This window comes from Gopherus evgoodei, chromosome 13 (assembly GCF_007399415.2).
Source record: "Gopherus evgoodei ecotype Sinaloan lineage chromosome 13, rGopEvg1_v1.p, whole genome shotgun sequence".
In the NCBI taxonomy this organism is placed as follows: domain Eukaryota; kingdom Metazoa; phylum Chordata; order Testudines; family Testudinidae; genus Gopherus; species Gopherus evgoodei.
Genome location: NC_044334.1, coordinates 24,986,847 through 25,563,562, shown reverse-complemented (window position 1 = coordinate 25,563,562; position 576,716 = coordinate 24,986,847). Strand labels below are relative to the sequence as shown.

General features: G+C 41.9%; 1 protein-coding gene, 1 long non-coding RNA gene and 1 pseudogene across 5 annotated transcripts; 1 reads left to right on the top strand and 2 right to left on the bottom strand.

The window, feature by feature from the left end:
• Positions 1-139,572: 139,572 nt before the first annotated feature.
• Positions 139,573-545,543, bottom strand: MED13L (mediator complex subunit 13L). Of its 4 annotated transcripts, XM_030582917.1 has the most exons (31): positions 545,188-545,543; positions 506,892-507,129; positions 354,310-354,394; positions 334,841-334,924; positions 231,874-232,019; positions 230,626-230,820; positions 230,030-230,218; positions 223,689-223,851; positions 222,690-222,794; positions 218,856-219,584; positions 217,209-217,431; positions 215,466-215,571; positions 214,865-214,989; positions 213,249-213,348; positions 210,298-210,518; positions 202,911-203,116; positions 198,723-199,669; positions 197,789-197,968; positions 195,909-196,132; positions 188,167-188,359; positions 185,270-185,714; positions 183,412-183,631; positions 173,714-173,902; positions 169,682-169,905; positions 169,096-169,238; positions 164,520-164,678; positions 162,917-163,093; positions 150,302-150,456; positions 146,664-146,825; positions 143,886-143,998; positions 139,573-142,441 (listed from the first exon to the last, which is right to left on the bottom strand). In XM_030582917.1, exons 1-31 carry the CDS (start codon positions 545,257-545,259, stop codon positions 142,309-142,311), a joined length of 6,651 nt encoding a protein of 2,216 aa, XP_030438777.1. In that variant the 5' UTR covers positions 545,260-545,543; the 3' UTR covers positions 139,573-142,308. The 4 variants fall into 4 exon arrangements, with proteins under 4 accessions (XP_030438777.1, XP_030438778.1, XP_030438780.1 ...); XM_030582918.1 differs by lacking the exon at positions 197,789-197,968; XM_030582920.1 differs by lacking the exon at positions 506,892-507,129 and having other exon boundaries at positions 545,188-545,247.
• On the top strand, positions 468,237-470,146 carry LOC115661041 (annotated as a pseudogene).
• A 29,109-nt stretch (positions 545,544-574,652) lies between the features above and the next one.
• Positions 574,653-575,860, bottom strand: LOC115661040. Its single transcript, XR_004003007.1, has 2 exons — positions 575,684-575,860; positions 574,653-574,711 (listed from the first exon to the last, which is right to left on the bottom strand). It is a non-coding gene; the product is annotated as an uncharacterized LOC115661040 (long non-coding RNA).
• Positions 575,861-576,716: the final 856 nt, after the last annotated feature.

The following is a 576,716-nucleotide window of genomic DNA, read 5'->3' as shown; positions in this document are numbered from 1 at the left end:
ATGGTTGTTGCCTGGAGAATACTTTGCAAAAAAGTCTTTGAAAACTTGGTTTCTATTTCAGCCAGTCAGGATTCTGGAGTGGGTGAAGGCAAATTGATCAGGTGATGGGGGAAGATGGTCACCTTTGAGCTGAACAGTTACATTTCAGCTGAGCTACGGTGCCATGAGTTTGGTAGTCTGTGCCAGTTCTTTGAGGGCAGCAAAGCGTACAAATGAAAGAGAAAGAGATGACTATAAGTGACTTTGTCTGAGGCCTCTACTGTAATGATAACTCTGACTGCCACTTTGGAAGGGGCTGGCTTATTCCGCAAGACAATTGGGCATCATGTATCCTGCCAACAAGAAATGTGGGCTGTGACACTGCTTCGCCATATGGGAGCACTGCACCACGAACACGGAATGTCGTCATGCCCTCGAATAGCATCTCATGGCAATGTCCTATGCAAAGTGAATACAGGGCCCTTTAACTGTCCTCCAGAAGATGCTATGGCCCTGTGAATGACACAGTAGATGACAACACCACATGGAACAGTCAAAGGAGGGGAGACACAAAGAACTTCTGAGTGGGGATTAGAAAGGCCCAAATCTACCAAAAGAAGGAAGATAAGAGGTAGCAGGATTGGAGAGTCCTTGTTTTTCTCATGCCCCTTGTTCCTTGTCCCCTTTATTATGTCCAATGTGCAGTACCATACCTCGTGTTCCCTCAATACCCAGCAAACTCTTCTCTTTCTCTTTCTTATCCCAGATGTCCCTTAGAACATGCTGCCAGGCAGAACTGGAACAGGGACAGATGTAGGGCACTACCCTAAAGGCCTTCACATAAAAGACTTTTAGAGATTGTACCACAAGATCACTGCACATCAGCAACAGTCAGCGATCAGTCCTCCCCTCGCTCAGCTCATCCGACATGATGCTAGAACTCACCATTCTAGAACACTGATCTCTTCCCTTCGGCCCTCTAAGCACACAGCATGGAAATCAGGGCAGATTGACATTGGGTGATCTTTGGGAATCAGGAATTCAGCAGTCCTCTAACTTTCCCTGGGATGGGTTGAGACAAAGTGCACCTTTTCCCTTTAGCCAATATTTGGGTAGCTCAAGGTGCATGTGAACTGCCCCTAGCTTCCCCTTCCCTCAGTCACTTTTTGTCTCTTCCACTTTCCTTTCATCTTCCTCCTCTCCTTCCCACTTCCACCCTACACATTTCCTCATCATGTTCATCTTCTCCCTCTCCCACGTTCTTCTCCTGGCACTCTCTTACCCTCCCTTTTCTCTGCCCCTCCCTCTTGATTCCCTCTCACCTCCCCCATTTTAATGCTCCTTTCTTTTATACCTCCCCTCTCTCTATTTTCTCTCCCCTGTGCGCCTGGAGCCTGAGCAGGAAAAAAAATTGGCTGGAGCCTAATTGCTGCTCCCCTGCCTGATGTCAATTGGAGATGACATCTCCTGAACACAGAGCTGCAGCCGTCCTGCTGCATATTCCCTCTGTCTGAGTGTATCAGGGAAGATGTCACAACCAGAAAGCTAGAAGCCATTGCAGGAGCAGGGAGCCACAGAGATCATTGTGAAGCTAGCATGAAACATTGAAGAGGTTGGTAAACCTCGCTTCTGGAACGGGTTCTTCCATTGCTTTCTGCACTGTTGGGCTCAGGCTCAGAGCAGTTACAGGAACTGACATTTCAGGGGTTGCACAGCAATGTTACAGCAGGGGTTTTAAACAAAATAAATGTTTGTATGCAACTCCATCCTGGCTCCCCATGGGAGGGTGACTTTCCAGAAATTGAGCAAGGATAGGGTTTGATAGCATAGAGGGGACTAGGTACTTACAAGATTTTCAAACTTGTCTTTGCTCATGAAAGTGAGATGCTCACATTCCGTTACACCAGCGCACCTCAGTTCTGGTCTAGAGCACTCCAGTTTATTCGGTCCCTCGTCCCCTCACACAGTTCAGCCAATGCAGTTTAATCCTGACCTGCAATATCTCCCACTCTTTCAGTTCTAGGCCCTCACATAGTTCTGCCAAAGCAGTTAAATCCCAGAAGCCATTACTCCTGTCCTTGATCCCTGTTCACCTCTGCCAATGCCATTTATCCCAGACCTACCACTAGGGATGAGGGAACCACAAAAATTAGGTTGGAGGTCAGATGCCTGACCTGGAACCCATCAGAACTTTGGGGACCTTTCCAGCTTACCTCCCAACCCAGGTCCTCTTTTGACCCCCTGAGCAGCCCCATCTCCTTCCCCACAACCACCCAACAAGTGTTGTGTTCTCCCCTTCTCAGCAATCCCTCTCTTCCCCACCATATGGCACCCAGGCCTCTGAAGATGCAATGCCAGGGCCCAACAGGCCTGACACATTCACCTCAAGGCACCTGTTCACTTCAAACTTCCTGACAGAGTCTTTCCCTTGAGTTCTTCCCCATGGTGCATGTGGGGACACACTGTCAGGGAACCCACATCCCCGAGAGAAAATGTAAGCTTTGGTCTTCCATTGAAATCTCATTTGCTCTGGGGCATTGGCATTCACTGCAGGAGGATGATGTCGCTGTCTGCCCTTAAATAATAATGGTGTTTACGTTCGCCATTAAGTCTTGGCTGCTGTCATGTACAGCAAGAGCTGCCCTTGGAGATAAGGGTGTGTCAGCGCCATTCTGGTAAAGCAGGCAATGGACAATGAACAAGCTCAGGAGCTCTGGAGATGCAGATAGGCCAGAAGGCTGTTTTGCCCTGTGAGAGGGAACTCAGAGGTGATGCTCAGAAAAGGGATGATTGGATTGGGCAGGGTGAAAAGCCAGTGCTAAGAAGGGAGGAATGGGTAATGGAATGGCAGTCTGCACTAATCAGTCAGGGTTTCCACTCTCACAAAGTGGGTACCATTGAGCTGCCTGCTTTTGAAGCTCACGTGTGACAGTTTTTAACTGTGTTACAAGGGGCTGTTCCTGGGGTGGGGCTTTGGGTAGGCAAGAGTAAATTCAGAATCATTTTCAGAAGAATATGTACATATCTATAGAACATAGATTTGGTTGAATATCACTATATTCAGATACCCAAGTATGGATTAATATGTTGGGCTCATATTAGTGCTTCCATATACTCAACCTTCCCCTACCTCTACTGCCATCTTCCGCTGCTGTCAGCAGTGCCAAATTCTGCTCCTATTTCCACCATATCTGGCCCAGCCACACAGGGAGTCACACACCCAGACACACAGGGAAAGGAGAAGTCTCAAGGAAAGAACCACCAGTAGTTCCCTTCCCAAGGTTCTGCATGAGAACAAGATTTCTTTAGGCCCAGTGCATTCATGGTGCTTAAAGGGGGAGACCAGCAGCAAGGGGACAAGTATTCCTTCCTATTGTTGCTGCCGGACAAACTACAGGACTCTGCCTAGTCCCCATAAAATCTTTACCTCAGATTGGGTTGAGATCAGTGGACCCACCAACTGGGTCCCCAAAGAGCTCAGGGTCTACCGGTTGCCCCTCAGGTTGGAACAGGAGGGGATAAAAACCAATGGGAAAGCCCCATATAGGGAAGACCGAGTCTGAGAGCTTTCATAGGCCAGTGAGATGAGACAAGGATTAGAAGACAGGGCAAGCTGATGTTGATATTCAGAATGATGATGACGACACGAATATCCATCAACAGAAAGAGGAGAGCATAAGTATTCCCCAAATATAAGGAACTCCAAATACAAGTATCTCACAAACCCCAATACTAGCCTCTTCAGTAGAGCTGATTGAAAAATGCCCAGCATTTGCCCAGCAACTGCTTTTTGACAAATAGACATTTAAAATTTTTTTTTAAAAAACTGGTTTTCATTTCCAAAAAAAAAAATGAGAATTCAGCAATTGGCAACCAAAGAAATGAGTTTTTTCAGTTTGCAATCTTTCAGTGAAACCCCCCTAAAACTGAAGACAAATGTGGATAAAAAACAAAAATGAAAATTTTTCATGAAAATATTTTTATGGAGAGAAAAAATTCTTTCTTTCCTACTTCTGGTATTCATCCATAGTGCTGGGTATGTGGATAAAGAGGCATTTTGTGGTTTATAAGAACGAAGGTTGGATGAGGCCCATGACATTCTCCTCCTGATGCGCTTTCTTCCTCTGCAGATTTATTTCCAAAATGCACCATTTCTCTAAGCATTTCCCCAAAGGAAGGAATTTCCTCAAAAGTCCTCTGATCTGTTTATTTGGGAGGCAAGGCAGAAGCAGGCCCCTCAACAGCAAAAGTACAGCCACTTACTACTTGGGCTAAAAAGATCAGTTCTGTGTATGGTAAGCAGTTCTGTGTATTGTAAGCTCCTATCATCCCTATCCCCTCTGGAGGCAGCAGCTAGTGGGCAACATGATCGCAGATATGCTCAGCCAGTGTATTATACTCCTTTTGTGGTATGGGCCAAGATAGATTTCCACTTAGGTCAAAAAATGCATTTTATTCATTGCCTAAGAGATTTGATCCCAAGATCTTCACTAGAACTGGTGGAAATTTTGTGATAAAATTTGAAATTTTGACCAAAAACATCTGCAAAATTTTCATGGGTGGTTTTCGGTTGTTTTGTTTTGTTTTTGGGATATCACTGAATTCAGATTAAAAAAAATCACATCAAAATTTTGAATTTCAATTTAAAAAATGCAGGATGGGGAAACTGACATTTTCTTTCACATTCTTTGGCCAGCTCTACTGCTAACACTTTAAAAGAAAAAAAGGACTAGAGATGACTCTTCTCTTCTGAGAACCACAGTCTGTAGATTTTGTAATAGTAAGTTTTCATATAGTGCTTTGCATCTGCAGATCACAAAGGGCTTTATAAAAGAGAGTAAGTGTCACTAACCCCATTTTATATATGAGGAAACTGAGGCACAGAGGGGGCAATAACTTACCAAAGGCCACATAGCACAGAGAAGAGCCCAGGTCTCTTGACACAGTTTAGCATTTAGTCCACACCACTGAATATCTCTCGCACTCCATTTAGCAGAGGTCCAGGGTTGGTGCTGGACTGAGTTTCTCTCAGTAGAGCTGAGTGAGGGAAGCTTGCATGGTGCCTGTTGTTAGAGCCTCTCTCACACTTTACTTTAAAACAATTAAAATTTGCCATCAAATGAAATTAAGCTATTTTCAAAGCATCAGAACTAAACCCAGCTATTAACTCGCTGCTCAGAGGCGAGTGATTTCTTCATTCTCCCTAGCTCCATTCCACACTGATCAGCATCAGCTGGATTTTATTAATAATAATAAAATCAGCAGCAGATTTATGGGGCCCCATTGTTGCTAACAGGCTTAGGCTCTGTACATTATCAATATAAAAATCAAACCTGCTACCTGAAACCCAGGCAGCATGGCAAAGCAGGAAAAAGGGTGAGGGGGGGGAGGGAATTACAATGGGCTACAGCAAATCTCAGCAGCACTATAGGGAGGAGGTTAAAGAAAGACTGGGCACATTAGGAATGTGTAGGTTGCACTCAGCCCCATAAAGCCATCCAGATTAAAGTACAGTAAACTGGTAACAGTTTTAAAATAGCTCTTTCTGTAGAGGGATGAGGCCTAATCCTCCATCCATTGGTGGAACCATGGAGAAAGGAAATCAGGGAGAGATTTGTCATTGATTTAAGAATAACACATTCTTAGGCTTAGAATTCTGGGAGTGGTTACCAGCACTGAAGTTATCTGAAGCATTCTCCATGTTTGTTTTAAACTGACCTTTGGGAAACTGATTCTGCTTTCAGAGGGGACAGTGCTGGTCAAAACCATTTTCTTGTCTGCCTCTCCCATCAGGACTGTGATATTGTTCTGGAGCACAAAGCCTGAAACGCCGCTGCCTTGTGCTGTCATTTACCCCATGACGAAACAGGGATTAAAAGCTACTGTTCTGATCTGGTAGCATTTTACCCCAGCTAAGCACTCATTAGAAAAATCAAGTCCATTTTGTTTAGGGACCCAAATCTTGCAAGATGCTGAGCAATTCTGTAAGGTTATAAACATCCTCAGTTCCCACTGACCATGCCAGCCCCATGGGTTAGAAACCATAGCACAGCTTAAAAGCTGTGCCATGCAGATAACAAATCCTGCTACCTACTTTTACAGCGTGTCGTATAGGACATGACTGCCTGATTCTGGGGAAAGTGTCTGTTACCATGATTGCAGACATTAGCTATGTTCTACCATAGTAACCTGCAAGAATGTTGTCAACCACCCCTGTGAAAACGTACCCTACATGGAACGATAAAAGCCACAAGTATGCGATGGAAACCAAGGACCAACTAATATAATCCAGAGCGTAACCCCACATGGAAGTGGAGCTGAATGCCCGTGTTGAATAGAGCCCAATGCCAAATAGCGGCCACATGGAACACAGAGCTAATGACAGATGCGGTGATGTATTATGTCAAGCAAGAGCATGTAGATATTATTATATGACTCTTGTGCTGAACTAAGACACAATGTAGTGTCTGATCACACAGGGCCTGGTGCTTTGCCCTGCCCTGTCAACAGCCTTTCCCCGAAAGATGTTTTCATCTTCGTAGCTTGCTTTCACTTGTTTCAGGGAGTCACTCCATTGCAGGAGCCAAGTAAACTTATTCAACTCCACTGCTACCCCTGCCCTACAGCTTACTGGCTACTGCTACCTTGTTCCCCAAGTGCCCCATATCTACTCCCAGCCACCAAACTCACCAACACCAACACCATGCATGGCCGGGAATCCATGCCCTCCACAATGCTTCAAGCCCCCTCAGCTTCTTTCAGGTTGGTTTGAAGACCCCATTGTGGCAGTCTGATTTATTAAGTCTTTCTCCAAAGTGTAGCTCCCTTCATTAGTAGCCCCAGTTCAACCTGCCCTGGGTACACATAAGAGTCCTGGTCAACTCTCCCGCCCCTGGGGTTCAGGAGATCCACCAGCCCCTTCCTGGAGCTGGGCTTGTACTTTAAACTGTCTCTCTTTGTCCCTCCTCAAGCCAGGAGTCCCAACTCTCTTCTTTGGAGCTGGGGTGTAATTTAGATAATCACTTTCTCTCCCCTCCTGGAGCAGAGTATACTCCAGAAGTCATTCTGTCTCTCCTTAGGACAAGAGCCCCAGTCCTCCTCCTGGAGCTGGGAATGAGCGACAGGGGATGGATCACTTGATCATTACCTGTTCTGTTCATTCCCTCTGGGACACCTGGCATCGATCGCTGTTGGTAGACAGGACACTGGGCTAGATGAACCTTTGGTATGACCCAGTAAGGCCATTCTTATATCATCATTTGGGTCTGCTGTAAGGCCTCAGCCAGCTTCTCCTTCAACTGACCCCTTTGCCCCGTCTATTCCTCAGGCTCAGAGGGTACAGGCAGAAGCTAATTCTCCCACTGGTGTCTGCCCTGTTATGTGACAGGAGGCAACATATGTAGTTCCCTTGTCCCAAGCTCATCCCCAACTGGCAGGATGAGTGGGGAGCCTTGCCCCCACAATCTCTGCATGGCTCCTGGCCCCAGGCACTTTAAGGCACAGTGACAAACATCTCATATTCCCAGGACACCTTTCTTTCCATCAATATCTCCTACCTCCATGTGTATATACACATCAGACCTTTCAAAATCTTTAAGGATGGGTGAGCTGACTGCTGGGCACCCCTCCCCATAAGGGGGCAGACTACCCTCTAACACTCCCCATATCTTATTTCACACACCACCCAATTCTGAGTCAGTCTGTAATAAAATATTAGGGCTCTCATTCAGAATTTTAAATTAAAAACATTATGAAAGTCACTATGCAGCAATTGCCTCCTTCAAATATTAATTACTCGGCCATTCTTTATTTTAAGAAGAAAAATACCAAGAGGCATAAATATTAAAGATTAAATGCCTAACAAATGGAATTTTGTACAGTCTGCTGTGGTTTCTTTTTTTAACTAAACTCTTTTATAGAGGAAAGCAGCTAAAAGCCACAAAATAACCATTTTCTCTCTCCTTATTCTAACCCCTAAACTGGCCAATCAATTTTAACTAAACACAGAGACATTCCAGGGTGTTCATCTCTGGACGCATGACTCAGGAGCATGTGATGCATGAGGGCCAAAGGCCAAATGTTTCCAGCAACTCAAGTGGACTAATGGCCCAATAATGCACACCCAGGAGGGAACTGTAATGACTGCTATGGGGCCCAATCCTGGTCCCACTGAAATAATTCAGAGTTTTATGATTAACTTTAGTGAGACCAGGATTGACCCTTAATAAGGGACGGAGGTTAATGGTAACATTAATGTGCTATATAGCAGAGCATAACCCAAATGCCTTCCTCCCCACCCCCCATTAAAGCAATTGATTGTGCTAGGCATACAAGCTAGTCAGCATGGTCCAGCTGCAAACGTCTTGTTCAATTTCTCTCTCCTGATGAAGCAGGGATAGATATTAAATGTGGGATGCTGGGAACTGACTCTCAACAGAACAATGATGAACTAACCGTTCGTGTATCAGTCCATGTTTACCCGTAATCACACAACTCCTGGCACCACATTCCACTCATTCTACACCTGCTTTATCAGCTAATTGAGACATGGCTTCATGTCTAATCCCAGGGGACTGCACGGCAGAGTCTGTGGCCCTGGGTGCTACTGCTGGAAACACCCCAGTAAAGGATATATAGCTGCCTTTAAGTTCTATGGGGCAGTGAAAGTTCCTTTGGGGGAACTTCTAGGCTTAGCTCCTGATGCCTCCTGCAGATCCATGCTTGGAAGAGACCTGGAAGAAATGTCTATCTATAGTTTTCCTTAAAGCTTTTCTGCACTACTCTCCCCCTTTCACAGTTCCCTCCTAGCTGTGTACATACATGAGGGTACATGTCACATGAATAGGAACGTGTGTATTCATGTCCCTGAGTTACTGTGCATTGAATTCAGCTAGCTCTGGTGACTTTCCTTGCCATTGCCATCCTGATCCACATCCAAACTCTCTTGAGCACATGGCTTGGAGTTTGAACTTCTCTCCTTACTAATGTGCTCCACCAATCTCTGACTGACTGGAAGGAAGAAAGAAAGAGAGGAAGGGAGGGAGGGAGAGCAGCGTAAAGGTCAGCTAGCATTGCAGCCTAGTGCAAAGATTTATAACCCTCTAAACTCTCCCTCTCTCTGGCAGCATGTCTTACCGACTCACATTATCTCTATTAATACCAGCCACAAGGTCATTACTCAGGCACCAAGCCTTCCTCCAGCATAAATATTTATACAAGGCTGACCTGCGGCTGGCGCGTTTGCCTTTTATTTGATTTCTGCCGCCTTTTGTGTCTGTCAGCTAACGTCTTTCACTCCTCTTTCGGGGACAATGGGAGCTGGAAGAGGAGGCATGCACGCAGAGAGCAAAGGAGAGAAAGATGACGTTCTGCACGATACCAGTGAATGGGCACAATAAGCCCTTTAATAAAACACATGAAATTTCCAAAGACATGTTTGATTCCTGGACCCTTCCACAACTTTCCACTCCCTACTTTATCCTACACACTGGCTTGGAGCCAGAAAAGGGCTGCTCTGTAGGTAATGTAGTCCAGTCCTGCCAATACAAGATCATTCTACTACTTTACTCAACATAATTTTAACTATCCTAAGAGATGTCATTTCTGGAACTTCTCTGAGGAGTTTGCTGTGGCTGGTGGCAAAGCTTAAAGTGCAGAAGCAGAATAGAGAGAAACAAAAGACACTAACACAGACACACACACTCTCTCTAACCCTGGAGCGCTATGGGGCAGCTGAGGCCTTTTGTGGGTCATATAATAAAGGTTAGTTGCACATACAGATGTGCTCTCTGACATATGTGCACACATTTGCTCTCCTATACGTACCCACAGCAGGAGAGCTGATAGGAAACTGAAACACGGTTTCCTGGCCTCACTCATAGCATGTGTCAGGGTTCCAAAGGCAAATACCCTTGTTCAGTGAACTGCGTCATGTGCAAGGATGGCTTTGGGATGTGGCCTGGGAGCTTTTGCCTTAGCAGAAGGGGGCTGGTTTTGGTGAGCTGGCATCAGCGGCAGGGGAAGTGGCTATTAGGGAGGCAAAAGCAGTGGGATTCAGAGAATAGGAGAGCACAGCTGTGGGAGAAGTCAGCTGACAGTGAACAATTGGGCTCAGATTTTCAAGTGGAATGGGCCTTTGCTGTACATGGATTCAATATTGAAGGACACTTCGACCACACAAAGAAAAAGAAAAAAAAATCCCAATCGCTCCTGCTGTGAAGATCTCTAGTTAATGGAAACATGGGCTGCAGTAGTTACAGTTTTGCCCTCACAGACCTGAGTTGCTGTCTCGGAGGAGCTGGGACATCACAGGTTAAGAGGAATAGACATTCAGTGCTCCTCTACAGGAGGTGCTCCCCCAGACTGAAATTTGATGGCAAGGGGGACAGAACACACAACTAAGAAACTTCATCATGACCATAAGTTACAAGTGCCAGACGTAGGCGTAGACTTCACTGTGATGGGAGTTAGAGAGTCTCATTGTGGTGCATGTCATGCATTATAATTTGTTTATTTTTGCTTTCCTCTGAGCAACAGTCATTAGTCACTGCCAGAGGGAGGATGCTGGATTAGATTGACTGTTGTACCAAATTCTACATTATGTCACTTTCCTCATGTGGTCGAGTATTTTCAATTGTGGTTGGGCAACTGGGTTCTCCGCTGGCATCTATTCAGATCTCAGGATAAATCACTGAAACAAGTTAATCTAAAACGGCCCTTCATAGTAACTCAGATCAGGTTTTTTTCCCTCCTCCTTGTAATCCTGCAGGACTCCAAAGACTTTCTCCATTTTAGTCCCCTTACATGGTTTGCACTAGTTGATTTTTGCCTCCAGCCAGGAAGGCTGGGCACGGCTCCCTTCATATTCCATCAGTGCCACTACTTCAGTTAACTAGAGAGGGTCTGTGGAGACTGACAGGGATGGGTGGGGCTCTCTCCCAACACACCCCAACTTCACATGTCTCCAGAGCACTCCCATCACACCTGTGGAGCAAGGCATTGAACTATGTGCGGTCTTTCGATCTAGCCAGACGGGGTGGACTGAACCATTCACCCAGCCCTGATCCTAATATACTTGCAGATTTTATTGTGAGCAGCAGCCAGCATCCCTTTCCTGAATGAAGTGTACACAGGTCCGTGTTCTTCATATTTGAACTGTCTCATCCTTGAGGCTGGAATGGCATATCCTGGAAAGCCTTTACTTTCCTTAACCCACCTAAGGCGGCTACTCCTTCATAGTATAGGTGCTAAAATACTCCATCCACTAAGGACCAAAACCCATCCTCTCCCTCAGAGGAAGTTATACTTTAAAAGAAAACAAAACCTGTTTCTGCTTTTCCCTGCCTTGCTTTTCGCATTACAAGAGAAGGAGGAGGTGGCCTCTCATAAAGAATTCCAGCAATCAGCCACACAGTATTTAATGGATTTGCCACTGAGAATCCGACACAGAAAGCATACCTGGTGTGCACTGATCTGGAGCCTATCAGAAGTTCAAGCAAGGCCATTGGCCAGACAAAGTTAGAGCTGCCAGTGGCAGCTTTAATCTTTGCGACGGAACAGACAGGAGTTAAGAACGATCAGCCAGAATTAACAATGCCGCTCCCTTTTTAACATGGCATCTCTCAGCTCAGCAACTGTAGCATCACACACACACACACACACCCTTCACCCAGCCTGGCCCATGTTGCACTGTGCCTCGGAAATGCTCTGTATTGCAGGGAGGCTGCCGTTTTATGGAAAGGGTAGCATTGCTTTTAGGTATGTCACCACTACACCTGTAACTGAAGTCAGCCTGTTTACAGGCCTGACCTAGGACACCAGACCTGAATCACCACAGGTAATCAAGAAAAGTTCCCAGCTTATCTCATTAATAAATTAAGCAGATTAGTTTGGGCACACGAGCAGATGTGTCTGATCCAAAGCTCCATTGTGTCAACATTAAGATTCCCATTGACTTCAGTGAGTTTGGATCAGGCCCAATATCTCTTGCATAAATTAAACTCAGATGCATTGGCTCAGCTGATTCAATAGCACTCCTGTATGGCAGACGGGAAATTCTTTGACAGCTTCATATCAATTAGAAATTGAAAGTTTTATGGAATTGAATACTAAGCTGAACAACAGTACAGCAGCCCCTTTCCTGTTTTTGACATTAAACTCCATTTACGTAGCACTGTCTCCACACTTTCATCTTTCAATACGCTGCAGATTTTTGTACTGACAGCATTTAAGTGTGAAGTCAAGGTTATCAGGGAGACACTTCAGTTGGGTCCCTGAGCACTTAGGAAGGGGTGAGACAGCTTGGGATTGTGAGACAAGCATATTACCTGAATGTTTCTGCTAAAGTGAACAGCAGCAAAATAGTTTGATTTTGATGTTTAATTTCTCATCTTTAGGTCCAGGAGCTAACACCCCATTGCAATGAAAGGGGTCAGTTCACACCTCTCAGAGCTATTGTTGCAAGCTGCATGCAGACTCACAAGGACAGCTATACCTGGTTTGTTTGAAAAATATTTTTGCATAAGGTATTAAAAATGAAAGTTTAGATTCCAGAGCATAAAGCTGGGGCAAGAGATAGGAAAGGGATTCTTCTACAAATACCATAGCCATGGATACGGGGAATACACAAGGTCCTATTTATAAGCTAGACAAGCATCCGTTTCAGTCTGGTTACTAGTTGGAGAGGAGACCTCAACCCCAAAGGAAAAAAAAGAGGGAGTTCTGGCATTCCTCCTGAGTCAGTATGGAATTAATTCCCCAACATGGGGCAGGTGCTGTCTTTTAAATAAGATGAAATACTAAAGATCCTGCCCCCAATCTTGATTTGCCACACACCCAGACTTTTCATACACCTGTGTATTCCATTCCCCCCCACCAACATTTGCAGGGTATAATCTAATCACATATAACATTCTATACACTGACAGCTTCCCCCCACACATACCTCCTCCCAATTTTTCTGAAATGATGCCTCAGTCCTGACCACTTACCAAGGCAAGGAGGTGTCATTTAGAGCAAATTGGGAATTTTCTGACAATAGGGGTTGTTTTATTGGCAAATGCCTATTTATCAAAACTGAACTTCTTTATGAGATTGAGAGATTTGTCAGAACTGACCTCCCCCCCGCCAAAAAAAAAGCCTGGAAAAAAACAAAAACTTTCAGAGTTGTCAGAACATCCTGTTGTCATTTTTCAGTTTAAAATTATTTTGTTTAGAATTTCAATCCATTTATACTTTAAAAAAAGATTGGTTTTTAAGGGAAGTTGAAACTGAAATGAAAATTCAAAGTGATAAAACTAATGTTTTTAATTTATCCAACCTAAAATGTATTTGGGGGAATATCAGTTCATGAACATTTGGAATTTCAGCTTTGTCCAAGGTTTGGTTGGGGAGAAAAACATTCAAAAAAAAATCAAACTTTTGTATGAGACAGGAAGACAGTTTCCTGCTCATCTCTAGTGTTCACGTAGGCATCATAGCCAAATTCCAGGCTCCTCAAATTGCTCCTGCAGTTTCAAGTAGCTATAGCATTCTTTCTGCTCCAAAACTTTGTGTTCATGTTTTTCTACCCTAGACATAATTGCATCTCAGCAGTGGGTTAACTGCTTCCTTTATAAGACAGCATGTGATCTTTCTGGATGATAACATAGAATTTTGTACATTTTCTTCTTTTTAGCTCAAAGGACCAAGGTCTGTCCTTTTTTGCACCCAGTCAACCCTCCTGGACTCTGAACTGGACCCAGAGGATGCTGGATTGTTTTCATATTATGTTTTTTTGCTTGATTGCTTTATTTCAGATACCTGAACTTGACCCACTCCTCTCTGGGGCAAATCTGGGATCCAGTGCAGACTGCTACAGTAGATTGGTTTAAAAGATCTTGCCCTGGCTTGTTTTGTTTTGTTTTGTTTGGGGGGGGGGGTGTCTGCTTTCATTCCAGTGAATTAAGCAGGCTGTGCTGGATACACTCCAAAACATAACATAACTGTGCTCTTCTTTTTCCTTTACTAGATTGTGTGAGAAAACCATATAAAACCAACAAACAATAACTGAAGTCAGGCATCATTCTGCTTTGGGTTCCATTGTATATGTACTTCATTCAACGTTCAGATCAAAAATCTGGGCTGAGGCAATCAGGCACATTTCTAATTTACATTATGTTCCACAGTGGCACTACCTGGCATGATGATGCATTAGGTGACACCAGCTATCTCCTTTGGCAGTGTTCTGCTGATTGTAGGCTTCCACTGATTCCATTCCACCTAGGCATTGCTTTTATTATTGGGCTACGTTGTCCCCCTAGATCTGAATTTGCAAGGTTTCCCTGTGGTTTTCCTAGACATTCCTGGCCCATGGACATTTCAGGAAGCTGCTCCCCACAGTGATGGCTGTGAAGCATCCAATTTTGAGGTTGATGTATAATGCATGGGGAATGCCAAATTATCCCATTCATGGATTGTTCATTAACAGAAGGCAAGAACAAACAAGAGCTGTATATTAAAGTTCTTAAATCATGGAACCGAATGTGTCATATGACAAGGAGAATGCATGAATTATTCAGGAGGACAAACGTGGGACCAGGCCACCACAAAGCACCTTCTCCTCAAGAGGCTGAGCATGTCCAGTGCCCATGATAATCAGACCTTCGTCCCTCATATGTTGTCCAAGACAGCGGGCTGCTTTTAGAATATATTGCACAGTTGTGGGTCAGTTCTGGTTCTTCCCACCAGAACTGCATAGAAGGAATAGAACATAGAAGGAATGGACAAAGAGTCCCTGAGCCATTCTGACTGTGCAGGGCAGACAAGCCAGAATGTCCCAGAGGGAGCCAGCATAGTCAGAAAGCTACTTATGGCTGGTCTGAAAAAAAGGCATGTCATCCACACCAAATGCCTGTTACTGGGTACCAGCAGGTGCGCAGGGAGACAAAGACATGGTCACACCCTCAAGCTGCCTAGATATGACCTCTTAGGAGCAAAGATTCTCTCTGGGTGTGCTAGCCAGCCCCCTCCTCCTATTTAGCCTGGATGAACAACAGGAGTGAGGTGTTGTGACACTGAGCATCACAACAACTAACTTTCAGGTGCCTAGAAAGTCCTTGCGACTCAAAGCCTGAATTAGGCTCCTAGTCACCTGTACAATGAATGGAGAGAGATAAGTGCCCTAGCATACTGGCTTTTGTGAATTTCAGGCTAAGCAAGGAGCTGCCAACCAGAGGGACATGTGCTAAGCCTCCCTTCTCTCACACACATGACCACTCCCTGCAGCCTGGACCAGACACCCATGTCTGCTAATGATTCTCAGCTGTGAACCTTCTCCTGGGCTAAGGCTCCTGCACCATTTTATCAAGGTGACAGGAGGCCAGCCTCCCTCCCAATGTTTAGCCCCGTGGTTACTCACCTGGGATGTGAGAGACCCCCAGCTGAAGTCCCACCTCCACCAGAGGGGGAGAAGGGATTGGAAATGAAAGCTGCCACCTCGGTTGAGTTCTCTAGCCAGTGAGCTATGGGATAATCTGGAGGGGGGGGGGGCTAACTCAGTCTGTCCTGTTGAAGTTGTTGTACTCTGAGGGGTTGGGAGGAAGAGGAGGGGATGTAAGGAGGAAGAGAAAGCAACATATAAAAACAGAAAGATGGAGACAGAAAAGATCTAAAACTGGGAAGGAGAGAAAAGAAGACAAGGAGGGAACAGCGATAAAGAGCATTGAAAAGACAGAAACGTGTAAATAAAACCAACACTGAAGATGATGATCCTCAAAGACACCAGTCTGCACTGAGGTCTCATTGAGCAAGGTGCTGTATGAGCACATATGAAGACACAGTTCCTGCCCCAAAGTCCCCTACCGTCTAAAGCCTGGACCTTGCAAGCCCCATTGATTTCAAGAGCCCAAGATGTGATACGATGTCTTCATAGACACAGCTCAGCCAAACAACAGGTAGCAAAGAAAGGAACCACCATTTCGAAGGTTGGAGAAGAAAGCTCTGGCTGGCTAGTCACGCCAGCTCATGCACTGGTTTCAGTTCAGCTCTGCTGACTCTCACAGTTGGACTCAGAGAGTTTCACACAAAAAGAATGAACCAAGGGTCTCCCACATCCCAGCTGAGTACCCTAATAACTGGGCTAATGAGTTAGGAGGGTCCTCCTCCTGGGCGTTTTGTGTGATCTCACCCCAGGGGCCTGATCCAGGAGAGAGGCTCAGAGGGTGACTAAGAGATTGGGCCCATACATGACTTAAGCAGCCGAACGCATCTTCTTGGCCTGGTGTGAATCACTTTATGATTTAGGTGTCTGGATGCCTAGAGGGAGGCAGCAGTCTGCATGCTCATAGGCACCTAGGGAACATTTTATTGAGAAACAAGACCCCTCAAAACCCCCAACAGGTAGTGAGCAAGTTTAGGCACCCACAGCAGTTTTGTGAAATGCAGTGGTCCTCACTCTGTGACTTAGGCACCTAAATCTCTTTGTGCACCCAGGCTTAACTCACTATTCTTCCTGGGTCCTCTGTGGGAGCACTGACTAGGAGAAGGCTGCTTCTATATATCCTCTTCCTCCCCTAACATGCACTAAACTTGAAGGTAAATGTACATCTACATATTTCATAATGGAACAGCCTATACATGGGGTATCCTGAAAGAGTAGGTCCTCTGTGAGCCGTGACTGGGTGTAAACTGCAGCAAGAAGCCCTGGGATGTATCAATTTCACTAGAATCCATTCTGAATATTTGTAAAATGAGGAATAAACATGGTGAGGTGGTCTAGGGCGCTGGCTCTTCAGAATGTGGTCAGGTTCCACCAGCCTCCTCAGACTGTTCCATTCTCTGCCTAGCGGCCACCTCCTCCTTCTTACAGCTATAGTACAAAGTAGGTTGGGTTGGATGGTGCAGCAATAACTTTGGCCCAAGACTGTGTGTAGAGATGATGTGATTATAATCAGAGCTGCGCTGGACACTCATGAACATTTTCACCAACTCTAAATCACTTTTACACATGTTTTCTTATTCATTTTTCCATGACCAGTTGTGCAAATGTTGTTGGGGTTCCCCTCTCTTAGCAGGTGTTTGCACAAGGAGCTCTTCCCCAAACTCCAATATTCACAAGCCAAGAAGAGGTTTCCACTAGCAAATCCGGGAGGTTTATTACATGCTCCAGTGCAACTCACTTCTTTCTAAAAAGTTTCAAACAAAACAAGGGAGCAGAAACACCACATGATTGGTCACTGAAATCTCGCAGCACGAACAACAGACTACATATAGCCAAAGACATTCATAGCAGGGACAACCCCATAGGCTGAAATCTCTCCATACAAAGGGTTGGCTGAACAATTTCAAATAATTAATAAGCTCATAAAAATTGAAGTCTATTTGTGGCTAACTCATGCACAGAAACAAGCACTAATTCCTTTCTATAAGTCCTTGATTGGATCATTCACCTTCCTCAAATTATAAATTCCATCTCAGCTTCCTAATGGTACCATAAACCATTTGAGTGCCACCCTTGTGGTTTATCGCCTCATTAGCTCTCCTTTGAAGTAATTAATACTTAATCATTTGACAAGCCTGGAGCTCCTCATGGTGGCTCTGGGTCAGATCCTGCAGCCCTCATGCACCCAAAACCCTTACTGAAAAGAACAAGCTTTTTGCCCGAGTACAGACTTCAAGACTGTAATCTTGTTGGGGGCAGAGACTCCTCTCCCATGTCTGTGCAGCACCGACCAGACCAGGGCCCTGATCCCTGACTGGTGCTTCTGAGCGGGAAGATAAAATACACAGATGAATGAACTAAACAACAGTGACAATGATTTCAGAATTATTGAATTATCACAGCCCTTCCAGCAGTTGTGCCTTTCCACCTGCACAGCCCTTCACATTAACAGCAAGCACAACCTTGGCAGATTAGGCCAACATTCATATTGTGAGTTTACATTCACGAGAGACGAGTCCTCCCTCTCCCCCCCGGCAACGCCAGCAGAAGAACTTCACAGAGAGGGGAATCCCAGGTTTCAGCACATAAGCTTTGCTTTTGAAAGCTTAGCAATCCTCCCGATTGGACTCAAAACGGACCACACGTGAGAAATTAAACAAACATCATTTGTCAAAAGGCTTTGTCGGCTCACAGCTGTGTTTATTTATAGGCTCACATGTTATTTATGGGCTCTCACACTCTACATAAAGCTTTGCCCAGGAAAAGTGGTGATGATGGTGGAGGGGGGGCGCTAAGTGTTTTACTGCTTACACCAACATTAGAGTCTCTTTTCCATGGAGATCAAACAGTGGAACGTCTACCTCATTTCCCATCCTCTTCCTGTGGCCGAAAGAAGCCAGGACCTGTCAAAAACTAACCAAGGCACCCCTAGTCTAGTTACCAACTAACACGAGTTTAGGAGTTCTCATACTCTCATATTATGGATCACTTCTTATGGTAAAGGCCATGTTATGGGCCCTTCCCATCCCAGCCTGCCTCTCTAATCAGCATTTATACCACATTCACCGCTGTAGTATCCTCATCCCTAAACATTCTCCATAGCAAACATGGGTTTTTTCCCAACATCAACCAGTGATATTAGGACAATTTTAAAGAGACCAGATGAAACTACACTCATCATAATGGGATGGGTGCAGCTGCTTAATTTTGTCTTCATTTCATATTGTCTCCTTCAGTGCAAGGCTTTAAATTTGTTGTCAATGGATCTCCTTCCAGTGTCTGCATCCCCCACTACTCTCAATTCACAGTGGCGCTTAACAGTTTGGTTCTCAGTCCTTATATATTTGCTACCAGAAATTAGTCTGAACCCAAACCCCAGATTTGAATCTCAGGACATAATTCAGACCTACTGCATCTCCAAAGTGGGATGGGTCTCATTTGAATCTGGAATATGCTGAGCTTTAAGGAGGTTCAGATTCGGAACTGAATTCTGCACCCTCAAATTCAGAAGATGATCTGAGGCTCTAGTTCTCCCTATAAAGATGACAACATTTGAATTTGGAGTCTGGATTTCAAAGTCAGACCCAGGATTTCCTTCAGGTCCATTTCTATTTTTTACAACATATTTTTTGAGTGATGCAACAATGTGAGACTGGGTTTTTAAATTATGTGCAAATACATACATAAATAGGAATTCATCCCAACACGTTTTACATTCAGCTAACTCAGAAACAGCTGTCTCCAACAGCATCATGCAGGTGATTAGTTTACAAGAGGAATGAATGGCAGTTGCTGTTTTGAGAATAAGGAATGAGAATGTTTCACCAGAAGTTTTCACAAGGCCTTTTTTAGCACATGGGCTCCTCTTGAGCACATTTAGTCTCCAGATGGAGTTGAGCTGATCTGCTGAGTCCAAGGGAACAGTTCAACGATACAAAAATTAAAACGCATTTTGCAAGTAACCCTTGATGCAACAGAATATAAATACTCCACTTGAGATTGACTAAGTCGTGTCTGAATGGAACACAAACACACATAAATAAAACCTATTCTAACTAGTTCCTAATTAGGTATGTACATGACAATCCAGTCAGGTTTCAGAAAAAGCACTTATTGACAACTGGCTAATTTCCAACCACAAAAAAACAATGTTTATGAGATGTTAAGGGATTGATTCAGAACCACAAAAGCATTCAGTTAAGTCTGGGCTGATATGTTGTCATTAAGGCCTGGTCTACACTACGAGTTTATGTCGAATTTAGCAGCATTAAATCAAATTAACCCAACACCCACCCAGACAACAAAGTCATTTTTGTTGACATAAAGGGCCCTTAAAATTGATTTCTGTACTCCTCCCTAATAAGGGGAGTAGCGCTGAAATGGACATTGCCATTTCGAATTAGGGTTAGTGTGGCCACAATTCAACACTATTGGCCTCCAGGAGCTATCCCACAGTGCACCATTGTGACCAATCTGGACAGCAATCTGAACTTGGATGCACTGGCCAGGTAAACAGGAAAAGCCCCCCAAACTTTGAATTTTATTTCCTGTTTGCCCAGCGTGGAGCACTGATCAGCACAGGTGACCATGCAGTCCCAGAATCAAAAAAGAGCTCCAGCATGGACTGTATGGGAGATACTGAATCTGATCTCTGTATGGGGAGGTGAATTTGTTCTATCAGAACTTCATTCCAAAAGACGAAATGCCAAAACATTTGAAAAAAATCTCCAAAGCCATGATGGGCAGAGGCCACAACAGGGACTCAACACAGTGCTGCGTGAAACTTAAGGAGCTGAGACAAGCGTACCAGAAAGCCAAAAAATCAAATGGATGCTCACAGAGGGAGGGGCAACTAACGACTATAGCTATCCCAGAGTTCCTGCACTTTCCAAAAAACATTTGAATTCTGGGTTGAGCTCCCAATGCCTGAAGGGTCAAAAACATTGTTACAGGTGGTTCAGGGTATATGTTGTCACCCCCCCTGTGAAAGCAAAGGAATAAAATTGTTTCTCACCTTTTTTCAATGTCACCGTATATCTACTGGATGCTGATGGCAGACGCGATGCTGCAGCGCTACACAACAGCATCCACTTGGCTTGCCTTGCGGATGGCAGACAGTACCGTATGACTGGTATCCATCATCTTCGTCCCGTGGGTGCTCCTGGCTGGCCTCAGTGAGGTCAGTCATGGGCGCCTGGGCAAAAATGGAAATGACTCCAGGTCATTCTCTTCTTTAAGTTTTGTCTAATGGAGATTCAGTCCTTCCTGGAATGTCATGGCAGCTGGAGGCTTCTGCCTCAGGCTGCTCTCCCAGTCAGCAGCACCGCACGGTCGCGCCTACCCCTTGCTACCAGGGCTCACAATCAGATACTTAGACCTCTACATTTTGCTGCAAATAAAAAAATTAAGCTGCCGTTTAGAACTGTCCCCCAACATACATATCCTGGGACATTTTGTATTTTACTGGTGTCAACCAAAGGCCCCCACACAAATGGAGATTCAGTCCTGCCTGTGCTTCTATCCTAGGCTGAGCAAGTGCAGAATGGTGGTTCACTCTACTTCGTTGTAAGCCAACCACCTTCCCCTCTTCGCTTTGGTCTATGCTTGCAGAGGCAATAAAGTCAGTGTTATTTCAAATTCATGCGTTCTTTATTACTTCATCACACAAATGGGGGGATAACTGCCATGGTAGCCCAGGAGGGGTGGGGGAGGAGGGAAGCAACAGGTGGGGTTGTTGCACGGCACCCCCTAGAATGGCATGCAGCTCATCATTTCTGCGGGATGTCTGAGGCTCTGACCCGGAGCAGCCATTTGCCTCTCTGGTTCTTTAGTAGGCTTGCCTGATATTCTAGGCAGGACTGACTCTCTCCTTAGAAAAAACTTAAAGAAGAGAATGACCTGGGGAGTCATTCCCATTTTTGTCCAGGCACCCCCAACCGACCTCACCAAGGCCAGCCAGGAGCACCCATGACAGCAGCAGATGGTACAATATGGCGGGTAACCATCTTTGCTAACTTGCAAAGGCAAGGGGATGAGGCTGTGTAGCGCTGCAGTACCGCGTCTGTCAGCAGCATCCAGTAGACATATGGTGACAGTGAAAAAAGGCTGAACGGGTTCCATGGCTGCTGTGCTATGGCGTCTGTCTAGGCAATCCAGGGAAAAGGGTGTGAAATGATTGTCCGCTGTTGCATCCATGGAGGGAGGATTGACTGATGACATTTATCCATAATCACCTGTGACAAATTTTTGGCCCTATCAGGAATTGGGATTTCAACCCAGAATTCCAATGGGTAGGGGAGACTGCGGAAACTATGGGATAGCTACCCACAGTGCAACGCCCCGGAAGTAGACGCTAGCCTCGATACATGGACGCACACTGCCGAATTAATGTGCTTAATGTGGCTGTGTGCACTCGACTTTATACAATCTGTTTCCAAAAATCGATTTCTGTAAAATTGGAATAATCCCATAGTGTAGACATATCCTTACTCAAGGCAATGAGGTGTTGGACCTTTTTAATTCTACACAGCAGCACAGCCATCCACCAAGATTCTCACCCTTCACCAATAACTTCCTGACCTGTGAATTTCACAAAAAACAAAAAATACTCTTAATAGCACATAGAATGAGCAATTTGAGGTTGGACTATAGAGCAGACATTGTCCTCGTTTCCCATCCCTTTCACTATTTTTGATTCGAACATCCTCTTCTTCCACGATGTTTCTCTATCATGCTAGCTACCTATGGCATTTCTAAAGCAGCCAACAGCATAGATCTGCTAGCCTATGCGAGCAGACCACACAAAGTGGTTTGATAGAGTTGGGTTGGCTTGGCTTGAATTTATTGCAGTGTTTGCAACAGCAAAACTAGCCAGCGAGCAGCTTTCATAACAATTATGTAAGAAAGGGGTCACTGGGCAACTCTTTAAAATAAAGGTCTCAAAACAAAGGAAATTCTCAGCCCAAAAGCTTTGCTAGGGTGATGTTAAGCTTGCAGATAATATAACAGTAAGTTTCTCAACCTAACAGTACATTGTAGCTTTACAAAGTCTAACAACTACAACATTCAAATCTAAAGTAATACTAAACACACACACTCTAGAAACGCCCCCAGAAAAAGGTACTTATGAACAACCGTAATTGTATCCCTGCTGTCCCTATACCATTGTAAGAAAATGATATACTGGCATACTTTTGATATCGACAACATAGCTGCTTAAAATATGTTATTGAAATATAATCTTTTAAGAAGACTTACATTTTCAGTGGATTTTTCCTCCCCATAAATTATTTGTTTTTCTATTTCCTTCTGTAGAAACCTTTGAATGACAAACAGTTAGGAAAAAGTGAGATTTTTCTTCCAGTCCTCATATTTCCCAGATGATTTGTTTGATTTGTCTCTGACTTTCCGTGAAAAAAAAGATTTACCCAAAATGTAAGACCATGTGTATGAAATTTCAGACGATTGGTTATTGGCAAGACTTAAGTGGAAATATGCAGTGGAATATTAAGAGGAACATTTACTATGGATTGATTTCTGAAATGGACACAACCACTTAAAAGAAATGTTGGTGAGAGAGGCTCCAGGGTGTGAATATATTCGTTCTGTTACTGTGTCAATTCGTACATAAACAAGAATACTCAGGGAAACATGTCCTCTTTATGCACTCCTCACACTGTGCATACACCTATAGTTGGTTATGAAATTCTGCATTTCACAAGGGATAAATTTCTAACCATATATTTGACTTTATGCTACACTTGATGTCACTAGAGTCCACCCATATCAAAATTATAATTGTATCCATAGTAACCGACACTTCAGAGGGTCAAAAGAATAGGGAGATTTAAAAGGAAACAAGAAGAATTATATAAAAATGACTGAATTAAACAGAGGAGACATGGGTGGAGTTCTTTGCCTATTGTTTTGGAAGATCTGCATAGCTTATGTATGCTCCACCACTCATGACTAATGCAGTCACCCAAACTCATGGTAATAAATATTGGACTCCACCCCATAATGTACGATACATTAGACAATATTCTAAATCACTACAAAGGGATTGCTGGTGATGTGATATCTCTTATTAGCATAAGAGCACAGCTCGACTCCCATACCCCCAAAATGGGTGGAAAACGAGAATTCCATTTCATGAAAAGTTTCGAGATTTCTGGGTTTGTTTTCATTCAGCATCAGAATGGAAACAAAGCCTTAAAAAAATGTGTTGAAAAGAAACGAGAATGTGTGACTTGAACGTGGGTATCCAAACTGAGTGCCTAAACCACTACACCATTGACTGGGGTTGGGTCAGTCTCTGGTTTTCACCAGAAAGTCCATCCTAGACAGGAGAAAGTTTTACCAAAACAGACATATTTTGATAAATTGACATTTTCTGATGAAAAAAATCAAAATTTCCTGACCAGCTCTACTGAAGACTCCATTTAGCTTTCAAAAGAGTACCTGAAAGTGTTGGAAGGAATTGAACTATTAACAACTGTCTGTTGCCGTAAGAGGAAAAATTCAAGGGATTTCAGGGTATATTTTCAGCTGAGAAAAGGCCCAGCTTCTGTCTTTGCACCTACTTCTATGTGCCCACAAAATGAGTTGCAGTTGCAAGAGTGATTAGTTGCACTTTTGATTATTTGGTTTGCACACAGGTCAGGTAGTTGGTGCAAATATCCAGATTTGCTCCCACAGTTAAATTGAGAGGAATGCTGCTCTTCTGTAAAGATGTTCATTCATTTTAGGTCACTTTCCCAAAAATAAATAATAAATAAAAACCAGTATTTTAGCCATGCGTATTTGAACCAAGCTTCCCAGAACAATCCCAGAGCTGACATGTTAAATCAAGGGTCAGACTTTCAAAGGCACCTAAAGATACAGATAGGCACCCGGGGGGATTTTCAGGAGCACTTACATGCCTAACTTGCATTGATTTCAATGGCGCTAGACACCTGCATATCTATCTGCATCAATAAGTGCCTAAATGCCTTTGAAAATCTAACCCTAAGAACCCCAATGCAGGCCTAATCCTGAATTGCAATTCCCGTTGCCTTAAATAATCATTGCAACTCTTTCAGAACTAAGTTGAAAATTCATAGATTCCAAGGCCAGAAAGGACCGATGTGATCGTCTAGTCTTACCTGCTGTGTAACATAGACCATAAAGCCCTCCTGAATTAATACCTAGAGCAGACCTTTCAGAAAAAAAGACCCAGTCTTGACGTAAAACCTGCCTGTGATGGAGAATCCACCAGAACCCTTGGCAAGTTATTTCTATGGTTAATTACTCTCCCTGTTAAAAATTTACACCTTGTTTCCAGTCTGAATTTGTCAAGCTTCAGCTGCCAGGCACTGGGTGGTGTTAGACCTTTCTCAGATATATTGAAAACATATCATCAAATATTTATTCTCCACAAAACAGTCACATTTCTTGGGGTGGGGGGGGAAGATATGGTCTAATTCAGTATCCATTTCTCCATTGTCATGAGGAAGGGTGTCTTTGTTGACAAGGCAGTGGCTTGGAACTCAGAAGGTGTGGGTACAATTCCCCGCTCTGCCATACAGTCTCTTGGATTGGGTCATCTTTGTTCTGTGCCTCACCCCTCTGTCTCTGTAAGTGGGGATCCTGTGCCCATCTTGTCTATTTAAACTGTAAGCTCTTCGGGGCAGAGACTGTCTTACTATGTGCATTTCCAGCATCTAGCACAATAGGGACCACACCTGGAGGAACAACTGTGATACAAATAGTGTTTGGAAAGATCAGCTGTCGGAGATTTGTCAATCATCTCCCACAAAGTCTATTGCCTGAAGTTTACAATGCACATTTTATGTACTCTTTAAATGCATTTGGTTTAAAATCAGGTTCTGCAAGGACACACACTTCTAAAATATCTGGGGATCACAGTGTGGGAGAAGCAATAAAACATTGCTAAAAAATAACCATTTACAGCTGTCTAAACTAGATTGCCCTGTGTGATAGTGCATTTAGGTACTGAAATCCACTAACTTCCTAGAGAAGAATTGCTACCCAAAGGCTTGATGCAGATGGAAGCAAACAGTAATTACACCAGAGCAACACAGTGGCTTCAGTTCCCAGAGAGACTCATTCAAACCTATTCTTCATTTGCTCTTTGCATGGGGTTCATACACTCTGGTCTCACTTTGAGCTTCAGATTCCCACAAGCCTGAAAGGTCAGCCCAGAAAGTTAAAGCAAGCAGTCAGCTCATCCCTGGTTATATCATATACCCACAAAAGAGGCCCAGGCTGACTTCAAACTAGAGATGGATCTAGGTTATAAAGTTCAAATCTAGATCCACTATAAACTTCCTCAAAGTTCAGGAGTGTTGGGATGGAGAGTGGGGAGGTTAGATTTGGGCCCATCTATTCTCAATACTGAGCTCAGGCTGGTAAGGCAAAATCTTGATCCTCATGAGAAATCCTGGAGTGACAGAAGCATTTTATAAAAACTAAAACTGGTGACTTTTTCAGCCCAACTCTGGCCATGGCATATTGACAAGTAATTCAAACCACAAAGAGAGGAAGGAAAATATAGTGGAGGAGTGTTTCCCTGGCTTTCTCTTTACAGAGATCACAAATAGGATTCAGGCTCTATGAATCTATAGCATTTTTTTCTGGGCACCTAACACAAAACATGTAGCGCTTACATGATGCTTTACATTTCTGAAAGGCTAGATTTGCCAGCTGGTTCAAGACACCACAACTCTGCTGCAGCCAATGGAGTTAACAAAAAAAAAAAAAAAAAAAAAAAGTACACCCACTACGGAATGGGTCCTTTAACCAAACCATAGCCAGTTGGAATTTCCATTAAAAGATTACCCAGCTGCTTCAGAAATTATGAGGACAAAGTAATACAACCCCATCACTGCCATTCCCCCAGAACATAACTGGACCCTGGAAAGGTGATCATGGCCTAATCTTTATGTTTGTTTACAGAGTGTAATAAATATAGCAGTGAGAATGGTACATCCTGTACAATTGTATAAAAAGCAGATTGTGAAGTTTACCTGGGAGCGTAGCAATCTGTTTTTTTAAAGAGTATCCCTGCTCTAGCTGTGCGCGGGACAGCATCATTACACAAATGAAGGAATTTCAACATCACAGAACAAGAAACTTTTTGACATTCATTAAACAGATTATTATATCTAATGGGCTGGTGCTTGCTTGCCATGTAACATATGTTTTGGCCTGCCCATGTGATCCTTCCCTTCTGAAAGGGCAACCAAGGTCCTTGAAACAGCTGCCCACTAGAAAAGAAAATATGGAAGACAGATTGTGTTTGGAATTACACTGATTTAAATCCAAAGTTTCACTCCGAGCCAGATTCTGATGTCAGTTATACCAGAGTAAATCTAGAGTGAGACCACTGAAGGCAGACGAGTTATTCCAGTTTTACTCTGGTGTCAATCAGATCATAGCCCTGCACTCTGCCAAGAAATAGTCTGGATTACTCTGTATCTATCCCACTGAATCTTACATCTCCCTGCACTCTATTTCCATGAGAAAGGGATCTTTGTTTCTTATAATAATGTTCTCCTTTTTTGCCAAGATAGATGAAGCCCCGTTCTTCTGGAAACTCAGTGGCAGCTCCTGCATTCCCCCAGTGCTGTGTATCCGTTGGCAGAAATCGGCAGCAACGTTCAAACATTCTTTGGTGGGGATGTGAGGAGGCTGTCTGAAGCAATACTGGCTGGTAAACCCTCATGTTATTTTTGGCAGGTGAGCATCAGACTGGAACAAAAGGCTTAAGCAGGAACAGTGCAGCCTGTGATGTTATGCAGTAAGTGAAATGTCAGAACATCTGGCATGTTTGTTCATTTTATCATGAGTAATATGGGACTTGCAGATGAGATGACATGGAGTGTTGGGTAGAGACTCATGAAGCATCCCTTAGCATGTCCTTCATAAACACAGGATTCCATATGGGGGTATTTGTACTGATGTAGCCATACTGAGTGACAAATCCACTGCCCTGGTGCAAGCCCAACTTTACACTTACAGGTACATATACTATACCAGTAAAAATATCTCTAGTACAGACCAGTCCTTAGACAGCAAAACAAGCAGCTCCCATTACCAGTTTCCAGCAGCTTCTCAGCACAGGTCTTTTTTTCCAGTTTAAAAAGTCACAGCATTAGGGTACATCCTTTTGCAGAACTATAATTTAAATAGTAAACAGATAGCAGTACTCCCAATCATTCAAAAAAATTATCTGAGTCAGGCCCCAAGTGTATATGGGTTAAATATAAATGTTCATTTTATGGGTGATGGGTTAGCATGGATACAAAAACGGAGGTGGGAATGGGCATTGCAGTTACCTCTTCTGGTGTGTAGCTCTTTACTGGTAATGAATTCCCCTCAGTGCCTACAGCCCCACTGGTCTCAGCCCCACTGGTCTCCTCCCCCCTGGTCAATTGGTGATTTGGTTCTACCCACTCCTAGTTGGCTACCACTCTGATATTGGGGTCTTCTGCAAGTTTGAACACAGCTGAGTTCAAAGCAAAGAAATACACAAGAGGGGTCTGGGGTTGCTCATGTTGGTCAATAAAGCCCTGGAAACCCTCACATAGTTAAAGCAGGATTCCTCAGCGCTATAGATGTTTCACCAGCTTGGCACATCCCATGTATGAGCTCTAAAGACCAGCAGCAATCTGCAGTTTGGGGCTGAGATCCAAGAGTTATTGATGAGATAAAAGATTAGAGTCTCTAGAAAATCATTCACTTAATTTTCTGTAGTCCTCAGTAAGCAGAAAAACCAGAAGCACCATGATTATAAATCTTAGATATCAAAGCCTTGATCCCTACTCCTATTGAAGTCAATGGCAAAGTTCCCATTGATATCAGTGGTACAGGATCAAGCCAGTAAATGCACAAGCGGAGGAGAGGCGCCGAGCATTTAAAACTCTTACTGAAGACATCAGGAGCTGCAGGTGTTCGGCGGTCTCAGGATTTCTGCACATACTTCCTAAAGCTTTATAATTCACTCCAAGAATCCCCCTGTAACCAGATGACAGACAGGGCGTGATCTTTATGATAATCTCTACTATAAGGCAAAAGGGGAACTCCACAGCCTTCCCTTTATATGGGTAGCAGGCCAAAACCCATTCTGCATACCTCAGGCAGAGAAGACCCCTTACGATTTCATCTCCATAGGTCTGAGGTGTAAGAGCAGCCAGACGGTCAATATAAGCACAGGCAATAACATGTCCAATGAATCTGTCTCGTGGCATTTCCCATCCTGTAGAACAATACAATCGGGATACATTCGGATGCTTATACATATTTTGCATCTCTATTCAGAGGTGCACCCAGGCAGGAGATATGTTTTATCAGACAATTTTGGCAGCAACTTTCTAGAAAATGTTTCTAAACCCATCTTACTTGTTTTCTCTCCCCTCCGTCTCTTCTTTTCTCTCAGTTTTCCATCCCTCACCCTTTGTCAGTGTCTGCCTCTCCTCCAATTAACATTTAGCAGCCTCCTCCCTTCCATTCTTCTTGTGTTCGTTTCTCCATTCTTCCTCTTTCCCTCTCCGTGTCCTTAGCTCCATCCTTCCTTTGGTCTCCTATGTCTTCCCCCCCTCCTATCATTCATTAACCCCACTCCCTTTATCTTTTCTCTTTGTGTCCTCTGTTGTCCCCCTCAGCCCTTCCTCTGCCCCTGCTAATGACCATGCATGGTAGATGCTTCCCTCAGACCCCGCTCCCATGGCGGAGGGGAGGGAAATACCATTCATATGCTCTAACCATTCCTACTCTACCAGATAACACACCTTCCCACACTGATGCCTGGTTAGAAGTGTCTCCCATCATAGCTGGGGGGGGTCCCTGCTGTGAGGTTCCAGCCTCCTTCCATCAGGAAACCTGAAACTTTGCATTTCATATTGGTATTTTCCTCTGTTTTCTATGCAAGGACCTTGGCAGAAACACTGCCTCATCTGTTCTGTTTTAGTTTACTCATACAGCTTTCTGCCATTAACAGAGCCCAATTCATCTGGAAGAATCAACTCTCAAAGTGCTTTACCCACATATAGCGATGCCTTTGCCTACCCATGAAATGCAACTGCCTCCAAAGTAGAGTGCAGGTCACATTCCCAAGCAACACAACAGTTTCAGACTGGACATGAAGAATATTTCCTCCTTTAGAAGTTACAAGGGGACAGTAGGCAGGTCACAATATCATTGCCTGAGTTGTTGTGAATGTAACCAGGTGCCAACGGGTTTTAATGACTGCCAGAGAGTAGAAGCTAAGCATAGTCTCATCCAGATGATGAGAACTCCATTGCTACCCAGCAGTCTGCTTTATCAACGCTGACTTTCTCACTCAGTCACCAATGCCACTTCCCACAGCACCTGATCTTTCTATGGAGGCCTCATGTATCACTGCTGCTCAGGCCTGATCCTATTTAGCCATAAGATCAGATACTATCACAAGCCAAGATGGCCTGACTGCTGGCTTGCTGGGCCTTCCCTGACCTAATGGGGAACAGAGTTACCTTTGAATGGCCCAATTTCCATCTTTACTTATGGGAAAAAAACCAAACACACCTGAGCAGCTAGAATAACTGCTAGAAAGGGACAGTCAGCATGACTGTGTCCTCTGGGACGGCATGTAAAACAAGAAAGCTAAATTAGCATAGCCAGAAGAGGGGACAGAAAACTCCCCCAGCTTGAGGTTCAACCCAGCTTCCCTAAAGACATCCTGGCCTTGCTGCTTCCCAAACAGCCAATCACAGCCTCTCTCTTCAGCCCCTGGAGAAAATGACGCTTCCGTTAACCTCTTTTACACCAGTGTTTCTGCTCCATCACTGCAATAACTCATTGCAGCATATGTTCAGTAAGATTCTAGTCAAGAGGAATATGCTGCATTAGTGGGTGAAAACAGCACTGCTCCTACTAGCACTACTGTATGCTTTGCCCCAGGAAGCACGCTCTCTCTCTCGGTCACAGGCACTCAGCCCAAAAGGAAAGAGTTACTCAGAGGGTGAAACCGTGACTGCCACACCATCAGCATTACACAATAGTCTTCTGAAGATAGAAATCTTATAGATGTTCATTTGGGGACAGGGGAAGGAGGAGGGAGATGAAATCCAACTCTAATATCATGAAATACACAAAACCATGGCTAGACACTGCACAGAGCAGTGTCCCATGCCACGGAGCTAGGAAATGCAGCGAGCAGTTGTTGAACTAGGATTTCTTTCTTCACAGTGCATCTAACTGAAGTGAGCACTTGTTACAGTAAGATAGAGAATGAAAGAATGTGTTTAACTCCTGTCAAGTCAGACTCAAATACAAAGCCCTTATTTGAACTTGTAACAGTTCATAGACTCACTGTTCCAGAGCGCTTCCTCATGGCAAGCTCCAGCATCACAGCCCCTCTGCCGCCTTCTCCTCTAGACCTCAGTGGTCTGCGTGGTGACTTGTCCCTCTAGCAAGGTCAAACAGTCCCGCCCCTTCCAGGGTAACACTATTTCAATTCAAAAGAAAAAGATCTCTTCCACTCTCAGTCTTCTGCAGGCTCTTCACCCTTCTCCCCAGCTCTACAGAGTTCTTCCCCACTCCAGTACAGAACACATCACCCTCCCAGGGCTCTCCCCCTAGAGATCCAGCTCCTGCCAAGCTGCTGATCCTCAGGGCTTCTTTCCTGGAGCCTCTCTTCCCTCTGGCTTGATTTAGGAGTCACGTGCTGCCCTCTCCCTTCAGGGGCTGTCCCAGGGTACAAACTCCTTCCTGCAGGCCCCTCCATGTTTCCTTTCCCACAGAGAGGAAACTCACAACTACCTCTTTCCTGGGTCTCCCCTACCAGTGCACTGCAGTCCTAGGAACCATTCAATCCGGTTCTCCCCAGCTGCGTCGGATCCTTAATTACCTCTCTCCCCTTCAGGTGCCACAGAATGGGCTAACTGATCTCTCCAGCTCCCCTTAACCTTTTCAATACCAGAGTGGCATTTAAATACCCAGACAACATCTGCAAATAAGTAAATCCAGCAACAGAATAAACATGCTCCCAAGGTGGCCCGTTAATGTCACAAAGTCCTGAGTGACAAAAAGGGATTAGTCAAGACCTTGTTGTATGAGCTAAAAGATTGTCCAACCTTTTCATTGCTGCGGGCCAGATGGAGTTGGGTGGGGCCCCTCCAGGGGTCACATACAGAAATATATGCTCTACAAAATAGTGTCCTCCATGTAGTGTGACCTTGCACGTACAGTGCATGTGAGCTCATGTTGGGCAGAGAATGCCATTTAGTAGAGCAGGTCTGCTGGGGAAGTGGATGCGTCCAGGGGTCGGGCAAAGGACAAAAGGAAAGAATTGAGGGTGACATTTTCAAAACACCTAAGGAACCTTAGATACTTAGGAGCATAAATGAGAGTTTTCAATGAGACCTAAACTATGTTATTTTTGATAATGGAACTGAGGATCCTAAGTAACTCCTTACCTCTTTTGAAAATGTTACCCCAAGTCCATTAGCTGCAAGGAAATAGAGCTCTGTGTGAATAATCAATTCTTCAGTTCAGTGACCAAATCAAAACACTCAAAAAAAAATTCATTTAGAGTCCAACAAAATATTTTGTTTTGTTTTCAAGGTTTTGGGTTTTTTTTTTACCTTTTTCTAAAAATAAAATTCAAGTTAAATTGAAAATGTAAAGCTGTTACAAACAAAAAGAATGTAAAGCTGTTACAAAAAATAAAAAATGTTGAAACAAAAATTTAGATTTTTTTCTGATTTTTTTTTGGGAGGGGGGCAGGAGTTTCTGACCGAAACAATTCAATGCATTTTAATCTTCCACTACAACTCTTAATACAACCCATCTCCTGCACCCCTACACAAACTGCCAAACACACACACACACAAACACAAATATGCATACTCACAAACACACTGTCAGATCTTTCTTTCAAGGAAAAAAATAATCTGCAAATGAAGCTCAGATATGTCCTAAATATTCTCCATTTCTCGAAGAGGAAAAACATGACAACAGGCTCTAATAATGCCCCATATTCAGTTAAATGATACAGGATGGTGCCAGGCCTATGTAAATATAATTACCTTGACAGGAGGAGCCATAAAGCCAACAAGAGCCAGATTATGATGGACAGAGTCAATCACACATCTGAAAGCTTCCTAAACCACTAGCAAGGCAAATGCTCAGGGAAAGAATATATGCAATTTACAATGACAAACTCTGATGTCTCAAATTGGGCCTGCTAAGTGCATGCTCAGAAGATGACTTGTACCACAAATGCAGTTGTTGTTTGATAGTAATGAAGACACCGAGCTTGGATTTGCTCTGCTGATGAAGTATCTGGTTTTCTTAGAATGTCTATTCCCCACAGCATCTTCTCCGATAAATAGTTCTGCTAACTTCATAGAGCATGCATCTGATGAAGTGGGTTTTAGCCCATGAAAGCTTATGCCCAAATAAATTTGTTAGTCTCTAAGGTGCCACAAGTACTCCTCGTTCAGTGCTTCTATATCGTGATGCCAACTTTTCCCCAACCTAGTGCTAAAAATTTCCCAAATCTGGTGAAAAATTCCCAAAGTTTTTTACAGTGCTTCTATATCCTGGGAAATTTCTCAAAACCTGGGAATTTGTGAGTAAAATGTTTCAACTTGGGAAACTGGGAATTTTCATTCAAACATTTTACTGAAAAATTCCCAGATTTTGGGAAATTTCCCAGGATACAGAAGCACTGTCCTCATTCTTTTTTCCACAGAGTCTGTGGCTGACATTTATGGATTGTCCCTTAGTGAGTCCCCAGGCAAAACACTGCAGCCACTTGATGTGTTCAAACAGTTTTAAGGCACACTGCTCTTGTGTCTCAGCATTGCACAGGTGCACAAGGGAGCGAGAGCGAACAAAAAATCTACTCCACCTTGAGACTAAAACTGTGCAAAGCTAGCACTACTATCAGCCAGAGCATCTCTAGAGTGGGCAGAGAAAGAGGAGGGTTTATGGACCCATACCACACCAAGCAACAGAGTTGCCTGGCAAGAAAGGGTGTATACACTAAATCCCAGCAACAAAGCATTCGTGAGCAACTGCAGAGTTAGTTCAATGGTAATCACAACCCTTTTGACTCGCTTTCCACAAACATTTTTGCCTGCCTCATGTTGTTTGTGGGAAAGGAAAATGCTCTGAGAAGAGAGGCAAATATGTCATTCCACAAGAATTTGCACTGTGAGTGTTCATGTGGCCTTGCTGAAAGCACTTCATAGGCTTGGGAGCCATACAGTCATGGAGCAGAAATAATAGTGACTTAGAAGGTCAGACACCCATCAAATTATGAATACTCAATGAAGAAGTCCCAGCAAAGTGTCAGTAGACAACCTGCAGGCTAGCATGGGTTTACATAAAACATTGCTTGAATAATTTCCAGTCATGAACAAATCCCTACAAATCAGAATCTGTTCCTGGATTATTTGCAAACAAAAGGGGCTAAGTTTATCAAGTAGTTCTCCCAGCTCAATTCAAAGCTACATTACGGTAATAATACATTATCTCCATGTTTTTATTTGATTACTTCAGGACAGGGAGATGAAAAATATTCTGAGTCAGAAAGTTTCAAGGTAACTCGTCTCCTGCCATGCTGCTGATATGAAGAGGATACTTTCTTCCAATCCTACCTGCTGCTTACATCTATTATCCAGGGAGTGTCTTGTTTAATGGCCCATGGGTCCTTCCTCTGTTGTACAGATGATGCTGGGGTCAGTAAGAGAAATTAAATGTCCCATTTGAACAGTTTCATTAGACACTAAACGGGGCCAGCATATGTTAGAAAAGTGCTGAGTAGCAACCTATGGAGAAAGAGGGACAAGCACATGAAAAAAGGAGTGAAACAAGAAAAAGAAAGAAAGAAAAAGATTTAAACATGATTTCCTTCAGTCATTGTCCAGGTTCTTGGGGAAGGAATATACAATTCAATCAAATAACTTTTGAACAACGAGCGTACTTTTGTTACAATAAATGCTTCAGTTCCCTCAGATCTGGAGGGCAATACTTCCTCTTTCAGAAGTGCCTCCCATTGATTCATAACAGATAATTCCCTCCTTTTGGAGGCGAGTCCTCGCTCTGAAGAAGAATGAGGTGAAGGTTTTTGGTTCTTGTTTGGCTTCCCTGACAACGCTCGGGGGAGCTTGTGCAAAGTACATTCCTATGCGCAACAAGGTTTTGTCACAACTGCAGTTTAAATGTGCTAATGGAAATGCTGGAAAAAAACCACAACTTGTACAGCTGCAGCTGCTTCTAAATTAAAACAATGTAACTTCTTCTGTGGGAGTTTGCAGGGTGGGAGGTTGTTTGCTTTTTTCCTCCCTTTGCTTTCAGGTGCTTAAGAAATCAAGTGGCTGTTTCGTGCTTCAATGCACCAGCGGGGAACTTGAAGGGATCAGATAGTACAGACTCTGCCCTTTGGGCCTTTACAATCCAAAAGAAGTTTTCCTTTTAAACAGTATAAAACAAACATTTTGTCAAAGCACAAATAGCCCTTTTGTGGCTCTCCCGAAAACAACACTTCTATACCTGCTTCCACTCACATGCTTTACTTAGGGTGGGGAATCGGTCCGAAGTTCAAGTGTTCAGATTCAGGGGGTTGGTTCAGGCCCACCCCTACAGTTCTCAGAGGCTCTGGCTATGCATGGCTGCGGTGTCTAAACCTAACCCAGTGAAGGCCCATGATGGCTCATGGCTAGCGTTCCCAGTGCTGCTCAGCTCTCATGGAGACACCAAAGTTACCAGCTAGGTTTTCAAAAGAGCTCAGTATATTGCCCTGAACTCTTTGGAAAATCTGAGCAGAAGTGCCACAATGGGAGCTGCAGGGTGCAGATCCTTGTCTGAAAATCTGGCCCAGTGTGTCAATTAAAAATGGTTGAGAGGCCCCTTGGTTTTCATACTCTTTTAGCACCTTAACAAAGAACCACTTTTCAACATTGTCCTGAGGAACACGGAGCAAACTCTCTGTAGACCAGTGGTTCTCAGACTAGGGCCGCTGCTTGTTCAGGGAAAGCCCCTGGCGGACCGGGCCAGTTTGTTTACCAGTCGCATCCACAGGTTGGGCCAATCGTGGTTCTCACTGGCCACGGTTCACCGCCCCAGGCCAATAGGGGCTGTGGGAAGTTGTGCGGGATGAGGGACACGCTGGCCGTCCTTCCTGCAGCCCCCATTGGCCTGGAGCGGCGAACCACGGCCAGTGGGAGCCGTGATCGACCAAACCTGTGGACGCAACAGGTAAACAAACCATCCCGGCCCACCAGGGGCTTTCCCTGAACAAGCGGCAGCCCTAGTTTGAGAACCACTGCTGTAGACCAGGCTTATTTATGCTGTCCAACTGTTGACAATAGTATCTATTGTATCCTCTAATTATAGGCTATACGTTATAAATGACTATCAACTTGGATCAAGAAGGCACTTTGCATGATGGGACTTGTAGTCCTTGAGGGCTCCGCATTCATCTTAAAGGTAAGGCTACTGAAGGGTCAGACTGTCAGAAATACTCAGCTCCCATTTAGGCACCAGTCTTAGTGGCCAGATTTTGAAATAATCTCAGCACGGAGGATGCATATTGGATGATGAGCAATTTTGAAAATCTGGCCCTTATTTAGCTGCCTACTTGGAGCTGAGGCCTTTAGAAAAACTAGTCCCATGACACCAGAAGGTAATCTGATGGATGAATCAGGTGCTGTTTTCACTGAAGATGAAGCGATCTCCTCTGTGCTTAGTTTAGCTGGACCAGAATTCTCAAGTGAACTCTGCAGAGCGGGCTGATGGCTGTTAAAAATGTGTTAGCAGGAGCATTAATTGCAGTGCCATTGCAAAGTTCTAGTTTTGTAATTATGTTCTACCACCCTAAATTATCTTTATAATTTCTAATGGATACAGGATTGTCCTTCACTTCCTCTCCTGAACTGTTTTGTAGTTTTCCTGTGAGCTGTTGATCTACCACGTTTTACCCCAGAGCTGGTTGCATTTTACTGGTGGAAGAAGTGGTCCTTCAATGGTTGCATTCTATGTATAGTGGCACATGCTGTGGTACCTTCCCCTGGAAGGATGAATCATGCCGGCAAAACTCAGCAAGTGTCATCTCTGCCTCTCATGAGGGGAGAGTATGGACCAGAACAGAGCAGGGAAGGGAGCATGACTGGTGAAATCTGATGATCCAAAAGGAAGTCTGCACCAACTGCTACCCATCCTGAAGGACAGTGGACTCACTAGGACCCTTTTCCTTCCCATAGCCTGGGTCTGTTAGTAACTGTGAATCCCTTGGCTGCAGTTTCCATGCCTTCGCACACTCTGAGACCCAGATGAGAGTCACTGCTGGCACGTTCAACCATGCAAATTTCTGCCATGCAGATTTCCAGCTGATATCCGGGTTGCTCATAGAAAGTAGCTATTTCTCTAGCATTGCTGCCTCTTCTACCTGTCCCCACTCCCCACAACACACAATGGGCATGCTCTCTCCACTCCCACACAGCTTTACACAGGCAGACTTCTGCCATCCTGTGGGTCGGGCACTGCTTCCTACCAGCCACATGTTGGGGTGCTTTTTCTGCCCTGTTTGATTCCCCTCCACAACACATAGCAGAGAGGAGCATGAAGCTTTTAGGGCCCAATCCTGCAAAGGTTTTCTATTAATGTTAGTGCTTATTAGTATGAGGAGTCCGACTGAATTTAGTGGGGTTACTCACAATAGGAAACACTATGATCAGGAGCTTTATTTATTTATTTATTTATTTATTTATTTATTGCATGATTGGTCCAATCGTTTGTAAATCACTTCTGAAGGAAAAGTGCTATATTCAATTATCGTTATTATTGTTTTGTTTTATTTGATACTACAGACACTATTTTCATACATTGTGTGTCAGAGTTGCAAACTTGAGAGTTGTTCTAGATTTTTTAAAAAATATGTATAAATAAAATAACATTAACAATAAACCAGATGAAACTTAATGTATACACAGTATTAATTCAAGCACAGTTGTGGGCACAAAAGGGACTTTCTGAGATTTATTATGTTTATGCACATCCTGCACTGCTGGACAAGGATAAAGAAAGAAAGCTATTTCTAGTATCAGCAGCATGTAAAAATTAGCATGCGTGTATGTACACAAGATTTTCAAAAGTGACTAATGATTTCTGGTGCCCAGCTAGAGATAGTTTAAAGGGGCCTGATTTTCAGAGACTAGGTGCTTAGCACTTGCTGAAAATCAAAGCTTTAAAAGATGTCTCAGGTTAGCCACCCAAAATCACTAGCCTATTTTTGAAAATCAAAGCATATATGTCTGTGTGCATGTATGTGTTAATGTAATTTTGAGTATGTGGTATGCTTTCTATCTAGTCTCTATATATCATTTTAGTTATCACACTGGGCATGTTTCTCTTACAATGTGCATTTTCATTAATTACTTAGTACTAAAACACAGTCTCTATTTAGAAATACTTCAAGAGCATCTGCCAAAAGAAAATATAATGGGAAGAGAAAAACAAGATTTTTATTTCAGGAGAAAAATTAAATGACAAATATTCATAAAATTTGTGTTCAGCGATCTCAAGGTGGTGTTGTTGCTGTTTTATCCTTGTATCCCTTCTTTTTTTAGATTAAGTGATTCTCCTACAAAGCATCCTGGTTTCTGTGTTGTCTTTCATCATGTATTTCTCCTAAGCAAGATTTGCAAAGTGTCAGGCACGATTTGAAAGGAAAAAGAGAATTTGCAACGCGAATGTTGTTTTAATCAGTTGAACTGGATATGTGAGTAAAGACAGAGCATTTTGTTCAGCAAATAAATATTAGAATTGCTCTAAATAGTTCTGTGTTTATTATTTTCAAATGATATTTATATGGGATGTATACATTTATAAACACACAACATGATCTTGCTCCCACTGACTTCCATAGGAGCAACATCAATAGACAATCAGGATGGATTTTAGTCCATATTTATTTGTGTCTATTTTGCATATTGTAAACACGGATGCTATTTCTGAATTTGATTTTCTTTCTGTTGTTTGCTTTTATCCGAGAGAGAGGAATATGATTCCATGTCTTTTGTGTACTTTCATGATTCTCAACCGTTAGAGATTGGAGATGCATGGAGGCAGAGGGTATGCTTAAAAGGAAATTATTTCCTAATATTTTCTACCCAGCTTGGATTTCCTTTCTTTCTAGTATTTTTAGTTCCTGAGATTAAAAAAAAAAAAAAATCTTGGTTTATTGTGTAGTAAGACTATTCACCAAATAAAGCACAGATCATTGGGAGACTTTCTTCAATGAAAGCTCCAGTTTAACTGGTTCACTCTTAATTTAATGAATGACTCTTTCCCTCCGACAGCTATAGATATTGTAAAAGATGGAAAAGCCAATACCGGGCTGCTTTATGTTAGCTTCTTTTCTTAAAACATTTATTTTTAACTTGAAATGTTCAAGGCAAAACTTGCAGACAGCAGAGCCTTCCTTTAGAGCTACAAAAGTGTTTATATACCCATGGCAAAGACACCCTAATTAAATGTATCCATTATGCTATTTCTGTATTCAGAGTTTAAAATGCTGTTATTCGATTAAGCCTCAAAATTAAATCTTTATCATATATTGATTTCTTTCTTTCTTTCCTTCAACAGAAAGCTGTGAAATCCACACTGGCTTCTCTGCGGCTGTGATATACAGGCTTCTTACTAAACCTCAGTACAATTTTCTGCCCCGTTTGAAAGCATTTCAACATAAAACACGACCATTTCATGCTCTCAGTTGCTGCCTATAGTTTCAGTCCAGCTGGTATTTCCTCCCATTCTCATCCTCCAAAATTAAAATGCAAACAGAGCAGACAGCATAACAAAAAGGGAAGGGGAAGAAAATAAAAGAAACAGGCCATTTAATAAATCCCAGAATTATTTTTTAAAAACACATTTGCAGTGACAAGAAGAAGGAAAACTTAATATTTGTTTTCTGCCTTTCTACTGGATTATCCTGGTTTGAAATAAAAATATTACAAATGGAAAACAAGCTTGTTTGGTTTCCCTCACTCATTTCCTTTGCTGGAATACTAGTTTGGAACATCTGAAAGAAAAAGGGTTGTAAAGCTTGATTTTTGTTGTTTAAATGATGAATTTAAGCTAACCCGGGTGATTTGTAGGAGTTTGTGGTGTAACAGCGCCCCCTGGAGATCACAACAGTTCTGCTTCTTTGACTACAGTGCAGTAGCCTTGTTGGTCCCAGGATATTAGAAGGACAAGGGGGTGAGATAATATCGTTTATTGGACCAACTTCTGTTGGTGGAGACAAGCTTTCGAATTTACACAGAGCTCTGATTCAATAAAAGATATTACCTCAACACTTTGTCTTTCTGTGACTTCTCATTATTCTCTAACTTTAGTTTTCTTATAGCTTTCCGAGAGAGAAAGGAATTTTTCAAACATTCTCAGGACCTCTGGCTGCTCAGTGCTGGCCTGGGAAGAGGAGGTTTGCAAGAATAACTTCCTAGCTATTTCAGATAGTTTAAAAAAAAAGTCCACTTTTTTCACTTAATCCCACTTAGTTGACGTCTGACCTTGGATACTTCAAAAGACTTTAATCTTCAGTATGCCTAAATTGCTAAAGGGGAATTTATGTTGTGTGTGGTGTTTGTGAGTCAGTAAGAGAGAAGAGAAAGCTGTTTAGAGTTGTTTAAATAGTTATGAACAATTTGGACTTTCCTGATTGTAACCATCTTATTACAGGCTTGCAGTAATTTTTAAAACATTTCATTTTCTGCAGACAAGTAAATCCATTCATTAAAACTCAGGCAAGGGAACTGGTGGTGCCACGTAATGAACAGTGCCTGCCACAAGCCAGAATGTGTTGCTTTGAAACAGAATGTAATATTTTATATAATCCTCACTTTTAAAAAATAGTGATAAACAAACTAATGACCATATTCTGCTCTAGTTACATTGCTATAACTCTGTGAACTTCAATGGAATTTCACTCTTGAAGATAGAGTTAGTTTTTTTTTTTAAATCCCAATTGAATTTCGCAAGTTTGTGAAACTGTAAGATTCCAGTTTATTGCTTCATTAAAACCAGTCCTGCTTTTTAAATATCAGAGAGGAATGTAGACAATCTGAGTATGATGCATTTAGAGAATTGTAGATTCATTGAGACTACTTATTTTGTTATCTGATGAAAAGTGACACAGAGATACAAATAATTAATTTACTATTAATATTATTATAATTTATTATTACTGGGCCAAATTTATGATCCATTAATACTGTAGAATGTGTCCCATTATTATTACTATTTGAGTTACTGTTTGCTTAAGGTTGTGTCGGTTCTTCTTTTATAAACCCCATTTTTTGGTGTGAGTCTAACTAGATGGTAAAAGTTCACTCCAGCCTGAAATGTGACATTTAAAGTCTTGTAGCTAGTGCATGTGTATTTATAACTAATGGTAAAAGAGAACACTGGCTTGGCAGTTCTTAAGTTATTCTTGTAAAATGTTTATTCTGCTTTTTTTTATTTTATTGGTTCTGGGCACTTTTTTCTCCATGTGTATAACTCAAGAATGACTTTTACAAAAAATGAAATGTGTCAAGTGATTCTAATTCTTTGCAGTTTGATTTTTTTTTAATTTTATCACCTTGCCCAAAACATACCTAACAAACTCAATATAAACGGCTCAGAAGGGGAACTAGTATAAACAACCTAGATGTTCAATGCTGAAATGTCTGGCTATTACTGAGCAATAACAGCATGGTGCAAAACAAAGAGAAAGACACCGTCCTTGCCCGCAAGGGGTGAAAAGTAGCTTCTTGCACTAATGATTCTTCTAATCAGTTTTCAGGAGGCTTTTTAATGAGAATTTATTATGTGATCACAGGGAATAGCTCCCTTGTAAGTACATAAGAAGTGTTTCAAAACCCTGGAAAGGCATATATAGAAACCAATGTCAAATGTAAACCAATTTCAAATGTAAATCAATTTCAAATTCTCATTCAGGAAATTATGTTAGATGAAGCAGAGTGACTTATAACCATCAGACAACAGCAGCTGCAATGTATGGATCAGACACACAGGCATAAAGATTAGGTGGCTCAAAGATATTAACTAAAATATTATTTCACACCATATACAGAATTAGAGCCCAGTTCTTCATTCTTTACATCACTGGGTCCTTAGCCAATGTCTATGAGATTCTTTTTATTGATTTTAATAAGAGTCCCTAATCATTACTCCTATGAGTATTTACACCAGTTGCCTCCACTGACTTCAAGTGAGTTATGCCTGGTTCACTCTGATGTGAGACCGTAATCTAACCGACTGACTGCAATGGGAGTAGAATCAGGCTCTAAAATGCTAAACTGTCAGTGCATTTGAAAAACTATTCTGACCGTGTGTTTCGCCCAGAGATCACTCTATTTTGGGTGGAAATATTCCTTAGTTCAAAACAACTACTTAGATAATATTGGTCGAAAATTATAAACCAAAATAGGTTTATTTGAAGCTGCCTGGAAACTACAGGAGGTTTTCCTAAGAAAAACTCTTCCCAAACTCAAACTGTATTTCCCCGTGTTCTGGCAGGCAGAGATAACTAATATTTGTGCATTTTTACACATTCTGGGAAAGATATTTTCCTTTTTTTTAAAGGAAATTAAACACAATTTTTTCATATTGTGACACAAACCAACAAAAGACAGGAAATGGAGACTTAGGCTGGACACTCCATCCTTGCCTCTCTCATCATTGTGCTTTTTCCCGCAAACACATTCACAATAGTGAGAGGCAGAGAGGGAATATCAGCCCCTAACTTACATTTCCTGACTTCTCTCAGCCGATGTCCGAAATCTTATTGTTATTTAAGCATAGGCTGGGTTGTTTTGTGTTTCTGGTCTCTCTCTGTGCGTATCTGAACATAAAATACATATAATTATGAACAGGATTGTAAAATACTGGCAAAGCGATCAGTCTTGCATAGTTAAAACAGAAAAATAATGTTTTTATTTCTAGGTTAAGAATGTGGGAATAACAGGACTGGAACAGAAAGAGAGAAAAGGAGAGAGAATGTCACTGTTTTCTGTCATTAATACTATATTATATCTTGTATTATTTAAAATGCTCGCAAAAAGCATTTTGGGTTACAGAGTGTGCGAAGGACACCAATGCTATATAAATATAAAGGTACCAATCCTGCAAAGACTTCAGCAGTAACTTTACTCAAATGAGTTGTTCCATTGACAGCTTCTGGACTGAAAATAGAAAGAAAGAAATTCTGGACAGTTTGCAACCTCTTGGTCATTAATTTAGTGCCAAACTCTTCATAATGACTAAGTAATGAGAAATTGAACATACAGGTTTGGTCCATGTTGACTGCAAGTTCTTTGTACACTTTCCAAAGCTAAGTGTTTAAACTTTAACTGTATTTCAGCATCTGAGGCATAGTGCTTGTACGTGCTCCCAGTTTGTAACCAGTTAGTCATTAAAACAGGCTTTATTGGCACTCACAATTTATTTCTGCATTTTTTTTTAAATGCAAGCAAAGAGCTGCTTTCTAAATGCATTTCCCTTGTGGTTCATTGAATCTCCCGTACACCTTAACATTTGGGGGCTTTAGCCAGAAGTTTCTGCATTGGAGAAAAGAAGCTCTTTCTTGAAAGCGAGGTTTAAAGAAAAAAATCCTTTTAAAAAGAGCTTAGGAAGGGTGTGGGGGGGAGGGAGACTTTATTTTCTAAAGCTCAAATTCCAAAGGAGGAAGACGGGAGAAATAGGAACTGAAACTAATTTACCTGCATTCCTTTGTCACTGCTTGGCTCTTGACTAGTAAATGATTCCTTTCACTAGCCAATAAAACCAAATCAAAAGCAGGCTTAGGGAGCAAGGGGGGTAGAGAGGAGGGGGAATCAACTTAAACCCTGACAAAAAAGCAAACCCACTGCTCTCTGCCTGGCAGGAGCTCATGGCAGCCGCATGCCTACTCCATTCTGTTAACTGCCTGGCATTAGCAAAGTGCAGACTCTACCTGCTGCCTTGCAGCTCGGCTGAGAGGCCATGCCACTGCCATACATTACCAGGGATAGGTCCGGCTCCCCTCAGGGATCTCCACTTTAATGGCTGTCCCAGAAGTCCCTGCTGATTTAGCTATAAGTGTCAGCCACATGTGGCTGTGTAAGAGCAAGAGTCTACTAGAGAACGTTTGTTACTCTAGCAGTTAGGCTGCCTGGCCAGTATATCCCAGAGATCTAGTTGACAGTACCCTGGAATCACAGAAGTGAGATACAGAAAAAGACGATTACTATGATTATTATTATTATCATAAAAGTCCCAAACCACACTCCAGTCTCCTAAGTGGCTTCAGAGTGTAAATCCTTTTGAAAGTAAGAGGGTCTGAAGTCCCTTATGCACTTTTGAAAACATTACCCCACTAATCCCCATTTCACAAATGGTGATCCGAGTGAAATGGGGTGACTTCCTCTGGTTACACAGGGTGCCTGTTTGAGAAATGGGAACGGAATCTAGATCTCTTGAGCCTAAATCACAAGACAAGATCTCATGAAGTGCTGAGCACCCTCCCCCCCACCTCTCAACCCGCCACTGACTTCAGCAGGAGTTGAGGATACTCAGCGTTTTCAGGATTAAGCCCTGGAATTGTTCCTTACGAAGTATTTGATAATACGCTATTGCCACAGGGATCTGTGCCCTGAAAGCCGTATTCCGAATGCGACCAGTAAAGAGTTAGATGGACAATAAAATCAGCTTCTTATTTTCCAGATGAAGAGTCTGAATCTGGGTCTAGACAGGTGCTTCCAAGGAAGCCACGCTATGGATAGTCCATGGGACTTAGAGCAGGAAACAAGCGTGCTCTCCTTCCAGCTCATGTGACCTTGGAGAATTCACTTAACTCTCATATCAGAAGTGACGACAGATGGAGACGAGAGCTCCTCCCTGTGCAAAGTTGTGGTGGAACATGGTATATCGGTCTTCTGTGGGTGATTTACGTTGTCATATTCAGCCAGAGCGATGTACAGTTATTTCCATTAAAAAGCAAACCAGCATGTTGCCTGACACTATGGTATAGCCTGTATCTAGGTCCATATTGCAACTAGCAGGCACGGGCCCATGTCGGGGTCAGTGCTGAGCCTCATTTCCTCAGGGCAAACTCCAATGTGCACCTTAGGAGGGCACAGCAGGCTATCCCATGTGTGGTCAACCAGCTCTGCTTCCTCCCACCCCTTCCCTTTCCCTTTTGGGTAACTAGTGCCCAATGGAGCCTTGGGACAGATGCCTTGTGCTCTCCCTGCAGAACAATGCAAAGACCAGTCACACATCTGCAGCCCTAGAGGATAACTCCAGAATGGTACAAGACATTCTGTCGCCACTCAAGGGGCTATGAGATAATTCTGTAGCATCACCAGCTTCCAACAGCCCAAGGTATGGCCCAGTGCCCTAACAGCAGCACAACTCACTGCTTTAAGATTCATAGGCACTGCACAGAGAGAACAGATATGGCACCTTTCCTGAGGAGCTTGCACTCTGAATGCATTGCAGTAGTTCATGTTCTCGCCAGACCACTGGGCCATACCATTTCTTTTGCATCAGATGCATGAATCCCATGCTCAGACTAAGTCAACTCCAATGAGAAAACATCCCGGTGCCCTCAACCAGCTATGTCATCAGCTACGAACTGTAAAAAGCCAAGGCTCCTGTTAAGTTGCTTCTAGGAATTTCAAAGAGGTGAGGTTGCTGGCAGGTGTACAGTATTGTCAATTAATTAGCAATTAATACAGTGTAGAGACAAAAGAATTCTGTGTCCCTGAAGTGCCTCTTACAACAGCACACCTTGTACGAGCATGTGCACACACACACACATGCCCTCTGCACACACGCAAATACGCCTTGGTATCACCTGTTTTCCAAACACTCAAGAATCACTGTCGTGAATGCAAGCAGCTCCATGTCTCCAATGCAGCTACAGTAGAACCTCAGAAGTACGAACATCTCAGGAATGGAGGTTGTCGGTAAGTGAAATATTCATAACTCTGAACATAACATTATGGTTGTTCTTTCAAAAGTTTACAGCTGAACATTGACTTAATACAGCTTTGAAACTTTACTATGAAGAAGAAAAATGCTGCTTTCCTTTTATTTATTTTTTTATTTATTTTCCTATAAATTTATTTTTTTAGTAGTTTACATTTAACACAGTACTGTGCTGTTGTTGGGGGTTTTTTTTGTCTCTGCTGCTGCCTGATTGTGTACTTCCAGTTCCAAAGGAGATGTGTGGTTGACTGGGTTAGTTCATAACTCTGGTGTTTGTAACTCTGAGTTCTGCTGTGTGTGGTGTGTAAAACCCTATCCTATGCCCACCCAATCTAGTGACGGCTTCACTGCTCATGACAACAAGTCCATACCCCCACCCACCCTTCTATCCCATAGACCTGTGCTCTCCAGGACACACAGCAGGATATGGAGAGTGAGGGATGGTGATGGGGCATAGACACTGGACCCATGCCTACACAGATGCAATGACCAGCCCCTTAGAGTGGAGGATGCAGTAGCTGTGGAGGCAAATGCAATGAAGATGAAGTAGTAGCTACAGCACAGCTCTGTGGCCACTACACATCTTATGGGTAGAGGCAGCATTGTGACCGACACTGCACACCCCAAACATTCCCTGTGTATGGCCCTTCACATTAGCCTTGCACAAGCACCAGGATGTAGCCCATCAGAATGCTGACATTTTCTGTACAACCCCATCTCGTTTATTTGCTTCTCTGAGTCAACTTGTTTAGAGAACCCTTTCAATACACGCTTTAGTACAAATCTTTTCTCCTGTTACATCAGCTAAAACTCTGGAGATCCTTGATATATACATGGGGCCTTGACATTCCCTTCAGAATGGAGCCTTGGCACTTTCCATATATCAGATCATTATTTCCTTCCATTGGTTTGTCCTTAGTGAAATGAATGGCAGCTTTTTTTCAGCAAGGGTTATTTCCCCCAGTGATGAAGGAAATACCCCAGGAAGGAAGTTAACTGCATAGGCCTATATGCTTGTGGAAGTCTTCCATTGCCATGACCTGGAGTTCTCCAGGCAGATCTAGTTCAGTACACGGTCATTAATAGCTCAGTAACAGCCTCTGGCTGATTTTCCTTCTTCCATATCTCAAGCTGTATTGGTAGGACATAATATTCTGTATGAGGGTCCTATTTCTTAGGGCTTGGCTACACTGGAGAGTTGCAGCGCTGGTGGCGGAAGGAAGCTATTTCAGCTGTAGGAATTACGATACCTATGGGCAGATATCAAGGGCCATGCTGGAAAGGGGCCATGACCGGGACGCCCTGCAGTGCAGGGTTAAAGTGAAGGAGCTGCGGAGTGCCTATTACAAAGCCCATGAGGGAAACCACCGCTCCGGCGCTGCCCCCACAACCTGCCATTTTCACAAAGAGCTGGATGCGATACTTGGGGGTGACCCCACCATCAATCCGAGGACCACGATGGACACTTCAGAGCAGGGTAGGGGAGAGGAGGAGGAGGGAGGGGAGGAGGAAACCAAGAATGAGGGTACTGGGGTGGGGGGAGACACCCCAGAGTCACTGGAGGCATGCAGCCAGGAGCTCTTCTCAAGCCAGGACGAAGGTAGCCAGTCACAGCAGCCGGTATTTGGTGGAGGACAAACAGAGGAGCGGGTTCCCAGTAAGCGGCTTTTATTTTCAGGATGGAAATTTTTCGGGAGAGGAGGGAGGGTTATGGCTGCATGCATGCATGCCTAGATGTGGAATAGCGCATTGATGTGGTCTATCATGTCGTGGTAATCAGCCTCGGTAATCTCTTCAAAAGTTTCAGCCAGAGCGTGGGCAATGCACTTGCGCAAGTTTATTGGGAGAGCCACTGTGGTCCTTGTCCCAGTCAAGCTAACGCATCCGAGCCACTGTGCCACGAGGGGTGGGGAGACCATTGCAAGACACAGGCAAGTTGCATAGGGGCCAGGGTGGAATCCGCATTGCTGTAGAAGACTCTCCCTCTCTTCCCAGGTGACCCACAGCAGCGAGATATCTTCCAGGATCAACTCCTGTGGAAAATGTGGGGAGAGTGTTCAGTGTAGGTGCCCCCTGCAGCTGTTTGCTTTCCCCAATGCACAGCCCTGGACAGTACAGCCTGAAGCAATCAGTCCCCCTTACTCACCATTTCGGGGCTCCTGTGGGTTATGTGCGCTCTCTTTGGTATAGGAAAATTATGCTATTGTGAGGACTGTAAACTCCTTCACTGTGTGGGAATAACTGTCTGATATAAACAATGCTGTCTCTGTTAAGTGTTGCCTTTTTTGCCTTTCCACAAGCAACCTTGAGATCTCGTCTGCCCATGTTATCAACAGTTCAAAGACTTCAAAACCTCTGGAAGAAGCTGCGAAAAAGCAAAGAAGCCCTGCTGCAAGCAGTTATGGATCACTCTGGCCTGGTCCACACTACGCAGTTAAATCGATTTAAACAGCGTTAAATCGATTTAACGCTGTACCCATCCACACTACAACACACTTTAAATCGATTTTAAGGGCTCTTAAAATTGATTTCTGTACTCCTCCCCAACGAGAGGAGTAACGCTAAAATCGATATTACTATATCAATTTAGGGTTAGTGTGGACGGAAATCGAAGTTATTGGCCTCATCATTTTACAGTAGCTACCCACAGTGCACCGCTCCAGAAATTGACGCTAGCCTCGTACCATGGACGCACACCACCGAATTAATGTGCCCTAGTGTGGACGCATAAAATCGATTTTATAATATCGATTTTATAAAACCGATTTTAGTTATTTCGATTTTATGCTGTAGTGTAGACGTAGCCTCTGTCACAGAGAATCAAAAAGTGCAGGACTGGAGGGAAAGGGAAAGCAGGATCTGTCAGAAAAACGCAGCAGCCAGGAAGAAAAGCACAAAGCAGCTGATAAGCATTCTGGTGTGCCAAGCAGACTCTATCCAGGCGCTTGTAGCCATGCAGGCAGAGCACTACTGCGCCACCTCCCCCCCCCCGTCCCAAAGGTCTTTCCCTTGTGCTCCAATGTCAGCTCAAAACCCCCTTCTCCAGCATCCAGGTTCTTACCACCACCAGCTGCCTCCAACACCTGTACGTTCACCAATCAGCTCTGAGAACTACGACCCTTACCCTCTGCACTCAACCCCCATCACCATGCAGTATAGGCATCCTGAAGTGCAGCAGTCATTGCACAGCACTCCAGACAGGACATATTCAAACCTGTGATTGAACAGTTCCCCACCCCACCCCCCTGCCCTTTTAGGTTCCCAAAATATTGTGTGACTGTCAATAAAGTTATTTTCTTTTCAATAAATGAATTCTTGGCTTTGAAAACAGTCTTTATTATTGCAGAAAGTCAAAGATATCTTAGCCCAGGAAAGAAACAGGCACTGCAAATCAACTTAGGAAACATAGATTCCTATTAACATTGTAACCACTGCACTTCACTCCCCTGCAAGGCACCAAATGTTACTGTTGGTTTTCAGTCTCAAATTCCTCCCTCAAGGCATCTCTAATCCTTGCAGCCCTGTGCTGGGCCTCTCTAGTAGCCCTGCCCTCTGGCTGTGGAAATTCAGCCTCCAGGCGTTGAACCTCAGAGGTCCATGCCTGACTGAATCTTTCACTCTTCCCTTCACAAATATTATGGAGGGTACAGCACGCGGATATAACCATGGGGATGCTGCTTTCCCCCAAGTCCAGCTTCCCATACAGAGATCGCCAGTGCCCCTTTAAATGGCCAAAAGCACACTCCACAGTCATTCGGCACAGGCTCAGCCTGTAGTTGAACCGGTCCTTGCTCCTGTCAAGCTTCCCTGTATACAGTTTCATGAGCCAAAGCATTAACAGGTAAGTGGGGTCTCCAAGAATCACAATGGGCATTTCAACATCCCATACTGTGATCTTCCGGTCTGGGGAAAAAGTCCCAACCTGCAGCTTCCTGAACAGGCCAGTGTTCCGAAAAATGTGTGCATCATGCACCTTTCCAGACCAGCCTGTGTTAATGTCAATGAAATGCCCACAGTGATCCACAAGCGCCTGGAGAACCATAGAGAAATACCCATTCTGATTAATGTACTCGGATGCTAGGTGGGGTGGTGCCAGAATGGAAATGTGTGTCCCATCTATTGCCCCTCCACAGTTAGGGAAACCCATTTGTGCAAAGCCATCCACAATGTCCTGCACGTTCCCCAGAGTCACGGTTCTTCTTAGCAGGATGCGATTAATGGCCCTGCAAACTTGCATCAGCACGATTCCAACAGTCAACTTTCCCACTCCAAACAGGTTCCCGACCGATTGGTAGCTGTCCGGTGTTGCCAGTTTCCAGATTGCAATAGCCACCCGCTTCTCCACCGGCAGGGCAGCTCTCAATCTCATGTCCTTGTGGCGCAGGGTGGGGGCGAGCTCAGCACACAGTCCCATGAAAGTGACTTTTCTCATCCGAAAGTTCTGCAGCCACTGCTCGTCATCCCAGACTTCCATGACGATGTGATCCTACCACTCAGTGCTTGTTTCCTGAGCCCAAAAGCGGTGTTCCACGGTGCTGAGCATTTCCGTGAATGCCAGAAGCAATTTAGTGTCATACACGTTAGGCAACTCGCTATCATCATCGGACTCCTCATCACTTTGGATCCTAAGGAATAGCTCAACTCTTAAACGTGATGTGCTGGCAAGACTCGTCAGCATACTCCTCAGCAGTTCGGGCTCCATTTCCCACAGAAATCGCACTGCACAGAAATTGTTGAGAGAGTCAAGATGGCGCCAAACGTGGACGGAAAAACAGGGATTGCAGGGATGTGAAGCGATGCATCACGGGGCGTTGGGACAGGAAGCAGAATGACCCGCACCCTCCGCCCCCTTCTCACAGCCCGCGGCGCCAAAATGGGATGAGGTGCTCTGTGGGATAGCTGCCCATAATGCATCACTCCCAACACCGCTGCAAATGCTGCATATGTGGCCACACTGCAGCACTGGTAGCTGTCAGTGTGGCCACACTTCAGCGCTTTCCCTACACAGCTGTATGAAGACAGCTGTAACTCCCAGCGCTGCACACCTCCAAGTGTAGTCAAACCCTTAGATAGATAGATGATAGATTAGATTACACACTGATTGATCTATTACCCTGCAACCAGAGTGTACCTGTAATCCATCAAGGCAGACATGCCATTATACACACTATTTCACTAATGCTGAATGCTAGAGAACTCTAATAGAACTCTGATAATATTATTTCACTCTTAAACAGCCCTCTATATGCTCAAAGAGCTCATCAGGCACACTACGGCCCTAGAGCTTTAAAATTCCATCTGTCTTGCAAGAAGGGATGTCCCACTTCAGCACGGACTCAGTGTTATTCCACAGAACTAACCCTGCTGAACATGAAACCTCCTGCAAAACGGGTGGAATTTTGAAGCTGCAGGACTGTACTTAATACTTAGCACTTTTCATCTGTAGATGTCAACGTGTCTTACATTGGTGGGAAAGCCCCTTTATTCCCATGTTTGAACAGTGGGAACTGAGGGAGAGGAAAGTGGATTGACTTGGCCAATGCCAGTCAGTGGCAGATCCAGGATCAGAACTCCAGGTTTCCTGATACCCAACCCTGTGCTCGTTCCTCCAGACAACACGGCATCATACAGTATTAATAAAGGGCTTGTCAATGAACAAACTGTGTCCCTGAGAAGTTAAATGTATACATCAGGGCACCAAGGAGTTACAATGAAAACTGAAAGACTATTCCACCTATGTATACCCAAGTGTTCCACCCTTTATTGGTCCTGCTCGAGGAGAAGGGGATGGCCAAGCATTGAGTGGGGAGATGCTCTTTCATGCTCTTATATATCTCATCCTCTTAACTAGGATTCTAAATCTGTAACAAAAGCAAATACCTTCCCCGCTGTCACGTTACTGTTCATAGAGAGGATTCAAGACAGTGAGGCTTGGGCCTTGGAACAAAATCCTGGGTGGTTATTGATGATCTGTGTAGACTTTTCAAATGCAGCCTTGGAGGACTTGCATCTAGGAAGGCAACTGACAGAAAAAAAAATCACAAATATTGTAATTATTTGCATTGCCATAGCGCATGGGAGCCCCTGTCATGGATCAGAACTCCATTGTGCTAGATGCTGTACGAACACAGAACAGAAAGACTATCTGCCCCAAGAAGCTTATATTCCAAATCTATAATTTATTGCAGCAGGTATGTCTCAAGATACTGCCAAGATCATTAGCTCTGGTTTTATTGAAACATTTTCTCCAAGGCACACCCATATTAACATTACTACACACACACACACACACACAAAATACTTTCCCTAAGGAAGGCAGACAAAGCACATTAGCCCCCAGGGACAATATTTCAATGTACTGTGCAGCACAAAGAACAGGTAGGGCATCTCTCTCTCTCTCTCTCTCTCTCTCACACACACACGCTATGAAGTCCAGTCACCAGTGTAACTTCCTGAGTGACAGGTTGTAAGGAATCTCCTCAGACAAGCTAGTGCTGGCCAGGCAAGATGATGTAATTTCTGGGAAAGAACCGCACCTTCTGGATGAGAAAACCATGCCTGTTACACTGAGATGGGGCAATCGCTAGCCAGATGCTGGGCTTCAGGAAGGGAACAGAAAGAGAATTTAACACTCAGGCCATGTCTACATCTAAAATTTTGCAGCGCTGGTTGTTACAGCTGTATTAGTACAGCTGTATAGGGCCAGCGCTGCAGAGTGGCCACACTTACAGCAACCAGCGCTGCAAGTGGTGTTAGATGTGGCCACACTGCAGCGCTGTTGGGCGGCTTCAAGGGGGGTTCCGGGACGAGAGAGCAAACCGGGAAAGGAAACCAGCTTCGCCGCGGTTTGCTCTCTCGGTCCCGGAGCCACCCAGCAAACCGCAGGGAAGGAGACCTGCTTGCTCGGGGTTCCGGGACCGAGAGAGCAAACCGCGGCGAAGCTGGTTTCCTTTCCCGGTTTGCTCTCTCGGTCCCGGAACCCCGAGCAAGCAGGTCTCCTTCCCTGCGGTTTGCTGGGTGGCTCCGGGACCGAGAGAGCAAACCGCGGCGTTCCCGGTTTGCTCTCTCGGTCCCGGAACCCCGAAGCAGGTCTCCTTCCCTGCGGTTTGCTGGCTGGCTCCGGGACCGAGAGAGCAAACCGCGGCGTTCCCGGTTTGCTCTCTCGGTCCCGGAACCCCGAGCAAGCAGGTCTCCTTCCCTGCGGTTTGCTGGGTGGCTCCGGGACCGAGAGAGCAAACCGGGAAAGGAAACCAGCTTGATTACCAGAGGCTTCCTCCTTCCACGGAGGTCAAGAAAAGCGCTGGTAACTGTCTACATTAGATTACCAGCGCTGGATCACCAGCGCTGGATCCTCTACACCCGAGACAAAACGGGAGTACGGCCAGCGCTGCAAACAGGGAGTTGCAGCGCTGGTGGTGCCCTGCAGATGTGTACACCTTCAAAGTTGCAGCGCTGTAACTCCCTCACCAGCGCTGCAACTTTCTGATGTAGACAAGCCCTCAGTTCTTGGAATAGGATACTGGAAGAGCACCCACCATTTCCACATCTATTGCCTCCTTCCCCCCATAGACATTTTGACCTAAGGTGTACATTTCATGGTGCATGTATGTGATGGATCATGGGTCTCTTCAATGAGTAGAGACCTGCTTTGCCCCATTTGTGGTTTGCATAATGAACACAAAAAGCTGCTGTATGCTAAGCCTGATATTAATCATTCCTGCTGAGAAGGTCTGGGATTAGCATTCAGCAGCCACATTTATCTTCTTATCTATCTTGCCCACCGCTGTGGTTTCTGGGGGTGAGAAAATTGGAGGTGAAGCATCACCAGGTGTAACCAAATCTATGTGGGGAAAACCCCAAAGGATTTCCGGCCCTCTCCATAACCCTTCAGTCATAACCCTGGTTATGCATTTACATTCAATTAAAACACCACATAGTCCCAGTATTCTGTTAACCTACGCATCTCAGACTGGCCCCCGCTCCTACTCGCACACATACTAACATTCTCCTAGCCATGGCCCTAGCTGAAGAGCTGGCTGGCTCCCAAACACTCAAGGCACCCAGCAGCTCCATTGTAATCAGGTGTGTTTCCTTGCTAGCTCCTAGATGTACTTGCTAACTCATATATCAACAGGTTATGCAGAATATTGGTTCTTTTATTGATCCCTTCTGCAGTGGATGATATGGCAGGCCAAGCAAACTGCACTTCTCTACCCTCTTCCCACCCCTAGCATGGTCAGGCATATCCGGTACATCCTGACATTCCAGCACAATGCAACAGCTCCAACACCAGCTGTGTGCATGGGCCACTTTTCAAGCATATGGTACTGAACTCCATGCCCATTCTGTCCTTGGCCTCTTTGATGAGATTGCAAAGGAGGGTGCCTTTACTGCTTCTTAGGATATGAACCACTGTCTGTTGTGAGCTGCACAGAGGATAACTAAACCATTTCACAAAGGGCCAGGTGAGGGAGAAGGAGAGATGTCCAGTTACTACCTACAGCACTGAGGCAGATGCAAGACTCCCTATCCTATTACCATCCCCCTGGGCCCCAGGGATACAGTCTCCCATTTTAAACTGGGTTGGTAGGAAGAACAGATCTGCAAGCAAATCTCATCTAATGTAATCTGAACTCTGTCTTCACAATTCTAATAAGACCTTTGCTCTAGAATACAAGGAGCTGGAGCAAAGTAACTGAGTGTACCCGCAGTGTTTACCTGCAGCGGGTGGGGGGGGGGGACCCCAATACTATGCAGTCTTCATGCCTTTCTTTGGAAAGTCTCTTCTTTAATGGCAAGGGGTAGCAGTCAGGGCAAAGTAAGGGCTACTTGATCCATGGTTTGGCCTCCAGCCAGGTTCTGTTGGCCCCTTTCCTTCCCTCTCTACCCCCCGTTTTTGAATCGTTCCTGTAATTCGGGGAGATTAAGATGTATAGCCTGTAAATTGGCTAAACTTTTCCAGGCTACTCTAATGAGGCTTCCTATAATGCAGTTGGTTATTTTATTTTTTTTAATATTTTCCTTAACATGATTCATATGGGAATAAGAAGATGTATTTTTAATGTATGCTAGATTATGGCCGACGTTTCCCTCAAATTAAAATCCATGCTTCAGCAGCAGCGTACATTTTCAATGATGTCAAAAATATTTTTTCAGCCAACTGGCTGGGGTCACCCTTATAATTCAAGTTTAAGTATGCTGGATAATCAGTAGAATATGTGGGTCTCTGTAGGGCAGCACTGCCTGCTAGAAAGCACACGGTACCTATTCCACTCTCCTAGCAGGAATGCTAACAACCACAGTCATTCTCAGCAAGAATCATTTTAAGGAATGTTGTAAGCACCCTAGGACGTGGCACCAAACTATGCCAGTTCCAGTCTCCTCCAGCAGGAGTCACTATAATGCACTCACCACAAAAAATGCCAGCTTTTGCAAGTTGCTACCACACTTATAACTGAGATATGGTAGGTGCCATTAAAATCTTACAGTGCACCTCTGCTGCCATGTATAGAAAACCCAGTGACTTCAATGGCAGCAGCTACACAGGGGTCGGCAACTTTTCAGAAGTGATGTGCCGAGTCTTCATTTATTTACTCTAATTTGAGGTTTTGCATGCCAGTAATACATTTTAACATTTTTAGAAGGTCTCTTTCTATAAGTCTATAATATATAACTAAACTATTGTTATATGTAAAGTAAATACGTTTTTTAAAATGTTTAAAAAGCTTCATTTAAAATTAAATTAAAATGCAGAGCCTCCCAGGACCGGTGGCCAGGACCTGGATAGTGTGAGTGCCACTGAAAATCAGCTTATGTGCTGCCTTTGGCACGGGTGCCATAGGTTGCCTACCCCTGAGCTACAATCTAAATAAGGGCACAACTGGGTGCTTAATGTTACTGCACCAGGATATTTACTTGTGCTGGTGCCAAAGTATTCACAGTACTTCCTGTTATTAAAAGGGGAATATTCCAAATAACACAGGAAATTTAACTACAGTGAGCAGCAAATGTCATAATTTTCATGTGCCATGTTTTTAACCTTTTCTTTAAAATAGGAAATAGCAGCGGTAACTATTTGGGATCAGAATTTAAATGAATCTCAGATAACACATTTGGTTTCAGTCTAGATTTGGCAATTCAAAGAGGCATTCACAAAACAGGAGAGCTGGCCCAAAACAATAGAGCTGGTTTGAAAATGATAAATATTTTCCACTGAAAAATTTTTTTTAAGTGTTCATATTTTTCAATTTGTGAGTGTGTGTGTGTGTGCGTGTGCATGCAGGTGTTTAGAAAATGTCCCATATTTAGACAGACAAATGAAAACCAAAAATATTTTGGTTTAAAAAAAAAACCCAAAAACCTCAGTGGTTTTGGTTTTCAGTGCAATTTTTTTGGTTTGAGGTTTCAATTTTTCATGGAAAATTTGGGAAATTTTAAATGAAATGAAAATTTCCTGCAAAAGTTGTCACTTAGAAAAATGGCCAGTTTTCATTTAAAAAGTTTCAAAGGAACATTTTTGACCAGGTTTACAAACCAATGTCTCTCATCTAACATTACAACTATACAGAAACACTGCCATTATAGGACAGGAAGGTAGGCTTGGTTCACATTAAAATTGCCAGCTAGCTATATTGGTAAGGAGTGTGAAAAAAATCACACCTGTAATTAACATAGCTGGGCCAGCAAAACCCCTAGTTTAGACACAAGGTTTTTAAATGACACAGCTTATATCTGTTCCCTGAACAAAATAAGCGTTACCAGCAAAAAAAACTTTGTTGCCCATGTATCTGCATCTCCACTGGGAAGATTTGCTAGTACCCTTTCTAATGTCCTTAAGCCTCAGAACACCACCTTAAAATGACGGATAATTTAGGTAAATGGATAGTGATTATCCACACTAGATTTTGGACAGGACATCAGATCCAAATGGCTTTCTTAGCCTTGAAAGTTTTCCTTTAAACCCATCTGTGCAGTACTACCTCCTTTCTTCTCGTCACCAATAATCCCCTCATCTGATCCGGCTTCCCTGTCTGATCTGTTGCCTAGTTTTTTGTTTTGAGTTTGTCTCATGAGCTCTTCATGAATGTGCCTTAGGCAATGGATACACACGTCAGTCAGTCGCGGGGTGTGGTGAGGGGAGGGGGGCAGGCGAAGAGGAGTCTTTAAAGATTGACACCTGCATTGATCCACTTCTGAAGGATTTCGAAAGCAGCTTTCCTGGCTAAGGCCCAACCTTCCAACGGACTGCACAGAAAGTCCCCTATCTGCAGGATTAGGGCCTCTGACACTTATAATTCACTGGGTGCCCATACACACTACAGCACCGTCTGCTCACAATAAAATGGGAGCTGTGTCGTTAATTCCTGGTGCAATGAGCTTGAAGGTCTGCCCCCAAAATAATCTCTGTTGTGCAGAAGTTGCAGTGATACACCCTCATATATAGCTGTTATCTGTCGAGGTACCAGCAACAAAGCAAGTGAAGTCGAATCACTAGAGCAGGGAAACTAGGAAAGAGGACTCTAAGGGTCGGGGTACTGGGACCTTGTGAACTCGGGTGATCTGTGTTTTAGTCCTGGTTGGGCCACTGGCCTGCTGCTTGAACTTGAGCACCTCACTGCATTCTCCGTGCCTCAGTTTTCCCATGAAGAAAATGATACTCACCTCCTTTGTAAAGTGCTTTGAAAGCACTATATAACGCTAGCTATTACTATTTGCTAGTTCTACCACTGGCTCAGTACGTGACTTCTCTCTGTTAACCCCTTTATACAAAGGGGATAATAATATTTATTTACCTCACAGGATTCAGTTGAGAGAATTAACCTTTTCATGTTTATAAAGTGCTTGGTAATACTTGTATGAAAGGCGCTATCAGATCCCCTTACTAGCAGCCCCCTGTAGCCCACAGTCCATTTTAGTGCACGAGGTGCCACATGGACAATAGCAGCTGAGATGTTTGTACTTTTCATCAGCAATGAAGGGGTTACTCTTCAGTAAATCATGTGGTCAAGTCTTGTCTGAAATCCTTTGGCTGGCTCAGTTCTATCCAAGATGCTGGGCAGGGATGGGACAGGTGGTGGACTGAGAAAAATCAGAAACAGACATTTGGGGTGGTCCAGAGGGGGAGTTACTGCTGACTCCCAACCTTGGGATCCTTGAAGAGGACACTGTCAGTCCATCCTTAGCTAGAAGACTAGAATGACTCTTGAAGAGCCGCCTTATCAGTGGGTTCATTTAGCTGATTACGTGGAATTTGAGAAGAAAAGGCCGACAAAGACTGAGCTTCAGCCAACAATGCATTAACTCCTCTGGCGTCTCCATCACCCTCCATTGGGGACCAATAGGGATGGTTAATTCTTGAAAAGCAAATCCATCTTGATGACTTTCTGTTAAGCTCTCTCTTTGCTTATCAGGAGCACTGGGTAATTTCTTCCCCTTGCAGGAGACAGTATCGGGCCTGATTCACCTCTCATTAGTGTCAGTATATTTACATTGGCTTCAGAGGATCTATTCCTGATTTACACCAGTCTGCCAGACAGTGAACAGGGGTATTGGCTGAACTCCCTGAGTACTGGGGCAGCAGGGGTGGGGGGAGGATGTGTCTCCACACATTCAGGAGGATTGTCTTATGTTAGGACAAAAATCACAATCTGCTGCTTATTACCATATTTGTTTAAACACTGGACAAGCACAATGGATAATTAAGATAGACCCCAGAGAAAGAGGCTTGTTGAAAGACCCCAAACTCTTTTCAAGGCAAATTGACTGTAGCCTTCAGATATTAACCAAGGAAAGAAACCTGAGAGTATCTGGCACAATATTTTCTGTTGCAAGCTTACAAGGCTGAATCTCATTGTCCCAATACATCTCCTACCAGATTCTGGGCTTAATGGGTCCAGTGTCTTTGGGTCTGTGATAGTACAGCTTTGGGTACTGGGGAAGGTAGCTATGTATGATTCCTGAAAGGTTTGGAGACATGCTGGCTTACCTTTCGAGGCCATGGAGTCTTGATGAGGAGGTTTACAATTCAGAGACGGGGCAGAAAGAGGAGATTTCTCTGTGATGCAGAGATTTGTGAGAGTTCCCGGAGGGAGACAGAGGTGCAAGGCAGCTACTTCTGATAACACGGCAGAGGTGCCTGGGCTTCGGGTTCCACAAAAGAGGACTCCCTGTTTGCTAAGGACCCTGTTTGAGGAATAGGACTTGTGTGCATTTATAAGTAAACAAATTACAGCAGGAAAATACCTGACTGTGCATCACTGAGAAAGTGATCTGCAAGGCCCCAAAAATCTGCTACTACTCAACAAAGGGTCAACACTATCTATGTATCTATTTAGGATAGTTCCAGAACACCCACCAATTAGATAAACAAGGTAATTTTAATCCATCTAGTATTGTCCACAGAAGACTTGATAGTGAATTTTGCTCTTTGCCTCTCCAGAGTGCTTGGAAACTTTGCTTTCTTTTCTCCTTTCTGTGTTCCTATTTCCCTGTCTTCTGTCTTATGGAGCTGACTGTGGATGCTTTTCTGAATATCTCTGGTCTAGCAGTTAGGCTTGAAATCTCACAAGAATGGGGTCTTTCATGGGATTTCCAGTATATCTGGGTTATGCCCAGCTTGGTAGCGCCACTAATTTTTCAATGTTGTTTGATCCTTCCATTCCCTGGTGAAACCAGGAGGTGCTGAGATGCCAAAAATGACATGAAAAAATTGGTTAAAAGCTGTTCCAAATCTCAAAGGAAGTTTTTTTATTTTATCTCAGCAACTTTATTCCATAGATTCTGTAGATCCTGCTCTTAGGGCTAATGTGTGTGTCATTACCCTGCACTACTGGAAATCCCATTTTGAAGCATCAAAGAACCAAGGATATCAATGCCACACTCAAGCTTTCCATGACGGCTGCCCCACTCTTGCCCCAGCCTTTCATCATGGGCCTGATTCTGTGAGGTACAGAGTCCCTGCTACGCTGCTGCGGATGTTTCATCCCAGTGACTTCACTGGGAATTGAGGGTGCTCGTGACCTTTCAAGGAGGTTCTCAGCACCTCACAGAAGTGGACTCTGTGTCACCTATTGGTGAGTAGTGTGTACAGCTTGGCTGGAGAACCATGGGGTTCCTCGCAGCTGCCAGCACCAACAGTCCATGCACCAAATCATAGAAATGAGAGATGAAGGGAGAGTATTAGCTCACCATGTCCTTCTCCTGCCCTGTCTGCTCCCTGCAAAATAATTGAGTGTTTTGTTCACTGTAATCGTAATTGACTCTAATGGACAAGGCTTCCATCATTTCCCTGTTTCACTGTCTAACAGATCTCACTCTTCACAAATGTTTCTGAATACTCAGCCCAAATTTTCCTTTGCTTAATTTTCTCCTATTAATCCTACCTATATTCCCACCCCACTTCCTTATACTACTCTGAGGAATATTGGTGGATACAAATCTCCAGCACATCGTGCATTTAGGCTAGCAGAGCTGAATATGTCATAGGAAGTAACGTGCAGGCAATAGGAACTCTGCTATGACTCATGCATACGTATACTAGAGTCCCCCTAAGAATACTGGGAACTGTACATGAGCTTGGTAAGTTACAGAAATAGGTGCTGTGGATATGTCCTTTGCAAGCAGAATGTGTTGATCTAAACAGTTAACTTTCTTCCTCTGTGGTGCGAACTGTACCCTCTCTTCCTTATACACCCAGCAACTCCTCCTTTCTCATTCTCCCATTGCACCCAGCCTCTCAGATCTGTTGGTGGGCTCCCTCCTCCCCCTCTGCCACCCCCACTCCTCCACAAGGAGAATTTCATTCCTAGTGCTGAAGAGCTGAGATATAATTTCAGGTATCAGTCCACCTGCCTTGTGGAATTTTTGCTACAAACTTGGTTTAGTGAAATACAACAAACTGCTACTCTTGCTACATAGAGAATGGTTGGGTGCGGGCCCATTCTGAGCAGCAGAGCCTGGTGGGGATGGAGAGTCCCAGAGCAAAGGATATAGCAAGCAGAGCAAGATTGCAAGATGATAGTAGTTTGCATTTCTATAACACCTTCCATGCAAGGATTGCAAAGCACATTACAGACACTAATAATGAAACCTCACAAACCTTACTTGGAAATAGGGATGCATTATCACCCTGCTTTTACAGACTGAGAAGCTGAAGTGCAGAGTCAGGCCAACATTTCAAAAATGTCCACTAATAATGAATGCCTCATCTTGAGACACATCAGGCCTAACTTTCAGAGGTGCCCAGCACCTGCGACTCCAAAAGAAGTTAGTGGGACCGCACATACTCAGCACCTCTGAAAATCAGGCCACTAAATGCCAGAAGGCAGGTGTCTGAAATCAAAATTAGTCGTTGCTTTTGACGACATCGACCTAAGTGACCGTAGCAGAGCCCAGAATATTATCTAGATTTTCTAGCCTTTGGTACTGTGCATTTGCCATGAGAGCAGCCTTTCTCTCTGGCTAGAGCTGAACTAAAATTAACTTCTAGTAGTTCTACAGGAAAAGAGTAATAATCTCTAGTCACAGGGCCATAGAGGGACTGATAGAATCCCTTCTTTATGATACATAGGGGTCACAGTGCACTGCATTTGCCTGTTGGTTGAAGGTGACTTTGTCCCTATGTGGATCTTATCACCAGCACTTTTGAATCACTGTTATCATTTTGGGGGAGGGAAGTGAGAGAGAAGGGCTAGGTTTTTAATTAGACACAGCTGGACAGAGGGATGTCATTTGTTCCTAAAGCTGGGGCTGTCTTTCATATGAAACCATTAGCAGCGGGGCTGGAGGGTGGGCAGAGGGGATCACTTGAAGTAATTTCAGCAGCTGGGGAGCAAATTATAGGGAGAAGTGGAGAGAAGTGAAATTTATAATCTATAATTTGAAACCAAAATAAGAGTGAGACAAACTTATGTGAGAGACTGGGAGGGAAAAGACGTGATATATTGCCTGATAGAGCCAAGCAAAATGAAAGCTGCCATTTCACCATTACCTGGCAGACAACCCAAAAATCTAGAGTGCCAATTAAGGGCTGTCTCTGGGGAAATCTAATTAGACCATGCGGACAGTCCCTGATGCCACAGGGCCCTTTGACATTGCATGGGCTTCTCGGCAGACCTGTGGTATGTAGTGCAGTATGTCTGTAATACAATGTCTGACCCATGAAGGAATCAAGCCAAGGAGAAAGGGAGAGAGAAACTAACAGACTAGAAATTGGCTTTGGGATAAGGGAAGTCTATCAGAGAGAATTCAGAGTGAAAGGGAGGAATATAAGAACCAAAGTTAATCTTTACTATGACACCACTGACTTCAGTGCAGTTACATCAGGAATGAATTCAGTTCAATGTGTTGTTTCTTTGGACTTCTTTTGTTAATAATAAAGTAAGGGGATGAGGAGAAAAGAGCATGTTAAAGCCACATGACTTGGGTATAGTGACCTTATCAGGGAGCATGCATCATACTCAGTAAGATATTGAGGACACAGACCCAATTTCACCCTATGGGCTGGAGTCTAAATGACAGAGCAACACAGGCTGTATGTAGAATAGTACAGAGATGAGTGGGAATCTCTTAAAGAGCTTCAACAGATTATTCAAGGACAGAAAGTGATGCTGACTGTTTTATCAGCAGAGTAAAGCATTTAGGAGCCAGGGGCCAGATCTTGACATGGGGTAAGTCAGCTGACTTCAATAGAGCTATGCCAGTTTATACCAGTTTCAAGAAGCATTGAAATGAAATTCAGATGTAGCCAAGGATTGATGAAAACGTCAAAGGCAGCCTTGTCAGAGAATTGCAAAGCAAAAGGAGAGTGCCAACCATCATACTGGGATTTTTTCACACAATGCATAGTCAACCTGTGGGACACCTTGCCAGAGGATGCTGTGAAGGCCAAGACTATAACAGGGTTCAAAAAAGAACTAGAGAAATTCATGGAGGATAGGTCCATCAATGGCTATTAGCCAGGATGGGCAGGGATGGTGTCACTAGCCTCTGTTTGCCGGAAGCTGGGAATGGGCAATGGGATAGATCACTTGATGATTACCTGTTCTGTTCATTCCCTCTGAGGTACCTGGCATTGGCTACTGTCAGAGGACAGGATACTGGGCTAGATGGATCTTTGGTCTGACCCTGTACGGCCGTTCTTATGATTGAGATGGTCCTCTGCACACTTGACACACTCTTCCCATCCTCGATTCCCAGGCAATATGTGATTATTTAATATCAGTCACTCCAATTTATGTCCAGATAAAATTCTGAGCACCTTTTTCCTTGTTTATAAATGGAAGAAAATGCCTTTGCTACGTTTATTGTGAATAAAATTGCAGCACCAATAGTGGGAAAACATTACTCGTGAATTTTTACTGGAATTTGGAAGGTGATTTGGACTCAATTGAGTTTACCACTATTTTCTGATTCATTTTGGTAGGTATTCAAGTACTCACACAGTTTTAATAGTGTGAGCTTCGGCGGAAGGAGAACTTTATGCTTGAATTTTTACAGAAAGCAAAGTTTGAATTGTATATTGGATTGTAAAATTCTCAGTTTCTGCTGTTTTGGTTGGGTCCATAGGTCAGCCAAGCAGGGACCAATAACTATACCACATGACATATGTAACTAACCAACACAACCCTGATTTTGACATTCAAATGAGCTATTCATATAGGAGAAAATGTTTCACAACATTTGCAAATAATATTGAATAAAATATGTATCTCAGAATATCATGATCTTCTTGCAAACAGTTCAGAAGCGTAAACAAACCCATTCAGTGGCTGTTGAAATCAGTGGAAATCCTTCCATCAATTTCAGAGGGCACTGGATCACACATCAGAGGGGGGAAAATTTGAGGAATAAACTGTCCATCCAACTCTATTAAATATTTGTATTCATGCTACTTCAAGGATCCATAGATTTTACAACATTTAACTGAACCTAATTAATTAATCCTCGCAACACCCTTGTGATCTAGGAAAGATCTAGGGAAGATACCCAGTTTACAATGAGTTGACTGGCATGCTAAAGGTGATAGTAAATCTGAACACCGACGAAAGGCTCGTGCTCCAATACGTCTGTTAGTCTATAAGTTGCCACGGCACTCTTCGCTTCTTTTACAGATCCAGACTAATACGGCTACCCCTCTGATACTAGTAAAGCAAAACAGCCTTTTCAATATTCCACTTGAAAACGTACCCTCTTCATTCAGTTAAGGTTCCTAACCATTCCTACAGAGATGCACCAGACAATCCAGTAAAATAAGGGTGCACCAGAACCCTGGACTAATCTTGGATTCTGACTCTCTGATGAAGAGATCATGAATTTTAGCCACCTGAAATGTCTCCATAATATTAGTGACACAAGGCAAAATTTCTTCAAATCAAGCAATGCCTGAACAGGAGTTTATAGGTCTATATTCCTCATTATAGCATATTTTCTTTATTCACAAATCTCTCTTTCAGCATTTTACCTGCAGCTTTTTCCCATAAAGGAACCGGCTAATGAGCAGAGTTGAAGTTAAGCTTGCCATGACTGAGCTGTGTTTCAGTTTGGTTTGAGTTAAAAGTTATTGACAGTAGGTCTGTGCCCATTGCAGGTGAAAGCTAAAGAGCACATAAGCAGGAGCTTAATGGAAAAAAAACCAAGAAAGAAAAGCTATTTTAAGCCAATAAGCATTTATAAAAATTAAGCAGTATATATGCCAATTATATTCAGACACCCTATCCATCAGCAGGTGCCATCTCATATAGGAAACTGCAGGCAGTGATTTGGTAGGAAACCTAACCAAGTTGGTATGGTTTTCCACTGGCTCCTATGACATCATCACTGCCGGACATTTCTTTAGAATAAATAACCTCTTCCACATGTCCCTGAGCACACGGCTCCTGAAATAAATTTCAGTTGATATAAGTCCCAAGGACATCCTAAATCACCTTGGGTTAATAGGGAGCAGAAATTGAAGAGGAGGGGATCCGGTTTTCATTTTCATTATTCCATCAGAAGCGTTTCAGATGAGGTCATCATGAAACACATCAGATACAGCCTGGGGCAATCAGGAAATAAACATCTGCAGGCAGCAATGGATGTTTACATCCACATACTGAGAACCTGGCAGGGTGTTGTGCCATAATTCACATACTGTGAGAGGGGTTATACTTGAAATGAAGGCGGGGCCAGGGAGAGTCTGGGTTTACACACATTCTCTCTCTTGCAAGCCCTTACAGAGCAGTATTACCTGCCATGCATCACTGCAAGCAGCTGGGTTGGGGGTAGGTTTGCAGAGCAGAGATGGAGGCTGGGTGTGACATGGTGACTTTGAGAATAGGTCCTGTGCTAGGGATGGCCCCGCACTTTGGAAAAAATATGGGAGCACTTGTATCCCGATTGACTAGCAGTGAAATTCTCTCCAGGGTAGACACCCAGTGCAAGGCACATGGATAACGTGACTCTTACTTAGCCCCTATGAGCGTGACTGGGATTTAAATGGTACCTACTGCTTGTACTGACCCTCTGCACAGAGGAAAATCTAACCCCTAGGAGTCTTGAATTAATATAATAAGGTAAAGAAATGGCAGCTGTATGGAACATGTCCAGCCTAGTTGGGTCTCTGAGCGAACTAATACTCCCAAATTGCCCTGTCCCATCATGTGTAAAACCTGGAACGGGCTCTTCCAGAACTGTTTTTTGTCGCTGTTCTGAAGCACAGAGGGGATGTTCCCTGGATATTAATATTCTCTCCAAATCTTGAAGGAGGGTCATTAGCTTGACCACATCAGAAGCAGAGGTGGACTATGTCTCAAATCTTGGATTTGGACCACACAACTTTGAGGAAGTTTGGATCCAAAACTAAACTTTGCAGTTGGCCTCTATCTGCGTAATCTCATTGATAGAGATTATTCAGTAACTCAGATCACATCCTATTAAACTGGAGTTGGAAGTTGTAACATGGGAGCCGTTGAACCAGAGAAATTTTAGATGCAAGAGGCCTGCTAGACTATTTTACCCCTACTCCTGCCATGATTGCAGGGTTGTCCCTATGGTACTGTATTTTCCCCAGTCCTTTGTTCAGTGCACTTTTAAAAGGGCTAAACAGAGTGGTTTCTGACCCTTCCCTTTGGGAGACCATTCTACCATCTAAACATGTTTGGTCATTAGGAAATGTTTCCTGATGCTCTCTTGAAAGACGCCTTTCCTCCTTTGTTTCATTGCATCACTGCCAGTTATGCCAGCTCAGAGAACCCTCAGCAATTCCTCTTTCTCCCTGGTGGTTTACATCCTAGAACATTAAATTCCGCCCACGATAGTCATGTTAGTAGTTGAAGCTAAGGGTGATTGGAAAGAATAGACAGACACAGATTGCGGGAGTCCAGGCTGGAATAGCCGTAGCTATAGCTTGGTGAAACCCCAGTGGCAAGAAATAGTGTAGAGATGCTATCACCTAGGGACACCTCAGAGACATCTGGCAGTAACTTATCCCTAGACTGATGGAATTCACAACTCCGATGGTTTCATGGTAGCAGCATGTTTATATTTTATTGCTGTTTATTCATCCCTCCTTTCATCTGCTGCACCTTCCTAGAGTCACTGATTTGATTAATGAAGCTGTTTTGTATGACATCCCCATTCCTCTTTCTATCCTGTATTAAACTGGAGGAGCTGTAGGGGAGGAGTCGAAGGTATCCCCATCATTTAGGGAGCACGGGCAGATGTTTTAAAACCCGTTAATGGCATAAGACCGTGAACCTCATCCCGATGAGTGTGCTCAGATAATACCCAACTTTGAAGGATGCCACTATCATGTCTTAGATCATGAGCTTGTCCAGCCATTGTGTTAGGAGCTCTTGATCCAAAATGAATCAAGATATTCCCTGCTCCTTGATATGAGTCCCAGGTCATATCTCACCTCTTTTAAAAAACACCTTAAAAGTCCCTCCATCATCACCACCTCCAAGATGCTTATTAGCACAACCCTTCACAATGCATGAGTTCCATCATAAGGTAGGTCTGTCTGACAGGACCCTTCCAGACTCCTAGCTACCCCTTGAAAAAACCGCTGTGTCAGAGAAAGCTATCTTGCCACCATTGCCAGCAGCAATCAAATCCATTCACCCTCAAATGCTTTCAGGACCAAGGCATGGGTGATCTGTTGTTGATACAAGCTTAGGGAGCAGTTTAGTAAATTCTCATCGTTGCAGCCAGTCGTTATGCCAACCTTCCAGTTCTAAAATAGCTCCTGGTAGCTGCCATGAGGCTCAAGATGTAGGACTGCTGCCATGTATCCCAGAAATCTTGAGTCCAGTCTCAGCTGTCACTACATGCTTGAAAACATACGCAAGTGAGCCTGACTCTGCAGATGGAGTCTGCTCACAGATTAAGTCTGCTAGGCAGCACCTAACCCTCATTTTACAGACACATCAGTAACACAACTGCCTCCACTGAGCCACTGCTTTTTACAAGTTCTCAATTTCTTCCCACAAGAGGGTCACATTCTGCGCGGAAGTCAATGGGAGGCTTGGTTGGGTAAGTTCTAAGAAAGTGCTGCAGGATTTGCGCAAGGATTATCAATACATGCACCCATTTACAATCATTTTCTTAGCAGCAACGTACACTGCTCGATACCCCCAAGCAAACTGGGGGGTAAGTGACCTGTGTGTGCTCTATGAACCCCCACAAGAAAAGAACCCAAGTGAGTCTCTGATAAATCTTGTCCTTCACACCCACAAAGACCTTACCATAAGCACCAGTCTCTCCAGACCAGCTTTGGTAGCAAGAGGAAGGCTGGGACAGAGGACAGCAAGCCCAGGAAAGTTTAGTTTAGCAAGCTATAAATCCCCCTTCCCTCTTTATTGCCTGTCTTTGGAAAACACAATCCGATATAAACCAGAGAGAGTGGAAGCAGGGCAATAAAACTGTACGGCAGGAGTGCCGAGTGTCGCAGGGGTGTTATATTACTGGCATTCCAAGCAGCTGATGTCAGGCAGCCTGCAGCAGGGCCTTCAACCCACCAGGGCAGAGAGAATGATGCTACAGGAAATATCCCAACTGTCCCTTATGTGGTCTTGTGACATCTCTTCTGCTTGGATCCATTCTCAGCCATTACTCCAAGTGTCTCCTTTGCCCTTTGATACTTTCAAGTGCTTGAATTATGATACGAAGGGCTCTGGTTTCAAAGCCTTTGAGAATTGAGCACTCAGCCTTTTGGCCCTTAGGTTTTGAGTTAAGATGTTCTTGAAACCCACAGTGCACTGACTGTGCCATTCATCATAGCAGCAGCATTGTCCCCCTGCACTGGTGAAGATATTTCCTATATTTATTTGATTGACTTGACAAAATATAAAATAAAAAATCCAATGGAACTTTGTTTGTAGTAAGGACAGGGCTGGCACTTCCATTTAGGCAATCTAGGCTGTAGCCTAGGGCGCCAGGATTTGGGAGGGCAGCAATTCGGCGGCAGGGGGTCCTTCTGCCCTCCGGGTCTTCAGGGGCAATTCTGCAGCGGGTCCTTCACTCGCTCTGGGACCCGCCGCCAAAGTGCCCCGAAGACCAGGAGCGTGGAAGGACCCCACCACCGCAGAACTGCCGCCAACGACCGGGAGCGCGGAAGGACCCCTGCCTAGGGCTCCAAAAACCCGGCGCTGCTCCTGAGTAGGGATGAGTGCAAACCACAAAGTTTAGACCAGGATCCAAACTTTTCAGAAGTTTGGGTGTATTCAGATCCAGGTTTTAAGTCTGTAATCAGAAAGGAAAGTCATAGATCGTTTCGATGTAATTGCTTTTATAGTGAAGCCTCCATTACACATGACCAAGATTTTTAAAAGTGATTTTGATGCTTCAGTTTGGGTGCCCAACTTGCCCCTCCCCTAATTGTCAGAGGGCGAGTGTTCAGCACTTTCTGAAAATCAGGCCCTTCTAAGGTGCCTCAAGTTGGCTATCTAAAAATTGAGACAGCCAAAATCTCCAGTCACTTTTGAAAATCTCAGCTATAGCCAAGTGGTGCTGTGAAAACATAAAGAAAGTGACATCATTATAAGTGGGTTCCACTGTATGCACAGATGCTGCACAGAGTCTCAGACCTGTTCATACTCCCATGGGCTTGCACAAGTGCAAACGCTTTTTCACCATTCACCACTGTGTTTTCCAATCTTGAGGCACACATGGTACCTCAATCAATGCTAGCGGAAGCAGCAGGGGACATGTTCCCCTTCCCCTATCCTGGATCGAGAGCCACCTAGCTCAGGAGATGGCATATGCCCCATGCCACACTGCGTCTAAGTTACAGTTAGGCCTAAGCCGCACAATAGGCTTTGGCAGAAATATAATAGGGCTCAACAGAAATTATTCTCAACAGCGAATTTATCCTTTGTAGAGCCAGCCTCTAGAATTCAGTAGCAGAGTCTGACTCTCTTAAATTCTATCAAATGGTTAAAAATTGTATTGAAGAACCACTGTTGTCTATTAAATTCCATAGGACTTTTCCATGAGTGACATTTGGGCTTTCTCAGTGACCAAGAAGGGAGCGAGGGGATATTCGTCTCTTGCCAATGGAGGTCTCTGTTTTCCTGTTGTTATCATTCATACCTACACCTCAAACACACATACACACGTGGACAGCACTTATCTGTAGGTCTGGTCCAAGCACATACATCCCCCTCAACATAAGGCTTTGTGATGTAAGCCAGCCATGGAACAGAATAGTAAAAGATGGATTCTCCTTCCATTCTCTCTCCTTCCTGTTTGTGCATTTAACTAATTAGTTGGTTATGATAATAGTTCATTTTGCTATATAACACTTTCAATCCAAGGATCCCAAAATGCTTAACAAACATTAATGAAAGAAGCTACTAACCCCTTCCTCCTCCTCCCCTCCCAAAAAAAGTAGGTAAGTGCCATTAGCCCAGTTCTGCAGCTAGGGAAATTGAGATCCAGAGAAGTGAAGTGACTTGCCCGAGGTCATACAAGGCTGGGAACAGAAGTCAGCTCTTCTAACTCCCTGCTCTGTACACTTTAATGGCAAGATTATCCTTCCTCCATTGTTTTACAACAAGACTGCATTCCATTAAACACCCCCTCCTCCTGATTTCACACAGACATGCACACACTCCTGTCAATACAGGCCCTGCTATGGAATCCACATCTCCCAGCACTGTATGAAAAGAAGGACAGAGAAGTTATTCCACTGCGGTTTAGGCTGCTCTAGCATTTCAATATGGCGGGTTCTTTCTGCTCCTAATCCATCGCATTAGCTTCTGGCAATTCAAGCGCCATCTACTGAATTGCTAGAGGTGAAAGGTCAATGCATTAAGCATAGCAGATTAATACACTGCAGTAAATCCCAGAACCAGCACTTTAAGGAGCCAGTAATATTTCACACATGATTGTTCTACCAATTGATTGCTCCGTCTTGTGAGTGCGTGTGTATGTGTGTGTGTTTCTTTTACTCCATTTACAAGCTTTCCCAAGGTCCCCTGTTTAGTGGAGATTGCTGTGTCCCACACTGGTTGCACTTTGATCAGGGAAATTCAATACCTGAGGTCTGGGTTTTATAGGAAAGCAAGGTCCAGATTAAGGGAATTAGCCACAGTATATCACAACTAATAAAACGGTGATTGTGCCCCACCGCAGTGCTGCCCCAGGGGACAGGAGGGAAGGGGGAGGAAGACTTGCAAATAGACCCATGCTCACAATTAGAACTTAACAGATCTGCTTTTCCACAGTGCCTCTGCTTTGGTAAGGTTTTTAACATTAGCTTTCCGCTCCCTCATTTGTTTTCTTTATCAATATGTAGATTCTCTCTCTGTCTCTCTCACTCTGCTCCTTCTTCTCCTGCCTCCACTAACTATCAGAGCAACCAAATTACAAATCCTTTTCATACAATCTAAGGAGAAACAAACCAGGTGAGCCGTCCCACAGGAGTCAACAGAAGAATTGTACTGAATAAAATCTACAGGATCCAACACCCACTGTAAAAGCAGAACATGACCTGAACTACACTTCCAGGGCCAAATTGTGGGGTGCTCACAATCTGAGTCTCAGTCTTAATTTTACAAAGAGCCCCATATCTTTATAATGGGTCAAATTGAAGCCCAGTATTCACCCTTCGTTAGGATACTTGGAAATCAAATCAGGATCTGAGCGTTGCAGTTTGATCTCATCTCTATAGAGAAAAAATAACTCTGTTGGTTCCAGTAACCCAGTCACTACTGGAGCAACTTTCTCTGCAACTCTTTGGAGTCATGTGTAAGGAAGGAGGATTTAGCATCTACCACAGGGGTTCTCAAACTGGGGGTCGGGACCCCTCAGGGGGCTGTGAGGTTATTACATGGGGGGTCATGAACTGTCAACCTCTACACCAAATCCTGCTTTGCCTCCAGCATATATAATGGTGTTAGATATATAAAAAAGTGTTTTTAATTTATAAGGGGAGGTCGCACTCAGGCTTGCTATGTGAAAGAGGTCACCAATACAAAAGTTTGAGAACCACTGATCTACTACTTCTATTTTTTAGATATGTAATGTGTATTATTATATCAAACATAGAAAGAGATTAATTTGCACCCTGCCAAAGAAAAACTGTACTAGCTAATCTAATTGCTGGATGAATAACCACTATTCAATGGCTAAAGTTTTTATACACACCTTCTTCACTCAATGACAAGCTCATCTTACTCATACTGGACCAACTTCTGAATTCCTTCATCACATTTTCTCAGGCTTTAATCCAGGCCACACATCTCACCTTAATGTGATTTCAATCAGAAGTCTGCTTAAGCAAAGAGTGTGTAAAATGTGAGTAAGGCTTTCAGGTTCTGTCCCACTCTTTGTTGTAAATATGCCTAGAGTCTGGGGATAGGTATAGCATTATAAGCAGGAATGATAGCACCACCTATTATTAAGGTTGCCCAACACATCCCATTCTAAGACCCTTTTCCAGTTTCTGATAACTTTACCAAACTTTAATCACTTAGGCTAAAATTTTCCATGCTAGTTGTCTGTATGAAGTTGATTTTTTTTTAAGTTTCAGCCAAAATAGTTCAACTGTTTCCAAGAACAAGTCAAGGGAAAGCTATGTTGTTTTGTAACGTTAAAAAAATTCTGGTGCACTTTTCTTTGAGAAGCTCTAATTCCCCCATGCTCTGGAACAGGGACTAGTAATTGGTGGGAAGGGAGGTTGGGAATGGGGTCTTTATTTCAAGGATGTGACTTTCGCTCCAACTGTGAAAATCCAGCCAAGTTTGGCCAAGATATACGCCTTTGAAAAATTTCAGCTCACACAGGTTCAGTAGGGATATCTTCAATTTTAGCAGCTAAAATATCAGAAAAGTCCATCCTCACTGGGCATACTCCAGCATGTCATAGCTCATACGTGTGACTGGATTGTGCACGTGCCATCCCCACAGAGCGACTGAGTGTCCCTGGGCTAGAGAAGCAAAGCTGGACTTCCCCTGTCATGGCTGCTCAGGGCTGGGCATCAGAACGGAGGGCTGAGAGCCTCTTCCTCCCGGGCATCTAGGCAGCATGGTAGAGGAAGCTGCCTCACTCAAATGGAGATGGCTCAAGATAGGGTAGGGGGCAAGAATAGAGAAACTGTGATTGGGTATTGTGAAGGGACTGGGAACTGAGAGCCGCTGGGGGTGAGATGGAAGGTAGGCTGGTACTGGTAAAGCAAGAAGACTGGGACAGAGAGTCTGGTGGGAGAGGAGGCTGCAGTTGGCTTGACAAAGACTGGGACTGGGAAAGAGAGGGGAGAGGAGTGGCTGAGACTGGTTGGGAAAGGAAAATGGAACTAGGAAGATGGGAAAAATAGACTGGAAGAGACTGAGACTTGGACGGGGAGCCCCAAAGAGGAAGACTAAGACTGGCTGGGCAAGGAGACTGGGACGAGAAGTCTGAATTTTGGAGACTGGGACGGGATAAACACTGAAAACAGGACTGAGCCAAGGAGCTAGGGGTGGGGAATAGAAAGGACTAGGGCAGGGATAGGTTGGAACGGACACAGAAGAAGGGGTCAAGCTTCAGGAAACAGACAGAAGAGTCTGTGACCACTTAGACTACATACCTCTCCAGAAACTGGAATGGAACCTAAGATTGCTGAGTTTCATCATTCCTCTGCGGTTAGTGAAATCCACTGGCAAAGTGTGTCTCATTCCATTCTAGTTGTGGTTCACATAGAAGATGATAACTTGCTACTACTATCAGTTACTCCATTAGCTCAAACAACAGAGCTCTGTGCAGTGCGTCTAAAGGTTCCAATTCTGTTGATGAACCACGTGGGTGGCAATATGATGCCATATGATGGAATTTTTCTATATTCAGTTTCCTTCTTTATAAACTCAGTAAGTTACACAAAAACGATGTCTATGCTAAAGGAATGTTAAGATTGCAAAGTCAAGCACTGCAGAAGTTAGGAAATGCCAGATTTATGGTTGCAACCTTAAGTCAGTTCCCTTGTGCATATGTATTATGATAAAGACTTTAATCACATACCATTTTCCTCAAAGGCCCCAGCTGTGTTCTGTGCAAAGGATGGAGCTGCTTTTGGCATGAATCCGTTGTCTGTAGGACCCATGACTTCTTTGTAGCAAAAGTTGGAAGGTGAGTAGTGAATAAAGCAGAGGATAGCAGGAAGAGAAAGGCATGCTGCTTGCATGCTGCTCATGGTTAAGGCAGCTGAATGCTACCCTGGAGAACTGGATTCCATATTTACCACTGCCACACAGCGCCTATGTAATGCTTGGCAAGTCACTTAAACCAAACATTTCACGGGTGGTCATTAATTGTGACTTCCTCATTTTCTTGGTGCCTGATATGTTCCCCTCTGGTCTGATTTTCAAACACATTCAAAAACAAAAATCAATCATAACACCACTATGCATTTTTCTAGAGTTTTTCATCTGTCAATCTCAAAGTGTTTTACAGAGGTAGGTGAGTATCTTTCTCCCCTCATACATTACTGCTTATTAAACCTGCCTTAGTTTTTCAGAAGCACATACAGTAATAATTTCTCACAAGGTTAGTTTCTCCTGCTTCCCCATCACTTTGGCATTTCTGTAGCAGCGGGAACCCATTATGCAGCAGCAAACATCCTATGCCAGTCACATTCTCTCTTAAGTAAACTGTATTCCCAGCCTGGTCAGCCGTTATATAATTCCCAGTTGGGGAAAAAATGGTGTTAAACTGGAATCAATAATCCAAGGGGAAATGGCTGTGTGATGAGATCAGAAAATTTTGGTAATGATCATTTAGTTGCTAGGAAAATTCTTGCCTAAGACAATTGAGACATCTCCTTGAAGCTGCATTTCAAGAGGCACCACTGTATTAAACTTGAGAAGAAAATTATAAATTCGTTTACAGTGCTGGTGACAGCATGAAATGGATTATGCTTGACTGGACATTAGCAAACCCACTTTAGTTCGATCTACAAGTTGAAGCACTGATAAGAATATTATCTCATCAAAAATGACATTGTAAACAATTGGACAAAGAAGATAACTTCACAGAGCTGTGATCACATGCTTCTGAGATCTTTATCCAAAAATTTCATGTCAACAGAGGACAATTTATGGAGTGATTTGCTCTATAGACTGTACCTCCCAGCAACCAGAGACGAAACTGAATGATGTACTGTCAGTGGTGACATAATTACTATCTTGGTTTATTGACAAAATGGTCATTTTAGCAATAATACCTAGCACTTCTTCTTACTTTGGTGTCATCTGTGATATTGTTGTTAATTGTACTATGTGATGTTTTGGATCTTTCATTTGGTTTGTTATTTTATTCTCCTGCTAGAGGAAAGAAATTAAATAAATGTTTATAAGAAAAATCATCCAGCTGTCATATCACAAAATATCATTAAACCTAATGTGTCACGTATCAAGACGTCATGTTGTCTCTCAATGCAGTGTATCACTGAGTCATAGCTAGAGAGGCAGACCATTTTAATACACACATAACGGAAACTTGTTTAAGAAGCCAAATATGAGTCATGAAAGCTAATGGGATCTGGGCTCCTTTTAACACCCCACCCCAAACTGCTAAAATCTCTCCAGCTAAGAAGCCCCAAGAATGAATTCAAACCATTGTTCCTGAAAAATGTTACCACCCGCAGTCAGCTAAGATTTTGCTGTGGGGCACTAAACACCTTTGAAATCTCTAGCTAAGGGCCTGAGACTAAAAATCCACATGTACCCACTTATTTACTTCGAGTCCCACCATTGAATCAAAGATTCTTCTCTTCCAGCATAAATTGAGATTGGGGCCTCATTAGTTACAGCAAACAGTATGAAATGGAACTACTAGCAGTAACTGCAAATGTACCAGGGATGCTACGCTTTCACAGTATGAAAACGTGGTCTCTTGGTTGTTTTTTTATTAAGCAAGTGACCATTTACACAGTGTGGGCCAAATGCTGATCTAATTAAGGACTGACTCCTGTTCCTAGTCAAATCAACAGTAACACTTCCTTGATTTGAATGGTGTAGGATCATGGCCTAAGAGTCTGATCAAAAGGGCATTGATGATTCCCATTGACTTCAATAAGTTTTGGATCAGGCCCTAACATCAGTGCAAATCTGGAGAGGTCCAATGGAGTTACTCCAGTATTATGCAGTGGCAACTGAAAGCATAATTTAGCCTCATTTCAATAATCCAGTAAAACAGGAATATGCTACTGATGGGCAAACCTCAGCTGAGTGACTAAAACCCTCAAAGTCTACGGGCTTGAGATGCATCCCCAGCGGATAAACGCTGCAACAGATAATAAACTACCAATGAGCCTAACCAGCCCAGATCAACTCTTTACTGTTTGCCAGAGGAGTAAATTGGTGGTTTGGACATCAGGTTAGAAAAACTGAGATTCCCTCTAAGCACATACTGAAACACTGACAGGGTCAGTTCCTCCCTGCGTCTTTGAAGATATATTGAGTACCATGGAATTTACTGCACAAGAACCTTCCCTAAAGCACGTTATGATGCTGTTATCTCTCCCCAGACATTAGGTGCCCTTTGATACTTTTTGTAAGGCTAGGGATTCTGTCCCAATGTCCTTTGCCAGAGATCTCACCAACTACACATGCAGTGAAGTTGACTGCCATACTCCAACACCTGTAGAGCGCATTTGCATAGTCTTATAGTGTAGAGCTTGCAAAGCACATTAGGATCCTTGATGATGAAAGGTACTCTGCAAGTATTAAATATAATACTAGTTTCCCTGATTTTTTGCTGCCTGCCTCCCTAACTGTATTATATTGTACTTCCTATTTCCCCCTTATGTAGTATTAATAGGGTGACCAGATGTCCCGATTTGATAGGGACAGTCCCGATATTTGGGGCTTTGTCTTATACAGGAACCTATTAACCCTCACCCCATCCTGATTTTTCACACTTGCTATCTGGTCACCTTAAGTATTAATCTCATAGAACATTCCTAAAATAAAAAAGTAAGTATTCATACAGAACAGACCAAGCGTAACAAAGAGTAAAACAATCCCTAACATTTTATGTTGCTAAAGTTGGGGAAGCCTTTTAACCTGCTCAAACCAGAGTTCAGGGTTCTCTTTCAGCAACTGATGATCAAGTTCCCTAGCAGCATCTAAAGTAGAGCAAATCAAAGAGATGGACAGAGTACACTGCTATAGTTGTTAGTAGTTTCCTCAACCATAGTAGCAAAGGAAACAAAATCTTGGAAACAGATCTTTGTAGGTCAGGAAAGGAGGAGGTGGTTTTGCTTTGGACTGACTCGACTTGTATTTCCAAAATCTGCATCTAGGCCTGTATGCTTCTATTCCATAGTTGACTATAAAGTTATTCTTCCCTGATATTATCACTGCTCATAGTGGTACTTTTCTTATACAGTAGTCCTTCTCACAGCAAAATGTCAATTTGGATTATATGATCCGCTCTGACCTACACTCCAGAGAGCCGTCTGTTAGGTATTCATGGAGCACCAATCACTGTACTTATCTTGATGCAGATTACTTTTGCATATTCTGCATTTGAGCTGACATCCATGACCCCGCTACGGTCAATGCCATAGCCAACTCTTAAAGCAGCATAATGAACCATGCCCATTGGTTTGCTCTGGTTTAGGGGCTAGTAAATGGATCCTTAGGTGATCTGGGGTCCAGTGGGAAAGGGAAAACAAAATTCAGGCTCATGACCGGTGAAAAGCAAACAACTTCTCCGTTAATCTTCAAGTCAAATGAAATCTGGGAGATATTTTACATTAATATGTTCTCTGTGATGTGTGATAGTCAAATATTTTCTTATTGTTATTTAATTGCTAGATAGTGCCATAGTCTGATGAGCATGGGGCTTCATGGGCAACTAAAAAAAGGAAATTACACAACCTACAGCCACGTACCATGATGATGATCATTGGTTGTTGACTGCTTATTGCTCCTGCCTTGACTCATTTGGCGCAGCTTCTGTTCACCATCATGCAGTTTTTGACCAACACATTGGGTTTAACATGTGCAGTCAGGGCGATGGTGTGATGAAGCTGTGAAAGGACCTCCTGCATTCTCTGACTTTGCCCAGTGAAAAACTAGATAGATAGACAGATCGATAGATCACAACACAGCAGAAATACAAGAGAGCAAGGAGAGGGTGTGAGATGGAAAGTAAAATCATAAGCCAGTGAAGGAATGCAGGCAGGAGCAAGGATCACACAGTGGGATGTGTGGTTTAACAAATGTATGTGTATTAATAAAGCTAACCCAGATATGACACAGAGGTTTCTGGATGCAGTGAAGCCTCCAATATTAACTCTTTTCTGTAGCTAACGGGGTACAATGCAAAATGTCCTGTTTAGCAATTGTATTAATTACCTATTTCTATGTAATCCCTGTCGTTTATACCAAACTATTTTTTGTGATAACGGAGTATGCATACGAATGATAGACAGCTAGCCCTCAATTTTCTTCTCTCCCCTTTTTCTGAGGCCTAGAAGCATAGCGAAGTTTAAGAGAGCTATGCAATAGCTCTCACAAAGAGGTGAGTCTTGCATTTAGCACCTTTAGTCTTGTGGAACAGAAACCGATGAAGGCTGGAAAGTGAGGTCTCAAACAACCTAACGGAACATTGAGGGGAACTCTGTGCAGAGTTTCTGCAGTTGAATATGCAACAGAGATCTCTATGCGGATCAGTAAGTCCTACACATGTAGGTTCCTTGTAGCCAGAATCACCATTTGCATTTTGCAATAAGCTGAAATAACGTGGGGCTATCATTCTACTCCACTGTATAAAGAGAGAGGTCTGCTATGGTGCAGATCCAGCCACTGTAGAAGGCCACTTGGCAAAGGAACTAGGCTGGAGGCAGTCTGAACAGAGGGTATGGAGCCTACGGAGACCATATTTTCCTAAAGGGAAAATGGGACACTGAGCGGAGCTGGCCTGAGGCCCTCCACACAGGGCCTGTCTGAAGCCCCCTGCCACCCACCTGCGTGTGGCTAGGCCAGGCCAATCTGCTCTCCCAAGCCCTCCCTCCCTTCCGCTCAGGGCTGGCATTGCCACTCTCCCACCTCCACCCGCATTTTCCTCCGTGTCCCACTACGGTCGCACCCCACTTTTTTGGCAAAACTGGGCATTTGTCTCAGTTGGCAAGAGCAAACAGGACAACTGCCCAGTTTTGCCAAAAAAGTCAGGACGGCTGGGACAGGGCTTAAAAAAGAGATGGTCCCAGCCAAAATGGGATGTATGATCACTCTAGGAGCCCTACTCCATATGAGTTCCCTACGTAACAGCGCATGGGACATGGGCAGGCCAGAGGAGAGAGTGAGGGTTTGCTGCTATATAGATCCTCCCATCCTCTCCCTGTGGGTGAGTTATGTAAGTATCCTCACAGACTGCTCAGCCACCGGGTTACAGTAGCTTTATAATGTCTCCATACCCCCTCTGTGTCAGGGAAGGGAAGATTCTTCTCCCTTGGTCTCCTTGAGATCTGCTCAGTGCCCAGGCTAGCTGCTAGCCAGAGGATTTACCCTGACCTGACTTTTCACTGCGTGCTCCAGCAAATATTTTTATCCACCCTTAAGGCAGCTCCTTAATTTGCTTCCTGCCCTGCACGGTTTCTTGCTCCATCTCGTATTTCTCTCATTCTTCGCTGGGGTTTTATGGCAGCCGAGTTTATCGTATCTCTGGCGGTCAGTGGAAGTTTAATAAAGGGGGTTGGGTGGCTGGTGTAATTATTTTCCCCATCTGTCTCTGGAGAAGAGCGTTTTAAATAACTGACTGACTGTTCGGAACAGAGGGGTCGAGGGAGTAGGGTTTCCCTCTCCCCTTCCTCCCCCTATCCCCAGTTTGATTTCCTGTTGGAGAGACAAGTGCCTTAAACTATTATTTATTTTTTTAAGATGTCTCTTTCCAGCATTTGCTCTCCTGCTGGGGAGATGAGTGCCTATAAAATATTTCCAAAGGTGCCTCTTTTAAAGGGCTAGTGGGTTTCCCCATCACACACACACTCTGTATGCTGCTGCTGTAAAGTTGGGGGATGTTTATTTTTCAGTGTAAGAGACTGAGCGGTGGAGTTGCAAGGAAGTTTCCTTTTCTTCCCACCTCCCGATTTCTTTAAAGGAGTTTACCTTACACCTTGGTCCTCCAAGCTGATCTGTGCAGGCAAAATCTTGAGACAAAACTGCACCCAGCACTTTTAATGGGGCTCTGCTTCAGCTCAGGTTTCTGCCGTCCAGATCACTAGCAGGAGCAAAGCCTTAATTTTTAAAAATAGCAATAGTGCATGTTGTTGGAGCAGGGCCTCAATCATTTAAGTGGTGGGATTAAAAAACTTGAACTTACTGGATCCACAAGTTTGATTCCTACTTAGTCAACTCAGATTTTTATCCTTTTAAGTTAGGTCATGTGAACAGTATACATTTTATTATGTGAGGATCTTCTGGTGGAGACATCAGACAAAATAGGTCCTCTTTGGTCTGCATGGACATTAAGGATTCCCATAACACTTAATTTGTTTTAAGAGCAGGCATTATTTACTCCAGTTCTCTTTGTCAAAATGTCCCTCACTGCTAGTTATACACCTGTCTTTCCCACAGAGACTTGAGTGATTTCATGATGCTCTCTATATACACTCCATATCCTTAAGTGAGTTGTTTTTCTGGCTTTGTGAAGTGCTTCTGGATTAATCAAGCTGCATACATAATGAACCCTCCAGAAAGGGAGCGCGGCACATTGTAAGACTGTAGCCCAGAAAACCCCAGACGCTGCACCTCCAGAGCACTGGAGGTGTCACAGCATCCTGGTGCTTTATGCCATCCCAGTGCAATCATCATGACAAGACCACGTCTATCACCACAAGTGGTGTACCTCATCCAGTGCACTAGCTGCCCCAACAACAACTATGTGGGTGAAACCAGACAATCTTTACACACTCCAAGGAACTCTCACAGAAAAGTTACACCATTCACAAATACCCAATCACCTGCCAGAGAACACTTTTCAGGATCACTCCACATCTGAGCTGTATTAGTAGGAGCATTGCCAGCAGATCAAGGGAAGTGATTATTCCCCTCTATTCAGCACTGGTGAGGCCACACCTGGAGTATTGCATCCAGTTTTGGTCCCCTCACTACAGAAGGGATGTGGACAAATTGGAAAGAGTCCAGCGGAGAGCAATGAAAATGATTAGGGGGCTGGGGCACATGACTTCTGAGGAGAGGCTGAGAGAACTGGGGTTATTTAGTCTGCAGAAGAGAAGAGTGAGGGGGGATTTGATAGTAGCCTTCAACTACCTGCCCATGAGGGCAGGGGACTGGACTCGATGACCTCTCGAGGTCCCTTCCAGTCCTAGAGTCTATGAGTCTATCTGAAGGGGGGTTCCAAAGAGGATGGAACTCAGCCGTTCTCAGTGGTGGCAGATGACAGGAAAAGAAGCAATGGTCTCAAGTTGCAGTGAGGGAGGTCTAGGTTGGATATTAGGAAACACTATTTCACTAGGAGGGTGGTAAAGCACTGGAATGGGTTACCTAGGGAGGTAGTGGAATTTCCAGCCTTAGAGGTTAAGGCCCGGCTTGACAAAGCCTTGGCTGGGATGATTTAGCAGGTGTTGGTCCTGCTTTGAGCAAGGGATTGGACTAGATGACCTCCTGAGGTCCTTTCAAACCCTAATATTCTCTGACATCTGATCTCTCAGTCCTTATCCTCAAAGGAAACCTGCCTGGGAGCTTAAACGCACAACTGTGCAGAGGTGTTAATGGGCCTCTTCACCTTGAATGGTCTCTGGGAATGTGTGTTAACTACTTACGCTAAACAATCTGTGCCACCTGCTATTTCGCTGCCACACTCGGAATACCTTCCCCAAACCCCCAAAAGAGCTCCACATAGCTCAGAAGCTTCTCTTGCTCTCCACCAGAAGTTGGTCCAATAAAAGATATTCCTTCACCTACCTGGTCACGCTGATATGCTGGGACCAAGGTGGCTGGAGCAACTAGGCAAACATCCTTCCTGTGTCACCCCCAAAACTGTTGAGGGGTGGGAGGGCACAGAGGAATCCACGTTGGGATTCTTTCACTGTGGAGTCTTATGGGTCTGAGGTGCGGAGCTTGGTTTGGGCAATCTGCTGAGATAACAGGATCTGGAGTTTACAGAAGAGGACATATTATTATTAAAGGAAAATGAGCAACACACACACAAAGCGTTACCCCATTTTCCAATGAACACACACACACACACAGAGCATTACCCCATTTCCCAGTAAACACACACACACAGAGTGTTACCCCATTTCCCAGTGAACACACACACAGAGCGTCATCCCATTTCCCAGTGAACACACACATACCCACTCACACAGAGCATTACCCCATTTCCCAGTGAACACCCCCCTCCACACAGCGTTACCCCATTTCCCAGTGAACACACACCCACCCACACACACCCACACAGCGTTACCCCATTTCCCAGTGAACACACACCCACCCACACACCCCCACAGAGCGTTACCCCATTTCCCAGTGAACACACACACACAGCATTACCCCATTTCCCAGTAAACACACACACACACACACACAGTGTTACCCCATTTCCCAGTGAACACACACACACACACACAGAGTGTTACCCCATTTCCCAGTGAACACACACACAGAGCGTCATCCCATTTCCCAGTGAACACACACATACCCACTCACACAGAGCATTGCCCCATTTCCCAATGAACACCCCCCTCCACACAGCGTTACCCCATTTCCCAGTGAACACACACCCACCCACCCACACCCACAGAGCGTTACCCCATTTCCCAGTGAACACACACACACACAGAGCGTTACCCCATTTCCCAGCAAACACACACACACACACACACAGCGTTAACCCATTTCCCAGCAAACACACACATACACACAGAGTGTTACCCCATTTCCCAGCAAACACACACACACAGAGCGTTACCCCATTTCCCAGTGAACACACACACACACACACACACACACACACACAGACAGAGCGTTACCCCATTTCCCAGCAAACACACACACACAGAGCGTTACCCCATTTCCCAGTGAACACACACACACACACACACAGAGAGACAGAGCGTTACCCCATTTCCCAGCAAACACACACACACACAGAGCGTTACCCCATTTCCCAGCAAACACACACATACACACAGAGCGTCACCCCATTTCCCAGAGAACACACACACACACACACACACACACAGACAGAGCGTTACCCCATTTCCCAGCAAACACACACAAACACAAAGAGCGTCACCCCATTTCCCAGAGAACACACACACACACACACACAGAGCGTTACCCCATTTCCCAGTGAACACACACACACACACACACAGAGCGTTACCCCATTTCCCAGTGAACACACACACACACACACACAGAGACAGAGCGTTACCCCATTTCCCAGCAAACACACACATACACACAGAGCGTTACCCCATTTCCCAGTGAACACACACACACACACACACACACACACACAGAGACAGAGCGTTACCCCATTTCCCAGCAAACACACACATACACAGAGCGTCACCCCATTTCCCAGAGAACACACCCACACCCACAGAGCGTTACCCCATTTCCCGGGCATGGGAACAACCCCACACGCTGCAGTCACCACAAGGCAGCGCCACCCCCGGGGTTGTTTCGCGGCTGCCTGCAGTTCCTCTCAGCGGCAGCAGAGGGCGCCCGAGCGATCCTCCCAGGACCTGCGAGGCCTCGCTCCGCGCTCATCTCCAACTCCCCCGGGTGGCGGGGCGCGAGGCAGCGGCGCGAGCCAGCCCTGCTGAGCGGGGAGCTCGGCGCGCCCAGCCTGGCTCTGCAGAGGAGCGCTTGACTGGGGAAGAGTGTGTCACAGGTAGGAGGGGCGAGGCTGCTGAGGGGGTAATGGGGCATAAGGGGTAGGCTGCAGAGGGGGCATTGGGGGGGCGAGGCTGCGGAGGAGGTAATGGGGGAGGAGGGGGCAGGCTGCAGAGGGGGCAATGGGGGGGCGAGGCTGCTGGGGAGGTAATGGGGGAGGAAGGGGCAGGCTGAAGAGGGGGCAATGGGGGGCGAGGGGCAAGGCCCCTGAGCGGGTAATGGGGGGAGGAGGGGGCAGGCTGAAGAGGGGGCGAGGGGGGTGAGGGGGCAAGGCCCCTGAGGGGGTAATGGGGGGTGAGGCTGCTGAGGTGGTAATGGGTGTGAGGGAGTGTTGGTTGCAGAGGCAGTAATGGGGTTAGGCTGCTGAGGGGTTAAGGGGGCAAGGGAGTAGGTTTCATAGGTGGTAATGAGGGGAGGGGAGCTAAGCTAAAGAGGGGGCAACAGGGATGTGGTAAGGGGGGGTTGGTTGCAGAGGCGGTAACGGAGGGTGATGGGGGCTAGGCTGCTGAGGGTTGGGATGACTGGATAAGGGGAGTTGGGGTGACCGGCTGAGCAGTGCCCACACCCCAGGATGAACCATACCTGGGACCATGGTGTGGTCTTCATCTCCATGCAGTATTCCCTCTGCCTCGGTCGCTTCCCCAATACCAGTATAGAAAGAGAACGAGTGTTTGCTTACACATACACAATTGTTTTACAAATATTTTTATACCCTTCTGCCCACACAGTTCAACTAGGTGGCAACACACAAAGGAACAAACAGAGGGGGCAGGGATGAGGGAAAGGAGATGGAGGAGAAAGCATTGAGTTGGGGAGCTGGTAAGGAATATATAAGAGACGTGGGGGACAGGCTGCGTATAAGTGGAAAGGGCAGGGAAAGCAGGCAGCAGTTGACCTTAGGTAGGGGCTGCAGTCCAGCTTTACAGGGCCTGTGAGGGTAGGATCCCTCAGCATGCCATGCTGCTTCTTAACCATCCTAGAGTGTATGAGTGGCTGGCCCGAAAGCCCTGAGCTCTGGGAATGCATCCCCAGATTGGGCAGGTCACTCAGCCCGTGGCTGCTGGGCAGGTGAATTCTTTGTATCATGAGAGAAGAGAGATGCTGCTTCTCATACATGAGGAAGGGGAAGAAAAGAGCTCCCTCCTAATATAAGAGAGAACGAGGAATCAAGAAAGAACATTGAAGGGGCAGAGAGAAGGGAGGGGCAACATGCATTAAGAATGGCGTGTGCTCAGGATGCTCGGAGTGCAAAGGAGCAGGAGTAAAATGTATGTTTCCAAAGACAGATGCAGAAGTGTTTGGCTGAATGGGAGGGTTGCAGACAGATGAAGGGAAGGGTTCATTTGGACAAGCCTAATGGAGCAAGAAGAGGTCACAGAGATCATCAAGGGAAACCACTGAAGGGAGAATGCATTAGTGTATGACTCGGGATTGGAGGGGAGGGTTGTGAAGCCCAATATTAGCCAATTAAGGAGGATCATTGGGAAGTAATTGGGTTATAGATGAACTTCACTATTGCTATTATTTGGAAGATAGCCAGACACTACAGTGTTGGGCATCAGCACAAAACCTGAAAATAAATAATTGGAGTGTGGTAGGAGACCCAAAAGCCTGTGTGAGTGGGAGATAATTTACTCTAGTAGGAGAAACTGGGCTTTTCTGGCTTGAAATTAAGTGTTTGTTTGCAATATGGATTCTGGGCTATTGCCTGTAATAATATATGGCTGCTTTGTCTGCCAAGGGTCAGTAAGGTGCCTGGGTGAAGCTCATTGCAGAATGGGGACCTGCTTTGCACACCTTCAGAAAACTGGAAAACCTGTCAGTGCCTGCTCTTGGAACAAAACAGCATGAGTTCAGTTCTCTCAGTATTTCTTGATGAACAGCTGCAGCTGTATCTTCTGGTGACCATTGACAGAAGGGAATGAATAGAACATTGAATTCAGGTGGTGGGGATTAGGGATCTCCTTATGGGGGGTGTCTGTTAGTTGCAAGCAGGTCAGGATTTAGACAGTCACTGAGAATTGGTTATTCTAAACCAAATTAGGGGACAAAGAGAGTAGTTGTTGACTTCAGTTTGAGAATTTGAACAGTCACAAGTGAGCAAAGGACTCACTTGGTATTTTCATTTCATTGGTAATTCTAGGAGCAGGATAATTTCATTCATTCAAACAAACAAACATCATTTGGATTTGAGTATCCAAAGGAGCAGGGAAAGTGTGTGAGTGTAGGTTCTAGAGTCTATTGGCTATGATCAACCTAAACCAGGCATGGGTTTTCTTTTATTTAACATACAGCCATCTTTATTGTGGCAAGACCAATGAATGCCCAACTTTTGCTATTCTCATCCTTTAAAAATAAATAAATGTAAAGATTTTATGAACTGAACTGCTTTATATAGCCCAGCACAGAATTCATGGGACTAATTAATTTATACTCCTGAGGACATTCTGTGCCTAAAAATTCTGCACAAAATATTTGCAAGTTTGATTTGTCAATAAATAAATGCAGAGGCTCCAGCATGGCAGGGGGGTGCACAGGCAACTTGTTGCATGACGGTGGGAGATCACCCTTCAGCACCCCCTCCCCCCCGCAGGACACAGACTCAATGGTGAGGCTGCACCCAACCCTGACACAGCAGAAGGCCTGGGCCTGCCCCTGCCCCAGAAAAACCCTGAGGCCCTGCCCCTATGGCCAAGGTGCACCAGGTGTAGGGCAGGCAGGATCCATGTGTGGAGAGGTTCAGTGAGAGGGGGATCCAGGTGTGGGGTGAGAGGATCGTGTGGGACAATCTGGGTGCAGACAGCTCTGTGAAGGGTCTAGGTGGGTGGATGGGGATCTGGATGCACAGAGGCTTGTTGGGGGGTTGGGTCCAGGGGCAGGGGCAGTGGGACTCTGCAGGGGCTTCCATGTGAAAGTAGTTGGGGCTCAGTGAAGGAGTATAGGTGTGGGGGGTCTCAGCAGGGGGGTCTGAAGGCTGGGGGAGTGAGGCTTGGTGGGATGGGAGTCTGGGTGCAGCTAGTTGGGGATCAGTGGTATGGTGAGCTGCATGTGGGGGCTCAAGGTGGTGCAGGAGGATGGGGCATTTCAGGGTCGGGGTTTGAGTGCAGGGAGTTCAGTGGGGGGTGGTCTGGGTGCAGGGGTGGGGGTCCAGAGGCAGGGGGTCTGGGTGTAGGAGGCTCCAGATGTAGGGATTGAGGTTCAGTGGGGTGGGGTTTGGGTATGAAGGGCTAGGTGGGTTCTGATGTACAGGGTGAGGTGTGCCGGGAGTGTCTGGGTATGGGAGGTCCAGATGCATGAGGGTTGGGCGGATGGGGGAACAGCTCTCCATAGAGTGACCCCTTACCCCCGCAGCTGAGGAGTGATGGGGGCAGGTAGCAGGGGAGGATGCTGAGCTTCCTGCAGTTGGGGGAGGTTTCTGGGGGTGGGTCTGACACAACCCCAGCCACTCCTTGCTGTTGGAAAGGAAGTCCTGTCCTCTCCAACCCAGCCGGGACTAGCAGCTGATCTCGGCTCAGGGTAGGAGCCACTAGCTGGGGTGTCCCCAGCCCTGCTGTGATTTACCTCTCCACTGGCTGCTCTGGATTCCTGAAACGATGTACCTGTGCCGCTAGGGAGTGGTGTGTGACTACTCTTGCAGCTTCCTTGTCAAAAAGTCATTTTTCTGCAGGGAAGCAAAGAAATCTGAGGGGGACATGAATTTCTGCACATGCGCAGTGGCGCAGAATCCTAGCAGAAGTAAATTTAGTTCACTTGAAACATTCCCTCCTACATATTGCATTTCTCACAAAATATGGCTGATGAACTTTGTTTAGTTTTCCAGCAATGCTATAACTATGCCAGAGCTGAGCTTGAGAAAGTTGCCCTGGTACCTCTGAACACTGGTGGTCAAACTAAATGAAAATGAGCCCCTTCCTAGCAGTTAAATTCCAGTGTTGGATACCCTGTTGCTAAGGTGTGATGCTATTGGTAAATGGCACCAGCTCAGTGAATGATACTAAAAAGACCTGCGTGCTATTGTTTGGAAATATGGGTGTGCACATACCTAATGTCGACCTTGTTCTTGTGGATCACCAGTTCTCAAGAAGCTTTCTCTCTCGAGCATATTAGGTAAGGAGTGTGTGTGTGTGTCCAGCTTGTAAGAAGGGAGTAGAGAGAAACAGGGAGAATTACTGCAAAGCCAGTGTCCACTGTGTGTGTGCGCGAATGCACTTTGTTCCAGAATAGTTGTGTTGTTGCTTTCACCTTGCAGGAGGAGAGATGAGGTTTGGGTTTTTTTCCTCTGAAAGATCAGGACAGTGTCATAGAAGATGCTCTGTATCATTTTTAAGGCATATAAAAACTCTGGATCCGTCATCTTTGGTGTTGTCTCCATTTTGAATTGGTTAGCTGCTTACCAAGAATTGTGAGACCACATTCCAATCACAGCTATTCTGGGGTAAATCCAGAATATTTCCATTAATGTCAGTACAGTTATCTATGTATCTTGAAATCAGAACCTTGCCCAAAGTTTTAATAACTCAGTTCTTGTTCAGTAAAGCTCCCATTGATTTCAATGGTAGTCTTAACTGAGTGAAGATAGAGTAAAAACATCAAGATTTGGCCCAGAGAAATAAAGATAAATTAGAGAAAAAGACAGAGGCATAAATTACCTATTTGTTTATCAACGATCTGATCCTGCATCCACTGAAGTTAATGGGAAAGCTTCTATTTGTCTTCAATCGGACAGGAGCAAACTCCAAAACAATCATTCCTATTGGTGTCAAAGCACTATTTGTGTCTAAAAAGTGAATAAATAAAAAGGCAATATTCAGATATTTTCCTTATTCAGTCATTGGCCCTGAGAGTCTGCATCTCAGTGCAGAGCATCACACATCAGATCTTAATTGTTAGAAGTACATTAAAAAGATGCTAAATAGAATCTGTACCAGTCAAACTGGTTGCTGGATAGGTGACCTTTGTTTACTGATAAAAGTTTTATCCCTTCAGGAACAAATGGACTAAAAAGTGAATTATGTTTTAAAAGCTGTATTTTTTTTTATAGCTGGAACTGCCTTCTCATTAGATGAAGCCATTAGTGACATGGATTCAGATCTTTGTTGCACCAGTTTAAATTTGGAGTAACTTCACACAAATCAATGAAGCCTAATGAGCCTGCTCCCTAAGTTACACTGAGGGCACCTATATGAGCAATTTGTATCAACAACCATGTTGTATGGCTAATGGATGAATCACTTTAGTTTGCCAGTCCTGCAGAAACTTTCTTCCTGGGGAGGATGTAAGGAAGTGGAAAACAACATCTGGAAGTTCAGATCCCAGGTTGGGTTTCCAGTGTTTCAACATAAAAAAAAAAAAGAATAATCTTTTAACTTTATAAACTTGATCTGGAAACTATTGGTTCCCTTTAATTATTCTCTCCTCACAGCGTCATTTTTATACAATCTCTCTTCCGGCCACTGTACTTTAACTCCACACTCTGTTTGGTGTCTATTTGTCTGTCTGAGTTGGAGGCTTAGAGGTACAGGACATTTCTGACTCCACAAATTCCATTTCCCCCTCGCCTCAGGAAGAAGCCATTCTTTTGAGTCACATCAATGGATGGCATAGATATCTTCTTCAATGCTTTGCATATTTACTTGCTATAGTGGTTTTGCAGATAGTTCAGAGTGTGGGTGGTGGGAGAGTGGGTTTGCCTCTGTTTTGCTTTTCTCCAAGGTTTCTTTTCAAGGAAGGTTAAGGCAACTCTCTCGAGGTTTTTATAAGCTGATGGAACAGGCTTGTCAAATAGTCTTTATGAGAGAAGAAACAGGAAGATGGCTTGTTTTGCAGACAGAGGGTTATTGGGCAATTATGTTTTTTATAGAGCTGTTGTAGGACAAATCACGGGCCTGTTCTTGCCTTTGATGCTACAAGGCAGACGGCCCAATAAAGATCAGAAGAAGGGAGGGCAAAGGGGGTCAGGGATAGAGCCTTTCCTTGGGGTCCCGCTTCTGCCTCTTGGCTCAGAAACCAGATGCCCCATCCAGATGCACCATTGCCACCCATTGTGGAGTTTCAGTGTGAGCTTGCTATGCTTGGCTATCAGTCTGTGCACTGTGAAAACTGAGGAGCGCTTCTGAAAGTTAGGGCTATGTACTGCTGTTTGGAAGCTTGCACTGGTAGGCAGTGAGAGCACTGCCCTCTCCTGAATCCCAGAATCAGCATTCTGTTTATAGCACATGCAAAAAGCCTTCCTGCAAACTCTAAGGAAACTTCAGCCAATAGTTTTGGGTACAGGGGATGAAACCTGCCCAGACAAGCATTCGGGCAGGTATTATAAAGAAGAGCACGCCAATGAAATCCCCCCCCACACACACACCTTACATGATGTTTGATGACCCTAGTGGCTCAGGGAACAAGCCAATCTCTAATTATAAGGGATTAGGGAGAACTTTTCCTGGGGGCAGGTTATCCCTAGTGTCTAATGCTAGATTGCTTGCCGTTCCTCTGAAGCAGCTAGGGCTGGCCACTGTCACAGACAGCCCACTGGGGTTATGTGGACCACCGGTTTGGTTCAGTCTGGCAATTCCTTTGTGTATAAATAGGGCCCTACTAAATTCATGGCTGTGAAAAATGCATCAGGCACTGAGAAAGCTGGTCTCCACCATGAAATCTGGTTTTGTGTATTCTTACCCTATACTATACAGATGTCACAGGGCAGACCATCCCTGACCCAAAAGGAAGTTGTGGATGAGTGTGTGTTGCAATGTTATTGTAGGGGGAATCACGGTATTACCACCCTTACTTCTGTGCTGCCTTCAGAGCTGGGTGGACAAAGAGCAGCATCTGTTGGCCGGGCGTCCAGCTCTGAAGGCAGTGCCTCCCCCCTCCCCAGCAACAGTGCAGAAGTACGGATGGTAATACCATACCATGCTACCCTTACTTCTGTGCTGCTGCTGGCAACCCCCCTACAATAACCATATGACACCCCCCTCCACACACACACACACACACCACCTCCTTTTGGGTCAATATCCCAAAGTTACAACACTGAAATTTCAGATTTAAATATCTGAAATTATGAAATTTACAATTTTTAAAATCCTGTGACCGTGAACTCAACCACAATGGACCATGAATTTGTTAGGGCCCTATGTATAAATGATGCTTTGGACGATTGGATGTTTATTCTCGTGAGTCTGAAGTTTGAGAATACATCATTGCTCCCGAGCTGCACTATCTTTGGGAAATGGTATTGCTGAGAATGATGCCACAGCTAACATTCCTGTGTGCGTGAGCATTTCCAGCACACATTCCTAGATATTCCAGCTGGGTGAGTTATTTCCCAATAAGAAAATAAAAAACATGGCTGCACTCTCTGCTGTGTATAAACACAGCACCATCACTTCCCCCCTGTTCACAGCTGCCTGCAGGAAGAAACTGAACTTCTCCAGTCCCGCTAGCTTATTATTCTTTGGCAGACCTTGCTGGCATTAGTAGGGTGGAACTTTCACATCAGAATTTTAGTTTGCAGCTTGATGCTGTAACTGCTGCTAAAGACTGTCATCGGAGAATATTATGTTCTCCTCGAAAACAGGCAATGGGGATAATAAGCATCGAAGCTCAGGATTACAAGGGATGGAAGCCTCATTGCTTGAGTTAGTTGACTGGACAAAGCAATAGAAAATACATGTGCATCATAGGGACACCCACAAAGTGCTCAGATTGGTTAGAATACTTATTTAATAGGGTTAGAACACAGCTCCCTTATTATGGGACAGTTCCTGTACTGAGAATTTGGCAGTGGGTTTTAAATTACTCTATTGTGATCAACACCAACATATCATTCCATGCATATGAAATATGACCTACCACCAAGGCTGGAAAATGAGGAGTTGTCAAATAGGAGGCTTGTGAGAAAATAATTTTGGCTTCCTCAGAAACCACATAGCTACTCTTGGACAGTGGAGGGATCCTGATAGTGCCTAGTTGGTGTATTTTGTGGTTTACCTTTTCAGCTGGGAAAAAAAAATCTCTCCTCCCACCCCCTAGTCTTACTCCTGTGCCCATGCCTGTACAACCGCACCACAATGAGTTTAGTGTGAACTGTATTTAACTGGTATGTTGTCCATCTTCCTATTCAATAAGTTTTTTTTCCCTCCAAAATGTAATATACTACTATATAAATATCCTGTCCGAATACCAGGAAAGGAGGTTTGAATATATTATTTGATGAATCTCGCTCATTGATTGCATACTATATTTGCCAGATAGTATCTGACCAGCTATAGAGTCAGTTTAAAAAAAATGTATTTATCAAATAAATTATTCAAAGAATGCCAGGGAAATTAAATATATTAATCAAATACCATTTGACCAGCTCTGCTTACAACTCTCTTGCTTTTATTATAGCGGCTTTGCCCTCCTGGTATCTGCACCTCTTCTCTTTTATGATCAGTTATGATGTATCTTTATTGGATTTATCTTCACTATCTGTTTCCTCTCTGTGAGCCACTCTCCTCCGTGAATAGCTCCAGTGCCTTCCTCTGCTGCTGCTCATAGCTTTCCCAAGCAGCCGCAAACTGAAAATGACCAGATTTTTGTCAGTTCCAGTGCTGCCTGTCGAGTTCTGAACAGCAGCAGTGAAAACTGACCAGTCTTTTCAGTTTTCACTGGGACATCTTGGGAAGAATCTGTTCAGCTGTTCTGGAGTGTCTGTCGAAGGTTCCGGCAGACAGCACAGCATCTGTTACACTTGGCTCATGTTTAGAAGCTGTACTTCATGCCCACAGGGCCTAGGCCCTTAATTATTTTTATATGAAAGCTTGGATCATGTAGAAGTTAAGGGCACTTGCTCAGGAAAACTTCCTACTTGAGATGGGTGGATGAAGTTTTCAGGCCCTGAGGATGCCTTAATGTAAACACTTCAATCTGTAGCTTCCAGGGCTGAGAAACTGCTGCATAACCCACCAAATAAACTGGGATCCCCAGTAATCTACAGGAGAACTCTAAAAACCACTGTCCTATAGGCCTCTCCCAGGAGTGCAGCCCCAGGCATCAGGTCTGAGGCATCTTGAAAAGTCAAGAAATTCTAAACGCACATGCCCTGCCCCCTTCTTCCAGGCCCAGTCTCTGCCCTGGAGTAACGTTTGACTCTGTAATTCACCTGCCTACGGAAACCTGCAAAATCTCACCTGTGACAGCTCTGCTGACAAACAGGGGAGATCAGAGTCTTTCATCTGGGTGATGAACTGCCAGCCTGTCAGAACGGTGGAGCACTGTACTCTGCTGAGACACGTAAGAGATGCCGCGGGGGAGAGAAGGGAAGCTGGTCTGCATTCTGACCTTGGGGAAGCTTTGTGGAGAACTCTGCACCCGATGCTGACTCTGAGGGTCTATGCGAGAGTATGTGTATGATAGAGAGAGACTGATGGTATGTGAGAGATGATGTGTGCACATATGAGTCATGGAGGCTAGCAGAGAGAAATTGGAGCTTGATTGTATCCATGAGCGTGTAAGCCCAGTTTTCAAATTTCGACACCTTCAAAGCAGGATGGTTAGATAAGTAGATGCCTAAAACTGATATTTAAGCAACTACATGCACATTAAGGTCTCTCCCTTCAGGTGCCTGAGTCTGAAAACTAGATTCTGTCGCTCTGAGTGTGTGTGTGTGTGTGTGTGTGTGTGTGTGTGTGTGTGTGTGTGTGTGTGTGTGTGTGTGAGAGAGAGAGAAAGAGAGAGAAAGAGAGAGAATCTGTTTGATTAAGGTCACATTTAAAAAAGCCAGCATTTCCCCACAGTTATTATACACGACTGCCTGACACGCTGTATTTCCCTAAGGTTAGAAGAAGACATGATTACAGTGCCCCAGATTCTGCAGTGTGGGGAATGGTAGGTAAATGACTCTCTGTTGGTGACTACCACATGAGAGAGGCTGTGAGTGAGACTCAGAGTGTACACGAGAGTGTCTCTGTGTGTGTTGCTAACCCAGGAATGGTGGGGAAAGAGTCTTTAGCTTTTTAATTTTAAATTATTTGAACTTATTATATACACACACACACATACACACACACAACATGTTTTCTGCAGGAACTCATCCCACTGCACTAATCACTTCCTAAGCTATAACCTGATGCCCAAGTGCTTCAACTTGCATTCCTCAGAGGATGCTGCAACACAGTAGACAGTGCTGTTGTCTCTACACATATCTAGTGCAGCAGATATAGGAGAGGGAAGAGATCTACTGCTAATGGATAGGACTTTATAGCATATAAAAATCACTGCACTGTTTTATTTTTATTTTAATATTCAACATTCCAGTTACCCTGGGCTGGTCTACACTAGGGGAGGGGATCGATCTAAGGCCATGTCTACATCTAAAATTTTGCAGCGCTGGTTGTTACAGCTGTATTAGTACAGCTGTATAGGACCAGCGCTGCAGAGTGGCCACACTTACAGCAACCAGCGCTGCAAGTGGTGTTAGATGTGGCCACACTGCAGCGCTGTTGGGCGGCTTCAAGGGGGGTTCCGGGAACGCGAGAGCAAACTGGGAAAGGAGACCAGCTTCGCCGCGGTTTGCTCTCGCGTTCCCCGAACCACCCTGCAAACCGCAGGGAAGGAGACCTGCTTGCTCGGGGTTCCGGGAACGAGAGAGCAAACCGGGAAAGGAGACCAGCTTCGCCGCGGTTTGCTCTCGCGTTCCCCGAACCACCCTGCAAACCGCAGGGAAGGAGACCTGCTTGCTCGGGGTTCCGGGAACGAGAGAGCAAACCGGGAAAGGAGACCAGCTTCGCCGCGGTTTGCTCTCGCGTTCCCCGAACCACCCTGCAAACCGCAGGGAAGGAGACCTGCTTGCTCGGGGTTCCGGGAACGCGAGAGCAAGCCGGGGAAGGAGACCAGCTTGATTACCAGAGGCTTCCTCCTTCCACGGAGGTCAAGAAAAGCACTGGTAAGTGTCTACATTGGATTACCAGCGCTGGATCACCAGCGCTGGATCCTCTACACCCGAGACAAAACGGGAGTACGGCTAGCGCTGCAAACAGGGAGTTGCAGCGCTGGTGATGCCCTGCAGATGTGTACACCTTCAAAGTTGCAGCGCTGTAACTCCCTCACCAGCGCTGCAACTTTCTGATGTAGACAAGCCCTAAGAGACGCAACTTCAGCTACGTGAATAATGTAGCTGAAGTTGAAGTATCTTAGATCTAGTTACCTACTGTCCTCACGGCGCGGGATCAACATCCGCGGCTCCCCCTGTTGATTTTGCTACTGCCGTTCGCGTTGGTGGAGTTCCGAAGTCGACAGAAGCGCATTCGGGGATCGATATATCGCGTCTAGATGAGATGCGATATATCGATCCCCAGGAAATCAATTGCTCCTCGCCGATACGGCCGGTAGTGAAGACGTACCCTCTGGCTCATTCCCATAGCTCTGTCTCTCTGGTTTGAGGAGGTTGTCTATATACACATCTTGCCAGTTAAACAAGGACATAATCAAGTTAAAAATAAACTGTTAGTTTACAGTCATTGTAAGTAGGATGGAAAGCACTTAAAATACCTTTACAAATTTGGCTCTAGGTGTGTAAGGATGCAGATAGGCACCCACTGGGATTTTCCGAAGCACCTAACTCCCAATCCTGGTGCCTATCTCCATTGTTGGGCACCTACATACCTTTACAAATCAGACCCTTAGAGCTCAAGTCAAGAGCTTTATCACTGAGTAGCTCCAACTGGATGGACACTCCCTTGCATTGTTTTTCCTCTGCATTTCTTTGCACTACTGTTCTGCAGTTTGGATACAGTAACCCCAAAAAACCTGTATGTGGCATGCTAATCGATGAGCAAAAAGTCTGTTTTAAGTGTTGTGACCTTAAGCATCAGAAGTCAGAAACTGATATTCGAAAAGATAAGTCTCATTATTATTTTACAGAGCTCTAACAGTTTGTTGTGCACTGATAAGTATGAAGACAGTCTAAATAGAATAACTTAGAAAGAAGAATTAGCTTTATTGAACTCATCCATTCATGATGAGTTTCAGTATAGAACTAACTAGAGGGAAGGCTCATTGGAGCAGGTATTCAGTTATTGTTCTGTAGAGCACAGCTCCATGAATAATAGTTCTCAAAATGTCCTGTCCCAACAAGAATTGGGTCTTAAGAGTATTATGTGTAATATCCTGGCTCAGATACAGAGAGGATCTTACCGGGATATTACACTAACCACTGACAGATGCCCAGTCCATAACCAAGAATGATAGCTGCCTCCAGCAGTCAGCAGACTCCTAAAAATGTTAAGTGCAGTACGCCTTTATGTGTACATGCTATTGTGATAGGTGCTACAGAAACACCTAGGAGAGTACATTTGGTTCCTGTGAACTGTACCTGCCTAACAGTTAAATTGATGTTTATTTCCAGTAAAGGTTCTGCTGGGTTTTGGTTTCAAGTCTGAATTAGGGCTTGAGTTCAAGTTCAGAATTGCCATATTGAAACAGACCAGTGGTCTGCCTAGGTGTTCTTGGGAGATTCCTCCCCAGAATGGTGGGGATGTTGCAACATGGGTGGCAGAGATGGTGGAAGTCTACCAACTTGGGCCAAAATAGGCTCTTTCAGACTTTGGATCCAACCCAGAATAAAAACCTGTTTGAGCGTAGGGATTTGCATCCAAACTCTACACCATTACCCTTGAAATTCCAAGGATTTAACTTTTCAGTTTCTAGTTTTGGCTCTTCTCTGGCTCTGAGTTCTCCAAATCTGCTCATGGTGTCAGGACAAGATGAGATGCCCAGCACTGGTGGCTGACCCAAGAGGAGTGGAATGGAGAAAGATTGACATGCAGCAGTCAATCAGTAGCATGCTCCAACCTCTCCAAAAAGTTAGGAAGTAGAATTTCTCCAGTGATGATAGTAGAGATTTTTGCACATGCCTTGATATGGGGTTGGGGGGGAAGAATCAGAATTAATGAGGAGAGCGGGAAATCTCATTCAATCAAAAAGCTAATTATTGGAGCTACAGCTGTCTGTAAGCATGATGCAAGGCCCAGGACACCAACAGAAGGTTCCTACTCTGTGCATTGGCTCTTCAGTAGAAGATCTGAAAAGGTAAAACAGCCTTGATATGAGTAGCCATTGAATCAGGTTGGGTACCAAAACCCAAGAGTAGTAGGTGCTAGCATAAAGTGGAATTGGGAGTCCTTTCTGTTAATGAGCAGAAAGTGATGCAAATTATTCTTTTCTCCCTCACCCCCTCCAAATAAGGAGTTTTGAGACACTGCACTGTTAAGGTTAGAAGCCTTGGGTTAGAACGGTTCCTGGAAACACAATAAGGGTGACCACTTCCTGGAGAAAGTCCTAGTGTCTAGTTAGTGCTGCTTCTGGTGATTTATTTATAGTATGAGAAGTCAGGAAATCTCCTTCCAAGCTTTCTGTACTAGCCAGGTAGTCCCATCCCAAGATTTTCCTTTTCTTTCTTTTTTTTCCTATATATTTGCTAAATATATTAGGACATGAGCTTTAGCTCAATCTGCTGCTTCAAGACCTGTGTGTGTCTTCCCAGGACATGTGGGAATTTCACAAATAAATCTCTGCCTAATATGGGTATGCAGGGTTAGGCTCGTCAGTAGCTAACACAAGAGAATAGAGATATACAAGTTTGAGGCAAGGTGGGAGGGTTATTAGGACCAATAAAGGGGAGACCGCAGGGATGATAAAGAGGGGAATGATAAGCGTGTTGCTTCTTTCTTGCATAGTTGACTCTTCTGGTTGGGTATATTGGGCAAATTTGGAAGGAAGTCTAAACTGGTTTAATTTACACCTACTTCTAGGCTTCTATGTAAGGTATACCAACTTAGACTTGGAAGGCAAGACTCTTCAGTCTGTTTTGCCCCCCTGTGCCACTCCAGTGGCTAAAAAAGCCCCATAAAACTGATGGAGATGGTTCTGTGGGTCTATCCCCAGTAGAAGGAGGTTCTCATTATTGTGCAAAGCTGCCAAAACAGCTCTATGCTGTCTTCACTTCTGGCCTTGGCATACAGGGTACGGTGGGGATGTGGGAGAGGATGCTGCTGGAGTGCTTCTAAACATTGGCTGTGGAACAACCCCTAGCAGGCTGTTGCAGCTGAGTGTAAATTGTAACAGCTCAAGGGCTGGACAAACAACATGGGAGGCATAAACATGGCCTCACACCCCCACTGCCCTTCCCCTCTATTACTGCATGAGGGTTAGCTTAGAGAACAGAAAATATGGCCCAGCTTCCCTCAGACTGTTACCCATGTGCTGATGTGTAACAAATTCCATAGCAGAACTCTTCTGAATTTGGCCCATTAAAGAAGTCTAAGTTTGTGCAACTTACATGTGGTCCAGAAAAGAGGGGATAGCAAGGAACATACAGCCACTTGCACACTTCAGCCAGCTGCTTTTCCTGCTTATCCACTCTGCTTTTTGGCCCCCCTGCATGTACATTACAAGAAATTAGATTCCTTTAAGCTCTGGGGGGCCAAACAGAGGTTGCATATAAGGTCAGTTATGTTCACACTCAGTTATGTAAAGGAGTCTAAGTTGGTGCAAAGATGGGGCAGGAAGAGGATGTAAATTACACAAACTTAGTCATTGGGACTCCATTCTGAATTCAGTCTGTCAGCTCCCTGGCTTGTTGTGACCTATGTAAATAAGCCATTAGCTGGGTTCTTTATTTTTGCCATCTCGCCAAACTCTCAACAGCTCCACCAATTTGTTTCTTGTCTACCTTCAGCTCCAATGTCTTCTCGAAGTTCCATGGAATGTCCTTCAGTCTGCGTTGCATTTATGCCCACCAGTCTTACTCAGTTAGCATTAGAGAAGGGCTCTTCTATCTAGTCTGCCCCACAAAACGGCTGTGTGGTCTGCCTGCTCCTCTTCCCTCACCCCATTACTTTTTAGAGCTTATGATCAGCCACGGAGCTTTACATAAGAACGGCTGTACCGGGTCAGACCAAAGGTCCATCTAGCCCAGTATCCTGTCTTCCGACAGTGGCCAGTGCCAGGTGCCCTAGAGGAAATGAACAGAACAGGTAATCATCAAGTGATCCATCCCGTGTCGCCCTTTCCCAGCTTCTGGCAAACAGAGGCTACAGACACCATCCCTGCCCATCCTGGCTAATAGCTATTGTTGGATCTATCCTCCATGAATTTATCTAGTTCTTTTTTGAACCCTGTTATGGTCTTGGCCGTTTAAAGGGCAGGTTAAAGCTATTTTGGGAGGATGTGAAAAAGCTAAGAGGAATAGAGTGGGAGTTCCTAAATTGAGGGGACCCTTATCCCCCAAAATAAGGACTGCAAAGGTCTTTCCTCTTCTCTATTTGGGTAAGGACTTTGTCATACCATTTGAATGAGTAGGGGACTGAACCTCCTGATTTCACTCTCTTGAGCTTGAGCTCAGCACTGCCTGTCTCTACCTGCTCCTGCTGCCTTTGCTGGTACGTGTGTGTGGAAAGAAAGGTTTTCCCTGCGAGCTGCCCTGAACCTCTTCCCTGTCCTGTCTGTCATAGGCCCTTTTTATCAGCACAGGTATCTCAATGGGCCACAATGATTTACTGCCCAAATGGCACTGTTCCCTGTCAGAGATTGTGATCGAAAGGGCTTATTTTGCAGCTAATAAGAGTCTCTTTTTTCCTTCCCTCTGTGTTCTTTTTTGCCGCTCTGCAAATATTGTTTTACGAGCCTGATGCTTACTATCCCCTCAACACAGAAGTTTTGCCTGGGGGGATCGTTTTCTCACCTCCAAGCCAGGTTACTGCTTTGATGCTTAGTTTGAAAAACTTGGAACAGTTCCACATAGGGTGTCTTCTTCCTCACCCCAAGGCAACGTACTATTGCAGGGTGGGGCAAGGGGTCTGGTGTTGTAGTTCACATTTAAGGCTGGCTTATCCAGTTCAGACAAAAGGAAGGGAAATTCTTGTTTATAGGTTTTAGCTAAGCCCTGAGCATTTTGATCTGGGAACTGTGATCCATAAGAACAATTAGAACTTGGCAAAATTAAATAGGTGACAGTTTCTGAAAAGAGCAAACAGGATACCATTTTGTTTGTAACCAAAATGAGCCCAATGTAGAGTCTACAGGATCTTTAAGGGTTGGGTGCATCTAAACCTCAGGCTCTTTTAAGTGGTTGCCAGATGATCTGTTTCTAAACTAAATGTAGCCAAGTCATGAAGTCCTTATCCAGGCAAAACCCCCATTGGCTTCAGTAAAGACCTTCAGCATTTCTACAGATTATCTCCAGATGCAAAATTTGGATCCAGATCTGTAATGCAAACACCCCTCCAGCTGCAGGTGTTTGGGTCTGGGGCTTGGAGTCAGTCCAGCATACAGACAGTAGCCATTTGCAAAATATGGATCTCGTTCTGGATGAGAAATTTGAGCACCTATGTTTAGGGCTGGGGTGTGGAGATTTGGTTAGGTAGCTTTAACCCCTGCAGCCCAAAAACCAACCAACCAACCAAACAAAAAGCAATGCTAGTGCCTCACAATAACAGGAGGCACTCCAACAGCTACCTCAGTGGCAATTTTAATGCCCTTTTGAGACAGGGCTCTGAGAAGTGAAGAATCAGTGCAGACAGGTTTACGTAACCTGTTCAGTATTGCCACAACTCTGCTGGGCTTCATTTTTCTAGCATTTCAGAGTCAGCATTCTGTATTTGGTCTCCCATGCCATTTTGGGAAATGCTTTAGGTATCTGTGCTGGGTTTGTGTGTATGAGGCTCACATCAAGTATAATGGGGTGAAATAGGGATTGAAGTGAGCAGCAAGACATTTTGCGATGACTGACCCTATTTCACATCTGCCAAATGGTGAGGAATGCCAATGAGGAAATGCCTATAGTTCATAGCCAAGTTTAAATCCCAAAGGCAGGGCTGATACTATGCAGTAAGTGCTGTGTCGTGTCCAGCAAGTAGAAAGAGTGATTCTGCATCTGGGTGCAGCTCTAAAAGACAAGACCCCTTATTTTGCAACAAACCGCTAGCCAATAATCACATTATTACTGATTAAATGCTTTAGCTTACATGCACACTGTAGAAATAAGGTGCCGTTTTTGTCACATCTGTCACAGGAGATAAAAGATTGTATTGCTTGATTTATTACTATTTTACTATGTTCTTTTTACTTCTGCTGTTTTGCCACTATGACCAAACCCCTGTGTCTTTGCTTAAAAACTTCACTGAAGAAGTTACATCCCTATTCATAAGATAAAATCACTGCCTCATGAAGCCTACAGTCTAGTGGCGTAATCCTGAAGAGTGCTGAGAAGTAAATGGTCATTTCACATACTCAATGCTCTTAATTAAACAACAGGCAAAGGGTTAAACACTCAATCGATGATGGTTTAAGCACAAGGCAATGGAGATGTCTAGACTTTTAATTCCAGTTAAGATAGGAAAAAGAAAGAAAAATCTACTATTCCTAAAACAGAACATGTAAGTGCATATTTCGTTATCTTCAGCTTGAAACTAAAATACATATTGTTAATCTTCAGCTTTCTTAAATGCATATTATCCCCTGAATGGTGATTTTTGACAGGCTATGATTTTGTCATGTTAGAACGTATTTTAAAATTTATTAAGAGCCTTTTCTTAACACCCCTGCTTGGGAGGATCATTTATTAATCAGAGTTCACATAAAGTTGTTTCCTTTGATCGTCCGTCTGGAGAATGTTTGTGCCGCAAAGGGCAGAAAGGTAAAGGTGGTAAGCAGAGTCTTTGAAATGCAGTTAGGTGAAGTACAAGTGTAACTTCTCAAGCGATGGCCTTATTAGATTGACAAATTAAGTAGACTTGGATATGGAGAGTGTACGAAGGGGAGAACTCCAAAGAAAACAAGGTGCTCTAGGAAGTAATACTGATACGGTATCAGTGGGTGGCAGGGCTATTAAATATCCCATGGCAGTGTTTGAGAGAATAGAGGTGTTTAATTGTGGTATCCTGGCCAAACTCCAACTGTAATTACATTCTGCCTTTCTCAGAACCCCCTTGAGTTTCAAATGGATACACGCTGCTTCTTTGCTTCCTGTCCTAAACAATTGTGTAATGTTATTCTGTAATGTTGTGTAGCTGCCGGTTTCCACCCTAGCAGTAGTTGCAGCTGTATTTGAGAGGCAGGTCAGTGCTGCTCCTTACTTAACCAGAGAGTTTGCTGCTGGATGAGGAAGAAACATTCTCTGTCTACTCTATTGTGTCCCATAGCCCTTGGAGTTTCCAGAGACTGATTGTCAGCTGTGGATTTCCCACGTGGCAATGCAAAGGACTGATGTTAGGCAGGTCCAGATTCATTATACCCCTTTCACCAGGACCCCAAAGCACCACCCACTGTTGCATAACCTGAACATATCCTGAAGTGAGCAAGAATATAAATGATAGAGGGTTGTGGTTTAGACATAAAGAGCAGAGAGACAGGTTGTTTTAAACTTTCTACCAAAGCAGTGGCACACCTTACATGAGTGACAGAGCAGATTACATGGGGAAGAAAACACACACTGACTAAATAAAGACTGATTTATCCAAAGCTAGGGCTGCCTCTAAATATTATTGAGGTCCGTAAGTCTTTTGACTTCAGTGAGCTTTAGGTCAGACCCTTATGCTCCAGCAAAAATATAGTTCAGTTTCATCATTAAGCTACTAAAGTTGTTATATCTAGCACAAGCTGCATATTACAGTATATATAAAGGAGACAGCATGGTCCCATAGATAGCATATGGGACTGCATTCAGGATTTCTAGGTTCTATTTTCAGTTCTGCCACTGATGCTGTGACCTTGGACAAGGTCACCTTACCTCTGTGCCTCCATATCCCTTTCTGTGAAATGGGGATAATGGTACCTTTACGAAGTGCCTTGAGAACTACAGATGAAAAATGCTAGATAAGCGCTAAGTGTTATTGCCAACATGTGCACCTACAGGCCAGTGTAATAAACCTACATGAAAGGAACTCTATAGCATTTGCATATAGCTATTTTAAGCCCTTGCTTCAAGAGGTTATAGTACACAAAAGTTATAGCAGCACTAAAGTAATTAAAGCAGTTGGAGCTGATTAGGATTTACTGTATGACCTTTGATAAACTTAAGTAAGTTACTCAATCAGAGTTAGAATAATTTATGGTACATACCGAAGAACAAACTATATTTGTATGTCTTGGTGTGGTGCACAAAGGGAATTTTGATTGGAAAAAAAAATCCCAACTGTACATACAAAATGTTGGAGTCTAAATTAGCTGTTACCACTCAAGAAAGACCTTGGAGTCATTGTGGATAGTTCTCTAAAAACATTTGCGCAGTCAAAAAAGCTAAGAGATTGTCAGGAGCCATTAGGAAAGGGATAGATAAGACAGAAAATATTATAATGCCACTCTATACCTCTGTGGTACAGCCACACCTTAAATACTGTGTGCCAATCTAATCTCACCCCATCTCATAGAACATATACAGTATTGGAATTGGAAAAAGGCACAGAGGAGGACAAAAAAAATGATCTGAGTGTGGAACAGCTTCCATATGAGGAGAGATTAAAAGGGCTGTGACTGTTCATCTAAGAAAAGATACAAGTAAGGGAGCATATGATAGCGGTCTATACAATCATGAGTGGTATGGAGAAGGCAAATAGGAGAGTGGCATTTATCCCTTCACATAACATAGGAACTAGGTGTCACCCAATGAAATTAATAGGCAGCAGGTTTAAAACAAACAAAAGGAAGTGATTCTTCACACAGTGGACAACCTGTGGGACTTGTTGCTATGTGATGTTACAAAGGACAAAAGAACAATTGGGTTAAAAAAAAGGAATTAGATAAGTTCATGGAGGATAGGTCCATCAATGGATATTGGCCAAGATGATCAGGGAGCTGGGGTTGGATGACAGGGGATGGATCATTCAAAATTTCCTTGTTCTGTTCATTCCCTCTAAAGCACCTGGCACCAGCCACTGTCAGAAGACAGGATACTGGGCTAGATGGACCATTGGTCTGACCCAGTATGGCCATTCTTATGATTAGACTGAAAGCATTATCAAGCAGGGCTAGACTTATTCATAGATTCTAGAACTGGAAGGGACCTTGAGAGATCATCGAGTCCAGTCCCCTGCCCGCATGGCAGGACCAAATACTTGCCTGATGCAGTATCATGACTCTCAGGTTTGGGAAAGAATCGAGAAACATATTATTAAAACCCAGACAGTGAGAACTGTTGCTTTGTGTTCATAGTATGTAATGATGGCATATCCTTACCAGAATGCCTCCCTTGTGGCATTGTCCAGTGCAGCTGCCATTCAGCCTCTGTTTCCCATCTGCTCTTCCACTCTCCAGCCAGTCTCCGGCACCTTCCGGGTTACACACACCCAGCTCTCTGGCTAGGTCACTTACAGTTCTACCCCTGCTGAGGTACTAAAAGTCCAAAACAAGTATGAAGCAACATAAACTCTTCCAATTCCTCCAGGAGATTGGCTAGGTAGCAACCTTCCCATCTCTGCCCCAGCCAGCCTTCCTCCCCCAGTGAGGGCCCCACATCTGCTCTCCCTACCTACTCCTCTCCAACTGATCAGGGCTCTTTTTAAGTCCTTCCCTGGAAGTCTGCTCCAGGTGTCTCCACTAGTGGTTGATTGGTTCTTCAGTACCCCATTAACCCCTTCCTACCTTGCAAGGAGGCTTGTGTGCCCCATTACAGTGGCGACTGACACAGCCAGAGACCAGCTTCTACTCTTTGAGAAAATGTACATTGCCAGGAAGGTGGCTTATGTGAGAGGGAAGAGGTACAGGAAATGCAAAACTGTCAAGGGGAAATTCCAGTCTGCAATTTTGGATAGGATTTAGAGCTGTGCAGAGAAAGGTAATTCCCTTTTGCAGAGGACTTCAATATTTCACAATTTGGTTTTGTTTAATTTAGGAATGAAAAACAAAAATGTTGAAATTCTCAGCAAAAGGGAATGAAACCCGTTCCAGGGCAGTCTGAATGGCTGGCTGCCTTGAAGCTGTGGATCCTGGAAGCCCTGGAGTCCCTAGCCCTGTTGGAACTTTTGGGTTTGTCAGACTAGAACTGATTTGATGGTGGGAAACTGTTCACCCTGTATTTAAAACAATGCCTCTCACCACCCTCCTCCATCTAGAACATTTTTCTAGCTATTAAGGATAGAAAAAACTTCCCAAAGCTTGGCTGGCACAAGTGGGTGCCCCTGTTTATGCCCAAGAGTTTCAAATCTGGCTGCCTAAAGTTAGGCTCCTAAAATCATAGTTAGGCACCTAAATAAGTGGCCTGATTTTTCAGAGGTACTGAGCTGAGCACCCGGCAGCCCTCATTCTCTTAAACTGGGTGCTCAACATAGCTGAAAATGAGGCCAATTATTTAGGAATCTAACTTTAGGCACCAGGTTTGAAAATCTTGTCCAGTATGTTTTTTCATTAAACTTTTCCCTCTGTCTCTTCTTATCAATCCTTTGCCTTTTCACTCTCTTGCAAGCAGAACATGCAGTAACCTGCACTTTCGGACCAGTAGTATTCAAGTGGGTTTGAAATTCAGCAGACTGAGTTTCCGCACCATCTGTAAGCACTCGGTACGATGCTGTGTAATGTGAGAATAGCCATAGTTAACCCACAGTCCAGCCACTGTACCCAAGTAACAGTCCATTATAAGTGAGAATTTTGATTCTTGTTTAACTTGAGAGACTTGGATATGGTAGAAGATGGGAAACAAAATGAAATCATGTTGGCCATTTAAAAAGTCTGTATTTAGCAACTCTTACCACACAGTGGTATCTGACACTGCCATTATCTCCTGTTACAAGAATGAGGAAACACTGTGCCATCTCAGACACTGTTCTGCATTAACTGTTGACTTTTTAATGGTGACCACCGCTATTAATGGTCCTGTTATCATAGGCTTTTTAACATCCACTAACCTTGACTTAGAGGGGCCATCTGCTGCTGCTGTTGCAGCAAGTACAACTGTAGATTTCTCCAGTGTAAGTAACAGCTCAGTATTGGGTTGAATGCCGCTGTGAGAAAATTAGCCATACTGAACTCCACACTCCAGGCATTCCCTTCCTCCTCTAATGGAAAGTCACTTTGCCACAGGGTCCTGGAAAAAACTGCCTCTGATGTGTGGAAGTCTTTTCAACCTTGACTCAGTAGATATGTCTAAGTTCATGCACTCTCAGGCGCCAGTAGAATACAGCATCCAGGGGCTCTGCCTCTTGAGTTAGAGAGAGAGAGAGAGAGAGAGAGAGAGAGAGAGAGAGAGAGAGAGAGTGTGTGTGTGTGTGTGTGTGTGTGTGTGTGTGTGTGTGTGTGTGTGTGTAAAAATACCCGAATTATTTGCAAGTAGTGATAATACCTGATTCCCCTCTTATAACCAAACCATCTCTCCAAAGTCTTCAGTTGTGAACTATTACAGAGAAAGGTGCAGAGCCCAGTAGCAATTTGGATTTGAGGTGAAAGTGAGAGTTGTAGGTCCAGCAAATTCCTTTAAAGATATAATCCTGGAGGATTTAGTTGCTTGTATGCCTTTCCCCCCCCCCCTTTACCCATCTACGAATCCTTGTGGGGAAAGAGAGTTTATGTAATTTTTCATTTCCTTGAATTAGGTTTCTCTCTGGGGGAACAGATGTTTTATATAGAACTAGGATTCTTCCCACCGTGTCCCTCCCAAAACCAATTTCATCAGGGCCAGAGTTGGAAGCCCTCACCAGGGTGTGGAAGGAGTAATTAATGAATGTGTGTGAAGCACTTTGACGGCATTGGGACAATGCAGAGCTGGTGCAGGCAGGTGCAGCTCTCTTGCCTTCAGTGGAGCCCTGAATTTCTTCCATTAAAATAACATGTAAGTGCTACATATTATGTGGACTGCATGATGCCACCCACAATATTTAGGGATTTTGCCTCTAAGATACAGCTGCTTTCACAGCCCGCAGAGCAGCCATCAGAGATATGGCACTTCTCACTCTTTACTAATTCCAAGCAGTGTTTGAGAATGCAAGTTTTAATTAGCAAAGGCATCTCAGAGCCAGGTGGTGATGGCTGCCATCTTGCTGCAAAGCAGCTTCCTTGATGACACTGAAAGAGACCTGTGTGTACAAGATTGCAAACCTGTGTTCCTGCTTTTAATTATGGTTTAATAGTTAGAAGAATTGTACTGTTTTAAAAAATTCAGCAGCCCCAAAGTCTAGTCTTCTAATTGTTGAACCAGCACCTCAGCATTTTACAGTCTGCTCTGTGGAACTTTCACATTGCCAGTGTCAGAAATTATGTCACCAATCAGTAAAATGGCCGCTGGCACAGCAGCAAAAGCCTCCGAGATGCCAGCTGTTATTAAATACTTCTGCTGTGAAGCAGTTGCAAGGTTTGAACACGGTGAGAACAGCTATTCTCACTGTGTGAACCTTCAGATCGCGGCATTGAGCAAAACAGGTGTCTTCTTTTTTTCTTTGAAGATTTTTGCTTTCAGCCGTTGCCCTATCAGACAAATGGAGGCATGTAACACACTAGGAGACTTTTAGCATGTGGTTTTAAACAGCACATCATCCTTTTGTGCCTCAGTGCTATAGACGCTGTTTTACAGAGTGTGGAAGTAGAACTAATCTCATTTCTGTCCTCAAACCTAACTCTCTCTTTAAAGTGGGGATCTAGGCTATGAACAGTGACCGTGTAGTCAACTGCTCTGTTTTCTCTCTATCGGTTGCATCTCCTGACTTTAGGGGCCCAGAAATTTTGTTTTTTCCTCCCCTGTTAACCCAGTGGAGTCAGCACAACTGAGAGAGAATGAGCTGGATCCTATTCCCCCTTGCATTTGGAACATAGTTGCAACCCTCTTATAACAAAGGTGAGTTGGTGTAGCTCTGAGCAGAACTGGCCTGCAGAACCTCTGTAACTGGTGAAGATGTAAGAGCCAGAAAGTGCCCTGACTGGGACGTGTAAGGGCAACTGCCATGCAAACAACAGGGACCCATCTTGTCTTCTCATGCTGATTTTGCAGGGCCAGCTGTTAGAAAAGCATCCTTTTACTTGCAAACTGAGTGCGTGTGATCAGGAGACACAGAACTCTGCTGTCTTGGCAGTTGCTTCTCACAGTAGAACTGCACTTGAAGAACTATAGAAAGTCACAAAGCCCCGTATTGTTCTCCTGAGATGTTTCCCGCCAGCTCGACCTGTCACGCCATTAGCATAAGGAGAGTTGGACCTATGGCCTCCAGGGGGCTCATTTGCCTGGTTGTGCCATTCGGTTACTACAGTACTTCAGCTCACATAAGCAGAACCTTTTTCTCATTGCAAAGGTAGCAGGTTTAGATGATGCTGATCTGACCCTCTTGAGGATGAAGGAGAGGGGAGGCGGTGGCAATAAAATCCATTATATATCTTTTGTCCCTTCTTGTCATGAACTTCTAAGAAGGAGAATCAGTACTGAGAAGAGCTCCATAATTGTAGCTCCTGAGCACTGTATGTAGAAAATTGCCAAGGCAACCAATCATCCCACGGCCAGGGCAGAGGTAGTTTAGTCAAGATGAGGTTGTTACAAACCCCTGTTGTGCGTAATCATATAGTAACCAACATTTTTAAAAGGCTCTTGTGTAAAACAGGCGAGGGAAGAAAGGGAATGAGAGAAATTAATTTCCTCTTATTTTTCTGCTTGCTTGCTGATTGAGGTACAAGAGCAAATTATATGCGTGTGCTGCACCTGGGGGCATTGGGGCTGGCAGTGAGAGGCTCGCTTCATGCCTAGCAGATGTAATGCAGATCCTACGACAGGCATTACAAGGGGCCAGACTCTCGGAACAGAGATAATAGAGCTCACAGTGTGTTTTCAAGCAGGGAGCTTGGGGAGGCAAAGTCCTCTCTTGAGTTGTAGGCTTTTTTAGTCTTGCCTGCTTTTTCTGTTACAAACTGAACCCTTGGCGGGGCCTGGATGTCAATGGGACGAGTTTTGGGGTAGGCTTTGCTCATGGGCTTGCAGGATCAGGTCCCTAAGAAGTAAGAAACTCTTTACCTTCCTTACCTTGCAAAGCAACTGCTTTTCTCAGATGACCTGCCAGTGAATTAAAACAAGTGGTAATTGCTATTCTACAAATGCTGTTTTCTATAGGTAGAGCTCTGCAGATCGCCACACTGCAGACACTCATTTTGAATCCACACAGGATTCCATCTATAGGCATGCTTGTACCGTGCTGAGCCACTTACATGGGTGCAAAACAAATGTAAAATGCTGCTGTTCTGGTTTGCTAGCATTCTGTACTTCCTTTGCACAGTTAAATGACACACCAGGTACAAGACAAGTATCAGAAGGGTAGCTGTGTGAGTCTGGATCTGCTTTGCTGCTTTTACAGGTACAAGACAGTGGGGAACTGGTACTTCTAAGTGTTTTCCCTCGTCCTGCCGCAACAATCTACTGGGACCACATTCACCAAATTTTCAGCAGCACAAGCAAATAAAACCTTATTGATGTGAAAGATAACTTGATCAGCAGTAACTTTTGTTGAATAGCCCTGCAGGGGGTGGTGGAGGATGCGAAAAGAGTAGGGTTTTGCTGGTACCTTTATCCCCTCACATCTTCCCTGTCCATAGAGCCTAAACTGAGAGGCAATGTGGTCTGGTGGTTAAGAGGCTGGACTGGTCTTGGGAGCTCTGGGTGCTGTTTCTTGTTCTATCACTGATCTGGTGTGTGGCTTTAGGCAAGTCATTTCTCCACTGTTTCTCTGACCATCCTTTGTGTTATCTGTTTAGACTGTATACTCTTTGAGGAAGGGGCTTTTGCTATTTGTTTGTGGGTGCATGGGGCACTTGGAGGTCTCTCTCATACTTCTTTAAAACAAATAATAAAAATAAGTGAATCTTGTATAGCTGGGGGTGGCACGTTGGTGAAACCTTTCAAGGGAGAGGGCTAAATGTCTGACTGAAAGAGTCAACTAGAAACTAACAAGGGTTCAAAGCCTTAGGCTATTGACACTGACATTGACACATTGTTGAGCAGCCAAGCACACACCATGGGCTGAGTTTAATGGGCTTAGAGTCAGTAGGATCAGTGCTGAGTGCTTTTAATAAACATTGTTGTATTTTATGGGTCTGATCCTTGTTCGTCTCTCTCCTCTCCTATTTCCAAATTTATTACGTAACCTATGGAATTCCCCATCACATCCAGCTGCCACCGTGTGGTCACAAAGAAGCCATAGAATTTTAGAATATCAGGTTGGAAGGGACCTCAGGAGGTCATCTAGCTCAACCCCCTGCTCAAAGCAGGACCAGTCCCCGTCTCCTAGGTGTCCTCCTGCTTTCCTCTGGGCAAGTGAGAATAAATACTACACTCTCCCCCCCCATAATACCTTTCCATGGGTGAGAATTGCAGGCCTCTGGCATCAGAAGTGGGAGTGTCCTACAGTGGATGATGATCTTGTTGCGTTTCTCAGCAGCAGTTTCCCTCTGTGAAGGAAACAGCAGGGCAGGGGTTCAATTAAACTGAATAACAAACTTCTCAGGGGGTGAGATTTTCATACTTAGGATATAAAATCACAGCAGTGCACTGTGCCACTGAGTGTGAGCGATGGGACATCTACTCAGGGCCCCTCTCACTGTGGCCATTCCCCTGCTTACTATTGTACCTACATTATTAATTTTAACAATGCCTTAGAGTGTGGCTAGACATCTTAATAGTACAGATTAGACCTCATCCGTGCCTCAAAGATCTTGCAAATGACTTCCCCTGCTTCCTAGTTGGTTATTGTCCTGTTCCTCATCTCCTCCCGAACTCTTTTCCTTGTTCCTGGTGGTTCACTTGGTCCTCTGGGTTTATAACAAGAAGTGACAATATAAAATTTAGAGAAGGAAAATTTTAAAATAGGATAAATAGTCCTAATGGTGAGATCTGTTAAGACTCAGTACTCATCTCCATTCCCAAGGGAAATGGTAGAAGCCCAATTAATTGGTCCATCTACAAATGGACTGGGGAACCGTCCTGCCCCCATGCCCCTCCCCGGGATATATAGGGTACAGAGCAGTCCTATAGTGGTGGGTACATCCTTGGATAGGTGGCCTACTAGTTCTTTTCTGTTTCTGATTTATATCATACCCAGTCATAATGGACTCACAAAGTATTGGGGTGCTTCTACTAAAACAAGCCTCAGCATTGAACTAATTAACTGTGCTGGTATTTAGTTAATCCTCATAGACAGCAGAGTAAACAACCAGGTGAGGTATAGTTGGGCCAGTCCACATCTCTCTTAAGGGCCTTGTTTCAGCTCATCTCTCTGAAGACCCAATGCGGCACATTCAGTTGTTTTCTTGTGGGTCAAGGATAGGCAACCTTTAAGGTAGTCGAGGACCACAAAACACTTTGGTGGGCCATACTTGTATTTTTTAAAGGCTCCCCACCTCAAAATCTATCAGGGATATCAAGACTGACCAGGATCTCTGCCCCCCTCACTTTTCATCAGAAACTGGGATCAGCTGGAACTGGTTAACTGTTGGCAGGCCAAATAAAATGATGTGGTGGTTCGAATGTGGTCCCAAAGTCACCAGTTTCCCATGCCTGTTGCAGGCCATATAGTTATTTTACCTCAGTCCTGTTTTACCCAGTAATGTGGTAGGGGGTTCACTGTGTGGCTAAAGAGACATGGTCCCAGGCCCAAAGAGATTGCAATCTAATGTCAAGTAATGATCGAGGGAAGGGGTAACAAACGATAGCCTGCGAATGAAGGATAGAAGGTTGTGCGATTACATGGGCCTTGGAGAAGATGTTTGCACAACCCAGGGGGAGCAGGATTGTTGTGCAAATTCAGTGTCTTGACTTGCTTCTCATGGATATTGTGGTAGGAGTGGAATGAGGAGAGAGATGTGAAAGCCTCAATTCTGCAGAAAGCAGTGGGGCCACCAGAGAAAGGCAGGAATGTTTTTTTTCAGCCCACTGCCAGGCCTTCGTAGTGGAAGGAGGTAACAGAGAGGGAGGGGTTTTCCCCTGCTGGTTCTGAAGTTACTTTTACAGTAATCAGTTTATCCTCCCTCATCAGCCCAGCTATCCCTACTGGACCTTGTATTGAAGTCCGGGTGAGAAGAAACCCTCCTTTGAAAACACAGACATGTCAAAAGGAACAAAGGCGGCTGTGAAGCACACGTGAATGGGGAATGATATATGGGTTATGCAGGCAGTGACGTCACTTAGCCAAGTGTACACGATAGAATACTGAAACTCAATCCAGGGGGAAGCCTTGGCGAATACCTGGTTGTTACAGGTGTGGTTTGTACCATGATCTCTTCTGTTTGGTTGTGGTTATGCAAGTAATTGAAACCAAGGTGCTCTCAGAACCCGTGTAGAAGAATAGTTGCTGGCTGAAAACCTGTTAGTCTTTTACTGCTGAACCCGCTAATGCAGTGCACCAGGTCATGAGGCAGTTTGGCTTCTTGAACCTGCAAGTTTGCCTTGGTGTGAAAGTGCTTCACATAAACCACATAAAACTGCAAAGAAGGCATGTTAACTGATCTGAGGTAGCTGGACAGCAGTGGCACATGCCTCTAAAATCTGGCCTCACCACTGGAGCTTTCCTGTCTTGCGGTATCTGTTGTTTGGAGGTTCTAGTTAAATGCTGTATCACATTGAGCTGGACAGATTTCCTTGGCTGGAATCTGACCTAAAGAATATCCTAGCTCTAGCTGCTATAGATAATGATATTTCTTCAACTTCACATTCTTGATATGTGTGTTAAATTGGATTTCCATGCACTGAGAAAACAGCCACATTTTTTGGTTAGTTTTTTTATAGCTTAGGGCGCTTGTAGTTGTTGGTTCTCTCTCCTGGTAAATGCTAAATGACTACCCTGTACTCTCCACTCCCTACCTCTTTTGTCAGGGCTTCTTCTTTAGAATCTTGTGTTCTTTAGAATCACAGAATATCAGGCTTGGAAGGGACCTCAGGTGGTCATCCACTCCAACTCTCCTACTCAAAGCAGGACTAATCCCCAGACAGATTTTTGACTCAGATCCCTAAATGGCCCCTTCAAGGATTGAACTCACAACCCTGGGTTTAGCAGGCCAGTGCACAAATCACTGAGCTTTCCCTCCCCCTGTCATTGCTTAACATATTGGCATATGTGGCTGCTCACAGTGTGGGCACGAGTATGTTCTTGCAATGTGACAAATGATGACAGTCTGCAAGATATGCCACATATGGAGTATGCTGCTGAAATGCTGCTCAAGAGATGTGTGCATAAAACCCTATTAACCAAGTAATGGTTTAGGACCTGGATGTTCTAATTTGCGGCTTCATATTCAGGCTGATAGCAAAAAAATGGGCTATACCTGGAGCCAGTTAGAACGAATGGCCCAGGATAGAGGACTTTGGAGATCTGTTGTTGGTGGCCCATAGCCCGATTGGAATGAGGGGCGTGAGTGAGTGAGTGTGATTGATTCTGAGGATTGTGACCAAGAGTAAGGAAGTTGTGACAGGAGTGGGGAACCTGTGGTAAGGAAAGGCTGGGAATCAGTTTTAAATGTTATCAGAACTTTACCTTACATAATACTGTGAGCCTTTGGGAACTTTTTCATAGACTCTTGTTTTTCTTGGAGGTTCTGATTCCCTGGACTAATGCTGATGCTGTGGCTTTCTTTGTCTCCCTCAGGGTTTTGCTCACCTAAGTAAATCACACATTTTTCTTTCATTATTGAATCTTATTCAGTAGGCTCTTCTTGTCATTTTTTCTTTAATAGCTTAATGTCTTCTGCTGGTTTTATCATCATCCCTATTTGCACACATATAAAGTTTGTGGACAATACCAAGCTGGGAGGGGTTGCACGTGCTCTGGAGGATAGGATTAAAATTCAAAATGATCTGGACAAACTGGAGAAATGCTCTGAAGTAAATAGGATGAAATTCAATAAGGACAAATGCAAAGTACTCCACTTAGGAAGGAACAATCAGTCGCACACATACAAAATGGGAAATGACTGCCTAGGAAAGAGTACTGCAGAAAGGGATATGGGGGTCATAGTGGATCACAAGCTAAATATGAGTCAACAGTGTAACACTGTTGCAAAAAAAGCAAACAGCCTTCTGGGATGTATTAGCAGGAGTGTTGTAAGCAGAACGCGAGAAGTAATTCTTCTGCTCTACTCCGCACTGATTAGGCCTCAGCTGGAGTATTGTATCCAGTTCTGGTTGCCGCATTTCAGGAAAGATGTGGACAAATTGGAGAAAGTCCAGAGAAGAGCAACAAAGATGATTAAAGGTCTAGAAAACATGAGATGTGAGGGAAGATTGGAAAAATTGGGTTTGTTTAGTCTGGTCAAGAGAAGACAGAGGGGAAATGACAACAGTTTTCAAGTATGTAAAAGGTTGTTACAAGGAGGAGGAAGAAAAACTGTTCTTAACCTCTGAGGATAGGACAAGAAGCAATGGGCTTAAATTGCAGCAAGGGCAGTTTAGCTTGCACATTAGGAAAAACTTCCTAACTGTCAGGGTGGCTAAGCACTGGAATAAATTGCCTAGGGAGGTTGTGGAATCTCCATCATTGGGGAATTTTAACAGCAGGGTGGACAAACACCTGTCAGGGATGGTCTAAATAATACCTAATCCTGCCTTGAGTGCAGAGGACTGGACAATATGACCTGTCAAGGTCCCTTCCAGTTCTATGATTCTATGATCTTTCTGCTTTTTAATCTCTCTCATATTTGTTATAAATCCCTTCTGCTGGATCACTCCTTCACTTCCAGCCTCTGATGCCGCTTCCATTCTTCATTGGGATTTTGTGGGGCGGGGGTGGGAGAGGGAGGGTTGTGAGGAAGGATGTTCTAGTGGTTGAAACATTGGATTATGATTCAGGTTCTGCTCCCAGTTCTGTGTCAGACTTCCAGTGTGACCTTGGGTAAGTTGCTTAACTTCTATGCTTGGCTTCCTGATTGTTAACAAAGAGTCTCTAAGGAGCCACATGTACTCCTGTTCTTTTTAAAGAGATGATAATAACACTTAGCTACCTCAGGCAGATATTGTAAGACTAAAATAATGTTTGACAAGTATGCTGAGATCTTCAGTGGGAAGGTGCTACTGAGGCACAAAGTGGTGGTGGTGGTGTATTGTATTTTATTTCCCACCTCTTGAGTCTTGTACTCTAATCTGGATTTTACACTCTGTTGTCCTGTGGTTATTTCTTTTGTTGACTAGCTGGAGTCATTGTACGTACTGGTTTATAAGATAACAGGTTAGTGAAAATGAAAGACATTATTCGTATTTTAACCTGTTTTATCCCTTGGCCTCCTTCATGGCCCCTTGCTAGACATTGTTACTCTGGGAGAGGATGTTCACGCTCTTCAATCTCTAGTCATGAGCAAAAATTCATCCACTCCGTTTGCCCTTCCATTCCTAGCCGTAAGTGAGTGATCAGCCTCTTAACCCCCTTTCTTCTCAGCAGTTTTGGTGAAAACGCTCTCTTTGGTGCTACTGAACCTGATTCCTCCAGATTGAAGCATTCTGGCTAGCTCTGCTTCCTCATTGAGATGGGTGGGCATCAGCATGTGAACTTGTAGCAAACATAAATGCGGACTGAATTGAGAGGCAGGATGGTTCACTTTGCCCCTGGTGCTGGCTGCTGTGATTGAATTGTGAACCAGGTAACACAAAGTAAATAGAGATTGGCATGGGGACCGTCTCCAGAAAAGAAGCATTATTGTTTGTGTGGGGGGTCAGGGAAGTGGTTTGACTGCTCCCTGCCCTGCCGAATTTATCCTTTCTGTGAACAAGCCCAAGAGATTGCACAGAGCCCAGGTCACCCAGCCAGTGCTGGTTGGGCCTGCTGGGACTTTTCTGATGCCTAACCATGGTTTACTGCTTGCTCCCCTGCTGTCTGGCAGGCCTCTGCATTATATGTAGATGGTCCATTGCTGCTTATTAGAAGTGTGTGAGCAGCGCAAACAGGCTCGCCTGCAGTGAGGGAAAAGGGACTGCCATGTCAGAGTTTCAAACATCTGTCCCTGCTTTCCAGGCTGTGCAGCCCCCAACCTACTCAGATGTTCCTGAGAGCACATGTTGCGGTCACCTTTGTAGTCGCCTCAACAGGACGGGACTCCGTGGAATGTCTGGCAGAGCTCCTTTGCTCTTTCCCAGAGAAATCACTGTTGGGTAACCATCAGGCGTTCTCCTGCATGTCAGCACAGAGTATTTTATCTAACGCGCTCCATAGGGAGGGTCTTACATTTCCCCATATGGAGAACTTTTTCTCTTCTCTTAAGTTTGAAATAATGCAGAGAAGGTTTCAATTTGTATAATCCCATGGATGTTACAGACTTGTCCTTTGCCACCTTGATGTTGCATGTTCTGGTGCCTCTCAACCTGAACTTCATCTCCCCCCAAAATGTTGGCACAGGATGAAAAATGATTAGACATCAGGGATAAATTAGTTCTGTTTTGAAAGACTCCATTCCCTTTCCCGGCAAGCGTTACCATATCTGCTGTTTGCCGAGCAGCAGATGCATTATTAAAGCAGTTTCTTCTCCGTCAACTGCTTTGCATCTGACTTTTTTCCACTGTAATCCATAGTCACAAAGTCAGGCCACCTTGGGATAACCCAGTGTGAAATCTGACCTGATGAAAATGGTTCATGCCTCCCAGCCTGTGAGAAGGGCTTTTATTATTTATTCAAAACCTGTTTAAATCCCCCTTTTTCTGAAACAACCATTTTAAAAATATTAAAACGCCGCAGCTAAGCTGGGAGATTAAACAAGGTTAAACTTTATCATCTCAGGTGGGAGATTAGTTCCAATAAACCGCGGAGGGATGGCAGGCTGCATGGTAACAAGAGCCCCTTCTACTCAGTAACTAATCACTGAGAAAGCATTTGGAGGTGTGGGGGGTGCGGATGAGGGGATGAGGCAAACAATGCATCCAAGCTCCTGGCAACCCACACTGTTTACCATGGTGATGCATGAAAGAAAAACACCATGCAGAGAAGCAGACCTCAATCCATCCCCAAACTGTTTGCCCTAGACTCAGGTGCTCCTGGAGGCTGAGGAGACAACCTTCAGTGGGACACTTCTCAGTTGTGACTTTCAAAGCCCTGCGGCAGTGCTTAACGACACATCTTCCATTAAAATTAACAGAAGGTGTCTAGCTAAATCATCTCCCCCCAGCTAAATACAGCCCCCACCCCATCCCACTTTGAAAATTGTAACCCTGGTATTTCCACTTTCAAGGAAACCAATTTTCCTTTGGATCCCAATTATTCTGAAATTATTAATTAATCAAGACGCGGTGGGAGCCAAAAGGCCATTATTAAACCCTGTGCTTGTATGATTCTTTGCCCCTAGATGTCAGGGACTTTTCACATGCTGCATGCAGGCTAACAGGAGAAACCCACAACCTGCTGGCACTAGGGGCAATAATTCAGATGCTGTTAACAGTGCAAGTACTTCGTTTAATTGGACAGAAGGTAGCTTGCTTTGGCAAGAGATGGGCATTGGTTGCTTCACTGCTGACCTTCCTACTTGGTTGTAGACATTGAAAGAGGTCTCAGTCCTCCAGAATGGGCCCATAGTGCTCACCAAAAGGAGTTGGGCCAGGAGAGGAATTACTCTGTTAACTTGGAGATGGGTCATCCACAGCTCCATTTTGAAAAGGTTGCGCAGCGATTTAACCACAAAACTTCTCTTGGCATTAGTGAGAGCTGTGAGTTTCAGTGGGAATTCAGGGGTAAGAACGCCCGGCAGTGACAGAGTCTGGAGCTGGAACATCATGTGAAGAGATGTGGCTGTGTTCATAAAGTAGTAACTCAGGGTGGAGCTCTCTGGGAATAAAAGAGAAGGCTCTTTTGGCAGGCTGTTTCACTCTAACTAGCCCAAACATGTTGACCTTCAGGATGCACTGGACAGCTTTCCTTTTCTCCCAGAGCTTGTGGAAGGGAAGGAATGCTTCGAGGGCTGGTAGTTTGGGGCTGGGTTGCTTTTGCTTTTGGTTCTTTCTCATCTTTGGGACATTATTGGGCATGCACTAGTATTTGCATTTGCTATGGTTGTATTAAAACTAAATCATAAAATAACACTAGCCACGGAATGAGGTGAAGTGAACACTCATCTCTCTTGACTTATCTACTTAACAATCTCCAGCCCACAGACGGGGAGGGCAAGGTTAACAGAAATCTCAACTGAAGGGCTACAATCCAAGCAGTACCTCTTAAAAGGCAAGGAAATTGCTGAGAGGCTGCAGCAATATCAGAATGTGGCAAGGTTAATGAAGCTGCTTGACCACAGCCAGCAGTTCCTGTTTCAGCAATGCATGTCTCGGGCCAGATATGGCAAGGGGTCTGACGGGGAAAAGACTGGAGTGCATTGGCATAGTCCCTGCCTCAGCTCAAGGGAGGCCCAGAACTGGAATAGCGAAGGGCTGCTGCAGGTCAGAATGGTGTGTGATGCAGTGGCAGAGATCTATGCAGGAAGCCTGCGCAGCTTCTGCCCACCTTCTGCCAGGCTCGGTCCCTCCCTGCCATTGGTGTACAGTTTTACAAGAAAACAAACAAAATGCAAGAGTCGATATGGAGAAGGAACCAGTTGGGGAGGGAGAGAAAGCTGATCTCTTCTGAAATCAGAGAATCCCACCTGATTCTAGTGGGCACGCTAGAGAAGAAGGGTGGACTCCACAGACTGGACATGTTCCCTGCTGGCTGGCATTCAGTGTCCTTACCTCTTCTTCAGTGCTAGGAGGATGGATTTTCTACCCACTCAGCGGCTGTGGTGAAATCCCAGTTGACAGGTTGAGGAGAGGCTGGCCTCCTTGTGTCTATCTGTCCCTATAGGGTCGAAGAAGTTCTTCCTTGTCTATGTTCAGTTGATAACTCTCTAGGTAAGGAATAATCACAGAGTTTCATATAATTAACTCTGTGTTTTGTCTTGGGTTCTGTGTACTGGCAGTTTGTATAATTAACGTGTTCAGGGTATGGAACATGTTTAAATTTGCAGACGTTGAAACATCCACCCTCCATCTTGACTGCTCTAGCATCTGCATTAGGGGTTGTACAGAGTAACTCTAAATTGGATGAACATTGGGCATAGTTAGTTATACCAGGGAAAGAATGATTATTACTTATTTGTATTATGGTAACCCCTAGAGACCAGTGGTAGGTGCTGTGCAAAGAAGGCTAATAAAACATTCTGGAAGATTATGGTATCTACTGCAATACAAATAATGAAATGTAGTGCTTAAAAGAAAAGCTAGTGATGACAGTGAATATGGTATGCAGCTAGGCATCCTGAGGTTACAGGACTGCTTTCTCTCCCAGACCCTGATGTCATGGTCTCATGGCTCCAAGACTTAAGTAAAAAGACAGCGGTTCAATTTTATGTCCACTATTATAGACATAACAGAGAGGTCCCTGTCTGAGCTCTCTTCCCTGATCAGGCAGAATCTTGATCCTTTGAACATGCATCAGGCTCCAACACAAACCCTGCAGAACAGAGCATGTCCTTGTTGGTGTGTGCAGCAGTGGGCAGGCACAGAACCATACATCCCAACCCTGGCTAATGTGCTTGTGGGTGCAAACCTTGCACTTGCCACCCACAGGAGTGCTTGGGTAGCACTACCCACTTTGCTGTGCCAATCCAGGATTTGCACCTGTAATTTTGAATCATACCACCGGCCAGGAGCACGAGGAGGTGATCCTGCTCTGCAGAGGGGCATGCCATGCAACAATCTCGTTCTGGCTTTTGAAATTCCTGCTTGCTCCATAGCTTTCTCTTCAGCAGCTGATTTTTCACTGGGGGCCAAATGTGTACATTAAAGTGTGTGGTGCAGCAAATCTGGACAGCTATGCAGCAGGCTCCGTACAGTTCTCCATTCGTACACACTTGGTCAATCATGTAGCACTGCTGATGTGCCTCCCTTTTTCCCTGGGCATCTTCTCATCAGTACTGGTCTGTGGTGACACCTGCTGGACGGTGGTGGGAAAGAACCCACCCCAGGCTCGCTCTCTGTCCGGGATGCCTAGGTTAGCTGCTGCCAAAGGAGATACTATGTTAATAGATAGGAAACAACTTGGTATCTCCACTGAAGTGCTTGGTATGACTGTCACATCCAGAGCCACCACCTGGCTATTACCTAAAACCATGCTGGTGGTTTGGGGTGGGATTTCAAGAATTTTGTCCCTCCCTGCAATCCTTTTACTCAGTTTCAGGAGGACATAAGTAAATGGTCTGGCTCTGGCCATTCTTTTCTACCTCTACGGTACATAGAATCCAAGTACCACATTTATAGGAGGATTTATTTTCTAAGGCATTTCAACACCAGAAAACTTCCACTAACTGCCAGGAAGGGTGCAAGTGCAGTGGTGCCAGTCTTAATGTAATGGCGAATTATGGCTCAGCTGTTTGATAGCACAGAGGAAGCTCTGGGAGGCGTTGTGCCTCTCTGGTAGCAGCACTACCAAGGGGAGCAGGGCTGTTCATGCACACTGGAAGTGTGGAGTGGCACCAGTATGCCAGAATGATTTAGGGGTATGGATGCAGTGGCTCTGACTGAAGGCTCTATGGGCTTCAGCTGTGGCATTTCGGGGAACTTCATCAGTAAAGCTCAGGTAGAAAGGACTAGAATGCAAATGCCAAACACCTGCTGGTGGAGACTGGAGTGGGTCCCAGGAGTGCTGGCAGTGACAACTTCCCACAGCAATTTCAAGCAGGGGCAGATTGTGGCCTATGGCAGGTTTGTTTGTCTGCAGTAGGGGTTTGCACTGGTGCAGCTGCACTCATGGCTAAAATCAGCAGTGTAAATAAGGCCTGGAGTAGTCAGGATATGGGAATGAGGATACAGACATCAGGATGGGGAGAGAACTGCAAACTTTGTACTCATGCTAGCTTAGAAGGAATGACAACAGCTCAAAACAGTTGAGAGTAAGCAACACACCCTCCTATGCCTTGTCAGTACCACACTTCTGCGAAGTCATCTTCCATGCACTGTCCTTGCTGTTCCCACTTTAGCCACGTCCAGCATCCGCCAACCTGCTTCATTATATAGGGAAGTACAAAATACAGCATTTAAAGCAGGCTAAGTTGGGATTTGAAAGGTTACTTCGCAGGTTCAACTTTATATGCCATGGGATTCTATAGGGAGTGATGTATGAACACTGGTTACAGGGGAGTTCCAGCTGCCGATCCCAGCAGGAGGTGCTGGAAGGAATGCTCTCTGAGGGTTGGCTGCAAGGCATTCTCCAGTTCCAGTCCTAACCCTTCTCTTCAGAAGGCACTGTAGAAAATGGAGCATGTGTGATGTTTGGGGGCAGAAATCACAACCATTCCACTCCCCACTAAGCCTCCTTTACAAACCCATGGCCTCTGCTAAATTCCCAAGAAGAATAAAGCCTCAGATAGTGAATGATTTAGAGAGAGAAATATCAGCCTGGCCGCTGGAGAGGTGGAGCAAGAGATGAATATAGAACTGGCTCGGGCCTTCTGGAACCTCTCCTCCTCCTCCCCTGGTTCTCATCGTCTCTGGAAAATAAACAGCTTCAATTGTTGTGCACTTGAGATTATGAAAACATCAAGTCCATTAGTGTTTGGCAAAGTGCTCTCTCATTTCCTTCTGATGTAATAATTGGGAGGGGGGAATGGGGATTGCAAAGATAGCACGAGGCACTAGCTAATAACCTTCTAGCATGTATGTGTGGGCTCCTTTATACGAAGCCTTTCCTCCTCCCCATCTCGTCTCCACCTGTATTGTTTCAGCTCAAACGCTCTTTCATTGTAGCTCTTATTATTGGCTCTGATGCCCCTTGGCTGGGCTTCAGAGACAGCTAAATGGCTGGCAGGTTTGGGGGTCTAAGAGACACAAAGCAGAGAGAACTAAAGAAGTGCTGTGGAGGCCCAGGCCTTCCACTTGCCCCCAAAGATTCTACAGACATTTCAGAGCATCCGTCCCAGCGGGTGAGCACCAGGGTTAGAGAATTCCTGCCTGGTTTGGCTTGTGTTGCATGTGTAAGTTAAGGATATTATTTTCTCTCCTTGTCTTTGCTGGAGAACTTCTTGGAGTACTGAAGATGTGATGGGATTGTGACATGACAACAGACTGAATTCTGAGCAAGGTTGGAGGGGACTTCTAGTCAGGCTGCACGGGGAAAATTCTGCTCTCATTCACATGGCTGGGAACTCCCATTGAAATCAGTGGATGCATCCAGGTCCTCATGGCACTTGTTCGGATGCCTAAATATGGGTATGAGAATGTCACATTAGGAACCCTGTTTTGAAAATCTTGGTTGATATTTCTATTATTATTATTTCTAATAAAATTTCTAATTTGAAGAATGAAAAGAACCCCTTCCCTGTGTGTGTGCGTGTGAGAGAGACAAATGCACCCCCACCCCCTTTCTGGACTTCTTCATATACAGCAAAGAAGGGACAGAATACTTTTTTGTTATTTTGTTGTGTTCCTATTACTCATTTGAATGACCTCTGGCACCAGGTGGAGGAGGCCTGGTGGGTGTAAGGCTGTTTTTTGCTTCTTTATTGGTCCTTACTCTGGTTCTTCCTTTCCCACCCAGTGTCAGTCCTCATTCCCGTCCCTCCCCATGCACCGGTGTTTTCTGTCAGGAGTGGATTGGGTTACTAGAAGAGAGTTTTGTCCGCTGTGGCTGTGGTTCCAGAGTGACAGACTCAGGAGTTTAAGAGGGCTCCAAATGGCTCCAGGAGCACTGCTAGCTTTCCTCGGCCAGAGAGTAGCAGCCTGGGCACCATTACAAAGTCTGCACACTATAGCTGGTCCCACAAGGTGCTGAGCATCTTTGGCTGCCACTGAAGTCAGTCTTAGCTGCGTGTAGTCGGCACCTTGCAGGATCAGGTCTGTGGAGAGAAGGAAGAGCTCTGGTAAGGACAATGATAGAGCACAATGAGGTTTCACCCTCCTACAACAGCAGCTCAGTTTCTTGGGTGGAGAGACTGAGCACAGTGCTAGGAATGCTTGCTGCTCAGCTCCTCATCCTTCTGGGACAATAATCTGCCCCCCCCCCCCCAATTAAAGGGCAGGAAGCAGGATGTGCATATGAGTCCTGTTAAAACTGCGTTTGCGGTTTCTTCTAGTAACAGGTTGGTGGCACAGAGCTCTGTCCAACTCTCTCCTCTGAAGCTGCAAGGCAGAGGTACAGGAATCTGTGAGCCATGAATGCCATTCCCTGGTCTCAGCAGGAGTCTGTGACCACACCCTCCTGGCCAGAGAGTCACGTTTGCGCTATGAGCTTTTGGGGAAACACTCCCTCTCAGCAGCCTTCTGCCAGCAGCCTTATTAGAAGTAGCCCAGGCAATATCAGCTGCTTCCTTCCTCACCATGGGTTCCAAGGTCACTGACATTCGGGCGGTATGTGGAACAGAGCAGCCCCACAAGTGGCTTCTTTTTATAGCGTCCTTTGGAGGAACCCTTGCTGATTTCAAGGCATTAGAGGGGAAATCATAATTTACGTGCCAAGCTGATGTGCATTTTCGTATACGAAGTTTTCATGGCCGTGGTGTAGTTAAATCCGTTCCAAAGAAAAACATTTATGTACAGTTATTCCTGCCCCCCGTCTCCCCCCCCCCACTACACACACTGTCTCTCCCCTCTCCCCAGCCTTATGTGGCTTCAGTTTTGATTTCATTGATTGCACACACCAGTGTTTGCAGAGCCGCCGTAAGGAAGGTGGATCAGTTGGGAATTGGAGGCGATTACATTTTTCTCTTTCAGATACATTGTTTCAGTTAAAAGCCACTCTGGCTGCTCCACAACAAAACCAGACACACTGGGCCCCATTGTCCGACTCTTGGACAAGGTAGCATATATGGATTAAGTGATGAATTGCAAAAAGCGCCTAAAAGCCAAGCTGTAACTTCACAAAAAGGCCATTAAAGGTGAGCGGCTGTCGGTAAAGTGCCCATTTAGAATGGCTTTTATGACCCTGGGCCTTCCTGAGACATGGGCGAGACACAAATCGCTCGGTCTTCCAGGTTCTCACTGCAACAGCAATGCCGCCCGAGAGACAGGAGGGGCCTTCTGCACGGCGACACATCTACATCTTAATTCAACCGTTAGAGCAGCTTGCTACTGGAAGGTGGTTTTTCTCCCCCTTCCCCATCACCCCCCCTACCCCTGAATCTTTAGAATTATCAGCATCTAGGAATGAGTCTAATGGCCTTGAAATTTAAAGTCAAAAGCAGACAGTATTGTCATTTTTCTAAAGATGAGAGAGGGAGAATGAATGAATGAATATTGGAGAAGAATATACAGTACAGTGAGTATCTTATTTACTCCTTGTGTACTTAGTTACTCTGTGAGATCCTTTTGAATTATAGCCCCTGTCTCCAGTTCAACTGAAAGCTGTTCATATGTGTCCTCACTTCCCTTGGTTAGAGCATCTTTAGTGACGTCCTGGCAACCTTTTATTCAGCTGTAAATGTCTTTTATGTCTGTAGAGGCCTAAATGTTCAGACGCGGTGGGTAATTTTTTAGTGTCTAACTGAAAAGGCTTTAAAGGGGTAGGAATGTAAGAAAGCAGATGGCACATAGTGTGAGTGGGGAGGACTGGCTGTTAAGAGGGATGGATGACTATTGCAAGGGCAGGTTGTGAGCATGTATCCAGAATGGTCTTTTCCTCCTGGACAGGGGCTGGGTAGCACAGTGAGCCAAAACACTTTTCCATCTTTGGAGGCCTTTTAAACTAGATTCTGACCTAGAATGAGTGCAGAAGGCTTCCTGGGTCTCATTTTTCCTGGGTCTCATTCTTCCTGTGTGCACTCTGTTGCTTGGCACAGGCACAGTTTGCTGAGATGGCCAAGCTCTGCTCAAGCAGAGGTCGAAGTGCATTGGCAGTGCTACGTGCGGGTGGATTTCCCAGCATCTTCCCCCACTACGCCTATTCCGAGGTTGTGCTCTTGGTCCCACGCTCCCATAAACGTTAACATTCAGCTGCAAGTGAGAAGGTTTTTCAGAATTGTGCTGCCGACTGTGGGGGAGGCACTCAGGTACTGTTATGTTGAAGAAGGCTAAGTAAATACCTGAACAGATGCAATTGGATGGAGATAATAGGTCTTGATGCTGCTCGTCTTACTCTCATAAGTAGTTCTGGTCACTTCAATGTGACAACTCACATGAGTAAAATCTGTTCCTGTGAGCAAGGCACCATGAGATTGGGCCCTCTAAGATGAACACCTTGGTCGTCTGTGCCAAAAGCGAAGGCTTGAGAGGAGAGAATAGAGGAACACACAGCAGGCACAAAACAAAATAGGCCAGGTTCCTAGCTAGGAGACAGTAAACGATGAGCAACCTGAGACCTTTTACAATCCATGTACAACTCCCTGAAAGAGAGGAGGCTGCTGCATCCCTGCCTGGCACAAATCCCACTGAATAATTCAGCAGCCGGAGTAAAACCGTGAAAGAGAAATGCTGACATGCCCTCTAGTATGTAAAGAGCCTTCCAGGAGGGGAACGTTCTCTGCACCTTACAGGCTCCGGGAGCTGGCAGCCCACCCTGGAAGCAGCTGGCAGCTTTGCAATAAGTGTTGTTTAATCAGAGAGCCAAAAGCAACTGAAGTGGGGCTTAGCACCATCCAGGCAGGGCTCTTCCCATACAGGGACCTGCTGCACAGTATTTCGCAGAAGAGTGTGTTGCGAAGTGCGCTTTGCTTTTGCTGCAATGAGCATGTTGTATGTTTCCAGAAGCCTTTGGGAGGAGGAAGAAAGATACTAAAATGTATACCAAATTAATTCAAATGTATGTTATGTCCACCTGCTGGCACAACCTGTTGCAAGGGTGAAGGCCCTCTCTACACCCATATATATAATGGTCAGCCAATGTTCTGGGCCGGGTTGTTTCCCTTTCATTTTTATGTATCAGTTCCATTTTGTAATTGCAGTAGGACAATGCAAGCTGCACACTGCAGAGGGATCATTGCGCTTGGGTGGTTAAAAATGCGCTACCTTATGCTTTTTAACGGAGTTTCCCAAACTTGGGATGCCGCTTGTGTAGGGAAAGCCCCTGGCGGGCCAGGCGGGTTTATTTATCTGCCGCGTCTGCAGGTCCGGCTGATCGCGGCTCCCACTGGCTGCGGTTCGCTGCTCCAGGCCAATGGGAGCTGCTGGAAGCAGCGGCCAGTACGTTCCTCGGTCCATGCCACTTCCAGCAGCCCCCATTGGCCTGGAGTGGCGAACCGCGGCCAGTGGGAGCCACAGTCGGCCGAACCTGTGGACGCAGCAGGTAAACAAACCAGCCCAGTCCGCCAAGGGCTTTCCTTACACAAGCGGCGTCCCAAGTTTGGGAAACACTGCTTTATAACAAGAGACGGTTGGAGATATCTCAATGGAACCATGTCCATTAGGATTGTGCACTTCTGTTGAATTAACTTGGCTTTGTGAAATCAGGTTAATTTTGCCAGAATTTCAGAAGAAAAATGGGGGAAAACCTTGCAGCAGAGTCTAAAACATTCACTTCTGACATTTTCAAAAAGAAAAGATTTGATTTTTCATTTTGAAGCAACTTTTTAGTTCAATTTTTTTGTGTGTTTATAAAATATAATGGAAAACTTTTGAAAGTTGACATTTAAACAAAGTCAGATTTTGAAATCTCAAAATCCTTCATGAACAGAGCTTCCATCCCCCACAGATCTCTGTAAGTAACCCGACCGAAGGCACATTTTAGTTGACCGAAAAGGTACTACCTGTGTTGTCGGATAACTTTGTAAAGGGTCAGAAAGTTTGTGAGCTCGCTGGAGAAAGAACTAAAGTGTTGTCAGGGTATCTCTCTCATCAGCTCTCTAAGCATCAAAATCATTTCACTTCCAAAATGGGTGGCTAACAATCTCTGACGAAGGTCGTCTGTCTAGGTCAATTGTACATCACCTGGAATCCCGTGAGAGAATTCATCTACTGATCAGTAACAGCACATCACACCAGTGATAGACACCCTTCCTTTGGGGCCACTTCAAGATTCTGGTTCTGAAATGTAAAGCTCTGAATGGTCTTGGGCCAGCGTGTGTATCTTCATCTGCAACTATCCAACACCGCAGTGCTCATTAGGGCATGCAAATAAGGGTGTAGGGTGACCCCTTTTGGGAAACACTCAGTGTTGGGCCTTAGACCATGGGATATCCTAGCCAAGGAGATGGGATTGAGCCAAGTCTGACTGCTTCAGATGCCTTGTGGACATGAGCTGCTGCAGCAATAACAGGGATGGGAAAGTCAAGTTTAAGCAGTTGACTCACATAAGAGCAGAGTATTTTGATTGGTGCCCAATACTTAGATGCCTGCTTCTCTCCTTCCTGGGGGATTAATGGGGGCTAATTAGTGTTTGGAAACTGTTTTGAAATCCTGAAAGGTACAACTCTGTAGACTTGCAAAAAGTTATAATGTGCAAGTGCAAAATGCTGGAATTCACAGCAAAGAGGTGGAGCCACCTTAAGTGCAACAGGAGCCTGGCTCCATTAGGCTCCCTTTGTATTCTGAAGAGCCAAACACAATCACTTTTCACTGGGGAATATGGTCTGAAAAGTCTCCCAGGACAAGGAGATTCAGATAATTTTAAACAGAGTTTTTTGTTTCCTGCTTCCTCCAAGTACTGGATGAACGTGGTGCTTCAGAAACTAAGGGCTGGATGGCTCTAGCTGGAGCCAAGCTTCCCCTTCTACATCTGTACTGTGATCCAGACTTGGTGCTATTCCAGCCTCGGACCCCTATACAGCTCTGCCAATGCACCTCAGTCCTGCACCACCGCCTGCCATTTGAGTCCAATACTTTGCTAGTGCACAGTCTGCCAGCTGGGTCTCTGTGCCAAGAACAAACATCCTCTAACCAGAAACAAGCCCCTCTCATTTCTCTTGCAGCTGGCAAAGAACTGGAGGAAGAAAGGGCTATGTGCAGTAATGCACGCTCATGGACCGGGGGCTGTACACTGATTGCCTTTCCTCACTCTGTTGCAGTTGTCTCCACGGGAGCCACCCTGCTCCTCTGCCTTGGCCAGACCAGTTCTGGCACGGTGCCATGTGCAGGGCTCAGCTTTGACATGTCATAGCCTCACACTTTGCGGAGAAGGTGTTGGAAAGGCACAGCAACCTCTCTTGGAGCTGCGCTCTTTAAACTTTCCGCTGATTAGGGGCCTTTTAGCACTCAGCCGGCTCTTCCTAATGGATTTTTCCTTTTCATTGAGACTCCTTTTTTGCAGGCGCTGCCAGAGTAAACAATCCTGGATGTTTTGAGGGGGGCAGAGAGTCAGAGCGCGTCCAAATGCGTCCAGACAAGCACCATGTACAAATCAATACGCGTCAAGGGCAGAGTGCTGCTGGCGAGGAAGATCCCAGAGCAACAGAGGCTGTTGGCTGGGAGCCGACCCCTATTGCAAGCATGAAAGAGACAATTGTGAGTTGAGCTGCTGGACCAAGAAGGCCACACCTGCAGCTCAGGGCCTTTGGGGAGTCTCGGATGGTCCAGGGGCATCTAAGGGAGCATCAGGACATTCAGTTTAATGACAGAATCTTACATCAGAGCTTGGCGTTAGCCACTCTCCCTGTTGACTCATTTCCAGTAGTTGAGGCCAGGGGAGGTGGCTTAGCAAGCTAAGTGACAGAGATTTCAGACTCTTCAGCACATCTGCAGGATGGACTCAGTTCAGCCATTTGTTGGTCTGAGGTCGTCGATATATTTACCGACCTCCATGCAGCTTACTTGTGTGGTGCTCTTTCAGGCATGATGCTCAAAATCCAGCTCTGCATTTGATCCCCGCCCACTCCCTCACCTGCAACATCCCTTGTAATAGTTAGGGTTTGCCCCACACTGTATCACTATCCTGCCTTCCATAGCCTGCCAAGCCAAAGGGCTAAGCCAGACAACATTGTAATAGAAACGAGGGAGGTCACATTATGAACATTTCCCCCCTTCTTGCCAAGAGGCTGCCATGGGAACATGACCTGCAGGCAAATGGCTAATGCTGCAGTGTGGATGAGCTTTTGGACTAGAACGTGAAAGGTGATATCAAGTGGGACTTCCTGGGCTGTGGTGGAGTAACAGAGGCATCAATCCAGAGCTGATGAAGGATCCCATCACCAAGGAACCAAACTCTTCATGTTCCTGAGATAGGATGTGACAGCCTCATAATGAAGAGCATTAAGGGGTAGGGAACAACCCCCAGTGTTGCCAACTCAAGCATTCAGAAATCATGATATTTTTTAAAAAATTGAGGTTCTGCTCATTTTTTTTTCTGGTTTGAGTCTTTAGAATTCATATTTTCATGATTTTTACCCTACAACCTTGAGAGTTACAGACTTATCTTTTTGTCCCCCATTCAATGAAAGCTGGACTTCTTAGGTAATCACAGCTCCAAGAGGTGGAGCTTTAAGGAAAACACCAAATATCACAGGGCTGACCCAACCAATCACAGGCTCACAATAAAAAACATGAGTTGGCAACACTGCAGTTTTTTGGGATTCCCAGTGGAGGCTCAGTGTGCCGTAACTGTACAATAACAATGCTTTTCATCTTTACAGCTCTTACAGTCCTGGGCAGGCAATGGATTCCTATTGGCAGGGGCAGCATGCATCCCACCTGGTTATAATAGAACAGGAAGAAGGAGAGGTGGATTTATTGACAGCTCACGTGTCCCAGCCTGGTGTGAAGGAGAATGAACAGCTGCCAGGCTCCAGGATCAGTGTATTTCACTGTCATTTCCCCATACCATCTAGCACACAATCCAGGTAGGAAGAAGCAGCTGCCATTTTGATGTCTGGGAAGGTCATCCTAGGGGGGAAAAAAACGTATCCAAATGAACAAACAAGCAAGCAGCCTAGAACTCTCAAATGCCTGACACTAACCCAGCCACTTCCTCTCCCAAAGAAAAGCCTGCCGTGTCCCACAGAACTGGCTCCCATCTGACTTTGATCCATGCCAGGGATGGATTCCAGATGGACACTTCCCCAGTATTAGCCTATGGCCCTGTTTCACACGCAATTGATGAGGTGTTAATGATGTTGAAATTTCAGGCCAACTCCTCCGAGGTACTGGGTTGTGGGGGTGAGAGGGGCCTAGTGTTAATTAAATGCTGATGTAAACCAGATACCTCTGTAGGTTATGTCTACATGCAGCATGCCCGGGGAACTATCTGTACACCTGAGAGAAGAAAGGAAAAGCAGGAGCACCAGACGAATAACCAGGGAATATCTATGTGAGCATGGATGAAACACCGATTGGCCTCAAGATTTCATCAGTCCTTGACTTGATGCTGCCCCAAGGTGATCCTAGGCCTGTTCTGATGTTGCAGCACCTTTCTGAGAACCCAGATTTTTCATGAAGTCAACTTGCCTTCTCCAGTGCTTGATAGGAATCAGTCCAGTAGGTCCATGGCCAGGATACAGATCCAGACTTCACCTTCAGCTTGTGGACGTCATGGTATCTTTGCCCCTTGTTCCTTTAAAGGAAATAAGGAGAAAAGCTTGTGATTTTGAGCTCTGACTAGGATTTTGCCTTGATATCCTCCTGCTTTCATTTGTCCCCTATGGTTGTCATCCTATGCCCTAGAGTGCCAGACTCAGGTTTTCTTCTGACCTCTACCCTATGTCCCATGCTGTCAGAAATTCCAGATCCAAGCTTACTTATGCTTTTAGCTGCTCTTGACAAGAATTGTTGCAGGATTTCTTGTCCCACTCTCCTGCAACTTTCACCTATCTTTAAGTGAATCTCCGTTACTGTCATGGGTGAACTGGCCCACAGTGAATACAGATGGCAGGTGGGTGAAAGGTACTGCGGGTACAGGTGAAGGCATGCAGGAAAACCCTGCCTTTTCGAGAATGACATAGGTTACGTCCAGCTTCAAGGCATCTAAACAGTCCTCGTGCCTTATAAGCAGTGCAGAGCAAATGAGAATTCTCCCCATAATCATAATACGTTGTAGTTCTCTATCACCTTCTGTCGGATGATCTCAAAGCTTTCATGATTTTATAGTCAGGGAGGCAGGTTAGCAGTAGTATGGCAGGTGGGGGAAGTGAAACCCAGAGCTGAAATAGCTTGCCCACAGTATCACACACTGATTCTGGCATAGCTAGGAACGTAACCCATATCGTCTGTCTGTCATGCTTGTTAAAGCTGGGACTATGCTCGTACACGAGAGCGTAGGCAGGCATGGGCTTAATACCCGAAAATGTGTGGATTGAGAAGGTTAATCACTGGATAGTGATTGCATCAGAGCCTGTAACAGCAGTTCCATTCCGTAAATGCCTTGCCCCAGGCATATTGGGATTATGCATTAATACTCAGCACCACTGCATGGATACTGTAGGGCCGCCTTCTGCCTGCCCTGTTAGCTGACACAGAGGTAATGTCCATGGAGCTGAGACAGGACAGTGCTTTCCTGCTGCTGGTTAACTGTCAAAGTGAAGGATGGAGGGAGGGGGACAGGCAGGGGAAGAGGGTAAACTGGGGGGTGGATGGGAGCAATAAAGGAGGCAGGGTGTCGGTAAAGGAGCAGAGAATGGGAAACCCAGACAGCATGTGTACAGATGGGGTGGACTTTGCTGACAGTAGCTGGGTGCCTGCTAGGGGATATCTGTGTGTGCCTGTGTTCTGCTGACACCTAGAGCGAGAGCTTCCATCCTGCACACCGGTGAGGGGAGTGTTTGTGCACGTGAAATCCAACGAGCACTTGTGGCACTGACCCGTGTAGTATTACCTGAACCTAAACAGAACCGCTTTGCTTTTAAGCCACATCAAAACCATCCCATCCCCACCCTTCCTCCTTGCGACCTTGCTTCAGGCTCCCTGCTTCCCAATGTGGTGACAGCCTCTGCTGCTTCCACCACTGCCTTTCTGTCTGGCTCTCCTCTTTCACATGCATGTCTTGCAATGGTATGGGAGCGTTTGTAGGGACCCTTTTCCTCTCAGCCTATGCCTAACTTGGCTGCAGTGCGCAATGGAGAGAATTTGCTGCAATGCACGGGGCTGCAAACATTTATTGCCGTGTGTGAGGGTTTATGCCCCTCGTTACAGGGCACACGGCCTAGTGGCCAGAGTCCATAGCATAAGCCCTCGTTGCAGGGCAGTAGGACCTTACTACCGGCTCAGCAGGGGAGGTCCTACCAAAACACGCTGAGGCTCACTGGGGGCAGTGAGGAATGTACCAGTCCATCACATCCCCCGCCCCGGATCGCTTCCTACCAGCCTGGGAATTGGGAGCCTCCCACGAATCCCAAGGTTCTCCACAGGTCTCCGGGTCCATCGCGTCCCCTGGTTCCTCCTGCAGTAAGGGTTCGTGCTAGCCTCTAAAAGCCTCCATTCCCAGCAGAGTCAGGAGCGTCGGCTGGTCCTCCGCAGGAGCTTCCCGGTTGTATCCTTCCCCTGCGGCCGCCAGTCCAGACTGAGCTGAGTTCCCTCCTTTTATGCTCCTAGAGCATTTGGAGCATGCCCAGTACAAACATGGCAGGACTTCCTCCATCAAAGCTACTGGTCTGATGCCGCTGGGGCTAGTATGGGGCAGGACTGCCCCATCACACTGTGCATGGTGGAATTTGATTACCTGAGTCCAGTGTGCAGGCCTATAGCCTGGCAGTCCTGCTGGGGAGAGGAAGATCACATTTGATTGACAGGGCCAAGCTTGAGGCAGGAGCTGAATGGAGTCCTTGGGGAAGACCCATATTTTCAGAACACAGTACCCTTCTTTCTCCTCGCATCTTCTGGGGGAGTCTGTGGCAGTCATAGCTACACGCTGTCACCTCTTGATGTTCATAAGCACCGCCCCACCCCTGATGACAGCAGGATGGCCGACTCCAAGCTGTCAAAAATCATGAGTCAGGCCCCAGAATATCATGAGATTAGTTTTAAAAACCATGCGATGTGGGAAAAATACAAATTGGGCTCTTTTTATTTGCCTTCTTGTTTGTGAACCGTTAGGGTCAGTCTGGGGTCACATCATCATGTTTTTCTCTATAACCCAGAGGGCTAGAAACTTACTGAAAACAAAACAAAGAAATAAGCAAACAAAAGCTGAGAGTCTCAGATAATCCCTTGCTGGGGGGAGCTAGAGCTCTTAAAAATCCCACCAAATAATGGAAGATGTGGGATTTGATGACGCTGTGAGTGCCTTTTCCTTGGTCTGGTTATACAAGTGGGAAACAGCAATATTCGAAGGCATGGGTGCCTTGTGGAGTTCTCTGATCTGAGTGAGTAAAACAACCAAAGCTGTAATTAGGGAGAGGGGGAGAATGCAGCTGTAAGAGTCTCCCCACGCCAGCACTTTGCACAAAGCAGCAGGGGTAACCTTATAATCCTGTTCCCTCTATTAATGATCTCTAAACTGTGGGTTTGAGGGGGGTAATGGCTAGTGTTTCCCGTTGGATAGCAGTTTTATCCATCCAGGTTGCTTTCGTAATTTTTTTTTTTAAGTGGAGACATGAAACTTGCCCAGGGAAGGATGAAATCTAGGTCCTGTATTTGTTGGGAGACCAAGAGTGTTGTGGGAAACAGCCCTTCCTCCAAGAGAGATGCTTTCAGGCTTCCGGAGCAGCATTTATAGTCCTGTCTTTCAGTCTGTTTCCCTCTGTGTAAATTTCCTCCTCCGCTCCCCTTCCCCAGTATGCCTGTTGATTAGGGCAGGAAGGTTTTGCCATCTGAGTCCAGAAATGAGTGAATCTCTGGTCCCTCTGCTGGAAATCGAGAGGGGGAGGTGACCTACCTCTCTTTTCAATCCCAAGGCCATAGGGGAAGTTTTGGCTGGCCCATGACATGCCAGTGCAGCTCAGAACTATGACTTGTGCTCTACGGGGTCACCTGCATTGTTTATGCCATAGGTTGCCTCCAGTCCAAGCTGGGACCATACCTGCTAAGTGCGCACCCAGTTCAGATTCCATTGGTCCAGGTCTAACGTTGACTGGTGAAGAAGCCATCAAGCCTGCAATAGGAAACATAAAATGAAGCACTAAAACGTTTGCTTCTATGGCTGCAACACCTTCCCCAGCTTCTGCACATGCATGCCGCATGCTCCCAATTTCTAGAGGGGGAAAGAAACACAAAAGCCATTATACTTTAATTCCTAAACTGTTGCTTAACCCAGCAACCATGCAAGTCCATCCACAGCACCTTTCTGTTAGCACTTACATGGATCATTACCCTTCAGGGATTAAATGCCTCTCCCCTCCTCTCACGCACACCTTGTCCCCCCATCACCCACTACTCCCCTGCTTGCTTTTCCCCAGGCACTAATGAGATTACAGCTGAAACTAATCACACGCTGGGGTGGAGCACTTTGACCAGTGAACCTGCACCTGTTCGCGTGGTTGACCTTTAATGATCAAACTGTTTACGTGTGCAGTTAAAAAAAAGGAAAGTGTCCAATCTAGGAGGAATGTGTAGTTTTATTTGCCATCGACGCCTGACCCCTGGTGGACAAACAGGTACGTTAATTCAGTTTCTCAACAAGTCGCTAGTCTGATAATGCAAGGATCTATAGGGCATATATTTGATTAATGTTACAGTTTAGAACAAGGGTCGGCAACCTTTCAGAAGTGGTGTGCCGAGTCTTCATTTATTCACTCTAATTTAATGTTTCACGTGCCAGTAATACCTTTTAACGTTTTTAGAAGGTCTTTTTCTATAAGTCTATAATATATAACTAAACTATTGTTGTATGTAAAGTAAATAAGGTTTTTAAAATGTTTAAGAAGTTTCATTTAAAATTAAATTAAAATGCAGACCCCCCCGGACCGGTGGCCAGGCCCCGGGCAGTGTGAGTGCCACTGAAAATCAGCTCACGTGCTGCCCTCGGCACACTTGCCATAGGTTGCCTACCCCTGGTTTAGAATTATCACCAGTTGTTGGAAATTATAGATATGTATTTTTAAAAAAAATAGCAATAATCTAGCCTGGTAATTTTTTTATGGGAAATATATCAGGCTGGGCACAAACTCTACTAATCTCCAATGTGTGTGTGTCTGAGAGAAAGATTCTGGATATAAGAATGGGTCGGTAGTAAACTTCTCTCAAAGGTAGCAGTGTGTCACTGGCAAAATGATTACTTCTAGCTTTGCAGCAAGCTGTGACCTATGTTTTTAATGGCACAATTCTCTCCTATTTTTTAAATAATTTAATAGCTGGAACACAGGATTGTTTGCTCTTTAATGTGCTTCTAATAACATCTCACCAAGGAGGACCCAAACAAGGACAAAAAAAAATATTCTCATTTTGAAAGGGCAGTGTGTTGAAGGGTTGTCACTTGTGTATGAATTGTAACATGTTCGTAAATGTCTGTACATATGAATGCATGTATCTCCTGCATGGAAGGGTTGTGATGGGTCTTGCTGTATACAATTTTATATATGACATGTAGTTTTCCAGTACCTTGCTGAACAGGTGATATAGAACCAGGCATGTCTAAAATAAAATACCTCTTAAACGAGGAAGGCTAGTCTTGAGTTTCAGGCACGGGACTCGCACTTAGGAGATCTGGAATTAATTCTTGTCTTTGCCATAGACTCTGTATGATGTTGGACAAGTCACTTTTTCTCTGCTTCAGCTCCCTGTCTGTAAAATGGGAACATTTTCCCACCGAATGTACCTCTTAGGAATGTTGTGAAAATACATATTTGGGAGGTACTATGAGGATGAGATGCCACATAGGTAGCCAATAGAAAGGAGACACTTTAATATTCATAGATGAAGCAGGCTATGCTATTTCTTAGATTTAGTCTATAAAACCTCTGCTATTTAAATAGTATTTGCATGTAAGACTACATACTAATGTTGAAATATCACCTTGAATGCTTTCCCGACACCGAGAGGAGCCCAGTAATGGGAAAATTCCCACTTCCTTGTCAGTACAGTTCATTTTTATTCTGTCATTGATATGTCACTGTTGCACTGTACGGTAGGTGAAAAGCACCATTCACAGGACTCCAGCACTGAAAGGTTTACATTATAAAGAGTGTGTGACTGAATACTACAGAAACACACAGTGGGGTGTGTGTGACCTTCCTTAATGACAATCACTTTACAGCATGCCAGCAGCAGTGCTTACTAGGTGTAGTACCTCATGTACGTGGACATAGGAAAATTGTGGTAGATGCTTTACTTCTGCTGATTGATTTCAGTGTGTGTGGCCTTATGTGAATTGCAGTAAAATGTAAGATCCTTTTTTTTTAAATGCCTCCTGTTGTTAATGTTTTGACTTAAGCTCCTCACAAAAAAACTTTGCTGGGAGCCTTGTGTTTGACTCCAAGGGCAAAAATCAACCCGTACAGCTAAGTAAGGTCGTATCCCTTGGCTAGTGTAGTTTGAAAAGGCTGTAATCCTGTGTATCCAAGTCTGTCTTTCCCCTGACTTCTCTGCTGCAGTTTCATGTGCCTGATTTACCCAGAATGTAAATCAAATTTTGACTGGAGTGAATGTTTGTAAGTGGAGAAAGGACAGATCGGCCTCAGCTCACACCCTGGAGAAGTCTGGACTGGAACATGTTGGCAGAGAGACATCTTTAGTTTTAAAGTGTAAAATGATTGCCCTACAGCTTGAAAAAGTAGATTGGGCATTTGTGCCCTCTAGAGATAATTTTGCAATTCAAGAAGCACTATTTCCCAGTAAGCTAAGAACTCCCAACTGCTTCATTTTGCTTTTGTAACTTATGGATATTTTTTCTCTAAAAAAACCATGATGTGAGACCTTTTTGGGAGTTCAGCAGTTTTGCATCATGCCTCTCCTGAGGCTTTTGCTATTCAGCTTCAAGAATTACATGATACCATGATTTTCCTATGTCCAAGTACAAGAGGTACGCACTGCTGCTGGCATGCTGTAAAGTGACTGTCATTAAGGAAGGCCACACACACCCCACTGTGTGTTTCTATAGTATTCAGTCGGTTGCATAGCTCCAGCAGAAATAGCAGCCACCGTTTGGGATTGAAGTTTAAACGTTCCTTTGCATTTCCCATCCATTTTAAACATATTTTCACTGGCATGTGGTTTGGCAGCCCAGGAAGTTATCAGCGAAAGCATTATTTCCCCTTTGTTCAGTGCAGGCCTGAGTTGCATTTATAAGTGTAAAAATGTCTCAAATCCAGAGCAGTTTTTTTTGTCCTAAATGTGCTGCAGCATCAGTTATTCTCGGGTAAGTAACCCTTAATTGCTAGAATCTCATGAAGCGAGGACTTAATTGGGGAGTGAAGGAACAATGATCAGTAACAATTTGGTCTAACCCAGTCTCCAGATCTCATGAACCATGTGTTTACAGAGCCAGCTATGGCAGTCACCATATGCCAATGCATAGCTGATCCCACAATTGTTTCCTGTTAGGAGCATAGGGAAAGGTGTGCTTTTGCAAATACTCCAGCACCTGCTGGCAAATTCTGACTTCTTAATGGCACTCACACTAGAACTTTCAAAGGTTCCTGGAGCCTTGGCTACACAATGTTTGTGGACTGAGCAGCACTCTGATTTCAAAATGTTTGATTCTCCTGTTGAGACTCATGGACAAGAAGCTAATATCTATGAATATTTAATGTCACCAAAACTATCCCACAGGCGGTGTTACATACCTTTTGGTGCATTAGAGATTTATTCACCACCTTGTTTAGGGGTCTAGAGGACAGAACACTGGACTGGGACCCAGAAGGACTAGGTTCTGTGCCCTGCTCTGCCATTGGCTAGGTGGGTGAAATTGGACAAATTACTTCACCTCTGTATGCTTCAGTTTCCTCATCTGTAAATGGGACTAATGATACTGACCTCCTTTGTAAAGTGCTTCGAGATCCATGGATAAAAAGAGCTATTTGGGCTAGGTATTATTTGAATACTTGTTCAGTTAAGTGCACCTTACTGCTTTGAGACAAAAATGAGAGAAGATGCATTACAGAAAATTGTAAAAAGTATCAATTTCTCTTATAACATTAAACTGTATGAGAGTTGAGAGGTCTGTGTAACTCATAGGATTGAGCACACTGGAAAAGTAGGCGTGACTGCAGTTGGAGTTCTTAGGTGAGCATATTAGATGTTACAAAAGTTGTATGCACATTGTTGTTCCAGAGTAAACCCTAAAACGCTGTTGCCTTGATTGCTGAAACCTGAAATGCAACAATCTGGTCTTGTCTAGAAACATAAAATAGCTTGTCCCATGTAAACATTAGTTAAAGTGTTAAGATTCAGTTTCAAAACAGGGAAATGGTAGCAGTATAATTTTATAAATATAGCTTTGCTGTGAGAGACCAAAGGTTTTCTGTTTTGGGATGTCAGTGGTGTTTCTGTTTCTATTGTAAAATGGTGAGAGATGAACAGTTTTATGCTAAATTTCTTTCAGTGTGTGCAGTATATCCCCACATGATTTCAGGTAGCAAATGCTTCATACAACTGTGCTTAAATCTGTTTTTATTTTTAGCGGATCATAACATTTAGACAAAAGTAGAAATGATACTATAAACACATTTTGAAAAGTTTCCCCCTCATTTTCCAACCAGCTCAATTAAAAAGTTGATCAATTATCTTAATAAGATTCACCTCTTTAACAGTCCTAGTTTGTCACAATTATCGCCACAACTAACCAAATATAGTTTACTAGCAATTAGGTCAGAGTAAATTTTTTATTCAATTTCCCCCTTTTCCCCCCCCAACCAATGGGTTAGCTATGAAATGTATCTTTTTAGGAATCCCGGACAGCAGCAACGATATCTGACCGTAACACTCAGAAGTACAAGACAAAACCCCCCCAATATTTACCTGAGAACTGGTTCCATTTTCCTGGGTCTGTTTCCCTAAGAACTTCTAAGCAATATTATTTTATAATTTGTATAGGATTTACAAGCATTAGTTAAATCAAATTAACTATAAACACAACAATTTTTATCATATGGATTTTAAGATTAAAGAAATCTCATATGAGGAGGTTAGGGGCTTCTCTTCAATTACCTTAGTCTATGATGCATTTTATTTCTAAATGTAAAATTTTATATGCAAAGGCAATTTCATGAGCCCAGCAGTGAGTTAGAAAATCCCAGTTGGGAGGTTATACTGCAGCAAATATTGAGTGGCAGCTGCTCAGTCTCATCTGACCAAGACTGTAACTGCATGTGGAGATGGGCTTCATCTCTCTTCAAATGGAAAATGAGTGAGGTGTTGAACCATAACTTACTGGAAAGAGATCTATGAAGGTCAGTCTTCCAGATGAGGTATTGTCTACACTCTGCAGACCTAACACAAATCCTGTCTGTTTTGAGGGGCCACAGCTGTTGTAAATGGTTGGCTTCTGTCAGGATGCAGGCCAGCCAGATAGCTGAAGGTGTTATTAGAACTTGCTACAACGTGGTGAGGTGTTTTAACCAATAAAACCAAGGGATTGTCAATATTTGCAATGATCTGGGATTGACTGACTAGAGCAGTAATTTTTCCTGAGATTTCATTATTGCCAACTGAATTTTACTTATGATGAACTTACTTTTGCTATATTTTTCAAGAACGTTTCCTGAGCGAGTTCAACAAAACCCTCAATCTACCTCCATTTGGGTTTGTACGGCAGTCTTTTAAATGGAACACTGGGAACTGGTTTGGTCAGACATAACTAATCAAATTTACTTCCCCACCGCATTGGTTCTAACCTGGTTTTTAAATCAAGTTTTTACTTGGCCAAAACTCCCATGTAGCTCAATGAAAATTCACCAGACCTCCACCAGGCAGCTGTTGTATAGGAGTATAAACTTCATAGTTGTGCAGTCATTTTTCAGTAGAAATTGCATTGTGGAAGAGAAAATGATTAAGCAAATGTATAAGTCATGCAAGTCAATACAAATCCATTCACATGTGAACTGGGCCCGTCAACATAACTTTATGGAGGGTTTCTGGTAACGGTATATGCTATTAATAAGAGCGAAGTTCTTAGTGCTGTGGAACCATCAAGGAACAAATCCTATGAATTCATTTAGTTCCTCTTGAAGAGGAAGATTCTTGGCCCTTGAGGAGCAATAGGCCTCTGAGTGAAAAAAACCTATACTCCAACTATGGTTTCAAATCACAGCACAGCCAGCTAAGGCTTTGAAATAAACTGAATTCCCATGCAAGTTTTGACTGTGTATCATGTCTTTTAGATGAGCTCTTAAAAACCAGCATGTTGTCTGCCCTGCACTGAAGATCCCATGGTGCATTTTGTAAGAACAGAGGTTTGGCTGAAAGTTCCTCACTACTCCACCCATAGTGCACTACCATGAAGTGACTGCATTTCAGTTGTTTTACACATATAGGCTGACCCCAGTGCAGGGGAGGGAGGGAGAGTAATTTAACTTTCACATTAAAGGGGTACATACGGATAAATTTCATCTATAGTGGATAAAGCTCTTGGAATTAAAACTGCTTTACAAAGAGTATCACCAGAGTCACAACCCCAGGAGCGGCGCAAGGGTTTTTAGTGCCCTAGGCACAGGGCTGGCTCACTGGTCCTGGGGCTCCGGTGGACCTCCCACACGCGTTCCTGCGGACGATCCGCTGGTCCCGTGACTCTGGTGGACCTGCCGCAGGTGTGCCTAGGTCGCCTAAATGGAAGCGCCGGCCCTGCACAACCTGTAATATTTACAGTTTAGTTGCTGTATTTGCTTTTACACTACTGCCACCTCTAAAGTAACAATTGTTATACTGAGCTATATTTAATATTTTTATTTCTTTGCAGTGTGAAGTCATATCACCCTAGGAGGAAGCCTGGAGAAACTATGGATTTTTAAATGCATCTTAACAGACAAGGTGTGTTAGTTCTAAGTTACCTTCCCTAGGGATTAGATTTGCTCCTGAAGAAATGAATACAACAAAATGCACATAATGGACCTCATTTCTGTGAATGCTGTATAGATAGTATGGTTACATATAAACACAAAACCTTTACTCTGGGACTGCTTTGCTAATAATTTTGCAGTAGTCAAAGAATATACTACAGAGAACAAAACTCTACCCAGAAGTTTCAGTAATTCAATAATTTATTCATCTAAAAAAGTGTGTAAAAGTATATAGCTCTCATCCACAAGGTATATATGAATGACATTTAAAATGGAGGTCTTTATTATTATTGTTTCTTCTTTTTATCAAAGTCTTTTTAGTGTACTGTACCAGCGATATACGGTAGATTTAAAATGAACTTCACATTTTTTTTGTTTTCTTTCAAATTGTTGGCTATATATAAAAGAAGCTCACTGCAAAATGCTCAGAGAAAAAACAAAACAGAACAAAGAAATTCAGAACTCCCCCGAAATGTACAGCTTTTACATTTAAAAAAGGTTCTGAAATATACATACAAGCATGCTGGACATTCTCCTCCTCCCCCCCACCCTCTCCCTCTAGCTCAAACAACTGTAATAATCATTTTGATTTCAGCATGATTTCCAAAGTTAGAAATTAAGAAAAAAAAACTTCTTCACGCTGTAGGAAAGCCAGGGCTTGTACATTTCAGATTAATTCAGTAAAAAACTCACAAGTAAAATAATGCATATTTAAGGGAAATATTATACAGACTTTTTCACACTGAAGTACATAAGATTTTTTTCTTTAAAATCTATTGCCATTCATTGATTTTGCACAAAAACATATAAATATGTCAACAACTTCTCTTAACTTAAAAAAGAAATTAAATAAAAATGACACCAGATGAAAACTCCTCCTTGCTGCCCTTTTTTTTATTTTTGCTTAGAACTGGGTTTCTGGGGAAGAAAAGCCCCTGGATAAAAACAGCCCATTTAAAAAAAAAAAAAAGCCCCAAACAAAACAATAATTCAAAGTTCAGATGAATCCTGGGACCAAATAACCCCAAAGTGGTAAAAGATTACAAATGTCTACTTTACATTTTTTTCCTCCCCAAGTTAAATTTTTTTATACAAGTTTACAATCTTCATCTTTTTATGCTCTTCAAAAGGCCTTGAGAATTTTCTTTTCTGATTAAGAAAAAATAGTACTGCAATATTTTTAAAGTCAATTTTACACTGTACACATTAGATACAAATAGTTTTGATATCTAATTTTTTTTACCTATACATTGCAAAGAGATACCCCCACATGGGTGGCTTGGAGCAGAGACTGAAATTATCCATTTACAGGTTACTCCTCTGCTTTCACCTTCCCATCACAAAAGCAATTTTTTAATATAATTTGTTTTAAATGTTACATTATCTCAAGAAAAATACTTTTTAAAATCATAGAATTTAATTTTTTTTTAACCAGAACATGAAAGTCTTTTGGAAGAACTTTAAATTTGTAGGATTTTCTCCATAGATAACTAGATCTTACAGCCTGATCAAAGTGCCCTGACCCCTCACATAAGGCAAGCCATGCCTGCTGCACAGTGCAAAACAAACATTAGAAAATGGAGTTTAAATATAAACCCCTTTAAGCCTGGAATGAAGGAGTCATAAAAATACTTCAATTAGCCATTAACCTTTAAAAATGGCAATCATTTTACTAAACAACGTAACTTTTCCACTATAGTGGCATAGCTTCAAGTACTAATTTAATGATATAATTTTTTAAAATTATTTCTTTGAAATAATATTCCTATAGTCAGAAAAAATACACCAGATTTGTTGTAACCGATTCAGTGTAAACAAAAAACATACTTTTGGATATGTACATGGACTAGTCTGTCCTGATCTATGGGTGACTCAGGTTTCAATAATAGTTTTCTAACATCATTAAATTCATTGGAAATATAGCTCAGTCATTGCTCTACAATAGATTAACTTATTTCAATCTGCCTTTATTTTGGGCTTTAAAATGTTTTCCCTCCCCACCCCTCTCTCTTTTCTTCCATATGGTAGTGTTATCCTTCATTAAACACTGGCCACTTCTTGCTTTAACCAGGCTAAATACAGCTGAATTCTTTAAAACAGAGTATGTTCTTATCAGAAAATGCTGACACTATTAGAGTTCTGAATGTGCTCCCCTTTCGCACATAGTCTTCCTAATTTGTATTTTGATTGTTACTGTTTTTTAGCTCCATTTCTAGGTCAGAAGAGTAAGAGGTATGTAGATAAATAATCCTCCGCTGGAACGGAGCTGGGTCTTTAGGATCATCTACTGTACCTGGTCCTCTATAATTTAAACAACAAAACCTAAAAATAAATAAAATTAAAATATCTCCGGACCATTCACATCTACATGGACAGGAAACAAATGCATGCATTCATCCCAATCCACTCTGACAGGAACTCCAGGTAGACAGAAAACTCCATTATTTATAATAGAATATAACTGGTTCTCCGTTTCTGCAAAATCCCAGCTTACATGTTCAAACAAAATAACCTTTAGGCAACCCAGACCGGTCACTACAAGACTTTACGTGCAGGGCTGAAGTTGCCCTTAATTGTAAATCAGTTTCCCCATGCAAAAGGACATCGTCTTCAGATTCTTCCTTTTCGTTATTTCACACTGACCAGTAATTACTGGGCCTCTAAGATAACACTGAATTGAGGGTACTGTATATTCATTGTTTCTGGATGGACCCAGATTTTTGATAGAAGCTGCCAAAGATGTGTCAATGGGTTGATTAGTTTTGAACACTGCAGAAATCACGTGTGCTTATGGAGGAACTGAAGCACAGCACAGGACCTCGGGCCTGGTCTGAAGAGAAGCAACGTTTTGATTTTTGCAGACTGTGGCACATTTCTTAGGTTGAGGGGGAATGAGCCAGAGGAACAAGTGCTTTTTTATTAAAGTATATTCATGATGGCGTTGTACAACTGAGTGAGCACCACAAAGTGAACAGGAAGGCAGGAGCTGCGATCCTGAGTGGCAGGGTTACACGTGAGCCAGGACAGTGCATTGTACTGCTCCAAAACAAACCTGCAAGAGAGAGAGAGAGTAGAGACTAAGTGATGGCATTGGAAAATTACGGTCCTGCTCTTCATAGACTTTAAGGCCAGAAGGGACCAGCATGATCATCTAGTTTGACCTCCTGTACATCATAGGCCACAGAACCTCACCCACCCATTCCTGTAATTGACCCCCTAACCGAGTTACTGAAGTTTTTAAATCTTGATTTAAAGACTTCAAAGTTATGGAAAATCCAGCATTTGCACATGCTTTTTTCTAAAACATTTACTTGGAAAATTTCCAACCAGCTCTGCCAAGTCAGGAATTTGCTGGAGCAAAATGTTACTAAAAACCAGGTAGATTTCCCTTGGAAACCTGCTACTGTTTTAGGGTTGACTGCTCCGCAGCCGAGTCTGGTAGCCCCTGAGAGCTGCTAGGTTGCCAGCTCCAGGGTAGAGAGATTGGCAGCCTGCAGAGCCCTGGCTGGAGCTGGGTCTGGCCAGGCTCCCTGCTTCAGAGCAGGAACTACAGAAGCCCTAAAAATCCCAATTCCAGCCAGGGCTCCAGAGTGGGGGCAGGCTAGGGCTTCCAGGCTCCCTGCTTGGAACTGAGTGCCTGTATGCCATACCACAACCCCAAAGTTCCTTTCTTTGGAGCTAGGAGCTTGGAAGTCCTAGGATGGCATCCATGGTGAGTGGCCCCACCATAGGGACTGTCCCAGAGCTGGGAACCCAAAGGTTGCTTGTTAGAAGTCTGGATGCCCTGAGGTTACTGGCCCCTAACAGTCTGTAAGATGGGGCTGCTCTGGACCTGCAGAGGCTCAGCAGAACTGACAGTCAGTTGCAGATTTTGTTTCAGAAGCACTGTGTTTCTGAAGCTAATTTTTTGATTCACAGAGACATTTTGGCAATTTTGGTTTCATTCTGATGCAGCATGAACCCAAATTTCAAACCCCCCAAGTATCTTGCTAATCAAAACCAAGTGTTTTGGCAAGATCTATTGACTTGTACACAAACCAGACTGGAAGAGAGGCTTGCTTGTTTACTTTCTACTCTATCTTTAGGAGAAGGGAAATTGAGAGAATGCATTAGCTTCTACTTAAAACACAACCAAAAAACCCATCACCCCTATTTCTCTGGACGGGAGAATGTATTCCCAACAAAGTCCCTGCCAGCTTTTTGACTGGTATGGAGAATATGAGAAATGGCCACCATTGTCCCGCTCTTCTCCCCACCCACTTTCAACTAGTGGTGGCAGGACCTGTACTCCAACAAAATTTGCCCGTCCCCTCGGGAGGGGTGTACGGAGGGTGGCTCTCTTGTGCACCCACAGAGGGCTAAGCATAATGCAGACTGGAACTGTTAAAGCAGGGTAGAGATTCTGAGGTTCAAAGCAATGGATCCCTCAGTGATGTTCAGCAAACTGTTCTCATAGCCTTGGAAGGGTGGGGAATGCACAGCCTGGAAGATGTTACCTCAAAACATCTGATGTAGTTTTAGAGTCGAGGGGGTGGGGAACCCGTTGAGAGTTCCTGACAGAGAGAAGTTCATCAGTCTGTGCTACGGAGATATGGTGATGCAGTGAGGCCTATGGAAGGAAAGCGACAAACATAGCTATTTGCGTAACAGGTGTGTCAGCAGATTTCACAAGGACCAGCAGCAATATCTCTGAGAATTTTAAAATACGCAGACCCCGCCCGCTTCCCAGGACAACTTGAAATTTTGGTTAACTAGGTTTAGACTCTAGAGCTGGACATAGTTTGTTCTCTGCTGAATCCTAGTGTGTCCATATACATTCTGTATCTCTGCAATTTCATTCTCGAATGCCTGTCTGAACCCCCAAATTTTTATGACTGGGGGTCAGATGTCTCTGAAAAATCACACTGAAATGTGGTCCACAGTCCATAGCCACCATATATGCAAAAAAGCTATTTCAAGCACTGAAAGCCAAACCGATTATGTAATGTGTTAGCAACAGGACTTATCGCACCCAATGCACTAATGAATCTAGCAGCAGAAAGTCTAAACCTGATTCACAGAGGTTTAAGGAAAGAATTCAGAAAGTTTGTCTTGTCTGTGCTGTTTCATTACTGCTGGAACTGAATAGTTCTATTATGCATTCTCTCAAACCTCAAAAACAGAGGTTTAAAATGAGCAGAAAACCTGATCTTTGATCCCCACTTTCATTTCTGCTTGGATTGTGACCTCAAATTTAGCAAGCAAAGCAGAGTTGAGCCAAGCACATACTTAGAAAGAAGGTCTCCCTGGAAAACCAGACCTGCTACAGGAGATGGCTTGATGAGTCACTGAGTTGCCCGCTTCCTTTGGTCAGTGCTGAGCCAACATCTCTTGTATAAAACATGGGGAGGTTGTGATGCTGGAGGTACCACCTTTCAGCTTTTAAATCTAGGTCACTTGTAATTATCCGAGCTTAATACAAAATCCATTTCCTCAGCCAAGTTCTCCTGCAAAGGTACCCTTACTGATGCTAACCAACTCACTTTTCTATATTCAACAACCACTACTACCACTTTAAACCTGTCTTTCCCTGTTGGGAAAGAGCAAAAGACTGGTCTCTTATAGTAGAATGATGGACACCAACATAAGAACCTAGATAGACAGAAAGACCAGTGGTACTTAAAGAAAGAATTCAAGATATTAGTTAAATTGGAAATGGGCAAGCACAACAGGACTGCCTAATTACTCTACATCTTGCTTGCTTACTTACTTTGGAATTGTATTTGGGATCCATTATTTTCCTCATTCACAAATGTGTAGTTTTGCACAATGTGCGGTTAAGAAGCTGCTGCATGCCACCCAAAGGTGACTACATTTTTCTAGTAGTTGAAGCAATTCCAGTGTATATCAGTATATGTTTTATAACGTGCTTTGTGATCCTTTGGAATGGAAAGCATTATATACACTGAAGATGATATTAAGCAAAGATTTTGTAGGATAACAGAAATATACACTAAAGACACTAACCCCCTTCTCCCTGTTCATGCATATCTTCTCCTATTTTATTACTCCTATTGCCTCCCTAACACATTATGTCTATAGAGTATCTGTGTGGTTTTGTAGTGTTTGGTCTTGCAGCTTTGACAAGCTGTAAAATTGTGTAATTACATAGATCTATTGGCGATCCTGTGAAGTGTGTGGTATTTGGAAACCTATATGATCTGTAAGTCATTTACCTTTTTGTACTATTCATGGCCTGTTTTGTTATGAAAATCTATAAAAAGTTAGTCACAGAAAAGAAACTGATTGTATATCTATCCTAGTCAGGTACTTATACTTTGTCCATCAGTGTATGAGAGCACTGGTCTAAACTGAGGGGGGGAGGAGTGTAATCAATTTAAGTTACGCAACTTCAGCTATGTGAATAACGTGGCTGAAGTCGACATACTTAGATCGACTTACTGTGGTGTCTTCACCGCGGTGAGTCGACTGTTGCTGCTCCTCCGTCAACTCTCCCTGCACCTCTCGCCAAGCTGGAGTACAGGAGTTGACGGGAGAGCACTTGGGGGTCGATTTATCACATCTAGACGACATGATAAATCAATCCCTGCTGGATCGATTGCTGCCCGCCAATCCGGCGGGTAGGGAAGACACACCCTTGGGCAAAGTTTCTAGAACTGCTGTTTTGCCTGAGCTCCTCCTGTTTGGTTTTTGTGCCACAGCTGCAGCATGGCAGAATGAGAACTATGGTTTCCTCTTCCTTAGGATGACTAGGCCTTGGGAACTGAAAGCCAGGATACCTTTCTTTAATCACTTAATGGGGGGTGCTTTAGCGTTTGGAAATTGTCAGAATCCATTGTGTGCTTGTGCAGACCAATGCAGTAGGAAAGCAGGCAGCAGGCACACACCAAATCCAAGCATAGAGGGCAGGGCTTTGGAGGGGAGCCCAGAGCTGGAGCACAGAGCAGCACCGGAGCAGTGGAGCTGCAGGTTTTTGCCTGGAGCTGGAGTGGAGCCGGAGCACAGCTCCAGAGCCCTGATGGAGGGAACCCCAACCTTGAGTTTCTCTAAGTGGGGGAAGGGATGCTCAAGTGACTGCAGATGGAGGCAAGGACCTGAGGGTAAGAGGAAGCGTAAATGGAAATGCAGCAGCCAACTGATTACATTGAAACTCAAATATAACTCTAGTTTTAAATATAATCAGTTGACACCTCTGAAAGGCAGTACTTTCCAGGAAAACTGTGGGTCTGTTTCCATGCCATTACCCCACTCTAGGGACAGGATACTAGACAAACCTTGAGGAAGAGGGGACACTGATTTTGTGCCTGTGGACAGGATGACCAGAACCACTGTGGAAGATTCTCAGCTTTGGCAGTGGATACAAAGTATCCCAGAGCAAGAGGCTGTTGCTTCAGCTCTTCAGGGGCTTCTCTGGAAAGAAGACGCTCTCCTTGGCTCTAGAGGGGGAAAACAAAAAGAAAAGCATTAGCAGCATGAAAAATCAATCAGTTCATTCCTTGTTTTACTGTCCCAACTCCTTTTCTGTAAGCTCCCACTTACTCCTTTGTTTATACACCCCTCAATTCTGAATCCAGTTTGACTTGTTGCCAGCTATCATGGTAATCTCAGACTGTGCAACATATTCCCTCTAGCTTAGTCACAGAGCTTTTCAAACCACACTATTTAGCCTTAATTTCGGGTAGTGGGGTTCTCCAGATTAACAATCCAGGAGCACCTCAGGTTCCTAAAGAACAATAGAACATGACAGGTTGAAGTGAGTCTGTTCCAGGACCTAGTGGCATGAAATTAAGGCTATATGCAGGGAAACGGGATTTGATCCTGGAGGGAATCGTTCTCTCTAGGCTGGCAGAAGATGGAGCATTCCAAAGGAAAGAATAGCTGTTTGCAGGCACTTTGGATGATTTATAGAGCAGCAGTGGCTGGAGAAACTGTATGGTTTCTACGTTTCCCAAATTTCATGAGCTTTCTAAAGCTGGTAAGAGGAGTGGTGTGTGTTCTGCTCAAGAGAGGTTAATTTCATATTTTAAACTGTAACTGCATTTTTAGGGGTACATTTGTTTTTAGTATATGTTCTTTCCCATCTTTTTATTCCTTTAATAGATTCAAACATGGTGACCTAGAAAGTTTGAAAATATTCTAGACTGAAGATATTTAGAAGAACCTGGATTGGCAATCCATTTAATCCACCCCCTTTTTGATCCAGTGGGGAAAAAATACCCATCTGATCCCACTACACCCAAATTGGTTTCATCATGAAACCTTCCAGTGCTAGTCCTTGAAGCAGCTCTTTCTCCATCAGTAATATCTTAATCAGGCATCAAAGAAAGTTAAACAGCCCATAAAGTGGTTATGCTTAGAAAGGGCTGCAGCTCACTTGGCTGCGGGCACTTGGAAAATCCAACAGCAGACCTTGAAACTGGCTGCTGAGCAATCAGGGCTCACACTGGTAAACTACAACAATCAATTACAGATTACATGGATGAAGGCTTGACCTTCCCTGACCCAGAAGGTAATGATCACACGCTGTTGCTTTTTTAAAAACAAAAATTACACCTCAATTACCAGGCCCTTGTTAATGGTTAAACTGAATTACTACAACAGGTTCACCCAGAAAAGACCTGTCCAGATCTCCAAGCTCTTTGGTCAATAACCTTTTTGTGCTGCTTTTAAGCCAGTTGGATAAAGTTTTCACTGAGAGTCAATTGCAGGGGTAGGTAACCTATGGCACGCGTGCTGAAGGCGGAACACAAGCTGATTTTCAGTGGCACTCACACTGCCTGGGTCCTGGCCGCTCTGCATTTTAATTTAATTTTAAATGAAGCTTCTTAAACATTTTAAAAACTTTATTTACTTTACATACAACAGTAGCTTGGTTATATATTATAGGCTTATAAAAAGAGACCTTCTAAAAACGTTAAAATGTATTACTGGCACCTGAAACCTTAAATCAGAGTGAATATATGAAGACTCGGCACAGCACTTCTGAAAGGTTGCCGACCCCTGGTCAATTGTATAAAGCAATTCTTTAAAAAATGCAAAAAAATGATAATAGAGGCTGAACAACTCAGTAAGTCAGAGAGAGAAACTTGTTAACTGATGCTCAGTGGTGGGATGCTCAAGGGTTTGGTAATAGAATATGGAGCTTTTCATCTTTCGGGTTGCTAGTTTGAAAACAACTTATGGAGTGTAATTTAGAACTACCTGATGGCCTTGAGAAGGGAGTTGAATTATTAGTGTCTAATGGACATATGTCCAGATCACAGAACACACACCCCACAATTGACCTTCTTCTTGAAAGTCTCAGCAAGGTGAGTCCCTTAAGGTGACAGCTGAGGCACACTGGCTGCAGGGCAATGCAGGAAGCTTACACTATTGCTGTGCCTGTCTGTGCCTCAATAAACGACTTTATTCTTCAGATCTGTTAACCTGGCACAGTTCCCAGCTTGAAAAATCACTGAGTTTTGAGTGGTGAGAGAGTTTTTAATAAAATAAACTATTCATTGTTTGAGCATAACGCTGTTGTGTCACAATGAATTGTTAGCGTCATCCACTCTCAATAAAGGGTCTACAGTTAAGATCTAAGGAGTGCGTTCCAGACTTAAAATCATACCAGATTTACAATTTTACTGTTTAAAACTAACAAAAATGTATCGCCGGTAGCTGGGAGATTTACACATTGCCTAGTTATAAAATATATAGTGGGCTACAAAAGCAAGCAAATTCATCCCCATTATCTTAGATTTATTTATAAAGTAAAATCCAATCTCTAATTTTTTAAAATAATTGTTGTAAAGCATGTTTCTATATATTTCAGCTTTAACTTCAACACTTCCCTAATAAAAGCCTCCCTGCTGCCATATTATAAATGCAGTGCCTGCAGTTTTTGCATATTTGTCATGGAAAGGATTATGATGGGCATAAATAAAAGCACCATGAAGTCTCTTATACAACGAAGAGAATGTGCATGTGTAAGACAACCCCGCCAAACTTGCTTCAAAATTATGCTAAATTTGATTCAACAATCAACAATTCTTTCTCAAATTAACAAAATTTGCATTTTAAATAACCGTTGATGCTGGAACTAGCTTCTCAAAAGCCACTTTAAACAGAAATAACTGATAAGGAGCATGCACCCAGGGCTAATTTTTTTCAGAGAAAGCAAAATTTGCATAAAACTCAAGCACCTGCAAAGCTTAAGTTCTGACACTGGGTTTTATCATGAGGAAAAATAGTTCACTCAAACACCAATTCCTTTTTCTGGAAAATCATTTATGTAGACTTCAAAACTAGGCCGATATCTAATCCAACTCTTTGATGGCAGAAGCAGGAACTTGTTTTCTCTCTTGCCACAGAGGGCAGGACAAGAGATAATGGGTTCAAAATACATCATAGCAGATTTAGATTAAATCGAAGAATAATAGGACAATGGAACAGACTGCCCTCCTCAAAAGGAGGCTGGATAGTTGTCTACCTTGGATGGTTTAGACACAGCAGATCCCGCATCTTGGCAGGGGGTTAGACTAGATCACCCCGGCAGTCCCTTTTAACCTTATGCATTGTGCCAAATCCTCAAAATCTTTGCTTTTCATGAATACAGATGGACATCCATTCAAGGATGTACAATATGGCTCTGGCACAAGAAACAAAAGCTCCCATCAAGATCAAGTTCCACAATGACAATTAGCTATCACTAATTTTGGAGTCGTTGATATAAATAAAGGTGTAATTGCTGCACCTTTCATCTTCTCTGATAGCATCTAGCTAACATCTTCAACTTTTTACTGTTAACTTCAAGGCTTCTTCCTCCATTAATTTCTGTCTGCAGTCAGCTGGTTAATTTTCAGAAATTACAGAAAAAGCTTTGTTGGAGATTTACTTAATATGTATGTGTCTTGAGCATTACAGTCCTTACCCTACTGTGCTGAAAGTGAGATCCCACGCCAATCCCAGAAGGGGAACCAGGGGAAGGAACTGGAGAGGAATTTGGAGAAGAGTGGAGATTCCCTGTGATTAAAATTCCAATGTCATTGTCCATGTCATCTGGGAACGGGAGGTCAAACATGTCGTCTGAAAGAAAGAGAGAGAAAAAGATAAGTCCCTTGTCTAGCCTGTGGTATAGTTAAAATAAATAAAGTCCTGTTCACTGATGACTACTGTACATTAGACACCAATTCCTTTTCCAAGATGCTCCTATTGCGACAGCCTTGATCTGTACACTGAAAAGGCTGCTGAAGGCAAGCAGTAAATCTTTTATTATTTTATCCCACTTAGTCAGCACTTTTGACCCCAGCAGCAGATTTAAAAACAAAAATAAGGTTGACAGATTGGCTGACATCTCTGACAATCCTGCATTTTAGAGATGGTCATATACTGAACAAAAGATTTTCATGTCAAATCAGCTCGCCAGCAATCCAAATGGAAGTAGTTGCTGGTTAGAATGAATTAATTCTCACAGCAGTTGGTCATAGCTGCTCTCAGCAATCTAATTGTCACCAAAATATTTGAAATGCATTAAAAACTGAAGTGTATTTAAGTTAGCTTTCAGCGGGTGCTGTACTTTAAGCTTTTAGTGCTACAGGTCAGATTCTGGCAGCCTTATTCTGTGAGTAGTCTCATTGACTTCAAGAGAACTGTGCAGAGAGTAAAGCATTACTCAATGTAAGGATAGCAGAATCTGGCCTATAGTGAAATACAAGGTTAGAAATTAATTTCATAACTAGTTCAAAATACTACACATTTTGCTAAGGTTCTGATTTTTATATTAAACTTTCATTTTCTCATTGGCCCAAAAAGGAAAACAAAGCCTGATGAATTTGCCATTTTATCTAATGAAAACCAAATCATCAGTTCATATTATTGTACCCTGGATTATACTAAATAATATCTGTGTGAGCCCAGTGAAGGCCTGGAATATAGGACAGCTTAAAACAGAGGTTGTCATACTGTGGTTCACAAAGAGTTGGGACCTTGATTCCGACTGCTTCTACAGTCATCCATGGTTTTATTTTTTGTTTTTTAAAAGCATCAACTTATGTTAAAGCAACTGAAGATGTGGAGAAGCTATGTTAGCTGACTCCAAGGGAGGATACAGGTTCTCCCCTCTGTACCTGGAACAGCTAGAGAAGCCAGAGCTGAGTCAGAAGTTGCCAGTGATAGATCTTTCTTATCATTACGCGCCCCCGTCCCTCTGCACGCACCTCCAAAAAGCATGACTTAATGCAACAGACAGTTAAAATACTTAAATATTTCCATAATACTTTGCCATTCATGCATTTGCTTTAGGTACCTAAGGACTGTGGCTAGACAGCAAATGGAATGAGGTGACCCACATAATCATAAAGAGGAAGGGAGCTGGTCCATGAATCATGCTCTTAAGATGTGGTCCAAGCTATGAAAGCTGACACATGCCAAGCTTAGAGGACTTTAGAACTGGTTGGAAAAAACAGGTCAACATTTCTGTGAAAAATATATCCCTTTTTTAATACAAATTTTTCAGCCAGCTCTAGAGGGGTTGCATTGGTATATACACCCTTTCACCTGCAAGTCAATGGTTTGAATAGGTTGTGACCAAAAAATATTATATTATGTTGGTTCAGTGGCTTAAATTAAATTTAAGTGATGGCCTCAGTCCAGTTCTTAGTAGACTGATGTCCACATCACACAACCACCGTAAGTTGCAGCTTTTCCTGTCAGTCTCACGGCAGAAGCAAAGGACTGAATGGACATTGAGACAATTTGCTCTTTCTCCTAGAAAAGTTCCTCCAAAACAGAATTAAGTCACATTAGTGAGATGAGAAAACTTGAACTCCAGCTGATCATGCTCCATCTGTTCTGTTACTAAAGAAAGTTCACTTCCCTGGGCTGTCAGTCCATTTTATTATTTTGCTTAATTTATTTTTTAAATAAAGATACCTGAATAGTTGTTATTTTTGGGCTCCAGCCTTATTAGCTAATAAATTTATTTTAAAAGAACAGCCAGTTTAAATCCAAGTTTAGACAACTTTATCATGCCCAATTATTATTATAGCCCTGATAAGTGGCATCATATAGTGATCTCAGCACTTAGACTTCTTGGTACAAGGGACAGCAAGGGAAAAAGAGGAGGTTACTTGTACAGTAACTAGAGTTCTTTGAGTTGTCTGTCCTGATATGTGCTTCATTTCAGGTGTGTATGCCCTCCACATGCCTTTGAACAGAGATTTTTGGTAGCAGTACCTGTTTGGTTTGGTCTGGTTTGCTCTAGACATCCTTGTCCCCTATACCAAGTGTAAATAGGGCAGCATGGTCAAACTACCCTCAGTTCCTTCTATACCACAAAGTCCTGTGAGACAAGATTCCAATGCAGAGGGAAAGGAAGGTGGGTAGTGGAGCCCTCATAGTGACAAACACCTTAAATGAACTCCAGTTCCTGTACAAGGCAGTTAACCCCTCCTTCTTCTTTATGTTGGTATGGCCGCTCCACTTCAGGTGACTCCTGACCAGTACATCCTGCAGGAGGTGGAAGCTTCAGAACCAGATTTAAGACTGATAACAGAACTGTAACACCAAAGGCAAAATCTGCCTTAGATGTCTACACTAAAGCACAGTGTTTGGAGAAGTTGTGAACGGAAGCCCAAGTGGCAGCTCTGCAAATTTCCGCAATTGGTATATTTTTAATAGTGTCATGGAAGGATACTAACATCTGGTAGAATTGGCTATTATTTTAGGAGGGGCTGAACGTTAACAGCCGCAAGAGAGGATGCAATCCAAAACTCACTTTGAAATTCTTTGGGTGGAAATAATGGATCCTTCAGCCCTATTGGCAAAAGAAACAGTCAGAGACTTTCTGAATGGTTGGGTTCTATCCAGACAGAAGCCTAATACCCTTCTAACATATAATGTATGGAGGGCAGCTTCCTCCTTGGTCTGATGTGGCTTAGAGAAGAAAACTGCATACTGAATGAGCTGATTGGCACGGAAGTCTGAGGATACCTTATGTAAAAACTTGTGACGTGATAGAAGGGATATTTTCTCCTTGCAGAAAACTGAAGAGGGGGATCTACCATATGCACTGGGATATTGGTGGAACAGGATAGTTTCATCAAACAACTGAGGACTAAATTTAAATCCCACACCAGAGTGAGCTCTCTAATATCTGGAAAACAGTTAATCAACCCTTTGAAAACTCCTCCACGTGGAAATGGAAGGCACTAATAGCCTCTAAATGAACTTGAATGGAACACAGGGAAAGTCTTGACTTCAAGTCCAACAGGTAATCCAGAACAGCTGAGAGGGAAGAATGGACAGGTGACAGGGGTCACTGGATACACTAATGATGAAATCTCTTCCATTTTTGCAGTAAGTCTTCCTAGTTGAGTCTTTTCTGCTGTTTAATAAAACCTACTGCACCTCTCTCAAACAAGAGACTTCTACCCTAGGGAACCATCAAGGAACCAAGCCCTGAGCCATAAAATGTTCAAATCAGGGTGGAGAACTGGACCAACTCAAGTCCTCAGTTAGCAAGTGGGAAATAATTGGAAGCTGTAAGGCTGGGTCAGAAGTGAGGTGAATCAGCAAAGGAAACCAAACTTGTCTTGGCCAAGTTGGTACAATCAGAATAACCTCGGCTCTGTTTTTCTTGATCTTGTTTAGTACTCTGAATATCAATGGTATCCGGTGACAGGCATAAAGGAGGAAGGCTTCCCTCAGGGATTGATGGCTTATGCATCCTTTAAAGCAGAGTTTCTTGCACTTTCTGTTTATGATGGTGGTAATGAAGCCACACATTAGGAAAATATGTTTGAGGATCAGGCTGTCTGATGCCCACTCATAATCTTGGGAGAAGTGCCTGCTCAATCAACCATGGTGTTTTTATTGCCTAGAAGAGGCTGAAATGAAAACATGATTGGCTATGCACTAGGTCCATAGCTTTACTGTTCCAGCACAAAGAGAAAGATCTCTTGCCTCCTTGGTGATTTATGTAGTAGATCCAGGCTATGTTGGATGTAATGATCTTGATGGATAGACCCTTGATTATTTGAAGGAAGTGAATGCAGGCACACCTGACCACTATGAGCTCCAGGAGACTGATGTAGAGAGGGGTCTCTTGGGCAGAACTTTTGTCTTAGACAGTCTGTATGGAGATGAGCTACCTATCATTTGAGGGATGCATCTGAGGCTATAGGGACGGTAGTGGGAGGTTCAGTAAAGGAAACTCCTGCACAGACCTTGGATGGGTCCTCCCTCCAATTGAGTGAACACAGAACTCAATAAGGAAAGGACACCAATTTGTCAAGGCTCAGTTTGTTTGGACTGTAGACGGTTCTCAGCTTTGGAAGCAGTGCAGGTGCAGCCTGGTGTGTAGTGTGGCAAAAATGCAAGCAGCCATAGGACCTATAAGTTGAAAACTTTTGACTATTGTTTGTGCGCTTTGTTGAACACTGGAAATCAGATTTATCAGTACTGTAAATCCGTCAGTAGGTAAGCCCTGGATGTTATGGCATCCAGAGATGCTCATATAAACAGTATATACTGAACTGCTGTCAAAGTGGACTTTTCCATGTTGAGATGGAGTCCTAACCTGTTAAACAAGGTCATAGATTTCCTTACTGCGGAGACAACTTCATTGCATGATTGGCCTCTGAGGAGCCAACTGCTGAGTTAAGGGAACACCATTATTCCACACTAACATAGGTGAGCAGCCCCCACTGCCAGGATCTTCAAAAAGACCCTGGTGAATGAATTAACCAAATGGGAGCACCCGATACTGGAAGTGATTCTGGCTGACCATGAAGCAGAGGAATGTTTTGTGAGATAGCTGTACCACAAGGTGAAAATAGGCATTCTGAAGGTTGACTCTAAATGATGGAATTATAGTTGTGAAAGTTACCATTGTGAACTTTTGAACTTTGATGAAAGTGTTCAGCACTCTGAGATCTAAGAGCAGTCTCCATCTCCTGTTCTTTTTGGGAAACAGGAAGTACTTGGAATGAAATCCCTTACCTCTCTGTTGGGCAGAAACCAGTCCAATGGCTCTGTAAAGGAGGGAGAGAACTTGTGTCTCAGTAAGTGTGTGAGAGATGGGTTTCTGAAACAGGATGAGTAGGGGTTGGGGGAATGGAAGTAAAGTAGATAAATAACCTGATGCTATAACCCCCAAAACTCATCTGACAGATGTAATCTGCTCCCATGAAAGCTGAAACCAGGGAAAAGAGTCTGCAACAGTTGGGAGAAAGTGGACAGAATAGTGCAGTTCTAGATACTGAAGTTGGGGCTGTTCTTGACCATGAACCAAAACATCAGAACTGATATTTGGACGGCGAGGAAGATTTGATAATAGTGGAAGATAAAACAAATGGTTTTCTTTTCTGAAACCCCGGCCTCTTGGATGGTTCAGATGACCTATGGAAAGTAGGGACCTGATCTGTGTGGAATCTTTGAGCTGTCTGTGACCTACTAAATTTTCTGTTGTTCATAGATGTGTAGACCCCAAGAAATGTGTGGCCCTCAACTCCTTGAGAATGTGCAAGGAGTCATCAGTGGACTCACTGAAGAGCTGAAGTCAGTCAAAAAGAAGGCCTTCTACGGTGTTCCGGATTTCCCTTGGGAATCTTGATGTTTGCCACCAAGATGCATGACAACTGCTGCAGAAACAGATCAGGCTGCTGTGTCCTCTCCATCAACGGAGGCCTATAACAAGGTCACTGCTGAACCTCTGCAATGATCATCTGAAATTGTTCCCCATTTTCTAGAGGGAGATGTTCAATAAACAAATTAAATTTGCTATAGTTTGTGTGATTATACTGAGTAATCAGAGGTTGATAATTAGTGGTCCTAAACTGTAACATCGTGAATGAGTAGCTCTTGTGACCAAAGAGATCTAGGCATTTTTGGCCCTTATCATGCGGCATTCCGTTTAAGCAAGTGACAGACACTGATTTGGTGAATGGAATGTACCTCTCTACAGACTTGCATGCCTAAACTTAATCTTCCAGTTTGTCCTGGATCTACTCTTGAATACCCAACAGATGTTGCACTTAGTTGGGATATGCATGTCTCCCAAAAAATAAATACAAGAAAGACCATCACTGTCCAGGACAGATTCCTGGCAATGTTTGAATCTCAGGGAAACAGGTTTACCCTGGGTAAATAACTATTGAGAGGAGGACCCCTTCAAAAATGGGGCATGGGAGGGTTTTCTAAGGAAATAAACCCTCTAGAAAACATACATAAAAAGAAAAATTCTAAATTGAGATTAAACTAAAAGTAGAACTACACCTAAAACTAAATCAACCAAGAAGTTATTCCTAGAGTAATCTAGAAGTGGAGACCACAGTACACTCTGCCTCAGACCAAGGCAGTTGACACTAGTTTGTCCACATTGCTCTCTGCGTGCTCTCTGTACAAGGCATGAGGATGGCTAAGAGCACGCATGTGGACCGAAGAAGAACATTAATTTCTTTGGAAAACTGTTACTACTACTAATGTTACTGTTATTCTTAATTCTTGGGACTACCTTGTCAACCTGCACCTGGTATTGTCAAGACAGGTAAACCATAAGGACGGGAAAAGTCCCTGATTGATGAGCCATATTAAGGGTATTCTCTGGAGCACATAGTTGGGTGGAGCTCTGCCAGGCCAGGTTTGCTTGCTCTGTAGAAACTTCTGTGGATTATGGGTTCTAAATTGGTTTTGCTTAAAATCCTACGACAAATGGCAATCCGTCTCCTGTTTTAAATAATAATTGCTGGTTGTTTGCTAAACTCAGTTGAGCCTGTGTGTTCTTCTGCTCTTTCTACCTTTAAAGGGAAGTGCTAATAATACTTAAAGGTCTTAGAGAGACTGAAACATTAGTTTTGCTTACAGGTCTCAAAACAGGATTGACTTATTTTAATTCCATTTGTTTATGTTAATATGTGGGAAGTGACTAAAAAGAGAGAGAGAAAACAAGTTAACTCTGTACGAAAAGTGCATTCTCATTGCCCAGTTGTTTGAAACACAAGTTATGAGGCCCAGGCTTATTCAGATGATGGAAAGTTACCAGTTTAAAACACAGAGCAAAATGTTACTTTCAATGTGGCAATATATTTTCACGATATTTTTCCTACCCAGATTTTGCAGGGAGCAGAGACATTGACAAACATAATAACAATCATGCTTAAAACTTCCACTAAAATACTCTGTTTTGGGGTGAGGGGGGTCAGGGAGAACAGTGGAAACCAAAATAAAGATTAATTAGAAGAACAGCCAGTTTTGTTTTAAAACACAGAGTAATAGCACACATTTCTAGGTAGCTTAAGTTTGCCTAATAGTATACAATTAATAGCAGGGATATAACTTGCTAAACTCTATTTCTAAACTTGTGGTGGCCGAATAGACTGATTCTATTTCATCTGAATGTAAGGGATTTAATTGCAAAGGGGAGACTTTTTGTCTTGAACTACTTAAAGTAATTTCAAGCTGGGCTGCTAAGTGTGTTTAAACCTACACGGGCTGGTTGTTTTCCTTCATCTTCTGAAGAGATGGCTAAAGCACTGAATTAACCTAGTTTATTAACTTCCTTCCTACAACCTTACTGAACAAAACAGAACTAACGCCATGCTCTGTTTAGCCTCCAAAGCACAAATGAGATGGCTAATAGCTTAGGAGGCAGTTTAATTATTAAACACAGAACAGAGTTAAGAAAATTAAATTTAACACCATTTTTGAAAACGCCAGTCCTTGTACATGATTCTAATTAGCATCTGAAGCACTAAAATCCAGGTTAATGCAGGTTAAATATTTGTACACACTGCATTCAGTCAGCATTCTAGGGCCTTGAAAGGATAGCTGCGTATGTATTAAGAATAGCTTCCCCCTTGTGAGGCCCACTGAAATTCCAGGAGGAACAGATCAAAGACTCTTTCATTAAAAATAGATTTTTTCCCCCCTACTTCATACTGCAACTTCCCTCTTGAAGCATATTATTTTATATTTTTGTAACTACCACTTTAAATTGTTTTAAAGCAATTTTTAAAGACCCTTTGCAAAATAACAAACTAGATAAACCATATTTGATAAAAGTATTAAATAAAAGCAATCTAACTGATTAAGCTTATACAGTTAATTGTATAAAAGACTACACCTGCTAGACCAACAGCCTATACAAGATTGTATTTTTTGAAACAAGATCATTCCATGCAACTTTATATACATGGCTGTTGCTTAAATAATGGGATCTTCCAATTAAAAGAATGGCCTGATCAATTCAACAGACACATGTAACTAACATATGTAACTATATGTGACTAGTCACAATAGGAAAGAACATGGTGCTGATACAAAGCTATCTGGATTCTTTTTTCATCCCCATGTACGGAATGTTCTATTGGTGCTATGCAACCTGATTTTCTACATTCAGACTAATTTATAAAGCACGCTGTTTATGCTGTTCATTTGCTTCCAGACAAGTCAGCAGAGGATGTGGTTGTTGGTCAGAATACCTAAAAAGGCTAGTCAGAATCCGTAGTACACTGTTCTTCCACCCACAAGTTACTGCCATTAAAAGTCAATGACAATCACTTGTAAAAAGGCTTGGAAGAATTCATTTTTAAAATTATGTTTCAATAAATAAAAACCGAAAAATGCTTAAAATCAATTTATTAAGCGAAATGTTCATAGTTGTGAAAAATTATGGGTCAATTTAAATTTTCACTTGTAGGAAATTATGGGGAAGACGAATTAGACAATATCTTTTATTGGTCCTGACCTGAAGACGACCTCTGTGTAAGCTCAAAAGCTTGTCTGACTCATCAACAGATGTTGGTCCAATAAGAGGAAGTTACCTTGTAACAATGGTTCTTCGAGATGTGTGTCCCTATGGGTGCTCCACTGTAAGTGAATCTGTGCCCCTGTGCCTCTAATCAGAGACTTTTGATAGCAGCGTCCCTTGAGCCTGCACATGTGTTCTCCCTCCCTCATAATCTGCCTTGAGGCTATCGAGCGCTGCACAGGCGAACCTCCCCCGCAGTTCCTTCTCTACTGCAGAACCCAATGGAGGGGAGTAGGGCGTGTTGTGGAGCACCCATAGGGACACCTCTTGAAGGTGAGTAACTTCCTCTTCTTCTTCGAGGGGTGTCTCTATGGGTGCTCCACTGTAGGTGACTGCTGAGCAGTACTCACCACTGGAGGCTGGGACTTCGGACTGGAGTCTGTTACTACAGCGAGTACTGTGGAGTCAAAGATGGCTGAATTTCCAGTGATCACATAATGTTCTGCGAAAATGTGGGCAAAGCCCAAGTCCCTGCTCTGCAGATTTCCAAGACAGGGTCATTTTTAAGAAATGTAACTGAGGTAGAAATTGACCTCATGGAGTGCGTATGGACTCTGGACGAAGGCAGCAGGTTGTGCCCTTGATAAGTGATTAATGCAGCTGAGACCCATTTGGACAGTGTTTGAGTCAATACTGCGCAGCGTTTGGATCTTTCCTCGAGCAAAAGGAAGGATTCAGGGGACTTCCTGAAGTCCTTAGTCCTGTCCAAGTAGAATGATAGTGCTCTTCTACTTCTTGCATATGCAGAATTGCCTCACTGTTGTCACAATGTGGGTTTGGGAAAAAAACCAGGAAGATGGATCTGCTGATTTATATGCAAAGTGGAGGCAACTTTAGGGAGAAACATGGGATGCGGCCTCAGAATTACTTTGTTTTTAAAAAAAACCATGCATGGTGGGTGTGCCATCAGGATTGCTAGTTCTCCTATGCAGCTAGCTGAAGTGATAGCAATTTGAAATGCTTTCTTCATGGACAGGTGTAAGAAAGAGCAAGTTGCCATGGACTCAAAGGGAGGTCTAATCAAAGCCATGAGAACTAGGTTAAGATCCCAGGAGGGGCAATCAGAATAATGCTTGCTTTGTCTCACTGAATTTTCAACAGGACCTTGGGTAGAAGAGGAAACTGGGAAAAGTTATACAAGAGGTCCCCATCCCATAGGAGGATAAGGGCATCTCCCAATGAATGTTTCCCCAGACTGGCCCTGGAGCAGTAACAAGGACATTTCTTGTTCTGGTTAGTAGCAAAGAGATCTGCAGTCAGGGTTCCCCAAAGGGTGAATGTATCTTGAAGCAGCTCTGAGTTCAGTTCTCATCTGTGGCCATGAGAAAAATTCCTACTGAAACTGTCGGCTGTCACGTTCTGTATCCCTGGTAGATAGACACCTGAGATAAGCACATTGTAATGGATGCACCAATTCCAAAGTTTGAGTGTCTCCATACCGACAGAAGGAGATCTGGCACCCTCTTGGTGATTTATGTAAAAAGGAAACACTATTAAGGAGAACACATCCACTTCTGGTACACTGGCCAACTCCTCAGACTTACATTTCTTATCTGCTAAATACTGTATATACAGTTCATAATAGTGTTTACACTTCTTTCATCACTGTCATACTTTTCCAGGCATTGTCAAAGGCTAGGTCCTCTCTATGGGCAACTCTGTGTTGTTCTAGTAAGTGTGACGCACATTCTGTAAGTAGTGCATCTACACAGTTATGATTACCTAGCATGATGGAGATGCCATCTAAAGTGAACATCACCATTACTGTGTATCCAGATTGTGATCTCTGTAGAATTGTTTTATGGCATCTTTAATATGCCGAGTACTTCATACAGAAAACTGGATAATACCAGTGTGCGCACAGTCTTGTGGTTGACGACATTCTGAGCTCAAAGCTTGATGTAGAAGATTGACATTTTGTTCACTGCAATGTTGATGCTTTTGTCAATTACCAGTGTATGAAATTGTGAATTGCATACAGCTGCCAAGATCTCATTTTGGTCTCCTGCATTAATAGATTGTAGAAATTCAAATGCATAGTTCTTGCTTCTCCAGCTGGTAGGAAGAGTAACGTATTTCACTGTATAGTCGTGAATGTGTTGCATGGGTAATATGGATGAACTTATTTATATAGCAAAAAGTATATTATCTATCAGTATTTTTACTTCATCTCAATTTTCTCACTGACATTTCCCCTTTCCTGTCCGCTTTCAGTAGACTCCACTATTAAATGCCAAATTCCAAAGCCATGTTTCCAGTTGTGTAGAATTTTTACTGCATCACCATGAGCTTTCTGAACTAAATGCCATTTCAGATAGTCCTGTTTCCATTCATTCTATTTTTTACTAGTTGTAAATGCCCTCTTTGCTTTAGCTTCAATACAGCATTTACACATGACCCCATACTGACTGAATACAGAAACATGTTTTCCAGTTTCAAGAGACCCCGGCCTAGGACACTGGTTGTTTCAGTTTCCGCCATCTCCAGAAGCTAATTGTCTTTAAATGTTGAACTACATTTTTTCTGCGCTGCTGTTGGCACCGAACAAGGAACCTGTCACACCCTAAACTGTTTGCAACTGACACAGCAAAGCACTGCATGCAATACCTGTCTGGAAAAATGAAACTGTTCCAACTACTTCAATAAAAAGGAGCTCATAGACCTCGACTAATACCAGCAAGTTCAGTTCTGGGGCTTCTTTTGTACAACAGATTCATTATGTAAAACTCTTGCAGACATTTTCTAATGTTTACGTTTGAACTGTGCCCACCTTATCAAGTTCTCCCAGCCAGCAGCTTATGAAACTTTACATTGAAAAAGATAAGATATTTTTAAAGTGACATTTCAGTAATAAATATATATATGGGGGACACAGGAATACAAACTGAGAATACATTTAGTTTCAAAAATTTGAGTTAAAAATTACACAACAGTTAGAAACCCAGGAAAAACAGGAGCCCCACGCCTTTCCTCCAGGAGCTCCTATACCCACCGCCTCCCAGGAGCCTCAGGTCTACATACTGTCCCCATTCTGTTCCTTACCACCCATCCCTGCTGGCCTGAGGCTTCCCCTTGGGAGAAGGGATTTTAGGGTCTGCCTCACATCCAGCCCCACCCCATGGGGTTCTTAGGAGGGAGCTACCATCACAGCTGAGAGTGTGAAGGTACACACAGACTGCACATCCCTGTCCCAGTGGCGGCGGCACAGGTTCTCCCTCCCCCTGTACGGCAGCTCCCTGCCAACCTGTACAAAACAGTTCAGCTTGCCCCGCTAGGCAGTGGGATGCGGGTGCCAGCTGTACTCCCAGCTACTAGAGATGCACTGTCAATAAAAGACAGCTATGCAGTCCCACAGCTTAAAGGGAACATTGGTTGACATTCACAAATTAAAGCCTTCTAACCATTAAAACACAAATTATCAACATCACGTCAACATATACAAAGTAAATCAAACTCTAATAAGTTCTCAAGCAGCATTTTTCTGACTTTACCTATCTCTACATTTCAATTATTATTGATGGAAATATTTTTTTTGTGTACCATTAAATTGATGTTTACCGACTTCTAATGATAAAAATGGAACCTTTACAAAGCCTACTGGAACCTGTGAGGGGAGAATCAGACCCTTCAGAGTTTTGGTGCTCTCTGGAACAGGCCTGCTCTAGAGTAGTATCATCTGTAAGGCATAGTGCACACAGGGATACTTTACCCATCACACTATCTCCAGAGTTAACTTACCATTGTTGGGGCTAAATCCATCCTCATTGGGATAATTTGCTGGAGCTACCTGGATGGTTGCAGAGGTTGGAAATACCAGGATGTGCGTACAAGAGGCATCCTGAGGGGTATTCAGTTGAGATGACTGCAGATTCAGTGCAGTACTGCGACCAAACACGGATCCCATAGTGACAGCATCTTTCAGGACAGAAACAAAGGCAGAATCATGAATCCTCAGTCTTGCATGTCTGGGTAATACCTTCAATCACATATTGTATATTTGTGTTTAGGCCAATGAAATTACTAGACATGTAATCTGGAATGGCATGCTAATAAAAATGTTTTCTGAGGTTTCTTGCTTTAAGTCTAAAAGCCTTTTTATTGGTAAAGCCTGATGAATTTAAGGTCACAACACTATGCGTATAAATGGAACCTCTAGCCACCTGACCTCTCACACTGCAGCCCTCTCTATCTTTCCTTCTGTCATCTCATGCTGCTCCTTAGTCCACCTCACACTTAAAAGTATCACAAAAGTGACAGAAGAGAAGGGAAAGGTTTACAAATGTGTATTAAAAAAAAACCACCACAAAAAATACCCAAACGACCAATCAACCCCCTCCCAGATTTTAAAGCAAGACATTTATTGCCAAAAATACCTGTGAATTTTTGTTTGTTGAAAAATGGACGACTTATTTACAATCCATAATGCTAATCAAAATCTGACCTAGCCTAAGAATTGAACAGTGATTGTAAATTAAAAAAAAAGAAAAGAAAAATTCCCCAAATTCACAGAAAGCAACATAAAATGTAGCATTCCCCCAAGATGAAGAGGAAGTATAAATTCAAGCACAAAAACACCAACAAAAAGAAACAAATAACTACAAATGAGAAACGGAGGAGGAGGAAGAAACCTATTTGTAATATTAAACAATCCAGGTAATCTTAAAGCCAGAAACCTGTTCCATGATATACTCAACAGCATCTCCTGCTTGTCACAGTAACTTCCATGACCTACTGAGGAGCCTCATGAACCTCACTTTAATTTGGTTCCCCCTTGGGGATTTCTGTACATAGCAGGGCCCCTTCAAGAACTAATGGATATTATGGGGGGCATGGTTTTAGCCTCACTTTCAACGTGAGTCACAATTCCAATCTTCCCCTCCACCATCCCATCCTCCCCACAAAGACGCGCGCACGCACGCACACACGCACGCACGCACACACACACTTTTTGATCCTTCACACAGAAGAGTTCACACAGCAGGAGTTTTTGCAGTCCTCTTTGCATCAGGGCCCATACAATAGTGATATATTTATTCAGGCTGAATATATGAAACCAGTCTTCCTCCAGGGCATGACTTTCCAAATAAAGCTGCCAGGAGAACCCATCAGCTTGACAGGGCATAAAGAAATCTCCTTCCTGGAAGTAAACTCCTCCAGCACTGCAATTCCAAGAACTATTATAGTCCACTGGGCTGTCCCAAATTATACCTTTTCTTGCTCTTCTTTCATTCATCCATCCCAGTGAGGTCTCACTGTTGTGACCAGAAACCACCCAGCTTGACGCAATTCCAGTGTGGACTGGAAAAGGGAAAGTTTTAGTAACATGCATTTCTGTAGTTACCTGGCATCACTACAAAGGACCCCTGGGGCTCCATGGCCACCAAGCAGGCACTGAGGATAGAAGGAGAGTCTGCTGTTGAGATCCCACACATGCGGCACACTTCCTTCAGCTGTTTGCTGATTGTCTGCAGGGAACATTCTCCAAGGAGGATACTCCAGTCTGAAATGCAGTTAGTTTCAAGACAATGTAACAAAATTCAGGAAATATCTCAGTAATGTTATTTCTACCTTCTGTAATATGGTGGTGTTTGGCTGAAAATAAATATTAACAACACTTTGTGCTTCTATGGCATCATCTATCTGGAGATCTCAAACATTAATAAATTAAGCCTCAAAACATCCCGTTGAGGTAGAGAAGTAGAATCCCTATTTTACAGATGGAGATGGGCACACAGAGACTGTGAACTTGAGCAAGTCACTTAAAATGATTCTGTGTTAAAGTTGGGATAAAGCCATGTTCTACTGTTTCTTCTGCTTAACCACTGGAATATCTTTCCTTCTATTGGTAATGAAAAGCAGCCCAGGAGATATGAACAAGGAATGAAACAGTTACTGTAAAGTACATTCTGTTTGTTAGACGGCAGATATTGTTTTCTGGTTCAGGAGGTGTTGCTTCACTCAGAATGTCTTCCAGTAACAGTTCTGGCAATATTAGTTTTGCATTGGACCTCTTAATCATTTTTTACACAGCCATTCAAGTCAAATATGCTATCTCAAGAAGATCCACTGTATCTGAGTAGTGGTGGCGGCAACAGTTGATGGTATTCCTTAACTATTAGTGTGGGATTCTAAAATCCTCTTCCCTTAACGTAATCTAAACCTCAGCTATTACCCCTTCATAGTGCTGAAGATCAGTTGCTCAGCAAGCATAAGAGTTTGCTCCTATTTCACAGGTGCTTGGCCACACACATTCTATCACTCACACGCAATGTAGTTTGCCCTAACATCTGAATGTTGTGAAAGATGGTAATGTTCAGAAGAAATGTCCTTATAAAAGGAACCTGATTTATAATTACAAATGGGATCAGAGCTCTGGAGCCAAATGACACTTTCTGAACTGCCTTCTAATGTGAATCATTCAAACAGACAGACACTATTTTTCCTCTTAATTTTTAGCAGTAAGACACTCTAAGCAGTGCATAACTGAGGGATTACTGAAATTGGAAATGCTGAAACACTTCGCCTTTGGCCTCTTACTTCACAATGCACCCAGAGCATGCAATAATCCTTTAGAAATGCACTGCCTACCACGACCTATTACTTTAATGTCACTCCAGTGTGAGCATTCTTTACATGAGATCATCTCTCAGTTGAACTGTTCCTTTTTCTACAGAGGAAGTAGAAATACAATTATTTTCATCTGACTAACATGCTGCAAACTGGAGTGCTTGAAATCTGAGTGGTGGGTCAACATGAATTCCACATGCACAAGACCAGAAAATGCCATAGAGCTACAATTAAAAAGAAAGAGAGAGCTGTGAAGGTGAATATTTCTTCAAAGGAGCACTCAGATGCACTGTAAAACAGTGGCAGAGGATCTCCTCTGATAGGACAAAAGCAGTTCAAGACTCTGAGGTCAATCTTCTGAAAGTAGCAACCAGGAACCCCAACTAAGCAGACAGACTCAGAGGCAGGGGAAAGGATCTGCTGATTTTAAATTAAGTTCTCAATCTTTGTTCCCCTTCACACTCTCCACTTTAACGGACAGCCCTGTGATTGGCACCTCATTCCCCAACCAAGAGAGAGATAACTGTTTCTTCCTAAAGCCAATTTATGCTCCTTCTTTTTGTATACTAGCTGAATTGAAGGTAGTGTTATTTCTGCTTCTTTTCCTACACTGATTGAAGCATCAGCTCCCTATGGCTAGTCTGTGTGCTGGTATAGAAAAAATGATACATGCTGCTCATCTGATTTATTTTAATTAGCTCCAAACCCATGAATCTGGGATTGCTTTGAATAAGTCACTACACCACCTTAGGTGATTAATGTAAGAGGAGAATGCACAATGTTTTAAATAAGATCTTTATCCTCCAGCCTAGATTACTTTTCACACTCCAATTCAAACAACAAAACGCACTAAATGTCTTACCTATATCCCAATCCCAGCCCTAAGAGTTGCTCCATTTTTCACTGTGGAATCATCCACCCAGACCTGCACAAGAGCCACCATCCTGGCTGAAGATAGGAGGAACTCCTTTCAGGGCCTATGCGTGCTGATCTTTAAATTAGAAGGGATCGTTCCCTGAGTGAAGCCAGACACTCCTCTTCCAATCTATGTACTAACTGCATAACTCCAGCCACTGTTAGGTCAAGCGATGAGATGTCTCATACTACCTCAAGAAACGGAACTGAGGTCAACTGCATGGCAGCACCACAGTGCCACCATATTGCTAGACTCAAAATCTTGTTTGTACGACTGTTTCTGGTAATCACTGTTTGAGTGTTGTAGACATGCAAGTAGAAACTTATTTCAGTGTAAACACAAGCTGATTGCAGCTTTACTGTATGGGACAGAAAAAGGAATTTTACAGCATAGTCATTCAGTGGTCTGCCAAAGAAAGTATTCATCCAAGTACTTACAATGCATAGGCTACCAAAAATAACTTCTGTTAGCCCACATATTCATCTGATTTTAAGGAAGAATAATTTATAAATTGCTATCTACCAAATGTTATTTAAGTTAGTTCTGCAGTCTTTACAATGAGGTGACCTACAACCTTACCTCAACGTATACCATACCAGGTTATTCAGTTACTGATTTTTTTAACCCTGTTCAATATTTTATCTTGTTTTGGAATTTGGATCAGCTTTGGAAAATGAAGTTCTCTGCACATAGGCTACACTGAAAGAAAATCAAAAGTAAAATTCTCCACAGTGCCCTGTCAATGTCCACAATCCCCTAATGGGGATGCCAATCGTTAGACATCCCTTGCAGGCTACAAGGTTTACCCTACTATTAAGTAAACCCTAGTGACCAGTTCATTTTTAGTTACTTTGCAATTGATGTAATTTTGACATGTTGCTCAGTATCTTCACTGTAGTCAGTAGAGTTGCTTCCGTTTGAAGTTCTGAAATCAGATCATAACCTGTATCTGCTACTGTGCTGTGAACGGTATACCCTTACAGGATCCACACGGGCCAGCTCCTCGGTTACCCTAAGCTTATGCTATACTGTGACCAGGACAGGACTTCCACCCACAGAAATCACATTTCCAGGGTTACAATTATACATGCTATGCTACTGTATTGCACCACCCAGTAATGCCAGGCTGTACTTCACTTTTGGCTTACTCGTCTCCCTGCGATTGCTATCCTTGCGCTTTTGTTATTGCTCAGCACTAATAGGGCCCATCAGGCCAAACTGCACGGAAACTCTTGTTCCTTTTGGTCTTTTCCTTAGCCACTAACATGTACGTGTTATTTAAGCATTTAGCAAAAGTAGTAATAATAATAATAATATTTACCATATAGCAATGTACATTTTCAAACTATTGTTCAAATAGTAACTAGCTAATCCACACACCTGTGGGAAGTAGGTGAGCAAGTGACTATAGTCTTCCCCATTGTATAGACAGGGAAAGAGACAGGGATAAAATTACTTGTCCAGGCCACACAATGACTTAGTATCAGAGTTGGAATTTTAACTCCCAGCCATAGTGCCTGGTTTGCAGCATCATGTTCAATATACTAAACCAGGGGTTGGCAACCGGTGGCACGTGAGCCCACTTTACTGGCACGCTGCTGCCTGCTGGGATTCCAGGCGCTGGCCTGCTCAGCCCGGATGAATGGAAACCCCAGCTGGCAGGAGGCTATGCGAGGCCAATGGCCGGGACCCTGGCTGGCAGGAGCTGGCGACCAGAACCCCAGACTGCTGCTGGTGAGCCGCTGCCGGTCTGAGGTTCTGTCCGCCATCCCGCTCAGACCGCTGTTGGTCTGAGGTTCCGGCTGCTGGCCCCTTGCCAGCTTGGGTTCTGGTCATCGGCCCTGCTCAGCCGGCTGCCAGCCTGGGATACCAGCTGCCGGCCCTACTCACCTTGCTGCTGGTCTGGGGTTCCAGTCACCTGGCCCCCTGCCAGCCGGGGTCAGGGCCTCTACCTCTGCTCAGCCCGCCGCTGGCCTGGGGTACCAGCAGCCACCCCAGAGCTCTGCTCCTGGCCTGGGCCCAGCACTCTGCGGCCGCCCCCACCTTCTAAAAAAATCTCATGTCTCGCACCCCCAGAAAGGGCATCTCGCACCCCCATGAGGTGCATGCACCTCAGGTTATGAACCACTGCACTAAACTGATAAGATTTGCATTTTAATTTCATTTTAAATGAAGCTTCTTAAACATTTTAAAAACCTTGTTTAATTTACATACAACAATAGTTTAGTTATATAATATAGACTTCTAGAGAGAGACCTTCTATAAACATTAAAATGTATGACTGGCACGCAAAACCTTAACTTAGAGTGAATAAATGAAGACTCGGCACACCAGTTCTGAAGGTTGCTGACCCCTGTACTAAACCATCGTGCTTGACCACTAAACTAGCTTGTAGCTCTGCTCCTCAGCACATGGCATCCTTAGCTGTCCTTACCTTTTAACTCCCCGTGGCCCAGTCTTCCAAGTCGCCCAATTACAACTCTCCAGGGAAGTGATGTCATCTGTACAATCCCAATGCACCATTCCCACAGCTTCTGCAGACCAATTTTACGTGCAGACACTTTGCTCCTCCTTGATCTGGAGATAACAGAAATGAAGGAAGAATTTCAGATTTCTATCCCGTTGTCACTATTTCACTTTTTTCTCTGTAACTGAACTCTTATAACTGCCCCAAGAACAGTAAGATCTGTGTGTCTCATTTACATTCCAATATCAAAAAGGAGTCTTTCCCTCTATTTTTATTACAGGCATTGCAGTAGTGCCCAAAGGCCCCAGTCACAAAATGAGCATCAGTGTGCTGAGCACTGGAGCAGTAGTACTTGGAGATGCACTCAGTTGGCATTTATAAAGCAACCACTTTCTTACTCTACACTTGGTAATCTATGATACAAACCATCAATACAAAGAAACGTTATCACCCTAACAACAGAGGGGTCTAGAAAGGGATGTGCAAACAGCCAGATAACAAAGTAAACAGAGAAATGTCAACCCAAACTCAACATAAAACTGAAGGTTTCTACCTGTTTGGCAAATCGATATTTACAATGCAGGTTTCCAACAGCTCGCCATGGAGGTCAGTGCAGGATGCCAGGAGCCAGCGCTGATCATGAGACAAACAATATCCAACGAAGAGTACATTGTATTTCTGACTGGCCTCTCCAAATGTCTCTCCCAGCTCTGTTTGTTTGTCTTTGATGGGCGCCAGTATGAAAGGAGGAGAGTACAGCTGAATTGGACTGGGGCGCTGTAATCAAAGTCAGAAACATCATGATCAGTACAGAGTTATCTAAAGCAGGGTTTGCATTAAGAAATGTATAACATGGAATGGGGATATAAACATGAAGAAATATGAAAGTTAGGAAACAAACAGGTATAAGCCAAGGAATTCATAGTCAAACTAATATATCCTGGAAACCGATGAACATAAAGGAATCCATCACCATTAATAAATGTCACCTAATTCAGACAGTCCCAGAAACTTAGCAATTTTTTACTCCTGGAGGAATTCTGCACCACTGCGTATGCACAGCATTTATATTCCCCGCAGAAAAAGGACTTTCTGACAGGGAAGCAAAAGGAAGCTACAAAAGCGGTCATACAACCCTCCCCAGCAATATGTTTTGGGTGTCCAGGACAGCCAGCAGAGAGGTAAATCACTGTGGGGCAGGAGGTGGGACTGGGGACGATCTGGCTGGTGGTTCCTACCCTGTGCCAAGCTCAGATGCTAGTCCAGGCTGGGCTGGGGAGAATGGGACTTCCTCTTCCTCTGCATGGCATCCAGGGCCAGGTCAGACCCACCTCCAGATTTCTTCTCCAGCTGCAAGCAGCTCTGCAAACTGCCTCCTCCCGCTTCCTGTACCCATTTCTCCTCATTTTCAGGGGGAGGGAGCTGCTCCCCCAACCACCCAATCCCCATGCATCCAGATCCCCTCATACCCAAACCCACCCACCAAGCCTCACCCCCCTGCACTCAGAACCCCCCATGATGAGCCCCACTCCCCATGCACTTGGACCACCCCAACGAGCCACCCACACTCAGATCCCCACCTCACCAAGCCCCAACCAGTTGCACCTGGATCATCGATCTCCCTACCTCACCAAGCCCCAACCAGTTGCACCTGGATCATCGATCGCCCCACTGAGCCCCAATTCCCCCACACCCAACCCCCACCTTGCTGAGCCCTAACCACCTTCCCCTGGACCCCCCTGTAGAGTCCAATTACTGTTTTACCCAGAACTCCCCAACAAGCCCCTGTGCATCCAGAGCCCCCCCCCCACTAACCCCCTCCACATTTGGATCCTGCCTTGCTGAGCCTGCTTCCCACGCTGCACGTCCTGTGGGGAGATCGAGAGCTGCACAATGATCTCCCACCTCTGTGCAGCTATTGACCTGTGCTGCCCAATACATGCTGGAGCCTTCACATTTATTTGACAAATAAAATTTGTAGAATTTAGCAGAATTTTGTCCAGAATTTTAATTTTTTTGGCGCAGAATTCCCTCAGGAGTAAAATTTTTAAAAATAGTCATGTGTACTATAATTTATTTATAAATATTCCTGAACTTTTATCTCCCTTTTACAGATAAAAAAATTAAGGCACAAGATGCTGTGACTTGCCCAAAGCCATGTAGCAAGTCTGTGGCAGAAGTAGGACTTTAAACCCCAATTTTCTGACTCCCAGCCAGGTGTTTTAATTGCTAAATGTGCTAAATATATACAGACTACTGCCAATTTGGTCTAAGAAATATCTGTATGTGTTAGTGACGAGTTAATAACTCATGAGTAATGGAGTGACAGAATCAAGTTATAAACCTTTTAAAATAGGGGCTTCTATGTAGACGGTGCTGACATAACCTCATGTAGCAAGGGTCATGAATGGCAGTCATAATATGAATATGAAGTATCTGAAATCCTGCAAAGTACAAACCTTTGTTTTTCTTTTAAATCCAATTTCAGAGCTATTTGGAGGTTTTAGTGTCTGAGCTGAACAGCAGGCCTGCTGCTAATCAGTTCTACTGTAATCACTAACTCACTTAGGTAAAAAAATTACCAGATTTTGAGGGACGCCACCTAGGATTATTCAGCACTCAGTTTGTAATTAAAATATTAATTCAGTTCTGCCTCTGTGTTTAAATACTTTCAATCACCACTGAAACAATACTTACCCAGTAATCATCATTACCTTACTAAACCTCCTCCTCAAACATTATGTTGTATCAGTTAAGGAATTATAAAGCAAATGAGGTTAGTGGATAGGGATAGGTGATCTATAGTAAATGATCTAGGAACTGATAGGCTAGCATACGAGTAGGCAAGTTATGGCACATGTGCCAAAGGCAGTACGCAAGCTGATTTTCAGTGGCACTCACACTGCCGGGTCCTGGCCACCAGTCTGGGGGGCTCTGCATTTTAATTTAACGTCAAATGAAGCTTCTTAAACATTTTAAAAAATGTATTTACTTCACGTATAACAATAGTTTAGTTATATATTATAGACTTATAGAAAGAGACCTTCTGAAAACATTAAAATGTATTACTGGCACATGAAACCTTAAATCAGAGTGAATAAATGAAGACTCAGCACACCACTTCTGAAAGGTTGCCGACCCCTGGGCTAGCATGTCTAACATTTTAGTTAACTGAGAATATGTTTTGAAGATGGGGTGGGGATGGATGAGAAGTGCACGTATCATGGAGAGAGCAGACATTTTCCCCATTCCTGGTATACTAAATACAAACAATTACATGCGAAAATGTTACTTTTCTTGTCCTGTTAATTTTGTCTTCTTTTGTCTCTTTCAAAAATTAAAAAGGTGGCAAAGAGAGAATAAATAAATTGGTTTGAGGAGAAAGGAAGAAAAGTAATGTTCTGGTTTCTTATACAGGTTGGAGCTCCATCCCACTGCTGCTCTCTTTCTTTTCTTTTCCTTACCAAAACTCATCCATTTCTTTCCCTTCTCCTCTCTATTTGCCCAGTCAGATCTATTATCCCATCCTCTCTCTTGGTGATCCTTTCCACTCCTGTTCAGTCCTCTTTCCTCTCCCCCTTCTCCTCCCTCTGTTCTTGTCTGCTCTGCACCACAGGGACCACTGTGCTGTCTGCACATAAACTGGAGAAGCTCAAGTGTTGCATTACAAAATAATGCCACATTGTCATGGCACTATTACAAAATGCAACACCTGAACAATAGTACAGGCTCTTGTGCTGGGCCGCCATTAGAGTAAGACTGGGAGCTGCTGGCAGAGTGTTTTTTGTGAGCGTCCTTCGTTTTTGGAATTCACTGTTCCCCTTGGTCAAAACTAGCCCAATATTCTTGACCTACAGGCATGCTGCAGAGTCCATCTGTTTGAAGAGACATTCTGTGTTTTTGGGGGACAGGAGGACTGAGGCTGTGATTTCTTTTGGGAATTTTGAGAAGTGGGGAGATTGATTTGGATTGTAACGTGTTTCTGATACCTGTTGGGTATATGTATGTGAGCAAATGTGCTGATATTTTGGTTTCATAATGATTTTGGAACTACATTTTTAATTAACATCTTGGGCTCCAAATGTCCTTGCTAAATGTTTTTTATATTTATTTAGTTAAATCTAAATAAAGGTAAGCCCCAGGGTATTTCCCAAAGGATGAACATTCCTGGGAAATAGGAAGGATTATTCTTCACTGGAGACTTCTGAAATGCAGAAAACAGAGCTTGAATCTTTGCAAATTTAGGATCAGATGAAAGACAGAATCACTTAATACCCTATAGACCAGTATAGTAATTTCATGAGAAGTGACAGAATCCAGAGGGGATTTCTCCATGTACCCTTTGCCATAGGTAGCTGAACATTAGACCTGAATGTGCACAACTGCCCATTTCGTATATGGACACATTAGGCTATGGACCTATTCACTGGTCTTTCCTTTTCCCTATAGCATCATCTCCAATAGCTTGAAAAGAAGAAAGCTACTGGCTACTTAAGAGTATTTCTCATACTTATTCTTTCTGGGTTCTGAGAAACGAAATCAGCTCCTGAATCAGACTCCTTGCTGTCCTGGTCAGAGTACTAACCTCAGGGTTCTTGAGGGTCATCTCAATGCTGGCAGCTGGCCCAAAGCCAGTAAGGGACTTAATGTGGATCTGTGTGGGCAGTGGTCGCCTGCACTGGCAGTACACTGAAAATGCCAAAGACTTCAAGTGCTGAATGTAGAAAACCTGTTCATCCTTCATTGTCTGCAGCATGTACTGGCAAGGCACAATCTGTACATTTATGTATAAAAAATAAAAATCAGGATTAGAAATACTGAAAGGGCTTACTTCTCACCCCAGCAACATGAAATAAATCAAGTCAAATTCAGTTTTATTTAGACTTGGCATTCATTCTTCATTTAGCAACTACAGACACTTTGCATACTAGTGCTGTGTTTGTATGAGGGTAATACCCACAAGCTTCAATCAAGACTGGGGCCCCATAGTGTTGGGTGCCATAAGTATTTCTGAGAATGAACAATGCTATATTGAACCACAGTTTATTTTACATGGTTATATTTCACAGCAAGCCAGAAAAAAATCCTATTTTCCAGCAGCCCAGGGCCACCCAAAACCCAGTCCAATATAATTACTACTTGTCCTCTGTACAAGATACTGAACTGTAGATAATAATCTGGGGTACGCTGACTGTCCTACTAGAGGCTCAAAGTGAAAACTGGCTTCCTCTGTCAATGTCTTTGTAAATACCAATGAACAGAAGAAGAAGAGAGATGATTTGCCTATGTCCTCTACATTGCTAAACTCCTCCTCTGGCTCAACTCAACCTTTTGGCTTCATACTGCAGTTTGGAAAGGGAAAATACCTAGTTATGTATATACATCCTACTGGAGTGCATTATGGAGAGGAACTGTTTAGAGTTTAAAAGAAATACCCAAAGACAGTGGGACAGCTTTTATGTTTAACCTCAGTGAAACCAGAATCTCGTAAATGGAAGTCAAGTCAGATCACCAGCTTGTCTGTGATAGAGGACATGAAGCATACATATGACACTGAAGGTGGATGCAAATCAAAACCCTATACCCAAACATTCCTGAAACCTGTAGCTTGAGTATGTTTTTTTAACCCAGGTCTGAATTTCTCAGATGGCCTCATTGAAACCTTGGGGCTAAACACCCTGAACTTTGCATTTCAAGCACAGCTCTTATATATAGCTGTGGTTCTCCTTTTCTTAATATAGGAAGAAAACAGTGGCAATCTCAGGAAAAGACGGTTACTCACCTTTGTAACTGTTGTTCTTCGAGATGTGTTGCTCACATCCATTCCAGTTAGGTGTGCGCGCCGCGCGTGCACGTTCGTCGGAAACTTTTTACCCTAGCAACTCCAGTGGGCCGGCAGGTCGCCCCCTGGAGTGGCGCCGCCATGGCGCCCAATATATATCCCTGCCGGCCCGCCCGCTCCTCAGTTCCTTCTTGCCGGCTACTCCGACAGTGGGGAAGGAGGGCGGGTGTGGAATGGATGTGAGCAACACATCTCGAAGAACAACAGTTACAAAGGTGAGTAACCATCTTTTCTTCTTCGAGTGATTGCTCACATCCATTCCAGTTAGGTGACTCCCAAGCCATACCTAGGCGGTGGGGTCGGAGTGAGAAGTCGCGGCATGGAGCACTGCAGTTCCGAAGGCCGCATCCTCTCTCGACTGCTGTACCAGGGCGTAGTGGGAAGCAAAGGTGTGGACCGATGACCAGGTCGCTGCCCGACAGATTTCCTGGATGGGCACACGGGCAAGGAAAGCCAGCGACGACGCCTGCGCCCTGGTAGAATGCGCAGTCACACGGCCCGTAGGGACATGGGCCAAGTCATAACAGGTCCTGATACAGGACGTAACCCACGAGGATAACCTCTGGGAGGAGATAGGAAGCCCTTTCATACGGTCCGCTACCGCCACGAAAAGCTGGGGGGATTTGCGGAAGGGTTTGGTCCTCTCTATGTAGAACGCGAGAGCTCTACGGACATCCAGCGAGTGGAGCTGCTGCTCCCTGCCTGAGGAGTGAGGTTTTGGGAAAAAAACCGGGAGGAAAATCTCTTGGTTGACGTGGAAGGCTGAGACCAGCTTGGGTAGAAAGGCAGGGTGTGGTCTAAGCTGTACCTTGTCTTTGTGGAAGACCGTATATGGGGGGTCTACCACAAGGGCTCGGAGTTCCGACACCCGTCTAGCTGAGGTGATAGCTACTAGAAAGGCAGCCTTCCAAGAGAGGTAAAGCAGGGAGCAAGTAGCTAACGGCTCAAAGGGGGGCCCCATGAGCCGGGACAACACCAGGTTAAGATCCCAGGTTGGAGCAGGGGGACGGACGTTAGGGAATAACCGTTCCAGCCCTTTAAGAAATCTCGACACCGTCGGGTGAGAAAAAACGGAGTGACCGTCCGCACCCGGGTGAAAGGTGGAGATAGCTGCCAGATGGACTCGCAACGACGATAAGGCCAGACCACGTTCTTTGAGGGACCAAACATAGTCTAAGATTTCGGATACCGAAACTTCCATAGGGCGGAGATTTCTCTCTACGCACCAACAGGAGAAGCGTTTCCATTTCGCCGAATATGTGGCTCTTGTGGACGGTTTCCTGCTGCTCAAGAGCACCTCTCTCACAGGCGTGGAGCAGCGCAGCTCGGAACCAGTTAGCCACGCAGGAGCCACGCCGCTAGGTGCAGCGACTGCAGGTCTGGGTGACAGAGAGACCCGTGGTCCTGGGTAATCAGGTCCGGATGAAGGGGCAGGGGAACTGGGTCGGCTACGGCCAAGTCTAGCAGCATGGTGTACCAGTGCTGTCTGGGCCATGCCGGGGCCACCATGATCACACGAGCCCTGTCTCTGCGCACCTTCAGGAGGACCTTGTGAACCAGAGGGAACGGAGGAAACGCATAGTACAGGTGGGTCGACCACTGGATGAGGAAGGCATCCGCTATCGACCCCGGCTCCCTGCCCTGAAAGGAGCAGAACGCTTGGCACTTCCTGTTCCCCTTGGACGCAAAGAGGTCCACCCGGGGATAACCCCACCTCCGGAAAATGGAGAGAGCGACGTCCGGGCGAAGGGACCACTCGTGTGACAGGAAGGATCTGCTCAATCGATCCGCCAGCGTGTTCCGTACTCCGGGAAGGAAGGAAGCCCTGAGGTGAATGGAGTGGGCTACGCAAAAGTCCCAGAGTCGTATCGCCTCGAGGCACAGGGAGGAGGACCTGGTGCCGCCCTGCTTGTTGATATAATACATGGTCGTCGTGTTGTCCGTGAACACGGCTACACAACGACCCTGAAGCTGATGACAAAACGTTTGGCAAGCAAGGCGGACCGCTCTCAACTCCCTCATGTTGATGTGTAGCCCCACCTCCTCCTGGGACCATAGGCCCTGCGTCCGCAGGGTCCCTAGGTGGGCCCCCCAGCCTAGATCTGAGGCATCCATTGTCAGGGATACCGAGGGCTGAGACGGGTGAAAGGGAAGACCCGCACACAATACGGACTGGTCCAACCACCAGCCGAGGGAATCTAAGACCTTCTGGGGGATTGTGATTAACATGTCTAACGGTTGCCTTGGCCTGTAATGACTGATAAGCCACAGCTGGAGAGGCCTCATGCGGAGCCGAGCGTAGTCGGTCACAAAAGTGCACGCCGCCATGTGGCCTAACAGGGTTAGGCATGTCCTCACTGACGTCAATGGGGCTGACCGCAAGCGTTGAACGATCGCCGCCATGGTCTGGAACCGCTGCCGAGGCAGCGAGGCCCTGCCCACAGTGGCGTCCAGGACGGCCCCGATAAATTCCACCTTCTGAGTGGGCCTCAGGGTGGACTTGTCTGTGTTTATCAAGAGGCCCAGACTCGCAAACATGCCGGTGATCACGCGGACATGGCTGTTCACCTGCTGTTCCGACGTGCCCCGAATCAACCAATCGTCCAGATAAGGGAACACGTGGACACGGTTGCGCCGAAGATGCGCCACGACAACTGCCATGCATTTTGTAAACACCCTCGGGGCCGTGGACAGGCCAAACGGGAGGACCGCAAATTGATAATGACGAGCCCCCACAACGAAGCGGAGGAAGCGTCTGTGGCGTGGCCAAATGGCAATGTGGAAATACGCGTCCTGCATGTCGAGGGCGGCGTACCAGTCTCCCGGATCCAGGGATGGAATAATGGTCCCCAGGGATACCATGCGGAACTTCAACTTCACGAGGTATTTGTTGAGCTCTCGCAGGTCGAGGATAGGCCTGAGGCCCCCCTTGGCCTTGGGGATCAGAAAATAGCGGGAATAAAACCCCTTGCCTTTCTCGTTTTCGGGAACCGCCTCTATAGCTCCTTTGCTGAGGAGCGTCTGCACCTCCTGCCGAAGGAATTGCTCGTGAGAGGGGTCCCTGAAGAGGGACGAGGAAGGAGGGCGGGAAGGAGGAAACGAAACAAACTGCAGGCGGTACCCCGTCTGCACCACGCTTAAGACCCAGCGGTCCGATGTTATTTGGGACCACGCCGGGAGGAAAAACGAAAGGCGGTTGGAAAATGGGGGGGAAGGATCCATAGGGGAAACTGTTACTGCGCCCTCGAGCGCCCCTTCAAAATGAAGGCTTAGGACCAGGCGGGGGTTTTGAGGAGCCTTGGTTCTGCCCCCCTTGGTTCCCCGACTGCCTGCGCCTCCCGTTCCTGCCGCGGCGCCTGTAAAGGTCCTGCCGCTGGCGGAACTGGGAAAACGGCCTGCGTTGTTGTTGTTGTTGTTGTTGCGGCCGGAAGGGTCTACTCTGCGTCACGGGAGTGTGCATCCCGAGGGACCGCATAACGACTCGGTTGTCTTTCAGACTCTTGAGTCTGGGGTCTGTTTTGTCAGAAAATAGGCCCTGGCCTTCGAAAGGAAGGTCTTGTATAGTATGCTGGAGTTCCGGCGGAAGGCCGGAAACCTGCAGCCAGGAGATGCGACGCATCGTAACTCCTGACGCAAGGGTACGGGCAGCCGAGTCCGCAGCGTCCAAGGAGGCTTGCAAGGCCGTGCGTGCGACCTTCTTGCCTTCGTCCAAGATGGCCGTGAACTCTTGGCGAGCATCCTGTGGCAGCAGCTCCTTAAATTTGTCCACTGCCACCCAGGAATCAAAGGCATATCTGCTCAGCAGGGCCTGCTGGTTGGAGACCCTGAGCTGCAGCGCCCCAGCCGAATACACCTTACGGCCAAGGAGGTCCATCCGCCTGGCCTCTCTGGACTTGGGGGCCGGAGCCTCCTGGCCGTGACGCTCCCTATCGTTCACCGATTGCACTACCAGTGAACCGGGAGTGGGGTGAACATGTAGATATTCATAGCCCCTAGAAGGGGCCATGTACTTTCTCTCGACTCCTTTCGCTGTCGGAGGGATGGAGGCCGGGGACTGCCAGATAGTATTGGCATTGGCCTGGATGGTCCGTATGAAGGGCAGGGCGACCCTGGTGGGAGCATCAGAAGAGAGGATGGTAACAATTGGGTCCTCTATCTCCGAGACCTCCTCTGCCTGCAGATTCAGGTTTTGAGCCAATCGCCTGAGGAGGTCCTGGTGCGCCCTAAGATCCAGCGGGGGGGGGACTGTTGGAGGAGGTACCCGCCACCGCCTCATCCGCGGAGGAGGATGATGAGACCCCAGGCACAATAGTGTCCAACTGAGGGTCTTCCTCAGCCCTCGCCTCTGTCTCCGGAGCCACAGCGGAGTCCTGCTGTTTGGACCCTTCGTCCCCTTCCGGGGAGGGAGGGGGGCGAGACAAGGAGGCTTCAGGGGCCCTACGCTCCGCAGTCGCCGGCCTAGCAGGGAGCTGCTGGGGGCCCTGGGCCTGATGGTACGCCCAGGGTGTCCAGAATCCCCACTGTTGTGGGCCTTGGTCCTGCAGCGGCGGATCAGCAAACAGCGCCGCCTGCCGGTCGGTGCCCAGCACATAGCCGCTGTCCGTCTGGGAGGATACGGACGGCTGCCTCGAAGGCCACGGTGGGGCCGACCCTGGATAGTACGGGTCTGCGCGGGCCGGCACGGAGGATCGTCTCGGTGCCGGGGACCGGTGCCGGGAGTCATATCGGTGCCGGGATCGGGACCGGGACCGGGATCTGTCACGGTGCCGGGCGCCGCTTCGGTGCCGGGACCTACTACCAGCTCGGTGCCGGGAGATCGACCGGGACCGGGACCTGCCACCAGCTCGGTGCCGGGAGGTCGAGCGAGACCGGGACCGGGACCTGCCACCAGCTCGGTGCCGGGAGGTCGACCGGTGCGGCGAGTAGCGTCGGGACCTGCTCCTGGAGTCGCGGTGCCGGTGTCGACTGGAGCCTGACCGCGACCGTCTCGATGCCGACCGGTGCCGCGAGTGCGACCGGTACCGCTGAGGGGAGCGGTGCCGGGACTGCGAGCGGCGTCGGGATCTGGAGCGCCCAAGACGTCGGGACCTGGATCGGGAACGACTGTCTGTGGGTGGTGCCGACATCATGGGCTTGCCTCTGGACGCGACCCGCACCGGAGGTACCGGGGGTGGCAGCCGAGTAGGCTCCGTCAGGGCAATAAGGTCCCGAGCCGAGGCGAAGGTCTCCGGTGTGGATGGGACCACTATCTCAACCCCAGATCTCATGGGGGAGCTCGGCGGCACCGGACTCAACGGACCCTCCGGGCCCGGAGTCAACGGTGCTGACGGTGCCGGCGGCGCCGCGGCCGATGTCGAGACCGGGCGCTCTAGCCGGGTCTGCCTGGCCGGAGTATTAGACTTCGACGGCCTTGGCTCTGGCTCCAGTGCCGGAGAGGGTCGGTGCCGAGGAGTCTTCTCGGTGCCGGAGCGATCCGGTGCCGGTGCCGATACCACGGCCTGCGAAGCCGTCGGGTCAAGTGCCGCCTCCATCAGGAGAGTTCGGAGCCTTTGATCCCTCTCCTTCTTTGTCCTCGGCTTAAAGGCCTTACAGATGCGGCACTTGTCAGATCTGTGCGATTCCCCGAGGCACTTCAGGCACGCTTCGTGGGGATCGCTGGTAGGCATGGGCTTCTTGCAGGCCGCACACTGCTTGAAGCCCGGCGAACCAGGCATGAGCCCGGTGCCGGGTGCCGGGAAGGGCTAAGCCCCCGGCGAAAAAGTACTTTACAACTAATTAACTTAACTATCAACTTAACAAACTATTTAACAACTGTAATGGAACTAGAGAATAACAATAGATAACGATAGATAACTAGGAGAGCTAGGGACGTGGAGGACAGCTATGCCGCGCTCCACAGTTCCAACGACCGACACGGCGGTAAGAAGGAACTGAGGAGCGGGCGGGCCGGCAGGGATATATATTGGGCGCCATGGCGGCGCCACTCCAGGGGGCGACCTGCCGGCCCACTGGAGTTGCTAGGGTAAAAAGTTTCCGACGAACGTGCACGCGCAGCGCGCACACCTAACTGGAATGGATGTGAGCAATCACTCGAAGAAGAACTATATGGTTATTCTTATTAAAACAGGTTAACTTTTATTAGTGACCACTGTAAAGGGACCTTCCCTTTGAAGCCACTTTTATTGGTTTGTTCTGTGGGCCAACTGTGATGGTGATCGTGAATTGTGTCCCAATGTCATATTACACACAATAGCGTGACTAACTGTTGCAATACAATTACATTCATAAGGCAAAATGAGATGTATTCCCCCAAAACATAAATATTTCTCCACGGAAGAGACAGGCCCACAATATCAAGATTACTCTATAAAAAACGATAGGTCTGGTGGCCAGAGCCTAGCCTCGTGGATGAGAACAGGAAAACCAAAAAAGAAAATAAATAAAATAAATGTTTTCAGAAACAGAACAAATGATACAAAAAGAATCTTTTCAGTGCAAGTCCCTTTTTAGTTGAGAATTAAGTGCACTGTACTCTGCCTTGTCTTCAGCTCCTTCTTTATGTACCATTGAGAAATACAGTATTCTAGAGCTGAATGTCTTTTCTTTTAGATAGTAAGCTCATTGGGACAGAGTCCATCGTTTATTATGTTTAATACAGTGCCTAGCACAATGGCCTTTAGGCACTACCTCAGTTTAAATGCTAAATAATAATAATAAATAACAATAAAGAACATTGTCTGTGGTGCATATTGTCCACTAAATTTAAGTACCATAGTGTTTAACTTCATAATCTGTTTATCACGGTTTCAGTAGCAGGACTCTTCTTTATACTTCTGGATCATACTAAGCCTATAAACATTATTTTTTTTTGGTTTGGCAAAATGCCATACATCAAAACCCAAACTACAGGTACACAGAAAATAAACACGATGAATTGAGAATTGGCAAGCCTATTGTTTTACACAAACTGAGCTCTAAATGTGCTATTGATCTCAAGTAGTGCAGGATCTACTCGTATTATATTTCAGTCATTGAAATGATGATGGTTATTTCGTTTTTAATATCTTCTGCTCAATCTCTTGGAGTGAGCCATGCTAGAATATGCAGTTGGGATACTAATATAAAATTTTACACCAAAACTGTAATAAATAATGTTTGATGACAGAAATACTTCAGAGAGCAGAAGTCCTGCAGTACAGAAAAAGGCCAAGATTATTTAAAGTGACAAATGTCTTTAGTTGCCCAACTTGAGATGCCTTAGGAGGGCCTGATTTTCAGACGAAAGATGTGTACCTCTGTCTGAAAATCAGAGGCCTTTACCTGGTCAAGTTGAGCACCTAAGAAACAAGGTACCCAAACGCTTCTAATTTTCCCCGGGGGGTGCTCAAACCCTGCTCAGCCCCAGGCCCCGCCACAACTTCACCTTTTCCCCCAAGGCCCTCCTCCATCTCTTTCCACCCCTCCCCCAAGTGCACCTCTTCCCTGCTCCTTCCCCACCCTCCCAGCACCTCCTGCACACTGCTGAACAGCTGGGAGGAACTGGGAGGGAGGAGGAGGAGTTGATCTGCAGAGCTGCAGGCGGGAGTGAGCTGGCTGCCGGTAGGTGCTAGCCACCTGCTAATTTTTTTTCGTGGGTGCTCCAGCCCTGAAGCACCCACAGAGTCAGTGCCTATGTACCCAAAATCACGTCTCTGGGAAGGAGGCAAGGACATACAGTGCAAATGCAAGCAGGCTGCATAAAGGGCCACATTCTGCTCCTGGTGACATCAGTTTAATCCTTGCATAACTCCACAGTAAGTAACTAACGCTAGCTACTCAGGATTGTATGAGGATAAATTTTAACAAGGAGGTAGTAACACGGTAGTACACATAAACCCAAGGCTGTGAGTTCAATCCTTGAGGGGGCGATTTGGGGATTGGTCCTGCTTTGAGCAGGGGGTTGGACTAGATGATCTCCTGAGGTCCCTTCCAACCCTAATATTCTATGATTCTATGATTATGCATCTTTTCACTTGCATCAAACAAAACAAAACACCTTAAAAGTTAATATAATTAACAGGCTGAGACACAAAATATACAAAGTAAAGAGATTCATAATAAACACAGCTACAACACTCCTTTGCCAGGACAATGCCACCACATTCTGTGTGCTATGGAAAGTAATCTACTGTTTGGAAATCACCCAACGAAGAATACATGTTCTGGAACGTACACAAAGGAAATGATTTAAGAGTACTGTGGCTCCTTCCTGCATTATGTCACAACCAGGATATTATTTTAACATATTACTTGTCCATTTAATAACACAATATCATCTAAATATTGTACATAACAGCACTTGGCACAATGTTCAGACACAGTATCCCAGCCTACGTTTTACAGTCAGCAAATGTCTGATGTGGTAGAATGAATCTCTAAAGTAAAAAGATTAAAAATATTACCTGGAGAATGAAAGAATTCCTCATATTGTCAGGTAAGTTATCCAACATTTCTGTGTAGCATCGCATCAAACTTAACAGCCAGTAGTTGGCTGAGGCAGATTCCTCATCTGCGGTGTAGGTAAAAGGATCCACCATGTAGATGACAACTGCTGGAGGATAGGCATGGCTGTCTGCAGATTCTGGGTCAGTGGGAATCCCTATTCTCTCCCTCTCTGTAACACTAGAAAGACATGTATTGGTAAGTGCATAAGCAAATTACAAAGTCTAATTATTGTTTTGTTCTAAGGGTTAGGGTGGATAGGGAAAGAGTCTGAAGGGGAGGACTACTTTTTACATTGAGAAAAAAACCCTAAAAACACAGTCCAAGAATAATGGCTGCTAAGATGTTACATCTATCCAAAGGATTACATCACATCAAAGAACCTGTTAATAATTTATTAAAGGTGCTTGTTAAAAGAGTGATACACCCTCCATCTGAAACACCCAGAACAGTCTAGCTCTGAAGAATGTTACAAGAAAGATGATTAGCACTGAATCAGTGAATGACAGTATACTATTTTCTGCTTGTGGTCATTAATATACAAATTGTTTTAGTGCTGGAGAAAGCTGGAAGAATGACAGGAGACTGAAGGCCTCTGTTTATTCACAGAAGAGGTACAGCACTTGCAGCAACGGTTTCCCCACACTGCCCCCCTGTGGAAGTGCCTCAACCCTGAACAGGAGAGACAAACATATAGAGGTGAGAAAGGCATTCAGTCTACCTACTCTGCTGAGGCTGCCAACTAGTGCTAATTGTAGTGGTAGATTTTGCATAGACCACTGAACAGAAGTATAACAACTTCAAAAAGGGCTCGATTTGAACTTGTTACTTAAAGAATGAGAGCTCATTAACCCGTTACGTTATGACAATTTATCAACATAATATCTACTTGCTAATATATGTTACTGCAAAAGTGACAGGGGAAAAAAGTTACCCATCAAGAAAGATCTGCCTCAGGCAAGCAGAGTTTTTAAATGGTGGCAACATATTTTTCTAATTTTTTAAATAATGTTTTACACATTCCTGTTTCTAATGACTCTTTAGCAGCCCCAAGCTGAAATTGCTTATCCCTGAAATCTATTCCCTGACATTGTAAAATCATGCACTGGTTCCTTATTGCAGGGTTATTTAGAAATGCTGTAATGACAGAATAGGTTTAAGAAATAGCTGAATGTAGCATTACTTTTTTGAACAGCTAACAAATCTCTATATGCAGACCACCACCTAGCTTGCAAATAGATAAGAAAAAAATTGTGGGTCAAATTTTGAGCCTATTAACAATAACAGTGTCTCCTTTAACTAAACAATGTGAAATAATACAACTCATTTCAATTACTACAAAGGATGAATAAAGTTCACCCACTTTACCTCAGAGACAGCTGTTGCAATCACAACTGCCATAGCAGCAGCTCTGAGTGGCTGTGCAGAAAGCAAGGAGCTCCTGCACTTTCAGGAATGTCCATGTGGCTTAAGGGAAGGAATCATGAATGCAGGAAGATAAGAGTATGTCTACACCACAACTAAACACCTGCAGCTGGTCCATGTCAGCTGACTTGGGCTTGTGGGGCTGTAAAAGTGCAATGTAGATATTCGGGCTCAGGCTGGTGCCTGGCCTCTGGGATACTCCACTCTCGTGGGGTCCCAGAGCCCTGGCTACAGGTTAAGTCTGAACATCTATACTGCAATTTTACAGCCACAAGCCCTGCAAGCCTGAGCCAATAGACACAGGCCAGCTACAGGTGTTTAGTTGCAGTGTAGACATACCTTATGGAACTGAACTGGTAATACATGGGCTCATTCAGGTATTTAGTAATTTACCTTTCCTGTCCTTCTTGCTGTTGCTGTGATGAGTTCTGTCCAGGTTCTGTCTCTCCTCCAGAACCTGTGCTCCCTGGTGGTCTGTCTGTAGAATTTCCCCCAGTGCTGGTGTTCTGCCCTGGACCCACAGTTCCACTAAACCCTGAAGAAGAGGTAGTGCTCATCTGGTTAATGCTGGGTGTCGATGAAGATGCTGACAACTGTGGCACAGAGGATCCAGATGCTGAACTACTTCCTGCTACAAGGTTAGTGGTCCCACCATTAGGCGTGGAATTAAAGGAACTGCCTGTTGGTGGTGCCCCAGGAGCTGACAGACATGTTGAACTTGGGGGTACAGGTCCAGTGTTCCCAGGCATTGCTTGCCCTTGGCTTGCTGGCACTGAGGTTTGGTATTTAGGTGGTATCAACAGGCTGCTGTCAAGCTGCAGAGTGGCTAAGTAAGGTGCTGAAAGAGTGTATAAACACAAGGTAGATTAATGATAGTGTATCAGATCTCACCAAACAAAGCACTGTAAAGTCACACAGTACTAGGCTTTCAGAACATTTGAGGGAGAAGGAAAATGTTGAGTATAATTTCCATTATAAATATTTAATTGTAGAATCAATTCTGCAGTTAGTCCCTTTTAATAATGTGATTCAACTATCTCTAAGTACAGGCTTGCCTTTGCAGAGCTCCTACAGTATGAAGAGAAGGGGAAGTGAATAAACATTACTACTGACATGTCATTACTTCTGGTTGGATTGTGATGTGATAACACTGTATTTGTCACTGTAGATGGCATTCAACTTCACAAACAGCTAAATGAATTACTTCACAGTTCACAATGACCATTTAAGAGAGCATCTTTATCTTTGTCAGTTCAAGCCCTTTTTACATGAACTACTATTCTGGGAGATTTAATTTAATTATGGTTGCTCTTTATGCAACTTCATGGACTGCGCACATACTACACACTTCTGGGGGTGAGCATGGAGTACCTACCATATTAATCAGTGTGGTAATGGTTCTACCCAGCTATGTGGTAAGTGAAAGCTAAAAGCAAACTGAAAGAAGTAGTGGGATACTGGCAATCGTTAAAGATAAATGTGCTAGATTCTGACCTCTCTGTGCTTCTCCCAAGCATAGGAATCATTAACGGATGGCGCGAAGCCAAGCCAGCAGAGCAGTATCAGAGCACTTATGGTGTGTCTACACTATATATATCTGCTACAGCAATGAGATCTGCTACAGCAATGAGATCTGCTACAGCAATGAGTTTCAGAGCCTGGGCCAACTGCCTCGGGTTCCTGGGGCTTGCACTATGGAGCTAAAAACAGAGTAGACATTCCCGCCTGGGATCTGGAATCCACTGATATTTTTAGCCCTTTAGCACAAGCCTGAGTCAGTTAATCCAAGTTCTGAGATTCGCTGCCACGGGATTTTTTTTGCAGCGCAGACTTACTTTCAGGTCTGTTCTAGCTGGTGTTACTTGAGCCCTACTGCCATTCTGAGTTATGCTAAGAGTCAGTTTGGACCAAAGAGTAGGGGAGAAGAAAGACAGCTTAGTGCTACCTTCCCCACCCCCATCCATCCACTACTAAAAGGTTCTGCACCAAAATAGCTCAGCTGGATCTAGGGGGTCTGGCTGAAATGGGAATAATGGTATTTACCTCCTCTGAAAAGCACTTTGAGATTTACTGAAGGGAAGTGCCATAAGAGAGAGGTATTTTTATTTATTGAATGATAATTATTTAAGTCTAACTGGTACAGAACTCCCGCCATGCTCCAGCTTCTTATTTTATAACTTTTAAAACAAAATAATTAAATGATCCCTTTACTAATTAACCTATTACATCTACCACTACTCACCCACTTATCCCAAACCCTCATACACTATCCTGAACTTCCCCTTCTCTAAAGCCTGTGAAGTCGGCCCTCATGGTCAGCATAGTCAAGTACTTGTCAACCTCTGTGACCTCAAAGACCTCCTCATTTCAGGACTTCACTGAAAACGAACTAGCATCCTCCCCACTACCATTACATCAGAGGACTCTCAACTTGCACACTTCAGTGATCTACATTCATCAACAGTTCAGTAGTCGATGTTCAGAGACAATTACCTATCATGCAGACTAGCATTGTCTCTTTGTTTCTTGTGCTCCATCATCTGTCTATATCTTCGTGTTGTCTTTTGTCTTACTTATACTATAAGCTCTTTCAGGCAGGCATCATCTTTCTGTTCTGTGATTCAACAGTGTGTAGGACAATAGGATTCTGATCCTTGATTGGGGCTCCTCAAAACTAATATAAATAATAAATTGCCAAGGGATCACATAGGAAGATGGGTCCTCCCTCAACCAATGCCCAAGCCAGTTAGAACAAAGAGTGAGCATACTCTGCTTAACAGGGGACATGAAATAGTCATTACAAAAATTCTTCCAGTTGATTCAGTCAACCCATACCTATTAAATTAGTCTTGCTGGGTTGAGTTTTAGTCAGGTAGTTCTAATCTCTGTAAGTCATCAGATAAACCATTTAATCACAGTGACGTGACACAACTTCCTAGATGTGCTCATTAACCCCTAATAGCTCAATATGTATGTTTAAACTTGCACAAGAGGGCCTTTGGGATAGATGAGCAAATGTTCAGTAGTACACTGATTTCTCAGCAGGAACACAGAAATTGGCTTTTGGATTTCAAGATGAGTTTACAGGGCTGGGAGTTAGAAAAAATACATCTTTTTACTTGTAAAGTGAATAAATGTAATATGGAAGTCACGGAGAGACCATTAAAATGGAGCCCCACAAAGTTATTTTTACTATCATTTTACAGATCATAAATGCATTTACAGGGAAAGTTGTTTCCCCATAACACAAAACAAAACAATCTTATTTTTATCCCAACAACTTCACTTACCTAGGTGATGCCGGCAAACTTGCGCATAAAGTTTGAGCCTGGAATGATTGTCACACTCCTCACTGCCCCAAGGTTGGTTAAACCATTCGCTCACTAGCTCATCTGTCACCTTTTGCGCCATGGTCTTTCCCACCCGCATGATTCCATCACGTAACACTTTGCAGATTGGTTTGTGTTGGCCAAGCCTACACATCTGGCGGCACAAGAAGAAATATTTGCAACAAGATGCCATGTCCACAGAACAAAAACAGCAACTTGACAAACAGACTGGTTTGCAGTCTCATGCCCTCTCTCCAATGGCAGCCCCTTATAGTACAAATCTGTAATTGTAAAAATTAAAAGCCATCTTGTTTTTTTTATCTCTGGCTGACTTAACTTACATTTACAGTTAAGCTAAAGCTATAAAGTACGGTCTGTTCTATACATTGTACAGTATACACTGAGGTTGACAAGAGACTTTGGTTTTTTGTTTGAAATCTGAAGGTGTAAGAAAGACAGTTACTCACCTTGTGCAGTAACGGAGGTTCTTCGAGATGTGTACCTATGGATGTTCCACTTTAGGTGTCCGTGCACCCCTGTGCTACTAATCGGACCTTTATGGTAGCAGTGCTCAGTTGGGTTGCACATGCATGGTCCCCATTTCACGCCACTTCAGGTGGTTAAACAGATGCTGTGCAACCAACCCCCTCTCTGTTCCTTTCCTAAACTCTGAAGTAGAGGGGAGGAGGGAGGGTAGTGGAGCACCCACAGGGAAACACATCTCAAAGAACCTCCGTTACTGCACAAAGTGAGTAACCTTCTCTTCTTCTTCAGGTCATGTCCCTGTGCATGCTCCACTTTAGGTGACTTCAGAGCGCTGCCCTCCAGTGGAAGGAACCACAGCTAGAGTCACATGGCTTCCACACAGAGTGTGTGATTGCGCTCCCCGTTGTCTGTTTATGTAAAACATACAAGCCACATGGTCGATGAGGATCTGAACTGTCTTGTCTTTGATTATCAGTAAGAAGTGGGAGCAAACATTCCGAACTGCTCACAGTTCTAGGAGGTTTATATGAAGATGGAACTCCATCGTGGACCATCAGCCCTGTATAGAGTGTGGTTTCAGGTGTGCTCCCTAACCTAGAAGGGATGCCTTCGTGGTGATGGTGAGCAACAGTGGATTCTGTAGGAAAGGCATGTTGTCTGGATTGGTCCACCATAAAAGGAAGTCTTTTATTGTATCCAGCATGGTGAGGTGCTCGTTTATACTGTGACTATATGGGATATAATTTGCCTGGAGCCAGGCTTGTAGACACCACATATGTAGTCTTGTGTGTCTGATTATGAAGATAATGGCAGCCATGTGGCCTAGAATTTGTAGACGAGGTTTGGCAGATGCTTCGGGCTGTTTTGCGCCATGGAGATCAAATTGGTTAAAGTTAGAAATCGTTTTGTTGGCAGGGAGGCAGATGCCTCAAGAGAGTTTGAGGTCTCCCCCAATAAATTCCAGGTGTAGATTTTTGTATGTTTACCTGAAGGCCTAACCTCATAAACAGAGTTATAGTGTGTTCGGTGGACTCTATTGCTCCCTGCAGCGTTGGTGCTTTCACAGACAATTGTCCAAGCAGGGAAATATCATGATTCACACTCTGCGCAGGTAGGCAGCTATTACGGCTAGTACCTTTGAAAATACCCATGGCGCAATGGAAAGGCCAAAGGGTAGACCTTTGTATTGGAAATTATCTTGTCCTACTGCAAATCATAGACATTTTTGATGTGATGGATGGATATATGAAAATATGCATCCTGGAGGTTGAGGGCTGTTGTTGTTGTGGATATGCTGCCCCAGTCTCCAAAATGGCCATTGTTGTGGGAAGAGCATAATGGGCATCCAGGGGTGCCCATACCAGGGTTGGTTTGGAAGGTTTGCTGGGTAGCCCTTGCATGGAGCAGCATGCGTGATAGGAGTATCCACAGGGGAGGAATGTTGTGGAGAGTCCCCAACATCCTTGTCTCCATCTTCATCCTCACTCGAGAACTGTGAAACATACAGAGATGGAGAGCTGGGTTGACTAGATACCACAAGGACCAAGGTACCACTGGTGCTAAGGATGGGAAACTCCAGTACAGAAGAGACGATAAGGTCTTTTTGGCGCAGGAATTGCTGCAAAGCATATGGCATCGGTACCGTAGGTGTTGTAGGGTTCAGTACCATATGCTGAAACAAACCTCTTGGTATTGGTGTTTGACTGGAGTGCACAATGTCCGCATTAGGTGGCATCATTAGCAGCAGGGGTGCTGAGGTGCTCAGTACCAGTGTTTAGTCATATCTGGCGGTACTGTGGCATAGGATTTCATTTTCCCCTTGGTACCTGTGTCTGAGCTTGGCAGCTTTTGTTTGGTACCAACAGTTCGGAGGGTCCCACTGTTTCGGCCGTTGACATGGCCAGTGCAGTCAGTACCGGGAATGTTTGCCCATTAGCGGTGCACCTTTTCTTGGCCAACTCCAAGGTCGGGGCCGTGGTACCCCGGTTTTTTTTGCTGCCTTCTTGGTGCGCTGATCGGGAGCCCAGGCCATGGAAGAAGGGGCTGCAGTCGGCGATTTCTGGCCACATGGAGTGCGTACATCAGGCTCAGACACCAGGAGAAGAGACTTCTCCATGAGGAGAAGTTTAAGCTTGAGATCTCTCACCTTTCAGACTGTGAGAGTGTGAGCACTTCTGCAGTGTATGTCTTGCTGAGACACCAGACGCACTGTGAGAGGTATAGAAAGCCTGAAGGTAATGCAGTGTTTGAACCCTGGGGAGCCAGGTATGCCCCTCTGGGAGCGTACTCTTCCCATAAGGGGAAGTGGGGGACACAAATGCAATGCTGTGGCAGTGAAAAAAATGAAAACCTACAGCCCTATGAGGAGAAAAACGGAAGGACAGGGATAAAGTACTAACACTAACTATTCTAACTGAAAACTAAAACTAAGGGAAACAATGCTACTCAGAAAGCTGCGAGGCGCTGCTAGCTGCTCTGACTCGAACCAACGGTGGTAGAGAAGGAACAGCAACAGTTAATCACCTGAAGCAGTGTGAGATGGGGACCGCGCATGTGTACTGCTACCATAATTCTCCCATTACGAGCACAGGGGCGCACGGACACCTAAGGTGGAGCACCCACAGGGACATCACTCAAAGAAGCAGCACCAGTTTATTTAACTAAGGGCCTTCTATTGCATGAGCTCTGACTGCTAAGGAGCACTGCATCCTAGTGGATAGCGAAAGAATTGCTACTGCTTTAGATTGGAAAACAGGCAGTTGTACTCCAATTAAATAGAGCAGAACCCCATATATCCAATCTAACAGGGACTGGGGCCTGATCGGATAATCAAAAAAAATGGATAATCCGGAGAATGGGAAAGTGCAAGGCTGCAGCCCCATCTAATGGCCAGAGGAGAAATTGCCTGCTTCTGGACCTGTGCGTGCTGGTTGTTTGATTAATACAGAGAGCCAGATAATGGAGGGTTGGATAAATGGGGTTCTGCTGTGCACTCAGGTCTAAAAGAGAGCCATACTCAGGTGAGTAAAAGGATCCATTTCACTTCCGCAGAAAGTAGGAGATTGACACATTTAAAACTCTTATTAGCCACATAACTGACTCTGTTGGTGCAAAGGTCTAGCAGAGCCCAGGTGACCATCTCCGGAAAAGTTTTTCATATATGATACACAGGGATTAATTCTTGTTGACACAACAGTGTTACTGCAGTCCTTGTACTGGCTATTCTGTGGTATCATCATTCAATGTGAGAAAAACGTGAGTTTCCTAAAAGTTATTTTGGGTTTCTTTTATCTAAGGCAGCTCATATTTTAGATTACTTTGCTCTTACCACAGAAATTAGCAATGGAAAAGAGGTATTTGCTCATCTTATCTATAACTAGTGACCAGTGAAGGACTGTTTCTCACAGTATACACCTTTTCTTTGTCCAATCTATTTGAAACAGCCTAAGTGATGGAGCTTCTATCATTACCCTACATAGATTATTCTCAATGAACATATCTCAATGCTAGTATTCTTTCCTGATCATGTAGTAAAGTAGAACTGTTTGGAGGATAATTTTTTTCATAGGTTTTTAGCGGATGTATCTGCTGTAGCTTGTGGAGGAAATGTTGAATTACTTCATACAGTGGGAGCAGTTCCATTCTGTAGAGGAGCATTTCTTTGAAATTGTAATTAATACCAACTACAGTACTTCTTGTTTTAGTGTTGTTCACAAGATCTACACTTGCTCTGGATTGCTTAAGGGTGTGACCTCATTCTCCTCCTAAAACAGAAGCATACTTTAAAACACATGCAATGATTCAGAATATTGGACTGAGCTCCAGGTATGAATATCATGTCCATTCGGAATAGAGTAAGAAATCACCTCTCACTGTGAATTTCTATCTTAAATTTTGACATTACAAAAATTAAATAGAAATCTCTATGTTTAGAAGACCATGCTTTCTAATGGTTTTCACTTTCTTCCCCTGAAATAAAACGGACTAACAGGGCTTTTTGAAATAGTACAGTCACAGTTTCTACAGCACTACATTAACATTCATTTTTTTTTATTTGAGTGATCTTTTAGCTGACTGCTTACTTTGGGCCATACATTCCTCCTGAGTAAAGACATGGAAAATCTGCCAGGTCAGTTTTCTCAAAAATATGTTCCATCTCTGTCTACCTAATGATTATACTGCAAAGGTGGTGAGAGACAGGGCAGATTATGTGGATAACCCTTTCATGAACAAGGTGGAAGATCTGTGTTGGGACCTAGGCTTTTTGCAAATGAATGTTATTTTCAAAAGCATTCAGTGTTGGGTTAGGCCAGGGGTCGGCAACCTTTCAGAAGTGGTGTGCCGAGTCTTCATTTATTCACTCTAATTTAAGGTTTTGCATGCCAGTAATACATTTTAACGTTTTTAGAAGGTCTCTTTCTATAAGTCTATAACATATAACTAAACTATTGTTGTATGTAAAGTAAATAAGGTTTTTAAAATGTTTAAGAAGCTTCATTTAAAATTAAATTAAAATGCAGATCTTATCAGTTTAGTGTGATCCTCGCCCTCACTTTTCCAGTTTTCCAATGTCTGGCATGAATTTAGATTCTTTAAGCTGCACACAGGGTTCTGAGTGATCAGTTGTTAACTGACTCTGAGAGAGACAGAGGACAGATTTCATGTGTGAAAATACCTGTTCACACAGGTATGTGGATCCAAATGCTGAAAACACTGCAAATGCAATTTTCTTCAACTAATTAAATTTCACTGTCAGGGATGTCCAGCAGGTCAGAATAAAGGCCCCATGATCTCTCTCGGTAGCTTCAAGTGCACTCCACCGATCTTCAAACTTTGATGCCCACAATTCTGAGCTTTTCAGCTGAATGAGCTGCATTTCGAAATCTTCAACACCCATCCACTGAAATACAGACAAAACCAAGTCGCTTTCTCTGAACTTTTCAGGTTTAATTAGAAAAGAAAGCATTGGGCCAAATCGCTGGAAATCTTGTAATCTGTCAGAAAATTCTGATTCCAGTTCTTGTATGTACATTCCAGCCTCATTGATACTGACAGTTCAATGTGTCGATAGCTCTTTTATGTGCTGGAAGTAGCGGAAAGTCAAAGTTTGAATATCCTGAGAAAAAACTATTAGTCTTACAACGAATGCCTTCCAGATTTTATAAAGATCCAGAACCGTTTGCCTTGCACCCTGGAGATAGAGGTTGAGTTCGTTTAGGTGAGCGGTGATGTCAGTTAGAAACATGAGCTTACACCACCATTTGTCATCATCGAGTTCAGGGGAGTTTTAGCCATTTTCCGACAAAAAGGCCTTGATTGCATCAAAACAGTTTACAAAGCGCACCAAAACCTTGCCACAACGTAGACACCGAATGCTGCTGTGAAGTGGGATGTCGTTATAAGCACTGTCCATCTCTTCCAGCAGTGCTTGAAACAGTCTGTGAGTCAAGGCAGATCGAGCAACAAGGAAGTTCACAATTCACACTACTGTATTCATCACATTATTAAGCTCTGAATTAGAAATTTTAGCACACAGGTTTTCTTGATGGATGATACAGTCAAATTTGACTGTCGGGTGGCCAATATGATCTTCAAGTAACTTTGGAAAACAGAAGGGATTTGTAACCATGGCAGGAGCACCATCTGTTGTCACACAAAATATTTTTCTGATGTCAACTCCTCGTTCTTCAAAATGGTTTACAGAAGTTTCCACTGTATCTCCCCCCTTTGTTGTGTCATGCAGGGGTTTTAGGCAACAAAGTTCTTCTTGGATTTCATTAGAAGCACAATAACTTGCAACAACTGCCAAACATGGAATGTCATTTATATCCATGCTCTCATCAACTGCAATGCTAAACACTGCTGTGTCTTTTAATGCAGTCATTACTTTTCGTTAATGTTTTCTGCCATTTCACTTACGCGTCTCTCAACTGTTCTGGCAGAGACAGGCAGTTCTTTTATTCTAGATACGATCACATCTTTATTTGGCAAATCATTGAACAAAACTTCCGGACTGCTGAGAAAAACTTTTTATATATTCCTCATCCGTAGACTGCTTTCCGTTTTTTGCAATGCACTGTACAATCTTGTAACTTCTTTCTTTGGCTTGATTTTTACTTACACTTTACTTACTGCTTTGCTTCTCATAACCTGCTACTGCTTTTTTGATCAATACAGTCCTGTCTGCTTCGTCAAGAAAGGATGGGACCCTGGGTGGCGGGGGCCAGCGGTAGGACCCCAGGCCGGCAGCAGAGCCCCAAGGCCAGTGGCCAGGACCCGGGCAGTGTGAGTGCCACTCAAAATCAGCTCACGTGCCGCTTTTGGCACGCATGCCATAGGTTGCTGACCCCTGGGTTAGGCCAATGCTGAGTGCTTTTGGAAATCCCATTCATAGGGCCGTTGTACCTGTGCAGCAACAAGATCCTTTATCTGCAAACTACACAACTGGGCTTAGTTGTATTGCTGCCACTGGTTCACAGATCACAACGGTACTCATATCACTCCTGATGAGGATCAAAGTGTGTACAAGAGAATGAATCAGTCTTAAATACAGTGGTAAAAGCTCTGCTGCTTTGATTGAGGAACATGTCATTTAGCATGAGTCATCCTTTACTCCTCCCACTCTGGTCTGGCTACTCTCCCTTCATTGCCACAGAGTGGAAAAAGTGTAGTCGTCTCACTCTGCTACCAGACACGTGAGAAGTTACTGCTTGCCTATGCAAGAGGGTCCTGGATACATTTTACGGAAAGTGCTACTTTTCAGATTTTCCTATATTTCAGAGGTATTATATCTCTACTGTCCCCACAGTAGAGATATAATACCACGTCTGCATTTTAGGGCATCTTGCTATTAGACTGTTCCTACTGCTCAGCTATTTTCAGCCTTCAGTTGCATATGCCTTGTTTCCTTCGACTTAAACAGCAGCTGCAGGTAAGAGCTGTATCTTAGGGCTGAATCTGGTCTTAGATGGCACTAACATGCAAAAGAATAAGTGCAGCTCTATTAGATGATATTTTTCCCGTACTCTGAAAGTGGAGAAAGTCCTCCTAAACTGAAGAGAAAACTATAACAAATTACTATTTAAAACACTTAACTTTTAAACAATTTAAGAGAGCTTATGAAGGAAAGAACATGAACTTAACCCAACTGTGAACATGCTGCTAAAACAGGGACGACAATTATGACTGAACAATTCATAACAGTCCCTCTTTCCTACCTCATATACAGCACTCAAGTCCCTGAAGAAAGTTTTGGCTCCGTCGAGCAAGGCCTCATTTTCTGGACACAGCACAATATAAGCGACATCCCGATGGCCCCCATATGGGTCTAGCAACAGCCTCTCCCAGAACGGCAAGGAGAATGGAGAGATTGTCAGGAAGTCCTTGTCATAACCCACCAGTAAAGTGGGGATTGGAAGAGGCTCAGGAGACTCCTCAGAACCTGATAAGAAAAGAAGAGGGTATTACAGAACTGTCTGGTACAATAGCAAATGAGCTCTTTCTAGCCAAATGTTGTAAATCAGTCATCTCTTGTCATTGAGAGTTTTCAGAAAGCCTGAACCTCCTCTGAGCAGGCAGGATACAGCCACAATACATATTAACAATGTCCTTCCTTCCACAGTCATTTTCCTCAGGTAACGGTACTTAATTACAGGGCAGAAAGATTTATAACATGCTTATGAAGTGCCATAAAATCAGAGGTCAGTCAGTCAAAGCAGAAGAAGCCAATCCAAGCATCACTACTATAATTCCCCAAAAAGATTGCAATAAAATATCTTCCAGTGTACTGTAAGTACACATTCTGCCAGAATTTCAGGGCTTTCCTGAGGACTGAACTTGTGGTCTTGTAAAGGAGTGGTTTCACTCTGCTTAAATGATGATATAACCACATTTCACATATGTCCTTTCAACCTACAGAAAAGTGATGACATGAATTCATGGAAACTAAATTAAAGTTTCTTGCTTTAGCTCTTGCTGGTTGTGCAAAATGACCAACTGAAGAAAACCATAGCTCCCAAAGTGGGAAATTAAAGTTTTGATTTCTAAGCAAAGTGGCTAGAGTTAATACAAATTTAAAAAAAAAAAAAAACCAAAATAGTCACCATCACAAATGAGAGGATTATCATAACAAATCTGAGATCTCACACAAGCAGGTTGTTAGGGATTAAAAGAAATGCTAGTGTAGCCTGCTGTTTCTTGGAGAATGTGAGCCCAAATATACCCTGGCAATTTCCAGAGAAATATAAATGACCGAAAAGTCAGCATTCACCAACCATTACCACAGATATATACTGTTATAATGCATATGGGAAAATGTGGTCATTTCAGTTACAATGTGTGGTAACTGTTGGCAAATCCTGACTGTTCAATGCTACACTATAGTTACAAATGTTGAAAAAAGGCTGAAGGTACTTGTCATATGGCAGAGTGGCACTGGAATGTGATGATAGTTGCTGCAGCCTGCCATAGCCAAAAGAGAAATCAGCATTATGTCAAGTGTCAGAGCAGGGAAAGTAGAGAATTGAGGCACTGTGGCAAAACAGAATAAGACTGTGAAAAAAACAGATCAGTAGGGAATTTCACATAAAATGCAGGAAAAATGCATGAAGAGTAAAAATGATGTTTGAAGGTCAGTCATTAGTTTGTTCTCACTTCGTACATATTCTGTCAAATATATTTCCAATTAAAAGTCTCACTTGTAACCAGGAGGTGTTTATTCCAAACATATCAGCAATATGACATTTTAAAACATATTTAAAATCTTATAACTAGGGCTCTAATTTTATTTAACAGTTTCTATGCTTCATGTTATTCATTGTACTAGCTATGGGTTCAAACCAAAAGCAAATCCACACAGGGATTTTGAACCTCACCAAAACTTTTGAGGTGTTCAAGGCCTTCTCCAATGTCAGTCATCTTGGAAGGTAGAACCCCCATTGCATTACTCAAGAATATCCTTTAAACATTAAACACAGTAAAAAGCTGTCTGAGGAGACTTTTGTTCTTATGCACTTTCCCTCAAAGAACACATTTAAATGCCCATGTATAAGGAAACACAGCCTTCATCTGAACACTGCTGTTCCACAAAAAACGCTACCATATGTTCCCCGTCCTGCCATCTTATGGAACTGCTGCCAGGTGAGGGGACCCTGCACATGTTGGATATTCTCCCAGGTCCTGCCTGTCCGCTTCTTCTGGATGGCATCTTGGAGAAAGGGCTGTAGGGACAGTAGCATGCGCACCACATCCTGGGAGGACAGCATGCTGATATCCAGTACTACAAATGACAAAGAGGTATGAATCATATTTCTGGTGAGGAGAAGGGGGCATAATTTTTTTTGGGCTGTGATTCCTTTATCTTGCCTCTTGTGGTGCCCGTATAGCCTGTGCTCCTGTGTAATTAGTAAAATAGAATTTAAACTGCTTCTTTATTAAACAACATTGTTAGACTAAGCTTTCTCTCAAGTTCATTTCAAAATATCCTTTTGCAAAATGTTATCTAGACTGTAGTGATTTGCTATAAGTTTGTTTAAAGGTATTAAGCTGCTTAAAGGCTAAAAAATATTGTTCTTTAAGTCAAGCCCATAAAGAACTGTAAATAAACACATATTTCACTTACAAATTTACATTATTTCTAGTTGGCATTGTTTCACAAAGGGCAGCCCCCTTCTAAGGATTGCATACTTATGTTCCAAAAAGATGTGCCACAGTCTCACCAAAGAAAGCTAAAACAAAGTTTGGCCCTCACCCCAAAAAACAAACCAAATCAAAAAAACCTACAGAATTGCTATGAATTTGTGACACTGAAAAGCCCTACAGCATGCTGGAAGGAAGAAGGAAATTTACCAGTATTCTACCTTTGGTTTTAGAAAGCTCTCCAAATTACTTATCTACTCCTGTTCCTCAAGAGTGCATTTTCCCCCATAAAGTTTAAATGATACTGTCTTGCACTGGTAAGTTTAAAATTAAATTGCAAAGGTAACTAAGTTTTTTGAACAAAAGAAAACCAAAACCTTTTCTGTGAACCATACCATTGCTGTGAGGCCAAGAGTGTACAGTAGCACTTCTTACTAGGGCGTCATCCACTTTTCCACCAGTGGCATTATCCACATACTGCCTTCCTTGCTCCAGGGCATTGAAGCACTCTATCCAGGAATCATTACTATCTGCTTGCACTCTGTCATAACTCCAGTTCATAAAGGGAAGTGTCTGCCGATTATTGGAGGACATGTAGTCCAAGCAACTCAGAGAGGTGAAAGGCTGTGTGTGCTGATTCTGGAGAAGGAGGAGGAGGCTCATAGGGGGTTCCTGGCCTCTCCTGGCTCCCTCTCCCATCTGAGGAAGTGAAGTGGTCTGACACATCATCAACCTCCTCTCTGCAGCCTGGCCAATGTCTGAGGTCTTGCCAAAAATATCCAATTCATCCTCAATAAAAAGCCCAGAGTTGTAACCCAGTTTGCGGTTCATAATTGCACTAAATCCACATGTGCAGCGGTATTGGTCCTCATTAGATGAATCTGGGATGTACAGCCCTACATCTGCACCTTTAATATTCATGTTACACGCACATATACAACAGCTATCAAAGTTGCGATCTTTAAAGATGTTCAGTACGGAGTCTGAAAGAATCAGGGTGACATACAGGCTGTGGGCTTCTGGGATTGGCTGGACAGTGGGTGGCTCCACAGAATTAAGCGGTCGTGTTGTAGAAGGGGTAGAAGCTGGTGAACCTTGGTCTGTGCTGTCATATTTTACAGATCCTTGCCCGCTGGCAGTGCCCCCACCTCTAGGAGTCCTTGGGGTTCTGGGTGTGCGTGGTGTAGGGACGGAGAAGCGGGGAGTTGCTGGGGATGGCAGTACTCCTGCCCCACTGTTGCTGGCAGGAGCAGCACTGTTTAATGTCACTGGTGTATTCATTTGGGGAGTGTTCATCTGAAGATAGTCTTGATCTGCGAGGCTCCCAACACTAGGCACATTGCTGCAAAAAAATACAGGAAGATGATGAATAGTCAAAAGGTTCACTGTAGACAGGACTCAGATGCAGTAGCTATATAATGACCACAATAAAGGGACAGCACCTTCAAACATTCCTCTCATATCATTATATCCAAGAGTCTCTCTTCTTTCTGCCTAATCTTTCAAGGTCTCATCAGCAAACATAGCTAAGAGTCGCCGAGAGTGTAGTAAAAAGGAAAAAACAAAACAAAACAGAAAACATCCCCTCATGCTGTTTTAAAGATTACAAGCTAAAAGTCTGTTATGACCTGAAATCTCAGGTGCCTTTTTAGAATGACCTGAAATTAAATAACTGATGTGACTTCAATATTTTCAGTACTTTGGAGGGGTGGGGGAATTATTTCAGTGAGTTCACCATGCAATTGTCACTAAAGAAATCTACGGTCCAAAGTGTAAAAATTAGGGACATGAAATTTCATATAGTTGTACAGCATTGTAAACTCCATTTAGAAATAATTAGCTTTACTGTCCATATGTTTTAAAATGTCTGCAGTAAATCATTAACTTCAGCACTCCTTGATACAAATAATTTATCTGATTCTTCTTGGTTAAATTGTAATGTTTCCTTGGTGGTACCCAGCTGACAAAAGTGTTTCACATACAATAAAGGAAGCCTTTATCTAGCCCTACATAGCTTACAGCACAAAAATAACACTTGCTATTACAGACTCCTGGTCCACATGAGCTGAAGGTGGTATTTCTAGGTCAGCATTTGTCATCACACTCCTTATTAGTAACAGTTTTGCCATTATCTGCTTAATTTCAGGGACCAGAATGTGGTCATATATCCCCACAAGAGATCTCTTTTCTTTGGAGTGACATATTACAGTAAGAAACAGATAATTTTGTCATTAGGCTTCATATTAAAGACAACATAACTGCTCAAACAAATATGGTCTTTGTAAGATTTCTCTTCCCAAGAGCTAATGAAACATTCTTCTTGAAATGTATTCCTTAAGGGCAGCACATAAAACATAAGAACACAACCAGTCTCTTGATGAAGGAGCGGAAACATATGGATTTTTTACATTTGTGTGTTCTTACTGTGTGTTTTATATGTTATTTTAAAAGGAATATTATTTTAAGGATCACATTTCACTAACAACTTGAAAAGAAACTGTAGTAAAGACCTGATCCTTTAGAATCATTTTGTTGTCTTTAACTGACCTATGCCCAAGTCAAAGGTAGGAAAAAATGGACAAAGGTTGCTAAGAGTTGTGAATCTGAGGCACAGTGAATACCTTAGACAAATGACAAAGCGTGACCTAGAAATCTTGATTGGCAATCACCACTTTACTAAAAACCTGCAGTAATCAGGGTGCAGTAATTATCTTCACTCTAATTGGATTACACAGAAAATAAAAGATTTTTTTCAACAAATACCTGCAATTAACAATCAGCTCAGTCCTGGTTACTATTAGAAGCTGTTACTATTAGAGAAAACCTGAGAAGTCATTTGCTCCTTAGGTGGTATTGAAGGTTTGTAATTTCTTTTTTGCACTTCTTTTGAGAGCACTGAAGATTCTTTGGAGCTGAAGAAGGCCTGATTTCAAGGATTTAAGGATTGATATAAAGATGCAAGTCACTTCTTCTATAAATACATTCGCTGTAACAGGAGACTCTTCTACTATATAAATTATAGCTTTTGTGAGGTTTATGTATTAAATGGTTTACATTCTTGCTAGGTTTCAAGATCTGCAGCAATGGATTTCTTCCATAAACAGTGATAACTTTTGAAAAATATGCTAGGGATGCGTCACTACACCTTATAGTGGAGAGAAGCACAGCATTTTCAGAATATATAGGACTAGGAATCACCGAGCACATTAAACTGACAACTTATGTGAACGGTTCAGAAGAAACAAGAGGATCGCAAAGAAGAGTTGTGTCCTCCCACAAAACTAAAACAGGGTGAAATTCATCCCTGTACAAAGGGACATCAGAGGCCTACACACCACATAAGTCACACTCAGCCATCAATAGATGTATATCATTTATGTTGGCCATCTGCACAGGAGTGAATGTAACCACAGCGATTGAGGTACAAAGTGAGTATTGAAGAGCGTGTCTTTGGGGCACAAATAAATTAAACATACAAGCTTTACCACTATCAATGATGCAATGGTCCATTACTTCAAGATCCATTCTACTCCATGAGACAAGGGCCAGATCCTCAGCTGACTAGTTGGGTGTCCATAGGTACTCCCTCCCCACCTCCCTTTTATTTGATTTTTTTATTTTAAAAGGAACTTTACAAAAAACAGCCACAGACAGTAGCAGAATTCGGATACATATATTTCAATGAGCTGAATAAATTAAAGGGAGTAACTACCAAGAACAATTGAAGTATTAAAAATCCTGAAGATAGGAGTTCAATGTCAGCTCAAAGTAACCATCAGAACTAACGTTTTGATCTTCTAAATCATGCGCTGCAGATGGATTGGAGGACACATTTTTGTTTTATCAACATCCGAAGGTAAGTACTTCTTTCCATCTACCATTTATCATAGTTTCACTGGAAAGCACTATGCAATTTCAATTTTATAAACCGTCTCCTAAAGTTTACATCTCATTCAATGACCTGGTATTTCCTTTGCAGTATAAATGAACATGAGTACCTTCCCTGTCAAATATTACTTTCGTTTATATTTCATACAGGCAGATATTTTCTCTCTACTACTCACACAGCACACAGCCATTACAAGTATGCAACTTTTTTGTCTGCCTCCTTCTTTGATGTTAACTAAAACTCAAGAGAGAAGTAGATGATATGCCTTTTTAAAATTAAAAGGCAAATCACATTTGACATCTACCATTTCCTCCAGCAAAGAAGGTAAAGTAATGACTAAATAGTCACCCTTAAAATCCATCATTAAATCTAATACCTGGAGATTAACTGCATGAGCCTTCTTCTTTAACATTTCTACTTTATGTTGAATTACAATGTTTTTGCCTGGATAATTATTTAAAATTGATCAACTCAAATGTCATTTATTCCTGCTCCAGCCTTCAAAAATGTTTCTGACTTTATAAAGCAATGAAAGTTTAAGCAGGTTTAAAATAATTCCGTAATTAGGCTTGCTCCTAATTTTATCATATGGCTTAAAAAGAGGAAAAACCACCAGCACGCTGAGTGTCCATTTATTACATATCTGGATCTGGGCATAATGAATGTCATCGTCTGTTGCAATGCTTATACTTACTTGTAGCCATCTCTGATGAAAGTGGCTGCAGGTGGCATGGGGAGTTGTTCAATTTTAGGAGGAATCGCCCAAGAGGGCCTGAACATGCAGGCATCCGGTATCTTCAGAGGTAGCAGGCACTGGCTTGGCAGTATCTTCAATGGAGCAAACATAGAAGAGCCCACAAAAGGTTGAAATGATGGAACTTTGTGCACATACGAAAAATCCTGTAAAACCAAAGTGATTTTAGTATTTAGAGCTACATAGAAAAGTCAATCTTTATATTAAAATATATATTTTTAGGGAAAATTAATTATACTAATTTGAAGCACATATAACTGCACTTTTTCTCATAATGAAATATCTACTCATTTTATGAACATTTAGGGACTGATCCCACAGACTACAAGGGGATTTGGCTCAGAACCTAAATTACACACACACACACACACACACACACACACGAACTGTAATGAGTGTAAAAAGATTAGGCTTCTAGAGCAGATTGTGACTGCTCTAAGGAAGAACTTTATACTAGATGGTTAGAAAGTCAACACCACATCCTGGGCACTATCATAATGCAAATAATAATAATGATAATAATAATGGGTGAACAGAGTAACCATTAACCACTGGCACCATACCATAGTACAGCCACCTTGGGCTCACTAGCAACCATTACACTTCTGTTTTGTTTGGTTAAGGGAAACAATAACTAGGACTTCAGCCAGTTATTCCAGATCTTCTTGAGACAGAGTCTGTCTTCCTCTTCCTCTGTGATTGGAAAACATCTAGCATCTGGGGAAACTACTGAAGTGTATATAGTAGAAATTCTAGAAAACTTAGTTTTTAATGTCTTACCACAGTCCCAGCATCCTCATAGATTCCAAGGCCAGAAGGGCCACTGTGATAATCTAGTCTGATGTCCTGTACAACACAAGCCAGAAAACTTCCCCAAACTAATTCCTAGGGCACATCTTTTAGAAAGAACATCCAGTCTTCATCTGAAACTTGCCAGTGATGGAGAAATCCACCACAACCCTTGGTAAATTGTTCCAATGGTGAATTCCTGTCACAGTTAAAAGTGTATTGCTTTATTTCCAGTCCAAATTTGTCTAGCTTCAACTTCCAGCCATCGAATTGTTATACCTTTCTCTGCTAAACTGAACAGCCTATTATCAAACATTTGTTCCCCATATAAATACTTATAGACTGTATTCAAGTCATCCCTTAACCTTCTCTGTGTTATGATAAATAGACTGAGCTCTTTGTATCTATCATAATAAGGCAGGTTTTCAAATACTTCAATCATTCCTGTCGCTCTTCTTTGACCACTCTTCAGTTTATTAACATCCTTCTTGAATTCTGGACACCAGAACTGTACATACTATTCCAGCAGAAGCTGCATCAGTGCCAAATACAGAGTGTAAAATAACATTCCTCCTCCTACTCAATATTCCATTGTTATGCATTCATTGATCACATTAGCTGTCTGGCCAAAGCATTGCACTGGGAATTCAAGTTCAGCTGATTATCCACCACAACCCCCAAATCTTTTTTGGAGTTACTGCTTCCCAGTATAAACTTGTCCATCCTCTAAGTATGGCCCACATTCTTTATTCCAATGTGTATGCTTTTACATATAGCTGTATTAAAACGCACGGTGTTTGCTTGTGCCCAGTGATCCAGATTGCTCTGTATCAGTACCCTGTCCTCTTCATTGTTTATAACTCCCCCAACTTTTGTATCATCTTCAGACTTTATCAGTAATGATTTTATGTTTTCTCCCATTGATAAAAATATTATATAGTGTAAAGCCAAGAACTATTTCATGCAGGACCCCACTAGAAACATACCTGCTTGATGATGATTCCCTATGAACAACATTTTGAGACCTATCAGTTAGTCAAAATGTCATGCAGCACCAAGTAAAATGCTGAACAGAAATCTAGGTATATGATACCAACATTATTATCTTTATCAAATTTTTAATTCACCCCCCAAAAAGATATCAAGTTAGTTTCATGGGACCTATTTTCCATAAACCCACATTCACGATCACTAATTATATTACCCTCAATTAATTCTTTATTAATCTAATCCCATATCACATGCTCCATTATCTTGCCTGGATCAATGTTAGACTGACAGGCCTATAATTATTTGGGCCATCCTCTTTTCCCTTTTAAATACTGGCATAACATTAGCTTTCTTCCTGTTTTCTGGAACTTCTCCAGTGTTCCAAGACTTCTTGAAAATCAATAAGCTCTTCTGCCTTCTCTGTTAAAACTCCTGGATGCAAGTTATCTAGACCTGCTAATTTTAAACTGTAACTTTACTAGCTATTGTTTAACATCCTCCTGACATACAAGTGGAATTATCATCATTATATGATATGAGTACATCAACCATTTTCCCCCAAATACAGAACAGAAGTATTTATTGAACACTTCTGCTTTTCTCTGATTATTGATAATTCTACCATTTCCATCTAGTCATGGACCACTATTATTGTTAGGATTTTCTGTGTACCTCATGTACTTAAAACAGTCCTACTTACTTTCTTTAACTCTGCCAGCCATAGATTTTTCCGTGTCCTTTCGCTTCCCTTCCCAGTGCTTCCTTAAAGTTTCAGAAGATGAAGCATAACAGGATTCCTACCTTTGGCACTCAAAACTCAGCACAAGAAACCTACTTGCATTTTTGTAAAAATGAGTTACAGTGAGGTTAGGTGCTAGATTCCGATTAAAGTGTATGAGCAGCAGCTGCTTAAATGCAGAACTCTATGCATAATTATATATATGTTTCAATACTCTTTAAATCTTCGTTAGAGATATCTAAAATATCTTCAGTATGAATGAGTCTCTAAAATATATATTTTTTCTAATCTCTCTTTTAGCTCATCAGACTATAATCTTGACCCAGATTTCCTTCCTGTCCAAAGATTAACTAATTTTGTTTTGACATACAGAAAAATATTTGAAGTGGAGTTAAAAACAAATAAGGTCTGTGACAACTGGAAGAAATAGCTTTTTCATTATTTGTATGCAGCACACCTAATTAATAACCAGTATACTGAAATACATGTCTTTTCAGTTTCTAAAATGCTGCTAAAACTGACAGAAAAGACAGAGAGAGAGAGAGAGATTGCGAACTGTATAATTATACATTAGTAGAACGTGGACACCTAGTACAAACATGGCTTTTTTATTATACCCACACTGCGAGGGCAACGAGTCCCATCAGGCTAGGGTAGTATTTGTTTTTCCCATTAAGTCAGGCAAAGTGATACTGTACACTGGAAAGAGCAATTCACTCCCAAAAAGCATGTGTTTAGATTAGGCCAAGGGCAAGTTTCTTTGGCAATTTACTGTCTATTAAGGATTCTCTGAAAGCAGGGACTATGTACAAAGCTGGGCATATCTTTTTCCCTTCTTCTTGCTATTGCCTGTTGGTAATCAATGCTGTTTAGGAACAGGAGGGGAAGTGACCTCGGGGAATGTCAGAAGGATTGCCAATGGTAAAAGGAGTGGCTACCTGGAGATCAGCTCCCTAGAGAGTTCATGGGTTTACTAAGATAATTTTTTCATTAGGAAATTTTAAAAAATCCACTATTTTAGTTGCCCTGGGGAGAACACCAGTAGGAGTCCATATGTAGACAAAACTGCAGCAGTTTCCAAGGTTTTTATCACCATAGCAATTAAACCTAATGTTAGAAGCTGATCTTTAATTGGCATGGGGCAATGTCTCCAGAATCCATTGGAGCCTGCAGTATGGCTCCTGCTGGTGCACTATCAAGACAGCTCAACTAGTGGCAGCATCAGTGCAATTTTTTTTTCCAATGTGAGAGACCATCTTAGCTCTGAGTTAATAGCAGTCCTATTTTTGCTTTCTCCTTTTTCCCCTGAGACTGGGCATTCTTCTATCTCTTTTGAAAATTCTTACCAGGTTGTTCCCTCAAATTACAATTTTGGTCTTCAGATTGGAAAAAGGGAAAGAAAAAAAAGACTGCTACTCATATACACTTCTTTGAGAGTGGAATTAAATTCAATCTGGTTGAAAGCCTGTAAACTAGGTTAAAAAGCAAATAAACGTTACCTGTTTAAGGTAAATGGCTGATTTTACTGAGAAGCACCATCCCTGGCCATAAAGGAAAGCAGTTAAGTATGTGCTTATGTATATTTCTGTTCAATTCAGTAAGCATTTGCTTAACTTTAAGCATGTTCTTAAGTCCCACTGTCTTCACTGAGACTTAAGCATATACTTAAGTACTTGCCAGAACTGGGCTTGGGCCTACATTATGTACTCTGCAAAAAAGTTCATGCAGTTGTGACGGGGCAACAGGGAGCAACTCTCAGAGACAGACTGCCCATTTTAATCTTATGATATTCTAGCAACAGTTGCCAAGTAATTCTGTGGGGTTTTCTTTTACACAATTTTGCTGCTGCTATTGGGGGAGGGTATGTTCAATAAAATTTACTATCATAGTTATTTCGTTATGGAAATTGGCTAAGTTTCTTCAAATAAATAAATTATGCACCAGCAGGGTTTTTTAAAAATATCCTTAATTAACTTAAGATCCTCTCTAGTATGAATTTACTGCTAGTGAAAGACAGAGAATTAATAACCCTCTATTTAGCCAACAACAAATATGCTACTTAATATTGTCACAGTTACCAGATCAACTGCACCTCTGATCTCTCCTGCTCTTATTGAGTGCTTTCCACTCCTATCTCAGGTCTTTAGCTATCACCTGTCTCCAGGTGGAAACATGCAACTCTCCCACTTTCAAATTAGGCCTTGGATTGCAGTCCCCTGGTACTAACTGTGATTTCAGCAGGTCTGATTTATAGCCAATATCTGCAGGTCTCTTCTCTTCTTTGGGAGCAATAACAGGGTAAGCAGTGACCAACCTGCCTCCTTGAGGCAAAGTCCCCATGCGGATAAAGGTTAAACACCTGGCAGAGCTAGTTATGCATATAACCATTTTCCACGTGAGGACTCTGGTAGGTCTACAGACTCTTCTGCAGACTCCCTCCCTGTCAATGCTCACTGACAACTTCTTGGACAGCCCCTGGCAACTTACCCTCCTTTGCAGAAATCAAGTAACTTTTTAACTGTTTGCAGCCTTTTCATTTGTTAACTCCCCACTCTGGCAAAACAAGATTTGCAACTCACTGGAGCCAGGTTCCTTGAAGACAACAGCTTGTCCTACTATCTTTCAAGAGTGTGCTTGGGTATTCTTATGTGAGAAGCCATTCTGTCACTTTACTGTTTGCTCCTCTCACAGCCCCCTATTAAGTTAGATCAATACAATCATACAAGAAATTCTACTAACCCATCATAGATATACAGTAACTTTTCTTTACTGACAAGGTCACTTACAATTTACATAATAGTATTAATAGATTAATACATAGTCACTTCTTGTCCATCGCAAATATTTCTATCAGTGATATGCAAGTAAATATAAATCCACTGTTAATAACATTTCGAGAGGACACAAACATTACCAGAGTGGTACATAATGATGAGGAAAGGGAAATCATATGAAGCGAATTGGATCACCTGGGCCCCCTGTTCAAACAAATGCGTTTTAATGTAGCCAAATACAAGGTCATGCATCAAGGAACAAAGAATACAGGCCAGACCTTCAGACAGGGGATTGTATCCTGGAAAGCAGTGATTCTGAAATAAAATTTAAGAGTCATAGGGGACAAATAATTCAACATGAGCTCCCAGTGTGATGCTGTGCCAAACCAGACTAATAATCCTTGTATGTATAAAGATGGGATTTTATCTCTGTTTATAGCCTTGCAAGATTGCTATTGGAACACTCCAGTTCTGGTGTCACATTTTAAAAAATATGCTGAAATACTGGAGACGGTACAGGAAAGAGCCATAAAAAATATTTGAGGGCTGGAGTGCTTTACAGTGGACTGAAGGAGTTCAATCTGTTCAGTTTATCGCAAAGAAGAATAAGAAGTGACTTGATCACTGTGCAGAAGTACCTTTATGGGGTGAAAAATACCAAGCTCTTAAATCTAGCAGAGAAAGGCATAACAAGAACCAGAGACTGGAAGTTAAAGCCAGACAAATTCATATGAGAACTAAGGCACGATTTTAACAGTGAGGGTGATTAACCACTGGAAATGGTGAATTTTCCATCTCTTGAGGTCTTCAAGTCAAGACTGGATGATGCCTTTTTGGATAGTATTCTTTAGTCAAACCCAAGTTATTGGGCTTCGTCAAGAGGTAATAGTGAAATTCTATGGCCTGTGTTATTCAGGAGTTCAGACTGGATGGTCCCTTCTGGCCTTAAATTCTATGTAACTATGAAAAAAATACAACATAGGAAGCAGCAAAACAAGTTCACTCCACAAACTAGCAGAACAGTGATTCTTAACCCTTACCAAAATAGGGACAACCTTTGCGGGCCTAGGAGTGGAATTAGCTAATTCCATCCTGGTTTTCTCTTTTGAGACTGCTAACCAAGTTTCAGTGCATAAACTCTGCAGTGATGGCTGCTACAGAAAACCTTTGGCAAACAAACAGGTACCAACTAGTGGCAACCACAACAGAGTTTTCTGTAGTGTAGACAGATGTCCACTAAGGATTAGCCTGAAACAAAACTCATTTTACACAGACAACAAACAGCTATCAGGGGTTCTTATTTTGAGAAGACTGCCTCAAAAACATTAAAGTCAATATGTAACTAATACAGCTATTTTTGTGCAATTTGTCTGCTCACATTAAACAACCGCAACCTTGTCCAATAAAAAGGTATTTTCTCTGAAAGATTACCAATCCCTTTATATCAGAGGTCCCCAAAGTGTCCCACCCAGCCCATCCCCGCCCCCAGCTCTGCTCCAGTTCCACTCCTAGCCACATCCCTGGCTCCCGTTCCCATGCCTGGCCCTGTCCCCAGCTGCACCGCGGCCCCGGTCCCAGCTCCACGCCAGCCCCTAGCCTCAGCTATTGGCTATGTCTCTGCTCCCGGGCTGGGGCCGAGCCTGGGGGCAAAGCCGGGAGTGGAGCCACATCTGGCCATGGACCCAGCTGCCAGCGCCCACCACAGCCTGGCTGCAGCTCCACTCCCGCCCCCGTTCCCAGCCTCAGCTCCGCTCCTGGCCCCAGACCCATCCCCAGCTGTGGCTCGAGTCTCAGCCCCCTCCCCCGCCCCTGCATCACCACTCCTGGCCCCAGCTCAGGTGGAGGGCGGGGACAGGAGTGGCGGGGGGGGGGGTAGAGAGTCAAAAGTTTTGGGACTTCTGCTTTATAGTAATCTAGTTCAAACTTGTGCAAGCAATTTTCCAGCCAACTCTATGGAAGCCTATTTGTATGTGTTTTATTTTAGAAAAAATCTTACACAGATGAAGTAACACTAATGGTATCTTTGGTGTATTACCTTGATTTCTTCAGGTTTAGGGCTCCCTAATCCATCTTCCACCTCCATTTTAAATTCTGTGAGCTGTGTGGGAACCATGTTGACCATAGGACTTTCCATCATCCCCAATGCTGTCACAGTCTCTGAACTTATTCCATCTTTATAGTTCATCACTGGGGAAAAGGCAGGGTGTTGCTCCAAGGACGGGGGTGTTGGGAACATCCTTTGCAGATCTGCGACAGCTAAGCATCACAAAATACCTACTGTTAACCATTCAAAAATAAATTCTGCATAACTCTTCAGTGAGACCCCATAAAGAAAAGGACTCCAACTCAGCACTGGCTTTTTTCATTTGTTAAAATCAAGCAAATAGACTGCAGATCCTCCCCTGCTTCCACACCAGTGTAAATCTAGACTAACTTCATTAATATAATGTATACAGAGTACAATATCCTATGGACATTTTTCAAGTTTATTGTTCAGTTGAAACACATACATTTGAGGATGTTCAATATTCAAATATGCTGTGATAATAATAAAGAAAGCTTTAAGAAAATAGATTAAAGAACACAGTTTGACCACAGTTACTGTTAATAACTAAGTGGGAGCCAGAATATTTTTCTTTCCTTTCTAGTGTTTCATGACACAAAATCCGAAAATCAAAACGGGCTAAACTTCTAACCAAGTGCGGAAAAGTTTTCCACTGACTAACATTATGTAAAAACCCATTTTGGTCCATGTTGTCTTAATCCAATGCAAACAGATCTGAGACTATTGCAAGTCTTGGAACATCCTGATTAAAAATTCTGCCTCAAGGCAACTAAAAAAAAAACAAGCAAGTCCCAGAGGATGCTGCAATATGCATTTTGCACCACAGCCACCAATGCAGGAAAAATCATATAGGATTTAATTATCTCTAAATAAATTAACACATTGTAATAATTCATCCTATATTTCCCATTAATTTTAAGTGAGAAAAAATACTAAAATGCTTAATAAAGTGAAATGTATAAACCCAAATGGAAATCACTGTAAACTACTGCACTTTTCCCTATTACCTTCTTTCCATTTCCTGCCATAATAGATTTATTTTTCATAAAAGTCAGAACATACTGCTTTTTAAATGTTAAGTAGCTCAGATATCCTTTTAACGTAATGTTGCAATCTGAGGAATTCATTGTTAAAAATACTGAGATCATATAGTAATAAATTCCCATATCACATTCCTCTACACAAACTCATATACTGAACCAGTGTTTCTGACAGACTAAATGCTTCATTTCATTTCCACGCCTTTTTCTGTCCAGGAAAGCACTACAAATCTCCAGACCTATTTGACAGGATATATTCTTTAAATTTGTACTCCATAGGTATTACACATTTTGTGCAGTGCAAAGATGACAGTTATGTTTGATTTAAAATTGCTACTAAGTAGTGAAATCTTTCTATGGGTTTGATTTGGATCAGCTGATCCCTCTGCTTTTCAAGCAATGGAAGAAGAGAGGAGTGCTTTAGCACCATTTGGTGAGCAGTGGTGCTAGAATGACATTTTTAGTCAGTAGGGCTTTGCTATGATGTATCAGGCATTTCAGTCTCTCACAGATGTTGTCATGCATCACTAGCTAGTGTCACAGGGAAACAGAGAGGATTAAGAGGGGAAAGCACAACAGTGTATCCATTTAACCTATTCCATACTGCTCTGTATTATGCCATTTTCTTATATCTTTTAGTTCCACTTTGCAAAATTCTGCAGTGCAGATACATTAAAAAAATCCCAAAATGTTTAATTAAAAAGAAAAACTACAGCAACTGGCTGTCAAGCATTACTCATTTTCATATGTGTCATGCTTGAGAAAGCTTTGCATATTTTAGAAAGCTATGGATCTACTAAAGCTGTCAAAATCCAATCTCTGAATACTTCATACTTCTACATTTGAGTAAATCAGCACTGCTTTTATGGGTCCATAAAACTCCCTGACTCATCCCTGTGACACTGTGGTTTTTTCTCTCAATTTGTTCTCATTACCAGCTGAAGTTAATGAGAAGGCATTAAAGAACGATTTGCAACGGAATTTGAGTTCTCTTAAGGTAGCCACACACTTAGGTAGACAATTTTTTTCTCTTTTAAGACAAGAAATTTGTAGTTTACAATCTGGTTTGTTAGTATCACACGAAAATTATTCCATCCCACTCCATGCACACACACACAAAAGAATAATTCAAAAGGGATGCCATTTACATGAATGAAGCACAAAAACATTATTAGACCTCACAGCAGTGAAAACTACTATTTCCTGTAGTTGCTGGCACAATCCTTATGAAAAAGCTATTCTGATTTTAATGTCCATATTACATTTTCAGTATATCAAGTGCCAATAGTTAATTCCTCCCATTGATTTCACATGTAATATCCAGCTCTGAATAAACAGTATAAAGGTATAATGACCTGAGCTGCACAAGCAGCATTTCCTCTATTCTAAATGTCTATTGAAGACCAGTCTAAAGAACATCTCTGTGTAAGCCTGAAAGCTTGTCTCTTTTGCCAACAAGCATTGGTCCACTAAAAGATATCACCTTATCTCTCTAATATTCTGGGACCAATATGGCTATCACAGCACTGCAAACATATAAATATACATCTGAATGATTTGATAATGGTGCAGCTACTAACTGAGTGTCAATATTAATTGAGAAGATAGGGATGACTTCTAAAGGAAGATACATAACAACTTCCTTTAATCCTTACAACCAAAGGCAGAGCTCTGTAGACCAATTTTAGAAATACTTACACAAAGATTTTCTTATGGGGCAATTCATTGCCTTGGTTTAATATTAGCCTCTAGTACTTACAGAAGAACGGGAATGTATTGGGACTTAATCTGAAACCAATATTACAAACTTCTTATAGAAATGGGGAGATGGTAGTTATGGGGATACTTCAGCTATGAACAAGGCTACGGTCACTCTCTTACTTGGTGGATAAGGTACTGCTGTTCTTCCATCCTTCCCCAGAGGGCGTTCCTCAGCTCCTGCAGGAGGCATTTTTGATGACCGCAGAGCTGGTGAAACAGCCTAAACACAGGTATTTACATGATATTGAAATCAGAATAAAAAACATTAAAATTAATTATTTTAAACATTCAGAAAATCATCTAGTCTTAATAAGGCAATAGTTAAGGGCTTTTCATTGTCTACTTATTTTTTTCTGCAATTTGACTTTATTTAATCCTTTCTTTCAACTTTAGTAGACAGATTCTAGGCGCCTTTAACATATACTAAAAATACAATCATACACTCAACTTGAAATTAACCACGCTTTTCTATTTGCATCCATATTTGGATTACTATAAGGGAAAATAAAAGCACTAGGAATGAAGTCCTCTAGTTATCTTGTGCTGTCTCTGTTGCAGCAGAGCACAGAATACTGTGCATTTGACAGTGACACACATAGGACACTGCTCAACATATAGCAATATTAAAGCAGGTAAAATGTCACATCAACATCACCCAACAGTGTAACTTTAAGGAAGATGGCATAAATATTGGATTATGTTTGAGAGCACAGCCTTCTATAATTGATTTGCTTAGCGCTACTGTAGCGAAAGTGTAGTGGGTGTGAGCCCATGTAATTCTGTAACACAAATGAGTGCAACTCAGCACTCATTAAAGTTAACTTCACTTAGCAACCTCTAGCAGAAACGTGGCAGACAGCAACTAAAATAAATGTAAAGGACCCATTCTCTAGCTTTTCATATCCAACTAGGCCTGAAACAAAGCTTTAAATATTTGAGGAAGCTGATCCTTTAACTTCAAAAGTTTGCATGGCTTTTGAAGACTGTTTCTATTTTATCTCTGCACAGCACACACCTGCATCTCTGTAAGCAATGCTTCTGAAAATTCCAGTGTGACATGCCAAAAAAGGCATGCCAACAGCCAGGAAAGAGAGCAATCATTTTTATCTGCATTCTCAACTATGTCCTTTATTGGTGAAGTAAAGGGGTGAAATGAGAAAAGGAGGTGGTAAATAATTTGTGCTATTTGAAAAGACCTTCAGAAAGGGGACATGGGCCTTTTAAACTACCTCATCTACCTCCAGTCACTTCAGGATCAGCTTCTGTGTCATTATAACTGGATTTGATTAAGCTTTAAAGCAGTAATTGGTGTTTATTCTAAGCTTTGTCTTTTTTGGAACCTTGACTTTCCCAGTAAATGGTATAGTGCTGCCTTTTCTTTTATCTACTATAACAATATAATGTACATGGTGAACTTATTCTTCTTATAACCACTTCACTTTTGCACAAAGAATGGAAAAAAGTCTTGTTTTGGGGAACTATTGAAACATATTGTGATTGATTATATTTTCTCCTTTGGGTAGCTTCTCAAACAAGACAGAGGACTAGATTCTCAATCCTTAAACAGCTTCTCCAGTTGCTCTCAACTCTACCTGGTCATAAATGTAGATCTGTCTACCTGACATCTCGCTCAAACCCATGCAATGATTGCTCCCTCCCTGGCTTCCAACAGCATCATTCCTTCGTTGCTGGAGTCCTGTCTAGAAGCTACTCAGTGTAACTCTGCACAGACTTACGCCAAGCTCATCTTCATCAGAATTATCAAAGATATTATCTAAATCATGAAGTGATGGAGCCAGATCTGTCACCCGTGTGAGGCTGCTAGAGCCAACTCGGCCTGCAGCACAATCCTGCCGGGTATCTGTGGAAAACAATGGAAATAAAGGCTTAAGAAATAGCAGAGAGCATGTAAAAGACATAAAACCACTGTCTTTGTCATCACTCATAATTTCAAAACCAGGCAAGAATCACTACAGACCAGATCTCATGTTTTGAAATGTACCTCAGAAATAGCATTCTAGTGTTTCAACTAAAATTTCAGGTTAAATGCTGAAGGTCAACCATCAAATAATAAAATTAGATACTAATCAACTTTACTAAATTTCAAAATGTTTGGTGGTGTTATAAAATGAATAGAAAAAAACCCAAACTAAATATGAAATTATATTAACTCTTTAGCTGGTTTTTATTCTTTTGTTTGTCTCATACTAGATTGCCAGGTATATTTTTCATGTTACATGAAAACTTTCAGAATATAATTCTTATTTGAGATTTAATCTGTTAGGTAAAAAAGAAGCTTTTCTTTTTAACAGAGTGCTCACACAAGCTTGTACTTACCAGCTTTAGGAGCAGAACTGAAAATAGACATGGCATCTTTCCCATCAGGCACCGGTGTGGAATGACCTGTTGTGGGGATCTCCTTGGTACCTATTCCATCTTCTGACTACACATAAAGAATTTCATTACATAGAAAAATGTATCATTTAAATGCAAAAAGAGTGGGAAACACAGGCAAAAGTAAAAATTAGAAAGCATGGATGAAACGTGAGACTTCCAGTCCACTGCTGCTTTCTATTTTTATTATTAGCCAAGAAACAGCAAACTCTAACAAAATGTTTTAAAGCAAGATCAGTACTGCCCTTATTCACACCTAACACAAGCTAGTTAGACTGCTCAGCTGCTAATTACCATTTAATTTACTTTCATACATTAATTCAGACCCCTATCGCTCACAATGGACTTCAAAAAATGTCAACATGATATTATTAGATTTTACTTTTTGCAAAACTTATTTTGTTCAGTTTGGCAGAGAGAAGTTCTCTGAAATTTAAAGCTGTGCTCCGGAAGCACCTTATCAGATAAAAGTTTCTCACAGACATCCTGTACAAATACTTCAGAGATCTTTGTCATATCTGGGCTTATTAACAAACAAGATATAGCTCATCCTCTGGAAACTTCCATACAATTCCTGACTTTGATTACGCGGTAAAAGGAGCTTGTTGGTCTCATCCTAGTGCCAATGGCCAAATCACAAACCCACTGCGCAGTTTGGCATGGGCAGTCCGAGAATTGGAACAATAGGCATGCTGGAAGCCATGACTGAAGGGCATGAGAGGTAAAAGAGAAAGCTTGCCACATAACTGTCTTTTATGTTCCCAACCTTACTTAGTGCTATCAGGACTTCACCTTGATGAGCACAAAGAAATCTTTAAAGGGATAAAAAGAGAACACGGACATTCATAATTTATCTTGCACATCAAGAATAACATGAACTGATATTCCATCATTTACAAAGGCTCCAATCTACATATATCAGTTTATTTGAGTAGTCAAAATAGATAAGCAGACTGCTTAATTTGTTGAGAACATATGCCTCCCAAATTTGAACTGCAGTGGAGGAATTACCTAGAGAAACAAATAACTGAAGTGAACTGCCAGACAATGAGATAGCACTACAGGGAGTAAGAGGCACTGGGAAGGAGAAATATCCTGAAGGTGTAAAAGCAGAAGGCCCAGAATGGTGATCAAATGGATCTCTCTTATGTGGAGGGAAGGGTGTGAGGAGATGTCAAAACCAACAAAGTATTGATGTTACTAAGCCATGCAGTAGAAGACTGAATGAGTCATACTCAAGGCAAAAAAGATGAATTCAGGCTAGACAGATGTGCTCTGTTGTGAGCTGAATGTGTCAATTGTTGCAGATAAGAACCTAAAAAAATTGCAGCCAATTCCTTCTTCTCTATAAATTGGAACTATAGAAATATAACATAATGAAAGATTTTATTCCTTAGTTTGACTCTGGGTTCTGCTGATGGCCAAAACGAAGGTATGCAAGTATGAAACACATCTTCGTAGTTTAAATGGGATCGAAGGGATTAAGCCAGTAACTCGGACATGCCACACTGATACAATATATTTCTCTGTGAATAGGTAAGTATGAACTGAATTTGTGCTCAAATATATATCCTGTTAGTGCACTCTTTGGGGAAGGCATTGTGTCTTCCTATGTTTGCCAGCACCGAGGATGCTATAATAATATAATAAATGCAATAACAACATGTCCCTGGTCTGATATGGTACCTTATTCTTTTTCAGAGGATCTTTCTCAGTCCCCAGTTTGCATTTTTTATTGCCAGTGAAACTGTATTTTATGTCACCATCTTCAAAAGTATAAGGATCACTAACATCTCCCAGGCCTTCTCCAGGCTGCTGTATTAGAGGCAAGGGGTCAAGATAGTTCAGTGTCTGCACTGGTCTGTCGTCTTCTAAAATTTTAAACCGCTTGTTGGGTTGTGCTAAGAGTCTGTGGAAGGGGAAAAAAAGTCATTATGAAAAACAAATATTCCATACAAGGCAAAAATAACAGCACTGCAGATTCATAGATTTTTCTCAAACAAGTACAGTCAGTACTACTCCTCTCTCTGTCTGACTGAAATACATTTTTTTTGTCCCTTGGAGCATGCATTTTCTTCCACTGATGTTAAACAGCTGCTCACTGTATTGTCAACTTCAATGTTGGGCCAATGAGAGAATGAATCTTGTAGGTAGAAAACAGATAAATCAAAATTCCCTGAAGCACATGTAACATTTCAGTCTGTCATATCATTTGCAGTAATGACTACTAGAGTTAAGTTTGAAGTAACTTAAAAACTCCTCTCTAATTATATTTTATATTAACATTTGAATTATCCTTCTGGGCTACCATTTACATAGTCTAAGCCAAAATGGGTTGTTTTCTTTGTTTTATTTTTAGTTTGTGCAAATTCCATTTAGACTTAGGTTAGGTGAGTGGGGGGAAAAGATACTTTTCCCATTTAAAAAAAAAATCAACTTTTGTTGAAGACAAAACTACATATGCATCACATATTTTTCACTGAGAAAGTCATTTGTTAAATTTATTTTTTTTAAAGTAAATTCTAAGTGATTACATATTTTCTCTTATGCATATATGGGAAAAAATCTGTTAGTGTTTTAGGTCTTGATGCTATTCACATTAAAATCAATGGTAATGCTCCCATTGACTTCAGTGATGCAAGATCAAGTACTTCGCGACAATACTGATTTCATTACTAAAGTGTTGTACAGTGACTAGATTTCATGAATACAGTAATATGGAGTAGTAAGGTTTTATAACAGAGCTAGACAAACCACAATTTCCCCAGTGCTACAAACAGGGGTTTTCTTTCTTTTTCTTGTTAAACCCCAACAATAATGCAACTTTAAGGTTGCAATCTTGAACAGCAACAATAACCCCCCCATACACACACTAAATACAAGAGGTAAGAGGTAATCTTAATTCTGCCACAGTTGCATTAATGTAGGTTTTTAAATCTATAATGTCTCTTACACAGCCCAACACAAAAAACACAAATGACAAAGACAAAGCATACTAAATTTCCACATTTCTATCTATATTTTTAATGCTAGTGCCAACTGAAGGAGTCACTGATGCTACATACTGATTTCTTTTATTTGTTGTGCAGGTTTAATGAGCGTGACAAATAAGTGAGGAATTGTCATTTAAAATGTCTATTTACAGGTATTTTCTTACCATATAACATCTTTGCCACATCGTTAGTCTCTCGACTAAATTTCTGCTGTTTTTTACACCAATGCAATCCCAAAAGCTTTCATACCTAATGGAACTGCATGGCTGTAACTGAATGTAGAATTTGGCCTTCTGATTGTAATTTGATAAAGACAATAGTCACTCAATATTGTATTTACCTTTTCAGTGCAGTGCTGTCTGAGTTTACCTCCATCTTGGCATCATATCTCTCACACCGGAGCTCTGGCGGCTTGAACTCTGGATCATCACTTGCTGGGAGAACATAGCTCTGCCACTTATCTGATGACTCATTGTTTTGAATGATCCCACAATATAAAGCTGTCTCACTGACCTCTGTCATCAGAGGCAGCCTCTGTCCCACAAGAACTGTCCTATCATCTAGACTGGGCAATGGTTGGAGCTCTAGCCCATTACCATAGAGTGCTGGGTTCACAGCAACTGATGGTGGGTCCAAATTTTCTGCTTCCTGACCTCTTGGCTGGGGGCTAAGTGTGGGAGGCAGAGGGGAGGTGGGGGAATGGGGTGAATCCATGGGATTCAGATTAATTTGTTTGCTTGGGTTTCTAGAAGGTATGGATAGCTGCTTCTCATATTTCCTGGAGTTAGTGACTTCCAAAGAGGGCTCCATCCCTACCAACCCCAGCTTCTGCCCTGACGTGTCCTGTTCCATGCATAGCTCTTCAGTGACAGAGGGCCGATGGTGAAATGGCATCATAGGCCTTTTTTGCAGTTTCTCTCCTTTTTCCTGTCTTTCTGTTGTTTTGTGCTTAGAAGAGGCAGGTGGTGGCAAGGAAGAAGAGGATGATGATCCAACACTGAACCCTGGTTGTGATATTGTTGGGGGACGGCTGGGGCCAATAGCACAGCGCTGTTTGAAAAGCTTGTGCCTGAAACAGGAGTTAGAAACAAGTTACCATGTGGATTGTGAGGATACATGATCTGATGCAGAACAAAAGCACAGAGCCAAAAATCTTAATTCTATTCCTGCCTTGCTGCAAACTGTAAAGTGATCTTGGAAGGGTTACTTAGTTCTCTCTGCTTCAGTTCCCCTGTCTGCAAAATGGGGATAATGACACCTATCTCACACATGCAATATTCTAGGAGAAAGAATTAATGTTTGTTTAAAATTCTTAGGTGGAAGATAATGTAGAAATACCAAGTATTATTGTTTTTACCACTGAAGAGCTGTTTTTCTTCATAACAATACTGAAGCAACACTACTCTTCCTGTATATCTTGAGCATGTGTTGGGAACGATACCATACTGTGTGCTTTAGCTGTGCTCACAGATGCAATGCATAGCAGGTTGCTTTCATGCCATTTTTCCTCCAGACCGGGAGAGTGAGGCGGCACACAACTCGTGCCAAATAAGAGGTGGTTGTGCCATATTAATCAATTGCTGAATATTTTACACAGTCCAAATCCCCACCCCCAACTATGAATTTTCGTATTGATAGTGACTTTAAATTCTAAGACATCTTGTGCTACAGCAATCCAATCTCTTTTAAATTTGGAAGCACAGGAAAGAAATTCAATATCCTAGATGTTGCAGCCATTAAATGGTGTTTTCATTATCTCGGAGACAGTCTGTGAAGACCTTGTGATAGCTTCCTTTGCATTACATGATAACCTTTCTGATAATATAGTTACACGGTTGGTAGGTAGTACAGTGGGTTAATGCATCAGCTTTTCATTGCTGGATACTTTGGTTAAAGCAGATTCAAATCAAATTTAAAATAAGGGTGGGGAGGTTGATGATTTCTGGCTGGCTATAGTACATATTTCATCACAAAATTATTATAAACATTTGGTACAATTGACTATCTCACCTTAGAAGAAGTTAAGGGCTGGGGCATTATGAACATTGAAAATTAAGATGGAAATGCACTGAATTAGTTGTGCATGCAAACTTGCAGAGTACTTGCCCACACTGCACATGGATCTAGTCTGTACTATGAGCTGACAGCTTTCATGGGAACTAAAGTTCAGGAAATTCATCCAAAAATGTAAATATCTCTATAGATATTATATTTAATTAAAAGATTAAACGACTACAAAAGACTACAAACAAACTGCAAAAAAAAATCCTAAGAGGGCACAATTATTCTCCATTACTGGAAGAATGCTAGTAGGTAATGAAGTACAAATCACATTCCACAGAGATTATACAATTGTCATTTGCATACTAGCAAACTTGGAGTAGCTATATTTCAAAATGTTTGTTATCACAGAGACAAAACAAACCAACTATAACTAATTCAAACAGGCAACCTTACTGACAGGTCAACTTTACTCAAGTCTACATTTACAAAAGGGATGGTCTTACGTTTTTGCTCATCGCAATGGAGTCTTTCTACCTAGCTCTTTCCTTTTTGTTTCTAAAGGTTTACCACCATGATCTTCTCCCAATCCCAAGATTACAGACTGTGAAGCTAACTTTTAATCAGTAATGAACCTATCCTGATTATGTGCCTATGTTCCTACTGAAACACACAACTCCTCATACTCAATATGCTACTACCATTTACCAGCCAGATAATTTTATTTCTATATCTAGTCTCCACACTTCCTCTCCAAACGATACAAATTTTGTGCAAAAAATTTTCTGCCACAATACTTCTAGGTGCTCTGAATTCCTGGGCTAATCACTTCAATAGTTTCATAAGCAGCACTAGTAAATTAAAACAGATTATTTTGCTTATGATAACCTTATCACTCAAAAATGTGGTGGACTATGGAATTCCACCTCAAAGGCAAAGAGACAGCATTGCACAGTTCACTTTCCATGATGATGGCAATAACTCCACTAAATGTTACAAGCAGTAACTTGGAAGAAAAAAAATCTGAAGTTAGGTGTCTAAATTCATATATGCTCTTTCCTCTCTCCTCCTCATTTTTTGATGCTGCAAAATAGAGGAGTCAATGATGTTCCATCTGAAAGTTACAGGATTGCCAGTGTTAGCTCCTGCTCTCTTTAATTTAACATAGAATAGTTTTAAAAGATTGTGGGCATATGTAGGAGCCATCTCGTATCCATTTTTTGAATGAAGACTTTATGCAGACTGTATGGAACTTTGCAAACAGTTATAATACTACAAGTCCCCTTGGAAGCACTGCTCTATAGTCATATTCTGAGATGCATGGAACTTTTTAAACTTTAGACATGTTGATTTTTACTTGATTCAAACTTCCAAACAAAATCCTGAAATATATTTTGCTCCATAAGTTTTCTTCCATCACAAGTTTACTTTAATTAAACTATACAATTTATAAAAGTGGCAGAGAGTCCTGTGGCACCTTATAGACTAACAGACGTTTGGGTGCATCTGACGAAGTGGGTATTCACCCACGAAAGCTCATGCTCCAAAACGTCTGTTAGTCTATAAGGTGCCACAGGACTCTCTGCTGCTTTTACAGATCCAGACTAACACGGCTACCCCTCTGATACTATACTATTTATGTCAAGTTTTAAAACAGATTTGCTAAGTACTGTTTTTATAATTACTTCTAATATTATCTCATCTGTTTTTAATTCTGCAAAACAGCTAGACAGTAGAAGAAAAGACACTAAATACTGTAAATCTGAGCAATCATTTAATAATGTCTTAGATTTTTAATATTTAAATATAATAGTTTACACAGGAAAAAAGATCCAGAAAATAAGATAAACCCTGATTTTAAAAACATCAACTGAATCTATTAAACAGATACACCTGAGTTAGAATAAAACAGCTCAGGTACCGTACAGTGGTGACAAGAATAAATTAAATTCCTGTCACCTCCCTGCATATCATTAGAAGATAGCAAGCCAGATCCTCAGCTGGTGTAAATTGATGGAACTAGACTGATTTCCACCACCTGATGATCTTCCCTTTTATTTTCTGTAAGCACGCCTGCTTGTTGTGTAGTGATTCTGAACACAATTTTATATTGTGCATCAACTTCGCAAGCCTCATTCAACCGGACACAATAATTCTTCTCTTTGCTACATACCTGGAACAAGAACAACTGACTCTTTGGACCGGATCCACAAAATCCCAAGAAACAGTGTTGCTTGGGACTTCTTCTTCCAGATTTGAAGTAGCAATCTGACTCCTCCTAACGGGAATAAAAATAAATATTATGGAAATTATCACCTCATACAAAATGCCATTTTATTAATAAACTGTAGATCTTGCTGACATTTGTGTATTCCTCAAACAAATCTACGCCATGCCCAATCCCTTCATCTATGCCTCAGAATTTTACCTCAGCCAAATATGAAAATTTACTTCTAGATCCACAAAGGGGAATCATGTAGCCTATATCAGGCGTTTGAGCAAAAAGGTCACATGGCAGGCAATACATGTAACAATTAAAATTGCATTCGGAAATGTTGTTGAATGGGCTAGTGAGGAAACTACATGAAAATAACAGAGGTAAAACTTGCTGGAACATCTATACGTCATCCCATTGTGAGATATTTTAAACCTCCAGAAATGAAAAGCTACTGCACTAATAGCTATGCTCCACCATGCAGTTTGCAGTTTGAGTTACATCCCGCCAAATACAAATATATCCTTCCAAATGTTTACATCTATAAATGAATATAAGGTTAAAAATATAAACTTTAGCAGGCTATTTGTCCTTAGGCCATCTACCCTCCAGACCTAGTAATTTTGTATTTCTAATGTGAACTAATATTTTTGTCATCAATGAGTTAGCACGAGTAACCACAAGCAGAATTTGGCTACATGTGTAAAGCTCAGACAGCCAGAGATGAAATGAGCTAAACGAGTGAATACAAAGCATTATTGTCACTATTACTTGTTCTCAAGCTAAAATAATTGGAAATTGTCTTAGATAACGTTACCTTGCATTATTCACTTTGAATAGGGAGGTGAAGGAAATAGATGCTACCTCATTGTTTGCATTAAGGCAAAACTAGCAAGTTTTTAAGTGTGACAGCTGTACTATTATCAATAAAGAACATGAGCAGAATTATTCCCTTACTTGGATTGTGACCTGTTGAGAATGCATTCCTTCCAGACTCTGTGGACCATATGATTGTGGAATTTTGGAGGAATCTTCCCTGATTTCTTTGGACTGTGCAGAGTGACTGCCCCCTCCTGTGAAGCTGAATGGCTGACAGAGCTCTGAGTACCTCCACTTTCACCTGCAAAAAAATAAAAAATAACAAAATATAACCAAAAAAAAATCAAACAGTATTGTAGACAAGAGTAACAGCAGCTATAACATTAGACTTTCCTGGAAGGGCTTTTCAACTTATAGGTTGATGAGTTTACAAATGCTTGTGTTCATTAATAAAAGCTTAGAGCAGTTTCAAGAGTGTCACCAGCTATGAAAAGATCAGTAAACTACAGCCACAAGCAAAATTTGTGTCAGCACACCAGAGGCAGCACTAGGGAGTGGAATTGTGTGATGTAGTTTTTCACTGTTGCTGGCTATTAAGTTTAACTTACAGTCGTGGTCTTGTTAAAACAACAACTCATCACAAGATACATGGTTCTGTAAGAAAGGGCCTCTACAGCATTAAACCACACCAGACTGTTTACTTGCACCAGGTGTTCTACACACGCACTGATACAAAGAGAAGAAGCAGGTTTTAACACAAGAGGCGAAGAAGGCATTACTGAGTGATAATACTTGCTCACATTGGGGATGGAATTTTCACTCTCATTTTCTTTCTGTGTTTGATTTGCATCATTAGTGTAGATTTTGGTAGAAAATCTTAACCTTTAATTGCAGCAAAGAATCCTGTGGCACCTTATAGACTAACAGACGTTTTGGAGCATGAGCTTTCGTGGGTGAATACCCACTTCCTCAGATGCATGTAATGGAAATTACATGCATCTTTAATTGAACCTTTAATTGAACTTCCTTAGTATTCACCACTACAACTGAACATACACTAATAATAGGCTATTAGGTGATACTCAAGACCCATTCTGACAATACTGCTTAGCTGGTGGAGAAAAAGTGAAAGTGGTATTACAACCTTAATCACCACCACCTAAGGATTACGATTTTTATTTTGCACTTAATTTCTTTTCAACAGTGGAGTAAAACCCTGTTACTCAACAGTATGAGCAAATGTTTCTGTTGCTCATTGACAGAGCTGATTGGATAGTCTGAGACCCTAATATACTCAGCTTTAAAACACAGACTGGAACAGCAGAGGGAGCTGTAAGTTCATTTAGCCTGCTGGACGCCTAACACTACACTCTATGCTCAGGCCAGCAAAGAAGGTAATGATAGCAAGCTTTTAACAAGGTCAGATCTCTGCACAGAACTGTTTGTCCTTATGTCTGACACAATTTAAGAAGCCTTAGGAATAAAACACTGAAAATAGTCATCGCTTCACTATATCAGAAGAAAAAAAATCTACTGGTTTCGCTCTATGATTTGGTTTGCAAGCTACAGTTGCTACTCTGTGTACAGGTTTTTTAACTCAGTTTCCTGTATGATTCCTGGTGACTGCAGATGTCTCTCTAGTAAGTTCAGATATTGTTTCTTGTTCCTCTTTTCTTAAAGGAAGTGATGGGAAAAGCAGCAATCATTAAAATCAAAGCATTCCCTGACTCACTAAAACAGAGGTGGGCAAACTTTTTGGCCTGAGGGGCATATCTAGGTATAGAAATTGTATGGCGGGCCATGAATGCTCACAAAATTGAGGTTGTAGTACAGCAGGGGGAGAGGACTCTGGCTGGGAGTGCGGGCTCTGGGGTGAGGCCAGAAATTAGGAGTTCAACATGCAGGAAGGTGCTTGGGGCTGGGACCGAGGGGTTTGGAGGGTAGGAGGGGGATCAGGGCTGGGGCAGGGAGTTGTGGCATGGGGGATTGGCTCAGGGATGCAGGCTCTGGCGGCGCTTACGTCAAGCAGCTCCTGGAGACAGCAGCATGTTCTCACTTCAGCTCCTATCCAGAGGAGCAGCCAGGCGGCTCTGCTGTGCGCCGCTCATCCACAGATGCTGCCCCTGCAGCTCCCAGTGGCCGCAGTTCCCGGCCAATGGGAGCTGTGGGGGTGGCACTTGGAGCAGGGGCAGCATGCGGAGCACAGCCCCCTGGCTGCCCCTATGCATAGGAGCCAGAGGGGAGACATGCCACTGCTTCCGGCAGCCGCGCAGAGCAGCCCCTGATTCTGCTCCCTGGCTGGAGTGCCAGAGCAGGGTAAGCCCCAGATCCTGCTCCCCAGTGGGAGCTTGAGGGTCGGATTAAAATGCCCGTGTGCAGTTGTTTGACCACCCCTGCACTAAAGTCTGTGGCTGTAATAATGTATTTTGCTTGTTTTGGAATACATCATAATGTTGTTTTTGAAACTGACAGATCTGTGATGAAAAGCATCTTGACTAAATTAAACTGAATTAACCCTTCCAGTTTAGCAAATTCATTCTGTCGCTGGTGTCAGAATACATTTTCATAAACCATACTCTGGTATTGGTGTACTCTGTGATAATACCAACATCCAAAACCAACACAGTTACAACTATTGTGAAGCACTAGTGGCCAGGTTATCAGCACACAAACTCTACACTTGAGTGTGTGACTTGATATGCTCCAACATTTTGCAGTGCATGTTCAGAGGCCTGTTGCATATTTTTCACTATATGATGTGTGCCTAGGTAGGATTTTATTTATACACATACATACACACACACATACATACACACACAGCCTATATGTAAACAGTCAAATCTGGTCTGCTTCATGCACTGAAACTGAAATTTATAGTGGAAAATTACTGCCTAAAGGGTTGAAAAATATTATAAAAACCTGACGGATAATGGTGTAAATGCCAAAAATCACTAGAGGTCACTTTGCAATCCCAAGGGTAACTTCTTCCTATAAACTTAAAATCTCATTCTCTATATACCTTAGCACTTGTTTTACTATATGCTTTAAACATTTTTAAATAATGTGATGCTGCTTCCATTTGCTGAAGCATCGCTATCATAGTTTGCAGAGTCATGTTTACTCTCAGAGCTCCAACAGTAACAACCGTCGACAGCTTGGACTAAATTAACATTTTCCTTAATTTTTATGGCTTCTGCCCCTCACTTATCAATTTAATTATTATGCAAAACATGCTTAGAACTCCTGAGATATTCTCTGTTTAACAGGGAACTGAAACTGTTCAACATTTTAAAGCATTAAGAGAACCTGGGCACACTGTAATATATCAAACATATATTTTAAAAATACATTTAAAAGGTATTTTTATCTACATCTGAATTCTGTGTATTTCTTGCAAAAACAGGCCACTTACCAAACTCTTAAAATAATCAGAGCAGGTAGCTGTATTTTTTACTCAATTTTTAGTATCTGGCGTGGCATTAACTCTTACACAAGAAGCACAGAACCCCAAACTCAGGTTCTGGCACATAAAGAAAGAGAAAATGATTTTCTACTACTGTGTTTTAAAACTGCATATAAATAAGTCTATCTAACTCACCTGATTATAATTTAGGATCTTAAAGAGTTCTAAATATATATTTAGAAGGCTTTTAATTTTACTTTAATATTATTTATTTACTTTTAGTCTTTATGCCTTTTTTTCTTCATTATTTCCCACATGCTGCAAATCTCTCTCTCTCTCTCTCTCTCTCTCTCTCTCTCTCTCACACACACACACACACACACACACACTCTGTCTCTTCTATTACATGACACTAATATATTCCCTATCTTACAAATCCTTTCTTTCTAAATATACTGTACCATCATAGATACCCTGTGATGAGGTGTATCTATTTACAGATGTGGTCCTGTTTCAGTCAATAACTAGCCAGTCAAAGCTTAGTTTGCTTACTTTGTGGATTTTTGTTTTTGTTTTTAAACAACTGTGGTTACTGCCGAGGAAGGGAATACCACCAGTCTAACTTAACTCACATATACACACACTCTAGGCTGGTAGGCCATCCTCAACTGACATCATTAGATCTTTCTTTCTTTCTTTTTCTCTTTCCCGCCTTCCTCTCTCTCTTGCCTTATTAAGCCCAAACTATCATTCTACTACTCTCTCATTCTTACTTCCATTCCTTTTGGCTGTTCCCTATGAACAGCTCATTTTTAGCTAGTGAGATTACTTGTGACATCTCAGCTAAATCAGCAAATCATCATCATCTCCTTCATCTCCTAGTTCATTTGCATAGTATCTTAGTATTTTAGAATACTTAACTTTTTAAAAATTAAACCAAACGTTAGCTCATTTTTAGATGGCACGTCACCTACAAAAACACCCAACTCAAAAGACTATACTTATAAGAGACAAGAGGTAATTGTCCCACTCTATTTGGCACTGGTGAGGCCTCAGATGGAGTACTGTGCACCACACTTTAGGTGGCTAGGAAAGATGTGGACAAATTGGAGAGAATACAGAGGAAAGCAACAAAAAAGATAAAAAGTTTAGCAAAGCTGTTCTCTAAGGAAGGGACAAAAAAACTGGGCATGTTTAGTCTTGCGAAAAAACGACTGAGGGGGGACCTGATAACATGCCTGCAATGTGCTAAAGGCTGTTATAAAGAGGACAGTTATCAATTGTTCTCCATGGTCTCTGAAGGTTGGACAATATGTAATGGACTTAATCTGCAGCAAGGGAGATTTATGTTAGATATTAGGAATATCTTAACTATAAGGGCAGTTAAATTCCAGAATAGGCTTCCGAGGGAAGTTATGGAATCCCCATCACTGTAGGTTTTTAAGATGAGTTTGACATGGTCTGTGTGTTTTTGGTCCTGCCTCAGCACAGGGGGCTGGACTTGATAACTACTCAAGGTCCCTTCCAGCCATATATTTCTATGATTCTATGTTATTCAAATTACTAGTTTGCATTGTAACTTATATTGTTTCTGCATGATTGTCCAATGGCCTTGTCACTAAGCCCCAATATGTTTAGTTTGCAACTGACTTGGGTTCTTTCAAGCATGTTTAAAGTCAATATTCAATCTGTGTAACTGGAAGGGACCCTGTAGACAGATGTGATTTTAAGAATCCACTGAGATAATAAACATAAACTGTTCCAAGACAAGCTGCTAACAGATGAAAGTTGTCCAAAATTTCATTGCTGAGCATACTATAATGATCCTGCATGCATGACTCAATTTAGAGCATCTTTTATGAATCCAAACCACAATTCCTACACTGAGGTTTAAATTAAAATACACACCAGTGCTTCTGAAATCAGAGAATGTATTCATAAATACATTTTAATGACTGGCAAATCTTTGAAATCAAATGATGCAAACAGAATAATCCAGAACTGATCTACATAAAAACTTTCTGTGACTTTATAGTAACCTTTGTGGCAACTAAGTGTACAGTCATGTAGTATCATGACCTGCGTGAGGATCAAAAAGAGGTAGATGAACTTCTTGGAAATAAAGATATAGTTTACATGCAACTGTCTGCAGTAAGAGTGTACTGGAAAACAGAAGTATAAAAAATATGTGGCATAACAACAGATTAGAAGGCCAGAACCTCAACTAGTGTAAATTACTTAGCTCTACTGAAGTCAAGTGTAATCCTTGGTGTCAGCTGTCACATAAGTGCGTACCCAGCTTGGATTCAAACTGTTACGGGCCTCAGATGCTCGAGATGAGTTTCCTTCATTTAGAAGAAATACACAACTCCACTGGTCAGCGTGTTTTACGTGTCCCCTTCTTTGTCCCACCCACATCTCATGAGAGTTCATTACATTCTCCACCTACAGAGCCTGACTTTTTACCTTAAGCTGCAGAGACTCATTCTTTTTTTTTCCCTGGAGGTCCTTGGTTCAATCCTCACTATGTTGGTCAATATATTGACCATCATTTAGATACTGGCATCGTTCCAATATTAATGCTTAATAAATTATATGGTATTTTTCATGTTTGTAATACTTTACAATGATTTATTAATTAATCCCTACACCCCCCTTAAGCAAGTATGCAATTAAGAACTCTGACAAGGCCTGATCCTTTCTGCAGTCTCAGGTGCCCATGCTGTTTCATAAATGCAACAGAGTTCCCATAAACTGGGCAGAAATTAACTCTTACAAAACTGGTAACTCTTCTGTTCTGTGAACTCATGAAAGTCCCTGTGTTCTACTCATTAGCGTATTCTCTCTCTCTTTTCTGCTGCTGTTCGCACATTTATCCCCCCTGCAATCATAATCTATTCAAAAATGAAAGCACACTATGCTGGAGTACACCTCAGTAAGTAACACCTAAGTTGTTTCAAAACAGTAAACTGACAAGAGATTATGGAACACTGCCATTCACTGAATCAGTTAAAGAATATTTAAAATGAGTTTTCAATAGGATGATTCAGGTCTCTTTGCTAGGTTTATTGCTTACCTATGATGGCCTGTTCTGGGGAAGTGGGTGGAGTGAGAGGCATCCCACAATTACTGGAATCTTTCATGCTGCCAAGTCCCTGCTGACCCACATTGATGTGGCCTCCAGCATTGGCAGCACTCTGAGACAGGGGGATGTCATTCTGAGAGATGAGAACAAAAGCTGAAGGATACACCATTCGTACGCCACCTATAAAGCATGGGAACAGGAAGAAGAAAATAAGTCTTTAAATTCTCCATTTATTAATCAGCAACCCAAGCTGGCCTTGTCTTGGTTTCAACATGCACCAGACAAATCTTACCAGTCAAAATATAAAAGATCTAAAGTTCACAGCCTGCATATTCATTCCTAAGTATTCCTTCCTCCCTTTATGACTAATAGGGAGCTGAAATAAGAAGCTTGATATTGTGAGAGTAGCATCACAGATACAGGGAGTAAGAACCTTGAGGCAAGATAACTAGTCAGAATGCTCTAGTGTCAAGAGAGCCACAAAACCAGATAGGGAAATTATAAAGGTTGTTTCTGATTAATTAGATTTTTTTTTTTTAATTATGAGGTGGGGTGAAATGTTCTTTAGGCAAAATTCTAAATCTCACCAACAATGACTTCAACTGCAACAGGGAAATCGTCATCATATCCTAATTCTTCTTCCTCTTTCAGCCCCTCCTTCTTCTTCAGCACCATGGGGTAGAAATACTGCCATTCCTCAATCAATTTACGGGTTGCTGGATCTGACATCTTGTATGCTTGGCCCGTCAATGTACCATTTAAACCATAAGGACTCAACAGAACTGAAAAATAAAACATATCACTCTCTAGTCTCTACAATATGTGGATTTTAATCGCAGAGCAACCACATTCCACTTCCCCTAGATTCAGTCTCAGTCTTGTTCGCACTGTGATTATAGAGAACAGCTCTTTGCATTTTGTTTATTTTCAAAATATAGTGCACACAACTTCACTTTGTAAAATAATGGAATAAATATTAAGAGATAAAAATAATTATACATCAATGGAACAACAGAAAACATATTTCTGAAGATATCCTGTAATACAGTACGTAATACTTTTAAAAAAATGTAGTTTAAATGCAATGTTTTCTTTTCCAAATTGCACAGGGCATTTTTATGGCTTACAACACTACACTGTAACCTAAAACGCTGTAAAAACCTGTAACTTTAAGACTATATCAGGTATGTCTCTTATTATATATTTTAAATGCTCATTCTTCTCTTTGGTTAAGCTCTGTGTTTTCACCTTTCTTTCTGAAAAATCTGCATTTTGACAAATGCGTTGCACCACAAACAGCACACTGAAGGAAAAATAAAATGAGGGACTGTCACTCAGACAAAAACACTCCAGTTCAAGCAAATAATCTATGTTATGATCAATTATTTGTCCTGCAGTAGCATTTAAGAACACTACCATAGACCAGAGCCTACTGGACCTTGTGACACTGTGCTAATACAAAATGGTCATGCACACCTTTTCAATAACAGATCTTTCAACAACAATTACAGTTTGTTTTGTTGTACGTTTTTTCAGAAAATATTTGCATCTAATGAATTTAATGACTAGAAAAACCTGGAAAACAAGGCCTAACATTTATTTACAGCTAATTGTCATATTAAAAATCTTAACAGGATTTTACCCCATGCACCCAGTTTCCTGAGGGGAACTTTATTCTATTTTAAAAATTACTGAGTTTTGTTTCTTAATCATTTCTGGATCTAATTCCTGACACCATTACTGGGGCCAAGTTAGGGGGGTTTGAAATATAGGAATTAAATTAGGCACATAAGTCTTTATACTTCCAGAACTGCCACAGTCAAATGTGCACTTACCTTGGAATGGTACAGGAGAGGACTGGGCCATGTGGATATGTTCCTCATTGATCAAAAAGATTGGCTGGTGTTGGGCAATCTCCACGCTTGTGCACACGTTGCTTTCCCCATGAAGGAAGAATGTGAAGGCGCAAGACAAATGTTCGCTGGATAAAAAGAAATAAAAAACTGGTTCATGAGCATATCAATGAATGTGGGGGAGGAGAGGACAGATTTTGTAGCAGATGGGGGCCAGACTGGGTTGAAAACCCAGTTCTGTTGTTTCACTTAAGTAAACTGAGCTCAGAACCACTGAAGATGACTGTACACAGCACAATTACCAACTTCTGGCTTATGATGGAACCTGGACATCAACCTCAGAGATTCATTTTCCTACCCATTTCAATTAAGGAAAGCTCACTACAAACAGTTGTCTGCATGCAGAAGGCTCCAAGAAGTCAAAATACTGTCTTCAGGATGAAAAGGAAAGAGGACTCTTAGGACCAGAAATGAACTTCAACTGAGAACAGGAATAGGGAGGAAAAACCATTACTTATATGTCTAGGGAATATTTTGGTTTTTTTTTTGTTTTTTTGTTTTTTAAAAGGCACAGAGAATTGCTTAGAAGGCAACAATCTCAATAATCTGGTGGTTCAGGCCATCTATGACACTGCCATACACCATCAAGAATAATGTTCAGTAAATAATAATGAAAATAATACGTTCCCACTTAATCTACCGCATAGAATTGCTTTGCATTACATTACATCTAATTGTTTGCTTAAACATTGCTAATTGTAACACCACACTTCTTAAATAAACAAAACCCAGCCAAACAACAACAAAAAAGCCCATACACTTTGTATCATTCAGATAAATTATGGCAAGGCATTCTTTAATAGTTGTTGGCTTTGGCGCTAAGCCAGCCACAACATAATTACCTTCAACTAAGGAAATAACACTGACAACTGTAACAATTTCACTTCACAGTTTAAGTCAACTAACTGCAACACTGCAGTAAATTCTTTTTGAATAGTTGAACTGATAGTCTGGAACAGGATGTTGTTTAATCTCGTTAAATCTCTAAATCATTCTGCATCTTTTGTAAAACAAGTGTTTGTCCTTAAATAAAAGTTATGCTTCTGTTTAAAAGGTTCTACAACTGACGCTATAAAAAAGAGAAAAAAGTTCACACTAGAAAATCTGGGGCCAGGTTATTTTAAAAAGCATCAAAATCGAAGGTGGTTAAACGTTTATTCAATCTCCTCAGCATTGCACACACTGTGTTTAATAGTACTTTGTATCATTCAGCAATGGGAACTAGCAAGTTTTACTTGATTTCCATATGGCAACAGAAAAGACATTTTAAGTTTACTGCTCTACCACTTGTACAGTAGATTTAAACTAGCCACTAAGTTTTTACAGCAAGCTGTAAGGGGGAAAGGAAATGGGTCATAGAGTCATGGTACTTCTATTCAGCTACTCTGCTCGGGGGCTGGCGGGGGGAAGAGAGAGAGAACCCCCAAACAAAACAAAACCCTCTGCTCATATAACAAATAAAATCATAAACAGAACCCAAAACATTTAAACAAAAGTAATATTAGTCTCTGGACAAAGGATGATGCCCTTTTATATGCATAAGGCTTTAATTGCGAAATGATGAAAAGTCCGGTCTAAGATCAAGTGGAAATAGTCTCTGCAAAGACTTCAGCAGGCCAGATTTTATAAAAACGCTGGAAAACCTATTTGTGAAGAAATCATTTTGAACTCCGGTCTTTAGGACAGTACACAGGAATCCTTCTGATTCTACAAGCTTCCTACAGTGTTGACTGTGAAAGTCCTTCTTGCTTTCCACTGAAGTAAAGAAAAATAGCCATCTGGGACCACATATTGACTCTTTCAAGCCTCTTGCAAAGCAGTCAGACATGAACAAGTCATATTCATTCTTACACAACATTCACAACCTTCTATAAACATTGTCAGAGTAAGAAATAGACAAAATGGGAATTTAGGAAGATAAAGATGCATATGTTTCCACAGTGGAGAGAATATAGTACATTGCACCTTTTGTCATCAGTGAACCAGGTGACATCAAAATAAACTAAGCATTAACATTAACAGACTAAATAACTTCACTTCAGATAACTCAAAGAAATAGCATATGGAACTGGGGTGACCAGACAGGAAATGTGAAAAATTGGGATGGGGTTGGGGGTAATAGGAGCCTATATAAAAATAAAAACCCAAAAATCAGGACTGTCCCTATAAAATCGGGACATCTGGTCACCCTATATGGATCATGAATTACAGGGAGAGTGAAAATATAGGAAGGATTTCATGTCATGTTCCTGGAAATGTAACATTCTTAGATAACTAGCCCATTATTCATATATTGTACCCTAGTAGACAGTTACAAGTTTGATTAGTGAAATCAGGATCATTCATAGCACTACATCCAAGTAAATCTGCCTGAGATATGTGGACAAGAGAAAAATGGAAAATCTTGCTTAATCATGTTTTGGTTCTCTGTAGCCAGTCTTGACCGGAGCTAATGAATTCCTAACTGCAGAACTCTTCCTCTGCTGAGCAAATGTGTCCAGGGAAAGCAACGTTTATCCATCTGTGTACAGTATCAGGCTTCTCCTCTTTTACTGTTCCTAAGTCCTACTCCAGGGGGCTGTACTGCAATACTTAGCAAAAGAATAAACAGTTACATAAAGTGTATGTTCCCTCTGGCAACAGACTCACTGTTTTAAGCACAGCTTTTGAAGACCAACAACAATAAAGATCAAGGTTTGGGGACTCTACACACTCTTGGTAAGCTTCTGGCAGATTTTGTATAAAATATTTACTTTGGTAACAAACATGAGTTTTATTTCAAGAAAACAGTGTCAGTGCACAGAGTGATGTGTTCTTGTTAGGCATAAATATCCCAGCATACTGACATTCTTGTCTTCAGTACCGTTTCATATAATTCGTTAAATACCAAGCTGCAGAAATCAATCCTGCTACAAAGCGTAAGACAGAGCTATAAATAAAATACAATGGGAAGGGGAAGAAATTAACATGCTGAAAAAGTCAGCTTTCAGGAACAGATATAAGACTTCCATTTATTTATTTTTGTAATCATTTACATATTGATAAAAGCAAAGGTCTTGGTAGAGTACTGTAACTGCAGGCCACATATTTAGGACTAGTCTGTAATGAACAACAAATACGATTGCAAGAAACTTTATTGTCTGTATTTTACATAACAAATTTTCAGTGGCGCTTTATCAACATCCAGTTTTCTTAATGGTGACTAACAGTCCTAGTTATACTCTCTCTAAACTACAAAGACTCCACAAAGAATATTTTTCATACAATTCTTGTAGTTATGTATATGAGACATTCCCCTGTAAGAAACTACACAAGTACAACAGAACACACACAGGACTAAACTTACAAAAGTGCTCAGCATCCTCTGTCAGGGCCAGATTTTCAGAAGAGCTCAGCACACTGAACTCTTTAAAATATCTGGTCCCAGTTGTGGATAATGATTCCTTGAAAATCTGGGCCACACCATAAATGTATTTTTCTGTTAACTTACTTTTTCTGTATTTTTTGTGCCTCTCTGACATTCTTCAGGATGCCAGAAACCACTATGCATGTGAAATAGTCTTCCAGCTACTCCCCTAGTCACTCTAAGAAGGCTACAAGCCTGATACTTCACTACATTGTGTTATCACCAAATGATGGTGAGTGTGAATGCGTGCTGACTGAACAAACAAAAAGTACTAGTTGCTGCCTTTGGAATGGAAGGGCTATATAATTTCTGCCCTAAATGGAGTTGTGTGTGAAGAAAAAGTAGTTATCTACCTTTTGTAACTTTATTCTTCAAAATGTGTTGCTCATGTCCATCCATTCTAGGTGTGTGCGCACCCATGTGCACAGTCATCAGAGATTTTTGCCTTAGCAGTATCCCAGGACCGACCCTTTATTAGCCAGTCGTCGAAATAGGGGTAAATTTGAACACCCTGACGCCTCAGATAAGTGGCCACTGGTGCTATGCACTTCATGAACACTCTCGGGGCTGATGAGAGACCGAATGGCAATGCCGTGAATTTGAAATGGCACTGGCCCAACGCAAAATGAAGGAAGTGCCAGTGCCCCAGGAAAATGGAAATGTGGAAATATACGTCCTTCAAGTTAAGGGCAGCGTACCAGTCTCCTGGATCCAGGGAGGGGATAATGGAGGTCAGGGAGACTATGTGAAACTTCAATTTTTTGAGAGACCTGTTGAGACGACGCAGGTCCAAGATGAATTTGAGGCCCCCTTTTACTTTTGGGCTCAGGAAGGAGCGGGAGTAGAACGCCTTTCCTTTCATGTCTCGAGAGACCTCTTCCACTGCCCCCAGGAGCAGGAGGTTCTCAACCTCTTGGAAGAGGAGCTGCTTGTGAGAAGGATCCCTGACTGGAGACCGCGAATGCAGGGCAGAGGTCCTAGGTCGCAGGGACGGGGATCTACGCCTGTGGTCCGGGGACCAAGGGTGCTCCAGTGCCCTATGGGGCAGTCCCATGACCATCATGCACTTAGTCATTGGTGCCTTAGCCAAGTCCGGCACCTGGCACGGTGTCTGCAGTGCTGGTTGGCCTGCTTCTTCTTTAGCCACCAGGGCTGCTTTGGGCAACAAGGACTCTAGAAGAAGCCAGATCCCCTGCTACTCTCGGGAGTTGGAGGCAGATCCCTGGCTGGGCTGGGGGGTCCGACCTTAGCGGTACTCCTGTGAAGCCCTGGGGTGGGCACATAGCCTGACATAGGTCCTTTGCCCAAGGTCCCTCTCCCTTCCAGTGCTGGGTGGAGCCTGGTGCAAGCAATGCACTCCACACTGATGCCAAGGTGCTCAGCATGGGATCCGAGTGGGAGGGCTTTGATGCAGGAAGAAGAGCAGGCTCCACGAGGAGGGCCCTCAAGCAGATATCCCATTCCTTTTGGGTTCTAGGGCAAAAGTTCTTACAGATTCTGCACTTGTCTTTCCTATGGGACTCCCCCAGACACTTCAGACTCCTGTCATGGGGGTCAAAACAGGCATCGGCCTGCTGCATGACGAGCATGGTTTGAACCATACTCCAGGGCAAAGTCCCAGTCGGGATTCTAATTACCAAACTACTGACACTTATCTTAAAGGCTGAGTACCTAACCATATAGAAAAAAGACAATGGTCTGTTGAAGAACCGCTAATGCTCTTATGATTGCAAGACAAGGTGCTCCTATCAAGTCATGGGCAGTAAGAAGGAACTGAGAGGGCGCAGCATCTATATACAAGCACATGGGCTCAGCACTCAAGGGGCTGCCACAGCCAACACTACGGACACCACTAAGGCAAAAATCTCCAGTAACTATGCACATGCACACACCTAGAATGGAATTGACATAAGCAAGCACTTGAAGAAGAAATGCTCAAAATCAGATGACTGAAATATTTATCACAAAGAAATACACACAAAAGTATGCAGTTTGGACATTAAATCTATTTACTGTATGTGACAGATGATAAATTGATAAACATACACAAAATAAATTGATGATTTATGTCTAATGTGAGTTATAAGTCTACTGAACTCTTGCACAGCCTTATGATGACATCTTGATGAGAAGGGCAAGTTTTCTAAGTATTTGGGGATGTCATAAAAAGCCCAATATGTATGTGTGCTGCATATGGGCTTATTTTATATTCGAAGATCTTTCTTTCATATAAAAAATACATGCATGCACGCACACATGCACACACACACCATTTCTAGCTGCTAGGTAGTGAAAACGCAAAGTCGTCTTATGATGTCATTATAGGGATATATTTCACTAGAGTAGAGTATTTTTAATCTCAGTTTAATCTTTTAAAACCAACAGGACTGCTGTTTACAAATTAAATTAGTTCAGTTGTATGATGAATGTCTCATGTCTGACTGTACTCTTCCCCTCAATAAAGAGAAAGTGTGCTGACATCAAATAGAGCGTAAGAGAAACCTAAAATTTATCTCCACGTTCTCCTTTGTTTCTTTCTTTATTAAGACAATCTTACAAAAAATTATGCAGGCAGTACATTTCCTATATGATTTTAATTAGATAGGTCTTTTTGTGGTATATAATATAAAATAAGAAGCACCACAGGAAAACCTCAAAGACGATACATGTATCTTTGTAGTCTATCTACACTGCACGTGACTCTAACCCCATTTTCATAGTTACCTGTGCGGTATCCTTTCCTTTCTTTATGGAGGATATATGGTTGATCTCAGTTATGACATATATCTTCGTGAGTGGGGTTGAGTAGGAGGTCATTTATAACATAAATTATTCTGTCTATTCTCATTAGCAAGGATTAATTTAGTAAAATTTGTGCCTACAAGAATTACATTTTAGATTGAACAATAATATCTATCAACTATTGATATATATAAGAATTTTTTCTTCCCTTGGCACTGAAGGACTGAAGCTGCTTTTGGACTCAATACTGCGAAGTGCTGAGCACTGTGGCCTTGATCCAGAAGAACATTTAAACACATACTTAACTTTAATCACATGAGTATTCCTATGAATTTCACTGTGATTACTCATGAGCTTAAAGTTATGCATTCACCTTGCTGGCTCAGGGTGAGAGTGTTCTGCACCTAGCTGAATCTAACCCTACAAGGATGGCTGTTGCAAGTTACAAGGGCTCGGAAACAGTGAATGAAATAATAAAAGATACTGAACATGATTACATTTTTATTGCACAAGTGAAAGACTTCCATTAATGAGGGTCCAGGAAAAGAACAAATATTACTGTTTCACCAAATGCACAGAAATTTTTATTTTGGGTTCTGTCACATCCTTCCTTTTCTACATGCCATGCTTCAGGTAATTTTTCAAGGATAGAGTCAAAATAAACTATTTGGAGTCCTGCTTTTAAATATATTATAAATAGAAAATCCTAAAAAGAAGCATCAAAGACATTTTAAACCTTTGTAGTGTGATGAAAATTTTTATGTTCTTTTCTTAGATGCTATATATTCTTGACATGTACACGGAATACGGTTCACAGAACAAGTGTATGTCCCAATAAATAGCTTTGTAATTGATCAAATGCCTCAGCTTCATTTTGATGTTTAATCACCCTCAGATGACAATCACTGCCATATAGGTGCTTCCACCATGCTCCCTATTACCTTAAGTAGCCTGTGAGCTATTTAACAAACAAATCTATCTAAATTTTTGAAGTGCCTCTTTGTGTAATATCAAAGAGACTTTAGGAGTGTCATGAATTTAATCAAAAAGTAACTACAAGGGATGTGTGTTAAAGTAGGAAAAAATATTACAAGGAAATATCTCCACATATATTGAGTGAATTATGTGTTTAATATGATGACTATGAAAACATGCGTAGAGTTAAATATGCACTATAAATTGGGAATTTTGTATATTTTTGGGGTTTGGTTTCTCTTCTTTTTGTTACATATGTTAAGCTAAGTCTACACTATGGACTTCTGCCAGCATACTGCTGGCCAAGGCTGTGAAGGGGTATGATCCCTGATTGTCATAGCTGTGCTAGCAAAAGCCCCTAGTTTAAGTGCAGTTACTCTGGCGAAACGGCACTTCTGCTGGTATTGCTTATTTCACTCGGTGGGTCTGGAATAATCGATACCAGCAAAAGCACAGTTTTGCCAGTCTAAATTGTGCTCACACTAGGAGAACTTCACCTGTATAGTACACTGGTATACCTATACCACCACAGCACTCCTACAGAAGGCATAGCCTTAGTTTGCTAGAACTACTCAAATACCTGATGGAAGCTGTGTTATCCTGCATTCAAACTTAAAAGAGGCTATTTTCCCAGAATTGCGCTAAGTGAAAGAAGCTATCAAAGGATTACATTTCAAAGCCAAGCTCTGAATGCATGTGCCAAATGTCAGTCTGTGTGCAATCAAAGCCAAGTTTTGTTCACTATCACACCCAACTATTTTATAACCCTTAACTCTAGAAGCAGATTCCTAGATATCAAGGCTTTGGTTACAATTTTGATATTCCAAAACTGGATTTCTAAAGAATGCAATTGTTAAAAAGAACAGTTGTCTTCAGTAATCACCTCCAATATTAAGAGATCTTCGTTCATCTATCCTAAGAATGTTTTATAACACCAGTAAAATGTGAGGCACCTTTAAAGTAGCTAAATTCATTTTGTGGTGCAAGAAGAAACAGATTTTATTATTGGAGAAATTGCAAAGAGTAAAATATATTAATCCATTTCTCTCAAGTACCTGATAAATAATGAGGAACAATCTCAACATCAAGCATGACTTATGGTGGTGAAAAAGAATCATGTAATGTGAGAGAAAACAGAAGAGTTAATAAAAAAGTTTAATTCAAGACTATCTCCATAAGAGCTCATCGCAAAAGTCTGAGGCTCTAATCCTGTGGACACTTATGGCATGTGCTTAACTTTACAGACTTACACACATTTTGACATCAATGGAATTACTTACATGTATAAAAGTAAGCATGTGTGTTAGTGTTTGCAGAACCAGGGCCTTATTTGGTAGTTTTATAGTGAATACATTTTTAAAAATTTGCTATCATTTAGTTGTTAGACCTAAAAGCCATCATACTACAACTCAACAAGAACCTGCAATGATTTCTGAGACATTTTATTAAGATATGTGTAAGTTGTTTTTCTACTAACTCAATATTTTCTTCTTAGAGTGATGTTCCGTAAGTCATATCAGAGGAGTCATATTTTAAGTGTTTTTATGCATTTGAAGATTACTTGTTAGAAAGCACTTTAATTTTCCAAAGCACTTGCAGCTGCACACGATGGTGTTTCTAAGCTACCTGTGGTGGTGGTTTATTTGTTGTTTTCTTCTTCTTCTTCTTTTTTTTTTTTGGCAGAACCTTGTAATACCCTACTTAAATCAACAATAAATGAAAAAACTCCAAAGGGGTGAAGAATAAGGAAAGAGATTGGAGGTTACTTTGGAAAATGTATTGGACCTCTTGAGGTTTTGCCTCTATAAATGTTTCTCCTGACCTTATAGTGATTTGCAAGTAAGGAGCATTAGATCTGTGCTTTCTCTTCTGATTACAGAGTTTGAATTAACCAGGAGGATGCAGTGGAGAGAGAAGTTCTCTGGTCTGGATGAGCCTCTGAAACCACACTGGAGAAAAAGACTTGTAAATCTGGAAACAAGGTACTATAAAAGGTGGAGAAAAAAGGCACTGACTGAAGCTGCTTACCCGAATAAGGAACACATCAAGCAGTTCCCCAGACATTATTATTTCTCTTTTTGTGTGTCATCTAAGCTAACTATAACAACAAAACTCTCACCCTAGGTCTATATTGTTTTTGTGGAGATCATTCCTTCGTCTGAGCTTACTTTCTTCCCAACAAGCCACAGACTCACTTCTTCTCCTTCGCTTTTTCTCTTCAGTTTATGAATGACTATTCATAAATCTCAGGGTTCTCATGTATACAAAATACATTTTATTTCATGTATACTGTATCAGCCATACACTAATATGAAACTGTTTGCATTCCATATCAATTTAATTTCTTTCCTATGCAAAAACTACTAATAATTGTGCCAAATGTAATAGTACCTTGTGTAACATTGAACTGGAACTACCAACTACTTCATTTTGTCTTATTTCAGCCTGGGTGGGCAGGATTCAAACCAATATGTACCGGTTATACAGTATGTGTCACATCTGAAGTATGAGAAATACCCAAAACTACACACACACACACACACACACACACACACACACACACACACACGTTTGACTATTTCTCATGCAAAGAACCTCATTTTAGAATATGGATGATGCAGTATGCAGTGGGGAAAGCATTATCCACATTGTGCTGCTATCTTATTTATCTTAGGTACGTATCTGCTCCCCAATACCGTAGTATACGAATGCCTCACAATATTTAATACATTTATCCTCCCAGCATTGCTGTGAGGTAGGGCAGTGCTGTTATGCTCATTTTACAGATATGGAACTGAGGTACAGAGAGACTAAGGGCTTGTCTACACTGACACTTTACAGCGCTGCACCCTTCACGCTCAGGAGTGTGAAAAAGCACCACTCTAGACAGTGCACCAGTGCTGGTAGCTACGCCCCTTGTGGAGACGGATTTTTTGGAGTGGTGGGAGAGCTCTCTACTAGCGCTCTGCTGCGACTACACAAGCTGCGGTAGCGCTTTAACATTGCCAGTGTAGACTAGCCCTAAGTGATCTGCCCAAAGTCACACAGGAAGTCTAGTACAGCTGGTAATTTAACCCAGGCCTCCTGAGTCCTGGGCTAGCACCCTAACCACTAAACTATACTTCCTTTTGTTCTGGGGAGAGAACTTCAGCTTCCAGAATTGTTGGTCTAGCCGTTTTCATTTCATTACATTATTTTGTAATACATTAATTTTATTTTATACAAATCAAGAATGCCTTCTGAATACTGTTGTCATTCTCTGAAACCATATGTACACGCATGTACAGAAACACACTAGGAATATTAACTAACTCTTGTTTTTTCAATTGTGGGGAAAGTGTTGAGATAACAGATTCACAATGCAGAAAGTGTTTAGATAACATAGAAAGTGTTCAGATAATGTTATGAACCTATTATCACAGCACTTTTTAAATTGTCACCAACCAACCCCCTTGCCAAAACTAATTTGCCTCTCTCTAGAGATGCTCTCATTTACTGATCCTATCTCTGAACACTCTCCTACCATTTTTTTTCACATAAAATGGATGCATGGGAACATCCGGTAGGCAGTAAGGGAGACCAAAGTTTGGGTCCCATGTGTATATTTATCACCCTCTCTCGAAGGTTCACATGGCTAGGACAGCTCTGTTGACAATATGAAAACCTGTGAGATAGTAGAGGGAATGCCTCATGTTCCTCCCTATTTAGCGAACATTTGAGCAGTGTTTTATACTGTAGATTGTGAGTTACATGAACTACTTTCAGTCTTTGCTGTAGGAAAGCTCCCCTACAACATGTGACCTTTAATGTGAACATATTATATACTGCTTTGCATTCTCTACACTGCCTGCCTGCACAAATTATATCTTGATTTTAGTAAAGCGTTTGATACTGTCCCGCATGACCACCTCATAAATAAACTAGGGAAATACAGCCCAGATGGAGCTACTATAAGGTGGGTGCAAAACTGCTTGGAAAACCATTCCCAGAGAGTAGATATCAGTGGTTCACAGTCATGCTGGAAGGGCATAATGAATGGGGTCCCACAGGGATCAGTTCTGGGTCCAGTTCTGTTCAATATCTTCATCAATGATTTAGATAATGGCATAAAGACTACACTTACAAAGTTTCAGGACAATACCGAGCTGGGAGGAGTTGCAAATGCTCTGGAGGATAGGATTAAAATTCAAAATGATCTGGACAAACTGGAGAAATGCTCTGAAGTAAATAGGACGAAATTCAATAAGGACAAATGCAAAATATTCCACTTACGAAGGAACAATGAGCTGCACACATACAAAATGGGAAATGACTGCCTAGGAAGGAGTATTGTGGAAACGGATCTGGGAGTCATTGTGGACCACAAGCTAAATATGAATCAACAAGGTAACACTGTTGCCAAAAAAAAGTGAACATAATTCTGGGATGCATTAGCAGGAATGTTGTAAGCAAGACACAAGTAGTAATTCTTCCGCTCTACTCCATGCTGATTAGGCCTCAACTGGAGTATTGTGTCCAGTTCTGGGCACCATATTTAAGGAAGAATGTGGCCAAATTGGAGAGAGTTCAGAAAAGAGCAACAAAAATGATTAAAGATCTAGAAAACATGACCTATAAGGGAAGATTGAAAAAATTGGGTTTGTTAAGTCTGGAAAAGAGAAGACTGAGCGGGGACATGATAACTGTTTTCAGGTATGTAAAAAGTTGTTAGAAGGAGGAGGAAGAAAAATTGTTTTTCTTAACCTCTGAGCACAGGACAAGAAGAAATGGGCTTAAAATTGCCGCAAGGGAGGTTTAGGTTCGACATTAGGAAAAACTTCCTAATTGTCAGGGTGGTTAAGCACTGGAATAAATTGCTAGGGAGGCTGTGGAATCTCCATTATTGGAGATTTTTAAGAGCAGGTTGGACAAACACCTGTCAGGAATGGTCTAGATCAGTGCTTCTCAAAGCCAGTCTGCCACTTGTTCAGGGAAAGCCCCTGGCGAACCGGGTTCACAGGTTCGGCCGATTGCAGCTCTTACTGGCTGCGGTTTGCCGCTCCAGGCCAATGGGGGCTGTGGGAAGGGTGGCCAGCACATCCCTCGTCCCGCGCCGCTTCCCAGAGCCCCCATTGGCCTGGAGCAGTGAACAGCAACCAGTGGGAGCCGTGATCGGCCGAACCTGCAGACACGGCAGGTAAACAAACCTGCCTGGACCGCCAGGGGCTTTCCCTGAACAAGTGGCGGCCCAACTTTGAGAAGCATTGATCTAGATCTTTAGGTCTGCCATGAGTGCAGGGGACTGGACCAGATGACCTCTCGAGGTGCCTTCCAGTTCTATGATTCTATGAAATTTGAGCTGGTCCTACTGATTTTAAAAGTCCTTAATTGAGATGAATCTAATTATCACCAAAGAACCTCACTGAGCCTTATCACAGTTTCTCACAGCGTGACACTACTCATATTATAGGTGTGGGGATTCCACCTTTGTGCCTGAAGGCAGCAGGTGACTGAGCTTTTGCTGTGTAGCTCAGAAGTGTGCAATTGGTTCCTGCAGGAACATCCATCTCAACTCATTCCTCACTGCATACTTTTAATAATCTCTTGAGATTATGTCTGAATATTTTGCTTGTTTTTTATTGGGGGGAGGGAAAGGAGGAGCATTAAACCATTGCTTATTATTACATTTTAATTGACTGTGCAGCTCCCCAAGTCCCTTGGCACACTGGCAGTCAGCATGTTTACAATTAGAATGGTAACATCATCCGCTTTATTCTTTTGCTATGAGGTCATACTTAATTCAGACAAATAAATCTTGTGTAAAGGTTTCACCTACTGTAGATCCTCTACATAGTCACACTAAAATTTTTGATCTTCCACAGTTTTTACAAAATCCACATGTTTATAGAATAAGGAGATGGAAATGTGTAGATCTATTATTCGCTTTTCATATGTACACCCTGTGGGCTGTCAAAATATACTGTTGCAATTTGAAATTTAAATTCTTGGAACACCAACTGACATTGAGTGTTTGACTGTCTTAGTGATAGTTACTATGGGAAACATCCTGATAATCTAATGCAGTGATTCTCAACTATTAGACAACATATCATGCTTCAGTGTGTGGTATTTTATACTCCTTCTCCCTAGTTCAGAAACAAACGCTGCTCCCTGCTCCACTGGGTGCCAAGGGCAGCAGGTACTACCAGGGGCCTATGGGGAGTTAGGGGAAGGCAGGAGGAAGACAGAAAACAGAAAGCCTATGGATGGGGAGGGGTCTGCCTCCCTAAATGAACTGTGATCCATGGGACTCCATATGCAGTAAAACAGAAAAATGTTATGAGGTTGGGGCTTGGTCTATGCATCTGCAAGCATGCAGATTCAACTGCCAAATATCCTTCCCCTATAACTGTGTGGCAGCACAGTGTATATAGGCTACAGCAGCTCTGAGGTTGGCACTTCATGGCCACACAGGAAGATTTAGAACACCTCTATGAAAAGTCCAGCTTTGCAAAGGGGACAGGATTTAGCAGATGGTGCAGAAGTTGATCCTTAATAATGCGTCCCCATGCTGGGCCCCAGAGTAATACAATAGTCTCCTGTTTCATAATGCATCCTATAACCATCCATATAGCATGGACCACTGCAAACTCTTGTCATCATGAGAATCAAGACCACTCAAAGTTAGAGCACACAACTGCATGGGAGAAGGCAGGAGCTATTTGGAACAGCTGAGGTCTTTGTCAAACACGTATATGTGCCCAAAATGACTGATCATTTTGATAGGATGCCAGTTATAAAGCAAACTCCAGGGAGTTCAGACAGCACTCCTAACTAAACTAGGATTGTGTGCAGCTTCCTACTGATGTTTAAAGACAATAGCAATGGTTATTTACTGTAGCACGGCATCTCCTCCGCCTCCCCACACTTACCACTTCCTCTTCTTGCAGTGATAAGACCTGGGGTAAATCAGCCCCACTCTGGAGAGTGTTTGTCTTCCCCATTGGTGTTTACCTCTCGTTATATTCAAGGTAGGCCTCGGGATATCAGTCCTCCCTCTAAACAGGCACTCAGGTTTGACTGTTTACTCTGTGGAGAGGAGAGCAGCCTCTCTTCCTGGAGAAGCTTATCTCCCTGCTGCCACTGGCCTTGCAGCAGCTTGTCTCTCCCCCCACTCCATTCCCCCTCCCACCCCCGAGGAGCCCTTAGTTGGTCTCAGGTGTCCCTAATTGACCTGAGGTAGCCACTCCTCAGCTTGTTGGGAAAAGGGCCTGTGAAAGTGCACCCCATATTCCTCCTAGTGATATTATGATGATATGATTATGGCATAATTATGATGCATTTCATACACGATGGGTCATGTCAGGTGTAACTGGAAAGTTATGATTTACTGCATGAGTATCCTATTTGTATGCATGTATCCTTTTTGTATCTGAAGTTATAAATATTGACTATGTACTGTATTTCACATGTAGGCACACCTGGGTGACAACAACTAGGCAAAATGCTTCCAATCTAGATAGCTGGCTGTGAAGGGCCTATTCAAGGTAATGAGCCATTAGGGAAAACATTAGGCTTAGGTGAAGCTTATCCTTCACCAGGTGAGGCTTCCTGAGAAAGCAACCATTATCTACAGGCTGTCGGGAGCAATGCACATGCACCATGAGCCCCCTCAGCTGTCCCCTTGCATACCTTGAGCTGGCTGCAGGATCAACATTCGGTTCACTTCTGAACCGTGCCAAGGGCACATCTGTATACGTTCATGCGCTATACTCTCCATTTCCTCATCCTTGTGTCCCACCCTGATACTAAGTGGCGGGACCTATCGCCATCTCCTGAGGGTGAGGGACCCAGGGGGCCAGTCTGTATTCCACCTTGGTCCCATGGCCATGGCCTGCCGGGGATATTAGTTGGCGGCTCTTTAATGGAGCCATGAGCATCGGCTTGTACTTGGCATGGTTCACCCCATCGCTGACTCCGTTCCTTTTGCTGCACGAGGGAGACACTGGCACACGCTTACCTTGAGTGCGCCAGGTTGCACCCCTTTTCCGATTCCTCCTGGACTACTTTTATGTTTCTGGCTGCACTGCTCCCTGCACCTTCTCATCTATGCACACCCCATCTGCAGCACTATGAAGTCATGAGATCTCTTTGTCAACCTCCTCCTAGTGATGGCCAAAATGGCCATCTATAACACCAGGACAGGATGTTGGCTGAGGGAGTACTCTGCGACTATGGGGCCTACTTCCATTCCTCAATCTTTTCACGTATCTGGGCAGTTTCTCTTTGGGCCGTGTTGCTGGCTCCCTTGACACCTTTGAGGAGCAGTGGGTGCTGTCTGGGGTTTTCTGTTTAGAGTCCCCTTCAGGTTCCCTACTTTTGACCCTTTGACCTTTCACATCTGTCCTTATTTTCTCTTTTGTTGTCCCCGGTATGTATATGAGTCCTGGGCTCATTGGCTCCTCCCCTTAAGCTGGGGGAGGAGCCTATAAGCCCACCCAGTTCCCAGAACCCAAAAGGGCCATCTGCTTGCAGCCGTCCAGCCTGACTTTGTTATATTACAATATATGAAATTTTAAGACAGTTTCCAGGAACTGCAAATCACAGTAGCCTCTTCCAGCACACAATGAAGATTGAACAAACACAAAAACAACCAATCAGCCAGACATTTTTGGTTAGTGGAAAAATTACAAAGTACTAAAAATGGTGATTCTGTTCTCAAATCCAGTTACACTGCTGTTTATTTCTACATCTCAGTTAGTAACAGACTAATCAATTCCGGATATTATTACTTTTTATTTAGTTAATTATCCTATTCTATCTATGAAAAAAAAACTTCAGCAATGGGAATCATATCTGAGAATGTTTTCCCCCAGAGCAATGGGTCAGGATTAAATTTCTGGAATCTCAAAATATTACAATGAGGTAATATCTTTTATTGAACCAACTTCTGTTGGTGAGAGAGAAGCTTACAAGCCCATACATTATTCAGAATCTGAAGAAGAGCTCTGTAAGCTCAAAAGCTTGCCTCTCTTACCAACAGAAGTTGGTTCCATATAAGATATTACCACACCTGCCTTGTCTCCCTAATATCCTGGGACCACCAACATTACAACACCACCACATACAAAATTTTACAATATGAGGCTGGAAGCATTAATGATTTTTGAATGTGGGTCTTTTATATTTTTATTACCACACTGCAGAATAATGCTGATAGAGAACTGCAATAAAAATGAAAGATCAGGCAAGTTCATTGTATTCATTATGAATATAAATTCACACTTTAGGATGCTGGATCCTGCCTATGTAATGACCCAAAAACTTATTACTACATTTCACTATGAACATTATCCTGTGTTACAAATATCAGAGTAGTTATCACTGAGGAAAAAAAAACAGAGTGAAGTTTATTGAAAGTATAGTCTGCGTTAGTCTGTGATTAAAATCAATGTGTTTTTCTCACTGAAAATTCTAAGATCCTTCAAATAAAAATCAGTATTACCCTAATGCAAAGATAAGAACTCATTAATATTTATACCAGTATGTACAAATGACAGTCAATACCATTGTACTCCAAGTATTAATATTATAGAATAAACTAGAATACCGTTATAAACAAACATTATGTAGCAAGTCCACAGCAGTATAAAAAACAAATAAAACAGAGAAGAAATGGATAACCTTGAAAATCACTACTATATTCCCATTTTGAAATCTCTGTGTGTCTAATTCCTGGCCTTTGGATACAGTGTTTGAAATGGACTCCTTTTAAAAACTCGTTTCGACAGAAGAACTCTCTCAAATGAAAATGCAACCAAATCAGAGCATACATTTAAAAGTGACATTTATATTATTCATGGAACACAGAAGTACTTTTATTTTACAGCTGAGCTACACATTACATTTCCAAAAAGAAAAAGCTCTCCCCTTGTACTGGTATCTTAGTGGTTTACGAGATACTACATAGAAACAAATTCACGATGGAATTGTCATGAACAATTTCTCTCCAGAAACCAGCCTTAAAAAATCCTTTTGAATATTAATAAACTAAAAGTCAAGAATAAACCTAACACTGACAGAGACTCACCGACCTACTATTCTATTCTTAAGCCTAGGGCATAAACTAACCTTTTCTTAACAGCTCACTAGCGCAAAGTTTAAACTCTGTGTCTTCTCAAATTAGGCATTTTGTAATAATTTTATCATGAATGTTACAGCTATCAATTACTTGTTTTGTTTCAGAAATGTGGCCTTTGTACAACTCCTTCAACAGCATGATTGTGTACCGATTCACCTGCGGTCATGAGAACTGGATACTCAAAGCTTTCAAAAGGTAACTTTATTTGAACAGGTGTTGCCTTCAGCAGTCCCGAAGTAGAAAAAAATGCATTTATTTCCTTTCATATATGCATCACACTGTTCCAGGACTAGCAGCTGTCACTTGCTGTGGTTTGGCAGACTACTTCGCTATCCAGAATTTGCCACCATCCTGCCGAGGAGCAGTACCATCTATGTTCAGGAGAACCTCTCATCCATCAAAAGAGAAAGATCAATGTTTTCCACTTACCACTCCCCCCCTCCAATTGAGAGTTAATGTCCATTTGGTAAATCATTGTTATTGGGATGCACTGGACAGACAAGAGTATATACCCCTTGGGGTAGGTGTAGGTGATGAAAAAGGTGCTTTTTTAAAAACCAAGTTAAACATGATTTCAAACACCCTTTAACAACTAGTGTAGATACAATTTTACATGATTAAAATCAAGGTGGCTGCTCTTGTAAACTACAAGTAACCTACGCTATATCACAAAGACCTAACAATTTTCAAGATGTTTAAGTCTGTATGCTCTAGGGGCTTTATTTGATTTACACAAAGGTCCCTTTGTACCATACTAACATAGGAAAAGAAGCCTGAAAGCAAAATCAGTCCCCAAGTATTAAAGGACTGTTTAAAATCATGTCAGCTAATTTATTTTTGTAAAAAGCACCTTTTTCACAGTCTAGATAAATTCACACCAGAACATATCATGATTTTTCCATCAACATCAGACCAACTTCTGCTCTGAATCTCCACTACAGAGCTCATGATCCAGAAAGTACATAAGGAACAAATTCCGATTGTAGAAATCACCACCAAAAGGATTTTTCTAACTATTTCCCTGAAGAGCAATGCAGAATTTCATTTATAGTCAAGAGGTATCAAAAGATTCTCCAAAGAGATCATGATCACAGTCTGATATTGAAAGCTAAGAAGAAAACATACATGTAAGTAGTGGAGCACCCAATAGATAAATAATGCTAACACTCTGCTGTACCAGGCAGAAGAAGACTGGGGTTCAGCTTATAGACCTAACTGCAAATACTTCAAACTGTCAGGAAGTAAAAGTTCTGTGGAAGCATGCTCAGTCCTGGTTATTTCAGTAAGATGTGCACTTCTCAACACTTTCCTACCTTATGTTCTAAGGAGCAGTACTGACTGCTTGCTAAAGGACATCACACCCACTGTTCCTTAACTGGAGACTGACTGCCACAGTTTGCGTGTGTAAGAAATGGGGAGGATCCTGAGGACTGATTATTAAATGGATAGTTCCCACAGACGTGGAAGAGGGTAGGTTTCTTATGCCACATTATTGTGTACGATAATTCAGTATTATGCCATTTATGGTCATAATAATATGAGTGCTGCCTCAACACTTCTTTATACTATTTCCAAAGCTTTGTTTGAAAGGAAAAAGTTTAAAGACTAGTTTAAGTTAGGAATGTAACATTTGTTTGCGTGTATCTTAGAATCATAGAATCACAGGAGCGGAAGGGACCTTGAGAGGTCATGTAGTCCAGTCCCCTGCACTCATGGCAGGACTAAGTATTATATGTGCCATTCCTGACAGGTGTTTGTCTAACCTGCTCTAAAAAATCTCCAGTGATGGAGATTCCACAACCTCCTTGGGCAATTTATTCCAGTGCTTAACCACCTTGACAGTTAGGAAGTTTTTCCTAATGTCCAACCTAACCCTCCCTTGCCACAAATTAAGACCATTGCTTCTTGTCCTATCCTCAAAGGCTAAGAGCAACCTTTTATATACTTGACAACTTTAATGCCCCTCTCAGTCTTCTCTTTTCCAGACTTAACAAACCCAATTTTTTCAATCTTCCCTCATAGGTCATGTCTTCTAGATCTTTAATAATTTTTGTTTCTCTTCTCTGGACTTTCTCCAATTTGTCCACAATCTTCCTGAAATGTGGCACCCAGAACTGTATACAATTTTCCAGCTGAGGCATAATCAGCACAGAGTAGAGCAGAATAATTACTTCTTGTGTCTTGCTTACAACACTCCTGCGAATACATCCCAGAATATGTTCGCTTTTTTTTGCAACAGTGTTACATTGTTACAAATTTAGCTTGTGGTCCACTATGACCCTCAGATCCCTTTCTGCAGTACTCCTTCCTAGGCAGTCATTTCCCATTTTGTGTGTGTGCAACTCATTGTTCCTTCCTAAATGGAGTATGGATCTGCCCTTATTGAATTTCATCCTGTTTACTTCAGAGCATTCCTCCAGTTTGTCTAGATCATTTTGAATTTTAATCCTATCCTCCAGAGCATTTGCAACTCCTCCCAGCTTGGTATCGTCCAGAAACTTTGTAAGTGTAATCTTTATGCCATTATCTAAATCATTGATGAAGACATTGAACAAAACCGGACCCAGAACTGATCCCTGTGAGACCCCATTTGTTATGCCCTTTCAGCATGACTATGAACCACTGGTAACTACTCTCTGAGAATGGTTTTCCAACCAATTACGTATCCACCTTATAGTAGCTACATCTAGGTTACATTTCCTTAAGTTTGTTTATGAGACGGTCATGCAAGACACTATCAAAAGCTTTACTAAAGTCAAGATATACCACGTTTACCACTTCCCTCATCCACAAAGCTTGTTACCCTATCAAAGAAAGCTATCAGGTTGGTTTGACACCATTTGTTCTTGATAAATCCATGCTGACTGTTATTTATCACCTTATTATCTTCTAGATGTTTGCAAATTGATTGCTTAATTATTTGCTCTATTATCTTTCCAGGTACAGAAGTTAAGTTGACAGGTCTGCAATTCCTCAGGTTGTCCTTATTTCCCTTTTTATAGATGAGCACTATATTTGCCCTTTTCCAGTCTTCTGGAATCTCTCCTGTCTTCCATGATTTCTCAAAGATAATCACTAGTAGCTCAGATATCTCCTCAGTCAGCTCCTTGAGTATTCTAGTATCAGAAGGGTAGCCATGTTAGTTTGGATCTGTAATGTATCCATCTTACAGTAGCTACTGCTAGGTTACATTTCCTTAGTTTGTTTATGAGACGGTTGTCGCTTTTTTTAGTATTCAGTATTTCATCAAGCCCTGGTGACTTGAAGACGTCTGAATCATCTAAGTAATTTGTAACGTGTTCTTTCCTTATTTTAGCCTCTGATCCTTCCTCATTTACACTGGGATTCACTATGTTAAACGTCCAATCACCACCAACTTTCTTGGTGAAAACCGGGGGAAAAAAAGAAGTCATTGAGCACCTCTACTGTTTCCACATTTTCTGTTATTGTTCATCCCACCCCCTCACTGAGTAATGGACCTACCCAGTCCTTGGTCTTCCTCTTGTGTCTAATGTATTTGTAGAATGTTTTCTTGTTACCCTTTATGTCTTTAGCTAGTTTGATCTCATTTTGTGCCTTGGCCTTTCTAATTTTGTCCCAGCATACTTGTGTTATTTGTTTACAATCATCTTTTGTAATCTGACCTAGTTTCTACTGTTTGTAGGACTTTTTTTTTTATTTTTTGATCAATGAAGATCTCCTGGTTAAGCCAGAGTGGTCTCTTGCCATAGTTCCTATCTTTCCTAGGATAGTGGGATAGTTTAATCTTGTGCCCTTAATAACATCTCTCTGAAAAACTCCCAACTGTCTTCAATTGTTTTTCCCCTTAGACTTGCTTCTCATGGGATCTTACCTACCAACTCCCTGAGTTTGCTAAAGTCTGCCATCTTGAAATCCACTGTCTTTATTTTGCTGTTCTCTCTCCTACCATTCCTTAGAATCATGAACTCTACCATTTCATGATCACTTTCGATTTGATCAGAAAACTCCTTCTACTTGAAGGAGACATGATTGGTAAAGGCAGTGCAATCTGGGCATCCTTTTGGGAATGTCCCATTCTGAAGCACCTTAAGCAGCTGGAGGGTTTGTGGGCATGACCTTCTTGCCACATGATGTGAAATCTTTAAACTAGATTATTTTTATCCAGATCCATCCTACAGAGAAGTGAGTAGATGGATATTAACAGATGCAGAACCAAACAAATCACAGAAAGTGGACTAACTGGAACTGGGGAATCACACACCTAGGAACCGGTCTGGGACCTCAGAACAGTAGAACTTCACAGTCAAAGTTGAACCTTACTTTCAACTATGAATCTAATTTTCCCTTCCTTTCCCCTTGACCTCCCCATATCATAAAATTCCCAATAAACGTCCCTTCAGCTTTAGACATGGTATATGTAGTTTCTGACCAGCCAACATTTTTTCACTAAATTTGAGGTTATTTATGGAAGCTTTTTAAAGACACAAGTCATAGAAGAAATACAGTAGGTTTTAATCATAGTTTGAAAATCCTTCCAATGCTCTTTTGCCACAACTTCAAATGAAGTTTACTTGAAAGGCTTTAGTAAGATTTAGTGTAAATGGCCAAGGAAAGCATATTAAAGAAGTTATTCACTTCTGAATTACGAACATCAGAACAAAGTGAGCTAAGGATTACTGGGTGCTCAGAAAGTTTGCTGGGATGTTTGCATTGCTTTGCAAAGTTCATCAGATGCTGGTTTAGTTCCCACTGAACAACACCTGAATGCCAAGATGCTAGGCATCTGAGACCTAGTCTACATATTTTGTACTGATTTTAGAAAGTGATATAGTTAAATCAATGTAATCCCCTAGTGTGGACCAAGTTATACTGATGTGATTATGCTGGTATAACTTATTACCAAAAAAAGCAATACTGATACAAGCACTTGTATTATTACAATTACTTTCACAATAGGGAACTGCTCCAATATAATTGTAACAGTTTCTATACATATATAGTTAAATTGGTATAAAAATTTGTAGAGACAAGCTTTTAGAAATACCAAAAACAGATTAGAAAGACAGACTAGAACAGAATGGAAAGAAAATGTTCTGGTACCACGCAACGGCACAGACTTGCCATATTAGTACCTATGAAAACAAAACAAGCCTGTCAACTATTCTCTACTAAAACTAGCTAGAAAGAACAAAGTACAGTATGACAGAAATGAGTGAGTATCAAAGAAACCTGCCTATGCAAAAGGAAAGAAACTGACACGAGTAGAGTTACATTGTCCCTTATGTACCAACTGCATGAAATGTTTAAAAACACAGAGGAAACGCTTGCAGCCTTAATGATACTGTTTAGTAAATTCCTCCAAGATCATAACACTGAGATTTATGATTCCAAGAGTAGGCTCTGCAATGGTAAATCTGAATGCTTGAAGAGAAAGAGGCGAAACAAACATAATACTTTTTAATCAACACTAATTGCCACAAACAAAGAAATATGCTGTTGCTTTATTTAGTTTTTGCCCGGTTACTTCTTTATTTAATTTTTTTTTAATATATTGGTAAGGAATAAGCAATTCATGTGTTTTTAGAAGCTAATAGCCACCAGGAGTAACATGCTACTTGTCAGTTTACATTATGTTTTTCAAGCAGTGGGTCACAAAAATGCTTTCACACACATACATTGGTAGAGTGTAAGCTAGCACAAAGCAAACAAAATACTAACAATATTCCTCAGATCAAATTTAGAATAAATAATGGAGGAACAGATCAAAGATCACTCCTCTTTTCTTCAAGGTGTCTGAATACAGATTTACTTTTCCTATATTCCAAAACAGTTTATGTATCCTTTTTTTCCCTTATGAAAGCTCAGTGCTATTATTCTAAGTAACATTCTTTTAGATCAAGACCATTAAGAAACTATATGTCCTTAATAAATAACCCCACACAATGTTATAATTACAATTTTATACAAACACTTGAAAGTTTAATTAATCTCTTTTTAATCACAAAAAATTCATCAGCAAAGGGAAATGTGGATCCCATTGGTTACTATATGTTAGTACAGTAACCAAAAACAAAACAACAAAAAAGAAAGCCATTGTGAGAATCAAATGCACTTTCAGTTTCTGCTTTCAAACATTAAATTACAACATAATCTTTTGTTGTGTGCATCTCCAGTTTAAAACTAATACATAGAAGCAAGCCAAATACATTCCATGGATCAATGATGCACAAATTCTTCTCAAGAAATACAAAAGCCACAGGATACTAACTAGCTGTGCCCATCTTCCAGATCTCAACCACAGGGAACCAGTTACTGTTCTGAAATGTGTATTTCTTTTATGTTTTCCGTATGTCTAGTTGTGATAGGATGTTCACCCCACACAAGGCCTGGAAGGGTAAGATGGTTAAGTGAGCCAATTAACTCCCCAGGCTGCAGCTGGAGGAGGAGCCAGGGAGCAGGGAATTGATTAGAACAGGCTCAGCTGGGCAGGTAGAGGCAGGGCTTATAAAGCCAGGAAGCTAGCAACAATCAAGGGAAGCAATCACTCCCTGGAAAAGGAACAGAGGGTTTGGAGCTGTTACTTCCAGAGAAAGTGGGGGGAACCAGAAGAGTAGGAAGCAGTCCAGGGAAAGAGCAGTGAGGGTTGGGAGAGGAAAGCCCAGAACTGCTGGGCTGAGGGTTCCTGGACTGAAACCTGAAGTAGAAGGTGGTCTCAGGTTCCCCTACTGACCCCGGAGAAGTGGCACCATCAGGGCAATGCTGGAGACAACTGCCTGAGACTGTGTAGAAGGACTTCGGGTAAACCCCTGGAAGGGGAAACCATGTAGTGACCCGGCTGGAGGGCTGAGTCATGAAGAGGAGGCTGCGTTTCCTGCAGCAAAAGGGGCCACAGGGCAAAAAGACTGAGGAGGATAGTGCCTAGCAAGAGCTAAGCCCCAGAACCACCAGGAGGAGGTGCCATGTGAGGTGAGTGGACCCCATAACAATTGGTGGAGAATGTGGTCACTCCTGATACAAGGGGAGCGTGGAGAGCCATAGCAGAAAAAGGGAAAGACTATGGAACCACAGTATGCAGAAGCTATTTTCACAGAGGGCACTTATATCCTCCTGCCTGGACTGAAAGAAACTAACAAAGAACAGGGATGGATCCAGGCCCTGCTGAGGCAGGTTCTGTTGAACGAGCAGAGACAGAGGGAGGCACAGGTTGTACCTGCAAAATTATTTGGTACAGCTGGCTGAACAAGAAGTAGTTAGTAGAAGCTGCAGGAAGTGAGACTGGAAAAGAAGTACCAGGGCCAGGAGGTCAGGCCAAGGCACTGTTATGCTTGCGGCTGATGCGTACACCTGAAAAAGGAGTGTCCCTACTAGGATGTGGGGGAAAGAAGCCTTATTTGGAAGGCAGGAAGGGGAGAAAGCCCAAAAGAGTCCAACCCGTGGGGAGAACAGGAGAGAAAGGAGTGTGTTTTGCCTGTGGTCAGCAGGGGCACCTAAGAAGGGGGTGTCCATAGATAAGCCGTGAAGTGAAGGCCAGCCCGGGGAAAGGACTAGACAAGAGAAGGCTGCAGCAGGGCCTATTCACAAGGCAAGGCAAAGAGTTTGTTTTAGAGATGCTGTGAGACTGGCCATATAAAAAGACACTGCCCTCTTAAGAAGTTGGGAGATAGTAAAGGGGAAGACATGGAATCCAGAGAGAGACAGGAAAAAGTGGGTGGGGGCTGTATCCGAGACCAGAGTACGCCAGAGACTGTTGTGGCGGTGATGACATCAACCAATGTACCCAGTAGTTTCTAGGAAGGAGTTGGCAGACAAAATGACTAGGACAAAGGCACGAACATTGAAGTGAATCGGACTATGCTGGGCACTCAGACCTTGTGGGAAAGCTAGCTGGGAGATTCCTGAGGGCAAGTAAAGGAGTTACAGGAGAAATTGGTAGCTGTTAAGCAGGTCCTGCAAATAGCAGAAGGAGATCTGGAATGCGAAAAAGAAAAGTTCAGGTATACTATGGAGGAGCACGAAAATATGCATCTCCTGGTGGGTGAGGTGGAACAAGAAAGGGATAACTTGCAGGCCCAATTACGACAAATGCAGGGCAGGAGGCATCCATGCCCCAAGGGTTGCAGGCTTGAGGGGGAGGGTATGTGATGGGGTGTTCACCCCACACAAGCCTTGAAAGGGTTAAGATAACTAAGTGGACCAATTGACTGTCCAGGCCACATCTGGAGGAGGAACCAGGGAACAGGGAATCGATTAGAACAGGCTTCTCTGGGCAGGTAGAGGCAGGGCCTATAAAGCCAGGAAGCAGGCAACAAACGAAGCTAGCAGTAACTCCCCGGCAAGGTCTCCAAGCAAGAGTACTCTTCAAATTAAAAGATGACTTACTGTATCTCTAGAACATGTGGACAGGTAATTGCTGACTGTGTCGTGAGCCATTTTAGAAATCACAATTAAAAGGATGTAGTGATCTGCAGATGATGGAAGTAAGTGTTGATTCCCCTTCTTGTTTCCTACCTTTCTAAAAAAAGTTCTCACATTTTACCTGTTTATAGGCAGAATGGCAGCTACTCTTATATTTAGTACTTAACACTTTCCAGTATAAAAAAATATTGCAACCTTTTTGAAGAGCTCTAATACCTCTATGGTTTTCAGCAGAACTTTGAAGTTTGTCAAGAGGTCAGTCTTAAAGTCAGAAAAAGTCTTTTGTTGGCCCCATTAAAATCAGGTAAGATCTGACTCGGTTATAAATTGTTGAAAAATGTCAGTCTGTCTGTGTTTCAGACAGCACAGAATATTTTGGGCAGTACACCAAATCCCTCAACATTTCAGTGTATTCACTGTCTTAGCATCTCACTTTAGCAGTTAACAGACACAGCTAAAACACCATCACCACCACCACTATTGCTTTCTCCATCGAAAACACTCTAGAAGAAGATACACTGTGCTGGGAGCCAAGAAACCATGAGTTCGAGACTTCTTTTACCAATTGATGTTAATACTTCTGTACCTTTCACACCATTATTGCTCAAGCCTTCACTGGTTACATAAACTGTGACTAAAGTCCAGTTTTCCAGTAATGACAGATCCAGATCCAAATCCAAACCACTTGGTTACACTGCCATACTTTGTCCTTAACCATGTTGTCTGAAAAATGAAGCTACTCAGGCATATTTAAACCACTGTTCTAGTAAGTTATGTGTCCTCCTGTAGAGGATGGTCCACAGCAAAAATTGTGTGAAATCATACCAGAGGAATGTAGAGTTAAGATCACACAAGGAATCTTAAACCTGGTATTTTCTACATTTAAAGTAATGCAATTTAAATAACTTTTGTTTAACATGGGTTGTTCCTGGGGTTTTATGGTGGTTTTCATTGTCTTATGTAGTAAGTTCAATATTTTGAAAAACATTACCGGGTTCTTAAAAGTAGATCCAAAGACATTCTCGGGACTTGTACTTCTCTTGTGCCATTTGCAGTATATTATTTATTTGAAAGCTGCTGAACGCATCACGGAGAGGCGAAGACAAACTTAAACTCCAGAAAAGTAGACTGGGAGGTTGTCAGTCCCAAATAGAAGCACCTAGTCAACCAGAAGCATTAGCTGGAAAGCTGAAAAGGAAAACTAAATTCATACAGAAAAAATTATTAAAACAGTGAGGAAAACTGTTCAGTTTGTGGGATTGTTATAAAGATGATTAATCATATCTGAAGCCTGATGGGCCATTTCACTACTAATCGATAATCCTTCTTTAAGAGTGTTGTCACGTTCCATCTGAATTTCTTATAAAACAAGTAATTTTCATTTGGTCAGCACATGTCTGACTCCATTATATTTTTCTGAGTTGAATGTGTATTATTCAATTGAAAAATATCTACAATGAGCATGGCAACTCATTTGCCATGTTCCCCCAACCATCCAAAATTGTTTGTTTATACACTGCACCCCTTATATCTCAATTAAGATCACAATACACCACATGACACAAAACCATAATAAACAACATATAGAGAAAAAGATTAATGTCATGAAAAATGTATTATTTTAGTCATTGCCATGCATGAGAGATTCTTCCACTTTCAATCAAGATCAGAGTACAGTTTATTAGGCTGATTCAGGGACCAATTAATCCTTTTGTATTTAAATCAATCATTAGCTCCTCTCCAAATGATTTAGTTTCTGCATGCTGACTTCCATTTCATGTCCATGGGACTGAGCACAGTTAAAACATGTGGCACATTAATCATGTTAAGTAATAGAAAAGGATCTGTGTTACCAGAGAAATCTAATACCAAACCAAAGCATGTGATTAGAGTAACCATACTTCCTTGCTGAAAAACCAGTATAACTCTATTTTCTCCTGTTCAAGCTCCCACATCATACTGTATTTAAGCCTAAATTTCCAATGTTTTCTCTTCTTTCACCCTCTCACCTCGTAGGTCCCATGCATTTTTATTCTTCTTTCACCTCCAAACCCCACCTTATTTATTGCTCTTCTCCTATCTGAATAACATTCTCCTATTGGCTTATCTGTTCTTCTGTTTTCTCTCTTTCTGACCTGGTCTTCTGCTCCTCATTCTTTTCTCTATCCCTCTAATCTAATGCTAGCCTGGCCTCAACAAGTTTTGAAAAGGGGAATGTGCTGTTTGCCCTTCTAATTCTTGACCTGTCATCCCCCAAAATCTAGCTCCTGTCATGACCATCTTCACATTAGGACTCCTCTTCCAGATCTCATTTCCTCTGGCCACAGGACCATGACTAGCTAGATCTTCCTTGCACTGTATTTTTTCATAACTCTTCACTATGTTCTCAGAAGGGAGATGAGGTCACTTCCACTTCTTGTCACATGCTGACAAGGGAGGGTGGTGGTTGGTGGACAAAGCTGCTGTTACTTATTAGCCAAGTAAGATGCTATTGTGTACACACGTGGACAATGTAAATATTCTGTGTGATCAGGAACCACGATTTCACTCTGCATGTTGTGGTACTCTACTGAAACTACCACATCTTACCAAAATCTCACCATCAATATTACTGGAGAGGTGACCAAAACTTTCCCTCAAAATAGGATATCTGGTGACCCTACAGTAGATAGACTGTGCCTTTATTTAAACAGACTTCACTTTTTTAAACAAACCAACCAACTTTGAAAAGGATACCTTTACTAAGAACTTAGATATCTGTATAAATCATATAGGAAAGACCTTTCCTTCAACCAATCCAAAAGCTAACTATTTTAGCCTGAAAATGTTTACAGACGTGGAGAGGAGAAGCAGATTCTTCAATTATATGCAGCATAGGTTTTGAAGAAGAGGATTCAAGAAAGCAGCATGCAAGGTACCAAAAAGCATTGATTATATGGTATAAAATCCAAGTTTTTTACATTCTATTTCACCAATTTTTATTGTAACAGCAGAAGTAACTTAAAGAGCTAATCTACACAACTATGCTACATCAGCGCAGCTGCATCAATGCAGCTGTGCTGCTGTGACCGGTCTAGTGAAGATGCACTATGGCGATGGGAGAACCCTCTCCCATCGGCATAATAGCTTCTGCCTCTCGTTGAGGTGGAGTAATCCCACCAACATAGTGCAGTGTGGATGCCACTTTAAGTTGATGCAACTTACGTGACTTAGGGGGGTGGCTTTTTCACACCCCTAAGTCGATGCAAGTTGCTTTGCTCAAGTGGTAGTGAAGACAAGCCCTAAATCCCCCCCCCCCATATTATGTTAAAGCAAGTAAGTCCATCATTCTAATGACTGATCAAAGGACGGGGAACAAATGCTTTTGTACTCAGAAACCATTTTTTTTTTTTAAAAGTTTGGCATAAACAAATGCATGTGTTTTTTAGGAAAATACAGTTACAAGCAATATTAGGAACCAAGCACTCCTGACCCAAAAGAAAGCTAGTTTCTTTTCTAATGATAGAAAATATCATTGCTTCAGAAAGTGGCATTTAGAAATAACATACTCATTGGAGAAGGGAAAACCTACATTATTTGCTCACATTTAATCTATAGCTAGTTCTGTTGCTCCAAAAATAAATTAACTAAAACAATTACTGAATCCTACAGTTCTGTAAAAGTATGAAAACCTTCAGCAGATCCTACGTAGGCTCAGCCACTGTAAAAACAGAGTTTGTGTCTTGGCACATATGAATGCATCGCTGACTCAGGATCTCTGCCAGTTCAAACAATTCCTTAGGAAAGAATGTGCAGTTAGCCGTGTATTGAATTTTCATTCATACAGAGAAATGAAATGGCTAAAATTTAAGGTCAATCCTGTGACACTAGCCGCTGTGACAGTATGTGTTTGGAGGTGGGAATCTTAAGCCAGTTTAGTTTACTGCAATCTAAAATCGAAACAAAACTGAAGATTAGACCTCTAACAGCTGGCCAAGGGCATTAATTACCACACTGAAAACATATTTCCCTGCATACGAACAAACTCGTACAACCTTTGATCCTAAGCCAACAATATTTACCCATATTTGATCAATAAGAGGAAAAAACAACAAATATTGCTTCTCTCTGATGCTAAAGTTAGTCCCATCTAGCAAAGCACTGAGACATTTTCCAAGTATAATGAAAAGTAAAACTTCATAAAGCATATATTATATGGATAGCTGGCAGCAAACCCTGAATTTAGGCTATACCAGATTTGTGCAACCTTTTTTAAGAAGCTCTAACAACTTAATTTTTTATGTCAGGCCTCTGAAATTCAGCAGGTGCCAGGGATGTGCCCTTTGCTCATCCAATGAAATTCTGGTAATATCTGGCTGAGCTATAAGGTGTTGAAAAATCACCATTTTCCATATCTAGCTTGTACTATTCAACATAATTTGGCAGCATCTCAAAATCCCTGAACAAATCGTGTCAAACCAATCTGATAGCTTTCTTTGATAGGATAACGAGCCTTGTGGATAAGGGAGAAGCAGTGGATGTGGTATACCTAGACTTTAATAAGGCATTTGATACAGTCTCGCATGATATCCTTATCGATAAACTAGGCAAATACAATTTAGATGGGGCTACTATAAGGTGGGTGCATAACTGGCTGGATAACCGTACTCAGAGAGTAGTTATTAATGGCTCCCAATCCTGCTGGAAAGGTATAACAAGTGGGGTTCCGCAGGGGTCTGTTTTGGGACCGGCTCTGTTCAATATCTTCATCAACGACTTAGATGTTGGCATAGAAAGTACGCTTATTAAGTTTGCAGATGATACCAAACTGGGAGGGATTGCAACTGCTTTGGAGGACAGGGTCAAAATTCAAAATGATCTGGACAAATTGGAGAAATGGTCTGAGGTAAACCGGATGAAGTTCAATAAAGACAAATGCAAAGTGCTCCACTTAGGAAGGAACAATCAGTTTCACACATACAGAATGGGAAGAGACTGTCTAGGAAGGAGTACGGCAGAAAGAGATCTAGGGGTCATAGTGGACCACAAGCTAAATATGAGTCCACAGTGCGATACTGTTGCAAAAAAAGCAAACGTGATTCTGGGATGCATTAACAGGTGTGTTGTAAACAAGACATGAGAAGTCATTCTTCTGCTCTACTCTGCGCTGGTTAGGCCTCAACTGGAGTATTGTGTCCAGTTCTGGGCACCGCATTTCAAGAAAGATGTGGAGAAACTGGAGAGGGTCCAGAGAAGAGCCACAAGAATGATTAAAAGTCTTGAGAACATGACCTATGAAGGAAGGCTGAAAAAATTGGGTTCATTTAGTTTGGAAAAGAGAAGACTGAGAGGGGACATAATAGCAGTTTTCAGGTATCTAAAAGGGTGTCATCAGGAGGAGGGAGAAAACTTGTTCACCTTAGCCTCTAATGATAGAACAAGAAGCAATGGGCTTAAACTGCAGCAAGGGAGATTTAGGTTGGACATTAGGAAAAAGTTCCTAACTGTCAGGGTAGTTAAACACTGGAATAAATTGCCTAGGGAGGTTGTGGAATCTCCATCTCTGGAGATATTTAAGAGTAGGTTAGACAAATGTCTATCAGGGATGGTCTAGACAGTATTTGGTCCTGCCATGAGGGCAGGGGACTGGACTCGATGACCTCTCGAGGTCCTTTCCAGTCCTAGAGTCTATGAATCTATGAATCTATCAAAGGCTGGGTTCCTGCCACCACTACCAACTATTCAATATTGGAAGCCCCTGGATGCAGAGACAGACTAGTCACTGACGTAGTAGAACACAGTGGAAAGTGTACCAGACAGAACTCCCACTGACCATCTCCCAGCATACTCTCATCTCTCTGGGGAACCAATGTGGGACTACCTAAGACCCACGGAGCAGAGTTAATAAAAACAACAACTGGGAGCCAAGAGAACAAGAGTTCTAGATACATTTCCTCTCCTGATTGCTGTTAATGATTCTGTAATTTTTGAAACTCAGTATTAAGCAATGTCTCTCATGCCACTGAGAGGGTAAATAAATTGGGATTCAAACCCAATTGTCTAATACAATAGATTGACTCTCAGAAAGAATCTCCTGTGTCCACAATTGTGTTGTCTGTTTAAATGGGACTACTCATCCACAGGTAGCCTACTGTCTGTGCATGTTATCATCTTCCTCTCGTGGCTAGTTGGTTCATTGGGGCCAGGGACAATGCAAGTCAGATTGATGCAGGTGGGACAGGGGGTATATGGGTGCATGCAAGCCTGTGATAGGAGCTTCCCTCTTTAACAGGTTATTCCAAACTCCTATAACCTTTGGGGGGACAATCTCCACTACCCCTCTAACCTTTGTCCTTTGGTCCCATATTAAAGCACTTCCTTTCCTTTGGGCAATGGATAACTCTTTCATGTGGAATGCTCCCCGTGTTTATCTCCCAGTCCTAAACTCAGGCTCTGTTTGGGCTTGCTGTGTCCTTGCAGCTACAGCACGTGCTCTCTCCTGCAGCCCATGTCTCTTCTCAAATGGCATCCTCATCCTCCAATGGGAGGAGAATTTGCAGCAGAAAACAGGAAAGATTGCCTGCCTGCACACTAGACAGGCGCTCGGGAGGGAAATGCAGATTCCTCTTTGCCCCCCCACTAACCAGTCAGGGTTGCAGGGCAGCCTTCACAGCATTGCTTCTGACGTGTGCACAGAGAACTCCATACCCGACAGAGTGCTCTGGAAGGGGTGGGCACATGTACTACTCCTGAGGGAATTCTGGCCAAAAAATTAAAAATTCTGCACACAGTATTTTAAAATGTGGCTCCAATATGCCAGAGGGGAACATGGGCCACTGACTGCATTGAAGTGGGAGATCACCCCGAAGTCCCCACCTTCCCCAGTACAGGGACTCGGCCGTGAGGCTGAACCCAATCCTGACACAGTGCAAAGGCCGGACCTGCCCCAGAAACACCCCGGGCCTGTCCCTCTGTGCCAGGCGCACCAGGTGTAGGCAGGCAGACTCGGCCCAACAGGATCCAAGTATGGAAGGATCCAGGTGTGGGGTGAGAGGTTTCTGTGTGGGGCAATCTGGGTGCAGGCAGCTCAGTGGGAGATCTGGATGCACAGAGGCTTGTTGGGTGGTTCTCGGTGCAGGGGCAATGGGACTCTGCAGGGTATCTAAGTGAAGATGGTTGGGGCTTAGCAGGGGAGTCAGAGTGTGGGGAGATGGGGCTCAGCAAAAGAGGTCTGGGTGTGGGGTGCTCAGTGGAAGGGTCCGGGTGATGGGGGAGTGGGGCTTGATGGGTGGGGGTCCAGGTGCAGCTGGCTGGGACTCAGTGGGGTGGGGGTCTGGGTGGCTCGGCTGGGGGGGGATAGGGCTTCTCAGGGTGAGGGTTCGATGGGCCTGCTTAACAGGGGAGCCCCAGCTGCTGCCAAGAGGATGCCACATGTTGGGATCCCGCGTCCACCCCGCAATTCCCCTATCCCCTTTTCTTCTTCATCTCATCCCCCTCCCACACTGCCCCATGCCCCTCCCCTCACTCCCACATTCCCCTCCCCCTCTCCAAGAACTACACCCATGATTGTCCCCCTGCACGGCTTCCCTTTGCCTCCCTGCCACTTTCTGCAGGGAAGCACAGGAATTCTGTGAAGGAGGGGGCATTTTATTAGGTGTGCAGTCCCACGGAATTCCCCCATGAGTAATGTACATTTGACACTGGAGTGTGGAGCATGTAAGATACATGCAGGCACATGGAAGCCAGACTGCAGAAGGTGTGGCCACACTTAACTCTGTTGGGATGCCAGATTTCGATCATCCACTTTAACAACCTTTCACACATCTTTACCAATCTACCCCCACCTGTCAAAACTGACTACTGGCATGGGGGGAGGGGATGACAATTCTGATAAAGGCAGATCTGCAGAAGGATAATAGGGGAGTAAGAGTAAAGGTTGTAATGTGTGGTCTGTAGGGTACAGTGGTTGTAATGGTAAGGTGTGTGCTTGTGGAGAAAGGAATAGAGGATGTGTGCTGTGAGTTGGCCTTAACCTTTCCTTCCTTTCTCATTATGACTTTATTCAACACTCAGACTGACCACCCACCTAACTTTACTGCCTGGCTGAAACAGATTTTTATTTTAAGCGAACTCTAACTGCTTCATGGTAAAGTGAGATTGCTTTCAATATTTATAAACAGTCCTAAGAATCATAAATAATATCATTTGGGGGTGAAAAAATAAATTCTACAAAGATGGTTTATCTTTATGACTTTCTTGTTCTTACTCTTGTGTAAATGACGGACTGAGTCAGCGGAAGATTCCTTATTATGAAGGTGGTAAAAAGTCTGCATTTTTATTTTATTTCAGGTTTTAAAAACTTAGGAATTCACTTACTGTGATTTGAAAATTCCAAGAACTGAAGGAAACCAGGTAAGTCTGCAACCACCATTGTTAATGAAAAACCTGATCCTTCACAAGAAACTGTTGATCAAGGTCTCAATGGGCTATTAAAATTATCCACAGTGAAAGAATGCTGGTTTGGCTCTTTTGAATCATAAAGAAACCATATTCTAATAGAGGGTAACCATTATACTGTGAACAGAATCTATCTAACAGTACAGTTCAGTTTGGTACCTAATAAACCAATATTGAAAAATAGCTCAAACTGCTCACTTCAACACCAACATCGGAATTGGGGGAGGGGAACTCCACACCAACTAAATTAGAAAATGGGGTGCGATATGGTAACAGTCTTGCTGCTTTAAAAAACATATCTGTATATCCACTTTGTTCACAACTCAAGGGAGAAAGAGAGGCAATGCTGTTCTAGTGACATCATGGCTGCATTTTTGCTACTTAACGTTTGTTACCATAGCAACAGCTAATGTCTCAATGTCACTCCATGCATAATTACTGACTGAAAATGAAGTGTGCCACAATCAGAACACTTACATAGTCGGAGACAGGAAAATAGCCTTATTTCACCTGGGCATTAAATAAAACCGTTTACTCCATATAAATCTAATGCTTTTATTTTGTTTATATATACCAACTAGAGACGGCTATAAATCCAATAGACCATAAAAATGCAGTGTTACTATTTACAGTTACATTCCACTCTAGAAGAACAGAATATTCACAGATGAAAGCATCTTTATGTTTAATCAGGGCGTCTATTGCTTCTTTTGGAAAAGCCTAAGCTTTGAAAGCATTCTTACTGAGCAGCAGCAAAGAGCTGTTCGTATGCAATGTTTTTAGATCTTTGGGAGGTGAGAAATTGTCATGTGTACAAAAACTCTGAGTTACTGGTGTTTTCTGATACAAAACTGCTCTTATCCCTCATTTTTTAGGACAAATGCAAAGGATACAATTGCTCCCTGGATGTACATGCATCATTCCCAGGAACCTTAATGTGAGTTATGCATGCACGTAGAAAAAAAGAATATTCTATACCAGTGGTTCTCAACCATGGGTCTGGGGCCCCCTGGGGGGCCTCGAGCAGGTTTCAGGGGGTCTGCCACCAAGGGCCAGCTTTAGACTCATTGTAGCCCAGAGCTGAAAGCCAAAGCCCCACCATATGGTGTGAAGCTCGTGGCCCTGAACCCTGCCACCCAGGGCTGAAGCTGAAGCCTGAGCAACGTAGTTTCACAGGGGGCGCTGTGGCATAGGGCCGCAGGCAATTGTCCTGCTTGCTGCCCCCTAACACTGGCCCTGGCTTTTATACGCAGAAAACCAGTTATTGTGGCACAGGTGGGCCATAGAGGTTTTATAGCTTAGGGGGGCAGGGGAGGAGGGCTCAGAAAGAAAAAGGCTGAGACTCTGTTCTATACCACTATCCTTAATCTCCAGTCACTGAAAAAACTTAAATATTCAAAACAAACACATTTTTTTCATTTTAAAATATTCTGCTGTTGGATTGACACATGAAGGAAATATTTTTACATCAGAGATTATTTTTAAAAAATAGTATTTTGTTAGTGACGGGGGAGGATAGAGTTTCTTCTGGCAAGTGGAAGGAGAATGCCCTGCAGAGAGTGTAGCAGCCAGAGGAGGAAGGAAAAGAAATACAAGAACTTAGGAAAGTTCTTCTCCTTTCTCTCCTCTGGAGGAAAAAAAAAAATCTTTCCTTTGGGACAGTCAAGTCCTCTTTCCCCTAAGAATCCTTTTTGTTTTATCTACCCCTTTTCCACAGCTCTGACCAGACTGTAAACTCAACCTAATAGAGCACAAGAGCAGGCCAAATGGCTCTAACCAATTCCTCACCTCTACCTCAGCAAGTTCAACAACATGACCACACTCCATTTCTCTGTGCATGTGCAGTAAGGGTGAAATACACCACTGTGCAGAGGGCCAGAAATAGGGCCTACAAATCCACGTATACCCTAAAATACAGAATTTAAGTGGGATGTAAGTGGTTCATGGTCCCTGTGTTGGCTCCAATTTCACTTAAAGTAAAATCAGAAAGTTTTAATTTCACATTTGTCATGGAATGAAAGAGTGTAGAACGGTTTTTTTTGGCTTAAACAATTGTTTGTAAATGGTTCAGATAAAAACAAGTACTATTATTATTTCTGCTTTTTATAAAGTAGCTATTTTTCTCCTATTGCTCAGAATAACAAACCCAATTTCACTTTTAGCAGACCTGCCAGCTATGGGCTTTCCCTACAGATTAAGGGTTTTGAAACCCTGCTAGAGGTCTGTAAGAAAAATCCATCAGTTTATGGAGAAAACCCCTTCTGATTGGTAGGTCTTCCCCATTCCTCTGCCTCCTAAGAAGGACAACCAATCAGATCTCCCACAGTTAGCAATCATTGCTCCTCCCACTAACTCTCCCATCACCACATCAAGAACAAAAAAAGCTTTTGCAGAGGGGAGAGAAAAGTCAAACCATTTTCATAAGAAATGGGGAAGAGGACACAGAAATAGTGTAGCTCCTCAGGCTGGCTCTGCTCCCTCTTTTTCCTTCCCTTCCTCCCTTGTAAGAAATGGGTTGGCTCCTCTCGGCTCCTTCCTCATCCCCTACCTCTGAAACACCAGGCCTGTAAAGGGGAGGACCTGCTGGAGCTGCCCCCCATCCTGCAGAATGGGGGGAAAGGGAAGAACATATAAAGTTGCCCCTTTCCCAGGCTAAGGAGGGAGGATAATGAACCTTCGCCATGCAGAGTTTGTTGGGGGAGGTCAAGAGCGGATGGGCAGTGCAAAACTAATTGATGTGGGGCTGGAGGATGCATAACAGACTGATTTGGGGGTGCCAGATGTGCAGCTAATTAAGATGGGGGTGTCAGATGGGCAAATGTGACATGAGTAAGGGCTGGTCTACACTACAGGGAGAAATCTATCTTAGATACGCAACTTCAGCTACGTGAATAACGTAGCCGAAGTCGAATATCTAAGATCGGATTACTCACCCGTCCTTACCGCGCGGGATCGATGTCCACGGCTCCCCCTGTCGATTCTGCAACTCCGTTGGGGTTGGAGGAGTTCCGGAATCGACATAAGCGCGCTCGGGGATCGATATATCGCGTCTACATGAGACGCCATATATCGATCCCCGAGCAATCGATGTTAATCCGCCGATACGGCGGGTAGTCTAGACATAGCCTCTGTGTATATTGGCAAATGTTGTTGGCAGACATGCTTCTGGGTAATATTTTGAGCCATGAATAATATGTATGCAGATTCAAAGTATATTAATTGTTTGCTAGTAACATGCCTGAAAAGCTAATATATACGGACATTTTATTTTGTCCAAGAGTAGGGAACAGACAAGATGTCAGAAGATATAAAAGCTTTTGCTGCATTCCTGGTGAGAATCCAGCTTCATAAACATTTTATTCATGCCCTCCATGTAACACTTATTTGGTTACCTTTATAATATGAAGAGACTAAAGTAAGCGTTTAGTGAGTAATGGCACTTTTTTAATTCTATACAGAGGGTGTTTTAAGCTATATAGATTTAATAAGTATCTATCAGCAAATGTCTGTTCTGTATCTTTCTTTGCATGGGAGGGAAGACTCATCTTGGCCATCCTTAATTTTTCAACAAAAAATGTGTTTTTTGTGTTCTGAATAAACATTTAGCAGTGAAACAAGTTTCTCTCCTGAGTTATTTCAAGATTTAAAAGTTCCCAATTCACATTTACAAGCTCTTCTCACATATATATGGAGAACAGACAACCGAATCAGTTTACAGCCATTAATACTTTCAAATTTCCTGCCCATAAAACATTCACTGAATAGAAAACTAAGGAAAAATAAAACTGCATAACTTCTTAACAGCAAGCAACACAAGGACAAACATGCCTTGAACAAAAGCAATTGAACAAAAGGTGAGAAAAGACGGTTACTCACCTTTGTAACTGTTGTTCTTCGAGATGTGTTGCTCACATCCATTCCAGTTAGGTGTGCGCGCCGCGCGTGCATGTTCGTCGGAAACTTTTTACCCTAGCAACTCCAGTGGGCCGGCAGGGCGCCCCCTGGAGTGGCGCCGCCATGGCGCCCAATATATATCCCTGCCGGCCCGCCCGCTCCTCAGTTCCTTCTTGCCGGCTACTCCGACAGTGGGGAAGGAGGGCGGGTGTGGAATGGATGTGAGCAACACATCTCGAAGAACAACAGTTACAAAGGTGAGTAACCGTCTTTTCTTCTTCGAGTGATTGCTCACATCCATTCCAGTTAGGTGACTCCCAAGCCATACCTAGGCGGTGGGGTCGGAGTGAGAAGTCGCGGCACGGAGCACTGCAGTTCCGAAGGCCGCATCCTCCCTCGACTGCTGTACCAGGGTGTAGTGGGAAGCAAAGGTGTGGACCGATGACTAGGTCGCTGCCCGACAGATTTCCTGGATGGGCACACGGGCGAGGAAAGCCAGCGACGATGCCTGCACCCTGGTAGAATGCGCAGTCACACGGCCCGTAGGGACATGGGCCAAGTCATAACAGGTCCTGATACAGGACGTAACCCAAGAGGATACCCTCTGGGAGGAGATAGGAAGCCCTTTCATACGATCTGCTACCGCCACGAAAAGCTGGGGGGATTTTCGGAAGGGTTTGGTCCTCTCTATGTAGAACGCGAGAGCCTTACGGACATCCAGCGAGTGGAGCTGCTGCTCCCTGCCTGAGGAGTGAGGTTTTGGGAAAAAAACCGGAAGGAAAATCTCTTGGTTGACGTGGAAGGCTGAGACCACCTTGGGCAGAAAAGCAGGGTGTGGTCTCAGCTGCACCTTGTCTTTGTGGAAGACCGTATATGGGGGGTCTACCACAAGAGCTCGGAGTTCCGACACCCGTCTAGCTGAGGTGATAGCTACTAGAAAGGCAGTCTTCCAAGAGAGGTAGAGCAGGGAGCAAGTAGCTAACGGCTCAAAGGGGGGCCCCATGAGCCGGGACAACACCAGGTTAAGATCCCAGGTCGGAGCAGGGGGACGGACGTTAGGGAATAAACGTTCCAGCCCTTTAAGGAATCTCGACACCGTCGGGTGAGAAAAAACGGAGCGACCGTCCGCACCCGGGTGAAAGGTGGAGATAGCTGCTAGGTGGACTCGCAACGAGGATAAGGCCAGACCTTGCCCTTTGAGAGACCAAACATAGTCTAAGATTTCGGTTACCGAAACTTCCATAGGGCGGAGATTTCTCTCTACGCACCAACAGGAGAAGCGTTTCCATTTCGCCGAATATGTGGCTCTTGTGGACGGTTTCCTGCTGCTCAAGAGCACCTCCCTCACAGGCGTGGAGCAGCGCAGCTCGGAACCAGTCAGCCACGCAGGAGCCACGCCGCTAGGTGCAGCGACTGCAGGTCTGGGTGACAGAGGGTCCCGTGGTCCTGGGTAATCAGGTCCGGATGAAGGGGCAGGGGAACTGGGTCGGCTACAGCCAAGTCCAGCAGCATGGTGTACCAGTGCTGCCTGGACCATGCCGGGGCCACCATGATCACGAGAGCCCTGTCTCTGCGCACCTTCAGGAGGACCTTGTGGACCAGAGGGAACGGGGGAAACGCATAGTACAGGTGGGTCGACCACTGGATGAGGAAGGCATCCGCTATCGACCCCGGCTCCCTGCCCTGAAAGGAGCAGAACGCTTGGCACTTCCTGTTCCCCTTGGACGCGAAGAGGTCCACCCGGGGATAACCCCACCTCCGGAAAATGGAGAGAGCGACGTCCGGGCGAAGGGACCACTCGTGTGACTGGAAGGATCTGCTCAATCGATCTGCCAGCGTGTTCCGTACTCCAGGGAGGAAAGAAGCCCTGAGGTGAATGGAGTGGGCTACGCAAAAGTCCCAGAGTCGTATCGCCTCGAGGCACAGGGAGGAGGACGTGGTGCCGCCCTGCTTGTTGATATAGTACATGGTCGTCGTGTTGTCCGTGAACACGGCGACACAACGACCCTGAAGCTGATGACAGAACGCTTGACAAGCAAGGCGGACCGCTCTCAACTCCCGCATGTTGATGTGTAGCCCCACCTCCTCCTGAGACCACAGGCCCTGTGTCCGCAGGGTCCCTAGGTGGGCCCCCCAGCCTAGATCTGAGGCATCCGTTGTCAGGGATACCGAGGGCTGAGAGGGGTGGAAGGGAAGACCCGCACATAATACGGACTGGTCTAGCCACCAGCCGAGAGAATCTAAGACCTTCTGGGGGATTGTGACTAACATGTCTAACGGTTGCCTTGCCGGCCTATAATGACTGATAAGCCACAGCTGGAGAGGCCTCATGCGGAGCCGAGCGCAGTCGGTCACAAAGGTGCAAGCCGCCATGTGGCCTAACAGGGTTAGACATGTCCTCACTGACGTCAATGGGGCTGACCGCAAACGTTGAACGATCGCCACCATGGTCTGGAACCGTTGCAGAGGCAGCGAGGCCCTGCCCACAGTGGCGTCCAGGACGGCCCCGATAAATTCCACCTTCTGAGTGGGCCTCAGGGTGGACTTGTCTGTGTTTATCAAGAGGCCCAGACTTGCAAACATGCCGGTGATCACGCGGACATGGCTGTTGACTTGTTGTTCCGACGTGCCCCGAATCAACCAGTCGTCCAGATAAGGGAACACGTGGACACGGTTGCGCCGAAGATGCGCCACGACAACTGCCATGCATTTTGTAAACACCCTCGGGGCCGTGGACAGGCCAAATGGGAGGACTGCAAATTGATAATGAAGAGCCCCCACAACAAAGCGGAGGAAGCGTCTGTGGCGCGGCCAAATGGCAATGTGGAAATACGCGTCCTGCATGTCGAGGGCGGCGTACCAGTCTCCCGGATCCAGGGATGGAATAATGGTCCCCAGGGATACCATGCGGAACTTCAACTTCACGAGGTATTTGTTGAGCTCTCGCAGGTCGAGGATAGGCCTGAGGCCCCCCTTGGCCTTGGGGATCAGAAAGTAGCGGGAATAAAACCCCTCGCCTTTCTCGCTTTCCGGAACCGCCTCTATAGCTCCTTTGCTGAGGAGCGTCTGCACCTCCTGCCAAAGGAATTGCTCGTGAGAGGGGTCCCTGAAGAGGGACAAGGAAGGAGGGCGGGAAGGAGGAAATGAAACAAACTGCAGGCGGTATCCCGTCTGCACCATGCTTAAGACCCAGCGGTCCGATGTTATTTGGGACCACGCCGGGAGGAAAAACGAAAGGCGGTTGGAAAACGGGGGGGAAGGATCCATAGGGGAAACTGTTACTGCGCCCTCGGGCACACCTTCAAAATGAAGGCTTAGGTCCAGGCGGGGGTTTTGAGGAGCCTTGGTTCTGCCCCCCTTGGTTCCCCGAGTGCCTGCGCCTTCCGTTCCTGCCGCGGCGCCTGTAAAGGTCCTGCCGCTGGCGGAACTGGGAAAACGGCCTGCGTTGTTGTTGTTGCTGCGACCTAAAGGGTCTACGCTGCGTCACGGGGGTGTGCATCCCGAGGGACCGCATAATGACCCGGTTGTCTTTCAGACTCTTGAGTCTGGGGTCTGTCTTGTCAGAGAACAAGCCCTGGCCTTCGAAAGGAAGGTCCTGTATAGTATGCTGGAGCTCCGGCGGAAGGCCGGAAACCTGCAGCCAGGAGATGCGACGCATCGTAACTCCTGACGCGAGGGTACGGGCAGCCGAGTCCGCAGCGTCCAAGGAGGCTTGCAAGGCCGTGCGTGCGACCTTCTTGCCTTCGTCCAAGATGGCCGCAAACTCTTGGCAAGCATCCTGTGGCAGCAGCTCCTTAAATTTGTCCACTGCCACCCAGGAATTAAAGGCATATCTGCTCAGCAGGGCCTGCTGGTTGGAGACCCTGAGCTGCAGCGCCCCAGCCGAATACACCTTACGGCCAAGGAGGTCCATCCGCCTGGCTTCTCTGGATTTGGGGGCTGGAGCCTCCTGGCCGTGACGCTCCCTATTGTTCACTGATTGCACCACCAGTGAACCCGGCGTCGGGTGTACATGGAGATATTCGTATCCCCTAGAAGGGGCCATGTACTTCCTCTCGACGCCTTTCACTGTCGGAGGGATGGAGGCCGGGGACTGCCAGATGGTGTTGGCGTTGGCCTGGATGGTCCGTATGAAGGGCAGGGCGACCCTGGTGGGAGCATCAGAAGAGAGGATGGTTACAATTGGATCCTCTATCTCCGAGACCTCCTCTGCCTGCAGACTCAGATTTTGAGCCAATCGCCTGAGGAGGTCTTGGTGCGTCCTGAGATCCAGCGGGGGGGGACTGTTGGAGGAGGTACCCGCCACCGCCTCATCCGGGGAGGAGGATGAGGAGACCCCAGGCACGAGAGTGTCTAACTGAGGGTCTTCCTCAGCCCTCGCCTCTGCCTCAGGAGCCACAGCGGAGTCTTGCTGCTTGGACCCTTCCTCCCCTTCCGGGGAGGGAGGGGGGCGAGACAACGAGGCTTCAGGAGCCCTACGCTCCGCAGTCGCCGGCCTAGCAGGGAGCTGCTGGGGGCCCTGGGCCTGATGGTATGCCCAGGGTGTCCAGAATCCCCACTGTTGTGGGCCTTGGTCCTGCAGCGGCGGATCACCGAACAGCACCGTCTGCCGGTCGGTGCCCAGCGCATACCCGCTGTCCGTCTGGGAGGATACGGACGGCTGTCTAGAGGGCCATGGAGGGGCCGACCCTGGATGGTAAGGGTCTGCGCGGGCCGGCACGGAGGATCGTCTCGGTGCCGGGGACCGGTGCCGGGAGTCATATCGGTGCCGGGATCAGGATCGGGACCGGGTTCTGTCGCGGTGCCGGGATCCTGATCGGTACCGGGCGCCGCTTCGGTGCCGGGACCTGCCACCGGCTCGGTGCCGGGAGGTCGACCGAGACCGGGACCTGCCACCGGCACGGTGCCGGGAGGTCGACCGGTGCGGCGAGTAGCGTCGGGACCTGCTCCTGGAATCGCGGTGCCGGTCTCGGTGACTGGAACCTGACCGTGATCGTCTCGATGTCGACCGGTGCCGCGAGTGCGACCGGTACCGCTGAGGGGAGCGGTGCCATGACTGCGAGCGGCGGCGGGACCTGGAGCGCCCAAGACGTCGGGACCTGGATCGTGAACGAGATTTTCTGGGCGGTGCCGACATCATGGGCTTGCCTCTGGACACAACCCGCACCGGAGGTACCGGGGGTGGCAGCCGAGTGGGCTCTGTCAGGGCTATGAGGTCCCGAGCCGAGGAGAAGGTCTCCGGTGTGGATGGGACCATTATCTCAACCCCAGATCTCATGGGGGAGCTCGGCGGTACCGGACTCGACGGACCCGCTGGGCCCGGAGTCGACGGTGCCGGCGGCGCCGCGGCCGATGTCGAGGCTGGGCGCTCTAGCCGGGTCTGCCTGGCCGGAGTATTGGACTTCGACGGCCTTGGTTCTGACTCCGGTGCCGGAGAGGGTCGGTGCCGGGGAGTCTTCTCTGTGCCGGTGCGATCTGGTGCCGGCGCCGAGATCACGGCCTGCGAAGCCGTCGGGTCAAGTGCCGCCTCCATGAGGACAGTCCGGAGCCTTTGATCCCTCTCCTTCTTTGTCCTTGGCTTAAAAGCCTTACAGATGCGGCACTTGTCAGATCTGTGCGATTCCCCGAGGCACTTCAGGCACGCTTCGTGGGGATCGCTGGTAGGCATGGGCTTCTTGCAGGCCGCACACTGTTTGAAGCCCGGCGAAACAGGCATGAGCCTGGCGCCGGGTGCTGGGAAGGGCTAAGCCCCCGGCGAAGAACTACTTAACAACTATTTAACTTAACTATCTACTTAACCAACTAATTAACAACTATAATGGACTAGAGATGAACGATAGATAAACGATAGAGAACTAGGAGAGCTAGGGACGTGGAGGACAGCTATGCCGCGCTCCACAGTTCCAACGACCGACACGGCGGTAAGAAGGAACTGAGGAGCGGGCGGGCCGGCAGGGATATATATTGGGCGCCATGGCGGCGCCACTCCAGGGGGCGACCTGCCGGCCCACTGGAGTTGCTAGGGTAAAAAGTTTCCGACGAACATGCACGCGCGGCGCGCACACCTAACTGGAATGGATGTGAGCAATCACTCGAAGAAGAATTCATTTTCAGATAAATAACATGTCCTATTTAGGGGAGGAAGAGAGTTGATGTTTCTCTTTGTATAAATTTAATTCACTGTGATAAGTATTAATGTAATAATGCAACTTTGAAAGATTAACACAAATAAAGGAATAACTTTTTTTTGTTTTTTTAATTCTTTCTGATTTCCAACCAGTGTATTCAGGAAAAAACAAACAAAAAAAACCCACACTACAATCTACTGCGGGGGTTCTCAAACTGGGGTTCGGGACCCCTCAGGGGGTTGCGAGCTGTCAGCCTCCACCCCAAACCCCGCTTTGCATCCAGCATTTACAATGGTGTTAAATACATTTAGAAGTGTTTTTAATTTATAAGGGGGGGTCGCATTCAGAGGCTTGGTATTTGAAAGGGGTCACAAGTATAGAAGTTTGAGAACCACTGATATATTGGTATGCAGCTGACAATTTCTATAACCACATAAGGCAAAATAAAATGGTGTGTGTGAAAAAATTATGTGCCTGTATATGTGCAAAGTGTGTGCACACGTGGGTGTACCATAGATGGATGGACAGGGATCAGAGGTAACAGACAAACACAATTTCTAGTGCCTGACTTATGATTCCATCAGAGGGCTGGATGATTTAAAAAAAAAACAAAAAAACCAGACAAGTTTCAGAGTCTGTGTGTTTTACTGGTTACTATATTCATTAGAACACCAAAATGGGATTACAAAAATGCTAAATCTGATTTTTCTTTAAATTAGTATAAGGATGAGACCAAATCCTATTTGCCAACCATTTCAGTGTAAACCCCTCCACCAATATCACAAATACAGTATCAGCTCTTACTGTATCATACAGTATTAGTTCATATTTGAAAAAATAACTCAGATTGGTTTGCATATAAGCAATCTCATATAGGTTGAAAAGTTGGACAAAGAACCAAAGATAATGATAAATATTAATGTGTCAAGTTTTGGGGATGTATGTAGAGAGGTGCCACAGGGATTGGCGGTAATGCATCTTTATTAATGATGAAGACAAAAGAAGATTAATAGTATATTAAATTTACAGATGGCACTAAACAGGGAAGTGCTGAGTTTCACAAATGGGGCAAAGCAACCTAGTGAGGCCAAATGTATAAGCAAGAAAAAAATATTAGATTCAACCTGGAATACAGTATTGTTGAAAGAAATGTAGGGAAAAAATCCACTGCAAATTAGATATGTAATTGCAATGCAACATGGTAGTACAAAAACAGCTAATGCAATTTTGGATTGTGTACACAGATGAATTACATCACAAACTACAGAGGGAGAGAGAGAGAGTTCTCTATTTGCCTGGATAGCCTCTAGCCCCAAAACCACAATTATTTACAGGCATATCAATACCAGAGATTGGACAGAGTTCAGAGTAGAACAGCAAAAACAAGTCAAAGGTTAGACAGATTTACTTATGAAGAAAGACTAAAGGAAAGAAATGTCTTGTGTTTATGAACTATTACAGAATTACCACTTAGAAGTACAGTAAAACTGACTTAGTGACCACCTCTGAAGAGAGACCACCTGTCATGAGCAACTAATTGCAAGAGGCCACAGAACTTTTTACCCTAGCGACCACCTGTCATCTGCAATCAACAACCACATTTTTTTACTCCCTTCGGAGCTGAGTGTCTGGCCAGCACTTGCTGCTTTCCACGCTGCCTTTAGAGCTGGACAGCCAGGGAGTGGCAGCTGCTGGCTGGGCGCCCAGCTCTGAAGACAGTACTGCCACCAGCAACAGTGGAGAACTAAGGGTGACACGGTATGGTCCAGTATGGTGTCAGGTTTTGTGCGTCCAGTGCTTTTTACAGCCCAAATCCAAAGCAGACTGGGTCTTCCACTCACTGTTGTAGTAGCAGACGGTAGATGTGCTGGAGTGGCATGACCTGTCCTTTGTTTTGGCCCTAAACAGCTACATCTCCCAGTTCCATAGTATGTTCAGTGTCACACACAGACAGTCCTTTCACTCAGGCTGCATTTGCCCCTTGAGCATTGCGCCATATCTCAGGGGAGGGAAAATGTAAAACTGAGCATAGCTGGCTGAGTGAAATACGTTACAAAACAATCATGTAGTTATTGAGATTGTTCATTTAAACGATTAGTTCAGCATCAGCTATATACTCGACAAGACTATAATAATATAATATAATAGTGTCTTTGCTAATGCTGCAACTTTAAACGAAAATTTACTTTTTTCCTTTCATTGTTAATGCTTCTGTGAAGTTGAACAGAACACAGAAGCCTCTCACTGGCCGAGTTACAACAGCAGCAAAATCTGATAGCTCTTTATTCTCATTGCCAAAATGCTGTATTCCATGCGTGTGATATCACTCCTATGAGCTATATGTACTGGATGACATCACAAATGATACTTACTTTTTTGGACTTGCAGGAGTACTTTTTCAAAAGTGACTGTTGATTTTGGGTGTCTCAATTTTTGGGTGTCCAATTTCAAACATAATGAACCAGATTTGCAGAAAGTACACAGTCAATCAATCTCCTTTTTAGGAGTCTCAAATTAGTCTCACAAAATTTCTAGTCGTTTTTCAAAATGTAGGCTGCAGTTTTAAAATGGTTACCCATTTAAGCTTAGCCTATGTTAACAATTTAGTTTTATTCAGTTTGAATGATTAAAAGTGCCTAGCTACAGCCTTTTCATCTATCTACTAGCAATTTTCAGGAAACCTGCTCCACAACTGACAGCAGTTGATTTGTGTAAGGACGACTCAGTTGTTTTTACCATTGTATTATTTAAACCTACATTCAGCAGAGTTATATGACACATTGATTAAAAACACATGAGTTTTTAATGGAGCAGGACCTGTGGGAGTACGAGGGGAACGTTTAGAAAAAAAATATTGCTAGTACAGATGCCACCACAGCAACCTATTAACAGATACAGACCTCACTTTCACCCATGAAAGCTCATGCTCCAATAGGTCTGTTAGTCTATAAGGTACCACAGGACTCTTTGCTGCTTTTACAGACCTCACATGCTTATTAGACAATTATACATTTTGCCAGACAGAGGTATCCTATAAGTTGTACTTTAGCTGTCTGCACAGAGTTAAGGACCTTAATTTTTGTCTGCCATACAAAGATGATATAGCTAAAACTAAATACAAAACAATATAAGCAAATATGGAAAACTAACAAACAGGTTGAAAAAACAAACAGAATAAACCTTCCTAAGGTACAAGTTAGACAAAGATGCTATGCAGAATAGTAAGCCATTAAATATAGCAGGTGATTGAACAAATAACTGTCACTTCACATGTGGTTTCCTTTTTCCCCATTGTACTCTGTCTGCTTCGTTAACATAAATAAAAAGCAGACCTGGCAAAGATTCGTGTTCAGATACATTCACAAAAATATTTTCATTTGTTCTTTTTCACACCAGGCAAAAATGTAAGCATTAATTCAGAGATTTCTTTAGGACAAAGCAATTAGTACAGAGGCTTGCCCACACTTTTGTATGCCAGATTGTAGCCTAACTTTACTTTTGTTTTTCCAGGACACTTGCACTCTTTATCTCCCTCCATTCCTAGTCTGGACACCATGCCAGTTTTGAAATGAACTGAAACAGATCCACAAAAGACACTTCTGTTTAAGGTATCGCTGGAACTGTGACAAATACTGTTACAGTTTGGCGTTACTCAATGGATAAAAGCCAAATTAGCACTGTCTGCACGCATGGGGCTCAGCACCTTCACTGGAAATACCACTTGGAACCGTGTGCTGCAAAAAATTGAAATGATTTTTAACACAGAATGGACTTTTAATTAACATAAGGTTTCTTGGGAATCAAAAGTTCTATCCACAAATAGAAACAAAATTACTTTACAATAAAAATCAATAAAGCACTGAAATCCACAGAGTGCTACACATAATTATTTGTAGACTTTAGGACTAACAATATATGTTTGCTCAAAAACTAGAAGTGATCTAAAAATTCAAAATCTAAGAGGAGAAGTGAGGAGGAAGGAAATTTAAAACTGTTTCACCTACAGTGTAATCAACATATAGACTAAATTACGATGGGGGATACAAACAAATTTAAGGTACACATACATTTATTTCTGAGGAAGAAGAGGATTGATAGCTATGGTCAAATAGAAAGAAGGTGGCATTAATAGCACATTGGATGATAATCTGATATAATGATTAGAATAGTACAGGGGTAGGCAACCTATGGCACACGTACCGACCTGATTTTCAGAGGCACTCTCATTGCCCAGGTCCTAGCCACCAGTCCGGGGGACTCTGCATTTTAATTTAATTTTAAGTGAAGCTTCTTAAACATTTTTAAAACCTTATTTACTTTACATACAACAATAGCTTAGTTAAATATTATCGACTTACAGAAAGAGACCTTCTAAAAACATTAAAATGTATTACTGGCACACGAGACCTTCAATTAGAGTGAATAAATGAAAACTTGGCACACCACTTCTGAAAGGTTGCCAACCCCTGGAATAGCAGATTGGTAGTTGGGACTCCTGAGTTATATTCTCATCTCATCAATGCAGCTTTAAGTGACCTTGTCCAAGTCACTTAACCTCACATTCCCTATTTGTGAAATATGGGTAATGATATTTGACCACCTTTCATCTGAGCTCTCAAAGGGCTTTACAAAGACACTAAACTGAAGTGCAAATGTTATGTTCCACAGCAGTGGTCCCCAAACTTTTGAGGATGGTCCATCCCTCCCGGGCCAGCAGGACCGCAGCTCTGGGAGGACTGGGGGAACAGACAGGGATAAGGGGGCCAAGGCTGGGGCAGCAGCTGGAAGTGGGGCTATGGCCAGAGGCCAAGGCTGGGAACAGAGCTGCACCCAGCACTGCAGACCACAGATGGGGGACCACTACTCTACAAGGAATCAAATGTCATCATTCCTCGCCTGCTCTGGAGTCTGATTTTTAAGCCTTCTTGACGCTTCCATTCCCCATATCTTGCAAATATATTTGTAAAAGGCTTTTTTGGGAGAGGAGAGAAAATAAATATTTTTCCACACAATCACTGTGGACATCACCTGAGCAATTAATGATGTGGGAACTGCTAGGTGTGTTTAATGCACAATGCAATCATGCTCACGGTGCGAGATTCTTAACTCGTTCACACACACACAACCAGTGACTTGCACTGAGTATAAATGAGGAGAGAAGCTGATTCCAGCAGTGTGTACATTACATTAAATAATATGATGCATACTATATACATAAGTATAGGTTACATATTTGTACATTATAAATATTAGGTCCAGCAAATATAATAAAATCTACTGGGAGATCAACAGCAATATATCCATAGAGCAGTTTGAGCTTCAAAACTACAACAGTATTGAGAGGCTTGAATATATCTATCATCAGGTTATCCTGGTACAAGTATTCAGGATAAACCTCTCCAGAGCTTGGCAACATAATAATTAGTAACTGTCAGCAAACCAAGGGGTTATGCACAGTCTTATGCAGGAACATTAGAGTGATGAAATATGCTGTGCTTCCATCTTCAGCACAGATATAATCTGCCATCAAACTTAAAACAGCACTGGAAAGAATGGTTTCCATTTAACATGCTACAGTTGGAACACATCTTGACTAGAGATAAGAAAAGCAGAAACTGTCCATTTAATTTAAGGCGTATAATCATTTCTGCTTCTCCTGTTTCACCCATTTCTTACCCAGAAAAACAACTTCTTCCAAACAAGAACCAGTAGAATACAACTACTACCTCAAGATTATGTATGTATGCACATACAGAAGATGTGTATTAACCTCTGGAACAGCATGGAGCAATTAGCTATGATTTCCAGGTGTAGTTAACCCTATTAAGACTAGTGCTAGGGGTTTTTCCTTCTTATGCCTTAACTGACAAATAATCATATCTGATTATCAAATAATGGCAATTGTTGGGACTGTAGTTGTAATTTTGACATAATTGAAGGTATTGCCCCTTAATATTATAACAAAGAGTAATCCGTAAATCATTAATAGTATAATTTATCTGGCAAGGCTAATGCTTTTCAAAGACTTGGTATCCTTTCCATTCTGAACCTCTCTCCATAAAGTAGAAAGGGATGTTTCTTCCAGAGGCTACAGAGGGTCAAGAAAAAAATAAATAAATAAAAACAGTTGCCAAGTTTTGCGCTGCTCTGTCTAATATTTTATGCAAACAATTTAATGAGACAATGTGCATAATTGCAAATAATTTGCAAATATATTTATAATCTAATTTTTAAAAAGATTGCAGAATTAGTGCAGGTGAAAGGAACTGCCTTGATAGCCCTGTTGAATGATGCCCTCTCTATCTATAGGGCAGCAGGAAGGTTTTCCTGCTAGCAAGCCTCCATTCTTACATAGGGGGAAGACTTCCTTAAAGTGTAACAGGGATACTTCAGTCTCCATGGCCCATGAAGTTTTTGGTCTCTCTTCTGAGTCTGATAATTAGTATGAAACACGGTGGTGAATTTGTGACATGAGAGCTGGAACTGAGAACCACCAAACTTATCACATATATGGGCCACAAAATAATCTTTAGATGGCAATATTCCTACTGAGATGGGCTGGATTCATACTGTGACCTACAGGTAGAAGGTCTCTGAATACAGTATTCTGCAATATAAAATCATTTCAATTATTATTATTATTATTATTCAAGGAGCCTCAGATTAACACACACCCCTCTCACATGGGTCATTCAGCAGAGTTTGAACCAACACCCTTCAGATCCACGCCAGAGACCATCTCCATGTCAGATATAAGAGTAAACAGATGAAGGAAGCTTGCTGTTATCCTCTGTGAAGATCAACCAGAGAGGATGGCATAACACATGCTTTACCAAGGGGTTATACAGCTAATTGTGAAATAGTTCTAAAATGTTCAGCATTGGGATTCCTGGGTTCTTATCATGGTTGTGGGAACAAAGTATAGTCTACAGGTTACCGACAGCATAGCCAAGTACACTGATAATTGTTTGGGTCATTTGCAGGTACTGGGATTTCTCTGGCTCTAGAAGCATGAATTTCTAACATCTGAGCTCAAGGACTATGTTGATTATCAAGGAGACAGAAACAGAAAGAAAGAGACCAAGAGCCATAATGTGTTAGTGTGAGTTACACAAGCACATCATTTTGCCTATTTCTTCTGGAAGGCAGTGTGGCAATATGGATGAGACTTGGCCATGTTATATTACAAACCGGGAGCTCTATTCCCAGTGACTCTCTCTAATCTCCCAGTTCTCTTATCTGTAACACATGGCTGAATGACAGTTACCTTCCCGTAAGGCTGGGTTATGAGACCTTCATTAATTAGGGCTGTAAAATAACACAGAAATGTTAAGAGCACTCAGAAGAAGAGCTGGGATTAGAATTCACAGTTTCCTGGCTTGCAGTTCAATGCATCTTCCACTACGCTACAAGGTGAGTGGGTTGGGTTTTTCTCTCTCCAAAAATTTTCAGATGAACTGAAGCTCAGCAGTTTCTCTTTGAAGTCTGGTCCTGAAGTTTTTTTGCTGCAAGATTGCCACCTTAAGGTCTGCTATAGTGTGGCCAGGGAGGTTGAAGTGTTCTCCTACAGGTTTTTGTATATTGCCATTCCTAATATCTGATTTGTGTCCATTTATTCTTTTCCGTAGCGACTGTCCAGTTTGGCCGATGTACATAGCACAGGGGCATTGCTGGCATATGATGGCGTATATTACATTGGTGGACGTGCAGGTGAATGAACCGGTGATGGTGTGGCTGATCTGGTTAGGTCCTGTGATGGTGTCGCTGGTGTAGATACGTGGGCAGAGTTGGCATCGAGGTTTGTTGCCCCTCGATGCCAGGATTGGTTCCTGAGCTAGAGTTACTATGGTGCGGTGTGCAGTTACTGGTGAGAATGTGTTTCAGGTTGTTAGGTTGTCTGTGGGCGAGGACTAGCCTGCCACCCAAGGCCTGTGAAAGGGTGAGATCATTGTCCAGGATGGGTTGTAGATCCCTGATGATGCGTTGGAGAGGTTTTAGCTGGGGACTGTATGTGATGGCCAGTGGAGTACTGTTGGTTTCTTTCTTGGGTTTGTCTTGCAGTAGGAGGCTTCTGGGTACATGTCTGGCTCTGCTGATCTGTTTCCTTATTTCCTTGTGCGGGTATTGTACTTTTGAGAATGCTTGGTGGAGATTTCGTAGGTGTTGGTCTCTGTCTGCGGGGTTAGAGCAGATGCGGTTGTATCAGATATTAGGAATGGCAATATACAAAAACCTGTAGGAGAACACTTCAACCTCCCTGGCCACACTATAGCAGACCTTAAGGTGGCCATCCTGCAGCAAAAAAAACTTCAGGACCAGACTTCAAAGAGAAACTGCTGAGCTTCAGATTCATCTGTAAATTTGACACCATCAGCTCAGGATTAGACAAAGACTGTGAATGGCTCGCCAATTACAAAACCAGTTTCTCCTCCCTTGGTTTTCAGACCTCAACTGCTAGAACAGGGCCTCATCCTCCCTGATTGAACTACCTCATTATCTCTAGCTTGCCTGCATATATATATCTGCCCCTGGAAATTTCCGCTACATGCATCTGACGAAGTGGGTATTCACTCACGAAAGCTTATGCTCCAAAACATCTGTTAGTCTATAAGGTGCCACAGGATTCTTTGCTGCTAGTATTTCCTGTGTGTTTAATTCAAAGCTTCAAGAAAGAGAAAATAATTCCTACATATATGTGTACATACACCATGGCATGAAAACCAACCCATTAAGAAAGATATTTCACCAACAATGGAATAAATTATAACCACAAAGGAGACAAAGGTTTTTTGTTTTGTTTTGTTTTTTTATACTTTTGGACATTCCCAATTCAGCCCACATCAATGTGATGTAATTGCTCACTAGATGGTGAAGTACTTCGAATGGCAGTGGGGTGGGGGGAGGGGGAATTAAAACCACTCACAACAAATAATTAATGCAGACTAATATGTGGAATCAACAAAATACATGACAGCATGTGCATATGTTGGAGGGAATCAAGATTTGTTTATTGCCACACACATATTGAGTTCATCACAAATAAGTGTAATTAAAACCTTTATACTACAATACGTTTTGTGTATAACACATGCACTGTGTGTACAAGCATATGGAATAAAGATTTTATCATCAGTTGATAAGGCTGCAGTGTTAGCAAATAGAGAGGATATGAATTAATTATGCAGATTATCTCAAAATAGTACCAATAAAGTCTTCAGAGTATATCACATCACACCACAATGCATTCCATACACAACATACTGTGTGTTTTAAGAAACATTTCTCCGAAGTGACCATTTAACATGGACGTCTGGATCCCGCATTCAGAACAGAAAGATGGAAACATTTCAATGATTTGAAGTTGCTTGTGGTTTTGGAAAGTTAGAAAGAAGATTAAGTCCTGATTCAGCAAGGCACTGAAGCACAGGTATAACTTTAAGAAATGAGTGGTTCCACTGACTTCACCAGCACCACTTGCACTCAGAGTTATGCGTATACTTAAGAATTTGTAAGCAAAGTGCCTGTGAGAGACTAATAATGTATGATAATTTGTAGCACTAACTGATACAGTACAACATGAAATTCACCATCATGTATGTGGTATTATTATAAATATAGAATGTATTCAACCAAAATGAAGATTAATCTCACCACGGGGCTCTTCACACTACTCTTACACCCTTCCACAATTAAAAAATGCTAGTACCCCTCCACACTCCCCAATGTACTACCACAATATGTTAATCTATAAAATTGGACAAATTATAACTCCACACACACTTGTCTATTAATAATGTAGCATCTTCAGCACATCCCCCCAGAAATGGAGTCAATACTCAGCACTGATCAGGCAGGCTTCCAGAGAGGTAAGAACACTTGCAATCAAGTGCTAGCTTTGACAGTATTCATTAAAAATGGTTTTCAGAAAAATCTGAAGCTGTATTCCTAGACCTGACAGCAGCATATGGAACGGTCTAGTCAATTTGTCAAGAGTACTACCAGCACGGGCAGTCAATATCATTGATCTTCTCCTCCACAACAGAAGTTTCCAAGTGCACATGGAAGACAGTTAGCTCATGGAAAAGACAAACCAATGATCTACCCCAGGATCTGTGCTGGAACCAACACTTTTCAACCTGTACACAAATGATCTTCCACTCACCTCATCCTGCAACTTCATATATGCAGATGACATTTGCTTAAGTGTCCAAGCACGGTCATTCCCACAACTGGAAGAAACTCTAATACCATTGAGTAAGATGGATGAAGAGTGATGTTGGTGACATTTACAACCAAATGTGACCAATACAGTTTTGAGCATGTTCCATCTTTACAACACCAGAGAGACCAAGAACTGAATATCTTTCTGAATGGACATCACTTGAACCCTACCCAATCTACCTTGGAATAACCCTAGACAGATGTCTGGCGTATCAATCACCCGAGGAAAACCGAGGCTAAGGTGAGGATGCATAACCACCATGTAAGCAAATTGGTCAGCACTTCTTGGACAGCAAATGAACAAACTCTCCTATCATCTGGTTTAGCCCTCTGTTACTCTGCTCCAGAATACTGTACTCTGGTCTGGCTCCAATCCATCTCACATCAAATTGATTGAGACACAACTACATTCAAACACACACATCATAACTGGGATGATTTGACCCTCACAAGTACAAGGGATCCCTGTGTTAAGCAACATCACTGCTCCAAACATCCATCGTGAGGATGATACAGCCTTTTGAACCCATTTCAAACCACAGCAGTATAGGTCAATGTGCAGTCAGCCTTCACATCTGGGGTCAATGAGAGGATCTCACAAAACGCTGTGGTCAAAGACAGAAAATGTCACACATCACTCATGAATGTCCTCTGACCAGACTTTGACAGTGGTCTGAGGACCCTGCATTTCCACTATGCGGCTGCCATAAATTGGCTTCACAAGCTCCACATTCAATAAGAAGAAGATTAAGAATGTACCACTTATTGTATACTCTTTATATTGAAACTATGATAAAGCTTTGCTAATTAGTTACGGTATTTTTAAAACAATTTGTTTTAAGTGGCCCATACTCAATAACCTGGAAATTATAAATTGCTTCCTTCCCTCTAAACAGTGACAAGAAGGAGATGATGATTCATAGCTTTTAGAATCTTCCTCAGGATTCCCAGTCAGCACAGCAGACTCCTCAAATAATGATCTGCAAGATGATTCATTCCACATGCAACATTAAACATAAAATAGAAAATAAATTCATGGACAGTTACACAGAACTAACTTCTAACAGATTAATTTACAGAACAGACTTTAAAAACTGGCATAGAGGTTCCAGATTCCTGGAGATATACTTTTTGCCATCTCCCATTTTATCTATCTGTAATTTATAGGCTCTGACAAGCATTCTCTCCTTTGTTAAAACAGAACAGCGAGAGAGCAAAGAGAACAGCCACTTGCTCTACAGTAAATGTGGTTCTTCGAGATGTTATTGTCAGTATGGATCCCACTAAAGATGCACATTGCACTCTATGAGCACAAGATTGCTATCTTTTGAATAGCAGTGTCTGTCAGTGCCATACACGCATCCTGTGCCTCTTCATGCTCCCTTGAGAAATCATAATGGGTGGAGTGTTTTTGTTATATGCAATTACCATTAAATCAGAGAACCAGGAGATGTACTTAATCCCTGAATTCGTAAATATTATCCTTTTAGGCTCATACTTAACACACGTTTTTATTCAGAGTCCTGGTACATTAACTACATGATAACTATACTGTAACTACTATGAAGTTATAACTGCCTCCCTAATGAAAATAAATACATTTAATCTTAAGGCTCCTTACCACAATTGATTATTGACCATCCTATAAACTTTGGCTTAAATGGAAAATTATTACTACTTCATAGTTGACAGGAATACTTCTCGGCACCACTTTCAAGTAGTAAAATTAAGGTATGACTTTCTACACGAGTTCTCTCAATTCATTCACTTTTCTGGAAGTGGAGACAGTGGCTTTAAAATCACTGACTATGTTTGGGGTTGTGGGAAGGTGCAATGCCCCAGTGTGAGCTCAAATATGTGGTGCCCGAGGTTTTAATAAAACAGTAATAAAAGCAGAGGGCAGCTAAAGAAAACCTTACCACCTAGCAGCTGCACTGCATCAGCACAAAGGTATACTTTAAACACGATACATCTCTCCACAGTCTTTCATAAACATTTTCAAATACACAAAAGACTTAGAAACTAAAACCACAAATCATTTTAATCACCGTTTTTCAGCATCTCCCTTGAATCAACACTGCATAGCTGGTATAAAACAAGTGTAAAACAAAATAAATGTTAAAAAAGAAAGAAATTATTAATGACAGTAAATGTAACAGGGGAAGATCAACAACACAAAAATTCGACTCAAGACCGATCTAGGGACAGACACACCATATCAAAGCAATATTGATAATATGATGTTGTACTAGGACAGGTTTTCTAAAAACAAAGATGATCTCTTTAGAAAGTTTCTATCACTTAGAGAAACTATTGTGAAAAAACATTACTACTATCTATCTTCTGATTCAGATTCTACAGGCAGTTTCTTCGTGGTGTGAATTCTAAACACATGAAAATCTGACAGCAATTTGCAATCTTTTTACAATATTTGTGTGCATGTGTGTGTGTATGTATAAGAAGTTACTGCTAATGAGTTAGTATGGTTCCATTTTCAATAATCACAAATAGAATCGTTGTATCAAAGTTGTGCTTTGTGACTATGCAAAACTCATGCAAAAAATTATTTTTTTCTAACAATTTTACTATAGTGTTACAGTGTTTTTTATACTTTATTTCATTTTTACTTCATTATTCCAGAAGTATGATTCTTACTGTTTATTATTTATTAACATATTAAATTAAAAAATAACTAATTCTAAGAAAAGCTGTTAAAATGTCAGATTGTTTCCTTATCTTCCCTTCTTTGTCTATTTAAACAGTGCCCACAGAATGTGACCCTACGTCTACAACTGGGGTTTCTAGGCACTAACTGAATATAAAGAAATAATAATAATCTGCAAATACTTATGTATCCACATAACTGTATTTTCATGAGTAGTCCCACTGCAGTCACTGGACCTTTCATCTAAGTAAATTAATGTACATGCATAAGTGGTCGCAGGATCTTGTTCGTAGGTAGGTAGGTAAAGTCTGTTATACAAATTTTCATTTGCTTTCTAATAGTATGCCCTTTATGTTTTACAAAAAATAAATCTTTTAACAGTAAAATAAAACTCTTTGCAATTTATTTAATTATACATTACAGAACAAGCTGTCTGCTCATTTTATAGTATTTGCCTCAAAACTATTCACAAACCATATTTTCTTTTAAATATCAGTGAATCAAATACACAACTAAAAGGAACAGTGTAATAATAATAAATAACTCTTATTCATCTTTGTTTCTACATTGATGATATGTGGCTGAGGAACCAAAGAAGAAAGTTTGCAGACGTTCCTTTTGTTTTTCCCATAATTTATTTGTCTGTCTGTCTGACTGGCCCCTTATCCAACGCTCAGTGTGAATTACAAGTTGTGAACATGACTTTCAAGTACAAAAAAAGAGGTTTATAAGTAATTTTCCTATCAAGTTTGGTAACATCTGCAGCACTTTAATACTATTTCTGACCAGTTCTATGCTTTACAAGGTTTTATCAGGGATCTAGACAAACCACCATTACATTCCTACTGACCACAGAGTTAAGAGCCTGCCTCAATGGGGCCAGGTCTGCATGGTGAGCAAAAGTTAAGTTCTCCACTATTCTATTTTTCTAGGCAATAAATTATATTATACTACTAAGCAGTCAGATATATTATTTTATAGCTGGTAAAGCCCCTGGGTAATGAAGAATGAGCACAATTGCCACAGGCAGCTCTACAGGAAAAACAGAACTCTGCAAAATGATGACAGCTGTTCCAGCGCTGTTTCGGTACGAATGCAGCAGAAACGAGTGTATCAACTGAACTACTTCTGCTCATCAGCTGCAGCCTCTAGCATGTGAATGGAGACTGTTCACACACACAGTTATATGTGAATATACTGAGAGAGAAAAACAGTGTGTGTATGTGTTTCTCTCTATATGTATGTATATCTACCTATCTCGGAGAGAGATTATTTAAAGTAGAGGAAGGAAGAAAATTAGAGACTAGGAGTAACATTTTCAAAAAAGTGTCAAACACTTAGGCCCCTAAATCTCACCGAAAGTCAGTAGGACTTTGAATACGAAGAGCTATATTTTCAAAGGCATTTAGGCATCTAGCTCCCATTGATTTCAATGAGAGTTAAATGCCTAACTCCCTTAAAAAATCTGGCCCCTAGTTACTTATGTTACTTGGAACCAGATGTTTAAAAGTATTTAGACACCCAGAAGGATTTTCAAAAAAGCACACGGGTGCCTAACTCCAATTCAGATAAAAGGGGGTCAGGCATCTAGGTGTGTTTGGAAATTCCTCTAGGTGTCTATGTGCATCTTAAGATGCCTGATACTTTTAACAATCTGTGCCTTGGGCACTTTTCAATATTTTTTTTTTAGAATTCCAATCAAGATGAAAGCAGTATTTAAAAAAAACAACAACATTTTTTTAGATATGGGAAAAATTTACAAAGCTTCTTTTAAACAGCTTAGTAGGCAGCATAGGAAACCAGCTTGCTTACTGTTGACAGAACGGTGTTCACCTAGTAGTTATTTCTGCAACACCTTCATACTGTCTAGCAAGGCTGACTGACTGAGTTTCTGATTTTCTAGCTTTTGAGTGTATGTAATTGGACATGCATCCTTATTCTTGCTTAGTAAACTCTGTTTATTTTTTAATTTACTTTTTTCCTGGAAATTAATTTCTTTAATCTGTTTAGTGTGCCATGATGCAGTATGCAAGAATTCCACTTGACTCACTTCAACACTGAGCCATTTATATAAAAACAGGCTAATATTCATAGACTCATAGACTCTAGGACTGGAAGGGACCTCGAGAGGTCATCAAGTCCAGTCCCCTGCCCTCATGGCAGGACCAAATACTGTCTAGACCATCCCTAAGAGACATTTATCTAGCCTACTCTTAAATATCTCCAGAGATGGAGATTCCACAACTTCCCTAGGCAATCTATTCCAGTGTTTAACTACCCTGACAGTTAGGAACTTTTTCCTAATGTCCAACCTAAATCTCCCTTGCTGCAGTTTAAGCCCATTGCTTCTTGTTCTAACATTGGAGGCTAAGGTGAATAAGTTTTCTCCCTCCTCCTGATGACACCCTTTTAGATACCTGAAAACTGCTATCATGTCCCCTCTCAGTCTTCTCTTTTCCAACTAAACAAATCCAATTCCTTCAGCCTTCCTTCATAAGTCATGTTCTCAAGACCTTTAATCATTCTTGTTGCTCTTCTCTGGACCCTCTCCAATTTCTCCACATCTTTCTTGAAATGTGGTGCCCAGAACTGGACACAATAGTCCAGTTGAGGCCTAACCAGCGCAGAGTAAGCGGAAGAATGACTTCTCGTGTCTTGTTTACAACACACCTGTTAATGCATCCCAGAATCACGTTTGCTTTTTTTGCAACAGTATCACAACTGTGGACTCATATTAAGCTTGTGGTCTACTATGACCCCTAGATCTCTTTCTGCCACACTCCTTCCTAGACAGTCTCTTCCCGTTCTGTATGTGTGAAACTGATTGTTCCTTCCTAAGTGGAGCACTTTGCATTTATCTTTATTGAACTTCATCCTGTTTACCTCAGACCATTTCTCCAATTTGTCCAGATCATTTTGAATTTTGACCCTGTCCTCCAAAGCAGTTGCAATCCCTCCCAGTTTGGTATCGTCCGCAAACTTAATAAGCGTACTTTCTATGCCAACATCTAAATCGTTGATGAAGATATTGAACAGAGCTGGTCCCAAAACAGACCCCTGCGGAACCCCACTTGTTATACCTTTCCAGCAGGATTGGGAGCCATTAATAACTACTCTATTATTAAATAGCTTAACACTGCAAATATCATAGCAATAAAGTGTTTTTTAAACCAATCACTTCTTTCTAAAAATTATCACGGAGTTTTAATTTATGAAGCATGAAGGGACTTAAAATTACCAGAGCTTTACAAATTTGTGAAAGTATTTGATTTCAGATGTGATTACAGTATTCACCAAAAATTATAAAAAGTTTAAATCTTTCAAAAATAAATTCATGCCTGGAAGATTTTCACTTCTAATCATACATTTTTACCATTTAAAAAGTAATACTTAGCCTTTTACATACTGTTTGATATCTTCAATACATGAACTAATTTAATGCTTATAACACTTCTGTGAGGCAGGTGGGGGACAGAGAAGGTAAGTATTACTGTTCCTGTTTTAGAAATGGGAAAACAAAACAGCAGTTAAGTTATTGCCCATGGTCATATAGCAAGTAAGTAATAGAGTCAGAGTTCCAAGATAAAGCATCTGGTACTTAGCCCACGATATCAACTGGGCTGCTATAATACTGGACATCAAAAGACTTTATCCTTTTTTATTATTCACCAACCTCCAAAAATCTGTTCTGCAATGATTGTTTATTAAATTAGCAGATAAAACCAGCATTGTCAATATCAAATGTTCAAAACTTGTGAGTCATACCTCAAAAATTAAAAAGTTTGTCTTAAAACTCAGTATATATAACTGCCACCACCACTGTCCCCCTCTTCACAAGTATCACCTTCCTGATATTTTCACATTTCGGGGAAGCTGCCCACCTCCATTTTATATATGATCATCTCAGGTTCGAATACACACACTAAAATGCAGGCCTTCCTGTTTGCTCCTTAGAGGGAATTCAATATACCCACACTTATCTCCTCTATCTTCCTCACTTTCTACAGAGTCTAGGCAATTACCCCTCACACTTTCTCCCTTCAGGTTACCCCTACATTCACTCCCCTGCTGTTTTCTCTCCCTTCTCTTCATCATCTGCTCCCCATCACATTCTTCCTCTCTATCACACCACATTCCTCAGACTCACTTTCTCCTGCAAGGGTTAGAGAGACATGTCAGCCATCTTGCTGACAGTAATGAGAGATAATAGCCATTTTAGATATGGGCAAAACTTTGAAGGAGAAACACAAAACTCATGAAAATCCTTAAAAAGAACCACAAATGTTTGGCAATATTGTAAGAGCACATTACTTCCATGTGCTTATGCACAAAAACATGGTCTGCAGTTATACCAGATATCAGCACACTTTAACTGCACTGTAAGACATAAAGTTAAACGCTTTCAAGAACCAGGAAAGTACGTCATACATTGTTTTGAAATGTGTTCTCCGTTCTATTTGTTGTAACAAGAATGTTAGCATTATATTGTGTATTATTCAACAATATTACTAAACAGTGAGTTTTACTGACAGGGAGGTACAAATTCACCAGTCACTACTGGCTTGCCTGTAATAGGGCTTCAACCAGTGCAGCTGAGCCAGTGGTGGGATGGGAAGAAATTTTTTGCTAAATTTATCCAGTGCAGACAAAGCCAACGAAAACTGAATGCACATCAAAGAGGCAGTATTTGGTTCTGAATATCTAAATACTATACCATAAGATCACACTTTCATTGTGTCTGTTAAAAAATACTTAGAAGACTGTTAGATACAAAAGTTCATTTTATTTTTGGTACTCTACACCGATAAACTGATGCAAATTAATTTAGATTAGATTAGATGTATTATATATTGTTCTTAAATTACAGCGTTTATTACAGGATTACTAATACTACTAATACTTAGTAATTATATAGCACTTTTCATCTTCAAAGCATTTTACACATTTTAAATATATTCTCAAGATTTCCCCTGTTATGTAGGCAAGTATGACTAAACATGTTGAACTGAATAGCATATGAATTCCACGGTAAACGAAACCTCCAGTAACAAAATCTTCGACCATACTGCTACTTACTACTGGAGCCACGTAAATGTGCTCCTGTCTGCTGTATCTTGCCTTTAAATGTGGAGGGTAGAGAGGAAATCCACATCTTTAAAAAACAAAAACAAACCACGCAAATATCGGCATGCGCACATGTTATTTCATTGTGTTGCAGTCTTTCCTATACACAGAGAGAGGGCCGAATTCTGCTCTCAAGTACAATGATGTAAATCAGAAATTATTACTGGAAATCAATGGAGTTACACTGATGCGCATCTGGAGTATCTAAGAACAGAATTCAGTTTATTTTATTATCATGACATGTTTTAGTATTATAAGAGTTGTTCTCTTGTCTCTTGGACTATTAGTTTCTTTATCAGAGCAAAATTCTAGAGGGTAGTTTTTGACTTCCTTATTAGCATCAATTCTTGATACATCAGTAGAACCTAAAGGATTCAATTAACACCAGGGCTTCATGGTGCTAAGAAGTGTGCAAATGGATAATAACTGCCAGCTCCTGCCCCGAAGACCTTACAATATAAATGGACAAGAGAGACAAAGGCTAGGAGAAAATTAGGGTTTATTGACATGGTCAGTTAGTGAGTGGCAAGCTGGGGTATAAATCTACAGTGCACTAACCTGCTATGCACTAACTGGCCATGTGCACTTTATTACCATGCACTAAAAGTTATGGACTGCGCTTTGGTCTACATCAAAGTGCACTATGGAATTTTAAGTTTGTGGTGTCAAGACCCACACGATCACCAACTGCATAGCAAGCTCGTATGCTGTAAATTTACACACCAGCTTGCCGCACACTAAATGGCCTCAGTACTATTATTAACCTCATTTTGCCCAAGGTCACAAAAGAGTCTGTCGAAGAGATGGGACTTCCAGTGCTTTAAACAAAAAGATCAACCATCTAACCACAGTCGAAAAGATCAGGTGCTAGTTTAGTAAGCTTACACACAAACAATGAGCAAAGCCACAGAAGAGAACGCCCACTATTTTATAGAACAATAAATCTCTGCAAACTCTTTTCAACTGTATTGCCTTATAGTAAGAAAGAAAATATTTATAGGACACTAACTTGTATCACAGGAATCTTTTATACAGCATATCTGTAAAAAATTCTGAAATGTAACCTACTCAAATGAGTTAAACAATGCAATTCAGCCACTGTGTAGGTATAAACTATTTTCCACTACAGGGACTGAACTCCAAATGTGTGTGACAATTATCAGGAGCTGTCAGTCTGTGTACATTTCAGCCAGCCAGCTGGGCCTGCAGCCATCACCCTTAACATTGTGTGCCACTTCCCATCAACTCTGCAGGGCATACAAGTCAACAACGCATTCTCATTAATACATTTGACAATAGAGTTATGCTGCTATTCTGTGTGAGGGGAGAGGAGCTAGACAGGAAGCCAAATACAAGCACAGATATCAGAGGCACAGAGTTTCATTTTCAGAGTTTTCATGAGAGGACATCTTCCTCATATCTATATCTACCTACCCCTCACACGGTGATATCAGCTACATAATAAATTACTTTATTTTGGCAGCCATCAAATACACTGTATCTCTTTATCGTTGGCCTCCACATCTTCATTCCACCTGCCAACAATTCATTTTTACTGGCTGTACATTGAACAATCCAAAATTCAGAGCCGAGCAGATTTTAAATAGCTTCCACTTTTAAATCAAAAGAACCTACCATAAATAAATCTTCATTTCTCTCCTACCAAGTATGAATCAGTTAAAAAAGATATATAAATACCGTATTCAGCCTTTTTCAACAGATTGTTTTAGGTTGTTTCACGTACCACTTATTGTATAATAACCTGAGGGCTCTATTTCCTAAAACTTAAATTGGCTCTTTATTAAGAGAACTATTTACAGAGATGCTGCAACTGCAGCTAGCATTCCTGCTGTGTGCACAGACTGGCTTACTGGTCCTATCTCCAAAGTCTTCCCCCCTGCAACTTGTGCTCCTCCCTTTGAGTTACATGCAGGTTACTACATCTTTCAGCAACTTTTGTTGTTACTGTCCTTTGTGCAAGGATTTTCTGATTTACTGGGGCCAGAAATTACTAGCACACAGCCTATCCTAGGATCATGGCCTTTACCACCAGCCTGTTAGGCCTCATAGTTTCTTCCAGTATACTGCTATCCTTGAACATGTTTCCCACTTCTTGCTTCTATTATTACTACTGGTGAGGGATTTGCTTCCACCCTGCTGCTGCCTTCATTCTGTTGGGCGGAGCCCTGTTCGTCCTCTGTGTTGTTCATATGCCTTGTTTCTTCTGACTCTCCTATGTCAGACCAGCTGATGGCTGAAACTCTGTGTAAGTCTTTCTTGTCCTGGCCTTGGCGCCATCTATACAGGTGTGCCACCTGTCTGACGCTACTCCACAATTGTCTGCAGTTACATCTCCACCAATGCACTGAGACAGTAATTACTTTACATGACCTGTGTTCCACAGCAGCTTAGACTGGTTGCCTGTTTTTTGGAGGGTGAGATTTTTTTTGTTTTTGTTTTGGCCTTTTACCATTACATTGTGGGCCTATGACAGTTGGACCCTGACCTGCTCACATGTGCATAGCACCCACAGGTCCTGAATCCTTTGTGGCAATGTGAGGCTCACCTATCTTGGCAACTCTTAATTGCTTCCTCGGTTCCTTTAGTGGCAGCCTTCATACTTGTTCTGCATGAGCAGCTGTCATTGTTTTCATTCTTTCCCTGGACAATTAAGCTGTGCTTGCTATTTGAATATATTTCTCTAGGGTTAGATACGTTTATCTCAAGAATCTCCCTTGTAAACTGGAATCAGGTGTCCTATAAACAATTCTGTTTCTAATTAGGGAATCTGTTATGTCTCCTAAATTACACATGGATGCCAAAAAGTTCTTTAATCCATAATGTATCTATCCCCTTCTTTTCTACTTCTTAGTTCCAGATTAAGAAAAACAAAAACAAAAACAAAACACTCTCTACAGTCTCGTTCTGTGGAGGATCACAGTACTCATCAACCACTTATTAACTGTTCCAGAGTCGGGTATTATTCCTGGCAACAGCGTCTTATTCATTTCTCATCCTTCTCCCCCAATAAGATAGCAAGAAAGCTTTATCTTTATCCCCTGTGGTCAACTCTGTACACAGACTTAATTCTTGATTCCATGCTTTTGAAGAATTTTTGGTTTTAAGATCCCAAGTGAATTCTTTATAACACTGGATGTGTGCAAATCACATACCAAACTCATATGGGCATGGTAAGGGTTAATTAAAAAATAGCTATAAAGTGCTTTGGACATGAAATACACTATACAACTGCTACATATTACTGTAATTGGAGAGATGGAGTCTCAACTATCCAACGACATAAAGCTTTCGGTTTCTAGCTCTAGCCAGCATGAGCTATCAGAAATTCAACTGTGACACTATAGTTTATAGCAAAAACTGGTTTGCATTTTTTAAAGCAAACACACACACACACACACACACACAGAGGCAATCAGTACTAATTGTTATGTTACCATGAGGCCTTTACACTATATTACTTTAGGCAAAGTGGTTTTAGAAGCAAAGTGGACAGAAAAAGAATAACATCAGTAAAAATAATAGTTTAAATGGCAGTTGAGGGTGTTCTGTACTGCTAAAAATCAGGTTGCTTACTTAGGTGACGGATGAATTTAGGCATTTAACTTTAGGTACCTACATTTGAAAAAACTGCCCTGCCATACTTAAGGTACATTTAACAGTTTTATTTTTTTTCCCCAAAGGTATTTATTCTCACATATATAAACAGATGGAAAAACATATTGACTATTTGTGCCACCTAAAAATCTATCAGCCCTTCATGGTTTTTTTCCAGCCCTACAAGGTGAACTCACTTCTTTTAATTCTACTGAGCTTCTGTAAAAAAGTTACTCCACCAAACTCCTTAAGTCATATGAACTATACACATATGTATTAGTTTTCTACAAAAAATTGTTGTGTGCATATTTAATTTGTCAGAATTTGATCTCCAGTAAACAAAACTAATATAAACTGGAGAATAACTAAGTTATGCAGTGAAAATACAACTCTGCTTCTGCATATTTCAGCAGTACACATACAAGTAAGTTTAGCTAGAGCATTTTCAACAGCAGCCTCAAAAATACAACGTGAAGATTCTTTGGACTTATTACATAATATAGTACTTGGGAGAAAGTATAGAAAAGGGGTCACTTACCTGTAACTGGAGGTTTATCGAGAGGTGTGGCCCCTATCTGTATTCCACTCAGGGCTGTGCACATGTGCCCGGAGCCGGAGCTTTTAAAAGTAGTAGTGTCCATTGGTCTGTGCATGCACCCTTGATCCACATGGTTTCGACTGAGGCGATAAAGTGTGGGGCAGACTGATCACGTCCCCCGTTCCCTCTTCACCACAAATCAATCAGATACACAGGAGAGGGGAAGGGGAACGGGAGTGGAATACAGATAGGGACCGCACATCTCGAAGAACTGCCAGTTACAGGTAAGTAACCTCTTCTTCTTCGAGCGATGGTCCCTTTTTGTATTTCACTGAGGGTAACTGACAAGCTATACTAGTCAGGAGGAAGGTGCGAGGAAGATGATGGAACTGTGGAACAGAGGACAGCTGCACGGAATGAGACATCCATCACAGAGTCTTGCACCAGGGCATAATGGGAAGAGACAGTGTGTACCAAACTCCACGTGGCCGCCCTCCATGTGTCTATGAGCAGTACATTATGAAGCACAGCTGTAGTTAATGCTTGCACAATTGTCAAACAGGCTCCTATTACCAGGGGAGGGGACAGTCCCAATAATTGATAACAGAGTGTAATGCACCCCAAAACCCACTTAAAAATCATCTGAGTGGCAATGGCCTGCCCTTTAATTCTTTCTCCTATAGAGATAAATAAATTGTCTAGGAGACTACCTGAATGACTTTGTCCTCTGCAGGTAAAAGGCCGGGGTATGCAGACATTGAGGGAACGAAGGCACATTCCTGCTCTGAGGCATGCAGCTTCAGAAGGAAGGCAGGTAAGTGAATGGGTTGGTTGAGATGAAAGCAGGAAACCACTTTCAGCAGAAACTTAGGATGCAAATGCAGGGAAACGTCCTTATGGAATGTGGTGAAAGAGGCGTCTGCCATCATGGTCCCCAATCTGCCCACCCTTTTCACAGAGGTAATAGCTATCAGAAAACTGATCTTCATGAAAAGAAAGGTAAGAGAGCAGGGAGCCAGGGGTTCAAAAGGTGACTTCATCAATGTTATGAGGACAAGGCTGTTGGTCCCACTGGGGAGTGATGGGTTGAACAGGAGAATACATCGGTATGAAGCCCTTCCAGAATCGCACTGTCAACGAGTGAGTGAAAACCGAATACCCCTCCACAGAGGGGTTTGGGGTGGAAGCACTAATAGCTAAAGCTACAAGTCTATCATGGAGGTCACAGAAATCACAGATTTCATGACTTTCCGGGAACTCTGTGACTTCTGGAGTAGAGGGTGCGACTTACCCCAGGGCCGCAGAAGTGCGGACAGGAAAGGAGACGCAAATACTGCACCTGGGTGTGACGTGGACTTCCCCCAAGCAGTAAAGGCAGCGCTGGTGCTCGTCACTGATGAAAACAAGAGAGGGCAGGAAGCGCAAATCTTGAATCTCAGCATCTTCAGCATAATCCAGTACCCAGGTATGGGTGTGAGGGAGGGGGTTAGCAGGGAAAACGCTAAAACAGCATCCCAAAATCCTTAAATCCTAAGAAAACTACTAATACTAAAAACTACTACCAAAAAAACCAAAATGCTAACTATATACAAGAATAAAACAGTTTTTCAGAAAGTCTGAAACTGTGTCATAATGGGTAAGAGAACAGCAGAGTTTCTGACTATCTACTAGACAAAGTATTAAACCTACTAGCTAAAAGCTGATACTGAAAGCTGGTTGGGTGGAAAGGCTTAAAAACAATAGCCCAGGGGAAAGCCCAGCCCTTCAACCACTGGGAAAATGGAGGGTGCAACATCTGGGCTTTGCTTAGGTCTGTTCAACTTTCATGTCAGATTCTGGGTAGTAGGTCTGATCTGATAAATCCGAAAATCCTCTAACTTTCTGCTTTTGGAAGTGAGATTTCTCTCATTATTCTTGTCCTGCTAATTTTATCCTGCTGCTGCTTCTCACAAAAGCTATGTCTTGCAGGCTCAGGAGCACAGGACCGCACTGATTGACATTGCAAAGTTCATTTTCAAAACCTTAAGGGCTAGAAACCTTTCTTTTTAAATTAAATCTTAAATTCAGCAGAAACTAATGGCCTTCTACTGTGTAGTTTCATACTTTTCAAACACTGACCTGATCTACCCTTTAGAATGTTTTTTGAGTCTTAGCTCAAGATGAGGGGATGATGAAAGGAAAAAAGGAGACTGTACAAAAGATTAAGTTTAGCTCCATTCTCATCTTTCTTTGTTAGACAGTTTATCCTCATTATTATTTACTCTGATAGTTTGGCAAGTATTTCATTTTGTTTCCCTTCTTTTTTTCATACCAGATAGTAGCATGATACCAAAGGGGAAAGAAAAATAGGTCTCTCAGTTTTAAAGGTCAGCCAAAGGGTTTCATATTGAGTTAAAAGCTGAATATATTTGTTCTATATAGGACGGAAATGAAGTTTGCAGGATGAATGACGATAAAAATTTACATTCACAGACTAAGTTAAAACAAAAGTTTAAATAAAGACACACTAATATGCAGTAAATTGATTGTTTATTAAGATAGACTAGTGGCTTGTCTAAATAGAAATTTAAGTCAAAATGAATTTAAAATGCATTAGTTAAAAAACTCCTGTGTAGGGCACTATCATACAGAAGTTAAGTGGCCTTCGTTCGCTTTATCTTAATTCACTGTGAACTACACTTCCCGTGTAGACAAGTTCTAATTTTAAAGTTTACCTCAGGGAAACTGACTGTCCAGTTCTCTAAACAAAGACTATAACCAAGCTAGCTTTGCTTGGCACAATCAGATGAAAAAAATAAATAAAAATACACTCTTTCAATAGCTGATCACAGTCATGGTAGAGTACAACTAATATAAAATATACCGTCAACAACAGAAACGCAGTGTGCTCTCTAAAATAGAGTAACACTTTAAATAAAGAAAGAAAAAAGATTTGCAGGCAATGTATTTAAAATAGCTTCTAACATAAGTACAGAGATTTAGTCAACAGTCCATCTGTTCTACTGGATTGCACTGGATTTTCTCTAGAATATTACACTATTGACAAAGCTACAGTGTTTAAAAAACTGCCATAAAAAAAAACCATCCAGGCTAGTGTTCAGAACAATCTCAAACGTTCCACTAAACAAAGCCACTACAACCTAGTCTTGGAACAAAATGGGGTACAGTGTTCATTTAAACAAGACAATGAGGTCACTGGTCCAATACATGCATTTTTTGACCTCTCTTATTTAGACTATTGGACAAGGATAGACTAGTTTATTCCCAACTCAAGGAAACTAAATTCTGTCTCCACAGAGGGGAAACAGCCTTTCAAATTGGAAGCATTAAATGCATTTTTATAATCTTGAATTAGTAATTTACATTTCAAATAAATGTTCTAATCCCATTACTACTACATTAAGGTAGAATGATAAATTACTAAAGATAGATAATATGATATGATCAATACAACGGCCATAATGAAGAAAATGTTACCTACATGTGAAATACCGCAATACCACAGTATGTTAATTACATGATAATTCATATCCCAAATCATCCAAGGAAACATCAAAATATAACAGAAAAAGGAGACAAATCCCATTACAAATATGTTAGTGTTATACTTACTTCCACTACAAATAAGAATAAATGGAAATGTATTAATTTTTGACTGAAAGATGAAGCCAAATGGATAATGAAAGTACTTATCAGAGCCTTGAAGGTCTGCCTATCATTTGCACTAAAATCTTGCTTCAAAATAGAGATTATGTATCATAACCCTCACAAAACTAACATATTCACCCCACCCACACTGAGAAACAAAGGATTAGAACAACAAGGCTTCTGCAGGTCAAGATTAAACTGTATTAGTAAACAGCACCAAGTAAGAAGCTTGTGCATTATCTATGCCTGGTTTACTCAGTTCTTATAGTCCTCTCATTTATATGTGCAACAAAGGTACCTCTGCCAAACATCACCTAGTTAACCTCCATTTCTTCACAATACTGAAATATGTACTGTTAATACCCGAGTCTATACTTAAACTGTGCACTTGGGATAAATGCAGCAATTTCTTACCTGGACTAAGATACAGCAACAGGAAGAAGAAATCCTATAAGGACAGTACCTAGGAACTGCACTCTGAGGACATCTTTTTAATTAAGTCTAAGCGTGTAACAGTGCATAATACTTCAGTGTAACAACTTAAGTGACTACAGTCTATCACCTTTGCAGCTTACTCTGTTACATGCCACATTGGGACTGAGAATATCAAAGAAAACATTTAATCCCATTTTGCCACTATTGTACCACACTTCAGTATATAGTAAGAAAGATCTGTCACATTTTAGGAAATATCTCTGGTATTTCTAAATTAAGTTCTGATTTTCTTTTTCTAAGAGTTGGGTAGGACAATAAGTATTTCCATTCTATCCTCCAGTAATTGTGATTTGTTCTTAGAGAAAATTATATAAAACATTTCTTGTTTTAATAGACGTGTGTTAAAACAAGAAATGTTTTATATCGTTTTCTCTAAGAACAAATCACAATTACTGGAGGATAGACACATACACCCACTTATTACCAGATTTTCTACACAAACACAAGAGATGAAAAAGGTTAAATTGCAATTCCCATAATTAGGGTACAAGCTTCACTGATGTGCTGCACAAGAGGGAAAAACTGAATTATATTAATGTTCTTTCTTCAAGTTCTTTTACACCAGTCCAAAAACTGAGTATGGTTTCTCACGGTCAACAGATAGAGACCATGCAAATAAATCTTCTGATAATGTCATCCAAACACCACTTGTTGTCCACAATGTCCTTAACAGTTGGTGTACGGAAAGAGAGGATGGGATCCCTCAAAACCAGTCCTGGCAGCTTATCTTCCTCCAAAATTAGGGTGAATGGGTCTTGTTTGATTGGACAGAATTATCCCTTCTGCAAGTGGAAATCCATATTGCCCATTTTCTAGATTGTCTTCTTCCTCCTTCCTGTGGAAGATTCATCTCACAATACTGCCATCCTTCTCAACTCATTAATAAGGAGGAGAGGTTACTCATCATGAGCAGTAAGGTCTTTGAGATGTGTGTCCTTATAGGTGTTCCACTTCAGGTGTGAATGGACTCCATGAGCCTTTGATCAGAGATTTTTGGTAGTAATGACCATTCAGCCCATTCATGAGCTCCAGGCATCCTCAGGCCACATACCAAGTATATGCAGAGCTGCGCAAGCAAACCACCCTCAGTTCCTTCTTTACCACAAAGCCCTACGAGATGCAACTCCAAAGCAGAGAGGAAAGAAGGCAGGTAATAAAGCACCAGTAGTGATACACATCTCAAAGAACTCCAGTTACTGCAGAAGGTGAGCAAACTCCTCCGTCTTCTTTGAATCACAGAATATCAGGGTTGGAAGGGACCTCAGGAGGTCATCTAGTCCAAGCCCTTCCCAAAGCAGGACCAATTCCCAACTAAATCATCCCAGCCATGGCTTTGTCAAGCCTGACCTTAAAAACCTCTAAGGAAGGAGATTCCACTACCTCCCTAGGGAACTCATTCCAGTGCTTCACCGCCCTCCTAGTGAAAAAGTTTTTCCTAATATCCAACCTAAGAGTAGTATCCCTGTGGAAGTTCCACTTCAGGAGACTCCTAAAGGAGATGGGAGCTTCAGAACTTGATTCAATATTGAAGAAAGAACTTCCATGCCAACAGCAAAATAAGATCTAGAAGAATGTACCAGTAAGTAGTGTTTGGAAAAAAATGTGTACTGATGCCCAGGTTACCACTTTGCAAATTTCTGAAATTGTTGGTTCTTGTTTTTTTTAAAATATAGTGCCATGAAAGTAGCTTGGGATCTTGCAGAATAAGCTATTATTCTCAAAGGGGACTGGACATTAGTAGCCTGGTAACAAGCAAGAACATAACTGGAAATCCACTTTGAAAGTCTTTGGGTCAAAACTGTGGATCCTTTAGATCTGTCTGCAAATGAGATAAACAGTTCAGAAGACTTTCTAAAATTTAAATAGTTTGGTTCTGCCCAAGTAGAAGGCAGATGCCTTTCTAATGTCCAAGATACAGAGGGCCTCCTCATTTCTATTCTGGTGTGGCTTTGGGAAAAATCCAGAAAGATGAGTAATTTGATTAATGTGGAAATCAGAGGATATTTTAGGCATGAACTTAGGATGTGGGCATAACGATAGCTTATCCTTGAAGACAACAGTAAAGGGGAAGGCAATAAACTATTAATGCTCCTACTTCCCTGACTCTGCAAACAACAATGATGGCTACTAAGAATGCCATTTTTGTAGGTAATTGCAGCAGAGAATGTTAGTCAGCAGCTCAAAGGGAGGTTTCATAAGACTATTAAGGATAAACTCAAATCCCATAAAGGAGTAGACTTTCTGAATTGTGGGAAAGGGTTAAGCAACTTCAAGATAAATCTTGCCACTGTGGGAAGAGCAAAGACTGAGAATCCATGCATGGAGGAATGAAAGGCTGCAACAGCCGCCAAATGAACTCTAATGGAACACATGGGAAGCTCTGAGTTCTTTAAATCCAGAAGGTAATCAAGAACAGCGGAGAGGGAAGAATGAATGAGTGAAAACTGTTCCTGAGTACACCAATGGTGAAATCTCTCCCATTTTTTTGGAGGTAAGAATTTCAAGTAGAGATTTTTCTGCTGTTTAATAGCACCTGTTGTACCTCTGTTATAAGGAAACTTATATTCCTGAGAACCACTGAGGAGCCAAGCTCTGAATCAGAAAGTAGCCATTGGGAGGGAGACTCCGACCACAATCTGCAGATGGCAAGCGGTCAGAAGCTGCAATGCTGGTCAGGAAGCAAGGCAAATTAGGTAAGAGTACCAAACCTGCCTTGTCCAAAATGTTCAGTATCCAATAATAAAGGAGATTCTGGGTCATCAGACACCAACAAGTCCTTGGACAATCTAAACTCCTGTGGTACTAAGTGAATCTCGGCGGTACAAATGTTGCAGTCCGGGTCACCTGGTTAGGTAACAGAGGTGATAATTACAAGTCTGATGATGTTACAGACTTTCTGGAGGCAGAGTGTTTAGTCTCTCTGCAGGAGCAGTCATGCTTGGATGGTACTGAGGTATGCACTGATGAATTCCCAATACTGGAGAAGCCTGGAACTTCAGCCGTACCATTCCTGGAATATGAGGTCTCCAAAACAGTTGATCTTGAAGGTGACTGAGGCTTTTATAAAGGCCCACTACAAGGAGATTCAAAAACACCTTTTCTTGGGAACTTTACCAGTCGGTATCTTTCATGTTTTTATACCACAGCAATCTAAGTACAAAGGTTGATGGGGCAATGTGCTCACTTGGACGCCAATATTGGGAGACTAGCTGAACCTGGATCCAAGGTTGTTCGGGGGGGGAGCACTCTCTCATAAGGAGCTGAAGTTTAATCTCCCTTCCCCCTGTTTTGTTTTTTTTTAAGATAGCCTTTTAAAACTGAGCAGATCTTGCACTTGGCTGGGATGTGGGTGTGTCTCAGACAGCAGATACACCAGGAATATCCATCATTGACTGGGATAGATTCCCAGCAGGTAAGGCAGTGCTTGAATCCCAAAGATCTCAGCAGACCAGAATAACCCTTCAAGCAAATCCCTCAAGAAGGGGTGGGGGAGGAGAAGAGAGAGGTATTAAACAGAAATCCCAAAATAATCTGAAGAGGGACAATCATCAGAATAACTAAATAAACTAAACCAAATTAGAACTAGAACTAAGACATTGAGGATAAGCTAGAGCAAAACTGGAGCGGGCAGATTCTGTGTCTCATGTCATGAATATGAGGTGCAAGGATGTCTGCAGTGCATGCACAGGCCCAACAGTCACTGCTACCAAAAATCTTTGATGCAACATGTACACCTAACAAGAAGTATCCATAAGGACAGTACTCGGAGCAGAACCTGGGTTGCTTCTGGTAGCAGCTGTCAATGTGACTCCTTTGCTCTTCTTGATCTGGTGAAGCAGAAGAGAAGACTAGGCACTGCCTGAATGATACATACAATTGCTCAGGAGTAGCAATTATTACCCTCCGATGGAATGATCCTTTCTTAGAGGGAAAGAAGTTGAATGAAAATCCTCCGGAGACATCTGAAGGAAACTGTCACTAGAGCATTCAAAGAATAACTTAAGTAACAAGAAGTGGTCTCCTCTGTACTTTTTCAGCCTTTCCATAGCTTCCAGGGTCACAGGCTTATTTAGCTCATGATTAATGGAAAAATAACCCACTGCAGCAGTTAATGCTGCAATAGTTGTGGAATACACCTTAACAGAACTGTTACTCAAACGTAGTTTAGTCTGAAGAAATTCTAGGATATTCTGAACAGACCAAAAACTATCCATGCTTACTCTTGCAGCAGGAGGAAAACAAAAGATTGCTGATGAGCAGAAGAGGTTCAGACTGAGACAGTTTACATGGCAGTTGAGTTAGTGCCTTTGACAATAGACAAGCTGAGGGAGTGTTGCAACAAGACATGTGAGGAACTCCTGCTCTCTCTTAGGAGCCATTTTACGAGTAGAGAAAAAGTAGAAGGGCCAGAGGTGTTGCTACTAGAACGTCTTGAGAAAGCCAGAGTCTGCTTGGATGGTCAGAGCTTGCTGACACAAAGACATTTACTGGCAGTTATACAGATATAATCATATTGCAATAGCTAAGCCAGTATAACACCCCATGTAGTCACTCTTTCAGCATTTAGAGTACTTTTTTTTTTTTTACATTTTAGTTTAAACCACTTTCAAAGAAACATAAGCTAAAGACATTCTAAATCCTAAAAAAGGATGTTGATCTTGTCCACTTCTGGCATTTGACTCGTACAGTGGTAGCAGCGTAATTATATCATTATAGCTATGCCAATAAATTTCCCTGTGTAGACATGCCATGAGCTTGTGCCCACCCACAATATTGCCACATCTGATCCTCTGTTCTGCTGTCAGTGTCTGACACCAGTGGCAGGAGCTCAGGGCTGAATGACAGCATTAAGCAGATTCTTGGTAAAGGAGTGGATTTGGTTAGCATGCTTCAGAGCTGAGCTCTCTACTAAGAGTGCAGAAGGTGCCAAGTTGGAGAGCTTCTGCTCATCTCCACCATTTCTCTTTAGGGATCATTCTATCTTTTAGCTCCCCATTGAGTTCAGGCAAATGGAACTTGCCTAGGTGGTGTCAACCTGATAAGAGCATCTACCAACTCTGAAAGCAACTTAAGTTTGCCATAAAGCCCCTTATACATGAATAACATCATCAAAAGATTTAATTGCAAAGTTTCTCCCTTCTGAATGGGACAAATACACTGAAATATGGTCTGAGTAGTTCAAGAGCAGCAAGAGATTATATACCATTATTTTTTATTATTAAGCCCAGTACTTCTTTCATAACTGCTTCCTCCCCAAAATGTAGATAACATTTCTGAAGCTTTACTTTCAGACTACAAATATAGTATAAAACTGGTTAGTATGTTTATGAACAGGAGAAAGTGAATCCCAGCTCTGCTGATGCTGTGAAGTTCCAAATGATCACAATGTGCACCATGATGACAAATCTAGGTGGATCTGAAATTATTAAAATATTATTTGAGATATAGGTATGGATATTTTTCCATCTAAAAACATTGCTCACCAATATTATTATGAAATTCAGTTTATTGGACACTGAAATTAATGTTGTGGAGAACAGTAGCACAGATAATTTATGAGCAGACGGAATGCTTTTTCTTGTTCTTAACTAAAAATAAGCTTTATCTTAATTTTATGTGATTTTTTAAAACTTGTTAGCATTCTACATATTACATGATAAAGTTTTGAAAAATTATAAGCAATTTAAAAAATATTTTTGCAATCTAACAAAGAAAGATAAATTCTTTGGAAACTAATTTATCAAATACTTATTGTTTCTCCTGAGGTAGTGTACAAAGCTCCTGTTAATCTAGGCACTGTACAAACATACCAGTAGACTAGAATTCTTGACTATAGTGATTACCGGAAACAAAGTAGCATGGAAAGGGAGATCTGATACAACATAGGAGGGAGGGGGGAAACAGGTAAATTAGAAACTGGAAAATTAGATAAACTGATAAAAAAGGAAGAAAAACAAAGGGGAAGAATTACGCAATCCTCATTCAAAATACCCTTGGGGAGTGGGGGAGAGAATGACTAGTCATTATGTACACCAAATCATATAAATAAAAATTTCTTAAGGAAATGTACAATAAAGGAATATGTTAAGTTTAAAGGTTTCAGAGTAGCAGCCATGTTGTTTGTACCCAGAAGTCACCTACTACAGGACAAGCCCAACAAAGAAAATAACAGAATGCCACCAGCTGTCACCTTCAGCCCCCAACTAAAACCTCTCCAGTGCATCATCAAAGATCTACAACCTATCCAGTAGGACGATCCCTCACTGTCACAGATCTTGGGAGACAGACCTGTCCTCGCGTACAGACAGCCCCCCAACCTGAAGCAAATACTCACCAGCAACCACACATCACACAACAAAAACACTAACCCAGGAACCTATCCTTGCAACAAAGCTCATTGCCAACTCTGTCCACATAACTATTCAAGTGACACCATCACAGGACCTGATCACATCAGTCATGCCATCAGGGGCTCATTCACCTGCACATCTACCAAAATGATATATGCTATCATGTGCCAGCAATGCCCCTCTGCCATGTACATTTGCCAAAACAGACAGTCTCTACGCAAAAGAATAAATGGACACAAATCTGACATCAGGAATCATAACATTAAAAAACCAGTAGGAGAAAACTTCAACCTCTCTGGTCACTCAGTAACAGACTTAAAGGTGGCAATTTTGCAACAGAAAAGCTTCAGAAACAGACTCCAATGAGAAACTGCTGAACTTGAATTAATATGCACACTAGATACCATTTACTTGGGCTTGAATAGAGACTGGGAGTGGCTGGGTCATTATACAAATTGAATCTATTTCCCCATGTTAAGTATCGTCACACCTTTTTGTCAACTGTATGAAATGGGCCATCTTGACTGTCACTACAAAAGTTTTCTTTTTATAAAAGATGATAATAGCTCATCTTAATTAATTAGCCTCTTAGAGTTGGTATGGCAACTTCAACCTTTTCATGTTCTCCGTATGTATATATATCTTCCTACGTGTTCCATTCTATGCGTCTGACGAAGTGGGCTGTAGCCCACGGAAGTTTATGCTCAGATAAATTTGTTAGTCTCTAAAGTGCCACAAGTACTCCTGTTAAGTTTAAAGGCAAACTCCTATTCACCAAAATATAAGCTATAACAGAAATATTACATACTACCAAAACTGGAGTTAGTTACTGCAAACTTACTCATGTGAGCAGCCTCACTGAAGTTAATGGGACTACTCAAATAATCACTACACAGATGTGTACAGGTTCCAGCATCAAGCAATTGACTTGGAAATATGAAGGTTAAAATCCTAAACGCACTGAGGTCAGTGGAAGTTTTGCCACTGACTTCACTGCAGCCAAAGTATTTAATTATCAAAACTACTATTCACAAAACATCATAACAAAAACAGTAGAGAATATATACCTTGAAAGACAAAATGAATAATTTGTTTATACAATGAACAGTTATTACAACAAACAATTCTCTTTTCTAGCAATGCCAGGAAAATACAACTCATTAATTACAAATAAAATATACAGATAGCCAAATTCACTTCTTTAGTTGCACTTGAACTACCTAAGCTACAGTACCCAACGGGTTACAAAATATAAATCTCAGCAGCGGTTTTTGCTTTCAAAAGGCACTTGATTTATATATTCCTGCTCTAGGAATGGAACAGAGAAAAAGGGAATGTTAGCGTGCTTTTAAATCATACTGTCAACCTACACTCAAAACTCTGATTCTCCCTCAACGCTACAAAGTAAATCTCAGCGCAAAACTAACAGTCAATGTTCTGGTTATATAAGCTCTTAACAACTGACATTAAGAACAAAGCAAAGAAATGAAAAAATATATTAAGAACACACCCTGAACAGTGTACTTTTGTCTTAGAATTCATGAGGAACTAAAGTGCAAATTTTTTTTTATTTTCCACCATAGTGCAATAGTAAATTTTCAGCGGATGACTGCTTCTTCCTTTAAACACTGAAAATAGTGTTGAAAAGTTTACCGACAAACACTGCTAGTTCATAACAATCTAAATGAATTATAGTTAACATCCCTTTATAAGGAAACATTTGTTTTCAAAAAAATATATTGCTGGTGAGGAATTTAAATGATTATTAAATTGTTATTTATAAATCATTGCCTTTGCTAATGAATGCAAATTGATAAGGAATTAAAATAAAAACAATTTTTACCTACATTTAAGTATTAACTGCTGAGTTTAAGGAAAAGGCAAATCTTGGATTAAAAAAGAAATAAAGCACTGTGGATTTTTCCTCCACAGTGTAGTACCTTTAGTTCCACCATAGAGATAACCATATTTTTCTCATGGCTAAATTGTTGTCAGCAAGTCTGCTTGAAGTTTCTTGCAAGCGTCTGCAATAGAGATAGAGACCTTTTCTACAGAATCGTATACTGCAAAATCCTTTAAGTACAGGAGCCAGTGCAATACTTAACAGAAGATTTTGGATCTAATGCCAGTTTTATATTTTTATATAAATATATATATATATATATATATCCATCCCCTCTCCCTCCTTTGAATTCTAGTATAGTACACACGTGGTGGTACAATATCAATCTGAGGTGGTGAGGCGAAGTCTTGTAAACTTGTGTGTGCAACTACTGGGCCAAGTTCAACCCTCGTTGACTTTCTTCTCATAGGAGCATGAGACAGAAATTTTCTTACCCAATTATGGCTCCCCAGAACTCGTATTCACAGAAGCTGGGCGGGGGGGGGAGGGTGGCAGGAGGTAAGGGAGGAAAGAACACAAATGGGGAGCTAATAAAATGATTCACGTGTTTGTATTAGGGCTGTCGATTAATCACCGATAATTCATGCTATTAACTCAAACCAATTAATCGTGATTTTTTTAAACACTGTAAACAATACCAATTGAAATGTATTAAATATTTTGGATGTTTTTCTACATTGTCAAATATATTGATTTCTGTTACAGCACAGAGTGCAAAGTTTACAGTGTTCACTTTATATTATTATTTTTATTACAAATATTTGCACTCTAAAAATGATAAACAAAATAAATAGTATTTTTCAATTCACCTCACATAAATACCATAGTACACTCTCTTTATCATGAAAACGCAACTTACAAATGTACTTTTTTTTTTGTTACATAACTATAGTCAAAAACAAAACAAAACTTAAGAGCCTACAAGTCCACTCAATCCTACTTCTTGTTCAGCCAATCGCTAAGACAAACAAGTTTGTTTACCTTTATGGGAGATACTGCTGCCTGCTTACTATTTACAGTGTCACCAGAAAGTGAGAACAGGCATTCGCATGGCACTTTTGTAGCTGGTGTTGCAAAGTATTTACATGTCAGATATGTTAAACATTCCTATGAGAATTTTGAGTCATGTAAGTTCATTTTCACAGGTGAGGAGAATTCGTCCCTAAGTGTAAAGGAGGGGGGGAGAGAGAGAGAGGAAGGCATTGTTTTGTTTACTGAACTTAAACTTAGCACAGAATTATTTCCAAAGTTAGAACAACGACTACAGTCATGCTTTAAACTGATTTGGCTTTATCCACTTACCAAATAAATTGAGGCCAACAGTGTTTATTTTGCATGGTTGTATTTCAATATGTAGCCACACAGTAATTACTCTGCACCAACAGACAGATTCTATGCCAAGCATTCTCACAACAAAATTTTTGGTGATCTCAGAGTGCGGCCACTTTGACCATTTCTCCTAAAATACTTGATTAACTTTAGGAAAAACAAATACATATGAACATATACATGTCCAATCATAGTAATTTATTCATGTACTGGTGTTTTTGCTGACTGAATAACAACAACATACAGTTGTCTTTATTATTTACTGGACCTAAACAGAAATACAGACTTTCCTGTACTAGTATGTCTCAGGTAAGTGTTCTTTTCAAGGTTGCAGGCAGTAACACATTGATTTACTTTTCAGTCAAGACAGTTTAAAAAAAAAAAAAGGTTCAACTCTCCAGTGTCCATATGGTGCAAAGCCCAAAAAGACGATCACCGTTACTCATCGCAAACCTTTGAGAAGTCACAATCCACACAATGTATACTACGATTTAATACCATTGTGTCTCCCCATTTTGCGAGCACTTGTAAATTTCACAGTATCCAAACATAGACATCTCTCACTGCTGTCTCTAAAATGTTACACTATGTGAAATATGTTTCTAGATTTTATAACAGATTTTCCTTCAACTAGTTTTCTCCCTCCACAAATTAATTTAGCTTGCCTAACATCTAGATTAACTCTATTTGTTTTTATACATTCTTAATTTTATGATTGTTTTAAAAACATGAACACTGAAAGTCACTTTACAATAGTTAATGAGAAGTCATTTACAAAGACATCAACTTAAAAATCACATCTCTCTCTCTCTCTCTCTCTCTGTTTAAACTTACTGCTGCATGTAACACCTAAATGTATTTGCTCTGGATGCGATTAGAGAAAAAGTAACCTGTGGTTCTTTGGAATGTGTCCCCCTATGGGTGCTCCACTACCTGTCCTCCTTTCCCTCTACTTTGCAGTTATCTTCTATAGAGCTTTGCAGTAAAGAAGGAATTGACGGGTTCACCATACAGCACTACATAACCATGGAGTGATGCACGAGACTGAGTAGGAAGCATGCGCGGGCCAAACAGGCACTGCTATGTGAAATCTCCAGTCAAAGGCACAAGGGGCACTAGCACACCTGAGTGCAGTGCTGATAGGGATACCACTCTCAGAAGAATAAGTATTTTCTCTGGGTTTTTTTTCAGTTTGTATACTTGGTATATTCGACAGCAATTTTGTGTATATTCTATTTTAATTTGTGTTTCCTCTGTATAGTCAGTCGATTTCTTCTGTTAGTTGTGTGGATCTTCCACAGAAGAAAAGGGGAGAGGAAATAACTGTTATAACTAGGAAAACTTGGTTGTTAAACTACAAGATTTGGCAGGGAATACTCAAGAATATACTGACTACTTTTAACTCATGTTTTGCCAATTACTTAGTTTCACATTTAACAACAAAACCCTTCCAAACCAGAAACGGAATAAAATGATGTTATATATCTATCTCAATAGCCAGAAAGTAGGTTGTGGGACTAACAAATATTGTTCCTAGAGAGTAAGTTTATGTAATATCTATCTTTTAGTATTTTCAGATTTAAATGAATGTAGTTGTTGCCTTCTGATGCTTGGTGAAAGTTGTCACACAATAATAGTGGCATCAGTCTTTAAGTGTTCAAAACTTCAAGGACTTCTAACCATTTGCAAACACCCTTAAGTCAATTAATTAATGATACAGTAAATGATAACACTATGTTTGGCAGGGTGTGCAACTGGGAGTCCTGACAAATCTAATTAATTGTACATCAGGGGAACTGAGCTTATCCTTATATATTGTGCCAATAATGAGTGTGTAATGAAAAAAGGAGCTTAAACATTACTGGGATTTCACTAATAGGTCGCCAAGTCCTGGTTAACCCAACCTTCATATATAATTATTTAAGTTCAGATGTTTGACATGTTTGTATCAAGAAACCATTTAAAACATGGACATTCAGGTTGAGATAACCATGTAAAGAAAAATCATGTAAAAGAAAAAAATTAGTCAAGCAACAGATTGAAATAAAAATGACTATGGATCCATAGAATAGGTATAGAAATTTATAACAATGCCTTCTTCTAAACGAGTTGCTATTTAAATATCCTAGGTAAGTTTTGAGATAATTCTTTCATATTTTAAATGGCTTAATTTATTAAAATGTTCATATTTTTACAACAATTTTAATACTTATGTTTATGGTCTATGCATACAGGTAAACATCCCTCAGGTTGTAAGTGGCTGTGTATTTTCTAAGTACAATCATTACTGATGTCACCAAATAAAAACACACAATTATGAGAAACTGTTTAAAAACAATCCAAAAAAATCAAAAAAGACATTTATCAGGTTTATTTAGATTTGTGGGAAATATAAAAAGGTGCCTATCCAAACACCATAGAACTTCTGACACACAATAAAAATGCAAACCAACAAGAATAAAAGCAGTCACTTCCCTCAAATAGAAATGTGTGAAAATGACAGTCCATTCCAGACACTGATCGCAGCTCAAAATACATCCACCCCAACTTTCAGTTCCCCCTTGCCTCTACAAAAGCATAGAAAGGAGATGGGATTTACAGAATTCCCTATAGATGGATTTAGACCATTTCAGAACAAGGCGCCTCATGTAAAACAATCTGCCAGAGGCTCCTTTTCTATTAAACCAACTCCATTAAACTTGAATACCTCCACTGACTTCAGATGCAGCAGCATGGCACAGAGAAAAGAGGCTCTCTCTCAAAGAGCCACACCCTAAAGCCATTTTGGACTTTGTAGGTCAAAATGGCACCTTAAACTCCTCTCAGAAATCTACAGGTAACCATCACACATCATGATGCAAAAAAGAAATTCCACTTATCAATTAAGTTACCAGCTTCCAAGTTTAAGATGTAGCATCATGCAGAATGTATTGCAATAGTCTAAAATCAAAGTTACAAATGCACAAATTATATTAGCAAGGTTCACATCCAAAATCTCATATCCATTAGCCAATGGAGGAAGAGGGGGAAGTGTCCTGGTCATTGCTGCTGCAATCTCTAACGGCAGCAAGGATCCAAAAGTATGCCCAAGATCACTAAATTGAGTAAGAAACAGTGGGTTTTGTGCCTATCCTATTAGCTTCATTTCTGTTTTATCTGAACTGGGCTTTAGGCAGCTGGCACTTGTGGATCAGACCAAATGGAAATATGCAGCATATTGAAAACACTGCATCCCTATGTCATCTTACCCTGCTAGTTACCCCATATATGCAAACAAGATGGGCAACAAAATAGGAAGAACCCCAGAGGTCAAAGAGCAATCCTCCAAAGCACTCTTAAGACTAGATGGATTTTTCAACTACACTTTTTTTTACCTCCTCCAGAAAACACTGATTCATTGAAACCAAAAATTTTGTTAAAAAGGTTTCTCAGATCCAAGATGGAATTTTTGGTTAAAAACAAAAGGGACAGGGAGAGAGACCTACTCTAGAATAGCCAACAGATCTGAGGTATCTTGGTACTACTAGAGTTGTGTTCTCACAATCTTCTCAATACTCTTAACCAAAAATGGTAGATGAAAGACTAGGTCATAGATGTTCTCAATCTGACCAACTAATTATAATAATAATAATTATTATTATTATTTTAAGCAATGGCCTCAAAATAGCTTCCTTTACAGATCAAAGCACCATGCTAGGCAGGTACTGACAATTTCTGCCAACAGTAGATTTAGTTCTTCCCCCTCTCTTCCACCAGCGTTCGCTAGTCAGTCAGAATACAGATATAAGTGTGACTGTGGGCTGTGGCACAAATATTTCCAATACTTCTAGGACCTCAATGAGAGTCATTACCGGTTACTCCAACATCATTTCTCTTGCTTCAGTTGTTGCAGGCCACTCAATAAATCACAGTAACCTGTGTAGATCAAACAAGGGAAAAGGGATCCTAGGGGTCATTGCAGGAACAGTTGAGGCCAAAAGATCAGTCCTACTAACGCAGATGTCGACATGGCAGTATAGGTATCTGAAAGTATACTAATGAAAATGCTATATAAAAATATAGATATTATGATTATCTTTTGAAGAGAAGAGGCAACACTTTCTCACAAGACTCCAGGTATAAGTCTATATGGATGTTAATGTTACTAGTATTGACACCATATCAGAGCTTTGTAATATATCAAATGCCCTGAATGGGTCTTGAGGGTTTGGGGTTTGCTTGTTTTTTCTTTTTGTTTTTTAAATAAATGGAAGTACTATAGTAGGGTCTCTTTGCTACATTTATATTTGTGAAACAATAGTTTTTCATTTAACTAACAATAAAAGATATACTTTTCAGAAAGCAATTATTTTTTGATTTAATCAACCATTTTAAATCAGAAAGAATATATATATTCATATTACAAATTTAAATATTTACATCCATATTCCATCATGATTTTTTGTCCAAAATGCTATCTACTTCAACTGGAGTTCTATACAGAGATTCCTGAAACTTAATGTGAACAGAGCAGCCAAAGATAATTGATTGGCTGGATCTGAAATTCTTAAAAGATTGTGACGGAAAATACCCACTAAGCTATAAAGAGTATTTCCAAATAATCTGAAGAGAACTTCCTTTCATCACAGTAAATATGTCAATATCTAAGACATCTGCTTTTGCTGATGTCAAAGTCTGATGTCACTTATATTTTTTTATTTTTTATGTCAAAATATGAATGCTGACTGCATTCTTCTAGCCACATTATCCAATATTCCAGAGGAATGAATCTGCTCAGCAGGGCTTGAAACACTTCCCTGCAGGCTTCCCTGCCTATTATGTGCAACCAATTGGAAAGTCCTTCCTCTTTCAATGTGACATGTTAAGATCACAAAATGTGTTGCTTCTGCTTCTGCTACAAGAGCTGCAATTCATGATCCAATAATGCAGGGAACAAACTATACTCTCTTGGGTAGAGTGTAGGCTTTCAAGCAAAGCAAACTGTATACAGAATAAGCACTGCAATAGCAGAACTGCTGAGGCCTGAATAAATATAAACCTTTAGCTATCTGGGGACGCAAGGAAGAACAGAAGACATACAACACTGATAGCTTCGTGACTGAAATTGACAATTTAAAAGTAGGATTCGGTTTACAGGATTTTTTTAAATCAAGACAACATACATTTGGATAAAACTGCTAGTCTAAATTATTTTTTTAAAATACACTATTCAAATAAAATAGGTTTGAGTTAACTGTCACCACTGTTTATAATACTCAATGTCTGCAAATAATAACTTCTTTCTGTTGTCAATTTTGTCTTTGTCTATTTGGCAAACAATTAAATTTTTTCTGTATTTCTAATGGAACTGTAGATTATTGCTATCAACATAAACTTTATAGTTCAATAAATAATATGTATTATCCAAAACACGTTCCCTTTCAGCTCAGAATGAGTTTTAAGGAAGGCCAAATCTTGGGACTAAACTATTTAAAAGTGTGACTTTACATGAAAAATTGGTATTTTAACTACATGCCAATGTTCAAATTCCAAGTTAAATTAATCATGCTGACAGTAATTAAAAAAACAAAACATTTTAAGTAAAAAACACAAACTTTAACAGCATGAATTAGATATTATAAAACCAATTTGGTTTTTATTTTTTCATTCTTTTTTTCTACTGTCTCACAGTTTTCTAAGCCATCTAGAATTACAAAAAGACACAAGATCACAGTAAATAGAACAACTTGATCAAAACAGCATATTACATATTCCAGTTCTCTTTCCATGTATAGTTTGTTCGGGGACTTTTGAACTTATAACTGTATAGACTCTGATTCTGCTACATGGTGCACACAGACCTACAACTGTGCAGAGACTTCAGTTTGGGGTCCCCTCAGACACCTTGCAATATTAAGGTCATAGAGCAGAGCATAAATTCAAATTATTACTCCAGCATTATGCTGGTTAGTAGTTCTGAATATGTAGAAGATCAAAGTAAATAGGAAAGTTTAATAATTAATTTCCAGAGAGCTCTCAAAAGGGTAGCAAAAAAGGGAAGATCAAAAAAAAGCCCTTCACCTTTAGCCTATTAGAGTCTGCCAAGTTAAAAGCACAGAGTAAGTCTATTCTGAGTACTGTAGCAGCCATTCAGAGTGGCTGCTACAGTTGTTGAAAATAAGCCTCAAGAGGGACCTGGCTTTGCAGAATCCCAAACCTCAAAGTTAAAAAAACATATGGCTGGGAACACAGTCTCCTTCTAACCCTAAATACAGAACCATAATTTTGTGAAGAAAAATATCCATGATTTAAACATTCTCATTCTCTCTCAGTATTACACAATATTTCTGTCACATTTGTTTTGACCATCCAGGAATGGCAGGGATTAAAATAAGCATTTCTTCTGATTTAAAATGACTGTTTTTAAAATTACATTAATTTTCTCTCTCCTCCCAGTCCTTTTACCCATAATTGGCCTACATTAGACAAACATAAAAATCCAGATCATGTCCAAGAAAACATGTTCCTGTAATACTAAAGATTTAGCTTTTTTCACATACACATTTACTCCAATATAACGCTGTCCTTGGGAGCCAAAAAATCTTGCCGTGTTATAGGTGAAACCGTGTTATATTGAATTTGCTTTTGATCCGCTGGAGCATGCAGCCTCCCTCCCCGAGCTGCTTTACAGCGTTATATCCAAATTCATGTTATATCAGGTTGCATTATATCAGAGTAGAGGTGTAGTTGTACTTTTAATAAATTTTCAAAATTAAATGATCTTACAATTTTAAGTGGCTAATCACTTTGGTTCACTCCTTTTGTTCAAGGAAATGTCAACAGTTTTTTGCAGCTCCCATCTCACATTTCATATTGGTCCGTTTAAAAAGTCAATATTTGCCAACAGCTGCCAACCTGTGCTACCACAGCTATCAAAATATTTCCCTATACTTGAACTAGGAAATAACTGCTATCTCAAGTACTGTGGAGTGATAATCTGATAAACATGGACTTTTCAATGGTGGCCACTATCTATGAAGAAACAGAAATTCTGATCCACTGACTGGCCTTCTACATCTCTGTACAGAATCTGTAATTGATGAAATACTCTCTTCATAAATGACAAACAGAAGAACCAATTATTCTACAGATTTTCCCCATCTCTTTCAGTTTCTCTGTCTTCTCTACTATCTTCTGACCTCAGACAATACTTCTATGACAGCCCAGAATTGAACCATAAAATACTTAACCTTGGGTCCTCTTCCATACAGTATCCACCAGGCTGTGTTACACAACCTCCCTTTTGTTCCCTTTTCAGAGATTCTCACTAGAGAAAATTAGAGTTCTCAATTAATCACAATTAACTCAAGCAACTAACGGAAAACAAATTAACTCGATTAAAAAAATTAATTGTGATTAATTGTAGTTTTAATTGTACTGTTAAACTAATAGGATACCAACTTAAATTTATTATATTTTTTCCAAATATATTGATTTCAGTTACAACACCAAATACAAAGTGTACAGTGCTCACTTTATATTACTATTTTTGGTTACAAATATTTGCACTGTAAAAAAGATAAAAGAAAATAAATAGTATTTTTCAATTCACCTCATACAAGTACTGTAGTGCAATCTCTTTATTGTGAAAATGTTATTTACAACTTACAAATGTGGATTTGTAGGCTCTAAAGCAGGAGTCGGCAATCTTTCAGAAGTGGTGTGCCGAGTCTTCATTTATTCATTCTAATTTAAGGTTTTGTGTGCCAGTAATACATTTTAATGTTTTTAGAAGGTCTCTTTCTGTAAGTCTATGATATATAACTAAACTATTGTTGTATGTAAAGTAAATAAGGTTTTTCAAATGTTTAAGAATGTTTAAAATGTTTAATTTAAAATTAAATTAAAATGCAGTATCCGGGCAGTGTGAGTGCCACTGAAAGTCAGCTTGCATGCTGCCTTTGGCACGCGTGCCATAGATTGCCTATCCCTGCTCTAAAGTTTTACATTCTTTTGGAGTGCAGTTATGTAAAAACAAATAATTCTATATTTGTAAGTCGCACTTTCACAATAGATTGCACTACAGTACTTGTATGTGGTGAACTGAAAAAATACTATTTCTTTTGTTTATCTTTTGTACAGTGTAAATATTTGTAACCAAAAATAATAATATAAAGTGAGCACTGTACACTTTGTATTCTGTGTAATAACTGAAATCAATATAAAACATAAAAGCTGTGTTATCTGGCACTTTACCAACCGGAAAGCTCTAGAAACCGGCATTTACTTACTTATTACAGTGCATGCATTTTGGGGGTACGTGGGATTCCCCCAAACAGTGTATGCACTGAGAACGGCCAACAGAGATGGTGATGGCGTCTCTGAACATTATGCATCTCTTGAAACCTGGTGAACCAAGCATTTTTAGGGTCACTAAATTTGAGGTAAAGACATTTGGGGGTGAGAGAGGTAAGGTACTAATGAAAACTTATCTAAATAAGCAAAAAACTAACTGCTACAACTTTGTCTAAGGAAAAGGCTATGAAGAAGCAAAAAGTAGTGGGACTGCTAGACTCAGTTTCAAGTCTGGGATGGCAGAAAAGGAACTGGGGAGTCTGAGCCATGCATGCGCTGCTGAAGCACTGGTGATATGCAAGGCAGTCACCATGCGTGCGCAGCCCATACAGCACTGCTGCGAAAATCTCTGATCAAGGGCACAGGGCACCTTGACCTTGAGTGGAGCACCCACATGGAAATCTCTCGAAGGAGGAGGATGGTGGCCAGAGATAGGGAAAAAGGGAGAATATAGCACATCATGTGAATAGGCCTCTTGCCACGTGCCATAAGATGTTGCACACAGGGCATCTCATCTTTATTATTTGCACATAATTAAACAATTCTCTAGAAATCCTGAGTGTTTTTTTAATGGGATAGTCAAATTTTAAGATTTTTTTTTTAAACTTAGGTTACTGGGTCTAAGAAGTGAGCCCTTAGATTTCAAGGAGCTGGAATAATCTCACCAGCGACTGGCAAACCTTTTATGTTTGGTAGAATACTTAATTCTGTAAGGAAAACTCAGCCCACCTTTGTTGGAAGCTGCTAGTGATCCAATATCTTAGGCCAAATGTACATATGAACTCATGCAAAAAAGGGGTTGGTGATGGTACCTAATCAATGATGAAAAAAGAGTCCTTCAAACTATTTTGTTGAGTTTTTAATTAGATTCTCTTAACTCAAGCATAGTGATGCTTTTAAATGGAGTTGGCTGAGCTGCCACCCAGTATAGGCTGAGCTCAAGTTAGCACAACTCCTCAGTTGCTAAGACAATCACCCTGTGCTGCTAACAAAATCATTCTGTGGTGCTTTCGTAATGTTCCATAGTGTGGCCTCTCTCATTTGAGCTAGGAAGAGTTAATTGGAGAGTACAAAACCCAAGTTAACTCTGCAGTAAAGTCAGACTTTGAGATGGAAGGGTTAAGCTCAACACATACCTGTACCAACAGAAATTACTGGCAAAAATTGCTATTAAAAAAAACTTTTTCTCTAGGCAGCAGGGAAGGCAGAGTGAGATAGAAAGAGATCAGTTAATATAGTGAATAATGATAAGAACCTACATAGAGAACAGACACAGAGTGGACTTAAAGTAAAGGGACAGTCCTTAAAGACCAGGAGTTGCATGCCTTGATCCATACTGAATAAAAGTAATAATGAAGATTTGGAATTTGTGCATAGTGGTAGGTTTACATTCATTATTATTAATCATACACGTAAAACATTGTAGAAAGAAATTGATAAGCCAACTTAACTCATTACTGAAATGCAGTCACCTCTGAGATGAAAAGTGTCAGCTAGTTAAATAGCTTACAGCAATAAAGTATAGTAGTTTTAGGACAGGAAATAAAGAATATAATTTTCACCGAGAACCGCAGGAGTAGTTTATGTAAACAAAATGTAACTACCCAATTTGAAATTTAACCAGCACACCAGAATTTACATTTCTACTCTTCCTCCCAAAAAATGCCCAGGCATTTTTAACAGTATAAGTAATCAGGAACTCTGTTCCCAGCCTCATCTAAAATGAGGCCAATTATCCTCCAGGACTATGTTGGGGAATAGATTAAATACTGATACACTGGGAAAAGTAACACCTCATGAATCATAGACATCACTTAAGTAAGCATCTAGATGTTCCGTGGAGGATTCCTATTCATGATTGTTCCCAAAAAACCATGGGGTGGAGGAACAATTTCCAAAGATACACAAATCGAAGCAGTTCTTCAGGTTTTTGAAATCTTAATGATCTCGGCATTTGTCAAAACCGCTATTTTGATGTTCGCAAAACAATACATATAACCAACAGCCAAACTTGGCCTATCCAAGTACTGCCCCAGCTCAGCTCCCCTTGATGAAATCTCACAGGATTACAGCAAAATGTGGTATGTCTGCAGGCATATATATTAACACAATTAAGACACAGAATATACGTAATAAGATTCCAGATAACGTCACTCTGGGTATGTCTATACTGCAATTAAAAACCAGCAGCTGGCCCATGCCAGTTAACTCAGGCTCACAGGGCTCATCCTCCGGGGCTGTTCAGTTGCGGTGTAGATAGTTCGGCTCAGGCTGCGGTCCAAGCTCTGGGACCTATCCACTTTGCAGCCCAAGTGTCTACACAGCAATTAAACAGTCCCTTAGTCCAAGCTCCACGAGCCTGAGTCAGCTGGCACAGGCCAAATAAGGGTGTCTTACTGCAGAGTAGACATATCCTCCGAGTGTCACTCTGAAGCCTAAATGTCTGAGTCAGTGGGAAGCAATGGAAGCAGCTAGCTATAGGCATGGCTGGGCTCTTTTTGTTCAGAATATCACCAGGTTCAATCATCACTAGGTTACAAAGTCTATTACTACCCAATTTAAGTTCTGAGACATTTATGGATTACATCCATGCAGGGTACAGGTACAGTAAGACAAGTATCTACACCATGCCAAGAGTTCAAGATCATTGTGATGTGAAAGATAACTCAACCAATAACCTTCCTTACTCTAGAGCTTATCTGCATGTAACAATTTCCTTGGTTGTATGAGGGAGACTTGGACTGATAGTGGATTACTTGGCCCAAATGCCATACACGTGCACCCAACTGCTACCTACACAAATCTACACAAATACATAAATCTCCCAACAACACAAATCATCACAAAAAGAATACCCAATAACCCAAATACATATAATCCTTCAGCACAGCACACATCCCTCATTCACCTAAAGCACAAATCCATATAACTCTCCCAGAACAACACAACCCACACACAAAACAAAACAACTACCCACACAATAACCCCAATCATCATTCTAGAATCTCAAATGTTTGTTGAGTCAGTATAAAGTGGTGGAAACAGCTATGGACATGGCTGAGGGCTTTTTTTGTTTAGATTATTACCCATTTCAATCATTACTTGGATTCACTGTCTGTTACCATTCAGTTTTTAAACTCTTGGCCATTTTTGCCTTTTTTTTACACAAAATTTAGGAATTACACCCATGTGACAGCAAGGGATTTCAGCTATTGGTATCTCAAAAAGATACATTCCATATGCCCTCAACAGTTTTGATGTCTTTTCTATATTTTATTAAAGGCACATAGGCTGCAACAGTTAACTGCAAATGGTAATTGCAGTTCCCCTTATAAAGTGTTTTATGGGGACTGTGGCCACAACCTACCAGCTCAGGAGTTTTCTGATGTCTGTGTATTTTTAAGCAACATCAAAACAGTTTAACTACTTAAATAGCTGCTTAGTGTGTACAATAATTTGCCAAATTTATAAACTGCCAAGAAAATAAATATTTCATTTTACTTGTCTACAGTAAAACTTTGCAGTGATAATTGATTCTTTAATATTTGATAAATATTTGGCCAAATCTTAGTTGTCTGATGTGTCAGATATCTGAACTGTTCTTTCAACTGAAGTTATAAACTCCTTGGGGCATGGACTGTAACTCTCTCTATGTTTTCTACAGCACTAAAACCAGTCATTACATTCAACATATTATAAAATAGGATTTTTTTAAAATCACATTTTAAATAATTTTTTAAAACACTAGAATTTCTAAAAAAGTTGGGGGAGAGCTATCAAGTTGCTAATATTTAGAAAAGAAATCCAATTAAATATTGAACAACAGGAAAAGAAGTGTACACGTAACAGTACACTATAATGCACACCATATTACTTAGATACAAGAAATCACCGATAGCATAATATTTTCCTATAATGATTAGCTTTATACCAGGAGGGTAAGGCAAAACAGGATGGCTGAATTACAACCACGACCAATGAGATGGTTCTGAGAAAATGGGGCAATTAAGCCCATTCTATGGATGTAACTTATATTATTGCAGATAATATTAAAATTTCAGTGGGTTTGGTAGTACACTCCACTGGAAGCCATATTACAGATAAACAAAGTGATAGTATATGCACTCTTACACTTTCAAACATAGAAACTAATAGGGCAGAGAAAAATGTTTATATAATATGCAAATTTATACTGAATCCCACATACAGTAATACTTTATTATTCATGAAATTCTGTGTGCACAACTCAATTCAAAATTGTTACAATTCCAAATTCATCACCTTTCAGATGCTTTTGAAAGTATTTCTTTCCATATACTTTGCTAAAACTGGGGGGAGGGGAAAAATGACAACTTGTTTTCGTGTAAGTTTTCTTAAACATGTGTGTGTGTGTAGACTTTTGAAAATATTGTACAAAATAAAAAATATATTCTAACAAATACTAAAAAAAAATCCAATGTTTAAACTGACCAATATATGGAGGACAAATCATAAAACAGACTGTGCACACAGAACATTTGTCTAGCTAAGGCCATGTCCACATGAGAAGGTTTTTTCAGTAAAATCAGAAGTATGAATTTAAACTGATATAAGGCCTTGGTCTACACACAAAAAACGTGTTCAATATAACCTATGGTGCAAATTTAAACCTATGTAGTTAGAATGGGATAACCGCCTATTCAGATACTCTTATTCTAGTGTAAAGAGTGGTAATGGGCGGTGGTTAGTTTCTGCTTTATTTTGTTTATATTTCTTGGGAAGGGGCTTAAGTTATACTGAAACAGGCTACTCTTATAGCAGAATAAGAGTGTTAACATGGGAGGTTACACCATATAACCAATAAAACTTTGCCATGCAGACAGGGCCTGTCTTATAAAAAAGAAAAACCTTTAGATTCTTCCAGATTCCCTTTTATGAAGGAGGTGAATAAAGATAAGCAACAGATTATCATTTTTTCACACTAACCCAGGGAACAGATTCTGTAACAAAGCTTGTCTGAAGTTAATATTTTTATATCTATATCTATAGATGTCTCCCCCATCTCCTCTCCACCCCTGTCCGCTCTGTCCCTCCCCCATGCTCCTGTGTATAAAAAATGAGAATGTAAGTAATATTTAACAAATGTATACTATATATCTATTACAATAAATACTGATATTACTACTAATAATAATGGTAGCCCTAGAGAACCAAAAGATTCTGCATTTCCGAAACTCTAATGAGTGGTGGCTGGGAAGTATCCAAAATAAGAGAGGGTGCTGGTATAAGCAATTAAGATAGCATCATCCACCCCTCTGCACCCGAACATTATTTCTGACATTCCTTACCCTCTAAAAAATAATTTCTGATCTCTCAAATAAATTCGGCCAATCAGCTGAATTATTTTGAGATATTTCTTCCTCCTGAATAAATTCTGCTTTCTGCCCAGCCCCAAATAGGTCCTCTGCTGTAACACCTTCCATTGTTCCCATGGCTCCTCCTGAAAATAGGCAGCCAATTCCCCTCTGCTTATCTGCTCCTTTTCCCTCTCTCACAAGGTCATAGATGTCCTTTGCTCTCCCTTTTATTTTCTTCAACAGATCATGAGCTCCCATGCACTTTCTTTCACCCCTCCTCACCAGTTCACAAACCCCTCATCCTTTCCCTTTCACAACATTCACAAGGTCAGAGCCTCTATCTCCTCTCTTTTAAATTTCACCTTATTACAAATTCACAGCCCCTCATTTACTGTCTCCTTGAAATCACCCACTAGCCATATCCTCATACTCTAGCGTGTTCTCACTCACACACACACATATACCTGCTGTATCATCATTCACACACACATACACATACACACACACACACACACACACACACACCCCTACCTGCTGCTGATTCCAGAAGTGGAGCTCTACACACAACATTTAAGTCAACCTAACTACATTGCTCAGGGCAGTAAAATTTGTTTATCCTTAGCAACATTTGGAGGTTGACCTAACTCCTACTTTAGCTGCAGCTAGGTCAACAGAATTTTTCCATCAATCTACCTGCAAATTCTTGGAGGCAGAAAAAATCCCTTCTGTCGATGTGGGAAGCATCTACACTACAGTGGCACAGCTGCAATGACGTAGCTGTGTCACTGTATTGTGGACATACCTTGACATTGCTAGGACTCTTTGGACTTCCCTGATTCTGCCCCAAGAGAACTGAAAAAGCATGTGCAGTCCTCAGAGTACTTTCTCCTTTCTCCTTGGGGCTACACCTGCATCAGCTGATCTCCTCCCTGGCTGCATTCTATGGCCTTGTCTTCACAAGGAAAAAAGCGTGTTTTTAATATGCATTAGCTCCTCCCTGCCCTAAACTCTACACTGACCCACTAACACACATTAAAACTACAACTTGCTTTAACTAACATATATTAAAATTCTAGTGTAGACAACACATGCTAGCTAATACATGTTAAAAACACATCTTTTTCCTTGTGAAGACATGGTCTATGGTGTTGCTCTGCTGAAATGACGGGACCCTGCCAGCTGGCTCCCTCCCTCCCTCAGATGCACTCCATTCATTTATCTAAGATAGAATATTTTACAAAAGTTTGTAGCCTGGAACAAACAGGAATATCCACACTAGCCAAATGCTTAACTTCACTTGAGTTAATTGGCAATCAATTAATTTACTCAGGAGGAAGAAAACACTTTTCTTCTAGACATAATATATGCAGTACTGAAGGGCCAGAATCTGCCAGGGACCCTGTATAATTAAAGGTGGCATATTGACATAAAACAACTGTCCAAAAATATCTGTACATTTATAAAGACTGATTGTAACAACTTACTTGTATATTTATGTGCAAATATTTATCACAATAACGATCATTCATTTCTTCTGGGCAGGGACCTAATCTTCACACCTGTCTATAAAGTTGTCAGTAAAATGTTGGCATCATACCAATACTAAAAAATAATAATTCAACATAATTTCAGTTCATATTATTTTTCCTGTGACATGCTCCAAAGTTTGAAAGTATGCATATTTCTATATGTACGTGTATAATTGTGTGCATAGTATGTAAATACATACATATACACACATTGATTTACTTACTGTAATAGTGCTTGAATGTTATATACACGTATAAGACTAACAGTACTGACAACAGCTAACCATAGGATGGGTTCATAGATTCCCAGTCCAGAAAGGACCATTGTGATCATCAAGTCTGACCTCCTCAATAATACAGGCCACAGAACCTCCCCAAAATAATTCCTAGGGTATCACTGAGAAAAACATCCAGTCTTGATTTAAAAATTGCCAGTGATGGAGAATCCACCACAACCCTTGGTAAATCGTTCCAATCATCAATTACTCTCACTGTTTAAAACTGGTGTCTCATTTCCAGTCTGAATTTGTCAAGCCTCAACTTCCAGTTACTGGTTTCCCATATACCTTTCTCTGACAGATTAAAGAGTCCTGTGGAGCGATAATCTGACCCCTGGCCTACATCATTTTCAAAGGCATATTATTTGCTTGCACAGTTTACTAAGTGATCCAGATCACTCTGAATTAATGACCCGGCCTCTTCATTATTTAATAGTCCCCTCAATTTTTGTGTTATCTGCAGACTTTATCAGTGATGATTTTATATTTTCTTCTAGGTTGTCATAGTATAATTCCCCACTCTGAACCTTCGCGTCCGAAAGATGGGGTACCAGCATGAATTCCTCTAAGCTTAATTACCAGCTTAGTACTTGCAGCGCTGCCACCAACCAGGAATTCCAGTGCCTGGTATACTCTGGTCCCCCCAAAACCTTGCCCGGGGACTCCCAAGACCCAGTCCCTCTGGATCTTAACACAAGGAAAGTAAACCTTTTCCCTTACCGTTCCCTCTCCCAGGCTTCCCCTCCCTGGGTTACCCTGGAAGATTACTGTGATTCAAACTCCTTGAATCTTGAAACAGAGAGGAAAATCCACCTTCCCCCCTCCTTCTCTCTCCCCCTCCCAGACTCTCTCTGAGAGTAATCCTAACAGAGAGAAAATAACCTCTCTCCCCCACTTCCCTCCTTTCTCCTCACCAATTCCCTGGTGGATCCAGACCCAGTCCCCTGGGGTCTCACCAGAATAAAAAAACAATCAGGTTCTTAAACAAGAAAAGCTTTTAATTAAAGAAAGAACAAAACAGTAAAAATTATCTTTGCAAATTTAAGATGGAATATGTTACAGGGTCTTTCAGCTATAGACACTGGGAATACCCTCCCAACCTAAGTATACAAGTACAAAGTAAAATTCTTTCAGCCAAATACAAATTTGAACTCCTTCCAGCCAAATACACATTTGCAAATAAAGAAAACAAACATAAGCCTAACTCGCCTTATCTACCTAGTACTCACTATTCTGAACATATAAGAGACTGTATCAAAGAGATTGGAGAGAAACCTGGTTGCACGTCTGGTCACTCTCAGAACCCAGAGAGAACAACCACCAAAAACTAACGGCACACACAAAGACTTCCCTCCCTCAAGGTTTGAAAGTATCCTGTCCCCTGATTGGTCCTCTGGTCAGGTGAGAGCCAGGCTCACTGAACTTGTTAACCCTTTACAGTCAAAAGAGATATGAAGTGCTCCTGTTCTATTAACCCTTAACTATCTGTTTATGACATAGGTCATTCAGAAAAATAATAAATAGTATAGGGGCAAGAACCAATCCCTCCAAGGCCTCACTAGAAACACACCCCTCAATAATGATTCCCCATTTACAATTAAATTTTGAGACCAAACAATCAGACAACTTTTAATCCATTTAATGTGTGCTATGTTAATTTTATACCATTCTAGTTTTTTAATCAAAATGTCATGTGGTACCAAGTCAAATGCCTTACTGAAGGCTAAGTACTATTACTCATTCATAAGCCAATTTTTTTTTTAAGTAAAAAAGGGACGCATCAGAGAAGGGGGTTGGCTTATGAAAGGGTATAGAGAGGGAGAGGTGGGATACAGCCCCTCTCCACAACAGAGGGAACAAGGAGAGGCAGCACAACCAGAAGGGAAGAGACAGGGCCCAAGTCTCTCTGCTTCTGACCACACTGCTCTCCCCCCAGCCTCTGAAGTAGCTGCAACTCCAGGGCTGGCAGGCTGCACACATGCTGCTCGGCCCCGCCCCCCAGAGCAGGCTGTCGCTGTGCAGACCGGATGCCGGAGCACACTGCGGCCATGCCTCCCGGCCCAGTCCGCTGGCACATGCTGCAGCCGCGCAACCCAGTCTGGCCCGCTACAGCAAGCTGCGGACGTACTGCCCAGCCTGCCAGAGCAGCTCCAGCCATCCCAGAGACATCCTCCCCTGTCCCTCCCCAGATAAGGTGGGAAGGGATGGGATGGGGAGAGTGTGGGGGTCCCGGGCTAGGGGTGGGGTCATGTGGAGGGTGGTCACAGGGATTACTCCCCTGACACCCAGCTTCTCCCCGCCAAAAAATTTCCCCACCAGTTGCTGTCTCGAACCATCAGGATAAGCAGCTGGCACGCCGAGACACTTTGTTTACTTAGGTTCACCTCTGTGCCTGCAGACTCTCGAGGTAAAGAAACCATCTTGGCCTACCAGCGGCTTATCCTCTTGGCCCAGGAGCCAAAGTTTGCTGATTCCTGAATTATAGGGTCCGCTTATGAATGGGTCATAAAAATTTTCCATTTTTACTTATCAATCTTGGTGGTGGGGGAGGGTTGCTTTATAAACGAACTGACTTATGATCGAGTATATACGGTATGTTAAATCAACACTATTACCTTTATCAACCAAATCTGTAATCTCATCAAAGAAAGATATCAAGTTGGTTTGACAGGATCTATTTCCAGAAACTTATGTTGATTGGCATTAATTATATTACTGTCCTTTAAGTCTTTATTAATTGAGTCCCACATCAGCCACTCCATTATCTTACCCCGGATCGACGTCAGAGTGACAGGCCTATAATTACTCATGTTGTCCCATTTACCCTCCTAAAATATTGGCACAGCATTAGCTTTTTTATAGAACCATTTATATGCAGGGCTGGAAAGGACTTCGAGAAGCCACCAAGTCTAGCCTCCCTGTACAAACCTAAACTTAAACCCTGACAATCCCTGACAGTTGTTTATTCTAACAGTTCTTAAAAACCTACAACAGGGATTCCACAACCTCCTTTGGAAGCCTATTCCCGAAATTATCTACCCTTAGAGTTAGAAAGCTTTTTCCTAATATCTAACTTAAATCTCCTAATCTAAACAATTGATCACAGTTCTCTTTATAACAGCCCTTAACACATCTGAAGACTGTTATCCTCATAAGTCCTCTTTTCTCAGAACTAAAGATTCCCAGTTTTTTTTAACCTTTCCTCATAAGTCAGATTTTCTGCTGTGCCCAGAACTGGACACAGTTCTCCAGCTGAGGTCTCGCACATGCCAAGTAGATTGGGAGAATAACCCCCTGTGTTTTACATACAACACTTCTATTAGTACATCACAGAATGATATTAGACTTGTCTGCAACAGCATCACATTGTTGAGTCGTTTTCAATTTGTGATCCCGTTATAACGCCCAGGTCTTTTTAATAGTACTGCTGCTCAGCCATTTATTTCTCGTTTTGTAGTTGTGCATTTGATTTTTCCTTCCTAAGTGAAATATTTGGCACTTATGTTTACTGAATTTCATCTTGTTGATTTCAGATCAAGTCTCAAAATTGTCAAGGTCATTTTGAATTCTAATACTGTCCTCCAAAGTGCTTGTAACCCCTTCCATCTTGGTATCATCCACAAATTTTATAAGCATGTTCTCCACTTCATTATCCAAGTCATTAATGAAAATATTGAATAGTACCAGACTCAGAGTGACCCCTGAAGGATCCCACAAGATACACCCTCCTAGTGTGACAGCGAACCATTGATAATCTCTTTTTCAATACAGTCTTTTGACCAGTTGTGTACTCACCTTATAGTAATTACATCTAGACCACATTTCCCTAGTTTGCTTATGAGAATGTCATGTGCATCTGTGTAAGAAGCCTTACTAAAATCAAGATATAACATGTCTACTGCTTCCCCATCACTAGGCCAGTAATCCTGCCAAAGGAAATTAGGTTGGTTTGGCATGATTTGTTCTTGACAAATCCATGTTGGCTATTCCTTATAACTCTATTATTCTCTGGGTACTTACAAAGTGATAGTTTAATAATTTCTTCCAGTATCTTTCCCGGTACTGACTGGTTTATAATTCCCTGGGTCTTCTTTGTCCTCCTTCTTCTACACTTCTGGAACTTCCCCAGTGTTCCAAGACTTATTGACAAATCAACACTAACAGTCCAGCAAGCTCCTTCGCCAGCTTTTTCAAAACTCTTGTATGCAAGTTATACAGATCTGCTGATTTTAAAATATTTAACTTTAATAGCTGCTGTTCAATACCCTCCTGAGATACTATTGGAATGGAAAGAGTGTTATCATATGATTGACTACATCATCTGTTTTTCCCCAAATACAGAACAAAAATATTTATTTGCCTGTATGTGCCTTTTCTGCATTATTATTGATAATTCTACTGTTTACATCTAGTAATGGACCAATACCACTGTTAAGATTCTTTTTACTCCTAATATTCTTTAAAATCTTCTTATTGTCCTTAACTCTGCTGGCAATAGAGTTTTCCTTGTGTTTCAATGCTTCCCTTATCAATTTTCTACATTTCCTAGCGTCTGTTTTATATTCATCACTATCAACTTCCCCTTCCTTCCATTTGTTAAATCACATCAGTTTTTAACCAACACAGCCGTCTTCCTTGATTTTGGCTTTTTGGGGCATATAGTAAAGTGTACTTAATTGGAAATTGTTTATCACTCACATTTTATGATTACATTCTTTATACCAGCTGACTTGTCTCATAATTGTTTTCAGCTTTCTGAAAGTGGTCATGATCACTTGTTTCTAAGCTACCATACATTTTTAGTTCTGTGATGCAATATTTATGAGTTTTTTACTGTTGGCACGATAAGACTTCTAGCATGTGTCACTCAAATTAATGTCCCTCATAGTCACATAGCTCTGTTTTCCTACACATTATAGATAAGTGCATAAGAAGGCAGCCATCCTGTTCCCTACTGTAATTTATTGGTATCTAAGGCCATGTCTACATCTAAAATTTTGCAGCGCTGGTTGTTACAGCTGTATTAGTACAGCTGTATAGGGCCAGCGCTGCAGAGTGGCCACACTTACAGCAACCAGCGCTGCAAGTGGTGTTAGATGTGGCCACACTGCAGCGCTGTTGGGCGGCTTCAAGGGGGGTTCCGGGACCGAGAGAGCAAACCGGGAAAGGAAACCAGCTTCGCCGCGGTTTGCTCTCTCGGTCCCGGAGCCAGCCAGCAAACCGCAGGGAAGGAGACCTGCTTGCTCGGGGTTCCGGGACCGAGAGAGCAAACCGGGAACGCCGCGGTTTGCTCTCTCGGTCCCGGAGCCAGCCAGCAAACCGCGGGGAAGGAGACCTGCTTGCTCGGGGTTCCGGGACCGAGAGAGCAAACCGGGAACGCCGCGGTTTGCTCTCTCGGTCCCGGAGCCAGCCAGCAAACCGCGGGGAAGGAGACCTGCTTGCTCGGGGTTCCGGGACCGAGAGAGCAAACCGGGAACGCCGCGGTTTGCTCTCTCGGTCCCGGAGCCAGCCAGCAAACCGCGGGGAAGGAGACCTGCTTGCTCGGGGTTCCGGGACCGAGAGAGCAAACCGCGGCGAAGCTGGTTTCCTTTCCCGGTTTGCTCTCTCGGTCCCGGAACCCCGAGCAAGCAGGTCTCCTTCCCCGCGGTTTGCTGGCTGGCTCCGGGACCGAGAGAGCAAACCGCGGCGTTCCCGGTTTGCTCTCTCGGTCCCGGAACCCCGAGCAAGCAGGTCTCCTTCCCTGCGGTTTGCTGGCTGGCTCCGGGACCGAGAGAGCAAACCGGGAAAGGAAACCAGCTTGATTACCAGAGGCTTCCTCCTTCCACGGAGGTCAAGAAAAGCGCTGGTGAGTGTCTACATTGCATTACCAGCGCTGGATCACCAGCACTGGATCCTCTACACCCGAGACAAAACGGGAGTACGGCCAGCGCTGCAAACAGGGAGTTGCAGCGCTGGTGATGCCCTGCAGATGTGGACACTCTCAAAGTTGCAGCGCTGTAACTCCCTCACCAGCGCTGCAACTTTCTGATGTAGACAAGCCCTAACAGCCACCACCCAATACTCCATATTGTGCTTTGTGTGTTAGGACATTGGTCCATAAGCATTCAGGATCATTTTCCTCCAAGTTCTCAGTGACTCAGAAACAAGTAATGTCATTTTGACAGAGTGCCATTCCCCCTTCCCTTTTTCCCTTTCAATTATTCTTAAACAGGTTATAACCATTGATTGGAATGTTAAAATAAATGGTTATAACCTGTTTAGGAAGCATCGAGAGGGGAAAAGGGGAAGAGCGAACCCTCGGATTCCTCTTGTCACCCAGACTCCTAACATTGCCATATAGGTAATTGAGAGTTAATAGGCTTCATGCCACTGACACCCCACTCAGAGTGCCAGTGCACCTCGATCCTGATTTATAACACTTTCTATTCTAATTCTGATTCAGTTTGGATCAGAGACTGCTAGCTATTCCAGATGCTTTAGTGATGTGGATCGATGCTCACCAGGAAATAGTATAAGACTGTCAAGTACATTTCATTTATGTACTAAGTGAGAATTTTAAATTTGGTTCTCCAGAGGTGAAATGCTCATACGTTAACCCACTAAATAACAAATAATGCTAATACTGTGCTTCTCTCTGTTCAGAGAGAAATTCACAGGCCAGAACAAAATGGTTTCATTTTAGGAAAGTAGATAAATACATCTTCAATTATTGTGCTAATCTTACAAGATGGTACAAAACACTATTGTTTTAGGCTATCTTGTTAACATACTGTCCTTTACAAAAACAACCAGCTGCAATAATAAGCTGTGATCAGAATGTAAAAGATCACTGGTTGGAAAGCAATACTGTAAGAGGGTAAAATACCTCAAACAAACTAACAAAACAAATATATCATGTGCAACAAATTAATCCTATAGGTCTGGTAAAGCCTCGCCGAGTGGCTTTTGCATGTAAATCATGTGGAAATCAAATCTTGAAGTAGTTACAAAAGCTACAATTCTTCAAAGCAGATACACTTAAAAATCTATACCTTCTTTCACACCACTGTAATTTTGGGATTAGAGTAAATCTTTGGAAACAATACCTGTTCATGGCTATCTAAAATCTACTTTATAACAGGCACCAAAATACAGACACAGTTCAAAGCCAGAGAAAATCTGTGGAAATGAAAGATTATATAAACATCACTTTCCAGCCCAAATTAGCAAAACTAACATGATCTCAACAACATCTACTGAAATATCGCCATGCATTACTGCAGCTACTTGAAAGAAAAAAGCTTCTTTTACCAAAAAAAGAGATTGCAGGCAGAGCAGAGGGAAGGAACCACAACCTAAAGAAAACGAGCACACTATCAGAACTTGAACAATAACACTGACATTATTCCAGAGACCTCATAGTACTTGCTAAAAGGCATTTCCTTACCTTTTGTTGACAGGCTTCTCATCCTTCTCATAAGGCCTGATGAACCATTTTCCAATCCTTATGAAGTTTTTATCCATCAGGCATCTACAAAATAATTAAAACATCAAATTACTTATTACAATTTAAATGTTAATTCAGTAAATTCTTAAGACATTAAATTAAATTCAAGTTCTTAGCATTCACCTTCAAAGCTCTCCACAACTCTGCCCCTTCCAATTTACCTCCTTCGGTCTCTACATATCACAATCCACCTCCTTTGTGCCATCAGTAATGCCAGTCTTGATTTTGTATTTAACTGCTTCTCTTACACAGTCTTTGCACTTGCTTTGACACTACCTGAACTGATCCACCATGCTCTACTTCAAGCCTCTCTTGTACCATAATGCTTATAAGAATTAGTCAGTGAATAATGAATAAGTTCATAGAAAGTCAGAGTCAAAGATAGCTGATATTTACAAAAAGAAGTTATATGATTATATCCCTCTCCTACATCCTTTTTACATTACTTTTTTTTTTTTTTTTTAAATAATTGGAGATATACCAATCTCCTAGAACTGGAAGGAACCTTGAAAGGTCACTGAGTCCAGCCCCCTGCCTTCACTAGCAGGACCAAGTACTGATTTTTGCCCCAGATCCTTAAGTGACCCCTTCAAGGATTGAACTCACAACCCTGGGTTTAGTAGGTCAATGCTCAAACCTCTGAGCTATCCCTCCCCCCACACACACATCCCTTTCCCAGAAGCCCGGGAGCATCTGCTGGGAGCAGCGGGCAGCAGGGAGCAGATCATTGCGAGGAGGGAGGCTGGGGCTGCCTCTCTGCCTCCCTGGAGAGATGTTACAGATATAGGGCTGGGCCAATGCTTCTGTGCGAAAGAGAGAGAGAGAGACAGACACTCTGTCCCTCTCACTCACTGTTGCTGCATCCTGGGTTTAGAGGCGAAGGGCTGTATGAAGCAGGCTCTACTATCCCTGAGGCTGAGCAGAAATGTAACAACTAAGAGCATGTCTTTACTAGCAATGTTAAAGTGCTGCCTGTGTAGTCGCGGCACCAGCGCTGGGAGAGCGCTGTCCCAACACTATAAAAAAAACCCACCTCCACGAGGGGAGTAGCTACCAGCACTGTCTACACTGTCACATTGCAGCGCTAAAACTTGCAGAGTTCGGAGGGTGTTTTTTCACCCCCCTGAGTGAGAAAGTTGCAGCACTGTAGACCAGGCCTAAGAAAGCAGGCTGCTAATGTTCCCATTGTTGGTTAATTCTTCCCATTGTTAATCAATTAAGGCTCCTTTACCTTGCCAGAGTGGAGTAAAGGAGCCTTGTAAATGACAGGTTTCAGAGTGGTAGCCGTGTTAGTCTGTTTCAGCAAAAAGAATGAGGAGTAGTTGTGGCACCTTAGAGACTAAGGAATGTATTTGAGCGTAAGCTTTCGTGGGCTGAAGCTGTATTTTCCACTGCACGCATCTGATGAAGTGGGCTTTAGCCCACGAAAGCTTATGCTCAAATAAATTTCTTAGTCTCTAAGGTGCCACAAGTATTCCTGTTCTTTTTGTAAATGACAGTAACTGAATCCTCAGCTAGGAAGGTCTATGTGCTTTCTTGCTTTTTTTCCTGTGCCAGAGGCACAATGGGGTTAGATGACAGCTCAGGATCTATTTTACTTATCCATTAAAAAAATGCAGGAAAATGATTAGCAAAACTGTATGACTTTCATGTGTGAAAGTCTGAGCAATTTAAAGTGACATTCTACTTTGCAGAACACCAAACACCAAAATAAAAGTAATGTAATTTTAATGAAAATCCAGGATTATAACTGAAATGCAGGATATTGGTTACCAAGTATTTGTAACTTAATTTTCATGTGTTTAGGAAATGCTGAACAGTTATTGTGATTTTTTTTGCTGTATAGTAGCTTTAAAAATTACCAAAATAAATTAAACTGGTGTGATTATACTGCATTATTTTGACAAATAAAATACACAGAATTTTGCAATTTTGGGCACACAATTTTGGATTTCTTTTGGCACAGAATTCCCCCAGGAGTAACATACTGTCCCTCCAGTGCATCTGTTGGTCCTGCTCTGAGCAAGGAGTTGAACTGAGGTCTCTTCCAACCCTAATACTCTATGATTCTATCTAACATGGTCTCATGCAATACTGCCGTATGAAAATACACTCTGCACAGCCTCCGTGGCACAAAGGAACAACCAAGGCAAACAGAGAATAGCAGAAAATCTAAAGTACGTGTTTGAGCAAATAATTAGAGACTTTAGGCAGCATAATACATAAGCAAAAGGAGGCAGCTTCAGCCCAGATACTTAATTTAGAATAGCTGCATGACCCATAAGCCAAAAGTGTATCTTTAAGGTTCTACTTGGAGAACATACTGAGAACAGTTCCTTCTCTTTTAAACCAAAGAGACTGCAGCTCAAGAACTGTGACATGGGGAGCCAGGCTGTTTCAGAAATAGGCAGGTATTAGGTCTATATCAAACACCTTAAAACTTAACCTGGCAACTAAACAAGCACAGACTGCGAAGTACTTCTGTCATGCTTATGGCAAAAACTGTACACTTACGCCAGGGTTTATGCTAGAGAAGTTTTGCTGGTATAGCTACAATCCCAGCGCAATGACAAAAGTGTATTTTTGCCAGTACAGATGTTCCCTGAGCAAAATAAGCTATAGTCGCAAAAACACTTAGCCTAGTATAACTGTGTCTACAGTAGAGCTTTTACTGGTATAGAAATTTCAATCAAATTACACACACACTACCATCTGGTACAACTGCTTTAATCTCCAGGATGATTTAACATTTAAGGTATAGCCCTATGCAAAATACAGCACAGTCATCTAATTTAGTGGTTACAAAGGCATCTATTGCAGTAGAAAGAGGAACATCTGGCCAAAGTGGTCCCTTCTTCTCAGCCAAAGGTAGATGAAAAAGAATACTGTCTTAATTACAACTGCTGTATAATCACCTAGCAGCAACTGGGGAATCTAATTTTGACATAGAGACTCCTTGGCAAAGAGTCTCCTGTTCTTTGCAAAGAACCCTCATCTCAAACCAGACACACACACTTCACCGAATACATCTTACAGGATATTTATCCATAAAGAGTAACGTGAGATATCTACAGAAAGCACATAACTTGTCAAGATTCATAATCATCTCAAGATGTATGTACAGGTAATAATTAAGGAATAATGTATTTATAACGAAAGTATGTTTTATGTACTTGGAGTAAAAATTAGCCGTCAGGGGATAATATGTCTGAGTGATGACCCATTCACCCCACTCTGTTCAACTGGTGATGCAATGCAAAGCTCATTTGTTTGGCCTTGGTCAACCCCAAGACTTTCAATGGAAAACCATCAGACACAAGTGCAAACATTTGAAACCTCCTAAAGATAAAAAAGGAACGTTACAGTAAGAAAGGAGGTTTGCCTTGTCCATGAATAGAAACAAAAGGCTGTTTCATTTTCAGTATAACACAGAGGAGGGAAAAATCCTTTCATGGAGGAGGCATCTTGAGGCGCAAGTGTTCTTATGAAAAACTGGATGTTGGTTCCTGTGAAGCCAGCCATCTCTGCAACAGACTGAACTCTGGCAAGCAGTGGAGGGGAAGGATCTACTTTATTATATAGGGAAAGAAACTATTAATACTGAGAGAGCAAGGTTCACATTTTGTGATTTTGTTTCGCATTATAACCATTTTTTTTCCGTCACACATGTTTTTAATGGAATCTTTCTCCCTTCTCAAATAAACCTGCTTTTATTTTATTACAAGTGCTATGTGTTATAGGAGTGGTGATTTAAGGAAAAACTGGTAAACTAGGGTATACTGTACCTTTGGAGGCATAAGATCTGGTTTGTCACAGATATCCCAGTGTCAGGGCCTGGATATCTAGGGCCTGGTCTACACTATGCGTTTATATCGAATTTAGCAGCATTAAACTGAATTAACCCTGCACCCGTCCACACAACAAAGCCCTTTATTTCAATATAAAGGGCTCTTAATACCGATATCTGTACTCCTCCTCGACAAGGGGAGTAGTGCTGAAATCGGTATTGCCATGTCGGATTAGGGTCAGTGTGGCCGCAATTTGACGGTATTGGCCTCCAGGCACTATCCCACAGTGCACCATTGTGACCGCTCCGGACAGCAATCTGAACTCGGATGCACTGGCCAGGTAGACAGGAAAAGCCCCGCGAACTTTTGAATTTCATTTCCTGTTTGCTCAGCGTGGAGCGCTGATCAGCATGGACTGTATGGGAAATACTGGATCTGATCGCTAGTAGTAGTCCCTTGGGTCAGCCAGAGATCACTGGAGCACAAGCTGGCTATGGTAGCTCTATGCCAGCCAGGAATTCCTCTGTACAAAGAGAATCCCTATCGACGCTATTAAAGAAATGTTATGCTCCCCTTCATACTGCCTCAAGATGCAAAGAGGATTTAATGATGACTGAAAATCTGATCCTTAGAATCCAAAGAATTCTATATGGGGTCAAAACTTGGGCAATACCCTTTAAAAAATTAGAGGTTTTCCTTTTATAGAATCAGAAAATTTATTTCATTTTCTACAACAACACTGCAAACAAAATTCAGACTAGAGAGATTATTTTTTAAGAGTTGAAATATAAAATTATAGAAACAGTGTCTGATCTGACAATCCTTTAGAAAAGCAGCACTATATGGTCATTCTGAGGAGGAGCCCTTACATCCAAGGTGGGCAAACTTTTTGGCCTGAGGGCCACATTGGGGTGGGGAAATTGCATGCAGGGCCATGAATGTAGGGCTGGGGCAGGAGGTTGGGGTGCGGAAGAGAGTGCGGTGTGCAGGAAGGGGCTCAGGGCAAGGAGTTGGGGTGCAGGAAGGGGCTCAGGGCAGAGGGATGGGGTGCAGGAGGGTGTGCGGGGTGCAGGAGATGGCTCAGGGCACGGAGTTGGGGTGCAGAGAGGGCTGCGGAGTGTGGGAGAGGGCTCAGGGCAGGGGGTTGGGGTGCGGGAGGGGTTCAGGGTGTGGGCTCTGGCCCGGTGACACTTACCCAGAGCAGCTCTGAGGTGGCAGTGATGCTCAGAGGGGCTAAGGCAGGCTCCCTGCCTGCCCTGGCCCCATACCGTTCCGGAAATGGCCAGCACCATGCCCCTATGGCCCCTGGGGGGTGTGGGTGGGGCAGAGAGCTCCAAGCACTGTCCTCACCTGTGGGTACCTCCCCCAAAGCTCCCATTGGCCGTAGTATGCTCACCCCTGCCTTACATCCTACCACTTGAAAGACCCATAAATTAAAGACTCCCTGAGTAAAAAACTGACAATAGTTCATGCTGACCTTGAAAGAGCAGTTATAATGTATCAATAAACTGTATTTTAAGGACCTCTGAGGGGGAAAAAAAAGTCCCAAGAGGAGTCATTACAGTCTCAGTTGAACAAAATTATTTCGCTGGTTCTGTCAATTAATTCAAATGACATTACACTTTTAAAATCAATTTCTTATACATTAACTTATTCCAAAAAGTTACAGACTATGTAAAAATATCAGTAGGAGTCAGATTTAAAAAACTTAGAGAATCCAATTTAGCTTCATAGTTAACTAATGAAGTTGTGCTAGATATTGCAAGTTGCCTTAAAACAGTCCAGGATCCTACATATTATCATATTTTCTGTTATCTACAAACAAAACAGAACTAGTGGGAGGTGCAATGAAAAGTTTTACATTTGAATTTTCTAGCTCTTGTTTGAACGGAATCCAGTTCTATGTTTAAAATTATTATAAGCAGAATGATGGAATACAAAATGGCAATTAAAAAAATTCTTAGTTCAGTTTTATTTATATATCTTGTCAATCAATGGGCTCTGTACTGGCTAACTAACACTAGATATTGTATAGTAACTGAAGGGCTGAATGCATGCATGCAAACACTACCTCAAGAGCATTATGAAAATGAAATTAGTATTAGGTCTACTACACGAAAGAAAAAAAACTCAATGACAGATGATAAAAACACTTTCTCGCAAGTCACTCTCTGGAAGAAATTAAAATGTTCTGCACAACCACATGCTGCAAAATTACTATAACAACAATCAATAAGAGAAACAAAATGGAATGATTTTATTCTGTATTAAATTAACTTTGTGTGTTGAAAATTCTGAAGTGTCTGCAGTAAAATTATTTTTGATAAATCACTGCAGTGACTTATTCTGCACGCACCAGCAAATGCAGCCTATTGGCAATAAGATAGATTGATATGTCTCCCATGCTTTAGTTACACAGAGAAACAGTTCAAAGTGGTAAATGAGGTTCCCTTTTAATTAAAACAGATCTTTGTTAATTTTTAAAACAGAAGTACAAATAATAATTATTTTTTTCCAAGTTTGTTTGCAAAGACTAAGAAAAGACTCCACAAAGTAAAATACCATTCAAGTATAATTCAAAACCATCCTTGTGAGACTATTCTGGATGTTATGCCAAAACACAATTAAAATTTCTTAATTAGTAAAATCAGATATGACTAACATGCACAGAAAAATAATAGCATGATAGAAAGTTGTTGGGAATAATACTAATACAAATAATACTAATACAAAAAAAACTATACTGTATGTGAGTTAAGGTTGTATATATAACATTACTCCTGGGGAAATGCTGCACCACTGTGCATGCACTGAATTCAGGTCACTTGCAGATTTCTTTGCTTCCCAGCAGAAAAATGACTTTCTGATAGGAAAGCGAAGGAAAGTTGCAAGAACAGTCCCACACCACTCTCTAGCTGCACAGATACATTGTTTCAGGAACCCGGAGCAGCAAGACAGAGGAAAATCACCACAGGGCTGGGGACACCCCAGCCAGTGGCTCCTACCCTGAGCTGGCATCAGCTGCTAGTCCTGACTGGGCTGGACGCAGAAGAGGACGGGACTTCCTCTTCCCCAGCAAGAAGTGGCTGGGGCTGTGTCAGACCCCACCCCTAGAAACATCCCCCAGCTGCAGGAAGCTCAGCATGCTCCCCTGCTTCCTGCCCCCATTGCTCCTGAGCTGCAGGGGAAGGGTCAACTGTACGGGGAGCTGCTCCCCCATCCACCCAATTCCCGTGCATCAAGATGTCCCATATCCAGACACGCCCACCAAGCTTCACTCCATACACTCAGAACCCCTCTAGCCCTCCATACCCAAACCCAATCTCATTGAACCTCAAATCCCTGCACCTGGAGCCCTCTGCCCCCAGGCCTCCTGCCCCAAGACCACCCCCCATTGAGCTTCCTGCGCTCAAATCTCCCCCCTGACAAGCCCCACCCCCTGCACCACCGAGTCCCCACATCCAGACCCCCATGCCACTGACCCCCCCAATTAGCTGCACCCACACACCCACCCCACCGAGACCCACTCCCCCAGAATCCAGATCCCCCTGCTGAGCCCCCCACACCCAGACCGCTCTGCTGAGCCCCAACACCTTTCAAGTGGAAGCCCCTGCAGAGTCCCATTGCCCCTGCACCTGGAACCCCACTCCCAATAAGTCTTTGTGCATTCAGAGCCCCCCACATATAGACCCCCTCACTGAGCTGCCTACACCCAGATTGTTCCACAGAGAATCCTCTCACCACACACCTGGATTCCCCCACACTGAGCTCCTCCACACTTGGATCCTGCCTGCCCAACACCTAGTGTGCCTGATGCAAAGGGCAGGGCCCCAAAATGTTTCTGGGGCAGGCCCAAGCCTTGTGCTGCGTCAGGGTCGGGTGCAGTCTCACCACTGAGTCCGTGTCCCCGGGGTAGAGGGTGAAGAGGCTGCAAGATGATCTCCTACCTTCATGCAACCAACGGGCTGTGCTCCCCATTGCCATGCTAGAGCTTCTGCATTTATTTATTGACAAATAAAACTACTCCTGAGCATTTTGGCATTAAGTGCCAAAAAAAATTTAAAAATCTGCACCCTATATTTTAACATCCTGAATTTTAGTTTTATTTGTCAATAAATAAATGCAGCTTCCCTTTGCTTCCCTGTCAGAAAGTCACTATTCTTCAGGGAAGCAAAGAAATCTGCAGGGGACATGAATTCCCCCAGGAGTATAAAACATTCAGAATTTTGCAGAATTTTAAAATATTGTGTGCAAAATTTTTAATTTTTTGGTGCAGAATGCCCTCAGGAGTAGTAACATGCCTCACCCAAAACTGAGTGAGTGAAAATTTAAGGTATTTAATACCACATACCTTCTCCTGTTCCACCGAGAAATACACTTCTCACTACTGGAACCATTACCATACAATACAAAAACACACCACAACATGAATTCATGCCAGCCGGGGTGCCAATCTTCCAGCAACTCCTTTCTCCAAACTACCTACTACCATAAACAGATCAGACATCCCACCCTACCATCTGCATAGCTCTAGAAAATAACAACAGTATACTCATTCTTCTTTTTTATTGTATTAGTCCCCAGTTCTGGATGGAGTACACATTACTGCGAGCAAGTGACAACAGGAAGTATTTCACTGTTCTCCTAAAGTGTTAAAAAGTAGAACTGGTTGAAGTTTTGTAAAAATGAAACTTTTTGCAGTGCTTAAAGAAAATGATTTTTTTCATGTTCTCCATTAGCTAATCACTGTGCATACGTATTCAGTTATGATGCATGAAGTTACCAAATTAAGCAAGAATCTCTGACACAACAGCTTCTATCACAAATAAAAGTATCTACTTCTGAATCAGTTGAGCATTTTTATAAAGACTTTGATATTTGTTGAAGCTGATGCACTTTGTTGCAGCTCCTCTTCTGTGTGAAACTATTCAGCTGGTTCACAAGCTCCACTCCAGAACGAGCTGAACAGTTTGAAAAACATGCAGATCTTCTACACTGGTGGTCATTGCTTTAATGAAGGCCAGGTACACCTAAGCTGAATAGCTCACAGATAATAGGATCCCAGACATAGTAGCTGTTACTTTGAAGAGTGTCACAGAGTTTCCGGTCTTCAATGAACCAAGAACTGGTACATCATAGAGGACTCGATCATCATGAATTTAATTCTCCAGTAGCTAACCATGGTGTATAAGGATTAATTTATGACTAAGAACACACTTTCCTTTTTATTTGACAAAATAATTACATAATGCCAGGGAGCCCAAATTCTTATTATACATACAATTTTTATTTTCTATTGTTCATATTTTTTCAACCTAAATTGTCATGAAAATTTATGAAACTCAGAATGTGTATCTTATTGGGAGACAATTTTTAATTGATTAGAACCTGGAAACGAATTAACTCTTTTTTAAAAAAAAATTCTCATACAATTCAATCTTTACTCAGAGATTATATGATGAAAAATTAGGACAGACGTTGTATTTTTAATAAAATAAAGAGGCTGAATTTCAGAACGGAACACAACCTTAGCTCTAGAATCACAATAGCTCTGCCATCATGTACTGTCTGAAGGCGTCTCTCTTGTATAAAGATTTGTACATAAACAACAAATAAAGCAAGTTTCTTTGTGCAATCTAGTCTTCCTTCAGACATGTAACTCTCTCAGGTACTCAAACATGGTTATCATTATTGGGTATTTTATCCATTGCCTTCGCAAGTATGCTTGTATATACCACCAATTTGCTTGGTGGAACCAGCATAAGTGAACTTTGAGTAAATTATCTGTCAAATCTTCTCATTTTTATAGTGTCCGCAAAATCTACTGCAATGCTGCATCTTAACTCGGAGACCCAAATTAAAGAGGAACAGCATGTGAAAAAGGAACAGACAAAGTACAAGAGGAAGTCCAGAGATACTAAGGTCCAAGAAGATCAATTAAAAATAGAGCAAAAGATTCAATTTTTTTTTAAAAGGCACAGAGAAATTAAATCTGTCTCCAACAAGCTGTTAAAGATCCACAGAGGTGCATCAATGAACAGCTGCTAAGATTTTTAATGTAATTTTTAATAAAGGGAACAGCACAAATTAACCACCTAGCCTGGCATGTATACAAGAGAGTTTTGGGGAAGATTGGGATAAGAGGGAAATGCAGAAAGTAAAGCCGTCCCTACACTAGGGAATTTTTACAAATAGCTCCTGCTGTAGCTAACAGTTCAGCCACACCTGTGTTAGTACCATCAGGAACCCAAGTGTGGACAGCTCTCTTGCTCTGGCAACTATTTTCAGCAGTGTGTCAATTAAACTTGCTCAGAGCAAGTCTAATTAACATACTGCTGAAAACAGTTGAGGGTATGGATACACTTACAGTTGTACAGCACTGGGAGTTACAGCTGTCTTCATACAGCAGTGCAGGGAAAGTGCTGCAGTGTGGCGACACTGACAGTTACCAGCGCTGCAGTGTGGCCACATTTGCAGCGCTGTTGGAAGTGGTGCATTATGGGCAGCTATCCCAGTGTTCAAGTGGCTGCAACGTGCTTTTCAAAAGAGGGGGGTGGGGTGGAGTATGACAGGGAGCGTGGGGGAGACAGAGAGAGTGGATTTTTGGAGATGACACTGTGTCAGCTCCCTGCCTTGCAAGTTCTAAGGACTGGAAGATAGCACCAACCTGCAATCAATTTAAAAGTTTTGAGCCCTTCCCCCACTCCCTCTTACTCACTAAATGCAAATTATGCACTCCTAAATAGCCTTCAGACCACATAAGCAGCTGCTCAACACGGACTCCCCCCTGCCCCTCTGCCGCATGACTTCTCTCTTCAAGCAAACAGCTGTGAACCTTCCAAAGCAATTCCCCTGCCTGCCTCTGCTCGATCTCGGAGTTCAGCCATTCTTCTGGTTTGTTGTGAGCAGGCATTCTGGGATACCTCCTAATACCCTGGAGGCCAATAACAGCACTTTTGGTGGCCACACCTGATGAGCAGCGCTGCATCACCAGCGCTGCAATCGTTACACCCCAAGCAGACCAAGTGTAAAGCCAGCGCTGCAGCCAGGGAGTTGCAGCGCTGGATGTGTCTTGCAGATGTGAACAGTTACTAAGTTGCAGCGCTGTAAACCCACCATCAGTGCTGCAACTCTCCAGTGTAGCCAAGCCCTGAGAGTGCAGGAGAACTGCCTGCACTAGGATTCCACACTGCCAACAGCTGTGCAACTGAACTGATGTAGACATTTTTGTCAAAATTCTCTAGTATAGACAAGACTTAAGATGGTAGCTATAACACTATTGTGTAACTTATTAAAGCAGGGGTAGGCAACCTATAGCATGCATGCTGAAGGCAGCACGTGAGCTGATTTTCAGTTGCACTCACATTGCCCGGGTCCTGGCCATCAGTCCAGGGGGCTCTGCATTTTAATTTAATTTTAAATGAAGCTTCTTAAACATCTTAAAAACCTTATTAACTTTACATACAACAGTAGTTTAGTTATATATTATAGACTTACAGAAAGAGACTTTCTAAAAACATTAACATGTATTACTGGCATGCGAAACCTTAAATTAGAGTGAATAAATGAAGACTCAGCACACCACTTCTGAAAGGCTGCCAACCCCTGTATTAATGGGATCCTGTCCAATTAAAAGTCAAGCTTCCAGTATTGCCAACTTCAAAAGATCAAAAATCATGAGTCGGACCCCCCATGAGATTGGCCCAAAAATCACGACATTCTAAAAAAAGATTCTATTGAGGTTTTCAGGTCAGTCTCTTGATTTTTGAACAGCTCACTCTCCCACGTACTCGATAAGGTGATTTTTGGCCCCTGCTGCAAGAGCTCTCACCCCCACATCTGCCCAGCTCCTGCTCAGCAATTAATCCTGTTCTCCAGTCCCTCATCAGTTCTGTCCCCGTCCAACCTTCCTCAATTCTGCCCCTACTCAGTTCAGCCTCATCAATTCAACCCCCATCCCATCGACCCCCACTGCCCTCAGTTCACTCTCCCAGCACTTACCCCATCTGTTCAGAATCCACCATCAATACAGTCCTCCCCATCCATTAGCCCTCACCTTCCTCACTTCAGCCTCTCTGTAGTCCCCAGCCTCACTCGTGCTTAGGGGTTCTCCACCCTCTCCAGGCTTGGGGTGAGGGGCCTTGTCATAAACAGATAGCTAAGGGTTAATGTCTCTTTCACCTGAAAAAAAAGTAACCTGAAGCACCTGACCAGAGGACCAATCAGGAAACCGGATTTTTTTAACTCTGGGTGGAGGAAAGTTGTGTCTGAGTTCTTTGTCGGTCTGCCTGCCTCTCTCTCAGCTTTGAGAAGTGATTTCTGTTTCCTGCTTTCTAATCTTCTGTTTCCAAGTTGTAAGTACAAAGATCATAAAAACAATAAGGGTTATTGTTTTTCTTTTGTATTTACATGTCTATAGTTGCTGGAGTGCTTTGATTTGTATTCTTTTTAAATAAGGCTGTTTATTCATATTTCTTTTAAGCAAAAAATTAGAGTGTTTTGGGGCACTCTGGTTCCCCTAAAAACCTTCCCTGGGGACCCCAAGACCCAAATCCCTTGAGTCTCACAACAAAGGGAAATAATGCTTTTTCCCTTCCCCCCTCCAAGTGCTCCTGGAGAGCTACACAGAAGCAACCTCCGTGAATCTAAGCAGAGGGACTCCACCCTCCCCGTTCCCAGTCCTGGAAAACAGAATTACTTCCCTCTTCACCCAGAGGGAATGCAAAGGCAGGCTAGTAAATCTAACACACACAGATCTCCCTCTGACTACTTCTTCCCTCCAATTCCCTGGTGAGCTGCAGACCCAATTCCCTGGAGTTCCTCACTAAAGAAAAACTTCAACAGGTCTTAAAAGAAAGCTTTATATAAAAAAGAAAGAAAAATACATACAAATGGAGCAGTTCTTGGATGGTGTTCCTGAGAACATAACACGGTACATACAAGGTGGAAAACCCAAAAATCTCGCTGAGGCGGGGGAGATTGGAGCCAGATGGATGGAAGTGGCAGAAAGCAAGAAAGCTACGGTCAAGGGGAACGAATACCCCAGGGGGCACACCGAACATAAACCCTGCAACCGAGGACAGCCAAAGACCCCACATACAACCCAAGTAAAGCCACAGACGCCCTATTCTTCCACCTCACCAGTCTCCAGTAACTCACCTCGGCCCAGTGACCCATCAGATGGAAGATGCTTTAAGTGTAATGAACTGGGACATATCACGGCCAACTGTCCAAAGAACGCCATCCGAGTGCAGTTCATTACACCACCATCACACCAAAGATCCCCAGGCCCAGATGCCTCTCAAATACCCTTGGAGCGGAGGGAAAATTTGAGAGTGGGCGAAAAAAAGGTTACTGCGACGAGAGACATGGGGGCACAAGTGTCAGCTATCCACCAATCCTTCGTTGACCCCAAATTCATCAACCCAAAGGCGAAGGTTACAATTTACCCCTTCATGTCACAAGCTGTAGACTTGCCTACAGCTGAACTGCCTGTCCAGTACAAAGGCTGGTCAGGAATGTGGACTTTTGCAGTCTATGACAATTATCCTATCCCCATGCTACTGGGAGAAGACTTGGCCAACCAGGTGAAGCAGGCCAAGAGAGTGGGAATGGTTACACGTAGCCAAACCAGGCAAGCTTCCAGACCCATTCCTGTTCCTGAGCCATCCACAGACGCCCCGTCTGTGTTACCAGAAACCCAGACAGAGGTAGTGGACCCGGATTCCATGCCAATCACTGAAACAGCCACAGCACCTCCAGTCCCAGGCCTGGAACTGGAACAGCAACCAGTACCAGCAAGTGCAACCCCATCTTCAAACAACGCCAGAGGGCGCCAGTGAGCCAAAACTGGCAAAAGCAACAGACAGCCATACCCAAAAGCCTCAGCCAGAGCCTAAAATACTCTCAGGTGCACCAGCGGAGAGCGGTTCACCAGCAACAGAAACCACCCCATCACCTACATCGCTTCCAGAGGGACCAAGCCCAAGTCCACAGTCTGAGGAAGAACTGATGACCCCAGCCACAAGGGAACAATTCCAGACTGAGCAGGAAGCAGATGACAGCCTTCAGAAAGCGTGGGCGGCGGCACGGAGCACCCCACCGCTTCTCAGCTCTTCTAATCGATCCCGGTTTGTTATAGACCAAGGACTTTTATACAAGGAAATTCTTTCTGGTGGACACCGGGAAGAATGGCAGCCGCAAAAACAGTTGGTGGTTCCAACTAAGTACGGGAAGCTCTTAAGCTTAGCCCATGATCATCCCAGTGGCCATGCTGGGGTGAACAGAACCAAGGACCGGTTGGGGAAGTCCTTCCACTGGGAGGGGATGGGCAAGGACGTTGCCAAGTATGTCCGGTCTTGTGAGGTATGCCAAAGAGTGGGAAAACCCCAAGACCAGGTCAAGGCCCCTCTCCAGCCACTCCCCATAATTGAGGTCCCATTTCAGCAAGTAGCTGTGGATAGTCTGGGTCCTTTCCCAAAAAAGACACCCAGAGGAAAGCAGTACGTACTGACTTTAGTGGACTTTGCTACCCGATGACCGGAAGCAGTAGCTCTAGGCAACACCAGGGCTAACACTGTGTGCCTGGCCCTAACAGACATCTTTGCCAGGGTAGGTTGGCCCTCCGACATCCTTACAGATTCAGGATCTAATTTCCTGGCAGGGACCATGGAAAAACTGTGGGAAACTCATGGGGTGAATCACTTGGTTGCCACCCCGTACCACCATCAAACCAATGGCCTGGTAGAAAGGTTTAATGGAACTTTGGGGGCCATGATTCGAAAATTCGTCAACGAATTCTCCAATAATTGGGACCTAGTGTTGCAGCAGTTGCTGTTTGCCTACAGGGCTGTACCACATCCCAGTTTAGGGTTTTCACCGTTTGAACTTGTGTATGGTCACAAGGTTAAGGGGCCATTACAGTTGGTGAAGCAGCAATGGGAGGGGTTTACGCCTTCTCCAGGAACTAACATTCTGGACTTTGTAAGCAACCTACAAAGCACCCTCCAACACTCTTTAGTCCTTGCTAGAGAAAACCTAAAGAATGCTCAGGAAGAGCAAAACACCTGGTATGACAAACATACCAGAGAACGTTCCTTCACGGTAGGAGACCAGGTTATGGTCTTGAAGGCGCAAAAGGCCCATAAAATGGAAGCATCATGGGAAGGGCCATTCACAGTCCAAGAGCGCCTGGGAACTGTGAACTACCTCATTGCATTTCCCAATTCCTCACTAAAGCCTAGAGTGTACCATGTTAATTCTCTCAAGCCTTTCTATTTCAGAGACTTACAGGTTTGTCAGTTTACAGGCCAGGGAGATGATGCTGAGTGGCCTGACGGTGTCTACTATGAAGGGAAAAAAGACGGTGGCGTGGAAGAGGTGAACCTCTCAACCACCCTGGAACGTCTGCAGCGGCGACAAATCAAGGAGCTGTGCACTAGCTTCACCCCATTGTTCTCAGCCACCCCAGGACGGACTGAATGGGCATACCACTCCATTGACACAGGTAATGCTCACCCCATTAGAACCCCACCCTACCGGGTGTCTCCTCATGCCCAAGCTGCTATAGAACGGGAGATCCAGAACATGCTACAGATGGGTATAATCCGCTCATCTACCAGTGCATGGGCATCTCCAGTGGTTCTGGTACCCAAACCAGATGGGAAAATACGCTTTTGCGTGGACTACCGTAAGCTAAATGCGGTAACTCGTCCGGACAACTATCCAATGCCACGCACCAATGAGCTATTGGAGAAGTTGGGACGTGCTCAATTCATCTCTACAATAGACTTAACCAAGGGGTACTGGCAAGTACCGCTAGATGAACCTGCCAAGGAGAGGTCAGCCTTCGTCACCCATGCGGGGGTGTATGAATTTAATGTCCTTCCTTTCGGCCTTCGAAATGCACCCGCCATCTTCCAGAGGCTGGTAGATGGTCTACTAGCAGGACTGGGAGATTATGCAGTTGCCTACCTCGATGATGTGGCCATTTTTTCAGACTCCTGGCCCGAACACCTACTACACCTGGAAAAGGTCTTTGAGCACATCAGGCAGGCCGGACTAACTGTTAAGGCCAAAAAGTGTTAAATAGGCCAAAACAGAGTAACTTACCTGGGGCACCAGGTGGGTCGAGGAACCATAAACCCCCTACAGGCCAAGGTGGATGCTATCCAAAAGTGGCCTGTCCCATGGTCCAAGAAGCAGGTCCAATCCTTCTTAGGCTTGGCCGGATACTACAGGCGATTTGTACCACACTACAGCCAAATCGCTGCCCCACTAACCGACCTGACCAAAAAGACCCAGCCAAATGCAGTTAAGTGGACTGATGAGTGTCAAAAGGCCTTTACCCAGCTTAAGGCGACGCTCATGTCTGACCCTGTACTCAGGGCCCCGGATTTTAACAAGCCATTCCTGGTAACCACGGATGCATCTGAGCGTGGTATAGGAGCAGTGCTCATGCAGGAAGCAACAGATCACAACTTCCATCCTGTCGTGTTTCTCAGCAAGAAACTGTCTGAGAGGGAAAGTCACTGGTCAGTCAGTGAAAAGAAATACTATGCCATTGTGTACGCCCTGGAAAAGCTACGCCCATATGTTTGGGGACGGCGGTTCCAACTACAAACTAACCAGGCTGCACTAAAGTGGCTTCATACTGCCAAGGGGAACAACAAGAAACTTCTTCGTTGGAGTTTAGCTCTCCAAGATTTTGATTTTGAAATTCGGCACATCACAGGAGCTTCTAACAAAGTAGCGGATGCACTCTCCCGTGAGAGTTTCCCAGAATCTAGTAGTTAAAAAGTGTTCTTAAAATGTAGAAGTCTGTTAGTTATATACTTAGTGGCATATGTAAAGGTGCATGTGTTGTAGTAATCTGTTTATTTTAAAGTGCTAGAAGGAAATCGCCGCCAGTGAGCTTCCCCACTGTCTGCAATTTGGGGGGCGTGTCATAAACAGATAGCTAAGGGTTAATGTCTCTTTCACCTGAAAAAAAAGTAACCTGAAGCACCTGACCAGAGGACCAATCAGGAAACCGGATTTTTTTAACTCTGGGTGGAGGAAAGTTGTGTCTGAGTTCTTTGTCGGCCTGCCTGCCTCTCTCTCAGCTTTGAGAAGTGATTTCTGTTTCCTGCTTTCTAATCTTCTGTTTCCAAGTTGTAAGTACAAAGATCATAAAATCAATAAGGGTTATTTGCTTAAAAGAAATATGAATAAACAGCCTTATTTAAAAAGAATACAAATCAAAGCACTCCAGCAACTATAGACATGTAAATACAAAAGAAAAACAATAACCCTTATTGTTTTTATGATCTTTGTACTTACAACTTGGAAACAGAAGATTAGAAAGCAGGAAACAGAAATCACTTCTCAAAGCTGAGAGAGAGGCAGGCAAACCGACAAAGAACTCAGACACAACTTTCCTCCACCCAGAGTTAAAAAAATCCGGTTTCCTGATTGGTCCTCTGGTCAGGTGCTTCAGGTTACTTTTTTTTCAGGTGAAAGAGACATTAACCCTTAGCTATCTGTTTATGACATGCCTGCAGTGGGGTTCCCTCTCCTACTTACCAGGCTACACTTACACACAGACGCCAGGTCAAACTGGCCAAAATTTAGGTTTTATATTAAAAACAAGGGTGGGAGAGATTTCCCCTTTTAATTCCAATAGAAAGGTGTTAAAAAAGAAAGGAAATACGTATTCTCCTGCATTGTTAACAATTCAAATACAGCAATGCTGGAGAAAAGCATGAGAAATTGACTAGAAACTGGTTAGAAACAGAAGGAAACTAACTAGTCTATTTTCATTGTCCAGGTATAGAGAAGTGTTAAAAAAAAAAAATAAAGTACATCTTATGAAGCAAACAAACACAAACAATTATTGTTTTAAATGACAAAATGTATGACATCACAATTAATGAAATCAGTCCTTTCAATTTAGCAGAGGACCTTGGGAATCCAGTAGTTTGTATGCCAGTCCACAAATCAAGGGAAGATTGTGTCTGTATTGTTGTGCCTCCACACAGATTTTCTCTCCAGAAAGAAAAGAGGTAGAAAAACAGATACAACTATAGTTATATTCAACTGCAGCTTTTACAAGGGCAGAGTTCTCTAGAGAAATGAAAGCAGCAGAAATGATATGGGCAAGAAAAGCAAAGACAAAGTGCTTGTTTGCACTTCTAAATATTGCTAGCTACAGTAATGGACCACATTTGTATTGTTGCTGCTGCTGCTGGCACAAAATGATTCCTCTCCTCCCCCCGCCCCATCCCAAGCATGGCTGCTTTTACATATATTACAGCTGTGTAAGGAGGTTCCTGTGAAACCGAAATAAAGCTGAAAGTGATGTGAAGATAAACTTGAATAAAGTCAAGTACTTTACTGTTTGGATTCATGGGGTTTTTCTACATGTCTTAATGCCTTGGGGAACCACTTATGGGGCAAAAGTAATGTAGTATCAGATCATCTCCTGATATTTCCATTATCTAGGAACTAAAATACTACAAGACGACCAGTTCTGGAATTTCTCAAACCCTTAAAGATCTTCCTGAATCATTTTAAAGCACATAAAAGATAATCAAAAGTAAAAATAGCTCAAAACACCAACGCAAATACTACACACACCCTGCACATAACTCTCTGATATATCACGTTACTACAGCTAAAGCTCTGTGTAAGCTCAAAAGCTCATCTCCCTCACCAACAGAAGTTGGTCTAATAAAAGTTATTACCTCACCCATCCTTTCTCTCTACAGCTAAATTGTTTTGTTGTGTTTTGATATGGCTTATCTGCTGTGAAATGTACTGGGTCAAATTTAAAGAGCTGGATTTTGACAGAAATAGAATACAGCATACAAATACTTAGGCCTGATTTACACCTAAAACTTAGGTCAACCTAGCTCACCAGTCAGGGCTGTGAAAAATTCACACCCCTGAGAGACTCAGTTAAGCCAACGTAGACACAACTAGGCCAACGGAAGACCTCAATACTGTGTTTTGGGTGGGGCAGATTTATTGCAGCATCAGAAACATCCCTTCCATCACTGTGCCAATGTCTACACTGCAGTATTGCACCTATGCCACTATAGTGCTAGTAGTGTAGCCTCCATACCCTTAGTTCTTGCTTTATTAACACTGAAAGATGTAGATGTCCCAGGTTTCTACAATATCAGGCAAATCCTGCCCCCCACAGGTGTGGAGGTTCCAAGATGCACCAGAATTAGCCTGGTTCCACTGTGAAGAGGGCAGATTTTCAAAAACGTAAGTTCACAGGAGATCTCTGTTCCACACATGGTCTCTCTTTAAGGAAGAGTAGGGGACAGGACAAGTGATTCCAACAGCCATTGCCACCTTTCTCCCCTCTCAAAGCTGCACAGGCAATAGGATCAAATAGCAAAGACTGAAGTAGTGGTCAGAGAGTGGCTCCACTGACATTCTTAGCCCTAAACTCAGGATGCTTGCCTGTGCACAGTTCCCTAGTGCTCAACTCAGTTCTCAAGATAGGTTTTAGCCCCAAAAGAGATGTTTTAGGATACAGATTTTTGCAAATTTTTCTAAATGGTTCTTTAACATCCTCATTGTTGCTTTATGTATGAATGAAATACTTGAATGGAAAAGAGTTTCTCTTACCTTTCCAGCAGGTTGTGGATTGCTTTGAAGAGCAAAGTTCTACACTCGTAGGAAAGCCCATTTTCCCACAGTCCTTCCTCCACCACTGTAAAAATATGTAAAATGTCAGAATGTTAACCATGTTGGGGGAGGTTTAGACTATTAAAACAAACATATAATTACTCCAGCAATCAGAATTTTTAAAGGAGTAGTTCATTTCTTGAAACTATTTGCATTACCATATACATTAACAAACATAGCTTAGGTTCAATCTTTATAGCTTTGTAGATACAGACAGAAAATGAGAAGTTAGGAAAAATGTATTAACCAAACAAATATTTATAAACAATATATAACTAATATTACAGCATGAATCAGAAATGTAGTAGAGTACAGTTTTTTAATTCTTTATTTCTCCTTGGCATCACTGTTTCATACCTCCTTCAAACATGTCTAGACAGAGTGTGTGTCCCTGGAACAAATGGCTATGGAGTGTGCATCTTAGCATTTACAATTAATGTCAGTAAACTCAGGTTAATTATCAATCAATTTACTTAAATTATCAAAAATATTTGTCTAATCAAGTCTTAGTCTACAATTCGCCCCTGCTTTACTTGCTTCAATACTTTGTGTTATAGCACTGACACTACTAGTTACACAATCAAATGATAAAACATAACTAGACTGTCACACTGCAGTTAGAAAATGAAGACATTGATGCCATCACCCATACATAAGGCACAGCAGGAAACCGGTCTCTCTGTTCTGTTTTAGGTCCTAGCAAGGTAATCAAACAATGCTGAAGGTTTTGTGTCTCCCCTACAAGTCTTTGGCAGCTTAAAAGATTTTCAGTTCACCTTTAATGGACTTGATACATTCTCATGTGGATTTGTTTTCTCACATTCCTCTCTTCAGAAACGAAATACTACCAGACATCTTGTTTTTAATTCAAAAAATTAAACTGAAATTACAGACATTAAATAATGCATCTGTACATTATAGAAATTTCCCCATTAGCTAGATATGTTTTGTAGCATTAAGATGCAGAAGCTTTGCAGCTGAAGGCTTATTTGTATATCTGTACCCAAATGGTTTACCCTTGTAATAAAAAATACAAAGGATTTTAATATATAACTGCCAGTTGTGAAAATTAGATTTAACACCCTTTGAAAGTGACTAAAAGGTCACCAATGACTAATAACTGCCTGCTAGAGAATAAGAACTGGCTAATTTGCTTTTAAATTCTATCCATTGTTCTAAGCCCTATTTAGCAGGAATATACTCTGCAGACCTGTTTTGATGTACAGGCAAATTTAAAACCTACATCTAATTAATAAATTAACACTTTTATATTTCTGAAGAATGTACTTTTTAGGTCCTTGTAGTTGTGAACATTGTGGTTTAGGACACTAAGGTTGTCAGTGACACTGTCAGAGCAGATAGAGAAGCTTTAAAGTCCTTTGTTATGGAATCCCCAATCTTCCTGTCTGGACAGTATTTTTGGAAGAAATCCTCCTCAATAGGAATTGCATGCCCTTTGCCAGGATGCTACTATTGCATTAACCTAAGGGCATGGCTACATTTGGAATTTCAAAGCGCTGCCCCGGCAGCGCTGCGGGAGCGCTGCCGTGGCAGTGCTTTGAAGTGTGAGTGTAGTCGGAGCGGCAGCGCTGGGAGAGAGCTCTCCCAGCGCTGCATGTAAACCACATCCTTTACGGGTGCAGCGTGCAGCACTGGGAGCTGCGCTCCCAGCGCTGCCGCCCTGATTACACTGACGCTTTACAGCGCTGTATCTTGCAGTGCTCAGGGGTGTGTTTTTTCACACCCCTGAGCGCGAAAGTTGCAGCGCTGTAAAGTGTGAGTGTAGCCATGGCCTAAGAGAGAATCTCTCAACTGTAGCACTCTGAATCCAGGGCTGCCAACTGAGACCCTCCTCAACAGGAGTTTCTCAGTTTTCTATTGAGACTCATGTGAAGTAAAAATGTAGAGAGGAATGGCTCTTTTGGTTTTGAAAGGGAGATACCTACACTTCCTTTTGATTTGCTCTTTTACCCTCTGGCTGGATTTTGATAGTAAATACAACATACCTCCCCCTAAAATTTCAAAACACATCTCAGGGGAAAAAATACCTCTCCAGCTTCTCCAGGTCAGGGTTAAAAAATTCCAAAGTCCAGGGCCCCCATTCTTTGGGAACAGAAGCTCAAAAGAAATGAGAATCTGTTTTTTTTTTCTCCCTCCTCCTGCCTCCTTTTCTTTTAGCCCGTTTTGGCTATTTTTCTTTTCTTTTGCCTTTTAGACAGAGGTTTCTCATTTTAGTTGGAGCTCTCCTTTTTGGGGTCTTTGGAGAGGAAGCATTTTATAGAGTCATCTACTCCTTATCCTCTGTAAGAACAAGCATCCTCTCATGAAGAAGAGGAGTTAGAAAATATGACAAATGCCTTTCCAAATGGCAATTATCTACTTTCAGTGGAGTTCTTCAATATGTGGGTGGATGGACAGATATTCCATTCTTGGGACACATGCACCTCATATGCTCCAGATCATAATATTTTGGCCAGCTGTATCTGTTGGGACTGCACATGTTCCCTGAATGTCCTCATACTCCCAAAGCAAGGGTATATAAGGCAGATTGATTCAACCACCACTCAGATCCTTCTCAACTGCAGAATCCCAAAGTTATAGGACTCTGGAGAAAAAAGGAAGGAGGATGCGCCATGGAATCATATATATGGACAAAACATCTTGACGAACTCTCCTTTCTTCTTTGAATGCTTGTCCAAATACATATTTCACTCTTGGTGTCTCAAGTAAATCACAAGATCCAATCTGAGGAGATTGGTACTCAGAGCATAAGTAAACTTAGAAGTCTGAACACTCATATATACCTTGTGTGTGACCCCAGAAGTAACTGGGATCAGAATTTGGCCCAATGTTTCAATTTGCAGAAAATTCTTAAAGGGAAGCGATATTTATCAAATTTGGTCCCTCAAAAGTGACTTTAAATAAATAAATAGCATAAAATAAAAACACATCAAACTACTGGAACTTACCCTAGTCAATTTTTACAAAGTACATATATCTACTTAGAGAAAAAGATTAAATTGTTCCTGTAAGAGAGTTCATATTTTATGTTGATCTTTAATTTTCATATCAATTTTAAGTATTACGATGGCGCTAGAAAAGAGTCTCAAATCATTAGAACATATTATATAATCTTGCAAAATGTGGCAACTGAAGCTAATGCTATTTTTCTAATATGAATAATGATACTGTAACAAATTAAGGAGGTAACAAAGGATGATGTCAGTTCACATGATAGAGACAGATAAAATAGTACAACCCAAAACGATACAATTTAATCAAACATTTACAACATTATACCATAGAATTATATTACTATATGTTGATGTATCCAAGTTTGTTACTGTTTTGTTAAATGCCCCATGTGACTCAAACACATTTGAAATTATATTCTACTATTATTTAACATAACTGTCATACACAGGGGAAGGCCAGTGAGTAGGGCACTAGCATAGAAGTTGGAACACTCAGGTTCAATCCCTGCTCCAACAAAGATTTACTTTAAGACCCTGTGCAAGTCATTTAGCCTCTTTGTTCCTTAGCTCCCCACCTCACATGGATGTTGTGCGGATAAATATAAAAAAGATTGTAAAGAACTTAAAGATCTACTGATGAAAAAGTGCTGTATAAGAGCTATGTATTATCACTATATTTCACTTCAGTCTTTCCATAAAGGCAAAATCATAAACATATTAGAACCCACATTTAAATAAAAGCAGCAATTCAACATTTTAGGTGTTAATCCTGACAGAACGTAGCGAGAAAGTAATATCCAAGCAAAACTTAATATAGTGCTATTAGGCTTCTCTGTGATTTCAAGATAAATGCCAGGTCATATTAGAACATTTTTTCATATGAATTCCTTAATATGGACACAGAACCAATCTTGGGCTAATTACCAAAACAAGAATTTTGGACCATATTTTCTGATGGGAAAACTCTTATAACTGGTTTTGATATTTTCAGTTGTAGCTCCTTATTCAAGTCAATGGGTGTTTTGTCATTTACTTCAGGAGAAGCAATATCAAAACCAAATGTTTTCAGCTAACCAATGTATTTCGTAAAAAAATTCTTATTTTCCTCATAGTCACATTAATATTATACAAAAACATCGAAATAAAACCACTTTTGTTTTGCGTTTTTCCTATATCCATGACATCCTTCACCCTTACAACTATTCCCTGATAAGATTGCTTTTTCTGTTTCCCAACTACATTTAATTATCTTTGTTCTAATATCTGTTTACACTACTCAAAATTTTCATCCACGATGGATGTAACAATAAGAGGAAAGCGGACATATGCACACAATTATGATTATAAAAATGGAAAGTTCAAATCCTACAGCAGACTTCTACTTCTGACACCTTACTCTATAACCATCATAATGTTTTAATCTACATAAATGGGATGACATCCTGAAGTTATAACAGCATGCCAGCATTGTGCAGCTCCTTGGTAAAATGCAGTTCGTGAAGCCTGGCCAAGCTTCAACTTCAAAGTATTCTTTGCTATAACAATTTCTGGTATATTACAGAACTAAATTCATTCAGAATTTAAATTCTTGGTGCCTTCTGTAAGACAATTTATAAGCCTGGAAATTTGAAAATAATAATACTATTTCTGTCTACACAATTATTTATAATAAGGTTAGCACTCAAATCTCCATCTGCCTTTCAACACTGCTTGGAACTGTGTGGACCTATGCCATGTGATCCTCAATGCAGAATCCGGGCATTAATTGGCAATTTACCCACAAATCAAATATTTATATTAAAAAACCTATCGTTCTATTTTCAACAGCTTGGAAAATGTATCAAAAATGTACTGCTTTTTATTCTCTTTGTAAGATCAGATGTTAAAGTTAAGATAGTTTAAATAATGATTTAAAGGGTCATATTTAAGTGATATGAATTTAAATGGTAAGATTATTATTTAATATCCTAGTATGTTTTATTCTTTAACCTGAAATATTAACTTCGTTCAAGTTTATATATCTCAGTAATTCTCTGAAGAAGCAATCCTTGTTTAAAATAAAATTATCTAAAAGCTTCAGGGAAAAAATCAACATGGTAAAATATCAAAGCAGCAAATACTTCAATAATTCTGTTTCTCAGCACAGATCTTAGAAAGACAAAGTATCTGTTCTTTCTCAACAACCAAACTGACATACTTTACTAAAAAGAAAGGAGTGAGTAGGCAATGGAGAAAGGAAGTTTTGTCTGTGTGTGGATGGTAAGGGTAATGATAACTTTAAGTAATTCAGCCACCCATTTTTTAATAATTCAAGTCATACTGCCTTATGCAGTTTAAAAGTGGAATTACTTTCAAAGAACACATTTCCTCAGAGCTATGTTACATATTTCCTTTTAATGTATCATATTGCAGCAACAACTCAAATGAACGTCTAGACATCAAAAACAGTCTTTACTCCCACCTACTGCTTTTTCACCTCAGGCATCAAAACTAATGAAACCTATTATCCAGAACACTGAGTTCAGTAACCACATCGGCCACTGCAAATATGAAAAAACTCTCTGGGACAGGACTAGTTATTCAACCATGAAAATTACTGAAAATCAATTTCTTGCTGCACACTGTAGAAATACTGATAGATTAAAGCAGGGCACATGGGACAAGAAGATTATTTCCAGAAAAGATTACTATGTCAAACTGCTAAAGAGTGGGTTATTTTGCAACTAGGATTCATATGTGCTATAGCGTACGTTCCTTTTTACCCTTTGATATCCAGCCTTCTCTTTTACCACATATGATGAGGAACGTTATTTTAAAATGTAGCCATGATTAAAACAAATACAAATCAAATGATTTCACAGAACAAAAATCAGAAATTCAATTACTACAGTAGAACCTCAGTTACAAACACCACAAGAATGGACGTAGTTCGTTACTCTGAAATGTTTGTAAAACTGAACAAAACATAATGGTTGTTCTTTCAAAAGTTTATAACTATTGACTTAATACAGCTTTGAAAATTAACTATGCAGAAGAAAAAATGCTGCTTTCCCTGTATTTATTTATTTTAGTAGTTTATGCTTAACACGTACTCTATTTGCCCTTTGGGGGGGGCGGGTTTGAGGGGAGCGGGTCTCTGCTTCTGCCTGACTGAGTACTTCTAGTTCCAAATGAGGGGTGTGGTTGACTGGTCAGTTCGTAACTCTGAAGTTCTATTGTAAAAGTAAGCATTTAATTTTTCATTTTATTTTTTATGAAATGTGCCAGTTTATGAAACAATATTTCAAAGATAAATGGATCATTTTGAATTATCAACTTTTCCTAAAGATTGACTTGAGAAAAGAGATAAAGCAATGTAATGCTACATTAATTCTGAAATACTGTAGTATATCCATAAAAAAATCAAATTAAATGCAATGGTACTGATTGATCACTATTACGCTGCCATCGATCACCTTGTAAAATTTGTGTTTTAAGTCATTAGTGGCTAAATGGACTTATTACGTATATCAGATTCAACTCACTTACAGCTCTAATTTCCTTGCACTGCTTGTGGTTATAAGGAAATTTTGTTTTGCTTACCTTCACAGTACTGAGACCATATTTTAACTCTCCTTCCTCCCCAGTCAGCTCATGAGTCAAGTAGGAGCCATGACAGAAAAAATATTTACCAAAATGCTCTATTCGTTTTGACCTATTTGCAAATAGAGGTGATGTGAGGCACTGAGAATATACAGTGCACACATAGACTACGTCTACACTACAGCATAAAATCGAAATTACTAAAACCGGTTTTATAAAACTGATATTATAAAATCGATTTTATGCGTCCACACTAGGGCACATTAATTCGGTGGTGTGCGTCCATGGTCCTAGGCTACCATCAATTTCCGGAGCAGTGCACTCTGGGTAGCTACATTAAAGGAATGAGACCAATAACTTCGATTTCCATCCACACTAACCCTAAATCAATATAGTAATATCGATTTTAGGGTTATTCCTCTCGTTGGGGAGGAGTACAGAAATTGATTTTAAGAGCCCTTAAAATCGATTTAAAGTGCCTTGTAGTGTGGACGGGTACAGAGTTAAATTGATTTAACGCTGTTTAAATCGATTTAACTGTGTAGTGTGGACCAGGCCATAGTAGCATTCCACAATTTTAACAGCGTAATGTCTTCCTAAGGTATCTTTAACAGCATGAGTCCTGCACCAGTTCCAGGGAAATCAGAATTTTAATTAAGTCTTCTGCACAGTATTGCTGTTCACACAATTCCTGAGTTAGCATTTCAATAAAGAACAATTTTCTACATAAAGCCTGTAAACTTTCAAGTAAAGGAGACTATAAAACCAAAGGGGTCACACCATTGGATAAATCAAATAAGGCAGTCAAAAGGCAACAGCTGCTGAATATTGCTACCTTAATTGTTGTGAATAGACAAAGAAATTAGCAAAATAGCTGTTGACTTGAGAAACAGACCACCCTTAAGTATGTGCACTTAACTGGCATTTGTATGATTAACATTGCATAAAATATTATTGTTATAGTGTCTTCACGATCTCTATACACCAAAAGTAACACTGACAAAATTCTACATGGTATACCCACAGGCACACGCACACACACACCATTTTCATTAAGCAAAATAACCAATTTTACAGTGCTATATTAAATTTCAAAAACACATTGTCATGGCTATGGTTAACTAAACAATGCATTAAAAGAGTCTAGAAATGTTTCAGTTGAACAAACTGACTCAATTTTTAAACTCGTTGGATTTTTTACTTTGAAAAATTCCAAAGATTCAAGGATAACTTATGTACATCTCCAAAAACAAAATAAATGTCTATAAAATCAGTGTAAACAAAAACTTTGTGGAAAAGCAAAACTTGAAGTTTACTTTCCATATAATGTTAGGTAATCCAGAACAATGAGTGACTTATTGGCATATGTAAATACTTAACCTATTTTAGTTGGTGGAATGTAATGCATGTGGCCAAACACCTTTATAGCTACAATTTTTTCCATGTGGAAAAGTAAGATAAAAAACTAGGTTCACTCTCTCTTCTTTTCAGTATGGAGAAGAAGAAATATGAGGGTCCTACTAGCAACCACTTAGAAGTTATTTTATGACCATCTGGAATATCTCATGTAGTGTGAAACATAGTATCAGATTCTAAAAACATTTTGTTTTTATATTGTGGCGACTGAGATTTTGAAGAAATTTCCTAATTTAGTATCTACCTCGATATTTTATTTACAATAACTTTCATTTTAAAAAGGTATTTTATGCTTATTGACACTGGCAGTACCTGTAGAGAATAGCCAGAGTCAGCCCGCCCTAAAGTAGACTAGACTACACCATTAAAAAGCAAGGGAGATGGGGGGAAATTTAAAAACCTACAGAATGTAGAGGAACTGGGATCCCCCTCTTCTCTGAAAAGAGTACTTTATTATTGCACTGTTTTCCTAAATTTTTAGCTTCTCTCTCGCTCACTTCTGGAGGGTTTAGCCCTCCTCAAGTAGCTGATACAAGCAGACTACAACCTATAAACTAGAATATTGAAAGCAGCAGCCAAGAAAGTAAAAGAAAACAAGAATTTGGAAGGGAAAAAACATTCTATTCTTTAAAAGTTTGATTCCATTCCCCCTAACCTTCCATGTTTTTCTCTGATATTTTGAGGAAGTTGGCTTCAGGCTCTAAGTAGCCTCTGTTAAGGCCTCTGAGTAGACCAAATGGCTGCAGCAAAGTCCCCAATTCCTGCCTTCTTTATTTTCTTCATACCTCAGAGAGATCAATTACTCAATCACATCCCCATCACTACAGCTTTGACATGTACATGCACAGTAAATGAAAAAAAGAGTGAGAATGCTGAATTTCCCATTTTTCCCATAAAAACTGAGAGACTTATAAGCTTTCGATGGTAAATTTCTGATGTGAAAACCATGTCCTTCCAACAGCAAATTTAGACACCATCAGAAGCAAGCAAGGAAGAATTACTCTTTGAAAAAAAGTGTATATCCACATTCACCCACATTAGGAAAGCAAAAGAAACTGTAATCATTTACTTCACTTGTAGTTTGCAGTGTTTTTATAGCTGTGATGGTCCCAAGATGCAAGAGACATAAGATAGGTGAAGTAATATTTTTTTATTGGACCAACTTCTGTTGGTGGAAGGTACAAGAGCTCTTAAACTACACAGAGCTCTTTTCAGGTCTGGGGACGGAAGCACTTTTGTACCTTCCACCAACAGAAGTTGGTCCAATAAAAGATATTATTTCACTTACTTTGACTCTCCTACTAAGTATGTAAGAAAGACACGGTGAGTAAGGTCATAGCTTTTACTGGATCAGCTTCTGTTGGTGAGAGAGAGAGAGACGCGTTCGAGCCACACGGAGTTGTCTTCTCTCTCTCACCAACAAAAGTTGGTCCTCACCCACCTTGTCTCTCTAATGTCCTGTGACTGACATGGCTAAAACTACGCTATATACAAAGTATGTAAGACTTCTTTGTTATCAATTTTAATACCAACAGGTTGTTTTGGCAACCTATGTTGGTATATTCTCTTTCTTCTCTTCACTTTTCAGACACAAGTTTGTTTTAAAACAAACAAAAAAATACAATTTTAAACTGAAATTCTGACAAGCCAAGCCCCTGAAAAGCCTTTTACTCTCAACTCAAACAGCTGTCTGTCACTACTATTGCAGCAATGGTGAGTAATCCCTGCAGCTGTACTGGTTGAAATGCAGCTGTCTCATTAGCATTCCCTCCCCACCCCCCACTCATCCAGCATTTCTATGCTTGCTACAATAATCTTAAAGAGCATTTTACAGGAGGCTTAGCCCTGGCTAAGGGCACTCTGCGGCGTGACCGAGAGAACATGGAAACACGATTCATTAGACATGCCTGGAGTGATAACAATAGAGCTGCTTCTTGCTGCCTTTCATTTTTTACATTGCACTGAGACTAAGGCATTCTCGTTACACAACAAGCACATTTGTAGACAGGAAAAAACTGTAATCACCTTTGATGGAGAGAGAACATTTTTACTCTATAAGATACTTATGGGCCACCATTTTTTTAACTGACATGTTAAAATTGTAAATGTTGTATTTACATAAAATCCACCAATCTATTTTTATGCTTATTTAATCCAACATTTTTGTCATATAATTGTTATTGGCTTTCATCTCACTAAATATTGAGGGTTATTTATTGTTTTGTTTTGTGACCATAAAGAACCTGGCTTCTTTTATTTCTCCTCCTGTCACTTGCCTTGTCACTACCATTCTGCAATCTACAGTTCCCACTCTGTAGTGTTCATTTGCCCTTTTCTCTTCTTTATCCATTTTTACTACAAAATAATGTGCTTTCAGATTCATAAAATTATAGTTTTGAGCAGAAAACCTCCTTTCTATTTTAAATTATTTTAAATTTTATACCCTGAGAAAATGTGATTTTGATTAAAAACAGAAAAGTAGAAAAATAATTGTTTTATACCAGACTTCCATTTCAACAAATTCCCTTTACCCATGGCAACTGGTAAAGTTTAGGTTTATATCAACTCTAGAGGGTTTAAATTTGAAACTAAACCATAAATCTGACTACACAGACAACGTTTTAGATCAGTTTTCTTTTGGTTACTCTTTTGAAATGTTGCAATCTCAGACACGAATTGGTAAAATAACTGTTTTGGGTATTTTCAACTGATATGTAAATGAAATAAATGTCCAAAAAGTTACTGTTTTCACTAGAAGAACATGTTATTACTATGGAAGGACCACAATGTTCACATAATTAGCATAAAAAAGCAATCAGTTGCAACATTTTGTTGGCTTTTTCTATATCACGCTGTAGGAATTTACTGTAGCAGTTTACATAAAGAATGAGTTACAAATGTAGTGTGGCAATCTGCTCACTGTAAGATTTACTAAAACATTAGAAACAACTCCAGATATAAGCTCAACATAAAAGTAGAAACATTAACTATAACTAAAACTTGACTCAAACCTTGCTGTTAAAAACTGTTTTGTTTTGATTGACAAAGTTAAGCAATAAACTTTATAAAATTAAGTTTTAATATCATGCTTTGAAAACATTTTATTAGGATCAATTATAATGTTACATCATTGAAGTGTTCTCAAGGTCAAACTCATAGCTTGCACTTGAAGTATATTGTGTTCCAAAAACAATAATATATTTTGCATTTGCAGTTTTGCTGCTATATTACTGAAAAATTTCAAATGTACCTTTATTTTTTTGTTTACAAACAGCTGAAATAACAGAAAATAAAAACTGATTATTTTACAAAAGATTGTTTTTAAACCTGTGACAATTTGGCTACAATGCTATGCCCTCTATCTTTGCATATGCATCCTCTCTGAGGCTACAGCAGACATACACAACCACTATTACAGAAGACTGAAGGCTTTTGCTTTAAAGACATCATTTTTTATTTTTGTTTATTTTATTATTTTCAGTTCTTTATTATGCTATACCTCCCTGAAAAGCAGGAAAAGATTATTTTCTGCTTTTGCTTTTGGCACATCTTGATTTTAGTTTGCCTGTATTTGAATGCTGTTGAAAGTGAAATAATTGCTGTTGTTTAACAACATATACTATGCTTTTACCAATAAAAAGACATCTCTGACAGTATTTTTGTTTAATTGCTGCTGCAGAACCAACAGAGGGAGCTACAAATAATTATTTTTGTAACACTGTGGAAAAAAGTGATTTTTGTTGTTTTTTTTAAAAATGTCATGTAGGGCTGTAGATTTTTAAAATAAAAGTAAAATCTAAAGATATTCCATATTCAATTATAAATGCATTAAAGGTAGGCCAAACTGTAAACATGAAAACCTATACTGTATCATTTTAAATAAAAGTGAACCCAATGTAAGAAATATTTTTATCAATAAGCAGTAATGACTTATGGAAGGGTAGACTATTTAGAAAGTGTCCAACATTCAATTTGTAGAATGATTGCACAAAAAGAGGGCTAGAAAATGCAAGCTAGAGTAGAAAACTTTGGAAGCAAATTGAATCATGAAAATAGAGAAATATTTATCCAATGATGTCTGACTTCGGGATCTTATTTCACAAATTTGCATTCTTAATCTCCTACCTTTACTGAGCACCTATTGAGTCTCCAATCTCATGCTGAACCATGATCCCATACAGACCAGAATCTGTGTTGCACTGATAGAGCTCTTACTGTTTATTATGCAATCGTGTACTCCTGGGGGTATTCTGCACCAAAAAATTAAAAATTCTGCACCAAAAAAATTAAAAATTCTAGACAGTATTTTAAAATTCTGCAAAATTCTGCAAATTTTATTTGTCAAAATAACTCTACATAATCACATCAGTTTCAATTATTTTGGTAATTTATTTCAAAATGCCTGTTAGCAAGTATGTCTGTAATAATTCAGACACACACAAAAATTCTCCCCGGAGTAGAGAGTTAAAGAAACCCCTATGACACCCCAGTTCCTGTTTCTCTGCCTCCTTTCCCCCTTGGACCCCAGCCATGCCCCCCCCCACCAATACATCTGAACCCCCTCTCCCCTAGAGTCCAGCCACAGGGCCTCCATGGGCCAGACACCAACACACACACCCCAGAACCCAGCTGAGGGGACTCCCTTGCCCAAATACCTGCACTCCCTTCTACCACCCCAGAGCCCAGCCGTGGCCCCCCCAGCCCAGACACCCGCCTCCCTCCCCCCCCAGAGCCCATGGATCCAGAGAGAGAAATAGCCTGATGCTCAGTCCCAGTCATGCACCAAGTTTCCTGCGTGCCACACTCTCCTTCCCTCAGGGCATACTGGGAACTGCAGCTGCCAGGAACCCTCTAGCTCCCTTCCCACTCCCCACAGCAGTGTCTTCTATGTGCAAGATGGACTCTGCCAGGTTCAGTGGCCCCAAGTAGCAGGTAGCAGCACTGCAGCTCATTTCTGTAGGGGAAAGGGCATTCTGCACGCACAACACTAATGTCTGCAAAATTCTACATTTCGCATTGCTGCAGAATTCCTCCAGGAGAAAATAATTATGGTTCTTCATAAAGATACACACTTTTACAACTGCTATTCTGAGGGCTTCTTTTGACTTAGTCCTAACAAGATGACCAAATATAGGCACACACACAGACACTTTCTGATTTCCATCCCCCTCCCCACTAGCTGTCAGGATCACCACTGTCTAGCTGAACGTCCTTGGTATTTCTGGCCAGCCAAGGAGGAGAGACTGATGTTGGAAATGATGCCCCTGAATTGCGAAGTACACAGATCACTGTTAAGAGAGAGAGTATGTACCCTTGGAGTCTGAATCCCTCAAAGTTCTGCTAGAAATGGCCCACAATATTTGGTATGAGACAATTTGGTATTTACTGGGAATGGATCCCTAGCAGGTGTCAGGCTTGCTGTGCTCCTATGAAGGCTGACTTGTTGCAAGTTAAATCAAAGCCATGTAGACAGGACTACATAGTACTACAAAAGAAACTGACCATCAGTGCATGATTAGAACTCTTTTAAGTAGAGTTGGTTGATTTTTTTCTTTTTAAGCTTATTTTTTGCCCAGACAAAAATGGCTTTTTGATTAAACAAGTTTTTGTGTGAAATCTGTTTCGCCGATTTTTTTTCAGTTAACAATCAAATACATTTCTCTTTTGTTACTGAAAACCAAAAAAATATTCAGTTTTTCTTTGAAAGCCAAATAAGTGGCAAATAAAATACATTTTTGGACCAGCTCTACACTATTCTCTCTAGTTCAAGTGTCTTAACTGGCAATGATATTGATGCTCCATCTGCTGGAGACAGAAACAAACTCAGTTCTGTGAGTCAGTAAATCCCTATCCATAGGGGGACAAGATCAAAATACTTATTTTGCCTCCATCTTCTGTCTGAGAGGAACTATAACCAAATTACTGGATTGATATAAGAGGCTAAAGAGAAAAAGAAAATAAGTTATTACCAAGTACTGTGGACCCATTCTTGCAATACATGAATCCTCATAAATGTATACTGTTGGGTGTAGGTCATTGAAAAAAACTGCAATCTCATCCAGCTGAGCGTCAAGATTCCACAGAATACTGGTTCATCAAATGTGAGGTTCTTGTCACCATAATCATTAAGACTGATAAGTACTAGTTATATATCAATTATTTCCCTTTTTAAGGACAATCCTATTCATTTTACACTCACACACACACGAATTTACCTGCATGAGAAATATAAGACTGAGAAAGATTCTTTTGGTCACAACTATACATTGAGAGAAACCACCAGGAAAGGAACAGAATGGCAATTAATGAAATATTGCTTGATACAACTTATCACTCAAATTTTGGTACTTAGAACCCATTTTAAAGTGAGAATTTCACATGACCAAGTGCAGGAAAAAGATTTCTGTAAAACTGTTCCTTTGAATGGGCATTTCCTCTATTAACCACTGGTGATATTTCAGATATCTGTGTTTCAGTAAGAGCTGTCTCCCCCTCACTGCTGATTCTGCAATGTAAATGAAATATTGCTTTATTCACTTCACAGTGTGTTGCCATGGACATTAATGTGATGTCATAAATTGCTACATCTTCACTATGGGAACAAGGTGAAAGGACATATAAACTAAAAAGAATACTTTTTAAAAACCTGAGTATCTTTAAAAATAAGCAAATACTGCAAGAAATGGTCTGGATAATACAAAGGTATATGGATTTGCATTTTAAATCTAATATTGTTGAAAATTCCATCCAGTAAGCACTACTTCAAAGATTAAAAATTATCCAGTAAATTCAAATGTTACAAATCTAGGTAAGTATAATTATCTCCATAGTAAAGATGGGAAAAATTAAGCACAAGGAGAGGAAGTGATTTGCCAAAAAGTCACCCAGCAAACCACCGGTAGAGGCAGGAACTGACACCAGGTCTCCTGAATCGCAATCTAGTATTCTATCCTCTAGACTAGGTTATACGGCTTTTATGTTTTCCTCTGTGTTGCCCCTTACATGTGCAATACCCTCTCTAAAAGAAATCCGTGAAACCACTATGCTTAACCACTTGCAAAATCCCTCCATAAGAAAAACTTCTTATAATTGTGATGCCAACAGAATATTGTCAGATGATAATGGGTAGGCAGGTCCCAAGCTAAGATTTCCTCCACTCAGTTCCTTATATGTCTCCTTTAACAGACCAAAAAGTACTCTATACCTACAATTTTTGTGTACTACTTAGTCTATAAAAAAAAATTTGTGCACTGCCAGCCTGCTCTTTTTCCTCCCCTCACTCCTGTTAACTTGTCCTATAGTAAAATGACATTGCATAACAATATAAACTATCCATCTCCAACTAAACAGATCAAAATCCAGCAGTTACCCCACAAACGAAAATGAGAGGTTTTTTTAATTGAATGAATCTTAGAGAAGGTACAGTATAGCAGGGAACAATGAAATTATCAAGTTAAATTCATCACAAGGCAAAAAGGACCAGGGAAGGAAGCCAAGACAAATTTCATTCCCACTATTAACTGACGCTGAGCTCCCATTTGCAGTCTTTTCCCTCTGAGGTAGTGTACTTTGATGGATCATGGTATCTGCTAACTCCCAGTGATGTACTGGGACTGATAATCTGGCACCAACAGAAGTTCCACAACAGACAAAGGAACCCAGAAATAGTAGTATTCAATAATACTACTACTGACTGTAGTTCTTTGACAGTCAATACCTACATATCACAACTTCCATTCTCCTTTGTGAAGAAATATCTGTCAAACATCAATGCTGGAGCAGCAACAGCATAGTGCAAACTGCTTTAAAGAGTTCAGGACCCAAGGAAAAGACAGCTAAGATAAAAACAAAGAGGTACAACAGCAATGAAGAATAAGGGCTTCTCTACAACAGTACAGTTATTCCAGAATAGCTATTCCTTTTCAACTCCCTGTGTGGATCCTTTTAGGGCAGGTCTACACTTAAAACACTCCTATGCCAATGGGAGAGTTTCTCTCTCCGACGTAGTTAATCTATCTCCCAAGAGGTGGTAGCTATGTTGACAGGGGAAGCTCTCCTGTGAATACAGGACAGCACTGTCTTCACCAGGGTTAGGTCGGCATAACTACATCGCTCGGGAGAATGGATTTTTCATACCACTGAGTGACATAGTTGTACTGTTACAGGTCTGTAGCAGCGTCCCCACTAGTATTTCCATGCATCTGTGGAATTAATTTCGTTATGTACACCAATATGGAGGTGATGTGTGACACATCACCTCCATATTGGTGCACAAAACAAAATGCATGTCTCATGGGTACGGCCAAGTGGTTAGGAGTGTGGGAGGTGGTTCAGGGGTGGGGCAGAGGGTTGGGGAGTGGGGTGTATGTGCGGGCTCCTGCTGGGCGTGCGGGGTCTGGGGTGGGGCTGAGGATGAAGGGCTTAGGGCTGGGAAGAGGGTTGGGATGCGGGGGGGTAGGGGGGCAGGGAGTGCAGGCAGGGGTTTGGGGTGTGGGCTCTGGGGTGGGGTCAGGGATGAGGGGTTTGAGATGCAGACTGTCCCAGGGCTACAGCGGGGAGAGAGGATTGTCCCCAGCTCTCTCTCCCCACAGCAGCACCTGGGCTGTGGGGGAGAGGTTCCTCTCCCTGCTGCGGAAGCTCCAGGCTGGGACCACGAGATAGGAACCTCTTCCCCCCAGCTGCGGCAGGTCCAGGACGGGGCTGGGTTGGGGCCGGGGGAGGGGCACCTCTTCCCCCAGCCAAGGCAGGTTCGGGGCATCTCTCCCTGCCGCAGCCCTGACTGCCTGCGCAGTGCTTAATAGGCTGCAGTGCGGCCGCACAACTTAGAGGAAACATAGGTCTGTAGCACAGACCTGGCCTTACTCTGAAATAAGAGCATCCACACACGGAGTTAATCAGGAACAGCTATTCTGCTTTAAATTCACACCCCGTTTAAATCTGAACTAACTTCCCAGTGTAGACAAGATTTAAAACAGACCACAAAGCCAGTTAACACTGAGGCTTGGTCTACACTACAAACTTATGTCAGAATAACTGTGTCGCTCAGGAGTGTGGAAAATTCACATCCCTTAGCAACAGAGTTATACTAGCCTAACTCCCAGTGCAGAAGATTTCTCCTCTTGGGGAGGTTGGGTACCTATGGTGACGGTCTCCCATCGGTTTAGGTAGCATCTTCATAAGTGCTAGAGTGACGCAGCTGTACTGGTGCAACTGTATTGCTGCAGCGCTGTAAGTTTAGACAAGCCCTGAAGCACAGAGAGTAAAGTGAACTGTAAAGTATCACTGAAATGAAAGAAACTAAACAATCAATATATTCTAGATAGATAATATAACTGAGAATGTTATAAAAATTTCCAGAGAGATACAGTCAACAGAGGTTCACTGAACATAACAACGGCCATATTGGATCAGACCAATGGTCCATCTAGCCCTGTATTCTGTCTTTCAACAGTGGCCAATGCCAAGAGCTTTAGAGGGAATGAACAGAACAGAAAATCTTCAAGTGATCCATCTCCTCTTACCCATTCCCAGCTTCTGGCAAACAGAGGCTGGGACACTTCAGAGCATGGTTTGCCACCCCTGCCCATGCAGGCTAATAGTAATTGATGGACCTATCCTCTATGAACTTATTTAGTTCTTTTAAAAACCCTGTTATAGTCTTGGCCTTCACAGCATTCTCTGACAAAGAGTTCCACAGGTTGACTGTGCTTTGTTTGAAGAAATACTTCCTTTTATTTGTTTTAAACCTGCTGCCTATTAATTTCATTTGGTGACCCCTAGTTCGTGTGTTATGAGAAGGAGTAAATAACACTCTTATCTACTTTCACCACACCAGTCATGATTTTACAGAACTCTATCTTATCCCCCACTTAGTCATCTCTTGTCCAAGTGGAAAAGTCTCAGTGTTATTAATCTCTCCTCATACAGAAGCTCTTCCATACCCCAATCATATTTTTGCGGCCCTTTTCTGAACCTTTTCCAATTCCAATATATATTTTTTGAGATGGGGCAACCAGATCTGCACACTGCATTCGAGATGTTTGTGTACCATGGATTTATATAAAGGAAATATGATATTTTCTACCTTATTATCTATTCCTTTCCTAATGATTCCCAATGTTCTGTTAGCTTTCTTGACTGCTACTGCACATCGAGTGGAGAGAACGATCCACAATGACTCCAAGACCGCTTTCTTGATCAGTAACAGCTAATTCAGATCCCATCATTTTATATGTATAGTTGGGATTATGGCTACACACCATTTTGTAATTATTGCCCACATTAGTGACAGATCTAAACAGAAACGAAAAAGCCTTTCATTATTCACTGGTAGAACGAAACACAATAATCAGATCTTGGATTATTCCGCCTTTTGATGTACTCTTATTGATGGAATGTGCTTGTGCACACCACAGAAAAAGATATAAATTCTGCTGACTCTATACCACATGTACCTGTTAAATTTATGTCACAAACAAGACAATCTCAAGACACAGTGGACTAACAGCTCACCAGAGTGAACAGACAATCAGGCATGCCATTTCATTAACAACAATAATTGTGTGTTTAATTCCCAACATGTTTCATAAAGAATTGACCCTACTGCAGCAATAAGGTCTAGAAAGATAGAAATCAATCACTACTTCTTTAATTAAACAAAATCCTTAAACAAGCTATTCACTGCACAAAGTAAAAATATCCAATGGATACATTTTATTTTGATCCTTACTGAAGAACTAACAGAAGAAAGAATTTTGCTTTTTCCACAAAATGGAGTACTTTGCACTTGTCCGAATTGAATTTCATCCAATTTACTTCAGACCATTTCTCAAGTTCGTCTTATCCTCCCAGCTTGGTATCACCTGCAAATGTTGTACGTGCACTCACTATGTCATTATCCAAATCATTGATGAAGATACTGAACAGAACTGGACCCAGAACTGATCCCTGCGGGACCCCACTCGTTATGCCCTTCCAGCATGACCGTGAACCACTGATAACTACTCTCTGGGAACAATTTTCCAAGCAGTTATGCACCCACCTTACAGTAGCTCCATTTAGGTTGCATTTCCCTAGTTTGTTCATGAGAAGATCATGCGAAACAGTATCAAAAGCTTTACTAAAGTCAAGATATACCACATCTACTGCTTCCCCCTTACCCACAAGGCTTTTTACCCCGTCGAAGAAAACTATCAGGTTGGTTTGACATGATTTGTTCTTGGATCAATCTATGCTGTTACGTCTCACCTTCTTATCTTCCAGATGTTTGAAAATTGATTGCTTAATTATTTGTGCCATTATCTTTCCGGGTTCGGAAGTTAAGCTGACTGGTCTGTAATTCCCCAGGTTGTCCCTATTTCCCTTTCTATAGATCGACACTATATTTATACTTTTCCTGTCTTTGCAAACACAGGGGCTATCAGTCCCCAAGAAAAATTCAGCTCAGTCTCTACCATGCAATCCAGTGCCTCCTACTGTTTGGGTGGTAGCCTCCTACCATTTCCAGCTATTACTACATAAAGGGACTTAACTGCTTCTTACATATAGCTGAAAGAAGGGTGCAAAGCATCACCTGTTTTCACCTGTGATTGATGACATCCATTACTATCTTCCAACATAAAAATACTACATACACCATTTACGAAGAGCATGTGTGTGTGTGGTTTTTATATATATAACAAAACATTGTCACATGAAACTCCTGATGGATATGAACCAAAACTGCATCTCTAGAATGAGGCAAATCAAACTTTGTAGATAAACCCTGCGGAGTTTGGGAATTCAAACCTGCACCTAAATCCAAATTTTCCCAAAATTCCAAATGATTAGATTAGGCCCATTTTTGTGTTATACTCAAATAGCAACTCTAGCCCATTGCTATTTTATGTGGCTTGTTCTAATAACATGTACATAATGCCATGTTTACACTACACTTATATCAGCAAAACTTATGTCGCTCAGAGATGTGAAGAAACACACCCCTTTTTCCGGCACAAATGGTAGGGTGCACAGCACTATGTTGGCAGGAGAGCCTCTCCTGATGACATAGTTACCGCTGTTTGCTGGGGGATGGTTTAACTATGTCGATTGGAGAGCTCTCTCCTCTAAGCATACAGTAGCTACATGAGAAATCTTACAGTGGCACTGCTGCACTAGTACAGCTGTGCCATGGTAAAGTCCCTAGTGTAGACATGCCTAAATGTTTGGAACTGTCTGACTTGAGTCACAATAAAAAGAATACAGATCATGCCGATACGATATTGTCAAATTGAAAGTAACTAATCATACCACCCTTTTTTCCTCCATAAAAGATAATCATGTCACACTTCTCTAGAGCATTTTATCTTAAAGGATTCCAAAGTGTTTTATAAAATATTGCAAACTGTATATATGCAGGGATCATATCATCACTGAAATGCAGCTGCCTATGGAATCAGAACATACTGGTTTTGAAAGCAAGGTCCTACTCTGAAACTGAGTATGTAAATATGATTCCTACTTACTACAGTAATATAATTTAATCCTACTATATTAAAGAATACTTTAAGAAGTCCAAATGAGAACTGACGGGGGGGGGGGGAATCTATTCTCTTATACAATTGCATGGTTAGGAAATTAATTTTGTTTAAGCTATGTAAAAGCAAAATAATTTGCTGTCTTTGAGGAAAATAAAACTACTTTCACAGTTTCCTTGGTGTAATATCATGAAGTCAGGCTTTCCTCAGATACAAATCAAATAGGCTGGGCTGAGCACACTATATTTATTTATTTATCTATCTTTTACATCTTTGCCAAAGACAAGGCTGAAAGGATAAAACTATCTGCTAGCTACACAAAGACTTGAGTTGAAGGTTTGCATTGAGCCAAATGACAATTGCTGCTGATTGCTTAATTCTGAACTATTAGCTAAACACAAGCCACAACTCAGACTTTTTAAAACTCTTATTTACCTTTCTGATTATAGACTGAGTGAATATTTTGGTGGCCCACTATACATTATCTGAGGAAGTTTAGAAAATATTCTTGTTTGTAATACTTATCAAGTCTCCCTTCTACACTCTGTCAGGAATGAAAAAAATGTTCAATATTAACCACATTGCTGTAGAAAAGAAAAAACCTATGAAGTAGACACACATTTCAATGTCAGTTATAAAGACAGGCTGGAGCAGGGTATTAAATAAATACGTTTCCATTGTACAAAGCAGCACCCATTCGAATGAAGAAAGATATTTATTGAAGTTCTAATTTAACATGATACTTAAGCATCTGCCTAACTTTAAGCATATGAACAGTCCCATTAAAATCAAATGGGACTACTCACATCCACAAACATTACGGTTTGAAGCTCATGTTTACTTTTCTGATGCCTAGAACAATCCATCTATGCACGGAATTGTATCGTCAGATAAGAACATTCCCACTGTCAAATAGAAGTTCAGTTGCCCCTTTTAAAAAGTATATGATGGGCTAACAGTGAAATAAAGCATAGATACAAGACAGTAATTTCTATTCAGCTAATTTTCTTTTATTTCTTCCACAATACTTCAACACTTTTCTTCTTAGCACCCCTTCTTCCTGACCCCTCAATAGGTGTCTGCAACGAAACTGCCTTAGATTCCTAAAACTAAATCAAGCTCTCCAAAAATGTTTAGTTTCATGTCTTGAACCTTTGCTGGCAGGAATCTGTGTTTAGTTTCACTGAATATTATTGACAAGCTAAATGTGATTCAACTCACAATTACCTCCATGAATAAGAAACGTTAACATTGACTGAATTATTAAAGATAGGGAAATAAATTATTGTGACACTGGCAGACAAGGTGCCAACTCATGCCAGGGTGCCCATGTTTCAGTTGAACACTGACAAATACATAGCTGGAAACAGTCTGGTTCACTTGTGCATTGGTATTGTTAAAAAGGTATTAGAATGATAAGAAGGCGTTTAGTGATTAGACTTTATGGAATGCTCATGAGTTGCTGCATGCATTAATTTCATGTGTAACATCTGAATCTTCTATTGTAAGTAGGGATGTAAATACCGTTTAAAAAGTTAAACGTATAAATGATTAAAAAGATTTAGTTTAAATGGTTAACAGATTTAAGCGGCTGGGGCCAATCCCACTGACCAGCCCAGCTGGGACTGGGGACGCTCTGGCTGGTGCAGCTGGGCCCACTTCAGCCAGGTGACACTGCTTTGGTCGGCCAGCCTAGGGGTTAATGGTTAAGGCGGGCTAACCAGTAAGACTAAGGCTTACCAATTAAATGGTTAATGTTTTACATTCCTAACTGTAAGATAATATTTGAGTGTTTGTACTGCGAGTCTCTGTAACTGTGTAAATCACCAGACAGGACAGCGAGATTAATTAGTGTGAAGGGCTGATCTTCAAAAGAAGATGCTACATCCTGCCCAAGGGGACAGGTCCATTGACACCACACAGACTGTTGTGGGATGTTAAAGAGGACAAAAGAGGTTTGATGTTTTGCTTTCTCCATCCAGTGAAGATGAGTCATGCAAACGGACTACTCCAAGCAGCTGAGTTTGCAGCTCAGAGCACATGGCAGTAGAAGGATAAAAACTCCAAACCAAAGGAACTTGGCATCTCTATGCTGCTTGGCCTGGGCTAGCTCTAAAGGAAATATAGAGTTTGCTTGTTGGAGACTTCTTCTACCTTTTGAAAAAAATGTAACTCATTTGTGTACTTATGTTTAACCTTGTAAACAACTTTAATTTCCTTTTCCTATTTAATACATTTTATATAGTTTATTATAGGACTGACTACAAGCATTGTCTCTGGTGGGAGATCTAAGGTGCAACTGATCCCCAGGGGATAAGCGACTGGTCCTTTAGGACTGGGAGTAACCAGAACATTTCTGTGATTCTTGCTGTAGGGGGCCATCTATCGCAAAGGTATGCTTACGTGACTGTCCGTGCTTCCATTTGTAGGCTGTTATAGTGCCTAAGGAGTCTACATTTGATAATTGGTTCGTGAAATCTAAGGGTATGTCTACATCTGCAATTTTGCAGCGCTGGTTGTTACAGCTGTGTTAGTACAGCTGTATAGGGCCAGCGCTGCAGAGTGGCCACACTTACAGCAACCAGTGCTGCAAGTGATGTTAGATGTGGCCACACTGCAGCGCTGTTGGGAGTGGTGCATTGTGGGCGGCTATCCCACAGAGCACCTCGTCCCATATCGGCGCTGTGGCTTGTGGGAAGGGGAAGGAAGTGTGATTGTCTTTCCGCTTCCTCTTCCTGTTCCAACGCCCAGCAGTGCTTTGTTACACATGCGGAGCAGTGTGGCAGCATTGTGACTGTACAGCGCTTTTTCTGCGAATTTTTTTAAAAATGGATCCTCAGCAACTGACGACCTTATTGATGAATGTTGCCAGCACATCGCGCTTGGCAGTGGAGCTATTCCTTCACCTGCAAAAAGTGAGTGATAGTGAGAGTGACAGTGAGTCAGACGATGATATTGAATTGCCTCACTGTGAAGACAGTACATTGCTTGTGGCAGTAACAGATGTGCTCAGCTCCCTGGACCGGTGCATTTGGGCTCAGGAAACCGGCACTCAGTGGTGGGATCAAATCGTCCTGCAATCCTGGGATGACGAGCAGTGGCTGCAGAACTTTCGGATGAGAAAAGCCACTTTCATGGCACTGTGTGCTGAGCTCGCCCCTACCCTGCGGCGCAGGGACACGAGATTTAGAGCTGCCCTGCCTGTGGAGAAATGGGTGGCTATTGCAATCTGGAAGCTGGCAACTCTAGACTGCTTCAGATCGGTGGCGAACCAGTTTGGAGTGCGGAAGTCTACCGTTGGAATGGTGCTGATGCAAGTTTGCAGGGCCATTAATCGCACCCTGCTAAGAAGAACCGTGTGTCTTGGGAACGTGCAGGACATTGTAGATGGCTTTGCGGAAATGGGGTTCCCTAACTGTGGAGGGGCAATAGATGGGACTCATATTCTTATTCTGTCACCACCCCACCTGGCATCAGAGTATGTTAATCGCAAGGGTTATTTCTCCGTGGTTCTGCAAGCGCTTGTGGATCACCATGGGCGTTTCACTGACATTTACTCAGGATGGCCTGGAAAGGTGCACGATGCACACATATTTCAGAACAGTGCCCTGTTCAGGAGGCTGAGGGCCAAGACTTTTTTCCCAGACCGCAAGATCACAGTAGGGGACGTGGAAATGCCCACTGTGATCCTTGGAGACCTCGCTTACCCCTTAATGCCATGGCTCATGAAACCATATACAGGGAAGCTTGACAGGAGCAAGGACCGGTTCAACTACAGGCTGAGCCGGTGCAGAATGACTGTGGAGTGTGCTTTTGGCCGTTTGAAAGCTTGCTGGAGGTGTCTTTATGGGAAGCTAGATTTGATGGAAAGCAGCATCACCGCTGTTATATCCGCGTGCTGCACCCTCCATAATATTTGTGAAGGGAAGGGCGAAAGATTCAGTGAGGAATGGACCTCCAAGGTTAGACACCTGGAGAATGAATTTGCTCAGCCAGAGAGCAGGGCTAATAGGGAGGCCCAGGAAAGGGCTTCAAGGATTAGGGATGCTTTAAAGGAGCAATTTGATGCTGAGAGCCAGCAGTAATGTTTGATGCATTTGATGTGCTTTGCTCTACCTCATTGTGTATTATTTACCACTTCCAGCAGCAATAAAACGTAGTGAAAGAAATAGAAAAAAAAAACTTTATTCAACATACAGTACAAAACATGCAAGGGGGTAGGGGTGGTTGACAGTACATTTACAGGTTTTACTATGTCCTATTTTGATCAATATTCACTGTCTGTTGCACTTCAGCATTACTATGCTGCAGAATGATGGGGGTAGAGTGAACAGGGTAAGAATTATAGTTATCAGGGCTAGTAGGTGATCTTATAGGTGTTGGGGGCAGCTGGGGATAATAAGGAACTGGCTGCTGGAGAAAGTTGTTTTGTGAATATACAGGGTGACAAGGAAGAGGGCTTTGGGAGGGCTGTGGGTTAGCACGGTACATATTTGTCTGCATGGCTACAAGAGACTCGAAAGACTCAGTTTGGCGAGACAGGAGGCTTATCTGCTTTGTTGGTTTTTTGGCAGACAATTCCTTTCTCCTGCTTTCTGTTTGCCTACACAATTCCTTTCTCCTGCTTTCTGTTTGCCTTCATTCATGTACAGTCTTTCTCCACTCCTGTACACTGCTTCTCCATTCCTCTGTCTTCCTACTTTCCCTGTTGTAGTGGCTCAGAATAGACTTGATCAATTCCTCTTTTGATTTCCTAGGATTGCGTCTCAAGTTCTGCAACCTACGTGAGGGCGGTGATACAGCTGCAGTAGTCAAGGTCCCTAGAAAACAGAGAGATAGAAACATGTAATACACAGAGGCATCATTGTTTATTATCAAATTTTGAAGGACTTTTGAGACTTTAGGTAGCATCCTTCTCACACACCTCACATAACACAGAGAGGGCAAGCAAGCTAAGTCATGATGAGCAATGGGGTGAGTGTTTTTAGCAAAAATTACCCCTTGGGAGTGGGAATTGACCACTGGGTCGCTGGGGTTTATCAGCAGTGGGTACAGGGGGTAGCTGGTGTCCTGAAGAAGGAACAGTAGTGAACAGAAAGGTGGTGAGCTAGGTGCTTGGGGGGTTGGGGTTTTTTTTGCTCCGCGTTCAACCCGTCCTGATACTGAGGGGGGGGGTGGAAATGCGGTGCTGGATGCCTGCACACCGCGTGGCTGCCTCTGTGCTGGGAGGGTGGCTGGGGAACACGGCAGCACACCGCGGGGCTGGATGCCTGCTTGGGGGGGGGGGACGGACACCAGAGCAAACCGCAGGGAAGGATACCTGCTTGGAGAGGGGGTTCGGGGAACACCGGAGCACACCGCGGGGAAGGATACCTGCTTGGAGGGGGGGTTCGGGGGACACCAGAGCAAACCGCGGGGCTGGATACCTGCTTGGAGGGTGGCTGGGCAACACGGCAGCACACCGCGGGGCTGGATGCCTGCTTGGAGGGTGGCTGGGGAACACGGCAGCACACCGCGGGGCTGGATGCCTGCTTGGGGGTGGGGGGGGAAAACCAGAGCAAACCACGGGGAAGGATACCTGCTTGGAGAGGGGGTTCAGGGGACACCAGAGCAAACCGCGGGGAAGGATACCTGCTTGGAGGGTGGCTGGGGAACATGGCAGCACATCGTGGGGCTGGATGCCTGCTTGGAGGGGGGGTGGGGAACACCAGAGCACACCATGTGGCTGCCTCCCTGCTGGGAGGGTGGCTGGTAAACAGGGGGCAGCACACCGCGGGGCTGGATGCCTGCTTGGAGGGGGGGTGGGGAAAACCAGAGCAAACCGCGGGGAAGGGTACCTGCTTGAAGAGGGGGTTCGGGGGACACCAGAGCAAACCGCGGGGAAGGATACCTGCTTGGAGGGTGGCTGGGGAACACGGCAGCACACTGTGGGGCTGGATGCCTGCTTGGAGGGGGGGGTGGGGAACACAGCAGCACACCACGGGGCTGGATGCCTGCTTGGAAGGGGGGGGGGGAACAAGAGCAAACCGTGGGGAAGGATACCTGCTTGGAGAGGGGGTTCAGGGAACACCAGAGCAAACCGTGGGGAAGGATACCTGCTTGGAGAGGGGGTTCAGGGAACACCAGAGCAAACCGTGGGGAAGGATACCTGCTTGGAGAGGGGGTTCAGGGAACACCAGAGCAAACTGCGGGGAAGGATACCTGCTTGGAGAGGGGGTTCGGGGAACACCAGAGCAAACTGCGGGGAAGGATACCTGCTTGGAGAGGGGGTTCGGGGAACACCAGAGCAAACTGCGGGGAAGGATACCTGCTTGGAGGGTGGCTGGGGAACACGGCAGCACACTGTGGGGCTGGATGCCTGCTTGGAGGGGGGGGTGGGGAACACAGCAGCACACCACGGGGCTGGATGCCTGCTTGGAAGGGGGGGGGAACACCAGAGCAAACCGTGGGGAAGGATACCTGCTTGGAGAGGGGGTTCAGGGAACACCAGAGCAAACTGCGGGGAAGGATACCTGCTTGGAGAGGGGGTTCGGGGAACACCAGAGCAAACTGCGGGGAAGGATACCTGCTTGGAGAGGGGGTTCGGGGAACACGGCAGCACACCGCGGGGCTGGATGCCTGCTTGGAGGGGGGGTGGGGAACACCAGAGCAAACCACGGGGAAGGATACCTGCTAGGAGAGGGGGTTCGGGGGACACCAGAGCAAACCGCGGGGAAGGATAGATCAAATCAATGGGCTATTCCACGTTTAGGCATGCATGCAGACAGCCATAACCAAAATCCTCCTCTCCCAAAACATTGAAATCTACTTACCACGAGCGCGATCCTCAGCGTCCTCCTCACCGTCAGCTTCCAGCTGCTGCGACTGGCTAGCCTCCTCCGGGCTGGAGAAGAGATCCTGGCTGCATGTGTCCTGGGACTCCGGGGTGTCTCCCTCCACGCCAGTAGCCTCACTGTCTCCATCCTCTACACCATCCCCCACTTCTCCCCGCTCTGAACTCTCCATCGTGCTCCTAGGATTCGCGGTGGGGTCACACCCAAGTATGGCATCCAGCTCCTTGTAAAACCTGCAGGTTGTGGGGGCAGCTCCTGAGCGGCGATTTCCCTCACGGGCTTTGCAGTACGCACTCCTCAGCTCCTTAATTTTTACTCTGCACTGCAAGGCATCCCGTTCATGGCCCCTTCTCATCAAGGACTGCGATATCTGACCATACGTATCATAATTTCTCCTTCTGGAGCGCAGCTGTGTTTGCACAGCCTCTTCTCCCCACACACTAATGAGGTCCTGCAGCTCTGCATTGGTCCATGCTGGGGCTCCTTTGATGCGTGGAGGCATGGTCGCTGAGTGATTGATAGATTAATTGCACTCCACACCTGGCTGAGCAAACAGGAAGGGGATTTTTAAATTTCCCGGGCCATTTAAAGGAGGGGTCAGGTGAGCACAGGGCAGTGGAGTTTGCTTGATTACCAGAGAGGCTTCCTCAGGTATGCTAGGATACCTGCTTATTCCACGGAGGTCAACAAAAACACTGGTGAGTGTCTACACCTGATGACCAGCGCTGGTGATCCAGTGCTGGATCCTCTACACCCGAGGTTCGACCGGGTGTACGGCCAGCGCTGCAAACAGGGAGTTGCAGCGCTGGTAATGCCCTGCAGGTGTGTACACCTCCTAAGTTGCAGCGCTGTAACCCCCTCACCAGCGCTGCAACTTTGTGGTGTAGACAAGGCCTAAGAATAGAAGTCACAACCCATGGGGTTTGCCCCAGCTTCTTAATAGTCTGCCATGAGGTTGGTATTCATGCTCGAGTCACTGTAGGCAGCGTTACAATTATCAATGGCCATATAGATGAATAAATACATCGTGACATCCAGCAAAATCAAACTGAAAACCTGGGAACATGAGTTTGGAAGGTTCATTCCTAACAGCAACAGATTTTTATCCACACAACATACACAAAGTGGAGTACTGCAAATATTTCATTTCCATTTTTCTCTGCAACATATCATTGTGGATTTAATCTCTGGGAAGACCTATTAAGCAACACCCTACTCAGCAGTTGTGAAATCTGAAACTCTTGTCAGAAAGAATGAAACTGGACCATTTAGGTCTCATTTATAAGGCTTACAATAACTTTCCTGGTACATACTGTTCAAAGAGGTGTTGAACAGGGAACCCCAAAACAGGGCCTAGATTTCATTCTGATGTTGAAGGTTTCCCTGTGGAAATCACATTTAGTTTTATCTGTTTTTCAAAGATGTTCAGGAGTTTTGGGGATAAGAAGGAAAATGAAGACACTCGAAACAAACAAAAATGTCTGGAAGCTCTAAATATTTATGGACCTTTTCCCCTTCTCTATAAATTGGACTGGGTTTCCTTTCTGCTTTTAAAAGATGCAGACTTAGGGCTTGTCTACATGGTGGGGTAATATGCACTACAGAGGTGTGATTTTTAAAGTATACTAACTTGTTCTGCATTAATTGGTTCATGTAGACCTCACTGCTGCGCATTAAAGATTCTCCAGTGCACTCTAACTTAGTAACGTTTCACTACATTAAAGAGCATTAGGAAACATTTAGTGCACACCAGCAGCATCTACACAGTCCAATTAATGTGTAACAAGTTAGTGCACTTTAGAAATCACACCCCCATAGTGTGCCTTATCTGACTGCATAGACAGTTTGCTTTATGTGAACTGTATGTCCTTATATACATATATATATGTATCGAGTTTTGCAATGATTATTTCTCATATCAACTGCTCACACTGAAAAGAGCTGGTGTTATCAGAGGGTGTGTTATTGGTGTGTGCATTTTTAGATTGTACAGTTTGACACGGGCTAAAAAAGAGAACAAGAGCAAGGAATACAGCTAAGAGATTTGGGGTTGTTTTTTAACCCTAATAACAGGAAGAAGTCTGATTCTGCAGTGTTTCAGTACGAAGGATAAACTTGTTCACTCTGTAATTCAAGGCACTTAAACAGTACTGGCATACAACCTGGCCAAATGTAATTTAATTTTTTTCTGAAAGTCATCCATTTCACAGAAAACCACTAACCATCTCATGACATCTCATTCTAAAACAACGTACAAAATCCTCATTCTCAGACTGACACCTAGACATTTTTCATATTTAAAATTCCATTTTCAGTTTAGATTCTAAAGGGATATTGTCAGGTAGGTCAGGTGTCAGAATGATAGATTTAGCGGTGGAGGGGAGCATGGAAAGAAATTAAAAAACCGTAAACACTGCAGCATTGTGCTAATGCATGAGAAACAGAAATTAAAACTAACTATAAATAAGGCTGTGATTTAGTCACGGAGGTCAGGATTCCATGACTTCCAAAGACCTCCGTGACTTCAGTTAGCCCCAGTTTTGTTAACTATAAACAAAACAAACTGATTAGGTCTCTTTACTGTCCAAGACAAATGAAAGAGTAACGCTCTGGAATCAACTGAAAAAAAAAATAATTAGATCTTTGAAATGTAGTCTGTTGTAATATAAGTCTTACTGGTTACACAGGTTAAGAAACAGACATTTTTAAAATATATGATTATTAACTTATTTAATTACACATTGCATATTTTAAACTAATAACTGTATACTAACTAATATGTGCATCCTGCATGTATACAAAAGAAAGACCTTAGCTGTCAAGCAGAAGGACCTATCTGCAGAAATCTTTGCAAAGACTTAATTGAAATCAGAGCTGACACTGTGATCCCTGCAATCTTAGTATGGCCCTAAGCTGAAACTCTTGTTCTGGCTGACCATGCAGCCCATGTCACCATGCATTAGCTTCAGATAACCCTCCGACAGCAGTGAAGTGTCTCGTCCTTTTGTGCTTGCCTAAGGCCAAAGCCTTCTTTCACTTATAGTCAAGCCAACTTCTTTGGGCACTCAAACTTTTTCAACAAGGTTCAGAAACTGACTTACTATGACAGGGGATCTTTGGGATCACTATCAACTACACAGAAAACACATTTGTCTGTACCTTTCTACTGACATCTAGATACCATACTGGTCAACAATTTTTTTCTCAAAGATTTTCTGTTAAAATATTATAAACACATACAAATGGAATACCGACAGACCTTCTTTGCAAGGGTTGCTGCTGTACTTCATCTAATAGAACAAATTAGCTCATCCTTTTAAAAATATTCCATATCTATCTACACATACTATATATTTACAGGTATATTTGTGATTATACACAACTAACTCTTAGAATGAGAGCACTACAGAGCCATGCTGAACAAATCTGTTCTCTTATAGATGTACGAAGCGACTCTTATTGCCAATTGCAAACTACATACATTTTTATTTTGCTAAATATAAACATTTAAAATGTCACTTAGTTTTTCACTATAAACTAACAATTGCTGAAATGACACCGTCTATTTGCCAACAACTCCGTCTTCTGCATTCCTGGTGGAAGAATTTAGCTATTTTCTAATATTTTAAGACTTCTGATTTAATCAAGATCTTGTTGACAGATTGTCAAAATCACGGAGACCTAACATTCAAAATTCCTTTTAATGAAACCTTCTGAAGTGGCAGATCTAAAAAAATTAGAACTATATCCTATTAGTTAGAATTTTAACATTCACAATACAGCCTTATCAAAAGTAGTTAAATATAATTAATAGACTGGTGATTTTTATTAACAAATATTTTTAATTGTCATTTACTCTTGGTTGGACTGACGGCAAAAAAAACCTTTAATGAATTTATCATTTGTAAAAGGCCTTTCCTTTGATACAGAGACAAAGGGTGAAATTTATGCCAGGTATAACTCAACTGACATTAGCAATGGAATCATAAAAAGGATTAATTTACCCCTAAATCTCAACATACTAAACAAGAATAATAAAAAAACCCAAAAACATAAAAATTATCACAATTTAATAAGCCCAAGATAACTCTGTTAAACTACTGATGACTACGTAAAATCTCTGGCTTAATCTCTGTGGATACAATTGTAGAAATTATACTACCAATCTAGGGCATATAGCCCAGGGCCACACACAATTGGATGAATTACTAGTGCACATCCAAAATGAGGAGCTTTAAATTTTCTCTCTTAAAAGTTCCAAATTTAAGGGAGCATCTTTAAGTGTAGCAGCAGACAACAGCTGAAAATTAACATAGCAAACCTTTTCTGCAAATTAAGTGCGCAGCTCAGTGTAGATCTTGAAATGGACTATCTAAATCGGGTGAGTAATAAGTAGCTTTAGTGAAGAGACTATCACCATTCCATTCCTATTTCTTTCTTTAATCTAAATATATTGACTATGGCAAGAAAGCAACAATTTAAGGAAGTCCAATGAATTAAATAATGGGTAAACCTTTTTAAAACAAAAGATTAAAATAATAATTTGTAGGGTTACAAGTCTACTGGTTTATAACCAAATCCCCATGTGCTTCACACCATAAGGCAGTGCTTCTCAAAGTGGTGGTCAATGGACCAGTGCCGGTCCATGAGCCATCGGCTGCTGGTCCACAGCGAGTTTCCTCATAAGTGTCTAATGGGATAATAACATGGCATCAGTCCCTGACACATTGGGAAAAAAAATGCCGGACCCCCACATCAGATCGCTTGAGAAGCACTGCCATAAGGGCCAAACTCTTTAGCAACATCTCTGGATTCTGTGGAATTGATGTCACATACTGGAAATTTGGTGTCAGTTTCATTTAAATTGTAAAAAGCAGGATTTTCATTAATTAAATATGAAATTCAATAATCAGGGCAATCAAGTGTCCAACATTTTGCATGGCAGCCATATATTTGGCAGACCTGTCCACATTCCAATGTCTCAGCAGGACTGTCCCCCATCCAGCAGAGCTGCGGGTAAGGCCACAGTCATTCACCTGCAGTTGCACCTTCTGGCCACCGCAGGCTGCTGTAGCTCCTGCTGAGCTGTCCACCAGGCACATCCTCTCACTACCCCCTGCTGAGTCCAGACCAGGAGCAATCATCTGCAAGGCACTAGCGCTTGGGTTGGGAACAGGAAGTGGTGAGGAACCAAACATCTGCTGCAGCCTCCTTCTTCAATACCCTCTTTTCATGTCATCAAGCTCCCCACAGCCATATGACCGTCCTCCTGCCCCCAGAATCCCAGCCACCATCTACCTCCAAGCACATCCTACTCCACAAGGAAGTTCCCTTGCCTCCAAGCACCCATTTATCCATCAGGAGTTCCCTGCTCCCAGAACCTGAGCAGCGCCAGCATTTCTTACACCCCAGCATCAACCCAGCTATCACCAGCTTCCCACTCAGACTCTCCATACAGCTATTTCCTTCAGACACACTTCAGCACCCTCTCACCCCAGTTGGAGCTATCAAGGTTTGTGCATCTCCATGATTTTCCCCACACAGAGATTCAGGGCAGCATGTGCTGACCGTAAGAGTAAGTTTATGGTTATATGCAAATTATATAGAATACATGCAAATCAGCTCAGTAGTTATTTTATATTTACAATGGCATACGTGAAATAGAACAGCTAAAATACTGGCGGCTAAAATATTGGCAGCTAAAATATTATCAGCACCGTAACGTCTTATGCTTATTTTTATGTTAAACTTGATTTATCTTCCACTGCCCCCACATATTAATTTAAAATATAGTACAAATTCTTGCACCAAGAAAACATAACTGCATTACAGAAGTTGTCAGGGCAGAAGCTGGAGCTTTTGGCCATGGAGGAGGAGTTACATGGGGGATTTTGCACAGAGGATAGCACAAGAATTAGATTGGAACTATGTGGTAAACTCATTGATTTAATGCAGGGGTGGCCAGCCTGAGCAAGAGCCAGAACATACCAATTGCCAAAGAGCCACAGTAATATATCAGCAGCCTCATCAGCCCCCACCCTCTCTCACCCCCAGCACCTTCTGCCCACTGTCAGCCCTGCCAATCCGCACCTCTCCCTCCCTCCCTGTGCCTCTTGCCCGCTGCAATCAGCTGTTTCGCAGCGTACAGGAGAATCTGGGATGGAGAGGGAGGAGCAAGGGTGCAGTAGGCTCAGGGGAGGGAGCAGGAGCCTTGGGGTAAGAGGTGGAGTGTGGGCATGACCTGGGGTTGAGCAGTGAAAAGTTGGCACCTGTTGCTCTAGCCCCGGAGTCAGCACCTATGCAGGGAGCCGCATATTAACTTCTGAAGACCCGCTTGTGGCTCTGGAGCCACAGGCTGGCCACCCCAACTTAATATTTCTGCTAAAATGACCAGCAGCACCTGAACACTGCTTATATGTAACCTACAATCTTTAGGTTTTTAACATAAACCCTTGAGATAAATGGGGCAGTTCACATCTCTCAATGTTATTATTTCAGGATGTCTGTAGACTCTGGAACAAAACACTATACTGGCCTACATCTGGTTTATATTTACATTTCCAATGCTGTCTTTGCAAACTTAACAGCTAAGAGTTAATAAGACAGGGTGGGAAATTTTTCACCAACTTCAAAAGGCACAAAATGAGGTCCATGTAGAGAACCTCTGAAAGTTACACAGACACCTCCCAGCTACCCACCCTCCATTAAAAACTCAGTTAAAATCTGTGAAAATTTACCAGTTAAATAACAAAGTCCAAACCAAGTTTGGCATTTATTTCTTAAAGGGGCAGGAAAGGTAGAGATTCTCTATACTGAAGAAACTATTTTATATATAGAAAACCACACAATACAAAATCATCACTGACATGTTAAAAGCCATATATTTTTCACGACATAATCACCACAAATTTAATCTATATGGCCTTCGGAAATTCTGATTATACAGTGAAGCCTACAGCGATTTAAAAATTATTTACATATGAGAATCTCTGCCGTTTTTGTGTGTGTACAACTGCAGTACTCCTTTTATTTAAAAAGACTAATTGCATTCCTGTTTTTAACATTCTAGTTAGTTATTTTGGATTAAACAAAGTAAATAAATGACAGTAACAGTGAATCATACATTAGCATGTTTTTTCAGGGGATTTGGTAGACACAATAAACGTTGGTAATGAGCTCAGGAATTGTGATGTCTAAAGAATCCTGGATAGATTTTTATATACAAATACTTTCTTTACCTGTGGAAGACAAGTGATGAAGTTACTCTCTTTACATGAGCATTAACCAGTTATTAACACTCATTAAAAACCTTTCTGATCAGGCCATGAAAATATTTAAATAATTTCTGACTGCTATATCTCTTTTCAGTATTGAAAAGTGTAAGTTTCTGAATCTGAATCCTTCCTGTGCCATCAGACATGGCATAGGGCACAGCAAGATTCTGCTGTTCCTGTCTATCGAAGCTGCTCTATTCAGTCAAGTTCCTTAAGTTTTCCCTCTTCAAGTAGGATTCATAGGAGGAATTCTTTCAGTGGATACTTTTACATGTCCCTCCAGCTGCCTGTCTACCATGTCAGATGCTCTGGTTTCATTCTTAAAACGTTCACAATATTTCCATTTTTTTTTCTGGATAACTTTGAGAAAAGGGGTTCTGGAACTTTGTGACAAATTATGCCATTTCTTATATATTAATCTCCGTTAATATCTAGTATTTTCTAAGGGATTTGCTTTCAAAAGCATGTAAGCTTATCTACCTTTGGTGGATTCTTTGCTTTCATATCCATATGTTAAGATAGAAATAACATGATTTGAAAATTCATAGTTCACTCTTTAAATTGATCTTCAGTGATCAAACCTTGTTTCAGGTGGTAAGTGCAGCTTTTGCACTGACAATCTATGACATTATTTCTTTCTGGACACCCCTACTGACTCGCATGTCCTTGGCCTTCAAAAGCAATGCTTGAGTTGGGAATTGCAAGGATTCTTACTAGATTTGTTCACTGATAATTGATTATTAATCCCATCTTTTTTGTGATGTTGGACAGTACTTGCATGTTGGTTGACCTATCACTTAGAAGAGTTACACTGTCAGCAAAATCTAGATCTTCTAGTATACTGTTGTTGAGCCATGCAATGCCTCATAATAAACCAACCAGTTCTTAAAATTTGTATAAGGTTACAAAAATATGTATTATTTCTGCCTTCCATATCATTTTTCATTGTTAAAAAGTGTAAATTTACATTAATAAGGAAGCCAAGGAGTCATTAATATATTCATTCAAAAAATAAAAGGTGACTATTCCTACCTGTTAGGAAAAAAAGGCAAGCCCATACTGAAACGTAGTGAAGCAACAAGGAGTACGAATGCCTTGATATGCTCAGCACCTGGTACAGAAAATCTCCCTAAACTCTCAACACACAGAAGAGAAGACAACTGACAAGGACTTTTGAGGTGAGAGGAGGGAGAAAAGAGAAGAAAAAGCTAAAAATATGGTCATGAAGTGTGCAAGAGTTTTGAAAAGTGCCTGTGAAAGAAAGGTAAACAAAATCAAACTGATGTAATCAATACTCTACAGCTATTTTACCAAGTTATTATTATTAAAATAAGGCTAGGGAGACAAAAGTTTGTATTCTGATATCTAACCTAGAACGGAACTTCTCAAGTGGAAGGTCACAGGCTGCAAGGGAGTCATGACAATTTTAAAAAAAAACATTGGTAAAATGTTTCATTTAGAAACAATGCTGCCTGCAGTTTATATTCTATTTTTCTTAGGTTCCCTTTTTTACAAATTTTTTAAAAGCAAGAGCATAAAAATAGGATTTATTGAGATCATCTGCTCTTGTTATTTCAATTGCTCCAGAAGTCACATTCCTTGGGTGCAACATCATAATAATTGATACCATAAACAGAGTTCGAACTTAGAATCATAGAACTGGAACAGACCTCGAGAGGTAATCTAGTCCAGATCCCTGCACTCAAGGTGTTTGTCTAACCTGCTCTTAAAAATCCCCAATGAAGAAGATTCCACAATCTCCCTAGACAATTTACTCCAGCGCTTAACCACTGTGACAGTTAGGAAGTTTTTCCTAATGTCCAACCTAAACTGCCCTTGCTGCAATTTAAGCCCATTGCTTCTTGTCCTATCTTCAGAGGTTAGGAACAATTTTTCTCCCTCCTCATTGTAACAGCCTTTTACGTGCTTGAAAACTGTTATGCCCTCTCTCAGTCTTCTCTTCTCCAGACTAAACAAACCGATTTTTTTCAATTTTCTCTCATAGGTCATGTGTTCTAGACCTTTAATAATTTTTGTTGCTGTTCGCTGCACTTTCTCCAATTCATCCACATCTTTCCTGAAATGTGGCACTCAGAACTGGAATAGAGCGGAAGAAATACTTCTCATGTCTTGCTTTAATACTCCTGCTAATACATCCCAGAACGATGTTTGCTTTTTTTTTGCAACAGCATTACACTGTTGACTCATATTTAGCTTGTGGCCCACTATGACTCCCAGATCCCTTTCCACAATACTCCTTCCTAGGCAGTTATTTCCCATTTTGTGTGTGTGCAACTCATTGTTCCTTCCTAAGTGGAGTACTTTGTATTTGTCCTTACTGAATTTCATCCTATTTACTTCAGACCATTTCTCCAGTTTGTCCAGATCATTTTGAATTTTAATCCTATCCTCCTGAGCATTTGCAACCCCTCCCAGCTTGGTATTGTCCACAAACTTTGTAAGTGTGCTCTCTACACCATTAGCTAAATCAGTGAAGAAGATATTGAACAGAACTGGATCCAGAATCGATCCCTTAAGTATCCCACTCGTTATGCCCTTCCAGCATGACTGTGAACCACTGATAACTACTCTCTGGGAACAATTTTCCAACCACTTATGCACCCACTGTATAGTAGCTCCATCTAGGTTGTATTTCCTTAGTTTGTTTATGAGAAGGTCATGCGAGAGGGTATCAGAAGCTTTACTAAAGTCAAGATATACTACATCTACCACTTCCCCTCATCCACAAGGCTTGTTACCCTGTCAAAGAAAGCTATCAGGTTGGTTTGACATGATTTGTTCTTGACAAATCCATGCTGACTTATCTATCACCTTATTATCTTCTAGGTATTTGCAAACTGATTTTTTAATTATTTGCTCCATTATCTTTCCAGGTACAGAAATTAAGCTGACTGGTCTGTAATTCCCCAGGCTATCCTTTTTTACAGATGAACACTATATTTGCCCTTTTCCAGTCTTCTGGAATGTCTCCCATCTTAGTCAGCTCCTTAATATTCTAGGATGCATTTCATTTGGCTCTCATGATTTGAAGACATCTAACTGGTTTAAGTAATTTTTTACTTGTTCTTTCCCTATTTTAGACTCTGATCCTACCTCATTTTCACTGGCATTCACTATGTTGGACGTCCATCACACGAGTCATCACTGAAAAGTCAATATTACCTGCAATTATAACCCTGTGCTATTTGATATATCATAGTATTTATTCAGCTAAGTACAGGGAAATGTTCTAGTATTTCTGGTAACGCAGTGTGGTATTTATTGGTAAATGTCTTATTAATGACAACAACATTCAGGTTGGGAAGCCACAGAAGCTACAAATGCACTCTTAAGGAAAGAGCCAATTTTTATGTACCTAACCTTCCTAACGAAGAAAAAGTGTGAGAAATATTACCCAAAAAATTCAAAGAGATAACAGATTTTTGTCTAAAGAGAACTTCTCTCCCACCCGCAAGAAAGTTTTGGATGAAATGTCAGCAAATCTGTAAGGTTGTGGGGGGAAATGACAAATGTCAGAAAACTCAAAGTTAAGGCTGACATTCTGTCACTATTTTCCTATGCTGTGCCTGTCTTGCTTTTCAAAGGAGCTACAACTGTCAGCTTCAGTTTTGAATTTTTTAGCTTTTGTTGAGTTGTCACAACTGGAACATCATTTTTATTCTGTTGCATACAAAACAATGTGTTACTGGTTTATGTACATTTTTAAATACCTTTTTCGAACCACACTAACATATATTAACATAGACAAAGACCCATTGCCTGAAAGATACTATGTCAGCAGTTCATGTGTGCTGTATATTGTTACCATTAGCTCATGAATATGTGCATGACAATCCAGGAAAAAGCACAGACATTTGACCTGAACATATCAAACACTCCATTTAAGCTGGTGCAGCCAGCAACTTGCCACACAAAACTTAAGGACTATTTCTTAGTATATACAAAAGAATAGCATCAAGATAAGCACCATTATAATGTACTCATTTATACAAATTGTACTACTTTTGGAACCACTAAGCTCCTTGTTTTGATTATATTACTTGATTCTTCTTCCCTTCTTCAGCCACTACAAAAACATACAAACATTATTCCTGGGGGAATTCAGTGCTACTGAACGCATGCATATTTAATGAGTCCCACAGATTTCTAACTTTTCTTGCAGAAAAAAGCTTCTGCCAAAATGTTGCTGCAGTTCCGCCTTTTGCCCATGAGGACGCTGTGGCGATAGAACAAAGTTGCAGCTCCCCGCAGCGAGGGAGAAAACGCTGCCTTTGCAGTGCTTGTCAGGCCCAGTCAGGAGACGGGCTTTGGTGTGCAGGGGGTGGAGGAAGTCAGACAGGGACTCATAAGGGCTAGTGGGGGAGGACAGATTGGGGCAGAGGCTGAATGGGAGTGAAGGCACAGGGCCACGGGCGGGGGGGAGGGAGGTGCAGAGACACATGGGGACAGAGGAGTGGCTAGGTGAGGACACAGAGACACATGGGGATGGGTGAGGGGGTACAGGGAGACATAGGGACAGGGGAGTGGCTAGGTGAGGGCACAGAGACACATGGGAACAGGAACAGATGTGCCTGACTGAATGGAAGAGGCTAAAGGTCAGCCAGGTCTGCATGGGACAATCCCTCCCTACCCCACTCCCCTCCCCTTGACCTGTTCCATACTTTTCCCACCCACACCCAACAGCCCTCCAAGTTCACACTATGCTCCTTCCCAGCAATTTACTTCCCTCTTCCTCAGCTCCTCTGTTACCCCTGATTCCCCCAAGCCTTTTGCTCTGATTCTGAGGGACGCAGAAAATACGGTTTTGTATTGTAGTTTAAATGAATTATTACTCAGAGACGTATATTAACATGCCCAGTAAGGAATTTATTTGTCAAAAAACATTTCTTGAATTTTTTTTGTTGTCGGTATTGTTGCAGACATACTGCTGAGACATTTTTTAAATAAATGACAAAAAATAATTGAAACTGGTGTGATTATATTGTATTATTTTGACAAATAAAATACGCAGAATCTTGCAGAATTTTAAAATATTGTGCGCAGAATTTTTAATTTTTTGGCGCAGAATTCCATCATCAACTAGGGTGAACAGAGGTCCTGAAAATCAGGACTGTCCCGATATTTAATCCTTTGTCCCACGTCCCAGTCGATGTACAATCGTGACCCCATTTGTCCTGATATTAAGGTAAGGAGGCGAGCGGGAGGGAGGCTCCGCACCCACCAGCAGCCAGGCTCCTCCCTCCTCGCCTCCTTCTCTCCCCCCAGTGCGTCGGTTCCCACACGTCCCCAGGGCTTCCACCCCTCCGCCCCTGCCTAACACCTGTTTGACGGTGCTTCGGACTTTCCGGGAGGGAGGGGGAGAAGGCAGAGAAGAGGCAGGGCAGGGGTGGGGACTTGGGGAAAGGGAGTGGAATGGGGTTGGGAAAGGGCGGTACCGGGGTGAGAAAAGGCAGGAGGGCAGGCGAGCATCCACGGGGCAGAGGGGAAGTCAGCGCAATAGAGTGCCGGGCAGGAATGTGAAAAAGCGAGTGGCAAGCCAGACACAAGCAGTGAGCAGCAAGGGTGAAGAGGTGAGCAGCGAGCCAGCGGTGAGCAGGCAGGAGGGTGCAAGGAGGCAAGCGGTGGATGGGGGGACTGAGGAGGGATGTAGCAAGCCAGCAGCAGGCTTGAGGATGAGGAAAGGTGCAGTGAGCGGGGGGGGAGAGGGGTGAGCAAGGAGGGGGTGGGACTTGGGGCAGAGTGGGCATGGAGCCTGGGAAGAGCTGGGGTAGACTGTGGGCGAGGCTGACAGTACCCCAATGTGACCCAATATTTTACTGTTGTGATCTGGTCACCCTATCATCAACTGAGTGTGTTCTTCTATTCCCTCCATCTATTCCTCAGTCCAAGAATGTGTCAGTCTCAAAAGCTTCCATCAACAAGACTGTTATAGACCCTAATTTGTACTGGAAAGAAGCAAAATTTTAAATAGATAACAATATCAAATATACAACATAAATTGTTTCATTCAGAGAAAGTATTTTAACTCAATTTTTAAATGCAAATAATCTAAACCATATTAAAAAGTAATGTTGAGGAGCACGTCAAAGAAAAGAAGTACATGAATGTGGATACAAAATAAATACTGGCTTTGCACTTTTTGGTAAAAAAAACAAAAACCTTCAATTTATTTACTCTGGGTTCAACACACACTAAGCAGAAAGCCAGGTTATCATTCAGCACAGTAGTCAATGAGACGGATTCTGCTAGTAATGATCTTTACCTCAGATTACAAATGGTTATTACAAAACATGCTGGGGAAAAAACGCTTACAAGTGTTAGCCACTTATTTATTTCACACTTACTGAATTCTTAATTTAATCCTACCCACCTTCATTTTCAAAAACTGCAGAGAAAAACAGCATAATGTGTTTTAGAAAGCTAATAGCAATTATAACTAAAATATTGTCTGCATTATGGTAAAGGCAATTCTTTTGGACAAAACTTTTCTATTATGAAATATGAAATTCTCAGCACTGTGACCCCCAAATGAGCAAAGCATTTCACTGTGAGTAATCCCCATCCTTATCCAGCATAGCAGTAAAGCAGATGTTTAATTTTAAGCATGTGCTTAAGAGCCATGCTGAATAGGAATGGAATTACATGCTCAAGTTCTTTGCTGAGCTGGGTCAATCAGCAGGAAGGTACAATTTAGAAGTGGGAAAGTTGCAAATTATGCTAGGAGCTGTGCATGGAAGCAGATATGGGCATTTATCCAAGGGCCAAAAAAAAAAAAAAAAAAAAAGATTACAAAGTAGTTCTACATTATTTTTTTCCCTCAACACTAAAAGGAGAGAACAAACTCGAAGTGCAAAGAAGAAGGAATCCTCAAGAGAGTACATCCATGAGAGAGGCATTTGAATATGAGAGGCAATTTCTACTACTGACAAGATGTCAACCTTTAATGCAATCCATGCTACTACAAGGCGGAGGAGTGGTCAGTAAGGCTCATCTGTACAGCATTCGGTAGACTTTTTTATCCTTTAAAATATTTATAGCCAACTATAAACCCAGAATGATACATAGAAATGACAGATATCAGCCTGCAGCTGTTTTTCATACTCTCTTGGTACAAGAAAACAAGAGTACACTGTCAGACCACTTTTTAAAAAAAAAAAAAAAAAAGTTTCCAAGCATAGCAGGAAAAATGTTTATTCTCTTTTTCACATTTTAAAAACATCAATTAACGTTTCAAACAAACAGATCTGCTGTCTAAGAAAAGCTATACAAAGGTCAAAGACAATTTATTTACTTAAAACAGAAGTAATTTTAGATACCATCTAAAAATAAATTATACATTCTAATGTTTAGGCATTGTACCTTCAAAATTGAAGGGACGTGAGATGGTTGTGTCTACCAAACACTGACTGAAGCCTTGGAACATATGTTGGCATTACAGAAACTATTTCACTGGAAGTTGTTAATTTAATGTTGGCTTTCTGCCCAGTGAATGCCAGAATACATGTTAACACCAAGGACAGAAAATGGAAGGGAGGAGGCTCAAAAGCAATTTTAAATCTATCGAGGTTGAAATATTACCACAATACAGTATCTTTCACATTGCTTCAGTTAGGGGGGGTACACCAGAAAAAGAACAGTTAGTTACCCTACAGTAACTGTGATTCTTCAAAGGACAGAGCTGCCACAAACCTCCCTCAGTTCCCTTGCAATTCGAAGCCCTTGGTAGCAGACAACTCCAAAAAGCAGGGATGGAGGGCAGATTGTTGGATCCACACTGACATTATCTTGAAGAACCACAGTAACTGCCGGGTAAGTAACCATTCTTTCTTCTTCCATTACATGTCGGTGTGGATTTCATTGTGGGTGACTGGCAAGCAGCATCCCCTGAAGATGGTGAGGATGAAGAAAGACAGCTGCATTCATTGAACAGTGATTGTAATACTGCTCTCCCAACTGGGCACCTGACCTAGCAACTAAGTTCAAGGCAGAGTGTTTAACAAAGTTCAGTATGCTACTCCATGGTACTGCCTTAACAATTTCTGAAACTGGTATATTCCTGAAGCAGGTGGAGGAAATTTCTTGTGCTCTGGTAGAGTGAGCCTTGACGTTCAGTGGAAAAAGTTCACCAGCCAGGTGGTAAAACAAAGGGATTCGGTGTGTAGTCCATTTCAATAGTCTTTGAACTTTAGAACTCCTGCTATAGCAAGAAAGAGAAGGGGTGACCTCAACCCCAGGGTGCGGTGTCTACTTCATGAAGCATTTGCTGAAGATGCCCTTTTTGTTCTCTGGCGTTTGAGCCACAAGTGGTGTTCTCATCCATCCTCCCTGTGGAAGGAAAAGGCCCGGGCAGAGACCGTTGAATCGTGGAAGTCAATGAATGGCTACACAGGTGGTGTCTGAGAGAAGGCTTTGGATTCTTTGACCATGGGATGATGTTCCAAGAAGGAACGCTAGGCAGAGACAGGCTCCACTTAACAAAGAGAGGGAAAAGCATCTTTGCAAGCAGGCTGGCTAACCTTGTGAGGAGGGCTTTAAACTAGGTTCACCAGGGGAAGGTGACCAAAGCCCTGAGGTAAGTGGGGAAGTGGGATGCTGGGAGAAAGCACAAGCAGGAGAGCGCAAGAGAGGAGGACTCCTGCCTCATACTGAGAAAGCAGGATGATCAACAAGTTATCTTAAGTGCCTATACACAAATGCAAGAAGCCTGGGAAACAAGCAGGAAGAACTGGAAGTCCTGGCAAAGTCAAGGAATTATGATGTGATTGAAATAACAGAGACCTGGTGGGATAAATCACATGATTGGTGTACTATCATGGATGAATATAAACTGTTCAGGAAGGACAGGCAGGGTAGAAAAGGTGGAGGAGTCGCATCGTATGTAAGACAGCAGTATGATTGCTCAGAGCTTCAGTATAAAACTGCAGAAAAACCTGAGAGTCTCTGGATTAAGTTTAGAAGCGTGAGCAATGAGAGTGATGCCGTGGTGGGAGTCTGCTATAGACCATCAGACCAGGGGGATGAGGTACACGAGGCTTTCCTCTGGCAACTAACAGAAGTTACTAGATCTCATGGGGGACTTCAATCACCCCAATATCTGCTGGGAGAGCAATACAGCAGTGCACAGACAATCCAGAAAGTTTTTGGAAAATGTAGGGGACAATTTCCTGGTGCAAGTGCTGGAGGAACCAACTAGGGACAGAGCTTTTCTTGACCTGCTGATCACAGATAGAGAAGAATTAGTAGGGGACGCAAAAGCGGAGGGGAGCCTGGGAGGCAGTGACCATGAGATGGTCGAGTTCAGGATCCTGACACAAGGAAGAAAGGAGAGCAGCAAAATATAGGCGCTGGACTTCAGAAAAGCAGACTTTGACTCCCTCAGGGAACTGATGGGCAGGATCCCCTGAGAGAATATGAGGGGGAAAGGAGTCCAAGAGACCTGGCTGCATTTTAAAGAATCCTTATTGAGGTTGCAGGAACAAACCATCCTGATGTGTAGAAAGAATAATAAATATGGCAGGTGACCAGCTTGGCTTAACAGTGACAGGGCCAGCTCCAGGCACCAGCTTATCAAGCAGGTGCTTGGGGCAGCCACTCCGGAGTGGGGTGGCACTTTCAGGTATTCAGTGGCAATTCAGTGGAGGGTCCCACACTCCCGCTCGGAGCGAAGGACCTTCCACTGAATTGCCGCAGATCGCAATCGCGGCTTTTTTTTTTTTTTTTTTTTTTTTGGCTGCTTGGGGTGGCAAAACCCCTGGAGCCGGCCCTGAACAGTGATATCCTTGCTGATCTTAAACACAAAAAAGAAGTTTACAAGAAGTGGAAGACTGGACAAATGACCAGGGAGGAGTATAAAGATATTGCTGAGACATGTAGGAGTGAAATCAGGAAGGCCAAATCACACTTGAAGTTGCAGCTAGCAAGAGATGTTAAGAGTAACACGAAGGATTTCTTCAGGTATGTTAGCAACAAGAAGAAAGTCAAGGAAAGTGTGGGCCCCTTACTGAATGAGGGAGGCAACCTAGTGACAGAGGATGTGGAAAAAGCTGATGTACTCAATGCTTTTTTTGCCTCTGTCTTCACGAACAAGATCAGCTCCCAGACTACTGCACTGGGCAGCACAGCATGGGGAGGAGATGACCAGCCCTCTGTGGAGAAAGAAGTGTTTCAGGACTATTTAGAAAAGCTGGACAAGCACAAGTCCATGGGGCTGGATGCACTGCATTCAAGGATGCTAAAGGAGTTAGCGGATGTGATTGCAGAGCCATTGGCCATTATCTTTGAAAATTCATGGCGATCGGGGGAGGTCCCGGATGACTGGAAAAAGGCTAATGTAGTGCTCATCTTTAAAAAGGGAAAGAGGAGGATCCGGGGAACTACAGGCCAGTCACCCTCACCTCAGTCCCTGGAAAAATCATGAAGCAGTTCCTCAAGGAATCAAGTCTGATGCACTTAGAGGAGAGGAAAGCGATCAGGAACAGTCAGCATGGATTCACCAAGGGCAAGTCATGCCTGACTAACCTAATTGCCTTCTATGATGAGATAACTGGCTCTATGGATGAGGGGAAAGCAGAGGATGTGTTATTCCTTGAGTTTAGCAAAGCTTTTGATACGGTCTCCCACAGTATTCTTGCTGGCAAGTTAAAGAAGAATGAGCTGGATGAATGGACTATAAGGTAGACAGAAAGCTGGCTAGATAGTCAGGCTCAACAGATAGTGATCAGTGGCTTCATGTCTAGTTGGCAGCTGGTATCAAGCGGAGTGCCCAAAGGGGTGGTCCTGGGGCTGGTTTTGTTCAATATCTTCATTAATGATCTGGAGGATGGCATGGACTGCACCCTCAGCAAGTTTGCAGATGACACTAAACTGGGAGGAGTGGTAGATACGCTGGAGGGTAGAGATAGCATACAGAGGGATCTAGACAAATTAGAGGGTTGGGCCAAAAGAAATCTTATGAGGTTCAACAAGGACAAGTCCAGAATCCTGCACTTAGGATGGAAGAATCCCATGCACTGCTACAGATTAGGGACCGAGTGGCTAGGCAGCAGTTCTGCAAAGAAGGCCCTAGGGGTTACAGCGGATGAGAAGCTGGATACGAGTCGACAGTGTGCCCTTGTTGCCAAGAAGACCAACGGCATGTTGGGCTGTATAAGTAGGAGCATTGCCAGCAGATTGAGGGACGTGATTATTCCCATCTATTCATTCGGCATTGGTGAGGCCTCATCTGGAGTACTGTGTCCAGTTTTGGGCCCCACACTAGAAGAAGGATGTGGAAAAATTGGAAAGAGTCCAGCAGAGGGCAACAAAAATGATTAGGGGGCTGGAGCACATGACTTATGAGGAGAGGCTGAGAGAACTGCAGAAGAGAAGAATGAGGGGGGATTTGATAGCTGCTTTCAACTACGTGAAAAGGAGTTCCAAAGAGAATGGATCTAGATTGTTCTTAGTGGTACCAGATGATAGAACAAGGAGTAATGGTCTCAAGTTGCAGTGGGGGAGGTTTAGATTGGATATTAGGAAAAACTTTTTCACTAGGAGGATGGTATAGCACTGGAATGGGTTACCTAGGAAGGTGGTGGAATCACCTTCCTTAGAGGCTTTTAAGGTCAGGCTTGACGAAGCCCTGGCTGGGATGATTTAGTTGGGGATTGGTCCTGCTTTGACAGGGAGTTGGACTAGATGACCTCATTGACTATACCAGTCAATCAAGGGGATTAGTATGTTGCAGATCAGGCAGGATTTAAACTCTGAGGGTTTGCAGTCCACTTCAGTTGTAGATACAGGGTGCCTGGCACAGCTGTTTGAGAGAGGAGTGGAGGAGGAAGTCTTTTGAGGGTAGGGAGAGGGATGTGAGAAGTCAGCTTCTTCCTGGGGCATCCTACTGCAGCTGACCACAGCACGATTGGTGGGTCTGCCTCAGTTTCCCCTTTCTTCTAGAGTCCTCAGTAGCTTCACACAATAGCTTCCAAATATAAACAGCTTTTTGCTGGGTTCTTTAAAGAAGTCAGACAAGCATAATTCCCCAGCACAGTCCAAACAGTACATTAATTATTTCAAGTCTTCTATGATTCTAAGTCACAACAATCCATCAACGAAGTACAGCTCCAGCATCTTTCACCACACCTCACCCTAGTCCTGACCTGAGGTGCTTCTCCACCTCTTCCTTGCCAGGTATGGCTCCACCTGTCTGTCCCTTTGGCTTCAGACTCCAGCTCAGAGAGCCAGCAGGCATCTCCTTCTTTGCCCACAATTTTCTGGCCTGGGGGCTGTGGAAGTTTATAGGTGACTCTGACTGCCTTTCTGTCTTCTGCTTTCACCAGTCCGGTCTGGTTCCACTAATCATCAAGGAACTCTTACTGCTCCGTCCTTCAGGGCATGCCCTCCCTAAAGTTCTCAGCCCAGCATTGCTCTTCCTCTGAGCTCTCTACTCTCAGCACTCTGGACTCTCTCTTCCTTTCTGGACTCCAGGCTCTGAACTTTGAACGCTCTTTCTCTTTGGGCTGTGTCTCATTTATAACCCCTAGAGGCCTCGCCTTCCTTATTACTCCAAACTATGAAGCATCTTGACTGAATCAGAAATCTGGGCTCAATTTCATTTAAGGAGCCAACTGCCCTGCTAAAGGGGAAAACATAGAAAATAAAGTACAAAAAAAATAGGGAGGATTAAATAGATTTATTTTCCAAATAGTTTGGAAAAGGATGAGTTTAAAATTCAGTATGAGTAGGGGTTGGACACTCACTGGGCTCTGTCTCAGAAGGAACTGAGGAAGAGTTGTAGCCACTCTGCCCTTTATGCTCTTGCGCAGGAGCACGAGAAAGCACAAGGTGCATATGTTTCCATGATCTCAGATCTCAAGTGCATGAAGCATACCTACAGTGGAATCCACATCGACACATACTTGAAGAACAATAGAAATTTACACTGTAATTATTGCAATGGCAACTATCTATCAGATTTAGATTTACAATATATATCTTTCTTCACTATATCTTTCAATTTAATCTAATTTTTAACTTTTTTAAGTTAATTGCATGGTACTAAGGTTTAATTTAAAAAACATTAAACATTTAAGAAGACTTCACAGTTGTAAAGATGTGCATGTGTCTTTCTGGAAAGACTCAGTGAGGTGGTGCTGTGTCTGTGCATCAGTTATTTATAGATCAACTGGGCAGCATCCATATATTTAATTCCATAACAGCAGCTTCCTTGGCCTTTTAAATTAAATCTTGAACTTTACACTAACTGATTCTCAAGAGAAAAGCACTATAAATGTGCCACATCCTGTTTTTTTATTGCAGAGCAGCAGTGTGAAATAATATAAAAACTACCATGGCTCTGATGATTAGTGCATATTTCATTAAGATTTCATCTCTCTTTGTCCCCCTTAAAAAGCTGACTACATGCTTTTGGCCATATGGTGTCAGTTAAGTAGGCCCTGTTACTACTTCTAAGTAAACACTACAGCACATATACAGTACCAGCAATCATGTGAACTATTAACATCATATTTCAAGTTATGCTTTTCAAGTTTCATTTTAAAAATTATAAACCACACCTGGCATCTCAAAAAAAGCATGTCCTTCATTTTCAAAGCTTATCAAAACATGCCATCATCATCATGGGCTGGAGTCACAGCAAACAGAACACTAATATGATTGCAATTTATTTTATTTACCTTTCCACTTCATTTCTGAATAAATGTAGTGCGTTTTGGGAGCTTTTAAATGGGAAACAAGTAGTCTTGCCTAGAACCTAAAATACAGCTTGTAATTACTGTGCATAGTTACCCACGTGTTCCTGCCAAATCACCTTAATTATGACCTTCAACACACTTGCTATTCCATTTGTTGCCTTGCTTCTATACAAAAAACTGAGCCGTATCAGATTACATTGTGGCTTTGTAATACAGACAAATGTGAAATTAAAGACTAGTTTGTGGCCCAGCTAATTTCACTTGCCTTCAGTTTAAAAGAGTGCAATATCCCACTACCAGCCCCATTTAGGTTAGCATTTATCTTCCATATTCCACAAAATTCCATTGTTTATTTGATTTACTTAAGGTATCTTTAATTCAAAAAATTTCAAATGAGGCTAGTTAGATGTAAAAGACACTGAAGACTCTCTAACTTGATACTGTCAGGTCCATCAGCAATGCAGGACTATACACTTTCTGGTTAATAAAAAAAAAACAACAACACTATTTCCTCAAAAATTGCTATCCAAGCTATTCTTAAAGAAGACAAAAAAAAAAAAGTTTCATATGGCTGATCCACGTGAAGATGAAGCAAATCTAACAAGGGACAGAATGTGAAACAGAAAATACGTCTTGTTTTTTCCCCATTTTAACACTAAGTAAATCATAAAAATCACACTTGCGATGGATTTACAAACTGATTCAGGGAGAAAATATACTACCCAAAATCATGAATTTCATCACCCAGACATACATCAGCATGAACATCAGGTTCAGAGACAACTTAATTTATTTTCCCAAAGGTTCCACAGGCATGTATCATTGTAGGGTTATTTTAACTGTCCAAATATATCTATTAATTAGTTAATGTCGGTAATACCATTTGGGGGTGGGAAGCTAAGGAACTGTAAAGAATTATTAATATTTAAATAAATGTTTAAATGAATAGTAAGCATTTTTAAAATGACCATTTAGTTGATTACACACACACACACACACACACACACACACACACACACACACACACGGTCAGGGACTGCAAAGTAAACCACGCAGCACTGCGGAGGAGGGAGGGCAAATTTCTCCCATAGTGTAGACTTCCCCAAGGACTTTTGCCAGGACAGAATAGCTTTAATAAAATGATGTGCTGAATCAGTCTATCTCCTTGGGGTCTCTGGCCCTTCTCACATAATAGCCAACCCTGGCATACCCACAAAAATGGGCAACCAACTCCAGGCAGGGATTGTTGGCTATCATCTAGACCAGTGATACTCAGAACTCAGTGGTTCAGGAGCCAAATTAGCAATCATTATGCAAAAGAGCCACAGTAGTGTGAATTCATTGTTTTATTTACTATGGTACTATATATTCATATTTAAACAGTATGACAGTGGAACTATTTAATTATATACATATACAATTAATTATGTTATTAACCAATTGTAGTTGATAAAATAATAATACTTGGTCAGTCATTTTACTGGGAGAATATATTCAAGTGCACTTCTAGCTCGATATAACACTGTTCTTGGGAGCCAAAAAAATCTTACTGTGTTATAGGTGAAACCATGTTATATTGAACTTGCTTTGATCCACCAGAGTGCATAGCACTCCCCTTCCCCCACTCTGGAGCACTGCTTTACTGCGTTATATCCAAATTTGTGTTATACCGGGTGGCGTTATATCGAGGTAGCGGTGTAGTATAAGACTTTTTGTTTATCTCACCATATGTAATTTTCAAAGTGTTATATATATTATTCTCATAGCAAAATTATTGACCAAGTATTATTTTATCAACTACAATTAATTAATAACATAGGAAAAGCATCTTGATTGGTTGTTAAATTAAATCATATTGTTTTAATGCTGCAAAGAGCTGCAGGAGACACATTAAAGAACCACTTTCAGCTCAAGAGGCTCCATATCATTGCTCTAGTAGACACAGACTTTCTGCCACTAGGAAGCTTCAGTGAATCAACCCCATTGTGTATGCACATGTTGCAAATATGTAACACAGGTAGATCTATGTTCTGGAAGGCCGAGGCTTCTCAAACAGCTTCTCCCTTATCCTTACAGATTTGGCCTTCCTACACATAGGAAGGGATATATAAAGCCCTCTTCCCAGAACATCTTTCCACACTCCATTATTGCCCACAAGTGAGTAATCTGTCAACCCACAGTATAATATTTAACTCTTTGAAAAAATATAAAAATGTGAGCTCCCTTAGACAATAATTTCCTCAGTATTTGTTTTTGTTTGTTTGCTTTCATGGTATATGTCCTCCATTCCCGTCTTCTCCTCCCCCTGCCCCTCCCTTTTTATTTTGTACTATGTGGTTAATAAAGCTACAAAGCAACAGATGTTTTACCCCACCCTAGCTTGTCCCCATGCTGAGGCTGACCAGAACACAACAGACTTTGCTTCCTCCTAGCGCCCACTATCAATAGCATGTGCTTTGGAGAGGACCAGCATTCGCTCTACCTTTTCACATCCAATAGTCTACACTGCCTCTGCAGAGTATACCAGCCCAATTAACTTGCCTCAAGTTAATTTGTTACTTGTTTTTGCATTAGCTCTCAAATTTGAGATACAAGTGAAAGAAACCAGATAAGTGCTTTTTTCTAAAAACTCAGTTAATTATCCTAATAATGCTCAAAGAAAAGAATGCTGATACTTACTCCTCAGACACATCAAACTTCAAATCTTCCTATGTGCTCCACAGACCCTTCTAGGAGAAAAGGGATTCAAATCTATATCAGGGAAATGTTTTTTCACTTTTACTGTTTAAAAAAAACCACCACCCTAATGGGGACAGGGAGGGGACACACAACAAGAGAGAAGGAACAAATTAACTGCCCATATTCATGTCGATAACTGCAGATAGGTAACAAACTTTTTCCTTTATCTCCCTATATGTAATTTTTAAAGTGTAATTAAAAAAAAAATCCACAACTCTTAAACATTAAAACATCCATCAGTTACACAAAGAGTGCATTTATACTAAAGCATGCACATCATATACTGTAATGCAATATACTTGGATTTTACAACAGCCCAATGTAACCCTGTTCATATATAATCCAGAACCAACTAGGTTTCCCAAATTGTAAAATTAATTAGGCGGCTTTCTTGTATTATCTATTCTTGGGCAGGTTGTTGATCTGGCATTCTCTACTATTTTAATATCTGGAAAACAGATGGATAATTACTGCCCACTGAAGTAATACTGGATTTGGCATTAGAACAGGAGCTGTCCTAATATCCAGAGTAAGATGTGTTTTATAGTTTAATCTGTGCAAGGAAGAATATAATAATGAAGAAAGCTGAATATCACTCATTCCAAAAGGAACGGTCTATTGAACTTAATCTATATGAAGTCAAATAAAATTATGTGTTGCCACAGACAACTGACAGAATTTCAGGAAGGATAAATTCAAATGAATTTACATATTCTTAGATGTGTTACAACTTGTCATTTCACCTCGGAGGGGGGGTGGAATTGTTTATAAAATTCACTTTTCTTATTCTAGTCACAATAGCTGTCTTGGATAAAGACCTCACATATTATTCAATAAAATCAAACTAAACTCAGATTGATGCTAATAGTTTCAATTTTTATTGCCACGCAATTTAGAAAACTGTATTCTTCCCCCTGCCCCCCAATCATCCTCTAATGAGGCTTTAGTTTTGCTCTATTAGTTTGTAGGCTATTATTGTTGTATTCGTGATCTTGAGATTATGATGGATATATAAAAGCTAAAGAAAATAAACTGATGCAGAAAAACAAACTTTCATATACAACTTATGCAAAAAGTGGTTTCAAAGAAGATAAATGCTTCTCTATATAGAATATTTTAGCAACAAGGTGGGTAAGGTAACGTCTAATATTGGCCCAACTATTATTGGTGAAAAAGGCAAGTCTTTCAAGCTTACACCGAATCCTTTTTTTTATCAGCATAACATTGTCTTCTGTGCCCCATTTAAAAAAAAAAAAACTTGTTTAGTAGTGAACACATTTATTTAATGAAATTTGCCCAGAAGGATGATGTATTTTCTAGCGAGCACTCACAGAACTTTTTTCTCTCAAAACATAAATCATGTTTGAAATATCTAGGTTAAAATTGATTGGGATTGGTTTGGCTTTTCAAAGCAAGACTTTTCAACCCAGCTTTACAGAAACTGACAATGAGATTTATTTAGAAGAAGTGATTCTAGCTGTTGAGCTTCAACATGTCAAATTCTGGAAGAGGGCACAAATACATAATTAATTATTAAAATATTTGTGAATAGAAAATAAAATTTCAACTGAATTATTCTGAGGGGTTTTTTAATCATCACACTTTAGGTTGTCCAATTTTACAGACATCTGTAAGCTGGAAACATAAAAACCCAAAAAGACTGAAATGCAGAACTGTCTCATCCAATTGATTGTAGAAATTCAGCAGACCTAAAGTAAGTAACTGTCATTCTTCTACACAGAATTCCAGTGGAGAAGTTTATATTAACCATTTGATAAAATAATGTAAAATTAAAAAAAAATGTTAGAAGGTCTTTGTCTCATACTCTGACAGTAGATTGTTCCTATTTTGCCTCCTAGACAGGGGCATCTGTTGAAATTGATTACTTTTATTTGTTCAAAATATCTTGGGCCAAATTCTGATATGCACTGAACATAGCTGCTCACCGGCCAGACTAGAGAAGCAACCAATGCTCAGCTGTAGGATCATAGTGGACTGTGGGTCACCTCTTTTCTGGCCCCCCTCCAAAACCAGCAGAAAAGCTACAACAGAGACCCTTTTGGACCAAGAGCAATTCAGAGAAATTCCTAGTCAGGAGACATGGTTCACATATTAATGAGCGTGCACAGCCTGATCCGACAATGGTTGCTATTCAAAGCCCTGGCAAGAACAAGCAGCATTACGGGTTGTATGTTAGGTGGAGATTATAAACCCCTATTGAGTTTATCCATATACAATGTAGAATTAGATCTAATAAAATATTGGATCCAAGTCTCAAAGAAGGAAACTGTGTTTACCCATGCAAATTTGTTAGTGCTTAGAGAAAACTGGCAAGAAAGCCTATGTGGCACAAGAAAACGTAATTCAAAGTACATAAGGGCAAGATCCTTGACATTACTATGTTACATAGCACTGCTGTTCTCCTGTACTACATCAACGATAAACATTTCTCATTCAAATCTATTGAAGTAGATTAGCAGCAGGAACAATCCCACAGTTAACACCTTATATACACCAAAAAGGGAACTGGGATGAGGCAGAAGAGAGAAGAATAGGGAAGTGTCAAATTAGAATTTCCATTTGCAATTCTCTTGTTTTGATTTAAAAGAATACTAAGGATGCAGGAACAGCTACCAGTGTCAAGCACCTTTATACCAATTTAACCACATTTACTCTATGAGGAACATGTTATTGTGATGCTATGCAAGGGTCCTGGAAAATAAAAGTATAATTTAACAACACACAAAATGTATAGATAGGCAAATATGCTCTTGACCTAGTGGCGAACTACAGTCACGGGGAGCTGCGGGGGGCCATGCCAGTCAGCAATGTCAACAAAATGTCTCACGGTCGCATGTTGTCCACCACTGCAACTCTTGGATGAGTTAGAGCTAAATAATGTTGGAACGAGACTCAGTACTTTACTACAAACAGCATCAGGATAGAGCTACAGCAACTCACAGCTGAGAGAGATTCTGGGACTAGAAATGAGCATACAGCATGAAGAGCTTTCATTCAGTGGTGTAACTTACTGGAAGCAGATCCAGACACAGCACTGAAGAAGAACTGGCAAGATTTTCTGCTTGCTGTTTTGTTTAAACATTTCAGTCTCAGCTCCTTTCAGTGTACAGGTGGCTCCATTGGAGGGCTCTCAGGATATACAGAGGTCTTAAAAACTTTACAGTTCAACAGCATGTCACAATACATGATCAATGTGTATTCATCAGCTATTGTGGCATTTGCTCCTTGGTTTCTACAGGCTGCCCTTTCTTAGTACCATTCTCTTTTTCTTCCATTCTGTTTTATTTTACCTTCTGCTACTATTTGTTAATTCCCAGTAGTGCTTCCTAAAGGAACTGAAAGTGCATGAGAATTTCCAACAACACACAGAGGGATCCTTGTGATGAATTAGTTTAAAGGAAAATAGTTTTTTAGAAATCATAAGTAAATTACACGTTTCCTAATTTCTGCATCTTTAAAAGGCACCACTAATGTACACAGCATTGTATAATACTTAGTCAACAAATAAGTCCCTCTCTCAAAGATCTAGAAGTCTGAATATATAATATGTGTGCATAGTGCAGTGCAATGAAGTACAGAACAGAGAGTAGAGTGTTGTCTGTAAAGCCAGAAAGCTTCATGAAATAACTGACTTCTTAGACATTTCAAGATACTAATTAAGAGCATCAAAGGATATTACAATGAAGCCTGTTTTGCTCCAATGTTTAAAGCTGAAGTGCATCAACAATTTTTCTCTCACATACCAGCCAGAAAAATCAAATAGTCATTTTTAATACAGAAGTGCTAAAGTTATTAGAGAGAATGATCCACATACTGACTGAATTACTAGCAGGATAAAGTTAAGTAAGACCGTCACATATTTGTCTCTCAACCAAACTTGCCATATTGAGCACGAAAGCTGCTCTCAGAATGATTGCTGGCCGGAGTGTTCTGGTTAACTGTTATTTTGATTGCTGAATTAATTATGATTTAACATTGCAAATATTATTTTTGACTGTATCAAACTGCGTCCGCTGGCTAGAGATTTTTCGGATCTCCTCTTCGATCAGTCAATCAATCTTTTCATTGCTAATGTAAATTACGTGATAAACTTATTCAAGACTGTAGAATATGATGTACACTTGAAACTGATACCTTTATCTGGGCTGAGACATCTGTCACCAATCAATCTTTTGGATGTTTCCAGACACACAACAAACAATGAGATAATAAAACACAGAATAATGGAGAGTTCACTCCCTTATCTTCTCATCTTCCACTACTCACAGAGCATGCAATGTGCTAATACCTATTTGGACAGAAGCACTAAAGATAAAAAAAATCCTTTATTGTAGCAGTACTTCCCCAAGATGCTCATGTTTTCTGAAATTAATTTATATTAATTTTCAATTTAAGAAGAATTGATAGGTACTTTACCTCCCTCTTTTGCACATAGCAGGGAATATAATAGAAGAATACTATATACTCAGTGGACAGTAGATACACAAGCAGATGCTAGTTTACAACTTTGTGTAAACCTGAAAGTAAATTACAAACACTATGCTTTAAATCTGTAATCAAGCTTTTATAAAAGGCAGTCATAACTGGAATAGTAATAACTCTTAGGTGGAATATTAAAATAATAAAAACACCCTATATCGGTTAGTACCATCTCTTAGTCATATTTGTTGTTTTATTAATTGAAAAGTTAACTAAAAGCTCAAATTTAAGCAGCTCAGATTTTTAATGTACATTCGGTATGACTTTTTATTAGAATTACAAACTCATTTATAACATTTACTAAGAAAATAAGACACCAGCTTGTCTAAGACTATTAAGTCCACACTTGCGCCACCACTTATCAGGCATATTATTTCATCTCCTGTGGAAATATCCCATTGAACAATAAATTATTTATTAGTTAACATATTAATAGTTTATTCTTATAAAGTTTCTTATTTATATAAACTTCTTCTGAGCTGTAAGAACACGAACAAACACACCTAACCTTTCGCTTCTATTTATTTCTACATAATCTAATCTAAAAAAGAGCTAACCTTGCTTTTGGCTTTAAAAACATGACATAAAAACTTGATCTCCCTCAGAAATAGTAAAAAAACTCTAGCATAGTGAATTTGTTGATACAGTGAAAAATAATTCCTGGGGAAATAAGGGATATCTTTTTTACACCATGTTGAGATTTCTCCACGTTTTTATTGGAATAACTGTATGAATGTCTATTTCTCCCCTGCAGTATATTTGTTTTCAAGAAAAACTGCAATAAATTACAAATCAATCATAAGTAAAACATGGCCATGTCGTCATTTAATGTACTTTTGAATCTGTAAATTAAAAAGGAAGTAAAGGGAATAAATATAAACTCCCAAAATCAAAATCACAAACACTAGAAAAACAGAACATCTTTGAACTTTACAATAGCTTAGAATGGTCTAATTCTTTTGGCTGTAAAATAAATGAAATTAATAATTTGAATTAGAAGGTCATTATTAAAGTTTGCAGCAATCTAGTTTACATTTATTAGAAAACAAACAAACAAAACCCCCCAAAGATAAAGCTGTGGCCAGTGCAGGATGATAATGTTGCAGAGACATCAGATATACACTTTGTCTATGTTACAGAAGTTGTACCAGTTTAAATAAACTTATTTTAAATAGCTTAAGTTGCCAGATGCAACTCTTCTAATATAGACAAATCCGAAGTTTCTGATGGTATCCAGAACTGAATTAATTTCTTCCTGACCCATCACGGAGTCCACAATGCCAACCCCTATCTCTGCCTCATACCAGCATCTAATTCCTCTGCCACTACTTTCAAACTGTGGAGAGCCTTTGGAAGAAATCCTATGACCAAGCTGACTTCCTCCACTACAAAACTGCTCTCCCCTCTTTCAGTACTGCCAGATTCCTAGCTATACTCTATTTTGCCAATTTAATTGAATCTCATGCCCACAATCTCAATCATCTTTTCACCACCTTGATTGACTCTTCAAACCCTTCCACACTCCTGCTTCCACTTCCATCTCCATACAAGATCTTGCCAATTTCTTTCAAGAGAAAATTGACAAAATACGACAATATTCCCCGCAACCCCCTTGCCTTGGCTTCTTGTCCCCTCCTAAAACTCTCTCCTCTTTCTCCCAGTGACAGATGAAAAAGTTTCTTCTTTGTTCTCCTCATCTAATCTCTCCACTTGCCTCCATGACCCCAATCCCATCTCCTGATCTCCCTACTGCCCACCCGCACCCTCTCCCTTATTTTCTCCTTAGTTCCTCAATTTCCTCTGGCTCTTTCCCCTCACAATACAAGCATATTTTAGTCTCTCTCATTTAAAACAAAAAAACAAAAAAAACCTTGACCCCACTTGCCTCATTAACTACCACTCCATCTTCCATCTCAATTTCATCTCCAAGATCATTAACAAGCTATTTACAGTTGCTGTCTGGAGGAATCCCTCTCCTCCGATTCCATCCTAGACCCACTCCAATGGAATTCCACTCCCAGCACTTGACTGAAAATACACTTGCCAAAGTCTAATAACCTCTTCCTAGCCAAGTGCATCCTTATCCTCCTTGACCTGTCAGGTGCATATGACAACACTGACCACGTCCCTCTTAAGGCTTGTTTTTCCTCTGATTCCATCCTCTCCTGGTTCTCCTGCTACCTTTCTAATTGCTCCCTCTACATGTCCTTCAGAGAATCCTCCTTATCCCCACTAAAACTTTCTATGTGGGTTCCACAGGGCTCCATCCTTGGTCCCTTTCTCTTCTTCCTCTAACATGTATCTCTGGGTAATCTCATCCACAAACAAATTGAACTACCATCCCTATAGTGAGGACTCTTAGATCTACTTCTCTACTCCAGACTTGTCTTTTTCTGTCCAAAGTAAAATCTTGTCCTTTCTCTCTGACATTTCTTCATGGAGGTCTAGCTGTCAGCTCAAGCTCAACATAGCTAAAACAGAGCTCTCAGTTATCTCCCACAAGCCCTCCCTGCTACGTATTTTATTGATCACTGTGGACATCATCACCACACTCTACCTGTCACTCAGGTCCATAACCTGGGGCGTCATCTTTGACTCAGATTTCTCTATAGTTCCTTGCATTCAGGCTATGTCTAAACCTTGCAGATTCTTTCTGCATAACATCTCTAAGATATGGTCTTTCTTATCCATCCATATAGCTATAATTCCTATCCAGTCTCTCATCTCACAGCTTGATTAATGCAACATCCTTCTCTCTGGACTTGACAAATGCCATCTTGTCCTGCTCACACACATTCAGAATGCAGCTCCAAAGATAATTTTTCTAGCTGTCATTCTGACTGTGTCACCCCTCTCTTTGCCAACATTCACTGGCTCCCCCTTCTCTATTGTAGCAAACATAAGCTAGCTGTCTTCACTTTCAAGGCCCTTGACAGATAGGTTGGGGATTGACTATGATCTCATTCACTAAGCCTGCCTCTGATCAGCCCATGATGCCAGCTTCCATCACCACTTGTTAAAATTTCCATACAGGCACTGTGTTTTCTCCCATCCTGGCCCTCAAACTTTGGAAGAGCTCCTTGTAAACCTCTGTAAAACTAATTCATCATCCTCCTTAAAACTCTTTTTCCATGATGCCTACAAAAATCTTGACAAATATTAAGGGTACAAGTATGCTGACACCTCTGCTCATCACGTTAACCAATTCTGCTTCATTGTTTCCTTGTACTCCCCATATGTCTGCTCTATTTACCTGTTGTCTCTTCACTTATACTTAGAATGTAAGCTCTTTGGGGCAGGGACCATCATAATTCTGTGTCTGCACAGCAACTAGCACAATGACGTCCTGATCTATTAGTATGGCTCCTAGAAGCTACCATAATATAAATTACACCTATAAATAAATAATAAAAACACCATGAATTTCTTAGGTAAGGCTGACAAATCCATACCTAATGTCAAATATTTAGTGAGACGAGAAGTATGAATTAAGCCTCATCTTTATATTCATAGATTCCTAAATCTAAAATTCTTAAAAATAAAAGAAAAAGGGAGAAGACTATTATAGCATTTGAGGACACAATGTTATTAAGCCCCCTCCAAAATATTACACAACATACACAATTTAAGGACAATTAAATGAGTTAGAACCAAAATACCAGCTTTCAGGGGCTTTACCTAGGCATCTTTTAAATCTTCAACCATCCTCTCTCTTGATCAAATAACCAAACTTCTTTATTCTTTAACTATACTAGAGCAGGTGGCAGATCCTAAACCAATGTTGTCCTTCAGCATAACAGGATGAATTAAAGACTAAGGGCCACTCAATGCTCTTTAAGATAAAGCCAGAAGGAGCCAAAAAGACATTGTAAACATACCATATGTACCTTTTGAAAACCACACTGTGCAAACCAAAGGCAATATGGCTGAGACGACATTCCATACGAACTAAAACCCCAAGAAGGCTGATTTGTACACTCCACTGCTTTGTGTGTACCTTCAACAAAAGTAGGAAATAGGATGTATGCAAGTACACACTGGGTATTTTCAATCCCCCAAAGCCTTAGAAATCAATTGGCATATAAGTAATTCACCACCAAAATCCATACCAGCTGTTGACAGCAAGTTACTGTTGCAAAGGGCAGCAATAATTTGCTACATCTTTTCTATACCATATTAAATTTTGCATCAAGATCACATGATGTAATTTTGCATTTCTCTTCCTACAGTACACACAGATCACACCCTCGATTTTTCTATTTTCAGTTCTTTTATGTAGCTCAAATGTTTGTGACAAATTATTGTACCCCCCCATATTTACTAGAACAGTAGTTTTCAACCTCTGGTCTGTGGACCCCTGGGGTTCACAGACTATGTCTCAGAGGTCCGTGAAAGTTGTTACAACCATAACACAGTGGTTTTCAACAAGGGGGTAAGCAGAATATGTCTAAGATTTCTACCAGAAAAATGTTCTCATATGCAGCACTGTAAGGGGCAAAATCATTACTGGTGCAAGTGGGTGTAGCACCATTAACATCAGTGTAGTTGTGCTTGCTTTTGCCAAGTGATGAATTTGGCTAAAATATAGGAGGTAAGTGAATGATGTGATCAGAAGTTTCCTTGGTCAAATAAAGTGCAAGAGAAGCATTGAACAAAAAAACAATGATTCAGATTCTTGTTGTACATTATGGACTCTTAATAATAATACCAAGATGTGATATGGCATTTTTCATCAGTAGATCTCAAAAAACACTTTACAAATAAGGGAAGTATCAATATCCCCATTTTACAGCTGGGGAAATTAAGACACAGAGAGGTGAAGTGACTATTAACAGTGAAAGTCTTTCTCAGTTATAACTATTTGTAAGAACTCTAATTCATAACTTCATAACTAAGCCTGTTTTTTTTTAAAAAGCATCTAATTCTATTGGTGTTTACACATTACAGGACTATACTTTAATAAATGGTCCACTCAAATCTCACATCTACATTTTTACAAAATGACTATTTTAACCTCCCTTTAAAACAAATATCTATTGGCACATTTGAGTTAATTTTGTCCAATTGCATAATTTCTTGTTAGATGGTTACACTGGTATCAAGAACATGACCTGTTGTGGATTTTTGCTTGTTCTTGTGATCTGGAGTTTTATCTGCTCTATAATTTATCTTCTAGTACAGTGGTTTTCAATCTTTTTTCATTTGTGGACATGTAACAAATTTCAAATGGAGGTGCAGACCCTTTTGGAAATCACTTACTAGGAACATCAATATACGTAATATACTGATCAGTTTTCTCCGCAGTTCCTCTTACAACGTTCTATTAGTAAGACTAAGAATTTCACAACTTGCCTGAAATACAGCTAGAATTATATGAAGTTTAGTACTATATTTTCAAAAGGTTACAAAAAGTTCCATGTTTTGGTAAATTCAAAAATATTTAGAGTATTCTGGAATGAGAAGCAGATTTAATTGTGTTCACTAAAGAAACAGACAGAAACATTTAATATTGTATTCTACAAACTAGCCAAAAAAAAAAAAAAGGTAGAATATTTTTCCAATTAGACTGTCATAAATGAAGATCTTTGCAATTTTACTAAAACTCATGTATCATTTATATGTAGAATATATTCTTCTGTTTTGGAAATGAACAAGAAAGACAAACTTAGAAACTAATTCTCTGATCCTGCAACATATAGCACATGAGCAGACTGCTGCACCTGCACAATGAGGCTTTCCCAAGCACAGCAGTTTGCCCATAGGACTGAGGCCAGAATATGGTGTGAATATGATGATATTTTGTATTCATTTCATTTTTTTCTGTTCTTTTGATATCAGGTGCATTTCATACATATTGGCTGCCAAAGCTCAATAATTAAAGCAAAAAATGAAACAACAACAGTACAATGCAGAAGCATGTGATGTTTCAAATGGACATTACTAGACTGATTTTGATCTCAGCTATTGGGGACTATAAGATAGTGTAATATATGCACAAATTTGAGGCTAAGTCCAAAGCAGAAAACAAACAGAAAATAATTGAAAATAATAAATCCCCCTTCCAGTCACTTAAATGCTTTCTCAGTATCTTAAGAAAGCATGAATGACTGACTTTCAGAGGACCAAGATTAAATGTGTTGCCCTTCTTTCATCTGATGAACATCTTCCTTAAAGTCCATTTGGTATTTATGTAGACTGTTATATAAAGCCTCATCTAATCTGACAGCACTTTGGGGGTTAGCCTCTCTGGTTTGAAAAAAAAAACAAACAGTGTATAATGTAAAGATACTGATAGTGCAACCTTTCCAAATGATTCTGCAGTCATATTTTATTGGCTGATTATCAATGGCGTCTCCTGGATTGTTCTGATAGAGTGGGCTATTTTAGATGACCTAGAGAAATGCTAATTTGATCTTTATTTCGAGTGGAGAGGAAGACAGACCAATGTATAGTTTCTGGAATTTTGCTTCGATTTCTGTATATTTTAGTCTCCTCATCATTTATTATCTGACTCTTTGTGAGTTGATTTGCTAAATCTTATCAGTCATATCACCCTCTAATTGGGTTTAAGATGGAATTCAGTCAATAATTCTCCACACAGTCCTGTTAATTTTTCCCCAAGACGAATAATCTCTATTTCTATTTTGTTAGGCTTTTACGTTAGCCATGTCTTTTTCTAAATTACAGATATTTTCAAACCTCCATAAATCAGAAGAAGAGGAGACTAAGATACTGCCATTGTGGTAATAAAACAACATGCAGATTGCAACAAATGCCTCTATCATCTGCAAAGGTAAGGTCAAATAAATTCACTAATTTCATCTTGTTCTGCTGAGTGCCTCGAAATGTCATCTAAGAGGAAGGCTAAGAAATATTATTACCTAAGCTTAGTTGCTGTTTTTGTCCTTCAGGTTCCCTGTCACAATGCACTTTTGTTACAATGCTGCAGTGCGTACCATGGCGAGACATCACAGATTCTATGCAAATCTGATTCAAGGACAGAGCACATGGGGAGGGATTGGATTATGGGTGAATGAGGTAAGTCCTTTTATATATTACATATCTTTCAAAAAATATTGCATTTAACACTTTTTGGAACGAACACTCAGTTTTAGATGATTCACTAAATGACCCTCAGACTGCTTCTTGCAAGTATTCAGTGCATACTGATCAGGTAAACAGTATTTAGTATTTTAGTGTTGAAGGCTCCCTTTCTAATTTCCTTAAAATTGTGTGGTTTTTCAACAGCATATTAATGTTGCATACTTCAGCTGAACCTGCTTGGGGATGTTCTCTGTATTTTATATAGAGAAGAACAAGATTAGAGATTACTGTTCCAGTTCACATTGTACTGTATTCTGTTATTCTATAGGGCCTACTTAAATGTAGTCTAGTCTCAAGTAAAAACCAGGCCTATGTGAGTAAAATGTATAATTGTGTTCTAAGGATGTGTTTTGATATAAATGCCAATAATTTTAAAATAGTCACAGTACTGTGCACTTTAAAGCCCTTTCCATCCGACGATCTCAAATCACTTTACAATACATTAGTGATAGACCACAATACCCCTGCGAAGTTAAGTAAGCATTCTCTATTAGACAGAAGGGAAAATAAGCACAGAAAGTTAAGTGACTTGCTCCAAGTCCCACAGGAAGTCTGTGGTAGAATCAGAAATAGAATCCAGGTCTTTTGACTTCCAGTCCAGTACTTTAGCCAAAAGACCGTCACAACTTTCTGCAAGGCACACAGGATATCAAACAAGAACAGATTGTAACAAAAATCCTCTTAAACCGTTGTATCAAATTATTTGTCATAGCACTGGGTTTAAAAACAACTCCTATTCTGTTTGCCTATTTAAAAAAACCATACAGTATAACAGAATCAACCTAAGGTAGATATTTTGCCATCAGAATAATTCAAAATCACTACAGAAAAAGGATCACAATTCATATTTTATAGTGCCTTTTCTGTTTCATTTTATCTCATCATTTGTTTTGCAAAGTAACATCTCAGTTCTGAATTTTCTTTGTGTAGACTAGGAACTTAACTTTTGAAAAATCTGACAGAAGAAGATCTACTTTCTCTTTTGTAGAGCTATTTCAGAATATGATGATTTTGATCAACTGGATGCTTTTTCTTCTCAGGAGTCTTATCCTATGGGAAATGATGCCAAAACAGTTGAATTCCTAAAGAATGTCTCCGTTCAGGCAAGGAATAGAATCATAGGCCTGGTCTACACTACGCGTTTAGGTCGAATTTAGCAGCGCTATATCAAATTAAGCCTGCCCCTGTCCACACAACCAAGCCATTTAGTTTGACATAAAGGGCTCTTAAAATCTATTTCTGTACGCCTCCCCGACGAGGGGAGTAGTGCTGAAATTGATACTGCCAGTTCGAATTAGGGTTAGTGTGGTCGCAATTCGACGGTATTGGCCTCCAGGAGCTATCCCACAGTGCATCATTGTGACTGCTCTGGACAGCAATCTGAACTCAGATGCACTGGCCAGGTAGACAGGAAAAGCCCCGCAAACCTTTGAATTTCATTTCCTGTAAGCCCAGCGTGGAGAGCTGATCAACACAAGTGACCATGCAGTCCGAGAATAGAAAAAGAGCACCAGCATGGACCGTACAGGAGGTACCAGATCTGATCGCTGTTTGGGGAGAAGATTCCGTGCTAGCAGAACTACGATCCACAAAAACAGAATGCCAAAACATTTGAAAAAGTCTCCAAGGGCATGATGGAGAGAGGACACAATAAGGACTCACTACAGTGCCATGTGAAAGTTAAGGAGCTCAGACAAGCATACCAGAAAACCAAAGAAGCATACAGACGATCCGGTGCAGAGCCGCAGACATGCCGCTTCTACGCTGAGCTGCATGCAATTCTAGGGGGGTTCACTATCACTAACCCACCCCTGACTGTGAATTCTGAGGACGGGAGACTCTCAGCCATGCCTGAGGATTTTGTGGATGGGAAAGATGAGGACGACGACGACAAGCTGGTGGAGAGCACACAGCACACCGTTCTCCCCAATGGCCAAGATCTTTTTCTCAGCCTGACTCATCTCAACCCTCCCAAGGCGGTATCCCAAACCATGAAGCCATGGAAGAGACCGCTGGTGAGTGTACCTTTGTAAATATTACACATGGTTTAAAAGCAAACTTGATGCATTTGCAGCCAGTACAGCTACTGGAAAAGTCTGTTAACGTGTCTGGGAATGGAGCAGAAATCCTCCAGGGACTTCTCTATGAAGCTCTGGTGAAGGTACTCCAAAAGCTCTTCCAGAAGTATTCCAGGCAGTGCAGCCTTATTCTGTCCTCCATGGTAGGACACTTGATCATGCCAAGCTAGTAGCAAGTAATCTGGTATCACTGCATGACAAAGCATGGCAGCGTATGGTCCTGGTGTTTGCTGGCATTCAAGCCACATTCGTTCTTTATCTCGCTGCGTTATCCTCAGGAGAGTGATATCATTCATGGTAACCTAGTTAAAATACGGAAATTTTAATTAAGAGGACAGAGGTGGCCGTTCCTACGGGGCTGTTTGCCTGTGGCTGAAAATAAATCCTTCCCTGCAGTTAGCCAAGCGAGGGGGGGGGGCGCATTGGCGCTGAGTTGTTTGCATTTGGCTAGCAGGGATCTTCCCTGACACCAGCCACACGGTGGGGGGAGGAATAAAGTGCTCATCCCAGAGAATTGGGGCGGGTGGGGGAGTTATTTTGGTTTCTGCTGCTGCATGTTAACACGAAAACCGCAGCACTCAACGGGCTTTGCTTGGTATGGGAAAGGAGGGCACTGCTTTTATGAAGGTTGCAGAAGCCGAAAGACAATGGCTTACCATGGCCGCATGCAAGCCGAATTCTGTTGCCTGGCCCTGCGTCTGTGATCGCAAGGCACTCAATATTAAGATGCAAAATGCGATCCTGTACTGAAATCACATGTGCTATATGTAAGGTGAATAGTGTTGTTCACCATGAAAGAGTACACGTATTGTTCTGTAAAATGTATCTTTTTAAAAATACTTCTCTCCCTTTTTTCTCCTCCCGCAACTGCAGATTTTTCAAGCCTCCCTCCTCCGTCCCAAAGGCTATCTCAGATAAGGCGGCGAAAAAAACACATGAGATGAAATGTTCTCTGAAATCATGCAATCGACCCGCAGTGAAAGAGCTCATTTGAATGAGTGGAAGGACACAGTATCACAGTACAGGAAAGCAGCCAACGAATGCGAGAACAGGAGGGATGAACGCAAGGACAGAAGGGATGCTCGAGATGAGAGGTGGCGGCAGGAAGATCAGAGAAGGCAGGATGCAATGCTGCATCTACTGCGGGATCAAACAGACATCACAGAGTGCTGCTGCAGCCCCTGTATAACTGCCCCCCTCCTCCCCACATTCCATGGCCTCTTCACCCAGACGTCCAAGAGCATGGGGGTGGGTGTGCCACTACACAATCTTGTTTTACACCAGTTTGGATGACAGAAGGCTCAGAGGTAGAGCCACTGCACAAAACGGACACAGTCATCTGGTCTTGGAGGAGTCTTAGACAGGTGATAAAATTTGCTTAGGCAGCCAAATGTTGACATGATTTTCCAGAGAGTCTCACAGTTGACAGAGTTGAAGGCTTTGGTCAGATCGATAAAGTCGATAAACAGCTCTTGATGTTGTTCTTGACATTTTTCCTGTATCTGCCTGGCTGTGAAAATCATGTCAGTAATGCCTCATGATGGTCTGAAGCCACACTGCAAGCAGGAGCAGGCGTTTCAGTAAAATTTTAGCTAGAATCTTCCCAGGCATGGAGAGGAGTGCAATGCCTTGATAGTTGCCACAGTTGGGCGTCTCTCTTTTTGAAAATGGTGACGATGTTAGCATTCCGTAAGAAAGCACCAGATTTTGAGGAGGAGAAAATGAAGCTTGTTAGTCAGTTTTTCTCCCCCCACTGTCAGTACTTCAGCTGGTGTGCCATCAGGACCTAGTGCTTTATTGTTCTTTATTTATTTAATTGTTTTTCAGATCTCCTCAGGTGTTCATGGGTTGGCAAGAGTTTCCCAGATTGTGCGCTGAGGGATGGAGTCAATGGTGTCAGTCACAGTCGAGTCTCAATTTGGAAGCTTTTGGTAGTGTTCCTTCTAGCACTCTGATGGATTCGTTATCTTTAAGAAGGGTACTATCATCTTCAGATCTCAGCGGTGTGAGGCCACATGAGCTTGGTACGTACAGCATCTTTGTCTCACAAAAAAAGCTTTGCATATCATGTCTGCCAGTGAATGTTTGGATTCCTTTTGCTTTGTCCTCCCACCACTTGTTTTTGACTTCTCGGATCCTCCTTCGAACATCAGCTTGAGCTGATGGAAAGATCTCTGCTTCTGACTGGATGATGACTGGGTTCGCCAGTCGCAGAAAGCCTGTCTTCTGGTCCAAAAGGGCAGTGATTTCAATTATGTTGTTGTCAAACCAGTCCTGATGGCGGGGGGTAGTAAGACTGATGGTTTCCTCGTATGCCTGATGAATGTCCTGTTGCAGGGCTTCCTGGTTTTCTTCAAAACTTATGTTGTGATTTCCAGGTGTGCATATGGTCAGTTTTTCACTGAGGAGTGTTTGGAAGTTCACTGAGGATTGAAGTCTTTGGATGTTGTATTGTCACTTGTGCGATTTGGATAGCTTCCTATGTTTTAGTGCAATCCTAATGGACATGACTGACCTCACCAGGCAGTGGTCAGTCCAGCAATCATCGGCTCCTCTGATAACATGGGTGATTTAAACATCTCTTAGAGTCTGTGTTCTTACAATGACATAATCTAGCGCAGGGACCGGCAACCTTTGGCACACGGCACACCAGGGTAAGCACCCTATGGGCCGGACCGGTTTGTTTACCAGCCACATCCTCAGGTTCAGCCAATCGGAGCTTCCACTGGCCGCGGTTTGCCGCTCCAGGCTAGTGGGGGCTGCGAGAAGCGGCAGCCAGCACACCCCTCGGCCCGCGCCGCTTCCCACAGATCTTAGCTTTCCACAGGCTGCGTGCCAAAGGTTGCCGATCCCTGGTCTAGGAGGTGCTACAGTTTTGAGCAGTAGTGTTGCGAAGTTGTTTTGTACCTGTTGCTTTGTCTGAAGATTGTGTTTGTGATCACAAAGCCGTGCTTTGCACAATTCCTGAGCAGAAGGGTGCCACTGGATTAGTCTTGCCCACTCCTTCCTTCCGAAAGGTGCTACTCCATATATTAGAGTGGAGTACTTTGCATTTATCCTTATTGAGTTTTATCATATTTACTTCAGACCACTTTTACAGTCTGTCCAGACTATTTTGAATTTTAATCCTATCCTCCAAAGCACCTGCAACCCCTCCCATTATCTGCAAACCGTATAAGTGTACTCTGTATGCCATTATCTAAATCACTGATGAAGATATTGAACAGAACCAATCCCTGCAGGACCCCACTCAATATGCCCTTCCAGCTTGACTGTGAACAAAAACAGAACTCTTTACAGGCCACTTGAGGCAGGTCAGAAGTTTTTCACTGATTGTTGCAATATATTCTCATTTAGCTAAAGGAAAGCAAAATTAGATCTCTGTTGTTGTGTGGCAGGTGGCTGTTTTCATTATTATTAGAAATCCTGACTCTCTGTGTTTTCTCACAGAAATCTAGTCTACAGCAGTGGTGGGCAACCTGTGGCCCGTCAGGGTAATCCACTGGCGGGCCGGGCGACCATTTGTTTACATCTGCACAGCCATCCGCAGTTCCCAGGGGCCGCAGTTCACCATTCCAAGCCAATGAGAGCTGCGGGAAGCAGCGTGGGCCACAGGGACATGCTGGCCACCACTCCCCCAGCTCTCATTGGCTGGAAACAATGAACCACAGCCACTGGGAGCTGCAGGCAACCATGCAAATGTAAACTAATGGTCTGGTGGCCCGGCAGCGGACTACCCTGATGGGCTACATGAGGCCTGCAGGTTGCCCACCACTGGCCTACAGCATACACTGTATTGTTTTTGCCTCACGTTTCTGGATCATTTTAAAGATTAACTCAACCTTTGACACTTAAAAATGCAACAATAGTCTAAGATTGCTCCTCTCCAATAAGAGCTTGTTGAAGGGTTCTGAGAGCCCTATCAGGAGCTCCATTCACTAAACCATTATTCCAGAATTTTCTCGAGCAAAAGGCTATTGTAAAAATAATCATGTCTCAGACTTTCAATGACTCAGAAACTGGAAGAACAGTTAACTGAGAACTTCTGAATTTGTTTTCCAAATTGGAGACATTTTTATTCTTAGCAACAAGTCTAAGGTACATATTTTGTTTTCCCTTTACGTTTTACTTTGTAGTATATTATTTTACCTTCGTTATCTTGTTCCTCATAGCACCCAATGTGGTGTTAGTTACTGCGACCATTGTTTCTTATGTTTTTGGCTTTTTATCTGTGGCTGATGAAACTTGCAAGGCCCGCACACCCAAAGTTACAGTATCTTTCTAGAAACCAGTAACTCATCCTTCCCCCTGTGTTTTGATAGAATTTGCTAACCCTATTTTTCAGATGCAGGTTGCTCTTCACTAGAAGTCTGTTCCTATTTCTTTTAGTTCCAGAAGAAGAAAAATGTTCAGGTTTTGGTGGAGGCACAGAACTTAGGTAACCAATGAGATTACCACAATGTAGGACTTAAAAATGAAGAAGCAAAGTTGCCATGAGAGGGTCAAAAGAACTACAAAAAACTCAGCTGAGAGTAAGGTATCATGAATTGACACAATGTGTCTTAACAGTAGTACACATTATCAGCACAGACAAAAAAAACTCAGCAAGTATTCAGGATGAAATGCCAACTCAATTTAACCCTATTTCCTCTCCAGTATTAAAAAGATTGCCAGACCTTGTGAGTAACACCAAAGCCAATGGAAGTTTTGCCAGTGACTTCAGTGGAACTAGAATTTCCCTCTGTGTGTTATGCTGTAATGGGTGTATGTAGCAACATCTAGACATTGCGAGTGTCAAAGGGTGAGCTGGCCTTTTAAAGGGAGTTGGATTCAGCTCTGCCTATGCCTAATTATTAATCTTCCAGGGGACAGGTTTGCACTTGGTCTGGTCTGTGGGTCAGGTGATCATATGTTACATGATGGGAGCCTGCTATATCAGAGAGGGAATCTAGGAGCTAAAGAAAAAACTTTATGTACATCATGTAATTCACTCGATTCTAGCAAGTTGCTCTTTAACTTTCCAACACGGAGAGTGGATTTTCTTGAACACCAGCCAAGTGAAATCTGATGCTTGCAACCTCACAAGGCAATAGAAATACACACAGCTATCCTACCACAACAGTAAAGTCAACTTTAGAGGAATCACCTTTTTAAATAAGTTCCATACAACTTCTACAAAAATAGAGTCAGTAAGCGGCTTCAAACAAACTGTGGAAGGACTATCAAGAATCACAGTCTTATAATTGCAGAAAGAGTCCTGTGGTACCTTATAGACTAACAGATGTATTGGAGCATAAGCTTTCGTGAGTGAATACCCACTTCGTCGGATGCACGACATGCATCCGACAAAGCAGGTATTCACCCACGAAAGCTAGTCTATAACGAAAGTTAGTCTAGGAGCCACAGGACTGTTCACTGCTTTTACAGATCCAGACTAACACGGCTACCCCTCTGATACTTATTCTTATAATTATTAGGGAAAGCCATTCTTAATATTTTATACTAAAGCATATTCTGATTCTTTTATAAAAGTTTCTTATACGTGCAAGATTAGATAGCCCTGCTACTTAAAGTTACATATTAAAATAGTTTCTCACAAAGTTAAAGGATGTCCTGATGCTCATTCTGCAGAGAGGGACAGCAACATACTGTACAAGTCAGGTCTAGTAAATCCAATTCAGTATGAAAGTCCCCTTTGCGTCATCATTTCATGCCAGCCCTTCCAAGTACAATTACTAACAAGAGATTGAACTTTCACATTGTTAAGAACCAAAACCTGGCACCAAGAAATTAAAAGAAAAACAATCAAACTAGTATGTCTATGGTGTAATCTGTGCTAAAACAATTAGTATCTAAATGAATCAAAAGATCACAAGACTCACACTTTATATTACAAAAATAATAGATAGCATCACCAAAGTGGCCTGTGCTTTTCTTATCAGGATCTATATCATGGATTAATCTTTTGACAGCACATTTACAACAGTGCTATATAATCAAGTAAATAAGGTCAGCTTTTTTCCTCCCTTTTTTCCCTCCAGTTTACTTGCGTTGCAGACAAAGAAAACTAGAAGTAAAATTAAATTATGGAAGGCAGTAGCTTGCTGCTACTGCATATGAACAGGTGCCTTTTTTCTTTAAAAAATATGATCAAGTTATTTAAAAATATTACTATAATGTGACAAGTTATAACAAACTTTGTACATTTAATATCCTACTTGCAGTGTGTGTATCAATGAGCTTTAATTATATATACTGTACATCACCCATGAACTATGACTGTACCAAGTATCCTGAAGTATAATCTGTTATGGGGTCACTTTCTTTAAAATTTTCAGGGCATTCTAATGAAAAGTCATTTTCCACAGGATCACATAGCGAAACAGAAGGTTTGCTAATTGAAAAAAAGTTTTTTCTGTGTTGTTTTGTATTCCCACATGGATTGACAGGGGAAATGGAAGAACCTATCTGAAATGAACATAAGCTATCCATGATTTATGATTACCAGTAATTTATTGTTACATATTTTGCAACAGGAAAGAAAGAAGTTGTATAGAGAAAGTTTGAGGAGACAAGACAGTTTAACAACGTATTTTGACCCACTCTAAAGAACTTCTTGTAGTTAGTAATATCTTTATAAAAGGGCTACCTGGAATATAACTGAATGGGTTTCTAATCAGACTGTACATTCTAACTGAGCTCCAACTGGCAAAGCTAAACATTTTCCTGTCATGTATATGATCAAGTAAAATCTACAAAATACTCTGAAATCGAAAGTTTAGTGCGATGCTTGCCATCTCCTAGTCAGCCATTACAATACTTACCATCATTTAATTTCTGTGTTATTTTCTATAATCTGCTGTTAAATATTTATTTTGTTCAATTTAACCTGAATTCAGTTTGGAATGTTACATGTAAGTGTAACCCAGGGACCACTTGATGCCAACTGGCAAAAGGCACAGAGGAGTGTATAGGGTTTTTCTTGAACATTCATCAACATCTGATGTTTTTCTCCCTGTTCCTATTGTTACAAGACCCATAACTAGAGAATAAAGGGCTGGAAGACAATTGTATGAAGCATCCTCCCATTTTCTTGATTCACAGAGCAGTATGATGACAAGAAAGTCACACTTGAAGCATGGGGGCACTGCTGTGATTATAAAAGACAAAGGAAACCTCCACAACAATCAGAACATACCAATATACCAGGGGTAGGCAACCTATGGCATGTGTGCCAAAGGTTGCACGTGCCCTGATTTTCAGTGGTACTCACAGTGGCCGGATCCTGGCCACCAGTCCAGGGGGCTCTGCATTTTAATTTAATTTTAAATGAAGCATCTTAAACATTTTAAAAACCTTATTTACTTGATATACAACAATAGTTTAGTTATATATCATAGACTTATAGAAAGAGACCTTCTAAAAACATTAAAAAGGTATTACTGGCACGCGAAACCTTAAATCAAAGTGAATAAATGAAGACTCGGCACATCACTTCTGAAAGACTGCCGTTCCCTGCAATATACCATAGTTACCTTCACATTCAATAGCAAGTTGAATGTTAAAGACTGGCCCTGTGACCTAATAATTACAAATCATACTAGAAAATATAACATCATAAAATAGTTCCAAGGACAGATCTGTTTCTCCTACCAGAGAGGGAAAAACAGGAAGAATGTCTGGACACTACATTTATGCTACAGCAGATCTGTCTCCGAAGAGAATGAGATACGAAGGTCTACTTTGATTAACACAAAAACTTTTACAGACACCGGAGACACAGTATGATTCAAAAATGTAAAGGGAACTTTGCATATCTTTACCTTCCAGATAGTAAATATAAACCATGCTACACTGCAAAGAACTTATTTTATTCAGACCATAGACAATCTTCTTATTAAATAAAACTGTCAACATTAAACCAATCAGCCTCTTGCAGCCATGCTTGTTTTGCACCACAAAACTGTCAATATACCAATCTTGAGCATTTTATGATCCAGGAAAAACATCTATTATATTAAATCTAAACTATGCTGTGAGGTATATAAACTGTAGGAATTTGTGCTAATCACAGGGGTTGTGTTGAGCGGAAAATCTGTCATATTAAATCTTGAATCTGTTACTGACCCAACTGTTCCACTTAATCAAAAGCCAAAAGAAGTGGTAAGAGTCCCCTCTCTTCCTCTGGCAGCCAATTTCCCAAAGAAAGAGCAATTGGCTGCTAACAGATCTTAATAATCCACAGAGCCTGGAGAGCTTTTGCTTTAAAAAACAAAAACAAAAACAAAAAAAGCTTTTCTTTTTGAAAGAAATCAATGAATGGCCTCTTCAACACAGCAAGGAGAGAGAGTCTGTTCTGCCTACAACTTAAGCCTCTGCAGAACAGCAGAGTGCCAACAATAGAGTCACATTTCTCACTCATTCACTGGATTTATTAGAGTTTTTTTCATGCTTACAATAATCTGTGCAACACTTCTGCCTCCAATATTAGTATATGTGCTGCCGAACCTTTTACGCAACATACTTAACAGCTTACAAAAGCACATCTTCACAGAAAGCTAATGAAACCTCCCACAGCTACTGTTGTTCCATACATGGGGTGTATTAAAATCATGACAGGAGAGATTAATATCACAGCCAACAAGACTATTTATTATTTCCAAAATGGTAGAACATTTGTGTTTACTTCTGTCAGCAATTAATGGAAAATGAATACTACAAATTCTTTAACTTATGAAGAGACTGTAGTATAAAGCAATAATCATTGCCCAGTTCTTAAAAGAATAAACTATCAGATCAAAAAATAGTGTGGATACCTAATGGCTGAATAAAGTAATTGATCTACCAGAGAAATTAATATTGCATGATTAGGAAAAAATCAAAGTAAAAAATGAATTTATGAATAAAATGGAAAAAATGTTCCTCTAGTTTTTGTTTCCAGTGAAATAGAAGCAGATTTCATTTCTTAAGATATCTGTAGTGGAATACTGCTTTGAAGAAGTGTTCACCTTTGTTTTTTGCTCTTCACAACGCAGTTTACAGAGAAGGAGGGAAAGGTTAACTTCCAAATACAGAGAAACTGCAGGCTCCCTGAAGAGAGATGAATTTGAAGGGGACATTCACTATTATAGATAATGTAGCAGTTCACATTTCATAGTAATTTAAAATCAGACAATTTATTCCGATGACTGCTCAGGCAAGTTGCAATATTAAACAAACAATGCCATACTTATTAAACCAGTGGTCCCCAACATGGCGCCCACCGGGGCATTTATGTGTGCCCGCCTAGTGCCCAGCAAGGGACCTGCCAAGGACAGAGAACTCAGGCTGCGGGTACTGGTGTTCTCTGTTCCCGGCAGGTGCAGGACCTGCCTAGTTCCCAGCAGGGGAGAGAAGCTGGGGCCCTGCACCTGTTGGGGACAGAGTACTCCAGGGCAGCAGGCACCAGTGTTCTCTGTCCTCGCGGTTATTCTCCGGCTTCTCTCTCCTCTCTGGATTCATATATTATGTAATATTAAATATTTTTTGTATTATTTAATGTACAAATACAAAATAAGCTTTGTAAAATTGTTGGTGCCCGCCATGCTCCTCTGAAAACATGAATGTGCTACTGGTCACAAAAAGGTTGGGGACCACTGTATTAAACTAAAGCGATATTAAAAATGGATGTGATTTTCCTGCCTATATTTTAGCAGTTGTAATAGTTTATTACCTTAAGTTACAATACACTGAAACAGTATACCCTTTATATCTACAAACAGCTAACTAAAAGTGTAACCTATTTAATGAGCTTTCTTCTAGTACTAGATTATAATTAATAAAATGAAGTGTTTCTCTGCACATGAACACAACTCATCCCCCTTTCGCGCAGTGCCATGTTGTTGATGAAATGAAGCATCTTTGTTTGGTATTTTAGTAAAAATGAGCTCCTTAACATAGTGACCTTGCCTTCCTGACTGTTTGGAAAGCACCAAGTATACGCTGTGGGCACCATCATACAAAAGAAATAAATAACACCATTACACTGATACAGGCAACCTTTTCCCCCACAAAAGATTTTCCTTAGAGGTATCCCTTCCAAGTACTGCCTCATAAATATAAGAAATTGAAACACCAGATTAGGTTCTGATCAGACTGTGGGGTCCTTTGAAATGGGAGGTATTGCATAAATATATTATTTTTATTTTGGTTTATTATTATTCTCTTCAGACTTTAAACAGATCACTGACAGGATTTTAGGCTAAGATTTTTCAAAGGGACCTATGAGTTAGGCACTCAGGTGCCACTGACTTTCAAAGCAACATGAGCACCTGTCTTCCACAGACTTCTTTAAACATCCCTGACTTAAATCCTCAGAAAGGGATTGACAAATAAATTAGGTTGCAAAAATATTATGAGAAGTAACCATATATGCATATTTAGCAGATATTTCTGAAATGTAAATAACCTTGTCTGTTTCAAAATGTGTTTTGGAGAACAATCACCCAAATGACCATTTAGAAGAAACAAGCTTTTGATACATAGCATGCAAGAAAAGCTTCCAATGTCTAAATAAATATATTTTGACACTGTATATCTAGGAAGGCGATTAAAATTCTAATAATTTATTTAAAATCAGTTTAAAAATGCAATGCTTAGTCTAAGACAATGTACATAAGTCTTATCACAATGTAATTTAATACTGACAAGTTATGAAACCCTGAAAATAGGTTTTTATAAACGGAAATCAATGGTGAACTCATATGTGTCACTGTATGGAACCTTGAAAAATACACAGTAATATGACTGTTTTCTATCACAAAATTTTATCTATATCAATATTTCCTGTTACATTATTACTCCAAAATCCCTCAAACACAAGCCAGGTAAAATATCTTATTTTAAACATAGTGAGGGAGGGCACTGAAAAATGCAGTAGGTTTTTATTAATTAATGTAAAGCAACAAAGCTGATCGATCATTCAGCACAGCCGTGCACTCTCCCTCCCTCACAGCTTAAATTTAAGAGTGCTTCAATTCCGCTGCTCAGCATGTTAAAATTGAAATTGTGACTTCTGCCTGTCAGCAAACAAGAATTTCTGCTTTACTGCTTAGCAACACGTGAAGAGGATTTCAAGAGTATTTTTATGGCAAACTGAAAAATTATAGCACATTTACAATTTCTGACCCAATCAATGACACTGATTTTTTTAAAACTCCTGTGACTAACAGCAGCAGGTTTTATGTGTTAGCTAACCTCCTTCCCCTCCCAAAGAGCTGGGCTGAACCACTGTGGAAGCAAGCACATTTTGTTTAAAAGCACTGACTCAGATGTGATGACAGTAATAATAATCTAATTCTAAATCAGTCTAATAAAATGTTTAATGCTATACCTTAAAGCTTTGAGTTTTTGTGCTTCTAGAGGCAGGAGAAAATTGCACAATTAAACAGTCTTCACCATGAAATGCAAACTCCTTCTGGTTGCAGTGTAATTTCCCAACTGCAGAATTATCAGTGCAGTGCTTTACTTTTCTTAAGGATGAACACATTCCATAACGTGCTTGTTCACTGATTCCGATATAAAATTGCTTTTGTACCTTCCCAGCATTCAAAAGAATTAGCTGCACATATGGATTCCCTATCGTACTAGATTTAAACTGTCACTGTAATATAGCTCTGAAATATTGTCAAGAGACAAGAATTTTTGAGTGCGTTTTGGGAACGTGGATTACAATTAGGCTTGGAAGAAGTAGATTTTTACTGGTGAATATCGGTAAACATCACTTTTACTGTACACATACAAACTCACAAATATATTTCCATTGATAATAACTGAAATTTACTGATAGGCAATATAAAGAACTGCTGCTAGAGAACTTAACTAGAGTTTGATTTAAAGAGATTTGTTTTGTATATTTTGACTTGTGATGTTGACAATTTTTGTTTTAACAGTTATAAAGCTTTAACTTTTTGAATCTCAAGGTCTACTGTCATAAAACATTTGTCTGACTCCCCCATTCTCTAAAACATCCCCCATAATTTCCCACAACTGTGAAAATTTAAGTTGATACATTTTAAAATGCTTTAAAATAAACATTGATATCTGTCAAAATTATAAAAAATAAAAACTGAATTCCGCCAAGCCTAATTATAACAAAGGTAAAGCACTGTTATTTTTGCTTTTTTCCCTTAGCCAGCCTTTTATATCAGGGAGGGCTTTTTGCCTCCTGTGATTTGCAATTCTCTATTTTAATGTGATCAAAAGAATACTGAACCAAGCTAACTCTAAATATATTTTTAAATTGCTACTATATAGTACTGATTAATTCTGAAAAGCACCCATATGTAATCCTTAGTCAAGTTCATTACACATATATGTTCAAGAGAGAAAATTATGTCGGTTATAAATAGTTGATCTTCTCTATTTTATTATTTGCTTAACTAGTAAACATTGAAATGGTACTATAATCAGGAGCTTTTGTTGTTTGTTTTATATCTACTCATTCCAATTTTGCATGCATATTGTTTTGCTTTCTGTCAGATAACAATCACAACAGGCACAGGAAACTTTTAGGTCAGACATTATTCTGTCAGATCTTTTCCATGGTCTCTAGATCTATGTAAAATATCTAAGCTGTGGTGTGCCACTAGATGGCACTCTTATATGTGGAGCTAAACACAGTAGATGAGATGTTCATAAGATTACCAGTTAGATGCAACACTCATCCTTTCTTCTTGTTTTACTTTATTGCTGTTTCTACTCTTTGTGTGTTTTTACAGTCTTCTCAGATACTCTCACCCTAAGTCTGTTGCTGTGGAAAAACCATTAAAGAATTTGATTTATAGAGGGGATGTGTGTATGGTGAGATGTGGGAACTATTATTTGTTCCTACAACTTTTGCATCATCATTTCACCAATTCTGAATTGACAGACGTCCCTGTCTTCAAACTCATAGGTAGCAGCCACCAACAGGCTTAAGATTTTTGGTCTCATCTTTATCCTGCTCTTGATATGGTCTTTGCCAACATGGTAACTGCTTAGCTAGTGAAAGGCGAGACTAGAAGCAACAACAGATGTTTATTCACCTAAAGTCTGGTGAGCTAATGGTATGACCTTATCCAAACCACACTGGTTTAGAATTTCATCAAGTTTGTACATGCATGATCTAAACCACAACATTAAAATGATTTATGATTTATGATTTTGATTATTCTAAATAAAAATAGACAGAAAATAATCGTGGTACTGTCGCTGGCCATTTATGCAATGGTTTTATAGCTCTTGGGTATTGTAGAACTGGGTCAAAATAGTTTGGCAACTTGTAAGTGAGGCTGCATGAAGCATTGTCTCATTGGGGATGTAAGGATTTTTGCAGCTGGGAGAACAGCATCAGACCTTGTCATGAGGGGGTTTCTGCAGGGTTTGGAAGCTAAGACGGAGATCTCAATAGCAATTCCCACAACTATGTTTCATATTGCAGGAAGGCAATTTGCCATGCTAATCAGACCTATTACTGCCTACGAAAAGTATCAACTCCATAAGATAATGAAGGTACAGTAGCCATCTCCAACGGCTGCATACAAATAGGACATTACATATAACCTGTAACATCTCAAATACATGACTTAGCCACCAAATGCCAGTCTTACCATATTCCTTCACTGATGTTTCTTAAGATGGGGACACTGTTCCAGGAATCTGAGCTTTATTTGGTTATATAGGGAAAGCTTTCTGGCTCTTGGCTTCCAAAATGCCATTTGGCAATGACAAAACACGAGACTATAATCCCAATTTGTGACCCTAGACCAATAATAACACTAGTCATTTTACTTGGCCAATCCAAGTGCTATGAACCTGAAGAAAAAGTCACAGCAACTCTTTAGAACATTTAAACTAGCTATAAGAACTTGGAAGAAAGATGATATGATTGATGTGAAACAAAGAAAGCTGTGAGGAGGAATGTAAGACAGATATGTAAAAGAACTTTGTTCTCATGAAAAACAACGAAAGGTTGATAAATAACATCACCCATTTGCCAACTATCTACTTATGCCCCCAGCATACATTAAGACTACTTTTCATTTACAAAAAATATACAATACAAGAGTACCCAGAGTTAGATCAGGAGGCCTGCATGGCTGTCGGAAAATGAAATCAGAGCTCAACAGAGCAACAGACAGCACTTGCAAAAGGCTGTCTTAAGGAAGGGGCAGTGCCCTACACTAGACTTCACCTAGGAAGCTAGTTGCTAAACTGTGAATTCTCAAAATTGTAACTATAATGTAGTTATTAAATACATGATGTAGGAAATTCAAAGCAGAAGGGATAGAGGCTACCTCAAATACAAGGCTGAAGATTATTAATATTTTTTTTTAATCAACCAGGAAATTTTGCCCAGATGTGATACAATGTAGTAGAAGTTTTGAATAGGCTGGCAACTAGATCAGAGTCTTGGAACAGAAGCTTGCAATGAAGGAAAAAGAAAATTAAAACTTTAGCTATTTCCAAGAGTTCCTCAAGCAACATTCTGTTGGGCCAGCCTGCGGCCACCAATGTCACAGATGAGGAAGGTAGGCTTCATCACTCCTTTATCATCACCCAGATGAATGGGAATAGAAGAAAGGTCTAAGACAGTTGAAAATCCCATGTTACTGTGAATACATTTGGCATTCAAACTCTTTCTTTTTGTTGGAAACACATCTATGGATCAGCAGATCAAGTAACTATACTATAGAAGACTGGCTGATGGAAGACTACCTCCAGGTGGATGCCCCCTATCCTTAGAAAGCCCACTGGCATTCTCTAGACCTAGCACATGAAGAACTTTGATGGAAAGAAGGTTTATGTCTTTGGAAGTTGCTTCTGAGAGGAAAATTAGACTTACTACCATTTATAAAGCCAAAGAAAATACAGATCATGGTGGATTTAGCAGAGATGTTACAGAACTAATAAGGCTTTTCTGACCATCCTTAGCTCATGAAGATTGAGGTGAAGTTCCTTCTTCATGTCAGGCCAAAGACTCTGTATACTTTAATCCCCAACATGGTCTCCCCAATCGCTCTAAGATCAAATTTGTATCTCCAGTGAAATAAACTATGCCAATTCCTGAAAGAGGCAGACCTTGAGGAATGTGCTCCCTTCTTCACCACGAAAAGACACATTTTTTAGCTTAAGAGATGGGAGGAGATATTACCTACCAGTTTTCTGCAATTATGATCTCAGAGACTAGAAACTATTGGAGAGATCTTAGATGCAATTTCACTTCTAGAGCCAACCAAATAACTTAAAATCCAACAAACCCTCAATGCTCATTAGGTCTGTTGACTGTGAACAGCTCCTGTTGTAATGTCTTTGCCACCATCATCTGTTACCAGAGAGACCTCTGAGAATCATCATTAACTTCAATTTGTCTGAACTGTCAACCAGCCAAGATTGCCTTTCGTAACTGTTGTTCTTCAAGATATGTCACTCATGTCCATTCCATTCTAGGTGTGTGTGCGCCCACCTGCATGGCCGTCAGAGATATTTGCCTTAGCAGTACCCGTAGGGCCAGCTGTGGTGCCCCTCTGAAGTGCCATGCTCATGCTGCAGTATATCAGGTGCCATCAGCCCTACATCCTCTCTGTTACTTCTTGCTGACAACTCTGACAGAGGTGTAGGAGGGTGGGTAATGGAATGGACATGAGCAACATCTCAAGAACAAATTACGAAAGGTAGGTAACCATTTTTATTTCTTTGAGTGCTTGCTCATGTCGATTCTATTCTAGGTGAGTCACAAGCAGAATCAACAGAGATGGACTCAGAGTTCACAGTCTCTGCTCTGCCAAAGCCAGTATTGTCTCGAGCCTGCTGGGTCAGCACGTAGTGGGATGCCAACGTGTTGACAGACGACCAGGTCGCAGTCTGACTGATCTCTTGGATCGGCACCTGCACCAGGAAGTCTGATGATGCCTGTGCCCTAGTCGAACGAGCCGTCACGATCACAGTGGGGAGTTGGGGGGGGCACTTTTGCCAGCTCATAGCAGTAGTGGATGCAGGCTGTGATCCAAGACAAGATTCTCTGGGCTAACACTGGGCAGCCATTCAACCTGTCAGCGACAGCAACCAACAATTGTGCTGACTTACGAAATAGCTTTGTTCTATCAATGTAGAAGACCAGCACCCATCTGATGTCCAGGGTATACAGCCTGCACTCCTCATCTGTCGCATGACGCTTCGGACAAAGGACTGGTAAGTAAATGCCTTGACCAGCATGGAACTGGCAGATGACCTTGGGCAAAATGGCCAAGTGCAGACGCAGCTGGACCTTGTCCTTACAGAAGACCGTATAGACAGCTCAGACATGAGCACCCTCATCTCAGACACCCTATGGGCTGAAGTTATAGTGACCAAGAAGACCACCTTCCAGAAGAGAAGCAGAAGGGAGCAGGAAGCCACGGGTTCGAAGGGGGGACCCATGAGCCTGGAAATCACAGGATTCAGGTCCCAAAGGGGGACCGGCTCCCAGACATGCAGGTAAAGATGTTCCAAACCATTCAGGAAGCACCTCATCATGGGATGGGTGAAGACCGACTGACCTTGAAGCCGAGGGTGGAACGCCAAAATGACCGCCAAGTGTACCTTGACTGAAGATAGCAACTGACCCTAGTGCTTAAGGTGCAGTAAACAGTCCAGAATGTCCTGCAGCAGGGCCTCATCCGCAGAAGTGTGTCGGTCCGGGGCCCAAACCGTGAACCACTTCCACTTTGACACATACGTAGGCCTGATGGCTTTTTTTTGCTGCCAAGCAGGACTTGCCTCACACCAGAGTAACACTCCCATTTGTCCACACTCAACCACGCAGCAGCCATGCTGTCAAGTGCAGTGGCTCCAGGTTCGAGTGCAACAGGTTGCTGTGGCTCTGGAACAGCAGATCCAGCCGAAGAGGTAGCTGCAGCGGGGTGGCTACCAAGAGACTCAGCAGCATGCTGAACCAGTGTTGACAAGTCTATGCCGGGCTATGAGGATGATCATTGCTTTGTCTTGCTTTATCCTGAGCAGAACTCCGTGGATTGGCAGCACCGGTGAGAAGGCGTACATCAGTGCTCCCGACCATGGAATCAGGAAGGCGTCCAACAGGGAGCCCTTGTCCCTGCCTGCAGAGAACACAACACATGGCACTTCCTGTTCTGTCTGGTTGCAAACATGTCCACCTGTGGAAGATCAGGTCTGAGCACCTCTGCATCAAACAACTATTCGTGGTGAGACAAGAAGGTCCTGCTGAGGCGATCTACCAGGACATTCCTGGCTCCAGGCAAGTGGACGGCTACAAGATGAACAGTCTGTCACACACAAAACTCCCAGAGGCTGAGCACTTCCTGAAAAAGGGCCAAACACCTTCTGGACCCCTCAACATCTCAGGTAAGCCATTACAGGCACCATGCATTTTGTGAACACCTTGGGGGCTGAAAACAGACCAAGGGTAATGCCGTGAACTGGAAGTGATGCCTGGCCGCTATGAAATGCAGGAAGCAGCTGTGGCACGAGAAAATGGAAACAAAAGTACACATCCTTCAAGTTGAGAGCAGCGCACCAGTCCCCCAGATACAGGGAAGGGATGATGGGGGCCAAGGAGACCATGCGGAACTTCAACTTCTTGAGAGACTTGTTGAGGCCATGCAGGTCCAGGATAGGCCTGAGGCCTCCTTTGGCCTTTGAGATTAGGAAGTAGCAGGAGTAGAATCCTTTTTCTTCCATGTCCCGAGGAACTTCCTCCAGAGCCCCCACAAGAGGGACACAAAAATGGGGGGAGCAGGGAGGCAGGAAGGAGGGGCAGGCAAGAACTGCAGGGTACAGCCACAAGCCACTATGTCCTAGATCCAGTAGTCCGACGTAACCTGCGACCAGGCCAAGTGGTGGGAAAGGTAGTTGAGGAAAAGGCAAGTAGGATCCAGTCCACTGACTGGAGTGTTACTCTCGGACACATCCTCAAACTTATCACAGCTGGCCTTCTGGGTGTTTGGCTGCCCCAGGCTAGGCTGGCAAGCGGGAGGAAGAAGGGCAACAACAACTAAAACTAGCGTCCCTTCTCCTTGTAGGTCTCTGACTAGGCCACCAAGGTCTTGGGGACGGCGGTGATTGGAAGGCCTTCCTGACTGATTGTGGCACATGCATGCCCAATGAGTGAAGGGTAGAACTAGTGTCCTTCAACCCGTGCAGCCTGGCGTCTGTTTGATCCAAAAACAGACCAACTCCGTCAAAGGGGAGGTCCTGGATCATGGCCTGCATCTCCAGAGAGAGGCCTGCCATCTGGAGCCAGGAATTCCGTTGCATGACTACTTCTGATGAAACCACCCTTGCCCCTACGTCCCATGCCACTTGCAGGGAGAATCTGGCCGCCACTGTGCCCTCCTCCACCAGAATGCCAAAGTCTTGGGCCAAACCCTGAGGGAGGGATTCCTGGAACTTTCTGAGACCGTGCCAGAGATTAAAATTGTACCAGCCCAGCAAGGCGTGATGATTCACCACCTGAAACTGCAGACTGGTGATAGAATAAATCTCTCTCAAATAAATCAAGTTTCTTAGCATCTTTGTTTTTGGGAGACGAGGAAGTGGGGGCCTGCTTGTCTTTTTCATTGGCCACAGATACAACTAGCAAGCCCGGGGGTGGATGAGTGTGATGTTATACCCCATATTCTTTACGGAAATATGCTTATGATATGGATAGGGCATAATAGATATATTTTATGCAAAATGGGTCTTGTAAGGTATCATTGAAAAGGTTATAATTTACTGAATGTGATTATCTAATTTGTATGCATGTATCATTTCTGTATCTAAAATTAGGAATACTGACTATGTAACAATTACAACTGGGTGTGTACTTGGGAAACACCCACCAGACAACAGGCCATCAGCCTCGATGGGCCATTAGGAAGAAACAATGTGACTTTGAAGATACTAATCTCTCTCCTTCCTGAGAGGAGTCCTGGGACTTTGCTGTGATATTACTAGGTTATGTCTCCTGGTACTAAACACCATCTTGGACTTCCAGTAATTTTCCACGAAAAAGAGGGGGAGGCAAGACTGGGAAACAAGAGATTCCCATCTTATATAAACCTTGTTTAAGGCTGGAGAGTAAGCTGATCTGGGTTCACTCTTCACTGAATCCCCACATAAGATGACTGCTGGAAACACTTAAGCACAAGGACAAAGGGAAAGGGGGAGGAGTACTGAACCCAGGCCAGAAAAGGGATCCGGTCTGTGAATAAGATACCCGAAGATTTAAGCTGCAAGCAGGGTAGCTGACCTTCAGGAATTTCTGCAACCTGCTACAAAAGCAACATTTAGAGTGACAAATTACTTCTTGAAACCAGTCTCTAAGATGTTACGCTTAGTACACACGTTTTGTTTTAATTTGCTTAGTAATCTGCTTTGGTCCGTTTGCTATCCATTGTAATCACTTAAAATTTATCTTTTATAGTTAATATATTTGTTTTTAGTTTATTCCAAAACCTAGTTTGTGCAATTCATATGGTGGGGAGGGAGGGAGGGAGGGAGGAAGGACTGTGCGCATCTCTCTCCCTATTGAGGGAGAGGGCGAATTTTTATAAGCTTGCGCTGTGCAGAACTGTCTATACAGCACAAGACAATATTATTTTGGGGTTTACACTGAGTGCTGGGCAGTTTCCTAGCTGATTCTTCCCATGGAGAGCTGCTTGCAGACTCTGTGTGATTCTACAGGTGGTGCGTCCCTACCTGTGTGTGTGTGCTGCTAGAGCCTGGAGAGCCTGATTCAGCAAAACGGGGAGAGGGACCCCAGGCTAGTGGAGCAGGAAGGCTCAGTGAAACCCAAGCACATCAGGTGGCATCCCGGGCTGGGGAGTTCAAAACCTTTAGCCAGCACAAAGTATTTTTTCTCTGCCTGTTTCGAGGTGGGTGGGATGGAGGTCTGCCATAAGGCCTTAGCTATCTTGAGGACCCCTCATGCACAGGCATGGCGACCAGGGTGGACGTAGAGGCCAAGACGACATTGAAGAGGGTGTCCTCCTACTCTGCCATCTCTTGTACCTCGAGGACCAAGTTCTCAGCCACTCACTGGAGAACAGCTTGATGCTCCCTAAAGTTATCCAGCAGTCTAGTTCTGGAACATCCCGAGACCATCCTGTCTGGGGATGACTAAGATGACTGGACTGCTAGTGGGAGGGCTGGAGTCTCAACCACCATCAGAGTAAGAGGCTTTGAGGAGGGCATAGGTTCCCCCACCCCAATCTCAGAACACACTTCCGGTGCCCAGTGCTCGTCGAGCCGCCACCCGATGTTCCGCCACGGTCATCAAGGAGTGCTGTGAAGGAGGCATCACCACAAGTGATATGCCTCACACACTCCAGTAAGGCCATTGCGCTTGCCACTGGCCGTATTGCCATTGTGGTCCTGCTCCAGTGCTCAGTCATGCCAGTGAAACCATGGCAATGGGCTAATCTCCGTACTGGAACCCCCTTCCAGCAAGCACGGAGGAGTCGTCGATGCCTGTGTTTGTTTGCTGGTCATGGCTATGGGTGACCGTTGCCCAGGCGTAACTGAATGGTAAATATCGCATGGAGAGCGGTACCAGTGCCAAGGAGACTGGTACTGTGACAGGGAACATTCCCAAGATGTCAGTGATCAGAACTGATGCCTACAGGACGAACATCGAGAAAGAGAGCAGTGTCAGGAACAGCATGGGGAGCATCAGCCCATGGCAGAGAGTAGCGCTGTGGGGATCTGGAAGCTCGTCTGCGTGACTGGCAATGCGATTGGGATCGGCCCCGGGATTCCTAACTCGGCAGGAAAGATCAACATCTTCTGTCCAACAACCGGCATTGTTCTCCTGTGCACTGAGGGGTCTTAACAGTGGGCTTGCCCTCTTTGGGAGCTTTAGCTGTGTCCTACAGCACGGTAGTAGTAGTCAGAGCAGGAGGAGACCTGTGCTCTCTCTGCACCAAGGAAGCCTGGAATGAGGAAGGTGCACGCAGGAGTGCGGGTCCCATACCATTCCCAGGAGTCAGTGCCAGATCTTTAAGGGGGCTGCACGCCCAACCATGGAAGCCTGATTGCGTGGCTCTGGAGCAGTTTGGTGGGCAGGCTTTTGCTTGGTGCCGGGGAGCACTTCTTGGCCTTCTTCTTCGGCACTGGTGTGCCACATGGTGCCGGATGGAGTCAAGTGCCAGCAGTGTGCTGCACGTGGAGCTCCAAGGCACTCGGTGTGACCTGCCTGGACGGCTTGGAAGCCGAGTGGAGGGTGGACTCCATCAGGAGAGCTCTGAGGTGGATGTTCCATTCCTTCTGAATGCGGGGCCAAAAGTTTTGGTAGATCCGGCACCACTCTTTAACGTGTCACTCCCCCAGGCACTTAAGGCAGCTACCATAAGGGTCACTCACAGGCATAGGCTTGCTGCAGTCTGAGTAGGGCTTGAACCCGGGAGACCGGGGTATGCCCCATCTAGGGCTAAGTCCCACTCCCACCCTAACTACTTACTAACACTTAACAACTGCTTAAGAACTACTTAACTAATTCAGACTAGCAAAAGTGAGCTATTTATAACAGCTTTAAAGCATGAAGTTCAGAATGGCAGACAACCGCTAGCTCTTGCTAAGCAAGAAAGGCGCTCCAACTGACCACCATGGGCAGTAAGAAGGAACTGAGTGCACGTGGGCTGGCGGCACCTGATATATCGCGGCATGAGTGCAGCACTCCAGAGGACACCACAGCCTGCCCTATGGGTACCACTAACGCAAAAATCTCTGCCAGCGAGGCGCACAGACACCTAAAATGGAATCGACATGAGCAAGCACTCAAAGAAGAACTCATGGCATCTGTGGCCATATTAACGGCGTGTTAGGCAATGATGGTCTAGCAATGTGGTTCCTGGACAGAAACAACTGCTTCTGCTTGGAAGTGAACCTAACAGTTGGTCATTCAAGTGGATCCCACTTGCCCATTCAATCATAACCCTGGAAGTATAGTAAGCACAGATCAATTGGGCAGCACAAAGTTCTAACTGCTCTTCTATCTATCATTCTGTGCAGAGAGCTCCACAAGGAAATATTTGCTTATAGGAGAACAGAACAGAAGAATTTTGAGTGCATGAGGCAACTGCCAGGACAATTACAGGGTAGAATATAAAATATTCTGGATATCATAAAGGAGCATATCATGTCTATTAGTACAAGAGGGCAGGAACATCTTGCAACTAAGTTAAAAATAAACAGACTGTATTGCATTTTATATATTTCTTCTTAGGATTTACAGAAATGTTTAAACCTTTAAATTATTTCTAATGCTAGTGCGAGGCCTGAATGGAAAGACATACAATTCTTAGTGTAGGGAAAGCATGGAATTCCAAGTGTTCAACAAACAGCCTCAGTTTTATGGGCTTTTTAGATACAGTAATATATAAACATTTCACATAATTTAGATTGCTCAAGGAAAAAAAAAAGTATATTCAAACACACATCTGGCCCAGAGTAAAATACAAAACAAAACCAGATAAGTCACAGTACTGGTGTTATATTGCAAACAATTCAAAAGTTAGGCACAGGTCATTATATATATACAAATAAACCTGCCATGGCCTGTCAAAGGAATATGTTTCATATGTTTTCCCTTAGTGTTCTCTGTAGCAAACTAGTCCTGCTAAAATGAACAGATGCTTATTGTCTTTATGATAAGCCCCCGAACAGGTGTGGTGGTCCAAACATACTAAACATTCCTATTTTCAGTCATTATATTTAAAATCATGGGCCAAACTCATCCTTGTGCAAACAGTAACTCATTTGAGTCAATGAAGAGATACCAAAGATTAATTTAGCCCACTGCCTTTTCTGCTACTTGTTTTTCTATTCTAATCTGATGCTGCAGCATCCCAAAATTTAGTATGACACTCATTACACTTCATTTCATTTCTCAACTCCTCCCTTTTACAGAGGGTAGGAGGTGCCTACAATTTTTCACCACTCCTTCCAGTCCATGGCACGAGTTCTTAACACTTGGAGTTCAGTCCTTTTCTCTTCTCTTTCCATTTTATCTTTGGTCTTTCACACCTTTTCTTGCTGCCTTCTTCCTCCTATGCTTTCTTTGCTGGTCATTCTTCATCCATTCTTATTTTGTGTCCAGCCCATCTCAAACGTGCGTTTGCCAGCTTGTCTATCACTGAGGGTCCCAAGTTCATCTTCTTTAATTCCTTCCATGAACTCTCTGTCTACCCTCCACTTTCCTGCCATTCTCTTTAGTATATTATTTTCTACTACCAGCATATTTCTCTTCCATCTCTGCAAGACCACTGTTTCCAAACCACAAAAGAGGTAGGGACAAACATACAATTTCAGTTTGCTATTCAATTGCTGGTCCCATAGTCCTCCTGCCACCTTTTTCACTGCTGTTGCCTATGCACACTGGAATCTTCTTTTCAATTCTAGAGATCTCTTTCCAGTAACACTAAGTGTACTTCCAAAGAACACAAATTCTCTCATGATTCAGCATCTCCTGCAACCTCAATCAAGAGATCTTCTTTCACCTTCCCAACCTGCATAACTTCTGTTTTCTTTGTGTTTATCTTGAAACACAGACCCATTCTAATACCATATTCACCAGTTCCATTTTGCTGTCAGCCAAACGGGCCAGACTGTCAGCATTTCTCCATCTCCACAGGCTTGGGTCTCCTGCTAATTAACTGCATATCTAGGATGAGAAATGGACTCAGCACACTGCTTTGTCTCAATCCCACAGACAGCTCAAAACTCTCCGAAATTCCATGCATTTTTGCTACCTTAGCTCTTGACCAGCAATACAGCTGCTCTATCATTCCCACTTCCTGAAGTCCCCCTGCCAACCATCTCAATACTCCAAACATCAACTCTCATGGAACTAAGTGGTATGCTTTCTCAAGATCAACAAATGCTACATAACAGTTTTGCCCTCTGTGACCCAAGGTGCCTACGGTAGCCCACACTGAAAACGCTACGGTCAGAACAGGCTGCAAAAAGAAGAGCAGATTCTCCCAAAACTGGTGGCTAACACTGTAGTTACATTCACCAACGAGTCACAAGCTGTGTTCCTGATCCCTCACACTGATTATCAAGAAGCTAAAAAAGAGAAATCACACAGCTCTCTTTATTGCATCCCAGCCTCTGGTTCCCAATCAGCAAATAGGTTCAATAAAGTGAGGAGTTATTTAAAATTCTGTTCACTATACAAAATGTTCTTCTGATTCCCAAAGGGCCAGCCACATTACCAGATCGATATTAGTTTGTATCTTACCTAAAATACCATGCTGCCAGCTAATTCTTTAGTATCTAAAACTAAAGGTTTTGTTATAAAAGAAAAGAACGAGAAGAGACCTGTTAAATAGTCAAAGCAATCAAAAACATACATATGACTTCAAAGTCCGTATCTCAGGTTTTTAGCAGCATTGGTGAGTTTGATGGCTTGTAAAATTCTTCTGGAATATATTCAAAGCTTGGATGGGTCTATCAGTTCTCTTTCTTCAAAGCTTCAGTTTGCAGAGAAATTACTCCAGAGGTGAGAAGCGGGATAGAAGACAAAATGGAGACTATGTAGCTGCCTTTCATATCCTTTGCCATGTGGCTTGTACATTCTCTGCCCCAAACACAAGCTCACAGCACATAGGCATGGAAAAGTACTTGAAGTCCCCTGTCCACAGACGCGTCCTGCTGACTTGTAGGCATAGCCCTGGCCTTCTCTCAATGTGCTCATTGTACAGCTAATTGCTTTTGGTGGGCCATTAAGCAGGCTGGATAGAGCTGATGCAATCTGTCTGAGGGTGTCACCAGAAACAGCATGAATTTGAGATACAAATATATCACACATATTTATAACTCACAATACAAAGATGATACATACATGTAAACAAAATTATCATACTTAGCAAATTTTAACTTTTTCACTGATAATTTACATGGCATATCTTGTAAGATTCATTGCAATTTTGTAATATTAGTATCAATAATAATATAAATGGTCACTCATATTCCACACCATGTCACAGCCTCTATTTATAAGTCTTTCAAATATGTGTCTCATTGCAAATATTGCATCTTTACTACTCCTTCCCTTCTTAAAGCCATGATGCTCCTCATCTATATTTTCTTCCACCCTGCACCTCAACTTTGCCTCCAAAACTCATCTGACAGGGTGACTTAACCAGGTGATGTTTGGATCATTTGCATCGCCCTTCCCTTCCAAAGAGGCACAACCAATCCTGCTCTCCAGTCATCTGGCATCCTGACTTGATCCCAGCAAACATACAGTAATCTATGAAGCCACTTTACTCCAGTACTTCAATCTGCCTTGATCGTATCAACAGTAATCTCATCTCAACCTGCTGCTTTGCCAATTTTCATCTTATTCAGTGCTTTTTCTACCTACAGAGATGGATAGCGTTTGAGACTTCCCTATAATTGTTGGCAATGCTTGCAGTTGCAACTGTCTCTTCTCATTTAACAGCCTTGAGAAATATTTTTTCCACATCTCTTCCATCTCTTTAGGGTTAGTCATCACACAGTTCCCACTCTTCACACAAAGATTTCCATCATATCTTATGTTTCATTGTACCTCTTTTTTGCCAATCCAAAAACCAGTTTCTTCCCATCATCATCATCTCTCCACTTTCTGTATTATTCCTATTTAGTCTCCAATCTTGATTAGTAACTGCCTTTTTAGCCTCCTTTTTTTTTTGCCAGTTTGTATGCATTTTTGCTTGTCGGATTATCATGACCTGCTTCCTTAAACTCTCTTTATAATTCTTTTTTTAGCTTTTCTTGAACATAAGAATTCCATCACCAGTTTGTTCTTTGAAAGCATCCTGTCTTACCAATTGTTCTGCCTTGTCACCTATACTGTCTTAAAAAAGCATGCTTTAAACTGCCTCCATTCTTCCTCCACTGTCTTCACACATGAAAACCTTCCTTGACTTTTTGGCAGAACTCTTACGTTCCCACTCCCCTACATAATCACCAACACAATTTCTTCCTCAATTTCATCGCTTTCCTATTTTCTCAGGTTGCAGCCAGATTTTAGCTATTAATACCTTACATTCTTCTGCCACATATTCACTCGGCATAGCCTTTAAAGTCTTGCACCATTTTCATATGTTCTCTTCCTATCAAAGTATAATCCACCTGGGCTTTACTTTTTTCACTGTAGTATGTAACCATGTGGGATTCTCCTTTTTCAAAACATCTTATTCACCACTGAAAACCCTTTAAACAAAACATCACATTTCTCTCCTTCTGCACTTTTTTACCAAAGTCAGGTTTACCCCCCTTTCTTTTCACTAGGCTCCCTTCACCAACCTGACAGTTTAACTCACCACCGACCACTAACGAGATGTTAACCCAAACATAACCACCAACTCTGCCAGTTGATTTCTAAAGCTCTCCTTCTCTTTTACAAAGAATCCATGATAGGAAAAGAACCTAGGAGTTAAATTGCCTGCTTGTGCAGCCCCACCTTGCTGACCCTGCAGCGGTTTTCATCCAGAGTTTACGTTCTCCTAGATTAGCTGCTATCAAAGCTTCCAAGCCTGACCCACATGAATCAGAGCCATTTCCTGCTCACAGGGCTAAAGCTACCTTTCCCTAAATGCTTCTCTGCCCAATTAGTTGTTGGCTCATTTTAGAGTTGATTGCTTATACTACATTCGGTCCCCTCCAAGTCATATTTGCCACTCAGTTAGTGTTACCATTCTATTCCATGCGCAGGTTAGTTGGGGTTTTCCCTTTGTAGAAGCTGAGACCACCATTTACTGAAATTCCACAGGACTTTTAGGACACTCAGCAATGGACAACAAATTATACACATTTACAGTACATCTATTTGTAAAATATGAACATAACACAATATTTCAGTGATCATTTTAAATCAACAATATAAGTTGGCTAACACTTGGGAACAAAGTTCCTTCAGACTCATACCTTTTACTTGCATTTCAAACTTGAGTTGGTTAAAGCCAAAAAGGGCTTTTTACACAAAGAGGAAAAGGAAAAGACAGTATATCTGGGATGCTGCATATGCAGGTATACGTATTTACTTAGATGTTCTCTTCCTGGAGTCTACTGAACAGCGTCTCATAAAGGAGATAAGTTTGGGGTCTACAGGTTTAGAGAATTCATTGTCCTCCAAATTCACAAATCAACAAGGAAAAAGTGTCTTTCAGACCTGTAGTCAGGGGTCGTTCACCTGGACAGCTCCTGCATGAATACTGCTGCCCTTCCTATTTATCCTGGCAACAGCAAAAGCTGTATTGCCACTGGCTGAATCCCCCTGCAACTGTTCAGCAGCAGCTATAAGAGAGACCCAGAAGGAGCTAATATAGCTCTGAACTGCACTAATATCCTCAGATTTCTTGTGGAAAGCTAGCATAGTGGTTAGTGGGAAGAACACGGCAGATCGTGCTGAAGAGTGCGTCATTTTCTTACTCCAATCCCCCTTTCATCTCTATCTCTTACCCCTGTGGAGCCACTCCCATGAAGTTTACAGTGTGCAGATAGCACCTTTCCACTTCCATAAGAACAGAAGTTTTGGTTATTTTGAGTGAACCCCTTTAAGTAACTTACAGGATGTTCCCAATTGCTTTTATTAATTAAAAATACACATAGTAAGTCCTTAATTTTTACTCCTATGATTTACATACAGCTACTGTAATGTAATTAAAAATTTACACAAACTGTAACCTTTGATGCAGGCACTGTCTTTTTGTTAGGTGTTTGTACAATCTTTGCACAATGGGGCCTTGGTCTGTAACTTGGGATCTTAGGCACTATCAATATAAATGTTAAATGATAATATTTTTATAAAAATCAGCAACCACATTAGCCCAAATATTGCCCTTACTTATTATACCCATGGAATAGAGTGGCATGATATGGACTGAGGAAAGAATTTAGCACTCACTGTAACTTGAAATGTTTGATTCCTAATCTGCATGATAAAGTTATCGTTAATGGGTGTTTTTAATCCCAAAAATGTGTAGTATCGGCCAGTCCTGTTTACAAGCTGAGGACGTATATGAGGCTCCCTCTCTGTTATGCTGTCCTGATTACATGTCTAGCTTTCAACGAAGGCCAATTGTAGATATGTATATAGTGAGTAACAACTCACTTAAAACTAATAGATATACAGCAAGAGCCATATGAGTCTAGCAGTGGAAGGGGGAGGACAGAAGCCAATAATAAAAAAAATATAGTAAGTATAGCATCTGTTTTTAAAAAAATGGGAGAACAGAAACAGAAAATTTTTAGAAAGCCCTGAATTTTGCTTGGCATTATCACTTTCTAGTCTTAAAAATCTCCCCAAAGTGATTAAGTCCCTAAAATTGAGAGTACTCCACAGAGAACTGAAGTCATCAAACAGTTCCAAGCAATTCTATTATTAGAAACAGCTAGGAAATCACAGAAATAATGCTAACAGCTGAGCTATAATTCAGTCCATGAATGTCTCTCTTCAGGACTACATCTCTCTGTGATACAGAATATGGGCCCAATCCTTAAATCCTTATTCACATTATGAACAGTCATCAAGTTCAGTGGAAGTTTAGTTTGGGTAAGGACTTCAACAGCAAGCCAATTGTGAGCTATGCAGAAAAGAAACTGTTACTACAAAACACATATCTTATATAGAAACTTCAACTACAAAAAAGGCAGTACAAGCATGCATTCTAGAAAATCACATTTTGCAGAAAACCATTTATTTAAGAGCATCCTCACCACCTTTTACAGTCAGTAGGGTAGAAACAGTACTGTGTTTTCCAGCAAGCAATAAAAACAGACCATCAGAGGAAAGAAGAGTAACAGCAGCCAATGGTGACAAGAAATATAGAAGAGTCCAAGTTATAAAGTCCATACATGAAGGCATCTCCTTACCAGTTTATGCAACTACATTTCCCCTTTCTTTGATCAAAGGATGACCTAGGCTTAACACAGGGAGGTTCAATTTGCCTACCGCATTTTGTCTCCTTCCCCTCAAATCCTTCCCTGTAAATTATGCTTCTATAGCAGGGGTCAGCAACCTCTGGCATGCAGCTCGCCAGGGTAATCACCCTGGCAGGCAGGGCCAGTTTGTTTACCTGCCGCACTGGCAGATTTGGCAGACCGTGGGTCCCACTGGCCACAGTTTGCCGTCCCAGGCCAATGGAGGTTACTGGAAGCGGCATGGGCTGAAGGATGTGCTGGTTGCCGCTTCCCACCACCCCCATTGGCCTGGGACGGCGAACTGCGGCCAGTGGGAGCCACAGTTCGCCGAACCTGCTGACGCGGCAGGTAAACAAACTGGCCCGGCCCACCAGGGTGCTTACCCTGGCAAGTCACATGCCAGAGGTTGCCGACCCCTGTTCATTAGTGAAGGGATTTAAAAACAAGTGTGAGTTAGAAGTGCGAGTGTTCTAGAAATAAACCTTCTATTTCACTGAAACAACAGACCAATATATTTTTCTTCTCATTTAAAATAAAAATCCTGCACTGAAATCCTGTAGCCCCCTTGCACTTCAGTAAATTTTAACAGCCACTTTACAAACGCTTGAAAATAAGGAACTAGTGTTTCACAACAGCAAGGCTGAGAACTCTTACCAGAGCAGTATGAATCATGCAATTACAATACATTTAATTTCCTTATGGTGAGTAATTACTGAAAGCCTCATAAGGGGTAAAATTAAGTGTGCGTACATACACCAAATAATATATGATTTTATGATTTACCCCATTCATTGCAAGAAGTAAAAAAATATATTTACCTTATAACTGTCAGCATTCTACCATGTGTTGTTATTTTACTGAATTAAAACACATTAGTTTTTGTTAAAGCTACGAATCTGTAAAGGAGTCTGGGTTTTTATGAGACCTCCGCAACTTCTTGAAAATTCCAGTAATTCTGCCCAGGGGACAGGGCTCAGACTTCGGCTGCAAGGCTTCAGTACTAATGTAGTGAAGGTTGCATTGGTGTGTCTACATTTCTGTGATTTGTTTATTGCCAGCATCCTGTCTATGACTTTTACTAAAAATATCCATGCCAAAATCTTACCTTAGTTATTGTTTAATGGAGATTCTAATATTTCAGAATTAGCAGGTTAGTGTTCTAAGATCTGGTTTTCATGTACATGATACCAGAAGTTGGTAAAAAATAACTAGTTTGACAGAGAGAACAGGAGTACTTGTGGCACCTTAAAGACTAACAAATTTATCTGACCATAAGCTTTCGTGGGCTACAGCCCACTTCACTGGATGCATGCAGTGGAAAATACAGTAGGAAGATATATATATACACACACACACACAGAGAAAACATGAAACAATGGGTGTTTGACAGCAAACACTGGTGTTTTACACTATCCATTACCTCCAACAAATTTACTGAAAATATTGGGGAAATTATTATACAAATGTACATGAAATAGCATGTATGCATTAATATTTTATCTTTTCCAGAAATAGAGTCAAACACTTTTAAAAGAGGAACTAATATAAATGGCTTTAAAAATCAGTTGAAAGATGAGAATTTGAAAAAAGTTTAAAAAAGCCAAGTTAGCTTTAAAAAACAACAACAACAAATGTTAAGGAACTGTGTGTCATTTATCAAACTCAAGTCACATTTACAGAAGACAATACAGCCTCCTGGTAAGTTAAGTTCAGTTTCACAGAAATAAACCCAGCTCACACAACAGAATTTACAAAAACAACATACATACCCTTCATAGCTAAAAACTGGGTCTCTCTACTTTGCAGGATTTGTATTCCGTTTGACTGATAAGAGGAGATACAAATTTGACAATGCTATATTTAAACCAGAAAGTTCTATTAAAATCTGAGAAGAGTGATCAAAAACACAAAACAGTGCTCCTTTGGCTTTTTACACTACTTTCTAAAATGAAAAGAAATACTACTCCAGCTGTTTAATGCCTTTCAAAGAGGTCCAAATAAGGCTTACTGAATATCTGTTGACCTCCCCATTAATACACTGAGCGAAGTATACTGAAAGTTACTTCTGAACAAAGGTTCTACTCATCTAAAACCATGTGCTTACTTCTTAACAACATATTAGTCTAACAGAAAAATGTGAAATCTGACATTTTGGCTTGTCAAGAAGACCGCAAGAAGAATGTGGCTTGGCACAAGAAGTGACAAACCTATTTTGGCTTCCTGAAGGCCTACAAATGAGCCAAGGTGTTGGCACTTGTTTCCATCTGTATCCTATCTGGCTAATTAGAAAAGTGGCCTATGGAGAGCTCTAACAGCCTCCATCATTCTGGTACAACCCAGCAGAACTGCAAAGGACTTCTAAAGTTGCCTGTGTAGGAATTTTGAATATTGTGAATATTACGTATTAGATATGGCAATCTGACTGGATGACATACCAGGGGTAAATAGGGAAGGGGTGGAGCTTGCCACAGCTCCCATTGGCCGGGAACGGTAAACCGCAGTCCCTGGGAGCTGCGGGCAGCCGTGCCTGCGGACGGTCAATGTAAACAGTGTCTCGTGGCCCACCAGCATATTACCCTGGTGGGCTGCATGCAAACATGGCTATAAAACTACACGGTCCGCTAAACATTCATCTTTCTTGAAATACTTCAGTGTAATGGAAGATTTGCTTTTTTAATCATGTTTAAAAGCCACACTTTAAAGCTGTAACAACATTTGTAAATACCAAGAGCTACAACTGCTTCAGAGGCTACTAGCCATCAGGCTTTTATAATTTACAAGTCTGGTATTGAGTGAGTCCTTCATATTTAATATATTAAATGGAGATTAATCCATGACACCACTTATAAAGTGATCCACACAGTAAAATTTTCTAAGTTTGAGCTCTTCAAAATATAAATATGCCATAAAAACTGTACTGCAAATAGGGATTTTGCGGGAGAAAAGGCACCCACTTTTCAATTTTGCCTTGAAAACAAGTACTTAGATGGCAGCCTCTTGATTAATCTAATATCAATTTTAACATTGCTCTGAAATTAGTAAATGAGACTTGCAAAACATGTTTATTTCCTTTTTCCATGATGGATCTTTACAAAGTCTGGTGTGGACTCTAGTTAGAAATAGGCAAAAACATTCAGACAATTATCAAAGAAAAAAACTTGGGCATAGGACTGGATAATAGGATTAACTGAATAACCTGGAAAATTATTTCCAATAAAGTATTTTCACCAAGTGGCTATGTCACTTTTATATTACATTATTTTTAAAAAGTATAGATTCACACCCAACAAGCTGCTCGGCAGTTATCAGTATTAACAATATTTAGACTTCTGCAAGTGACTCAGATTTCTTGTGTGAATCAAACCAAGACAAAAGAGTGATGTAACATTTTACAATATGGACATAGAGCAGGATGTTTAGCTCTCTTTTATATTTGAACCATTATGTAGCAGGGGAGTTATAAATTCTGCAGGACTGAATCCTTTCTATGTGAATATTTATGGTTTTTATAAACATTAGATAGCATTTGGGTGTTCGGGTGTTCGACTGTTCCTCAACTGAGATAAATGTAATGCAACATCTCAGTAATTATGAACTGTATTAAAACTGTTCCCTAAAAAATGAGTTCTGAAGTTGCTCTTAGGACAATCTTACAATGCAAGAAGAAATAACGCACTAGTGCTCTTATGAGACTATTTCTGTTTGCTGACTACTAAAAACAAACTTTGGCAGGCAAAAACAAAAAGGAAGTAGTTTCCAATGTTTTAAAGAAACATGGATCACACTTTCAATAGTCAGATGTAGGACCCACGAACAAGGGTCTTATATCAAAATATTTGCATTATCCAAATATTTATTCTATTTGGAAAATTAAGTGCTGAGATTGCAGCCACCTAGATTCAGAGAATATATTAAATATTTTATTGATATAATATAATCAAACATAAGGGGACTCTTAATAAATAAGATTTGAGTATAGTTATTGTCCACTAAAACAAGGATGTCTTTCTTTGAACCTGTGCAACTTCCCTGGAAAAAATATGAAGCTGTATATTTTTCTCCCTATTTAAAGTTGAATTTCTGTGCATCTACTTTGGAAGAGATCAGTTCCAACAGTAAATTCAATACTGTGCTTCAATTACATGCTGGACCATAAAACGAAGCAACTTCAGCAGGATAACAGAATTATAATACTAGTGATAGTAGAATAAATAGAGTTCTCCCTGATCTGATTAATACTTTAAGAACGTCACATAAAAAGCATTTAAGAAATCCAAAGTGATCCTTTTAGATAAACCATCAGCTCCAGAATTAGAAGACAGGCTCTCACGGGGAACTGCCCTCAAGCACATCCCGTTGTGGTCTCTTATGGTCCTGCAGATGACACTGCCCTCAGTGCCTGCTTGGGTTCTGGCCTGGAAAACCCATCACCCAGACCAGATTAGTTCAAAATACATATCCCATCATGGTGTCTGGTTTATTAACTCTTTCTACCAAATGTGACTTGCTTCTCAGTCACACAAGTTCACACCCACTCTGGATCCACAGAAGACACCTTACAGATTCTCTCACCCCTTGTTCAGGAGACTGCATTCCTTCTTCTGGAGCTGGTTGTATTTTGGACAGTCATTCTCTCAAAACAGGAGCCCTCCATTCTCCTCAGGGAGCTGGGTTGTACTTCCAACCATGTTTGTCTTTAAAATAGAAGTCTCCAGCTCTCCTCCTTGGAGCTAGATTATAATTTAGGACAGTTGCTGGGCCATAGCCATCTTCTTCCACTGGCTCCTCTGTGCAATTAGTCTCCAGATTGAAATGGGGGTTCAGCAGAAAATCCTGCTGGTGTCTGTCCCGCTTTGTGGGAGAAGCAACATACATGTTGATCCCCTTCCTTAAAGTTCATCCCAATTCGTTGAGTGAGAGGAAAGTCTTGTCCCATCCACTCTGCAAGACTGCTGGTCCCAGACCCCTAAAAAAAACAGTAACAAGATGTCCTCTCAACCACCATTTATTCCCAGGACTGCTTACTCTCTCTACCAGTATTTTGTATGTCCTTGTATAAATCAGAGCTTTCAAAATCAAAAGACCACGCCATGTGACAGGGATGGGCTGACACCTAACCACCACTACTCTCACGGGAGCAGACTACTCTATCACACAGGCATAAGAAAATCTCTGGATGTCAAGAACAGAAAAGAGAGCCGTTTGTGAAACAACAGTGGAGAGCGTTATTGTTGAAAACTGTTTCCTCAGATCTACAGCTGAGGTCAAGCACCGAGTTATTATGCAGTATGATTAACAGACCTCAAGATTCAGTTCCACTCTCTTTAATAAAAATCATAATAGATGACCGCACAGATTTTTTTTTAAATTGGTGTCTACAAGAATGTTGATTTGCAGATAAAAATCAACGGATATCTCTTTGCCTAAATGCAAAACTTTGTTATTTCTTCACTGAAACAACTTTTTTGCCACCTACTTTAATCACTTCAAGTGCTGGGTTGTTTTTTGGTTTGGTTTGGTTTTTTCCCCTCTTCTGTTCTGATTTGGACAGTTGCTCCTTTAAGATGATGGTATAGTGCCAGAAGCATCTAATGGCTAGCTTTAATCTTCAGGATGTTTACAGAACTGGAATCATCACTGAGTCCTCCATTTTCCTGAGAATAAAACATTCTGTATAGGCTCCTACACCTGAGTCTAGCTAGCATCTGTTATAAAAAAACATGGTTCTTCTTAAGGTTTCAATATCATGGTATTATTTTCCTGTAGATACAGGTTTATTTGGTTACTCAGAAAACAGATTCTCTGTGAAGGTTATAATTATAAAGTCTGAAATTTAAAGAAGTATCTGGCCAAGAAAGAACACAAGAACCAAAAGTTCTGTACTATATCATGTTTTTTCACCTTTTTATTTTTTTAAAAAGTCAGAACTCATTACCATTCTTTGCTCCTCTCCACTCTCTCTTCACTTAGTGGCATTTCACACTATTACCAAATCCCTATTTTTCAAAATTCTGTCATCCATGGCTTTAATTACTCCAACCTCCATGGTTCCCCTCCTGCCTCTCCAATCATGTCTTAAGTGCCTCATTTGATGGATTCTCCTTTCTAGTTCCCACCCCTTTTAGTAAGCAGCCCACAGGGTTCAGAACCAAAACCCTCTTATCCTCCCCTTTATGCATTCTCTACAGATGATCTGATCTACTATCACAGCTTTTATTACCTCCTTTATGCCAATAACTCACAAATCCACATTGCTACTGCTAATCTACGTTCCACCATCCAAATCCACATCTCACGTTGTCACCAATAGCTCCTCGTTGATATTCTGTCAGCAACCAAAACTGAGCTCCTCATATTCCCTCAGAAGCCCCTCTCATCCCATTCTTGGTTACTACTAATAGCATCACCTCCCCACAGCTGCTCAGGCCCATAATCTGAAATATACGTACAAAATTCATGGTGTGTTGTCAATGAGTCACACACTGTATTTTAACAAAATGAACCACTCTTCCCCTCTCTCACACATGCACCATGTTGAAGTGGCTACAATCGGTACAGAAACTAAATCTGCATATTAGCTTCATTCGGGTAATAAATATTCAAAGAAAGCCCAGCCAAACATTTAAAAAAAAAAAAAAAAACGAAGAAGATGATTAGGGAAGGAGGGCTATTCGTCAAAGTAAAAAAAAAATTCCAAATACATTCTTTATATTAGTCAAATGGATAATCCACTAGTTTCCATAAACAAGTATGTTTATTAAAGATGTCAGTTCAAAGTGGTATCGATGAACCAAAGTTAACGTAGGTGAAATTTTTTTAGAATGTCTTTTCAAATGCCAGGTCATGTCACATTTGTTATTCCAATGCTGACACTAAAGCTGCTTAAACTAGGTTTAATCTAATCCTATGAGACAACATGCTGACTGTAATTTAAAGCAGTTGGGTGAGTTTACTCCTCTTTGGCTCTATGCAAATTCATGTGTCAGAAAGAATCAAAAAGTCATGTTCCTAAAAGCAACATATACATTTTCCATAATTTGGCTGTGTTTTTTGTAACACAAGATGAGTAAGATTCCTATGATTACAGTCTGAAACAGTTGATAAGTGATTTTGAGTATTACACGATTAAATATAGACTGTGCGTGTGCGCATATATGTGCATGCACATGCATGCCTCTGTGACATTAAATATACATACACAAAGGAATAATTATGTTGCATCTTTCTGGAGATCTCTAGCTGTTGAGTAAAGTAATGAAAGATATTGAACAGATTCCCCCTTCAACACAGTAATTTCACATTTTGAGTATGTTTATGTTACAGATGTGTTATCAGAAATTACAAATTTTGAGTGATTGTACAGTTTGTTAAATGTGTATTAACTAAAGGACTGGCTTTAGAGTTTGATTCCCCAAATGAAATTATGATGTCATCAATCTAAAACGTTTACAAATCTATGAGACAAACTGCATGACAGTGCAGCAACCCACAGGATCCATCACTCTGGATTACAAGAAATTGATGGAGCCATGTCTCAAACTATAAAAAAGAAATTGTTTTAAAATACTTCTTGTGAATAATCAGTGTCTATGGTCAAAGGCATTTCTTTATTAAGATATTCCTAATTCAATAACACTATTTTAGTTTGATACTGTACACAGAAAAGGTGAATTGTAAGAATCTATTCTCAAAGTCAAAATCATTAGAAAATAAAATAAAAGTTTTAATTTAAAATTCAAGGTACTTCATGAAACATGTATAATAAAATTTACAAGCGATTAATAAACTTCCAGGGTTCATAAATTTCAGGTTCGAAATTAGATGGTTGTGATGATGTACTTCTCTATGATGAAGCTACTCTAGGGTTTTTTGCCCTAAATTTCCCTTCACTGACACCAGTGGTGCAAATCCACTCTCATGTAAACAAGACACCAGTAGCCACTGACACTGTAAACCCTGTGTGATATAATTCTGCTCTGTACAGGGCTAAATGACATGCTGCTGCCTTCAACAGACTGGGGCGAGTTTTGACTACACTACCATGCCTACCATTGATTGAGCTGAACCAGTGGTAACATCTATACACAATTTTGGGCCAAAAAAAGTCTGCTGCAGGTAATCTCTGAGAGTACTGTCAGGCTGGATTGTACCTCTCTGTCCTAATCTGTTTTAGGGAAGAAGCCTGTTTTGAAAAACCTCTACCACCATGTCAACATTCCTGAAAGAAGATAGAAAGCGGAGATCCTTATAGTATTTGACCTTTTTTTTCATCCCAGTATGCAGTACTAATTTAAATGGACAACTCTACTATATTACCTTCTGTGAGCAAGCAGAGGGACACCAGAATGGCCATAGAAGGCTCAAGCCCCTGATGACATGGGTATAAAGACACATGCCAATTACACAAACCTATCACATGGAAGGTAAAAACTTTGTTTTATACTGTTAAACTCGGTGAATTATCTTTTTTTTTTTTTTAAATGAGAAGGCTTTGCACAAACTTTCCTTACAAAAACAGAACGCATGTTTGGGCAGACAAAGTCTGGAAAATTTCAGCCCCACAGATGAAAGTGTCAGAACATTATGAGCTAAAAACAAGGGGCTATAATGGAAGCTATAATTCCCATCTGCTCTCCTGAATATCAGCAGATACAGACAATCATACATGTATCAGTTTACTTCTAGAAGTAATTACCACATTCCAGTCTCAATAGGAGGTACCAAGATCCCAGAATATAATATGGACACATTCTTTATTCCATGGGACAAGACTTCCATATATTGCCTTCTGACCAGACTGTACTGAAATGGAAAAATGCCAATGCTGAGGCAATATCAGTATTTCTAGACTTATCTAACAAGATGTGGTATGAAGACCTAGTGATCTTCCTCTGAGTCCATCTCTCCTCAAACAGTACCCATTTCTTACCTGAAACTCAAGCATTCACTCTCAAGCATTGGCTAGTGGATGAGAAGGAAGAAGCTTTAGTTTTGCTATTAAGGAGACAGACATGTTACTTTAACCTAGAAGCATTTCTACTTTCATTGTTGATTAGAGGCTTTGGGTTTAGGAAGGCAAAAAATCTGCTACAAAACTACAAAGTCTTGTCTTTAACTAGGAAAATACACAAATTGAAACTGGTTCATAATACCTGTTCAGCTCATAGACTTTAAGGTCAGAAGGGACCATTATGATCATCTAGTCTGACCTCCTGCACAATGCAGGCCACAGAATCACACCCACCCACTCCCGTAACAAACCCCGAATCTATGTCTGAGTTATTGAAGTCCTCAAATTGTGGTTTGAAGATGTCAAGCTGCAGAGAATCCTCCAGCAAGTGACCCGTGCCCCATGCTGCAGAGGAAGGCGAAAAATCTCCAGGGCCTCTGCCAATCTGTCCTGGAGGAAAATTCCTTCCTGACCCTAAATATGGTGATCAACTAAACCCTGAGCATGTGGGCAAGACTCACCAGCCAGCACCCAGGAAAGAATTCTCTGTAACAACTCAGATCCACCCCATCTAACATCCCATCACAGACCAATGGGTATACTTACCTGCTGATAATCAAAGATCTGTTGCCAAATTAATTGCCAAAATTAGGCTATCCCATCATACCATCCCCTCCATAAACTTATCAAGCTTAGTCTTGAAACCAGATATGTCTTTTGCCCCCACTACTCCCCTCGGAAGGCTGTTCCAGAACTTCACTCCTCTAATGGTTAGAAACCTTCGTCTAATTTCAAGTCTAAACTTCCTAGTGTCCAGTTTATACTCATTTGTTCTTGTGTCTACATTGGTACTAAGCATAAATAATTCCTGTCCCTCCCTGATATTTATCCCTCTGATATATTTATAAAGAGCAATCATATCCCCCCTCAATCTTCTTTTGGTTAGGCTAAACAAGCCAAGTTCTTTGAGTCTTCTTTCATAAGATAGGTTTTCCATTCCTCGGATCATCCTAGTAGCCCTTCTCTGTACCTGTTCCAGTTTGAATTCAACCTTCTTAAACATGGGAGACCAGAACTGCACACAGTATTCCAGATGAGGGCTCACCAGTGCCTTGTATAACGGTACTAACACCTCCTTATCTTTGCTGGAAATACCTCGCCTGATGCATCCTAAAATCGCATTAGCTTTTTTAACGGCCATATCACATTGGCGGCTCATAGTCATCCTGTGATTAACCAATACTCCGAGATCCTTCTCCTCTTCTGTCCCCAATTAATAACTAAAATTCCTGTTATTAATCCCTAAATGCATGACTTTGCACTTTTCACTATTAAATTTCATCCTATTACTATTACTCCAGTTTACACGGTCATCCAGACCTACCTGTAGGATATCCCAGTCCTTCTCTGTGTTAGCAATACCTCCCAGCTTTGTGTCATCCGCAAACTTTATTAGCACATTCCCACTTTCTGTGCCAATGTCAGTAATAAAAAGATTAAATAAGATTGGTCCCAAAACTGATCCTTGAGGAACTCCATTAGTAACCTCCTTCCAGCCTGATAGTTCACCTTTCAGTATGACCCGTTGTAGTCTCCCCTTTAACCAGTTCCTTATCCACCTTTCAATTTTCATACTGATCCCCATCTCCAATTTAACTAATAATTCCCCATGTGGAACTGTATCAAATGCCTTACTGAAATCAAGGTAAAATAGATCCACTGCATTTCCTTTGTGTAAAAAATCTGTTACATTCTCAAAGAAGAAGGAGATAGGTTGGTTTGGCACGATCTACCTTTTGTAAAACCATGTTGTATTTTGTCCCAATTACCATTGACCTCAATGTCCTTAACTACTTTCTCCTTCAAAATTTTTTCCAAGACCTTACATACTACAGATGTCAAACTAACAGGCCTATAGTTACTCAGATCACTCTTTTTCCCTTTCTTAAAAATAGGAACTATGTTAGCAATTCTCCAGTCATACGGTACAACCCCTGATTTTACTGATTCATTAAAAATTCTTGCTAATGGGCTTGCAATTTCATGTGCCAGCTCCTTTAATATTCTTGGATGTAGATTATCTGGGCCCTCCGATTTTGTCCCAGCTGAACCATTGTTAAAATTGGTCAGGGTCACAATGTAGAAAAAGCTTCAGTGACCAGAGCCATTTTTACAAATATTTTGCTTAGACTCAATTTTCAACAGGTTTTCCTAAAAATATATGTAAAAAGTACAGACACTGGAGCCTAATCTATACTGCAGCTTCAGATGAACTACTGTTAGAGCTGGTTTTAATCTATTCGTTTAAATTTCCCCAGCATACACATTCCTCAAGGGTTCAGGCTAGAAATACTTTCCCGGGCAAAGGTTTTTAATTTTGTTCAGAAAGCTAACTGGACACTAGTATATGCAGAATATACTTCAGTCCTTACAGGGGAGGTTTGGAGTCAAGCAGGTACCAACCCATAATGAAGATTTTTGTTGGAAGTTTTCTTGAGATCAGCAGCAGAGAGATCAACTAAAATGTCCTCTTTTACTTAGCTGCTCCTGCTCAATAGTCAAGCTATTAATGAGTCAAATACTGCCTCACAAAGGTCTACACCCATTAATACAAGCCCTGATTCAATAAGTCTATTCTTTGTGATAGAAATGAAGGAGGTTTTTTTCCAAAGCCAGGTCTAATATGGAATTAAAAGGAAAGGTTAAACACCTTGTGTAGTAACTGGAGTTCGAGATCCATGTCCCTATGTTTGCTCCACTTCAGACGTGCATGCTCCCCATGTGCCTTTGATTGGAGCTTTGGAGTCAAGTCTAATACTGAAGACAGGATTGTATTTCCAAGTGAAGCATATGATCTAGAGGCATGAACCAATGCAGTGTGTTTGGACAAAGTATATATTGAAGTTCAAGTTGCAACTTAGCATATTTCAACTCTAGGAAACATCTTCAAGTATTATCACAGAAGTAGACTGAGACTTTGTAGAATGAGCAAGATCGCTAAAAAGGAAGATCAATAACCATGAGATAATACACCCAGAGATCCATCTGAGAGTCTTTGTTAGAGATTGTGAATCCTTTGTATTTGTTCGCAATGGAGACTTTCTAAATGGCTTGGATCTGTCCACATAGGACAACATTCCTCTGGCATCCAAGGTACGGGAAGCAGTTTCCCACTTAGTCTAATGTGGATTCAGGGAAAAAAACTGGAAGATGAGTGATCTGGTTAGTATGAAAATTCCAAGAACATTTTAGGAAGAAACTTAGGTTGTGGGGCATCTGCAATGTGAAAATTAGTGAACAAAAGGTTGAGAGCCACAAACAATCTCTGGAATCTAATAAAGGGATTACAGCTGCAAGAGTCACCATCCTGAATCTCTAAGGTTTCACAGAGTTGTTCACGCATTTGAGACCTAATTCTGCTCTCCATCCCCCCCACTCCTTTTTTTTTTCCCTTAGGGGAAGGGGGAACGGCAAGGAGACCAAAATTGGAACAGAAACCCTTGCTCATGTGCTGAACTGGAATTAGTTCTATAGCTCCTATGCATAGATGAGAGAACTTCCTTTCTCAGCAACGGATCGTGAGAGCGGGTTCTGAAAAGAAACAGGGAAGTGGGGAGGGAGGGAGGAATGAAGGTAAAATGGACTGAATAACCAGATGTTATGACCCCCAAAACCCACTGGTCAGATGTTTTTCTTTCCCATGCACTTGGAAATGGGAGGCCCTCAGACACCATAAAATAAACCAGGTGAGATCTCACAACCATTTCAGACTTGCTAAATTTTCTTTTATTTGCAGATAGGGATGGGGGGGGGGAGAGAGAGAGAAAATCCCTAAGCATGACTTTTGAATCTTTCAAAGTTCAAAGAGACTCATTAATAGACTCAGAATTGCTTGAGATCATCAAAAGGAAAGTCCTCAACAGTGCTCTGTACTTCCCCAGAGAAACCCGACAACTGGAGCCAAGAGGCTCGTTACATCATGGTCAGAGTGGAAATGGAGTGTACAATATCGGCTGCATCTAAGGAAGCCTATAATGATGTTCTTGCCAAAATCTGATCTTCAGTTGTGATGGCCTTAAATTGTTCACAATGCACTTCCGTTTAAAGCTATTAAGTTTATTATAATTAATGCAGCTATATTTTTACATCAGCGCTTGGTAATTAGCAATTCTGAATTATAAAGTCACTGAGGAATAACTCTTGCTACTGAAGATAGTAAGTTGCTTCTGGTCCTTGTTGTAAGAGGTAGACTTTGAATGATATTGTCTACCATGCTCATTAACTGTTACTATCATTAAGGAATTCAGTGATGAGTATGAAAATAAAAATTCTGAGTTTTTGATTGGAGCATATTTTTTGTCAGCATGCTTAAAGATAGGAGTGCCATAGCTGGAGTTTACCAGATGGTATTAGCAGGCTTCAACAAAGCATCATTCCCAGGAGGGCAACTTATGCAGAAGCTGTAGTGTGTAAACTCCCAGGAGTTTAGGATGAGAGTCCTGAACCTCTTCTAAAGGAATTTAAAGCATATCTACAAGGAGCTCCATTAGATCCTGAAATTGTCTAAAATCAACTGCTATGGATGCTGATGGAAGCATTACAGCCTTACCTGTGCTTGGACGGTGTACGAGGGTGTTATCTGAGCTTGGATCAGAGGGCCGGTTTCAGGACTCATTCTATCACCAATCTAAAATTTATTTTTCTGTTTTTCCGAGATCTGCTTTTAAAGGAGATGCAGCTCTTACACTTGGGCTGTGTATGGATGACTCCCAAGCAACGAAGGGACTGAGTTTTCCTTTCTGACTGGAGTAGCTTCATGGAAGGATAAACAACACTTAAAGCCTGGCATAGCCCAGAAGTGTTGATGTCCAAAATAACTCCTTAAGCAGGGAAAGTAAAAAGGGAGGGAAAACAAACAGATCCCCCCCAAAAACAGAACATCTATATCTGAAGCTAACTATGCCTAAAAATAAAGTGGACACACCTGACACACTCTCTCAGGCCAAAGTGCAGCTGAGAAGGAATTGAGGGTGGATTAGTCTATATATCCTTGGTATAGGGCATGAGGGTATCTGGAGTGCATGCATAGGGTGAACAGATTTTGCTACCCAAAATCTACCAAAGGTGCATGGGGAGCGTGCACACCTGAAGTGGAACACCCAGAGGGACACTACTTGAACAACTTTTGTTACTTTTTTTCCCCAATCTTTTTTTTTCTGGATACCTTTTGCTACTAGTGAAATGATGAGTGGAAATTGAAGTAAATTCTGGTTCTGAACACGCTTACAATAACGCATCCATTGATAACTCTGATATATTAATTTTGTCTTTAAATGAGCTATTTCTTGCAATTATGTTTTGATGCCAATATATCTACATATGTGCAAATCCTGAGGATATGAATTTGAAAGACCAAGTTATCTAGCTGATGCACTTCCTTTCTGCACAATTAATATGCCCCGATAATTTACTTACTGGCTTTTCTATGCTGATTGTTAATTATTGAAAAGTGCCAAATACTAGGTTAAGTTTTGTGTGCCCTTGAGGTGCATGTTTTTCTCTGCCTGCTGTGTGAAAATTAAGGTCTGTGTGCAGACCAGCAGGCCTTGTTCTTCCATTTATGTATACCATTGTGTTGTCCACTATTAAGATGATACATTATTGTGCACCAAGTCCTTCAGGTCAGTGTCAATCAATATGACCTTAATTCTCTCCGACAGAGAATTTCCCTTGGATTATCGCATAACCCTAAATGAGACTACCTCACTAATACTGACTCACATTATCAATATTCTGTCCAGCCTTACGACATGTTGATATTGTGCTAACTTCTGTTTTTCTTGTTTCAAAATGAAGAGGTCGGTATGTGGAATTTTCACCTTAAATCTTTATATTGCAAATTACCCTTGAATTTAGAGATGATAGTAACACGTGCCATGTTCTTGTCTAACAGAATTCAAGGAAGCACCTTAAGTTTTATTAATGGAAAGACTGATTGGAACAGTCACTTCTATATTTTTCTCCTTTACAGTTATGGTTCCATTTTCCACTTCCAAATCCACAATCTCTTCCTGGTTGTGTGGAAGAATGAAGCCCACAAAAGAAATTTCTCTTCGCTGTAAGGCCTAAAACTCTCGAATTTGGTTTTCTATATAAGATAGAAATTTAATTTTTTTTCCCCAGAGACTTCAGTTACTGGTTATTTTTAAATTCTGAATACATGAATGAAGTCACGTGGGGATCTGGTTGGAAATCTACTTTCCAAATATGTATTCATAGAGGTCTTCTGGCTATTGAACTGGTTGTCATGGACCTGGCTGGAAATCTTAAGGAGTGTATCAAGAAGTTTCATATAAAAGGAAGCAACTCTAAACAATCTTTTATTATGCTAATTTAAAATACAATTTTATACACACTTCTATCTAGATTACACACATAAGGTTAGACACATTCAAAAGTTTTATGCAATTCAGAAAGAAAAACTTGGATGCAGCAATAGCATCTTTGGAAGGTTTAAAATAATTTCCACTAAAGAGAAATCCTTCCAGAAGGGCAGATTCCTGCCCAATAAAGAGTTATAAAGCTTTCACAGTAACTCTAACAGCATCAGTTATATCGGTATATTTTGTAAGAACTATTTTAGCATGGACACTTGAAATTTAATATACCACATTTATGTATTTTCTTTCATACATATGTGTATATACATAAACATTCATAAAGTCACAACATGCTCATGTTACAAAAGCTTATCCTCATTTATCTCATCACTTTGTCTCTGATTCCAGTTTTTAGCATTCCCATGCCTGTTTCTCTACTCTACAGAGAAGACTGTTTGTTTCATTCTTTTGTGAAGTTTCAATTCCTCCCTGTACATCAGATCTTTAAGATTTAGATTTATTTTTATCCAAATCAGTTCTCTTCGAGAGGACTGAAACTGCCACTTACTGCATAACCTAAATAGATTTGCAATTCAAGAGAACTACAGGCAGTTGTGGGTAAATTATGGTGACAACAAAACCTTTAGCAAAAGATGCACTGAAAACATCGGAGATGGTACTTATGCTTTTATAGCTGAGAAAGGTCTAACAAAGTACAAAAATTGACTACTTCTAAGTATTTAATCAGGAGCTTTTATAAATGTCAGACAGGACAACAAAAATTAAAGAATGCCACCTGCCAGTCTCTCGGTGCTTCTACTTGCTGCAGCTAATGGACCACTTCTTTCTGTCTGCACCTTCAGAGTAATACTCTTGGCTATGATGTTCAATAGCAGAAGTGAAATAGGAAAAAAACTAAATATTTCTAAGGGCTCTGTAACTACAGCATCTGTCTGCAAGTAAGACCACATACTTTTTCTGTTTCTATAACCCAATATCATTTGTTCATTTTGTATAACACAAAAAGTGAGCATCAAAACAAATCTGGGTAAAAATCCTACAGTCCTTTCTTAGCCATAACTGTCAATGAAAGGACTGAAGGGTTTAAGTCCTGGTGTAGAGTAAACTAATTTATATATGTACAGCTGCACATACATGACAAAAAGCAAAATACCTAAAATGATAGGAGTGTAAAGGCACTAAACTAAACTGCAAGTGCCTTATGAAAAACAAACTCATATCGATAAAGGGGTGCATATCAAGGACATTATTTTCATCCTGAAATCAAAATCCATTTCCAATTTCAAAATCACAAGATTTGTGCTCTGAAACAACTACTTGATGTGCCATTAAATTTAAGCAAGTTCTCTTCAGAGCTGTTGCTATAGCAATCAGGACAGCTAACCTGAAAAATAAGAAGCATCCTGCTACATCCTCACTATACACTAAATAATGCTTAGAAAAAAGCTGAAAAGTGGTTAAGTGAAAAACACCCTATTCCTCTATATACTTGTATATAATCTCAACAGGCCAATGACTTATACAGGCTAGTGTGAACGTCAGATCCTACCTCCCTAAAATAACAGAGAAATTCTATTCAGTTTTGTCAAGACCTTTGCAGTAATACAAGTGAACGGTCATCTGCAGTTCTGTTAAACAGCCCAGCTATTTTTCAGAATCATAGGCTCTTTGGAGTTGTCACAGCTTTAAAAGTACAGTATTTCTATATAAATACTTTGGACCAGCAAACCAGACACTCCAATGACATTTACAGTATCAAAACATGAAGGAGTATTCTGTAGCAAAAATATCCATATTTTGCACGTTTCCTCCTGTTTGGATCTCAGCATGTGTTCCCTAGCACGAAATTCCTTAGACGTTTTCGCTTCCAAAACCTTTCATACTACCTTTATTTCTTTTCTTTATGTAAGCATTTTCATGTAATCTATATCAGCAAATATAATCAAAATTTGTGTTTGAAAGGTAACTACAATTAACATTTCATTTTTTCTGAGTATATCAAAGTCAATAAAAAACTGACAAAGAATTAAGGAATTTAAATCATACAGCTTTAAGACTCCTTACTGACATAAGCGACATACTAGGTACAAAGTTCTAAAACTTAAAAATACCAATGATCCAACTTAAATAATAACTACAGCATAAACGGCTTCCAGTAAGTTTTTATTGTGTCTACAACAACAAAAATTAAAATTAATCAGTTTCTTGTTTCAATGTGCTCTTATAGTGAGGACTCAGTTAAAAACCATTTCTGTGCAAAAATGCACTGATTCATAGACTGACCAGACAGCAGTTGTCACAATATGTGCTTTTAAAAAAAAGAGTTTGCACTACCAGTGCAAAAAAAAAAAAAAGTCGTCGTGTTCACAGTATATCCATATGCCCCTAACATTGTTCAATGCTCACGAGAGGTTTATTTTTTTTCCCTGAGCAGAATCCTGGATTGTGTTGTTCAAGTTCATTTAAAAAGGAAGTAATTAGACTTAACACACAATTAACATATCAAAAGTATTTCTTCTTTTAAACATTTTCCCAAGGAGAGTGCAAATATATCACATGCTCAAGAAAATAAGCATGCAAGAGAAAGCAAGCCATAAGGGAAGATTTGCGGAAGGGCTGAAGAGTTCACATTTTTCTCCACTGTTGGCCTTATACTCTCACCCCTAAGACCTTGAATCACAAACAATATTCTTTCAGCTCAGGAAAGAATTTCCTTTGAAGACTTGCTTCTTTTAGTTGGCAGGTGAGGTAACTGGTAAGATCCACAAGAAGCTTCCTTCTCTACTTTCATCCCCTCTGTTTGCAGAGCATTCTACCTTCAATGCATTCTACCTATCCAGGGAGCAAGGACTGGTGTTAAACAGTTTCCTGCGTAACAGTGTAGGGTGTTGCTCTTAGACCACCAGATTGAACTGCAAAGTAATGTTTTATCATAATTATAATACGACTATTACCTTATTTCTTCTAGCATTACACAGTATTTTCTTAGCATGTTAAAACTTGCACAATCTTCCAAATACTTAAATAAATGCATGCATACTTACTAAAAGGAAACATTTATTTTAAAACACTAACCAAAACCATTTGGAGAGGAAAGGATAAAAACTGTTTGATCATTTAAGGGCTGTTAATGTTAAAAAAATTAATTAATTTCCTTCACCCAGTTGCCATGGATGGGCATTACAAGATTAATGCTTGCTTCAGAAAATGAATGTGTGTTAATTTTACTCACATATGATAATGGGCATGGATATTACATGTTCCTCTTCCTCGGCTGTCTTACAGGAAAATCTGTCACTATCATTCACTCTATACACAGACCTGACTGACTTCACTGTACTGAAATTGAGCTTGCCTTTAAAGGTTGGAAAGGGAACAGAAACAACCAAGAAGCTATTTGCATGAATTAGGAAGAGCCTAGAGCAGATATACTCAATAGGAGGTCTGTGGACCAAATGTAGCCCACCAAGGCTTCATGTGTGGCCCTCCAGCTCAGCTTAAAAAAACGTTTATAATTAAATTCCCAAACAGCGATGTGCTGCTTATCATTTGCCTATGACTTCCTTAGTAAGTAACTTACTTACTGGCAGTGCTTAATTGTAATGAAAGAGGTGCCGGGGCTCAGCCCTGGTAAGCCCCGGCACAAATTAAGTTTACTGGATCTCAAGTTCCTGCAATAGCATGGTCTATGATTCAGCTAGAACACTGCCAATTTTTTTCATTAGTGATAGAAATGGAACCAAAAATGAAAGTGAGTGGGAGTAAACATCGCAAAGTCAATGAAGATAGAACCACTAATACTTATATTTCAAGCAAGGTCTTTATTTAGTGGTGGCTGACTTTTACAAAAAAAAATTGTGTCAGGCTTCTGCCCAAATGGCCTTGTCATAAAATTCTCAAATTGGCCCACGGGTAGATCTAATTGAGTATCACTGGCCTAGAGCACCAAATATGGGGGAAAATAATAAATGGATGAAGATTTACACAACTTTCTCAAACTTTGGTGAAAAAAAAGGCAGTTACCGGAACAAGACGCCAAAGCCTCAAAGCACGAGACCGTGAGCTGGTGGGGGCCAAGCTGCGATCCCATTGGAACCAGGTCCCAGACTGGCGGAAAAAGTCTTTCAAAGCCTTTCAGGAACCTAAGCGTCATGAAAGAATACAGATCTACCCTGAACACAAGAGTGGAAGGCTAATATAGGCTGCCACCTTGATCGAACAGAAGGCGAGGCCCTGCTGCTTTAAGTGAAGCAAGTAATCCAGAATGGACTACAGAGACAAGTGGGTCAGGGAGATACTCCGCTCTGCTACCCAGCAGAAGAAACGCTTCCACTTTGTCATGTTGCTCTGGTGGAAGGCTTTCTGCTCCCCAAGAGAACCTGCTGTACCTGACTAGAGCAGGCTTGTTCCTCTGGATCCAACCATGCAGCATCCAAGTTGTGAGGTGGAGTGAGATGAGGTTGGGGCCATGCAATCCTTGGTGGCACAGAGGGGGAAGACTGATGTTCCCAGTGGGTGGCCTGGGCTTGCGAAAAGGTCTTCCTCCTTGCTGTCAAAGCCCAAGGAGGGAGAGACTTGTCTCGGGGACCAGGACGGTACCAAGCCTGCCTGTCTACCACATTCCTATCAGCTCTCTCTGTGGACCCCCACTGAGGACCTGTACTGGAATAATGGCTCTTGGTGCCACAACTCCAGTGACCGCTGGTGGCGTTCGGCGGATCAGTGATGGTACTCCAGCGTCAACACCCCACATTAAGAGAGCAGTGCTGCTCCGTAGACCAGGAATGGGAGCAAGAGGATCGACGTCTCAGAGACAGTCAACATGCCCGTGATGATCCATACCTATGATCCGGAGACCAGTGATGGGGCTCCGGAGACAGGCGTCTCACTCCTCCGGAGCAGTGCCAAGGTCTGGAAGACCAACTCGGATGCTCCTGGCACTAGGGCTCTGGCGACCCACCTCTGCAGATCTGTGCCAGACCACCAGTGATCGACAGCAGAACCCCGAGCAACGCTGCCTATATCTGGGGACTGATGCCAGGAACTCTGGCAGGTAAGCCAATCCACATCCAGAGGCTGAGGCTGAGGCTGAGGCATGTTCTGCCCTAGGCTAAGTCCCATATGGGACTAACTAATTCTAACTTAACTCTAATGGAACTATTAACTATACAACTTTCAAACAACGATATAAAATAAATTTGCTACTAGGCACAGTTGATGTAGGAGAGCTTGCCGGGGCAAGGAGACGTTCCAGCATGGCCACTCGCAGTAAGAAGGAACTGAGGGAGAGGGGAGCCAGTGGCGCCCCTTACACTGGTGCATACGCACACCACTCCAGAGGGAGCCAGAGCTGATCTCTTACCGATATCACTGAGGGGAAAACTTCCAGCACCGGTGCAGGTGGTGAGCACACACCCCTACAATGGAATGGACATGAGCAAGCACTCGAAGAAGAAGAAAGAGGACAACAAGAATAATAATTCACTAAACTAAACACCCAAGAGCAGCAGCAGCCACCTCTCACATATCTAAGCAGCCATCTCTTTCTAAGTCTAGAAGAAGAAATAGCTACCACGTGTGAAGACAAACTGCTTCTCTAGGCTGTGATAATGGTCCTGGGTCTTGTCAATGCAAGCTTTGCTGGTGATGATGCTCCAACAGCAGTATCCCCAGCTACTATAGGACTCCCATATGATCATGGTATTCTGGTTGGTATAGGGCATAAGGATTCCTATGTAAGTGATCAAGCCCAGACCAAAAACAGGTACTCTTACTTTATAATACCCTATTCAAGATGGCATATTTACACACTGGGATGACATGGAAAAAAAATAGTATCACCTCTACAATGAGCTTCATGTTGTGCCTGAGGAACAGCCCACATTGTTACCTGACACTCCTCTGAATTCCAAGGCAGACCACGAAGATGACATAATTAATGTTTGAAACTTTTAAACTCCCAGCTTTCTATGTTGCAATTCAAGCAGTATTTTGTATGCTTCAGATTGTATTACTTGTACTGTATTGGATTCAAGAGATGGTGTTATCCATAACTGGCCAGATTTTAAGGTATTTAGACATCTAGTGGTATTTTCAAAATTGCATTTTTGAAAATCTCACTAGATGTTTATCTGCTTTTTTAAGTGCCTTTAAAAAACTGTTAAAAAACTGTCCCAATGTGCCTATCTATGTAGACTGTCAATAAACAGAGTGACTCCTTTGTCACTACAGCCGGAAGAGAAAGTGTCCAGGATATTAAGGAAAAGCTATGCCACGTAGCATAGGACTGAGAACAAAATGGCTACAGCTACTGCTTCATCTTCCCTAGGAAAGTTACATGTCATCAGATGGACTTCACTGGTAATGAGCATTCCCTTCCCCTTCCCCAAAATTCTTCCAGCTCTCTTTTATTACTATGAGATGAAATCTGACTGAATTCACAAAACAACCTACAACAGCATAATGAAATGAGCTATTTACATTATTGGCATACAGGTCTTTCTTAATGTCCTTTCTAGAGGAACTACTATGTATCCTGACATAGTGGACAAAATGAAGAAAGATTACTGCTATAAATCCCAGCAAAATGAAAATTAAAACTACTGCTCCACCAGAACTTTAATACTTTGGCTTCCTTATTTACTTTCCAACAGACATGGTTCTGCAAACAAGAATATGATGAAGCTGGATCATATGTAGTCCACAAATGCTTTTAATTGTGTAATATCACATAAATACATATAGCCTATACTTATTACAAACTACTTTTCCCAAAAAAACGGTTTTTCATGGCAAAATGCAAACTTAACAGAGACTGTGTATTTTCAATTTTTTTTTAATTACAAGACAAGACATTTATAATATTCATTAAGAACAACAATACAATCATACTTTCCTTTTCAAACAATAAACATCAGTATTTACATCATATTAATGTAATGTGGTATTCCATACATTTATATATCACATAAGAGAGCTCAGATACTATCACCTTAACACTAAATGAACCAAAATGCATGACAGAAATACGGTTACTCATCACATATGTGTATATACAAAAGCACATATTAGATTGGATATTATGTATATAGTGTCATAATTTAGCATGGCATGCTACAAGATAAAAAGATGCACTCAGAAAAAAAGAAGCCCCAAACAGTTTGTATTGTATATCAGACAAGTATAGAAAATGAAGATAACAGACAAGGGAAGGGTTAGGGAAGGGAGAGACAAGGTTTAAAACAAATTCAAAAATATATAAATCATATTATATAGTGAGAACATCGTAAATTCTGATCATGACTTGTATATTTATGAATAAACCGATAATATATCTATATTTGTGTGCACTATTCTATATCCACATATCCAAGACATTAAAGTACAGTCACAAAATTATAACTGTAAGACAATACACTGCAAAAATACAATCTTCTCATTCAGTGGATTAAAAGTGTTCTGTATAATAACACTTAAATTTTGGAAATATTTAAACTTTACACACTGCTTTAAATTTCTGGAAAATGTTTACTTAAGTTGCTACTTTTACCAGCGCTGTTGTGATTACAGTCACTTGAAACACTTCAATACCATACACAGCAGAGTGCCAATGCTAAAATGAACATAACATTTAAGATGAAGAGAAATTAGAGCTTATTTAAAAATAAATCAAAAGAAATTTATAGAAGCATACTTTAATATTATTCCTTGCCTAAAATAAAGAACAGTTATAACAAAAAAAATTAATCTAAAGCAGGATATATAAAAACTAGAAGGTCTGTTTGTCTTTTCAACACAGAAATAAAGCAGTTCAGTTCGTTACCTACATTCAACAACTTCAATTTTTTTTTTGGAGACAACACACATTGAAAGACAATTATTTAATATTACTCTAGTGCAATATTATTTAGTGCACTTCTGTAAAACCAACAACCTGCTGAACCAGCCAATGTTTACAACAAAAACATGCTTTTTACATCAGACAATTTGTGCTAACACTGCAATATTTACAGTCCAGTACACGCTGTGCTTTCTGGTACTTGACAAAAATTCAGTACTCAAAGTCTTTTCCTAACTGTTAACTTTTTTTTTTTTCAAGATATAAGAACTGTCAGAATACTTCGATGTTCTCTTCACAGATGTTTTTTAAAAAAATTCTCCACCCACCAATGATTCCAGACAAAAATCTAATTTGAATATAAAACTACCAATAATATCCAAAATATTTAAATACATCAGAAAAAGCTTGATTATCATAATTTTAATCAATATAAGTGACATTTCACCAGTGTAAAGCCTGCCTAACTGTGTTTTTAGTGGATTAAATGCAGGGGATATAGATTTCACCTTCTTCATCTAAAGGCCAGTAGTACAAGCCTCTTGCCTTCAGTGTGGCTACTCAATTTTATATCCTGGAATAGCATCCAGAAACTCTTTACAGTATTTATACAGTATGCCAGAGCCACTGAATTCAAGAATAAATATAGCCAGCAGCTCCTGCCCCTGGCCTTTGTAAGGCCAGAGACCCATCCACTGTGCAAACACTACGGTTATCCCAGCCCATGCAATCCCAATTTTGTGTTTAAGGGGTATTTTCCAGGACAGAAGCAAAGACAACATAAGCACAAAACTACAGGAAAAAAGTTAAAAGCAAAAAAGTCACAAAGTGCCTCCTGCAAGGTGGGGTGGGTGGAAGAGCAGGGGACATGACGGGTCAAGTAAAAATTAAAGATGCCTAGGCAGCAAACCAGCAACAACAGGTTCCACCACATTGTGCCCTCTTAAATGCATGAAAGCCATTTGTCAGAGCAATCTATTAGAGTGCTTTTAAGAGGTGTAAAACGCTAAATGTTTTTGTAAATCTTATAAATGTTCCTCTAGTTTGTGCTAAAGATGACTGTGTCCTTATCTTATATACCCATTACATCTTGGCCTCGTAACAGTGCAGTACGCTATAAGAGTCATGTATCCAGGCAGGTCAAATACTTGGCAAATATTTTGTTAAATATGAACTATCATCACATGCAGAAACATCCACATCTCGGTAATGAGAAAGTTTAGTAAATTGCTGTGATAGGATAGCCAGCTGCAACACTGAGGAAATGCCATATTCAAAATTATACTACACCTCTACCCCGTTATAACGCCACCCGATATAACACGAATTCGGATATAACACAGTAAAACAGCACTCCGGGGGGACGCGGCTGCACGCTCTGGCGGATCAAATCAAGTTCAATATAACGCGGTAAGATTTTTTGGCTCCCCAGGACAACAGCATATCAAGGTAGAGGTGTATGTTAAACAGCAAGAAATAGCATTTAATTTTAGTGAGCACTGCAGCAAATAATGAAAAAAACTCCTTGCCAGCCTCATATTAGGAAACAGTAGGAAAGCAGAGCATTTTCAAGCCTGAGTATCCAGCAAATTCCCTTGATAAAAGGGAAAAAAAATGACAGTCCCTGTCTTGGACAGTCTACACATTTTCTATAAAAAAAAATAGGTTACAACCTCCAGCACCCCACTTTCATTTTTAAACATTACAAAATTATGCCTTGTAACAAAGATATTAGTAACCAAGTTACAAGTACCAATAAGCCTTCATAATGTAACATTTTAAAAAGCTTAAATATATTCAGCACTGTAAAGTTCACAGTAACTAAGCTACAAAACAATACTTGGTAATCCTCAACTGATGCCTTTAAGTTAACATGCTAAAAGACGGGAAATTCAACATTACCAGACATATACCTAATTTTGCAATAAAATAATTTGTCTAGGTAGCTGTTTTAACATTTCTTTCTCTGCTTCAATCTAAATTCTACTTTCTTCTACATACAGTCTCAAGGGAAAGCTCTGAGCTCAGTATTTATAATTTGCTTCCATATTCCCACTTCCCTTAGAAGACCATCTAAATATATGAACTGAGATTTGAAAATTGCAACACAAAGCATTTTTTTCCTAAAATAGCGACGGGCAGCATTTACAAACTGCTTTTATCAAACCAGTTACCAGTGACAAATTGTAGGCATAATTATTTAATTCCATCAAAACAAAGAAATGATGACAGAAAACTGCAAAGCAATTTGAACAATAAAGAGATTCTAAACTAATGTAATAATGAATCATGCAATCTTGATCAGTTTGCAGATATTTCTACATTCCTATACTGTTTACCCAGTTAAAGCAGCATTGTGTTTCACTGAGATTTATAAAAAGCTGCCCATCCAAATATCAAATAACCACCATAATTACTTCCTGCATCAACAACTAAAGTCTCTGGTTTTCTGTCAGCTAATCATGAGTTAATTAAGCCAAATCAACTAAATTTAGGTGAAAATCTAAAATAAAAACAGCTATTTCTTCCAATATATCTTTTAAACACAATACTTCTGTGTAAGACCCACTTTTTCAGGTTGATTGTCTCATTTATAAGTAGTATAACTCTCCTTCAGATCTTGTATTTTCCCCTTTTTTAAATTCAGGAATTTATTTCCAACTTTTGTTCAGTGCATTACATTCATTATATAGTACAAGTTAAAAGAAAACCAAATAAAAATCTTTCAGAGAGACTATAATCACAGACTTGCCAACATTTTGATTCTGAAAGGAAATCCAACTATATTCATTGATAAACTCCATATACCAGAAGTATCAATGCATGTAGTGGTGAAAGACTGGAGACTGCATTATTTTCCCTTTTGATCCAAAACAGTCTCTTAATCAGGTACTGAGAGCAGTACTTTTTTTTTTTAAACTTACATTATGTATACCTGATGGAAATCTTTATCTTTGTTTCCCAGAAGCATACTGAGAAAATAGCAGAGTATCCAACTGAGTAATTTCACAAAGTTGTTGGAGAAATCTCCCATGTGAAGTGTTTTTGGTAATATCTGCCATTTGGCTATTGTTACATTCCAACATCAAAGTTTGCTTTTCTAGATTATCTTTCAGTTACAGGATAAAAATCAGCTCTGAAAATTATTGTTTAGAAGTAGCCAGAGAGAAATCAATAAAATACCTCCAGCAGAGGGAAATCTCCCAATGGCAATGAGGCCTAGTCCCAAACAGCTCTTAAGCATAAAAATAACACAGTTTATCTGTATCTCTTGTTTTCTGAGGATATCTTTCTCAATGGCTCACTACTTAAGTCCATGATTCCAGGACAAAACCAGACAAGAATTCTCATACTATTAAAGATTTGACTCATCCAGAGGAGAGGAGTCAGGCACCCCTCTATTACAGGGAAATAAGATTGACACAGTCACCATTTCAAGGCTTGTTCATTTTGGAAGTGTGAAGTGGTAATCATCAGGCAGGCAAGGAATTTTTCTCCCTAATTGCGAAACCTTTCTCCCACTCACTCTCTAATCCTAGCCCCTAGTAAAAGCTAATTAAAAATATCCAGTAAAGTATTTTCTGAATCTCTCCAAAATCAGAGAGGGAGAATTGAGCATGAATGATAATTAAATTTTATTCAGTTTTTGAGACAAAAACTTATTTTTTTCCTTCAAAGATGCTCACCTCAGTCGATTCTTCTTAGAAACAAAACATCTCAAGAAATGACTAACAGGCAGCAGTATGGTCCAGTGGATTCTATTCCCATGTCTTTGACTGATCTGCTGTATGACCTTGAACAAGATTTTCCACTTCTCTATGCCTTAGTTTCCCTTCCTATCCTATGTTTTGTCTATTCAGATTATAAACGCTTCTGGTGATTATAAACTCTTTAGCTGTTTGTACAGAGTGTAACATAATGAAGCCCAGATCACAGTTGAGAGCTATAGACATTATCATAACAAAAATTAACAAAACAGTAACCTGAAACAGGCAAAATGAAGAGTAGCATGCCTTAAGGTAAAGACAGCAACAACAACACAGTTTTAGATTTTTAGTCTGTTTGGAACATTTGTTTAAAGTTTCCACCTTATGAATTTTTTAAAATGTATCTTAATTCTTTTTCACACTGCTGAGGAAGACTCTCCACCAGATTGTTTAAACCAACCCTACATAGCATAATATATCAAAATATTAATTACAAATTACATGAAAAGACAAGACCCTTTCCCCGAAAACTTACAACCTAACTCAGAGAAATACAATATATGACGTGAAAGTTTAAAGGCAGGAAGGCTTGGAGAGGAAAGCAACAGGAGAGATTCACAACAGAGCCCTGTAGTGGGACTGGGATCCCTCGGGTCCCACTAACCATAATAGTGGAGCAGGTAAAATATACTTTGTTGTGGGCTGGAGTGGGTGGTCAAAAAAACCAGACTGCAGTAATTTGCAGAAAAACACTAATTCTCCTGTCAGTCTGTCATAAATAGAATTTCAGCAATGTAAAGCAAGATTTCTTTTTTTTTAATAAAGGTTTTCATACTTACATTTCAGCAAGAAATAGACAGAGATCTGATGTCTCTTATAACAGAAGTTAAAGTATTTTTTCCTGGTATAAGCAATTTATTATTATTATTATTATTATTCATTTGTTTAGTGGTAAAAATTGTGTCTGAATTCCATTCTAAACTGACAGTTTTTTGTTGTTGTTTTTTTTTAACTTTTAGTAGCATGGGGGAACCTGTCTCTCTTGCCAGATGTGCAGGATCTAAGGTTTTTGTGGGTAAAAACAGGATAAAAATGCAAGAAACAACGCAGGAACCAGTGGGAATGGGTATGCGGGGTGGAACAGAAGTGGGATTAAACAAATTAGTCCTGCATAGGGGTCAACTTCTCTCTGTAAATATTACTTCTGATTTGATGAAGAGAGTGACTATTTAGTTCAATAGGATGAATTTTTTCCTAAACTATTTGAGTGTGCAATGTGTACTACAAACAAAATGATATTTTACTCCATGTGTAGCTACTACACAAGCAAAAACACAAATAATTTATATTCCAAAGGTTTAAAAATTAGATAAATTTTATTTCCTAATAAAAGCACATGTTGATACCTGTGTCAAAGAAAATTAGATGCCTGCCAAAAGCAAAAATAGTTTACATATTAATTATATAGCAAGGATAGGCAAGCTGCGGCACATAAGCTGATTTTCAGTGGCACTCACACTGCCCGGGTCCTGGTCACCAGTCCAGGGGGCTCTGCATTTTTATTTAATTTTAAATAAAGCTTCTTAAACATTTTAAAAACCTGATTTACTTTACATACAACAATAGTTTAGTTATATATTATAGAAAGAGACCTTCTAAAAACGTTAAAATGTATTACTGGCACAAGAAACCTTAAATTAGAGTGAATGAATGAAGACTCAGCACACCACTTCTGAAAGGTTGCCGACTCCTGTTATATAGAGATGGAAGTGAAAATATTATCCAAATAATGTAATTTCATCTTACCATTTAGTCTGTTACAGTGTTGCTGAAAGTAGCCAGTAATTAATTCAGGACTTCCAGGTAGAAGATCCAAAGCTCAATTAAAGCTATCTGTCAATCTGAATCTACAATGAACATTCATGGCCTTCACATTAAGACATTTTCGTTCAAGCAGCCTCTAGCTAATCATTTCAGTATAGCTATATTGTGTTGCACTAGCAATTTATAATGTATGTTAGGACAGCCAAGGTCATTCACCCTATGAGGTAATAGTATATGTCTATATGAGCATTTTTCATGAATACTGTCAAACTTTATTTTGCAGCAATAAAAAGGGATCATTCCATCTTCCATGGCCATTTATGGTAAAACTGAAGACTCAATTAATGATTTTGGAGAACCTTTTTCCTCAACTTCTTTACAAAAACAATTAGACAGACAGACACAATCTAATAGCTACATCAAACATATCTTTAGAAAACAAAACCAAAAAGAATTGTTTTTAAATACAATTCTGCTATTACAAGAGATCAAAGCCAAATACAGACCAGAGATGACTTGACAGTTTTATTCTAATAATTTAAAATAAATTACTAGCAATCATTTAAAACACAAATTTACAGAGTAATATTTTGTTTAAATTTTAAAAATGGTACATACTGCATAACATTACTACAATCCTCTACAACAAAATGATGAAATAGGGAAATTATATATGGCATAATTGTATTACTGAACAACATCATGAACTTAGATTTTGAGTTCATAGAGCCAAAGTGTCACTTGTAGAGAACAGATAACCTCTCTCTGCTCTAATTCCCTGAGAGCCTACAGATATAAAACAATTATGCCTCTTCTCTTTCCAGTCTTCCAGTTTTGTACACCTTGCAGAAAGCTTGGCTTCTAACGCCATATCAAATTATATCCATATTTCTCCAGCTCTTCGACTTGCACACAAACACTGCACCACACCCTTTGCAAAAATGTCAGACTATGAAAAAGAAGGCGACTTACTGTAACTGGACGTTCTTTGAGATGTGTGATCCCTATTTGGAGTCCAGACATGGAGCATGCATGTGTGCCATGTGCCAGAACTATTTGGTAGTGTCCATTTACCTGTACGTGTTAGCTGCGTGGTGCGTCCAAGGTTTTAAGAGGCTGTGCAGGTCAATGCTGCTCAAAGTCCCTCTTACAGGCAAGCAAAGGAGCCTGAAGCAGAGGGAATTGAGGGCGAGTATTGGAATCCAAACAGGGACCGCACATCTTGAAAAACCTCCAATTACAGTAAATAACCTCCTTTTCTTCTTCAAGTGATGGTCCCTTTACGGATTCCAGGCATGGTCTTCATAGTGAGCAGTGTTCAGCATGGATGTGGGCACAAGGGCTCACTGGAGGTTAGACTCTGTAGGATGGTGCGGTCAACCGCCACATCAGTCACAGCTGGTGGACTTGGTGGCATGCGTCCACATGGAATGGGCCGTGACTCCAAAGGGCGGAGACACATGAGAAAGAGCATAGCACACCATGATGCAATGGGAGATCCATTTACAGAGGCACTATGAGGAGAGGGTGCATCACCAGCAGAACTCCACAATGGTGAGGAAGAGTCTGGGTGAGGCCCGGAAGGCGCGGGTGCGCTGGAGACAGAAGGCCAGCACATAGTGGACATCAAGAGAATGTAACATATGCACCCTGGGAGAGATGTGTGGTTGGGGGTAGAAAACTGGAAGGTAGATAGATTGGTTGAGATGAAACAGAGAGGAGAAATTTAGGGTGGAGGCCCAGAGAGACTGTCTTTGTGGAAGACAGTAAAGGGCAGGTCAGCCACAATAGCTGCCAGCTCGCTAACCCACCACACCGGGGTGATAGCTACCCAGGAGATCACCTTCATAGAGAGGTGGGCAAGAGAGCTGAGCGCAAAGGGCTTGAAGGGTGCCTTAGTGAGGGCAGAGAGGACGAAGTTCAAGTCCCAAAAAGGGGCAGGCTTCCAGACTGATGGGACAGTATTGAGGAGAAAAAGGAAGCGGACTGTGATCAGGTGACAGAAGGCGGAGAAATCATCTACAGGAGGGAGGAAGGCACTGAGTGCTGCTAGATAGATGTGGATGAAGAAATGGGCAAGGCCCGGCAGCTTAAGATAGAGAAGGTGGTCAAAGAGAGCAGCAATGGAGATAAGAGTCCAGGGGGTAGTGATGGCCGGGTGCCCAAGCTGTGAAGTATCGCCACTCTGCATGGTAGCAAGCCCTGGTAGATGGAATGCCTGCTGTTTGTAAGGATGTCACACACTGGCACAGAGCATATCCTGTCTACACATAAGCCCCATCCAGGCTGTGAGGTGAAGCAGGTTCAGGTTGCAATGCTGGAGACAGACATGCACTTGTGCGAGGTGATCCAGGAGGGTGGGGAGGTGGAGCAGGGACAGGCTGAGAGGTGAAGGAGTTTGATGAATCAGTACTGGAGGAGCCAAAAGGGAGCTACAAGTATAATCATCACTCCGTCCCGCTGCACCTCACAGAGCACTTGTGGGAATAGCAGAATGGGTGGGAAAACATAGCGGAGATTGGTGATCCAAGGTAAAGTAAGTGTGTCGCTCTGACAGCCCACCCTGCTGGCTCCTCTTGAGCAGAAGCAGGAGAGTTTGTGGTTTGCATCACTCTTTGAGAGTCCCAATGCAGCATGCCCCACTGACAAAAGACCAAGCAGAGGATAGGGTCATGCAGCTCTCATTCATGGTTGGCCTGGAAGAAGAAGCTGAGCATGTCCACTAGGTAGTTGTTGGTACATGGCATGAAGGGTGACTCCATGCCTGAGGCACCAGTTCCAGAGGTGTACATTTACACACAATTGCTGTCATATTGTTGGAGAGCTGCTGAATGTGTCAAAATCTGATAAGCTGCAGGAATGCCTGGTAAACAAGGCGGGCGGCCTGTAGTTCCCTGATGTTGCTATGCATCTGATTCCCTGGGCAACCAGAGCCCAACCCACGAGCGAGGTGTACATGGTGAGAGTGGTATGAGGTGCAGAACAGGACCTAGGATGGCTTGAGGTGGGGAGCATGACCAGTTTGCCCAGGTGGTCCAACTGCAGGTTGTAAACCGACAGGTGCCACAGTCAGAGGCAGCTCATATGCAGGTGGGCATACAGTGTGGCCAAGGTGCAGGCTGCCATGTGGCGAAGGAGGAAGAGGCACTACCGGATGTGTGTACACAAATGGCAACGTAACTGCAAGATGAGCAAGGTGATGGCAGCAAATAGGTTTGATCAGAGAAAGACTCTGGCTACATTAGAGTCCAGAAACGCCCCTATGAAGGTGAGCGTGCTGACAGGAATGAGAACCAACTTGTCCTCATTGATGCAGATCCCCAGGCTGGTGAGGAGGTCGTGGAGGGTCTGGATAGTGATTATGAGGTAGTCATGAGATAGTGCAACAAGGAGCGAGTTGTCCAGCTAGGGGAATAGGGAGTGACCTAGACAGTGCATGTAGGCCGCAATGACCATGAAGACCTTTGTGAAGAAGTGGGGAGCAGTGGCAATCTCAAAGGGGAGAACCTAGAACTGGTAGTAGGACTGTCCCACCAAGGTTAAATTTGTTCGCCACCCGATTAGGAGTGGTGGCCTTGAAGTACTGCTGCCAGGCACGCTTGGTCGCAGCATGAACCACGAGTGAGTTGGGTGCCGGTGGGAAAAACGGAAATCTGTATCCTTAGATGGTATGAAGTTAAGGCATTTTACCTGCTTCAGGGTAGGGGCACAGGAAGCCCGGGTATGCCAGACCACTTGGGCTGGTTGTAAGATGGCTTCGTGAATAGGGAAAGCAGTGCAAGAAGGCCCAGAAGGTTGCAGGATGATCAGGAACTGTTTCTGTGGGTCCTGAACATCTTGCACTAGAAGGTTGAGAGCCGCAGTCATGCGGCAAAGCATGTCCTGGTACTGACTATGGTTGTCGGGTAGGCGAAGGTGAAGGTGGGATGAGCACGTTGTCCGGGGACGAGGAAGCTCCAGAAAAGACTGCGGTGGCAGTCATGCTGTGACATCTGGAGTTTGTCATAGATAGCAGGAGAGGTGGCATGAGCAGGGAATGGCCGGTGATGTGGCAGCATAGGTCTCCTGCAGTCCCGGTAAGGATCCCAAGCAGGCCAGTAGGCCAGGCATACAGGTCACTGGACATCATGAAACCATGCCTCGGCGGAAGGGCCATACACCAGCAGATTAGGCTAGCACCGAGGGTCTGGGCTACAAGAATGCGCAGGGGAGAATGTGGAGTCCGGCTCAGAGGACCACTGAGAATATGAGGATGGGCCTGGTAGAGACAGGGCCATCGGTCCCATTAGTGCCACTGGCAAGAGACAGGGCAGAACAGGGTGCTCCTGTAACAGGTCAGGTTCAGCTACTGGTGATACCGGCAGTGCAAGGCAGAGAACAGCAGGGTGCTGCTGGAGCAAGAGCAGTTCATCCACTGGAGATGGAGACCTCAAGGCAGTCGGAGACCCAGAGCACAGAGCGGAGCCAGCATATGGCAGCATGAGCACAACCATAGGTGTCTACAGTGCCAGAGGTGAAGACGGTGAACTGCTTACTGTGGCTGTACAAGATTTCTTAGGATGTGGAGCAGTCACGTCGATGCACAACTTCTCACCCGACCTGGCGCAGCTCAGGGAGGAAACGCTGCACTTAGAAGTGGTCCCTGTTGGGGAGCTGCCCTTATGCACATGTCCATGTTTCTTAGGTTCACAGTGGGGCTTTGGCAGTTGTGTTGATATCGCTGGTGCTGCTCAGGAAAGGCCCGAAGCACTGACCACTGGTGATGGGCATTGTCCGGCGGAACCGCATCTGATGGCACATATGAGCCCACAGCCTCCCCATCAGGTATCTGTGGAGGCGAAGTTCCCTAGCATCCCAAGTTTGAGGTGGGAGCAAGCAGCAGATGGAGCAGTAGGCAATGATGTGGGCCTCACAGACAACTGAGGCAGCGTTGGTGCTCATTGCTCACACAGGAGTGTGGACACGAAGCAGTTTTTGAAGCTAGCTTGCCAGGGCATAGTCCCTGGGACAGGGGGAGTGTCCCGAAAGGGGGGGGAAAGTCCACCAGGGAGATCTAGCTAAATAAAAACCAGTAGACAACTAGAAAAACTATTTACAGAAGTTCAGAAGGAAAGGACAAGATTCTCTTAGCGGGCTAAGAACAAGGAGGAGGAAGGGTTCCAAGTCAGTTCATGCGACAGTAAGAGAGAACTAGAGCAACATTGACACACACAGCCTCTTAAAGCCTCAAACATACCACGCAGCCGATACACATGCAGGCCAATGGACACTAATACAAACAGTTGTGGCACATGGCGCGCATGCGCTCCCCATGTCTGGAATCCATACTGAGACCATTACTCAAAGAAGAACTATCCAAAACTGCCCTCAAAAAAGAGAAACAGTGGATTAGGAGAACTGATAAATTAAAGCAGTCTAAACGGCCACTTTCTCCAAGAATTGAAAACAAGGGCAATTCTACAAAATATGACAATGTCTCCAGCATTAGAGAATCTAATAATTTAGCTCTGTATAGTTAGTGCGGAAAAAAAACTAACCTATATAAATAACTATTTTTCAGAATGTCTTAAATAAAAAAAAAAACTAAAAATCAAACACTTACAGTAAATGAACTGTAATAAATGAATCAGTGTGATATTATTCATTTTAAAGGGTTACTAAAATGTTGTATTTAGCTAGTTTACACTCCCTTGCTGTTTATCGACATTGTGGTTGATGATTCTTACCAAAACAATCTAAAATCCATTTTTTCACTCTTTTAGCCAGGAACAATTGCTTTGCAGGATATCTTTTCTGTATTTCTTGCTATTGCTCATAGTGTCCTTCACCAGAGAATTTCATAATCAACAGCTGTTTTAGTATACAAAACAATTATTTATGTGAGTTTTACACAGCTGGTTAATCTTATCTAAAAAATTAATGTTGATTCATAGAGCTGAAGGATAGAATGGACCATCTAGTCTGAGCTCCTGAATATCCAGTGTTCTGTGTTTTCAGTTTTTACCAACTTTCACTGATAAATTATCAGGGTTATTTTTTTGTTATGGAAGTTCAGTTTTTATGGATATACATCCATTTATAAATCCAATCAATATTTTTCAGGTACTTATTTTTGTTAAAAAACTAATGTTTTACAAAACTGTGTCCTGCAGCTCTAAGATTAAAGCAGTTCCGCCGTGTAACACACACACACAGTGGAGGTTGGCAAAATCAAACAACTTTAATATCGTGTTATGATTGGTTCCCAAGGAGACACTGCCCACCTAGTTCTTTATGTCCATTTAGTGCAGCAACGAATTTAAACAATCAATCCTCCACAGATAAAGTAAAAAGGTAAACATGAGGTGAAAACAAATCTACACCTGAATGCCAACAAGAAAATCAGTGCTTAGAAATTTTCAAGTAAAGTAAAGATGGGAGTGAAGAGGATGCATTGCACTACAAGTACTGCAGCACTGAGGTCAGTGCTCATGCTGACAGAATAAAAGAGAACCTTGAAAACAAGCAACACAAGAAGCTTAAAGAAGAAAGTGAGCTTTCGGATAAACAGACTACATCAGAAGCTTTCCCCGGGGCTTTAAGGAAAGAGGACACAGCACGACTGTGTCAATGAATTTGTGTGTGCTCTTTGTTTTGCCATACAACTGCTGTTAATTGCAGAGGGGCCTTTTGGTGACTGTGTGACAATACCATATAGCAGCAAAAACCCTTCCTAATGTAGACAACCTCACTCACAAGTATTTGAAAGAAAATGATGATGCTTCTGTTCCATCAGTTTAGATACTAATTGACGGAAATGTAGTGTCTACTATGATTTTGACAAGTTTCCAGATGCTTTGGACCATCCAGTTATTGGCCTTTTCTAGTTTTTTTAATTTCAAAGTGAATAAGCCAGTATTGTCTTCTGCTGTTGTGACATTCATCCCCTCTGCTGACTCCTTATTTTGTCGACACAGCAATAATGGACATATAGGTCTGTCGCAACTTACGCACATTTAACATGCGCAATTTCAACTTTACACTGTACGGCCGGAGTCGGGGGGCGTGGCCTCAAGTGGAAGAGGTGTGGCCTCGAGATTTAAAGGTCCTGGGGCACCAGCTGTGGCTGGGAGTCCCAGGGCCTTTAAATCACCCAAAGGGCTCCCAGTTGCAGAGGTGGCTGGTAGCCCCTGGGGCGAACTAAAGGCCCTGAGGCTCCAGCCACTGTGGAGTTCCGGGCCCTTTAAATGCCAGCCCCAGCCCAGCTGCTAAAGCTGCGGGCGGGATTTAAAGGGCTCCTCTGGGCTCCCTGCCGCAGTGGGGAGCCCGGTGGAGCCCTTTAAATCCCACCCACAGCCCCGGCAGCGGGGCCGGGGCCAGCATTTAAAGGGCTCCATGGGGCTCCCCACCATGGCGGGGAGCCCAGAGGAGCCCTTTAAATGCTGCCTGGGCTTGGCCGTTGGAGCTGCGGGTGGGGTTTAAAGGGCTTGGGGATATAATTTTGAGTATACACAGTTTTCGCTTTACGTGATAACCGCGGAACGGAACCCCGACGTAAGGTAAGACTTGCCTGAATTTGAGATGTACCAACTAACTTGGGAAAAATGTGGCCACAACTAACACAGATTGTACTTCCTACATGGTTAAATTCAATCAGAAACTGAAGCTGCTGTGTATTACCTGTTCTGCGCATCTGATTAATGATGAGCTGTCAGCAGCTACTACTACAGAAGAAATGAAAGATGTGAAATCTTGTCTCTTGCATCATTGGAGTCGGGGCCTTTTTCAAGCATGCAAACAAGTTGAAGGCTTTGTTTTGCGCAGTGCGAGACAAGTGTAGAGCTGACAGTGGATTACCTATCCATATTATGCCACATCTGTGGATGAGCTCGTACTTCGCTGCCTGTCCAGTAAATAACATGTAGCCTGTTCTAATGAAATGAGTCTTCTAGATCATCCAGAGTCTGTGGGTTCTAAAGCAGAAACTCTGAAGAGATTGGTAAATAACCCAAATGACCACCAGATTCTGTGCACCAAGGTAATATTTATTTTTAACACTGATGTTTTCTCTGATTACTGCCAACATGTTTGCCAATACAGATGTTTACCAGATCCTGACAACCAAAATCTCAACTGAATTGAGCACAAAAGCTGCAGGAGAAACATACAGCAAGAAAATCCAGCTGTTTTTGGAAATCCTTCTGATCCTGGAACATAAGAACACCAAAAAAAGTGTTCGAAACTTTCAACACAATGCTCAGTGAGAAATTGGAAACAACCATGGCCTGTAATCTGAACCCCAAAATGTTTGGTGCTGAAGATTCTTTTTAGAATGTCATCTAGGTGTTGCACCTCCTCCTTAAAGTGAATTTTGTGGCAAACTACGACCGTTATAACACAGTGTTTCAATCGTTTGCCACTAAAAATGGAATTTCAAATCTGAAAGGGGAATTTACTACTTACATAAACATGCCTAGCCCTGACATTGTGAAACTGGACATACTGGCTTTTTGGAACAGTCATCAAGACACATTTCCCAACTTCAACAAAGTTGCACAGCAAGCTTTGAGATTACTCACTGGATCTATTGAGGCAGAGCGCTTATTTTCAAAGTTGGACTACCTCCAAGACAGCAAGAGGCTCAACATAAGTGAAGATTCTTTGAAGAAAATTATGCGAGCCTAGGCAAACCAGAATTTCTGGAAAAACTGCTTGCTCTGAGAGAGAAAAAAATACCTTTGTACATAAAACAAAATGTTTCAATTATACTGCAGTAAAATGTGCATATTATGAAAGGCTTTTTTGTTTTTCATTTTCCCTGATTTTTTTCCCCAATTTTTTTTTAACTATTTTAACTTGATGTCATCCCAGTTTTTATGTTTATTTTCTAAACACCAAAAATTTCCCAGATTTTTTTAAACAAATAAAAACCAGAAACACAGAACACTATGTATGTCACAAGCCATTAAAATTTCACCATTACCCAAACATAAATTACTGGGTTCAATACAGGGGTAAGGCATATCTTCCAGAAAGACAACCAGTCTTTCTTTGAAGATATCAAGAGATGGAGACTCCGCCAGTTGGTAATTAATTACAATGATTAATCAACCTCACTGTTAAAAAAATTTCTGTTTAATTCTATTTGAATTTGTCTGGCTTCAGCTTCCAGTCAGGACAAATGCAAAGTATTCCACTTAGGAAGGAATAATCTGTTGCACACAGAGTCACGAAGAGGAGGCTGCAGTTCCTGGAGCGAAAGGGGTCCACCGGACAAGAGGATGATGAGAAAGGGGGGGCGCAGCACCTAGCAAAGCTAATCCTCAGAATGCCCAGGAGGAGGCACCACCAGCGGTGAGTTAACCCTGTCAGAGCCACAGTTCACATGATTACTTCCCTTTTGAAAAGGAATACTCCTGTCCTACCACTGAAATGAACAGGGCAGTGCCTTGCCTGAAGTTCTCCTTATTCTGCCTCAACCCACATATACTATAGTGCTGATCACAGGACTGCTACCAGAGCTCAGTCAGAGTAGGGACCACCAATCAAGAGGAACAGATGGTATTCATGCACACCATTACTCTGAATGTAGGAGAGAAGCTATTCTCCCTTCTAACAGGAGAAACAGCATATGATGAAGAGAATACATATTTCCCCATCTACTTGCCCTAAAGGACATAAGACATTCTATGCTCATCCATCAAACAGGAACATTGCAAAGTATTACATGGAACGTGTTTTAGTAGACAGAACAAAGAACCAGGAACCTGGAGATATGGCTTCTACACCCTGATCTGCTACTGACTCACTAATCTTAAACAAGTTCCTCCATTTGTAAAATGGAACCAACAATTCCTACTTACCTTTTTTTTGGAAAGAGTGTTGAAGAATTAATGTCTGCAAAGTGCTTTGAGAATTTCTAATGAAAGGTTTAACGGAACTGTAAACACTATTATTCTGTGATATAGTGTTTATGGACTCAGAGTTCTCCTTAGCTGATAGAAGGTACAACAAAATGTGGCAACATACATTTTAAAGTAAAACTGAGCAAATGTCAAGCAACAAACCAACTTATTAATAATGTACAAATATTTTGTAAATACAAATCACAAAAATATATGGGCTTTACATTTCTAAGAATTAATGTTTGAAAGGAAAGGACTATTCATGTTGCCATAGCAGGATTTCATAAAGAGGCTCCTGATACATTTTTGTTACAATATTCTCCTGTATTTTAAAAATTGTCCCCAAAGAAATGACTGAAGTGCTCTTTCAATAGAAAGATGTTTGCAATAATTCTTCCATTTATAATTCACTGCTTTAATTATAAAAATCAAAACAATTCTGTTGCATGATTGACTATAGACTCTAGGGAATTATCTTACCATAATACCCTAGCAACTGTCTGTTGTTAATTTCAAATTGAACTGAAGAAAAAAAATACTAAAACTAATTGTATGCATATTGCAAAAACCTTGGTTTCCCTGTATGGGCTTCAAGAGAATCATGTTTCTTACAAACCTTAGGAAAATGCTGTAAGTTATTCACATAAAAAGCTCTCCAAGTGCAAAGTATTATTTGAGTAAAAGTGAATATTTCAGCCCAATCGTACTTCTTTGTACTTAAAATATCATCATCTGGAATTGAATGTAAAGGACAACAGTTTTATTTAAGAACAGGGTCATTCATGTTTGTTCTGCTTCCTCAGTCTACTGGAAACAGACAGACAACTCAATTTTCTGTTCACACATTATGACTGACTGGATTTTAGGAAGGTTGGCTTTGTCTTCCCCCCAGCCCATCTCCAAAGAGGGATCCGAATGGCTTCTTCCAGAAACGGGGAAGAACGTGTATCCTTCGGTGCCTCTCAAGAAGAGCAACACTGCTCTTCCCATTCTACCACCTATGCATGCATCAGACACAGCATGAAACATTCATGACTAATACTCCCCTTTCTCTGACTGACAGCAATCAAAATAAACGGAGTGCTGATCAATAGGAACTAGCAAGGTAGAATCATTACTCCCATATTGCTGGCTCGGCAACTCAGGGGAAGTGCCAATGATCCATACTAGATATACTAGAGCAATTCAAAACCTGTAATTAGCCATTCAGTAATATGGCTTGCCACTAACAAGTGGACAAATGCATATTTAGAACCTTCAGAAACTGAAAAATAAAAATGCTTATTCCAAAAAATGTTTTTGTTTACTTCTTAAAAGAAGACAGTAAAAGCAGTAATATCATTTTAATATAATTAGGTCTCAAGTCAGGCACTAGAACTTCATAATGCACCCCCTTTGCTCTTAAAACAATTCAGCTATAGATAGAGCCCTACTAATTCACGGCCATGAAAAACACATCACTAACTGTGAAATCAGGGCTTCCCTCCATGAAATCTGGTCTTGTGTGTGCTTTTACTCTACACAATACAGATTTCACAGGGGAGACCAGCGTTTCTCAAATTGGGGGTGCTGATCCAAAAGGGAGTTGCAGGGGGGTCACAAGGTTATTTTAGGGAAGTCACAGAATTGCCACCCTTACTTCTGTGCTGCCTTCAGAGCTGGACAGCTGGAGAGTGGCAGCTGCTGACTGAGGGCCCAGCTCTGCAGGCAGTACCACAGCAGTAAGCGTAGCAATGCCATACCATATCATCTTTACTTCTGGGCGGCTCTGCCTTCAAAGCTGGGCTCCCGGCCAGCAGTCACCGCTCTCCAGATGCCCAGCTCTGAAGGCAACGCTGCAGACAGCAGCAGCGCAGAAGGGTAGCTGTACCGTAATGCCCCCCACACACAATAACTTTGCAACATCCCCCCCCACACACAACTCCTTGTTGGGTCTGGACCCCTACAATTATAATACTGTGAAATTTCAGATTTAAACAGCTGAAATCATGAAAATTTACGATTTTAAAAATCCTATGACTGTGAAATTGATCAAAATGTCCTGTGAATTTGGTAGCTATAGCTATAGACCTATTCAATTAATTCAGCTTAGCCACCAATAATGTATAGTGCTGAAGCTTTACTGTGAAGATGCCATAAAATATACTATTGATACTTTTCAGGAAACTATCAAAATCAACCTTACTATAAATATGGTTCTTCTAATTAGTTTCATCTCCTTTTTCCAAACACCAAGGTTGTGTAAGAACAAGGTTATGAACAAGTTCCATCCATGTCTGTTTTGAGCTACTATTTGAGCCTATTTAGAGATTGTCTGGATGGTTTTATATACCTTGTTACACTACTATCTCCTTGGACGTCCACAGCCTCTCTCACTATGCCTCCTCTTCCACAGAGAACAATTATAAGCAGTCAGTATGAGGTCATTCTAGCAACATGGCCAAACCATCATAGTTGGAACCTTCTAATGACTGTAATCACAAACGGCACACTCAGTCTTCCACAGATATTGTCAATACTTAGTCTATCCAGTTCTTATTTGCAGGTTTTGCTCCAGATGTTTTGTCAGTACCCATGTTTCACAACTGTAAAATGATGTGGGTACAATGAGCGTTGTACCTCAGAATGGATAGAAGTGTTTTTACTCAACTCACTTAAATAAGATTGACGAGCCTGGCACCACCATTCCTTGCTCTAAATGAGCCCTCCAATGTGAAATAATAAGACTTGGAGGAATGGAACAAATATGAAATTTCTTAGTGAGGTACGGTAGCATCAGCAAAGATGAATGTCCTCCCAAAGATGTTATATTTGTTGCAGTGCATCTCTGTTGATATCCCTGACATTAAAAACATGGCAGAATGCACTATAAAAATTCACATGGATACATAAAAACACAAAGGGTGAAATCTAAAGCTCTGTATAAGCCTGCAACATGGGGTAGGCTAGCTGCCTCTAATTTGGCTTCTTCTTATTATTTTTATTATTATTATTATTCAATCACAATTAAAGGTGTGGACAATTAGGTTAACAAAAAATATCAAATACTGGATAACCCTCTAACAAGACTAGAGCCCAAATATAGCTATTCATAAAAATTATTAGTTAAAAAGTAATTTATGGCACCAAAAATAAAAGTCATCCAGACCATTCTGGCAGCTCTAGACAAGTTTTTTAAATTCCTGTAGCCGAGGCCCTCTCCTCAAGCTACTTGTGTTAATAAGCAGGAATTTCTCCCCAGGAAACGCCCATACTGAATAGCCATTTTGATAAGAGTTGAGAATACTCAATACGGACAGCTATTCCTGGATCCTAATTTAAAATCATGCCAAAAGATGTAATAATGCAAATATTAAGTTCCTGTATTTTCAATATTTACAAGTCAAACGTTTTATTCGGAAACTTGGATACAAGGCAGCTCTGTCTAGACCTTTAACCACATTTCAGAAGTTGACCCATGAGAATGCTGGAACACCAGGTTTAATTTCTAAGGTATATATAATTTTTGACTGAAAAAGATCTGGATATGAAAACAATCAGATGAAAAGATGGGAGAGGGATTTAGACAAAAAAAATCATCTGGATGAGTGACTCTCTACACAGGGAAGCAGATATCTACCTTCAATTTATGTCGCTCAAAGAAAATTCCTATAAATTACTGTATTGACGGCATTTGACTCTAGTTAAAATCCATATTTGTGCTATTAGGGAAGTGCTCTGTTGGAGGTGGGGAAAAGGTAACATGTCATGGTTTTGTCCAGGAACTCTTTTGGGAGGAAGTTATTAAAGAGATACATCTTATGACAAAATACCAGCTTCCCAAAGACCCCCTGACCTGTAAAGGATCTACATTTTGAACAGAAAGACAAAGTAATTTCATTTTTTGTTAACAGCTAGTCTTAGTATGCACCATTACTGGGAAAATGTTGCGACGACTCCTATGGAACTGCACTGTAATAAAATATGGACTATCCTTGTAATGGAAAAGATTTCACACCAAGTACATATACAAAAGAAGTGCCACAAATGATAGGTATTTAGAAATCTGGTCATGCTTTTTAGCATACTCACAGAAAGGGCGCTCCCCAACCAGCAAACTAGAATCTTTAGCTTGATTCTTTGAATAATAACCTGATGCTGAATAAGTAACAGGTAATGTAAGATGTGGTATGTTAACTTTTTCATTATAACTCTGCCTTAATAAAAGGTTTAAGAAGATAGCAATGGTTGCAAATATAGCTCAGGATATCTGCTTATCAATTTTGTGTTTCAGTTTGCATTGTTTTTACAGTTAAGGATGTTAACTGGTCCTAGACTTTTGTTTTTCATCATCTGAGTATTTTCAGTGTAAAACTTTTCAACAGAAAAGGGTGGGAGGGGAGGAAATATAGATATAGATATATCTCCATCCAGAAAGGCACCCAGTCTTGATTTGAAGACACCGAGAAATGGAGAAACAACCACTTCCTTGGTAGTTTGTTCCACCGGTAAATCACCCTCACTGTTAAGATGTGTGGCTCTGGTTAGGTCTTTTTCTGCAAAATTAAAAAGCACTTAAGTACTGAATATCTTCTCCCTATGAAGTTACTTCAAGAGATAACCTGATCACAGTATAATTTATCAGATTTATTCATTTAAACAGATTGAGCCATTTTGAAGGACTCTCTCAATCCTTCACTGTAATTCATATTTTCAGCCGTCAAATCATTCTTGTGGCTCTTTTCTGCACCCTCTCCAATATATAGATATATAATCTTGCATTTGGTTATATTAAAAACACATTTTGTCTGAATGGGCCCAGCTCATTAAACAAGCCAGATCACTGTGACCCCTTCAGAGCAACATTCTCCATAGTTCATCTTGCAGGATTATAAATTCCGATGTAACGCAAAAGATTCCTTTTATAGCTGGTAGACATAATGCAGTTTCCAAATGGGTGAGGACCTTCCACAATGAAGTGCCCACCTCCTAAGACGGAACTGAAAAAAATTGGAATCATGGTGTCCAAAAAGCTATTAGTGCAGTGAACATCTGAATTCCTATGTTCAGATTGAGGATGATTGAGACAAGTGTCTTACTTGTCTCAATCAGGTATCTTACTATAGATCTATTCTTGGATTACAAGTGATCCAGAAATGTGTTTTAGAAATTGGGGGGGGGGAGAGACACCAACGACCTAGATTTTTTCCTCTCCTATTCTTGCCCTTCATTGCACCATCTCTATTTTCTCCAAAAGCTCTTTTATAAGGAAGAGCAGTGAGCCCTACATTAAAAGGCAAAATCTCCCAAACAGGCTTTCCATTACAGATCTACTATCCCATAGACAACTCTTGGTATTTTATTCTAAACTTTGCAAAAAATATATTGTTCTATTGAGGCATCACTGCAATTACATGCAAAACCATCTTTTTTGCTTACTTTCCTTTAGATTTTGGGTCACATTTTGTCTTTAGTTATATTTATGCAATCCTACTGAAGTAATTTTGATTACTCTAGTAACCGAAGATAAAATTTGGCAGTCGGTCTCAAAACTACTGATGGCCTTAAAGGCACAGGACAAGTAAACTGAGATTCTGTATGCTCTGAGAAGGTTTAATACCTTTTTCTGCAGGCAAAAGAGAAGTAAACTTCTAATATGTCATACCTTTGACCCACTAAGGGACCAATCAACAGGCCCTGAAATTCAATTTTGATCACCTGTACAGCTTGAAAAGATTTGGGGAATGAGTTGTGGATACTAGGAGCAGACAAGGACTCCTGCAATTGCTTCTCTCAGGCACTTTTTAAAGAATTTTGTATAATAGAGAATTAGTTGAAATTCGCAGCCTACATAGAGGAAAAACAACTTTTGATACCTTCTGAGAAAGAAACTGTAATTTTGTCATTAAATTAAGATTTTATGAGGGATCACAATGACTCCCTTAATGAACAAAAATTCTACTTTTAGAGAGATGGCGGGGGGGGAATAAGAGGTGAAAATCCATTCATAATTTTTTTTTTTCCAAATGCCTGTATGTGGAAGGCTCTATACACTTGTTTTTGTGATTAAGTTGCCCTGGATGGCAAACCTGAGGATGCATTTGGTAAGCAGCATGCAAGTCAACAAATGCCCTGTTTAGCCATTCAATTAAATTAAGATTTAATCAACTTCTAAAGCAAAATGCTTGACAAAGAAACACTGCCATTAGTGCATGTGTATGTATCCTTCCAGTATTAAGTCAAATTCTCAGTGTCATGAAATTGAGCTACCTGCCTGAGTTAAGAGAGATAAGAGCCCAACAAAAGAAGGGTTTCCCCTGAAAAGAAAGAACCTTTATAACATGAGACAAATAATCATTTTAATCTACTATAACCTGTATTTCAATAAACAGCATAACAATTTATAAAATCCCAGTTCCTTAGGCTATAGTAAAAATAGTAGTGAATGGAAAGAGAACTTCTCTAAAGGAAGTTACTGCACATAAATTTGTTACAATAAATCAGCAGATGCAGGATGCCCTAAAATACATTTTTACTATGATTGCTTTAGGAAGTCTGTATCAGCTTCCATGCAAGCCAGGGAAAGCATTTTTATATCCCACATTTCTTTAACCTGCCCACCCTGCACATCAAATCCAAGAAGAACCATAATCCTGTGCACATCACCGGCAATTTCAACACCAGCAATATGAGTCACATAACTTCAGTACAAGGATGCATGCTCAAAAATAGAAACACATGCACCACCCCACTGAATGACATATGCCATTTACTTAACCAGAAGTCAATCTCCAACACAGCATCTTTTGATATCTCATCATCAACTGCTTGCCTCTGGGAAGGGGGCAGATGGTTTAGCAACAACACTAGGAGTCCAAGGACTGAACTAGATTCTATTCCTGACTCTGCATACATCTTCTGTTACCTTGGGCGAATCAATCAATCTTCTGATTCATTTCTTCATCTCTAAAATGGGGATAATAGCACTTATCTAACAGGAATGTTGTGAAGCTAAATTAACTAGTGTTTGTGAAGATGTCAAAATCCTTCAGTAGAAGTCACCATGTAAATTCAAAGTATTGTTATTAGACTTCATACATGCAGTCAAGCTTCCACACAGCAGACATCAAAAAACCAAGTATCCCCATGCAAGTTATAATACATACACTCAGCTATGTAAACTTAGGACATGGCTTAAAACATCCAGAGCCCTTGAGAAAACACTGAAGTACAGTGAAGTAACTAGGATTTAAGATAGGCAGCTGTTGCTAGGTTTTGGATAAGGCAGGAATATATCCAGAGGTAATATGTAAACCAGGTACTATACTACTACATTTGTCAGACATAGATCTGCCTTACCCTGGAGAGTACATAAAATGGCAGGAATACACGGATAGATTTAAGATTGTTTGGGGTATGTAAACCTTGGATTTCCGTGCTTTCCCTTGTTTGACAAGGGATTTTGTTTTTATTAAAATTGTAAGCTTAAGGGATACTGCCAACTGGAAATCTAGTCTTTCCACACTCCCCTCCCACCCTAAAATAATTAAAGAAGCTCTGAGTCTCCTTGTCAGTTTTGTTGGGTTTATAAATCACTGAGGGCTTGTCTACATCACAAAGTTGCAGCGCTGGTGAGGGGGTTACAGCGCTGCAACTTAGGAGGTGTACAAATCTGCAGGGCATCACCAGCGCTGCAACTCCCTGTTTGCAGCGCTGGCCGTACTCCCGTTTTGTCTCGGGTGTAGAGGATCCAGCGCTGGTGATCCAGCGCTGGTAATCAAGTGTAGACACTTACCAGCGCTTTTCTTGACCTCCGTGGAATAAGCAGGTATCCCAGCATACCTGAGGAAGCCTCTGGTAATCAAGCTGGTCTCCTTCCCCGGTTTGCTCTCGTGTTCCCCAAACCCCGAGCAAGCAGGTCTCCTTCCCTGCGATTTGCAGGGTGGTTCGGGGAACGCGAGAGCAAACCGCGGCGAAGCTGGTCTCCTTCCCCGGTTTGCTCTCGCGTTCCCCGAACCTCCGTGCAAGCAGGTCTCCTTCCCTGCGGTTTGCAGGGGGGTTCGGGGAACGCGAGAGCAAACCGCGGCGAAGCTGGTCTCCTTCCCCGGTTTGCTCTCGCGTCCCCCGAACCCCCCTTGAAGCCGCCCAACAGCGCTGCAGTATGGCCACATCTAACACCACTTGCAGCGCTGGTTGCTGTAAGTGTGGCCACTCTGCAGCGCTGGCCCTATACAGCTGTACTAATACAGCTGTAACAACCAGCGCTGCAAAATTTTAGATGTAGACATACCCTTAGTCCTGGTTTGTTTATATGTTTCTCTCCCCCTCTTAGTTTTTGTGGGTCTTTCGCACTGCAGAGAACACATGACTATCCAAGGAAAACCATGAAACCAATCACACAAAATGCTGTCAAACGCATTAAATACACAAACAGCAAAAATCGAACAATCTTTTTAGCCTCTAATTGTCAGTTATGGTAAACAGTGTGAGGCAGATAGGTCCACATATAAAAACGGAGCCCCAAAACTGTAGTTTTAGGAGGAAAATACTTTTTACTTGAACTGAGTTAAACTTTTCACCCATATGTTGTGTGACAAAGTAATGCTGTTCAAACTGAGACACTGAACGTAAACATATATAGGGGAAGTTATAAGCATAAGAATGAGAACTGTTCTTCTTCGTGCATGGCTGAGGGAATATATAATTGGTGTTTTCCTATAATTTCAGTTCCAACTTTTTGTTAGCGCTGCACCTTAATTATTTTTAGTAGGGACTTTTTAGGATGGTTAGAACCGTTTTGGTTTAGGTTTTTTTTATTTTATTAATAAAGGGATGCCTCTACTTCTGTATTCTTGTCCTTAATGCTTTTTAAAAAAACCTGCAGCTGGCAGTTGCCAATGAATGTGTGCGTATACATGCCCACACAGGAGTGTGTGTGAACAGAACTCGCACAATGTATGAGAATGGCACCTATAGAACTGTTTCTCAAATACCCAAAACAGCACTAGGTTAAACCACCTTCTTGTCTAAAAGATCTCACACATAAATATTTCATAGGTTAGGAGTTGTATAAGTTGCGTGTACGCGCAAACCTGAGAAAACATATTACGTTCATCTATAAATACAAATCATATTATATATATTTTTTCATTCTGCTTTGCTTATGCTTAGTTTAGTTAATTAAAATCTTATACAACTGGAAATCTGTGGGGTTTGGATGTTTCTTCCCCAAATGTCAGGGTTCTGAACTTGAGGAGTCCCTAAGTAAATAAGAGAAGCAACTCTGTGACCCATTTAATGATGGTCGAAAACTGTGCTTATAGTCTTTCCATAACTAGTACTCATACAGGAACACAACTTTTCACAGAAAGCTGACATATATTATGTACTTGAATAAGTAATGTGAGTTACAAAACCTTTGACAGCCAGAGATGTTGGATGTCAGCCAGTTAACCTAAAAGCTGATTAGTTCCATATAAGTCTACAACCTTCCAAGTAACAATAGTAGGTATAATATTTTCATACAGAACTACTATTAGGATTACAGTGTTACTTCCTGCCTTTCAAATACCCGTGTGTTTTTTGTAGGGATCTGTTATTTTAAAAAGAACAACATGTTAGTAAGGGTCTCCCTGCCTCATTTCCTTATAACAGTGTTAATGCATATTTAAAACATTAATTCAAGTTCCAACAAAGTTTTGGACTGAGAACGGATTTTACTTTTCATTACATGAACGATTGCTATGTGTGACATCTTCTGACAAGATTTTTTTTTTTTAAACTCCAAAAGATTTTTTTCAAGCAATACTTATAGGGAATGAACAGAGAGAAAAATCTTATTTCACTTCTTCAGCAAAGTTCCTATGAGCCTCTGCATTTCATATACTGCTTTACTAACTGTTTTCTTTTTTCCAGGTCTGTGCAAGGACATTTTTCTCTGCAAATTTATGGAATACTATTTCAGCTAAAAATTTATTAGAACCCAACTAAAAAGTTCTATTATTTAGCAGAGAGAGTGTATATTCAGAAACATTTCTTTATTGTACTGTGGCTCACATTTCATGGAAGATCGCAACTGCATAGAAAACAAAGGGTCAATTTTTATCCTGTATGCAAATCTGTGTATATATTATACGCGTAAAATGGAGATATATTCAGATCCCCAGATAATAATGCTCACAAATATAGCTAAGAAGATAACTAAGAGCCTAATTAAAAGATGCAATAATCTTATTGTTTTAGGGACAAAAAATTTTCATGTCAAAATATAAATTAGTCTTGATAAGATTACAAAGAACAAAAGAGTAAATGATGTCTGTAATGGAAAATTTTTCCTTTAAAAGAGAAACTATGAGAACTCCAAAACAGTCTTGCTTCTTTATTTCACATTTGTTAAACAGTATCATACGGCTTATGTACAAGCGTTCATTATTTACATTATATTAGAAAAATATGAATCTATATGTAATCAAAGGTAACAGTTCATCTAGTTTTAAAGATTAATTTAACAGCCAACCTGTGTCTTTGTTCACAGCATGACTCAGTACATGAAAATACAGACGTTAGTAATGAATTCTATTAATGCAGATTTCACTTGAAGCTAACTCAGATTTACTTTACACAGTTAAGTGACTTCATTTCATTGGAAAAAGGATTCCCTGAAGCAAAAAACATCAACTGCTGTAGACAATATTGCTTGAATTTGCACAATGCACAGCAAAAATAAATTCTGATTAGATTTCATTTTCCCCTCAAGCAGTACTTTTAAAATACAATCTTTTAATGATTGTTTAATTTTAATATAACTAGCATATAAATCCTTTACATACTTCTCCCCTGCAGCTTCAGTATAATGTCTATTTTTCCATGAAAAAAACTAATTACTTGGTTCAGTGAGTTGCCTGTGCTAAAACATAGATTTTTATTTACACTCAAAAGTTGGACTTCAACTTGGTCTCAACATTCTGGTTAATTCCAAGCACTTTTTGTTTAATTATTATTATTTCTAATTTGTTAGTAGTACTTCTTTCTAGCTTTTATCTTCAAAGATTTCCAAGTTATGATGATCTTGCCGTATTTTTACAAAATTTCACGTCTATTGCTTAACAAATTCAGAATCCTGAATTTTCTTTTCCTTCCTAGATATATATAACCACCTATTAAATCTAATCTTATTGAAATAGCTGTGCAAAAGAATCTTTTAGATAATCAGTGCACAATGGAAGTTACTATTTTACAACATACACAATCTCACTTCCCTTCCCCCAAAAAAACCAAAAAGCAGCCGAAAAACAAAAAGTAGAAGGAAAACAGTAGTTAATGTAGCTCTTGTAAGATTAATAAAACTTCTGAAATCGTTAAGAACCTTGAATAACTCTCACTCTCTGCTTGAAACTTAACCTCTTCTTTGGAGGAGGAGGAGGAATGGAGAGGAAAGAGTTTATTTTTGTAGCCTCTAAAAGGTACCTTTTATTACTAATAGTTTTTCTTCTGAAATTTCCCTTTTAGTTGTAACACACTTTGTAGCAGTTTCAAAAGAAAAAACTTCAAATACGAAAAGATTACAAGTGCAATACTAAAATATCCGACACGTAGGCCTTGACTAACAACAGAAATTAAAGTAATCTTGAAGTACCACATACTACAAATTACGAGGGGAAAAAACATCAATGTATTCAGTAATTTCTTCATTCAGTTCAGAATGACGCACCATTAACTACAAGCTGTTGACGTGGGAGTATATATATATTCCCTTAGATGATGACAACTATAAACCTCCAATATTTTTGCTAATATGAAAAAAAGAATATCCAAGTGCCTATGTGAAAACCAGAAACAAAAGTCTCATGGATTCTCCCATTTAGAAATGAGATGGATTCATTAAAATGAATTATACACTGGCTGCATGTAATATAAAACCAGTTCTAAGGAGTGGGGGGGAGAGACTTGTTTAAAAGGGGAAACAAAACAAAATGAAGACATCTTGCACAGACATAGTAAAGCTCTTGTCAATTTCATGTGTGTAAGAGGAGTTGGCACTTTCCCATGAAGCAATTTCTTAATCCCAAATGAGGACACAATAGCCTCATTTAATATGCTTTCTTACAAAAAAGTTTATTTTGTCTAATCCAAACTTTAACTAGCAATCATTACACTCCAATTAATGGACTGTAGAATCCAAGGCTGACAGCACAATTTTGCAAGTTAAAAAAAATTGAATTCTCATTTAGTTAACTGAAAGAAGTAAAAATTTAATGATCTCAAAGCTATTAAAACAATGTGTGCTCTGGAGAATTAAGAAAACAAATCTCTTAAATGTTCTTATTATCAGTAATCAGCAAGGAGACAGATTTTTCAATAGCTAATGGCTTTCCAGTAGTGAGATGTGTTTAATTTTGTACTACAAAGATCATTGTAACGTCTACCCTCACAATTCAAACCCTCTAAATTACCATTATTATTTTCAGCTATACCTCAGTATTTTTTACATTAAATAGTCATCATTATGTAGTTGATACTGACATCTGCTTTTTAAACTGCAAAGTTTCCAAAACACATACAAAATTCTATTTTTAGCCAGATTTCATTCCTTCTTGTGTAAGCACACTCCATTACAATACAATTGCCTGTGAGCAGGATTAAACCACAGTTCCATTTTTTCAATGTAGGCAGGATTTTAACTGTATTGCCAAACCACACAAAAGTACAGAATAACCACAGATAAGCTCTCTACCCCTAATGATTTACCTGCATAGAATAAGCCATTTTGGTTCACAGAATTTCCTTCAAAACACTAACATCCTGCAACCAATATTGTACAGTTACCAGTATCCTCAGTTTGAGAAAATATCTTCAAAGGACTCATGGAAGTGCAACATTACTGAATTGGATGTAAAAGCAAGGGTCTGGCTCAAGAACCAGACACCGAGAACAATAGCAAAAGAAAAAAGACTAAAGCCACAGGAAACAAAAGGTTTGACATACAGGATTATAGTGCCAACTTGATCAATTATGTTTAGGAAAGGATGAATCTGACAATGCATTCTTAGATAAACCAGATCTTGCGCTGCAGATAAGAAACTTTTCATTATAGTTTACTATAAACTTTAACTCCTGGAACATATGAAGAAATATGTCCACATCATTTGTGGAATGAAAAGTAGAATTCTTGATGAAGCAGTACAGAGATACAGAATCATACCTGAGCCTTTTCCTTCCTGAACACAGTTGTAATGACTGCCATCATTTTCCATGAACACTTGCAATGCTGATTCAAAGTCCAAGTGGACAATGTAAATCAGAGAGGAAGCCCCCTATTAACTAATGGGGACTAGGAGCAACAGGAACATAATACAAAGAGTTGGAACATTTAATGAGTGCAAGGAAATTCCCCAGGTGCAATGGTAAAATTAGCGATTTGGCAGATTTCATGCATATGTTTCTGTCGAATGGAAGGATCATTTTATTAGTAACACATTAGGTAGTGCAGATTAGATCCTTTCTGGGAGGTATTTGTGGTATTTAAGAGAGCAATCTGATATGAAAAAGCAGCAATGAATTAGATTTCACACCCTCATTGGGCTAATGGGAATAAGAAATTCTATTGTTATTGAAGCACCCAAGAAAGCCAACTTACAATTTCAAGAAGCAGAACTGGAAATTAGTAGCAGGCATAAGACTCTTCTTGAACATTTCTCTTTTGTCTGCAAGCCTCTAGCTCAGACATCAGTGAGCCAAAAGGACTTGGCACATCTCCTCCTCAATGAACACTCCAATCTTCTGGATCTTATTAGGATTGTCTACTTTTAACAGGCTTTTCCACAGAGGAACCAGATGGGACTTTTTAAATTAAAGAAACAAACCCACCATTGTGTTGAGCGATTGTTTTAAGTTCATTTTCAGAACTCCCATAAATCAGATCAAGAAATAAGAGCAGTCAGCCTAAATTTAATAGTAAGGTCCCTTGACCATGAATCTAGCTGTACAGCTTTTCTGGTAATGCTATAGAAGCCCATGCTGCATACAGGTAATTAACAGTTTTACACAGCTTTGCATAAAAAGGTACAGTAATATAAGTTATGTGCACTTATGATCAATCATCACTGAAGTATCAAACCCAAACTTAACTCTGACCCCCTTTCCCTTCACACACTTTACACCTCACAGCTTCACCCATGACAGAACAAGGAATAATGGTCTCAAGTTGCAGAGGGGGAGGTTCAGGTTGGATATTAGGAAAGACTTTTTCACTAGGAGGGTGGTGAAGCAGTGGAATGGGTTACCTAGGGAGGTGGAATCTCCTTCCTTAGAGGTTTTTAAAGTCAGGCTTCACGAAGGCCTGGCTGGAATGATTTAGTTGGGGACTGGTCCTACTCTGAGCAGGGGGTTGGACTAGATGACCTCCTGCAGTCCATTCCAACTCTGATATTCTATGATCCTATGATGATTCTATGCACCATCTACTCAAAATAAAATGTACAAAAACAGCAGCGTACCCTCCAATTAATCTTCGAATGGCAATACAAAATACCTACTCTTAAACTTAATATAGATATCAAGGACCTATCCAGTAGCACTGTTTTTATTCTATCTGAGTATGCACAGCATAAACCCTGTATACTCTCATGGTTCAGATAAGTGCTGTACTACATAAACAGTTGGGGACAAGGTTTAAGATGCCCACATCAGTACAGAGACAAAGCCACAAGACATTTGGGGGTGGGGGGTTAACCCAATCACAAATCATTAAATCTTATAAGTTTTGCTTTACTAGTGACTATTAACATGCTCATTTGTGAACTCTATATCTATTTCCTAAGGTGAGGAGGAAGTAACGTGGGGTTATAAAGTGCACAGGACCTATGCAACAGATAGCAAATAAGATGTTTATTGACTTCTACATGCTTTTTGAGATACAAAGAGGCTGACACGAACTACGCTCCTGAGATATCTGCCAGATGCTGAAGGACCATTAAAGTGTTATTTCAGAACATTTTTTAAAAAATTAACATTGGATTTAAAGTGTCAAAAGACATAAACATATAAAATGGAATCCATAAACTAAACTGGAACTTCAGACCCTACTTCTTTCTGAAGGTATGCAATGACAAAAGAGAATTTGAAAGTTTTCAAACTTGTGAAGATACCTAATTTCCTCCCGTCCACCCAAAACGTCTGTTAATTTGTTTTGTTTTAAAGGTAGGGAGAGAAAAAAGTTATCTTTCTTCCCTCCCCACAAATACAAATCTGTAGTTTGATTGCAATGTTTAAAAAACAGTTTGTTATAGAGGAGGTGGGGTGCGTGCAAAAAAACCCAAACAAACTTGTAGGAAAAAAGTCACTACTGCTACTCCATAATCCATAAAAACATTGCATAAAGTTTAAAAGCAACTACTTTACTATTTATTTGATGGCCGCATTTAACTATCTACATGTTCATCCACTAGTTTTGCAAAAGTAAGTGCTCTTTTTTGCTTTCATTTGTATTACAGAAAAACTCATAAATCAAGAAACTTTTCAACAAAACCTGATTCCCTCCTGCAAGAATTAAGTATGTCTTCACTATTTAAATTAAAAAAAAAGTTCCCCATGTAAACTTTTTACTATTATTATTAGAAGCATAACTGTGGCATCAATTATACAATGTTCTATAAAATTAACTCCTCTATTTCAAACCAGGATGGATAAAAACATGATGGGGGGGGAGTTCTGTTTTATTTATTTAAGTCACAAATGTACTTACATCAATTTTATTTAGATGTTGCTAGTTCTTTATTTTTCATTTTATAGCCCCAAATTGACAGAGTAGATATTTTGTTCTTAATTCCAGTGAGAACCTGCACAACTGGAATTAATTTGCAAACTGGACACCATCAAATTAGGCCTGAATAAAAGCTAGGAGTGGATGGGTCACTACAAAAACTAAAACTAATTTCCCCATCCTAATTTCCCCGTATTGTTACTCACTCCTTCTTGTCAACTGTTTGAAATGGGCCACCCTGATTATCACTACAAAAGTCATTTTTCCTCCTTTTGATAATAGCCCACTTTAATTGAATTGTCTCGTTAGACCTGACTCCCCTCTTTGTAAGAGGATCCCATCTTTTCATGTACTCTCTCTCTCTCTATATATATATATACACATATACATATACATATACACACACACACACCCCCTACCGTATTTTCCACCCCATGCATCTGATGAAGCGGGTTTTAGCCCACGAAAGCTTATGCCCAAATAAATGTGTTAGTCTCTAAGGTGCCACAAGTACTCCTCGTTGGTTTTGCTGATACAGACTAACATGCCTACTACTCTCAAACCTTTCTTTAATTAGTTTCCTGTTATTAGAATTTCAGACTTTACACAAAGATTTTCTACTAAGAAATTTCATACTGAAAATGTTTTTTCTGCTCTGAAAAAGAATCCCCAGGACCTCATGAACACTCTTACTACTATGGGATCAAAACTCAAAACTGATAAATGGCATGCACATATTTGCAACCAATACCAGTTTCTGATAGACTGAACTTCCACAAGTCAAGAAAACTAAAATATTTCAACCAGGTTATATTCTTCCATATAGAGCCTGCAGTTTGAAGTTGATGGGAACTGTGCTCCCAAATCACTTAAGTGCTCTTGAAAATTCCACCCTTAGTTGCCTATAGAGTTTAGAAACTTAACTTTAACTTTCAGTTGACATTTCGGGCACCGTGTACTAAAAATTCACAACTAATTCTAATATATTGAAAGTCTACATAAGTTTTCATTGTTACTATTTAAATTATTTTGTTATAAAGTGACAAAGATATTAGTCTACTAAGAGAGGAATATTTAATAAAAATACAATTTTAAACCCCAATGATGCAAGCAATTTAAGCATATGCATAGTCCACTGAAATCAATGAGAAGACTATTCATGTGAGTGAAGTTTCATACCTGTGTAACGATTTGCAGGATCAGGGCTCTAATTATTTAAAAAAAAATTGTTTGAACAAAAATGTGTTCATACAGCAGTTTTGTAAAATTCAAATAAAACCTAACTGATGTGAGTTTAGAAAAAAGTATAATTTGGTTAATTATAAATTGTTATCTAAAGTTGCAAAAGCACAAATTCTCAGGTTCATTTTTACAAAGCCTGAATATTTTTAATATGCAATTTTTAGACCATAATTTAAAATCGCTCCACTCTCTTTAAAACAATATGAAATGTCTAATTAAAAAACAAAATGATTACAATCAATGTTCTTATGTTAAAATCTGTATGATTCTCTCAGAGTCGATAATGAACTAGTGGTCTACCTTGGTGTTAAAGATCTATATGCTTCCAGAGTTACTATCTTTTAGGTGATATGTGCAAAGTTGACCACTTAGTAATAAAAGATGCAGTGGAACTTTTGCCAGGAGTATGATATGCTAATCTCAGTGTCTTGTCTCAATTTTAATTTGGGAAATTGCATTCTATCTAAATTCTCCTGCAGTGTTGATTAGATTCTTTAGTTTTGTCTTAAATTATTTTGTAGTTCTATTGTGTGTTCTTAAACAATTGCAGGTATTCCACCCCAGAAATGACTGCTTTTCTGTAATAGATGTTGCAATTCCAGAAAAGGTGATGAACAGTCCCCATGGAATCAGTGTGATTAAATGGCACACTACAATACCAATATACTGTATTTTTTGAACAATTAAAGCAGCATAAGTATAATTAAGGAAAATTAGTAGCAGAATGTAATAAACTTGCTTGTGATGTATGAAAAGCACATTAAAGCAGTGATTTCATACTCTTACAAATGCAGATGAAGATTCTAAATAAATACATTTAAAAAAAAAGTGGCAGAGTGTGTTAATTCTTAGTTTCTTGCAACTATCCATCCAATCAGTGGCAGTATTTCTGTCCCCTCTTCTCAGGGTCTCTCTTCTCTTCCATATTCAGTCTCCATGTATTTCCTCCACAGAATATGCGTGAATTGCTCCTACTTTCCCCTTCATTAACCTCAACAGCTTTCTCTTTCCACACATCTTTCCCTAAAATCATTTTGTTTCAGAGGCTTCCTTTCTTTCCCTTTTGTTTGAGGCATCATTAGCAGTAAAGAAAAATGATCACCCAGAGTGATAGTTGCTGTACTCCAGTACAACTGTACTTTCCTAGTAATGCTGGCAATGTGAAATTAACTACACATGCATACAATTTTAGTCAGTATGACACTGCTGCTGGAAAAAGTGCCATTGTACAGAAGTCACAGACTAGATCATGCTGAAAAATTTTATTCTTGGTTGCTCACAAAATGCTGGACAACACAGTTCACTTGATCCTGTGCCAAATTTAAACCCACAATAAAGTGATAATATTTTTACTTGCTATATGCTATTCCAAACCATATCAAACAAGCTCATCAGAAATTACATGTCTCAAGGTAGTGTTATCTCTGGAAGCAATAACTACTATAATGTTGTTACTTGTAACATGATGTGTAAATCAGCTATACCATTTTACAATAAAAATGGAAAATGCAAGCTGCAATTTCCTTCTAATAAAAAGATCACTTAACACACTTAAGTCCCACACTGCATTTGAAATATTAAATAAATGACATTTCATAAAGGGAATAAGTATATATTATTAAAGCTTAGTTGGGTAAGAAGGAATGTCACCCGCGCTTTCACTCAGAACAGGTGCCTCATAAAAAATTAACATTAGTGGAATATCTTGATGCAGCACTTCTGAGCCATCTCTTTAATTATACATGACTGCATTTGCTACCTGCATAAAACAGGCTTAGAGACACACAGAAGGCACCTCAGTTCTGAGATTTCACAGGTTACATTGCCAAGTAAACAATCTGGTATTCATGAAAACATGAATTCTGTAAGGATGCAAGTATGACACTGTTCGCATGTTACAAAACAGGATAAAAGAAGTACGGAAATACAATAGGCCATGCCCCACAAATTATATGGGAGGGGGGACAACTATGCACAGCGGACAAACACAGCAAAGTGTACATTTGGACTAGTCTGCAAGGTTTACTGCTTTCTAGTTGTTTTGGAGGCAAAGACTACAGACAGAGAAACTTATGGCAAGAGCAAGTTGCTCCTCGGTTCTTACTGTACGTTTTTGATTCCAAAATGGTCTGAAAATCTTTCAAACACTGTTTACAGAATTAGGCAACTGAGCACCCTGAAAATGTGAACAATTTTTTTTTAAACAGTTTATGGAACTAGGGAAATTAGGTATATAAAGAATAAAAGTCCATCTCTGAAAGGAAAAGTGGATAATAGTTAATTTTTTCTGCATTGTGTCTCTCTCTTATTTAAGGAGAAAATTAAGGAACAGCTAAAAAGAGTCTCCTAATAGTAAAGGAATGCAAAAACTTTACACTGAGATTTTCAAAGCTGACTAGAGATTTAACCATACAAATTCCATTGAAATTAATGGGAGTAGTCAACTATAAAAATCTCAACTAAATTTCTTAAGAAACCAGGTTTGCATTCTTTGAGGACAAGGAGCTGGGAAAGCATATTTGGTTGTGATGTATAAATATAAATAGTATATTAAAAGGATATAAGTTAAACCTTCAACTTAAACTACAAAGAATATGTATTATTTTTTCTACTTGATAGCCCTGCAATTTAGACTTGGGAATTAAACATTTTTATGGGTTTTTCTGATCCAGGTATGTGCATAAGGCAGGAATAGCTGATTTTATTCTTATTAAAAAACAGAACAAAACACTGGGAACCACCAAAAATCATCAAGGTGTCCAATATCTAAATAATAACTATGGGATCTTTGTTACCCTTCTCCTCTCTATCTCTTTCCTTCCTTTTGTCTGTCATACTCACCTGTTGCATCTTTTCTCCATTTAGGCTCTAAATGTGTATCGATATTAACATGGCAGACTAAACAACCGTGAAGAACCGCACTAATTTAAATGAGATGCCATGGGCTTGAGTTGACTATACAGGACAGGTGCCTTTGTTCTATTAGCTAATTTCTAATTACCTTATACTATATTTTAAATTATGTAAACTTGTACTTATGCTAACTTCACAAGCACATTTGAGTTTGCACTAAGACATAACTATTAACAAGCCAAACCCCAAGTATCCCAAGTCCATTTCAATTCTTGTCTTGTGGTTCATTTGCAAATGAGTACCACCTGTAGCTGAATTTACATGCCTTTTCAGAATTCAGTATACATAAACTGTAACTAAGTCAAAAGCAGAAGTTACTTTAAAACCTTCCACTGTAGAGTCAGAGATTTACAAGGAATAAAACAACTTACTATGCAGTTCACGATGTATCACATCTACTAGGTTTGGTTCATCTCCCCACCAGAATATCCATAACTCTTTACAATCCGGTTTGACATCACGACGCCACACACACAGCAAATTGGCCTGAAGGCAGCGGATGAAGCTGAGCAGAATTGGATCATCCTGGGCTGGGGCTGAAATGATGGGGCCACAATCCCCATGACCTTCAAAATTGTACCTACGCCATTTGATGCCTGTGAGTTCAGCCTGAAGAAGGAAAAAAAAATAATTATGTTATTTTGCTTTAAAAGTCGTTTATACTCATGGTTTTATATTATTTTTCTGATTTTGTACTTAAATTCCTGTGTTTCATTTCTCAATTTACAATGGTAAAATTATTGCTGCTATTGATAAACACTTCAATGGTCATCCCCACTTCCCCCTTGTTCTAACAAAACAAGGAACAAACAAGCTTTTAGGGCAAATAAAACAAACATAGTAAAAATCTAGTTGTCATTGTTTCACAACAACCAGGTTGTCATCATGTCTAGCTGGTTCACTGCATTTCCCAAAACATTTATTAAAGTCTCCGTTATGGTTCCCCACTGTTAGGTACTGTACAACTGGTCACAATCCCTGCCCTGAAAAGTTTACAATCCAAGGCCTTGTATACACTGCAGGGTAAGTCGATGTAAGTTATGTAACTTAACTCGCTGTAGTTTACATCAATTTACCACGCCTACATCACACTATGTTGGTGGGAGACGCTCTCCCATTGACATAGTATCCACCTCTTGTTGAGGTGAAATACTGAGGTCGATGGGAGAGTACTCTCCCACTGACTCATTGCATCTTCACCGGACCCGCTAAATCAATGCCGCTGTGTCAATTGCAGCCGCACCAATTTAGCCTGCAGTGAAGACAAGCCCTAAAAGTCAGAAAGAGAGGAAAGGTATGGAATAGAGATGAAACATGCAGTGAAAATTAATACTGTGAAGAATTGGAACAGCTTCGTAAGTAACAGGGCTTGCTGGTTATAGGTTTAAAACTTTTAATTAGGGGTATATGTAAAGCAAGGAATAGCAGTTACAAAAGAATTAGTAAAAGCCAGTGAATAAGAAATGGAAAAAGCAGAGAGTCACAGCTTCATCACCTGTCTAACCGGGCAGAATTTTGTAAGCCTCATGGCAAAGGTGAGTCTTAAGAATAGGGTTGCCAACTTTCTAAGAGCACAAAAATGAACACCCTTACCCCGCCCCAAGGCTCCACCCCTGCCACCTCTCTTCTGGGGCCCCGCCCCCCTGCTCACTCCATCCCCCCCACCCTCACCCACGTTCACCAGGCTGGAGCAGGTTATTGGGGTGCGGGAGGAGTTAAGGACTCCAGCTGGGGGTGCGGGCTTCAGGATGGGGCCAGAAATGATGGGATCACAGTGTGGGAGGAAGCTCTGGGTTGGGGATTGGGATGCGGGAAGGAGTGAGGGCTTTGGCTGGGGGTGCAGGGTCTGGGGTTGGTCCGGGGATGAGGGTTCTGGGGTGCAGGAAGGGGCTCTGGGTTGGGGCCAAGGAATTCAGAATGCAGGAGGGGGCTCTGGGCAGGGGGCTGTGATGCAGGCTCTGGGGTGGGGCCAGAAATGAGAGGTTCACAGTGTGGGAGGTAGCTCCGGGTTGGAGGTTGGGATGCGGGTTCCTTCTGGGGGTCAGGCTCTGGGGTGGGGCCAGAGATGAGGGGTCTGGGGTGCAGGAGGCGGCTCCGGGTTGGGGCCAAGGGGTTCAGAGTACGGCTGGGGATGAAGGGTCTGGAGTGCAAGAGGGAGCTCAGGGCTGGGGTGCAGGCTCCAAAAGGAAGTTGGGGTGCTGGAGGGCTAGGGGTTGGGGTACAGGAGGAGGTTCAGGGTCCGGGTTCCAGCTCCTGGTCCACAGCGTAGCAGGGCTAAGGCAGGCTCCCTGCCTTCCATGACTTCAGGAACAGGCCAGCATGTCTGGCTCCTAGGCAGAGGGGCCAGGGGGCTCTGCACGTTGCCCCCGCCCAGAGCACCAGCTCCGCAGCCAGCCAGTGGGAGCTGCAGGGGCCACATCTCCGGGCACGGGCAGTGCACAGAGCCCACTGGCTTTTGCGCCAGCTGCTTCCGGGAGCCACATTCAGCCAGGGCAGGTAGGGAGACTGCCTTAGCCCAGCTGCACCACCAACTGGACTTTTAGAGGCCTAGTCAGCAGTGCTATCGGAGCCGCCAGAGTCCCTTTTCGATCTGGCATCCCCTACTTAAGAAGGGATATGAAGGAGAATAAAGTAGTAACTGAAAATGTGTTTGGGGCTATCTTTTCCTATGCAGAAGGGGTGGTCTAGAAGAAAATGTAAAAGTGATTAAGGGAGAAATAATGGATTAGGGACCATACCGTCCCTTTCCCCTGTACTTCAGGGTTAACACAAACTAAATAAGATGCTGATGTGGTAAGCGTGATGACTGAAAACACAGTATTTTTAATCAAATTGAGAAGAGTAAGGTTGCAGTAGTCCAGCCCAGAGAGGAGGAGGAGATGGCAGTAGTCAATACATGAAACAATGAGAGCTGGTTCATGCTGCGCTGACAAAGAAAGGACAGGTTTTAGAAATATTGTATAGGAAGAAAAAGGCAAGATGCATGCACTGTCTAAAATATATGGTTTTCAGAGGAAGGGCTGAATTAAGGACAACAATGCTGCTCACAATGACAGAGAAAGCAGAGGAAGAAGAGAACAAAAGGACTGTTTTGGCCATGTTGCGTTTAAGATGACAACTGCATATCCACAAATTGATGTAAGACAGTCAGTCTGTGACGCTAGATTGGAGGGAGGAAGATATAGTACGATAGTAGAGAGCCAGAATTACGATTCATTGCCATAAGATGAAAGTCAAAGTCAGGTCCACATTTTAAAAAAAATTTACTTAGCTATAGGGCCTAACGATAAACAGGACGAGGGAGATCAAGGATACGACCTTGGGGGATGCCTAAAGAAAGCAAGGAGAGAAGAGAATGACGACCCACTAAAGACAATAAAAGAGCAATCAGGGAGACAAGATGAAGCAACAAAACCAGTGGAGGAAATGATTTCAAGAAGTAGGGAGTGGCTGACTATCAAAAACCACAAAGAGGTTGTGGAGAATAAGGATACAGTCCAGCATGGAAATCTGGCCAAAAAAAAAAAAAAAAAAAAAAAAAAAAAAAAAAAAAAAAAAAAAAAAAAAAAAAAAGAAAAGAGTCTTTAGACTTTGGGTGAGAGTAGTTTCAGTGTGAAGCCAAGAGTGAAAGCTGGGATTGGGGTGGGTCAAACATGGAAGTGGAGGAAAGCAGTTGCAGACAGCACATTCAAAGCATCTGAAGATGAAGAGAAAAGAATTTGGACAATAGCTTGAGGATGAGGTGAGGTGAATGATTTTTTTAAGACAGGGAAGGCAAAGCATACTTGTACTGAAAGGGGAAGGAACCTGATGAGAGTGAAAGGGCAATGAGAAAAGTGAGAGAGGACCTAAGAGACATTAAGAGATTGAGGGAAGGGATGTCACTGGCACAAGAAAGGGAGACAAGGTAGAAAGTCTCAGTGTTGACTACAGGTGTGGAAGAGAACAGAAAAAGCAAGGAGCAAGGAATAAGAGAGGCCACACCAAATATTTTTTTTTCTATGAAGTAATCTGCAAAATCCTGCAAAGACAAATGAGAGCAGGAAGGAGGGTTGTGTTTGAAAAGAAAATCAAAGTTGACGGGGAAAGGTGGCTTGGGTTGATAGTGAAGGACTTAATGAGGGCAGAGAAGTAGAGCTATTTAGCTAAGCTGGTAACAAAACAACCCAGTAAATTTGTAGGGGAGGAAGTTAGAATGGCTTCAGAACTTTTGCCAAAGATAGTTCAGCAACATGGGTACAAGAACAGAAAAAAGTAGATGTTGGGAGTAAGTTGGCTGCTGACAGGGCTGACCTTGTAACACGAGAAAGCAGCAAAGGAGTTAAGGGTGTTGGGGATATGGGAGTGGAGGGAAGCAACAACTAAAGTCTTGGCTAGGCTAAAAGTTTTGCCAGCATAGTTATGTTAGATGGGATATGATTTTTTGCCAACACAGATATGCTGTTAAAACCTCCTAGTGAAAAAACAGTTATAACTGCATCTACAACAGGAGGATTTCCCAGTATAACTATACTGGCAAATCTTTTGAGCAGAGACAAGGCCTGAGTCAATGACAGAAAAGGAACAGACGACAGAGAGGAGTCGTCCAACAGCAAAAGAGATCTCACTGATAAGGATGGACTAAAACCACAGAAGAATTGAGTGGCAACACAAGGTGATGGGGACAGGTGGGCATTGTTGGAGATGGACATCTGAGATCAAAAACTCAGCAATGGAGAGGTCAGAGAAGCAGTAGTGCTTGGTGAAGACCAGGTCAAGTTAGTAATTACTGTAATTTTAATTATATACATTGCAATATACAAGTACATTTTTCTCAAAAATCATTTCTGTATTATAGAAGTTTCCACAATGACAAGTTATAGTATTCACAGATTCATAGATTCTAGGACTGGAAGGGCCCTCAAGAGGTCATCGAGTCCAATCCCCTGCCCTCACGGCAGAACCAAATACTGTCTAGATCATCCCCGATAGACATTTATCTAACCTACTCTTAAATATCTCCAGAGATGGAGATTCCACAATCTCCCTAGGCAATTTATTCCAATGTTCAACCACCCTGACAGTTAGGAACTTTTTCCTAGTGTCCAACCTAAATCTCCCTTGCTGCAGTTTAAGCCCACTGCTTCTTGTTCTATCATTAGAGGCTAAGGTGAACAAGTTTCGCCCTCTTCCTGATGACGCCCTTTTAGATACCCAAAAACTGCTATCTTGTCCCCTCTCAGTCTTCTCTTTTCCAAACTAAACAAACTCAATTCTTTCAGCCTTCCTTCGTAGGTCATGTTCTCAAGACCTTTAATCATTCTTGTTGCTCTTCTCTGCACCCTCTCCAATTTCTCCACATCTTTCTTGAAATGCGGTGCACAGAACTGGACACAATACTCTAGTTGAGGCCTAACTAGCGCAGAGTAGAGCGGAAGAATGACTTCTCATGTCTTGTTTACAACACACCTGTTAATGCAACCCAGAATCACGTTTGCTTTTTTTGCAACAGCATCACACTGTTGACTCATATTTAGCTTATGGTCCACTATAACCCCTAACCTAGATCCCTTTCTGTCATACTCCTTCCTAGACAGTCTTTTCCCATTCTGTATTAATGACACTAAAGATGAAAAACAAACATTCTGAGTTTTAGAAAGTTCTTTGCTTTCAGTTCATTTTTATACAATTCTTCTTATTCCAAAATTACTCTTTAAACCACATTTAAATCAGTAAAGCTGTTGATGTGCAATATTTCCATTGCATCTCCATAAATCCCAAAAAACACCCTGTTGCTGTTGCCAAAATAAATCAAGTTTTTGCAACATTACTGGACACCGTTCACATGATAAAAGTGTAAACATCACTTGATAATCACCTCACCTATTGTCAAATACAAAGAAATACATTCTACAAAAAGGAGAGGATTGATTGAAAATAGCAGAATCAACAAACTGGTTCCAGTGGTATCAAAAACAAATGTGCATGCTGGGACTAATGAATTTTGTAAAGTTGATTAAAAAATTAAGAGACTAGTGTAAAATTAAATTAAAGTTCCTTTAAAATACAAGTTTTATTTCACCTGTTCAGAGAGGCATATTTAGGAAGGTTTAACTCAAACTCTAGACAAACTTATTTGTTATTATCTGTACTACAGTAGTGGCCAGAGGCCTTTGCCCTCATGATCCTAGGTATTAAGACAAGATGCAACAAGGGGGTATAAACAAATATTTATGTATATTTTTACATTCGCACTTGATATTTTAGATATACAATGGAAGCTGAGTTAAAGTTTCAATATGAGTTTCTAAAGTCAACCTTCAGATGGAAAGTTGCTTATTCAAAATACATTATTAAGATAAGGATATGACAATTCCACTTTTGGGGGGTATTCAATCGAACATGGAACAGTAGATACTTATAAATCAACAGTAGATACTTATAAATCAAAAATTGGATACAAAGAGACTCAAAACATGAAAATATAAACTTTTTTTAAAGAAAATACAAATTACAAATTCAGGTGTATTTACAGTAATTATTAGATACTTAGTTATTTTAGAGATATTTACTAAATTAAAATACAAATATTGCTTTAAGAATGCAACTTGTTTCAAAGTGATGTTTAAATTAAAAAAATGTGTGCTGTGAATGTGACTATGTACATTAATGTTATTAAACTAGAAAAATAAATGAGACAATATTAACATTACTCAATATAAATACAAGATTATTTATTATTACAGAAAGCATACTGTTGGATAATATTTGAAAATTATTACAAGCAGGCTCCGAGATAAGCCTTTCAGTATTCTCAGGGACAAGTATGTAGTAGTGATCAATGTACATGTCATAGCGATCGGTGTAGATGTTTTCTGCTGCTTTGAAGGAAAATGTGGAATTACCTGCTCATTTCTTTTCTACAAATTACATCTGACACTTCTTAACACTAGGCTACTCCTTATTCTGGCAGCAGATGAAGGCAGTGCAAAACTGTCGATTATGGATCGGCGCTAATCTTAACTCCTAGAATTATTTAGGAGCTATGGTTTACACAACAGGACTTCAGAATTTGCAATTCCTGTATAAATCTCCTTTGATAATATCCATTTCATAATGTCCTTCGGGGTAGTATGTGCTTTGATGAGGATCAGTGAAGATCTAGTACAAAAGCCTCTCAAGAGAAAGGGGTCAACAACCTCCACCCTCCCACTGAGTCTCCCTAACCAGGTTTCAATGCCTATTTGTGCACTTGATCAGCAAGGCACCATATCATCAGCTATGGTGCAGCAAAAGTCCACACCAATAATAGAAAGGCAGAGATTTTTTTCTTCTGGATCTTCCATTAAAAACAAAGGCACTAGTGATCTCAATTCACTCTATCATCTAATTAATTTTAAGGATATCAATCATCTGATTAATTATACTCCCATTCTTCTAGAGACAGCACCTTGGAAGCTAGGGATGCTTCTGGTTCTGTAATCTCTACACATCCAGCACTCACTCTCTCATACATTTGGTCAGACAAATTGAGAGTATTTCTTCTAAATCAAGTTAATCAATTGCCAATTAACTTAAATTATCCAACACGTTTGAGGAGTGTCCAGGTTAGGATGTACAAACAGGTTGGCTAACTCAAGTTAACTGATAGCCAATTAACTTGATTTCAAAGAGTCTACCTGCAGCAGTTGAAGGGATGTAGAGAAGCATTTCCAATGAGTCCCAAAAACAAGTAAGGGAAAAGGAAGAAATTAGATATCTGGTGGTTCTTAAGCTTCTTATGACATGGGCTGAAGGCAGGCTCCTGGAAAAAAGTTACCCAATACACAACCAAGGCAGCCTTGTAGAGCCAAGTAATAACCCCAGGGACAGATATTCATACACTCAGTTGACTCCACTGGGAAAAGATCTTACTTTCTCCTCTTCAGAAATCCAGCCCTAAGATAGGTCCTCCTAAGTGTTTGCTGCCACGGCAAGAGAGATGCTAGAAGAAAAGCCACCTTTCCTAAGCATCATTAGTAAGGCCCTTTCAGATCTTCTGGAAATCACTGCCTAAGTGTGCTGGTCTAAGGTCTTTGTATTGTATAGGAGCAGAACGCTGCAAAATCTTTGCAAACATAGTATGTACATTTTTTTAGCTTCATCTTTTCAGAGTCAAGCGAACTTGAGAAGTACTCTTAAAACAAACAAAAATCAAATAAACCCAAAACAAAAAGAGGTAAAGAAGGAAGTAAACAGCAACTAGCAATAAAACTTGGTTTCCTGTTCATTTACACTGAAAAGACAGGAAGCAAAATGAAAAGAATGAGCCAGGAGAAGGTTAAGCTTTGGTCGTGAAAAGCTTATAAATCATGTATTCCTTTTGATTGTCTCCAGTCTGACTTATCTGGACGAGGAAGCACAACCCTCATTGGTCTGCACTGGTACATCCAGGACCTGAAAGAGCTATTTCTCCTGGGAAAGGATGAGTATTTCCTTCCATTGAATCTCTGGGCTGGCACATCATAATTCTTCTTTTCATCAAGTTCAGCAACTGCATTCTCTAAGGCATTTCCAAATACTTCATTCCCTGAAAAGTGTTCCATTCCCATGCTAAATAGATACTGGCAGTCTCCTTCTTACTCCCTCAAAATTTATTTTTGGACAATCAGCCTTCTGTGAATGCTGGAACAATTGAAATCTTATGTTTTCCTCCAACTCTTATACCGTAGCACTGCAGCCCATCTATAAAATTCATGCCAATCTAGTGAGTAGCTGGATTTATATAAACCATTACTGGATTTAATAAGTTATCTGTACACTATAGCAAGGATGACTGCCAAGATACTGCTAAGAAACTGGGGGACAGGGAGTCATACCTATTGGTCAGAGCAGGAGCCAGCGTTATGAGTCAGAACTGGCACAGGAATCAGGAGCAGGATCAGAACAGAAGTGGAGGAAGAAGTAGAGCAGGAACTGGGAACAGGGATTGGAGATTGCAGGACATAGGCAAGGGCAGGGTTTGATGTGGCAGAACAGAGTCTGCACAGTTGCTTAGACAGTCCACCTCAATCACCTCCTGGCTTAAGTAGTAGGTGCTACCAATCAGACAACTGCACTTTACGCTTTCCAGTAGGATTTCCTGTGCAGCCTGACAATCCAGGATTTATGAGGTGCTGGTCCCTCTAACTTGCTCAATAGCAACAAGGGATTGTCCAAGACCCAGAGTTCCCATGGCCCTGGTTCTAGACCCACTGAACAGAGGACCTACAGCCTCAGATCATTACAGGTACTCTGGATTAACAGATGAGCAGTAAATGTTATAAATGGATGTTTGCAGCACATTAACATTTGCTGAATTACTGTTTGAGCTATATATTTTCAAGAGGGGACAGGATAATGTAGTTCTAACAATACAACCAATCCCACCCCAGGTACAAAAAAAAATTGGCAACATGCCTAGTGCTACCATCTCATCAAGGGCATTATGAATCTCCAGTAATGGTGGCGTTTCATCTTTCAAAAGTCATTTCAAGGCAACACACTACTCTATAACAATCTGAAAACAGGGTCTGAGGATGGATAGATATCACATGTACTTGGGGTTGTGTGGTAACACTTTCCATGATTTAATTGTAATCTTCAGCATCATTCCTTAAAGCAGTATTTGTTCCATTATGCCTCATTCCCACAAGATACTGATTTGTAGATTTATGAAGGTTGATTTGGCATTATTAGTCTCCCCATATGAAAAACTCCCAATGTTCTGCATATCAACAATACCCTAACGATTAAGGCCCCCATACAAACCATAATTGTCCTGTCATCACACTATGGAATATGATATAGAAAATTGAATGTCTTCAAAGTAGCATCATATTATTCCATATTAATTTTTAAAAACTGTTCAAATTAGAAGTATCTAAAATATGCTACATTAACATGAGTAAATAAAAGCACTGATTTTTGCAGCTCTTTGGGAAGGGCAGCATAGCGAGGGTGGGGGGTTCTGGGAAGAATGGGTACTTTTGTATTACTAGTTTTCTGATTAGTTAATTCTGTCAGTGTAGGTAAGGATCAGTTACTGGATTTGGTGATTATACGGCTTGCATTTGTGAAAAGCACTTACAGCGTACTATACATGCACTTCTTTTATTTGATGTGTAAACTGAAACAAATTATTTTTCTGCTTACCACTACAGCAAACAATGAACTTTGAGAACTGAATGTTTTTGTGCCAATATCTAAATTAAAACTGGCTGAATACTACTAGAGGTTTGAAACAGAAGTAATAAACAAAAAGCTAACTACAGACACACTACTGAGAACAACACTTATCCAGTATAACATGCCTCCCTTGACATTCTGTATAAAATTACTAAGAACACATTGTACTGGAATGACAGCAATCCCTCTATTCCCAGTAATTTTTGTTACAAAAAAGTTTGACTTTTTAAAAACCTTACACCTTCTTGATTTGCAGCAAGACTTTAATATTTGGCTGGGAGATGGTCTTGGGGTCACCAAACATCCTTTTCACTGGCCTCATAAAAACCCATTCATATTTGGCAGAGCTACTGGCTGTTGAAAATCACAATTACCCATTAATGTTTCACATAGCACATCTTGGTTTTGGCTTACAACCAGAAACCCTGAAGATTCAATTAGCACTGTGCAGGCACTACCACAATACCTCACTTCTGCAATCCAGATAGATGGGACACATGCAAAATAGATCCTCAACCTCCTCTTTCGGCTACCCACCATCAAAATATTCTTTGGACTACATGACTCTGCACTGAGAACCCAGAGACCAGCAATTCTAAACTAACTTCTCCAACTTATTTAATAATTCTGTACTCTTCACAACCCAGACTTCATGCCTCACTGGGACATCACACAAGATAGGAACAGAACCTGAATCTCTAATATAACAGGCCCAAGTCACGGCCACTTATATGTACTGTATGTCAGAAAGGTACAAACATTTGACACTCTGACTATGCTATCTGTAAAATGGAGCTAGTCCTGCAAAATAATCACAGAAATGTAGAGCTGGCAGGGACCCTGAAGAGTCAAGTCCAGTCCCCTGAGCTGAAGCAGGATTAAGTAAACTAGACCATCTCTAAAAAGTGTTTGTCCAACCTGTTCTTAAAAACTTCAAATAATGGGGATTCCACAATCTCTCTTGGAAATCTAGTCCAGAGCTTAATTACCCTTACAATTAGAAAGTTTTACTTAACATCTAACCTAAATCTTCCTTGCTGCAGATTAAGCCCATTATTTCTTGTCCTATCTTCAGTGGACATGGAAAACAACTATCAGAGGGGTAGCTGTGTTAGTCTGGATCTATAAAAGCAGCAAAGAATCCTGTGGCACCTTATAGACTTTATAGACTGTTAGTCTATAAGGTGCCACAAGATTCTTTGCTGCTTTTATGGAAAACAACTAATCACAGTTCTCTTTACAACAAATTTGAGGACTGTTAAGAAAAAAAGAGTGAGCAGGGAACCTAAGACTAAACACGCCCAGTTTCTTTAACCCTTCCTCACAGGTCAGGTTTTCTAAACTTATTTTTGTTACTCTCCTCTGGACATTCTACAATTCGTCCACATCTTTCCTAAAGTTTGGCACTTAGAACTGGACCCAGTACTCCAGCTGAGGCCTCACCAGTGCCAACTAGAGTAGGATAAATTGCCTCCCACGTCTTATATACAACACCACTGTTAAAACACCCATTAATACACCCCAAAATATTAGCCTTTTTTGCAACTGTGTCATTGTTGACCCCCAAGTCCTTTTCAGCAGTATTAACACCTAGTCAGTTATTCCTCATTTTGTTGCTATGTATTTGTTTTTTCCTTCCTAAGGGAAGTATTTTGCACTTATCATTATCGAATTTCATCTTACTGAATTCAGACCAATTCATCAAGACTGGTTTGAATTTTAACCTTGCCCTCCAAAGTGCTTGCAACTTGTCCCAGCTTGATGTCAGCCACAAATTTTATAAATACACTCTCGACTCCATTATCCAAGTCATTAATGAAAAACACTTAATAGTACCAGATCCAGGAATGACCCTAGTGGGACCCCACTAGATATGCCTTTTCAGTCTGACAGAAAACCACTGATAAATACTCATTGAGCACAGTCTTTAAACCAGTTGTGGCCTATACTAAATTACTATGAAGTGAGTGCACATTTCCCTAGTCTGTTTATGAGAACATCATGTGGGACTGTGTCAGAAACCTTACTAAAAATCAAAGATATATCATGTCTATTGCTTCCCCCCACCCAATAGGCCAGTAACCCTGTCAAAGAAGGAAATTAAGAACAAATTATACCAGACCAACCTATCAAATCCATGCTGGCCATTCCTTATAATTAAGGCTACATTTTTGTCACTGATATTTTTAGTGAAAATCAGGAACAGGTCATGGGCAATAAACAAAAATTCACAGAAGCCCGTGACCTGTCCCTGACTTTCACTAAAAATATCCCTGACAACAGGGATAGGAGGGGTCAGCACCCACTGCTGCTGGGGCTCCCGGGTCCCCCCACCGCTGCAGTGCATGGGAATTCCTGGATCCCTCTGCTTGCGGGGCTGGACTGCTGTGGGGTTCCCTCACCCCAGGGGCCAGCTGGTAGCGGCAGAGTCCCCCTGTCACAACTGGACAGATATCGGGAGTCTCTGCCACCTGCTGCGGCTGGGCAACAGCAGGGTCCCCCAGCTGCCCCCCTCACTGAAGCATCTGGAGAGGACAATGGAAAACACTCTTGCTCCAGTGGTACCATCAGAAACCGGATGGAACGGTTCTCTCTCTATAACCAGTTCGGAGCATCTGCTCAAGGGTGCTCTAGACAGGGAGAGAGGCAAAGCCTCTCTTGCAGACTTGGCAAGTTCTGAGAGCGAGTAGTGAGGCATGGATCCCCAGTAGGGTCAGCAGGACAGATCCGGCAGGTGCTGCAGAAGGCCCCAGGACGTGAGAAACCAGTAGCTCCTCTGCAGTTGGAGAGGAGGGTACTGCCATGGACTTTTTGGTTATTGGTAGTGGCAGTAGGGGGTGAGTGGCCCCTGCACTCCATCCAACTCCTCCAAGGACAAGATCCCCGTTCCAATGGCAATACCATCAGAGCAGCGGAAGTGTGTAAACCATTGAAGGATGTGGTGAAGCATGTCTTGACTGTGGTATGTCCTGAGTGAGAGATCTGGCCTCCCTAGACGTGGATGCTAGCGGAAGGTATGGAGATCTCAGTTCTCTCAGGGCAAACAGTTCATGTGACTCTGGTGCTTTTTTGATCTCCTGAGTGTTAATGGTACTCGTTCCATAGCCAGAGCTAGTGCCAGAGCAGAGGATTTTCCCGGAACCAATGGATTCCTTGTCTTAAAGGATGCCAACGTTGACGGTGTATGCAACTCGGTACCCAGTACAGATGGATCCGCGACTTTGTGCGGGGGGAGGGTTTTGTTCACACTTGTGCATCTTGGAGCACGCTGCCTCCCCATGGCTGAAACACATTGAAGGTGCAACACTTTTCTTCAGTTTGGAAGAAAGACTTACTGTCATGCTTATATACATGTTACCTAACCTCCCGACTAAACAGCAGCATGGAGTCCATAGCAGTGGTACTACCAGAGCCAGACTTGAGCTCCATAATTGGAGGTGCACTCCTGGCTGTCTGAGGCTCATGTACAGACAGGGGGATGAGGTTTTCCTAGCCTGGGTCCTATTGAGGCCTCATGGCGACTTCCATGAGGTGCTTGTTAAGGCAGAGAGTCCAGTCTTCTCAGGTGCAGCTTTGGAAAGGCTTGCAGATACTGCCCCTGGACAAAATGAGGGCTTCTCTCAAGTAGCAGAGGCAGCATTGATGTTCATCACTGATCAAGAAGAAATGCAGGCAAAAGGCGCAGATTTTAAATCCTGGCATCTTCAGCATAGTCCAGCATTCATGCATGGTTATGAGGGTGGGATTAACCCATAAACAGTATCCCCAAAAATCTCAGTTCTATTCCAAATACTACTGAAAAAAAAACTAAACTATATACAACTCTACAGTTTTTAAGGTCTGTCACACATGAGAGGACGCCAGTAGCTCCAAGTGAGACCATGTGATGGTGAGAAGAAACTAGAGATGTGGTCAGTCCACCCCATCCTTTATCATCTCGGACGAAACCATGAGGTGAAGAAAGGGCACATGCGCAGACCAACTACTACATTCAAGTTCTCTGGCACCGGATACATGGTGTGCATGAATAAACCCTGAGGAACACAACAGGAACTATCACTCAGAAAACTCCTTTATTCCTTAGATTTTCTTCCCATGGCATCTTACCTAACAGATCTCGAAGTCTGTTCAAGTCTGCTTTTCTGAAGTTCATTGTCCTTATTCTGCTGCTCTCACTCCTTCCTTTTCTTAGAATTTTCCTCCTCCATTAAATTTTGGTCACCATTTTAATATGATTACATACTATTTTTCCTGCCTCATTTAGTGCACAGGTTGGATGGTGGCCAGTGAAAGATTCAGACCCACACAGTGAATTAGCCTTGTTATATGTAGAACCACTGCCTCATTCTCTTTGGGCTGAGGATGAAAAGTGTACACAGAATGAGACAGAGAACTGCAGTAAGAGCTAGGATGATCTTCTGCATAAGACAAGTGAATATCACCCAGCAGATATCATTTCTAACCCTGCCCCTGCCACACACTTCCTGCATGATGCTGTACAAGTTATTTGGTCTCTGTCATTTTCCCCATCAGCAAAATGGGAATAAAAATACCCACCTAACTGCCAAAGGGTTTGTGTGTATTAGTTAAAGTCTGAACAGTGCTTTAAACATATAAAGGTACTATAATAAAAAAGTACTCTGAAATATTAGGCCTCTAAGTATCTAAATTAGAGGTGCAATCACTGAGGCACACAAAATTAGTGAAGACATTTCAAAAGTTTGATTGTATTTCTCCCCGTAACTCAGTTCTCCATCTGTAAAATGGTGATGATAATACTCTGCTGTCTCACAGGGAAGTTGTGAAAATAAATTCACTAGTGTTCAAAATACTGAGATATGACTGTGTTAAGCACCAACAGAAAAGCCCACGTAAAAATTCCATATCAAAGGTGGGTTTGGATAGCATGCAGTAAACAAAATACAGAGCCACACACTGAATGAGGAAAAAGAGAAACATTAAATAGCTGCGTCTTCCCATAAACAGTCTTTCTGTGCACTGAATGAGCCAGCAGTCCCACTGGGGAAAAAATTAGCGTACAACCATATAATTACTATCATAATGCATGCACATAAGGGACCAAAATAAGGTTGCATAGGTGACAAACTTTTCTATTCACTAGCTTCTGAATCAGTTAACTTTACTATCTAAATAGTGTTCTAACCTAGGTTGTTTGCGTGGGTAGCATAGTAATTATGTACCTTGATCTTTGCTTTTCTCTTCAAATTTGAACATCAAAGATATGAAAACAATAAGTGTATACAGCATTTCAATTTAGGGGGCAATCTTTAAAACTCCTACTCAGTTAAGTCACATTGAAGTCATTAGGATTACTTCTACAAGGATTACTCACACAAGTAAAGGTTTTCAAAAGATGGCCCTTAGTTCATAGTCCAAAAACGTAAACTTTAGTTAAAGTAAGGTGACATGGGAATTACACCACCCTTTAATTAAATGTTACAAGAGCCTGCAAACACAAGATTAGCAACATCTGTTTTATTTGCAGTGCTCAGTTTCACTACTTCATCTTCACAGAGCAACAAAGTATCATTTTCAAACATCCACTCAAATAATGTAAATACAATGGATTAATTTTGTCTAGTTGGGTTCATAGCACTATCTCTTCAGATTCTTCAAGTAAACAAGGAAGGAAGGTATAAAATATGCTTTGAAAAACATGCATATGCTTTTGGAAACAAACACTAAGATCTCATTTTTCAGAAATTAGATATTTAACAGTGAATACAGAACTGCACAGAGATTTGTGAAGTTGCGTAACAAGGGGAAAAATGTATTTTGTTGCATGTTAAAAGTAGCTATAAACATACAAGTCGGTTTATTTCTGAAACCACAGAAAAGATGCCTGCGTGCCCTCCTGTGGCACAAGTTTCCGAGTAGACTGGCAAAGAGTTAAGGATCTGCAAGTTGCCCAGACTTAAGTATCTTATTTCTGGATCAAATTGTAATTGCCTTGATTTTAAAAAATAAAAATACATTGGCACAGCTCAGCCCTCTTCAAATTATGTAGCTTACTAGAATAAGAACAGATATACCCCACTCCATCCTTATTATGAAGTCCATGGTTTATGCTCCTTTCTCCCAGGACTCTTCTTTCCTACTACAAGGAGAAATTGTATAGCAATGAAAAAATATCCACATCATAAAATGAAACAGCTGTGTTTAAAGTTCATAACAAGGTTTCTGCTAGCCATCTCAAGCACACTGTCTAAACAAACCCTTAAAGAACTGCACAGCCAAAACACGTACATCAAAACCACTTTTCTTTTTTAAAGAACAACAACAAAAGGGTCAAGGAGAACATATTGAAATTTCAATAATGACATGGCCCTCACATGGCCATCTGAAAAACTGCACTGTAGCTAAGCTCTGTACCATTTTTCTCATTACAAGCTTGAATGTGCAGCTGCCAGAAGAATTTAACACTTATTTTCAACCTCTGAGGTTTTTCCACCTGGTTTATTCAAGTGAACTGTACTTTATCTTCTTCTTATCTCCCCAGGCACTAACTATGCACCTTCCTGTGACCAGAAGGGCAAATACTTAACCTCTTGCAATCAATAAATAATTGAAAGAATAACCCTGTGTTGTGCTCTGGAATAGTGTACCTGAAACCGTCTCCTCCATATCACAATCTCCTGGCCTTTTGTGAAAGAGTACTCTTTCATCATGCTCAACCAATCAACTTTCATGCAGTCAGGTACAGAGATGTGAGGTCTGCATGAAAAGTTTGCTCTCGATCTTGGGAGATCAAGTCTAGCAGATTGGCTGCTGGATTGATAGGTGCTGTGGGATTATGAGGGTATGTCTATACTGCAGCTGAGAGCATACCTTCCAATCTGAGCAGACTGACACACACGAGCTCAAGCAGAGTTAGTGCATGAAAAATAACAGAATGGATGCTGTGGTACGAACAGCAGCATAGGTTAGCCAGCCAAGTACCAGCCTGCCCATCCCCACGGGTCCAAGCTCAGGTAGCTAGCCCATGCCACAACATCCACATGGCTATTTTTAGCACACAAGCTTTGCTCGAGCTATCACGTGTCTGTCTACCTAGACTGGGAGGCATGCTCTGAGATGCAGTGTAGACAATTCCTCAGGCAATTCTGTCTAGGCCAGTGGCGAGCAACCTGCAGCCTGTCAAGGTAATCCGCTGATGGGCTGCCAGTTTGTTTACATTTGCACGGCCACCTGCAGCTCCCAGTGGCGGTGGTTCGCCATTCCCAGCCAATGGGAGCTGCAGGAAGCGGCAGCCAGCACGTCCCTATGGCCCGAGCCGCTTCCCACAGCTCCCATTGGCTGGGAACCACGAACTGCGGCCACTGGGAGCTGCGGGCAGTCATGCAAAGGTAAACAAACTGTCTGGCAGCCTGCCAGCAGATTACTCTGACAGGCTGCAGGTTTTTCACCACTGGTCTAGGCCCTGGCCGGCTTTATGAACTGCGGAGCCTGATTCGAAGACCCGGCAGCGTCTGGGGCTTCGGCGGCAGGGGGTCCACTCCAGGTGTTCCACAGCACTGAAGGACCCCCACTTCCAAAATGCTGCCAAAGACCCCCGGAGCGGACAGCTGACGGGTGATTAAAAAAATAAAAAATAAAAAGGCGCCTAAGGCTTGGGGCCCTCTTAGGCGCAGGGCCCGATTCCAGGGAATTGGGGGAATTGGCCTAAAGCTGTCCCTGGTCTAGGCCAATAAGGCACTGAGAGTATCAGTGTGCCTGGATCTTGATTTTAAGATTTTTAGTATTACAGGAATGGGAGGAAAGACATGAAGATCTTGAGATGAGAGAAAAGAAGAAAGCATCATGTATGGACCCCAGACTGATGTCTGCTCTGGAGCAGAAGCGAGGGGATTTGTTGTTTCTGATGGTGGTAAACCGGTTTACCACAGAAAAACACTATTTGTTGAATATAGGAGTTAGGATAGAGTCCTTCGGTGACTCATGGCTGGCTGAGTACAGTCTGCTGAGGTAATCTGTCAATTCATTGCATGTCCCTAGTAGATTCATAAAGAGCCAGAATAGTTCTCTCACGAACATGTCACCATTTCCACAGCTTAAGTGCTTCATGACAGAGGGGCATGAACAGGAAACCCCAGCCTATTAATATAATACACTGAGGAGGTGATGTCTGTCAAGATCTTCACTGTGGTAGAATAGACACTGTGACAAGCCTACATAGCCTGAGTTCCAGCACAAAGATATGGAGCAAGGACTCTTTTCAGAACCACATGCCTAGAATTTCAATTGACACTAAGGAGGAGCATCCATACATTGCTTGACAAGTTAATAGACAGATCTCAGCCAGTCCTGAAGGTGGCAGAGGTGATCTCTTTCAATAGGCACAACATACATGCACGATACTATGTGACAATAATTTGATACAGATTCTTGCTGTTCTTGCAAGGTTTTCCCTGAGGTGGAAATCAAGGACATAATAATCTGAAATCTGTCTAACATTAGGAATTTCTTTGTAGACTGAACTGAGAAGAAGTGAGGAATGACTCATAATTCACTCTTGATCCTAAAGAGCAAAACAAATTGGAAGTGAGGAGTAATCTTTGGAAATTATCTCCAGTACCCTTTGGTATGAGGTAATTGCAGCCCATACCTGGGGAAATAATAAAGATGACAACTGAAAATGGGAGAGAAGGAAGCTCTGGAGGGATTGATACACGGCTCTCAATATGAACGTCAAACCTTCTTGGAGCAAAATCCTGGCTATCGATTGCCTCTCCAAGATAATAGATTGAGTCAGTCCTAAATTTCTATGAGAGATTTTCAACAATGGATGATATTCTGCCCCAAGTTAATCACATTTTACTAAAAGAGCTATAATTTGCTATTCATAACTGCAGATGCTGAGGAGTAAGTCCTCCTATCCTAAAGTTCATGTCTCCCAGGATCTTTATCCTAGGGAGTAGTTTTTGATGGCCCTGATTACTTGGGCTTTTCCTGTGCTGCTGAAACCACCACAGAATCAGGAGCATTTGAGAAACTTCTTTGATCCTCCTATGGCCAAGTGAGCAAAGGCAAGACTGTTACATCTCTCTTACAGGCGCTAAGACACCTCATTAGGCATCATCAATCATCTAGGAAGAGAAGAGAGCATGTAGGATGTCAAAGTATTTATGAGCCTTCTCCTGCTCCACAGATGGTTCAATATCTAAACTGTTTGCAGTTCTTTCCAATAACTCCTGTAAGGTTTTGAAGTCATTAGACGATAGTATTTGAGCACAAGTCACTGCCTAATCAGGCAAGAATGACAACAAATCCTTCAGTACAATCTACTGGGAGTGAATAATAGCAGCCTCCTGTTGGAACTCAGAATCGGACTATATCAGCTTTCTATCTCCTGAGACTCCTGATTTCTCTTCATAACCTCTCTCATTCTTCAAGGCAATCTACTTCACTGGGTGATCTAGTCAGGGACCTAAACTGGTGGAGACCTAGGTCATCTATGGGAGGAAAGAGAAGGAAAACAGTTCCTAGAAGGTCCATATGGACAACCCAAGTATGCACAGTAAGGTCAGTGTGGAAAATTAAAGAGGTATGGGTGCAATGGTCCTGAACCCCAAGGAGAAGACTACCAAAGTATGGCAGGGCCAAGAAGAGATTTAGTTGTTCTAGGACAAGGAATATGAGGAATGCCCTTAGAGTCAGACTGCATAGATTGGGGTGATAATTCAGGAGCCGTATAAATAAAAAGAAAAGAAGAAAAGAAGAACAGGGACCACTAACCACTGAGGATGGATGGAGATTAGAGACAATCTAGGCATGGCCCAACACCTAAACAAATACTTGGTTTCAGTTTTTAATAAGGGTAATAAGCAGTTTAGGGATAGTGGCAGGGTGGCTAATAAAAATTAGGATATGAAGTAGAAATTACCACATCCAAGGTGGAAGTCAAACTCAAACTGCTTAATGAGACTAAATGAAGAGGTCCGGATAATCTCCAGGCAAGAATATTACAGGAACTGGCACATGAAATTGCAAGCCCAATAGCAAGGATTTTTAATGAATCTGTAAATTCAGAGGTTGTACCCTATGACTGGAAAATTGCTAACACAGTCCCTATTTTTAAGAAAAGGGAAAAAATGATAAGACCATAAGAACAGCCATACTGGGTCAGACCAAAGGTCCATCCTGTCCAGGCCCCGTATCCTGTCTTCCAACAGTGGCCAATGTCAGGTGCCCCAGAGGGAATGAACAGAACAGGTAATCATTAAGTGATCCATTCCCTGCCACTCATTCCCAACTTCCAGCAAACAGAAGCTAGGGACACCAGCCCTGCCCATCCTGGCTAACAGACACATATGGACCGACCCTCCATTAATTTATCTAGTTCTTTTCTGAACCCTGTTATAGTTTTGGCCTTCACAACAACATCTTCTGATCCAGGAAATTACAGGCCTGTTACAATTGAAGTCAAACTATGTGTGGTCTTGGAACAAATTTTGAAAGAGAAAATAGTTAAGGACTGTGGTGGGGCGGCTGCCCTACACAGGCAGAAAAAGGGTTAAAGCAGCCTTGGGGAGGCTGCGCAGAACCCAGCTAAATTAGAAAAAGGCTTACTGAGCTCACCAATAGGGGGCGGGCTTGCTGGAGTGGCCAATCAGGGCCAGCAAGGGCCATATATAAGGGCTGCTCAGCAGAGCAGAAGAGAGTCTCTCCCTGGAAGGCACATGATGAAGAATGGCTGCCTGAAGAAGCGCCATAGATAGAGCAGTGGTGGGCAGGGGCAGCAGAGTGTGAGGGTGAGCTGCTGGCTGACCACTGCCAGGCTAGAGCTTTGCTACAGGGGCCAAGAAGGTGCTATGGCTACAGGGGAAGTGGCCCAGGAAAAACAGGCAACAGGTTGGAGGAGGGAAGTAGGTGGCTGCTGGCTACAGGGTGCCTGGTTCGGGACCCAGAGTAGTGGGGGGACCTGGGTCCCCCTGCCTTGCACCCCACTTGCCAATGAGGATAGTGGCTGGTATCCAGACTACACTTTGCCCCTGAGGCAAGGCGCTGGACTCTGGACTGCAGTTGGCTGCAGAGGCAAGTGGAAGGATTAAGGACTGCTCATCCCCCAGAAGGAGGGAGATACCAGAGCGCGGACACAGTTGGAGGACCGTGCCCAGAAGAGGACACTGCGTTCCGGGGACCGAAGTGGGTCCAAAGAGTGGAGATAGCAGTGATGACAGGCGTGACACCATTGGCTGATGGTGGACTGGAAGGGCCGAGAGCTAATTCCCAGGACGTTTAACAGGAGGTGCCACAGCGGTGTGTCGCGCCCTGTTACAAGGACACAGAGGTAAATGGTAATTCGGACAAAATACAATATGGTTTTACAAAAGGTAGAACATGCCAGACCAACCTAATCTCCCTCTTTGAGGAAGTAACTGATTTTTTTAGACCAAGGAAATGCAGTAGATCTGATTTACCTGGATTTCAGTAAGGCATCTGATACAGTTCCACACAGGAAATTCTTAGTTAAATTAGAGAAGATGGGAATTAATATCAAAACTGAAAGGTGAATAAGGAACTGGTTCAAGGGAAGACTACAACAGGTCATACTGAAAGGTGAACTGTCAAGCTGGAGTGACGTTACTAGTTCCTCATTGATCAATTTGGGACCAATTGTATTTAACATTTTTATTAATGACCTTGGCACAAAAAATGAGAGTGAGCTAATAAAGGTGTGGATGGCACAAAAAAAAATGGGAGATACTACCAATACAGAGGAGGTCCAGAATATCATACAAGAAGATCTGGACGGCCTTGAAAACTGGAGTAATAGAAATGAGATGAAATTAAATATTGCAAAGTACAAGGTCATGCACTTAGGGACTAACAACAAGAATTTTTGCTATAAGCCAGGGACTTTGCAGTTGGAAGTGACAGAGGAGGAGAAAGAACTGGGTGTACTGGTTGATCACAAGATGACTATGAGCCACCAACGTGATGCAGCTACGAAAGAGGCTAATGCAGTCCTACCATGCATCAGGAACAGTATTTCCAGTAGAGACAGGGAAGTATTAATATCATTAGACCAGGCACTGGTGAGACCTCATCTGAAATACTGTGTGCAATTCTGATCTCCTGTGTTTAAGAAAGATGAATTCAAACTAGAACAGGTACAGAGAAGGGCTCCTGGGATCAGAGAAATGGAAAACCTACCCTGTGAGAGGAGACTCAAAGAGCTTGGCTTGTGTAGACTAACCACAAGAAGACTATGGGGAGATATGATTGCTCTCTATAAATACATCAAAGGGATAAATACCAGAGAGGGAGAGGAGTTAAGCGCCAGTGTCGATACAAGAAAAAATGGATATAAACTGGTCTTCAATGAGTTTAGGCTTAAAATTAGACAAAGGTTTCTAATCATCAGAAGAGTGAAGTTCTGGAACAATCTCCCAAGAGAAATAGTGGGGGCAAAAAAACAAACTGCTTTCAAGACTGAGTTTCTTAAGTTTTTGTAGGGGATGGTATGATGAGACCACCTACGATGGCATGAAGTCAATCTGTGACTGTCAGCAGCAAATATCTGCAATGGCCAGTGACGAGACACTAGATGGGGAGGGCTCCAAGTTAGTACAGAGAATTCCTTCCCAGGTGTCTGGCTGGTGGGTCTTGTCCATATGCTCAGGGTCTAACTGATAACCATATTTGGGGTAAGGAAGGAATTTTCCCTGGACTCCAAGTGGAAGACGCTCTGGAGGGGAAGGGGGAATTGCCTTCCTCTACAGCATGGGGCATGGGTCACCTGTAGATCAGAAATAAGGTAACTGGTGGATTCTCTGTAACTTCAAGTCTTTAAATCATGATTTGGGGACTTCAGTAACTCAGCCAGAGGTTATGGGTCTATCACAGAGGCAAATGGGCAAGGTTCTGTGGCCTGCCATGTGCTGGAGGTCAGACTAGATCAGGGGTAGGCAACCTATGGCACGTGTGCCAAAGGCAGCATGCAAGCTGATTTTCAGCAGCACTCATGCTGCCCGGGTGGCCACTGGTCCAGAGGGCTCTGAATTGTAATTTAAATTTTAAATGAAACTTTTTAAACATTTAAAAAAACTTATTTACTTTACATACAACAATAGTTTAGTTATATATTATAGACTTATGGAAAGAGACCTTCTAAAAACGTTAAAATGTATTACTGGCGCACGAAACCTTAAATTAGAATGCATACATGAAGACTCGGAACACCACTTCTGAAAGGTTGCCAATCCCTGGACTAGATGATCACAATGGTCCCTTTCTGGTGTTAAAGTCTATGAGTTATTCCTTATGAAAATGCCTGGGTTCTGGGAAAGGTCACATAATAGAGTCTGGAAAGAAGGAATAGGTAGGGAAAGAAGTGTTAGAGGAGTGGATTGGACCTAGGAGTGATACTGACATCTCAGAAATATAATGTGAGACAATCAGTATTGAAGATTCAACTCTCTCCAGTGCCATAGAGATCAGAACCAGAGGTATTAATATCATGACCAATGCTATAGGCTCAAAGGTGAAGGTCAGTGACAGATCTGAAAGCACCGCCAGTAGCTCTGGCACTAGGTCTGGTCCTAGGGTTGTCGGTGCCAGCAAGACTTTGCTGACACCAAGTTTCAGTTCAGTGAAGAAGCAAGATCTGCTCTGAGCAGGATGGCCAGGAGGAGAAGGAGAGGGGGTGACAGCCCTACTAGACTTCTTAGGGAAGTAAGAACTCTGTGCTTTTGGCTTGGAAGAGTCCATGACTTTTCTTTAGCTTCTTTACTCTTTCTGTTCAAGAGAGGACAATTGGTACTGTGGCTCACCCTTTCAGTGGTGCTCACATTTGCCCTGGCTCAACCCAGTGGAGGAAGTATCAAGCTTCTGCACTATGTTCATAGTCAGCACCAATCTCAGATTGAAGGCCGAGGATGGCTAAGGAAATTACAGATCCCTTCTTGGCACCAGCATCAGGAGCTCTTGTATATTTTCTGCTTATAGGGACACTAAAGAAGTGGGATCTGTGAGAAGAGAATTCCTTTTTTGGAGTAAGATAAAGCAGCTTCCTGAGTCTGAGGCTCCTCTCATGGATTGGTCCAGCAGGCATAGCTTTATTCAGGTACCTCCGGATCAGCAATTCGTGATGGAAGAGGACCAGCATAACAAGCGTCAGTCCAGGACATGGCTCTCACCAAGAGAGGACACAGACTATGTCTATCAGTTAGATGGATAAGATCACCACATCAGGTATGTCTTGAAACCAAAGGGTTCAGGCTCAGCCACTGGATGAGAAAGTACTTTCACATCAAGTGTACTCCAGGTATGAAATTTAAGGAGCATGTAAAATTGCACAAAAAAATTAGGCTGCAAAGAGGACAGAGAAATATTCTAAACTAACAGGTTTAGATATACATATATATACACATATATACACACACACAGTTAACTAAATGGCTATGTCCAAAAAAAGGCAATTAGGGGTAGCAGGCAGAAACCACAATATTCTATTGCTCTGGGTAACAAGTGAGATCTGAGAGGCCGTTGGGGCCACTATGACGTACATGCTTTTGATTGGAAGCAAAAAGGAAAGACAACGAGGACATTCAGGGTGGAGTCATAGCCCCAGTGAACACTGCTAGTCAAAAATTCCATTCCTGGGGACATGAGGCACATAAGCACCATAAGTGACATTCATAGAAAAATGTAAAGGAGGACTCATTTTTAGTGGAGTGGGTAAAATTGGGACAGAATTAGCAGGGGAACAGAGCTGATTCACCTGAGGGAGGGAGAAGTGAAGAACTGCCAAAATAAAAATGTAAATAAATACAGGGCATGGTAATACAGCTATTTTTCTCTCAGTCTAGTAGGTATCAGGGATATTTTACAAATCCTGACCTCAGATAAGGGATTGTTACTTTCATGAAAGTATCTTGCAGAATCCTCTGTCTTGCGTATCATGCTCCTGAGCAAAACATGTGGCAAACCTAGCAGCTTTTAGATTTTTGACCCTCTGTAAGCCAGGTCTTGGCCACTGCCTTACTGAGTGTGCTTCAGTTGCAGATGCTGCAACGGTCTCAAAATGTTCCATCCAATTCCTTTGAGTAGTAGGCAAGAATTTCCTTAATCTCCAAGTGCACACATGAACCCGGGGGGGAGGAGAATCTCCCTAAAGAGAGTATCCATGAATGAACGATGAACACTCAAATCACATTAAGGGAAAACCAAGAACAAATTACCTGCTATTCAAAAAACCTCCAAACTCTGAATATAGGAGCGTGAGTGAGTAAAATCCACAAGATACCTTCAGAAAAGCAGAATACAAGTAAATAATTACCCTTTTTTCAAAGATACCATCTGTGCAAGATACCCACTCACACAGAGAAAGTAGCTCAAAGCTATACCAACAGAAAAACGTCAACAACTGAGATGAGAGCCATAACAATGAAGGAAAATTCCTAACCAGAAAAAAAGAAATTTTAAATTAAGGAAGGAAATCTCCCAGAACATAAGGGGTAGCCACTCAATGGCCTAGCAGACGCTTCCTAAAGAAATTAGTCCAACATTAGCCCATTGAAAAATGGGACATCCCAAACAAACAAAACTGCAGGGAGGAAGAAGTTTAAATTTCTCTTCCTTTGACACAGAACTGTGTGTCTAGGAAATCAAGACAAGAACACTCTCACACACATCAAGCCAAAGCACTTAGGGAATAGAGTGCAGCTCATGTAATCAGTCACTATACATGTGTCCATCACTGAACTACGTTGAGGTAAACAATACTGGCTGTCTGAGACCAAATGGACCCTGACATGGACTCCTAGCTCCAGGCTAGCAAGACCATAGCAGCACAGAAATGCAGTCAGACAGGCAAAGTCATTTAGCATCAACACTGTCTAGAACACTGGCATCAAAGAAGAGTTAGATGGTCTGACGAAGGGCCTTAGTGTGATATATATAAACTTTCTCAAGACTCTTTTCAGATAGAAGCAAATAAATCCATACCTGATTAGGCAGGTAGATATGGAAACGAAAATGGCATGATGACCCAAAATCCCCCATGGAAGGGATCTTGGAAGATCCCAACTCATCAACTTTTATCAGAAAAGATGGTCTGTGCCTATTTCAACTTAAGACCAATAGACCTAAAGTGAACTCATTCCACAAGCTAAAATTACTCTGCTAGAAGAGAAAAGATCTGCCATAAAAGGACATTTAAAAGACCAGTTCAAAATAATTCTGGAATGGTTTTCATATAGCTTATTTAGAACTCTGTGCAAACTATCTGGTGCTGTAGGCTTTATTCCAGGAGTTTGAGATGTTCAGCCTTGTAAGAACATGATAAGGAGAGTCTGTGGAGATACCAGCACTGATCTGAGAAGAGGGAGATGCTTGATAAAAACTAAAGTTAAACTTAGGGCTTGTCTACACTTACAGCACTGCAGCTGCACCACTGTAGCACTTCAGTGAAGATGCTGCCTACACCAAAGGGAGAGTTTCTCCCATCTACGTAGGTACTCCAACCCCCTGAGAAGCAGCAGCTATGTTGATGGGAGAAGCCTTCCCATTAACCTAGTGCTGTCTAGACCAGGAGTTAAGTCAGTATAACTGTGTCCACACCCCTGAACAATGTAGTTATATTGACGTAAGTCTGTAATGTAGACCAAGGCTTAGGCTAAAAAGAAGGTAGCAACCTAAAGCGGTTATCTCAGCCATTGAAAGCACCAGCCCCTGAAACTGTCTTAGCAGACATGGTAGACATATACTGCTTTTAAAAAACCAAAACAGACTTTAGGCATGCATTTAAATAATGATCATTCACTCTTCTCCTACCAACCTCTCAGTTAAACTTTTTAGAGACAGAGACACAGACAGACAACATTCTGTGGGATAGGAACAATGTCTTTGCATGTGTTTGTGTAGCACCTAACAAAAATGGGCCCCAGTATCCTGAACGTGCTATCTGGGAATTATCACAGAATAGTAGTACATAAAACCCTTCTTCCACATAAACAAGGAGAATGCCATAAAATAAAATTGTGGTCACATTTCCATTTGCATTATTGTAATTCTACTCATTTTGAGAAGCAATAGTGTCTGAGAGACTGAACTAGAGAATGAACCAGAACAGTACTAGAAGAAACTGTAAGCCACATAGGTCATAGTATTTCTTTTCTTTATTAAATCAATACTACTTATGCCAAAGACTTCTTAAAGACGCAATTCTAACACTACATCAAAAATTAAGTTTAAAAACATTTTAGTTTAATTATAAACATTAAAGGGAATCTTCTAAAATTAATTCAAGCAGCTGAAACAGCATTTTTTATAACTATATACTTAGGCAGTTGAAGTATGATGGTTACATAAGTGCCACACCGCCACATATTCAAAAGAACAACAGATACTTTAAGAGGGTTCATTCAAAATTAATAGTTAAGTCATTCATGTGATTCTAGCTATATGAAAAGATCACACAAACAACAATGAAGATTTCTGGATTGAAAATATGGTACACCTCTATCCCGATATAACGCAGTCGTGGGGAGCCAAAAATCCCTACCACATTATAGGTGAAACGCCATTATATCGGGGTAGCAGTGGCAGGGTTGCAGCGGTGATTTAAAGAGCCTGGGGCTCCACCTGCGGGAAGCCTCAAGCCCTTTAAATCACCGGCGGAGCCCTGCTGCTACCGCGCTATATGCAAACCCGTGTTATATCGGGCAGCGTTATAGCGGGTAGAGGTGTATTTCCCTCAAACAATAATAATTTGCAGTAATACAAAAACCAATTCAAACTTAAATATTGTCATAAATCCTGAGGCAATCCCAAGGAAAGTTTGCCTACACCATTTAGATTTGTGTTAAACTTAAGTGATGTCTGTTTTAATAAATAAAAATCTAAACTCAAATCCTTGCACTGAAAAACCAAACTTACCAGAAGGTGTCAGACAGCTTATTTTCAGATATCATCCCAGAGCGTAGGACTCATGCTAATGTAAGATGATGTTAGTAACTGAAGTCACAAAAGAAACATGATACTAGCTGTCATTGTTAGTATCACAGGCCTTTCAGGCCTCTGGTGCCTACTTTCTGATTGTTTGTGTGCAGAGGGAATCTACCACAAAGCTTCAATGTCATTTTGGTGATGTGGTAAATGAAATAGCTATAGTAAAGCAGGATACTTGTATTAGTTTGTCTGTCTCCATCTGGTCTGAAGCTCATTTAAAGAAAAGAAAAAAAAATGGTTTTCCCCCTTTCCTGTCAGTAGCTAGTAACTTCAGAGAGAAAGTGACAGGAGAATGTGTATTTTAGGGATGGAGTACTGCAGAAGGAGAAGCTATGGGGAACTAGGATGCACCACAGAACTGGCAGGATTGTAATACCAATCTGATAACTACAGTAAAAAGAGAGTTACAACCTCACATGATCTAGCAAACAAAGGAATGCGCTTTCATATAACACGTGTTTAGTTATGTGTTTATTGGAAAGTACGTTTGTTCCAATTGTATATAGCCTTTTTGGCTATTCAAAAGATTAAGGTATGCCAAAAGAAGCATATGCAATTTGGTAAGAGGGAGGACACTGAAGCATATATGCTATTATACAGCATATTTTTCAGTGAAAAGATTCATAGTATCTCACTGGTATATTCACAGAATATAACCTGGAATATTTAGCATTTCTTTAATTATCATTGAGTAATAAATACATTTTTGCAATGTTCTATGATTTTTTAAGCTCACTTCACTGAATGAAAAAAGGCCACATCATAAATCATCTTTCCAAGTCCAGTCAAGATTTTAAGTGCAGCAAGTGAAGAAACTGATTCCTGCAAAATAATGTAGGGGTCCCTTGGTGAGATTCTACTGTACAAAATGCACATTTCATAGATGCAAATTAATTATTTTTTATTTTTCATTTTGTTAATATTGGCAAAAACTGAATCTCTCTCAATGTAATTAACTGAATTCGTCCATCAGTGCAAGATGACAGAACTTCAGATCATTCTAATAAACATTCTTCAAAGTACCAAAGAAACAGCTTGAATGTTAACATCTCTCACAAATGACTTCAATATAATGAAATAAATTTTCATAGAACCATTGGGTTAGAGGGACTGCAAGGGACATCTAGTCCCAGGGTTCTCACCCCCACCCCAAACAGGCTAAAAAAACTTCAAGGCCCTGTGGGGGAGGGGTGCCTCATGGGTCTGGGTTTCAGTCACCAGACAGAAGGGGGAATCAGGCCTTTAGACCTGTGGGGCACTAGGCAGGGGATGGGGGCCAGCTCTGCACAGCAGGGCTCAGGGATGGAGTGCTCCCTCCACCCCGGAGTTACCCTAAGCAGCCCAGCACCCAGCCTGTCTGGGTTGGGGGCGGGGGAGAAGAGAGAGAGAGGGGATGCAACTAAAACTTATAACTCGGGGGGGGGGGAGTGGGCCTAGCTCAAAAAGTGTGCAGGGTGCAGGCAGCTGTATGCAGGCAAGAGGGTAGGTCTGGGTGTAGGGAGAGGGATAGTTAGAGCTGTGTATCGGTGGAAGGTGTCCCCTACGGTCACTGCTCCCCCAGTGCTCTGCCTGTATGAAATTTTAGTTTGTACACACTTCATTAGTGCTTTTATGTAGCCTGTTGTAAAACTAGGCCAATATCAAGATGAATTAATGTACCCCCTGGAATACCCCCTGGAGGTATGCAGAGGTATGTGTATCCCTGGTTGAGAACCACTGGTCTAAACCATCCAAGACACATGGCTGTCCGGTCTCTCTTTGAAAACCTCCAGAGAAGGAGCTTCCACAACTTCCCTAGGCAGTTTATTCCACTGTCCTACTGTTCTTACAATTAGATTTTTCCTAAAATTTTATCTACATCTGCTGTGCTATAGTTTGAACCCACTGCCTCTTGCCCTGCCCTCTGTAGCAAGAGAGAACGCTTTTTCTCCATCTCTTTTATGGCAGCCTTTCAAGAATTTGAAGACTGCTATCATATCCCCCCTCAATCTCCTTTTCCAAACTAAACATACCCAATTGCTTCAGCCTTTGCTCATATACCTTGCATTCCATTCCACCCCCTTGACCGTCGTTGTCATTTGCCTCTGTATCCTTTCCATTTTTTCTACATACATTCTATACAGAGGTGACCAAAATTGGACACAGTATTCCAGCTGAGGCCTAACCAGCACCAAGTGAGTGGCACTATCACCTGCCATAACTTGCATGCTATGCCTTTGCTAATGCAACCAAAAATTGCATTTGCTTTTCCTAAATGGAACATGTTTTTATTTTAAGAAAATGTTAGAGATTCAGATTAAGCTAAAAATCTGCTTCAGTGAAAGAAATGGATACCTGAATTCTATTAATCTCCTAAAATTCTATTTTAAACTATGTAATAACCACATTCTTAGATGCAATAGCTTAATTTCCCAAAAATATTTTTAAAACAAAATCACTATGTATTTCTTGGCCAAAATTAACAACCTCAAGTTTCAAAGTCCAACTTGGAGTTACAGTATAAAGGAAATGGAGTTATACACTATTAAGTGTATTTTTAAAAACACTGCAAATAGACATTTTATATCTTTCATTATTAATAACTAGAATCATGTGCCCAACCCTTCTCCTAATGAAATCAATGGCAAACTCACAATGACTACTGTATATTTTTAAATCTTGCTTTTAAGGTTTTGTAAATATCTAAGTAAGGTGTTAATACATTTTTTAACATTTTCCTAAAACTATTTACAATAACATGAAATAATTCTATATGCATATGTTAGATCATAAGCCTGTGACATATTAGATTTATAATTACAATAATGGACGCACTAAGCAAACATTTCTACCACTGGTCATTCACCAAGTTTTGAAAACTCATACTCCTTAACAGAGCTCCATTAGACTGTGGAATTATCTCCAGCGGAAGTGGTGGAAGCACATCATTGGAGTTACTTAAAACTGGAAACAATCTTCCACTGGCAGAGAATGAACAAGCCAACTAATAAAACTACTTCCATTTCTATCTCATTATACCTTAATATTTATATTGCATGTCCTAAATTAGCAAAGAAAAGCTAGATGATTTTTAGATACAATATATACATTCAAAAAATCAACTTGACTAAATTTAAATGGAACATTAGATAAATAATAAAGCATATTGTAACATCTATGAAGTTCACCATCACTGAATAGTAGATATCACTCACTAATGTTGTGGAGATAACAGCACTAGGCTGGCCAACAACATGGAATCTGAATTACTGCATTTATGGTAAACAGCTACAAGTAGGGTCTTGTATTGGCTGAATTGTTAGCAACTCCATAGGAGTGGGTAGGGCATCAAATGACCTTCGGTAAGTGGTCATTTGACCTCTAGTCAGTGTCAAGGGATGACTTCCTGACTATCACCTTATTTCTAATCTTCCCTTTTTGAGGGAAAACTACTGAGAAGCCTGTTTTGAGTTATCTGCCACCATCTTGACTTCTCAGGCCATGTCTACATCTAAAATTTTGCAGCGCTGGTAGTTACAGCTGTATTAGTACAGCTGTATAGGGCCAGCGCTGCAGAGTGGCCACACTTACAGCAACCAGCGCTGCAAGTGGTGTTAGATGTGGCCACACTGCAGCGCTGTTGGGCGGCTTCAAGGGGGGGTTCGGGGAACGGGAGAGCAAACCGGGAAAGGAGACCAGCTTCGCCGCGGTTTGCTCTCGCGTTCCCCGAACCCCCCTGCAAACCGCAGGGAAGGAGACCAGCTTGCTCGGGGTTCGGGGAACGAGAGAGCAAACCGGGAAAGGAGACCCGCTTCGCCGCGGTTTGCTCTCGCGTTCCCGAACCCCCTGCAAACCGCAGGGAAGGAGACCTGCTTGCTCGGGGAACGGGAGAGCAAACCGCGGCGAAGCTGGTCTCCTTTCCCGGTTTGCTCTCGCGTTCCCCGAACCGCCGAGCAAGCGGTTCTCCTTCCCTGCGGTTTGCAGGGTGGCTCCGGGAACGAGAGAGCAAACCGCGGCAAAGCTGGTCTCCTTTCCCGGTTTGCTCTCTCGTTCCCGGAACCCCGAGCAAGCAGGTAAGGAGAACCGCTTGCTCGGCGGTTCGGGGAACGAGAGAGCAAACCGGGAAAGGAGACCAGCTTCGCCGCGGTTTGCTCTCTCGTTCCCGGAACCCCGAGCAAGCAGGTCTCCTTCCCTGCGGTTTGCAGGGTGGCTCCGGGAACGCGAGAGCAAACCGCGGCAAAGCTGGTCTCCTTTCCCGGTTTGCTCTCTAGTTCCCCGAACCGCCTAGCAAGCGGTTCTCCTTACCTGCTTGCTCGGGGTTCCGGGAACGAGAGAGCAAACCGGGAAAGGAGATCAGCTTGATTACCAGAGGCTTCCTCCTTCCACGGAGGTCAAGAAAAGCGCTGGTAAGTGTTTACATTGGATTACCAGCGCTGGATCACCAGCGCTGGATCCTCTACACCCGAGACAAAACGGGAGTACGGCCAGCGCTGCAAACAGGGAGTTGCAGCGCTGGTGATGCCCTGCAGATGTGTACACCTTCAAAGTTGCAGCGCTGTAACTCCCTCACCAGCGCTGCAACTTTCTGATGTAGACAAGCCCTCAGATTTCCTTGATCCCTAACAAGTCTGGCTTTTAGCATCAGAATGTTAACTGATCGCCCACACTGGCTGATCTCCTTCTAATGATGATAATGGTAGGGTGATCCCTGTTGATATTTTTCAGTCAATCAGTATTCTTTGATACCAATGACCATGAGAGTTTGCTGATTTGCTTGTGAACTCTGACTGCAACTATTCTGCTCTTTCCTGCAGAGAATATCTCAAAAAATCCTTTTGGGCAACTACCCATGTCCAAAATAATATAGTATCTTTCCTGCAAGGTTCTATAAAGTTCCAGCTGATTTCCTAAATGTGCATAAGGTCTGCAACATGATTTGCACCGTGGTCATAATCACCTTTATGTTTTGTTTTCATCAGATGCAATCCTATGCTTTCTCATGGCAAAACACTGCGAACAAATTGGCTGAAACTCCATTTGGAGCAGAGAATGTTGGTGTGTTGGGGAAAGATCTTGAGAATATAGCAGGTGTGAGTCTTGCCTCAGTCATCAATGCTTAGAGGGGATTATCCACTTTTTGCTCAAGAAGTTGGCAAATTAGATTTTCTCCTGCCAGCTCTTTGCCATCTGGTCTTCCAGAAGCATCATCTCAGGAAAGAGTGCCTTTTTTTAAATCTGCATCCCATAAGCTGTTTGCAATGTTTACTCATGGACCCAGATTTCACTACAATAACCTCTGCCTTTGTCACAGCCAGAATGGATTATTGCAGAGGTAAACCATATTTGCATAACATAGACCACATTTCAATAGAGAAATAGTCTGGTAGACTACCTCCCACTTCCTATCATGAGTCTGTTAATTATTTCACAATATCCCTGTAGCCAGGGCCGGCCCCAGGTCCCAGCATGCCAAGCGCGTGCTTGGGGCGGCATGCCACGGGGGGCGCTCTGCCAGTTGCCGGGAGGGTGGCTCCAGTAGACCTCCCGCAGGCGTCCCTGCGGCGGGTCTGCTGGTCCTGCGGCAGGTCCGCTGGTCCTGCGGCTCCAGTGGAGAATCCGCAGGCACGCCTGCGGGAGGTCCACCGAAGTCGCGGGACCAGCGAGTGGCAGAGCACCCCTTGCAGTGTGCCGCTGTGCTTGGGGTGGCAAAATGGCTAGAGCTGGCCCTGCCTGTAGCAGCTCCAACAACTACTTACACAAAAAAGTAAAACCACTGAAGTATTTTTACCTCTCTCAACTATATGGTTTTATCCTTTTTGAATAATCAAATTGTTTTGGATCTTCACTCAGTTTGCCTCTTCACGTGCTCCATAGTTGCCTAGCATCCTACACATACTACTGCCCCTCTTCCACTGCTTTTCTGAACATACCTTTCACATAGTAGATCCAGTACCACTGGTGAATAATCACTTATCTCCCACTGGCAGCATCCAGTAACAGCTCACAGCACTCCTCCCAAGGGTGGCTCTAGTCTCTCCTCCTATGAGGCAACGGCCCATAGCAGAAGCACTTAGGCAAACTCCTTGCTGCTAGCTGAAGTTTCCTAAACTCTGAATCTTGCTTCTCATACTAGACCAACAAAGCCATACCTTACTAGACTTCAGGGCTCAGTAAAAGATTCACCCTTTATAAGACACTCATAGGAGAAGGGAGAGAAAAACAAAAAAAAGAAGTGTAAGGGAAATGGGGTAGGGGACAGTCTTTTTTTGTTCATCTCTGAATCACATGAGATGCTGCATAAAGTTATTTTTTGTTTTCAAATGAATAAATTATTTTGCTACATGTGGCATGACGTTAAGAAAGGTGAATAATAACTTACTACTTCATTTCACTAGTAAACAAGACCTGTATTTTGGGGAGGAGGGGGGCTGTTGTTTGTCCACAAAAGATATTTTATGTTAAAAGAACATCAATAACTATTATATTTTAGTCATATATAGACTAGATCCTAAAAATCCTTACCCCCATATAAGTATTCTTTAGTCATTTTCACAGTCAATTAACTTCAAAGACTATTTGCATGAGTAAGGATTACTTATGTGAGGAAAGACTGCAGAACTGAGCCCACAGTTGTAGCATTTTGGTATACTGTATAGTATTTCAGAATATTTTCTCTTTCAAAAAAGTATTCACTAGCTATAACAACATACTAAACTCATACATTATTCCACGTAGATATAATATTACATACATAAACATGTTTCCTTGCAAGAGTCAAACAGTGCATTGTGTGGCACTGTTACTAATAAAATAAATAAAATCTAACACCATGTGCTATAAACAAGAGGATTCTAAACAAAAGCATGTTTTAGTAAGTGAAACTATTTTCACACAGCACAGATTATACTGTAAATACTAAAAAAAAATCCAAATTTTAATCAGCATTCTGAAGACAAATATATAAAGTGTTATTTGTATTGTAATATCTGCCTACACTGGGAGATGTAAAATCTGTCTACATTGGGAGCAGAGCTACTAAGTTCTCAGGAAAAACGCACAAAAATGGTGGGCTTTGTTGGTGTTTTCTTTTTCACTTGATAGGCAATACGAATGCTAACATTATGGCACTGTGAATTTCTGCTTTGGTTCAGCAATGATATGATTGTGTGTGTGTGTGTGTATATAGCATCATACACACACACACCCTTCATACTACGATTATGGAAAATAAGTTTCATGCAACATTAACTATGGTATATTTGAGATCACCATCAAGCTCTGGATAAACATTCTGTATCAAGATTAAGAAAAAGTGTAATCCAAGATAAATATTACAATCTCTTATTTCAGTGATCTCAAATGAAATGTCATTTCTACAGCATCACCACATAGGAAAAACACTATGTTCCATCTTTGAGCTCATTATGCAAAACCACCAACTATCAGAAAATCACTATTTAAAAAACAATGATTTCAAGTACAAAGATTCAAAGCAAATCATGCCTACCAATATCATTAAAAATAATCTATATGTGATAAACAAAAGTTCAATAACAAAAACACTAAGTCAACTAGTCACAGGCCAATGCTGACTTTTTCTTTTTTTTTTTTTTTTTTAAAGCTGAAGGTTTTTTGAATATTGTAAAGCTTCTGTAGCTACTTCACTACTGTAATTATTCCATCAAGAATTCCATGTTCTGTTTAAATCAAAGATTAATGCAAGACTGAGGTAAAAATGAACATGGTACAGCTAAATTACACTTTTTCTAATAACTGAGTTGTCTTAACTCAATATTGCACAAGTCTTGTTCTTAAGAACTACACTGCTTCACAAGAACCAAACCAATACACAACAATTCTGTATATTTTGTTCTCTTGTATTCAGAAGATTATCTATCAGCAAGAGCTCCTGTTGTTTATGATCTGGTCTACTGTAGTTTTAATACTTCATAAATTTTGACAAATTTAACAGTTTGAGGGTAAAGTGTCAGTGCCTGTGGCCACACATATTTAATATTTTCTTTGTCAATACTTTTTAATGCTATATTTATCAATAAAGTTCTAATAATTAGTAATACAACTGAAAAAATGGAACATCACATTAATATTTGAGTTTGCTGATTATACTGAACGGTATGCTATATAAAAAGCTACTGTCACTTATAAAGTTACTATTTAAAGCCTATACCTTGCAACACCTTACTTTGTGAATATCCCCAATAATTACTCACATGTGTATGGGTTTACAGGATGAGGCATATTACAAAAAAAATACCACTAAGTTAAGAAATCCACACACACACGCACTCTGGTAATACCTAGAGGCAAACTGTGTTGGGGCCCCATTGTGCTAGGCAAAATACAAAACAAATTACAACACAGCTGTCCTCTGATCCCGTTACAACATGTTTCAAGTCTAAAGCTTGGTTAAATGACCCATTTAAAAACAGTTAGGTACTGCCCACACCTACAAATTTTAAGCCAAGTTAAGCCTTGCAAATTATTTTGTGTTAAATAAAACATATCCGCAAATAGCTGTTTATATGTTATTTGATATTACAGAAAAAATGTTTGGGAAACTGATAAGATGGTTTTAAAAGCCCAAATTTAAAGTGGTATAACCTTATCACATTCTGATTCTATAGAGGCTTTTATACATCAGTGTGAACGCAAGAGCACTTTTAAAAGCAAATTCCATAATGGTCTGTATTTTTATTTCACTGACACCATGCATACAATTAAAAAACTTGCTGCTCTACAGAAGTTTCTTAATATAAGCTCTGAAGGAAAAAAAAAATCTGAAAATATAAGCTTTTGTAATTTACGTTACCATATACCAAGAATTCTTTTACCTGTGATGGACTGACAATGGGATGACAACTAAACCACATATACCTACAAAAACGTATTAATCATTCACTGGTTAGCTTTTCTTAGTATGCAAGACTTGTGTACACAAACCACTTTTTACCATTAGTATATCCGCAGGCATACACTAGGGATATAAAGGCATTGCCAATATTAGCATAAATGCAAGTTTAAATAATGTTATATAGCTTTGAAAGTGGTTACAAGTCAATAAAAAGCCAAAAAGGACGGTATTTATTATAACAGACACCAAAAGCCTCTTGTCAGAAGGATCAGGATCCCATAGTACAAACACATGGCAAAAAAAAGCCTCTGCCCAAAGAGAATTATATTCTCATTAAAGACAAGGCACAAAATGCTAGGAATAAACAATCCAAAGGAAGGTATTGAGGGCTGTGCATGGGAGAAAGACTAAGGTTAACAGTAATTAAAGAAAAAAAATCATGTAAAGAGACTAGCAATATGCATCACTTGATTCTGAGTTAACCATATTTTAAAATCAATGGGTTTTTTTAAATTCCTTACTGAACAATTCACATTCTTTTCCCAACCCTTGAGAAAAGTAAACCTGAACTCTATTTTTGTTTGGGGGGAGTATTTGTTTTTTATTTCCTCTCCCACGCCACCTGGCATACAGCCTATACCCAGTTGCTTCCCACCTTAATCTTATGAGTTACCATTTCACAAATACACAGTCCTATGCTCTACCCCTCCTCCCCCTGCGGTAGCTATTGGGGACCCAAGTGTTCTCCCCTTCACTCCACTAATGTCCCTGCAGCTGTAGTGTACAATAAAGCAAAAACGCATTTTCAAATAAAATGTCACTAATACAAACAGCAAGTAATTTTTCTTTCTATTCATTTTAATTAAGATTAAAAATCTGTAGTTAATTTCAACTGTTCAGTATGAACAATTCATACCACAACTGTTGTAAGATTAAACCATGCAATCTAAGTACAAAGTGAAAGTTATCAGCTACCAGTGAGATGGGAAGATAGCATCTATGTTATCAAGCCACCCAGCATGTTGCATTTTCAGTTAATGTTTTTCTTGCAAGGCCAAAAAAAGTCCCATCCCTTCCCATCGGTGCAGCGTGGGCACGGCTGTAAAACCATAAAGACAGCTGACGTTCAGACACAAGAGCCCGGAGTGTAAGTCCTACAGATAATCACATTGCATGAACTGTTTGCTGCTGAAATGGCGTTTGTCATTACGAAGGGGGGGGGGGGCACACGCAGCTGAGGAGGCACAAAGCACAAGGGCACGAAGTGCCAAAGCAGGCGGGGCGGGGAGAGCAGACTGTTTACCACAGGAGATGGTCACACATGCAGGCAGCACAGGCAGAGGACACCCAATCCGTTGCCTTGACATCTCGTACTCAGATCAATGCAGCTGTGTGGGGAACGCACGCTTGCAACAAACGATGTTAAAGAGCAAAACAACCACGGAGCTGAGCCAGGGGGAGGGGCTAGCCGGGGAGCAGCCCCACGGGCCCAGCGGGAGGGAGCAGCCCCACGGGCCCAGGCTATAAAGCCCTGGCAGCTGCGCCGAACCGACAAAGTTGCTGCGCCGCTGCTCGAAGGAGCCGCAAGGTCCCCGTGTGAGCCCCGACTAGCTGGGCTGCGGCCTTGGCGCTCACACCCCCCTCCGGGTACTCACCAGCGAGAAGAGGTTGGAGTGACAGTCCTCCAGGCTGGCCCCGTTCGCCACCCAGTTCGCCGCTGCAGTCATGATCCTCGGCGAGCCCGGCCACCAGAGCGGGGCATGTCTGAGGAGACGGGCCCAGCAGGAAGGAAGAAGCGCCCGGGGCTCCCTGGTGCTGCCCGCTCCGCCTGTCACCGGGGCAGCCGCCGCAGTCCTGCCCCTCGCTGTGTCCCCAGCACAAACACCAGCCCGAGGAAGGGGCGGTGACCGGCAGGGGGCGCTCCACAGACCAGGGCCTCGATCCACCTACCCGCCCCTGCCAAATAATCCACAACGAGCCGCGCGCACCGCCCCGAGGCCCGCCGCCAAGGGGCTCCGGCCGCGCTCCGGGCCGGCGGTCTGGCCTCCGGCGTTCCCAGTCCCCTCGGCACCGCTCCGGGGCTCGCCTCAGGGGCTCTCCGCCCGCGGCCCAGCTGCGGCCCCTGCAGGACAGAGCTCAAGCGGGGGGGCCTGGCCCGGGCTCCAGGCAGTGGCGGCGGCCGCTGACGGGGGGCGCTGTCCCGGCTGCGGCCGTGTCTCCTCCCCTCCCCGCCCGGCCGCCCCTCGCTGCTGCCGCCGCTGGCGGTGGGTGGATGGTGTTTTCCTGCCGCCGCCACCGCCTTGTTTACGCTCCGCGCGGGGCTCCCGCTGCTGGAGGCGACCGGCGGCAGCCACAGGCCGGAGAGCGCGCGCTGTCCCTGCCCGTCCTCGCCGCCCTCGGCTTCGCGCTGCCCGCCCGGCGGCCCCGCTCGCCAGCTCCTCCTCACACACTCGCCTCTGCCTCTCCACTCTGACAGCAATGGCGGCCGCCAGGCACAGCTCGCCTCGCCATTGGCCGCCGCCGTACCACGTGAGCCGTTCTGAGCGGAGGGGGAAAGCCAACGCTCAACTCCCTCCTCCGTCTTCCCCCCCCGCTGCCTCCGAGACGTTCCACTGGGGGCGCTATAGAGCAAGGAATAAGCCGGCTTCTGCTGCACTGGGTGGGCTCGCAGCACCTGAGGGTCCGGTTCACATGCAGCAGGTGCTTCCACACCCACCTCCTACAGAAGAGCAGGGCCAAGGACATTCAGTACTTCACCTAGAGTTTGAGAATAAGTCCCAGAACTGCAAAGCAAAGTGAGTGCAGAGACTAGGCAAGCATGCCGAGAGCGGTGCTGGGGCCCTCTTGTCCCAACAGGTCTTCAAGCCCTTCTCTCACTTTCTTGTCCTTAGTAAGCATAGCAGGGGGTACACACATTAGAGCTCTGCTTCTAGAACTAATAGCTATAGGCAGACATAGGTCACCTGCACTCTAGTCCTTCCCCGTCACATGGACTCAGGGGGAAGCAGGCGGTAAACAGCATTCCTGAACCTCATCATCTTCATCCATAAAATGGGGATAATACCTTTTAGCCCAATCAGTCCATGTGCCATAAACATTTCACCTTTTTGCCTACAATTAATATTTTCACACTTCAGTCTTTTACACAGAGGGCTTATAATAGCTGAAACAGTCCAAATTCACGGTCTGTGATATACTGAGTGCTGTAGACAGAGGTAGCATCTTTTTAAGAGTGAATGGCTACAGGGCCCCTGCCCACACAAAAATTTCACTTATAGGATTTGCTAGGTTAGGAGGGGCTCTGACACTGTATGAAGTAGTTGAGAGGGCAAGGTGCATTGCTCCTCCTCTTTAACCCTGTAATGTGAAGGAAATTTTCATATAGAGAGAGAAATAAATATTTGTCACATGATGTGCATATATAAAGAAACTCCAAAATTATTTTAGAAATATAAGCTATGTGAGTCTCTACATTCGCTAAAATGAGAACTGCCCGATATACCAACTGCCATTTTTTACTATATTTTTAAACAGGAATTCTTATTGTTCAGGCCCACTGTTGCATATTTGGGTTAGTTCTGTTGAAAAAATTTTATAGCAAACATTTCTGTATTAGCAGGAAAGAATCCTGTGGCACCTTATAGACTAACAGACGTTTTGGAGCATGAGCTTTCGTGGGTGAAAACCCACTTCTTCATGCATCTGAAGAAGTGGGTATTCACCCACGAAAGCTCATGCTCCAAAACGTCTGTTAGTCTATAAGGTGCCACAGGATTCTTTGCTGCTTTTACAGATCCAGACTAACACGGCTACCCCTCTGATACATTTCTGTATTGTTTACACAAAACATTCCATTGAACTTGAGTATACCTGAAAGTGAAACTGACTATAAACAACTGATGGCAAGGGAATTCAGGCCCTAGGGTAAAAAAAAAAGCAGCTTAAATAGCCATATGTGAACAGTTAATGTTTCAACTTAAATATTTTTTCACTGTATAAGCCTTGCTCAAGTTCACAATGACCCTTTGATACTGAACCGTAGAAGCCTGATTTGTCCAGGCAGAATAGGACTACACTAATTGGATTTCTCATTGGCTACCAGAAGGTATCAGGACTGGTAGTGTTAGTGTTTCAGAGATGTGATTAATTTACATGGACTTAGCAACCCACATTACAACTTAAAAGTATTGAATGTACCACAATTTTAAATGATCTGTTTTTCAGTAGGAAAGCAGATTTTTTTCAGTCTTGCTTTGTATCAAAGTGTCAAGATGGAAGCTTCCTACATCACACTTCCTTTTTTTAAGCAAATTTACTCTTTTAATTAGTTGTAATGATTAGTATCTATCTTATAACACTAACAGAGAAGTATTGAGCGTATGTCAAGAATGTTTGTTTGGAAGAAAACTTGTGTAACAAATCCATAGGCACATACGGGGCCACACAGCCACTATCTAAACTGCACACATGCAGTGCTTGGGATGGAACTTAGACTTTTGATCTCCAGCAACAAAGGACAATCTCCACTAAGAGTAATAATAATAGAACTGGAAGGGACTGAGAGAGGTCATCTACTCCAGTCCCCTGCATTCATGGCAAGACTAATTATCTAGGTTATTCCTGACAGGTGTTTGTGTAACCTGCTCTTAAAAGTCTCCAGTGATGGCAATGGTTGGTTTGACGTGATTTGTTTTTGACAGATCCATTCTGACTGTTACTTATCACCTTATTATCTTCTAGATGTTTGCAAACTGATTGCTTAATTATTTGCTCCATTATCTTTCTGGGTACAGAAATTAAGTTGACTGATCTGTAATTCCCTGGGTTGTCCTTATTTCCCCTTTTATAGATGAGCACTATATTTGCCCTTTTCCAGTCTTCTGGAATCTCTTCCGTCTTCCGTGACTTCTCAAAGATCATCGCTAATGGCTCAGATATCTCCTCAGTCAGCTCCTTGAGTATTCTAGGATGCATTTCATCAGGCCCTAGTGACTTGAAGACATCTAATTTGTCCAAGTAATTTTTCATTTGTTCTTTCCCTATTTTAGCCTCTTCTGCTCCTACCTCACTTTCACTGGCATTCACTATGTTAGACGTCCAGTCACCACCAACTTTGGTGAAAACTGAAACAAAGAAGTCATTAAGCACCTCTGCCATTTCCAGATTTTCTGTTATTTTTCCCACTTCATTGAGTAACAGGCCTACCCTGTCCTTGGTCTCCCTCTTGTTTCTAATATATGTAGAATGTTTTCTTGTTACCCTTTATGGATCTAGCTAGTTTGATCTCATTTTGTGCCTTGGCCTTTCTAGTTTTGTCCCTATATACATGTTGTTTGTTTATATTCATCCTTTATAATTTGACTAGTTTCCACTTTTTGTAGGAATATATATATCTATTATATTATATATTTTAAGATTATTAAAGATCTCCTGGTAAGCCAGGGTGGTCTCTTCCGATACTTCCTATCTTCCCTATGTAGTTGAATAGTTTCCTCTTGTGCCCTTAATAATGTCTCTGAAAAACTCCCAACCATCATCAGTTGTTTTTGCCCTTAGACTTGCTTCCTAGGGGATCTTACCTATCAGCTCCCTGAGTTTGCTAAAATCTGCCTTCTTAAAATCCATTGTCTTTATTTTGCTGTTCTCCCTCCTACCATTCCTTAAAATCATTAACTACCATTTCATGACCACTTTCTCCCAAGCTGCTTTCCGCTTTCCAATTCTCAACCAGTACCTTCCTATTTGTCAAAATCAAAATTTAGAACAACCTCTCCCCTGGTAGCTGTCTCCACCTTCTGAAATAAAAAATGGTCTCCAATACATTCCGAGAACTTATTGGATAATCTGTGCCCTGCTGTGTTATTTTCCCAACAGATGTCTAGGTAGTCCAAGTCCCCCATCACTACCAAGTCCTGTGCTTTGGATGATTTTGTTAGCTGTTTAAAAAAAGTCTCATCCACCTCTTCTTCCTGGTTAGGTGGTCTGTAGTAAACCCCTATCATCACATCACCCTCATTTTTTTACCCCGTTTATCCTTACCCAGAGACTTTCAACCAGGGCCGCTCAGAGGATTCAGGGGGGATGGGGTCTTCGGCAGCAGAGGGCCCCCGCTTCAGCAGTAATTTGGCGGTGGAGGGGTCCTTCCACTCCAGGACCCGCCGCCAAAGTGCCCCAAAGACTCGCAGTGGGGGCCCCCCATGGCCGAATTACTGAAGACCCAGCTCTTCGGTGGTGGGTCCCGCTTCGGCAGTGGGGGGTTCTTCTGTCCTGGAGCAGAGGGACACCCTCCGCCAAAGACCCAGCGCAGAAGCAGCTCCGGGGGCCTTCGGCCCCGCAAGAGTTTTCTGGGGCCTCCGGAGCGAGTGAAGGAACCCACTCCAGGGTCCGTGAAAAGCTCTCGTGGGGGCCCCTGCAGGGACTGGGGCAAATTGCCCCACTTGCCCCCCCTCTGGGCGGCCCTACTTTCAACAGTCTTCGATTTCCATCTCAATCTCAGTCCAAGTGTATACATTTTAATATTGTGTTATATAATGTGTATATTGTATACATTTTTAATATAGAATGTCATATACAATATTACGGTTTGCATCTTCTGTAGGTTGCAAGTATCAGAGGGGTAGCCGTGTTAGTCTGGATCTGTAAAAGCAGCAAAGAATCCTATGGCACCTTATAGGCTAAAAGAGGTTTTGGAGCATGAGCTTTCGTGGGTGAATACCCACTTCGTCAATACATGTGGCATGTGACGAAGTGGGTATTCACCCACGAAAACTCATGCTCCAAAACCTCTGTTAGTCTATAAGGTGCCACAGGATTCTTTGCTGCTTTTGTAGGTTGCAGTTATTAGAAGGTGACGTTCACCTGCACAGATGAGAAAGTTACTCACCTTGTGCAGTAATGTATTTCTTCGAGATTTGCGTCCCTGTGGGTGCTCCATTTTAGGGGTTCATGCGCCCCTGTACTCATAATCAGGGATTTCTGGTAGCAGTGCCCGGTGAGGTTACACATGCATGGTTCCCATCTTGTGCTGCGTCAGACAGTTAATTGGCGCTGTGCGACCAACCCTAACCCCCGTTCTTTCTCTACTGCAGAGAAGAGTTAGAGGGAGGGTTGTGGAACACCCACAGGGGGACACATCTTGAAGAACCTCCATTACTGCACCAAATGAGTAACTTTCTCTTCTTCGAGTGCAGTCCCTATGGGTGCTCCACTTCAGGTGACTTTAGAGCAGTGCCCTCTGGTGGAAGGAAGCGGTTTCGGCGTTGAAGTCGTGACAGAAGACAGTACAGAGTTTGAAAGAGGCATCACATGTTGCCTGTTGCTCTAATGCATAATGCTGCGTAAAAGCGATGGAGGTCGATAGGGCTCTGGTAGAATGTGTGCAAATCCGTGTAGGGGGTTGTCACGCACATTGATGGTAGCATAGATTTATGCCATCGGAGAGCCACTTTGAGAGCCTCTGTTTGGATATGGCATTCTCTTGGAGCATTCAGTGATGGAGATGAATGGTTTGGGTGATTTATGAAATGGTCTTGTTCCATCTATGTAAAAGGCCATTGCTCTTGGTACATCAAGAGTATGAAGTGGGGACTGTCTTCTATCCTCATGGGGCTTGGGGTAAAACATTGGTAAGTAAATGGGTTGATTGCGGTGAAAGGCTGAGATGACTTTAGATAAAAACTTGTGGTGAGGTCTCAGGGATACTTTATCTTTAAAAAAGATTGCGCGGGATGGGGGGGTGTCTGCCATGAGATCACCCAACTCTCCTACACATCTGACAGATAATGGCCACTAGAAATGCCACCTTCATGGAAAGGTGTAATAGTGAGCATGGAGGCATGAGTTCAGATGGTGTTAGAATAGATTTTTGTACATTTATTTGGAGACCTAATCTCGTAAAGAGGGTCACCATCTGCTTGTTGGCTTGTAACGTTGCTTTCAGTGTTGGTGCTTTCAGCAGGCAGTGGTCCAAGTACGGGAATATTATGATTCCATTTCTGCGGAGGTAGGCTGCAAACACTGCTATTAACTTTGAAAAAACTCCAGAGGCAGTGGATAGGCCAAAAGGAAGAAACTTGTATTGGAAAGGTTCCTGTCCAATAGTAAATCAGAGAACCCGCTGGTGGGAGGGATGGATCATTATATGAAAATACATATCCTGGAGGGTGAGGGCTGAGAACCAATCCCCTCTTTCTGGTATTAGGATTATGTTGCCTAGTGTGACCATACTGAATCGTTGTCTCTTCACAAACCCGAGTCGCCATATATAGAGTATGGATCTCCACCTGCTTGACTTTTTCTTTGTGAGAAAAAAGAGTGGGAATAAAATCCCCTCCCTCCGTGTTTTGTTGGAGTGGGTTCTACTGCTCCCAGACATATGAAGTGGATTACCTCCTGATGCAGTAGATGCTCGTGAGAAGGGCTCCTGAAGAGTGATGGGATGGGTGGGGAGCGGGTTTGAAAAGAAAAAAGGATGGAGTAACCAGCTTGTATGATTTCTAGCACTCATCTGTTGGATGTGATGGTTTTTCAATTGGATAAAATGGAACTAGGAGATCTCTGAATGGTCTGGCGAGAGATGATGTCTCCAGCACATGGGGTTCTTGGGTCCTCTACAAAGGTTTCAAATTTGTTGCCTAGATATCAATGGCTGTGACGCAACTGCTGGAGGTGTAGGCTGTCATCTCCTTGATGGCCTCTGATTGCAACCCTGTGACTCATACTGCCAGTGTTGTTGTGAATATGGAGTGTGGTAGTAGTGTTGAGGGCCATAGTAACTCCTCTGTCTTTTCTTGGGTCTAGGTGTATAAGTCCCCAGAGATCAGTGTCACCTGTGAAACTTTGAGCATATGGAGAGAGTTGTCAGCCTTTGTGGCAAACAGTTTGAGCCCCTCGAATGGTAAGTCTTCAATCATGGATTGCACTTCCCTAGGGAAGCCGGAGAGATGGAGCCCTGAGGCCCTTCCTATCACCAGTGCGGTCGCCACTGATCTTGAAGCTCTGTCCACAGAGTCCAGTGCAGCTTGGAGGGCTGTTCTAGAGAAGAGTTGTTCCTCTGATACAAGTTCTGTAAGTTGTTCTTTTTTTATCTTTAGAAATAAAGTCAATTTCAGAAAACTTTGTGTAGTTATTATAATCATACTTTGCCAGGAAGGCCTCAAAATTGGCTATCCAGAGATGCAGTGTAGTCAAAGAACAAGCCTTGCAGACAAAAAGATGGAGCCTTTTCATAAGGTGTGTTCTTGGGCTGTTGTTGTCTGCCATGTTCATGGACTGCATTAACCACCAGTGAATTGGGCACCAGATGAGAGAAGAGGAACTGTGTGCTCTTCGTGGTCACATAATATTTTTTCGTCAGACCTCTTGCAGGTTGGAGCAGCAGTTGCAGGGGCCTGCCAAATGGTCTTGATAAGGTTCCATTATCACATCATTTACAGGTAAAGCAATATTTGAAGAAGAGGAGATATTGAAAATGTCCACTAGTTTGTGCTGTGTCATCCAAACCTCTTCCAGAGAGATGTCCAGAGAGCTAGCCACCCTTTAAATAGGTCCTGAAATTGTTTGAAATTGTTTAAAATCATCCCCCATTTTAGGGGGTGGAGGCATGACTCATCTGGGGAGGATGATGACAGGTGGTGCACCTTCCTAGTCTGAGGGTTCTTCCTCCTCTTCATCTCCTTCCCTTGTAGGTTCCAAAGGTCCAAGTACCAAAGGTGCAGATGATTGCACTGTGCTTAACCTAGATGTGGTGGACAGTCCCTGTTGTGTGAGGTATGTCACCTATAGGTTCCAGTATGCCCATTGGGGTGGAAGGGTCATAGGTGGCCCCCAGGGTTGGCTGTACCACTGTGGATGTCTAGGATCAGTGTAATATGCCCCCTGAGGGGGTCCCAATTTGGACGGCTCTTGGTGGGCAGGAGATTGTGGAGGAGAATCTATTTGTCCTTCCTGGTCCTCATCGTCACTCAAAAAAGGTGGAGTGAAGCGCGATGGAGTTGCAGGGAGACTCAATGCCAAACATGCCGGGCTCGCGTCTGTGCTGAGGATGAAAGAGTCAGGCCTAGATCTGACTAAGAGATCTTTGTGCCTAGAAACTGCTGCAGTGTCTTTCATGATCTTCACTGGAGGCTGCATGATTGTCGGTACCAGAGCCGCGATGTATATGGTGGCACCATAGCTGTGCCAGTGTGTACACCGAGCATGCATGGGGGAAGGTTGGAGAGCTACAGTCTGCACCGGTGCAGCACCACTGTGTGTTGATCATGGCTTTGGCTGCATTGGTGCTGAGGCATGGGGTTTCGATTTCCCCTTAGCACCTATGTCCGAGCTGGCTCTTTTAGAGTCCTTAGCTCTCGTGGTACCAGCAGTGCCAGAAGGTCCCGCTATCTTGGTTCCAGGCACTGCCAGTGTGGTTGATGACAATGCTGTTTGCCCATTTGCAGAACAGCACTTCTTGGCCAATTCCTGGGTTGGGGACGTAGTTGCACGCTTTTTGGACACTTTTTTTTTTAGTGAATTGATCAGAAGCCTGGGTGGTGGAGCAGGGCCCCTTGTCAGAAGCCATCGTTGGCTAGGCTTGTCCAGGTGGGTCCAGGCTTCAAGCTCAGACACAAGTCTGAGAGGAGTTTTAATTGCAAGTCTCTAGCCTCTCTTGTTCAGGCAGTTAACTTGTGGCAATGAGGACACTTCTGTGTTATATGTGTTTCATCTAGGCAGCAAACACACTGAGCGTGTCCACCAAAACTGGTCTGGAGAGCCTGCAGGTGAGGTAATATTTAAAACCCAGGGAACTGAGCATTCCCATCACGGAAGGATTTTGCCCCCAGAGAGGCTGACTGTCCTAAAGGTTCAACTGAAACCTATCTTCTAATAAGGAGAATAATAAAAATAAATCTTTTTTTTTTACAAATAAAAAGCTACAGGGACAAAGAGAAACTAATCAGCATACTATCCTAACTAAATAATGGTAGTAAATAGGCTAAAACAGAGGTCGGCAACCTTTCAGAAGTGGTGTGCTGAGTCTTCATTTATTCACTCTAATTTAAGATTTCACATGCCAGTAATACATTTTAACATTTTTAGAAGGTCTCTTTCTAAGTCTATAATATATAACTAAACTATGGTTGTATGTAAAGTAAATAATGTTTTAAAAATGTTTAAGAAGCTTCATTTAAAATTAAATTAAAATGCAGAGCCCCCTGGACCGGTAGCCAGGACCCAGGCAGTGTGAGTGCCACTGAAAATCAGCTCACGTGCCGCCTTTGGCACGTGTACCATAGGTTGCCTACCCGTGGGCTAAAAGAACTAAGTAGCAAGCTGCTTCTAAGTGCTCCAACTTGAAGCCAAAAGCGGTAGAGAAGGAACTGGGGGAAAGTGGGGGTTGGTCTTACAGCGCCAGTTAACTGCCTGAAGCAGCTCAGGATGGGGACTGCACATGTGCGACCCAAACGGACACTGCTACTGGTTTACCACTGCGCTGATTACAAGCATACGGGTGCACAAACACCTAACATGGAGCACCCACAGGGGCATCACTGCAAGAATTACTGACATTCTATCCATAGGGGCCATTGGCGACACATTCTAACCAGTGCACTATATGACAACTCCAAAAGAATAGACAATAACTGGACTATCATGTCCAATATAACTTGTCTCAGAGAAGCCATGTCTACATTAAGAAAAGGTGGGTTTTAGTATATTAGCAGGTGTTAAAATCCTAGTAGAGATATGAAAGTTAAAATTTTAACACCTGTGACTGGTAGAGGTAAACCCTAGGAGCAAACCTTGGATTTACCCCCACTCAGCCAAGAGAGATTAAAATTGGAACTGCCATGTCTACACTAAGTGAAGAGATAGGACTGTCACCTGCTCCAGCTGCTTTACCCCAGGTAAAAAAGGTCAGAGTGGAATACAGGGGCTCTAAATGCCCCAGATCCAACCAGGTAAGAATTGCCACTCCACCCCAAGAACTCATTAATGATGGTTGCAGGCTGCCCTGGTCTCTAAGGGCAGCCTAAAACTTGGAAGGCCCACTCTCTAAGTGCCAAAATTATGTGATGGGTCGCTCCAGCACCTCTAACCATCCCTGAATCAGGAGTATGTTGAGCACTTTCAATATAAAATTATTAAAATTTTCTTACTTAAAGCATTTTTAAATTGGGTTCAAGTGACAGTTTGATGCTCAAAAGAATTGTGTTGAGTAGAGTTAGATATAATATAGGCAGGTGTTCAAGCTTCTTCCATTTCCTGCTCACCCAATGCACCACGTGCTCACCTCTCAGAATTCCTCTTCTAGACCTCTCAAGCAGAGATTGCTTATCATGCCTGATTTCCCATGAGTTTTAGCATGACAAATGCTTATATGAAACCAGTTTTCAAGAAGTCAAATGCTAGTTTACTTGTACACTGTGCTGCCTAAACCCTCTTTTCCACACATGAAAATAAATAGCCCCCTTCCACTAAAAATGTCTTGCTAAACCTACTTTAAAGATTAAATTATACCTTATTTCAGTGGAAGGGCACAGTAGACAGCTTTCTATAGGGCATAATGAATTGGTCCATCACCACCCACAGGCCACAAAATATTTATCTAAGCATCATTCCACAGCAAATCACTCTTAGCATCCAGTCTTCACTCTATTGTGAACAAGTTGTTCCATATACAAGAGCAATTTGCTGATTCAGTGGTAAGACCTATCCATCTAATTCATTTAACTTAAATACAAAAGCAGTGGGAAGCAAACTATTGATTTAGTGCTGAGTGTCTGTCTACACTACAGAGACTCTACTGGCACAGCTAGGTCACTGTAGCTAAAGCAGCATAATCCCATAATGTAGATGAAGCATACACTGAGGGAAGAGGCTTCCCTATCAGTGTAGGAGTACCACCTCCCTCAGCAACGATAGCTACATCAACAGAAACATTCATCTGTCAACATAGCTGTATCTACGGGAGGTGTTCGGTTGGCATAGCTACAACATTCAGGGGTGTGTACTTTTCACATCCTTGACCAATGTAGCTATGTCAACATAACTTTTCAGCATGGGTTAGGCCTCAGGCTGAAATTTGGAGACAGCCAGAACTCAATGTTCAAATTTTCCTGTCTATGTAAAAATAAACATGAGTCTCAACTAAAATAGTATAAACTCTTTAGGAAAGTATGTGACTAGAAAATTTATTCAATTTTTCCAATCAGTTCGATCACCTCTTAGCAATTAAATTAAAAATTTAAACTAGCAAAAGGTTAAATCTATTTCCTCGAATTTATTTGTGCTGAGTTTTTGGTAGTTATTTAAACAGAGTAGCTAAATATTCACAAGTTATGAGGAGTTGTTACTGGCACCTCATGATGGCTATTGGTCATAAAATATGTTGCAATTCTTTGCATTGCAAAACTCAGTTTGTTTTTAAATTGGAAAATATAGCAGCTCATAGACGACTTGCCAGTGACCAGATTTATGTTATGTTCATAGTCAGATAATTCAAAGCACATTATGGAGTTGTGCTTTATTTGTGGTTTTACAAGGAGGTCAATTATTTACACATTGTGTCTCTCATTGACAAGTGAGTTCATTATAATCTAATCACTCACTTCTAAATACCAACCAAAAGGAAAGTTCCCTTGTTTTTCTAATAGTAGCATTGTTTAAACCAAAATTGGTCCATTTACAGATATCAAATGCAAGCTTTACTGACATTTACACATGCATAATCATCCTAGATGGTATGTGGTGGAACATGTTTCCTCAACTCAGTCTATCCCAGGGAGTTTGATTCCCTGTTTTCTTCCTTTGCTTTAAACACTGATCAAGAAGCATAAACAATAGCATCAGATTTCCTGCTATAATCTCGTGGGGGTTTTTTCATAAGAGCAACATCTATGAATATTTTAATTCCTTAGTCCGGCATATTACACTTCCAATTACCAGACCTAAGTTCAGGAGTGGAATGGAGTTCCCAGGCTCCTGGAGATCAGCTCTGTCACACTGATCTTCACCATGCAGAGCTGATAAGTACTCTGGGAAAGAGCCAGTTGCTTGCCCTTCCAGACAAATTTGAAAATTAGATTCCAAACACAGTCGTGGTATCATGGGCAAGATTGCTTCAGTCCAGAACAATTTATCCAAAGCTTATAGTAATGATCAAGCCTGTTCCGCCAGAAGGGTGCCTGAGCATATCACAGCTCTGGTTTCCACTGGTAGGTGTTGCTTATTCTTCAGTCTTAAGTGTGGCAGAAACTCAGGTCACCAGGAGGATAAAGGCTAAAGCAGAGCTAAAATATAAACTTTTTCTGAAGAAAATTTCAGTTAGCTTTGTTGGTTTTATTTGGCCTTAGACTGACAATTCTCCAATATTTTGCAATACATCTGATTTTCTGAAAATGAGAGCCTAGGCTTTTTCACAGTGTTTACACTAGGAATGTAGCTGTGTTTGGCACTAAATATCAAACATGACATCTCTCTACTACTTCATCTTACTTTGGCCCTTCTTTATATCTGCACCCAAACTATTTAACCTGGATTGAGTATGTGCTAATGGAAACTGTCTTTGACATCCAGTGTCAGATACAACTCATTTTTCAGTGAAGAGAGAGACTGAGAAGGCTAGACTGAAATGAACACTTTCCCCTTGCAAATTGTCATTCCCAGAAAAATGAACACTGTCAATCAGAGGCCCACATTTCATATAAGAGCATGTCCAAGATCTAATTGAAATACAGTATCTTTCAAGGCAGAGATGATGGTTATGCCACAGACTTTATGATTCTGCATCTCAATATGCCTTTGTACAAGCTAGAGAATTCATAGAAATTAGACATGTTCTTGACATCTGATTTTACAAAGGCACAATCAAATCCAAATTACTTCAGAAATGACAACAATAAGGTGAACAAAATAAAGAAAAAATATATCATTCAAATGTTGATTGGTTATAGATAAATTCAGATTAAAATTTAAAGGGATGTTACAAACCTAACTTGTATTTCAAGAGTAACCCCCAAAAGAAAAACATAGGTTTGTGCTCTTGCTTCACTGATGTTAGAGGGCCTTTTCCTCTCCTCCTTCTCCTCCTGCTGCTTTTTTTAAACCTTTAGAAATGTCAGTAAAAGTCTGAACTTGCTTGCTTTTGCTGGAGAACTCCTTGGAGGTCTCATGATTTGTGAGTATTTTCAGTGCTTAGTTGAAGGGGCAGGATAGTGAATCTTCCAAGACATTTCTCCTAAATGTTTTTCAGACATTTGAGTTAATTACTACAGTGATGAAAAACAAATTCTCATGTTTGCAGTATGAAAAAAGATCACCTTCCCTCTCACTTAGAAAAAAGTCACTTGCATAGTTTGTGTCAAACTCTCGAGTTTTCCAGTTGTCCATAGTATGTTATAGAAAAAACAGACCTGAATTACTAATATAAAAACAGAGGAGGAAATCCTATTTTCTTTACACATTATAAAGCAACAAAAGGGGGCAAGCTGTTTTTTCTTTGCAAGTCACTTTTAAAATAAACTTTACCCCAGTTTATAATTTCATCTAGGATTCCAGAATTTAAAAAAAAAAAAAAAAGCCTAATTTATTTTTCACCATTTATACAGTTTATTTCTACATTTTACTTAGCTTGGACAACAAAACTAAAACTGAGTTGTTTCATATTTGTTTCCAGTTAGGCTGCTTCATTTTCCGCTTCTCGTGGACTAGCAAAGTGTTTGGGTTCACAACAACTTCAGAGAAATATTTAAACTAAAACAAAAATATTTTGTTCAAATTAAAGATTTATAAAAATATTCCAATGTTACGTTTTTCAAAGCATATCCCTTTTCCTATTTACTACCAGAAACACACAGAAAACTAATGAGTCCCAAAGATGATAGACTGGAAATTTTTAGTTTTTAAAAAAGATTTTATAGAATTTAAGATGTATATAAATGTTCCCATTAAATCAAAAACTTTAAGACAGTTTAGTATATTCAAGCCAAACAGTATAGTGCTAGATTAGTGTATGAAAACTTGCAAATGAAGTTAACTAAAAACTAGTGAAACTGACTAGTTATATCCTCCAGTTTCTATTCAGATCTGCTACTGGCTACATAGTAAAAGTACTAATTTCACGACACAGGTTAAAAACATTTAAGTTTTAGAACGTGATTTCCAAATTTATGGTGACAGTTGCTATAGGAAATACTAAAATAAAAGATTGCAGGACACTGCATATTAGGCCAGCAACCTAATTAAGTTTCTAGGATGGGGGAGACTGTTTCCTTTCTTGACAGACACATGGGCTTGATCCTGCTTCCACTAAGGGTTTTCTACATTGCAAGTTTGCCATGTGTTATGACGTACGTTTCTGTCAAGCTCCCCTATCATGCACACACAAAACCTGTACAGCACATGCTCATGGCCATGTGGAATCCAAGCTCACCTTTCGTAAAATGTGTTGCGTAGGTGTGACCCAGGAACCCCTTCATGCCAACTAGCAGAGGGCACATAGGGTTTTACAGGGATCCCTTGGCTTGGGTATCTGCCTAATAGTTCATTGAAGAATGGCATGTGACGTTTCTAATCAGAGCCAGTAGCCCACTGGTCGTCATTTTGAAATGTATGTACAGATAATATTTAAGGAGTTATATATCTATACTAAAAATTATGTTCTTAATGTCTTGGAGTATGGCACATCATCAGGAGGTGACATATCTCAAAAACGTTCTTTTCAGGCAAGAGGTAACAGATGCCTTCCCACCTCTGTGGTCATTTGTGTATTGTATGCCTCACAATGTATGCCTATTTGCATACTAAGTCACAGGCAAAATGGGACTGCAAAATCTAGAAGATGACACAAACAGCACAGGGGTTCCTGTTTCTGAATAAGAAAAAGGATTGTTCTGGTATATCTTGGGATGCAAGGAAACACATGGGGTCCTTCACTGAGGAGGCAAGCTGACAGTGTGCAAGTCTCCAGAAAGAAGAGTCATAGGAGCCTGGCTGTAAAGTGCTGCAAGGGTTTTGGGTGAGCAATACTTGGTTGGACATGAGAGTATCTTGTTAATTAAGTCTTAGCTCTGGAAGGTGTATTATTATTTTATTTTATATGTAACCATTAGGGCTGTCAATTAATTGCAGGTAACTCTTGCGATTAACTTACAAAATGAATCACAATTAAAAAAATAATCACGATTAATCACAATTTTATTTTTAACAGTGTGATTAAAATACCAATTCAAATTTATTAAATATTTTGGATGTTTTTCTACATTTTCATATATATTGTATTCTGTGTTGTAATTGAAATAAAAAAATGTACAAAACCACGTTGGCTCTGAAGTTTTACAAGTCCACTCAGTCCTCCTTGTTCAGTCAATTGCTAAGACAAACAAGTTTGTTTACATTTACAGGAGATAATGCTTCCCTTGTATAATAATAGAAGATTAAGGTTGGAAGAGACCTCAGGAAGTCATCTAGTCCAACTCCCTGCTCAAAGCAGGACCAGCCCCAACTAAATCATCCCAGCAAGGGCTTTGTCAAGCCAGCCATTTAAAACCTTTAAGGATGGAGATTTCACCACCCTCCTAGTGAAATAGTTTTTCCTAATATCCAATGTAGACCTCCCCCACTGTAACTTGAGACCATTGCTCCTTGTTCGGTCATCTGCCACCATTGAGAATAGCCGAGCTCCATCCTCTTTGGAACTCCCTTTTAGGTAGTTGAAGGTTGCTATCAAATCCTCCCTCACTCTTCTCTGCTGTAGACTAAATAACCCCAGTTCCCTCAGCCTCTCCTCTTAAGTTATGTACCCCAGCCCCCTAATAATTTTCGTTGCCCTCCACTGGACTCTCTCCAATTTCTCCTTTCTGTAATGGGGGCCCAAAATGGGACGCAGTGCTCCAGATGTGGCCTCAAAAGTGCTGAATAGAGGGAAATAATCATTTATCTCAATCTGTTAGCAACGATCCTACTTTTGTAGCTGGAATGGCAAGGTATTTATATGCCAGGTATGCTAAACATTCATTTGTCCCTTTTTGCTTCAGCCACCATTCCAGAGGACATGCTTTCATGCTGATGACTCTCGTTAAAAAAAATGTGTTAATTAAATTTGTGACTGAACGCCTTGTGGGAGAATTATGTTTCCCTGCTCTGTTTTACCTGCATTCTGCCATATATTTCATGTTATAGCAGTCTCAGATGATGACCCAGCACATGTGGTTCATTTTAAAAACACTTTCACTGCAGATTTGACAAAATGCAAAGAAGGTATTAATGTGAAATTTCTAAAGATAACTACTGCACTCCACCCAAGATTTAAGAATCTTGAGTACCTTCCAAAATCTGATCGGGACAGGGGGTAGAGCATACTTTCAGAAGTCTTAAAAGAGCAACACTCCGATGCGGAAACTACAGAACCTGAACCTCCAAAAGAGAAAAAAAATCAACCTTCTTCTGGTGGCATCTGACTCAGATAATTAAAATGAACATGCGTCGGTTCACACTGCTTTGGATTGTTATTGAGTAGAACCCATCATCAGCATGGATGCATGTCCCCTGGAATGGTGGTTGAAGCATGAAGGGACATATGAATCTTGATCACATCTGGCAAGTAAATATCTTGCGACTCCTGCTCTCACTTTCAGGTGACATTGTAAATAAGAAGTGGGCAGCATTATCTCCTGCAAATGTAAACAAACTTGTTTGTCTGAGCGATTGACTGAACAAGTAGGACTGAGTGGACTTGCAGGCTCTAAACTTTTAGATTGTTTTATTTTTGAATGCAGTTTATTTTGTACATAATTCTACATTTGTAAGTTTAACTTTCATGATAAAGAGATTGCATTACAGTACTTGTATTAGGTGAATTGCAAAATACTATTTCTTTTATTTTCTTACAGTACAAATACTTTTAATCAAAAATAAATAATAAGTGAGCACTGTACACTTTGTATTGTGTTGTAACGGAAATCAATATATTTGAAAATGTAGAAGACATCTAAAAACATTTAAATGAATGGTATTCTATTATCGATTAATCACACTATTTTGATTAATCGCAATTAGTTTTTTTAAATCGCTTGACAGCCCTAGTAACCATTTGTTTCCAATACTTCTGTTAGTATTACTTGAGTCTCTGTGCTTTGTTAAATAAGCTTCACTATAAACATTTCAAAGCTGTGCAGGTTAAGTGGAGTGGTGATCTGAGGTGGAACTGATAAGCAGGGGTATATACTGTCTCTTTGGAAGCAAATCTAGGAATACTGTGTCTAGTGGACAAGGGGCTGGACAGAACAGCTTGGAGTACACCAATCACTAACTAGTAGAGTAACAGCAAAGCCTAGAGAGGAGTGCTTGTGCTGCCCATGGCTAATGGAGTTGGGGAGCTGACCCATGGAAGGGACAGACAAGGCTTCCTCATACTAAGGGCAAGTGGTAGCAAGGTGCCTCACAAGCCTGGGTATCCCGGGAAGCATCATTGTAGAAGCAAAGCTCAAAACACCTCATCTCCTTTACTGCATGGAGACAGCTAAAGCGTGTGTTGCTGAGCACGTTTCAATAGTCTTCCAATGCCATCCTACAGTTCCTGGTGCACTTGTTCTGGCCCTTCTAGTTACTCACTTCCATCTTGCCCCTCTGCACCAGAAGCTACTTGCCAGTTTCTGTACCTCAGTCAATGTAACTTCATTTCTATGCAGACCTACTGCATTTTCTTCACAACTCAGTCCAGCTCTGTCCAACAGCATTACAAGATGCCCACCGTCCAGCATACTACTAGCTGGCCTGATGTGGTGCAACTACAGCAAAGAGCATGATTTTAGGAGAAGTACCCAAAATCTGTAGCTAGAATTAGTCGATCTCAAAGAAGGTGGTAGAGATTGATAACGATGGTGCAGGAAGCACACCACACACTTAAAGACACTCTTCACACAAGGCTAAGGATGACAGCAGCAGATCTGTCAACTCTTTCTACCTACCCTCTTTATGAGGAGTTCAGCTGGGTGATTGCCAATGCCCCATGCATGGAGCCTGCAGTCCTACCATTCTTCTGAACAGCAACTGATGTTAGACTAGAAGAAGAGGGCACTGGAGGAGTCCATGATGAAAGGGGATGGAGGGAATCCCAGAACCAGACCGCAGTACTGGAAGCCAAGGATCAGGCTATGAGACCTAATGGGCTACTGAGCATTGTGGATAAATTTTCAAAGGACTTGTTTGGAGATAGACCTGGGAAACAATTTACAGAGGGAGCAGCACAGAAGAAGGAAGTGGATACGCAGCTAAATTGTACCCACCTTCTTAATTATCACGGGGGAAAAATGTAATTTAAGTGGCAGAGATTTCTAGGTTATAACTAATAAAGTTATGGATGATATATTACATACAATGTAATGAATTTAGTTTGCATTGAGAATGAAAGCCACTACTTTACCTTGACTTCTCCTCCCCTTCCCTCCCCCAACAGGTGTAATCAGAGATTAATTCAAAGGGGGGGTGGAATTGAACATGCAACTAGTGATTTAGTTTTACTATCTTTGCACTTATTTTTAAAAGGAGAGACTTAGCAAGCATGAGTGCATCTCTCAGTGTATACCATTGTGCTTGTAATTCTGCCGCACTGGTAGAAAGATCTAGAATTATAGTGTTACTACCATTAAAGCACTGTCCCAGACAGTATGGATTACAAATCCCAGGAGCTGTATTAAGTGGAAGAGTCCCTTGGGGACCTCTTGGTTGTCCATTCACAGCACTCTGTCCAGGCTAGGGGAACTGAGCTCTGCTGTTAACAAGCCTCTGAATATTAGTTCATCATCCTCAATGTTCCCCACACATTTTCTCCCATTCTTGGCAGGTGAGGCTTGAGAATTTTTCAGGCAGGAGAAATTAGACACAAATCTCCTTTGCACAAACAGATGGAATTCCAGTCATAGCCTGGAAAATTTACATACCGGGATTTCCAGAACAATAATGTCCTCCAAGGCTTCTCTGGACTGAACTAAATGTTGAAACTAGTACTGATAACAGGTTCTTGATCTGACTTCCCTAATTTCTCCACAAGTAGGTTCATCTCTCCCCCCCTCCCATTTTTTTAAAATAAATTAAATCTGAAATTCTTACCATAGTAAAGTCTTTGGTCTGGATATGTTGCTGGAAAGAGCTTCGGAATAGACCAGCATGTAGAGATAAAATTCAAAACATACCAGGTTGATAAAAGTATCAAAACTGTGTTCTTGTCTTGATGCAGAATGTGAAATGGAGGAATTTTTTACTCCTCCATCCCCAGGGAGGAAAATATGCTAATTAATTTTATTGGCAGGCTCTTCCACCTCATCTGCACCATCTCTGACACCTGGAGATAGGAGCTTCAACAAGCCTGGGAAAAGGAAGAGGGTCCAAGATGACCTGCTACAAGACAAGGGGAAATCAGGGCAGCCTCCTGATTCAGTTCCAGAAAAGCAGTTCCAGAAAAGCGAAGGAGGAGTTGGACAAGAAGCAAGAGGAAAGAATGGTCAGTTTTCTTGACCAGACTGTTAGTGTGATGGATCACCCTGATAGCCATATGGTTGCAACCCTCCACCATCAGCTCCAGTCACAGCCCCCTACCACCAATTCCAACACCAGCTTCAGCACCATCACCAGTAAGAGGAGGTTACTCACCCTGTGCAGTAACTGATGCTCTTTGAGATGAGTGTCCCTAAGGGTGCTCCACTCCAGGTGTTAGTCATTCCTGCGCCTTCGCTCGGAGATTTTTACAGCAGCACTTGTACCAGACACGCACGAGCAGAGCCTTCCCGCCCCCTTGTTCTGAGTGTACCAATAGTATGCGTGTGCGACTGGTCTCCTCAGTTCCTTCTCTACAACAGAGGCTACCCCACCTCCGAAGTGGAGGGGAGGTGGGTGGGTAGTGAAGCCCCCACAGGGACACATCTCTAAGAACATCAGTTACAGCACAGAGTGAGTAACCTCCTCTTCAAGAGAGAGATGTCCCTGTGGGTGCTCCACTCCAGGTGACCGTAAAGCAGTGTAGTTCAAGAAAGTAGGGACTTGAGATTTGGTAGGAAGGCATTAGATAATACAGCTCTGCCTAATCGTATATCAGAAAGAGGGCCTTGAATTAGGGCGTAGTGCTTATGTGTTCAAAAGACCAAGTGACCACTTTACAGATGTCAGCTAAGGGAACTTTGTGTAGAAAAGCCATGGAGGTAGCCACAGATCTAGTGGAGTGAGTTCTGAGCCGGCTGAAGGCGTAACTTTCTTTACCTAATAGCACAGTCAGAAATACTCAGAAATCCAGTTTGAAAGTCTCTGGGTAGAAGTAGGGTCCCTTCTGAGCGCTCCATGATGGAGACAAAGAGTCTAGAAGAGTTCCTAAAGGTCTTGGTTCAATCCAAATAGAAGGACAGAGCCCTGTGTATGTCTAATGTATGCATTGTGGATTCAAAAGAGTTTGCATGTGGTTTAGGAAAGAAGGTTGGTAGGTGTATCGGCTCATTGATGTGAAATGATGAATGCACTTTAGGAAGAAATTTGGGGTGTATTTGGAGGGTAACCGTGTCCTTGAAAAATAGTGTATAAGGAGGGTCTGCCATGAGAGCTGCTATTTCTCCTGCGTGTCTGCCTGAGGTGATTGCCGCTAAGAATGCTGTTTTCATAGAGAGGTATAAGAGGGAGCAAGTGGGTAAGGGCTCAAACGGTTGTTGAGTTAAGCAGGATAAAACTAAGTGAAGGTCCCTTGGAGGGGTAGGAGGTTTAATGTCCGGGTATAGGGATTGGAGTCCTTTGAGAAAACGCTTGGTGATTAGATGAACAAAAACAGAGGTATCGTCGATCTTGTCATGAAAAGTTGTAATAGCAGCTAAGTGGACTTTGAAGGAGCTGAAAGAAAGGCCAGATTGCTTAAGGTCTAATAGGTAGTCAGGTGAGAGTGGAAGAGGGGCAGAAGTAGGAGGAAGTTGTTTAGTTGAGCACCATTGTGTGAATTGCTTCCAATTTCAGAGATAGCAGAACACAATCTACTTGTATCGCCTATGTAGGAGCACTCTTTGAACTTGCTCAGAGCATGCCAGTTAATTTGGGAGAACCATGTAGGAACCAAGCTTTGAGATGAAGCATGGACAGATTGGGGTGAAGAAATCAGCCGTGTTGCTGCGATAGGAGGTTTGGAGTGAGGGGCAATGAAATCGGTGGGCGAATTGACATTCTGATGAGGAATAGAAACCATGGTTATCTGGGCCACGACGGGGCAATCAGAATTACTGTGGCACGATCTGTTCATATCTTTGTCAGAACTCTGTGGAGAACCTGTGTCGGGGGAGACGCATATAGTAAGTCCTGGTGCTATGGGATCATGAATGCATCTCCCAGGGAATGTTTGCCCAGTCCCGCTCTGGAGCAAAATTCGGGACATTTCGTGTTTTCTGCAGTTGCGAAAAGGTCTATGGTTGGGTAGCCCCAAATGTGGAATATGTTGTTGATGGTTGTCTCGTTTATCTCCCATTCACGATCCCAGGGAAAGCGTCTGCTTAATTCGTCTGCGGTGGAATTCATAGCTCCAGGAAGATAGGCAGCTGATATCTGGATGATGTTCGCAAAGCACCAATTCCAGAGCATCATAGCTTCTGTGCAAAGAAAGAGTGAGAGCGAGCTCCTCCCTGCTTGTTTAAATAGAACATGCAGGCGATGTTGTCTGTCATTATCCGTACATGTTGGTTCTGGATTAATGGGAGGAAGTGATGGTAGGCATGTGTATGGCTCAAAGTTATGGGACGTTTATGTGTAAGGAGGTTTCGGTTGAAATCCACAGCCCCTGGGCTGTGTGGTGGGACATTTGCTCTCCTCACCCTGTGAGGGATGCATCGGTAGTCATTATGAGAGATGAAGCATCCTGGAGAAAGGTGACTCCTGAGCAGAGGTTGGACGGAACTGTCCACCATAGGAGAGAGTCTTTGACTCTGAAAGGTATGGATAGAGGCTAGTTTAGAGTGTGTACATTCGGTCTGTAAACCGTGGCCAACCAAGCTTGGAACCACCTCATGTATAGTTGACCACAAAAGTGCACGAGGCCATGGGACCTAATAGTTGTATATAGTCTTGAGAAGTGACCTGAGGACTGTTGTGAAGTTTCGGGGCCAATAGTTTTATCGTGTTGAAGCGCTCGGGCAGGAGAGATGCTATTCCTGTATGGGAATCGAGGTGTGCTCTTATGAACTCCAGGTGCTGGGTAGGAGATAATGTGGATTTGTTTTTATTTATTTATAGGCCAAGGGATAGGAAGCAAGCAGCGGTGAGCTGCGTGAATCGAAGTGCTTCGTCGTGTGTTGAGGCTTTGAGGAGACAATCATCGAGGTAAGGAAATATTATGACCCCTTGTTTCCTGAGGTAGACAGTGGACTATGGCTAGGAGCTTGGAAAAAATGCAGCAGGCAGGGGATAGGCCAAAGGGTAGCACCCTGTATTGAAAATGTGTTGAGCCAAGGGTAAAACGAAGAAAACGTCTGTGGGCGGATGTATAATCACATGAAAATAGGTCGAGGGCTGAAAACCAATTGCCTTGCTCCAGAGCTGGGATTATGGTGGTGAGGGTAACCATTTTGAACTTTTGCTTTTTGATAAATTTGTTGAGCCGCCTGAGGTCGAGGATCGGTCGCCATCCCTGTTTTCTTTTAAGAAATAATGGTAATAAAATCTCTTCCTTCTGTGTCATTCAGGCATGAGCTCCACTGCTCCCAATAGGAGATGATGTACTTCTTGGAGGAGCAGTTGCTCATGAGAGGGGTCCCTGAAGAGGGACAGCGAGGATGGGTGGGTAGGAGGCAAGGATAGGAAAGAGATGGAATAGCCAATTGTGATGACCGCTATAACCCACTTGTCTGTGGGACTGTTCTGCCATTGATGGGAGAATAGTCGTAGGCGGAGTTCAAAAATAGGGGCAGGCAGTGTAAGTGCTGAAGTGGGAATGTTATTTTCTAAACTCTCAACCAAGGCTTCAAATCTACTTATTAGTTGGAGGAGGTTAAGATGCTGCCGAGGAATTGGGACAGCAATGCTAATATCTGGGTCTCTGGCATTGCTGCTCATGTGATTTATATAACTGCTGGGTATATGTGGGGTAGCGTGGATGCTGGTAAAGTTGATATCTAGATTGTTACCTTCTGGTCATAGGGGTTTGAATTCCTAGGGACAGGAGAGTTGCCCTTGAGTCCTTCATTGAGTTAAGTACGTTGTTTGTCGTGGAGGCAAAGAGTTTGTCGCCGTCAAGGGGGAAGATCTTCAATGGTATTCTGGACCTCTCAAGGAAAAGAAGAGGAGGAAAGCCATGAACCTCAGCACATGACCACTGCTGTAGCCGTGGATCTTGCTGCAGTATTGGCTGCATCGAGGGCCACTTGAAGAGTGGTACGTGAGATGATTTGTCCCTTGGAAACTAGAGCCATGAACTGTTGTTTCTTTTCTTCTGGAATGTCATCAATAAAATCCATGAATTTGTTGTAATTTTTGTGGTCATATTTTTCCAGAATGGCAGTATAATTAGCAATGTGAAATTGTAATGTGGAAGAGACATATACTTTACGTCCGAGCAGATCTAATCACTTACTGTCCTTGTTGGATGGGGTGGAGCGGGAAAACTGGTGTGTGTTCTTTTGGTTGACTGCATCTATTACCAGCAAGTTTGGTGCTGGATGACTGAAAAGGAATTCAGAGCCCTTGGAAGGGATGAAGTACTTGCAGTCTGCTCATTTACAGGTAGATAGGATTGCAGCAGGAGTCTACCAAATGGCTTTAGCAGGTTCTGAAAGGGCTGTGTTGATCGGTAATGCAATCCTAGAAGAAGAAGCGGGCTGCAGGATGTCTGTTAACTCATGCTGCTGTTCAGGAACCTCCTCCAAGTTAATTCTTAACTCACTGGCAACTCTTTTAAATGGTCTTGAAATTTTGAGAAATCATCCAAAGATGTCAGGGGAGGAGGAAGTAAGGCTTCATCAGGCATAACAACTGGGTCTACTGGGTTTGAGGCAGGTTGTGACTGATCCTGCAGTTGTGATGGTGCAGCCTGGAGCCTTACATCAGTGGTGGGTTTGTCAGCTGGTAGTGCTGGGCAGATGTCACACCTGGCTGTGGTGGCATAGTGAGCATGGTCTCAAGGATAAGATGCCCATGGGGCCCAATATTGCCGCTGTGGGGGGAAGGGCATAGGTGGTGCCATCCAAGGATTTACACACCACAGGGCAGGATCCTGAGAGTAGGATGAGGTAATTTTTCTATGACCTCTCTTGATTGGGGTCTGAGGATGGGAGATTTGATATGGTGAAAATTCCCCCTGCAGTCCAGCTTCCTCATGACTGGAGGAAGGCTGTCCGGAGCCTGACAGAGAAGTAGGCATTAAGTAGGGGTGACTGCAGGATAGATGACACCAGCAGGTCCTTTGACTGTGTGAATTGCGGTGTCGGAACTCCTCTGCGAGGTGAGTGCTGTGCAAGAGGAATCTGCTGTGAAGAAAGGTTCCTCTGCACCGGTGTCCTGAGAATTATTTCACTGCTAACCAACTTGGTGGGTGCCGGTGCTGGGAAAGCATTAGCAGTCTTCGGGGAGTCATGCATGTCAGCATGTGTCGGCACCACTTCCATTGCGGTGCCGAATGGTGCCATATGAGAGGCAGGCAACTGGAAGCTTCAAGCCTCGGCACTGGAGCTTCAATTTAATAATAATAATTGGAGAAATACCAATCTCCTAGAGCTTGAAGGGACCTTGAAAGGTCATTGAGTCCAGCCCTCTGCCTTCACTAGCAAGACCAGGTACTGATTTTTGCCCCAGGTCCCTAAGTGGCCCCCTCAAGGATTTGAACTCACAACCCTGGGTTTAGCAGGCCAAGGCTCAAATCACTGATCTGTCCCTCCCCCCATTACTGCTGCAGCCGCAGGCAGATTTCACGCGACGCTGGAGGAGTCTGATGCGTCAAAAGTGCTCAGCCAGGGGAGTGCAGGGAGGGAGGCTGTAGACCTACCTGGGGAAGTCTTGTCCCGCAAAGTTCCCTTTGTGGGTGAGAGAAAATGTCTTTTTCTGCAGTTTTTTTGTCTTTCCTTGAGATGGGGAGGAGAGGCTGTGGCATGCAGTGGAGTTGGAGCCTAGGTCAAGCTGACCTTAAGGATTTCTGAAGAAGGAGCAGTTTTAGTTTCAGCTCCCTGTCCTTCCATGCCCTGGATTTAAGCTTCCTGCAGTGGGCACATTTTTGCAGGACATGGGACTCCCCCAAACATTTTATGCATTTTGAATGGCTAGCAGAAAGAGGGATGGCATCACTGCAGATAGAGCAGTGCATAAAGCCTGGGGAGCCAGGCATGTCGGAAGCGGCTGCCTCTGACAGGAACAAAAAAAAATTTTTGGGGGTAGTTTTAGAGGAGAAAAAAGAACAGGAACAGTGGTATCTAAGTAGTACTGGTAACAAAGTAACAGGGAAGGTATATCAACAAAGCGACAGAAAGTCTCTAACGAGTTTGCTGAGCTCCGTCTCAGGCTGGGGATGGTAGAGAAGGAACTGAAGAGACTGATCACGCAGGTATACTATTAAGGTACATTCACAGCAGGGGTGCAGGCTCTGTGCATGCACGACTGGTACGAGTACTGCTATAAAAATCTGAGTGAAGGCACAGGGATGCACCAACACCTGGAGTGGAGCACCCACCGGGACATCTCTCGAAGAATCACCATGGTCTACCCTCACCACTTCTACATCCTGCTGACAAGGCAGCCATTAGAAAACTTGGTGTGGATGGGCTATGAGTGAGTCCAGGAACTGCAGTGTCTTTAGTACAGCTTGAGAAACCCATTCTCTGAAACCTAACTATTATTTCAGGCACATTAATTATGCCCACCATTCATGGGTAAACTGCAGGATTAATAGTTTCACATAGCACACAATCACAGCACTGACAGTTGAGTTGCCAACCTCAAACTTGTTAGCCATGGGCCTATAATATCCTGGAGTAGCCAGCTTCCAGACGACGATAGCAACCTACTTCTGGACTGGTACAGCTGCACTCATCTGCAATGATGACATGATAGTGGTAGTACTTTGTGACAAAGTGGGGAGGGGTGAGGGATTCAGCAGAAAACCCTAGAGCATAGTTTTGTCTTGTGAAATTTAAATTGCTGAAAAACCATCCACGAGGAGAGGTCAGTGAGGCTGTCTAAAATGTACCATTAGATAGAAGGAGGAAGACTGTTCAGGAGTAGAGAGGTAGATTGCTAAGTGATCATCATAGAAATGATTTGTTAAGTCTCTTTTCCACATCATGGTAATACTTACACATTCCAGCTACAAAATGAAGGGATTTATCTCTTTCAGGGCAGAAGAAAACAATAATAGAATGCAAATTCTAACCCATTTCTCTGGAGACAGACGAACCTATGATCAGCTACTACACATATTTTCCAGGGGAAAAAAAACAGTTTTATATTCAGATAATGATTTAGTTAAAAAAAATAGAAATCTGATAGGGTTCAGTTAGTCATGTAACAGATTTAAAAAAACTGTCTAAAATAATAGAAAAGATTAAAGTTGATGCTCGGTATAGACCAATTATGCAGTTGCAGTTGGTGCATACTTGCATATGGTGCCCCTTTGGCAGTCAAAATGCTGGTAATAAAGCACTAATAAAGTTAGTTTGCTTTTTATAAAAGAAAATAGACTAGGTCTGAGTCTTGGGGGTCTTTTGGGGAAACAGAATGTGAGCAACAGGACCTTCATGGTAAGGGTGGGCTGAGCAGTATGATCTTCACAGTTCCAAAAATAAAGGCCACTCACTACCTGAGGGAGACAAAAGGGTTAGGTTCACTCTTAGGGTATGTCTTCACTACGGGATTATTCCAATTTTACAGAAACAGATTTTTGGAAACAGATTGTATGAAGTTGAGTGCACGCAGCCACACTAAGCACATTAATTTGGCGGTGTGTGTCCATGTACCGAGGCTAGCATTGACTTCCGGAGCATTGCACTGTGGGTAGCTATCCCATAGCTCCTGCAGTCTCCCCCACCCATTGGAATTCTGAGTTGAGATCCCAATGCCTGATGGGGCAAAAAACATTGTCGCAGGTGGTTCTGGGTACAGCCTCACCCCTCCCTCTGAGAAAGCAATGGCAGACAACCGTTTCGCACCTTTTTTCCTGGGTGAACTGCGCAGACACCATACCACGGCAAGCATGGAGCCCGCTTAGCTCAAGTCAGCATTCATGAACAATGTAAACACCTCACGCATTCTCGTGCGGTTTATGCTGAACCAGGACCTGAAAAACCGGGCGAGGAGGAGACGACTACAGCAGCACGACAACGAGAGCAATGAAGACATGGACACAGAATTCTCTCAAACCGCGGGCCCCGGTGCTTTGGAGATCCTGCTGGTAATGGGGCAGGTTCTAGCCATGGAATGCCGATTTTGGGCCCAGGAAACAAGCACAGACTGGTGGGACCGCATAGTGTTGCAAGTGTGGGACGATTCCCAGTGGCTGCAAAACTCTCTCATGCGTAAGGGCACTTTCATGGAACTTTGTGACTTGCTTTCCCCTGCCCTGAAGCGCCAGAATACCAAAATGAGAGCAGCCCTCACAGTTGAGAAGTGAGTGGCTATAGCCCTCTGGAAGCTTGCAACACCAGACAGCTACCGGTCAGTCGGGAATCAATTTGGAGTGGACAAATCTACTATGAGGCCTGCTGTGATTGAAGTAGCCAAAGCAATTACTAGGCTGCTGCTACCAAAGGTTGTGATTCTGGGAAATGTGCAGGTCATAGTGGATGGCTTTGCTGCAATGGGATTCCCTAACTGTGGTGGGGCGATAGATGGAACCCATATCCCTATCTTGGCACCGGAGCACCAGGGCACGCAGTACATAAACCGCAAGGGGTACTTTTCAGTGCAAGCAAGCACTGGTGGATCACAAGGAATGTTTCACTATCAACGTGGGATGGCCGGGAAGGATTCATGACACTTGCGTCTTCAGGAACACTAATCTGTTTAAACAGCTGCAGCAAGGGATTTACTTCCCAGACCAGAAAACAACAGTTGGGGATGTTGAAATGCCTATAGTTATCCTTGGGGACCCAGCCTACCCCTCAATGCCACGGCTCATGGAGCCATACATAGGCAGCCTGGACAGTAGTCAGGAGATGTTCAGCTACAGGCTGAGCAAGTGCAGAATGGTGGTAGAATGTGCATTTGGACATTTAAAGGGACACTGGTGCAAGTTACTGACTCGCCCAGACCTCAGCCAAACCAATATACCCATTGTTATTGCTGCTTGCTTTGTGCTCCACAATCTCTGTGAGAGTGAGAGTAAGGGGGAGACATTTATGGTGCGGTAGGAGGCTGAGGCCAATCACCTGGCCGCTGATTACGCGCAGCCAGACACCAGGGTGATTAGAAGAGCACACCGGGAAGTGGTGCGCATCAGAGAAGCTTTGAAAACCAATTTCATGACTGGCCAGGCTACAGTTTGTTTCTCCTTGATGAATACCCACCCCTTTGATTGACTCATTCCCTGTAAGCAACCACCCTCCCCCTTCAATCACAGTTTGCTTTCTAAGGAAATAAAGTCACTATTGTTTAAAATTCATGTATTCTTTATTAACTGATTATAAAAAGAGGGAGAGAACTGACAAGGTAGCCCAGGTTGGGTTTGGGAGGAAGATAGGAGGGCAGGAAAAGGCCACTTCAGAAATTCAAAATAATGACAGGCTTTTGCTTGGGCTGTCCACTGAGGTGGAGTGGGTGGGTGCAGGGAGCCTCCCCCCTCCACGTTCTTACATGTCTGGGTGAGGAGGCTATGGAACTTAGGGAGGTGGGAGGGCGGTTATACAGGGGCTGCAGCGGCACCCTGTGATCCTGCTGCCATTCCTGAAGCTCCGCTAGATGCAGGAGCATGTCAGTTTGATCACACAGCAGCCCCAGCGTTGCATCCTGCCAGCTCTGATCTTGCTGCCAATACCTCTGATCTCGAGCGTCCCTCCTCTCTTCACATTGGTCCCTCCTGTCCTCACATTCACCAGCATCTTTCCTGTATGTTGATACCGCGTCCTTCCACTCATTCAGATGAGCTCTTTCATTGCGGTCGATTCCATGATTTCAGAGAACATTTTGTCTCATGTCCTTTTTTTGCCCACTGCCTTATCTAAGATAGCCTTCGGGACAGAGGAGGGAGTCTTGAAAAATTTGCAGCTGTGGGAGGGAGGGAAAAAATGGGAGAGAAGTATTTTAAAAAATACATTTTACAGAACAATGCTTACACTCTTTCACGGTGAACAACACTATTCACATTACATAGCACATGTGATTTCAGTACAAGGTTGCATTTTGCATCTTCATATTGAGTGCCTGCAGCTTTGGTGTTAGAGATCACAGATGCAGGTCCGGTCAACAGAATTTGGCTTGCATGCGGTCATGGTAAGCCATTGTCTTTTGGATTCTGCAGGCTTCAAAAAAGCAGCACCCTCCTTTCCCACATACCAAGCAAAGTCCGTTGAGTGCTGCAGCTTTCCTGTTAACATGCAGCAGCAGAAACCAAACTAACCTCCCTCCCATTCAATTCTCTGGGATGATCACTTTAACCCTCCCCCCACGGCGTGGTTGGTATCAGCAAAGATCCCCGCTAGCCAAAAGTGAAAAAGCTCAGCGCCATTTTCCGCCCCCGCTTGGCTAACTGCAGGGAAGGATTTTTTTTCAGCCACAGGCAAACAGCCCAGTAGGAATGGCCACCTCTGTCCCCTTAATTAAATTCCCATATTTCAACCAGGTTACCATGAACGATATCACTCTCCTGAGAATAACACAGCAAGATAAAGAACAGATGTTGCTTGAATGCCAGCAAACACCAGGACCATATGCTGCCAGGCTTGGTCATGCAATGATACCAGGTTACTTGCTACTAGCATGGCGTGGTCAAGTGTCCTACCATGGAGGACAGAATAAGGCTGCACTGCCCGGAAACGTTCTGGAAAGGCTTTTGGAGTACCTCCACGAGAGCTTCATAGAGATGTCCCTGGAGGATTTCTGCTCCATCCCCAGACACGTTAACAGACTTTTCCAGTAGCTGTACGGGCCGCAAATGCATCCCAAGTCCTCAGGGCAAATTAATCATTAAAAAAAAGCTTGCTTTTAAACCATGTTTTATATTTACAAAGATACACTCACCAGAGGTCACTTCCATGGCTTCATGGTCTAGGATAATGCCTTGGGAGGGTACTTCAGTCAGACTGAGAAAGAGATCCTGACTGTTGGGGAGAATGCAGTGCTGTGTGCTCTCTGCAAGCTCATCGGCCTCCTCCTCCTCCTCATCTTCCCCATCCGCAAAATCCTCAGACATGGCTGAGATTACCCCCTCCTCGGAATCCATGATCAGGGGTGGGGTAGTGGTGGCGGCCCCCCCTAGAATAGCATGCAGCTCAGCGTAGAAGCGGCATGTCTGTGGCTCTGCCCCAGACCTTCCGTTTGCTTCTTTGGTTTTCTGGTAGGCTTGTCTGAGCTCCTTAACTTTCATGCGGCACTGTAGTGAGTCCCTATTGTGGCCTCTCTCCATCATGCCCTTGGAGATTTTTTCAAATGTTTTGGCATTGTGTCTTTTGGAATGTAGTTCTGCTAGCATGGAATCCTCTCCCCATATAGCGATCAAATCCGGTACCTCCCATACCGTCCATGTTGGTGCTCTTTTTCTATTCTCAGACTCCATGGTTACCTGTGCTGATGAGCTCTGCATGGTCAACTGTGGTCTCCACACTAGGCAAACAGGAAATGAAATTCAAAAGTTTGTGGGGCTTTTCTTGTCTACCTGGCCAGTGCATCTGAGTTCAGATTGCTGTCCAGAGCGGTCACAATGGTGCACTATGGGATTGCTCCTGGAGGCCAATACCATTGAACTGCAGCCACACTAACCCTAATTTGAAATGGCAATATCGATTTCAGCGCTACTCCCCTCGTTGAGGAGGAGTACAGATATCGATATTAAGAGCCCTTTATATCAAAGGAAAGGGCTTTGTTGTATGGACGGGTGCAGGGTAAATTGGGTTTAACGCTGCTAAATTCGAGAAACTCATAGTGTAGACCAGGCCTTAGTCTGAGGCAAAGAAGAGTTTTGTGCACCAACATGCCTTGCTGGTTAATGTGGGACACAGCTGTAAATCCTCTGGGTATGTCTACACTACAGGATTATTCCAATTTTACAGAAACC

Excerpts from the sequence above, each read along its gene's own strand:
- MED13L (XM_030582917.1), bottom strand. The coding sequence starts at position 545,259 with ATGACTGCAGCGGCGAACTGGGTGGCGAACGGGGCCAGCCTGGAGGAC. Across the intron at positions 215,572-217,208 it reads ATCCTCTGAAAAAGAATAAG|TCAGAAGATGGAATAGGTAC; the intron begins GTACCATATCAG and ends CTTTATGTGTAG. Across the intron at positions 210,519-213,248 it reads AGCAGTACCTTATCCACCAA|CTGTCGCAGATCTGCAAAGG; the intron begins GTAAGAGAGTGA and ends TGTGATGCTTAG.